General features: G+C 36.9%; 2 protein-coding genes and 1 pseudogene across 8 annotated transcripts; 2 read left to right on the forward strand and 1 right to left on the reverse strand.

Annotated features, from left to right (window-relative positions):
* Positions 1-73,018: 73,018 nt before the first annotated feature.
* Positions 73,019-240,526, reverse strand: GPATCH2 (G-patch domain containing 2). Of its 2 annotated transcripts, XM_025991319.2 has the most exons (10): positions 240,331-240,526; positions 229,487-230,203; positions 223,924-223,985; positions 220,926-221,108; positions 220,362-220,441; positions 137,886-137,953; positions 122,340-122,379; positions 115,475-115,545; positions 86,988-87,076; positions 73,019-76,889 (listed from the first exon to the last, which is right to left on the reverse strand). In XM_025991319.2, the coding sequence occupies exons 1-10, from the start codon at positions 240,384-240,386 to the stop codon at positions 76,669-76,671; spliced, it is 1,587 nt and encodes a 528-aa protein (XP_025847104.1). In that variant the 5' UTR covers positions 240,387-240,526; the 3' UTR covers positions 73,019-76,668. The 2 variants fall into 2 exon arrangements, with proteins under 2 accessions (XP_025847104.1, XP_025847105.1); XM_025991320.2 differs by lacking the exons at positions 73,019-76,889; positions 86,988-87,076; positions 115,475-115,545; positions 122,340-122,379; positions 137,886-137,953 and adding an exon at positions 218,196-220,234 and having other exon boundaries at positions 240,331-240,518.
* Positions 132,759-133,565, forward strand: LOC140599076 (high mobility group protein B1-like; annotated as a pseudogene).
* A 69-nt stretch (positions 240,527-240,595) lies between the features above and the next one.
* On the forward strand, positions 240,596-446,933 carry SPATA17 (spermatogenesis associated 17). Of its 6 annotated transcripts, none has more exons than XM_025991317.2 (11): positions 240,596-240,863; positions 253,584-253,673; positions 254,831-254,912; positions 267,948-267,998; positions 279,876-279,979; positions 313,601-313,724; positions 337,760-337,963; positions 344,572-344,720; positions 366,817-366,952; positions 410,452-410,534; positions 445,625-446,933. In XM_025991317.2, exons 1-10 carry the CDS (start codon positions 240,796-240,798, stop codon positions 410,530-410,532), a joined length of 1,089 nt encoding a protein of 362 aa, XP_025847102.1. In that variant the 5' UTR covers positions 240,596-240,795; the 3' UTR covers positions 410,533-410,534; positions 445,625-446,933. The 6 variants fall into 6 exon arrangements, 5 of the variants coding, with proteins under 5 accessions (XP_025847102.1, XP_072615649.1, XP_025847100.1 ...); XM_072759548.1 differs by lacking the exon at positions 445,625-446,933 and adding an exon at positions 435,336-435,464; XM_025991315.2 differs by lacking the exon at positions 445,625-446,933 and adding an exon at positions 426,867-426,978.
* Positions 446,934-576,716: the final 129,783 nt, after the last annotated feature.

A 576,716-nucleotide genomic window follows, 5' to 3' on the forward strand; every position in this document is an offset into this window, starting at 1 on the left:
GAGGGAATACGTTAGTTAAGTCATGAACTAGACACGTGTCTTTCTAACTTAGAGCCAAATAGAATAAGTACTACCTTCCCAAACTTTTGATTTCAATTCCTAAAACCCCCCCAAGGAGAGACCTCAATATTTAAAAGCTTTGCAGTGACAAACAGTCTTTACAAATATGTTTATGTTCCCGATGATAAAACAATGCACAGCACACTCATGTCCTCGTTTAATGACCTTTTACACCTCTTAAGTAGTAAAAAGAAATGGGTACTGGGCTTTTAATTTAACCTAACTGATCATCTCTTACCTGCTAGTTACATTTTAATGTCTCCTTTTTCCCTCAGTTATAGGATCAAAAAACTCATTTTTTCAAAGTTTTTATTTATTTATTCATGAAAACACACACACACACACACACACACACTCAGAAAGAGAGAGAGAGAGAGGCAGAGGCACAGGCAGAGGGATAAGCAGGCTCCATGCAGGGAGCCCGATGTGGGACTCGATCCTGGGTCTCCAGGATCACATCCTGGGCTGAAGGGAGGCGCTAAACCGCTAAGCCACCTGGGCTGCCCCAAAAAACTCATTTTATTTTGTGACCTCTAATGGGTGTTTGTCTGTTGTGTGCTCTACACCCAGGTGAGACTTCAGAGTCTCACTTCCAGGATCCCCTCCCCCTTCAAGTCCTTGTGATGACACTTGTGTTTAGAGACGTCTGTGTCCCCCCATTGACAGCTGGCCCCCAGCCTTCGTCCTCATTGTATCCCAAAGCTTAGGACAGCTCCTGACACACATCAGAGCTTACTAAGTGTACACTGAATTATACCTTTGGGATCCCTCCCTCGCACATAGAAGCGATTCTCTGAGTGTTTATGAATTACTCAGGTAATGGAGGAATGATGGCAATCATCAAACTAGGGGAAGTTAATCATGATTGTAGGCAGATCTTAGGGGCAGGAGATTGATGATAATTTCTTTCCTCTATTTTCACTTATTTGAGAGCAAGAGGGTTCCTTTCCTTTATAAGTTCCTTTCCCCCATACTCCAAACTAGACATCTAACCCTGTCAACATGAGCCAGCCTCTCTTTCTTGCAAGGCCAGTTTCATAAATATAATTCCACTAACTTCTATACCAGTCGCTTTAGGAATCATAGCAACCCATCTCAAACCTGGAGAGAATTAAGTGACCAACATCACTTAAAAAAAGCACAGCTTAGCAGTCTTTCAGTTCCCTTAAAAACAGCCGAGTTCTAAAGAAGCCAAATTGCAGAATTGAGTTCAGGAAGTAAATTACCACAAACACACGGAAATAGCAGCAGGAAGTCTCCCTTGGCAGGTTATACCTACCAAGCTAAAATGCATGCATCTGGAAAATAATATAGCATTTTTTTTAAACTCTGATTTCTCTTGAAATCAGGACCACCTCTGATTTGGTTCCTCTTGCATCTGCTTTGACCACACTCTTGTCAAAATGAAGTTATCTAAACGTCGGTGCTGGGTGAGTGGGCAGCACCAGGACAGCACAAAAGAGATGAGAAAAGAGCAAGGGGAAGGGAAGATGTCACATCCTGACTACAGGGAAACAGTGCAAAACATCTAATCACAGCAGTGCCAGGGAACTTGAACCTGTCCAAAAAGATCCCAAGCTCTCCATGTTTAATTGCCGTTGATGGCTGCTGGCCAGTCATGCATGACAATGCGTGCGTGTCTCATTGCTCCCTGCCTGTGCTCATTCCTGTCAGCTTTCACTCCAGGTGATGAACACAGTCCTCCGACCATGTGAGAGGGGTTGGAGCCAGAGATGGGGGTGGGGTGGGCTGGAGAAGCCCCTCATGGACACAAAGCAGCTTATGCTCAAATAACGCCTAGCTAAGCAGAGTTCTTCAGAAACAGACACGTTAAGGCCAGCTTCAATCCCTCACTTCCCTTCCACAAGTCTGCAGCATATTTGTTTTCCTTGAGAGGAAAACAAAACTAGGACACACCATGCAGATGGGTAGGACATCTGTGACCTGAGGTATGTCAATTGGCAGCAGGCAAATCTCCTGTTTGGTCGATTATATTTGAGCACATGCTTGAGGCGGGATAGAGAAATTTGAATTACACTTGAATAGCAAGGAACATTTTATTTTGTGGTGACTCGATACTTTTAAACCTCTTCTTTTCTGTCTGGACAAGAGGCAAAATCATGTTTCTGTTGATTCCAGTGACAAGCAAAACTCCCCGGAGCTCGTGGGGGAAAAGATGGTTTATGAAGTCTAGCGTGGTGTTGATAATTTGGAAGGAATCCATCAATCCTCTTGCAGCCTAATTGCTCATTTTTAGTGTGGGATCAGTCTAGAACTTCTCTGGAGTTTCAGATGCAAGATAGGCTGCTTCAAGGCACAGATCAGTGAGAAACCTCAATGCACAGCACAGAATAGTGCAGCTGAGTTTGGAAACCACTTTCTGCACAGGGCCTGCCACTTGTCTACACTCTGTGAAGTGTTGAGAAGAGCTTAACTTCTCTCTGAGCTTTAATTGCCTTATCTCTAAAAATAGGCATTTCTACCTCATGAGGATGCTATGAGGATTAAATAGGCTGATGTCTACTTATGAGCTTCCTCTGCAGATAAACAAACAAACTGAAGGCACGTAAGGACAGGGACGTGTGGTCTATTTGTTTTCGTAAACTTAGTGATAGAGCACGGTGGCAAGTGGTACAAGCTCTGAAGTTCATCAGGACTAGATCTGAACCCCAACTCTTACTAACTAGCTGTTGAGTCATGTTAATTTTCTCATTTTAAAAATAGAAAGGGTTATTCTTACCTGAGAAACAGCTGAGCTGATGTACTTAAGAGATCTGACATACAGTAAATGTCCCCAAAAGGGTAAGAAGCTCCTAGCATATAGATGCAGAACAAAAATCCAGAAATAAGTTTATGATTTTGAAAATTAAATCATCTGTGATGGGAACACAGTTGTTGCTGATTAGCAATTTGAGATAAACGGTATCAGTGTCTTACTATTTTTCTGAGCAAGAACCAAAAAGAAAAAATGAGGACACCAAGTTTCTTTTCATTATACCAACCTTTATCTCCACAACAGAACTGGTTTAACTTTTTTTCTGATTAGGTAAACAACACCTGCTTATTGTGAAAATTAAATGAAAAAAAACCAACCAGTCAATAAAGGTAAAGAGAAGAAAATAAAAATTACATGAAATTTCACTGTCCTGTGATAAGCACCAATATTTAGTAACCATCAGAGTAAAGTAAGCAAGAAGCCCCAGGAGAATGTTCCTTGATCATTTCTCACCCTCAAGAACAGCATTTAGCATCAGTCCATGGATAAAAGGGCCTGTTTGGGAACTGTGGGATCCAGGACCATACCCAAGAGACTCAGGAGGAGTCTTGCCAACCTGCATGTTGGGTAATCAGCATACAGATCTCATTATCAGCTGTGGGTCCTGACGTGGACTCTGAACCAGTCTCAGTCCCTCTAGCTGAGGAGTCCTTAGATAACAGTCTTAGACATTTGCCCATGACAACAGAGCCTTTGGAAAGGTCCAGATTTCCAGAGAAGAGAATCTAACACACACCATTAAGGCAACCCCCCCTCCAAAAAAAACCAAACAAACAAACAAACAACCCCAATCAGTTTAGATGCATTGGACAAGATAAGAGGAACAGTTTGACTTTGCCTTTTATCTCTTCCAAGGCAGCACAGCTCAGTTCCAAGAGGGACCTACCTGGCCTGTGATTTCTCCTGCAGGGTAAAGTGAGAGCACGTGAGTGAGCACCTGGCTGCCCCAGCTATGCAGGATGCTGCCAGAGAGGCCCATCTCTCTCTCTGTCAGCCCATCCAGAATTCTGAGCCTTGAGCTACACTAGTAGGGGGTAGGAAGCTGTTGGAAGAATGGCAGATAGGACTCTTGGGGGGCATTAAAGGGACATAAATCTTACTAATTAGGTTGTGGGCTCCAACAATAAGCCTTTATGCAAGCTGCTGGGGATGCCTCACCCATGAATTCCCCAACTGGCCCATGAACGCCCCACATGCCACACAGGACACACACACCCATGCTGTGGTCAGCCTTGTGTGTGGTCCCAATGGTGATAAGAGCATACAGATGGCTAGTGAGCACTTGCAGAAGAAACCAGAAACTTGAGCTTTAGCAATGCCATTGGGAAAGCAAAAGAGACGCTGCCAGCACCTGGACTGATGCATTGCTAGGTCGAGAGAGCATACAAACTTAAGAATCCTGCCACAAGAAGGAGAAAAAAGCATGGAGCAGACATATCCATAGATGCAAGAAAGCCTACGAGGCCCCAACAGGGCAGATTGAAGGCATTTCTCCTCTAAAATCCATCAATAGAACTAGAGATTTGCTGTTTCACATATGGAGACAGCAACATGAGACTTTAAGGATACGAAAAATCAAGAAAACCGTGACACCAGCAAAGGTTGACAATAATTTCCAGCAACCAATGTGAAGATGTGGAGATGTGTGACTTACCAGATAAAGAATTCAAAAGAGCTGTTTTAAGGAAGCTCAGCAAGTTATAAGAAAACTCAGAAGGACCATCCAAAGAAATCGAAGCAACACACAGACAAAATGAAAAGTTTAACAAAGAGAAATAACAAAAAAGAACAAAACAAATTCTGGAGCTGAAAAATAATGAAATAGAAATGGGGGGGAAAAAAAGCAAGACAGAGCATCAATAGCAGAATGAAACAATTACAGTAAAGAATCTGTGAAGTAGAAAACAGGATCTTTGCAATTATCCAGTTGGAGGAAAACAAAGGAAAAAAAGAGGAAAGCCTACTTGATCTATGAGATGCCATCCCAAGAAACAATATGCAAATTATTGGAATCCCAGAAGAAGAGAAGGAGAAGGAAGCAGAAAGAGTATTGAAAAAAATAATGGAGGAACACCTGGCTGGCTAGTGGCTGATTGTCTGCCTTGGGCTCAGGGAGTGATTCTGGGGTCCCAGGATCAAGTCCCACATCAGGCTTCCAGTGAGGAACCTACTTCTCCCTTGGCCTATGTCTCTGCCCCTCTCTCGGTATCTCTCACGAATAAACAAATAAAATCTTAAAAAAAGAAATAATGTATAAGAACTTGTATACCTTAAGCTTATATAATATTACATGTCAATTATATCTCATCAAAGCTGGAAAATAACTTTCAAAATTTGTTACAAATTAAAAGTATTTGGTAATTATCCTTTTATGTATATGATCTTGTGTGTGTGTGTGTGTGTGTGTGTGTGTGTGTGTGTTTTACTTTACAACCCAACATGGTGTTCTTCATTAGAGAATGTAGTCCATTCATCTTCAGTATTACCAACTACCTCTGGTTTTTCTCTTTGATATTTAATTACTTCCTGTTCTTTTTCCCTTTATCTTTCTTTTTTTCTGGTTTGATAAAATTGCTATTCATTAATTTTTTTTAGATTTTTTTTTTAATTTGAGAAAGAGAGCAGAGAGAGAGAGAGTATGAGTGGTGGGGAGGGGCAGAGGGAGATGGAGATGTGGGGCTCCATCCCAGGACCCTGAGATCATGACCTGAGCCGAAGGCAGATGTTTAACCCACTGAGCCACCCAGGCACCCTGCTATTCATTACTCTTTCCACCATTTTTAATTTAGAAGTTCTCTTATTTTCTTTTTTTTACAATTCTACTAGTGGGTACTTTTCCATCCCTAAGAGTCATAATGATACATATTTCTGAACTGCTTTATGGAAATAAGATGCCTATTATTGTATCCTCTATTTTTTCTTCCACTGCTCCTGCCCATCCCAATAAGATGAAACTTTCAGAGGAATTTTTCTTCCCTGGCCCACAGCACACATACACATATATAGTACCCCCCCATGACTACAATATTTGGGATGCTATTATTCTCCAGTCCTACACCCACAGCTCCTATTTTGCTTCAATAGTTCATTTTTTTGTTTGTTTTAGATAATTTTTAGGTTTTCTTCTATAGAATGCCATTTTTATTTTAGAAATCATAATTTAGCATTTATATCACACATTGCTAGTTACTTTATCATTATTTAGCTATCATTGCAAGTATTGCAGTGTTAACTGCTCATCACTTGCTTTTTTTTTTTAATCTTCTACCTTAAAATCTATGCTCTGATTCATTTACTGTTTGACTATAGCCATCTTTTGAGTACTCTCTTCAAAAAGACTGTATGGAGGAAAAATTCTCTAAGCCCTTGCATATCTACAAATTTCTTTCCTTCATGCTGATAAGTAAATATTATCTCAGCTGGAAATAATTTTATTGGGTCACAGTTTTTACACCCAGTAGTCCAGAGCTGTAATTCTGAAAATCTAGTTTCCAATGCTACAGCTAAAAAGTCTTTTGCTTCTCTGATTCTTCCTCTTTTCATTCTCCTCCTCCTTCTTTGTAAGTAACTTGTTTTATTCACTCTACAATATTTAGAAGTTTCTCTTGGAGTTTCTGAAATTTTACCATACACTAAATTAGATGCTTTATCATAAAGCCTGCCTAGAATTTCATGAACACTTTTGATATGCAGACTGAAGCCTCTTTTCCCTTCTACTTTGTGCTTCTTTTTACCTCTTATCCATCTATTCCTTATTTCCTTTCCTGGAACTCCTCTTATTTGTATGTTAGGTCTACTGAACTACTGAAGTTTAAAAATTTGATGGGCATTTTTTTTCCAGAAAGCGTTTTATGCTATTGTTAAGTCTTTTTATCTGATTTTTATTTATTTTTTTTAATTTTTTTTTTAATTTTTATTTATTTATGATAGTCACAGAGAGAGAGAGAAAGAGAGGCAGAGACATAGGCAGAGGGAGAAGCAGGCTCCATGCACCGGGAGCCTGATGTGGGATTCGATCCCGGGTCTCCAGGATCGCGCCCTGGGCCAAAGGCAAGCGCCAAACCACTGCGCCACCCAGGGATCCCGATTTTTATACATGTACATATATGTATCTATATATTTCTTTTGTATATATTTCCCCAAAATGCTAGTTTATGTTCTGGGTGTTCTGCTTATTTCTCCTCTATCAGGTTATCAAATCCCATAAATGAGTTATATTTCTCTTTGCCTGGTGATGGTTGAATTTATCCTTGAGGTTCAGCTCTTGCTGCTGGGGTAGCTTAAGCATTAGCAATTCCGTATAGATTGAAGAAACAGCAGTTAATGCCCTTTGAGTCAATGATATACCAGCTGGCAAATGGCCAATTCCTTATTGAGAAATGGTTTCCTATTTTTCCAACTTCAAAAGCTTGTGCTCTCCCCTCATTTAGAATGCGGGACTCGGCGTACTTGTTTGGAAACCCTTCTGTGTCTCTTGCAAGAACACAAATACAGCCCAGCTTTTCCTTTCCCACTGGCCCATTGATGTCTACAAGCCAAGTGTGACCCAGGAAAGAAAAGTCTTGCACCAACTTCCAGCACTTTCCAGGCTCTGCCCATCTATGAGACCAGGAGTACTAGGTCAGAAGTGATATTTGATCAAAGAGGGCTGGGGAGGGTGGACACATTGAGGATATTCTTCATTCCCAGAATTAGTCACATAAAATCTTACTGAAATCAAATGAAATTCTCCAGCCATTGTTTATTCTGTAGCCATTGATAATAAACACTGCTTTTTTTAAAGATTTTTATTTATTTATGATAGTCAGAGAGAGAGAGAGAGAGAGAGGCAGAGACACAGGCAGAGGGAGAAGCAGGCTCCATGCACTGGGAGCCTGACATGGAATTCGATCCCGGGTCTCCAGGATCACGCCCTGGGCCAAAGGCAGGCGCCAAACTGCTGCGCCACCCAGGGATCCCTAAACACTGCTTTAAATAATGTTTTATATAGTGTTTTAAAAGTTAGAAGCCTTGGAGCGCTTGGGTGGCTCAGTCATTTAGTGTGTTAGACTCTTGAAATTGGTTCAGATCATGACCTCAGGGTCATGGGATTGAGCCCCATGTTGGGCTCCATGCTCAGCAGGGAGTCTGGTTGAGGATTCTCTCTCCCTCTGCCACTCCTCCTGCTCATGCTCTCTATCTAAAATAAAAAGAATAAAATATTTTATTAAAAAAGTTAGAAGCCTTGATCTGAACCCATGTCTACTTGGGAATTCATGTTCCCTTACTTTTTTACCACTCATTTTTGTGTATCTTTTACTACCTATAATTTTCAACTCATATTGCCTTATTTTGAATATATATTACTTTATAAATTGCTGAATTTATTTAATAATATATTTTTTCTTATTTTTCTTTCACAGGGTTAATCTTTATAAGTCTTTGAAGATATTTCTTTAAAATATTCACTAATGTAACATTTTTGTTCATTGTAAAAATACAGACTTAGCTGATTGCTTGTCATTTATTAAGGCACCAAGCATTCATATGATTAGACCTCGAGCCTACTTTTACCATCTCCATTGGCCATTTCTAGGGAAGGACATTTAATTGTATTTTAAAATGTGACAACATCATTGTTAAAAATCTGATAAAACTATGGATGAAGTTACCCTCCTTGGGCTTTTGCTGGTACAGTTCCACTTACATGAACTATTTCTGAGGGTTGATTTAAAGCACTGCCCTCCAGTCTGGAGAGAGGAAAATCAGTTTGTGTGCTCATTTGGTTTGGGGACAAAAATCTGACAGCTCTGTCAAAGGTGCGAATATTTTTCAAGCAAGTAACAAATCCTGACAAGTTGGACTTCATCATCCTCTGCAGCCCTGGGTGAGAGTGAAGCCTGTGGTGAGAATGGAGATGAGTCAGAATTAGACATGGAACTTTCTGGAAGACAGGGGAGTCTGGGCATAACTACAGCATTTATATAAATACATACACATGCACGTGCACACACACACACACACACAGAGCTCTCTGGGGCTGTGTATAATTCTGAAAGCTGGATTTTTGGTTCTTTTCATGTAGAAATTATCAAAGAAATTCCAATGTCAGATGCTTTTTCAACATAACCAGACTGATGCACTTAATCTTACATGAAATCTACAAGCATGCATTTTCTGAGGAAATATGCTATGTGCAATCCAGGTCAAAACACTGGAAAATACCAAGAAATGTAATACATCCTGTGTTCAGAAGCTGATACTGTTGGGCAATATTTCAAAAGCAGAAACTGGTTAAGCCACAAATGGTGGGAATAGAATATGAATATTACAAGGGTCCAGAATAGGGAGAGATTAGCAATTTCTGGAGTTAACACAGAAAGACTCCATGAGAAGGGTGTAACTGGAGTCAAATCTTAATAATGGATGGGATTTGGATTTAAGGAAAGGAGAAAGAGCATTTACAGAAGCACAGAAACAGAAATAAACATGGTGGCTATAGTGGATGGTGAGGAAATTTTCCTCGTTCTGAGCTGACAGATATGTGCACTAGAGTTGTGATATCTTCCAGCTGGAGTCAAATAATCTTGAAGTTTTTTTTTGTTGTTGTTTTTTTATTTATGATAGTCACAGAGAGAGAAAGAGAGGCAGAGACACAGGCGGAGGGAGAAGCAGGCTCCATGCACCGGGAGCCTGAGGTGGGATTCGATCCCGGGTCTCCAGGATCGTGCCCTGGGCCAAAGGCAGGCGCCAAACCGCTGCGCCACCCAGGGATCCCCAATCTTGAAGTTAAAAAAAAATGTATAAGCCCTATGTGGTCATTTTTTGAAGAGAACAGATACTGGGAATCCTGGTGACTCAGAAGAGCGGGCAAATGGAGACACTAAAGCTAGAGGTTGGCTTAGAGCAGATACTTGGGGGCAGGGTGAGGGTGGGGATGAGGATGGCTGTGAGGCCTGGGGTACAGAGAAGTAACAGACATTTGTGTTTTATTTTCTATCTTGAAAAGCCACATTCATGTTAGATGTTACCCTTAAATGATGTCTTAGCTAATTTTGACACTCTGTGACATTGGATAGGAGTTGAAACTTTTTGTTGCACCAACATGGAGGAGAAGGGAAGACCGTTCTGTAGAGAAAGAATACATGTTTGGCTGGAAGTAGCATGGGTTTAGAGATGAATGCTAAGAAAGCAGATTCCAGCCACTGTGTGCCTGCTATCTGCTACCTGAAGGGTACTTACATCCATTCATTCAATACTGAGCAGTGATTTGAGGACCTGCAATGTCCCAAATGCTGAGGGGAAATGCAACCAGACACTGCTCCTGGCGTCATAGGTCCTTACAGGTCCTCATAGTGCCTGGTGGCCTCTGGAGTCAGTGAACACAACCTGCTCTTAAAGGGTAAATCCTCCCTCAATATTTAGCCACTGCTTGGACATTTCCAATAATGAGGGACTTACTCCACCCCCCACCCACGCTCCCAGGGCACACTGACCTTCAGTTTCTGCTTCAGAATAGTAGAAGTTGTTGGAAAATTAGTTCTTATGTCAGAGTGAAATTTGCCTTCTTAGAGTTGTTCTCAAACCAAGGTGAACATCATTCCCCATAAAATATTTTCAAAACCACAGATTACCAAACCACACCTAGAAGCCACTGAATCAGAACCAATAGGAATGATAGGAATCTTAATCATAAAAACCCTACAGATGAGGGGCACCTTGGTGGCTCAGTAGGTTAGGTGTCTGCCTTTGGCTCAGGTCATGATCTCAGGGTCCTGGGATTGGGCACTGAGTCAGGCTCCCTGCTCAGTGGGGAGTCTGCTTCTCCTTCAGCCCTTTATCCTACTCTCTCTCTCAAATAAATAAATAAAATCTAAAAAAAAAATCTTCTAAGATGATCCTGAGGGGCAGCCAATCTTCGAAGGGCTGCTGTTATGTATCTCCTTAGTATTGTTCTTGTTCTATTCACTAGAATTACATTAAACCATGAAACAGAGGCTAAGCCATCCTTTACTCATAGTCCTTCAAATACTTAGAGACAAACATCTTCTCCAACTTCCTCAAACCCCTGCCACTTCTGTAATTACCTTCTTCACAGGCTGAAGACATCCACTTGCTGCATCTCTTTCTTATATAATGTGACTATCTGCTACTCTTCACTACCTCCTTTATATTTCATGAAATGGATTCTGTTTTGTCAATATTTTGTGGTGTTAATATGCATCTAAAATCCAGATGTGGTCTGGCCAAATGAACAGTTACTCCTGTTGGTCCAGACACTGTGCTTCCATTAATGAAGCTTATTTCTTGGCATCATCCAGTTGCTTCCCAATGCTATCAGCTCATTTAAAGCTTAGGCCAATGAATCTGCCCCACCAAATATTTTTTCAGTAAGCAATTATTAAGCCAAGATCCATTTGTTGTTGCATTTTATGCCTTTGATCTTTGAATCTCAATATGAGACTTTATCTTTATACCTATAAGTTTTAATTTCAGTTAGGATTACTTTTAATCTTTCATCTGTCATCAACATATTTGCTTCACATCGATGTTTGGGTCAAATATGAAAATACTCCAGAAGCAAATTGGAATTATGGATAGTTGTCAGTTTCTTTTTCTTGAGCTCCCTTTTTAGCAGTAAAACCTAGACTCATTTAAACAATTAAATGGAAAAATGAAGGTCCAGACTAGAATGCTAAGTTGATTAATTGTTTATCACTAATGCTGTTTTACAAACTGTGAAGAAGATATTTAGCACAGAACTCTGGTATGTAATTTTAAGTATGAATTGCAGTGGTTAAACATTATGAACTCTACAATGCAGTCCACATCTTATAGAAAAGCTAGGTGCTTTCGGTTAAAAAATAAATAAATCCTTTCCACTCAGAAACAACTGTTACAAAAATGTAAATTTAAAATAATAAAACAGTGTTCCTTGAAAAATGAACAAACAAACATAGATGAGTTTAATATTCCTAATGCAGAGAGAGAGAGAGAGAGAGAGAGAGAGAGAGAAATATGAAGGAGAAGAAGCCAAAGTAATGAAGCAGAGCTGGTCCTTGAACATTTTAAGAAGCAGGTAAATTTCCACCTGCAGGCCTTACATTATACAAGTGAATGCCAAATCTCTATTTTTCATCAGGCTATTCACACATATGTGCTCAAATGTAGAAGATGTAAGGGAGCAAATCTAATGAGAGTTTCATGGGCAGGCAGTTACATGAATGATAAAAAACTTCTTAAAGTATCTCGACCCAAATTAGAGTGGTGCCCGCTTTATAATAAGGGCAATGATAATCAGGATGATTTAGAGCCACTTTAATCAAAGGCTATATTAGAACGTGGATCCCAGAGGTGAGAAGGCAGTTATTAGTTCACCGAACCACCCCAATCCCTAGGCGTTCATAGCTCAACTCACACTGAAGGATTTCAGTGTCTTTGTAAAAGAAAATCCCCTTCTGAAATTATTTGGCTTGTGAGGAGGAAGGATGGTCTAGTAAAAATAAGGGGAGGTAAGGAAAAGAATTTGATGTTTAAATAGAAAAAGTGGGTTGGAAGTTGAATGGGAAATAAATATCTTTACTTCAAAGTTGGGATGGGACAAGGAGAATCCAGGTGCCTGCAAATGATTCATGTTTTTGGTCACCTTTCAGTTCGATTAAGGCACCTAGAATTATACATTAGCAAAACAGTTCAACAGTAAATATATTTTTAAAAATATGATTTAGGAAGCTTATAAAACATTAAAAAATCACTTATTTGTATGCTGATGAATTCCAGATTTATATTTCCATGCTTGACTTCTTTCACAAGCTCCAGACTTGATTAGTAAGCTCTCCACTGTCTAAAAGAAAAATCAGACTTACTATGTCTTAAATTCAATTTTTGATTCCAATTTTGTAGATTTCCTACCTCACAATTGTTCTACTCTCTAGTCTTCTTTTTTAAACCTCGTAAATATTAGTATTTCATTTTCTAGGCAAAAACCTGAGTCATCCTTGACCTCCTCATTTCCCTCTTACCCCCTATCCAGTCTATCAACGAGTCCTGTGTTTCTTCTCCAATCTCCACCACCATCCCACAACCCAAGACAACAGTCTCTACAAAACTACACATGACACCATGTAATTGAGAATTCATTATATTATGTTAAATCAAATCCTCGTGCTAGGGCAACTTACACATTTAATTAGATGCATTTGTCTTTGGGAAGTTTGCAACTAGTCAAGGTGGATGACTACATACCCCTCCCAACCAGTCCCAATCTTCTAAACTTGCTCCTTCCAGTTCATTTTCCACATACGGCCAAGAGCTATCCTTTTAAAATATAAATAAGATCATGCCACTCTTCTGCTCAACAAACTCCAAATGTTTTTATATACACTCAGAAATAAAATCCAGGCTGCTCACCATGATCTGTAAGGCCTCATGCCATCTGGTGCCGGGGCACCTCTTCAAGCTCATCTGCTACCAGTCTCCCTGAGCTTCTTGCTGTTCTTCACAGTAAGCATGCATCATTTCCTCTCAGGGCCTTTGTATTTGAGGTACCTCCTGCCCAAACACTCTCCTGGATGCCAGCAAGGTTTGCTTCTTCATTTCAATCAAGGTTCTGCCCAAGTACCTCCTCAGAAGTAACGCTCTCTCCAATTAATACCATCTCCAGCAACACCTATTCTCATTCCGTCTTTAGTTTTCTTCATAGCATTATCATTGCCTGATACGATGTCACCTGGGGGAGAGAGGAAGGGTGGGCTCAGCATCAGGATTCTTTTTTTTTTTTTAAGATTTTATTTACTTATTCATGATAGACAGAGAGAGAGAGAGAGAGAGAGAGAGAGGTAGAGACACAGACAGAGGAGAGGTAGGCTCTATCCAGGAAGCCCGATATGGGACTTATCATGGGACTCCAGGATCATGCCCTGGGCCAAAAGCAGGCACCAAACCGCTAAGCCACCCAGGGTTCCCAGCATCAGGATTCTTTAAAACTCCCCAGGTGATTTCAGTGTGCAGCCCAGGTTGACAATCTCAGGACTGGAGGGCAAGAGGTAAATACACAGGGCCTCCAGCAGCTAGAATGAGATTGGAATGCTTCTGCAGACCAATTTGGTTGTGTGATACTGAAGGAATGTCTCAGAACTCTCTTCTTCTCCTCTGGATAAATGCTCAAAAACAAAGAAGGTTGAGCTCAAAAGTTGTTTTCTCTTTCATGAAGTCTCTTTCCTAAGGGAAAAGAGCCTAGTTAGTAAAGCAAGATCCCTGTCGTCAGACAACCTAGCTTTGCATCATGGTGCCACCACCTGGGCAGGTGACTCTTCTCTGTGCCTCAGTTTTCTGTAAAAATAGAATAACAACATTATTTCACTAATGGAGTTGCTGAGGGATTAAATGAAGTCTACATAAAGGGCTAGAGCAATACCTGACACAAAGTAAGTGCTCTGAAAGCATTTGCTGTTATCTTTGAGGGAATGGCTCTCTAGCAGAAAATGTATGTGGAAAATTCATTTGGCCAATGATTTTGAAAGTAGCCAGAGGGATTGAGACAGACCATTTCCTTTGACACTCTAACTCCGCACAAGAACAGAGTTGGTTAATGATTAGACCCTATAAAATTTTCCATGTCATGTGCTTTTCCCCACCAGGCAATAGAAAGTAATTAAGAATTATGGGAAGCGGATTCAGTGAGAGGGAAGGCATGCCTTTCTAGGGACAAGCTCCAAACCCTAACGAGGTTATTGGCACAGGTGTCTCCTGCAAATAAATTAATGGGGAGGCAGATCCAATCATTAATCTGTCATCCAAACTTGGTGTTTAGAGGCATTTGGGGAGATGGGGTTTCCTTTGCCCAACCTTGGTGGTGTCTGGAGCAAAGAGGAGGAAGCAGAGTGATTTCATTAGGATAACAAGGCTGTTAAAGAACAATCTGGCTCTTTAGATGGTATTTATAAAGCATTTCAAAGAAACTGTGTTCTGACAGCTGCTGTCAGTCTCTTACATCGGAACCGTGGTGATTTATTGATACAGCAGGGGAGCTGTTATTATCCTTATTTGTAAAAGTTTTACACATACTAAGAATCTATCTTGACTGGTTGCAAACTTCCCAAAGACAAATGCATCTAATTGAAAGTGTAAGTTGCCCTAGCAAGAGGATTTGATTGAACAGGATATGATGAATTCTCAATTACATGGTGTCATGTGTAGTTTTGTAAACTGCTTCAAGTTCTTTCAGGTAAAAGATAGTAGATAAAATTACATTCTCAATTATCTATATGTGGATTACCTGCCACCATTTCTTGGCTTGTTTCCTCTAGTTGATTTCTTTCCTAGATGCAATGTGAATCATTGGAATATAAAAAATGCATATTTTTTTCAAAAGATGAACATACAATTATGCAGAAATCAGCTCTCCACAAAATGTGCAATAGTACCAAAACTAAATGAATGATTTTTAATTAATTGTGATCTGTATTTATCCATGCCATTTTACCCCCCAGTGTAACTAATTGAGATTTGACTAGATGTACATCAACTCCTGGAATTCTTTCTTTTCACTCTGGAATAGTGTAAGAATGTAGAACCTATAGGACAGCAAAGTGACTAGACAACTGAGTTGCCATTAACAGCAGAGGGCAGGTGGAGCCTTTGTGTCATTGTTAGGAACAGACTTACCTATTCACTACTGTGTGGTTAGAAGAATGGGATTTCCTGTAACATTTTGATCAGCTCTGATGCTGGTAGAATCCCAGGACCATTGACTTTTCCTGGGCTGGAAGGGATCTTAGAGACCATCCAGCCCAGGCTCACTCATTTTACAATTGAGTTAACTGAAGCCCAGGGAGATGAAATGTCACATAGTTACTATTGAGCCAAGACAATAAAATTAATAAATGTTAAGTCTTAAATGTGTGTACTCAATTGATTATGCTGTTACCCCTATTTCTGTAGTAAGATAGTCAGGGCATTGTCAGGAAAAAATGTCAAAGGCAGGAAAGAAACATTGGTGAAAAAGTAGGCAAGATTGATGTTGTTGTCAGGGGCATTTAAAAAAAATAGGAAAAAAAAATAGGGACTTAACTCTCTTTCCTTTTGGAACGAGAATGCCAGGATCACTAGGAATAGGTAGGTTATTAGGGTGGGGCAGAGCCACTACATGGCTTCTTCCTCACAAATTAACTAGAATGAGCCAAATTTTATTCACCTCAGCTTAGAACACGAGGTAGATCAAAGGAGAGGCTCTTGAAACTTGACAGAGATAAATTTTAGACAACTACAGCAAGTGCTAATTTATATAGTGAGTAATAAATTTTCATAACACCAAGAGATAGTTTGAAGATTGAGTAGCTTCAAAACCTAGCTTCAATAAATTAATGTATACACAGACCATATAGGTTAGTACTGAAAGCGAAGATGTTTCTGGATAAACTTTTAAGTTTTTCATCAGGGAAATGATCCCTGTCTTAGGCAAACATCTCTTGCCACAGTCAAAGTCTAGTGGATCATAAATCTGGCCATACATTACCATATTCTGTGTAAAACATTGTCTCCACAATTTCCAATATGAAAGGTATTAAATATGGAGAGTTTACGTTCCACTTTTGGTCACCCAGGAAGATACACACATTGGCTTTGTGTCTTCTTCTGATTGCCACTTTTTGATTACTTCATCAGACATTATTTTTGTTGTAATGATAGTAGCTCAATTGATAGTAGCTCAATTTCTGAAGTAGATATACCTTGTTGTCACCAACAATATATCCTCAACTTCTCTCTCAAATTAATAGAACCTTTATTTTCAGTCAGACATATTGACATCTTCACTTAAAACTACATTTCCCAGCTTCTCATAAGATTAATGCTATTCACCTTGATATAAGGGGCAGTGCCATGTGAGACTTCTGGGAAGTTTCTTTAAAATGACAGGAAAGTTCTGTCTTCCATCCTGCTGCATGAGGTGTGTCTGTGATGGCTGTTGCCCGTAGCCATCTCTGATGGGAGCACAATGGCCACACCCTATGGATATTGCAATACTGCTTCTAAAAGAAGACAGGGTCCTGATGACTGCAAGTGCCATGTCACTCCTGGACTGGCCATCTCCAGATTGCATATGTCAGAAAAAGTAACAATTTCACTCATAATTTGGGGAGTATACTTTACCATAGCTGAACTTAATTCTAACATAATATTTAATTTTGCTTTTCCTAAGTGTAACTCAGTAAAAATTAAAAGTGATTTTTTGAGAAAAAAATTTGAAACTAATCATTGAAATTAAAAACTAAGAATTCATTACAGGCCTCAGTTAGGCACACAATTCCTGTCCCCTATTATCTTAGTCAAGAGTTGACTATGTTTTCTTTTTCCTAGCAATGACTGGTTTCAATCCTAAAGAACACCTCATCCTTGAATGCTAATCTTGTGGTTCTAATGGCAGGCAATTTGGGTAAGGAAATTGGCAGAGGATTTGAAATTTAAAATAGAAGTTCCTATTGCTCTCCTGCAAAACAATAAGGCCCTTGAAAGTACTTTCTTGGAATATGAATGAAGAACCAATGTCATCAGAAACATATTTATACTATCTAATTAATAACAAACTTAAAAAAATGTGGCCAAACTTTCTATCCATGTTTGACATAGACCCGAGAAAGCTTTTTACTGGAGTCAAAAGACATAAGTTCTAATCTTGACTCTGTGAAATACTATCTATATAACCTTGGGAAAATCATTTAATCTTCTTAAGCTTATCCTCTGAATTTAAAAAATGATAATAATAATTCATATGGTTGATATGAGTATTCAATAGTAGAAAGGAGAATATTTAGCTCAGTGCTTTTCACGTGGTAGTTGTTTTATAAGTGTCAGTTAATCTGATTTAATTTGCGTGTGCTCATGCCAGTTTGAAGAAGACATGAGTTAGTACTCAAGTTCCACTTAAAAATGCACAAGGTGTCTTTTGTCCATACCTTTGTGTGGGGCAATAGGGCTGATCACCATTGCTCTTGAAAAATCAATTTAAGGGGCAGCCCAGGTGGCTCAGCGGTTTAGTGTCGCCTTCATCTCAGGGCATGGTCCTGGAGACCCAGGATCGAGTCCCACGTTGGGCTCCCTGCATGGAGCCTGCTTCTTCCTCTGCCTGTGTCTCTACCTCTTTCTCTCTGTGTGTCTCCCATGAATAAATAAATAAAATATCTTTTAAAAAAGAAAAGAAAAAGAAAATGAACTTAAGAAAAAAAATCAATGATCATAAGGTGTCCAAGGATACATTGCAGCTAATCTCTTAACCCTTTGGGGGTGTAAAAATATCCAATGCCAACAACATTCTCATTTTTAGATAAGCTGCAGAACAAAATACATTTTATCAAAAGTTTGGTTGAGATTTTTCTGTTAACAAAATAGCTTCAAGAAATGTTTGTGCATTTGTCTTATAAAAAGTAAATACAAAGAGGAGACGTAATTTGCCCTGTATATCAATTCACTTTCATACCTTTTGGTATTTTGTGAGTCTGGCCTTTCAAATGATTTATGACACTGGGGATAGAAAAACTATACCACAAAGAACAGAATTTTATGGATTCAATCAGGATCAGAAGAACTGAATTCAGGATAAGAGTAGCCTGGGGTAGATATGGGAAACGTATTATGGGGTAGATGGGGTAGATAGGGGAAAAGGAAGGGTAGGACACGTGTTTTTCTCTTAACTGCAGTCATATTCAATCCATGGTATTCAACACAGAAATATACATGGGAGAGAGGGAGACAAAAACAAAACTAAAATTAAGATTACTTTCCCATCTAAAGCACCTTTCTCCTCTTATAGGCACCAACTTTTTATATGACCCAGCTGATCTGAGCAGTCTCCAACTCTCTCCTGGCCTGGCATCAGAGCATATGTCTCTCACTGTGATTATAGGCTTTGGCTAAAGAAAGTTTATAGTTCTCACCAATGAAGAATGTAATATATTTAAATATTCAATCATAAGCATAGGCAAGCTATCTCAGTGATTTTGAGAGCTTAAGAAAAGCTCCTTTGCTTAAAGAAAATACTCATGTTTCTGCTGAATTTCCACAATTGGGTGGGATATGAGGAGAAAAGAAACTAATTGAGCATGAATTATAAATTTGTGAGTGTGTGTGTGTGTGTGTGTGTGTGTGTGTGTGTGGAGAGAGAGAGAGAGAGAGAATAGGTTCAGAATCTTTACACATATCTTTTTTGATCCTAAATGAATTCTATGAAATAAGTGATTTTATTCCAGTTTGAAAGTAAGAAAATAAAATGAAGATCACAAATATTAAGCTAATACAAAGCTAATTAGTAATGATGCCACTAGTTGAACAAAGCCAGTTATGTCAGACCCTGAAGGTTTTTTCAAAACAGAACAAAACAAAATCAACTTTGGTGCTTTGCTTTTGGGAGTAAGCCTTAATTGCCTGAATGTGTTTATTTTACCTTTTCCTGAGACAGTAGAACTTATTTTCTGGCACACCTGAGGGTGAATAATGTGCCCCTAATCTGGAGAGGCAGTACTATGTAGTGATTAAAGTGTGGAAAACAGTAGAATGATCTGAATCAAATCTGTTCTAAAATATTAACATAGTTAATATTTTATGTTAATAGTTACTATGTGTAACTCTGTAAATCTTCCTTGCCTTGTCTCTGAAACACATAAGGCATGTGATACCTATTTCATTCATTTACCCTAATGTAGTAGACACCATCCTTCAAGATGGTCCTGATCTTTACCTCAACAAAAGTTGAATACCCCTTGAGTGTGGGCTGGATCTAGTGACTCACTTTTAATAAAAGTTATTGGATGCCACTTCTGAGACTAAGTTACAAAGACTATGACATCCATCTCAAGCACTGACTCATCCTTTTGCTAACTCACTCATTCTCAGAGAAGCCAGGTGTCGTGTTGTGAGCTGCCCTATGGAGAGGCCCATGTGGAGAACTGACGTCTCTACCAAAGCCAGGAAGGATCTGAGGTCTGCCAACAGCCATGTGAGTGGACTTGGAAGCCGAGCTGCCCCCAGTTGTCACCTTGAGTACAGCCATGTGAGAGACGCTTTGCCAACATCTTGATTGCAAACTTTTAAGAAATCCTGAGCTAAGGTATGGAGTAAACTTCATCAGGATTACTGACCACAGAAAGTGGTTAAGAATACATGTTTGCTTAAATCTGGTAAACGGGGGATGATTTGTTACACAGCAATAGATAACGAAGTGGGTTTTTTTTGGCTCTGACACCAAAAGCAAAGGCAACAAAAGCAGAAATAAACAAATGGGACTACACCAAACTAAAAACCTCTGCACAGAAAAGAAAATCATCAACAAAATAAAAAGGCAAACCTATCAAATGGGAGAAAATATCTGTGAATCATATATCTGATAAGGGGTTCATAACCAAAGTATGTAAGAATTCACAAAACTCGGCAGCATAAAGCCAACTGGATAAAAAACAATTGAGCAGAGGATCTGAATAAACATGTTTTCGAAGAAGACATGCAGATGGACAATAGGTACATAAAAAGATGCTCAACATCACTAATGATCAAGGAAATGCAAGTCAAAACCACAACGAGGTAGTACTTCATACCCAGAATACCTATCATCAAAAAGACAAGAGGTAACAAGTGTTGGCCAAGATGTGGAGAAAGGGAGCGCTTGTGCATTGTTGGTGTGAATGTGAGTTGGTGCAGCCACTCTGGAAAGCAGTATAGAGCTTCCTCGAAAAGTTATAAATAGAACTTCCATATAATCTAGCAATTCCACATCTGGGAATTTATCCAAAGAAAATGAAAACACTAATTTGAAAAAAATATATTCACCCCCATCCATGTTCATTGCACCAGTATTTACAATAGCCAAGACATGGAAACAACTAAAATGTCCATTGATCAATGAATGGAAAATAAAATGTAACACACACACACACACACACACACACACACACACAGAGAGATGAATATTATTCAGCCATAAAAAAGAATGAAATCTTGCCATTTGCAGCAACATAGACAGACCTACAGATGTTATGCTAGGTGAAATGTCAGACAGAAAAAGATAAATATTCTGATTTTTCACTTACATGTGGAAAGTAACAACAACAACAAAAAAGAGGGTAGCCTGGGTGGATCAGTTAGTTAAGTGTCCTACTCTTCATTTCAGCTCAGGTCATGATCTCAGGATCCTGGAATCGAGCCACACCTTGGGCTCCACACTGTGCATGGAACCTGCTTAAAATTCTCTCTCTTTCCCTATTACCCATCTGTATGTCTTCTTTGAAAAATGTTTATTCAGGGAGTGGAGGTGGGAAAAATGGGTAAAGGGAAATAAAAGGTACAAATTTCCAGCTGTAAAATGAATAAATCCTGAGGCTATAATCCATAGCATTGTGACTATAGTTAATTATACTACATTGCATATTTGAAAGTGGCTAAGAGAGGGAATCTTGAAGTTTCTCATTAAAAGAAAAAATGTGTAACTATATATAGTGATGGATGTTAACTGGACTAGTGTGAAGATGATTTTGCAATATATACAAATATTGAATCATTATGTTGTACACCTGAAACTAATATAATGTTACATGTCAATTATACCTCAATAAAAAATAGGTAATGAATACACTCGAGGAAAAAAGAAATGAACCGTATAAAGCATCTGGTACAATGTGACTCCCCTAGGAAAAAGATCATAGTTTTAATCATTTAAAAAAGTTATTCATGGAGGAAATAGTAGAGAAAGCAGCAGATATGGGTGCTGAAAGACAACCTTTTTATTCACCAAAGTATTTCCTACAGCTTGCTATGACATTAGGAAGCCATATCTTTACTTTTGACAGCTCACTACCCTACGCCCCCATAATTGGGGAGAGAAAATTGACTCAACAATAATTATAATAATAAATGGCAAAATTCACTTGAGCTTTTGCCTATCAGTCATATGTCACATTTGTCACTGGGCTTCTAGACATTGATGTGACCAGTGTCTTAGATCAATGGACAGATGACGAGAATATGAATGATCATAACCACAAATGTCAACTTTATCCCTTTAAATGCACTCAGTGTCCTGTAGATAACCTGAAAGGTCACATCGATAGTTGCCACCTGCTATGTCTCTCGTTGCAAACACTATCAGACGACATGGCGTTTCTGGAGCAGGGAAAGCCGTTGAACGCAACAGCAGCCTGACATTTGATAATGGATCAGGGCACATCATTGTCCTGTTAAGCAATGGCATTTCTTCTCTGTCTTTGAAAGACAGACGAGGGCGGTCTTCCAGCTTCTCTCAACTCGGAGGGACAGTCGTGCTCCTCCCAGTCAGGTGAGTCTCTCAATTACAGGTATGAGCTGACCAAGTACATTCCCTCCACCCCCGCCCCTCCACTGCCCTGAAGTCAAAGAACTTGTGATACTTGGTATTAGTAGTTCTGAGTAATGCACTCCTCCCTACTCCCAGCTACCAAAGACAAAAGTCTAAGCTCATTATTTCACACTAGATTGTGATGGGGAAAAGTGTGGATTAGTGAAAAGTCTAAATTTATAGTACGCTTTAAATGAAATGCAGTTTAGTGCTTTTTAATACATATAGTAACTTCAACTAATTGCCAAAATAAAGTTTGCTCCCTCTGGCTTTAATGAACAGATTAGCAGGACTAGCATTAGCAACACCATTTGCATAAAATTAATTTGCTAAAGCCCTTAAAAACAGTGTTCAAAGTGGCTTAAACATGCTCATTGCCTATTTACACTATTAATTTCCTAAGTAAACCTTTCTTTTTTAAGTAAGGCAGAAGTGAATCATCAGTCCAGCTAAAGTTGAATTGCCACAAAATCCTAAAGTAAGTGAAGTCTAGATTAATATATTTTTCTCACACAAAGGTGGTAAAAAAATATGTTTATGAGGTTAACATTCAGTGAACTGATATTGCAAGTATTTCATTAAGCATGGGGACAAGAAAAAGTAGATAGTTTTGAAGCGGATTTGGCCTTCCCTTAGCTAAAAATGCCTATTTTCCTAGACTGATTTCTAATTGAAAACAAAGTTTCATTATGATTGAATCCTACATAGTGGATATTATGGGTAAGAAGCTGTGTAACTGAGTTGGAAAGTTTATTGAAAGGTGGAGCACAAAATGAAAGAATACAAATATAAACCTACTGACACATTTTCTTTAACTAGTATGGAAGTTCTTCACCCATACTCTTAAAAATTATGATTATATGGAATAATTTATTCGTTATATCCTGATAGTACTCTCCAAATGATTCCTTAAGTTTAAGGCTATTTCAATTAATATATCAATAGTTTGTAAAATATTTGGTAAGTCAAATCTATAACCCATATGAAAAAATGAAAATGCAAAAGGAAAACAAAGAATAGTTTTTTGAAGCAAAATACTTCAGAAGTAAGGGTAGGAGCCTCTTCTACTGGATCTCAGAATATTTTTTTTATAAATTTATTTTTTATTGGTGTTCAATTTACCAACATACAGAATAACACCCAGTGCTCATCCTGTCAAGTGCCCACCTCAGTGCCCGCCACCCAGTCACACCCATCAGAATATATTTTTAAAACTTAGTAATGAAAACACCATGGTATTGGTAGAGTAAAAAACAGATCAATCAAATAGCAGAGCAAACTTAGAAGCAGACTCATGTATGCATGGGAATTTCTTACATGATTATGGTAGCTTTTTGGGTCAATGTTGCAAGAATGTCTCAGCAAATTGTGTTGGAAGATTGCCTATTTTAAAAATAAAGAGATCACTATCTCACGCGATTCACAAAAATAAATTACATATGGATTAAGGAGCTAAAGGTTAAAAATAAAAATTAGAAGTAAGAAGTAACTATAGGAGGGGAATCTACAGGAGATTTTTTTTTTTTTTACAGAAGATATTCTTAAACAAAACAAAAAATAGGAGCATTAAAGGAGGAAAAAAGGGGTAAACTTGACTAAATCAAGATTTAAGACTTCTGCGTCACAAAAAGCCTGAAGCTGGACAAGCATATTTATAATGTATATAGAATAAAGAGTAATAATATCCAAGATATGTAAATAATTTTTATGAAGCAATAAAAAACAAATAACTCAATAAAACTGAGTCCAACGCTAACCCTAACAGATAACATACAGAAAAGGAAATTCCAAACAACACAACCACAGGAACATATATGTTCAACCTCACCAGGAGGCAGGGAAATTAAAATGAAAGTAATCATTAAATACCATTTTGTCCACTCATCAAATTGTCTAAAAGTTTACACAGTGGTAAATGTATGGGTACATCTTTTCACTTTCATTTGGTGGGAGCAATAGAGCTTTTTTGGAGGACAAATTAAAAATATATTTTAAAATTAAGTTTTAATACACTTTCCACAATTCCAACTCTATTTTTTTCTAGAATTTACTAAATGTCAGTAAAAGAATGGATGCATAAATTGTGGCCCCTCTAGGGGTTTTTATTTATATATGCAACATTGTAATTTCAAGAAGATCCATTGAAATGTTACTTATTATAGGAGACCAGAAACACCATGTATGTCCATTCACTTCCCAGAGTAGAATAAATTTGTATATCCATATGAAAATATAATGTAGTTATATAAAAGAATGAGCTGTATCCCTGTGTGCTAACAAGGAAGCATTTTTCATTAATGAAAGAAACAAAATTCAGGGGGTGTAGTGTTCACTTTCAGTTTTCAAAAATATATATAATTTTTATACAATAATCTATATTGTATGTTATATTTTATATACCTACATACTACACACCCATATACACATATCTTTAACACAAAAGGAAGTATACCACAAATATAAAACTATATAAAAAGCATATCACATCCACTTATGTGTAAATAGGTGTTTATGTGTATGCATATACATTTTTTATTATATATTCATAGAATGCCTTTGAAAGTCTACACAGAGAACTGATATGAAAGTCTATAAAGCAATCAGGAGTTTGCAGCTAGAGGAAGACTTCATTTCCATCAGACATTTTAGTTCTATCTGAATTTTCATATCATATCTTGTATCATATTCATATACTAGTGTTTCAAATAAAACTAGCCACAAAAACTAGAATACTTTCTGCACTATAATAAACTATATACAGTTAAAAAGAATGAGAGAAATCTGTGTAGTGACAGAAATGTGTACACAGTACATTGTTAACAGTAAAAGCGTGTTGAGTAACAATGCACCAGTTCAATACTATTGATGTTAAAAGAAATAAACAGGCTAATGTGTGTGTTTGTACAAATGTATATATTTATGTAAAAAGAAGTTTATTTTTTAAAGATTTTATTTACTTATTCGAGAGAGAGGGAGCACGCAAACAGTGGGAGGGAGAGAGAATCTCAAGCTGGCTCCATCTCCAGCATGGAGCCCAAAGTGGGGCCCAATCTTACAACCCTGAGATCGTGACCCAAGCTGAAACCAAGAGTTGGAGCTTGACTGACAGAGCCACTCAGGTGTCCTGTAACAAAGTTTCAAAGTGCGTGTATTCTAAATAATAAAGCACACATACAAACATTCAAAAATGCATTGGATAATCTAGAATGATACAGCTTGCAGAAGGGTTTGTGTTGCTAGGGTGAATGCAAGAGAAATAAACTCTATCTCTAGATTTTTTCACAGAGAGAATATGTTCAATATGTCCAGTATTTACATTTTCAAATCAAAAAACAGTTAAAATACTAGTATTATTTATTTGTCTAGTATTCAGATGTATACCTAAAGCTCCTCTGGGCAAAACTAGATTTCTTAATAATTATGGAGTTCTCAACCAGTCTATTAGCAACTCTGTTACTTGTTGCCTTTAGGTACTAAGTATTTAACTTACATTCGATACTTAACTGGCTTGAATACCCAACTTCCCAAAGAGCTCAGAAATTCAAAATCTTCTGAGTTATTTACTCCTTGAAAAGATAAGTCTATTAATTTCTTCCTTAAGAAAGAGACCAACACTATATCATGCAGCTTCCTAGATGAAAAGATGCTCATTAGTCACTGGGGAAATGGAGATTAAAACCCCATAAGGCCTACTAAGATGATTACAATTGTTAAAAGACCTGACAATATCAAGTGCTGGTGATCCTGTATACCTACTTGAATTCTCATCCATTGTGGATGGAAATGCAAATGGTAGGGCTGCATTAGAAAATAGTTTGGCAAAAAAAAAAAAAAAAAAGAAAGAAAATAGTTTGGCAGTTTTATATAAAATTAAACATAAGCTTGTTATAAGATTCAGCAAGTTCACTACTTGATATTTTATCAAAAGAAATAGAAACATAAGTCTACATGAAAACACGTATGTGAATGTTTGTAGTAGTTCTATATATAGCAGCCAAAAATCAACACAGCTGTTCATCTTCTGGTAAGTGGATGAACAAACTGTGGTATATCTATACAATAGAATACTACCCTGTTATAAAAAGGAAAGAATTGCTTTACAAGAATTTCAAATGAATTTCTTTTCATGTGTTTCCAATTTTATTCTTAAATTTAAAAATATTCTCATAGGAGTCTCGAGTCTATGTTTCCCAATCATAGGAATGAGTGAACTAAGCTGCTTCAGTGTGGTCCCAGATGTCAACCCATAATGCTAACTAAATAATATAAGTCTTATCCATCCTTCTACCCCTAGCATCTAGCACTGGGGCTAACCATTTGACAAGCCCACCGCTTCAGTGACCAAATTAATTTGTGATCCCTATTTCCCTGTCAATATGCTGATTGTTGCCTGCGATACACAGTCATCTAGAAGGTGTGAACTACTCTCTGATATGCTTGAGCATCTGTGACCCTCCCAGCTGAGCAGAATGTTTATAGAGTCAGCTGTGTCTGTTCCTAAAGCTGTGTTATACAAGTTGTACTTGATATTGTATATATAAATTAGTTAAATATTATGAAAGTTAAGTATTAGTGAGAAAAAGCGTTCTTCCTGAGAAAAAGAAATTAATTCTTTGGAAAGCTCAGTAAAGAAAAATCACTAAAAAATGCGGTAGAATAAAGAGGAAAGAGAACATTGGATTTTCTGCACTCAGACTGCATCACAAGTGTCTTTTAGTTTTTGTAGCAATTTTAATGAAACCCAAGTCTTGAGGAGTGCATTATGGGAGTTATTTATGCAGGAAAGCCAATGCCAAACAGTGAACTAATACTCTAAGAAAGGTCTTTTTTTTTAAAGATTTTATTTATTTATTCATGAGAGACGCAGAGAGAGGCAGAGACATCGGCAGAGGCAGAAGCAGGCTCCCTGCGGGGAGTATGATGCAGGACTCGATCCCAGGACCCTGGGATCGTGACCTGAGCTAAAGGCAGATGCTTAACCCAGGTGCCCCAGAAAGGTCTTAAAATGATAATATAAAGTTTACTTATTAGTATCCACTTATAAATCTTAAATATATTTGCAATAGAGTATTTGGAAAATAAAATAATAAGAGTAAATGTACACCAATAGTCTTATCATCCAAACCGTAAACATTATCACCCAAACATCCAAATGTTAAACCAGAGTTAGCATTTGTTATTATAGTTATGCATAGTTATATCATATATACAATATTATTCAGTAATTGTTTACTTAACATTAACATGTGTTGTTCATAATGTTAAAAGTTCACAAAATTATAATTTTAATGTCTTCCTAATATTTTATGATTTAACTCTATTGTAATTTTCTCACTTAACCTAGTGTCAGACCCAAGAAATTTCTATTTTTTGGCATTAGTAATCATTGTAAATACTGATTTTTAGAAATATTTTGGAGTCTATCTTTAAGATAGATTTTCTGAAGTGGAATTAAGAGATCAATGGCAAAGAACTTAAATGAGTTTTTCTGATTATAGAAATAAAGCAGATCCTTATAGAAAACTTGGAAAAATATAGAAAAATATGAATGAAGAACACAGGGATAATACTGTAGTTGATATATTTTTAAATAATTTTTCATCATTTTTTAAGTTTAATTTTATTTAAATTCAATTAACTACCATATAGCATATTATTAGTTTCAGAGATAGGGTTCAGTGATGCATTAGTTGCATATAACACCTACTGCCCATTATATCACATGCCCTCTTTAATGCTCATCACCCAGTTACCCTAATTTTTCATCATTTTAAAACAAAATTGTAATTATATTGTATCTTGTAGCCTGTTTTTAATCCAATTTCAAATCATAAGCAGTTTTTCATATTATTAAATTTATTTGACAGTATCTTCTTAGTATATGCATTTTAATATTTTTATGAATATATCATTGTTAATTTAAGCACTCTCCTATCAATGGGCATTTAAGAGGGTATTTCTATTTTTAAAATCATAAATAACAACAAAACGAACATCTTTATCATTATCACATGACTTTTATGCCTTATCTTCCTAGAGGTAAAATTAACCAGTGAAAGACTATCAGTAATTTTACATATGTTGCCACATTACATTGCAGAAAGAAAGAATTAATATACTCCCACCAACATCCAGGGCATGACTGCACATCTGTAAAATGCAAATGGTAACCAGACGAATTATGTAGAAAACTAGTCACACCTGAAACTACTTATGCAAATGACCTAATTCCTTGGCAATGCACCCCAGGTGTATGGATTTACAACTGGAGCCTCTTAGGAAACCGTTCTTTAATATTTAAAAAGTCAGTTTATATTGCCATTGCATAAAGGGTGCTGTGGAGAATAATGCAAACAATACAAGGTTCCTCCACAGAAGTATTTATCATTTCAGTCAATCTATCATTACAGACTATCTTGGTGAAACCTCCTGGCTGAGGTTTGAAGACCCCAGTGGGTCATTGTCATATACCTGTAGGATTCTCTGACTGCTTCAATATTGATTTATCCATTTTGGAATTCCTTTCCATTGATTTATTAGGCCTATACATCTTTGTGGTGGCTAGTTTCTGTCTATAAAAGGTGACTGAAAGAACTATTTCACTATCATGTATTTTATAGCTCACTGACATTCATTTACTGACTCTCTTATTTATCCAATGTTAATATTAATGCTAATGGGTGTTATAAGACTGGCCTTGGACTTGATGCATTTCTGGCTGTGCTAAGTACAATATATAAACGATAATAAAATATAATTCCTAGATTTGCACCAGAAGTGAGAACATTGTAAGCCAATACAAGTTCTGTGTCACTTAAAATAAGGGAAGAAAAAAAAAGAAGGGAAGAGTAGGAATGGAGATAGATTCATACAAGAGAGAAATGGAATATATTTCTCAAAACCACTTACAATACAAAACATTCCAAATTGTCTTCGCTAAGATAATGGGAAATTTGGAGTAAGGAATGGGGGCTAGAGAGGAGGTTATGACAGAGTATCCAAAGATTGTATCACATTTTTATTGCATCCAGATAAATGCTTGGTCCTATCATACATTGCATGAGGCATGAAGGGACAGTACCACTCTTAGATTTAGTTAAAAGGCTCCTGCTCTGTCCACACCCCACACTAGATGAGGAGTCTGTGGGACAACCATGAGTTCATGCTCTTCTCTCTAGACCATGCTCCAGGTTTTGAGGACCCTAGAATTGGCCACCCAAATCGTATGGAATCAACCTGCACAGGCTTCTTCCCAGAGTCCAATCTCCTGAGTGTAAATTGTACCACTGATGTATTCACCTCTACCCCTAAGAGATACTGTTTGTGGAGGAGTTGTGCATGGAGCTCGGGTATAGGGGTGTGCTTTCATTTTCTCCTGAGGTCATTCACTGTAAAATTCTGAGCCATATGGGAGAGAAGGTGGGTAGCCCACAGGCTGGGGTCAAGGGCTAGGGCCAGCTTTTTCCATATTTCCAAGATTTGGCTCGAATTTTAAGAAACCTGAGAACGCTACATTTAAAATTTTCCTTCCATGTTGTTATGAAGAGATACTTGTGAAAGAGAATAGAAGGTATTATTTTTAATAATTTTAGGCTGATTTATATCTTTTTTACTACTTGATTTTCAAATTTTTAGGCATGCTATGTGAGCTTCTATATTCTTGCTTCTGGCCCAACAAATGTAAGAGAGGGTTACTACAAATCAACAAGTCAAAGCAGTGGTTCTCAGAATTTACTGTGCTTTAAGGTCACCTGAGATACCTGCTAAAAATCTAATTCTAGACCCCAAGCCCCCAGACATTCAGGTTCAACTGGCCTGAGTTGAGACTCAGGAACATGCATTTTTATGAATTTCCCAAATGTTTTTTTTTTTTGTTGAGATGGTCCAATGACCACTGCAGAGAGTCAGAGCTCCCTGAGGGAGTTAATTATTTCACTGACAAAACCCTCCCAAGAGAAACTGCCAAAAAGCAATTTTGAAACATTATCTTAGAAAAGTAAAAAATCAACTTTTATACAAAACCAGAATTAAAATATCTAAAGTACTGTTGTCCCCTACAAAGTAGTCCCCTTGGAAGTTAGTCACTTATCCTAAGCAGACAGCTATTGCTCAAAACATTTTGACACTGACTTTTTAAAATTGCCTTTGGAGGTGGATTATGAGCCACATCAGAAAGCCAATCTCATTATTTCACATCACAGTTTGCATTTGACAAAAAACAGCATTACCCAGAAGGATGATGCATATTACTTAGCAGATTTAGTTCCTATGTTTTCCAAGTCAAATATGTAATAAAAGAAGATCTATTATATAAGCACACCTGTTTATTTCAGCCTCCTTCTAAAACTATGCTAAAGTGACAATGAAGAAAGAAAAAGGGCATAAATCTCCAAAGACAAAGAAAGCAAGAGAGAAGTTTCAGGAGGAAACAGGAGTTGATACTATTTGGATAGAGCTAATGGATAGAGAAGTGGCCATTTACTTAGCAGACCCAGGAAGCTGAAACTTGAGTCCATCCCTATGATGGTGGCTAAGAGACAGGCTGATTTTACCTGAGAATCTTGTCTCAGGAATTAGAGGCAAAAAGTATCTCACGGTCAGGAAGGCCAGGTGGGTGTGATGAAAAGGATTTGTCAAAAATTTCCTTAAGGAACAATTAGAACCCCCGATCTCTTTCCCCATCCAGGCAGCAACTCTTCCTTAACTCCAGAAAAGGACATAAGGGCCATTCTCTGGAATACCTACCCAAGAGACTGCATTCTGTGGAACATCAGTCTGCAAGGCAAGGATGGGAGTCCTTACTAAAATTAGACCATTAGGGACCCCTGGGTGACTCAGCAATTGAGCGTTGGCCTCTGGCTCAGGGTGGGATTCCAGAGTTCTGGGATTGAGTCCCACTCTAGACTCCTTGCATGGAGCCTGCTTCTCCCTCTGCCTATGTATTTGCCTCTCTCTCTGTGTCTCTCATGAATAAATAAATAAAATATTTTAAAAAATAAATAAAATAAAATTATACCATTAAATTAAAATGTGCTAAACACATAGGCCCCAGCTCCCTTCTTAATAACCAAAATGCAGACTTAGACCCACCAGGTGGAAGACTGAGGAATATAAATATTTCAAGAGAAAGACAAAAATAAAAGAAAAAATGATTTTGTAATTGAGGATCCCCCAGTGAAATGGCCTAGTCTCCACTCGGTCACTGTATTGTAAGACCTACCAGTCAACAAGCCCCATGAGGCTTGCAGTGAACTTCCTAATGATTTATTCAGAAATATAAACAGACAGCTAAGGGATCACCAGACATATGGGGAAAGTCTCTACTGGGAGAGGCAGAGACTAATAACAAGGAAAGTGGAGAGAAAAGAGGTAATGCAAGGAATAGAAACTATAAAACAGATGAAAACACTTTAAATTCTGTAGTTCATACCCTCAGAAAGAGAAGATATTGAAACCACACACACACACACACACACACACACACACACGAGTAGGATGTTATCAAAAGAAAAGAAAAACAACTCCTGTAAATATCAGAGAAATTTAAAAATTTGATAGAATAGATATAAGACAAAGTAAAGCAGATCCTTCAGATAGCTTATGTTGGTAGTATGTCCTAAGACAGGAGCATACTTGTTACTTAAGGTCTTTCTGAGCCAAGCAAGCAGAGATATCAAGGAAGCTGTTCAAAGTGTTGATCTGAAGATTATAGGTGGCACACAAACATAGGTGGCATGTAGATAGTCACCAACAGAGCTAGTGAAGACAGAAAAGAGCTCTAAAGACTGAGTTCTGGAATATACCAATTTTAGCAGGTCTAGGAAATGGAGAACAAGTAAATGAGTTTTCAAGAAGTAACCAATGAGGTCAGAGGAAGAAACCTGGAAGCAAAGTAAAGAAAGGATAGTAACCAACTATATCACATGCGGCTAATAGGTCAAGTCAGCCGCATTTAGGATCTGAGTATTGAACTTAATTTGAGCTCTGATGGTCCTGCTGATTCATAGTACAATTAGTTTTTTAAATGATCCACACCAAGGCATGCCGTCATATATTTCAGTACTCTTGGGTAAAGAGATCTTAAAATCTTCCAGAAAAACAAACAAGCTAAAGCATAATACAGATGAAGTACAGAGGATTGAGATTCAGGATGTCACAAGTCTTCTCAGTAGCAAATTGGAAACTAGAAAACAGAGAAGGAATGTCTTCAAAATTCTAAGAGGTAATGATTTCCAGACTGGAATTTTGTTCCTAGCTAAACTATCAACCAAGTGTGAGGGCAAATAAAGATATATTAAACATGCAGGGCCTGAAAAAAATGTTTACCTCCCATGTACCATTTTCTCAAGAAACTATTAAAATATGTGCTCTGTAAAAACTAAACCAAGGAAAAGGAAGGCATGGAATCCAGAAGGCAAGGGATCCAAGCCAACAGAAAAACAAGAGAGACTTTTAGGATGATGGTAAAGGACCGTTTGCAGTCAGTACCATCTGAGCAGTAGCCTGGAGAGCTAATAGCACAGAGATTGTGAGGGAAAATATATATATAACATAGACCCAATAATGTAAATGCTATAAAATGCCTCAGCCAAAAACAATAGTATAATTATTTTGGTAAGATACAAAGAGAGCTAGTATGTTGATGTGTTAGGTTGGCAAAGAGGTAGAGTTTTTTTTTAATATTTTATTTATTTATTCATGAGAGACACACAGAGAGAGGCAGAGACATAGGCAGAGGGAGAAGCAGGCTCCCTGTGGGGAACCCAGTGTGGGACTTGATCCTGGAACTCTGGGATCATGTCCTGAGCCAAAGGCAGATGCTCAATCCCTGAACTACCCAGGAGTCCTGGCAGAGACGTAGAGTTAAGGGGCAAATGAGGTTTAAGAGAAGTCAGTTTATTCTTTCCATGGCAGGACATAAATACATAAAACTGAAAAACCAAGAAAACCATATTATTTAGAAATATTGAAAAAGAAGAGGTGGGGGGAGAAGAAACACTTAGGAGAATTGAAAATGGTTGCCTCAGAGAGGCAGGCATGGGAAGTGGAGATAAATGTGATAGCAAACACTTACTGAATGTTTTCTGTCTGCCAGATCCTGTCGTTTACTTAACCTCCAACAGGAAGCAGGACATAATTCCTGCCCCCTCAGTTTCCTGTCTAATTAATGTTGCTTTGCCCACTAATCTACTTCATATATAAATATAAGGGATATTGGATATGAGGAGGACACAAAGATGGTGGAATTTGGTAGGACACAATCTTGGAAGCAGTTATGGGTGGATGGATTGGTTGGTTGGTTGGTTGGTTGGTTGGATGGTTGGTTAATTAAGGAATACTTTTGCATGGGCTTAAGAGAAAAAGGAAGTACAAGAGCAGGAGAAGACATAAGCAAAATAAGCTGAGATTAAATAATACAGACATGGAAGCAATAAAGAAATGTGGGGAAATGCTGTAGGGTCATGTTGCAGATAAAATAAGAAAGGGGACTTGAGAAGTGGTGATGAGCTGTTTGTGTTTAGAAAGAGAGGTCCTTGAGCAGGAAAATCTCCAAACTGAGGCCATATTTGAGGCCACTAAGTCTAGAGGAGCTGAAGTTGGTTAACATGGGTGTGGAGAGTGGACAGTTCTATTAGGCAGAAAGACCAAATATATGGCTGACTCCACAATAAGGACTGCATATGTGGCAGGGATCTGGATTAAAGCTGTGTTGGGTAAATTGGGGGAAAGTTAAATTTTATGTTAGTGGACATTAGGTTATTGTCTATTGAGCAACCAACCTTATAAGTTCACTCCTTTCTATGAGTATTTTGATCTCCCCTTTGAGGGAATCTTCTATCGTATATGGTTTTGTTGGATGAGTGTCCATCACTTTATCTCCCACAATGAGCTCTAAAGGGGCCAGGTTCTCTTTCTGGATCCCACTGGATAGTAGGAGTGGGAGGAGAGGGTATGGCATGCAACTTCAGACTGACAAATGGGACATTGAACTTTGAATAGGTAGTAAAAAAAAAATGTACAATGAGTTGAAGGTGGCCATGGAGTGAAGGTGAACAGACCTAACTCTTCCGTGGCTTAGGTCCCAGCCCCCTTGCCTCTTGCTTGCTCTGTAAGGCATCCATCTGTTCTTGATTCCTACATTGAAAGATATTGCCAGATTCCTTTTATGGTGACACATATGAGGAGGGACCGTGAAGGAAAAATTGGTCAGATTCACTAACTGGATGGGAGAGAGTAAGGACAACTTGCAGGGGGAATATGAAATGGATGAGCATTATCCTCAGCAGAGATGGAAAAAATAAAGAAGTAGAATTTGTTTGGAGAAAGATAATACTTTGGTATCTTTCAGGCCTAAATTAAACACCCTTCAAGCAGCTGGGGAAGGAGGACTGCAGTAGCAAGATTCAGAGTTGAACAGGTACACTTGGAAGCAATCTCATATGTGACAACATTCAAGAACAGATGTGATCCTGCGGAAGGGATTACAGAGGAAAAGAAGAATCCTAAGATACAAACCTTCCCAGAGAAATGCAACACATAGAAGGATATATTTATTTTAGGGAGGAAGAAGTAAGGACTCACAGAGAACTGAATATATAGATGCTTATCTTATTTTAATGCTCTGTTTTTATAAATGCTGAACTTCTTCTGAGGGCCTAGTGTCCTAGGCAATACCATATATCTTGAGGTAAAGAAAGATGACTTCAGATGCAAGTACCAGAAAACGATGGCTCTAATTAGCTTCAACAATAAAGGACTTATTACCCTAGGACAAGAAATCCATAGTTAGGGCAATATCCCTGAGTGGTATGTCAGGGTTTCAGCTCTGCTTGTCTGAGATTCCACTGGATCAGTCCTCCTCCTGTATGTGTTGGATCAGACCTCTAGTTGGCTCTCTTCAGAGTGACAAGAAGGCCACTTAGCTCTAAATGTGACAAGGAGCTAAGAAGTGCCTTTCTTTATCGTGTCTGTTAAAAGTAAGGAAGCACTCCCTATGCTACTTTCCCTCATGTCACATTGGTCAGAAATGTGTCACATTCTCATGCCTTCACTATGATTGACTTGGACCATTCAAAAAGCCCCCCTATGGGGCTGGGGCTAGCCTGCCTGCACCACATGGCTAGGCAAAGGAATAATAATGTAGACCCTTGAACAAAACAGGGGTGAACACAATGAGGGTAATAGAATAAAAGCTGCTATCAGAGGGCAGCAATGAAGAATGAAGTCATGGAATCAACATTGTCTGCTCGGCGGTGTTAGGCTAACATCGTACATGAAAATTCAACAATTAATTTAGCTTAATGTTTCATTCAAAGGCAATTTTTAGGATATATCGTGCATTTTCATGGGATTTAAAAAGATCCATCATGACACAATTCCAGTTTGAACAAGTCCTATGCCATTGCTTTCTTTCAGCCACTGCTGGTTTCTAAGTTTCTCTTTCTTCTATTTCTCTCCTCACCTACAAACGCATTTCAAAATTCACGCATAGCGCAGAAGCTAAACCCTGCTGAACTCCTGTCTTGTCCACCACCATCCCACCACAGCCAGTGATTTGTAGGCATAGGGACGGAACTGACAATGGCTGCTGGGTCAGGAGTAATTAAAAAATGTCAATGGTCAAGGAGGTGGATGGAAATCAGTTCAAACCCAACTGAAGCATTTAGCTATTTTACTGCTGCATCCTTTTAGGCCTTTTCGGCTTATAAATATTAATTTAAAGACTACCAACAAGGACAGTAAACGGATTTAGGCATAAAACTTCCTGTCAGGGGTGATTTATATCCAATAAAAGGAGAGCAGGATAGAGAAAGCCTGCTTCGCTAAGTTTATGATAGACAGTGAAAGAGTACCATCAAAATAAAAAGGCTTTCAGTTTGTCGTGGGTTGTGTGGGTGTCTCCCTTCTTAATAAGCAGCGTGCTAGGATTGTGTTGTTGGCTTTTATCAGTGCCTTGCACTGTTGAGGAAAAGTTCTACTGCATTGCTAATTGAACTTGTACAGATTTATAGGCTCAAGGCCTGTGCCTGAGAGAGATTATTAGGACTTAAAAGATAATAGCACCAGCAAGAAAATTAAAACTGCTTTCACCACTTATATTTCAATAGTGCATAACTTCTACCCTTTAGACCTCTGGCGATGGACTAAGGATTTGTTTGAAAGGAGATCTGTCTTAAGAGCCCATGTAGGAGTGATTCAGTGGCGGAGAGCTCTGTCGCCATCTTACCTTGCATGCAACCCAGCACGTGATGCTTCAGTTAAACTGCTCTCCCGGTAAAAGGTCAACAACTTGACCCTTCTAGATGATCACCGTGAGGAGACATTTCCCACGAGCCTTTCATATGTCTGTCCATCTGCAAGCAGAGGCACTTGCTGCTTTTGCCCCAGATTGTCTTTTCCTGGTGTGTCTGCACAGCAGACAGCCTTGGGATAGAGAAATAAGGTCTCTGTCAGGAGCAAAGAGCAGCTTTGAAGGTCAGAATTCTTCTAGAATTCTTCTCCCATAAAATAACCCACTATATGCACAGGTACTACTTGTCCCTCTTCATACTGCCTTGTAGGAATTGGGTCTTGGGGAAGGGACACGTGCTGATACTCTCGCTGCTTTTGTCGTAAGTCATAGATCCCTTGTCTCTGACCCCCAAGTCTTTTGTCTTCTGCCAGCAGACATGAGCAGGTTAGCTCCTTAGCTTACAAATAGGTAAAACCTCAGACCCTTCACAGTTTACAAAAGGCACCAGTAATGTGGATTTAGAAAAGCAATTTGTCTAATTTACAAAGAAAAAGGAACCTAACACTTAACCTTAAACTATAAAGTCGTGAATTCCCCAAGTTTCCTCATCTAACACGGTGCTATTTTCCATTGGCCATAAGCAATGTGAGGCTAGGATAATGATGGTTGCTGGGGAGGGGTATTGAGGAACTCTTCTTTTCTTGAATCTCTGGGAGAAAGTTCTCAGCCTTCTGATAAAAGACAGGATAAACTAAATGATCGGGTGACCGATTAATGTCCCTTCCAGCTCTTAAATTCGCAAGTTTACTTAAATATTAAGAAATATTTATGCTAAATAGAAATGTCAATAGACTACTGTGTATGAACATTTAGAAAAGCATGTTTACACAGTAGCATATAACTGGAGAGTACTCTTAACTTAATTTCCTGAAATTTGTTTCTAGCTAGCTAGGGCTAAGATCTTTGGCAATGTCTTCTTCCTCTCTCTTTCTATTATTTCTTTTTAATTTTTCTATTATTGCTTACGATTACAAAGCACTGTTAAAGCACTAGTAGATGGAACAACAAGAAATAAAATAATCCATGTTCTCAATCTAGCTATTTAGTAACAAGAAAGTTGTGCACATATGAGCCAAATGAATGCAGGAGCAAGACGAGGGTAGAAGTGCCATGTGAGGGCTCCCTTTAGGCATGGCTGGCCTCAGGATGTAAAGCAAGGAGATCCACATTTCAAGCTATGGGACATATTACCCCAAAATTTTACTCCAGTGTCTGGTCGATGTGGTGGAGGAAGGTCCAACATCTCTGAAGTTATTTCTTTGTGTCCAGATGACTAGAAAAAAATGGATTTGTATATGGCTAATTTTTTCTCTAGTAGAAGTCACCAAACACTATTAGTTTAACTCATAATTTTCAACATCAGTACAGTTTAAATTTTTAGAAACTATTGTTGACTTTTTTTTTTTTTTACTTGGTTTGATACAAAAGTCTAACTTTAGTCTTGCTTCTTGCAATCTCACAATCTAACTTTTGCTTTGTTCTGAAATCCACTGGGGCTATTAGTATCTAAAATGTTCAGCCCATCAAGAGCTTTTTATTGCCTAATGGCTGATTACCTGGCGTCATTTAAAAAAGCTGGAGGTCGCACCAAGGAATATATGAACCATCATGCCCATTCTCCGCTTCTCTCCAGGTAAAAAGAGCAAACTTTTCCCCTCTGATTTACTGACCTTACCCCCGGATTATGCTTAAGGAAAGATAATGTCTTTAGCCAAGTTTTCACCCATTCACATCTTCAGAGATCACAGGATTGTTCCTTTTAGAGCATTAAGGGAAGAAATAAGCTGAACATTGTCTCTTTTAAATGGACAAGGATGGGATTTATATAAGGAGTGGGAGACGGAGCGAGCCCATGATAAAAACTGTTGAGGTTGCCTAAAGTTCCATATGGAGATCACTCCAAGATTTAAAAATAATGGGGATATATGTATGGAAGCAAATCCTGAATGAAGATATACATTTCCTAAAGAGAACAGTATGGTTGAACAAAGCTTTGATGATGGAATTAACATGAAACAAAGGCCCTCTGAGGAAGATCAGTCTGAAAAGAAATGAAGAATACATAAAACTTTGTTTAATTTATGGAATTTATATGCTGCTGACCAGTAAGTATAAAGTTCCATTCCCTTGGTCCTCACTATCACTCATGTATTACTTGTCAGTAAATGCGATGCACTCAGAACATAACAGCTACGGTAATATTTCTGTTCCCACTGCAGCTTTACTACACCCATGAAACTCTGTAATCTTTAAATTCCCTCACTGTTAACATCTGCTGAAACATTATTGGTCCCAGCATAGCCAAGCTGCTCTGAAATTACATTTAGCAGAGTAGTTAATGCTAACAGTATAATTCTCGACGCATCCGTGTTTGAAAAGAGCTTTATAACTGGCACGATGATTGTGCTTCCTTTAGGTTCCGTTTCTTTCATCTCTGCTTTGTATCACAATCTCATTGGCTTGGAGCGTGCTGCTTGAAAAAGAGTATATTTCATATGTAGAGTTCAGGAAACCCCATACTGCATTCTTATTTTTTAAATTCAATCGTCTAAATTCACTTTTCTAGTGCTTTTTTTGCACAAAATGAAATTCTATTGTGAGATATGATTATAAGCAGTTTCAGGTAGGAAACTAATCAATTTTCTGTAAAATGAAGATACTTTATCACTCCGGTAAGGTGCTTTGAGTGTTTAAAATCCAAATGTCCTACACATAAACAAAATAAGCAAGTTGCTTATGGCTTTTGTTAATGAAGATACTTTCATTATATAATCATGAAGTAGTTACATATTTTTCAAAAAAACCTTTTCCCCGACAGACTTTTCGTTAAAGACCCAATAATATCAACATTTCAAGGACATTACTTTAAAATTGATAGTAAAATTTAAATACTTATTACTTTAAAGTTAATAAGTATTAATATCAATATATTTCATATCAACATATTTTAGTAATATAATTATTTATATTTAGTATTATAGAACATGATGTTTAAATGTTCTTAAATGTGGGCATTTATCTGCTCTAGCAAATGCTATCCTAAATATTAGATTACAGCAAATATTACAGGCTTGGTAAATATTACAGATTTCTCTTTGCCAGAGAATGTTCTTCCCCAAAATTAAGGTACTAAATTTTCATTGAATTTCACCACCAGGTAAAAATATGTATTAATAATTTGATATTAAGCAAACAGGTGGATTTATTAAGTTCTAATCTTTTTGAGGGCAGGAAATACATATTACTAGCAAAGTGTTGAGAGCAGTATTTTTAACAAGTTAGTCAAACGTTGAATATATAAAGGAAGAGAGGCTGTGCTCTAGAATGTTCACTTTAATGTTAATTTTAATAAGATTTTACAGTACTTTTCTCAGATGAACGAGATATTTGCTAAGTCAATGCCATAAATATATTACAGCCAAAGATTACGATTATATAAAATGTATTACTAATGTATGTTGCTTCTTGAATATTTCTAGATTTGTATCATATGTAATAATCTGTTGAGATCAGAAGGCAGATTATGAGTTTAGCTATCTCTGCAAGACCTATGCCAGGATACAAGCGATATTAAGTTTTTCCTAATAAAAAGGTGTTGGATTTATCTCTTCTTCCCTCTCCCACCCCCAAGAATCCTCATCCTCTCTAGATTTCTTTATTCCCCATGCCAAGAGCAGTTACAGCCATTATTCAGAAACCCTCTGGTCAGAAATTCTTTGCTTTGCACTAGTGCCCTCTACTTGCTGGTCAGACTCTTTGCTTGGGTCCCCTAATCCCACTTTATTCAGTCTGTTTGGCCAGATTTCTGGGTGTCTGCTACATAGCTGCCTGTAGTCCAGACCTATAGCTTGTGGGAGATCTGAGAAGGTATTCCATCTTCAAGCAGCAAATGTCTGCCAAGCTCCTGCCTGCCAAGTACTGACCCTTAGACTTGCTACTTGGCCAACTGTGCTCTGTGTCCAGATTCTAGATCCAGATTCCGATTCTGCTCTGATCATTGGCTTTCCACTCTGGGCCCAAAACACTCCCATGACAGCTTTGGTTTTGTCTTTCTATTTCTTATTTTTAGCTTTCCAAATTCAAACCTCTTTCCTTGCATCAACTTTCCATGATATCAAAATATTATTTCTTTTTTTGGTTGCCTTTCAATGGTATACACAAAAAATTATAATAAAAGCTCCATCCAGAAAGAAGCAAAACAAAAAATTCTTAAGTTTTAAAACATATTCACAAAGTAATTTACCAGACAATGCAAGGCGTTATATCATCATTGAATGTTTACCTTTATTATACTCATCTCCTAACCTTGTACAAGAATATGCATGTAGGAAATCTTATATTTGAGATCTAAGCGGTACCTGATTAATGAACAGCAGTAAATTCTAACTTGCCAGCTGGTTTTCCAACATTCAACTGTAATAATAATCTGACTTCATATCTCCTTTTTCTCCTTCCCTTTCCTCATTATTACCATAAAACTAGAAGCATATGGAATGATATTTATTAAGGCAAGGTGAAATCTGTAGAAAATAGTTAGAAAAAGGAGACAGAAGGTTATTTTAAAACCATTATCTTGGGGCGGGCATGTGTGTCTGTGTGTGTGAGAGAGAGAAAGAGAAGGAGAGAGAAATTTCTCCCTGTTGCCTTTTCATCTTCTTCAAGACTTGTCACCCATAATGCATGAAGAAGGAGGTCTACCAAGTGACCTAAAGAGACATAGCAAAAACGATTATCGCTGCCTTCAGCGGCTGCTTCCTACTTTCAAATTCTTTCCTGGCCTCTAGACCCCTTGGCTGGGCTTAGGCAGCCCTGTTTATGTATCCCTCTGGTTTCAGCTGATAGGACTGGAGGGAAATACAGGACTCTGAGGGGAACTAATAGCTTAGCTTAGCTTGGCTAGAACCAAGAGGATTTTGTTGTTTTCTTTTTCACTCCCTCCTCCTTCCCTTTCTCCAATTAAGATACACAGAAACTGACAGCAAAATGTCATTTTGAGTTGAGGTTACCACTAGAACAAACCAGAACGTGGTAGGTTAAATAAACAGAAACCAGAGCCCCGTAGGAGAAATTAGTCAGTAGAGAAAATAACAGTACAGATAAATAGAAAGAAGCAGAGATAATGAATCATGTAACTATATCCATGTAAAGATGGATATAGTAGCTCTGGAGCAATTTTTCCAGTCCCATGAAGTGTGGCTATGTCCTCTCCTCGGTTAAATATGCTTCTGTAGGGTTCTCTTCCATCTCCGGAATTACCTCCTCCCATGCTGTGCCCTTGAGCTTCTTTAGGTGAATTTCTGTTCCTTACAGCTAAATGAGCACTGACCAGGAGGATGAAGCATTACATTCTCCCTTCAAGGAGCACACACCCCAAGGCAAATACCTACGACCTGAAAAGGCACATCAGCTGTATGAGCTCTGCACAAACCTGATGATCAGTGATTCTGTGAATTGTAGGCTTTTTATTGCTATCATCAGCGCTGTACCCCTCTGACAACTTATTACTTTTTTGTAGTTTCTTTAGAGTTACAGAAAAAAATCCATTTGAAAAAGATTATCAGTTGCCTATATACAAATAGAACAATAAATTATTAATACTTAATACCTCATATACATTACTGTTCATAATATTATGCTAAATGAGGTTAAAAATCAATGGCCAACATCAAATGCTGACATGGAGTAGACACCTGTATGAAGATAGGTAGTCCCAAGCAACAAAATTAAATCTGAAATCTCATTTCACATACCCTTGAAAGCAATTTTCTTGTTATATTCAGTAGACTTCAGAGAGAAGACTTGATTATTTTTGAGGCCACTGTTTTCTAATAAATCATATTTTAATATTATTTCTATGTGTATTTTTCATGTTTTTTCTCTGCATTTACTGGGGGTAAAAGTGCTTAGCTAATCCCCTGGGACACCTAACTTAAGTTTTAATTTACATACTTAAAAAATAATATGAAATTATAAAGTAACAAAACATTTTAGTGATACTAACATAATATATAAATTTGTAACACTGAAGAATCAGCATTGAACTAAAAATCATGAGGCCTCGGTTTTAGTCCCAATTCTATCCACTTAATTACTTATGTCATCCTGGGCATATCTCTCTTTTGGAGCTTTTTTCCTCAGGCATATTAAGGCACAAGAATACCTACTCTGAAGGAATCCTATACAAATCAGAAATTTGAATGCTAAAGGGCTTTATAAATCACAAGCCTTAGACTATTATAATGTTAGTGGTGACAACAAACAGATATGTAGTGGATCTTTTGGCCAGATTTGAAGTTTCCTTCATGTTAAATGTTTTTTGCCCACTAGTGAGTCCCCATTGCCATTTTCCTCAACGATTAGCATTAGCCAAAACATCTGTTGAATAGAAGAGAGTATTTATAAGTGGGGATGGTGAGAAAAGGCTAGATTCTCTATATAAGGCAGAGTTAATAGGATTTATAAAAGAACAATAAGGTATATGAAAAAAGAAAGGAATTGAGACTTCTCAAAAATAGCTGACAGTCATTTCTTCAATGACCAACTCAACTCAATCTCTAATAAATAAAATGCTGCCACAAATTCTATTTGCTTTATGGAACACCAATTTTGTATTCAGTACTCTGCTAACCCTTGGGTATATATCAGAAAATAAGCCAGAGTCCCAGTAGTCAAATATGTAAGTCTTACTGGATAAGACAATCTCATACAGTGCAGTAAAAGATAACTGTATTATTTTTTAAAAAGATTTATGTATTTATTTTAGAGAAAGAGAGATAGACAGCATGAGTGGCAGGGGCAGAGGGAGAAGAAGGGATATTCCCAAGCAGATTCCATGCTGAGTGCAGAGTCCCACAGGGGCTGATCCCATGACCCTGAGACCACGACCCGGTGACCACGAGCCCAGGGAAAACCAAGAGTTGGATGTTCAACCATCTGCACCACCCAGGCACTCCAAGATAACTGTATTGCACATGGGAGAGGCATCTAGCACAACTGTTTCCCATGGAGAAATGACAGCCAAAGGAGAGAGATGCGGTAGGCAGAGAAAGTGACATGGAAGAGGATTTCAGGGGAAAGGAAGCATGTGTATTCCTTAGGACATGCAATTTGTTTTACATTTTAAAACAATTAAAAAAATATTTTATGTGTCCGTTTATTTAAGAAAGAAAGAGTACACAGGAGGGGTGGGGAGGGGCAGAGGGAGAGGGAGAAGCAGACTCACTGAGCAGGGAGCCGGATGTGGGGCTCAATCCCAGGACTCCAGGATCATGACCTGAACTGCCCTTAACCAACTGAACCACCCAGGTGCCCCTATTCTGTTTTTTAATGAAATTTATATGTAACACATAGAAAATAATATAAGTAGCGAAAATGTAATACGGCGTTGACCTTCTCTAAGTGTTTAAGGAATTCCAAAATAGAGATTATTGTGGGGATTTTGATAAAATCTTCAGACTTCAGTGTTGAGAAGAATGTTGAAAGATGGGCAGGAATGAATTGGTGGAGAGGAAGGACAGAGGGGCAAACATGTTGCTCCATAATCTTTCCTCCATAGGCTCGCTCTCTTTTTATATATATATATATTCCCCCTCTCTTTTCCAGTATACTGTAGAATTTTTGTAGGCAAAAGTCAAATGCTTTTCTTATACATTCTTCATAATTTCTAATTCTTTGCTGTGCACAGAACATTATAAAATATTTTCCCTCAGTGTTTGATTTTTTGTGCATTTTGAGTCTGAGGGTTAGGAATTAGAAATGCTTCATTTTCTATTCAGCAGAAATCTAAAACTTGAGAAAACTCCAAAAGTACAACATCTGACTCTTACTCACTTGCCCCCAAAGCAGGTAGCTGTGATAACTTTAAGCAGTGTGTTGGTTGAGTAAATGTATTTGAATATTTTAACTTACTCACTAGATTCATTGATAAATTTTTTGGATGTATGTCCTTATCAGACTCTATGAGTGAGTCCACTTATTCACCATACAGTTTGGAAGTCAAATATTGAATTGTACTCTATCTCAAAGTATTTTTACTTGTAATCCATTCATAATTTATCATACCTTAGAGCATATAGTAATGATGGAATTAGTGACCAAAGTATGAAACAAAGTCTGTGATCTTGATAACACATCAAAATTTATAAATAATAGAATGATTAAAATAAGGCAAAGGAAAAATGAATTCATCCAAGAATTTGATATAGGGTTATCATCATATACATGTATATCTGAATACTGGGCAGCCCAGGTGGCTCAGTGGTTTAGTGCTGCCTTCAGCCCAGGGCGTGATCCTGGAGACCCAGGATCGAGTCCCACGTCAGGCTCCCTGCATAGAGCCCGCTTCTCCCTCTGCCTGTGTCTCTGCCTCTTTCTGTCTCTCCTCTCTCTCTCTCAATCTGTCTCTCTGTGTATCTCATGAATAAATAAATAAAATCTTAAAAAAAAAAGAATATCTGAATACTATGAATATATTGTATCAAAAAAAATTTCAGACTAAGCTACAAATATGGTAGAAGTTTTATTCATTTGTTTCTATCAATACAATATCATAACTTAGAATGTACCTGACAAAATGTCTACAAAGAATTACTTCACTTATAAATTAATATGCATATGAAGGTAAGCACATTATGAAATCTTGAACTAATACCAACATTTTACCAATAGTTGCTGGTTTATAAAGATACTGTATAGAACTTAATCTATTATGAATACTCTGAATATATAGGCTTCTTAAATTGAATATATATATTCATATATATATATAGGCTTATATATATATATAGGCTTCTTAAATTGAAAGCAAGATACATAAAATATTCTAGAGTAGCTAGTACAATATATCAAATGATTTTGTAATTCAAAATCCAAACCATTTTTAATTCAACAATTTTAATACATTAAAAGTATCTGGAAGGTATAAGAATTTAAATTCTGAACCTTATTTTGTCATCTATAAAATGAGAACAATAATCCCTACATTGTAAATCTGTGATTAGGATTAAATAAAATAATTTATACAAGATACAATGTTTAAATAATTTATATAAAGTGCCTGCTTCCTATGAGGGTGTAGTAATGATTTATTATTTTTAATGAAAGGGAAATGTTGGGAAAAACAACATAGAAATGGGAAAAAGATCAGTGGGTGCCAGAGGTTTGGGCAAGGGAGGGATGAATAGGTAGGGAATAGGAGATTTTTAGGGCAGGGAAGCTATTCTGTATGATACTATAGAGGTGAATACATTTGTCAAAACCATAGAATGTACAACACTAAGAGTGAACCCTGATGTAGGTTATTGACTTTGGTTGATAATGATACATTGATGTTGGTCCATCCATTATTATAGATGTGCCACCCTGATAGGAATGAGATGTTTATAGTAGGAAAGGCTTGGGGGCAGGATGTGTATGTGGAAACTCCTTGTATTTTCCACTCAGTTTTGCTGTGAACCTAAGCCTGTTCTAAAAAAATAAAGTCCATTAATTTTTTAAAAAAGATCACATCCTCTAAAGTTAATGTGAGCAGAACATTTACTATTTAACGAGTGTATTCGAAGTCCTTTGTAGATATGATTTATTTAATCCTCATATCAACCTTATGAGGAAACTAAAGCCCAGAGTGGATGAGTAACTTCACACAGCTCAAACCACTACACGATACTGCTTATGAACTGAAACCACTTTCAGTAAATAATGCATAAAAACATTAAATCACAAAAGCAATGGTGATTAAGAATAACTGTCATGTCCATAGGATAATATCCAAAGGTTCCCACATTTGAAAATTTTCCAAAGTCCAGTCTAAATCAAAATCAATTATTTGGGTGGGGCCCAGATGGCTCAGTGGTTGAGTGTCTGCCTTTGGCTCCTGTCATGGTCCTCAGGTCCTGGAATCGAGTCCTATGTTGGGCTCCCCCCAGAGAGCCTACTTCTCCCCCTGCCTGTGTCTCTGCCTCTCTCTCTCTGTGTGTCTCTTGTGTATGAATAAATAAAATCTTAAAAACAAAAACAAAAATCAATTATTGGAATTCTTATGAATAATATATCCTAAGTTCATGGATTCATATAGGAAGGGCTGTCCTGCCTTCCATTTGGGGGAATCAATGAGAAAACGGTAAGGAAGTTTGAAAATCACTTTTAAAAACAATACTTTTGTCAGGAATTGTTCTTGGCATTTTACCAATGAGGAAATTGGGGCTATCACAGATTCTGTAATTCATCTTGGCTAGAATCTTCTATGGATCTAAACAGAGAATAAGTAAGATAGGTAAATAATCCCTGGAAGGTTACCTAGTTAGTAACTGCAGGGCCTGTGCTTCAGACCAGAGTTCTCCTGGAAAGTTCTCTTTGTTAGACTGATCAACATGGGCTCTAACTACAGTTTTGTGAATTGAGTTGTCCTCCATGCACTGTCCCTCTCCCAGGTATCATCAACTCCAATATGGAAGAAATTAAAAGACTGGAAGAAATCATTCTCAGTTCAACATAGTAGTCCCACAAGGCATTCATGCACATATCAGACTTGAACAAAATGTGAAGGTATGGAGGGATTTCTGTCATAGTGAAGCAAACAACTAGAACTTGGCTAGAACAAACCCTTCCCATTGACAGCCCCACAGTCACATTGCATGAATGGCATCACCTGCGCTCCTATTTTCTCATTGTCTCCATCCCTTCTCAGACTCTTCTGCTATTTTTTTTTCACCATATTTACCACTTCTTATGCAAAGTGATTTAGCTCTTTTCAGCCCCCACCTCTGTTCTTCTCAGTGTCTCATAGATAAAACCTTGGCCAACACTCTGAAATATGTTTTAAGTCATCTCCTCTAACTCAGGTTGAGGCAAAAGTTTCCTCTGGTTTCTTTCCAGTGGTGATTGTTATTTCTCCAGTTACATATTCATTGAGATGTTTTACAAACAATATAGAAAAACGGTCTAATAAATGTGTTCTAATTGTCTTTTATACTCCAGTTGTGAAGTTTTTAAAGAGTGTGTTTTAGGCTGAGAAAAGCACTTTATAGAAAATATTTGGGGAAAAACGTTTTAAAATTAAGTGGAAAGTTAAAGAACCATTCTGTGTGTGTACTAAAACATGTCACTCTGGGGCATGTTTTAGGGGTCCATTAATATATGCAGCAGGTGGTTGAACGCATCAAGTTTTAATTCCAAGGCAAATGTTAATGGAGCACCAAAATATGCCCTGTTGGCTCCTAATACTGAATTTCAGTGTGATGATACCTGTAATGACACCTAAATTAAGTGAGAAGCTGAAGTTTGCAAAACAATGCAATTTGTTGATTACACATGTTGAATTCCATGATCAAAATCTATTTTTTCACGTGCAGTAATAAAAATGGGCTCAGCTTAAAATAATCTAATGGCACACATCATATACTGCCTTCCTAATAAATACTAATAAAATTGAACATGAAGCCTATGAAGGGAAACTCCCTCTCTCAGTTTTGAAGAAATTATTTTAAAATATTTGACTCTATCTTACCCAAGTGAGCAAAATACAAGACAGAAAAGAACCACATTAAGCCGACCATGAAAAGGAAAACTTTAAAAGATGATATCCGATTGGTTTCATTAAAAATCAGCATACTTATTTTTAAAAATAAATTCTTATAAGTCATTAAATGGTTGTCTTTGCCTTAATAATAAACTAAAATGTGAATATAAAATGTAAATGTAAAATAAGAAAATATCTGACACTTTTTACACTTGAAGCTGCATCCATAAGACTGTAGCAGTACATGGTAGGCACTCAAATCTTTGTTAAATTCACAAATGATCAGATAAAAGAATATAGAGATTAAATGTCTTATTAATGATAAGTACCTACAGAGTCATTTTTAAATTATCAATAGACATTTATTTTGCATTCCCTATATATAGGCCCTCTGTCTAGTTGAAAACAGAAAGAATTATGGGACCTGGTTTCTCCCCTCAAGGAACTTTCAATCTTATTTGTAAGAAAAAATGTGAAGATTTGATATTTTTAGAATTTCTATGAGTATTGTAGGTAATTTGCAGAAAATGATACCTGAAGGAGCATGAATAATGACTACCCTCTGGATGTGTTCACTTCCATCAATCTGGAAAAATCATGACCATAGACATTTGGCTTTCAACCAGTAGCAAGTTCCACATGTGTGTCAAAGGCAGATGACTTTTGTACTGTGGAAAGACACAGAATGATGTCAACCACACTGCTATTGGTCTGCTCAAATCTTGAATGTTAACACTCTTCAAGGTCCATTTTGGAGATCGTCTCTCCTGCTTCTGAGAAATCTCCTTCACTCCCATGATTTCTACTAGCACCTGTTGATCAAGGACTCCTAGATTTTCATTTTTAATATGAACGTCTCTCCAAGCTCCAAATCTAAACATTCTTCTCTTTCTATGTTGTCTCCTCTTCCATATCTTACTCTAATCTTTCCCTTAGAGAAGGAACTGTATAATGAGGGAAAAGATCAGATGAGATGGTTTCCCCAGTCTAATTGTATTGTTAGAGTATGGAAAGGCAGTTATTTTATTATTTTATTTTATTTTATTTTATTTTATTTTATTTTATTTATTTTATTTTATTTATTTTTAAAGAGTTTATTCATGCAGGTGGGGGGTGGATGGGCAGTGGCGGAAAGGGGGGACAAGCAGACTCTGCCCTGAGCACGAGCCTGAAAGAAAACTGAATCTCAGGACCCTGAGATCATGACTTGAACCAAAACCAGGAGTTGGCAGCTGAACCAACAGAGCCATCCACGTGTCCTGAAAGGCAGTTATTTTAAATTGACAAGTATTTGGGGGTCACTTGTGGATTTGGGTTATTCATGTTATCTCCAAGTGTAAATTATTTTTATCTGAAGTGTACCACACTTTTTATCTCTTCATTTGACGCTTTAAAAATCATTTAATGAAGTTGCCTTGGGACAAAATACAGAATCCAAACATCAATTAATAATCAAATACAAATACAGTCAAGACAAAAATAGCATAGGGATAAAATACTGTGCTTAACTATATGTTCTGTCAGTGAAGATGATATTTGATAAAGAGAGAGAGTTCATGATATTCAGAGTTATGACAAAAGTAGTCAGAAGTTGGTAGAGCTTCTGTGTGCACCATACAATCCCATTCAATGAGCACTTGACATGAGTTTCTCAGTGTATTTTCCAAATGGGATTTTGAATGGGATGAACAAGAGCATTCAATTTTAAGGCTGTTGATTCTTTCCTAATTCACTGATTAAATAAAGGTTCTCCAATAGAAGAAAAATGATCAATTATCACTCTCATTTTTCTATTTCATTTTTCCATTATCATATCATTCCAATTATTAACAGAATCCTCACTTGTAGATTATTTCATTCAAAAGATATTTATTTTGAGTACCTACTAGAAAGAAAGAGAAAAAGAAAGAGGGAGGGAGGAATGAAGACATAGAGAGCTGAATAGAATATTTTCCTTGTGTTTAAGAATCCCAATCTAGTTGGTAAATGATCTCTGGTCTTCTTCAGTGGTTGAGATCATCTTGATACCTTGTTCCAAAATTGCTATAACCTTCAGAGCAAGGGAAAATAACTGTTCCTTTTGAGATTTTTGGAAAAATTCTGCCTGCAGTCATAGATTTAAAAAGACCTATCACTTTGTTCAAGGGTAGCATACCCAGTTGGGATGGCTGCTGGTCTTGCCCAGACCTCATACTTCATCGGACCCAAGAATGGAATCTTTGTCTTATTCCCACACAAAGTTTTCTGCTTTAACTTTACGTTCAGCAATTCCCACTTCACCCAGAGGTATGGTTCTGACCTGTTCTGCAATCCCTTCAAATGTTGGAGCGTTGCCCAACCCCAGCCCTGACTGCAGGATCACCAGCTCCCATGGCCTGCCCTTCCACGGGCTTTCTGCCTCTGTTGATGGCCTGCTCTTTTTCCTGGTCTTGGCATCAGCAAAGCCAGGCCACCCTCCTAACAAACCTCCTTTGCCCTACTTTCCTGTCCCTGGAACTTACCAGACTGGCACCCTCTCCTGGATCTCTCTAGTCTGAGGGTATGCAGAGCCAGGGAGAAGGCAAACAGACCTCCAAAGCACTTAAGGGAAACATCAAATCAGAGTAGTTGCTGGGACGCTGTACATCATGTGCTGTAGAGAGATGACTGGTTCCCTCCAAGTGCAGGCATTTGGTAATATCCAATTTAGTTCTTCATTTTCCAACACTCTCTGCCTGCCTCAAATTGCAAAGTTCTGATCCTGGTTTCTTGCGGCCACTGCAAGTGTGTGGAAGGGGACTCAAGAGAAAAATGGGTGACAAACAGAAAGAAACCATGTGACAAAACTGAAGACCACTTGCTCCTCCAAAGCAGCTTGAATCTCCCTGCCTGGGCTGCCAAGTGAGGGATGTGATTAATGAAGAGATGTCAGAGAGATAATTCTTCTAGCTGGGAAGAGTGGGGAAGGATTTTTTTTTTTTTAAGAATTATTAGACATGAGTGGAAGGAAAGCAAGAAAAAGGAGCTTGTCATGGTTGTAAAGGTGCCAAGAAGAAATAGTTGTGCCACCACCAACCCAAGCAGCAGCCCCACTGTACCTGCATCTCCCAGCACCTACCCCTTGCTGCTCTTCCGGTGTGGCTGCGAGCTACCTCCCCTGTTATAAATAGCAGCACAGATGTTGACAGAAAAATGCTCCCTTAATTACCATACAAACTGCTTTACTTGAGTGAACCGTTTAAAGCAGCCTCCAAAGGAAGTTCACTCAAGCAATTCCGCAGATTACAGCTAATGAACAATATTTCCTCGCACCTATTTAGTGCTCATTAAAATGTAAAAGCCTTTCATTTTAAACAGACGCACAATAAATAATTCCTCTCTCCCTCTCTGTCTCTGAGCTGCCAGGATAAAAGCAGAGGGGAGAGGGAGCTGAAGGGGCAGGGCTGGCCTGGGAGTGGGGGGCAGGAAGGGAGGCCGGAGGCAGAGAAGAAGTGGGGTGGGGTGGGGGGAGAGGAGATGGAAAGGAGAGATCCAGGAAATAGCTGGGGGCTCATTAGTATCCCGGGAAGCCACAGCTTGTCTGGTCGGAGGGATGTCTGTGTTTGGAGTTCAACAGACAGATCCCAGGACCCACTCATCCAGCACAGGCAGCCAGCCATGAACGAGAACAGCAGACAAAAGCTACTGCAGGCAACCCTGGGAGACAGAGGGGCCAACTCAGGCTAGAGCTGGGGGTGGGTACAGCCCTTCCAAAGTGATAAATTAGGAGGGCTGTGCTTCTTTGGACTGTCCCGTGTTGATTTTTTGTCCTTATTTATTTTTAGGCCTGAGGTGAGAAGATGAATAGCAGATAAACCAGAAGAGGCTACTTGTTGCAAGTGGAAACAGAGAGAGAATCAGAACATGTTCTTGTTCCTGCAGGGTCTCAGGACCCCCGTCTTAGTACTTTGATCACATGAGGTATACAGCACAAAAGATGGAGGCATTCTTTGTGTGTCTGAGTCAGTTGGAAGTGGAGATGGTGGCAAATAAGGTAGATTTCTGGAGGACGGTGTCTGTTCCTTTTGAGATAAACAGCAAAGGAAAGTGGACCAGGGACTGGGGGAGATATATATGCCTTGAATGGATTGAAGAAACCTCTGCTTTATACTAAAAAATCTTTTCCCCTTTAACAGAGCTGTTAATCCCAGAGATTGGTGGGACCAGAGTAATGGAAATGTTAGTGGTGATGCATATATAGTGAGGTGGAAAGCCCAAGAGGATCCTCTGTCACCAAATCAGCCGACACAAATGAAAGTGACAAAACAAGCATGTCTCAATCTTCCAGGATCAGATGTGTAACATTAAGTTGGCTTAGTGGTCAGGACTGATCGAGATATTTCTTTATTTTTCTTTTTCTCTCCTTTAAAACAAACAGAAAACAATGAACAAGGGATCTTGATTCTGATTGTCTTTCTAGCCAAAATACATAATAGACTTTTTGACTTTTTTGAGTGGGCATGAAAATGCAGAGAAATCGTCGTTTCATAGGAAAACTAACTGAAAACCACCATCTTTTGTTCTCAACAGCATGCATTTATTACACCAGTATTGAGTGTCAGATATTATGTCATGTGCAGAGGATACAGAAATGAATAAAAGATGTTTCTGTAAGGAGCCCAGACGTATAAAAAGTCATTACGCTGTTATAGTAATATGGACAGAGTGCTGTAGAAGCTGAGACAGGCCAAATATTCTGGACCTCTTCCCTACCCCTGGCGGGAAGAGGTCCAGAATATTACATGAAAACTTGACATTTTATAACTGTAACTGGCAGCACTATTGTACTCTTATCCCAGAGCTCAGCAAATACTTGTTGATTCTTGGTACGGTTTCATTCAAGGAAACTAAATGTTTTTTGGGAGGCAGTTATAGAGAGGCAAGCATAGGGAGAAAGGGATGAAAGGGTACATTTGAACCGGTTCCCATGAACATGAAAAAGAGTAGGAAAGAAAAATTAAATCCGTACTCAGTTTTTCACTAAGGTCATTCGAAAATGGTCTTCAACACCCATCTCATTTGCTTTTTTTATGCCTGCCAATTTAGTGTTGTATTCAAAGTGATTAATTAGTTTGTAGTGAAGGTTTATTAGGTAATCTTTCTGTCAATCAAAAATCACTAGAGTCTCAGGACAGAATACAGAGCACCCAGAAATCTTCTAAGGAGGAGGAATACATCATTATTGTATTAAAAAATAGGCGCAATCCTAAAACTTGAGAATATATAGAGGAGTTAATGTGGATATTATTAAAGTTGACATGAGTTATTTGGCCCTCTTGAATATTTATGGTTTATTTTCTATTAGGATAAATTCATTTCCAAAGTATGAACCAATCCTTCACATTTTTTCTGCACTACTGATTCAAACAGCATATTTTCACTTTTCTTCTCATTCAGGACCATAAAAATGTGGGAAACATATTGTGACAAAGTAAAATACTTGCTTAAAGCTATGTTATACTTTAAACCAAGGTAAGTCGAGGGAATAATAATATTTCTAGGAATCAAAGATATTTCCCCAGTTAAAAGTACGTTCACATTATGCTATTCTCAAAACAGAAGTTGTATTTCCTAAATAGTAGACTATTACTTGATACATATTTTTCCTCACATGTATATATAATTAATTTTAATTTGTTACCTTTAAATAAAAGTTTTACCACAATAATTTGCTTCCTTTGCCATCCTTGAAAGTTCATGTCTTTTAAAGAATTTTAGGGGCAACCCAGGTGGCTTAGCGGTTTAGCGCCGCCTGCAGCCCAGGGTGTGATCCTGGGGTCCCGGGATCGAGTCCCACGTTGGGCTCCCTGCATGGAGCCTGCTTCTCCCTCTGCCTGCATCTCTGACTCTCTCTCTCTCTCTCTCTCTGTCTCTCGTGAATAAATAAATAAAATCTTTAAAAAAAAAGAATTTTAGGAAAATCAGTAGTGAATATCACTCCTTAATTTCTGTGTTTATGTCGGAATAATTATGCAGTTGTAATAGGCACTGTAGATAGTGAACAAAAGAAAACTATTCTTTGGGGCTTTTTCATTTGCATTGCGAGATGTTTTCCTTTACTCCTCTACCAATTACAAAATTAATAGATCTCTTTCTTCTTTCTCCTAACAAATATTAACACAGCAAAGGAAAATTCTAATAAAGCGTGAGAATTCAGTAAATAGTAAACATGATTATTGTCTTAACTAATCCTTACTGATAAGATAAAAGTGTACTTAACCTAAATAACTTTTAACATTAAATTGCAAACTGCAGTGAAGTATTGCTTTTAACATTAGGAATATACAATTCTTAAATGCTAAAATGTTAATATGGCATTTCAGTATCATTTGTGCCTTTCACTTGACAAGTTGTTCTAACTTTTGGAGTTACTGTACATTTCTGTGGATGTTATGGATCAGATTATCTGAAATATTGCACAAAATACTTTCTCAGAAGAAAGCTCTTAGGCTGACCATGGGAACTAAAAAAACCTGATAAATGAGAAATGTATCTATCGATCTATCTACCCATACATACACACACATTGTTTAACTGATATAGATCAATAATCCATAGCCAGAATTTTGTCTTTAAATTTTCTAGTTAAGGACCAACAAAAGGTAAATGGCATCATATCAGAAACTCTGGAATATAGCTTCAATCACTTTTAAATTCCCCCAAATGCCTACATTTAAAAAATATATATATTTCATTGATTTACAAAGCCCATATAAATATAGATATGGTTTGGCCAGGGAATTGTAAATTTAGTCTTAGGTGGGTTTCACATTCAGCCTGAAATGAATCTGCAGAGAGAGTGAGAGTCTGATTGTTACAAATTCTGTGGCTCTAGGGGAAATATGTTAGAGATCATTCTGAAAGTCAGCACTGCCTAAAAAATAAAAGACAAGAAAAAAAAAAAAAGAAAAGAAAAGAAAAGAAAAAAGAAAGAAAGAAAAAGAAACACAAAAACAAAACAAAAGAACTCATCCCACATTGTGTTCAAATGATTGTTTTCCCCTCAAACAGCAACACTTTAATTTAATATTTGTTATATTTGCCCTTCCTTCTGCTATGTGGATTTTCAGAAAAGCAGTGTGGAGCCATTTAGAATTATGATTTTATGTATGTGACGTGAAGTGGCAATCCAGGCTGTCTTGGTGAGTTGAACGAAGAACGAGAAACAAAAATTGAGCAGGCTATCTTACTTGTCTCATTTGCCAGGCCCCATCATAAAAAAGCGAATGAGTTGTTTAGTTGAGATCCTTCAGAAAGATGTAATAACAGCATTTGGTCCATAGGCATGTGGGGGAGAGGCTAGCCCGCATGGCCCGCGCTAGATGGATGATGCTGATGGCCAGCAAACACACACATCCTGCCTGAATATGAACAACAGATTTGTCAGTGTGTGACAGGCTGACAGCCCAGCTCCCAGCTGCTTGTCCACTGTTGTTATATCAGTACCTTGTCTAAGTATTCAGCAAAGAGGCAATCTGCTTCCTCCATTCGTGGGAGGCAGGTTGCCAGTTAAAAAACAAGTATTGGCTTCGGGCTGCAGTGCCAGAACGCATTGAAAAGATGCAATTTAAACCCCTGTGTGCTCCTCCGGCAACATATCATAGGCCTTGGAAGTTCAGTCCTCCAGATTAGAAATGTAAAACAAAGAAGATAACTCAAAATGAGATCCGTACTGGCAAAACATTGTAATTTGGCCACCATAAGTGTCTCAGACGAACTTGGTTATGAAAGAAATACGTGCTTGACTGGAGCACTCTGTGGGGCCCAAGCGAAAGTTTGCTCCACGGTTCACCATTGCAGTGTGATCTGGGGAGAAGTTGAAAATGTGTCAGTGATGATATAGTCTAGCTCACAAAGCCTCCAGCACTGATGATGAGTGTTAAAAGTTTTGATTTTTCTGCTAGTTGGGCTGTGTTGATACGGTTGACAACCAATAATGAAATATTTAACAAGGTAAAAAATGGTAGAAATACATTTTTCAAACTTCATTCCAGTCATTGTCAAGACTAAAACTTTTCACTATAGCTCTAAAATCTATAGAAACAGTTTAGGAAAATTAGAGGTAAAGTCCCTAAGGAAATATCCACGCTATTTTTAAAAGTCTAAGAGAATGAATTAAATATCTTATGTTAAAGGGAGAAAAGTGGAAGAAGCAATGAATTTTGGGGGAAATCACCAATTTGTTCTGGATACTGTGGATGTACCAGAAGTTAGAGCATCACTTGCTACTCCGAGCAGCCTGATTCACGGCACATGGGGCCATCTCCCCAGGTTGAGTCTAAGGAGTAAGAACTCAAAAGGATTTACACCATGGTCTTTAATGGCTCCTTCGGAGCTGTTAGGCCTGTCAAGCCATTAATAAGCAGTATTTAAGAGTCCCTAAGTACACATTTGCACAACAGTCCCCAAGGACTTGGGGAAAGCTATTATAGTTTGTTGGATCAATAATTATCATCGTCTCATTCAAGTCCACTACAAAATGAAGAACGAGCTATGGGGTCTTGTGGCATCTTTGGTCCAGGTCACAGTGTAGTGGTGTAGGTCTTGGTATGGTTCAGATCGCTTTGCCCTCTGCTGTCCCTGGAGACCCAGGCCCAACATACCATCTGTATCCATTTGTTTTGCCTGGTGGAGGACTCAGAAGTTGCCAACAACCTTTTATGTTCGGGGCACCCTTACCAAATCCAATCTTGAATCTACTAAGAAAATTTATGTCTACCTTAAAAAAATGAAAAAGTAATCACAAGACTATGTTAGAAAGTAGCCATGAAAATTTGGATAGAAGTGTTGTGCATATTTGTTTCTGCTAAAACTTACCAGCCCAAATATCTAGTCCTAGAAAACTCGTTGAATAAGTTATTATACACGTACTCAAAGGGACGCTCTGTGGCCAGTAAAAACAGTATTGTAGGAGACACAAGAAAGCATTCCTGATATTCTCGAGGGAAGTAAAAAAGCCTCATACAAAACCATATGTGAGTTTTTTATTTAAAAAATTAGGTACAATGGATTAAATAATGGGTAAATGGATGGATGACTGGCTGGGTATAGACTACACTGTCAAAGATGGATGACTGGCTGGGTATAGACTACACTGTCAAAGAAATGGATGTAAAAAACAGGATACAGGAAATGTTTGTGTTCTTTATGCTTTTCTGTATTTCTGAGCTTTTTCTCCACACTGATGTGGTGCCTTTTCTATTAAGAGAACATACTATTAAAATAAAAAGCTGTCAACAGTAGAGGTGAATATTTAAATGATGAAATTATACCATTTAGTTAATTGCTGCTCTTTTAAAAAAAATTTTGTGAGATATTTGTGATAGGCACAACGTAAACAATATAATATGGAACAGCACAAATTAAAAGCCTCAGATTGCCTTTTACTTTTTGTTTTTTTATTGTATAATACGCAAATGTTTTCATGAGGACTCCAGATATATATACCAAAGATCATTTTTGCTAATTATGTTAGGACAGGTTCTTTGAGCCCATTTCAATCCTCCAAGTTTTTTTCTTTGAGCCATCAATGAATTGTTATTTAAAAACTATGATGGCTTTTCTCTTATCTCTTTTTTAAAAATGTGTTTTAGCTTACAAAAGCTAGGAAGTCATTTATGAAAAAAGCAAACAAGTCAATAGTGTCTCATCCTTTTTCTAGTTGTGCCCACCTGAGATAGTGGAAGAACCAGCCTCCTTTCAAATCTTCCCCTCCATTCATTCAAAAATATATATATACAAAGTCTTTCTTCAGAGAACCAAAATAAGCTTCCAATAGGAATACTATTCTGCGTAACGGCCCCATCACTCAATATATCATGCACGCCTTTTGAAACCCAACCACGTACACCTTTATATTATGTTCAAGAGATACTTAATATTAAATGATATATGATTTAATTTAATAGTTTGTTGGTGGATAGCAACAATGACTACCCAACGGATGGGTATTCAAGTTGAAACCAGTTTATGCTATTACAAACAATTTTGCAATACATCTTTGTACTTATATTAATGGGTACCATTGCTTTTGTATCCCAGATGAGAAATTTGCCCATTTTGAATTTTAGAAGATGTTGCCATATTATTTTCAAAATGTTATAGCTCTTCACCTACAGTGTGGGAGAAAGCCTGTTTCCCCTGATATTTGCCAGCACTGAGCATTACTAGTTCTTCATTTATCTGATGGATAAATAATGGTACCTCCTTGTTTTGATTTGCATTTCCACAACTACCAGTGAGGCTATCTTGATCTCAGGACTCTGTTTATTTTAGGAAGCTCCTATCTTATACGCAATTTAGGATGCACGTGCTTAGTCTTAAACTGAAAGCCAGCGACAAGGTCTATTCTGCTCACCACTGGTGCTCCAGTGACTGGCCCTGTTCTTGACTTTAATAAACACTCAATAGGCATGTGTTCAGTTATTTAACTGAGTGCTAATGTGTGCATGATAGTCTTAGAACTTCTTATATTGGCAGGAGAGGGTATAAAATGGTATGAAAACATTTTTAATTACTTACCCAAAAATATTTGTAAAGGCTTCCTAGATCTATATTCCCATTTGGATGTTCCAAAGTTACCTTCATTTCAACATGTCTGAAATTCTCTGTTTTCTCAAACGAATCCTGCATTGCTACCCAACCAATGGCCCAACTTAGAAAACTCAGATTCCTTCTTGTATTTCCAACAGAGTCTCTGCTTACTTTTCATATGTCACCAAGGCTTGTCTACTCATGGTCCTAAATACCTCTCGATTTGGTTTCCTATTCTTGATCTAACATTATCTCTAACTTAATTTAGACACTTTCCATTTTTAGACTATTCTATAATAGCTCCAGGAAAAGAAGGACATTATTTTGTCTACTGCTGTTATCCCCAGCATTTAAATTCAAGACCCACAGACTGTATGTACTTTATATATTTACTCAATGAATGCATAGTCTCTTAAATGTGCTCATTCTCTTTTGCACTCACTCAATCCTCCAGACTACTGCTGGGTTTATTTTACATATTCATTATTTATTTTTTAAAATATATTACTTATTTATTCATGAGAGACAGAGAGAGGGAGAGACATAGGCAGAAGGAGAAGTAGCTCCCGGCAGGGAGCCCAGTGTGGGACTTGATCCCAGGATCCCAGGATCATGATCTGAGCCAAAGGCCAACACTTAACCACTGAGCCACCCAGGAGGACTTGCTAGGTTTGTTTTAAAACAGGAGTGTGATGATGCATTATGGTCTAGTGCTGAGGAATGAGGGCAGTAGTCTGTTGGTTTTAAACCCTAGCTCTATGATTTATAGTGACCGTTGGCAATTTATTTCAATTTCCTATGCCTCAGTTTTCCTATCTTTAAACTAGAAATACTGCAGTACTAACCATAGAACATTGTTGTGGGAGTCATCATAAGGATGAATCATATTATAATGCATGGAGCATGGAGCATAAAGCCTTGAATAGAATATATGTTTTCTAAGAGTTACTCATTCTCATAGTCCTGATCATCATCATGATTAGCCTTCACCCTCTGCTTGAGAAACCTTATTGACTCTCACTTCCCACTATTTACAGAAAAGAGGATAAAATCTAGTCTTCTTAGAATGGAAGCCATAGTTTTTCTCTGCCTGCTGTCCCTTGCTTGACCTCCATCACCATCTTATGCCACTGCTCTCCAAATCTTTCCATTCCACTCTTACCAGACAATTTATCCTTCCTAAAAATAGAACATGCTCTGACAATGCTCTGCTATAGAGATAGGGAAACCTGAAGGACCCCATAAAAATCCTTTTACTCACTTTCCTGCTTCTATTCTTGCTAGGATCTGCACCCCACCCGAATGCCACCCCCGCCACTTTACATATGCCTCATAATGCAAATAGTGTATATCCTCCTTATAAGGGACAAGGAGTTAATTTCTTTAGGATAGATAACAACTAAGGAAGGACCAACCAGAGGAAGCTGTTATATGCATATTCCAGAGCACCAGCACAGCCCCAAGTAATAACTATTCTGTCCTCTAGTTAACAACTGTCAATAAAAGATGGAAACCAACCCCCAAGGAACACAGCTCACCTGCAAGGCATGCAGCTCAAGCCCTCTCCCTCTCCCTCTCTCTCTCTCTTGCCTGCTGTCATCTCTTGAAAGTGTACCTCTTGCTTTAATACACTTTGCTGCTTCTGTTACTTATCTACTGGGCTGCATGTCTATCCTTGAATTCTTTCTCATGACAAGACCAGAACCTCTGGCAACTCCTTCAAGTCTGGCTGAGTCAAGGCCCCAGGGCTTAGGGTCTCCCCAGTTCATCCAACAACAGTGTCAGCATCAAATAAAATAGCAGATACTATCACGAAGGTGACATAAAGAAACACTGAACATGACATTTTGACTTGTTTGCTGGCCACGGTAATGTCTCTTCTAAAGACAAAATAAGATAGTATTTTGTGTATACTACATTTTCTCTTGAGATGTCATTTTTAATTTAGAATTATCCTATTTGCCATAGCCTCAATGTTAGGAAGCCCCAGCCAACTGTTAGGAATTAACTCTACAATATACACATTAAAAATACAGTTGGAGCTGTCATATAGTATTTCTAACATAAGTATTTCCATTTGGATGAGGGCTTAAAGAACTTGAAAATTCATTCTATTTATTTATTTTTTAAAAGAGATTTATTTATTTTAGGGAGGGGTGGGAGAGTGGGGAGGGCTTAAAGAACTTGAAAATTCATTCTATTTATTTATTTTTTAAAAGAGATTTATTTATTTTAGGGAGGGGTGGGAGAGTGGGGAGGGAGAAGAAGAGAGTCTCAAGCAGACTCCCTCTGAATATGGAGTCCAACAACGACCATGGGACCAACAATCCCATGACCTTGAAATCATGACCTGAGCCAAAATGAAGTTGGATGTTCAATGGATTGTGACACCCGGGGCACACCGAAAGTTCATTTTAAAAGAGCAACTTCACACTCTCCTGCTTTTACTTTCATGATTCAATTGTCAAGAAGAAATAAATATTCTCTAGAATTAAGAACAGTGGAAAAATCACAAAGCTCTCTACAAATATAAAAAAATAATATGAAAAGGAAGAGAATTATTTTTTTTTTTTAAAAGGTTTTATTTATTCATTCATGATAGTCACAGAGAGAGAGAGAGAGAGGCAGAGACACAGGCAGAGGGAGAAGCAGGCTCCATGCAGGGAGCCCGACGTGGGATTCGATCCCGGGTCTCCAGGATCGTGCCCTGGGCCAAAGGCAGGCGCCAAACCGCTGCGCCACCCAGGGATCCCGGAAGAGAATTATTTTAATTGCATGGTATTAACTAGGATTTTAGGGAATATTGTATGTATCACATTTCAAGGCTACCCTGGTACACATGAGCACATTTTATGTTAACCAAGAAAACTAAGCATTAGAAATGATACTGTTTTTAACATCCTAGATTTTAGGGCGATGTTCTGTAAGCAGATATGAAGCCTATTGAAGTATATTTAAGATCTCTCGTTTAGAGTTAAGTGGGAGAAGAAAAAGCAAAATTGTCTTTGCAGATGTTGAGAAGGAATTCATTGCAGGCAATCATCATTTAATATCCAGTGCTGACTTTTTGAACAAGTGCTTTCTCTAAATGATAAATCAAATGAGTTGGCACTAACAATAATCTCTTAGAATATGAATGAGAAAAGAGAGAATATTAAAACAATAGAAACATTAACATAAAAAATCAGCCATTATAGCAAAGAACAGCAAAGGAAATTGGGAAACTATTTTGAATTTTTTATGGTTGATGTTAACAGTTCTACTATGGGGAGTATTGTGTAAAAAAAGCCGAAATACAGATTGAGCTGTAAATATTTACCCATTTAGATGTGACATGTGGTATATGAGTTGTTAGTATCGCTGTAACTAACATTTGAAATGAAAGGATGGAGAATTTTGCCATTTAAAACATAGACACCCAAAACAACAATTTTCTTAATACTATCTGTCCCATGCTCTCCACTGATGAGAGAACCTTCTAAATTTTAATAAGCATGTATCTATTTTCCCACTTCCATTTGCGCCTTCCACCTCCAATGTCTACTCCTAGCTCTGCGTACAGAAGTCTTCATTTTCTTTAAAGTTCAGTGGAAGAACTTGATCTGCTCTAATCATCTCTACATTTTGGAACATTGAAAGCTTTATATAAAACCTTTGGACATGCATCACAAATGCTTCTGTGTGGAGTTACATATATCAATTTTCAAATTGTCTTTACGTGATGTTACTACATTTGATGTTTGCTACAACCATTTTAGGAAGTGCAGGGTGACCCCAGAGGGTGGAGGCCTAGGGGTCAGGAGGTGGAAAAATTCTTGGGGGCAGAACAAAGGAGATGGACATTGACTGCACCTGCCAGGGAGCAGTGGGCGCCACAGCACTGGGGAGACTGGCTGCCCCAGGCAGTGGTGGGGGTGTAGCAAAGTGGGGGGATGTGAGGAGGCCTGGAAACATCTGGAATTGGTCTTTTTGGGGGTACCTGTGCCTGGGGGTAAGTAGCCCACTGGTCAGCTAGGGCTTATGGATGTTTTGGGGTGGGTCCCCTGATGGGCCTGTTTATAGTCATCCTGGTGGCTACTCTGGGCCCTTCTATCTTACTGGGGTTTCCTTGAGTTGGTTGCCTAAAAGGGGCCTTTACAGAAAGCAAGAGCAGGAAAAGGGGCACATAGGGGCTCCCAAAGACTCACACCGTCCAGGCCCACACAGCGTGCCGAGGCCAGGACTCTGATCGTGAACGGACACTTTTTCTGGAATACCACGTTGCATCTCAAAATCTTACCCTCATCTTTCATGGTTGGGTTGAACATCACGCGAGGGCAAAAAGAACACAAAGTTAGCTGACTTCTCTCAAAATTTCCAAATCCTGGCAGGTTTTACACTGCTGGATAACCCTCGATGTTGCCCACACGGTTTTAGAAATATACCAAATTTTCCTAGTCATTGTTTACATTGCACATGTATTCAGATCTTGTCATGGGTAATCAATGTTTCTCCATAAAAGTGGCCCTAGCTAGCCTCACTAAATAGATGGATTGCTAAATTACCAAGGATTCAGGAAAGCGGTTAATGGCAGAGCATTTTCATGAACAAAATTCAAGAAGACTCAGCTGCCAGGCAGGACTGGCACGGGTGTGCCGACAAGAAGAATGTGGTTTCATCATCATTTTTGTTATATGGTGATTCCTCAAACCGAAGGAGGAAATGGAAATAACCCTAAACATATCCTGGTGGAGTATGTTAACATAGGGATTAAAAAAAAAATACATTGCTTTCCATTTTTGGGGGGAGCATCCGAATGGTTTCTGATGTTGAAGTTTCTTTCTTTCTCCTCCTCGACAGGCCTGCGTGATAGAGAAGTGGCTTTGATCCCTTTCTTTACGTAAATTCTCCTCCCCCCCACCAAACAGAAGCCTTTTTTGTTCCCAGCTTTGGCTTTGTTTTTATTCCTATTATTAAAGTGCTCTTTTGCTACCAGCTGCTTCTTTTCAGCATTTATAAGGATTTGGCTGTTATTTATTTATTTTTATTTCAGTGGCGGGGAGGCCAAAGTTCAGTAGCAAGGGGTCCATCAGACTGTATTCTGTGGGTTGATTATGCATGAGGCAGACCCACACCTTGGCTCTGATTCCGGCTTTATGGGCCTCCTCTTGTCTCGGAGCCTGTGGAAAGTTGCATTCTCAGTACCTCCCAGAGTGGGTGTATATAGCAGGAGAGACGAAGGCTTTAGGCTAAATTGCCAAATCCTATATTTGTACACCAGCAGGCAATAAGTGAAGAAGCTTAAGCATTGCATTCCTACTGTCTGAAGCCTGCAGACCCTGCAATCAAACACGGAGACCATATTCCAAAACAATTGTATCCGATGACAGCTTATTATGGAAAGAGTCAGTTCCACTAAGGATGCTTGCCAATAAAACAAAGTGAAAAACAGGATCTCTTCATAATTTCTACTTGATGAGCCACAATTTTGGAGATGATAGCTGAGCTCTTATTCAGATTTCAAAAACCACTTTGTGGACTTATGGACCACTCATTCACACGAGGCCTGAGATGGGGGTGTCCTCGGCAGGCAGCTAGCTGCATCAAGCAGAGAGCAAGCGCAGCCCTGTGTTTGCTAAGCCCATCCCGGAGCCTGCCCAGTGACCTCACCCCAACCACACTGACATCCTGAAGATTGAGTTAAGCACGAGGTCCAAGCAGCAGCCGGAGCTAATGGTTTACCTCTCATTTTGGTGTTAAAGTTGGGATTTATCATCCTGCAGAATGATTTTATAGACACCTCTGAGTCAATCCTTTATTTCTAAATCAGAACAACACAGTTACCAGCAGGTTTGACACCAGGTAAACTTGTGTAAAATGCCAGCTGGCCTCACTAAAAGATTACACTCACTGGAGGGGATGGGAGTTAATGTTTTCTTGTCACCTCTGGCAGACGTTTTGTTTACAGATTTCTCTGAACTTTCCCTCTTAGTTAAGAGACTCGGCCTGAGGCAGCCCTGTGTGGAATATTTACAGTCTTTCCCACCGCATTTGCTTGAAAAGGTATTTTACCTTAAATAAAATTGTGCAAACATCTATTCCGCTTTTGGCATTCTCAAAAATTTGAGGCAATTTAAAGCATCCTTAGCTTTTGCATATGGCCTTTGGGCCTATAGAATTTTGTTTCTCATTCATTTATTTATTTGGTCAGTTAAATTTAATTATGGGTCAATTATCATTGTGTACAGTGTCACGAAAAGTGAATACCTGCTTTCTGGGCCAAGGAGCCTAAAATAAAAATAAGGCTAGAAGACAGATACAAAGTAAATGATGAGAGAGCTATTAAAAACTAATCCTAATCCCTGCCTCAAAGAAAGTTAAAAAAAAGGTTTAATCTGATTCTAAATGTACAGAGATTCCAGGGAAATCTTTTTAGCCAGACAAGAGGAAGGGCGTAGGAGAGGAAAGGGGATGGAAAAAACCAGTATGTGTACATCTGTAAGAAGGGACAGTCACTTGATGAAGGGTAAACAAGAAGTTCTAGAAAAGTATCAAGAAAGTTTCACTAGAGGTTTGTATGCTTAAGTGTCTTGACATTATTCTCCTTCTGTGACCAACACTTTTGATGTCAGCAAGGGATTTTGTCACACGAGTTAACCGTGATTGCCTTTGAGTGTCAAGGACTGCACCCGGGTTCACTGTAAGGAGCACATTTACCAATCGGTATTGTCTACCATGGATGGGCAGGGGCAGCATATACACAGTTGATCGTTTTTTCCCCTCCAACTTAAAAAAAAATCAGATTTAAGTAGGACTGGTCTTCACCAACACACACACACACACACACACACACACACTTACACCATATCGATTATTTATAGCAGGCATCCGTTCAGATGAGATGGGTATCCACTCTCATTGGCCAGTGTCTGTGCCAGTCTCAGTATAAAAGATTTAAATATCGTCCCTGAATATATATGGGATGACTCTAAAAAGATTCTAAGTCTCTTGTGGGCAGTGAGTACACTGTGAAATTCTTATAAATCCTCACAGTGACCAGCTCAGTGATAAGCATATGGTAGATGCTCCATAAATACTTAGCAAGTGTCATTTAATTAGATGGTAGGAGGTAGACACAGTCTGCATTGGCCAGAATACGACTATCATTGGTCTCATTTCACTCCGTAATGAGCAGTTTACCTAGCCTAATGACCTGTGAGGTACTTTGGTTATTTTCACAGCTGCAAAAGTCAGATTAAAGAATAGACCCAGAAAGGGTCACAGCAAAACTCTGTGCTACTTATCAGCAAGAGAATGGACACGATGCCTGTGCCCAGTGAGAAGATGCACCAAAAACTTTTCCTAGCTTAACAACCTAACTGCCAAGGTGGTTTGGTAGTGGAGGCAGGAGATTAGATTCTCAGGTACGTTAGAACATTTCCACCTGGCATCCCCGAGCAGGGCTGAATCATTGCCTTCCACTGATTCACAAAGGGCTTCAATTAATTCAGAATGAGATTTCATAATAGTTCTTCCTTTGATTACCTTAATATTTTTCATTAAAATAGACACTTTTCTGTTTCCTTTTACTCAAACATCATTTAAAAAAAAAAACTCAAGCCAACCAATCACTTTTCTCATTTTAGAACTAAAGGGTAATTCCTGAAATAATTCTATTCCTTCTGGATGTTTGTGTCTTTAAAATATTCTTGGGATTATTAAACCCTCTCTGTGGCCATTATTTAGCAAACTCTACATTATTCATTGACTATATTTTTCTTAAAGTCAGTCCCTTTAGCCTTTAGTCATTTGTCTTGATTTTTTTCTGAACCTGTTCCAATGCTTCAAACTCTATATGGAGTTAAGGTCATTACCCTGGACCCTAGTTCTTTAAAAGAAAAAAAAACAACAACAACTCCATCACTTTCTTCTTCATTGTTCTGGGAAATCATGGGCTATCCTGACCAAGGTCATATTGTCAAGTTAGTGTTATCCTGTATGATCAGAAACCTGGCACATCATGAAATATATATCAAAGGATATTGTCAAATCTTAGTTATATGGACCCCACAAATTTTGAATTTGTGGTCATTGAGACTTGGGTTGGGCTAGTGGATGCCTGTTCACCATAATGATAATTTTATCCATTCAATTAACATCCAAAACACACTACAGGGAAATAAAGTACTTAGGGAAAATACGATTGTCAAAACTTGCCACCATACAAATGCTATTTGCACACAAACACCGATTTGAATATTAAGTAAAATTTTATTCGATGTGAATTTCTTAGTAATATACCTATAAACAGTAACATTGCATGTCTTTAAATATTAAGCATTTGGACTTTCTGCTAGCTTAAGAACATTTTTTTCCCCCAGTTAGTTTGCATTATGGAAGTTAAGTGTTGTCTAATCTTTAAAACTGAGAAGGACCAATGAGAAGTAGCAATATCGTTTTGTGAGGTTCATAGGGAAATTATGTATGAAACTCCCAGTACAGAGTAGGTACTCAGAAATATCAATTCCCTTCACTATCCAATCTATTTATTTTATAAATTTGGATACAGAATCAGAACGGTTTCGGTGAGTGTCTGAACAGGTAAGAGATGCACCTAATTTTAATGCAGCTTTGCCAACTTCTGGTCCAGTGGTCCTTCTGCTGTAGCATTGCCCCGGGGTCCCAGACATGAAAGGAAAACAAATCATGGGAGCTGGAGGGTTGCTTTCTATTTTCTGCCCATCTTTCTTTTCTTTCTTTGTCTCTCCTCTCCTTCTCTTTTCTCTCCTCTCCTCTCCTCTTCTCTTTTCTTCTCTTTTCTTCTTTCTCCCTATAGAGTGGGTCCTGGACCTCCTGTCTGATAGGCTGGAGACAGGTGATGAGCTGGATGGGGAAACAGGGCAGTTGCTGATTTCAAGGGAAACCATCTTAGCAGTGACAGCCATTTCCCCTCACGAACCAGCTGAACTAAGTAGTCTGGGAGTGTGATTACCAGGTAGCTGTAAGATGGGATGGAAAGGCCACAGAAGTGGCTTCTAATCATATTTTACAGATTCAACATGCTCTCCTTACTCTGTGACACATAAAAATTGTAGAACAGATCAGAGAAAAATGTTATATGTTCAATATCTATTAACATATTTAAAAAATAAAGTCACTAATATTCAGAATTCTTCTTCAATCTTCTGAAAATCCTTTGCAGTAATGGGCCTCTTCCACAGACAGGAAGGTCCTCTTCCACTCACTGGCTTAGAATTTGATAGAGTTGGACTCAGTTTAAAAAAGAAAAGGAAAATGAGGCCAAGTCATTTAAAATACTCCATTGCTACAAGGTGGAACTTTATTAAAGCCTTATAAGGTGTAATAGTTCCTTTAAAACTATAAATTCTTAGATGATTGCACAATCAGAGAAAATTCAGTTGGTCAAGTTATGGTAGTACTTTCTGGTGTTTTATAATACATTTATATATTAGCCAACATCCAGCAGAAAATGAGTACTCTATGGAAATAACAGAAAGCTTAACTTGTACAAAAAAAGGACATTTATTGTAAGATAAAGGGGTGTCTTATGGGACCGAGGCTAAGCCCTCAGAAAAGAATTATAACCACGGAAGAATGCTCAGGAGTCCTGTATTAACCTGGACAGGCTGTTATTTTAGCCTCCTGTCTGCTAACATAAAAATCCCCAAACTGGACAATTAACTGTCATTATGATTTTAGATTTGCTTTATCTGAATCTATGATGGATATTTAATAAATACTGGCTTAAGCACTTTAGCTTTTACTTTTTCCCTCTGTTAAGTATTTAATGATCTGTAAATAAGCACTTGAGAAAATGCTACCTAAAGGGACCCTGTGCTCTTTCACAACATGAAAAATCTTTGTGTAATGTGAACGATTCACCCTCTGACTTATCTGTTTGCTAATAAGATGTCTAGGCCCAGACAGTAAGTATACTGCCCAAGAATGTAAGAGGCCAGTCCTGTGGAAAGCATGTCATATTCTCCTGCAGAAAGTGTTGTTTTCCCCACCCTCCCTGTAACAGACTTCCAGTCTTTTCTGAAGAGGACATCTAACAGGCTCAAGGGCTGTGGGAGAGACCTGGTGCTTTTGTTTTCATCTTCATTCATCCTCTGCTCCTCTGTTCCTTGCTTTCCCTCATTAACACATTGCCTCCCTCTGCTTCCCTGTTCATTGTTTCTCCATTCAAGAGATCTTTCACACCAAGGGCAGAATTAAATCTCCTAATTTTCAATTCCTAGGCATTGCCTTTGGGAAAGGATGGGAGGGTGGTGGTGTTGAGGAGAGTTCTCAGAAGGTGAGAGGTGGGGCAGATGACCCAGTAGGGTCCATTGTAGGAGACGGGCTTTGATGTAGCAAAGGTTTGGGGATGACCCACTCTGGTTCTTCCAGGACAGTCTTTCTCAACTGCACACCCAAACTCAGATGCCTTTTGGAGAGTGCCATTGGACAACCTCAATGTTTGAAGTGCTCCCTGGTGATTCTAGTGTAGTAGGCCCTGTTCTAGAATGCATTCTCAAAAAGATTCTGTGAAAAGACAGAATTTCAACTAAATATCTTAAGCAAGCAACCTATCTGAGGAACTTGTCAAAGCATTAGCTCTTCTTAGAGTCCTGAGCATGGGTTCTGTGCCTCCCAGGTCTGTAGGACGAGTACCATAAATGAGAGCCATGGTAGATTCCAGAGGCCTTGGTAGGCATGGTCAGCAGTCCCTGAATGATTTTCAGTCAGCTAGTAAGAAATGATTGAGTGCAGGTGATTGAATTCTGTATTTTTATCATTTATAGGTTTTAGTCTAATGGATTTTTATTTTATTTTATTTTATTTTGGAGAGAGAGGGAGAAAGAGCAGGGTGGGGGAAGAGCAGGGAGGGAATCTCAAACAGACTCCACACCCAGCAAGGAGCCCTATGCGGGCCTCGATCTCATGACCCTCAGATCATGACTGGAGCCCAAATCAAGAGTCTGTTATTTAATTGAGTGAGACACCCAAGTACCCTGAATGGATTTTTAAAAACCTAATACTTGGAGTCATGGCAAACGTTTATTATTAAGGGCATGTTCATCAATGGCTATGAAATTAGGAGGACTGTTGGGTATCATCGTCTTTATTGAGGAATTGCTGTGAAGTCAAAATGTGTTAACACTTCTCTCCAACCTTCCCTCCCCAGCCAGAAGAGTACATAAAAAAAAAAAAAGTCAATTTATCCCTTCATCAGAAACAGAAAAATATACCAGATTTAAAGCACCTTCTGTGTGCCAGACGTGGTACTAGGGTATTTTATGTTCCCCTCAGGCCAAGGTGGTTCAGAGCTGGTGTTCCTCTTCTTTCCCTGTCACAGCATACTTGGAGCCAATGGGTATTAGATACTCTTTTAACAGGTTTACAGTAGTATCTACTCATCTGACAAGTGGACCATGAACACTATTTCTGCTGGGTTCCCACTAAGCAAAGACTCACAATTTTACACACTAACACTTTAAGTAGCGATCCTACTTAAAGGTGCTGGTCCCCTTGTTCCTTGACATTTCCTTGCTTTGCATTATCTACATGTTCAGCTGGACTTCCACCAGCAACGCTTATTTACAACAGTGGGTCCTGGGAATGGGGGGAGAAATACTCTTAGAAAAGGGACATAAGCAAAGCATTTGATTTCTAGCATCCAAATGTTTGGCAAGATTGCAGAAGTGAGCAGGAACCGGAGCTTCAAAATGCAAGGCCATTCCTCTGAGCTAGAAATATTTCAGCAGAGGCCCAACTTGCATCTCTGAGTAGCCTTCAGGACTGACTGCCTGATGATCCTCGTGATGAGAGAACTCTCTGGTTTCACTGAAAGTTCTCTTTCTTTCCAGAGTGCAATCCTGAATTCATTTTTTTGTATTGTCTCCGGAAAATCGTGTTTGCGGGAATGCTTTACGGTCCCTCCTTGAAATTTCCTGGATCTGAAGAAGTAAAGGGAAAGACTATTTGCTTTTATGTAATAAGATTCTCTGGGATTTAATCCTATATCCCATTTATGGCTGAGCTAGCCCTTCAAAATTAAAATGAACCTTTCATCCGTGTGTATCATAAATGGGCATTTATCAGGATTATATGATTTTGCAATCCATCTGAATACGTAACCAGAATTTGTTTTCTTTCCGTTTCACTATGTAATTACCATGCAACAATAACAAAAGTGACATGTTTGAAGAACAGATAAAATGCTGCAAATTGGCCAGTAATGGTGATATTTCCTCATCTTCTGAAAAACCCATTTATTCTCTCTCTCAACAAATCAAGGCATTGTCAGCCCATACTCATCTTGTGGCCAGAGGGGCTCCACCAATTTCTGGATGTGAGCGAGTCTTGGAATGCAGATGAGGGAGACTGGCGAAGGCTTTCAGCACAGGCAGCTGGTCTTTGCTTGCCTCAATTTCTAAATCATCCATAATGGGGCCAAGACCTCCCAAGCACTAAAAAGAGCGAGCTGACATGCTGGACAAACTGTTAATTTTTTCCTGAAGAAGCTGCTATATTGCACATCTGTCACTGCAGCGCAGACAATTACTCACTGAGTGGGGGGAAAAATCTGCTGCTTGTTTCTAGCTGAGTTGTTAAGGGACCTGATGGAGAAATACAATGGAATGGGAGTCAAAGCACGCTGGTTTCCTGTGTGCATGGCGATTGTTCCCTCATTTTGGAAGGCTGTCCTGCAAGATTAAAACACGTGCAGTAGCCTCAGATGCGTGGGAAGGAATCTGAAGTGGTGCCATAACAGGAGAGGCATGGAAAGTTGTGCGAGGATCAAGAACCAAGCCTTACAAATTATGGACCCTGTTATACTGACTGCGGAGAGCCTGGACACGATAGCTGTTGTACTCGAAATACTGTGGTTTTGCAGCACTTCAGATCTCACACCCTGAATGTGTGCTTCCAAGTGCGTCACAGCCACGTAAAAAATTATTTGTGAGTTTCATACTTGGTGCATGCACCGTGGATGACCTATTGTTTCCATAATGAATTACAGCCATCCACAGAGAACTTGAGAATGACAGATTCACCACACAGCCATCTGACAGACCCGAGTTCCCATCCTCACCCCAAACTCATTTGCTTACCATAATTATGAAATTCTAGCATTTGAAGAAGCCACTTCAATAAGGGATGTAAGAAATTGCTATTGTAGGAAGCATATTTTAAGTACATGATGAGTTAGCAGACTGATTCTCACCTTCTCTGCCTCTACTAAAGAATGCTGCCTCCAGGAAGAATAAACATTTCTTAGAAATTTAATAAAAAAGATGAAAAATAGGGAGAAAATAGTTGTTGGGGGCGCTGTCTTTTTATTTGGGATACTATCATAATAGTCTTATCTCTACCATCTTATACCTGAAAAATCAAGTATCACACACACATTCAAAATTCTAGTGATTTATTTTGAAAACGCAAACCACAAAAAACAAAACAAAACAAAACAAACAAACAAACAAACCCAAGAAACTTAACAAGCACAAAAATCGCTTTCAACTGTTTCCCAACTTCTTCCTTGAAAGATTAAGGGGTAAACACAGGACGTTCTGATAACGAAAAAGGAGTGAGGTCTGTGAATCCGGGAATGATTTAAACTGTCTGACAATTCAAAGACAGAAGACAACTCTAATGTACAGATAAAACTAAAAGTGGCAATAGTAGATCATACTCCTGGCAGTTAATGGCACTGGCTCACTAGAGACAAATCTGGATCTACTTAAAATGTCAGGTGTGTAAAGTAATGAGTCTTTGCTTAGTAGGGACCCAGCAGAAGGAGCCTTCATGGTCCACTTGTCAGTTGAGTATATATTACTGCAAGCCTGTTAAATAAATGAGTATTTAATACCTACTGGATTAAAAAAAAAAAAAGCTACTCACTCTAACAACTCTAGTCTTTCAGGAGAGTAGATAAAATTTTATCAACATAGTGAGATGCTTCTTATAAGCAAACAAAACTCAACATTTTAGTATCACAGAGTATTTAAAATATCCAAGCACGTTTGTGGAAGGTACAATGTTCCAGGGGGAAATGGAGTGACTGGAATGTATAGGATTCTCAGTGACATTTCAAGTGGCCAGAGAGAGGAATGTGTACTTGCTCTTTGAGAATCAGACAACGTTTGAGTAGGAGGGCCTTGAATCAGCCAGTTTTGCCCAACTTCAGAGATAATAAACACATGATGAAAATGTAGTAGAACAGGTCACAGTCAGCTGGGAATAAATATGTTTTTCATCAGTCCAATAGAAATATGTTTTTCATCAGTCAAATATGTTTGCCAATTTTTTTCTCTAAAATTTTTTGTAAATACGGAAATTTTCCAGGGCTTAGAAATTAAACAATGAATTTAATTGTTAGATCTTAATTGTCAAAGGGTAGTAATTAAATATTTTTAAAAGTACTTTCAACTCTATCTTTTATTACCTTAAGGTCAAGAGGTAAACATTTAACACACAAAGACAATGACTGCTTATAAATAACATTTTTAAACATTGTTTTATTTTCTCATTCTTCATTGTACTATTAATATAGCTTTCTACCAAAAGGAAAAAAAAAACCTAAAAAAAATCCAAAATACTCTTTGCTAACCAACTTCATTTTACAATACTAATTTAGATCACTTTTTGTGTTTAGAAAGACAAAATACAGGAAGAAATGGTTTTCTCTTTCATGAAATATTAGCGCAAAATGAAAATGTGTTGAAGAGAAGCGACTGTCAGTTCAATTAATTATAAGAATATCAATTCACAATGTTAAAATAAACATTAATAAAATGCAATATTTTGCAATCATGTTTGTTTATTGCATACATATGTGCCCTCTAAACACACCTCTAAGTATACATTCTGCATATCTTTAACCCGACTGTCTTAACTTCTGTTTGATAACCAAAGAATGAGTTATAAATCTATGTATTTAAATATTGAGACTAATTAATTGGTAAATTTTAGTTAGTTATGTTTTTTTAAAGGGGTACCATGTAACTGAAAAATGAAAAAACGAAAGCAAACAAATTTGAGGGGAAACTAGCCTTAAAAATTATATTTGGGGGAAGGAAGGAGAGAAGGAAGGAGGGAAGGCGGGAAGGAAATGACCCGATCACACGGTCTCATCAGTATCAAGTATAATATGTATACAAAGAAAAAAAAGTGGAACTGCTAAGGTAGTCAGCCATGTTCAGCCTCTCCGGGGTACAGCTAGGGATGGACAATTTATAAAGGAAGAGACCTATGTATTCTCTAAAGTTTTTGGCATGACCTATTCATTTGACTTTGGGCTTTAGATACTGTAGCATAGACAAGTGGCTTCACATATGAGCAGAGAAAAATCTTACCACCTTCTAAGGAGACCTGAATGTGCATTCTAAATCATGAATTCCTTTGGATGCTTTGGGTTCTGTGTGCATAGTAACAGGTAAAAATTAACAATATGTGAAACACATATTAGTGGGCTTAATATCTTAAAAAGAGATTTGATTTACATTAAAAATGGAATATTTTAATAATTTCTCCAGTTACGTTTGGGTACAAACAGAACATCAGGTCTGCACTGATTTTTCTTGAGGACCGAATGGGGAAGGGATGTACGTGCTTCTGATGTATGTTTGTGTGTGTGGGATGGGTGGGGGGGAAGATGTTGTCACTTCTCTACTTTGAGTATTGATTCATATATTTGGTATAAATACTTCTGTAACATAGAAAATATCTTAAGTCCTCTGAGAGCTGCATAGAGGGACTCTAGACATCAAGAATTAGACCTTTCTTCTGCTTGCTGAAAATGAACTAATTTGGAGGGAGTGTTCGAGAACAACACCCAAGCTAAGTGAGCATCTCAGAGGGGCTGCTTCAGGTGACTACCGCCTTTCCAAAGGGGAAACGATACACCATGCTCATAAAGACTGTGATATTTAATGAAGGAGTTTCCCCATGCCAGTGGGTATATGTTCTGCTCTTCCTATGAGGGTTAGAACATCGCAGAATGAAAAAGAACAGCCAAGTCTTTAGGAGTTTGGGACTAGTCTCATAATAATGTAACTGTGTGTTATCAGTGGCTCCAAATTCTGCTTTTCAAAATTCTAGGGTTTTAGAAGATTTTCAGGCAATGAATTAAAAAAATACTTTGAATAGACCCTAGAGCACTATACACTATCATAAAGAAGTTTTTACCTGGTATATAGATGATCTCCTCCAGGTTTTACCCATTACATAGTTAGAATGAGTATTTAACAACAAAATTTAAAAAAAAAATTTTTTAAACGGCTGATTTCAAAGAGACAAACATAAAAGATACAACAGGGTTATTCTATTTAATAAGAATGCCTCAAAAGAGCTATTCACTTGGTAGTCTATAATCCCTTAACTAACCTGTCCTCTTACCACAATATCCCTAGGAAAGAAGGTAATTCTTAAAAGGAACACGTACAATTCGCAAACATAGAGGCTCTCAAATGGCAGGATGACCCTTTCTCCCCAGCTGGCTGCTAGGGGACCACCTAGGAAAGGTCTATACTATCTGCACAAACCTCCTCTCCCCACTTTAAAAAAACTCTTGGGGATGTGCAAAATTTTCTAAAACCTACTAGAATGGAGCATCGAGGATTTTCAGGGCAGTGAAACTGCTCTGTGTGATAATATAATGGCAGATCCATGTCATCTTACATTTATTCAAACCTATAGAATGTACAAGACCAGAGTGAATTATAGTGTAAGCTGTGTACTCTGGATGATTAGGATGTGTCAATGTAGTCTTGTCAATTGTAACCAATGTCCCACCTCTGGTGGGGGATGCTGATAATACATGTGTGGGGGCAGAGGGTATGTGAGAAATCTCTATACCTTCTTAATTTTTCATAAAATTAACCTAAAAATGCTCTTAAAAAATAAGTCTTAAAAAACTCCATTAGAAAGGTGATTCTCATGTGTTATTTTGACCTTTACTCAACCAATAAAAGCCATTATAAATATATTATCAGTCCTTAATAATGAAGATCAACATCTTCCAAGCTAAGAGCAATTTAGAATCTCTGGCATTATGAAGCAGATGATTCAAAAATAACAATAGGAGGCACATAATAAAAATGACTTGTTTTGCTTGATTTTAAAGTAACTACTTAGATGTTAGAAAGGGCAAATCATTACCATTCATTCTCTTGTTCACCTTGTAAATGGGCTGGATCATTGCCAGAATTCTGAATTCTTGGGAGAGCCATTTAAATTTTCAAATTAATTGATCCGGTAATCCTAATAGGCTACCCCAATGGTTAAAATTGAAAATTAGCTTACCACCTTTGCACTGATCTTAAAAAAAATATCAACCTTTGGGAAGAGAGAGGTAGAAGTCAGTCTAGATCAACAGAATTTACAGTTCAGTCATGGTGAATTTAAAAAATACATTTTCTTTCAATCATTATTTTATGTTCTAGATGAGGTAAAATTTGTAAAATCTGCATTGAAGTCATGTTGTGGGCACTCTGGTGATAACAATGATGAGGTTTATTTTGGTCAAAACGTCAGAGGGAAACATTAATTGCTATTTTTCCACTGTGAATTTATACTACATTGTCCAAGGATAGATTCATTGGTACCACCCCATTATATCCTCACAAAAAGGCCAAATTTGAGGAATGTGAAATTGGCAAGCCTTTCAAACAAAGACTTGATTAGGACTTCACTGATGTGATGATAAGTCTCTCAAGTTCTTGGGATGATTGGAAACACCATCCTTTCTGGCCTATCCCATTTGAGAAACCTGTGGGTGTGCTCACATTTGTTTGGGCATTGCACACGCGCACGCACACACACACACACACACGAATGAATCGAGCTAGAAATGATTGACCTATGAGATCAAAATAAATAGGAGAAATGAGCTCTTCTTTATACCTAGAAATAGCTGAAAATTGCTGCAAAATTTTAAAAGGTAAAGGTTTTCACTTTAGCACCAGGAATTGCAATGGAACCCCATTTCTATCACTGTGGCAGGACTGTATGCAGTTATGACGCTAGAGTGATAAGTTGGAGGCAATGTAGATTTTTGCTTCAAAAACAGAAGCTATGTTGAAATTTTAAAATAATGGGATATATATCGTGAATAAAAATTATGAACCGTTTCTTCTTTGCTTTTCTTCTTAGGCGGATTTTCCTGAATTGGGAGTGGCAGTCGCAGGGGTGCTCTTTGGAAGAGGGAACCCGAGACCTAATCCTTTCGGCCTCTGCAGAGCTTGAATTGGCTCAGCGATCCCCTTGCCACCTCGTCCAAGGCCTGACCCAGGTGTCCAGCCCATATTCTGGAGCATTCGGTTTCCAATGTTGTTTTCTAGGATTGGCTGAGCGTTTTCCCCTACAAATCCTGAAATTAAAAAAATGACAAAAAAACACAACAAGCCCCCAAACCATATTAGTACAGACATAAGTGAAGATTCTCTCAAGTTAAGAAAATCATATTCTCCTAAGTTTTTCTTCCAACAAGTTTATTTTATGTGGTGCTTTGTATCTGGCATTCTGGGGGAGAGCAAGTGGACTGCTTCCCATGATTCTGACTTGTAGAAGAAAGAAAGTGCAAAGTGCTAGAAATACGTTTTAATAATGGACATTCATTTGCTATCATCAGCTGATTTCCAAAGCCGTGTATTGGACATTGTGAGAGCCTCAGTCTTCAGTACATTGTAGGACTGAGAATGAAATGCACTATTGCCATTTGCTGAATTAGTAACAGGGAATAGATGAGAACCAGGTGACCACATAATGAGGCAGTCTGGGACTTGTCAAATGGGGTCTTAGCTCACTGAAACAAGTATCTTAACGTGTACTGGAAAAAAACTTTCGGTTGTAAAAGGCTTGAATGGCAATGACAGGTATAAAAGAATTCATAACTAATATTATTTACTGCTAGACCAGGGCAAAAGATGCGTTTCCAAAACAGACCTCCAGGATATCTAGTGTTTTCTGAACAGCCGCTGGTCAGGTATGTCAGGTTGAACAGTGCACTAGCAATCCTATCCCATATCCCTGATTTTTAAGTAATTGCCACAAATTAGTTTAATTCCATCTCTAAGGTCAAATCACATCAGAGGTCTAATGGTGCTCTGGGCTACACATCTCTTTAATCATATTTTATCATATGTTGGATTTAAGAGCTTGCTAAAGTTCAGGTGTAGTTGTTTAATATTTAAGAAAAAAATATGAGGCCAGTTGAATACACCCCTTCAAAAATTGCTAAATTGTGGTCACTTCTCAGTCCTAAAGTGAACAGCAAATGGTGAATGAGTATCACCATGTAAAAATGGTGTAAAAATTTCCAGCACGGGGGTCCCAAGATTGGCCACTGTAATCCTCCCATCCTTGTTGTTTTTTATCTGGGTAGAAAAGAACCCACTCTCTTTTTTAGGTGCTGCTTTCATCTCTCTTCTTAATGAAAATAAAATAAGATAAAGCATTATCTTGTACTTTGAAGTAAAACAATAAAAAATGGGAGAACATCTAACTTCTCACATGTTAAATCTTTCCACATGTAACCATGGATTCCTGAAAGAATAATAATAATAATAATAAAAGCTTTTCTATGCAACCTTAAAGACAAGCTAACAGTTAGTTCATTTTTCATGGACAGTGATTCTGGAGTGAGATCTACTGTTGGTCTCTCATCCTTTTTATGAGATTAAGACTTAGGAGGGGAACAACTCAGTCTCCACACAGCCTCCTACAACCATAATTTCCTTTCCTTTTGCTCCTGGCAGTGCTAAATCTTTTAAGTCCTTTCCTGGAAGGCTCTCCTCCTGCTCTGGCAATTTTAGCAATACCTAGCCTGCTCGCCCGCCCGCATGCTCCCCATTCCCAGCGCCCTTGATGTGGGATCTCTCCTTTCTGTGACAGGTGACTCAGTCCTTTCCCCTAAAATCTTCCAGGGAGTATTGTGGATGGTAATTCACTGGCGTAATTGGCTCAAGAGATGAAAATCTTGTATCGGCCTCTCTTAGCTGCTAATCTGTCCAGCTGACTGCAAGCCTAATTGGCAGCTTGTTTAGTAATTTGGCTCCTAAAGTGTTGTATTGATGTTGGATAAACAGCCAATGGAAGGGGAGGTGACACATGCTGCTTCCTACATAACAGCTAGTGCACCCTGCTTCAGTCCCTCCCCTGTATTCAGAACGCATTTGCGGTATGCACTCACTCTTTCTTCCCATCCTCTTTTCCCTCTTTACCAGCTAGCTGGGGGGCAGGGCTATTATTATTATTATTATTATTATTATTAGTGGTTATTAAAATTACGAGTTATAATATGGCCCTCTGTTCTTATTTTTTTTCTCTGTTCTTAATAACTAATTTAAGGACATGATTTTTTTGATTACTGTTAAGGAAAGAAACAGCATTTAGCACAGTTTGAGATGTGAGAAAATGGTAGGTGTTACTACACTTTGTCAGATGTTTTGTTTTATTCTTAATATAGAAAAGCCTGATTCAGGCCATTCTGCATCTTTTCTGCAATACTGTAGACGTGTCTCAAGTGAGTTTTGCTAACTCAAATCAGTTCAAACCCTTACTGGCTTAGAATACAAGGCACATACTTTTTAAATAATAAAAATTTAATGTGGAACTAATTTCCTGTTTTTTTCTTTTTTTTTTTTTCAAGGTGAGAAAAACTTTGTAATGAATGAAAGATGTAATCTATATTGACATGTTTGGATAAGGAAATATTTTTTTCTAAAGATTTTATTTATTTATTTGAGAGAGTGAAAGAAAGAGAGTGAGGGAGTGTATGAGCAGGGGGAGGGGTAGGAGGAGAGGGAGAAGCAGACTTCTGGCAGAGCAGGGACCTCAGTGTGGGGCTCAATTCCAGGACCCTGGGGTCATGACCTCAGCTGAAGGCAGACGCTCAACTGACTGAGCGACCAGGTGCCCCAGGAGTGTTTTTATTAATAGATATTTTGATTATACAGAAATATATTTCTTATGGAATCATTACGAATCAAAGAATGGTTAAAAAAGAACTAAAAAATCTTAAAATTGTATTGCTTTTGAAGGCACACAGTTATGTCTATTTACAATAATATAATCAGGATCATGTATGGCCTGCCTACTATGTACCACACACATCGTTTACTCGTTAGACATATGGCATTCATTAGATCCATTCCTCGTAACAACTGTGCTAGGAAGGAATTCTAGTTGGGCTTGGAGACATGATGTCATTTGACCATGACTACATAGTGAGTAAGCTAAGATTCTCATTTGGTTAAGTTTACTCCAAAAACCTACACACTTTGCATGAGAATTAATGGCAAATAAACAATTCTAGTGATGATGATGCTTCAAACAACTAAAATAAAAATAAACTGGGTTATAGGTGAATTGTAATAATTTCTCTCAATTTGCATATACAGCAAACATACACTGACATAGGTGGATAACAAAATATGATGATAGCTACAGCTCTTCAGGTTACAGATGCTTCCATATTCACCATTTCTTTTGCTCTTCCTTATCAATCTAAAAGATAGGTATTATTGGTTCCATTTTATAGATGACACTGAGGTTTGAAGAGGTAATACACCTGCCCCAAGTCAACTAGCTAGAAAGTGTCTCAATTAGAATGTGGACTTACATTTGAGTCCAAATTTTTTCCATTCACTGACTGAACATCTGACTTAAAATATTATATCACCAATATTTTCTCTTATGTCATTTCTTCTGCCACATTCTCCCAAATGACTTGGATTTTACTGTTCATAAATTTTAAACCCCTGGAAATTACTAGTCTAACCTAGCACATAGCAAGTCTGTCTGAAGAGAGTGGTTCAACTCTCTTGTGATACCTAAAGATTCATTTTGCTTGCTATAAATCCAGCTGATCTGGTGGGTATTTTAATTACAATTTAAGTTTTAGTTGTACTTGTTGTAAACACAATTCATGGGGGTTTGTTTGTTTGTTTGTTTGTTTTTGTCTATTATAATAATCCTTGAATTTAACTGAGGCATCTACTCCATTTACATTTATTGTGATCCTCGGTATATCTGGATCTATTTTTCCTGTCTTATTTAATGCTATTTGCCTTGCATTCCTCTACATTTTTGTCTCTTCCTTTCTGGCACCTATTGTTTGCTTACATCAGCTTGAAAATTATATGTTGGATTTTTATTGTTTTAGTGATTACCTTTAAATATCAATATGCATAACTGACTTATTATTTCATCACATGTCCATATTGTTGTCCAGAGTTTTACTTCTAGCTTATTAAAAAAAAAATTTATTTATTTAAGAGAGAGAGTATGGAGAGGGGGGAGCAGGGGGAGGGAGGCAGGGGGAGGGAAGGGAGTGAGGGAGAGGGAGAAGCAGACTCTCCACTGAGCAGAGAACCTGTCCTCCATCCCAGGACCCTGAGATCATGACCTGAGCTGAAGGTAGATGCTTAACAGATGAGCCACCCAGGTGCCCCTCCATCTTGATTTTGATTCTCTCTTTATGAATTCCGTTTTCTTCTACCTGACATATTAAGTTTAGTAATAACTGGTATTTACCTGAAACTGTCTCTATTTCATCCTCACTCTTAGGAAGTGGTTTAACTGGATATAAAACTCTATGTTGATTATTATTTTATCTCCACACTTTGAAAATATTACTCTCATCTTCTGGACTGTACTGATGTTTTTAAGTCTGCTACCACTGTAATTTCATTCTGATGTAGGTTCCATCTTTTTTCCCTGGCTGCTAAGTCCTTTTCTTTCTCTTTGGTGTTCTTAAGTTTTATTACAATGAGTCTAGATACAACTAAATTTATATTTACTGTTTCCTGATAAGGACTTGTACTTTTTGAATATGAAGATTCACATTTTCCTTCAGTTATATAAATTCCATAATTTTCACTGAATTCAGTCAATATGCTCCTCAAATAATGGACCTCCCTATTCTTTTTACTCCTCCTGGAAGCCCTATTGGATGTATGTTGAACTTCATCCCCCTCATAATCCTGTAGCCATTCTATCTTCTATATTTTTATCTCAGTGCTCCTTTTAGGCAATCTTTTCAGATTGCTCTTAAAATTCATTAGCTTTGATGTTGTATGGCTAGCTGTATTGAATGTGTCATCCATCCAGTGAATTTATAATTTTCAAGATTTTTTCATAATAAATAAGAATATCAAATTTCTCTTTGGTTCTTTACTGTGCTTGTCTTACCTTTTTCTATAGTTATTTCCTTCTGTTTTTAAATCTGTTTATAATTTCCATTTTTTTAAGTTTTGGTTTATGACATCACTTTCAGTAGGTTTTCATTTGTGAAATTAAGAGAGTCATTGGGGTTTAAGGCATGTACCACTAAAGTAGCTTTGCATTTGCTTCAAAGTCCGGTTTTTATGTTAATTTGTTGACTTGGTTATAATTTTAAAGTAGAAACTCATGTGAGGATAAGCTCTTGGTTATACATCTTCAGAGTCTTCTACTTGGAGCTCAGGTAGAAATGAGATTCTTATTTTCCCAAGCCTGTAGGTAAGTTTTGTTTCTAGCCTGCCTTCTTCTGAGGATAGAGCTTTCCAGATGTTCTGACTTGATACGATCCTTACATCCAGCTCCTCAGCTTAGCTCCCTTCCTACGGGGCACTAACAAACCCACCTCAGGGTTTCCTAGATTGGCAAAACTGGGCATGGGCATGGGGGCTCCATAGGACCATTTCTGTTCTGGAAGAATTTCCTTCAGTCTCATCTATGCATCTAAAAAGATTGCTTTACACTTTGTTAGGTATGTCCAGGTATTCTGTAGTTTGAGAATTTTCTCATTATTTAGTCTTTCATATTATCAGGAACATGATTATTTTCTATCTAATGTGGATGTTTACCCTCTCCTTAAGTATACCTTGTACCAAATGGTAGTGGAGAGTTAAGACTCTCCTAAAACACCAAACTGAAATGCAGTTTGGTGATGCATGTATCAAGAGGATGAGGGTGATATGTTTGGTTTCAAAATTGAAACCAACAATGTCTCCAAAAGTCTGCCCATTTTAAAATCCTGGAAGAGATAAGATAATCTACATTGATCATATAGATCCAGTGGTAAAAGAAAATAAAAATACAATTATTGATAAAATAAATTTTGGACAACTGAAGAGATACAGCAGGAAGGGAGCTTGGTTACACTAACCATTTCCTGATTATGATCAGTAAGACTTTTAATTAAAAGCACATCTTTAAAAAATCTTTACCCATTATTATGGTTTGCAACTTGCCTTTATTGCCTTAAATATTTCGAGATTATTTTATTATTGAAATACCAGTAGAATGCTGAGGAAGAAGTCAAAAAGTCACAAAAGGCTGTAAAGCAACCTCTTGCAAAGAACTTGCATGTCCATGAAAACATAGCCTGGAGCAATATCTATACCAAGATATTAAACTTCACTAGGCATCTCTACATAATATAAAATGTATAGGAAAAAGGTTGACTCTTTTCGATGAATATTTTCCCTGTGCTATCAGTTCAATAGAAAGCAAAACAGTAACAGCAAATACTAAGTGTGGATAACAATGAATTTAGTAATGCATAGTGGACTAAACCTTTAAACGAATGTGGTAGCCATAATATTTCCAAAAGCACGCTTATATCTTTTCACTATGAGATCCTTACTAAGCTATGACTTCTACCAAAAACACAGACCATAAGCAACATTGCTGACTGCCTTTTAAAAATGTGTTAATAATATTCTTCCTATTTTGTTCACTGCTTTTCTTCACCTTTACAGGTGACATTTTTCAAACTATAAAATGCATTCTGCTGGCAAACCTTCTTGCTTCAACAGTTCTCAATTTTATAATAGTAAATCTACATCCTTTGCTACTGAGACATCCACTATCTTTTGGTATGTGACTTTGAATGAGGCAGAGAACAAGCCATACATTTAAAAATCAATATCTAACCTTATCAATATTCATTTTACTTTGTCGATACAAAATACAAAGGTGAAAGAGCAGTAAATAAGCTAAAGCACTGAAATAAATTTGGTGTTCCTGTCACAATTAATAAATGTTCAACCGATAACACTGCTGGCTAGACTATAGCTGTACAAAGTGAATGAAATTATGCTTCAGTGCTATTGCTAAAACAGGGTGAGTAAAATTTTCAACACACTAGCAGGTAGAGATCAGATTTTGGGTTATTAATTTCATCGGTGACTTTTAAAAGTATTTATTACATGTATAATACATAACTGTTTATTCTTGGAGTCTTCAATTGTTGTATAAACCCTGTTCAGGATTATAAAGTTAGAGTGCCAAATTATAGTCTTCTGACAATGCTTTGGTAAATATTTTCTAAAAGTGCTGTTTAACTGCACAATATTTCACATATAAATCAGAGGGGATCATTAAATAATATTCAAGCTGTCTGCCTTTTAACTCTTATCCCCTACTTCAGATGAGAGACTGTTATCTTTACCTGCATTTTTCCAGCTTAGATTGAAAGTTGACTAGAGGCAACAGAAAGTGTTAAAATGTATCTCAATTCGATGTGTTTTGGGGGGAGGTCTGAAAGGGCCTATAAAATGGGAAGAATATTCATTTTGAAATAGTTCTACATGCTAACTCAACTCTGGAAGCTTACAAATATAATTGACTATTATGAGACTGAATATACTTCAGAATTTGAAAATTATAATTTTCAGAGACAAGATGATCGAGGATTCATAACCTCATTATCAAAGTGTATTTATGCAAAAGCATTTCTTACTTGAATTTGGATAATAATCTTCACCTTAGAGTTGATTCATTAGTATTAGAAGATATTCTTTTTAAAACTGAGGACTTTTAAATAACCTCATTCTCTTCCTCTTTGAGAGGAACAGTTATGCATGGATTTAAAAAACGCATTTGAAATGAGTAACATAATTCTCTTACTCCACTACTGTGAGTAATTACAAAAATGCATTAAATTTCTATGAATTTTATTCTTTAAGGAAAAAAAATCTAGTAATATAATCAAAATCCTGAATCTTAAGAGAATCACAACAGTTTTGAAATATAATGTCTGAAATATGCTGGTATAGGCTTATGAATGTTTTAGGCTAAAGTTTAATGTTTAGACCCATACTCCGTATAAATGATTTCCTCTGATGCTACTGAGTTGTAACGTCAAAATCACCTTGTAGAAATAATTATATTATCCTCTCCTCAACCATTATGCATTTTCCTTCTCACTTCACATATGTTCAGAGTGTTAGAACCTGACCCTGATATTCTCTCTTCCTTATTGCTGGCACTAAGGTGCTTTAGTCACATCCCTAAGATTGTTCTTGTACTATTTCTGCCACTAATGTTTGAATCATTGAAAGATAAGAGAATTCAGGGGACCATTCAACTGGAATGGGGATATTAAAGAATTCTACACCTGCCTTATGAAAGATTTGAATTGAGGAACTTATGACATGTATTCGATCTAAAAGTGGCTATCTATCCCTGCGTAAAGAGATATATTAGAGGTATTCTCACGAATGTTCTGTATCTCTACATAGCAATATTTAAGTAACTCTTCTATGAAACTTAAGACATAATAGCAAGTTCAAATAAACATACACAACAGAACAGTCTTTACAAATACATTCTTACAAAAAGGTCATATGTTGTCATGAAAGAATAGGGATTTAGGGGTCATGTGGGTAGACGTAGGCCTGAAACCTCTCTTTGCCATTCAATAATTATGGCTTCTTAGGGAATGAAGAAAAATCTAACACTTCTCTGCATCTTAATGTTATGGTATAAAGTGATGCTCATACCACCTAGCTCACAAAGTTGTTACAAAGATAAAATGAAATAATAAAGTTCCTGTTACAGAGTAGGCACCCAATAAGTGGTAAATATTATTCTACATAAATACACATTCCATACACAGGTGTTTCTTATTTTCAAATTCTGAAAATTCAATACAGCTACAAGATGAAGATCAATATTATATTTACTCATAACTACATACATAATTTCCTAACATCACCCTTTATATAGGGTTCCAATTTTAAGTTATTCAATTTTTTAGGTCCCCTAAATGGAGAATTAAAGCTTCACATCTTTTATTTCTTTGAAAATCACCATGTCAAGATTTTTTTTTTCCCCTTTCTCACAAAGTTTATTCTCCTGGTTGACATGAATCTTATTTTCATATTCTATAATTCTTCATGGAAAAAATAACTTTTCCTATAAAAGGTTTCCCAAGTGGAGTTAAGAGAAAGTTTATAAATCTGAATTGGTAAGGATCCTAGGCAATAGGCCAAGGCTAGTATTTCTTGTAACTGATAAGTATCTAAACTGAAAACATTTCAGCTGTACCACAAATCCATGATGGTTAATTGTACTTCATTTCTAGGTGGATGTCTACCTTATAAGGCCCAGTTGGCTTCCTCCTTTCACTGGTTTTCATCTCTGCCTTTCCTTACCATTGCTCACGCATGAGATTTTGTTATACATACTAAAATTATTCACATCCTTCACTTCCAAGTTTGAGGCTTTGCTCTTCTAGGAAGGTTTCCTGTCCCCTCTGGTCTAGTGACTTCTCTCTGCTCAGCACTTGTGGTTTCCTCTACTCCACACTCATTAGAATGGCCTGCTATTAGAATGATGTGATTTGTGAGGTGGAAATAATGAGACTTTTTATTCTAATGCAGATTTTCCTTTTTTTTTTTTTTTAATAGGCTCCACACCCAACATGGGGCTTGAACTCAGGACCCTCAGATCAAGAGTTGCAAGTTCTACTAACAGAGCCAGCCAGGCAACCCTGTTTAAATAAGGAAAGACAAATCTAGAATTGCTGCAGAGCTGGGACTAGAAACCAGACTGATGCATTCATGGCTAGCCTTGAATCTTCTATAATATGGGACCTTGAGTTTTGAGACTGCTCCTTATACTTTTGAATTTCTTACTATTAATCTCTTCTGGGGTTATTTTCCTTTTCATCTACTTATGCCTTGTTTTCCCAACCAGTCTATAAATTTCTGGAGGCCAAAGATACAGCCTTTGAAGTTCTGTACCCTTTAATACCTCACACAAAGTCTTGCATTTGGGCAGGTGTGTAGCAAGTATTTTATTGATTGGCTGCCTGAAAAATCTACACAAGGAACATGCAACACAACCTGTCACCAAATGCAAATGATTTAATAGTTGCTTGTATCTGTGCCTCTTCTTACATGCAAATGATTTAGAATTTTCTGTATTTTCTTCTTGAGGATTTATGAACTTTATTTATTTTTTTATTTTTTAAAGATTTTATTTATGCATTCATGAGAGACACAGAGAGACAGAGAGGCAGAGACACAGGCAAAGGGAGAAGCAGGCCCTGTGCAGGGAGTCCGAAGTGGGACTCAATTCCGGGTCTCCAGGATCAGGCCCTGGGCTGAAGGCGGCGCTAAACTGCTGAGCCACCCAGGCTGCCCGATTTATGAACTTTATATTTGTGATCTGCCCCAACCCATTTTTGTTTTACCTGTAGTAGTAGGTCCAGGCAAGGGTGCTGCTTTTCTTCTCCGTTTGATATCTCCTGTGCATAAGGATCCTAAATGCATGCTTGTTTGCCTACAAGTAATTATCAGAAAAAACTATTAACAAAGGAGGAAAAAAATGACACATAAATACACAGCTTGTATAATCTGAACCTAAATCAAAACATTCTCAACAAAGATGGAGCAGCATAGTAAAACCACCAATCTTGTTTATATCGAAACATAATTACGTTTGTTGACAAGCGTTCAGCAGCTAAATGCGCCATCATAAATTGTTACTGGAATGAATAATATAAAAGGAATGCTTTTTAATTTTCAAAACTGGCAATCTTTCTAGCTCAACATAAAATCAAGCACTGTTGCTTCTGACAGGAAAATAGCTAAGATTAATTATCTAAAGAGATCACAATATTGTTGCTAGGTTATCAATTGGTTACTAATGCTTTACTGTCAGAGCAACATTTATTACAGGAAAAGTATGATCAATTTCTTTTAGGATATTATGTGGCAGTGAATTCTTTTAAAACATTTTAAACAGATAGAAGGAAATAGTGATGTTCTTTCTTATAATTCATCTGATTAGAATTCTTTAGTTAATTGTTTATTAGCTAGGTGAGGAGACATAATTTGAATATGTTAATGCTGTCTACTGCTACCAAATAGGCTAACCTGATATTGGATTATATTTGTAAAGACATAATATATAAGAACTGAGAAGTAGACCTTCTGATAGTCTTGAAACTAGTTAGAATTGGATCCTCTTGCCTAATCATGGATCCTAAATTAAAAAGTTTTGGAGGAATTAGAGATGGCCTATTTGGAAATCAAGAAAAAATACAAAAACGGAAAGGATTTAAAAGTCTTCGAACATTTCAGGCTGTAGAAGGACTCTGTTCATTTCCTGGATCATAATCCCAGATGGAGGGTTGGAACAGTGTCTGGGGATCATGAAGCAGAAATAAATGATGCATGTTTATTATAGCACATGTTCTTTTAGTAATTCATAGAGATATCTGGTAGTATCCTGAAGTTTTATATTTAACCTAGCAAGGCCTGTTAGATCAGGGTCCTCTCTCCATCCCATTGTTTCTGAATGGCCCAACAAACATTGGTTCACCAAACATTTTGACTCGTTTCATCTTATGAACTGTATTCCTCCATTTTAAGTCGCAGACTCCTATTCCCCTTCTCCTTCGTTCAGGATGACATAAACACCTCCTTTTGCCTCATTGTCTTTGGAATCTCCTGTTTGTGTGTATGTACAAAGTTTAATTTGATTACTCCCTATTAATCTGTCCCATGTCAGTTTGATTCTTAGCCCAGCTAGAAGAATCTTGAAAGACAGAGAAATATTATTTTCTCCCCGACATACCCAGATTATTAGAGAAAAAATTTTAAAGGAAAAAATTAATTCAGGTAAAAAACCAAGATATAAATTTATACACATATTCTCAGGTGTTTAAATATAATGAAAAATTGGAACTGGAGGGAGTAAAATTACTTTACATATAAGTTCAACCTATACAGTACAAAGTACGATAATTATCTGGGTGATCCACAATCAAATAAATACATCATGAAAATCTATCAACATAGGTAATAGCAAATAAGCATTTGTGTCGTTCTCTTCCTTTTGTATTGAGTGTATAATGTTTCCCTGTTGTAGAATACTTACACCTATTAAAATAATTTTAAAAATTAGTTAATTCAGGGATGCCTGGGTGGCTCAGAGGTTGAGCATCTGCCTTCAGCTCAGGGTGTGATCCCGGGATTCGGGATAGAACCCCACATTGGTCTCTCTGCAGGGAGGGAGCCTGCTTCTCCCTCTGCCTGTGTCTCTGCCTCTCTCTGTGTGTCTCTCATGAATGAATAAATAAATCTTTAAAAAAAAGTTCATTCAACTGCAGAAATACACGCACACATACCATATGTCAGAATGTTAAGAGACATGCAAAACTAGTATTTTTATTGGCTTCTGAGGTGTGGTCTTGGCTCCAAGGCCAAGAAAAATGAATGGTTATGATCACATTTATTTTTTAAAACTCTTAGAAATTTTAAAAAAACAACAGTAATATCAGAGAAGACACATCCTTTTTATACAAAATTAATGAATTCATTTACTCAGCAAGTACTTATTAGTATCTACTACTGATTTAGCATAAGAGCTCACTGAGGTGGTGACAATGTGGAGAGCAGGGAAGAAGAAATGGAAGACAGGAAGGACACGGAATGTTCACTTACTATTATTGGAGGAGTTTACGGCCTGAATGGGGAGATTAAGTCATGAGTACATGAAATAATTAGGGACAGTGGTGGCAGTGGCAGGCAACACCAACTTTATTAGCTGTTAGTAGAGACTACATTATTTAGGTCCTTATAACAATTCTAAACATGTTGTGTTGAATATTTTTTTTTTCTTTCATAGGGAAATATTTTTGCATTAGTGGAAAACTATACTTTGAGAGCACACTCTTCTTGTCATCAGACTGATTCTATGGGACCTAGTTTACAACTCTAAGTTATAGATATCTGAAAGCAATGGGAAATAATTCCTGTGTAAAGAAATGCAAATGAATTGTCCTGAGGAAGGGCAATCCTCCCTCCTGTGGAAAAGTCTTGCATTCATTTGCACATTCATGTCTACATTCCTTATTCCTTATAAATTTGTGTTTGACTTCTCCTTTGAACTCCTTTTATGTTGCTACAAATAACATCTGCCTGTTTCCCTCACTAACTCATGAGTTAAATATCTCAAACACATCCTCATTTTTTATTCGTGAAAGAGTCATGATTTTACTTTTTTGTACAAAATTATCTTTACCATCTGTGAGCCCCCTTGAAATCTCCCCCTAGCTAAAGACTGCAGGAACACTGACCTTTGACAGAGCATACACCAGACAGGCTCAGGCTCGGATATCAGGAAGAGTGGAGGAGGAGGGAAAGGTAACATTCTAAAAATGGGAATAAGGTGGGAATCTGAATTCTGAGGCATAGCTCTTTTGTTATTGAGCTGTAAAAGTCAACCCATGGACTATCTACTTCTGATCCCCTTGTTAAAACATTATAAATACCCTTAATTTAAGCCATTATTGCTTAGGTTTTCTATACTTGTTACTGAAAGTATTTTTTAAAAGATTTTATTTTTAAGTAATCTCTATATCCAACGTGGGCATCAAACTCATATTCGAGATCAAGAGTCACATGCTCTGACTGAGCTAATCAGGTGTCCTTGTTGCTGAAAGTATCTTCAACAATAAAGAATTTGCTCTGGCCAGAGATTTAAGAGTAATTCAAGATGTCTGGGGAGCACTGTTTTGAGAAGAGACTATATAATTTAAAGGAAGAACAACACTGGGGCTGGATCATGGGCCATAAATGCCACATATGCCCATGAAGGTGTCTGGATTTTATATCTGATGTGGAGTCATTAAACATTATTTGGCAGGAAAGAAGGTTGGATAGATTAGAATTCTCAGATGCTGGTAGAGAGAGGGGCTGTTTTGGTGGAGAATAGCATGAAGCTGCTGTGCCATGGAACTTCTTAGTGCTAGTCTATCTGAGAGAGGAGGTGGGCAGGGGTGGGTAGGCAGCCCATGGAAAGTCCTGATTCTGGATTATTAAGCAAAAAAACAAACAAACAAAACTATGCCAGGTTTTATTACTTCAGATATACTTGTAGCTCAAAATAAGGTAAAAAAATAGTAGCCAGGAGCATCCTTCTTAAGAAATATATTTCATATATATATATATATATATATATATATATATATATATATATTTCTAGAAATAATTAGAAGAAATACTTGAGGGTCTGACACATAGTAGGTACTCATTGTGACTATTAACACTGCTAGCTTCCACCTCCACTGTTCCTGCACTAATGGCCCGTAATCAGAGTCTTCTCATTGCTTGAAAATCATTCTCCAAGTCAATATTGCTGTTAAAACTTTATCATTTTTTTTTTTTACACTATTCAAACTTATTAGGAAAGGCCTCTTGGCAAACATGGTGAAACAAACCCCAGGAACAACTAACTCCCTCTTTTAAACATCTATGCTCATCTACTGGACCGAAAATTCTCTTTTGGGTGTCTTTATGGAAGAAATGGAATATAACATTTTCATTCAACTCCCCTCCCCCACCCCCAGCAGAGCAACATAAAGGGAAAGAGACAAACAAACATTCAAGGAGAATAAAGTTCAAGTTAATAAAGTCAGTACATTGAACCCCAAGACCTGAGCCATAAGAAAAACAGCTGGCTGTATTTCAGTAATTCTATCAGGAATTGACTACCTGCTGCAGCACATCCCACGATCTGGATTATTGACCAGTAAGATTACCCCCTTCAGGCTGGTCCACCCCCCTGTTCCTTCAAATAGGTGCAATGAAGTTGCCACAAATAACACAAATAAGGTCTACTCTGTTATTTGTCACTCCTAATGTAAAACATAGCAGTTATTTTTTAATTTAAAATCAATGAGTGTCTCAAAGGCAGCCTTGTTGCTTCAGTCTCAATGAGTCATTTATTTTTGCAAAGCAGAGTACTTGCATTACTATTCAAGGTGATAGGTGGCTTTTTTTTTTTTTTTTGCAGTGATGTTTTCAAGAAGGCTAATGCAATGTCCTATCAACAGTGTATTTGTTTCCATTAACAGTATTTGCTTGCAGTGGAGAGGAGGGGAGACGAATCAAGACCTGATCACTGTATAACTACTCACACCTTTACTAGTGAAGGTAAACATATCTTTAAGTGGAGAGGATCGAGAAACAAAGCCGTTTGGTTCTGGATTAGTAAGAGTTGTCACTTAGTTATGCTTTGAAACATGGCTTCCCATGTACCAATTCTGAAGATTTTCCTATTCAGCATTAGAAAAGCAGAGCTCAGAAAGAAATCTTTTGTTGTTGTTGTTGTTGTTGTTTGTTTTGCTTTTGAAACAGACTTCACTTGGTTTTTATGCCCTCATCCTTTTCAACGGTGTGGTGGTACGAAACTGGACATTTTATCTGGAGAAAAAAAACAGAAAAAAAAAAAAGCAAAAACAAAACAAAACAAAACATCCTAGCGAAAACCACCTTGCCTGAAAACTTGGTTTTCGACAGGGGCTGACGGGGACAGAAGCAGGCAGTGTCAAACACAATAATATTAAAGGGAAAAGAGTAAGAACTTGTCTCTTTATTGTACGCATTTACAGACAGAGGCTTTTCAGAGAATTAGGCCTAGTTAAAGCTGCCCCCTGGATAAAATGTGTTCCCAAGCAGCCGCAGACAAGCTGCGGAGGAGAGACAAACAGATGTGACTATGGGCCCTGGCATTTGGCAAGAACACTCACTGTCAGTTAGAAAAATATAAGCCTGGACAGGGCATCAGCTGCACAGAAATGAAGCAGGTCTGCAGTGTCACTGGAGGAGTTATCTCGTGGCAAAAAGAAGTACCGGGGCTGGAAAATCCAGCTCCCCAACTTCCTCTTCTAGATTCAAATTACCCTCTCCTCCCTTTATTTGATGTCGCTATGTCTCAAGATATTAAACTGAAGGAGTTAACATCAGTATCTCTTTTGCTTTTGTACCAAAACGCAGATTAAGTAACAACTACCATTTAGCATAAGGATTTTTTAACTACTAAGATTGCATTGAGTCCATTTTTTTTAATGGTGTTTTTTTCTAAGCCTCTTTTTGTGCATGAAGCACACTTTGCATTTAGTGCTTTGGACCGCACCCTCCTCCTTGATTCTGGTGCCTTCTCTCTCTGTGGCTTTGGTCATTTGACTTCCCGTTCTGCCTTGACTTCATTTCCCTTCTTTCACCTGGACTCATCCTGATTTTAGCAGGGAGCACTTGAAGTTTTAAAGCAGTGCACTGAGTCCCAGGACCTTGAGTACTTAAGTTCTCCCTTGGTACTTGAGTCCCAGGAACTGGGCCCTTGCTTTATTCTGGACTTATCTACTAGTCCTAAACCTCCCAGAATCTTAGTTCTTTTGGATTTGGGTCATGCCTGGATCTTCCCAGATGCTAAAGTCTGGACCCAATGAGCAACCTGGTGACCAAGGTCGTCTCTAGGGCTGTGGGCAGACCCCAGTCCAAGCATCAGCGCTCCTGGCCCCCAACTCTGCTCACTGCCCACTTGCAGGGACCATTCTTGACTCTGTGTCCATTAACCTCCAACCCCTTGTGTCCTGGTGCTTCCCCCCTGACAGTGATCTTGCTTCTGCCAGCGTGTGGTTCCTCTCCATAGCCCATGGATCTGCCCTGTCAGTGCCTCTTCCACCCAGCAAGAGTTCGGGTCCAGACTTACTTCTTCCTAATCTGCTTTACCCTGCTACAGGACCGGGTGACTGCTGTGGGAGTTGGGGGGGAGGCTGTGCTGATAAAGGGATGACTTCCCTTCTGGTAGCACCCAGTGTTGGTGGCAAGTGGGGAGCTCAGGGACCAGCTGCACTGCCCAGCCAGTCAAGGGCTGTTCTGGCTCCTCAGACCAGAGTCCTATGGGATCGGCTGTCCTGAAGGAGGCAGAGAGATGGGCGAGGTGGGGGGGGGGGGGGGAGAACCTGCAGGTGGTCCAGGAACCTCCCCCTCCCAATACCACCATATTTGTCAATGTTGGAAGAGGATTTTACCAATCTTTGGTGTGTTACTTAAAGTCTCTTTGCTTCCATTTTTTTTTTACCTTCAAGAACTGTGATTAGACTAAGACTTACCTCAGAGATTTATTTGAGGATTTTATTTAGAAATCATTTGTGTAGAACATCTGGCACAGTGCCTACATAGAGTAAGCCATCAGTAACTGCTAGCTACTACATTTACTGTTACTGTCATGCCCACTTCACAGATAAGCAGCCCAGGGCACAGGAAGTTCAATAATTTACCCGGGATCACACAGTTAAGGGGAACTGATGGTAGGCCTTTGTGGTGTAATACAGCCAGAGAAATGCTAGTGTAGTGTCACTAAACAGATACCAGATAAAGACTCATTATATCTAAACACTCTCAATATGCTACAATAGGGATATAATAAGGATCATTTCTAAATAACAAGTAGGTATTTTTGGGTAGTTAATAGAAAAGTTATATTTTTCTCTACTGTTTGGTTGTTTGCTTTAAGTGTGTCATAGCCTGTAGGAATAAGTCCTCATTTTTCATTTCAAAAATTCAATAAAAACCCAGGAGAGTCTTCCTAATCTGAGGCCCATTGCCTCAAATTTTCTCTTGGCCATCACATGGTATTTCCTACTTCAAAGAAATCTTACTTTTCTCCAAGTGGTGTGTTCCATGCTTTATCTAGAGCCCTGGGGGCCTGCTATCCTAATGTTATCATTCCTTGTGTGTGTATTAATAAAGCCAACTTTTATCCCTAAACAGCTCTTGGAAAAGCTTCTTCTTTTTGTACCTCCTTAATATTCTAAACAAAAGGTTCCTAAAAGATGGGGTGATTTTCTTATGCAATTCAGGTAGATATCCTGAGCTAAACCTTAGAACGTTCTGAGTGTATGTAAGTGAAGACATTCTCACATCTAGAGGAAAGTTAAACTTTTCATAGAGCAAATTCTTCAGTAAGGTTTCAAAACATCTATTTGGGAGAACTGCTGTTACATCTTGGCTTCCGTGGGGCTGACATTACGCTTCCCGTATTTGTCCAAGTCCTACGCATGTTTTTAAGGAATTGCTCGTCACCAAGGCCATGTATATGTGCTAACACTGGAGAAATGTATTCTACTCACTTGAAAAAAACCTCCTTTCTATGTTTCCTAATTCCACCTATCTTTGAGAGTCTGATCTTTCACCCCTCAGAGTTCTCTCACTGCCCTCAAATCTAAATGTTCTTTCCCACTTTTAAACTTTCCTAACCTCACTTTCCTTCCAAGAGTTCTTTCTCTACATTTCATAGCACTCTATGCTTATCTCTGTTGCTACATTTATCAAATGGTCTGGCCTCAAGTTGTTTTCAGATTAGAAAGGATTGTCAGCTAAGAACACTGGAACAACTTGAGGCCAAGAACCACATGTGATTTTGCAGAACCTAGTTTTGCTTCTGTCATGTAATAGAAGCACAATAACAAGTTACTGAACTAAAACAAATGAAGCTACTTTAAAAACTGTTGCCTCAACGTTTCATTTGGCAACTAATCATGCATTTTTGGAGATAACACTTCTACTTTCTTGAAGTGTAACTTAAATTTACTCAAAAACATTCATTTAACAATTAAGAAAACTTGACTATGAATCAGGTATTCTACTAGATGCTAAAAAAGACAAAACAAAAAAACCAACCCACACAGAGTGAGATGGCTCTTACCAGCAAGGGGCTCAGAGCCTAATGCAGGAAACATAGGAATGAGAAATTACTATACAACATAATAAGTCCATAGGGTTATGGTAGCAGACCACCTCTTTGGGGAAACTGAGGAAAATTCGTTTCGCCTGAGTTCAAATTTGGATATTTTCTCTCCAAGCAGAATCTAAGATAATTTGAGGCATCTTGGAGTATTCTTTTATTCTTCTCACCATAGTACCTAGGAAATAGTAGGCACTTAGTAAACTGATATTGATTTAATTTATTCAATTCCTAGCTACAACTACACATTCCTGGAATCTGTTTATCATTGATATTTAGTTCAGAGTTTCAGCAACAAACTTATTCTAATTTCCTTTAAAAATGATATAACAAAAACTAGTGTTGACTCTTAGGAGGGATTAAAAATTACTCAAAATAAACATGATCCTTTTGAATATCTCCATTAAATGCAAGAAGATATGTGTCTACATTTAAAAAATTGGAGGTTGATCCTGATGACATCTTGCACCTTATAAAGAGGAACTATCAATTCAGATCAGAGATTCAGATCATGTCATGTCTCTGATCATGACACTATACAGTATTTCTTAAGATATTATGGTTGGCATTTATAATATCCATTAATAAAACTGTGGGGTATTCCTAATAATATTTCTTACTTTTTTGAGTGAAGTCCATGTATTACTCATTTTCATATCCACTTCATCCAGTGTAGTATATAATACTTGAATATGTTTGTTGAATTGACTTTCTGCTTTATTCTCCTATTTGCTATTTCTGACTCTAAATCAAGCTTTAACAAGTTCATTTTTTAGGGAATATTTTGGAACAGAAGTGCTGAGTTTTTCTTTCATTAGCTCCAGGGAATGAAGCAGTTAAAGGGGCAGCACAGAAAACTTGTTACATTTTTTTTTTAATGATTTTGAATACGTATTGGTTTCTTAAGTCTTACAATTTATTACTGAATTATTAGGAACATCCAAACTTACTCAGTGTCAACTACATATGGGGTATTATGCTAAATATTTTAACATACTTTAATTCTTTTTTTTTTTTTAAATTTTTATTTATTTATGATAGTCATACAGAGAGAGAGAGAGAGAGAGAGAGAGAGAGAGAGAGAGGCAGAGACACAGGCAGAGGGAGAAGCAGGCTCCATGCACCGGGAGCCTGATGTGGGATTCGATCCCGGGTCTCCAGGATCGCGCCCTGGGCCAAAGGCAGGCGCCAAACCGCTGCGCCACCCAGGGATCCCAACATACTTTAATTCTCACAGAAACCCATTGCTCTGAGGAACCTGAGGTCCAGAGAAACTGTTACTTGTCAAAGATCATATGAACAGAAAATGAAGTTATTGGATTTGAACCAGGGAATGCATGCCTCAAAAGAATCATTTTTCCCCCTATACCATACTACTTCATTCAACTTAGTTTATTATACTCCATTTAATAAATGTCTACTGAAAATGTAATGCATGCCATGCCCTATGCCATAAAACAGGATTGAGAAATAAAAAAGATATGGCTTTCATTTTCTAGGGGTTAAAGTCTACCGATCATGTAGGAAAATGATTTCAACTCAATATTCAAAGGGAATTCCAAACCAGAGTGCGAGGCACTCTAGGCCCCTAGGTGAAAGAAGACATCTAAAGAGGCACAACTGTCTTGAAATGCATATACCATATGCCATCTTTGGGGCTCTGTAAGCAACTGTGTAAGACAGGAGCTAGAACATATAGAGATGTGGGAGGAGAGGGCACCTCCTTGCACATATCAAATCTCAATAAATTCAATGAATTTTTCCATTCACAATTAATTTAAATTCTTTGGGAAAAAAAGAGTGAAGTGGCCTATTTGGCTGAATTAATCAGCTTATTAACTAAATCGATAGTTGAATTCAGTGGAAAAAAAGCTTGTCCATAATTTTTTGTAGACATAGTTTTCGATTGTTTTGCAGCTATAGTCAAAAAGTTATTGCCCTAAAGCAGAGATCGAGTCACATGTAGATCCATTTCCAAGGCAGCTTTGGAAGTTGAGAGGCATTGCTCATTCAGTAGAGTTGACAATTTACTTGTATGGTCGAGTTGGCAAATACAGGTTCAGAGCTCAGCTTTGATGTTCTGTAAAGTGTCCCATGATGACTTGTTGAGAGGGGAGTTACAGTGATATCATAATTCTACATGCTGTAATGGATTTTTGTAGAGTATGACCACCAAAGAGCAAAGGTTGCCACTTTTACCTCCATATTGAGGAGATAATAAAGATCAGATATTTTAATAGTAGGCCAGAATGTCTTAAACTTCTGAAACATGTAAGGAACTATTTCTACTATGGAATACGTGGAATGTTTAGCATTACCATTAAATAAAAACTTATCTGAATTTAGGTTAAATCATTGTTTATTGGTGGAATTCAATTGGGAATCTATGATTCAGCTGAAATGTCACCTCTTTATGCAGCCTTATCCAAGTGCAATTGCCAGAATAATCTCTCACTCCTAGGAGAAAACAATGATTTTTGCTACAGCTATATATCTACATGAACCAATATTCTACTCAGATTGTATATTCCTTGAATGCAGTGGGGCACACATTTGATTTATTTTTTTAAGTAAATTTCCCTCAGCACTTATAAGCCTTGGTAACAACAGGCACTTATTAAATCATTATTGAATACAATTTAACAAGGCATGCCAGAGTTTTGATAGTAACTTGTTTTTATGATAATCAATATCTTTATTGAGGTTTTGATTTCTGTAATAAATAAATGCTTACTGATGGGAATAGAAAAATCACAAAACTTATTCAACCTCTATCTTGGGCTTTAAGATATAAATATGTGCAAAATCAAACTTGTACATGTAAGTCAGCTTTTAAAGTATAGGCAGGCATCTGATGCAAAAGTGTCTCCCTTTTTACATAATTTTGCATTTTGCTAAGTTGCTAAGTGTAACTTTATGAAAAGAATGCTTTCAGTTCCTTCTCTTCCACGGTTGTTTTTGGCAGACAAATGAACAAAATGTACATAAAACTTTTACACACTTGTTAGCAAATGTTTACTAGACTGTGAAATATGCTGTAATAGCTATGAAAGGTACCAGAGGGCTTGTGCTGACTATCTGAACACTAATGTTCAATAATCAAGAGAAAGAGTATTCCAGGAATCCTGTAATTCAATTCAATTGTAATATTTACAAAGTTGGAATGCATTAGGTTATATTTAGGATTAGTTATGCCATCAAGATCTCTGACCAGACATTCTTTCTCATTCTGGTAATTCAAGTCTACTACTCTTTATATTTGAAAGGTCCATTGTCTTTAAATGTATATGGAGAAATATACTAACAAATATTAACTTCACATAAATGAAGTCTTTCCTCTTCTCATTTACATAATGCATTTCTTTAGAAAAACAAGCAGAATTTTTTAAAATTCTGAAACTGAATGTCAAATAGACAATAATCATTTTAGTAATGTTTTCAAATGTTGCCACTTTCTTTCCTAAATAATGTACAAATAATCTAAAATGTCTAAAAGTACTATTTTAGAAGAATCAACAGTTTTGCTTAGAAACAAGATAGTAGATTTAAAAACATGGTCAAGTACGTTAATAAGACTCAGGGAAAAAGATTATGACCATGTAAGGTATCCAGCATTTGACCTGGGAAAGTTACTGGACCCCTTTCTCTGTTTCCTCACATGCAAAATGGGAATAATAACAGTATCTACTTCACAGGGTAATCTTGGAAATTAAATGAGATAAAATGCATTGTTAACACTTGGGGGAATCTTAGTTATTTTGGTATTTAACTATAAAAACAATGGGAAATTTTTTCCTTCAATTTTAGGTAGTATACTTTATTTATTTTAAAGATCTTATTTATTTATTTGAGCGAGAAAGAGAGAACATGAGCAGGGGGGAGGGGCAGAAGGAGAAGCAGACTTCCCACTGAGCAGGGAGCCAGACTTGGGGCTGGATCCCAGGATGCTGGGATCATGACCTGAGCTGAAGGCAGATGCTTAACCTAGTGAGCCACCCAGGCGCCTCTCATATACTTTGAATTCTCTGTCTTTGGTCCTTCTTACCTACATATCCATTTATTTTGAGAGGCAATACAGCACAGTGGTTAAGCGTGTGGATTTCGGAGCCAAAAGAGATGAAGTTTTATTGGTGCTTCCCCATTTAACAACCTGGGCAAAAGTGGGCAAGCTACTTAATTTTTACACCTTGCCTTTCCCATCTGAGAAATGGAGATAATAATGGAATCTCCAAGAACTGACGTGAGGGTTGAATGTGTGGCTCGCAGCATGCTCTCAGTAAGTTTTAACTATAATTTCTCACAGACAAAGGGAATTTGTGTATGGTAAACTTAATATTGTACTGATTCTGTCACCTCCTCCCTCCCCCTCCGCCCCCCCCAATCATAACCCCAAAAAAGTAGAGAAACTCTGTGGACCAGAACGTATTTTGTTGTTACGCTGCGAATGGGGAATATAATAGATTCATCATTAGCTAATGAGGTCTAAATATATTCTATAAACAAACATACAGATGTGTCATTTATGTAATACAACAGAACACAGTATATCAAATCATAGGTTGTCAAGTTGATTTCTCACAGGACTTTATATCCTTTTTATGAATCTTAAATTCGACTACAGAGAGGGTGGAGTTTATTTGAGGAACTAAAACAAGTTCATTGCTGCTGGTATATAGTGTTCAAAGTAGGGAATATTTGGAGATGAGGCTGGAATCATAAAGCAGCTAGATCAAGATAGGCCTTGCAAGTCACATTTAGGACTTGATCCTAAAGGCAATGGGAAGCCATTATGAATTTGTGTGTTTGTCTTTCCATCTATTTGTTTGTGTATGTGTGTGTGTGTGTGTGTGTGTGTGTGTGTAGTTTTATTGAGAAATAACTGACATATATAACGATATTACTTTAAGGTGTACAGAATAATGGTTTGATTTACATATATTCTGAAGTGATTACAGTAGGTTCAGCTAACATTCATCTTTTCATATAGTTACAATAAAAAGAAACAAAGAAAAAAGGAAAAACCACTTCCCTATAATCATATAGCTGTGTTAGCTGTGGTCGTGATGTAGTATATTCCCTGGTACTTATTTATCTTACAACTGGAAGTTTGTTATCTTTCCATCACCTTCTTCCAACTCCCCCTCCCTACTCTCTGCCTTTGGTTAACTATGTGATATCTTTTTCTATGAGTTTTTTTTTTCTCTTTTTTAATTTCACATTTAAGTAAGACTATGAAGTATTATCTCTCTCTGACTTATTTCAATTAGTATAATACCTTTAAGGTCCATCCATGTTGCCTCAAATAGTAGCAGGATTTGCTCTTTTCTCCTCACCCTATGGCTAAATAATCCATTGTGTGTGTGTGTGTGTGTGTGTGTGTGTGTGTATATATGTATATATATATACAATTTCTTGATCCATTCATCACTGATGGACACATAGGATGTTTCCATGTCTTGGCCACTGTAAAAAAATTCATATATGGGGGACAGATATCTTTTTGAATTAATGTTTTTGTTTCTTTTGGATATATTCCCAGAAGTGAAATTGCAGGATCATATGGTAGTTCTGTTTTTAATTTTTTGAGGATCTTCCATACTGTTTTCTATGGTCACTGCAATAATTTACAACCTATGAACAGTGCACAAGGGGCCATTAAGAATTTTTTAGAAAACACAAACAGATTTGGGTTTTCCAAATGTCTTTCTGGCCATGTAATGGAGAATGAATGAAGGGGACCAGAGAGAGAGACTAAAAAGAATAATGGAGGGTGCCCAGGTTTTCCTGACTAGGATATAAGATCCTGGAATGCACGGACTGTACACAGTATGTGGGTTCCAAATGTATTACCTAGACAAGTGCCTTTTATACACTTGGTGCAAAAAGTCTTTAAAGGTGTGTGGAAGTAGTGCATGGTGCCTCATTAGAAAAAACCTAAAACATAGACAATACTATGCCAAAACACTAGAAAATCATGACATACTAGATGGATCAGTAGAGGAATGGCAGCCCTGACCTCTATTACTCCAGTTACTTTCTTCCCCACTTATAAATAAGGATGTTAAAAAATTGAAGAAGTTCTGGAATCCTGTAATTCTAAGAAAAAAATCATAATCAGAATATTCTGGGAGTATGGTAGCAGTGGCACTGTTGTTTTTGAATCTATATAATAACATGTAGCATAGCCCAAAACCCCTGACAATAACAACTAGCCAAGAGTGATGACAGCATCCAGGAAATAATTAGAAGTAAAAGTAAAAAAAAAATCATTTCAGAAATGAAACTAGACTAGAATATAAGAATGAATAAATAGGATAAAAGGGAATAGGAAAAGTTAATGAAAAATAGGATGCAACATATATAACATTAAAAATAAGACGGAGAAAAAGGATTAGATAAGCGATAGCTACGAAAGATAGGCAAAGGAGATCCAATATATGTGTAAGAGAAATTTCTGAATCAAAATCAAAACAATGAAACAAAATGAATATGAAAAAGTATAACTGGAGGAATTCTTAAAATTTATTTCAAGAATAATAACAACTACCATACCTCATTCTTGGGAAAAAACACCTAGAATGACTAATACCAAAATACAGTCTAGTCAAACTCTTGGGCTTTAAAGAAAAGGAATATATCATTGAACACCCAGCCAAAACCAAGTCACTTAAACATGAAAAAAAAGCAGACTCTATCAGACATTGAAAACAATGTTTTATACAGACAATGGAGCAAACTACTTATTAAGGAAAGAAGATATGAACCATGGATTGTAAATCTGGCCAAAGAGACCTTTACATGTACAGGTCATGGAAAAGCCCTTAATAACATGCAGGAACTCAAGGAACACTGTTCCCATGAGCCCTTCCAGAAGAAAACACGAAGAACTAGAGAAGCACTGACATCAGATCTAATGGGGATCGTTAACACGATATTTATTTGCAGAATTTATACAAAATGAACTGGACTAGAACTGAAATGAAAATTAAAACTAAGAAGACAGCACAGGATTGAATGGTTATATGCTTCAGTCAACGTACACGGAGTAAACCTGCCAAAAAAGGGAAAGAAATGAAAAGTATATAGGAGGGACGCCTGGGTGGCTCCATGGTTGAGCGTCTGCCTTCGGCCCAAGGTGTAATCCTGGAGTCCCACATCAGGCTCCCTGCATGGAGCCTGCTTCTCCCTCTGCCTGTGTCTCTGCCTCTCTCTCTCTCTCTCTCTGTCTCTCATGAATAAATAAATAAAATCTTTTTTTAAAAAAAGAAAAGTATACAGGAAAATAGAATGAGTTTGCTGACTGGCTGATAGCTATTAGCAGAGTATCATTTACTTCATATCCAATACTTTAGGATAAGAATGAGAAGGGCAGAAGAGGTTATTAGCTAACTTAAGTACAGGTCACAGTAGGGAACCAACACCAAATAGCCTCTACTGTCCAAAGTATTCGTGTTAAGGTACTTATTAGAAAAAATAAAAAGTCTTCTGAAATATCAAATGTTATGCCAGAGTGCAAGTAAGAGCAAGGGAAAGGAAAAATAGAAAGACAGACATATCTGCTTATCCTAAAGATAGAAAAAAAAAAAAAAGAAAAGGCGAAAAGGCCAATGGAAGGATAAACCATAAATAGAACAAAACAGAACAACAGCTACCTACCCCCTGTTGAGGGGACAGTGTAGAGGCTAGACTTGTTTGGTGGATTTTTTGGTGGATATTTGATTACGGAACCTGTAATGATTTTTATGTCATTATATAACAAAATTAAACTTTAAAAGAGCAGCTCCTGAATATTAGAATGAAACTAAAGAACATATAATTATACATTGGTATATCTATATTTAGAAATTATTTCAAGTGACTTTATTTTTTAAAAAGATTTTATTTATTTATTTGACAGAGAAATAGAGTACAATCAGGGGGAGTAGCAGGCAGAGGGAGAGAGGGAGATGCAGGCTCCCCGCTGAGCATGGAGCCTGATGCTGATACAGGGCTCTATCCCAGGACCCTGAGATCATGACCTGAGCTGAAGACAGACACTTAACTGATTGAGCCACCCAGGGAACCCTCTTCCTTATGAATTTTAAAATGATTTTTATTTATTTAAGAGACAGGGAGAGCATGAGCAGGAGGATGGATAGAGGAAGAGGAAGAAGGAGGAGGAAAGAATCTCAAGCAGACTTGGCACTGAGCATGGAACCCTACTTGAGGCTGGATCTCACAACCCCTGATCATGACTCTGAGATCATGATCTGAGTCAAAACCAAGAGTCAGACACAACCAACTGAGCCACCCAGGTGCCCCTTCCTTCTGATTTTCTTAATAACATTTTTTTCTTTAGCTTACATTATTGTAAGAATACAGTATTTAATACATATAGTACACAAAGAATATGTTAATCGACTATGTTATCAGTAAGACTTCTGGTCAACAGTAGGCTATTAGTTGGTTTTAGGGGGTGAAAAGTTATCAAAGAAAATCTGACTGCATAGGGGGGTTGGTGCCCCTCACATCCCCATATTGTTCAAGGGTCAACTGTAAATTAGGGTGTCACTGAGAAGTAATATTTTCAATGTTGGAAAAAAGACTATAATCTATGATGGAAAGTACGAAGGCACTGAAGGCTTTTATTTGAGCCAGGACTATCAGTATAAGCCAGTATGTTAAAAAAAAAAAAAAAAAAAAAAAAAAAGATCCTAACTCATTTCATTAAAAAGGGCTAGAAATAATGACATCACTACCATCCAGATTATACTTTCTAAAACTATTTCCCTTCTTAAAGAAATGGCTGATTCTTGGTCTAGGCCAGGAAAGGTCCAAGGTAGCCTTGAAAATGTAAACATACCAGATGGCTAGGAAGAAAAGCAAAGACTAGCAGAAACAGACTGAGGAACCAATATAAATGATCTTCCATTGCCCAGAAATGGGCCAATTTCAACATCAATTAGGATAATAAATAATAAACTGAAACACATCAAATGTGTTTAAAATAAATGAGTTAAAAACAAAATAGAATCAAGTTTCACTGGTCACCTTTGGAAAATGTAAGGAACCAATTAATTCTGAAAACTGATAACTGAGGGAAGAGATCAAGTATTTATCTTGTGTTTCCTACATGATCTGTGCCTTCAAAGTAATCAAGCAGTTGAAGAGGGGGAAATTTTTAACAGAAGTAATCCAACCAGTAAGCAAAAGTGAAATGATAGAATTAACATATCACCATTTGGTAACCCTTAATGAATGAATTTGGGATCATCATGGCTAATCAATCATAGAAAGAGACACAGAAACTAGAGAAGTACAAGATACAGCCTTGGCCAAAACAAAACAAAACAAAACAACCTGAATCTAATCAATTCTCTAGATTTAAATACCAATTACAGGAAACACAAGGGACAGAAGGAATATGGGCAATGACACAATGTAGATAATATCAGCAGCATTCCTCAGAGGGGACAAACTTTATAGAACAAACAATCTGATTTCTGCCATCGAAAACTTTCAAGGAAAAAAAACAAAGGCTGGCAGAAGGGGATATTTATAAATCAAAGGGAACTTTAAAGAGATGTGTATCAACCAATTATAAGAGATAGACCTCATTTGGATCCAAATCCAAACAATGTATAAAATAAAACAAAACATTACAAAATAATTGGGGAAATGTGAATATCAACTGCATATATTAATATATAATAAGAAGTTTTTGTTTTAATAGATGTGATGATGGTAGTGTGGCTTCTTTTCCTTTAAAAGAGGCTATTATTTGTTAGAGAAACATACTGATGACATTTCAGTTGAAGTGATATATTGGATGGGCTTCAGGGCTGGAGGAAGGGATAGGTAGGGATATAGATGAAACCAGGTTGGCCATACACTGATAATTACCCAAGCCACTTGAGAGACACATTAACTTTATATTTTTCTCCGTATCTCTGCATATGATAGATTTTCCATAATTAAGTATTGTTAAAAACTGCTTTTACAACCCTGACATTGTAAGTGAAAAGCATCTTTTCAACTCTTAAAACTGCCAGTATGAAGTCATTCTAGGTTTTCAAATCTTAGTGACACTCTCCATAATTTTTAAGTGATCAAACTTGAAATTAAATTAAGTTATCCATGAAGTCTGATGTCTTCTAGTCTGAGTACGCCTCTGGACTGTAACTTGATATAAAAAGATTACAGAAATCCCTATCTGAGGTTTATTGTCCTTAGAAAGGATAATGCATAGTTTTTATTCCATCTTTCTAATTAGTAATTTAAGCATATGTTCAGCATTTAACTCTAAATGTTTGCCTTTTCCCCAAGCTCAAAGACAGCTGTCCAAGATTTGAATGCCAGAAAACATTTAAATATCAACATCTGTTGAATTATGTTAATTTAGTGTAATATAATTGGGCATGAGTTGGAATTGATCAGAAGTATATGAAATAAACAACGTAAATTCCCAACAATATCTTGGTATACAAACAAATCACTACAGACTGATGAAAAATATTTCTGAAGAGAAAGGATGAGGAAAAGTACTGATTATAAAGAAGTGGATTCTTTTACAAACATAGTTCTAACTCTGAGACATTATTTTCTGATTTATCTTTAAAAAATAATTGCCTCCTAATTGAAAGTTAATTAAAGTCAACTACAACAAGGAATAGTTAAGTGTTTAATATTTGAATATTTTTATAAAATATTACATAAAACATTCTAATCACTTATATATGGAGTATCTGTTTTGGACTGCAGGACAATCCCTGCCTATAGTAGTCAAAATTCAAGAGTTGGTATAATTTCTTTTCTATAGACATAAAATAGTACTTTTAAACTCAAAGTGTTGTCAATGTGGCAGATGAATTTATGAATTTATTCTCCAGGCTGTAAGGTACAAATTATCAAGTAGTAATTGTTGTTTATTATATTCCTGGTTTAAAATATTAACTTGCACAGCACCTCTTTTACTAATAAATTAGGAATTAGGCTTATTGTTTTGGGGAGTGTTTTTTACTAATAAATTAGGAATTAGGCTTATTGTTTTGGGGAGTGTTCTGGCACATATACACATTGGATGATCAGATCCCCAAACGTACCCATAACGAAGTTATAACCTGGGCAGCAGTGGAGATACAGCTGTTGTTAATAGATGGCCCTGCAGGTGGACCACCATCATTTCCTAGGGGAACCATCTCTGGGAGTTAAAGGTTAGTTTTGTGTCCATGCTCATTTAATCACAGGACCAATTTGGAAAGTGCCAACTGTGAAACAGACACCTGTCTGAAGGACATGGACTCCACAAGACACATTTACTGAAAAGGCTTTCATGTGTTACTCTCCATTATTAGAGACGGTGGCCAAATTCAACTGCTGTTCAGAGGTGAGAGGCTGTGCATACTTTTAGTTATTTGAAAATATCTAATCTATCTACCAGATTTTACAAAAGAGGGGACATCGTCCTGAATATTTCACCAGGAAGTACTTGATTGCTTTTTAAATTTACCACACACTGGAAACATTACCTATTTCCAAATGGCAAATCCCTTTTTTTTTGGTCTGTGTAGGTTACTCATAATACACTGAAAAGCAATCTCTCAAAATTCTAATTGGCTGATTAAGTAATTTTATTTAGGATAGCCACAATTTGAATAAGTCTCTGTAATCATCAATTTAAAATTTTGGCAAGGAAGGTCAGAATTTCTAGATGCCAAAGGGACAGGAGGCATGAAAACTGGCAATTTGAGAATAGTGCCTTTTTTTTTTAATACAATGATTTGACTATATAGTATAAAACAGATTAATTCCTTAGAAATCACTTTATGCTGTATATGGGATATTTTTCTAATTATTCTACTATAAATATCCACACCTAGAAGCTATTCAAAAATTTTAAAAAATTAGAACACATATTCAATTAAATATATTCCAATTAAGCAAATATGGGATGCATACATTTTTATTAAAGGGAATATGTAAATATATTCTATGTGTTCATTCATGCATACATATGAATGGATTAAAAAATCTAAAAGACTCTTTTCTATCTGGAGGATTGGGTAAACTTTTTTTGAAACAATGAAATTTAATGCTAATTTTAGATTTAGAAAGTAAAAACAAAGCACTAGACCTTTTACTTTTAACATTAGTATTTGAGAGCAGTTTCAAATCATTATTTTGGACATATAAACATAAAGTATATAAAACATGAAATGTTATGTGATCTAGGTTGCTTTAAAATATGGTGTTGGGTCATTAGTTTCATATGACAGAAGAGGATTTGTTTTAAAATCCTAAATTTGTTAACGTAGGGTAAGTAACTTCTCATCTTAAAAATTAACATGAAGCATCACTTTTGTTAATACGTTTAATTTTGTTGATACATTTCTGTGAAAAGCAACACTGAACAGATCTAGTCCATGTCATTAACCAGTACTCTAATGAACAGTTATTCTGTCCCAATTTATTAACAGCTGCTCAAAAATGTAGTAATTAATAGTTTCATTTATTTTTGGCAAACCTGCAAAATGACAAATAGTTTTATATCCATTGCAAATTAGATCTCCTTCTCCAATAACAGATGACACTATGGGGAAGACTAAGCAAACCCAATACTTGAACATCTTTGGATCTTTAGGAGATCAAATAAAGAACAGCCATAATTCTTTGTTACAGCTGCAACACAACATAGTGATCTGTATCATTATATAAAAAAGAATATGTTCTATTTTCAAGGTTAGAAGACCTGATGGAAAAAAGCTGACTTTGGGGCAGCCTGGGTGGCTCAGCAGTTTAGCGCTGCCTTCAGCCCAGGGCCTGATCCTGGAGACCTGGGATGGAGTCCCGCATTGGGCTCCCTGCATGGAGCCTGCTTCTTCCTCTGCCTGTATCTCTGCCTCTCTCTCTCTCTCTCTCTCTCTCTCTGTCTCTCATGAATGAATAAATAACATCATTAAAAAAAAAAAGAAAGAAAGAAAAAGGCTGACATAAATGTGTGTGTGTGTGAATGTGATGGGATTCTGTTTTGATTCTCTTATGGAATCTATTGTCATTTTTTCATTTTAGGAGACTCTTTGCTAATCAGGCAAGATGACAGGAAAATAAAGGTTCATTTCTTCCTCCTCGGTATTAATCACTAAATTAAGAAATAGAACACATATTATCCAGGGATTTTCAAATTATTTGATGCTGAGTAAATGAGAAATGCAATGTTACTAAAAACTAAGTAAAAGTGAATTAACACAGTTTTTAAAAGATATTTTAAGATACTAAATAAAATTTGATAATATCAACAATAGAAATGTTCTTGCTTAATTTCAAATTATATATTAGTTAGATGATTTAGCCTTTGTGCCTCATAACAGTGACAAAAATCATGTAAGTAAAGGAACACACACACACACACACACACACACACACACACACACAAGATACCAGACCTGAAAGAAAAGGCATAACATGATCTAAACAATCCAATAAAATTGCTTCCAATTTTTGTCAAACCATCCTTTTGTATGCATTTTTAGAATAATTATGACAATCATAAACATAAAGAAATATTTAAAAAAGCAAGACATTTTCAAGAATGGTTCATGACTTAGTATTAGGCATCACTTAATGCATGTTTTACTGACTTTCAATTTAGTAGGCTATATTGAACTTTCTGGTACTAACCAAAGGTTATGACACAAGACATAATATGAAATTATCTAATTGGAGTTTTGAATGAGGTGAAGGCAAAGAAAAAGAACTTTCTAACTCTGAGAAGTATACAATTGTATTTGACTACTGAAATAAAAAGGGGAAGGTCTGGATTCAAATATGGAATTTAGGAGAAAGATAAAGGTTGAAGAAATAAATCTAGATGTCACTAGGTTTTCTATAAAACACTTGGATGCGTTGCCCCAACGGTTAGCTGAGTGTGTTAGTGAGTGTGAATGTGTGTGTAGGTATTTCATTTTGGCTAATAATCTCTTGCATGCAATGGCCACTCAAAAACTATGTCTGTTAATTATTAAATATTGACAGTGACAGGTAATAAGCAGTGGTTTTTAAAAATTACAATTATTTGCACTTTCACACATTTGTTTTTTGAAAGAATTTTGTGTTTCCTTAAGCTTCATTTCCTTAAGCTTCATTTATGTTTTCAAAGGTTTTAAGGTATATAAAATTTGAGAACAGCATGAACAAACTATGAGACACTCATTCAATATTAGATGAGAAACAATATACAATATTCCTAAGACAAAATGCCATTTAAGAAAATGATAGAAAACTCTGAAGAAATGGAAGAATGACTGGCAAATCGAACCTCAGACTAGTCAAACGGAAGAATCAGATGGGAATAATCAGTACAGGTGAATGCAAGACAGGAGACACGCAACTTCGTGCACTGGCAGTGCAAAATCTTGGGCGAACACATCAAGTGAACATAAGAGGATACGGTTATGATGAAAATTTTTCACTCCACTCAGTCTCTGGCCCATTTACTGTATGATAAAGGGCTCCCCGCCAGTGAATAAAAATGAAGCAACAAACTAAAAGGAAGATGGGTAAGACTATCATTTGAATCAATGGGATGACGTTGTGCCTCTGTTTATAATTAGAGTTTGTTTAAATGAGTTTATATTACATCTATGTTAAGAATCAGTCGGGAGTTTGATTACAGGACCCATTAAGTATCATGTCTGAGAAGAAGGAGAATGCTAATTATGTTTACAACAAACATAAGAACAAATAAAACACATTTATATTTCATTAACAACTGTCTGGATATGATGGGATGGCGTGTGATGCGGGCACTATTGTTGGCTCCTGGAGCACAGGGCGATGTGCAAGGAGTGAGAAGCCAGGTAAGAAATCCAAAGGAACACTGTCCTTTTGGAGGAGGAAGCACAGGATTCTATGAAAACCAGAGTCCGATGTTGATGAGATAGAGCTTCCCGGGAGAACAGGCTGAAATGATCAAAGTAGGCTGTTTGTTTAAAGGAGACTCATAGGTTGTCACCTCTTCCATACTGTTAGACATAAAACAGTCTCAGAGTTGGAAAAGACACAATTCCCCTGCACTCACCATCGTCCATTAATGGAAAGAGCCTAGATGAATGTGGAAGTGAATGTGGGCAGGAGAGAGAAATGCCCTAAATTGGATATCTAGAAAACCACCCAGCTGGATTATTGTTAGTGGCCTTGGTAAATAAGAAACCCATCTACGCAGGTCCTGAAAATCCCTCTGCAGAGCTGAGGGTGAGAGGTACTACCCTCCACAGGCTAGAGCCACAACTGGGCCACCTGTATCCAGGCAGAGCTCCGAGGAGGTGGGGAGTGGGGGATGCCTAACTGAAGAGCACGCTGTGGCCATGCAGGTCGGAGTCTTGACTCTGAGTCATTAATGGCAGACCACTTGTGCATTTATCTTTTCTTACCTGCCTGGTATGGTTTGGGAATAAATGATCCCAAAATGTATTGATTTAAGGCATTACAGTTCTCTTCTCTAACCTTTATATTTTCTACAAGTTGAGAAAGGGAAGTGCAGTCACTCATCCAAAAGGGGTAAGAAAAGTCAAGGCAATATTACAAATATTAGAAAGAAAATGGCTTTCAAGAAAGCAACATGGAAAAAAATACATGTAAATAAGGAGGGTGAAGAATTTTTGTCTTGCACTTAATAAAACTTAAAACAAAAATTAAAGGCGAGTAAGTCTTTCTCTCCTTGTGCTTATTTCTCCTTCACAGATTGCCCTGTGCCTAACACAAATGTTACCCTTCGAGACACAAGAAAATAAACTACATCCACAAAACAAGACACAGAGGATATACGAAAGGAATGTTCAAAGACACAAGGCGAGCTCTTGGAAATGAAAAGTGTAAGAGTATTTTTTGATCGATGAAAGGTTTGGGGCATCACATTGATTACATTGCCCAGAAATCTTTGAAGACAACAATATATAAAAGAGACATTAAGAAAAATTGGAGGATCACTGGAAGGCACTCCAAACATCCCAATCCTAAGAGAGCAGAGGAAATGGACATCACAGAGAACTCCAGGCATGGGAGTAATGCTTTCAAGATCCTGAGGCAAAATGGCTCCCAAACCAGAATTCCATCCCCAGCTGAAGCAATCAGTGTAAGACTAGAATAAACAGATTTTCAGACATGCAAAGTGCAACTGTTCTCTTTCTCAGAAAGCTTAGGAAAAATAATGGTGTGGGATCCAGAAAATAGGAAATCCCATGTAGGAGAGATGAAGGACATCCCCAGGAAGAAAATCAAGAGAGAGATCACAGGACATCAGCTGTGTCGCAGGTCCAGACGGCAAACAGTTGAGAATGGATCTGAGGGGCGGACAGCTCCAAGAGGGATGCCACCCAAAGAAAGAATTGAGAGGAACTACACTTCTGCATAGAGGTGGTTGATGAACGGGGGTGAGGCACACAGAAAACAAAGCAAATGAAAAACAAGACAGTTATCTCCATGACAACGGGAAAGTGATACATCTATGAATAATATTTACATACATAATCACATTAATGCAAACAATGAATATTGATTTGGTCTGACGATTATGATATAGCTACTAGAGAGAAAGAGAGAAATGCAGATATGGGATGTGTGTGTGTGTGTGTGTGTGTGTGTGTGTGTGTAGGACACACGGCAGGAAGTCAATAGTAACACCAAACTAAGAACTTCAAGAAAGAGTGATATAAGCATGTAATTTAGGTTGATACTAGAAGAAATGGATAAAATGGTTGAAAGTAGTTTCCTCTGGCTGGTGAAATTGGGGAATGGGGAAGGATAGGACTAAGGCCTGTTGTACTTTGTCATAAGTCTTACAGAATGATATAACATTCTAAACTAGGTACAAGAAAAAATGATAAAAAAATAAAATTGAAAAATGCTTAGAAAATACACATGTGGGACTAACAATACCATACCTGAAATAACATACTTGATTCAGAATTTGAGCTCCTCCATTTTAAATGCTTTATAGGAATTTATAGGCACTAATTCATCTACATCTGACAACAGTGTTATGAAGTAGGTATGGCCATTTTCCCTTTTCATAGATAAGTAAACTGAGGGACAGAGAAGTTAAGTATTTTGCCCAAGATCACCCAGCTCTAAGTGGTGAAATGGGGAGTAGAGTCAGGCATTCTAACTGAAGAAACCCCCACAAGGACTCAATCAGAGCACTTTACTGACCCAGAAGCAATTTTGAGTGCATTCTACAAATACTTTATGTAATGAATACTTCTTGCCCATGTATCAGGTGTTGTTTTTGGTACTGGGGATATACCAGTGAGTAAAGCAAAGACCCTCCTCTCATGAAGCTTAAAGGGAGGGGGTAAGAGGGCCAATCAGGAAGACAGATCAAGTAGAGTCTGATGGTTTGGGTGGAGAGTGAGCACTTTTTTACATTGAGCAGAGACTTGAAGGAAATGGGGAGCAAGCCATAAAGATAGTTGCAGGCAGAGGGAACAGCCCGTGCAAAGGCCCTGAGATGTGAGTGGGGTCAGTGTGCTGGGGGAATAGGACAGAGGCCACTGTGCCGGAGTGGGTGAATGAGAAAGTGGGAGAAGATATCAAGGAGGAAGCAAAAAGGTCCGGGCCAGATCACAGATGGCCTTGCAGGCCAACATAAAGACTTTGGCTTTTACTTGTAATGATATGGAAATCCAAGGAGGATTTTATTTAAAAAATGTTAAGAAGATCTTTATTGAGGTGTAGCTGACATAAGCAAAATGCACAGTTAAAGTGTATAATTTGATAAGTTTTGACATATATACATGTGAAACCATCATCACACTCAAGATAATGAAGATAGCAATTACCCCAATAGTTTCTTTATGTCCCTTGGGAACCCCTGCCTCCAGCTCTTCCCTGGCCCTCATCCTATGGCCACACAACTCTTCTGCTTCCTGCCAATTTAACCTGCTATTGTCCACTCTTTTAGATTGTCTTTTGAAAAGTCCTATGAATCACAATTATCATCACTTCATATAAACAATGGTTGTTGACATTTACCTAAATCTTAATCAGTTTATTTGCTCTGCATTGATTCTTGAATCTCAGATTTTTCTTGGGAGATCAGTTTTTGGAAACCCATCCTTTAAATATTGTTCTAGTCAACATTTGTTGATAGTAAATGTTCTTAGTTTTTGAAAATCTGAAAATGTGTTTAGTTCACCTTCATACAGGAAAGATATTTTTCTAGATGCCCAGTTCTAGGTTGTCAATGTATGTTCACCTAGAAATCTGGAGATGAGTCTACTGTGTTCTGGTTTCCTTGTTGCCATGGAGAAATTTGATATATAGCTATCATGCGTTTGCAGACAGTTTGTCCTTTCTTTCTGTATTCTTTTGAGATCTTCTCTTGTTTTTGGTGTACTACACTATACTACTAGGTGTGGATTTCTTTTTATTTATTCTACTTAGTATTCACTGTGCTTTCTGTATGTGTATCTATGAATTTATAACTTTAATCAGCTTTGGGAATGCGTAACCAACACTCATTAAATATATTTTTTTAGCCCTTCTATATCCCTTATCAAAGACTCTGATTAAATATATCTTAGACATTTTTTCATCTCCTTGTATTTTTATGCTATATTCTGGTCTACTTTTTTGATATATCTTCATTTCATGAATTATCTCTTAACAATCATATTTCTCATTTTATTTATTTTCTAAAGATTTTATTTATTTATTCATGAGAAAGACAGAGAGAGAGAGAAAGAGAGAGAGAGAGAGATGCAGAGACACAGGCAGAGGGAAAAGCAGGCTCCATGCAGAAAGCCCGATGTGGGACTCAATCCCGGGTCTCCAGGATCACACCCTGGGCCGAAGGCAGGTGCCAAACCACTGGGCCACCGGGGCTGCCCATATTTCTCATTTTAAACAATTATATGATTTTTATTCAATTTTGCCTGATTAATTCCAATAGCAATCTGTTGCTTGTTCATTTTATTTCTATAAATATTTCCTCCATAATTATTTTCAAATATTTTATTTTTATTTTATTCATGAAAGAGAGAGAGAGATAGAGAGAGGCAGAAGCAGAGGGAGAAGTAGGCTCCCTGTGGAACACAGAGCCCAACATGGGACTTGATCCCAGGACCCTGGGATCATGACCTGAGCCAAAGGCAGACACTTAACCGACTGAGCCACCCAGGTGCCCTTCATCCATATTTATAATCTGTACACATTTTGTACAGATGATTGCTCTAATTTTAGAAGCTGCCATTCTTAGGAGTAAATATATTGGTTTTATGTTGACTATCATTGAGGGTCGACTTATATGTGTGACAGTTTTTGATTGTCTAAACTAGGCTGCATAGATAGGATTTACATTAGGTTCTTCAGGTATCAAGTGGGTTCTCAGTTGAGGTTAAGTTGTCCAACATTGTACCTTAAAGCAATACTGCTTGCTTGGGAAGGTTAAACACAGCGACTGGTACAGTAGCAATGGGAAGCAATGGGATGCAGTGGTCTGAGGGTCTGAGGTCAGTTGTCTTGTTAAAAATTGAGTAAGTATAAATCTCAGGGTGGTCATTCTGATCAATATTGTGATGGCCATTTTCACCTAAATAAAAGTCAAGTCTTCAGAAACACCACATGCAACATTTGAAAATATATGTCTAAAACAACTGAGGCAAATTCTTTCTGTTAAAGGAAAAAAAATAACATTTCTGGCAATATAAAATGAGTAAGAACCTAGAAGCATGTCTTAAGAAGAGTATATTTTCTAAAGATTAATTTCTATCTTATTAGAATAAATATACATGTTGCTCTCTCATAAGGTCTAAGTACCATCTAAGTTTGGGGAAGAAAGATTAATTCTACTTTTTTAAATTAAAAGCTAAAATGATTATTCTAAATCTTGATCTAGTATTCATTTGTTATGAGAAACAGAAATTTTCTTTTTAAAATTCATTCTTTATTTTTCACCAGCTTCTTCAAAATGGAAATAAAATGGTATTTCTCATTACTAGTAATCCTGAAACAGATTCTAATAAACGATGTGTAAAATATTTCAAACTGGCTCTTCAGAAGGCAACTTCAAAGGCAACTCAACTCTAACTCATCCATTCATACTGGTGTGGGGGAAAGAAAAGGCAATGACTTAATGAGCAGAATTAAAAGTGGTTTTGAATTGCTTACCTGCTGGCTGTTTTCACAGAACAGTTTTTCTTGTGTCCTCTTTCAGCTCGGTTATCTCTCAGAAGCTGATGCTATACAAAGTGTTAAGACAAAGTTGTAGAAACAAAAATATTTTCATTATATTATTTTGTAAGTAGAAGAGTGTGTTCTTCTCACTCAAAGGGACACCATTCGTGCACTTCTGTTCACTTTTTTTCCCCCTACTGGTTTGTCTCAAAACAAAGACCACTACTCTTGCTGGAGATGCCACTGCTACTAAAACTGTTTTTAAGCGTTGGCAATCCAGCGCTGTCCTGACAGTGAAACTGCTCTTATAGTCACTTAAAATACAGCCCAGAGCTGGAAGGTTTCTGTAGAACTCACTTATGATCCTAGTTCTCTGGAGTAGTCTTGGGTAAGTAATATAACCTCTCTTGTCAATGGCCTCTACCATTGCATTCAGCTGTGAATTTTCTGAGACTGTCATTTATGCTGACATAAAAGATCTAATATTTTCTCTGTATCTTCTGGCCTAACATGGTAAGGGAACACACTTAAAACATTCGTTTTCAATGAAATTATTGGCTTGGAAATATATAATTAGAAAGTATGTATATATATTTGATCACTTCCTCAAAATGCCTCACCATCCACTTGCTTTCACACTTGCTTTACCCTAACTAATTGGAAAGAAAAAAACCCCGAGTAGTCAATACTCTAAACTATGTGTTCGCTCAAACTGTAGCTTATCTTATTTATGCAGAAATATAATTATACACAAGACTGGGCCAAAAAGAAGTTGCACAGTTTTAGAAATTAACTTTAAAAAAAATAGAAATCTTAAAAGTAATAATGCAGGATAGATGTAGGTTCTAACCCCAGCTGTGCCAGGAACTGACAAGTTACTAGGTTTTTTTTTTTTTTTTTTTTTTTTTTTTTAAGATTTTACTCATTTATTCATGAAAGACACGGGGGTGGGGGTGGGGGGGTGGGGCAGAGACACAGGCAGAGGGAGAAGCAGGCTCCATGCAGGGAGCCTGATGTGGGACTTGATCCCGGGTCTCCAGGATCACACCCTGGACTGAAGGCAGCTCTAAACCGCTGCACCACCGGGGCTGCCCAAGTTACTAGGTTTTAATAACAGATTTGCCATTCACAAACTGGATAGTCTTAGGCAAAGTATTTAACCCACATGTCCATCTGTAAAATGGAGATAATATTATCCACTGGTAGGGTTGTTGTGAGTGTTAAACAAGATAAATCATAGAAAATGCTTAGCACTAACACCAAAACATAAGGAGTGGAGAGCAAAATGGTTCAAATACTACAATTATGATAATAGTTAATGAACCTGGTTGTCAGTGGGTATTGTCTTACCAGTAACAATACCTTTTGATAAAAAACTGCTTTAAAGTATTTAATGACATTATTTGGAATCAATTATTAGTGTCATTTGGCCATCTTTGAGGGAGAATAGAACTTAATTAGATCATCAAGGATGTGGTTAGGTCCTGTATTTTTCCAGGACTGTCTTAATTAAGTAAGTGTACCTTAATTTCTCCTGCATAGCTACTTCGTTCTTTCCCCACTACTACAATCCATCCTGGTCGACACCATCATTTGCTCTTACTTGCAATGGCCTCCCTGCCTCCAGACTCACTCCTACCCAGTCTATTCTCCACACTGCCGCCAGTAATTCTAAAATTTGATCTGGTTCCATTACTCTCTGCAGAGAAACCCTCAAATCTTGTACAAGACTTTCATGGCCCTTCATAATTTGATTACATTTCTAAACTCTTAATTTATTATGCTTCCTCCTATCCCCAACCTAACTAACTTTCCTACTTCCTCTTCTTCTTTTTCAAAAACTTTAATCCCAGTAAAGTTAACATGCAAGCTATATTAGTTTCAGGTGTATAAAATAGTGATTAGGCAATTCTATACATTACTTAGTGCTCATCGTGATAATTCCACTGTTATTCCTCTGCGCCTATTTCACCATCCTTACACCCACCCCTCCCTCTGGTAATAGTCACTAATGCCCTTCTTTCTAAATTACATATCCCCACCATATTGAACTTTTTAGTTTGGGGTGTGTACCACATTCTTGCTCACCTTTGGCCCTTTGCTTCAATTATTCATTCTACTTGCTCCAAGGTCCAGCACAATGTCTGATACAGTTTTAGTGCTCAATAACTATTTGTTGAATGAATGAATGATTGAATAAATGTGATAAAGAAATAGGGAGTGAGATTTAGTATCTGATAGGTAGCTGAAGCTCTATCTCATTATCACTACATATAGAAAATGGCAACCATTTATCTTAAGTCCATTAATCTGAAAGTGTTTCAATTTAGAAACACTTCGTACCATGAAAACGAAATTGTTTCTGAAAATAAAAATAATTAATTACTTTGGCATTTCTAAGTCTAGTGCCTTTTAAAAAAATATATACAAACCAACATTTGTGACACAGATAGCCAGAGGTGAGATGATAAAATCTCTACGTCCACCTGAAATTAATAGTAGTGGTTAACTAACTTTTCTAATTTTAAGATAAAAGACAGATACGTGAACGCTGTTTCTGCAGTTTGTTAAGACAGTTACAGCAAAGAACTCAAAATCCCAAACACAACTTTATGAGATAAGAATTCTATAGTTTAGTTTTGAAAATGCAACTATAATTACCAAAATAAATATTAGGCTCTACCTACTTAGAGATCTGAATAGTTCTCAGAGAGGCCACCATTTGGATCAACTTAAATGAGACAGCAGCTTCTCTGAACTTTGTTAGAGCTCCTTCTATGAGATTCATATGAGAATTTCTTCTCTTCCTCAAATTTACAGTTTTGATGGACTTTATGTATAAAAGGAGACAAATACCTGAATGATGAAATGCAAAGCTTTTATATTAAAAAGCCATCATAAATTTTCTCACTTTATCAATAAAAGTATAAATCTAGGTGCACCTTTGCAAATTAAAAATCAAACCCAGATAAAAAAAATACAAACTCAGATCTAAGGTCATGAATCCAGTACGTTAACATGGGAGGCTAGGCCTTGTAAGGGGCAAAGATGAAAAAAAATTAATCCAGAATGTTATTAGAATAGAAAACATATATTTGTATTTGAAAGATTCTCAACACATTTCTGCTATGGCCCAAAGGACAAGAAAAAGGACGGCAGGGTTGGGGTGGGGTAGGGGGCCGAATCAGGTCATGAGTTCATGGTCAAAGACACATGGGTTCTTGAGTTCTGCTCTAAGAAGCAAGAGTAGCTTATCAGGTTTTGAGAAATTCCTCACTCTTCTTACTGATAATTCGTCTCATTCCTTGGCCTACTATCCGTGTCACAAGTGAGGTCAACTTTCAGGATTCTGACTCAACCATGTCAATTCTGATTAATAACAGAACTTCTGAATATGGTGCGAAGTGCTTCTTACCTTCCAACTTTCAGATTGCTGGACTTAGGCCAGATGGAGACACAATTCCCTGATTAGTGACCTGCAGATGTATATTAAAAAATGACTCACATAAGAATTACATTAAACTTCATAAACACAAAACCTAGCGCAATGTGAGGTTTACAAATGGTTCACAATTTTTAAATCTACGGAGTTAAATCAGGAAGAGAAGTGTTCCTTGTGGATAATGGTTCTTACTATTGAAAAGGGAGCTGGGAATTTCTACAGCTCTTCATAATATTTTTACAAGATTAGTAAATGTTTCGAATCCATAACACAAGGGAAGAAGCCAAGAGAAGAATTCTTCCACAGTAATCCTGTCTTTACCACCTGATATTCAGAGGTGTTCACTTAGGACTGTTTCTGTCAGTGGCCACTTCTCAGAAATTTCTCAAATGCCTACAAAAGAGTTTCAGGTCTCCTCACACATGGGCTCTCAGTGTCCTCACCCTGAAAGGAAAACTAAGTACTATCTAAACTGTGATCTATGACACCTTAAGATACTTATAAATTTGGTCAAAATGTCAAACCATTTGATGTTCAAAGAGGAAAAATTAGAATTCAGTAAGACCAGAAAAAAAAAATCTTCGTATAGCTTTCTTCTTCCTTCCACTTCTGAACTGGCTTTATTTCTCTTTTGAGGCCTTTGTAACTGCCCTCTCTGTGGTTTTCTCAAACATTTCATAACCTACTATCATTATTGCCTTCCTGCCCCAGATGACAACCACCACCATGTGGTTTTTCTAAATACTTTCTTCTGTAAAGCTAGAGAGTACCTTATGGATAGAGGCTGATGGATAACAGTTATTTACTGAATATGTAGTGCAAGAGTGAGAAATACCCCTGGTGTCCGTGGATATGGGATTTAGCACTAAAGAACAGAAAGAGGAACTCTAAGACAGGGGAGGTAGAAAGGCATGGGCTTTCCAAGAAAAAAAGTGGGGTTAAGGTCACCGTTTCTTTATGTTGCTAGGTGGGTATGGGAAAAATGAAAGGTGATCATGCATGCTAACAGTCATTCATTCAACAACACAGTGAAGGATTTTACACTTCTTCACCATTTTGCATTTCATCACTTGCACTGAGATCTATTCAGCAAGGTTTACTGTGCTAGAGTTAGATTTGAGTGGAATTAAATTTTTCTCCCTCAAAATATAAGTGGTCTGTATGTGTGGTTTGTACATGTACACAGAGGAACAGACATTCCTCAGTATTCGTTCCATATTTACAAATTTGCCTATCTGTTAAAATTTATTTGTAATGCCAGGATCAATACTTCTGACACTTTTGCAGTCCTTCATCGACATGTGCAGGGTGGTAAAAATTTGGGTCTGCTGTTTCACACGTTCTCAGCTGAGGCCTGGGAAGTCCATGCTTTGCTTGTTTCAGCTCTCATGGTGTAAACAAGTATCCTTTTTTTTTTTTTTTTTTGCAGGCTGTATAGTGCTGCGTTTTTCCCATTTTTGTGTTTTGTTTTTGATTCTTTTTTTTTTGTTTGTTTTTTTTTTGTTTTTGATTCTTATCATTTAAAATGGTCCCCAAGTAATAGCCTGAAGTGCTGTCAAGTGTTCCTAAGTGCAAGGCTGTCAGGGACCTTCCAGAGGAAATATGGGCATTAAGTAAGCTTCCTTCAGGTATTAAGAATCAATAATATATATTAAGGTATCATTAAACATAAACATACATCAAACAAGAATATGTATTGAATGATCAGTAAATGAAAACGCGGTGACCTCTCAAGAACCTAACTTTATATTTCCTGAGGAGCAGTGTCTCAGTATTTGCTACTTTACTGTTCAAATGGACTTTAGAGAAAGAACATAGCTACTGCCCACAACAAGAATCAACTGTACTCATCAATTAATGATCTACATTTGAGACAGAAATCTGGAATCATGTGTCAAAGTTTAAACAACAGCCAATTCAAAAATTGGTCAAAATGATCTTAAAAATTAAAAAACAAAAAAGAATTGGTCAACTTTCTTCTCTATATGATACTAGCGTTAGTTGATTTTTAACTGCAGGAAGACAGCTTGGCTGGAAGCATCCAGTTATACTGTGATCTAAAACACAACTTTATAACATAACATTACTTTAGTATTTCTAAAGGGTAGAAAAAGAGCTTTAAAAAACAGTATTTTGGGATAATCTATATCCTGATATGACATTACCCAGAAGCAGGATCTTCTTGTAAGCATTACACATAGACATGAACCTTTTGGGAAAGCAGAAAGTCTGATTCTTACATTCTGAATAATAAGATAAACATACCACAGATGAAACTTAGTCTGGTTACTTTCCAAATCTTTAGAAATAGTGGTCCATATTACATTATTAATGTATGAGGTATCTTTAAAGATAATCACTCTTATGGAAAAGGGTAAGTTTGCAAAATACCATTAAAACTGAATGTACATGATATTTTTCTTTGCCTAGGCTCATGTGTGTTAAGAAATTACTATAGTTTATAATGAAGTGTTTAGCACCTTCCTTTTACAAGTAAAAGGAATGATGGTATATACAACCAACTGTGGCTCGGCTTAAGAAATAAAATATCATGAATATATTAATGTTACCAATTACCAAGTACAACCCCTTTTTTCCCTACCTACTTACCTACCTACCTGCCCTTCTCAGAAAATGATCCCTGTGGATGTGAGCTTTCATTTTCATGTATTTAAAGGTATTTCTGACATATTGTATTTTTGACCCACTTAAAAAATGACTTTTATAGTTCATAATGAAAAAAATCAACAAGGATGCCAAGTCTAAAATGCATATGCTTTAAATCTATCAAAAGTTTAAGCCCTAAATTACCATAGCATGGTGCAGACAGACAACTAATACATTCAAAGGAAAAAGAAAGAAAGAACTTTTTTTATATGTCAAGTTCACTGAAATGAATGTCCAGTTCTTGTTAAGGCGACTAACCATCGTGCTGCCATGTATACTAGTGAGCAATAAAAAAAAAGAAAAAAAAAACAACAAACCAAAAACCTCATGGAAAAATATAACATAAACTTGTAAGAAACTACTACCATCTTCTAAACTTAAAAAAATAACAATATTCTCTTGCTGGCTGACCTTCATGTCTAATACAAATGCATTTTTTTTCAGCATATGTACCATCTTGATACTTTAACTTTGTGAAAAACAAAGGTAAATGATGAAGTCCCATGAACAAGTGAATCCCAGAGTCTTTCCGTGGCAGAAAGTGACTGAGGAGGGTGGTGGTAAGGGAGCATTCTGACGGTCACCGAGGATGATTCATTTCATCAGTGTGTGAAGTACTGGAAAATCTTCTTTTTAAATAAGCTGGGATTTATATCTTTTCACATAAAGCTAATCTTCTACCTTGAAGGAAGATAGTTAAATATTTGAAAGAGACTAAGCAACTTCCTTTTGGATTAGAATGTTCCTTACCTGGCCATGCTCTGTCCTAGCGCCAGGGCTAAACCAATGGCTGCAGAGGAAAGAGAAAACGAGTTAGCATGAGCCTAACGAAAAGCACACGCTTTCACACGATCTGCCTGCATGTGCTTTAAGAAATGTACTTGCCACCAGCAACACAGCCTTAAATATGCCTTATTTTAATGGATATTTCATGTAATTCTAGACTTACACCAATTTTGACAGAATTGTAAGAGTGCTCATAACCCAGTAATTTTCAATTTAATAAGCAAACTCAGTTAGAATTACATTTCCATTTAATTATGTTAACATAAACTGCTGGGACTGTATTCATTTTATGAATCAATTCTGGTTACAAAATCTTCAAATGCTATCATTTACCACAACTTAATTATAGCATCGTTACAACAAATTATGACCTTTGGATTGCTGGAGTTTTAAAAAACATTAAAAATACCAGAATAGTATATCCTTTGGCTATGCCCTCTGGAATAATCACACAAAGCCCCTGATGTGAATTCTGGAGCATCAGCTGATGGTACCTTGCTTGAACCTGTTCCTTTCATTATGATGACAACTTGGGGTCTGGCTGAGAACAAGTTTGACGATGTTCAAAATATACGAGTTGCTGCCCAGTTGACACGTTCCCTTGCCCTGCATGGCCCACCCACGTTGCTTTGGCTGCTCCTTGGATCCCCAGTAGGGACCTATCTGCAATACCTTTTCAACGGGAGTTGTGATTAGCTGTGTGCCCAGCCCTTTGGCAGTCTTCTGGACCCAAACTACTCATAAACATCAAGGAATATGAACTCGAGAGAAACCCTGTGGCAAATAAAGCACTAAAAGCCTACAGAGAATGATACCACTATTATTATTATTAATGCTATTTGTTTCGTCAAGAACAATAATATTGAGTACTTCTATTTACCAAGCACTCTTTTGACACATGACATGTATGATTTTCTATTCTCATGAAAACCTTACAAGGCTATTCTCGTGTTCCAGGTGCAGAAATGAGGTGTAGACATTAGGCTATTTGCCTGCGGTATGCATTCACCATACTATACTGCAGAAGGACAAGACACTTACATTAAAAGGGCAGATTTCCTAAGACTTCTATGTAATCTCTAGCCTCTGTGTTCTAACAACTGGGAATAAACAGGCTCTACATTAATAGGATTTATCTATGCTCTTACTGGAACACTTTTCAAGCTTATAGACAGTGATGCTCCTTGGCAGGTCACATTCTACCTTGATGTGGAATAGACACTTTTGGTATCTGTTAATGACATCTGGATTAATTACCAACTAGAAACAAATTATTTGCTGCAGTTACCTCGATAATTTGACTACTATATTTCCCCCCTGCAATGGATTGTGCCTTTATGTGACCAATGTATGATGTACTAAATCCTGATGTGTAAGTGATCCATTCAGAGTTCAAGACAGAACAAAAGATTTAATAGAACAACAACAAAAAAATCATTGATATGTTTTCAGATTACACATTAAAATTAATTTTTGAGAAACAACCACTCTGTATTTTAGTGTAGTATCAGAGAATATCCATAATCATCTGAAATGGAAAGGCTATCAAAGTACTTCTTCCTTTTCCAACTACTTATCTGTGTGAGGCTGGATTTTCTTCATATGCTTCAACCAAAATAGCATCTCATCCCAGGTTGAAAGCGGAAGCAGCAATGAATCTAAGCTGTCATCTATTAGGCCAGACATTAAAGTGATTTGTGCAAACAATGGCACATTCTCACTATTTTTTTGGGCTAAAAAGATCAGTAATTTTCATTAAAATATGCTATTTATATTAACATGTCATGGGCTTACTACATATATATATGCATATATATATATATATAATTTCTTTTTTAGAGAGAGAGACAGGGTGTGCATGTGCACACATGCATGTGTACGTGGGAGTGGGGGTAGGGAAGGGCAGATGGACAGGGAGGGAGAGAATCTTAACCAGGCTCCATGCTCAGAGTGAGGCCCAATGTGGGGCTCAATTTCATGACCCTGAGATCATGACCTGAGTTGAGATCCAAAGTTGGACACTTAACTGACTGAGCCACCCAGGTGCCCTTGGGCTTATTATATTTTTGAAATAAATACATAAAAACCTCAAATATTCTTTTTGTTACAAACTAAGTCTTCATCTAGCTAGTGCACTAGCCCAGTAAACGGCAGCACCAATCTTCCAGTGGACAACTAAATTCAGCTTGGACACCTTTTTCTTTCTTTTTTTTTTCTTTCTTTTTTTTTTTTTAGTTATTTATGATAGTGAGAGAGAGAGAGAGAGAGAGAGAGAGGCAGAGACACAGGCAGAGGGAGAAGCAGGCTCCATGCACCGGGAGGTGGGACTGGATCCCGGGTCTCCAGGATCGCCCCGGGCCAAAGGCAGGCGCCAAACCGCTGCACTACCCAGGGATCCCTTGGACACCTTTTTCTTTCATATTCAAACCATCAGCAAGTTACAACTTTTCTTGTACCTACTAGCTTTAATCCATTTATCATACTGCAGAGCTAGAGTGATGCTTCAAAGTTAAATTTTTGAGTATTTCGTTATTCACACCCTTGCCTCAAGCAAACAAAAAATAAACAAAAGCAAATTGAAGTCTGAAGTGGCTCTCCACAGCTTTTAGGAGAAAAAAAAAAAAATCCCTAAATGGCCCACCAGGCAGTCCTTGCCTACTTTGCTCCTATCTCACTGAATACTCCTTCCTTCTCTGCTTGAGATTCTCTCCCTTTCCCTCTGCCCCTTCCACTCATGCTCTCTCTGTCAAATAAATAAATAAATACATCTTTATTAAAAAAAGTTCTCTTTTAGAGTACTTTTAGCTCACTGTATAATATAATAGAGTACTTTTAGCTCACTGTATAATAATGCATTTGTGTGTGTGTAAGTACACATTTATGTGCGTGCTTACTGATGAATGTCATTTTCCCCAGTAGGCTGTGCCATGAGAACAGTGATGCTATCTGTCTTGTTCATTATTGTAGATCTAGCACCTAGCACACAGTAGGACCTCACAGATATTTTCTGAATGGATGGATAAATGGATGACTTGAGATATATAGCAGAGTTTTAACAACTGGAGGCACCATATTATCCTATGAAATGAGAAGAATAACAGCACTGGCTTAGGTGGTCTTTAAGATTCTTTTGGGTTCTCATGTTCTGTGGACCAGATGACCAGGATGTAAAGATACTTTTTCTACAAAACAAAAAGTCAATTCTAAAACCATGCTCAAATTATGCTCAAGAGAGCCTTCACTTCATGTACTAAACTGCAAATGTAAACCCTGGAAGTAAAGCCTGGTGTGGATGCTAAATCATGGGTTTTAGAATCAGAAAGATCTAAGTTTGAATGCAGGCTCTGGCACTTACTAGTTAGGTGAACTGAGATGAATTACTTTTATTTTCTGAATGCTGGTGCAATACTGCGATTTATAGGAAAAATATGTATTTGGTTATTCAGATGATCAAAATGTATCTCATCCTCTTCCATGGTTCCTGGCTCTTGGCTCCCAAGACCCTTGGAATTTCCTAACTGTTGAGAGTCACAAATTGTTATGTTATTGTTTGTTATGTTAATGAAGTGGCTTTTGGACACTACTTAAGGATGTGAGCTAGTTGCCAGGGGCACCAACTTTGTGATTAGGGGGTTGGATTTTTCAGTCCTAATCTTTGACAGCTAGGGAGGGTAGAGGGCTGGAGGCTGAATCAATCCCCAGCTCCAATGATTTAATCAATCAGGCCTTTGTCATAGAGCCTCCATAAAAATCCCAAACGGCAAAGTTCAAAAAGTTTCCAGATAGGGGAACAGATGAAGATGTGGGGACAGTGGCGTACCTGGAGAGGACTTGAAAGCCCACAAACCCTTCTCCCATACCTGGTCTTATGCATCTCTTCCACCTGGCTGTTCCTGAGGTATATTCTTTTATAATAAACTGGTAACCTGGTAAGTAAAACATTTCTCTGAATTCTGTAAGCAAATTAAATACACCCAAGGAGGGTGTTGTGGGGACCACTGATTTATAGCAAGTCAGTCAGAAATACAAGTAACCACGTGGACTTGCAATTGGTGTTGTGAGTTGGAAACAGCTGTTGGAACCTCCAGTTTGTATCAAGTGGGTCAGAAGCACAAGTAACGCCTGGGCTTCCCAGGGCATCTGGACATGTGGAGGGCTAGGGGGCAGGACAGTCTTGCAGGACTCAACTCTTAACTTGTGCAATCTGATGCTATGTCTGGGTACTAGTGTCAAAACTGAGTGGAAGCAGGACAGCCAGCTGGTGCCCTCTCTTGTCATGAGGAAAAGCCAGGGTCAGAAATAAAGTGTTCTGTACGAGTGTTAAAGACACACAGGAGAGGAAAAAGAAGGAGGGACAAATCTGAGTTTTCCCATTACATTTGGCTTCTTCTTCATCTATACAATATAATTAATCCTACCTCTCTTCTCTTACAGTATTGGGAAGCTTAAACAAAAGTAAGAACCTAGCAAAGAATAGGTGTTTGAAATAAGTAATTTTCTTCTCCTATAGTACACGGTGGAATAGAGTAACATGTGAACTTTTATTCTGTGAATTTTTGTAAAAACTACCTATTTATTCCTAAATGTCAGTGGATACACCAGTGTTCATGCATAATATTTACAGGTTCCCCCAAAAGTTTTAACATTTATCATACACAATAGGTGCTGAGTACATGGTTGTTGTTGTTGTTGTTGTTGTTATTGTTGTTTTTAATTAACTTTTGGTTGAGTTAATTTGGGTTTGTGACTTTCCAAAAGTCAAATGTCTCTAAAAAGGGATGTTATAACTGTTTCAGAGAGGCAGCAAAAACACTGAAGAGAGTGGTGCATATGAAATTACTCTGAAAAATACATGTTGTCCAAATAAAGCATCATCATCCTAAAATGTTTTATACCTAGTTTAATAATTTTTCTGTATTTTGTATAAGTAACTTGTAAAAATGTCTTAACATAAAGAAGAACTATTCTTATCCTCATTCCATAGCTAAAAATTAAGACACATTAAGCTAAAATGACTTCCCAAGGGAATCACAGTAAATCAGAGGAGGAATTGATCTGGTATATTTTATTTATCTCAATCGGAAGTTAAAGCCACTTTTACTATAAAGCAATAGATGCTAAATTTCAAAGTATGAAAGTATTCCCAATGAACGAACCTTTAATCTAGGCAAATCTTGCTTTCAGCAAACTCGATATTTATACAAAAGATAAAATAAAGTGTAAATATTTGCTTTATAAAGGAATTCATCATAGGATTATAGGTAGTTACTCACTTGCATTTAAAATTAGTTTTGATTTACATATAATGGTTCAGGTAAATGTCCTATACTTTAAAATGAAATAAAAGTAAATATAAATATCATTTTAAAAAGTCAGTTAATATATCATATTGACTCAATTTAGAGAGTTCATCTCATAAGGGATTAGGAGAAAGGAAAAAATCCTGGAACCATTTAGGGCTAGTACAGAAAGGGAGGTAGAGTGAATAGAAAATAACTGCAAAAATGAAGCCTTCCATATTTTTAAAGAATACGTAGTTATATGTTAATTTTATTTTCTGCATTTTAATATTTGTATTTTCAGAAAGTCAACAGAGTAATTAAATGTGAATTTCAAAACTTAACATTGTTATTTCTTCTCAGAAATGAGATACAGATTTCTCTGCTTTAGTTGAATTGAGGTTCTTGTCACTTTTTGTGTACCTTCTATAATCATTTTAATGAATACTTCACTTACCTGGGCTAAATATTTTCTATTAAAAGGGACCTAGCATATATTAACAACTGGACTATATATGCAACATATATATGATCATATACAATCATACAAAAGATAAATATATGACCGGTACAATGTTAAGTATTATTTTATTAAAACAATCATGGTTTCAAAACTGAAATTCCTAAACATTATTGTGTTGGAACCTGTAAAATACTTTTCCCCTCTCTCATTAGAATCTGCTCTGAGGCCTGAAATTCTCTGTGGTAAAATTAAGTACTGTGGTATCAGACTGTTTTTGAGGTGACCTTCTAAAGCAAAACACATACTGACTTAGAAGAATCAGTTTAACTGAATGAAAGTAGTACTTGTTGCTTACTCCCAATTAGGAGTTGCTTAATGTTGTAATTTAATGACCATTTCTAGCCATTCTTTCAAGTTTGTCAATACAGTTTTGAGGTAAACTGCAGTTGAGATTACACAAAAGCATGGTTAGTCTGTGATCTCCCTGTGTTTTTATGCAAGTGTCAGGAAGGGGATGTGTCTTTCTATCACAAGCCAGTAGTGGAACTGGATAACCTTGACCCCAGAGCCTAGGATTTGATGCATAAGGTATTGTGCTGTGTATTGTAAGAAACTTAAAGAACAAGACAAAGTCTCCAACCTTGGCAAACTCATGATCCATATTAAGGTGAATGAAGCGTGTATATAGTACCAATATTCTAGAGAACAATGTGATAAATAATATAATCAAGTAGAAATAAAAACCCAAAGGGAGAATACAGAACATACAGGGAATGGCTGGTGGCACTTCTGTGGAAAACACTAAGGATTCCTTAAAGGATGTTGTGGCAGACTCTGTACTGCCCTCTCGATGGCCCTGGAACTGCCTATAGTTTCACACTTCTGGTAATGTCAGTAAACCAAACTGCAATTTGTAGAACATTATACCATTTATTTGTAGAATATTCCATTACTTCTTCCTGAAAGCAGTCTATACAGCACTGGTCTTCAATTATTTTTGCGGAAATGATAATTATCTGATGCAGTTATGAATATATCCTTCTCACATATTTTAGGGAGAAATCTAAAACTTTTCACCATAATTATTTAAATATTTACAAAATATTAGTTTTCTATAAGTTGTATATATTACTATTTTAGAATAAAATCATGACACCACTCTCTTAAATATACACATTGGAATCCAAATTATCATCACTGATTTGATATCTACCATCAATGCATTTAAAAACAAACCAAAACAAACACAATGAAGAAAGCATTTCTTTAACAGCTGAACATTTACCTGGCTTATTTTTCTCTTTGAACTCTTTGAATTTCCAATATTACTGTTTCATAGAAGTTTAACCTAATGTAATATTTTTTTATGTTTGAAAGCCTTTTATTAGTAACCTTGCCATATTCCTCTACACAACATGTGTCTTATCTATCTATCTGTTTAATTTTCTTAAGCTTCTATGATCAAAAGACTAGAATTAATAAAGTATTCTGATGAATTTACTGGTCAGTCAACACTGATAACTACTGTTACTTGATAACAGTTTTTAAGGTCTGAAAAATTATCATTAGTATTTAATTAATGAAACTAGCATAAACATATTTTGATAGTTCTAAACATAAAATAATAACATTTTATTAGGAATGGCACCATAAACAACCTTTCCCTAAAACTAATTGTTGTAGCCATTGATGCATATTACCCTTTAGCACTAATTCTATTCATACTTTTTAGATTTTATTTTTTTCAGTGCTTGGAAACCTTGTTCACATAAATTGGTGTGTGGAAACAAAAAGAAATTTGGTTAGAGTAGTCATTAGATTATCAAACTCCTTCAGAGATTTATGCCAAAAATCACACAATGATTTTTAGATTATGGAGTATTTTTACCAATCTACCAGCCGCTGAAAACAAAGAACTAGAAACTACATAATTTGCAAAGGGCTTTGTGATTTGGTCATAAGATTCAATCTGTTAACATCAATATCAACATAATATCTGGAATGTCCCTCTATTTGGAACCTAAAATGATTTTATATTGTGAAGCAATGTGCCAAAATAAGAGCAGGACTAGGGGCAGTGGGGAGGAGGAGCGGGGAGGAGAGATGGTCCTTTTTTTTTTTACCAAAGTGGAAGAAAGGCAATTGTGAAAAATACGAATCGGCAAAATAACCAGGGCTATTGATTTTGGAAAACATATATGCAACAGAATCTGGAAACTGACTCCCTTAAAACTCTTGGTGACCAGGGTTCCCTTGGAAGCTATTTGCATATCCTGAGGGTATGAATGCCTTGTTTTTTCTATTATGAGACACTGAATGTGGCAGTAAGAGTCGGTTTTACCTATCTGACTTTATAACAGGAAGCAGGTTGAATGAAAGTATGTATTAATTACCTGGGCAAGAAATTTGGGAAAGTATCTATCTAAAACCATGTCTAGACTTACCTCGAATACCGACTATATACCTTCTCCTGTTAAAGGAAATTTTTCATGTTTTCCAAATTTTCCATGTTAGGAAAATTTCAGATATTGGGTTTCCTCCCCAGGAAAACGGAAGAGCCAAACTGAAGCAAAATGTGTTTTTAAACTGTGTGTTTTTAAACTGACTAGAGAAAGAGGCTAGTCCCTAGAAGAGAACTAACAGGTAACCCAACTGGGGCTACATGTGTGTGTTATGTGTGTGTAGTGCAAAGCATGCACTTGTTTATTTGTGTAAAACAAAATACCCATAATGCTGTTCCTATGGTATCTTCCAAAAAGAAACTTGTAGAATGAGGCCACCAAGGCACCTTCTTCCTTTACTCTACCTAGGTAAGGAGGCAGGCCTAGGGAAAAGGATGAAAACACAGATTGGCTAAAAGAGGCACTTTCGGTCTATAGATTACAATTCAAGTTTAACTTTTTCCACTGCAGGTGGGAAAATCAGGTTTGGAACCCTTATATAGAAGCAGGTAGTGGCATGGAAGCTAGACTGAACAGGGATATGATTACCATGACCAGGGCTCTGGTCTAGGTCTTCCTCAGAGTGCCTCTCTGTAGGATTTCTCTGTCGCAGTGAACTCTGACTAGAGGTTTCTTAAAGACCTGTACCTACCCTCTGGAGGTCATTTTTTTCACATGGTCTCAGGGAGAAGTCTTTAAGCTAAAAGCTAAGTCAGGATGTAGGAGAAACATCAAGGCCTGTAGCATTTCCAGGCAAGGAATTGCAACGGTAAGCACAACAGAAACCTACTACATTTTTGAAGGAACCCTAATGCCTAAGTAAAGAACCTGGCCACTTGTGACATTAGTCTGTGACTTTAAACTCCTGCTGATGTTCACTAATCAGAAAGGGGCTGCTAGGGAGGAAGATGGTGACAGAGGAGGCTACTGAACTTCCTCTTTCCACGGACACACCAACTGCACAACTACACATGGAACAATTTTCTCTGAGAGAAATCCAGAAACTAGTTGAGTGACTCCTACATGTCAGGCAGATGAGAAAAAACCCACACTGAGGTGGGTACGAAGGCTGAGACATGCTCTTACCCTAAATCCCATCCCTGGCACTAAGCCATACACTCAGGAGGAAACTCCAAATTCCCAACCTCTCCCTGAGGAGCAAAGGGTTTAGAACGCACATCTAGTGTCCCAACTTTTAAGACTCCCACCATGGAATAGGGCCCCAAAACATCTAGCTCTGAGAGCCAATGGGATCTGTGTCCATGAGACCCATAGGACAATCGAGAGCAAAGAAGCGGTTCTTAATGGGCACACCAGCATCTATCAGAGCAAAAGCAGTTCTAAGAGGAAAGTTTACAGTGATAAAAGCCTATATTGGGGGAAAAAAGACCCCAAATAAACAACCTTACACCCCCAAGGAACTATAAATAAGAAAAGAAACTAAGCCCGAAGCTGGCAAAAAGAAGGAAATACCAAAGATTAGAGTGGAAATGAATGAAACAGAGAGAAAAGACAATATAACTGATAAATGAAACTAAAGCTAGATTTTGTAAAGATAGAATAGACAAAGCTTTAGGTAGACAAAAAAAAAAAAAAAAAAGAGAAACCTCAAATAAAATTAGAAATGAGAAGTCATTACAACTGATAATACAGAAATACTAAGGATCATAAGAAATGACTGTGAAAAATTACAGGTCATTATATTAGATGATAGAGAGATGGATAAATTCCTAGAAATACAGTTTACCAATTTCTAATAATAAGTAGAAAATCTGAACAGACCAATTTCTGTTAAGGAGATCGAAGCAGTAATCAAAAATCTCCCAACAAAGAAAAGTCCAGAACCATATGACCTTACTGGTGAATTCTACCAAACATTTTTTTAAAACATTTTATTTATTTATTCATGAGAGACAGAGAGGGAGAAAGGCAGAGACACAGGCAGAGGGGGAAGCAGGCTCCATGTAGGGAGCCTGATGCGGCACTTGATCCCGGGACTCCAGGATCATGCCCTGAGCTGAAGGCACCGCTAAATCACTGAGCCACCCAGGGATCTCTGAATTCTACCAAACATTTAAAGAAGAATTCATAGACAGTCACTGTAGTACACCGAGCTCCACAAAGACAGCTCGGGGTGATTGAGAGAGAGCCAGACAGGCAGTGGGTGACTCTGTGCCTCACTGAAGAAGAATAAGTAAACATGGGGGAAGAAGACCGCATGAAGCTAAGGGGCAAGATTTCATCATATCCATTCCTCCTGCAAACTTTCCAGGAGAAGCACAAGAAGAAGCATCCAGATGCTTCAGTTAACTTCTCAGAGTTCTAAGAAGTGCTCAGAGAGGAAAAGAAAAAAAAATTGGGGCACCCTGGTGACTCAGTTAAGTGTCCTACTCTTGGTTTCAGCTCAGGTCATGATCTCAATGTCAAGAGATTGAGCCCCAAATCAGGCTCTGCACTCAGTGTAGAGTCTGCTTGAGATTCTTCCCCCCCGCATACCTCCTCCTACTTGTACATGCACTCTCTTTCTCTCTCTCTACAATAAATAAAATCTTTAAAAAAAAGAAAAAGAAGAAAGAAAAGAAAAAAAACTGAAGACATGGTAAAGGTGGATAAGGCCCATGAGGAAAGAAAAATGAAAACTGGTATCTCTCCTAAAGGGGAAACCCAGAGAAATTCAAGGATCACAAATGCCCCCAAGAGGAGTCTTCTGGCTTTTTTCTTATTTTGCTCTGAGTATCACACCCAAATCAGCATCCCAGCCTATCCATTGGTGATGTTGTGAAGAAATGGGGAAAGATGTGCAATCACTCTGCCGCAGATGACAAGCAGCTTTATGAAGAAAGCTGCTAAACTGAAGAAAGGTATAAAAAGGAGACTGCTGCATACCAAGCTACAGGAGAGCCTGATGAACTAAAAAAGGGAGTCATCAAGGCTGAAAAATAAACAAGAAAAAGATGAAGAGGAGGAAGATGAAGAGGATGAAGAGGAAGATGATAATGATGAATAAGTTGGTTCTAGCACAGGTTTTTTTCTTTTTTTCTTGTTTATAAAGCATTTAAACTTCATATACACAACTCATTTCTTTTAAAGATAAAAAATGTAAGCCTGTGTAAGTAAGTCATGGTTTTAAGTTGTACAGTGTCTTTTTGTTGTTGTTGTTGTATAGTTAACACACTAACAAATGTGTCTTTAGATAGCCTTGTCCTGGTGGTATTTTCAGTAGCCACTAACCTTGCCTAGTACAGTATGGGGGTTGTAAATTGGCACGGAAATTTAGAGCAGGTTCTTTTTTCTTTTTTTTTTCATTTTATTTATTTATTCATGAGAGACACAGAGGCATAGGCAGAGGGAGAGGCATAGGAAGCCTGGTGCAGAACTCAGTCCCAGGACCCTGGGATCAGGACCTGAGCCAAAGGCAGATGTTCAACCTCTGAGCTACCCAGGTTTCCCTAGAGCAGGTTCTCATGGTGCACTCCATGAATTAGTTATATGGTACTGTCAGGAACCATAGGTACATAGTTATACGGTACTTAGGAACTGTTAGGTACAACAGGAATGGTACTGTTCACAACTTCTCTTGTCTCTGAAGCAGCTAATAGAAAATAATTGTTCTTTTAACTCAATACAACTCTGTAGTTGCAAAAAGAAAAAAAAACCTGCACCTTGTTTTGTTGACATTCTAATGCCTCTAAGCAAATACAATTTTTTAAGTTGAAAATAAAAAAGGATTAATACAATATGCTTCTCAAATCTTCCAAAAAACAAAAAAGGAGGGAATACTTCCACACAGTAGCATTGTGAGATCAGCATTATATTATATAAAAGCCAAGTAAAGACTCTACAAAAAAAATTATAGGCCAATATCCCTGATGAATATAGATGCAAAAATCTTCAACAAAAAATATCAGCAAACCAAAATCATTAAAAGGATCATACATAATGATTAAGTGGAATTTATTCCAGGGGTGCAAGGATGGTTTTTAACATCTACAAATCAATAAGAGTGACATATTATATTAACAAAAAGGATAAATACCATATGATTATCTCAATGGATGCAGAAAAAAGCATCTGACAAAATTCAATATCCTTTCATAAAATCTCTCAACAAATTGGTTATAGAAGGAATGTACCTTAGCATAGCAAAGGCAATATATATGACACATCAGAAAGGAAAAAGTAAAATCATATCTGTTTGATATATAAATAGAAAACCCTAAAAACTCTACCAAAAAGATGTTAGAACTAATAAACAAAATCAGCAAAGTTGCAGAATACAAAATCAAGATTCATACATCATTTTTTTCTACAACAAACCACTAAAAGAAAAATTATAAGAATAATTTCATATGTAATAGCATCAAAAAGAACAAAATATTTAGAAATAAATTTAATGAAGGTGGTAAAATAAGACGTCTACACTGAAAACTAAAAAATATTAAAGAAGGAAATGGAAGAAGACACAAATAAATGGAAATATTTTATATGTTCATGGACTGGAAAAATTAATATTGCTACCATGCCCATACTACCCAAATTGATCCACAGACTCAATGTAATCACAAAAATTCCAATAGCAGTTTTCACATAAACAGAATAATGCTAAAATTTGTATGAGCCACAAAAGACCCCAAATAACCAAAGCAGTCTTGATAGGGAATAAATCTAGAGGCATTACACTTTTGGGTTTCAAAGAACATTACAAAGCCATAGTCATCGAAACAATATGTAACTGGCTAAAAACAGACACAAAAATCAATGGAACAGAACAGAGAGCCCAGAAATAAACCCATGCATATATAGTCAATTATTTTGACAAAGGTGTCAAGCATATACACTGGGGAAGGACAGTTTGTTCAATAAGTGGTTTGGGAAAACTAAACAGCCAACTTGCAAAAGAATTAAACTGGAGCCCTATCATATACAATACACAAATATCAACCTAAAATGGATTAGAGTTGAACACAAGATTTGAAACCTAAGACTCCTAGAAGAAAACATAGGAAGTAAGCTCCTTGACATTGATCCTGGCAATGATGTTTTTTTTGGATTTGACACCAAAGCACAGGCAACAAAAGCAAAAATAAACAGGTGGGACTACATTTAACTAAAATGTTTCTGCACAGCAAAAGAAACCATTGACAAGATAAAAAAGCAGCACCCGGGGGGGCAGCCCAGGTGGCTCAGCGGTTTAGCGCAGCCTTCAGCCAAGGGCCTGATCCTGGGGACCCAGGATCCAGTCCTATGTCGGGCTCCCTGCATGGAGCCTGCTTCTCCCTCTGCTTGTGTCTCTGCGCCTCTCTCTCTCTCTCTCTCTCTTTGTCTCTCATGCATAAATAAATGAAATCTTAAAAAAAAAAGCAACCTATGGAATGTAAGAAAATATTTGCAAACCACATATCTGATAAGAGGCTAATATCCAGAAGATACAGGATACTTGTACAACTCAATAGCAAAGATCTAATAATCCAGTCAAAAGATGAGCAAAGGACCTGAATAGATATTATTCCAAATATTTGCAAGAACAAAATCCCAAGCTAATGAGGACAGTGAAGTAGAGATCATATTCAGGGAAAAGAGGCAGACCAGAGAGCTGGACCATTATCTATAAGGGAGAGAGAATGATAAGGTGGAAACGTAATGGGAGCCAGATTGTGGAGAGTGTTTAATAATATGCTAACGAGGTTTCTCCACTGTTAAGAGGCAGCACTGGGGCTTATACATAGGGAAATAAAAGAATTGGAACTGAACGTAAGTAGTAGAAGTAAGTAGTATGTACTCAAATAGTGAGAAAACAGAGACAGAAAGATTCACTAGGATCCTATAGTAATGTAACAGATAACAGAGCTTATTTCAAATAATGGAGCAGGAAGTAGAAAAGATGAGGAAGAGACTGGACTGAACCAGCGGCATGTAGGGTGTAAGGTAGTAAAGTGACTCTATTTTATTGGCTAGTGTGGATAGAATGGTAATCAAACACATTGGGGTAACCTAGGAAACTCTAAAAATAGTGACATCTGAGTTCCCACCCTAGAAAATCTTATTTAATTGACTAACAACCACTGGGGAGATGTATGGAAGGGATGTCAGGAGAATACAATGGTGGTCATACTTGCTAATTTGAGAAGTAATATTCAGTTGACATTATCCAATTTGTTCCATTTTAAATTCACAGTTTCATGTTTTCATTCACTCAATAACTACTCGCTGTCGAGGGGGCACTCTTAGCATAGGAGGACTACAGATCTGTCTGCCCTCAGAGTGTTTACAATCATTATCAAATGAGATTTTTGGTTTAAAAACGTCTCTACGTCTACTTGCTAGAATTCTTGATTTGTGTCAAAACAAAACATTAAGAAGAAAATATACAAGTCTTTTGGTTGTCAGTCTGAGTAATAAAAGCTTCACTCTTTTTGGCTTTTTGTCTGAGAAACAATAGAGAAAAAGTCTTATAGGATAATAAAAAGGAATGAAATAGACTATTAAAAGGGAATATTATGACATTATAATCTATAAAATAAATACTGTGGAAAATAATCTATGAATAATATTTTATATTATATAAATTCTGTTAATAATCTATATAAAATAAGCTATAGATGAAAAATAATTTGTTTTACATTGGTTAAGGAATGGATTTACAATCCAGGATCTAATGGATCCTAATAGGATTGCTCGCTAGAGGAAAATTCATTCAATCATTAATTCATGTCTTTCCACATTTTTACAGCCTTTTTTCAAGTTCAACCAATTTCACAGGAGACATGGTATTGACTCAAAATATATAACTTTTCAAATTCTTCCAATAAAGACAAATAGAATTAGCACCTAGAATTCACCCAATAATTCACCAAAATTAAGCTCAGTCGCTTAATTTTGGAATTACTCCTAGTAAATTAGACTCTCCTTTACATTGATAAATGAAAATACATCCTGGTCCCTTCACAGCTCACGCTGGGCAGAAGCAGAGAGAAGAGAAGTATTGAGTTAAATAGTCACTTCTTCTGCATTTTAGTGCTTTAGAAAGAGTGAGGAGGAAGGAAGAGAGGAAGGATGAGGAGGAAGAGAGCTTGATGCTACTTAATATAATGAAAATGTAGAAATTCAAATTCTGTCACAAACAAAAGAATGACCGTATTAAAAAATCTTTATTGACATTCGTGCCACAGGTTGAAATGGGTCCTGCACAACAGTCAATGGGATAAGGTATTTACTTTTTCTCAAGAGAAGTACAAAATGAAACTACTTTACTAGCAATTGCTGTCAATTTTCCACAAGAAGGATGTAGGCCATCCCAACAAGATTATACAAATCAGTGCATACTCACTCATGGTGATGAGAATCTGGGGAAAAGTGAACCATCCTCTTGTTACTGACAGGGCCAGGGGTGCTCACCTGAAATGAGAGTTGAAACAAAAATGTCACAGATGAGTTTCTAAAAACAAAAACAAAAATGATTGTAAACACATTTCCATTCAAGGGCTTCCCATCTAAAATAGAGAATAAAATATTAATTCTCAAAAGCTAAACAGCATTGCATGTAAGAACGGCCTCTTGTTTAGCTTTAGTGTGGTTCCTCTGCTAGAATTTTAAGATTATTTTAAAAGTACCTTCATAATAATAGTAATAATAAAAAAAGTTTCTTAAGAACTAGATCACCGACTCTTGTCGGCTCAATTGTGCATATATTTAATCATATGTGAAAAAAAGAGGCTCAATTAGTGTTGAGCAAGCAATATTTCCAAAAACCAATTAACCAAAGTTAATTCCTACATACAAACATGTTTTATAATGTGCACTTCTTAAATGCATACAAAAACTCAAGTCAAGGAAGTAGTCACGAGTCCTTTTCATAGTTTCCCCATGAAGTCAGGAATAATCTGTGTATTTATATAGAACAACATGTAAGAACTAAAAGAAGAATATTTTATTCCTCTGTTTCTAAATAAAATTAAAATCAATAAGGAACTAAAGCCTCAACATGTTTTTCATAATGTGGGCTACTCTCATTAAAAAAGCACTCAAAACTTTGATTTTATGGAGAGTTCTCAAAAGGGAACATAAGCAGCACCACGCAAGAATGAATCTACAATCCCAGTCAACAAGGTATATCTTACAACAAAGGGTCATAAGTTACATAATAATAATAATAATAATAATAATACCCCTCCACAATTATAAAGTGCCACTTAAAGTATACAATCAATAAAAAGGCACGAGGAGGCAGAAAAATGCCTATGTAAAAACACCTAACATCTGCAAAAAATTATTTATTCTTTTATCACTTGGGTAACAAAGATGCCAGCACACACTCTGAAATTCCAAGAAATGCAAATATTGCAAATGTGCACAGATGATGACATTAATAACCCTATGGTTTGGGCACCACAGGTAAACATGTGGCCCAACTCCAGGACTACATCCTGCATTCATCTCAAAATGAGGTTTTCATGCTATTCCGGTGGGTATCCCAGGAATACAGTAATCCATTTTCTACACTGTGGCTATGAGAAAAGCCGACTGTGCCTATGTCATGCTTTGTTAGAGGTTCATGATCACATTATCTCATGGTGGACCTGACACTTTTATTCAGTTTACAGTATGTTCTATGTACAGGCAACTTATTTCCTTTGCCAGGGCTGCTGACAACCTTTTCCACACTATATTAATCTTGTTTACTGACTTTATCTTGGTACAAATATCAGAAAACTGAACTTTTTATCTCAGAGAAAGAATAAACAACGTGTTGACAGAAGCAGAAGCTATTTTCAGGGCTAAAATTGCTTGTTTACCTGAAGCTATACTTATGGAAAAATGTTTAAGTCTTGCTCTGGCTTGAAATACATAATCTGAAATTTAATAAATGAAGAAATTTCACATACACCCATGTGATAAATTGCCTGATGAAAACAATGCAACTGAATACAATAAAACAGAATTTCTAACTAATTTATCCCACAATACAAATGTAAGCTTTCAATCTAGTCAGAAATAATCATACTACGTATTTCTCAGAAATCATATATGTATAAACTGTAAGCTCAATTCAATTGCTGCAGATAACTCACAAAAGATTTACAGTATGAAAGGTAGAAATTTAAACAACTTTACAAATTTACATAGTATGTGGCCCTTTTTTTTTTAAAAAAAAAAAGAGGGGTGAATGCCCTTTACTGTTATTTCAGGTCAAATTTTGTTTTACTTTCGAAGGTATGCCAACAGTCATTATTTAGAATTTTTGTAAATGAAATTATGCAACACTGAGGTCCATGCATGATGATCTTCTCAGGGTTCATGTCACTGGTCTCTGCCTCAGGAGTAAAATGTTTTTACTCTGGGAACCTTCTGCAACTTTGTGACTAGAAAAACCCCATACTGAAAATCTGAGAATAAAATCTTAATACAGAATTCAGCCCATGGAAAGCAGTATTATATTGAAGTTACAGTGTGTTTTAAACGTGGAAGCATGGATTATTAGGCAATGATTCAAGTATTATAAAATATCAAGAAACACTGTTATAAAAATTTATAATTTAGGGTTAGATAATAATCTTCATAAAAATAAATGAAACGATTTTAAACATCACATCAAAGTTATAATTTCTAGTTAACAAGTAGGGTGATTATTTTATTTTCTGAAAAATAGTGGCTTCCAGTTATACCAGAAATGTTTTAGAAAGAAAGATCACATTTAAAAACATCTCTTTAAAAAACAAAACAAAACAAAACAAAACAAAACAAAAAACATCTCTTTAAAATATCCAATAAAATATTCACACAGTAAAGTTTGTTAGAAAAAGCAGATTTTATTCCACAAGATTAGATAGGGAACAGGTATTCTGTTGTTAAGACTCTGGAGACATTTATGTAATTAGCCAATATTTGCTGATGACAGTCTTAGACATCACACTATATGCCCAGAATTCTTATAATTCATTTTTAAATGTCACTACATCAATAGAGACTACAGTCCTAACTACAGTAGGTATAGTTCTTCTCATTACCTATGTTTGTTACTCAAATTAGTAAATTAAAAAAGAGATAACCCAACCTAGAAAAGGAACGGATGGTCTCTACAGAACAAAGCATTTGCTAACTTCTGGCCTTTGTGGATTGTGAAACAAAATGTAAAGTTAAAAGGTCTTAGTTTTTGCTATTGTTATTTACAATCAAGTGACCAACCTCAGAAAACAGGAATGTGATAGTGAACACTGAGTAAGAGCTGTACAAGTAAGTACCACTGTGGAAATTCAGTAGGCCATTAAGAATATATGGGACAGGGCAGCCCTGGTGGTGCAGCGGTTTAGCGCTGCCTGCAGCCCGGGGGGTGATCCTGGAGACCCTGGATCGAGTCCCACGTCAGGCTCTCTGCATGCAGTCTGCTTCTCCCTCTGCCTGTGTCTCTGCCTCTCTCCCTCTCTCTCTGTGTCTCTATGAATAAATAAATAAAATCTTAAAAAAAAAAAATTGAAAGGGCCCAATAAATTTAGCCCACAATTAAAAAAAAAAAAAAGAATATATGGGACATTTAGCTAAACGACATCAATGACAACATATCTATTCTCTCCATTTCATTAAATACATTAAAACAATTTCTTATCCTATCACTGATTTATTGATACCAATTTCATAACTTTCCTCAAAAGATAACAGAACACACAACCCATCCCATTCTTCTACAATTACATAACTGAAAAAATTACTTCTCAAATCAGGTAAGCATATGTGAGACACAACGGTCTTACAGGATTAATGCAAAGCTGGTTCAGTATGGAGGATATCCTACTCATATTTTCAAGGATTAAGAGTCCTTTTGTAAATGAATGAAGTGTTATGTCCCCACATAAGCACACGGAGCCATTCCTCCTTCTTCTCTCCCTCTAATATAGTCATTCTCCTTCAACTTTGCTCTTATTTACAATTACATTTTATTTGCTTTCCAAATGCTATTCTGCTTCAGTGCCCACACTGACAAATACTTAGGGTGGCAGGCTGCCATTCGAAAGAAGGCCTTTCAATTTTGTGAGGACTGGTCAATCAAATCCACCCGGCCTCCAGGCTACAGGGAGACATTGTATGAGCCTCCTCGCCAGTGTGTCAACACCCGGAAGTTTTCTGCTTCTCTAAGGACCAGTATTAATTTGACTCAACTTCTCTGAAATAAAAAACAAGCCCTTAAAGTTTAGCAGGCTCTGCATGCAGGCCCCCTGGTACATTCAACAAATGTGTCAGTCAAATATATGTGACAGATATTAAGGAAAACAACTCAATGAAACCAGGCTTAAAAATAGGACTTGAAACCCTGGGGGTAGGAAGTAAGGGAAGGAGAGCAAAGACATGGGAGGGAATTTATTATAGTTGCTCGTCTACACATTTATCTTCATTAAAAAACAACCATAAGAAAATAATACCCTAAAAGTTTTGCAGTAACTGATCCTAATTAATAGCTGTTAAAATGCATGTATAAAATGTTCATCTTTTAACCCCATACAGAAAAATAAACAAAAAGATTCTCCAAAAGTATTTCAAATGAGTTTTATATCGGTGTTCTAAAAAGTTCTCTTACAAGATAGGTGGAGAATGAATAAAATATTTCATTGTGTCATCTATTCTGATATATATTACAGAGTGGTCACAATTCACAAAAGGCACAATCTATTTGGGGAAAGAAAACATTCAAGAAGATAACACTAGAATTACTTTTAAAACAATGTACAAAAAAATAAAAATTGCTTTAGAATTACTTTTAAAGCAATACAAAAATGACAATTCAGGTAGCATAAATGGATATCATTTATAAGATTAAAGGGAAACAAAGTAGTTATCTGATTTAAGAGGAATAAGGGGAAAAAAAAATCACCTGTGAGAAGGGAGTTGTATGCAATTATCTCTCCCTGCTCCAATCCATTTTACCAACTTGCCAAATTCAACTTTCTAAATCGCTGCTTTTCACATGTCAGTTTTCTCATTTCCAGAGCCATCCATAGCTCTATGCTGAAAGTAAAATTAAAACTAATGAGAAATGCATTGAAAGCCCTCTCTAATCTGATCCTTACTTTCCAGTGTGATCCTTCTCAGGTTGTAACTGACTATTTTCTATGTTTGAAACCCAAAACTGCTCTACTTGATACAGTTCAACAAATATTTACCTACTATGTATGTAAAATTAGGCTTATGTTTACTATATTAGTGGTACATAGTTCCCATTCTGTTGGCTTAACTTCGATATACTGTCCCACTGAGTCATCTTTTTGATGTCATGATAAAGTCCTTAGTTTAAGGAGCCTTTCATTCCAAGGTGTTTTGTTTTGTTTGTTTGTTTTTTAAGAATAGAGAAAAAAATCAGCAAATGATTCATGTGCTAATTCATCTTTTACCTTCATTTGTTTAGATTTATATTAAAGTAAAATGTGTATTTATACAGCAGACCAGCCCCAATCCTCTTTACTGGCTACAAGAAACTAAAAAATATAGGTACATGAAGAATGCCTGATGTGTGCTTGGGAATGTGTTGGATAGGAGGGAGAGGTCACTATACATCTTTTACCTATCAGGATTTTTAGCTTCAGACAATGCCCTCCCAGAAGGAAGACTCAGGAGGGAAGATGATCCATTTCTGAGGACAATGGAGTTACCTGAGTTGTACTAAATGACTAAATCAAGTAATTTATACACTATTACTTGATTCTCCAAATAAGAAAATGCCTTTAGAATCTTACCAAATGTAGTAACATTACAGAAAGATGTACCGCTTTTCATTTTAAAATTTACCAACATTCACAAACAATCTTACTCTTAATCAACAGATCTCACACTGGAAGATTATTAAGGGGGAAAACCTCTTATTAGGATCAATGTGTCATCTACTATTCATAGCCTTCATGTTAGCTGGATGATATTGTAGTGGATATAACCCCATGCATGAATCTGATGATTTTACTTGGTTCTCAAGGTATCGTTCCATTATATTTTTAGTGATTTTTAATCCTTCTTGGAAGGCTGTAAACATGAATAAATGATCAAAGAAAGTGTGATAATGGCCACTGTGACACATCAAGAGTTAAAATAGTTGGTAGAAATATTATTACTATTATTTATGCTAATGACTCTCCTAAACTTTACAACTCTTGCCTGCTTGTAAGATGTCTTCACAGGCAAAGTGGATAGAGTGAGTAAGCATCATTATTCTCAAATTTCAGATGAGACACACACACCGGATCACAAAGACTAAAGAGAGCTAGCTCTGAACCTAAATTGTCCTATTCACAACCTACTACTTCTTTCCCTACAGGACTACACAAAGGAGACAATACACCAGAATAAGTGTTTTCTCTATTTGAGGATTTGCTGCAGGAGATGCTTGCCTGAATCTGGAATCTACTCTTGGAAAACTGTCAGCCTGGATGATACTCTGGTCCTCACACGTAACTTCAGGGTAACCTATGGGGCTATTTTAGATAATAGGCAAGGAAGAGCACAGTGGTCCAAATAGAGCTCTTAGCTCTCTTAAATTGATTAACAGGAATAAGAAATAGCCCTACTATACCAGGCATCACAACCAAGAGAGTAAAAAATTTAAAAACTATACCAGAGCCGGATGACAATATGTGAAAGAACTTGGAAAATTAGAGAACACAGACTATTTTTTTTCCTTCAAAAGCAGGTATCAATGTAAATGTGAGATTACACCTTCAAACCAAGAAGGTTTTACAAAGAATCAAAAAATCAGGGGAAATAAAGCACAGAGGAGCACAAGGCTTGCCTTTCAATTGCGGATTAGCCTTCCTAGCAGGAATCCGTACATGTCAAAGGGAAGATGCCAACCTTTCAGCTGCCAGGATCACATGAAGTAGTGAATGAAGACAGACTTTGGATAATCTGCAAGTAAGCTCGACAAATGTTCAAGGAACAGCAGCAAATACAGTTCTTTAAAAGAATTGTCAAAATGCGAATTATACTAAACTGATGAAGGACTAGAAATATGTATGCATACATATATGTATATATATGACAACAATGGCAACTGTTAGGTTTTTAATTTAAAACTAAGCAATGTAATTATTTCAAACCTTACTTTAAAGTTTTTCTTTCCCTAGTTAAAATTAAGTCAGCATTAATAATTAAGAATTTAGAATGATTGGCCTATTAGAATAATAATACTTCTAATTATTAAGTGCATAAATTCTCATTTCTGGTATACACTAATAATGAATGATCTAAATGCTTTAATAGAAAAGATTAATCACTACATAATTAAAAAACAAATACAGCAACAACTTTTTTTTCATACTGCTCCATGGTAATATTTTTTTTTTTTTTTGAGTAAGAAACTAAGAATTAACCAGCTTGGAATGACGGCCAATAGTGATTAAAGGAGTTTCACTTTGCCGTCCAGTTTAGTAGCAAGCTGTGAGTGGCCTCTGCTGGCTGACCAAAGGCTTCCTAAATCATTCATTTATGATGTTTGCAATGTTATGGGCTTCAGAAAAATAAGGATATGCCCACATATATTTATACAAAATCCACTGTGAATTAAGACCAGCTTTTTATAAAAGTAAAGGCCAAATAATAAACAAAATGTACATAAGATGGTCTAAAAAAACTTTATAATTTCATCCCAGTTCAACACACTTAGATTATACTCAGTATCTTTATACATCTTCTAAAATTTTATAATATATGACTTGATAGTATGTGGATTATTTTATTCAATTCATGTTGAGCAATCATATCTACATTTAATAACAATTATTTTCTTGAGTTTCATTACACACACCTGCATACACAAGCAAACTTTTTCTCAAAATTTAGTGTATGTTTAGGTTTGGTTACTGACTTTGCAGGGAAATACAAAGAAAGACTGAATAAAAAATCCTTTAGAGAATTAGATTTTTTTTTTAAAGCATTAACACATTTTATATAATAGTTAATGAAGATACTGTCCTGGAAATGTAGTAAGTGAAGCAATTTTCAAGATTTCTGTATTATTGCACCTATGTTTGGGTGCAAGTAATTTTAGATTCAAAACTTAAAATTCCAATCAAGAAGTTGAACCTTAGTAGTATCAAGTAATGTTAATTCAGTGATCATAATAGAAAAGAAAAAAAAACTGTTTCCAATTTTGCTCAGTAGCTTTCTAGTAATAAAAATCCACTACGACAGAATTTATGATTTTTTATTTATCTATTTAAATTTACAATTATATATGATTCACTTCATACTCTCTACCCTATCTATCCACTTAAAATATACCCCATTAAAAATTATTATCAAATATGCCTAATGATGTCAAAAGGTGACAACATTTATTTTTAAAAAGTTATTGTTCTCACATGTGACAATATTTCAGTGTATTTCAACCCTCATTTCAGAATTCAGTCCCATTATCTTGCCTGCTCAAAATTGTTCACAGGGTTAGCTAGCTGACATATAAGATAACCCTCCATCTCACTAGACACCGCTGGGATATGACACACTGACCCACAGTAAGCCCTTATTATTAGCCTGAAATATATAGCACGTAATGTAGCGCCTGCCAGGGAATTTGTTTATAAAAATCCTTTTATCTCTCTGGACATTCAAAATGCTCTTAAAAGTAATGTTCAACTGTTTAAAGGAATTTCAGACAATAAATAAAAATTCTAATGGGTGCTTTGAAGTCTCCCCTCTTGTCTCCTACTATTCTGCAGAAGTTAAAAAAAAAAGGCATCACATATACAGAAAATAGAAGCTAGACAGTGTTTCTTCTTTGGAGCTTAGCTTATACAGAGTCTATTATATGAAGGATAGAACTAAAACAAAAAGAAGACTCAATAGTTCTCATTCTTAGTGAGAATTACAACATATTGAAAAGCTTGGTTCATATGAAATTAATTTTTTTTTGTAGTTAGAGGAAGTCAGGGGGTAACACAGCAGTAAAGATAATTATGATATTCAGCAAACACAACTGGCAACGTAAAAAATTATTAAGATGGCTTTTTGGATGGAAATTCTATCATGTACATTAAAAAATTACTTTAAAATATAAGCAGACTAAGAAAACATTTAGGTGCTTAGTTATAAATTACTTAAACTAGACTTAAAACACTTGGTCAACATTTCAGTAGTTAAAATTATCCTGTTTCTGTATTATTTGATAATTTATCACAATATTGATAGCTGTGCATATACCTTTTTGAATTGTGTATTTTTCTTTTTCTAAATGTTTTTATAAACTCATCAATTTCTTTCCACCGTAAGTTGACAGTGATGCTGTATGCAATCTTAATTTACATAGAGAAAAAAATACAGCTGGTTTTGATGTTTAAAAGATTGGTTCTAAGAATCTCAAGGATATACTGATGCTAATTTATGATAAAAATGCTAATAGTCTCCACATTTTAAAACTGATTATCTTAATATGGTTTATATTTGGCAAATAAAACTTAAGATACTATATTCAATAAGGTGTTCTCCTAAAGCAAACATGCAGGCAAACACTCAATAACCTGTAATGTATTTCAAGACCTGATGATCATACTATAAACTGCACTAAAATCTTCCTGTAACTTAAAAAAAAAACAAACTTGACTTGAGAGAGAAAGAGACAGCAAGTATAATCATATGCAAACTAGCCCCTAGGTATAAATTATGCAAACTATTCCCTGAGGTATAAGTGAGTGAATGAGTTAATTAAAAAGAAATCAAATATTAGCTAATCAATAACTATATAATCTTAGTATAGTACATAATATTATTCTTCTTGATTTGCAACACAAATCTCAAATAGTAACTTTAACTTTTAATATCCTTTGGCCAACATATATTTCAAGTAAAAAAAAATTACACAGTAAAATTCTCCATATTTTGGGGATGCTTATCAGTAAAATTTGCTTGAAATCAAAAGAAGTTAATATCTAACTTGACTCTGGTTGGCGTAATAAAATCAATCAGCCAGTCAGTGGTGGCTATGTGAAGTGAGTTCTGGCCAATAAGAAAGAAATACATGCAATCACTGGTGGAGGAGCTTCTAAGGAAAGTTCTTTCAGTAGGATTTACTTAGTTGGCATGAGCCTTGTGCCCTTCTTTGTACATTTGGTTGCCTGGGATGTAGACAACAGCATCCATCTTTTTTGAGTAGGAGTGAAAGATAACAAGAATCAAAGGTTTCCATTGGCCATCCTTTATCTAGGTAATGAAGCCATCAAATACCTTCTCATAACACGAGGGGAAAAAAAACAAAACAAAATCCCTTCTTGTGCAAGCCTCCATTGTTTGGGCATCTAGTTACATGCACCAAGTTCAATCCCAAATGAACAATAATATTAACAATGATGCCTTTAGAGCCATTAAATTCTACTTTTTTTTCTTAAAAAACTAAAAATATGCCATTAAGTGGGTCAGGAATCCACTGAAAGGGAAGACATACTGAACATCTAATTTATATGCCCAGCATAGTGCTAGGTGCTACAGAAGATTCTAAAGAACTGTATAATATAAACCCTGCTAGGAGTACTGAGGTGGCTCAGGCTGTTGAGCGTCTGTCTTCAGATCATGATATCAGGGTCTTGGGATCGAGCCCCACATTGGGCTCCCCAATGAGGGAGTTTGTTTCTCCCTCTCCCTCTGCCCCTCACTACACTCTGCTCTCTCTCTCTCAAATAAATGAAATCTTAAAAAAGACAAGACTCTGCTAGCTAACATGTTGCAAACATAAAAAATATGAAACCAATGCAGATTATACAGCTGCTAAAATGTGTGCACTGAGTTCATAACTGCAACAGCAGTTCACAAAAGAGAGATCATTAAGGCCCAACTCAGAAAATAGGATTTGGGGAGGAGACGGGGCTTATTAAGTGCTAGAGACTGGTAGGGTTTAAGCTGAAGGATGGAGGGTAATTATACCCTAAACACAGATATAAGGTATTGATCATAAGAGTATATAGATTGGAAACAAAGAAATAAGCCTGACTAGACTAGAAGTCTGTTGGGGTAAAAAGCTGGGCAGGTAATAAAGCTTCAGAAATCTAGCAATGTGGTTCATTGTGTAAAATAACCTATATGCAAGTCTTCCAAACTTACGCTAGATTATCCACCTAGTTGATACTGTCCAACTCCAGTAGAAAAAAAGAGCCCCAAATAAAAATGAATAAAAACAAACAAAAAAGGAGATAATATTTTCCTATTTTAAGATCACTGTATATTCGCCTTCACTAAATCCTTATTTGCTGCTTTTGGATTTCTGTATCAAGAGCCTGGGAGATGCAAATATAGTTTCCTTTAACTACTTTCAGCATGGAGAGGTGACCCCTCTTGCCTGTGATGGCTGGGCGGTGGCACTTCCTGTCCTCTCACTCCTGTGCAACATGAAAGAAGAGCTGAGGCTGAAGGAAGTAGAAACCAATGTTCTAACTGCTCCCACTTGTCCGGGGGCAAGGTGAAGTGTGGTGCAAGGTCAGAGAATGTGGGAAAACTGAAGCAAGTCAGCCCCCCCAAGGCACAGCTGATGAGGAGGCAAGTCTCTGGGAGAGGCCACATTTGAGTTGGTACACTGACCAATCTGGCACAGGAATAAAAATGCCGCATCTGTGGAAGGAGGGGGCTAGAGAGATAGCCTGAGAATGCTACTGGTCCCCCCAGGCTAGGTGGCCCAGGAATTTCTGTAACCAGTGTGGGGACTCAAAGAAGCAGAGGGACTAGGGATCAGGGACAAATGACTGGAATCCATGGGATACAGTAATGGGTACCAGCATGATACCTCAAAAGACCAAAGAGAACCAGGTTCCAGTAAGTGGATAAGGCACCAGGGTTCAGAACTAGACCAGCCAGCCAGAGATCAGCAAGGACCGAAAAATAATGAACAGATGCTAAGAGGGTGCAAGAATCTAAGGTAATCTTCTCTATCTCCTCCATGGCACCTAAGCTCCCCACTGCCATTTGGGAGAGAAGTAGATGGGAGGCGAAGAACTGCAAGACCAAACATTTGTTAGAAAAAGGATAAGCTGTCCAAAGAAATACTTCATACTGAGATACAGTAATTGGCAGATGTACATCACTTTCCCCAACCCCTGCTCCCCACTCCATGTACTCTTTCCCCTCACTGTCCCTTCACCTACCAGTAATAAGTGGGACCTCATGAGAAATATCAAATGTCCTAAATTAAGAAGCTACACTTTCTTTTGTCCAGGTATTAAATTTTTGCCCTATGACACTATTATAAACTGACAAAAGCCCTTTAAATGATTCATAAATAGAAGAATTATCCTTACATTAGAATAGATGAAAATCTTCCTATGTGATCCACAAGTAAGCAGTAAAGCGTACATAATTTACTAGTTTAAGCTTTCTCAGTGTTTTACAGCAAAATTCCACATAATGTGTATATTTTTCAATCTATAAAATTATAGATTATAATTATAAATCAATTGTGATTTGTTTATCTATAACTTGTGAAAGTTATAAAATCAATTGTGACCAAAACATACTTTTATAATTAGAAAACAAAGCAATATGAAATCTTCGCAGTAATTCTTGCTGTCCAATGAAGTGATCACAATGAGATATGCAATCTACCAGGTTTAACAAAATGAACTAGAATTTATGGATTTCATCCACTCTTTCTTTTTCTCCAGTCCAGGAACACAGTATAGAGCGATCAAAATGTGGGCTATCAGTCCAGACTGCCTGAGTCCAAATCCTGAGTCTTCCACATTTCAGCTCTAAGATAGCCTCAACTCCCACATCTACAAAATGGGGATGGAAACAGTATCTATTTTATACAGTTATTAGAAGAAGTAAATGAGACAATCTGAACAGCACATACATGAGTCTGCCTCTGATATTATTATTATTATTATTGGCATTAATTGTCTCAAAATTTAATGCAAGACACAACTACAATAATAAGATGACACAAATAAGTACTATAGTAGATGTAGGCATTGACTGAGGAGATTCCATAGGATTGGAGGGAGTTGGGAATGAGCAGGGTGTGTATGCAAAGTCATGATGCAATTGGAGGTGTTCAATATTGGAAATATCATCATTCTTTTCAGTGAAATACTTAAAACACTCTTGGTTAGGGTTGATAAAAATCAGACAAGCAACTGTTTTTCATGAGCATGTTAGAAATGCAGATACATGTTGAACATATAAAACACACCCTATTACAAAGAGGAGTTACTATACAAATTAAGTAACAACTACACAATAGGCAGTCTAAATCACAAAACTTCATTCAGTAACTTCCACAAAGACATTATTCATGACTCCATAGGCTGGTGCTTTTCTGATGCTTTTCAATTAGTGTAAAGGTCATGAGTTTAAATAAAATAGAGTTAAGTATCTTATCTATAATAATGGTCTCTAAATTGAATGTTTTACAGCTGATTTGCTGTTCTTGGCCAATTCTAAGAGCCTGAAAGAAACCTGAACTCGCAGACCATTTGAAAACATGCTATTGAAGTAATAAAGGGAATGCATCTCTTCCTGCAACCAACTTCAAACACACACACACACACACACACACACACACACACACACACTCTGATTTTACACAAAAGTGAAAAAACCTTGAAGGCTTCTCTGACCACACACAACAGCAGTAGACTCCCTTCCCACTTTAAGTTCATATATTTCCTCGTATTTTATGTCACATAACAAATTGCCTCATGTTAAAACTGCAAATATGTGTCTGTCTCCTTTATAAACATACACATTTCTCAAGAGCAGTGGCTTTTGTCTAATTTATTGTTGTATCACCCACAGAACCTGGTACACTGGCCTACACAGAACCATGGGTTGAAGTCATCAAAAGCACAAATATAGCTCGCCACCGCTGATTAGCATTTTGTGATAGCCATAAGGCAACTCAGCATATATTTCAAATAACTCACAAGCAGACTAAATCCTATAGTCTTTAAAAATCTGGCTATGTCATTTTACAAGCCAGGCTGCTATCTGTAAAGTTAAACCCATTCTAACACCAGTTCCACAAAATTAAATAATGCAAAAGAGAAAACCTACTAGGAAGTATGTAGAGAATAAATGGAGTAAATGAATATAATTTACTAAGTGCTTTGCATAAAGAATAGCCCACGATTTTTTAAAGTACAGAAAATGAAAGAGATGCAATAACTCTTTAATGAACTCCTTGAACAGTTTCACATAAGCTGGCCAAATGTAATAAGGAAAAAAAGACTATAAGAAAAAAAGAAGAAAAAGTTGGTGAATAACCTTTCTGGCGTACCATTAAGAGAATTCCTGGACAGAAAGAAGCCTGTTGAATATCAGCATATACTGAGAAAATGTCAGAATACTACATGTTCTTAAATCCATTTTTAGAAGGAGCTATCCATAAAGCAAGAGTAGCATCTAAGCATTGGCATAACTAGAGACATATAACTAAGAGACCACCTATTCTAGAATCGTCCCATAGGTGTTAACTATGAGCCCCTTGGACCTTAAGCCCCACTGTGCAATCAGAAACCATAAGATCTTCTGTGAAACACTGACATGATGTCATGACAACCCAACTCTGTGGGAATGAGGATACAAACAAAAGGCCACGTAGTACACTCCACTGGACCAGGAACCACGCCAAGTGCAGAGATAACTGTTTTATTCTTTCCTTTTGTCCTCTGGGATGAACCCAGGATGTACTAGCTAAACAGTATCCATTATTATTGATTTTCCCAAACACTGATTGAGCACTTTCTGGGTGGCACGGGCTCTCAGAAGCTGCACACATGCACAGTGTTACTACTGCTTGCAACCCTGCAAGATTTTAATTATTATCTCAATCTCGCAGATGAGGCTCGAAGAGATTAGAACAACCCACCTGAGGCCACCTACTTAACAAATAGTGGAGACAGTACTTTAGTCCAGAAATGTCTGGTTCATTTACTCAACAAGAAAATATTGAGCCTTTACTATGCGTCCTGGGAAAAGGAAGATGAAGAGACAGACTGGTGAACAAAGACTGACCAGGATCCTGCATTTATAAGATTTGCATTTCAGTCTAGGGAGACACATTGAATTAAAAACAAACATATATACACAAATATATATAGATATAGATTGTGGTAAATTCTATGAAGGAAATAAATCAGGAGAAGGTGATGGGGAAGTGGAACCCCAGCTGAGTCCGGAAGCATGGGATGGAGCAGCCAAGCTAAGGATAGGAGGAGTGGGACATTCCTAGCCAAGGAAATAGTATAGGAAGGTGTGGAAGTAGGGACAAGTTTACATGTTCCAGGAGTGGCAAGGAGGTCGGGTGGGCAAGGAAAGATTGGCCAGGTGTAAAGTCAGAGAGCACGAAGGAGCCAGAACACACAGGGTGATCTTAGTTCTAAGAAGTGTGCTTTCTTTGGAGTACTTGGGTGGCTCAGTTGGTTAAGCATCTGCCTTTGGCTCAGGTCATGATCTCAGGGTCCTGGGATCGAGCCCTGCATCCGCTCCCTGCTTAGTGGGGAGTCTGCTTCTCCCTCTCCCTCTGGCCCTCCTCCCACTTGTGCTTCTCTGTCTCTTTCTCACAAAAATAAATGAAATCTTAAAAAAAAATAAAGAAGTTGTGCTCTTTATTCCAGCAGTTCTCAAACTTTATACTCAAAAATAACTGAGGACTTCAAAGAGCTTTTGTTTATATGGTTTATATGTGTTGACATTTGCTGTACTGGAAATTGAAACTGTTAATTTTTCAACTCAAGAGTATCCAATACTCTTCTTGGAAACTGCAAAATACCACCATGTTCTTGTGAAAAATCGAGGTGAAAAAGACAAATATCTTAGTACTATTATGAGAACAGTTTTACCCTGTGGACACCCTGATGAGACTTGGGGATTCTCTGGAGTCCTCAGACCACATTTTGAGAACCACCACCATACACCATGGTTGTCCAACTGTGGTCCCCAGGCCAAGAGCACCAACATTACCTGAGATCATGTTAGAAATGCAAATTTTCAGGCCTCTCCCCAAATCTACTGAATTAGAACCTCTGGGAGTCAAGCCCCACCATCTGTGTTTTAACAACCCTCCACGTGATTCTGATTCTCTCAAAAGTTTGAGGACCACTGTTCTAGATTTTACTGAAGATGGTAAGACAAAGTGGGAAAAATACCAACAGAGAGATCATAAGAAATGCTTTTAAAATATGCAAAAATTGGCTGCCACAGCATAAATACAGAACTTAAACCAAGTGCAGGAAAAAAAAAAAAAACCTGTAGCAAGAAGGACAATCAATAGAAGGGTGACTTCTTTTTGAACAAAGGTTTCAGACTGCATGGAAATTGAAGAGGCAAAACTGGAAACACTGACAGATTCTGCAAATATGTATGGCAGCAAATCCAAATGTCAATCTTCATGGGTGAATAATACCAAAAGCGCTGGTGTTAGAGTGTCAGTCTTAGGCATATGGAGTCCCAGAGATAATAAACGATATCAAAGGTGCTAACCAAGATAATAAATCTATGAAGAAAAGAAAAGCTAATTTTTATTGAATCCTATCTCATTTCTTCTTAAAGGGAATAACTCCACATAACTTGTCTTGTTTAGCAGTACAAAGGAACAAACAAATGAGTTTGTTTGGTGATGCATATTAATATCTTAATTCATTAAAAAACTGTCACTGTGTACACCAAATAATATTTTAGTTCCTTTCACTGATTCTTACCTAAATCCTATAACATAACTATGTACCTGTATCCAAAATGATATAATAATTATCCTCTGAGCCCTTAGCAACATCTGTATACTCCAATCATTGTACTTATATTATTTATTACATTGCATTTTAGTTAGCTGTTGTGTATCTAACCCTCTTATAGACTGTAAGCATCCAGAGACTAGGAACCATGTGTTACTCAACGGTCTCTCCCTACATTGCATAGTGTGTGGCACATGATACGAAATGAACCAATATTCACTTGTTGATTTAAGTATTTATGTTTTATTTTGACATCTACATTGAAATCTCAACAAGGGCCATGGCTGGTATTTTAATTGCTTTGAAATGCAAATAACAGAATCCTAGGTATGCCTGTTTTCAATAAGCCCTTGGTTACTGAATATAGATACAGATACATATCTCTTGTAAATGACAATGGGAAGAACAAATACAATTAGTGGGAAAACTCAACATGCTCATTTAATTATGTATGGAAATATTTCAATGAATATAAAATAAGACCTACCAAAAAGATTCTTACAGATCTCACAGTTAATTGCCCTCACCCTATATTAAAAAAAAAAAAATCATACCACTCACATTTTGAAGATATAGAAGCAACCATTAAAATATTCCAGCAATTCTTATTTATTAATTCTCAAATCAGAACCCTTGACTGTGATTTAAAATTATTAGCTGGGTAAAGTGCTAGCTTCATAACCAAAAAGTGCCCATCTTCTTATTAGTGATCAGGTTGTTGATGGGCCAATATGAAACAGGACCACATTTCATACTCAAAATGAAATTCTACTTTACGTTGTTTCTTATGTTTATCAAACTATTCATTGTCTGTGCAAAAATATTCAGGATGTCTAAAGATAATAAAAGCTCATGAGTGGTATCCTATGGACCCATGACCACTTGGACTAATAAGCAACAATCAATTGTCCTCTTTAAATCCAGACACTTTTGGTTCTCTCCCAAATCTCTAGGGTGACCAGATGTCACATGACCGCACAGCTGGCTAGGGTACATACAATTTTTACTGTAATGACCTGTAAAGTACTATCTGCATTCAGCTTAGCATTTTACAGACACCTGGCTCAGCTACTTGGTTCAACTTAGCATCGATATTTGGAGCTTAGTGTGGATTTTAAAGTCACACTCTTGTTCAAATTCATGCTTTGCCACTTTCTACCTATACAAGTTTTTTTTTTTCACTTTTTTTTTTTTAAATTTTTGTAGACTTATGTGTAAAAAGACAATGAGCAATAATACTAATACCTGCCTCCTAGGTCTCTTATGGGAGTTACAATAGTTAGTACGTGTCAAATACTGATAAAATGCCTAGCACATAGGAAGGACTAAAAAATGCTAGCTATTATTAGTAGTAGTACATCTAGATTTCATAGCCCCAATCTGCTTTACCAACAAGCTTGACATTTCAGCGCAGACTAATTGGTAAGGCTATTCATTCCTTTGTTGTTGGTTTTTAGTTCCAATCACTAAATCAATCTGAATGAAAAAATAACTTCTGTATTCGGTTGTTACCTCAATATCACACACCTGCCTACTCAGTTTGAGTGTATGGGTTCTTGTTATTCGGTTTAATAACAAGGAAGTTATTGTTTTCTTTTTAGGTTAATATATAAAATAAAGTCAAAATCAAAGACGCACCTTTTTGTATCTAAATAGTACCTACAATATTCGCTGAATGAATGGACAACTGACTCAAGTTTTCTGTGGGTGTTCAGTATATTTGGAATTGGAACTAAAAACCAACAAGAAAGGGATGAGCAACCTACCCCAAATTCTAGCAGTAGATTCACAACACCTCTATTGATTTCAGATTTCAAAGATGTTTTAGAATCTTTTTTTTTTTCTTATCACTTTACCCCTCTTCTTTTTTCTTCCCTATCTTGCTTACATGCTCCTTTTTTAAATTCTTTCTTTGCATACATGGTTTAATCAACTCCTACAGAAGCTATTTGTATGCTTACTCACTATGAATCCTTACATAACTAGCAAAACTTTAAACTCACATGTGTATCACCATGTATGAAAAACTTCCTGGACTACAGAGGAAAGTAAGCATAATTAAAATATACATAAAATATGGTAGTTCTGAACCATGATGCATTCATATAAAACAAAAGACAAAAAATAAAGAAAATCTTGCCAAAATATATGACAAAACCATCATATCAACACACTGCTTTATCCCTTCTAATTGAAACTATCTCTTCCAGTTTTCCAGGGTGATTTCCTTTGCCTTTCACTCCTTTATCTAAGTACTTGCTTTTTGGGAAAGTGCATTACTTTCCTACTTTTCAATCATCACCTTCTTATTAATGGATCACATACATATAGCTTTTCCTCCTCTGAAGTTCCATACTTCCAACAACTAGTCCCACACTTCCAGGAACCCTTTTGGGTGTTTCTTTCTGAAATTCTAGAATCACCTCAAGCTCAAGCTCACGAGAGTCAAATAAATTTATTAAATTTCCTCTCTAATTAACTTCCCATCATAAAGTTCAATTCTTAATTTTTAAAATGAGTAAATGAATGAACGAATGTATGTATGAATGCATTTATGGCTACTGGTCAATGGCAGCACTTTGCTAGTTTCAAAAAGGAGAAAACGTGAACGTCATCTTGGAAAAATTTGGTTTTTATCTTCCATCGTGGAATAGAAAATAGAGTGAGTACTTTGCAGTCAGATGAAGTAATCTTGGCTCTGCCGCATATTAACTATATAACCTAGCCACATAAATTAATTTCTCTTTGCCTCAATTCGTTTCATCTACAATTGGACCTATTGGTGATGCTGCAGGTTTTCTGTAAGGATTAAAAACAGAATATACAGGAAAAGAGGAAGCACATCACTCTGGCACAGAGCAGGCAAACAAACTGAATATTTTATCAAGACTTTTATGTCCAGGATTGTCACTCTTAAAATTCTAATTCCTTCCAACCTCTTACTTCACTTTTCTTTTATTTGCACTGTACCTCTTACACTCTCCATCTGTCCAGGCCTCAGCTACCCCGAAGCCCTAACTCGCTGACATCATCTACAGTGCATTCCCCATTTCTATCTATCAGCCTACAATTTCCTATCCTTTCTGTGAATTCATATGGCAGTATGGAGAATACTATACAATTTTGAACTTAACTGATTGCCCTCTAGACATTAGGGAGGTTTTGCCTAAATCGTAAGCTCGAGGAGTATGCTAAATCCTTAATCAATGACAATCTGAAAAAAACCCAACCCAGATGTATGAGCTTTGATAAGTCACTTCATGTCCCTGGACCTCAATTTTCTAATCTGTTAAAGAAAATTCAATATTTTCTCTAAAGTCTTTTACATCAAAACCATTCTGTGATTTTAAGTTGAGTGCTTAGATCATTTTCATAAAGATTAGAAATCAAAGAAAAGGAGTCCTTTTTTGACTCCTTACTTCTCTCTGAATTTCCTTAGCCCTTTGTTCATTCCATTAATAAAGCACTTACCTTACTGCATTAGATTAAGTACATGTCTACCCTGCTAGATAGTAAATCCCTTGACAGTAGAGCCTATTTCAATTAATCTTTGTACCTGGGGTTACTTAAGACAACATGTGGCACACAGTAGGCTTTCAATCTATATTTGCTAAATTGAAATTAATTAGCTTAAGAGGTTTGAGATGGGCAAAGAACATATAAATTTTGCTTTGTACTGAACACAAATACTCTCTACAAAGCCCTGTTCACAGGTGTTCCCCCCGTCCCCATTTCTGTAATATCTTGACACTATTCAAAATATTAAAATATAAGAAGTGAAAGACTCATCACGACAATAAATAAAACTACTTCAAATAATAAGGATAGTGGAGCAGAAAAGTCAAACCCCTCAAAATATAATCAAACCACTTAGGACTTCAATGCCCATTTAAATTATATAAGAAAAAGGGAAATCCTTCAATTGATTTGGTAAATACAGCTTTCCCACTGATTCAATACTTTGGATAATTACAAGTATTTTATTTTATTATTTTATTTATTTATTTATTTATTTATTTATTTATTTATTTATTTATTTAAATTACAAGTATTTTAAATTTTGACAATTATAGTAACTTCATCCCTCAAGAATTTGATACTGGAAACTAAGAATCTTTTTAAATTTCAAGAATTAAAAAAATATCAAGAAACTAAAAAAAAAAACCCCAATGATCAGATTATAATATGTGAAGGCCTTTTAGATTTATTTTTTTTTCAGGTAAAATTTTTAATTACATAGACTTTCTGGTCTTCCTGACCAGGACCTTTTATTTTCAGACTGTATAAAGAGAAATACGTATAAAACTATCACCTTAGCCTTACCTTTCATCACAAAATGGATGGATTCTTTTTTCTTGTTTTAAAACAGACTCTGTCTTAGATGGATTCATATACGTATCAATAACTGGGAAGTCTACATCCTTAAAAAAAATGAACTAAAAAAAAAGAACTAAAGTTTCACAAAAGAATTTAATTACTTTAAAAGTTTATTATTTTTTTAGTAACCTCTACAATCCAAAGTGGAGATTTAACTCATGATCCTGAGACCAAGTTTTGCATGCTCTTCCGACTGAGCCAGCCAGGCACCCCCTCTCAAAAGAATTTATTCAAGGGCCCCCAAAAGGCATCTGATTTTGTGGCACTTCTAAGGGGAACAAATGCTTGGAGTGAGTTCACGACAACAAAGCCGAGCACTCATATCTCAATGTTATCCCTAATGTCATTACACCAATACTGCTCACGATCTGCAGATTCCGTAAATTTGGGGTTAATATTACTAAAATAATGTTGTCATGTGGCATGGAGTTTATTTTGGCGACAGAATTTACTTTAATAGCTTTATAAATACTTTGGTCTTGCGCTGATAGAATCATTAATGGCCTGAAGGGTCACTTAATTTTCTTAGTTTTACTTTACTGGATTTTATGGGGAAAATAACATGCTATGTTACATTTTCTTATTTGCAGTACATGAATGTCTCAGGACAAATCTCTTGCAAATGTCAAGGGTCTACTGTAATTGTTTCTAGTCTGCCCACTGAAACTTAGCAAATGGGTAATATCCTGGCCTCTCCATTCTGACAGTGACTTGTGTTGGAGGGTTAATCACCACGAAGAGCAGAAGAGCTGAACTTTAAGCGTTAAGATGGGCATAAATCCTAACGTACAATGTATGCTTTTTTTTTTTTTTAGCAGTAGGCTCTTTTAGGTTACTATGGGCCAAGTTATGTCCATCATAACTATACTTAACATTGTTGGGCCATAATATTTCACACTGTTATGAATGCTGCATGCACTATCAAAAAGCTTGGGTATTTAGGGAAAGATTCATGCTGATGCCTTCTGCTGACTGCTATCACCTCTTTCTTTATCAAATCACTTTCTAGAACTCTCTGCCCATCTCAAGGCAGATACGGTTTATCAATGTGGATGAGATACCCATTTTTTGGGGGGGTAGATATCGGTATAGTGCATGGGTTCAAATTTAGAATTTTTTTGTGGTGAAAACTGAATTGTTCAATAGTTATTCAATAGTTGAACTAAAGCTGTAATTCCATACAGGAAGACATTACTACCAACAGGTTTTTCTCAGTAATTCAGGAAACAAAACATTGACCAATGTGAGTTCAAGTATAATATGAAAACTAATTGCAGAAGGAGAAGCATCTCAATATTCCTCCAAAATATAACTTCAGTGTTGAAGAAATGATTACTTTCTCAGTAAAAGGATCATTAATTTTTAAATCAAAGCATGATTTATATTTTTAAAACAGTATATATTTGCTCAATTTAATATCTGGCAGTTCTATCACCAAGATTGAAACGGACAGACTACTTGAAATTTGAAAAGGGCAATGTCCACATTGTTCCCCTGGCAGTATACAATGGCAGGTCAAACTTTTGTTCCTCTTGTCCTACAAACAATTTTCAAGCCCACGCTCAATAAATAAATTTGGTCTCAGCACTCCCAATCAGGGCTGCACAATCCCCTCAGTAGCAGACCTATGATAAATGGACTTATTTTCCCAAATCAAACACTTGAATTTAAATTCAGATGAGTTAATGCAAAGGTCAACATTGTAATCAGTTCTTTTGATCTTTATAGAATTTCTGGAGTAATACATAATAAATCTGAAACAAGGCAATTTGCAGCTCTGTATGTGTGGCTGGCAATAAAAATCTTAACGATCAGAGCCTTTATGTACTTAGGGAACGTTTTATAGTAATGGCTATGGTGAGAGCTTCAATGCATAGGAAACAATGGCAATAGATAACCCTGAAAGACTTGGTTTCTTGATTGTTTCTACAATTTATTTATATATGTATTTATATAGAAACTTAATGCACACACATCCATGCCAACTGTATTTTTGAAATAGTCACTACTTTTGTTATAATCCCCTAGTTTCGAGTTCATAAGTTAAAGATAAAATTGCTTGGGGCAAAAATTAGTATATCAGATTCAAACTAAAAATTTTCAATACCTAAATGAGGATTACATTTCTTGGGAGTTTTTTTTTTTCTTTCTTTCTTTTTTCACATTAAAAAGTTTCAGGAGGTTAAGCTATTTAATTAAAGTGTATACTTCAATTTCACGACTGATAAGGAAAGCGCAATTGATTATGGTACAATCACAAAGGGGTTGCATGCTCTTTAAATTGAGAGTTAAGGAAGGAAGGAAGGAAGGAAAGGAGAAGAGAAGGAGGAAAAGAAGGAAGGACAGAAAGAAAAGTGAAGGAAAAACAGACAGGCAGCTGAGGGCCACCCTGCAGCTAGCTGCTGGGTGCTATTGGGTACTACAGTGTCAGGCTGTTCCCTTTCTCTGCATGTCTTAGCACCAGTCCCTGATTTTTCGGCAACACACTAAATTATTATGGGTGGAATAACATTAATTTTTATATTGACAGCAGTGATGAGTAATAGCCTGTTAATTTAAAAAAAAAAAAACATAGAATCCACCCCACTGCCTTTTTAGCGCAATACAGCAGTGATGACTTCTCTCTAAACTGTAAAACCATTTTGTGAACTTTATTACACTAAAATGCACAGTGCTTGCACAAAGTGCTACTCTTTGATCAATTCTGATTCTAGTTCATGAGAATACTTTGAACCGTTCTGGCGGTAAATGGGTTTCAACAAGGACTTTATTTGACTTAACATTCAAGGTAAGCCTTTGATGAAATTAGTACTATGAAAAAAAAATTCTGATTTCTAGCAGCCAGGGATCTAGTGTCTACAGACTTCGAGGTTGTGTGCGAGGGCTGTGTCACTGGAAGTGAATAGAAAAAACAAAGTCCCTAAGTGTCATCGGATATCTGTGCTTTCACATCTTCTCTCCCCAGGCCTATTCCAGGGGTAACCGCCCTAAATCTAGCCTTGGTGTTGGTTCTAGCAATGAGGCTGAAGTCGGGCCTCCCACCAAGATTTACTATAATTTGGTTTTCTGGAAACTCAATGAGAATACTAGTATTTAAAAGACAGAAATATCCCGTGTACCTGGGGCTTGGCAGTTATGATTCCAATTGGATCCAAATATTGCACAGGGTTTGGTCACAGAGCCTGACATTTTAGAAGAAATCTGGGATAAATACATCACCTATGGCTCATACAATGAGTTCTTTCCTTGACAGGCAAGTCTGATTCAGATTCCTTGCAGATTAACTCCTCGCGCAACACTACCATATTGACATAGCTTATATCATTCTAAGGTTTGATCTTTGAAGACAAGGAAGAGAAAAACATAACTCACGGTGAGAATCCTGTCAATTTCTTCTGAACTGTGACTTAATTTCCCCAATAAGGCTATGCTGCCTTGTAAATCCCTGACTCCTCTGAACTCAAGAAAATTTAGCAACAATAAATGACGGGGCTCCTGTGCTTTCTAAAGCAAATCAGCAATGCTCTTGTTTTCTTCTCCTGCAGTTTCAAATTTTCGGTGTACAGATGTCCTGTCACAGCAGTTAAAAAGTACAATCTTGTGAGTCACTAGGGGTCTGACAAGTCGAGTCTCTCAAAGCCTGACAATACAAAAAGTCCTTGATCTGAGGAAAGAGATCATTCGAATTTTTTTTTCCAGAAAGTTTCTACGGTGTAGCCTATATTAAGAAAAAGAGAAAACAGAATCATAAAATTTAAGCTTCCACACTTTGTTGAACCTCGTAAGTAGCCTAGAAATTGCAAATAGTTAAACATACACAGAGAAAACATTCTTTTTCTTAATCCATGCAAACAGCACTATGCATGAAAATGGGCTGAGTAGTTCATTGTATCACATAATAATCTGATCTGCAAGTTCACAGCACAAACCTTCCACGTAAACAATGCAGCAGAAGCTGAGAACACTCAAGTTTAATTATAATAAAGTGTTAAAGCTTCTCTCCTAAGTTATATTTTAGGTATTCCATCTGGGCAGAGGGAGGAGGCATTTCCTCTATGAAGACCAAACCTCCTATTTTCTTAATAGCATGTCCTGTGGTCCAATTCTATCACTGACACTCAAAAGTGGTAAAAACTCTCATTTTGGTAAAATTATTTCTAAGGTGGGCTATATATCCTGAGGTCAAGAAGGTCTTGATTTTACATTATAAGTTTTAGTTTTTAAGGAGTACTTGCTGGTTTTAGGCTGACTGTGGTGCACACCTATTGGGTGAAATCATCTATCGTTCTTATGATAGCACTCTGATTTGCAAATACCCTTTTCTGGAAGGTCTCCAGTTTCCTGGCCCAGGCCTGAGCATTCACAGCATGCCATCCCATGTTCATTGTAGCTGGTTCAGGGATATGGATGTGGTGTAGTTAAAGTCATTAAGAACCAACTCTAGGATATTTCTGGAACTATTGCAAGAGAAGATTCTCCTTTATTTTGGGTGGGGGGAGAGTAGGGGTGAGGATTATAGAGGTAAGATATAAGCTTCAAGAGCTCACAGCCATTTTGCTTCTATAAGCTGGAAAGCCTGCCTGAGAACAAAGTTAACCCAAGGGAAAGCAGAGTCAAGAGATAAAAGGAGCAAGATTTAGTCCCATTGCCAACATTTGAGCCTGTGGTTCGGTGCTATAGTTCTCTGAACAAGAAATATCTCTCTTTAAGTTGCATAAGGCAGGCTGAGTTGGATTTTTGTTTCTTGCAACCAGAAAAATTGTAAGGGTTAACACGAATGTCCTCAACTGGAAATTTCTAATAGTGCCTGTGGTTGAGCAATCTCCCCCAAATTTGCCAACATGTTTTTTTCCTTCGGCGAGCTCTTGCACTTTTCCTGAACCTGCAAGTTTTTCTTCTACTTCCTCACTGGCAGCACAGGGCAGAACAGCTTTGGGAGGAGAGGCAGCCAGCAATAGTTCACCAACAGTGTGATACCACTCCTGAGCTTAAAAAAATGCAGGTGGCATTTGGGGCCGGAAAAGGGAACTCAGATTGCAGAGCACCTGCCGAGAGCCAAGCACCGTTCTGCTTCCTGCACAACCATCAGTTCCCTTGACCTTCTTTCCTATCTGCACAGTATCGTGAAGGAGAGGGAGATACCTTACAAACCAAGAAATAGCTGGTCAGAGAAAACTGGTCAGAATTCAGTCCAGAGTGTAGCAAGCTACTGGTGTCAGCCCCGGAGTCAGTTTTAAATTTGTCTCAGAGGCTACATCATTGAAAAGTATGATCATGTGAAGGTTTTCAAGCCCTTCTCTGCCTCGGCTTCCCAACTTGTGATGGAAATTGCCCCTTAACCTGAGTGACAGGGATAGTGTGAAGTTGACTGAGATGTCTTCATCAGGTGTTTCCTCCACTACTTGGCACACTGTGAGCTGTAACAGCAAAGCCTGAAACGCAGACATGCCCAACAGACAGCTCAACATTATCTGTAAGAGTATTAAATAAACTGAAATGAGGAAATGGCCAATTGGGTCCAGTTTCATGAGACAAGAGCAGGACAAAGAAGTGAAGGAGAGCTACAATTATAACTACAGAAAAAAAAAATACATATTGGGATCCCTGGGTGGCGCAGCGGTTTGGCGCCTGCCTTTGGCCCAGGGCGCGATCCTGGAGACCCGGGATCGAGTCCCACATCAGGCTCCCGGTGCATGGAGCCTGCTTCTCCCTCTGCCTGTGTCTCTCTGCCTCTCTCTCTCTCTCTGTGACTATCATAAATAAATAAAAATTTAAAAAAAAAATGTTTAAAAAATACATATCAAGGATGATTCTCTTAGCTTCAGATGGTTAAGATTGTATTGGTTCTGTAACGTAAATGGGCTGGAAGTTCATACTTAGGATGTTACTATTTCTTATTTATCTTGTGCAGGTATAGTTATACTTGAGTTGCTATCTTTGTAAAGTTCTGACAAACTGGACTCTGGCTGCTCTTACATTAGACACCTGGACTGAGATAGGAAACTGCAATCACAACTCTTTTGCCTAGAAAAAGTGGAAGGGCTAGGAGTACCCTGAATGCTTCTGTGACTAGCTTCTCATGGGCTCTAGGTGTGTCTCATTTAATGAAAATGCAATTGAATTTGAAGTCACATGACATCTCACTCTGATGAAAATTCTATCCTGTCCCATTCTTTTGGGAAAAAAAAAAAAAATTCAATTCCCTTTGTCGACTCACGTTTCCAAACACCAGCCTAATTAAGCCCTAGTGTTGAGCAAACCAAGACTTCGCCACACCCCGTACATTATCTGCCCTTCTGTACCCAGGTTGTTAACAGCTCTTGTAAGAAAACCATACAACTGCGATGAGTGGAACTCCAAAAATGTACACTCAGGTGGGCTATCCCAACTCTCTTGAATTCGCTCTCTTCCATCCTTCACATGAGACATTTAAAACGTTCTCAAGTTTCCTCAAAGCTTTTGACTGGTTCCTTTACCCCACACCCCATCTTAGGGAATGAATCTAGCTCGTATGTTGCAAATAAAGCAGAAATCCAAACACGTTCTCACCTCCTGCCCTGAAATTTGTATACTTCACTTTAACCCACCGGCCCACCCCTTCTGATCTTCCTAATACGATGGAAGAAATGTCTTCCCCCCTGCTTAAGGCCAATCTCTCCCTCTATGCTCTGGCTCCTGTCATCTTCCATCGAATGAGAAAACTCATGGTCTATCAGCCCATCTCCTTTGGGTGTTCTCAACCTCTCCCGAACTCCGGGAGCCTTCCCAATCAGCATTTAAACATACCCCAGGTCTCCCATTATTAAAAATAACCCAAACTCTGAACAGTGCCAGTTTTCCTTTCCTTCTCTCCCTTCAAAGCCCAAGTTCCTGGAAGAACTGCTGGCTTATGCCATCTCTGCTCTCTCACAGGTGGCTGAAAACATTAAATCTGACTGAGGTGGCCTGGCAGCCAGAGATTCCAGGTGACCCTCCAATTGAGATGTGCATGGAGGGCAAGAGTGAAGCTTTGTTCCTTCACAGCAGTTCCACCAATGGACCAGAGTGCCAGGGAGGGGCCGGTGGGAGGCTCTGGGAAGAGGACTGGCCAGTGGGTGAGAGCTCATGGCCGTTGCTGTCCTGGTCACAGAAGGCATCTGGCAGCAGCATCGACTGAGAGCCTAAAGATGCATCGTTTCTCTGCTCTTGCTGCAGGAAGGGAAAACCAAGGACAAGAGCTTTCTTAAGAAAGCCAGAATTTCCCCAATCAGAACTGATCTGTCCTTCATTGAATGTCTAAACACTTAACAAACAGTAATTTGACTTAATAGCCAGTTGTCTAAAGACCTCACTACTCTCGATTATAGGCTTCGTAGCAGCAGACTATGCACTAGTTTTCTCCAAGTTGTCCATGGCACTGAGCACAATTAGTTATAAAAACCAGCCGAGAATCATAAGGCCAACTGCGAATTTGAGCCATTCTGACCTATAGATGAAGTGGACAAAGTATATAAGAGGTATTATAAACTGTGAAAATTATTTCACATACAGCTAGATTGCAATATATATATGTGTATATATATATATATATATATATATATATATATATGCTGAGCACATGGATAAGTGTTAACAGACATTTGTTATTTTACAGAGCCAACAATGGCACTTTAATAATTTCCTCTGGTTGAAGAGTTGGACAAATGGGTGGAATGAATGGTGGGTCTGAATCTATGCCAAATCTTCTGTTCTTACTTGTGCTATAAAAGATTCTCCTACAGGTGAGTTTTTACATCACAAAGAATAGTGAATGATTACATGTGCTGCAAATACTAAGAGACACCTGCTTCTCTATCTATCCAAAAAAAAAAAAAAAAAAAAAAAAAAACAATTGTAAAAAGAATACTTTGAATATTTACAGGCTTCATAGAATGGATTCAAGAACTTACTCGTTTAATACATCTTTTATGGATTTTTTTTTTTTTTTTTTACCCTGACTGAGAGAGTTCAGCTTGGAGATAATGTTCCATTTTCTTTAAAAACAAACAAACAAACAAAAAATAACTCTTAAGAATGATTAACATGTGAGGACGTTTAACTGCTAAGCTCAAATAAGCATCTGCCTTTGCATACAATTGCCTGTTCTTTTCTCCTTCTATACCTTTGTCTAATAGCATCTAAACACCTTCTTTTCAAAATATTAAAATTTTGGCTTAGTCTCTCCGGGTCTATTTATATAGCCCTGATTGAAGGCGACAAGTCTCTCAGTTCAATTACAGCATCATTTATAGAGCACCTACTATGAGCTAGGCACCATGTGTGATATGTTTTAATTAATCCCAATGAATGACCAACTGATAACTGATAACTCAGATAAATATTTTACAATTTTTGCAACTTAATTATATATTTATATTTCCCTCCAGATCATAGGTTTTTCCTCCCATATATCTTGCCTCAATATTAGAATATGTATTTCAGGACTGTCAGTTATATCCAACATTTGGGAAATAAAGATGGTAAATGTTGCATTGGGATGAAAATGTTCCAGAAGCATTTAAGATATTCCTGCTACTGTGCATAGGAAGATTAGTATTCCATGAGAAAAGTTTATTTGATTTGATATCTTCCTTTTCCATCTTTGACCTTAAAGTACAAATGAATGGCTCTAGTCCAACTGAATTACAGCTCCTACAAGACTGGACAGAAATAACAAAATGCTTATGGCCTCTTGTCATTCATTCACCAATTTGTTTATTCATCTTGATTTGCAAGCATGTACTGGTCACTCCTATTTCTTGGCAAGATAAATATACTCAGATAGTGCTCTGCATGAGATAAACCAAGAGTCAATTGACATAAATCATTAAGGTAAGGAATGTACACAACAAATAGGAAAATTTCTTAATCAGCAAGTGAATCTAAGAGCTAACTTGCTCTGTGCAAATGCATGCAAGTTAAAAAAAAAACCCAACAGTTTCATGACTGAAAACTTTCACTTCATCTAGGTTCACGGGTTAGTTGGGCGTAAAAATCATGCTACAGTTGGATGCCAATTGCTTTAAGTTATGTGCAAACAAAATCAAACTGCATTCCCTTCCGATGAGTTCTTTAATGGAAGAGCTCCGCAAGGAGCAACTGTCTATTCCCCAGTTTGTTTCCTATCTTCCTAAATGTCAATGTCATAAGTGTTCCATTTGTCTCTCCCTGAACACTATCGATGTTTCTATTCTACCCCCAGAATATGAGACTGAGACAGCACGGCTTGGTGGCAAGAGCCTCGGTTCTACAGCACAGAGAAAAGTGTCCACCATTTGTCAACTGTGATATGGGATGGGTTTCTAATTTCTCTAAGCCTCAGACTCAGCAGTGGTTAATAAGATCTATTTCTGCAGGTTGTGATGAAAATTGAAGACATATGCAAACACTCAGCAAAGGACCTACCAGACAGTAGATGCTTAATGAGGTAACAACACCAACACCAATAATAACTCCGATTATCCACTTATTCACCAAACATTTATTGATACCTGCTCAGTGCTGGGCACTGATTTGACCTGAGGGACATAGTAGTCATCAAAGAAGACACTTGTAGCCCTCAAAGTTGTCATTCTCAAGAAGGAAAACCAACTATAATAATCTGAGAAAGGGGACACCTGGGTGGCTCAGCGGTTGAGCATCTGCCTTTGGCTCAGGGCATGATCCTGGAGTCCCAGGATTGGTCCCACATTGGGCTCCCTGCATGGAGCCTGCTTCTCCCTCTGCCTGTCTCTCTCTCTTTCTCTCTCTCTCTCTGTCTCTCATGAATAAATAAATAAAATCTTTAAAAAATAATGCTAATATGAGAACATACTGAAGAGAGTCTTAAATACAAACTTTTATGTTATCCTCATTCACTGTAATTATTTTTAGGGATGGATACTTGTCCACAAGGAAAAGTCGTATTTTCTTATTATCTTCTTGGTTTAAAAAATGAGGTAACAAAAATCTACTGAGGGACGTCTGGCTGGCTCTGTTGCTAGAGCATGGGACTCTTGATCTTTGGGTTGTGAGTTCAGGCCCCACTTTGGATGTAGAGTTTATTTTAAATAAGTATGTAAGTAAAATCTACTGATAAATAGTGTGTTCAGTAACTTGCTTTAGAAATGGAAATTCAGTAAAATTTACTTCAAAAAACACTGTAGCTTACTTTGTCCTGGAAATACTGTTATTTTTAAAATGTGATTTTAGGAGCACCTGGGTGGCTCAGATGGTTAAGCATCTGCCTTCAGCTCAGGTCATGATACCGGGGCCCTGGGATAGAGCCCCCAGTCATGCTCTTTGCTCAAATGTGAGTCTGCTTCTCATTTCTTCCTCTCCCTCTGCCTCTCCCCCACAGTCCGTGCTCTCTCTCTCGAATGAGTAAATAAAGTCTTTTAAAAAGAAAATAAAATGTGATTTTAATACCATTTTTTACTTTAATGGACAAAGGTCTGTCTGTTTCATATAATCTTAACCGAACAAATATTTCAGGATGAGCAAGAAAATGTCTGTGATACTGAACTGTTGCTTTTGCAATTATATATTATATTAAGACAATTATTTAAATACATGTAGAAAGGCAAGTAAGACATGTGATAATTAAGATATGCAATTACATGATTAGTAAGTGTAATTACATAGCATACAATCAGAGATGTTATGGAGAATTTTTGCTTACATGGACAGATACATTTTCACACACTTTCATGTTATGAATCTGAAAAGATTCATAATTTGAAATTATTTTATTTTAATCAAAATCATTCCAGAACCCCCAACTTCTTAAGAAAATAAAACAAGAATTTTTTTTCATTAACTCCTTAATAAAACAGAGAAAAGCCTGGGCCAGGCAGAATACAGATCTGGTATGTCAGCAAACAAAGACCGCTCTTTGTAGCCTGTGTGGGCATTCTGCCTGGGTGCCAGCATCGCCAAAGAGCAAATGCAGGGCTTATACATTAGTTCATTTCACTCTTATTATGTGTTAAGGAAAGGGTCTCTCTGGATCAGGGTTCGTGGAAGCATTAGCATCACTTGGGAACTTGTTAGAAATGCAGTTCTCAGTCCCTAACCCTGATCTACTGACTTGACAAACTCTGGGGGTGGAGCCCAACAACCTGTGGTTCCACAAGCTTGGCAGGTGATTCAGTCAAGTTTGAGTACTGCTGCTCGAGGTTAATGCATTCAAAGAATCAAGACTCCTAATCCTTCCTTTTTAAAAAATTTTTATTTATTTATGATAGTCACAGAGAGAGAGAGAGAAAGGCAGAGACATAGGCAGAGGGAGAAGCAGGCTCCATGCACCGGGAGCCCGACGTGGGATTCGATCCCGGGTCTCCAGGATTGCGCCCTGGGTCAAAGGCAGGCGCCAAACCCTGCGCCACCCAGGGATCCCATCCTTCCTATTTTAACCTGGAAATGGTGCCAAACAGTTCCCTTGGCCAACTGGGTTAGCTCTCTGAACCATAATCTGGGAAACAGGAACACAAATGTAATTCTGTGTTGTACTTGAACGATAATGTATATTTTTTTTTAATTAAAAGTGTGGTGCCAGAAATCATGTTAAACAGTAAAATGCAACGAGAGAAATACTATTATTAGCCAACCTTACAAGGGGAAATACAAAATTTCGCTAGAGGAGTTACAAAACTTACAGAGACGGCAAAGTGGCTAATAAGTAAAATAGCAGGCTTGAAGATTACAGAACAACTACAAGCATGTAATATCACCCATTTCTGAACTTACTTAGTTTTCAATTACCATAGTCTTAGATCTCACTGGTAATATTTCTCAACACTACCCACCAAAAACAATATAAAGAAATTAAGATAAATTCTTCAATCATAATTAATTCTAACATAACTAGAAATCGTATGTCTAGATGTGAAGTACCTGAAGAAAATACTGACCAACATACCAAGAGCCCAACCTGATGGGTAGGAATAAAACTACCCTTACTTTTGTTCTTCCTTCTTCTTCTTCTTCTTCTTCTTTTTTTTTTTTTTAAGTTACAGAAATAACCTGAACTCAAGTCCAACCTTTGCATATTTAGGAGACACTTCAGTAAATTATTATTCTTTAGATTCTTACACAGGGTCACAGGACATATCCATAGCCATACATATACTATTCAAAGTGTATTCATATCATTTAATTTAGTGACTGATCTAGTCGAAGCTGTATGTGGTCGAATACAAAGTCCAGGCTGGTTTACCTGTTCCAGAGGCAGTAAAGACATTGAAAGGAGCCAAAGGAAAGGCAACAGAGAAGAGTCTATGCACAATAGAGAATTTTTGCTAGACAGTGATGAAAAGTCCATATGTTACAGTGCCACCATAAATTATGTGAGAACGAATGGTCAGGCCACAAAGGGGTTCCAAAAATAGGCTGAAACTGCCCACAGTCTGAAAACAAATTGCTTAAATTCCAATATGAGAAAACAGTGTTCTTGACATATACTTTCATGTGGCCACTACTGGGTGAAGCCAGGTCCGCGAGATGAAATATAATATGCTTTAGCTTTAAAACTGGAAGTTGTTATTCCGTCAAGAAACTAAAATGCAAAGATATCTGCATGAGTCTGATGCCTCAAGGCTTAAAGATTTATTATGAAGGAAAGACAAAAAATGAATGATGGCTTGTCAGTGGGTCTGAACCCTAAAAGTGACCCTGCATTTTGGAGAAATGGAAAACTCAGAAGTCTTACTTTTTCATCATCTTAGGAATTAAAAGTAAATTTGAATTATACAGTTACTGGTTTATCTAAAAATATATATTTAAGTGATAACAGGGATAATATAAATCAAAAGCAAAAATGCTCAAAGGGTTCCACTGTCTATTATTGAGTTCATTTTTCTTAAAGACCAATATTAAATCTAAAATGTTAAGAAACAATTATATGATCTTCTCCCATAAAAGGTGGAAAGTAAACAGGAAAAAAGGTAATAAAAAAACACACTAAGAGGATGCTTATAATCTTTATTAAAGATGGCTGTGGTTAATAGGGAAATCAATCACCTATTGCTTACTAAATTTTCAAATTTTAAATTTAAGAACATCATAATCATAATATAGACAACATGCAAAACATGTAATCATATAGTCTTCATGAATGAATTCTCAACAAACTAGATGTTTAAAAACTTGATATTCTTCTAAAGGGATAACAATCAGTCCAAGAATATTATATTGATCAATCTTATCACAGACTTAAAATGTTGAAGGATCAGTGAACATGGTTTTATTTTAAATAAAATGGTAGTCTGTCATTAGAATACTTATCTTGACAGAAATGCCACAGAACATCATTATTATTAAGGATACTGTATGTATCAACAAGAGTATTTAGGAATATTAAGTAATAGTTTACAATAATTATAAAGCTCCAGTAATTTTGCATGGTCCGCATCACTGTTTTAAAAATTAAAAGTAATGAGTTATACGATGCTGAAGAAAATATACGTTGCTATTACTGAATACAATAACTTCATATGATTCAGGACACAGATTTCAACTCTGATTCGGGGTGTATTAAAATTAGTTCTCATTTGAGAAGCCATTCATCAATGATGGAAAATATCCTTAGCTCAGTTTTGTGAAATAGAATGGCATTTTTACGTAACTGAAAAGTAACCAAAAGCTTTCATACAGGGTAAAAATGTTATATTGCACTACCAAGAGAGAGCCAAGCAGTGTAAAGCCATATTGTCCCACAGCATGAAGTGATCAGATACCTGCCTAAAATGATGGACAGCTCTGGCCTAGTGAACAGGCAAAAAAAATCCCATTTACTCTCGTCCAGATGGGACCAACTGGACGCTTCAGCGCAAACAACTCATCCTTCTTCGGACCTTCTTGTCCAGCTCTTGAGCTAGCTCCAGCTGATAATGATGAATATCAAGGCTACAGTAAAGTGGGTGACAACAGAAGCCTTGTTATAGCTGCCAGTCTTCCAGTCTTGTCATTATTACACATTGAAGATTTATTTGAGTTTATTGTTGTGCACAGGGTCTAGCCATTTGCAATTCATCACCTACTACAGAAAGTTCAAGATAGTGGCCGAAGCTATAATTGCCACCTCCACCTGCTTCTGGAAATTATGAGGTCACTAGCTAGGGCAGCCCAGTCTTCGATGAGCCCCAAAAGTCACAGAAGCCTCTAGTATAAAATACTCAGGCCCTATTTTCACTTGAGCATCTCTTGAGATCACATTAATAATGCTACATTGCCTGGCAATTGATTAAATTGTATCTATAGTACAGTGTGCTCTATGGCAAATACTAAAAGGTTACAGCTACAGGAAGGAAATAATGAAACTATTATAGCTGCCACAATCTGAGCATTATTGTTATTATTGTAAATGCTATAGTTACTATGTGTTTGATTCAGGAATATACAAACCCATTAACAAGGCACATTTCTTATATTTAATCTGATAGAATCTTCTAATCTTCAGATGTCAAACTAGTCAACTGTAAATCTGTTTTGGAAGCAGGTGGAACATAAATCCTATATATATAAACACACAGTACTTTGGTAGAGCTGCTCGCATAGCTAAAATCAAATGTAAAGACGTCGTTTTGTTTCTACTCAAAATTAAAAAAAATTTTTTTTCAGACATTTAGGATTTGAATTATTACTATGCCGGTAAGTTAAAGGAGTTGACTCAGAATAAAAAAAGTCAATCATAAAAATAACCATTTAAAAATTTTTTAAACTAAGCCACTTACTCATTTTATATTTTAAAAAGGCCTATTTTTATTTTTCTTCCAAATTCATGGATAAATTTTGGAGAGCTTTCACCTGTACTATTGAGCATTCAAGGTTTTATGGCCAGCTACAAAGAGTAGGAGCTTATCTGATTTCCATTCATCTAAAATGTATGATTCACTCATCAGTGTACTTAGGGTACAGATGGCTTGAAAATTTATGATGCCTCAATCTTCTCCTGCTTTGTATTATGCTTTTGCTTGGTTTCTACATCCTTACCATTAATGACTTTCTAAAACCAAGATTTACTGAGATAGGTATTTTTTTGTTCCAGGTACTCTTTTTAAAAAATCAGTGTGGTAAGTAATGTGGAAAAAAGGTAAGCTAGCATCACAATGTAATATAAAATCCCAACTATTTATAAAGATTGCCTATATCTTATTTTATTCCCCAGAGTCTAATGATATTCAATGATTTCATTTTGTAAGGTTAGAGAGGAATCAAAGTTCTAAATGGAAAGTTTCTATCTGCAAATTCTTTTACAAGTGGCCTCCTCCATACATTATTGTAGCTTTCCACTATGCTGACAGGAGAGCCAGCTAGGCAGGATATACTTCCCTCTTGGTTCCTGCTTGTACGTGAGGGTACGGAGGTTGGGATATTAGGAGGTATTTTTGCCAACCAAGACTTGGTCCCATTTTGAACCTCACCTGTGCTTTCCTCAGAAGCACCATGAGGTAAGAAATGGAAATGCCCCTGATAATCCAATCCAATCCAATCCAATCCAATCCAATCCAATCCAATCTTGTCTTCAAAAACATAACAAGAACATAACTAGCATAAATTAACAGCTCAGTGGGTTACCGTTTGCTGGAAGGCTGCAGAGAACTGCATGCTGAAAGCCCTTCTCCTCAGTTCCCCCCCATTTGCTGACCAGTGCAGTAGGGAACCACCAACCAACTACGTGCCAGTGAAGGCTGATGGGGAGAGCGCCTGCCAACTTGGGAGGACAAATTCACAAACTCAGCTGTCTCTACAAGACTGAGGATTTATGGAAGAACAAATTAAGGAAGTCTATTCCTCTCCCCACTGAGGGACTCTTTAGGGCTCAAAAAAATAGTCACAATTTTCAAATCAGCTCCCACAAACAACACTCCTCTTTGAGTGAGGTGTTGTTAGGGGACACTCAGCAACAGGAAAGTGTGACTGGAATTCTGACCTCATACATATATTCTTTTTTAAAAAATATTTATTTATTTTTGAGAGACACACAGAGGGAGAGGCAGAGACACAGGCAGAGAGAGAAGCAGGCTCCCTGTGGGGGGGCCCAATGTGGGACTCGATCCCCAGGACCCTGGGATCACAACTTGAGCCAAAGGTAGATGCTCAACCACTGAGCCACTCAGGTGCCCCTCACACATATATCTTTAACTAACACCTGTACTTCATCTTACAGTTTATACACTTCTTTCACAACTACTATCCTACAGCAATCTGGGCTGTGGAGATTAATTTTTTTTTTTAATTTATGATAGTCACAGAGAGAGAGAGAGAGAGAGAGAGAGAGAGAGGCAGAGACACAGGCAGAGGGAGAAGCAGGCTCCATGCACTGGAAGCCTGACGTGGGATTCGAACCCGGGTCTCCAGGATCGCGCCCTGGGCCAAAAGCAGGCGCTAAAACCGCTGCGCCACCCAGGGATCCCGAGATTAATATTATATCCATTTTACCAAAGGGGAGACTGAGGTTCAGAGAAGGAAAGGATTTTTTCCAAAGTCACAAAACCGGCCAGGTGATAGAGCTGGGTCTTGGTCACAGTTCTCACTCCAGTTTCTTTACTTTATACTCAACCACAGAACACAAATAATTCAATTTTAAAATCATTAGAACTGCCCCTTCTTTCAGAATACTGAAAAGATTTTTGGGATTATGCAATGATGGATTTACGTGTTTATATTTTCTCCCAGAAAGTTTATCTTTTTTCCAGAACATGGATTTAAACAGCTAATGGTACAGAAACAAAAATATAGAAAAGATAATAACATATAATGTCTTTACAATAAAAACTGAAATATAACTTACGTAGTTAAGAAAGACTGCATGAAAACACATGAACATTAACAAAACACATCCCAGGCCAAGCACTGGAATGTGAACCGATTCTAGATGGCCCATCCACCTTATCCCATTTATATCTTCCCTCTTCTCCCCTTGAGTCTACCCTGAATTGTGATAAAATCATTCTTCTTTATTCATTACTCTTAGTGCTGGCTTAGTATCCCTACACAATATAGCTTAGATTTTTCCAATCTCAAAATGGAATCATATCATATGTATTACTCTGCAACTTGCTTTTCTCTTCTGAACAATTTGAGATGTATTAATGTTGATGCATGCAGCTGTGTTCATTTATTTTTTACTCTGTTTATTTTTACTATTGATACAGTATTACACTCAATGAGTATGTCACAATTTACACACTCTCCTGCCAATACATCTTTGTGTGTGTGTGTTTTTCTTTTATTTCCCTTTGGTCCAATCTTTCACTCTTACAAAGGTTGCTACTATGAATATTTTTGTACATGACTCCTAGCACAAAAGTGCAAGTGTCTGTAGGGTATAGAACTCCCAGGAGATTGCAAATTTATAAGGTATATGCTCTTTATTGGCTTTCACCCTTCCAAAATAGTTATACCAGTGCACATTCAGAAGCAGTCTTTCAGGGATCCCATTAATCCTTACCTTGCTAGCAATTTGGATTGTCTATTTTTAAGTTTTCCTGATCTGATGAGGAAGAAATCATATTTCATTGTGATTTCAATTACATTTCCCTAATTTCTAGTAAAGTTGAACACACTGCATGTTTAAAGGTAATTTGGTTCTTCTTTGGTGAAGTGCCTGTTGTTTTTGTTTGTACATGTTTCTATCAGGTGTTTATTTTTCAATTACTAATTTATATTCTTTATATATTTTAGATTCTAAACTTTGACAGCTAAAAGCTCCTCCCAGTCTGTGGCATAGGGTGTGCAAGTGCATGCACGTGTGTGTGTTTTCACTCTCTTTTACAAATGTCAAGCTGTTAATTTAATGTAAATTTATCAGTGTCTTCCTTTACAGTTTACAGATTTTTGTCTTGTTTAAGAAATTCTTCTGCTTTGAGGCCTTAGAATTGTTTTTTTAATAATTGCTCTAAAAGTTGCTCTGCCTTTCCATTTATGTGCTTAGTCTACCTGGAATCAATTTTTATATGTGCTGTGAGGTAGGGATTCTAATTCCATCTTCCTCCATATAAATAATTGTCTCTTATTTAAAAATTAAATCACTGGTTAAAAAGTCCATCCTTTTCCCACTGATCTATAACATCACCTTTGTCATATGTCAAACAATACTAATTGTGTGTGGGGGTGTTTTTGAACCCCTTGTTCTGTTTCATTTGTTTACTCCTGTATCAGCTCCCACCTGTCCATTAATGCACCATTCAAAGATATTATTTTGAATTCCTAAACATTTTCAGTACATGATATTCATACAGTAAAATAAGCAGGAGCCAAACTTTATTATCATTTAACAAGTTAATAAGCTGCAGATACAAGTTAATATGTAAAATGCCTCTGAATCACAATCTGCATGTTATGATTCTCAAACTAATGATTTTCTAACCCACTGACTTTTTCAGAACATTTTCATGTTACCTCATCAATCTCAAACATAAAACGATACTAATGATATACAATAGCTTTAAATTGTGGAAAACATAGGCTTTGGAATCACACACACGAAAATGATTAGAAACAGGATTATATTAAGACTATGTATAGAACCTTGAGCAAGTCATCTACCTTCTGAGGCTACAGTCATTTGTACAGTATTGATGACCACTATCTTAAAAGGGTTTCTGTATACAGGAAGTAACATATTTATTTTAAAATTTTTTTTGGAATTAACATATTTAAATACTTAGCCATGTTTGACATACAGTAAGTACTAAATAAATTATATATATTTTTAACACTGAATACTAGTAAAGTCAGGTATCTTTACTAATAGGGTTTAGTCTATGATAACATAGAACATTATAATGGAATCAAACATCAAATGTACAAATTTTATTATCTCCTGTTGTACTTAAATGCACTCTGGAGCCCAAATGCCAACTAAATGTATCCAACTGACTTAAAATGTATCTAAGGACCAACCTAACAAGTTCACCAGCCCTCTTGCCACCCAATTACCCTTGAGCATCTATTTTTTTAAAATTCAACTCTAATATCTTCCCTGTTTAGAGATTCCATGTTCCACCTCACTAAAACTCAAAGAAGTTGTGGATTGTTATTAAAAGAAAACAAAACAAAAGACTATAGTCAATCGACACCCAGGCAAAAGTCCAGAAGTCACCCTGACTCCTCCTTCCTTTCACTTCATCCAATTATACTTTGAGGGAATCAAGTCCTGTTCACCAAATCCACTAAATCTCTCTCAAGCCAATGTCTCCCTCTGTACCATCAACTGGCTATACTACTCTACACTGTAACAGTAATGTACCCAATCATATTACTTTACACAAGCAATTGAGCAATTAGTTAAAAACTGGACCTAATCTTCTTAAAAGGTACAATAAAATTCTATGAAATGATGTGATCATTTTGAGCTGAGAACACTGAGGCACGAAGAGGTTAAGTAACAGGTCTAGAGTACTTATCCTTATACCCTTATAATGACCCAGCAATTAGAATTCATACTAGATCAGCTAATGCTAAAGTACACCTCTCAACTACTGCACCATGCCACGGGCCATGAGTTATCATTCTACATTGTAAACATATCACCTCCTTCATAAAAATCCCTTGCAAGGTGTTGAGAAATGATATGATTCTGGAAATATTTTGACTATAGATCCTTCTGTCTAGGGCCTCTGTACCTAGGACATGAAAAATCAAAGTCCTTTTTCTAATAGTCCATTGAGAGCTGGCCAGTGCCTCCCTGAGTCCTATTTCTCACTCTTAACCACTTTATGCTCTCTCTCTGTCCTTAGCTTTGTCTTATCTGTCACATTACAAACATAGAGAATGGATGAAAGGAATAGGAAAAAAAAAAAGGTAAAAAAACTGACAGCAAGAGGGGAAGTGGATGCAGGAGAGCCCAAGCCTGAGTGTGAGTGAAAGTGGGAGGGAGCCCGACAGAGTGAGTGAGCAAGTACAACCTAGTAGTTCAGGGAGACATGGAGACTCGGTTTGGCAGAAGAGAGAAACCAGTCAGCCGGCAAGAGCCCAAACGTGAGCGGGTGCCATGCAAAAGAGACTCAGTAAGCCGGAGACACAAATTCCAGGAATGGGGGAGAGGTCTACACCCCATCCTGTCCCTTGTCTGGGTATTCTGTGCCTGGTAAACCTTTTTCTCTTCCTCCCAACCTCATGTTCCTGGTTACCTTACTTGTCTTTCAAGGCTCAGCTCAAGGACCTTCTACTGCAAAGTTTGCCCTGAACCCACATGGTGAGTGTACATCATGCATCCTTTCCCACACCCCACAGGAGTCTGTCTTTACCACTAGCAGAACACTCAGAACACTTTTCTCCATGACCTGCTTCATCTTTTAACAGCAAATTCCTTAGAAGTATTTTTCCCCCTCTTTAATCATCAGTGTCATGCATATAGTGGGGTTTAATAAGTGCTGAATGAAATCCCCCTATTTTTCAATTTCTCCAAAATTTTCCAAGCATAATGAAGGAATGTCCTATCTTAATCTCATCTCTAACACACACACATACATTTTTTTTTTTTAAGATTTATTTATTTTGGGGAGGGGGGTGGAAAGGGAGAGGCAGAGGGAGAGAGAGAGAGAATTCCAAGCAGACTGCCCGCTCAGTGGCAGAGCTTGGGCTCCATCTCATCATCCACGAGAACATGACTTGAGCCAAGATCAAGAGTTGGATGTTTAACCAATTGAGCCACCCAGGAGCCCTTCACATGCACATATCCTTAAGCTGATTTTCTTTAATCAAGATGGGATGATTTATTTGATAAAAATAAAACATTAAATGAAGAAATGAAACTCAGGACGCCTGGGTGGCTCAGCGGTTGAGTGTCTGTCTTTGGCTCAGGGCATGATCCCGATTGGGATCGAGTCCCACATCAGGCTTCCTGCATGGAGACTGCTTCTCCCTCTGCCTATGTCTGTCTGTCTGTCTCTCTCGGTGTCTCCCATGAATAAACAAATAAACTCTTAAAAAAAGTGAAATAAAACTCAAATATTTTGACTATAATGACCCAGCAATTATGACTGTGGCTTTTATATTGCCTTCCTTAGGGAAGAGTTTCTCAATCCTCGCACTATTGTCATTTGGGGATGGATGATTCTTTGGTTGGAGAGAATCTTGTGTGCTATAGGATGGATAGCTTTCTCCCTAGCTTCTTCCCACCAAAGGCCAGTCACATCCCACCCAGTTCTGACAACCATGACTGTCTGGTTTCCTATGAGAGGAGGGGCAGTTAAAGTTTCATGTTACACTTTCTTCCCATATATGGCAGCTCCCTTTTAAGACCTTACACTTGACATAGAGTGTGGTATGGGTTATTTGACAGATAGGAGGACAAAAAGCTCAGTTGAAACTTCATTTCAAAAGACAAGGGAATACCAGAAGTTTGAAAAGAAAGTTTTAGATGTGCAGCTATGTGTGGTGATGAAGTCAACTACTGTGGCAATCACTTTACAATATATACATACAGCGAATCATTGCATTGTCCACCTAAAACTAATACAACATAATAGGTCAATTATATCTGAATAAAAAATACAAAAAGAAAAGAAAATTTTGGGGCTTCTGGGTGGCTCAGTTGGTTAAGTATCTGCTTTTGGCTCAGGTCATGATCTCAGGGTCCCGGGGTCGAGCCCCATGTCAGGCTCTCTGCTCAGTGGGGAGCCTGCTTCTCCCTCTCTCTCTACCCCTCCTCCTGCTCATGCTCTCTTTCTTTCTCTGTGTCAAATAAATAAATAAATAAAGTCTTTAAAAAAAAGAAAAGAAAGTTTTGGTAATGCAATTCATTTCACTTTTGAAAAAAAAAAGATACCATTTGTGCATTATTTACACCTTTTTGGAATGCTCCAGTTTTCAAAGTCATTTCTGTGATACACTTGATTTTTTTCCCTTGTAGGCAGAATCAAAGCAGACATCTAAAATTACAACCCAACATGGGAGTAAATAACTGCATCTGCTACAAAACTTAATAAAATAATCACAAACACCAATGCTTTGCTGACAGGAGGAGCTCTGATGTCATTAGAACCGAAGAAAAGGTTTATCTGAAAACATATGCACAGCAGTCACTGGGATAAAATTAAATTTGGAGAGCAAAAACCTGAAAAATATGTGGCACTTCAAGCAGCGAGAAGATTTATGATGACATTTGTCAAAATGGTATGTGTGTGTCTACTTCATGCATTTCATGCAAGCCCACCATATTTGGCTGAAGCACCTTTTTTTCTTTTTCTTTTTTTTTTTTTTTTACATGCATAAAAGAATCCCATTCCTTCTCTTCAAAATCTGTGGCAAGTTCACCTTCCAAATTTGATCTTCACACATTGGTATATTTATTTCCTCTTCTGCTAGAGGAGTTCTTCTGAGATAACTGGTTATCTAGAAGCTTCCTGAAAGTCTGAGTGGTACACCTATGGACTATGTACCCATTGGCTGGATCATCCCCTAGTTCCTACACCCTGACCAGTGCAGGAGATCAAACAGAGCTGAACAAGGTACACAGGTCAAAGACTCCGCTCCTCTGCAGGGGATGGCTAGCTTTTGGCTTTGCTTCTGATGGACTCAGAGGACCTTTCCTGGGTAATGCCAGTCTTTAGAGACAGAAAATTCCCTTCCCTAAGGACTGGTTCTGGTTTGTGTTTCTCAAAGCACTTGTATGGGGATTTCAAGGAAGAACATACCTCTCTGATCAGGCATGCTGAGTTCTGGCCCTCACTTTCCTGTTTATCACCAGGTGACATGGGTACAGGAGAACAGCAGCCAGACTTGTGCCCCACGAGTCAGGCTCAAGTCCCATCGATCCCAAATGACCTGAGAAGTGCCCTAGTGTTTAGGAAGGAGACAAATTGTTTGGAAATACCACCAAAAAGTGGCACTCAAGGATGCTCCTCTCTGTCTCTGTCTTTCTGTCTCTCTCGTTTAATTACATGGAGTAGAACATTTTTTTTTTAAAGATTTTATTTATCTATTTATGAGACATAGAGAGAGAGAGGCAGAGACACAGGCAGAGGGAGAAGCGGACTCCCCACAAGGACCCCAAGGTGGGACTCGATCCCAGGACCCTGTGATCACGACCCGAACCAAAGACAGATGCTCAACCACCGAGACACCCAGGCGTCCCTAGAACATATTATTTTATGACTTTCTAGGCAGTGGAAATTTTCCTAATAAACTCTTGCTCAGAACTCTAAGGGTCAATGAGTTACTATGACTGAAGGCAGGCTGAATTCTTATCCTCTTAACCACTTCCTGGAACCTTCCCAGAGCAATCAAGGGCTCCACAGAACAGGCTGGAAAACTACTGGGACAGAAAATACTGATCAAGAAGACATGAAGGCCTGAATATCAAACACAGCACAATAGCCACAAACTCAGAGTCGGAAAATTGCTATGTGAATCACAGTTGTGCATTTACTGTCTCATCTGAAACAAGCCGATCAACTCGCCGAGTTTCCATTTGCTCATTAATGAACCAGAGACAGACGTGCACGTCCCAACCACACAGTCTCACATGAGTCACTTATTAGCAGTGTGACTCTGAATAAGCCACTTCACTTTTCTGTACTTCACTTTCTTCACCTGCTAAAAATGGGTGATACTGTCTATCTCATATGGTTACTGTAGAGATCAACTGAGATACTTAGCACATAAGAAAACAGTGAAGGTCAGCTAGTCCTCCTATTATTTTCTAGTAGTAAACTTTTAAACTCTAAAAGCAATATAAAATATCTGGCAATGTACAGCTTCTGTTATATTATTAGCTTTGGTTGTTGCTGCTATTGACAGTGACCCTGGTCAAGCTGCTAAGTTGCCACGGGGTTTCTGTTGAGCTCCAGTCTGCTCTGGAGATTCCAAAAAGTCCCCACTCGTCCAATCTTTATTTTCGAACTAAAGCTACCCCACAAGGAAGGAAAACCCCCCTTCCTGCTGCACTTGCTTGCTAATCTCAGCTTGAATTCCTTTTCAGAATATTACATTAAGCAAGGAGATTCCCCAGTAGAGCAACAATTTGTCCATTTACTTGAACTACAGTTCTACAGCCACTGTTGTGTTTTTCCTTGAGATAACAAATTCCGTTTAGTACATTCAGGAACATCAACCATCGTAAAAATGAGCCACCCTGTTCAACACTTCAGATTTTTCAAAAATAGAAATTTTTACTGTATAAGATGCTGCCTCCTCGTGGACTGAGCCACAATTAAGGAGACTAGTCTTAATAAACATCTTCCTTTCTACGAAGAGCTACCAAGATAGAAGAAAAGACTTGCAGGCTAATGAGTAGAGTCCTAGAAATCCAAAAGAAAGAAATATGATATTTTAATTCAGTTGACTTTGCTAAACAAAGCACTCCCCCCCACCCCATCATGTGAACTCCTGCCATTTTATTTCCCATACCTAAAAAATCCTACAGTTCCAGAAATGAAAGAAATAGGAGACAAATACATTTTGACTGAACCTAACTATAATGTTCTGCAAAATAAACAGGAAGCTATTGCTCTCTCCTTCAACTACAGTGTAAAAGCACGTCAGAAACATGGAGAGAAAGTTTGAGAGAAGTAGACATAAAAAGGATAATTTGTTCCCGAATAATTTACAGATCGAAAAGAATGTTGCAAATTACTCAAACAGTTCCAAAAGTTTCTTTAATACCTTACTTGAAGTCTGATAAAAATCCTCACTTAAAAAAAGGGTAACATTATTTGCAAATTGAGCAAGAGGACCCGATGATAGCCATATATAATCAGTTGTCACCTTGCAGCTCAATTAGCCCTCATGTAAAAACGAGGCATGTAAGGAGAAATGAGGTTTTGACATTATCTCTGCCAGCAAGATAATTACACAGCCTTCATTTAACAGTAGGGCAACACTACTGTAGCAACAAATTAACTCAGCTCCATTTGCAATTCATGGTGTGTTTTCTCATTTAATACCATTTGTCTTACCCCAAGTGAATGTTTCCATTAGTTTTCTCTAGCACAGCAAATACTCAGTTTGACTCCACATATTACATCACTGAGTCAATGCTCACCTCCAGCAACTCTTTGAAAGCATATTCAAAATGTGATAGAATGTCCTGTTTTTCCATTTCAGCTACAACTTTCTCTGGTTTATGGCCAAATCATACAGTCAGTGTATCTGTGTTGAACAGCCAAGGGCATGAAATTCCCTAAGCCTACAATTGATTTCAGAGCAGTTTTCTCTTTTTCACAAAGAAAAATCAAGAAAGAAAGAAATGTTAGTGAAGTCCTAATGTGGGTACAATCATGTATTAGGTTATTAATGTATTTCCAAAAAGACATTTTAAGAGAGACATATTTTTAAAAATGTGCTGGCTATACATGTTAAGTTTTTAAGTATGTACTCACCTAACCAGATGACTCTGTGATCTCATTTATTTTCCTTTCCACATTTTGCATTACAAGTTTTCCTTGGTTTGAATTTAAAAGCCACTATATGTCCTTAAAAGTAAGCATGACTGAGGAGAGTTTAAAAGCAGCAGCAGAATGTTAAAGGGTCATGGGTACAGAAAGCAGAACCGAGTGGGATCCTGTATCGTCCTGAATAGACTCAGCACGCAATTTCATGTTCAACTCCAAAAGGTCATGCTAGTTTGGCTACTGATTTATCATTTGAGATTTTATACCCTGAATTACCTGCTACTGACAATACAAGAAGCCCTAAATAAAAGTCCTAAGAACCCCAAGTTCCTAGAATCGCTTTAGTCAATAAAACTTAAACCCACACAATATGGTGTTGAGCTTTAAACATTCAAATTATAAAGGCAAATGCATTTATTTATAGCTAGTGTATGTTAGTAGGGGAAAAAAATGAAGATTTAACTTTATAAGTGAATATACAAAGATTCCAAAGAAGGGGATTTCAATTTTCAAAAACAAACGGTCCCTCTACTGCATGAAATTTAAGGAAACTTGTGAGAAGAAAAACACTTTCCAGGAGTTTTATTTTGTTTATCACAACAATAGCAATTGGCAAAAATATCTACTGAAAACTGTATTATATTCTCAAAGAATGAGGAACAAAAAGATACATATGCATGCACTTCAAGCAAAGTTTCACCGTAAAATGGTTACTTTAACATTGTGAGCTAGCAAGAAGTACCCACAATATGTTAGTTTTCTGTTTTTTTTCTTTAACCACAAGATAATTCAATACTTCCACAGTCTCAGGGAACTAACTGCCCTAAGGAATAGATTGAAGTCTTGAAATTTAACTTATAAACAGGATATATCAAAAATAAGGTCCATGCTCTTCTCTGTGGTTTAACTGGTTTTAATTCTCAGGTCCAAGTGATGCTAAGTGAAACAGAAGATGAAAGAAGCAATGCTTTATGCCTGTTCTTAGAAATGCATTCTTTAGTGGTTTACTTCTCCATACAGGAACTTACTTTAGTCATTTGACTAGCAGTCATCCAACCTTGGCTCAAGCAATTCAGGTACAGAGAAAAGATACAAAATAAAAGTAATATAAAGTTAGAATTTCTTTATGTGTTCCCTTGCCCCTACCAAGTACACATTTATCCAACTGCTATGACGAGGGTAACCTGTTTAATGTCTTGTATCAGGAATTCTGAAACTGACTATGTGTTACCACTACAGGTCTCTATTTCATGTATTGAAGTAGTAAATTATGCACAAATATGATAGAGAAGAAATTACCATGTTTGTTATATACAGTGAACACAAATCAATACTGGGCAAAGGATATGAATGGATATCACATTCAGCATATGGAAAACCAACTCATCAATACAATTATTAATAAAATATATGGGAAAATATTCATTCTTTTGTTTGCATTCTTTCATTACTCATTTAATCAGATTGATCACTTTGGAAAAGATCAAGAAAGGCATGAATCCAAAAGTGGTATTTAAATTAGTACCTAAAGGCTGAGTATGAATTATTTTAAAGTATTCAATTAAAGTAGGCAAGTAAAACGTTGCTATGCCATATTTTCATTTAAGGTAAGGCACACAGTTAAAATATGAAATAGGCTGTTTTATTATTGCAGGAGTTTTACTGCTAAGAAACTTCCCAATTTTTAATGTAATTAAAACAATTGTTTCAATGGGAAATGTGGTTGGAGGATTACTTTTAGACTCACAATAACATAGTTATTTTTAGGGAAATGGTTAAATATTACAAGGTTTGTCACTGACTGTAGAGCTATAAAATCTAAACATCACTCAGTAAATACGGCTCTTAACTATATCTAGCTTTTGTGTAAGAGTACGGGACTCTCTTCCAATTTATAATCAGCATTATCATTAACACAGAACTTTATAACTTTTTTTTTTTAAATCATCTATGATAAAGCATAAGCCACTAAAACAATGCAATTGTGATTTATGGGGGAAAAGCACCTTACCTTAGTCGCTTCGGTTCAAATGATATTCTCTTATATCCAATTCACTTTATTTATGATCATGCATACATAGTGTCCATGTATAATGTTGAGAAGTAACTGATAAAACATTTATTTAGACACTACTGATAAGCTGATATAAGTTTTTTGACTCTGAATATTTAAGAATATCTACAGTCATCAACAAAGTAATTTTATTGAAGTAACTTCTGAGGAAGTAATTGTGTGTGTGCAAAACTTAAGATAATAGATAAATGAGCCCAGACGTTAAAAAAATATGTATACTATCCGGAATGAAACCAAGGATGAACATAAAACACCAGCATAAACTCATCATAATGCCTGGAGGACTGAAAGAGTCCATTTGAATCCTCCGAAAAACATAAAGGTCTCACTCTCATTAGTAAACGAAAGGATAACAATCATTACTTTGAAAGGTATTTTGGACAATACAGGAGATAACAAACACAACTCAGAACAGGTACTTGAAAGCCATGTTCTTGATCCTTCCTTGGCTCAAACGCCACTCCACTCTGAATCCTTCTACAAATACTGTAGCCCAAGACAGGGAAGAGAGAATATTTACTGTTTTTAAATGAACTTAAATCTCTAGGTTCATACACATATTCTAAGATATTATTAGCATAATCCTGGAATTGCATTTTTATATCAGTAAAAATGTCCAAGGATCTATAAACTATTAAAACCAGCACAGTGATGACAAGTGAAGGTCAAAGTCTGCATCATGGCATCAAACGAAGAGTTTATGAGGGCTTAGAAGAGGAGACAATAATCAGTAGGAGCCAGCAGAGGTTCACTAAGAATAAATTCTGCCAAGGGAATGACATTTGATTTTACAGGCAGGGAGGGACAGTATCATGAAAGGAAGATGGCAGGAATGTGGCATATTAGAACTTCAAAAGGGTATCTAAGAAGTCTTTAATAGTAATATTTGCAATAATGAGAGTCAACTGTGGCTGGCTAAGAGTTCAGTCAGGTGGAATTACAGAGAGGAAAGCAGCTTGATATAAAGAGAATGGATTAACAGATTGGAATAACCTGCAAAGAAGCCTCCAGTGGCAGGCATTCTTGGCCCCTTCAGTTATTCAACATCATTATTACCAAAGTACTGGAATGCAAAAAGAAAAAGTATGCTCTCAAACTTCACAATGCAAGACCACATTAAGTGATAGAATCAGATTTGGAAGAAAACCTTGACAATTTAAAATTTGGCCTTTAACTAAAAACAAGAAAAGTAATAGAGACATTAGGCTGTGTAATTACCTAACAGCGTAAGACAGACAGATAGACAGACTGCTTTAGAGAAAATGGAAGACTTGTACCTCAACAAAAGTTTGTATAAATTAGGGGTTTTAGTTCAAATCATGAGACGTGCTCAATGAAATGCTAGCCCAAATGTGATGTGACGAATCTCATCTCCACCTCTACCCCTAAATGAAGCATTCTTTTCCTTTAAAAAAAAAAAAAGATTTTATTCATTTACTTGAGAGAGAGAGAAGGAGAAAGGGAGCCCATAAGTGGGGCGGGGAGAGGCAGAGGGAGAGGGAGAAGCAGACTCCCTACTAAGCAAGGAGACTGATGTAGGGTTTGATTCCAGGACCTGGGGATCACAATCTGAGCCAAAGGCAGACACGTAACTCACTGAGCCACCCAGGTGCCCTCAAATGAAGCATGAAGTAACTCATGCATCCAGAGTAAAAGTAACCATGAATCCAGTGGTATTTTACTTCCAGGTACCATATTTGAAAGATATTAACAAATAAGCACATTTAAAAGAGAAAAATCAGAAGGGTGGGTGGGTTTGGGAAAATGTGAAAAATAATTGGAAAGAAATGAAGTGATCCAGTATGAAATGGAGAAGATACAAAACTACCCCAAGTATTTGTGAGAGCATCCCATGGAACTCTTAATTCCTTTCCTAATATCTTTCTATCTTACAAATGAAAAAAAAAAAAAAACAAAAACCTGAGGCCTGGAGACATAACAGAGAGCTACTAGAGCCACATACACTTAAATTTACATCTTTTGAAAACGAGGAATCCAATTTATTCTGCATAATTCCAGAGGGAGAACTAGAACCAATTACACTGTGAAGCCGGATATCAGGTCACTATGAGGAAGAAATGGAAACAAAACCAAAAACTTAAAACCTTATATGATCATGCACAGTTTCCACAAAATCTGGACACAAAGGCTAATACATATATATGATGTTATCAACAACTTCAATCTTCAAAAATATGTTATCTGGGTTTCCAGACTTCATGGGCATCTACACTATGCGGAGTAACCATTACATCAAGTGTCCTATATCCCTTCACCTGCACAACTCTCCCAGTGAAAAAACAGAACCTTAATAAGCACTATAATAACTTGCCCACAGATCCAAAGCAAATAATCACAGGTCTTCCTGATTCTTCCTTCTGTAGTTCTTGCCCACTTGCTACACATTAAGATCATTCAATGCTTCTTAAAAATACTAATGTCTGGGTTCCATTCCCAAGAGGTTCCAATTTAACTCATCTGAGATGGGGCCAGTTGTTGAAACCGGTACAGGACTTCCTAAACTAGTGGGTGCAGACAGGACAACACATATAGGAGAGAAAAGCTACTTTTCTTAGGGATTGGAAGGGTAACAGTGAAAAGGTAAAAAAGAAATCTTGGCAAATGGAACATTTAAGTATCTTTATAAAAAAATAAATTTCAAAGGCAATTTTGTACTTACTTAAGATATAATAAAACAAAATTCAGATATCCCGAGGCCCAAAACATCAGAAGTTCAAGAAGAAAGGCAGCTTGACACTAAAGTTCATAACCCACTCAACTAAAATATGCTTTTTAAACAAATAAAATGACACTTTTTAAAGTCAAATACTGTAAAAGATTACTTGTCTTTTGCACAAGTGGCAGATCTGTTATCATTCTCATCATATTGAAAGCTTATCCAACAGATGCCCTCTCTGTACCCTCCAATAGCTCTTTGTGCACTTAAAATTAACCCCACTATCACAGTGTTTCTTGGACTAACCAATGTAAGATATTTGAAGAGAGTCTTTGTTGTTGTAAAATGAGAAAAGTTGCATTAAAAGCATTAAAATAATTGTGGTTACTTGGAAAAAAAAATCAGCAAAATACCATGCCAGCATTTTATGTAAGCCATTCCTTGCCAACAACTAATACAGTTTTCAGCTCTTTAATTAAAGAGATATTCTTTAAAATTGGGAAGAAATGTTAAGTTGAATGTCATCCCCTTCCTCCTAGAATGAATGACCTCTGATAAGTATCTGAACCATTTAAACACAAACACACATAAAATGTGATTTTTTTTTTTTAATTCAACAAACATGAACTTTGGAGTGGTCGAAGAAAATCAAGTACTATTTTCTAAATTTAATTACACAGAAAAAGACAGAGCTGACAAGCAGATGAGTTGTCTAAACAAACTTTACAAGCTAGGTATTAAGAGGAGTGTCATTTTTGTTATAAGAGCCCAAGGTGACTGCTTATGTTTTGAACTGCTAGTTAATTCTGGCCAGAGCACAAATCTGTCTTCTCTCTTATAATTAATTCTCAGTGTCAAAACTGTAGATGTCCTTTTCAGAATCAACCTATCTTGCCTGTTAATTATATTACAGAAATATGTTCAAATAATGTTAACGGCCTGATTCTAAAATGCTCACAGAACAAGTTATAGGTAAAGCCCAATTAATGACTTAGCTAAATATGTTTACTTAATTATTTTGCAGAGAACATGAGAATGATTTGCTTTTTGCAAAGATGATATGAGGATATCATTTTTAAAAAGAAAAGAAACATGCAGTCTTGTGATGGATACAGGATAAGAACCACTGCTTGGATATTAAGACAAATACCGATTATGTTTAGAAGTACGTAACACTGAAATATTATTTCTTAGATTAGAGGGTTTCTTATATGCTGAGGAAATGGACAAATAAGACAGCGTGGCCAAGGAAAAGTCTTTTGAAGGGTAGTAGAACAAAGTATGCTTTTTAAACATTTTTCTATATTCAAGTTAAAATAGTCTTATTTTCTCAATGGTTCACATTTGTGAAAGCCCCAACCCAGATGAAGTGCCTCTGCAGCTGCCATGGGAATTTAGATGGATACCAGGAAACCCATAACTGCCCCAGAGAGGGCTTGGAGCTGACATACATGACTGGGAGTCCCGCAGAGCTCCAAGACAAGTGTAGGTCCAGGAAGTGCCCACCTATTGATGCTTGTGATGCAGAATGACATTCAGTGACTGCAATTAGTTTCTGGATGTTTAATCTGCTTGTGGATAGTTGCCCTGTAATTTATCAAAGCAAGATAGAATGATAAGTGGAGAATCATAAGCCTCAAGAGAGAGAAGGGGGGAAACAGTTCTGAGCACCTGTGAGGGGCAGGTCTTGGTGCAAGGAACATCCATAATATCCATTCAACCTCTCTTCTCTCATACACCTTTTCAAGTAAACATTACAATTCCCATTTGGAAAAGTAGAAACTGAGGTATAGAGAGGGTAAGTAAATTGTCCAAAATCACTCGGTCAATAATGGCTGACCCAAGCAGGATTTGGGTCTGAGTCTTTCTGGCTGCAAAGAGCATGTTTATCTAGAAAACTACAAAGTAAAGCAAAATTCAAGATCAGATTCAGTGATAAAGAAAATATACCATTGAAACTCATATGCTCATACTTGAAATGTTTCTCCCCTTTAATTCTTAATAAATCCACACATGGGTTTGGGAGTTTGATACTTAAATGTTTTTTTTCTAGGTCTGGGGAGTGATTTGGGCCTATGGTGACATTTGCACTCAAGAGTCATACCATTTGCAGGTTAAAAAAAAATCATAAAAGAAGCCTTGAGGCTTCTTGGTTCCTACAAATGAGGAAACAAAGACATAAATCGCTTCAAATCTTGCCTGAAGTCACGGTGGTAGATTTTTGTAAAACTGCGATTAGACCTCCAATCTAACCCAGGGTCTACTGTTCTTTCCATCACAAAGTGCTGGGTTTTTTGTTTGTTTTTCCCATCTCTGGAAAAGGTTTTAACTGTTAATTATCTTAACAACATGGTTCAACCATGAGACTATCATTAAAGTCCTACAATAAATTAGCATATTCAATCATTACCTTAAAAGGAAACCAATCATCTTGCTCTGTACCAACTTTGTTTTAAAAAATAATCAAATACCAGCAAGAAAAACTAGGTAAGCTACTTAACCAAAATAAAATTTGGATTTATTGGTCAAAATTCCAGGTGGCTTAGATTTAAAATATAACTGATATAAAAGATCAATGCATCATGACATGAGAAAAAGGTTACTGATTCTTTATGTGCTTCCAATTTGATTGCTTTGGCCTTCTAAACAAATAAATGGAAGTACCAGAAACCTATTAGTATGATTGATAATAAAGCCTCGCTCCTGAATATGTACAATCTCTAAGCTCAGAGGATAACAAACAAACAAACAAAAATCAGTGTAAAGATCTGCTCTAAATTGTAATAAAATAATATTTGAATGTAAAAATGTAAAATTTTAAAGACTTTTTGAATAATCAGATCATCTTCACTTTAAGTCTCTACAGAAATCCATTTTTATGTCTTAAAAGCTAACAGCTTCTATCTTTTAACTCAGCATTCCTATTTTTAGTTCATGTCTTTTTGAAGTTCCAATTTTTAAAAATCCAAACCTAATAAGCTTCAGATTATCATTTATTACTATTCAAAACTCAGTGACAGTGGGTCTTTTTATATACAGAAAATAGTATGGTTGACAGGAATATGTTATTAATGTTATAAGAAAATGGAAATATTTATAAGGCATATATCTATACACAGATAAATATATACACACAAAGATATCATACTTTTTACATTATACTTCATATTTGGAATGTTTTAGCTTGGATTACATATTTCCTATCCCCCCCAATCAAAATAGTTTAATAATTTAACAATGCATTTTCTTATTATGAATACTATTGTTCCAGTTACATATAATGAAATAAACCTGGAACAGTGAGGACAAACTGGCTGGTAGTAATTCAATAATCTATTTAAAGAGAAAGTATACTTTTCTAGAACTTAATACTGCTAAATCATACTTCATTACCACAATTTATACACTATAAAATGTTGCTTACAAAAAAAAATGGGTAAGAGTTTGCCTATTTTTGTTCAACCTGTGTAACTTTAAAAAAGAAACACATGTATATACCCATGCAAATGAGGTTCCCAGATGTTTATATATTCTATTTACTCAATTGCAGCCAGCTACATAATTCACATGCAGGGCTATCCCCCTTTGAACTAAATGAATTCTGTTATAATGGAGAGTGGAGAGTTGAAAAAATTGCTTACAATTGCACATACAAGTGAAAAAGATAGCTAAGTCTAAATTAAGATGTTGGCTATGAGGTTTCCAATAGGACCTTGACATGACTGTTGACCTACTCATGACATGATCACACCAGTACGGATTTGGAATTCTATTAGTATTACCAGAGGAAAAAAAGTCAAGGAGTCATCAAGAAAACAAATCTATATCTTCTACTCCATCAGCCAATTACTGTTGTTAAAGTGGAATTAGATGGGTATTGACAATGCGAAGGGGATGAGGATTAAGCAGATGACTGAATATATCGCAAGCAGTGGTGATCATAGTTTAGTTTTTTTGCACTGTTTTGTTTCTACTGCACAAAGTATTTTACAATTCTAATACAGGAATGTGGAAAATATTTGGTAACCAGATAATAAAAAATATTCTCATATAAGGTACTATTTTATACAAGGATATTCTCAGCAGAAAAGATCATAAAATCTGTACCTGCCAATGAATAAAGGACCACTGGAGAGATTAAATAAAGGGTTTTTAAAAATTTGTTAATATTTCAAAGCAGAAAATTCTCCAACTGTATTCTGAAAACTGTATCGTTTCTTAAAATGTAAGGATGATACAAGTCAAGTGAGTATAACACAACAATAGTTCTATTGCATGAAGAGGCAGGATAGTGTAATATTTAAGAGCACGATCCTCGGACTTTATAAAGACCTAGTCTCAGGTCTGGACTCTGTCATTTGCTATAGCTCTGTGACCTTGAGGAAATTACTTACCCTATGTCTTAATTTCCCAATCTGTAAAACTGAGAGAGAACACCCGTGACATATGGTTATTGGGAGAATTAAATGAGTGTGCTTAGCATAGTATTCTGTTATTGTTAGCTTTTGCTATCATAAAATGTTAGTGCTATATTTCTACTGAAATCAGCCAGTTATTTTGTCTACAGATAAAATCCAGTTTTGTTACACATGGTCATTTGGAATTCCTGACGTGCTAAGTGGTCAAAGTCAAGGAACCCATAAAAGTATCAGTTTTCAATGCCAAAGTATTATATAAAACCTGGTTTTACTTTACATTACAACCTCCATTCTGCCTTGAGGGAAAAATTACAAAGCATCCAGCAGATTTGATATAATGGTGGGAGAAGGATTACAAACCTAAACTGCAAATAATACCATTATGACACAAAGAATAGTTTTGGTGTTTTAAATAGAAACATTTTCTCCAGTTTGATTATTTCACTCAATCCTGGTTAAAGTTCCTGGTACCATTTTTTTGCCATTTTCTTCCTACATCAAAGTTTTTACCCATTTACACACTGTATTTTATTACTGACTACATAAGACTAGCACCTTCCCCTTGTCATACAATTCACAGATTTTGATATTAAGTATATTCATTACAGCCTTTGTTTTTTAAAGTGAACTTTAGATGGAATAAGAGATAAGAGATAAGATTTATGCCAGACTGAAATCTTTAAGTAAATTTATAATATTAATAAATATATCAATGAACTTAGAGTAATATTTAAGTAAAATTATAATCTAATGAAGATGTCACTTGATACTACTGGGGTCTATTTTCTTAAATGTGTCAGTGAGTGATCCTCTCCTCTATTCTAAGTATGAAAGAACTGATATTTTGAATTAGCCAAAAGATATAAACAATGCTTTCACTTAAAATAGAAAAAATAAATGCTTTATTCATATGCACACTTAGAAACTATGGTGAATTATGCCTCAAATTTTTATTTTTTTTATTTTTTAAAATTTTTTTTTAATTTATTTATGATAGTCACACACACAGAGAGAGAGAGAAGCACAGGCAGAGGGAGAAGCAGGCTCCATGCACCGGGAGCCCGACGCGGGACTCCATCCCGGGTCTCCAGGATCGCGCCCTGGGCCAAAGGCAGGCGCTAAACCGCTGCGCCACCCAGGGATCCCTGCCTCAAATTTTTAAATCCTCTTGAGACATTTCTTATTTCCAATAAACTGAGGTAGCTTTGCCTCATAGTCTGATTTTAACTTTAATTTTAAACTTAAAATTTACAAAAAAAAAAGTACATAAAGGAAAAGTGCTTAATTTTGTGATTCAACTAAAATTCAAACAGTAATATATTTTTCAATAATATGAGAAGACTAAAAACACACTGTTTTAAAAAAGCAGTAGCAAAGAATGCCAGGAATGCAATAAGGAATGTCATGGCTTCCAGTGGCAATTCATTCAAGATAATAAAATTCCCTAAAAGTACTAAGAGGCAGGACAGCATGTTATTAAAATTTTAGTACTATCTTAAAAACAAAATTATAATAGAGAATAGAAAAAGCAGAGAGCTACCTAAACACAGACAAGAAAAAAAAACAAAAACCTTCTAGCAAATCTAATAAATTTAACTTGCCCTGCCAGATCTTTTCAACTTATTGGAAAATTCGCTTGACTTAATATTGACACAGAGATGTGTAAATCAATACATTCAGAATGAAAGATATATTTTAATTTAAAAATGTTCAGACTGCAGCAGTAAATCTATGCACTTAGCACATAAAAAATCATCAAGAGTTTGAATGTTGAGACATAGTAGTTGGGCTCACCAACATCTAAAGGTGAATGCCAAACACTAAATTTTTACCATTAAAATTTCTACTTTTTATGACACATGTAAGGTAATCTTTACAAAATTTACTGAAATATATTTATAAGAACCCAGATAAGCTGAATTTCATTGAGAATCCATCAAAGTCTGCAACCAGGGCACCACCTATCTGCTGTTTATATAAAGTCCTATTTTTATGTACAACTGACAAGCTATTGCAATCTTCCCAAATGAAATGAGAAAATAAGAGAAATGGAGGTACTTCCTAATCTCGGTGGTTTTCTATATAGTGAAAAGCTTTAACTGTCCTATCCAATATGGTAGCCATCACTTATATGTCTATTAAATTAAGATGTATTAAATGTATATGATACACTGTAGACTTTAAGTACAAAATATTACATTATCATTTTTGCTAAAATAATTTTACTATTACATACGTGCATTTTCAAGGTACAAAACCAGAAATAATTGTGTTCCACCTAGGAAGGTATTACATAAGAAAGCAAGACTTCTACAGACAAGCATAAGAATATAGTTTAACTTTATCTCCTTAAATAAACTAATGTGCACAAGTTTAATTTGGTAAATCACAACATAAATTAAAATGATCTTGCATTTAAACAAATCAGGAATATTCCCACTTCTCTGTCTCCCACATACTGTCTACTAGGTATTATAAAAAGATGAAAAACTAATACTCGTAACTCTAATCACTAGTAAATTAATCTTTCAAATGACAAATTTGAAAGCTAAGAGGGAAATGTTATACTTCTAAAAAATCTATATCACATAAAAAAGGTTAGGAGGTGCATATATTTACTAAAGTATATACATCATAGCCAACTTTTCCCAATTATCCAAGATCACAGCAGAGATCTGCTTCTCACATTCTGCCTATAACCTCTCTTTATAATTACTGTGTAACTTTGCCTTCAGCAATCTCTCTCCTTGAACTCTCACCATCCTTCTCCTTGAAAGTCTTTCTCTTTCCCCACCACTTTCTCAAGCTTTGCTAGTTAAGAGCGGTCTGCTAACCAGCAACAGCCATCTCCCAGGAGTTGTCAGAATCAAATCTCAAGCAACTCCAAGCATGTAAGACTTACAGAATCACAATTATCTTTTTAACAAATTTACTTTTTTCTTTTTTATACTAGTAGGCTCGGGCTGGAGGCCCCACTTTACAACTTCCTAACCAAAATTCCTGCTCTAGGCTTGCAAAAAAGGGTTTGTACCCTCCCAGTCTGTTTCTCTTGTCCTTACCTTTTACTGGGCTTTACTGGTCTCCAGGTCAAACAAGGTTAGAGAGCATCCTAGAAACCCCTAAACTCAAAATCTGCATTTCACAGATAAGCAACTAGAAATAACTATTAATCTCTAAAAGGCCCTCAATAAATGAATGACAAGTTGTAAAACAAAAGGCAAGAGCGGAAGCTGAAGGTAAAGGAAGTTAAGGACTTACACAAATTCATGTAGTTAACCAGCTGCAGGATTAAAACATTATATCCGTCTCAAGCTGACTCCTAAATTCAATGCTCCTTCCAATACCTGATGCCACTAGCAAGACAGGGCCAGAGATCAGAGCTTCTGGCTCTCCTCCTTTCTCACTGGGCCGTTGGGGGAGACTATGTCTCTCTCAACTGGGTGTTATCTGCACACAGGTGAGTACATGTGCACATCTAGTTCTGGAATGCTTTGCAGAGGAATGGTTTTAACTGTTAAAAGCATAGTATTTTTTCAGTTTAAGGTCACATTTCCTTTTCCACATTCTTTGATCATTTTCAATTCTATCAGAAAATAGCAGAGGTACTTGAGAGGTGGGAATCAGGAAGTAATGAGTCAAGGTCACATGAGGTAAATTTAAAACACAGACACAAACAAATGGTAACCAGGTTGGGTATCATTATTCGAGGTGGTCAGCTGTTCATCATTTGCCCCTACTTCTTTCCTTTTATATTCTGATTCTTCTTTGTTACCCAGTTTCCTGTTCCACTTACCCACTGCTTTTTTTCTTTGAAGGCCACAGAAAAGACAAAATTGAAAGTTACTGGTATAGTGCTTGATACTACTTAATATTACAAATAAGAACTGACAATTCTATAGTATTTTCACTTTTGTACCAAGTATTTTTATAAAGTAGTTCCATAAATATTTTCATTAAGCCATTATAACACCAAAATGCTAAAATGGCTGACAGTGAATATAAAGAATGATTCCATGTAAGAGCGTTCCCTGGACATGATAACTCTGTTTACACTTTCTCAATTAATCACATGTTATGAAAAGCTCTAAGAGGAGGAAAATATCCAGGCAATAAGCCCCAAAAAACGAAGAACGGAGAAGGCAACACCACAATTTTACTAATACTAAAAACTTTAATACTTAGTATTAAAGGTGGTAAAAAAAATATTGTAAAGCTCAAAAATAAATGCTTAATATCAAAATACTGTGACAATCAATATAAGAGAATGGATTGAATCGTGTGTTATCAAAGACCACAAGGTGACAGGTACTTAAGCATTCCACAGTATAACTAGCCAACAAGTCAGTAAACAGATAACTAGTTTTATAAATATAATCAATTCAGTTACTTAGTGTCTTATTCTCAACTAACATTTGAGTATAAAATATATACTTAAATGTGACTAACAGGAGCTCCTGATATTGCAGAGTTTATAGAAATAAAAGAACAGAAATAAAAGTACAGAAACACACCATTCTTTGTAAAGATATCAAATATGGTTGAGCATGTTATAAAAGCATTAAAAATTAGAATATCTTGTGTCTATAAACCTCTTGGGTAAAATGCAGTAAAATATGACTGAATTAAAGACTACTAGCATCTCATGAATAATTAGTATTAGATTACACCCATTTAATAGCATAAGGTGAATTAAATAGCAGATTAGGCACAGATAAAAAGAGAGCTAGATAACGACGACAAAGTTGAAGAAATTACCTACAAGCCGGCACAGAAAGACAAAGAAATAGAAACCCCCGAAAAAGGGTTAAGACACACTGAGAATAAAATGAGAAAGTTGCAACATCTGTCTGTCTGGAATCCTAGGAAAACAGGAGACTCATAATAAACAAAAGACAATATTTAGATAAGGGCTGAAATTTTTTTTTTTTCTTTTACAGCTGGTTAAAGACAGCTATCAGCAGACAAAGGAAAGAACAAAAAACCAGGGTAAATAAATTTACATCAATTCATCATGTTGCGAAACTACAGAATATCAAAAACAAACAAACAAAAAAATCAGTGGGGGCGAAGGGGTGAAGGTGGATAGTGGGCGGGAGAACTAATCTGACAATAGATTTCTCAACAGCAATGATGAATGCCAGAAGACAGTAACAGGGTATTCACCAAGTGTTGAGAGAAATTGTTGAACCCAGAATTACATATGCAGAAAAAGTATTTTTCACAACCAAGCATGAAAGGAATCCGGTTTCAGATAAAAAAGAACAAATTTATCAGTTTTAGAACTTCACTAAAATACCTTCTAAGAACGTATTCAAAGAAAAGTGATAAACAACAACAACAACAACAACAAAACAAAGAACAGGGATCCTATAAGGAAAAATATGAAATGTTAGTTGAAATAGTAAGAAAGAACCTGGTAAATCTTGTAGATCTAAAATAAACACTGTATATTAATACTAATGTCTAATTCATAGGTTTATAAAACTAGTAAGATTAGAAAGCAAAGGAATGTTTGAAGGATGATCAGAATTAGTGTTCTAAGGTCTCTGTATTGAACCGTCAGAAATTCGACATTATTACACATGAACCTGAAATTTAACACACCCATGTACTCAACTAGATGTTAAATTAACCATGCATTTTTACAACTGTTTATCTTCAGTTACACTGAATTCAAGCACTCGAGTTAGAATCAGATGACCTGTTTGTTCACAAAAGTAATACCTACAAACAAACCTATGCTAATCTTCACAAAAATCCATGTTTATTCATTCAATATTCTCACTGAATATTGAGTTCCCCTGATGTGTCAAGCTCTCTTCTAGACACTGAGGAGAATGGTGAACAAGAGAGAAGAGTCCTTGACCCTGGAAGCTTATATTCTAGTAGTTGGAGACACCAGACAAGGAAAAAAAAAAAAGGATAATTTCAGATTATGGTGAATGCTATAAAGAAAAGAGAGGTCATATGAGGGCAAGTAATTAAGAGATGGGAGAGATAAGAGATCTAAGTAATTTTGCCTAAGACTTTGAAAGGGTGGCGACTCAAACGAGTCCCTTCTAATTCCAATTGCCTGGTCTTCCTACTGTATTATATTACTTTCTTATTTTGTGGGAAGACTTCGTCAGTCAAAGGCAGAGCTCAGATACTCTTTTTGCATTTTCCCTTAGTAGAAGTGATCACTCTATTTATTCTGTTCTCAATAGTGCAAATGGCTTATATGTCTGTTACGGCAATCACAACTTTTCTTAGCTGGGCGTTGGTCTATACATACTAATAACTGTAGACTCACTAAGATTAGAGATGTGTATCATTTGTTATTTTGGGCTTCCAGACTTTACCAGAGTACCTGGTACATAGTAAATCTCAATGCTTTCTTGTTCTTCACCTCAATGATGATTTTCATTTAAAATGTGATCAACATAAGTACTACTTATATAAACTAATCTTCACTTAAAGGTTTGGGCATGCTTTAGAAGAGACAAGAATAAATAATGGCTATCAGGTCAAGTCACCATAGTGATAACCTGATGGAGATGACTATAAAAGAGGTGAAATTTTCTGGGGGTAGAAGGGTGATTCTTAAATGCTGGAAGAAAGGCAGAGATCAGGATGAGGAAAAGGGACATGACCACAGGTCATGGGTCATAACTACCTTGATAGGATTTCCAAACTATACATGCTGTTCCCAATGTGGAGGTAGGTGGTGGGACTGAATTATGATGCCCACCCATGGTTAAGAACTTCTACCTAGTGAATCATCATAGTGAGGTAATGTGTTATTATCTCTCAGGTAGACTGGAATGGAAAAAAATACCTAGAGTTACTGGGCTAGAGGGCACATGGCACAATATAAAAAGGCATCATTGCCTTCTGCACAGAGGTAAGAATTGAAAGCTGTTAGAATAACAAAAAGCACAGATAGAAAAGATCTGACAAAGAATAAAAACAAACACCAAACAAACATGAGAATGACAATATCCAATATACGGGGGGAAAAGAGAAGCCAGGAAAACAGGTCAGAGACAGAGGAGTGGTTGCAAAGGAAGGAGAAAACAGAGATGGTATGATCACGAAAAACCAGGGCAGGAGTGGTAACAGGATGGAGGTAAAATGACAAATAGTTAAGAGTAGCCAAGAAAGAAAAAGATGAGAAAGGCTTGGAAGAATCATTGTCCAGGATGTCAGCAGTGACCTAGGAAGAGGATGATAGGAGTCTTAAAGGAATTTGAAGAGGATGGAAAAGATAAGTCAATGAAGAAGAGAGTTATAGTCTCTGCTTAACTTAGAATCTTCTCAGTAGCCCAGCCAGACACTCAATTGCAAAGAACTACTGAGGGCAGTGACTTAATTCTGATACATGAACTGTGTTGGGTCCAATGACAGTGTCTCAGAATATAACCAAGAGTACTGATCTACCTACTGGGAAGCTATTTCAATGGGAGGGAGTTTTTTTGTTTGTTTTTTTTAGTATACAGTTGTGTTTTCAAACATTATTATTATGACCATTAGGATGACTTCATCATTAAAAAGCCTAAAGGTTGTTATTGTTTTTATTGTTTTTTAATGAAGCACTTAACCTATTCAAGCTTAACTGAACCATAAGACATCATCCAGTGTGATATTCTCAAAAACAACGAAAAAACAAACAAACAAAAAACCAAACCAAACAAATAATTAAATGCCCTTCAGAATGAAGAGTAAAAACAAAATGAAATAGATTGCAAATCTTTAACTTAGTAATATCTTCTATGTCGTTCTTTATCTTTATTCAGTACCACCATTCATACAGAGCATACTAAAATAGATTGGAACTTCCTAAAATAATGGACTGCAAGACAGGTGACAGTCATAAACTAATGTCAGCTGATGTCAGAAGAGGAAACCTACCCCCTCAGGGGGAATAATTCGATGGAGATATCAAGTTAAACAAATACTCCATATGAACATTAAAACCAATAGTGTATGTTGTGAACACAACTGAAATAAATATAATCAAGTATGTGACTAGCAATACTTATGCAAAGCCATATTTACATGAGTCAGACTGAGAACTCAGTTGTCCTTAAGAACAACTTAAAAGGATGTTTTTAAGACACTTCTGAGGAAGGAGGAAAACTTAGGTGACTATGAACAGGGCACTATATCAGGAAGAAGTAAGAAGGAAGGCTTCCAGGTAGGACCAATTATTTCAAAATCTGAGAAGCAAAAGTTGTTTGGTCCTGTATTTTTTTTTCTTATGTATGAAAGAATGTGAACCCACATGTCATGTTGTTAGAAATCTTCCCGACGGTCTGACTGCCTTCACTGAATTGTACAATCTCCCAGTGGGCAAGAGCCGCTCTTCCTGCCTCTTCTGTTTATCCCATGCACCTCCCTTGCTACAAGTCCCACTCCTGAAGGCCTGATTGCCTGTGGCTGCTAGCAAATGCCATGCTGCTTCATGCCATGCACCATTGCTCATGCTTTTCCTTTTGTCTAGAGCATCTGTGCCACTCTATTTGCTAATTAATGTTTAAATAAATATTTCCTAAATGGAAATAAACTGGATGATTGAAAGACATCCACTTGTTCTATACGCTCTATAGGTCCCCCAACTTAAAAATATAACCTGTGTATAATATGGTAAACCAAGTGGTTTTAAATTTGTATATAGCTGTAGAGGTCTATATTTATAAACAGGAAAACTATTTAGACAAGTGAAAAACCTAGACCAGAATCAATTAATTACTTTATAAGTGAACAAACACTCTAAAAGAGAGTCTAAGAAAATATGGAAATAACTTTAAGGGAAATTTTTAAAAAATTAGTTTATGCCAGACAACTTGCTAGGCAATGGTTTTTATGTCTCAATTATTCCTTAGAGACGCAGCATCCTTTCTTTATTAGACATTCTAGGGCAGTTAAATAATGTCAAAAGATATTACTTCTCTTTCTTGATGTAAGCATTTTAACCACTCAGATCATAAAAGTCAAATTAACAGAGCTTTCATTTATTTGTACTCAATTAACCTAATGCAGTCAAGTTTCTCTTAATACGTTAATACTACTACAGCTAAACTTATGTCTGATGACTTAGTTTTGCAAAACAGCACAATGATTTCAGTCACCATACTGTAATATAATTTTCCTTTTATCAAGGTCATACAGCACCAGCTTTCCAGACTTCAACTGCAGAGATGGGTCATTTCATTGGTAAATTTGAGAAAAATAAAAAGGTACAGGCACATTAGAGACCTTGGGCCTTTGGTTTTTATTTTAGCATTGAACTAAGCCTATAATACTTCCTTTGAAAGACATTAAGAATTAATTGTACCTAAATCTAAGTTTTAAAAGTGGCTTCTAACACATTGGATAAGATACGTTTAACTCTCTAAAGATGAGAAAATAAACAGCACCTACTTCTCATATCTCAGGAAAAAAATCATTAAGCCTCAAGTACTAGGCTTTTCTTCAGCCAATGGTCAAGGATCAGAGGGAAAAGCAATTGAATGGAAAAGGCACTAGACTCACACAGCTCTATTCAGTCTGCCAGAGCCCACTGACACAGAGGACAGAGAAAATAACATCCTTACAGTAAAATGTCTGGCTTCTCAATTAGCTATAATAGTGCTTCTGTGATCAACACTACTTGAAGAAGACTTAAGCACATGCACTGGAAGTTTTTACTAGAGGACCAAAAGAAAAACCACGATTCATATAATGTCTTTATACCTCTTGCTTGATCAGGAAAACAGATTAGAATGCAAATATCTCATTTCCCACATTATATGTTGTAACTCCACTTACCCCCTCCATTTAAGTCGTCTATTCGCCCACCAACCCTCCCCAGAAGTTCATTAAGTATCTGCCTCATGAAAGGCTCTGTGGGATGCAATACTGCTTTACTCAGCTGTGGAAAGGGATGTATGTACACAAAGGGGCAGCAGTATTTGGCCAGTAAACTGGTTTTTGTTGTTTTCCTTTATCTTCCTTTTTCTTTTCCCCCCTATCAGAGTATCTTAAAATGTTTTGAATTTGAAGAACTTTACCTAGGAATGCCCTTGCTAGTGTGCAGGTACATCCCCAACACAAAGCTACTTCATATTATATGTGTGTGGATGTATGTACATACATATGTATTATCTGCCTGGACCCTGAAGGCATTTGAGCTTTGGACTCCGAAAATAAATGAGTAATAATAGTTTCTTTACAGTTCACAAAGTCCTATTACATACCTTATTTCACCTTATCTTTTATTATCCCTATTTTAGGGATGAGGAAACTAAAGCTCAAAAACTGATTTCTCCAAGGTTATGCAGCCAGTAAATCATGGATCTTGGAGAAGTTATTCCGATTTCTGGCTCCACGCTGTTTTGCTTGCACTCTACCAGAAGTGGCTACCACATGGTCCTGTGAGTAATGAGGTGATGGGAGTGAGGCCTCTGAATGACAGGAGAGATGCCTTTCTGGCAGGGAGGTTTTCAGATAAGGTTTTAACTGAAATGTATTTTGATGAATGGGCAAGATTTCCACAGACTGACATGAAGTGTGATGTTTCAAATGTAAAAATAGTTGGAACAAAGTGACAGAAGCTGGAAGCCCCCAGACACATTCAGGATGCATCAACCAGGGAGAATAGGGACGCAGAGATGGAAAGGGAAGTTGAAGCCCTAATGGCAAAGACCCAGACAGGAAGAAGAGGAATTTACATTCTATCTGGTAAACCAAGGGGTGGCACTGGAAAATTCAGAAGTCAAATGGGTCAGATGGACCACGTTAGGATTTGAGGAAGAGTTGATGATGGTGTGAAAGAAAGCAGAGAATAAAAGACTAAAAAAAAAGAGTTTGGCTGAGTCAGTGGCCAAGAGACTGAAGGAGAAAATAGGGGGCAAAGTATGTAGGTTACTTGTTGACCTCCTTCAAAACGTTTATTTTGCTTGAAAAAAGTAAAAATTTACTTGGCAGTTCCTAAAATGATGGCTGAAAATATTAACAGAATTTCAGCCTATAGGATGGATTCACATTCAAGCAGAAGGACAGAAAGGAAGGTGGGCACATCGGACAGTCTATGGGACCAGGAATCAGCAGGTTGGCCTTGGCTCTGCGTCTTCCTATTCACATCACTTCCATGTCTTCCCAGAACCTTAACGTTCTCTCTTGAAAGGTGGGCAGAACAAATCTGTTGTCCTTCACAAAACTGAATACCATGCCAAGGTGACAACTGTGATACTACAGCTGTTGTAAAAGTCTTCCTGACAGTAACACAGAAACTTCAGCAATAAATTGACTCTGTATCATGAGCTAATGTTTAGAAAACCACCAGAGAAGTAACACTTATATTTGTTACTGGAGTTTCAAAGGAAGGCCACGGCATTTCCGTTTATCATTTTTTATTTAATAGAAGATGATTTAACTTACTTTCATATTTAATGTGATCGGGAAATCAAGTTAGGAAGTCCATGTAAGTTGCAGATTATGTTTAAAGTTTTTACAGCTAGTGAAGATTACGAAAACTTGCCATTTGTTAAAAGAGAAATTAATTTGGTAAATCCAAATGAATATTACATTCTGGATTAAAGAAGCCATATATCAAAAAAGTTATTAAGTTCACAGCTTTAAAAAAAAGCTCTATTTTTAGATGAATAGCAAGACCTCTAATTCATGTCTGATCTTTGCGCCTTAGAAAGCATCTGTTTTCTTCACTGTATAGTTAGCCCAATCAATGAATTCTATTTTAGCTATTCTGGCTACAAAAATCACCTTTTTAACTGCTAATTTCATCATATGGCATCTTATATATTAGCAATGACACAAATCTGCTAGGGAGTTACAGGTTTAATTCAAATTAATGTCACTTTCATTTCTAATAGGATCCATTCCAAAATTCTATTTCAGAATTTTATTTGATAAAATATAAGAAAGATGGACTTAACCACCAAGCCTCAGAACATGTTAATTGCAAACACATTTTTACGTACTTTGTGGGCAAATAAACAAATTCTTACTTTCATTTTTAAATTTTTTGTAATAGCACAGTGGAGGTGGAGATGGAAAAAAAAAGGGTACCACTCTGAATTTTACTGTGGAATATGTATAGGAAGGTATAAAATTAAAATGACAGGAGTCAGTGTTTACCATACAGTATTTCAAGGATTTATTTTAAGTCTAATGATAATCTTAAGTGCATAAAGAATGACAGATACTCATTTATTATGTATTAAATTAAAACCATAACAATGATTCCATTCCAAAACATAGTGTATGTGAAAAACCAATGTGACTGCATACTCAGGATATATTAAAAAAGAATAATCTGAAACGTATACACAGAAATTAAACAGTGTATCTGGAGATTAATAAGGGGAAGACCTCTGTGTAAGAAACGAACTGAACATAGCTGGTTACTGTGCTTCCTTTCAATGACACTTCTGGGTAACTGCAATCAAAAGGAAATAAAAGCAGACACTCAATATGATCACTATCTGATCCTAATTCAAATGGGCATTTCCTCTTTTTTTGTACTAAATACTTACATGAAATGATGATACAACCCCATGTATTTCTTTCTCCTCTTTTTGATTCCCAAATGGATCTATGGCAACGATCATCTAACAACCGCCTAAGTGCTTGTTTTATGAATCTGGCCCTTACTCAAGAAGTTACATTGAAAAGTCTTTTAATCTCCTTCTGAAAAAGAATTTACTGGATTGCATTTAAGTTCAAGTTCAAGGGTATTAATATGTACAAAGGAGAGTGAAAAAGGTGCTAGGTTATAGATTTTAACTTCTTAACTAGAAAACTGACTCAAAATAGATTTTCTAATTTACAATGAATCAAAAGAGAAAACATTAGACCATAGCAAAAGTGGCACAAATGTATCAAAAACCAAATGAATAAACATTTGAGGAGATTTATTATTAGAAATTGCAATAAATTTTGGAAAGATGAATTGATTTTAGTTAAAAGGTATAACTGACAATTTATTGGGCGGGAAGATGCATTATTTTCCAATTGTTATCCATCTACAGTAAAACTGATTTGTGTCCTATTGTATTTTATGGAAAAGGAGAGTGCAACTTTCAGTGATTTAGATTAAATGTATTAATCATAACCAGGCACTGTGAACTATATATCTACTATTAAAGAAGATTTTTGACATTTAATTCTGTAGCAATATTTTGGCTCTGTACCACTCTTCCTAAATCCAATTCCTGCTACAGTTGGCAGATTTCTCCCTTTTAATTTTATGAGGCTTAAAGTAGCATTTAACCACCCATGCGGTAAATAATGCGGGATTAGAAATATTTAGTGTTTTGTTTCCCTTTCAAGAGTGGTAATCCATCAAGTCCAAAAATGTTCTCTAAAATTTTTCTATATTTTTGGCAATCTCTAATATATGAGATCATAAAAACTATAAAATTAAATAAAATGCATTACATAGCCAGAATAGATCTGCTTTCTAAAGAACTGCCTTAACCTGAAAGAGCAGGGAGAGACATTTTTGAACCAGAAATGTGGAATCCTTATTGAAACACAAAACAAAATAAAATAAAAGATATGAATTAAAACATGATAACTAGATTAGAAGCTTTTGATTTTGTTCCCGCAGGTAACAAATCTTAATGTCGGTGTGTAAAGTAATTCTGAAACAGCTTGGTCATTTAAGATCTATCTAAAACACACTCTTACAAGACAAGGTATTCAGATTCTATTCTGAATACCTTCTTACAAGACAAGGTATTCAGAATCTATATTCTATACGATTACTGAACACATAAGATGTGCTAGGTATTTGGCTAAGTGCTCATAAGAGTAAAAATGAATTTTAAGTTTAGTACAACTATCACATGATGGACATTTACTCCCCCAAAATAAATGTGGTTAAAAAAAAAAGTGAGGCACAAAGACAAAAATGAACTGATTAACCTATGGAAGTTAATATTCTAATCACAATTTTGAGTAGTATCGAACATTTTTGTATTTAACATGTGAGCTTAAAAATAATTAAAAACCTCAATTAAAAGTCTGTTACTAAATCAAAATAATCACCAGAAGTGAAACTGACTTTACACAAAATCAAATTCCTATTTTAAAACTTTAATTCATATGAAATGTTAATTTTGGCTATTAGCGAATCCAAATTATTACAATAATCACACTATAACTGCATGTGGTACTTTAAGATCTATCAAAGTAATAAAGTAACCTGTCAAACAAGTAATTATCTATATTTAATCTATATATAAAACAAATGGCCCAGAAATGAGTAAAATCTGTAATTCACTCAAGACATGTTGATGCCATACATTCATGGTGAGAACATCTAATTTCTTCATACATATTCATATCTTCATTCACTTTTAACAAAGTTTATGATTATGACTGTTGGGAAAACAGTGTCTGTCCTTCTAGTGTCTAAATGAAATCTTGGATTACTGACCAGCAATAAGATATAATCTAAAATATGTGTGTGCATGTTTGTGTAAAAGCCCCTTTTCATACATAGTGTCCGCTGTGCCCTCCATGCCCTTCACAGTGCTACACCGTGGAGCTGGGAGTTAAATGTCGGGAGAAATAGAGAACTGATCCAGTCAGCTAGACAGCCAGAACCTTAAGGATCATTCCAATGGAAATAAAGGCATTTCAATTGCAAACATTAGACACAATACATACAATAATGTGTTGGCAATGTGTTTGTAACATACACAATTACATGCATTAAGTTGCTGAGGAAACAGGATGACTCTAAGATTTTGTTTGATCCAGGAAGAGTTAGATTAATTGATATTTCCTATAAACGGCCAACTCCAAAGGCTGGGCATATCAGTATTTTATGAAGCTAAACGGGGAAGTAGGTTAGGGAAAAGTTGTGACATTAATAAATATGAAAAAGGCAAATGCCAAATTTGCAGCATGAATTAAATTATTTATTTCAATGCAATCAGCAACAATTTAAAAGGGTGAACTAAAGATTCAATGACAAAATGCCATTTCAATGACAATTCAATGACAAAGATTCAATCTTTCCTTGAAATGAGAATGCAATCATATTTTGAAGATGACAACTTTTACAAATTGACAATAAATTTAAGTTTCAAGCCTCCTGGTATTTTCAAAAGACAATCACTATAGCTCCAGCTAAAAATACAGAAAAGAGTATAACTTCTGGAAATTTTCATCTCTAAAAGGATTGGAATTCAGACCTAGCTCTGATCCTTCTTAATGAAGCTAATGCTTTGAAAATCTGTGAATCCATAAAATGGGAATTACCATAACACGTCTATCACCAGACGGATGGAGACTGTAAAGGTGCTCTTTACAAAAATACCCAATGCTATTTAAATATTTATTGCTGCACTGACCTTTACAGATAGGAAAAAAACCTAACTGACAGGTAACAGAAAATTTAGCTTCTAATAGAAATGTTAGTGTTGGCAAAAACCTAATAAGTGAAATCCACGTGTTACATCAGAGGACAGGAGAGAAAACATGTGAGTTGGAAGTAGAAGAGTTGACGGGAGGAATGAACAGCCTATTTATGTGGTGAAAACTCTTACACTGAAAAGTAAAACCTATCCAATTCAACAGATTTAACTTCATCAACTAAACTCAGAATGATCTGCCCAATATATTCATTAAATTGACCAAACTACCTGACTGAAGTGGATTATTTCTAGGCCTTTAGGCCTAGACATTTTTTTGAGACATTAAAAATTTAAGTGTAAATATATTGTTTTTACCCTTCAATGAGACATTAAAAATTAAGTGTAAATATATTTTTTACCCTTCAAGGAGAGGCTGTATAGCTTGATGGTTAAGTCCTTGGGAAGCTGGCCATGGGGCTAGAGAGTCTGTATCCTGACACTACCAGTTACAAGTCATGACCCTTAAACAAGTCATTTAAACCATTTGTCCATGTTTCCTGGTTTATAAGATACAGTGGAGAATAATATTTACCTCGGTAGGCTTTTTTTGAACATTACATGAATGAACATACATAAAGAGATTAGAATACCACCTGGCAGATAATAGGAACTCAAAAAATGGGGAGAGAGGGTGGCAACAAAAAGCAAGCTGACTAAAGCAGCAGATTCCAGGAAGGTTCAGAAATTGGAGGTGCCAGGTAACTCCGAAATAGGGAATTTATTAAAAAAAGAAAAAGTTGATCCCGATTCCAATCCTCAGTCAGTCTTATCATGTTACCACTGCTACCCTATACCACAGCAGAAGCTCAACATTTATATAAAAATGTTAAACTATAATGAGTACTGGGTATTATATGCAACTAATGAAAATCACTGAACTCTACCTCTGAAACCAATAATACATTATATGTTAATTAACTAGATAAAACAGATTTTTAAAAACCTAAATAAATAAATAAATAAGTTAAACCAGAAAGGGGCATACTGATGGGTGACATAATATACCTTTACTAGGTCAGAGGAATTCAGTGGAAGTCAGCACACTGAATGCTCCCTGTCCTCTGCTTTGCAAGTAGAATGTTGGCTAGTGGATTCAACACTGTCCCACTCACCAACCTTGAGGCAGGAGAGTACTTAGTAGGAGATTATGTCCAAGGGAAATCCCTATTGAATAGCAACATTTAAGGATTTTCCAACCAAAAGGTACATTAAGCCCTGCATCTGCATACTAGGCATCCAATAATTTGTTGTTGTTGTTGTTGTTTTTAGTGCTTTGTGAAATGAAATTCTATCTGCCATTGCATCAGGAAATACATAAAAGGACAAATTAAAAACAATGAAGAATTTTGACACTAATATTGGGAGGAAAGGATGTTACTTAAGGGTAAGCTGGCTATGTAACCAAGAGGTGGAAAACCCCCTAAAAAACAAAGGGGTGGGGGAATGCCTGGGTGGCTCAGTGGTTTAGCACCTGCCTTCGGCCCAGGGTGTGATCCTGGAGTCCTGGGATCGAGTCCCACATCGGGCTCCTTGCATGGAGCCTGCTTCTCCCTCTGTGTCTCTGTCTCTGATGAATAAATAACCACAGAGGGGTGATAACCAATAATCGCCAGCAACACTCTCAAAATTATAGAGCACATCTGTGCCTGAGCTGGATTCCTGTCACAGGGGTGCTATATGCACCTGTGGATATAATAATACAAACATAAGCAGAAGAATAAAACAGGGACAGGAGGGAAAATGCCATTTCAGAAGATGGAACAATCTCTCAAAGGTGAAGAGCTGGAGGAGGTTTTGAAGAAAAGGCAAATAATTTGATCTGTTCCTTAAGGTGCATGAATCTAAGAGTAAAGAGAGGGATGTGCTGCTGTGAGTAAAGGTATAGAATGCATGAATGTGGCTGAACAGGAGAAAGCGGAAGGAGGCGTGGGGGTGTTGAGAATATATAACCATCTGGGAAGGAGTGAAGTGGGTGAGACTTCCTAGGTGAGCAGTAAATTTAGAAAGGAACAAACCTAGATTTTTATGATGAAGGCAGTGAAAACTATTTATTTATTTATTTATTTATTTATTTATTTATTTATTTATTTATTTATTTTTTGGTCGGGCATCATCATGTTTTAAAAATGTTTACTTGGAGTTACATGGGATATGGATCTGAGGGGGGAAACCGGAAGACAGACCAGGGACATGACTAACGTGTTATCAAAATGTAAGGTTATAAGTAACTACCCTAAGGCACTGATAGATGAAACCGGAAAGAAGGGGTTAACAAGACAGATAAAAAGGTGAGATTCAGACATCTCTAGATGCGGAGAGAGTCAAGGATTAAAGAGAACACATAAATTTAAGTTTAAATTGAAGAATGAAAAACCACTTAGGATCAGTGCTTCCCTTCACAAATGTTAGGTCTCCCTTCTCTCTGTCTCTTTCTCAGTTAATTTTTGTTAACCAAACTGAAAGGTACTGAGGACAAAGGTGTGTCTTACTCATTTTGTATTCCTGGCCCTTCCCACAATAAAGATATCAGAAGCCTTCACGATATGTGTGTACAACTGAACCAAGAAATCTGTGGCTGAAAACACATAGGCAAGACACCAAGTTTCTGGGTCAGAACTAACATATACTCATCCAACAAATGATATAAAATACTCTTATAAAATGTTTCTGTGGATAAAAAATGAGAGGAGTCTATGAAAAATACATGTAAATGAAACGGAAGGGGAGGAAACCTAAGTAATAATTGTTTACTTTTTAAAGACTGTAGATTCTAAAGAAGTATTTCCAGACTACATACTTCAAAATCTATACAAATCTGAAAGACCTCAAAAAGACCCAAGTGCATGCTATTAAATATTACTACAATTATACTGCAACCTAAATATAATGCACCTGTAAGTTCAGACCTGCATTCACCTGGAACACTATAATGGTGAGCTGTCTATAACCAATGATCAGATTTAAATATGAAGTTCTAAGACAAAGATGCTGTATTAGGAATGACTAACGTCACCACTTCTTTTGTATCCAAAGAGATTATGAAACTTCTACTTTTTCCCTCAGGAAGCACTGGTCAATGTTTTAGACAGCTGTCATTTAACAACAAAAATTTTACAGGTTTAACTGGCTTAAAATACTTATAAAATACCTGTTGGAATATATCTCTGGTTTGTCAGAATCCCATCGCCTGGATGACAGGCAACAAATATCTGGTTGGCATTTTCTAACTATAGCACAGGGAACCCCTTTTATTTATATGGCTTCTTTGTGAATTCTCAGTTGTTCAAATTGACCTTCAGCTGGAGGATTTGCAGGTGACTTCAATATAGAAAGCGCTTGTTAAATATTATTTGGAAGTGTTCTACCCATCATTGATTTTGAACTTTTCTGATATTAGATATCAGACATATCTGAAGGCAAATTAGAAAACTGAGTTTTATAGACCATCAGAATAATTCTATCAGCAACATAAAAGGCAGAAAACCAAAGTTGAAGCTTTGAAGAAAGTGAAATGTTTGCAACATTTCTGTTTCTCTGATTTTGATTAATAAGGAAAGAAGGGGAGAAGGAAAGAAGGAAAGAAAGAAAGAAAGAGAGGAAGAAAGAAAGAAAGGAAGAAAGAAAAACTAATGGGGACTCTGGCAATGTCACCACCGTTTTAAAGAGCAACAAGGAAGAAGGGTATTGAGTCTTCATCTGTGGAATCCAATGGTTACCAAACATCAGTCTTAATTTCTAAAAAAGAACATTTTAGAACATATTTCAAAGGTTTCTCAGGATAAAGAGAGTAATTTTAAAATGATAAACATAATCCTTACATTTTCTAAAAACCTCAAATGTTTTTTAAGGAGACTCAAATCCCCTTTCCAATCTTTAAACAAGCCATTTCTTTACCAACAGTGTGATAACCTAAGAACTTATGGACAAATACCAAAATGAAAAAAAAAAAATTAAATGAAAGCATGGCAGTTCATGCATTTTTGAAAATGTAATAGAGACTATTTGCCCTGCACAATATTTAAGTGGCCAGAGAGGCAGAACTACTACACTACAATATTAAATTTCAAAGCAGACATTATGATTAAATCCAAAGAAGAAAACCAAACACTATATAAATGCATGGCACCTGCAAACTTTCTTTTAATGAAAAAAATTTTAAAGCATCAATAGTAATTTTGTTCTTTATAAACAAAAATGACATTCTTCTATGTGCAGGCATACCCTACAGTGACATTTAAAAATCATGATCAGCCTGGTCAGAAAACAGGGGGAAAGTCTAGGACCTATGCTAACTTCGTGAATAAATGGGTTAGAATGATGCACACCCTTGTTTCTTTTCCCAGGTTGTTATAAGAGTGATGAGAGGAAACCACTAGATTAGCCAAGGCTGAAAATTATTCCAACCAACAAATCATATACCTCTAATCAACTTCATGTTCTGTAATCATGTCACATTACCCTGTTGAATCTTCTCCATGGCCATTCTGTTTACTTACTCACCTCCTCCCCCAACCAAGTTTATTTTTACTCATTAAAACATAAGCTCCTGGAACCTTGTCTGCCTTGCTCATTACGTTAACCCCCAGGGCCTAGAACAGTATCTAGAACACAGTAGAGACTCATTAAATATTTTTTGAGTAGGTACTATTTAAAAGTCAACCAGATTGTTGAGTCCAATAAAATACAGGGGTTCGATTTACTGTGGATCCCATCTACTGGGGGGACAGGGACATAGCTTGGATCCCTGATATAGAACTATAACCACCCAATATACCCTCTATACTGCTGTCCATGTAATCTCTCGAAACAAATCTGATTACCTAAACCATCCCGCACCCCCCAGAGATTACATCAGTTTGTATCCATTCCCTTGGACCAAAGAGTCTGAAACGATCTAATTCCTGCCTACCTCGCCAACCAAACCCTGTCTACCATATACTTCTCCACACAAATGTATACCTTATATACACTTCAGCAATACTGGATTCAGTTTCCTGATATTCCATGCTGTTTTATATATATGCCTTGCCCATCCATGCCCTTCTGTCTGCCAATTCCATCCCCAGTGAGTTAGTACCTAACTCACACCTGAAGTCCCAGCTAACCAATCTTCCTCCTGTATGAGGAAGTTTCATTGAAAAGGAGTAGGAAAAAAAAGGAGCAGAGCAAGGGAGATATTGAGAGTATCATCATGGATGAAGCACATATGTGACAGCTCTCCAGTACACTATACAGACTTGGAGAGATAATGAAGGACCATGAAAAGTAAGCAGAGAAAACAGTAGAAAACAAGGCAAGAAAACAGACCAGAACTGGATGATGTTAAAGATCAAGAACTAGGCACTATATAACACCTGAGAAACAAAGAAAAGGATTGGAATGGAGGACTTGGTTCCAGTGATTATTCCGATTGAAGCAGTAAAACATTTTAATTATCATTTTTATTACGGCACACAACTTGATTGTGCTCATTCTTCAAAATAGCAAAGAATGCTGCAGTTTTCAAAATAACTCACACTTCCAATAGCATTTGGTAACCAGGAATGAAGACTATTTTATAAAGAGAATTTATTTATATTTATTAGCAACATGACAACAGAGTGAAGAAACTTCCAGATTTCATTAATTTTGTCGTAGCAAAGGAAAAACAAATTTGAAAATGTTTAAGTTGTAAATGTTAATAGGATTAAATGAATTAAAAAATATATATATAACTTAGAAAAGCATCTGGCATATAGTAAGCATCACGGTGAGTCATTACTAACATTCTCCTTGCTAGGTAGGTTCCAGATTTCTGAAGCATCACAAACCCAATTGACAATATATGAAACTAGGCCAATTCTAGTGGTAAGTAACCAGAAAAGCAAGGACAAATATTTTAAATAGATAAAAAGTATAAGCGGTCAAATCTCGTAGTATTAAAATACTAAGATTGAACATGTTTATGCATTTTTTCCTAAAGGATTTTAAAAGCTAAAAATGGAGAACAGAATAAGTATTCAAATACTTGTTGAATGAATAAATGAATACATTATAATATATTCTGTACTGTTAAATATGTATATATTCCACTTTTAATAAAGTGTAATGCAATAAGACTAAATATCAATATTAATACTGATACTACTTTCAGTGGGCCAGAAATGAAAAACTATTAGATTCAAATGTTCAAATATCAATTACAGATATTAAATTTATATATAAAGTATAAAGTGAATAATGACATCAAAATAAAAGAATTTTAAATCAAACAAGAGACACTATTAAAATGTCTTTTGTAGAAGAAATATTTATTACAATTCTACTAAGCAGTACTTCTGTATGATACAAAATATACTTTATCTCAAAACAAATTCTAAGAAAAAAGTATTAATTTCCAGCATGAAATCTGGATCTCAAGCTGACTTTGAGATAAAATAAAAACTATATTGTTAACATACATAGTAATAAATTAGAATATATGTGATATAATATATATTTAGAATATAAGAGAATTCTAAATATCAATTCTTCTTGGATTCTGCAAAGTATCCAAAAATGCATTAAGGATACAAACAAATACCAGTTCACAAAGATTATAATGAAGCACTTACGTATCAAATTGCACTGAAAAATATTAGATAATTAGCACATGGTCAGATTACAGCTGAGGACACACACCGTGTGTATTTTTCAAAATCATTTTAGATTTGTTTTCTATTACAAAATTTCTTAGACTAGTCTAAGAGAAAAGTTTATGTAGTTCCCTTATTTAAAACAAATCCATTTAGAATGGCCCCTTCTGTTGTAAAAGGTTGTAAATCAGACTACATATTCCCAGTCTAGTATCCTAAGAAACAATAAAACAAAGGTTGAGCAAGACATACAGAGTAAATCATTATAGTATCATTATCGATATGCCACTCAGGAAATCTGGTCTGGTCTTTCATGATATACTTCATAGAAAGAGAAAATATATACAATATCCCCTTCTCTTACACAACGGAATGACTCAGGATTCTAAACAGATATAAATTATTTGGAGGGCTATTTCGTTGTTGGCTATAACAGTATGCTTACTTGTACAGCATGACAATTTAAAGGGTTGATGTTCACATTTTTTTTTGGATATTTAACTTGAGAAACATGTATGAATAAACAGTCCCTTAAATCAGATTTGTTTTCTTTGACAGAATAACCATCACCATTACCACTATACTTGTTCTCATTTCATCTATATAAAAAACTGGACTGAAATGATGATACGATTTTTAAATAGAACCCTACAACCTTTAAGTACAATTCCTTATGTAATATTTACTTTGGATTCCAGGTACTATATTTTAAATGGAGTCATTTATTTCCTGATCTTTAACAGACCACTCAATTTGAATGCTAGCTTAGAAAAATTAATACCTGTTCTAAGATCATCAGTTTAAAAACTTTTTTTTTTTCCAAAAATCTCTCGCCTATAGAAAACACTGATTAATTAGGATGCTCAAGGGCAGGCTATCTTGGCTAACTGAAATGCTATGCTTAAGTCATGGTAATCGGATTCACTTTATTAAGTACTATATGCCAAAACAGATTCTCTGATGGATCTATTCTGAGGATTATTCACTCTGAATTGTACTTGATGAAAAAATTCTGGAAATACAGGAGGTTCACCCTATATCTCCTGGATAATGGTCCCAGAATATTCCTCAGAATTAATTATCACTTGCTTAATTCTACTAAAAAAGGTCAATATTAGGGGCTGGGTCAGCTGGCCTCTAATAAGCCAGTGTTTTATTCTAACAGAAGTACAGCAATAGTTAATTCCTTTCAATATTAAATTCTCAGAACTGTGACTGCATTCACCACTCATGTAATGGGCAAAATAATTTTTAAAAATCAGGTAACTCTGGATCAAAACCTCCTAAACAGTACAGGTCTTTCTGCAAATGAATGGCCTAATGACTCAAGGTTAGGGAGAGGTATTTAAATAGTTTTTTAATCTGCAATCAGGGTTTGAGGTTTAATGCAGTGGCTGTCAATCTAAAATTCATTCAAAATTATTCTTCACAGGCCATATTAGAGATAACATGTGGCTCATATATAAATGAAGTATAAAAGAAACATAAAAGGTTACAATAAAAAGCACTTTAAATATTAAATATAAAGGTATATCATATATAAAATATGAAAAGTTTAAAAGATTCTGTATTTTGAACAATAATACAAATGTTTTCTAAATCATGAGATTCTATGTTTGGTATCTATAATAATGGTAACTATTTTATTTAATATATACTGTGTGACCAAAATGGTTCCCAGCCTATGACGTATATATAATCTCATTTAATCCTGATAACACTTCTGCAAATTAAATACTGTATCGATTAAACAGAAAGAGAAGGTAAAGTTCAATTTATAATTTAAAAGTAAAAAAAAAAGAACCAGAGCAGGGATTCACCAAGTTCAGACTTCAAAACCTCTAACTTTTCTGTAATACCACTTTTTCCTCAACAAAAATAAAGAGTCGATTCTCATTACTATTTGTGGGTTCCACATCTGTAAATTTGTCTACTCACTAACATTTATTTGTAACCCCCAAATCATTTTTTTCAATTTTATTTTTAAGTCATCTCTCCACCCAACATGGGGCTTGAACTTACACCCTGAGATTAAGAGTTGCAGGCCCCAATGACTGAGCGAGCCAGGCACCACATTGTCAAATCAGTTCTCGTAGCACTTTTATGGTCATTCAGGAGCAGTGAAAAATTTGTCACCTAGTGCATGTGTGCATTCTCAACAGAGGTCACATAAGAAAACAGTATGCATTCCTGTTTCACCTCTAATACTGTAAACAAGTGTCCTTTTTGTGATTTATTCAGTGCCACATTTTTCAGTTTTGTGTTTTTCGTCAGCAATTCATTGTTTTAAATGAACCCCAGTAGAGTGCTGATGTGTTGACAAGGGTTCCTAAGTATAAAGAGGGCCATGATGTGCCTTATGGAGAAATACTTGTGTTAGAGCAGCCTTGCTTGGGCATGGGTTATAGTGATGTTGGTCAAGAGTTTAATGTCAATGAATTAACAATATATATCAAAGTGTTTTTAGACACAAAGATAGCTAAAACAATGAATTATGTATTGATTGGCTGATAAAAATGTTGTGACCAGAGGCTCACAGGAACCTAACCTGGTATTTCCCTTAGGAACAATGGTTCAGTACTTGCTTATTAGTGTCCAGGGGCAACTTTATAGAACGTAAGTACAATGAATGATGAGAAATCCAATTGAAAACTTTTCCCCTAAGAATGTATCCATTAATATTTCAGTAAAAGATTCTCCTGTCATTTCCTTCAAAGTCATCATTATATCTGTGTAGTCACTACTCATCTGTATAAGAGAAAGAAACCTTTTGTTGCCATTCCATTTTATGGGTTTTAGCTATGTGTTGACTTTTCTCAGAAAACTAATCTCTCTTAAAAGCAATCTAGACTTCTGGTGTGAAAGTCTAAGGAATTAAATTTCATTCTTATGTCATGGGTACTGTTTAAATATGCCTGTTTTGTGACATAACTTTTAAGACTAGGTTGTTACATACGATATGGACAGTATGAGCAGCAGCAGCAGCAGCAACAACAACAACAAAACTTAGCAGAGGAATTTAAAAATATCAGCACAAATTGGAACTCTTACCTTTCTTGTCCAAGTCAGATATTTTATTGAAAAAAAAAATTACAGTACTTAAAAATCCAAACAAGGACAATTCAGGATGGAAAGAAAGAAAACCTGAAGGAGCCCATTGTCTTCAGTAAAATTTGAATACAAAAGAATGTAGACCAGGAAAACAGTTTATGGCCTAATGCACTAGTTCCATGATAAACACACATATATAGTATATCTCCATCAAGTGAAACTTAATCACCTTTTTACAATTTAGAGAGGGAAGGCAGCTTTTACTATGGTTAAGCCATGTATCATCAATACCATGAAGCTAGCCTATCAGATGTAATAGCTTCTATAAAATACCACAGTGAGATTGCAATAAGCCTAGAAAATGGGCTACAAATCCCAGCTATGCTCAAGCAAGCAGTGAACCAAAAATAAAAATAGGTAAAACTGAACCAAGAACTAGATAGCATTCATCTAGATTCATGATTGGTAAGGCAAAGTTCATAGGCCAAGGTTTTAAAGTGACTTATTCAGATCTAAAAGACAGTCATTATACAAAATAAAATAAAAGCATTTATGTAATTCAGATAAAAAAATCATGAATTTTTACTCCAAAGGACATAGCACAAATAAGCTTACTTACAATGACCAAACACCACATTATTGTACCTCTAAAATATCACTTTAAATATGCAAAGGTAAAGATACTCAAAGTTGCACTTTATCATATTTAATCTCTCCAGTTTAGACAAGCAATCTAAAAGATGTCATATACTCTCCGTAACACATTTTTCTGAAATCTTTCAGACTGTAATACCTTTGGGTAAAAGAAATGTCAACTTTAAGTTTCTTTTCCAATCATAATATTTATGTTAGCCATTAAATGCTGAATTAACAATTAATCCATACAACAGTATAAAAATACATGTATTAAATCACAGTTTTCATCAATTATTGGAATTTAATAAAAATATTAGTCATTTTAATATACCATTTTGAAGAATTCAAATGGCCTGAACGTTGTATACTGTCTAAATTATAGCATCAATAGAAATGTTACATTTTCCCCTCTGTTTATGAAAATGAGCTCATGCAAGTATTTCTGACACTCATGGTGACACATATGGTCTGCCAAAGGTGTGCAAGCAGCGCTCACTTTTAAACATGACAATAGGATTCAGAGGCATACAGTATTAGTTGAAATACCAGCTTTCACATGATTTCCATAAACTCTAAGCCAAAATGATAATTTTGAGTGGTTTCAGGTATCAGACAAAGCAGATAATTTATAAAGTAATAGTAAATGATTCTACTAGCACAGACTAGTTACCACTATGGTTAGCTTAAAACTAGGATGATTTTTTTTTTTTTTTGTAGTACAATGAACACTATACTATAAAATACAATGGGTTTGTAATACAGAGCAGATTATTCAAGTAGAAAGCAAACTGAACAAAACAGAAATCCTAGTAAAGATTATCAACCTTACCTACTACTCATCTTAGCCCTTGTTAAAATACCCTGAGTAAAATGCAAATACTTTAAATAATGCTGGTTATATAAGACTTCTCTAAAAATGAGCCATAAATGTCAATGCATCATGTTTATTTACAACAGTCAGATATGTAAAAATTAGTTCTTAACCAATCACAATATAAACATTAAGGAATACTTATGTGAGATCTGGAAGTTTTCCATTTTTCTAGCTTTTGTTAGCATTTTGGCAAAGCAAGTAATACATAAATGGATTCAATGTAAAAAAAATCATAAAAGAGAAAAATATATAAAATTTACAGTAGTTCTACCCACCCTGGGCCAACCTAGATCCCTAGAAAGCCTCCCCAACCAGGTTCACTTCTGACTAAAGGAAGAATACCAGTCCTCCAGCAAAAACAGCCCCATCTTTTCATCAAAGAGGCTCTCACTTCAATGATATTCCTCCAGGGGAAGAGGACAGGAGCCAGGTTCCCTCGAATGTCATTCCCCAGATGTTCAAAACGTAACTAATTTATTAGCATTAGAAGATTTGGTTTATAGGGGAATCTCACTGGTCCAGTTTGTAGCCTACAAAAAAATGGATTATTTTTAAGTATAACATTAGAATATGAATAAAAGATGAGGATGTGGCTTTTTATTCCATAGAAATGGATACATTTCCAAACATGACAATTAAACAAAAAAGCATGCCTACCATTGAAGTTGTGGTCCCTCCTGATTTTTTAATGGTCTTAGAAGGCATTCCATGCAGGCGACTGAGTCTAGCTTGAAAACCTGGAAAATCAAAGTCTTCAATTTAGGAGATTCTATGATCATTGTTCCTTTCGAAACAATTCAGAATGAGTAGGAGGTAGGAAACATCTTGAAACTATCTGAAGCAATGCCTATTAGGGTTCTAATGAGCTTAGTACACAACTACTGATTATTTAAGAATTAGGATATTATTCAGGAATTAGGATTCAAGAATTAGGAATTAGGATTAGAATTATTCAAGAATTAGGATATTCTTTTCTTTCCTCCTGATTTACCTTTCTAACATTTCAACATTGTCATAATGGTCTTAGCAAGAAGGCAAGTCAACTTCTCCAATAATTAGAATGCATGATAAATGTAGTAGCTGAATTACTGTTCAACATGTTTCTTTACAGCATCTTATATTTAGACGCTTTCATTGCCATTTCAGCCTATCCTCTTTAATGATTATTCCTAGAGTCACCATAAGCCCACCAATATTCAGCAGTCAGCAGGTGCTACTGACCTCTTCTTCCTGGATGCGACATAAGAGGGAAAGAACCAGTTAAGATACTTTCAAAGACAGGATCTGGTAAATTTTTGTCTAGCTCGGTAGGATCTTCCTTTTCCCACCAGGGCACAACTCCAGTGATGCCACAGGCTCCCCCTGATTCCTTCTCGTAAAACCAGTCACTCTGCTCATCATCACCTGTGTAAATACAAGAAATCCCCCAAAGATTCAGTTTTATTGTCCAAATACACAGTTATCAGATTTAGAGTTAAAAAATACAAGAGAACAAATAAATTTGAATTTCAGAGAAACGAATTTTAATATCAATAAATAGTATCCACACAAAATTTTTAGTATGTCTAGATACTACATGGACATACTTATACTAAAGGAAGTATTTGTCATTTAATTAAAAGTCACATTTAACTGGGGATCCTGTATTTTATCTGGTAATCATTTATATAATCTATACAGAAAACTTATTCTACATCATGACTTCACTAAAATGTTTTTTAACACTACAACAAGAACTGCCACCACAACAAAAACACAAGCTTTTCTGTTTTAGAACCAATTAAAAAATGTGAAGAAAAATAAATGTGGCTAATTCTAGGGCAAAAATTGTAGAGAAATCCAGTTAAGTTACTACCCTTTCCAAATTAAAGAAAAACAAGCCTTAATCTCCTATGGAGAATTAAAAGTATAAAACTGTAGAACCTGTTCTCTGCAGCTGATAATGGCATATAATTAGCTTAATTTCATGATTTGTATGGAGTGTAAAAGGGGAAACAATCATGGACAGATGTGACTAAATGAAATTAATCTGATTAAGTTCATTAAGAAATAGTTGTGAAAAACTTGATTTTAAATGAAAAGTGACAATACCACAGAATTTACAAAGAAACTACACTGGAATACAACAAGCAAGATATTTTTAAAACAGAACACAATCCATAGTAAGTCTGACTTTTGGGAACATCCATGAGTGTAACCATGGAGAAATGATCCATTTAAAATTCAGTTCAAAATGTACTGGTGAGTGGACAGTATTTTGTTTTGAATATCAAAAATATGAATCAACAGATTTTTGTTTTCACAATAGGAATAAGGAGGCAAAAATACAGAAGACAGATGGCTTTTAAAAATAAGTGACAAACACATTTTGAGTATGATCCTTGATTCATTAAAGTCTCCATGATTCTTTGAAAAACTACTAATTCTGGTTTTTAAGAGGGTCATCACAACTACCATAAAGTCTTTCCCTTTACCGAAAGAGATTTCTGACTTCTAAAATATCTTACTACAAATATTTTTAAAAGCAAACTAGAAAAAAAACAAAGCTTCAACCAAAAATGACTTTACAGGAAACAGCCATACTTCAAATTATGAGTGAAAAGTTAGCATTTGGAAAACCAAAGCCACCAGTTTATTTCAATTGAGGATTTAATAAAAATTAATTTTTAAAAATGACCACATTTCAAAGCACATTAAGTATTACTTCTTTTACTGAGAATTATATTAAAATTTTCCAGAACAGGTACAGGTACAAGAAAAGAAAAGGAGTCACTTGAAGCTAATTATCCTAGATGTTAATTCCAGTGGAGACAATGTTATTATGGAGAAATGAGGCTATTATTTTTTTTTATGTGATATACAACTTTGTTCTTAATAGGGAAATCACATAGCTACAGATTACAAACTTGAGCTCTGAAGTCAGACCAATTAGAATTGCAGTGTTCTGCAACACTGGGGAAGGTATCTCGACTCTCTGAGCCTAGGTTTCACCAAACGCCCCCAAAAAAGACTCTCCTGGAGAAAAGCGTAAAGTAAATTGAATTACAAAAATGCACTTAGAAATGTAAAATATAATAAGCTCATAATAAATGGTAGCATATTATTCTATACCTTTCAGAGCTTTTCAAAGAGGGACAGATTTGTCTAAAAGTTATTTTTCAGAAGTTTTTTTTTCATTTCATTTCATTACCAAGTACAGCATTTCTAATAACTTTGAGTAGACACGTGTATTTAAATGAGAATTTCAGTATATTATCAAGGTATCAAAGCTCACTCTGAGCCTCAGGGTTCTAACATATTTCAGCAGTCTCTTAACTTTAAAAAGTCTATGGTCTTTAAAACAGTCTGCACCTATTTACCTGGAATATATATGGCTTTATAAGTAAGCAACAATGATAGATCATTTATTTTATTCCTACCGCCAGGAGGATGAACAGACTAAGAGAAAAACGCATAGGTAGCTACTATTTCCTTCTTTTTTTCCTATCATTAGACTATAATTTTTTTAGACTATTTATAATTTAAAACAAAGTTTTGGTTTCTTTTTTCCCCTTAGAACTTACTGCTTTCCTCTAAAGATTCTCAAGAAAGGCAGATAACATTTGCAGGTATGCCTCCTGCCTCCCTACTCAGTTTTTTCCTATATTCTTCCCAAATAGGTAGCTTCAAAATAATGTCACGGGAAAGTGTGAAAAGCTTCGGGGAACTTCAAAGATGTAAAAAGATCTAAGTGGCAAGACATGACTGTTTAACAGTTTACAATATTGAACTCATGAAAAGTGTCTAATTACTTACGAACTGGATAGGATGAATAAATGTCACGGCTGAATAAAAATGACAAATGACTTGCAAATCCACCTTTATTAATGCTTACACAGTATTAAACACATGTGGAATCAGGTGGAGACTGAGAACCGGTGTCTTGTGAACTTGCTGAGACAAAATTGAAAAGACTGTTGTACGTAAAGCTTTCTTAAGGAAGATGATCCTTCCTTAATATTATTAGCTCCACATACTAGCTTTTGGAGATAATCAATTACTTTAGGTCATGAAGACAGGGTACCCTGCACAGTATAGAAAATAACCAAACCCCAGTCCACTGAGTAGGTGTGTAAGTTAAATGGATTGCAGTCCTGAACCTAGGAAATAACTAGTAAAAAGCACAACTTTAAAATGAAGACGTTTTTCCAAAGGAATAAAAGAAATAGCATTTCAGTACCTTGTCTTCCCTCATCATTCGTAAATAAGCCAGCATCAGTGCTGCTGAGACTGCTGGAATCACTGCAATAAAGGAAAAGGAAAAAAAACAAAAAAACAAAAAAACAAAACAAAACAAAAAAAAAAACAAAAAAAAAACAGATCAAAAGAACAATTGATCTCTCAGTCGTAAAATTTTAAAGAGACATGGCAGTTCAGAGATGAAACTTAAGCCTGATAAAGATCAGAAAGAAAATAAGATGATTTTTTTTTTTTAATCAAACTGCAAATATTCTGGTTCCATTAACTACAGAGCATATTATTTTTGGCACATAAAACCACAGGAATCTAATGGGACCCTGACAGTAAGCCAGATGTGACTGCGACGAGGTGCTGACACAATTGATGCATTTTATTATCTGCTTTCATTGAATGCTCACTGCTCCTTTCTTATGTCATGCAATTCAGCCTGAGTGCGGAACACCACTGCTCAATAAAATGGGCAAAGTCTCAATCAAAGGCAGGCTCAGCCTTTCTTCAGCACATGAAATGCAAGGACCCAGGATGAAATTACTTCTCATGACCACATTTACAAATATTCTGGAAAAAGACATTACTTAAGAATTCATAACAACTCTATTACTTGGCAAGGAAGAAAAAAGTTTACAATGGTAACAATCCATTAAATCAACGTTAAAATCTCTCTGAGTAATCACCGAGCAAAATATGGAATACTGCCAATATTAAGGAGGAGGTCTAAAAAATATCAGGTTCTCCATACTTCCAAAGAAGTTCGAGTATGATACAAAGTCAAATTTCATATACAAATTAAACAGTAGATATTCAACTGACATAGACTGTCAGTACTAGTTCTAAGAGAAGCAATACTTAATCTAGTTAGTTAAAAGATGAAAAAACAAGATCATGTAACAAGAGGTTTGGCCTCTAGACAAAATTGATAATGTTCTTTAAAAATTTTCATATACTCTTTTCTTCCTGTAATTCTTAATTTTAACCAATCAGAAAATTGCCCCAGGTGAATTTTGTCATACTTTCCCATTAACATGTACAGCCCTGTAACCTGACATACTAAACGAAACTGATCTGTTTTTTTTTTTTTTAAATAATCTGCTTTAAAAGATTTAAATTGAGAGTTTAGGATTAAAAGTATAGATGAGATCTAAATCCCTGTTATCTGAATATAGGATATCATTTCAATTATTTGATTTTTTTAAAAATAATAAGCATAAGGATTTATTAAGTGGTTCATTTTCCCAAAGAACTCTAAGTACCATTTTCTTTAATTTTCTTCATATTAGGAGAATGTATGAAGCTCCCTATACTGCACAAGTGTTAATGAAAGAAAGGAATACTTTCTTAGACAATCACACTCATAACTGCTGATTTACAAACATGCACGTTCTCTTAGGCACAGAGATGTCTAAGTATTAAAAACACTTCGGAAACTTCATTTTTTTTGCTATCTAGCTGGGTAAACTACTATTGACTTTTTTTCTCTTCAGTGACTAATTAGTGCTTTCCTATCTGCCTGCATCAACACAACCCTAACACAGGGCCTTATCCTACATACCCTGAGTCACAATTCTTTTTCTGAAATCCTTGAGGCAAAATGTATTTGAAATTCACAATTTTTCAAAGTCTGGAAAGATATGTTCTAAAATGCCTAAAAGGGGTCTAGGGTAGTGTGCCAGTATCAAACCTATTAATATGGTTTTTCAAATAAATGAATGAATATCCACATTAAATCCAGGTCAAGCTAGGTCTGGCCACCAATGAATTAGCTTTTCACAGCTTTCAGAATTCAGATTTACAGATAAAGGATTGTGAAACTGTGAAACTATGTGCTCTTTTTTTTTTTTTTTTTTTTTTGGAGGGGGGCGGGATACAATGGTCTTCTAATTTCTGAGTTCAGATTCACTTCTTTTAATATTCTACATACAGCCAAGCTCATCTTTTATAAATATAATTTGCTGGCCAAAAATATTATGATATCCTGGATGGGATCCTGGAACAGAAAAAGAACATTAAAAAAAAAAAAAAAAAAAAAAACAAGGAAATTTTAAACAAGTACTGACTTTTGTTAATAACGTGTCAACATTGGGTTATTCATTCAGACTAGTACATCACAGTTATGTATGATATTAATAATAGGGGAAACTGGGTACAGATATATGGGAATAGGATATACAGAAAATCTCTGTACTATCTTTACAATTTTCTATAAATCCAAGTGTTCTAAAAGAAAAAGTTTATAAAACATACATGTGTATATCTATGCATATATACATATATAAAATAAATAAAATAATAAAGCATTTTCTATTAAAAATCTAAAATTACTTCCCCAAACTTGTTGGATTAAATATAGATTTCAAGGCTCTGTATGGATGAGACCTACCTAAATTCTTCCCATCTCTATTTCTGGCTTATGTTCTTTCTCCAAGTGGTATCCCAATTTTCTCTTTCCTCTCTCTGCCTGCGTACTTTTTTTTTTTCCTTAAGATTTTATTTAAATTTAAGTTAGTTAACATATAGCATATTCTTAGTTTTAGGGTTAGAATTTAGTGATTCATCAGTTGCATATAACACCCAGTGCTCATCGCATCAAGTGCCCTCCTTAATGTCCATCACCCAATTACCCCAGCCCCCTACCCATTTCACCTCCAGCAACCCTCAGTTTGCAACCCTCCTATATTTAAGAGTCTCATGGTTTGCTTTCCTCTCTGTCTTTATCTTATTTATTCTTTTTAAAGAGAGAAGGAAATCAAACTTCCCCTTCCAAGAGCAGCTTAGTCCCTAATGATCCTTATCTTCATTTGGCATCTTTTCACATGTGTTTTAAACAACATGTCTCCTTATTTATATTTCACCTCATTGACATCTAGCTAGTTGCTCCAAGTACATCATGTAGTTGTTAGCATGTTCAATAAATCAGAACAAGAACTTATATATGGAAGCAAGTCTTTTCATTTTTGGCATCTGACAGCCATTATGGCTTATCTCCAAGGACAAGTGTTCCCACTTTTTTTTTTTTTTTTAGCATGACTTTTATAGCACAGTATTTGGAGAATATATTCCACAATGGTTGTCAAATTAATGTTTGTACACTAATCCCAATCCTCTGCCCCAATCTGTTCATTTCCTGTATTTTTTATTCTTGACACCAACACACTGAGAGTCCTATTTCTCATTCATCCTCCCAAATACAGTCAACTCTCCATTGATTCCAACTCTTAAAATGGCTCTCCTATTGTTTTCCCCTCTACTATCACTGCCACAATTTGCCCCTCCCTTAAGGATGAATTGGAGGTCGGTCAAAACCAAAAAAAAAAAAAAAAAAAAAAAAAACCAACATTATTGTGCTATAAAAGTAACTCTAGAAAATGTAAATCTAATTGAGTTTCTTCACTATTAAAAAGTCTTCACTGGCTTCCCTTTATTTATATGATGAAATCCAAACTACCATAGCACACAAGATCTTCAAGACACACTGCCATAGGCTCAACGCCACTTTGTTCTAGTAATAATCAATTATATGCAATTTTCCCAGATATGTTCACTTTGCTTCACAATCCACACCTTTGCATAAGCTGTTCCTCTACCCAGGAATGCCATCTCCCTTCAACATCTGAACAATACTTAAACCTCAGCTCCTTTAAGAAATTCTCCTTTACCAGTACTTTCTGCCCAGCATACTTCATTTTCATCGTTTGCTTATCTGCTATTCTAAACAACCGGGCTGTAGGAAACAGGGTCCGTCTTTAGTAATCATCCCACAGAGGAAACATGCATCTAAGTCTTAGGTAACAATAAAAATAGTTACATAGCTAAGTTTAAAAAAAAAAAGAAGGGGCACCTAGGTGGTGCGGTCTGTTTAGTGTCTGACTCTTGGTTTCAAAGGTTCAGGTCATGAGCTCAGGGTGGTGAGATTGAGACCTGCTTCGGGCTCCACGTTCAGCATGGGGTTGGCTTGTGATTCTCTCTCTCTCTCTCCTTCTGTCATGCAGCCCTCCCCCCCCCCTGCAAAAAAGTGCACTCTCTTTAAAATAAATAAATCTTAAAAAAAAAAGACTAATAAAAGAAAAATATTTAAAAAAATATTCTGGAGTGAAAACATCCTCTTTGAAAATTTGTACCTGGGCTGTTGACTGCTGGGTAGCCTGATCATATCTAATAGATACTCAGATATTTTTTACAATGAAGAGAAATGAGAGTTTCATCTCATTTTTCTTCCAGGGTAGATGTCTGTCAATACAAGGCAGATATCAATAAAAGAAAGGCTTGGAGGATAAATCCAAAAGGCAAGTAATCTGTAAATAATCCAGAAATGAATACTATCTCCATTGCCACATACTCTCCCTCCCAGTGACTGAGCAAAATAATCACTTTCAAGTCAAGCTAGGTGGTCCCCAGTTATAATGGCCCAATTACCATACAAGTAATTTTCATTCTGGTATAAAAATGCCAACTTTTTTGGAAGAAATGCAGATATCATAAAATTTTCAAAGCTTTCCTGAAACATTTTATTTTGAGCAATTTTTACTTCTTCCGAAAAATTACATAAATAGCAAACCATCACTGATAAAGAGCCCATCCTATAAACTTTTATCAAGTCCTATTCATGTATCTAATCATATCTATAAGCAAATATATATGTATGTATATAGATATAACTATATATATTATTAAATATATACATATAAAATCCATGGTTCATAACCTACATGATTAAAATAATGCCAATCTTACAAATCAAAATCAAATACTCTTTGTCAGCAAGGATTTTTTTTTTCTGGATCATAGTTCTGTGTTTGGTTTTAAGAACATGCCTATAAGGATGAACAAAGTCAACATTTTCTCATTTCTTGCAGTAGCATTAGTTCTGTGTAAAAGAAAAATGATCACTTACCTCTGACGCTGTTAAAATTGTACTTAATAATTATCATTGTGGTATGCCTGCTTTCTAGAATAGATAGATTAGACTAGCTGCCAAGGGATCATTGTTTTTCTCATTTGTCTAATGACAAGATCAAGTGTTTCTAGACTATAAATTAGGTTTACAATTCATAAATGATCAGATTTCTCAGCAATCTAGAGACTTCTTAAAATACCAAGCCATACATGTTGAAATGGTATGAACTTTTGATTCTCAAGTATCAATATAAACTGATGAATTGTGACCCTAAAAAGCACCAAAGGCTAAAGCTCTATAATTAAACAAATAAATAATTATAAATCCAATTCCAAGAGTTACAAATGTGCCGTTATTCAAAAGCACATTCTTTCCCACTGAAAAACTATTTCCTTTTCTCTTTATAGCTGAAAATTAAGTCTTCATAACACAATCAAAAGATGTTGTGTAAATCAAAGAAGCAATTTTGTTTTGTGCTAAACATTGTAAATTATAAGGAAATATAACCATGGTTAAAACAGTAATATCACTATTGTTATATTTTATTATTATAATTTATAATTATGTTAAAATAGAATTAATTAAAATACAAAACACATTCAAGCACAAACAATGGAGACATATTTTTATACTTAGAGAATATAAAAGTCACCTTTCACTCATGAGTTCATCTGAGACTTTTTGCTCTTCATAGTCCATTTTGTCCTTACTGGTCTGGCTTACTTCCTCACTTTCTAAAACTACTCCTTCATCTTGGATTTTTGGCCCTTGTCTAATTATTTTCAATTTCCTTTTTTTGACTTTGTTCTTGGTAAACTCTTGATATTGGTAAGATCTGTCATTGTCCATGTCCTGGTCTCTACAACCTTCAAGGGGCTGGGTCATTGTCCGTTTGTTACAGATGTCCTGTGGGAGGTCCACTGCCATGCGTTTGACCTTTCTCCTTCTGCGCAGAGTTCTGTTCCCAAGGTTGTCCACGGCAAAATCTGATTCGTGCCATAGAGGTCTTTTTCCTCGTACATTATTATTTAAGTTTGATGATGGCCTGCGTTTAGCCACTAACATTTGGTCATCAGAGTCACTATGATCTTTTTTATTATTATTGTGATTCTCTCTATAGTCCTTGCTTGGTTCTTCTAAACTAGAATCAGAGCCTTCACTTAAGCAGTGGCCAGGCTCCCATGGGTGATGAACATTATACGACCTTCGTTTTCTCCCTCTCCTTTTCCTTGCTTGGCGTTTCAGAGGACAAGACATACTTCGAGAATGATCGCCTGTTTCAGCAAATCCACCTCGAGCTTGCTCTGAGCTCTCTTCCAACGCGGAGACAAGATCATGAACCAGTTCTTCCATGGTTCGACTGAAATGCCTACATTTTAAAGAAAGAAAAAAAATTAAAGAAAATAACTGTATAAACCCAGTTTATTACAGCAGATCATTCACTCTAAGTCTAAAATTAAGTTATTATAAAGCATGTTTAAAAGTGATTTTTCTATTCAAGATATTATAGTATCAAATATTCTGACTCATTTTTAAGTTCTTTTTCTTGTATAAGTTTTTATTAAACATAGGAATTACTTCAAGGTACAGTAACTATATTAGCAATGAAATATCCCAGTAATTTCATATTTTTACCATGTAATTATGGGAAAGTTGTTTCTGCTTAAGTCACTTTTCATTAGTCTACTCCTGCTCTTGCTCTACAGTTCTCCTAGAACAGATATAGAGAAGACTTTCTCAATCCTTCTTCCAACCATCCCCTCCTCCTAACTGACTTCTAAGTGAAGAAGGAAGCTGTATAATTCTTTACTCACCACATGCTCTACCCAGTCACTACCACAATAGGCAAGGGAGATGGAAAGACTGACAGGTACTTTCAAGATTTGTAATATATGTTTTTTTTGTTTTTGTTTTTTTTTTTTAAGAGCTTAACCAGATACTAGGCATATATTTAGGCCACACTAATTTCATAACTCAGTCAAGCAGAAACTATGTTCTTATTCACACTGGAGCCTCACAGGTCTAAAATGGCCCTTCGTTTTTCTTACAATTCCTTCTGAGACAGTTTCTTGGCTTTTTTTTTTCTTTTTAAAGAAACAAATAAAAACCTCTGAATTATGTTACCAGTGAGAAAATTATCCACTTGTCAGTTAGGATAAACATTAAGCATTCCTTAGGAACTTTTATAAATCATACTGGCCTTTTCCAAACCCAACTCCCGAAGAGTCTAAATCAGTTGGTGATGGAGAATCCAAAATTCTGATTTTAATTTTAAACCTTATAGGTAATTCAAATATGTATCTTCGTTATAAAAATTGTGATTCATCATTTCTGAGTTCTAGAAGCACCTAGGGATCAAAATATTCTGAACTACAGAGGCAGGGGTAGGCACACTTTTCTGTAAAGGACCAGATAGTAAACATTTTAGGCTTTGCAGTCCATTAGGTCTCTGTCATAACCACTCAACTTTAGCCACTGTAAGGTGAAAACAGCCCTAGGCAAGACATAAATGAATGGATATGGCTATGTTCTAATAAAATTTTATTTACAAAACCAAATGATGGCTGGCCATAGTTTGCTGACCCCTGGTTTATATAGTCTCTACAGTCTATAATTTCAGGCATTTGCAAGTTCCCAATAATAACTTTTAACTTTGTCTTTTCATTTTAACAACCTGAAAACAAACATACATTGTAATTAAACCAGATTTACTACTTATTAGATGATGTACACATACAGCTTCTAACACAAGTACTTACTATGTGCTAGGCCCATTTTAAAGTGTTTCATATGCATTAGGTCATTTCATTCTCACATAAGAAGCGTATAAGGTGGTATATGAGATACACAGAGACAGAGACAATAAGGGCAATCGGCCCAAAATGACACACCTAGGAAATGGTATAAACAGGTTTCAAATTCCAGCAATCTGATTCTAGAGCCTGAAATCTATAGCCGAGAAGAGCATCCTAGTACTACATAATTCCAATAACCAGTTTGCATTTTTGTTGATGAGTGATGTAACAGCAGGTGGTACTATTTTATTTTATTTTTTAAAGATTTTATTTACTCATTCATGAGAAACACAGAGAGAGAGAGAGGCAGAGACACAGGCAGAGGGAGAAGCAGGCTCCATGCAGGAAGCCCGATGAGGGACTGGATCCCGGGACTCCAAGATCATGCTCTGAGCCAAAGGCAGACACTCAACTGCTGAGCCACCCAGGTGTCCCAGGCGGTACTATTTTAATTGTTCAGACAGATTTAATATACATCTATGTAAAGCCAAATGACTCAAGTTTGGCATCATATTCTTTTTAACAGAAAAACGAAAAAAGGGAGACCTGAATCAACACACGACACAGGGCAGAAAAAGTGGTGAAGGTGTGATGAATCCGAAGGACCAATGCTGTAGCCGTCAGTAAAACGTACACCGTGAGCAATTCACTAAATGGACATACTCTTTAGTTTAATGAGTTTGAATTTTCCAGATCTCCTTCGGCATTCTGAATGAATAAAAGCTTACATGAACACACCTCTTTAAATATATATGTTTTATATAAACTCTGGAGAACCACTAAAAGGATCCTATATGTAACTAAGGTTTCAGAACATTGCATATGATTATGAGAAATATGTCACATAGAATTGTAGCCAAAAGAAAGGCTATAATCCTGACTAGATAATCCAAATGGGTGTTTTCACCATTACCTCTGTTATAATTGCCTTTTTGTTTTTCTTTTATTACATCATTTGTTCATTTTGTTCATTTCCTTTAATACTATTTCTTTGGAAGAAATGTAGTCTGAAAGACCTATTATCTCTGAATATAATATAGTAAGATATAATTCATTGGAAGCCAGTTTAACATGTCTTATAATAAAGATCCCTGTCTAAAAGAAGACTGAGTATCACCTGGTTCTCAAGTAACTTACTTTTTGAAGATTCCGTTTTCTTACCAATGGGTAGGTGACTAGGTCTAATAATTAATATAAAATTAACTCAATGCATGAATACAACCTCCAACTAAATCTGCAGGTTACTTTGGAAGTCATAATCCAGTGCTTTACTTTAAAAAGAAAATGCGGTGTTCCTAACATTAGGTAAAGGTTAGCAATCAGGTTCAACCAACTGAAATGTGTCTTCAAATAATTTCATCTAAAAAGAACTGCTGTAACAGACAGAGCTTAAGAAAATAGAACTGATAATATTACTAAGAATGAGTGCAAAACTTCTTTTACCATCATTAAAATTGTCACCATGATTTTATATTTTCTTGAGAACTTAAAAAATTTTAACCAGAAGAACCCAATTGATGCCATGATGTCACTCAAGTAGGAATCAGATATGAATATCAACGAATACAATTACTTTAAGAGAGTTTTTGGGGTGCCTAGGTGGCTTAGCTGGTTAAACATCTGACCCTTGATTTCGGCTCAGGTCATGATCTCATGGTTGTGATATTCAGGCCCACGTCTGGCTCCACAGTGGGCACAGAGAGCCTGTTTGAGATTCTCTGTCCTCTTCTTCTACCTCTCCCCTCCCTCTCAAAAAAAAAAAAAAAAAAAAAAAAGACTTCCTAAAAACCCAATAATAATGCAGAAAAAAAATACATTTAACATAAGTGCCATTCAGAGTTCATCAATTTTTTCCCCTTCAGTTTCAACTAACCAGACTACTGCAAGCCAAAATCCCTGTTAATAAGCCAGTAATATTAGTCAGTCAAGCTGCTTCACTTGTATCTCTCAGGGAAAACTGCCATCAAATGCCCTCACAGAAATAAAGTCGTTATAAGAGATCACCACATGACCAATAGCTCATTTATTTTCTTGGCGTTTACACTGAAGACCACTGTATGGAGACACTTTATCTTCAAGATAGTTTATTAAATAAGACTTTTCCTATTGAAGAGGAAACCTGGAAATTCCTAACTTTCTTGTACAAAAACCTGTGTTTATTAAGCATTATTGTTGTAAAGTTTAAATTACGGTAAAATTCAGTGAATTACCACTTAGCTAATTAGAACAACAGTCACATTTATAAAACCATTTCTCTTTATTTGGAATTCAATGGAAATGATACCTTTTGAGAATAGTTTGCATTGAGCACAATGTCTCAGATACCCTGTACCTAATAGTTTTCTTAAAATACTCCAAATGAACAGAATAAAATTATAGTCCCACTATCCATATAAAGTTGGATTTCATAAAAGGAAATGACCTGAGTAGACAGGCATTTTGGTTTTGTGTAGGTATTACTTGCTATTGATCAACCCAAAACTTGATATGTCAGTTTTGGGTAGGAATTTTTTGCCAAATGTTAAGTTTCTTTGTCCTCCTCTGGGCGATATTAAACTTCCAACAAAATGAGCCGATTGCTCTCTCCGGCTGTCTTAACACAGAGCTCTAATTAATTCAGACAAAGGCCTTTCTTAAAGATGCATGTTTGAGAGTGAGGATGGTCAATGAGTGTAGAAAAACTGGCACTGAGTTTAGGGTTTTCTTTCAAATGTTTCTGGTTCAAGAGAGAAGATGCAGGAAGCTGCCTTAGTCCAAACTTACTGTTCCTATGTTCCCAAAGGACTGACAGTTGACTGATAAACCAAGGGCTCTCAAACAGCGGTCAACAAGGTATAGGCAGGCACAGCAGGAGATGAAGCCCAAGGAACCCCACCCCCCAAACTGATCCCCCTAATAACTAACAACTGTCAACAACTATTACTTTTTAAAGACTCTCTTAGCAATAACCACTATTCGTAGGAGGATAAAATATAGCATAATCTCCTTGCCTAGATACTGATAAAAATAATTACATAGTAAGATGATAGGCATGTGTGTCTACTGAATAAACCCAACAAGTTCATTAGTAAACAAACAAAAATCTTTCTGATAAATAAAAGGTAACTGACTACAGCTGTCAGATACCTAGAAAAGGAAAAAGAAATCAAAGACTCCTTATCACTTAGTACACAGTAAAATTTTCATCTTCATCTCTGTAAAACATGAATTCACTCTTCTACAAAGTTAAGGAACTCCAGCAGTGGAGTGCTAAAATGAAGTCAAATGCTGCCAAATACAACTGCTTAACTGGCTCTTAAAAATTTAAGGATATAGTCATTTATGTGTTAGTTTCTATATGATTAAAAACTCAACGTGTACAAAACCAATGTACAAAGAGTACCGAGTCAAGAGCTATGCTGATGAATATATGCTATGACTGATCACAAACTTAAGAAAATAGTCTCAGAATTACATATCTCAATATTCATGTTAGCTTTTGCTTAAGACAGAAAGGGTTGTTTGGTCATAAAGTAAAATCAAAATTAACACCTAACAGTGTAGACCACGACAATGGGTGATTAAACATGCAAAAAGTAAGCCTGAAAGATGCCCCATCAAGGGCTAAATTTCATGACTAATTAATCAAAATATGGTCTGTAAGGATTATTTTAAGTTTGATTAAAATTTCTGCTGCTTATAGGAATTTATAAATTTCCTTCTTTAATGGTAATATATTTGTCAAATAAGTCTTTATCTCAGCCTAGTAACCTATTAAATGATGAATAGAATTATTTCCTTTTATATATCTTAGGGAAGGTAATCTTAGGAAAAACAATAACTCTAACATTAAATGTTAACATTTAAGCTAGTTTAGAAATTCCTTGACCTATTTAAACCATTCATCAGAAGTAACATTATCTCTCTTTTTGAAAGAGGTAGCAGGGAGGAACTTATTATGAAACATGTAAAAGCTAATTACAACTTTTACATTAACACTAGGCAATGCATATGGTACAGAATTCTCTAGATGAGGGAAAAGGCTGGGAAGAACCTGTAGAGAACACGAGCTTTAAAGTCAAATCTATGAATCTGGAAGCTAAATTTGACTATATTCATTAGCTAGAGGACCTTGAACAAATTACTTATCTTCTGATTCTGTTTATTTATCATAAAAAAATGGTATACTTTCTACCTTGACGGGATTCTGTGGGATGAGAGTGGTTACTTAAATGTGACAGCAGTTATTTCATCTTTAAACAACCTCAATATACAAATAGAGTGGTCAATGAAATATCAAATCATTTTGCTTTTAAGGTAGAACCACATTATGAGTTCTGAGGATATCATAATAAAGGCACAGACCTGATCCTTTGTGTGTTTTTGAACCACTCTGAATCACAGGGAGAGGGGGAATAACAGAGATTTGCAAAAATCTTGTATGTGATTTCAAAAAATTCATGTACTCCTTAAAGGTTTTCATGGATCTTAAGAAAAAAAAAACTAAAAAACACAAAATTAATGCGGTGTATCTTAGTCTACCTTAGTAACACACAAATAAAAGAAAAAATAAACTACAGAAAATCAAGCTTCCAAGTTAAGAGTTCCAAGTTCTCTACCAAACAGAAAAACTCATTTCCCATAATGCTTAACTGACTTGCACTCAACTGGAGGTGCTGATGGTACCTGCTATTTTGTCACTTTTGTTACCACAGGTAAACCCAGAAAGCTTTCTTCTTCCTTACTCTAGCACTCTAGCACTTTGGGGGTAAAAAAACAAACAAACAAACAAACAAAAAAAACAAAACAAAAAAAAACATACATGGCTTTAGAAAAAAGTCTAATTCTACTTTCGAAAAAGTGATTTAATAAATCAAGCTCATTTATAATTTAAATTTGAAGAACATTCTTCTGATTTTGACTTCATTTAATGACTTCAAGAATCATTCAAAATTTCTTATACTTCAATCACTTTTGAAATGTAAACTATTGAATAGAAGGTGGCCTAAATGAAATAAAGTCAAAGTCTAAAACAAACACAAATAATTTAGAGTCTAAAAAAGAATTTCCAATTCTTGTCAACACACATATATTAGAGCATCTGTGGGCGTGCTTCTAATATGTACAAGATGAGTTTCATTCATTGCTCACACATGGTATTTATTGAATATGTAATATATTCTGAATCCTTAGAATAAGAATGAAGACAACTAAATATTAATTACAAGTATCCAGCATAACACTTGACACAAAACAGATGTAAAAAAAAAAAAAAAAAGATCTGTTGGACAAACCAATGAATGAATGAATAGGAAAAATACAACTTCACTAAAAATTTAGACAATCCAGATTTCAAATTTTCTGCCACATTAACAAGCCAGACACACTTCGTTTTTTTTTTAGCTAAGTAAATGTGGTAAAGGACAAGTTATTAAAGATCATGTAAAGGTTTCCAGCTTGCTGTACAGAAAAATGCTAAGAAGCTATACTAATATTAATGAGTTATTTGGTCAAAATTACAGTGGCTACTGCTTTGATTCCTCATTGTTGAAACAGAAACCTGATTCAAACATACCTGACAGTATGGAATTGACCTCAAGATAAAAGACAAAAAAAAAAAAAAGAAAGAAAAGGCAGTAATTTAAATAATGCACTTTTCCACTATGCACTTTTAAGACCTGAAAAAAATCCAAATACTTAAGTAGGAATGAAACTACAGAAAGAAGAAAAAAGATTCAGAATCAATATAGTTTATTTTTAAGGGCTTTTTTTTTTCTTAAAGTGAACCACATAAATTTAAATAGTTTAGTTCAATATATCAATAATTCAGTATTTTCATTATCAAGGACTTAATTGTAAAATTTGTTTAGTTCCACTTTTAAAATCTTAAAAACAAATCAAAAATTGACTTTAAATATAAATCACTAATAAAGTAAAAATAACTGTATCTAAATTATAAATGCTTTATCCATTAAATGGATCAAATTTTAAAAGACAAGTTTACATTCTAAGTACCAAAATACTTATGCTTTTTGGCCCTTAATTTCAAAGTTGTATGTGAATGATGAGGCAGGAAAAAGAGATGGACATTCTCAGCTGTATTTGATAAAAATATAATATGAACTACTTATGAGAACTTGCCCAAAAATAAATTCATTTCCTGAGACACACAAAACCAGAGGATTTTTATTATTTAATTATATAAAACTTGTCTTCAGGAGAAATAAATTACAAAATAAAATATCAGTTCTACTTTTCAGCAAATTGCTAAAAGAGAGGTAAATCATTTACTATTTACGCATTTTGTGCCTAAAACTGTGAAAATTTAACCTCGACATTGGAGAAAAAACTGAAGTCAAGATGAGAGGTAAATATAACAGGAATTCTAGGTCGGTTAACAAATCTGGGCATGTTCTTTCAAGTTTAGATATTCCCTTGATATTGAATCATATTCAGACAAATAGGACGTATACCAGGAGGGTTAAGAATTGCTTTTAGATATACTGTAATCATGCTGCAAATAAGGTTTTTGGACTAGTTATTTAAACTATATTTGTTCCTGTTCCACCATTTATAAATGCAAAAACCGACAGCACCTGTCTCAAAAGATTTACGTGAGATATGGGTACATAAAACCTGGCACGGAGTGATGACTCAGTAGTAGTATCATCCCTAGTGGCACTGAGATTTCATAACTAGGATAAAACATAACACTCACAGTAAGATAAATGTCTGATCAATGAAGGAGGAAGAAAATTCCATTGAGAAATAAGCCAATAATGGGATGGTTGTGCAGATAAACTAGAAAATCAAGGTTCCACTTTTCTGGAAAGTGTTTATTCTGGCAAATCAGGCATGATTTTTAAACTTTCATTCAGAAACACTGACTAAGTTCTAGGCACTATGTTAGGCTCTGATGCCATAGGAAAGAATGAATTCTATGCCGATAACTGAAAATAGGAGAAGTACTTTACGGTAAGTGAAGGATGGTTTCTCTGTATCATAGAGAGGTACCTAACTAGGCTTTGGGTAGGAGGTGGAAGGGAAAGGAACTCATAGTTTTTAATTAACTAGTCATCTATCCTACAAATCAATATCACTACAGCAAGAGCAGACCAAGAACACACTTTGACTGGCTCCCTTAACAAGGCATTGATCGAATGGTGAAACATGAAGAAAAGTACCCACTAGATTACTGGAGAGGAAATTCTGGGGTCATGGAAATGTCCCAGATCACGTTTTGTGTGGTGATTACGCAGTATATACAATCGTCAAAACTAAAAACACTAAACACATAAGAAGGATGTTATGTGATGCTAACGACATACGACACCATTAAAAAAATATGGCTCGTTCAAAAAAAAAAAAAAATAAAGTGCTCCCTGCTTTCTCGCTGGAAAATGGGAGAATTTAAAAGTACGACCAAATGTATCCTCATTATAAAGTGAACTACAGAATGATCTAATCTCATTCACATGTGATATTCTTTTAACTTTTTAAAAAAATTTTTGTCGATTTATTCATGAGAGACACAGAGAGAGAGAGAGAGAGAGAGAGAGGCAGAGACACAGGCAGAGGGAGAAGGAGGCTCCATGCAGGGAGCTGGATGCAGGACTCGATTCCAGGACCCCGGGGTCACGCCCTGGGCAGAAGGCAGGCGCTCAACTGCTGAGCCACCCGGGCGTCCCTCTTTTAACTTTCAGTGCTAGGTGATGCAAAGAAAACCTTTGAGATCCCAGACTACTGGAATCCCTCCTGGTCTCATTCACTGCACAACCTAAGAATGGACGGACATACATCCTTCAGCCACAGTTCACCTGTTTTTTTTTTTTTTTTTTTTCATGCCTTCGCGTTTGAAACCGTCAGCGGGAAATCTGCCTGCTTGTTTCACTGCCTGTCCCGTGCATGCTCGGGGTGGGGGGAAAAAACAGGCCTGGCATCACAGAGTTTTCAAACAGAATTCCAAAAACCCAGCTTCTGGCTTGGGTATCCTGCAACCCCTGACAGTCTCCTATCCCAGGCCTGTCCTGAAGACAAAGCCGCTCATTAACCTGTGCAGGCGCTCCGAAAAGTCCAATCAATTATCTCAAAGCGGCACCGGCTCTGCGTGCGGTCCTTGCGGCCGTAGCCAAACCCCAAACCGAATCCTGGCATTTATACGTTCTTGGGGGGAAGACTCAAGACACGTCTCTTTTGAAACAGAATGGAGCAAACAGACGTTCGAGGGGCAGAAACGGGTAGGCCCACTCCCACTCCAAAAATTAAAAAAAAAAAAAAAAAAAAAAGAGGGTGGGTGATGAGGCCTCTTCCATTTAACTTCCAAAACTTTAGATTTCTGGGATCAGATCTTCCAAGACACCTGGCATAATCTAGTAAACCGAAAAAAAGGGAAGTGAGGCATGAAGGCCTAGAGTAAGAGAAATTCTTCTGTCCCTCTAGCCTCGTCGCCCAATCAGCGAAGAAGTGAGGGCACGGAGGGCACGGAGACCTTTGCTTCCCCCAACACCGTAGGGTGTAGGAGGCAATCAGCAAGCCCGAACTCCTTCGCTAGTCGTTACCACACACCCCAACGCCTTCCATCCCGGACACGAGTGGGAGCAAGGCCCAAGTAAGGGTGCTGCGATCCACGCATCACAATCCCTCCCCCTTCCACTCCAGGTCCAGCGGCCTCGGGCCATCACTCCCTTCCCTCATCCCCCATCCCCGGGGCCGCCAGCCTCACCAGCTGTTCCCGGCGGCTGGAGCTCCGATCGGCTGGCGCCCGGCGGCCCCGAACATTAACGACACCCAGGAGCCCGGCCTCGAGGCTCAGGCCCGAGAACAGACCCCAACTACCACTGCACCAGCCCCTTCCAGCAGCACTTCAGCATTTTGAGCGGAGCTTCCGGAAGCCGACGGGAGGCGGAAACCGGAAGTCCGGCGCGACCATTACCTGCCCCCCCCCTCCGCCCCGCGCCTGCCTCCCTGTCGTCCCCCCGCTTTAACTCACAGAAAACAGAGAGCTTTCCGCTACGCAGAAATGTTCTTAGTTTTCGCCCTCGTATCCTGCACGCTTGAAACGGGGTGGGGAATAAAAGTGGCGAAAGCGAGAAGTTGAACACTCCCCCCCGGGACGAGCTTTGTGGTTCAGTCCGGTTGCCATGGAGACGGAGAGTAACAGCCGGCCCTGCCGCTCGCCCCCGCGGCCATGGCCACGCTGGCTCGGCTGCAAGCGCGGGCTACGTTCTTAGCGCAGCAGTACTACTTCAGGAACAGGTAAGGCGTCGGCGGGGTACAGCGTGGACGGCTGTCTGCTCCCCAGCCAGGGGTTCCTCAGCGGGAGAACAAAGTTCCGGAATCAGGAAACACCCCCCCCCCCCCCCCCCCCCGCTTCTCCCCTGCGCTTGTGGGACTCCAACATAATTGCAAGTTTAAAAGTAGGGTTACCGGGGATGCCCGGGTGGCTCAGCGGTTGAGCACCTGCCTTTGGCCCCGGGGTGTGATCCTGGAGACCTGGGATCGAGTCCCGCACCGGGCTGCCTGCATGAAGCCTGCATCTGCCTCTGCCTCGGCCTGTGTCTCTCATAAATAAATAAATAAAATCTTAAAAAAAAAAAGTTTAGTATAACAAAAAGAGGTTGTGTAAAGTATAAACAAACAAGTAGAGAAATAAGTAGGGATCCCTGGGGGTGGCTCAGCGATTGGGCACCTGCCTTGGGCCCGGGGCGTGACCCCGGTGTCCTGGGATCGAGTCCTGCATCTGGCTCCCTGCGTGGAGCCTGCATCTCCCTCTGCCTCTGCCCTGTCTCTCAGGAATGAAAAAGTTTAATATAACAAAAGGAGGTTGGAGGTTGTGTAAAGTATAAGCAAACAAGTAGAGAAATAAGTAGGGATCCCTGGGCGTGGCTCAGCGGTTGAGCCCCTGTCTTTGGCTCAGGGCGTGACCCCAGTGTCCCCCGATCAAGGAGCCTGCTTCTCCTTCCCTCTGCCTGTGTCTCTGACTCTCTCTTTGTGTCTCTCATGAATAAATAAATAAAATATTTTTAAAAAGTAGGGTTACCCTACGTGGGTAGGGAGGAGTCATAGATGAGAGTGTAGGGTGAGGGGGAGACATAGTTATCATTTTTTTTTTAATTTTTTTTTTAATTTTATTTATTTATGATAGTCACAGAGAGAGAGAGAGAGAGAGAGAGAGGCAGAGACACAGGCAGAGGGAGAAGCAGGCTCCATGCACCGGGAGCCTGACGTGGGATTCGATCCCGGGTCTCCAGGATCGCGCCCTGGGCCAAAGGCAGGCACCAAACCGCTGCGCCACCCAGGGATCCCGAGACATAGTTATCAGTGGAGATGATTTAAGAAACAGCCCCCTCTAGGTAAAATCGTACATTTTCTGTGACTTCATCACTCCAGTTTGAGGAAACCAATGTCTCCCCTGTTGGAAGTTTTAATAGCCTGACTGGGGTTCCCCCCGGGTTCTGTAGGTGGAGGAGCTTAGTGTGTGTGTGTGTGTGTGTGGTGTGTGTGTGTGTGTCTCCCACCTCCCTGGGGATTTGAGCCCCCATTGTTTCACCAATACCATTGAACTCAACTGTTCTATGACTCATTAGTCTTCCAAAGTGACAGTATCTTCAACTGTTTGGGCAAGATAATCAGCATCCACATGTTACCCCCTAGAAGAGGAGTAACACAGACTCTAGTCGCCTTATCCACCCCGCTACACCCAAACTTCTCCCTGTGGAAGAGTTTTATTTTGACCATGGCTTTCTGGAAGCAAGGCCTCGGGGGATTTTCCAACAGAAGAGAACCTGCAAAAGAGTGAATTAGACAACGGTGGACTATGGTGAGATGGCCGGCCAAGGGAAGATATCTCAATAAGACAGGATTGTGCTGAGCTGTTCTTAGTCCAACATTCATCTTCCCTACTACATTCTTCTAGCATGCGTGCCTCTTACAGTACTTACCACATTCAGTTTTACATTCTGCTTGGAGATATCAATGGTGCCTCTTAAACTAGAAGTAGGGAGAATCTGTTTTTTTTGCTTGTCATTTAGGTCTCTAGCATCTATCATAGTTCCTCATACATGATAGATGCATAATAATTTTTTGTCTGGTAGCTCCCATGAATGAGTCTTTGAATCAATCATTAGCCCTGGTTTAAGTAAATGTACTAAAATTGCTAGATATAGAAATTATTATCTGTGTATGACTATAATTACAGATAAATACACTATTACCCATTTATCGAGCATTTATTGGGAGAACACGTCCTATGTTCAAGACATACCTATATAAAGAAGTAAGCTGCATCCCTCCTTATGTTCATGGCCTAATATGGAATACAGGCATTTAAAAAGTAATTACAATAGAATAAGGATGAACAGGAAGTGAAACAAATAACATTTCTTAAGCAGTGATTATATGCTAGGATTTGTATTAGGAGCATAAATACCCCATTTGGTTTTCACAATGTTACAAGTTAATGTTTTAATCTCTATTTTTTAGAGCTCAAGAACACTGTTGTAGAAAAGGCTGGTGAACTGCCATAGAAATGCAAATAGACATAATTTTTTTTTCCTACAGATTACAGTATCAATTTTTGTTCCCATCTCCTGGCTTTTGACAGTGGGTACATTTCCCCAAAATTGGAGGTTACTTGGAGCGAAGACTAGACCTATGAAAAGACCATGATGAGAATAGGCTGGCATTCCTTCCATTTCTTTTATTATCAGTATTAATATTTTCAATATAAAAGGAAGTCTCTAAAGATCATGAAAGAGTCAAAATTACAAAGTTTGCCTAGTTAAAACAATAATACCAAAAACGTATTGATAACTTTGTGGTCAAAAATCATACAAAATACTAATATGAAAAAAGTCAACAGGCAGTTTCTTTATGAAATCATTGTCATTTCCTATGTGTTATTGTCTGGATCAGCTCTTTGTAAACTGTAATGTACATTAGAATCACTTCAAGATGTTGTTATAAATACAGATTCTGTTTCAGCGGGTCTCAGTTATGGCAAGAAAATCTGTATTTCTCATGAGTTCCTGTGAAGTCCCATTTTGCAGGAAAAAATGGGAGACTGTAGAAAAGGAACTATTTATGGGTCTATCATTTAACTCTCAAACATCCTTACAAATTATATATATTTATTCCCTCTTTGCATGAGGGAAGGAAAATGAGATTCATATAGAGAAAATTTACAAGCCACTCAAAGTAATGTTAGTTTTATGGAAGGAGATTAAGCCAAGAAACCAGAACAGGTGGCTACTGTCAAGTTAGAATTAATGGTTTACACACGTGCAAACTTTAATAAAAATGTAGTGAGAAGTTTTACAGAAATAAGAGGGTAAAGAGTTACTGTAACCAATTTTTTTTAAAAAATATATTTTATTTATTTTTTCATGAGAGATACACAGAGAGAGGCAGAGACACAGGCAGAGAGAGAAGCAGGCTCCTTGTGAGGAGCCTGATGTAGGACTTGATCCCAGGACCCCAGGACCACGACCTGATCCAAAGGCAGATGCTCAACCACTGACCCACCTAAGTGCCCTGTAACCAATTTTTGAAAAATAAATATTTTCAGTTAAAAAATATAATAAATGAATTTAAAAATAGAATAGTCACTACTAAATGTAAATGTTTTAGGAAAGCAACATAGAGGACATATCCAGGGGATTTAATATGTGAACGATAGTCATTGAAGAATTTGGGAATGGGATTGAGAAAATAAATAATAAAGAAATAACTGAAGAAAACATTCCTAAACTGAAGAAAGAATATGGCTTTGAATGGAAAGGACTCTGAGTACCAGACAAGATGTTATTTTAAGCCCTACTTCTTATATATTTTCTGGCAAAATTTCAAGGATACAGAAAAATTTTTCCAAGCTCCTAATCTAAGACAGAAAAGAAAAAAAGTTATTTGCCAAGGTAGAGAGAAGCATTGAATAACTCATATGCAAGACAAGGGACCTAGAAGATAAAAGGACAATAATTACTGGTTATTCAAGGCAATATTTGAAAACTTAGACTGAGCGAAGTTCTTACTCATTTTTTTTTTTTTTTGATGAAAGAATGACATTTCAGTTGTATAAAGACTCAGAGTTATGTCATCATATACTCTATTGAGGAAATGTACTCAAGAAGGCACTCTCTGAAATCAGGTGAGAATTAATTTGGAACGAAGATCTCAAGATAGGGGAAGAGGAGCAAAAGAAATAATAGAAACAATAATGAACAATTATCTTGTAGTATTTATAGTTAAATCTAGATGCACACTGTTACTGAAATTTATGAGATACCCTAATTCTATGCAATCTATGCAATTAAAAGAATCTAATAGGCGCTTGCAGTTTACTTCTGAGACATCTCCTGTACAAATTCAAAAATTCATTAGTACATTTTCCACCTCCCAAGTAGTTATAGGCAACAGTCTTGCTAATTGTCTCACTAATATATAAGGCAGCTCATTCTTTATCCAACGTGTAATATCACTTTCCTCCCCACTCTTCCAGCCAGTGTGATAATACTCTAGAAGCCAGTATCGTTAGTGACCTTAGAATTCCCCACAGTCTCTCCTCTATCACCCAGTCCCAAAGACAATGCCATATGTTTAAAGTTTATAGTGCTGCTTGCCATAGTAACTTTCAATTTTTAAAGTTTTATGTAGCCAAAGTTGTCTATTTTTTGGCTTTGAGAATTTTACCTCTCACAGAATGATCTTCTTCAACCCATGGTTATAGGAAAATTCTATGTATTTACTAACAATATTTTAGAAGCCTTTTTTTTTTAAGTGATGAAGCCTCTTTTTTTTAAGATTTTATTTATTTATTCATGAGAGACACACAGAGAGAGACAGAGAGAGAGACAGAGACACAGGGGCAGAGGGAGAAGCAGGCTTCCTGCAGGGAGCCCGACCTGGGACTCCATCCCAGGTCTCCAGGATCACACCCTGGGCTGAAGGCAGTGCTAACCTGCTGAGCCACCCAGGCTGCCCTATTTTAAAAGTTTTTTACATTTTTCTTCACTCTTGAATTGTGTTTCTGTGCATATATCGTATGAGAGAAAGGCTTACCCCTCAGTGTAGACATTGTCTCAAACCCTTAATTGAACATTCCACACGTTCTTTACTGGCTTTAAATATTGTTAAAGTTTAAGTTGTAAAAAGAAGTAAAATTGGCTTTATTCACCAACAATATGATTGTGTATATAGAAAACTAAGCTACTTACCAAAAAGATCTAGAAATAAGTGAATTTAGCAAAGCTGTAGGACACAATACCCAATACACAAAAATCAATTGTCTTTTTATGTAATAGCAATGAGCAATTGTAATTTAAAACTACAAAAACATTTCAGTTTATAATAGCATCAAATGCATGTCACTTTATCTTTTGACCTTGTAGATATCTTGTAGAATATTTTGTATACACAATTGGTGCACAAAAGTATTTTACGTACAGGATTATGTATAAAGGCATTTATTAAAGCATTATTTCTAATAAAAAAAAACCCGAAAGTAACTTGTATATATTTGTAACTAATCTATGCTTAATAAATTAAGGCATATATGCATAATGGAATATTAAGTAGCAATTTAAAAATGAAAAATTTTATACATAATGATGTAAAAAATCCCTGAGACAAATTAAGGTTATAAAAAAGGTCATGGAAAATATATAATACATGAAGTATGAAATTTTTATGTATACATTCAGAGAAAGACAGTATCTGAAATCATATATAACAAACTGTTAACAGAGATTAGATTTTGAGAATTGGAGGATAAAGAAGGTTGAAACAGTATCTTAATTTTTTTCTCTAGAATTTTTGTATGGCTTAAAATTATGTGTTAAGCATTATTCATTTATTGTTTATAAAATAGTGAATAAATAGGACAAAATGTTCTAGGACAAAAATTTTATTTTGGAAACATAAAATTAAAGATAAAATAAGTGGCCGTGAAGATGTAACTGGTACAAAACTTGGCTTGCCTCCATGAGAAATTAGAAAACTGAACAGAATGTGTGGAAAATCATTCTTAGGCATTTGATACAACAGACAATGTAGGATTATGATCTCTTAGAGAAAGGAGACAAGTGAGATTATCTAGACAATTACTCTAGCTTTATGACTGGCAGTAATTTCTGAACAAAATTCAAACTCAATAGCATAGCATTCATATTGTTCAGCATCTATTCCTAAATTAGTAGTAAGAGAAAAATGTAGTAAACTGTGACTTATAACCTGGAGGAAAAAAATCAATTAATACAAAAGTTATAGAATTAGCCTATAAGGAGTTTTAAATAGCTTTCAAAACATGTTTAAGGACTTAAAGGAAAATATAAGCATAATGCGGAGTTAAATGGAAATAAAAAGAAGCAGATGAAACTTTTAGAGATAAAAATAACAGATGGTCTAAAACAAGCAAACAAAAAAATCAGATGTACTTAATATCAGATTAAAATCCTGCAAATAAAACATCAGTGAACTTGAAGACCTTCCAAATACATATTGTTGGGTAGTGATCTATAGAAGTTAATTAGATCAAATTGATAAGTGTTGTTCAGGTTTTCTATATTATTATTGATTTCTTGTACAGTTAGTTGTCCTATCAATTATTCAGAGAGGCATGTTGAAATATCCAGCTGTTATGAATTTGTTCTTCTTTTAGTTTTGTCAGGTTTTGCTTTACATATTTTGAAGCACTATTATTAAGTGCATACGCATTTAGGATTATTATATTTTCTTAATAAATCAATCTCTTTATCATTAAAAATGTCCTTATGGATGTTAATTTTCCTATCTTAAGTCTACTTTAAATATCAAAATTATTTTAAACTCTTAAAAGTATTTGAATAAAATAGTTTTGGGATGCCATTCTTTTGTGTGCATATACTGCATACACTTATATATATACACATGTATATTTAAAAATACTGAAATAAGGTTGCCTGGATGGCTCGGCAGTTGAGCATCTGCCTTTGGCTCAGGTCCTGATTCCAGGATCCGGAATTGAGTTCCGCATTGGGCTCCTTATGGGGTGCCTGCTTCTCCCTCTGCCTGTGTCTCTGCCTCTCTCTCTCTCTCTCTCTCTCTGTCTCTCATGAATAAATAAATAAAATCTTAAAAATTAAAACACCGAAATAATCTGAAACTTACTAAAGCTGCAATACAGTACAGAGGGTTTTTCCCCCCTACAAATCATATGAGGATAAGTTGCAACCTGTTGGACTATTGCCCTCCCAAACTATTTTCACTTAAGGACATTGTATAACCACAATTCCACCATCAAAATCAAGAAATTAACATTGATACATTTTTACCATCTAATCTTCAGACTCCATTCAAGCTTTGCCAATTGCTTCATTAATGTTCTTTATCCTATGTATCTTATCTCTCTAGTTATCTTTAATATGGAACATTTTCTCAGTCTTTCTTTGATTTTCATAACCTTGTTACTTTTGAAGATCACAAATCAGTTATTTTGTAAGATTTCACTTGATTTGGGTTTGATTTTTTTTTCTTCTTGATTAAATTCAGGTTATGTATCTTTGCAGCAGTATCACAGAAGTGATCCTGTAATTCTTTTATTGCATCCTACCAGATAATGTATACTTTTGATTTGTCCCATTACCGATGGTATTCATTTAGATCAGTGACTAAGATCATTTCTGCTAGGTTTGTCTACTGTAATGTTCTCTTTTTTTTCCCCTTTGTAATTTGTATATGTATTCTGTTCCTCATAAAGCTTTGAATTTATGCATACTATTATGGACTCATAGGTTCCTATTCAGTGGGTTAACATTACTTCTTTTACTTATGTTCATGCTAGCATTGTTCTAGATTTGTCCAATGGAAGCCGCTAGAAACTTTTCTTTGTGTCCTGATCATTGTAATATTTTCTTGCTTTCTGACACCCACACAAAATGTTCCAGGCTCATATTTTTATGGTTATCCTTTTCATGCAGTGTGGGCCCTACCTCTCCATGCTAAATTATTACCTGTTCACCAACTTGGTTACTCTTTCCATCATTTGTGGGTTCTTATTCCCTGTTTTGCTGCCCGTCCTTGTGGAACCTTTCCTCACCTTTCCTTGACACGCAGAGTTAGGCCTTCTCTTCATGAGAACACTGTCCTTAGATTGTGACAACCTACCCCAGAGCGCCCCTACGGGTGATCCCATCTTGACCTACACAGGCTTCGCTGAGCCACTGTGGCTGCCCATCCCCCAACATTCCCATCCCCTCAAGTACAGGATCCTGGTTTCCTTGCCCACTGCCAATTTCTTTAGGACTTAGTTGTTCAGGAAGGAAGAGAAGGTAGAAGGAAGATGCAGAAAAATAAATTATAAAACATTTTGTAAATACATTGTAAATCTGCATGTTAAGTCCTACTTTGTGACCTAATACATATGTATTTATAACTCATTATTCATTGAGCTGTGAAATAATAATAATAATGAGGACTATTAATGAAAGCAAAACGTGGCTTCTAGATTTGAAATGTAGTTCTATTTTTCAACAAGTCGTTATTGACCTCTTATTAGGCACATGAGTGATAATTAAAACACAAAGTATAGATTAAACAGAGTTTCTGCCTTTAAGAAGCATGACATCCTTAAGACCTAATAGTGAAGTGATATGCAAAAATTATTTTATACATTGATGTATTTTGTAATACAGGGCAGCTAATATTGTAATTTTATTCCTAGTATCTACAATAGTTAAAAGTCATATGATAATGAGAAAGAGATGATTGGGTTTTTGATCTACTTTTTATTCAATAGCTAGTACACACATAGGTCAGACTAAACACAGTATGTTGATGTGTAAAATGTATTTTTTGCACATTAGTGGAAAGATATTTAACTACACATTTTTTTCATTTGCTATTTATTGACAATTAATTTCCAGCCACTAATGATACACATGACTATAGTGTTATCTAGGGTTATAGTACTTATTTCTAGTTAATGATGAAGTGACTGGAAACTTCCAGCTTTTTTCAGTGTTTTATTACATTCCTGGTAATACTTTTGGTCTTTCATCATTATTAATTCATTTAGTATTCATTGTGATAATACTGATCATAATAAATTTATTTCAAATTCATGTAGATGTCATATTTTATTCACTGCTATAGGATTTCATTGTAATTTGGAACTAATTAATATACCATTAAAATAAAGTGTTACCCACATTTTTCATTTTAAACATAAAAAGTCTAGCAGTTCATGACATATTGTATGAGTATTCAGCATCCCAGTGGTAACCCAAGTATCTGTAAATTTCATTTTTCAGCAGTTAAAAAAAGGGCAACAGAGAAATGTGTATGGAAGTGGAATTACAGCATATAAATTAAAACTTAGAAGTAAGTTAACTACTAGTTATTCCAAAAATATTTCCCTTTAATTAAGATGTGTAGTTCTTATTAGTATGATGTATCTGTGTTTATATTTATATACATTGGTGTTCATAACTCCAATAAAAGATCATTTAATCTTCTTTTTGACTGTATTACATGTTAGCGTTATTATCAGGAGAGATTAGAAAACAAAGTCAAAACAGATAATTTGATTGCTTATTCTGCATTTCTAATGACAATAATAAATAAAGTGTAGGTTCAAGCTATACATCAGTTTAAAAGTATTAGGTGTATCTGCATATCTTATTCAAATATTTTTTCTCCCTTTTTCTGAAACTTTATTTATTAGAGAGAGAGAGAGGGTATGAGCAGGGGGAAGGGTAGAGGGAGAAGCAGACTCCCCACTGAGCAGTGAGCCTAATGCAGGGCTCGATCCCAGGTCCCTGGGATCATGACCTGAGCCCAAGGCAGATGCTTAACCGATTGATCCACCTAGGTGCCCTTCTCCCTGTTTTGAAAGGTAGTCACTTGATTGTTGATGGGGTAGGAAAGACCAGCGTTTTCAGTAATTTAAATAGATTATATTAAAATGAAAGAAAACATATATGATCATATGTTCATGGAAAAAAAAGGGTTAAATACCCATAAGAAACTGTTTTATCTCATTATTATGGATTTCACTTCACATCAGCCTTATTAAATAAAATTATTCATTCCTTCTTCAAGCACTATAATCTGTGAATTGCCTGCTTTACTGGACATTTTGTTACTGTATCTTTTCTATTTTTGCCATAATGACATTTTATATCTTGCACCATCATATCTTCTTATTGGCTAGGATAAGATTTTAAAAGAAAAATGAAAGAGTCCCTCTAACCCTGCAACTCCTGGAAACATTGACCTTGTCTTCATAACTTCTTTACACCATTTGGAACTACTCCATTCTTCCTGGTGCCTTACCATTAACTTCTATCACACTGCAAAATACTATCTTTTATAATTGGGCCTTCTTTTTTTCTTTCCTTATTTAAATCCTAAAATCTTGTTAATTTTTTCATTTATATCAATGAAAATTTCCTGTATGTATTTAAAGGCTGAATTATCTCCTACCAGCAATATTATGAGTTTCTATTGCACTACATTATTACCAATACCTGGTATACCCAAAATTTTTGTTTTTTGTTTTTGCTATCTTTTGATTTTGATATCTTTTCACATCGTAGTCTCAGCTTTTCTTATTTAGGAGATTTTCTTATTTAAGGAGATGAGTGCTCTTTTATGCCACAAGATTTTAATATTATATTTGAAAATGGCTTACATGCACTCTTCTTTTTACCCTTCTCCCCTTTTTTTCTCCCCCTCCTCCTTTTACTTCCCTTTCATCTCCTCTTTTTAATCTTTCTAGTCTTCTCCTTTAGGTGCAGTGATGGGTAAAAATCCAACTTTCGGAGCCAGACTATCTAGAATCAAATTTCAGCCGTGACATTTATTAAGATGTGACCTTGGACATATCCCTACACCTCTGTCTCCCTTAGTATATTCCTCTGTCAAATGGGGATAAGATTTTAACGTTGTGAGTAGGGGTAGTGAGGGAAACTTGCGAGTGTTAGTTTTCATAGGGATTACATGTCTGTAATATGCATGCCATTCCCCAAGAGAAAGCAGCTTTGGTAAGACAAAAACTGTTAGGAAAAACAGTTTTTGTTAATGGTTAAAAAAGAAAAAAAAGGGGGGGGGTTACTTCTGGAGCCCCTGGGAATGCATGTGGGACAGAATGGGTAATATTACTGATTTGCAGATTTTAAAGTATAGTTGAAAGACGTCATCAGGGCAGTCCGGGTGGCTCAGCGGTTTAGCACCGCCTTTAGCCCAGGGCCTGATCCTGGAGACCTGAGATCGAGTCCCGCATCGGACACCCTGTGTGGAGCCTGCTTCTCCTTCTGCCTGTGTCTCTGTCTCTGTCTCTCTCTTTCTGTGTGTCTCAAATAAATAAAATCTTAAAAAAAGAAAGAAAGAAAGAAAGACGTCATCAAACAATCATTTTGCAGGACTTTGTTAAATATTGTGAAGAGCTATGAGGTTATACAATGGAAAGGCCTAAAGTGGTCTGGGGCGTCAGGGGAGGCTCAGGGTGAAGGACTTCAAGCCGTTCTTTCTACCATGTGGAGCACAATATGTCTCTGCTATAATTCTGAACATGTAGTACAAATATACAATGATAATCGAACTTTCTTTTATTCCTGATTGTCTTGAGTGTCCTCTTAACCTTACTGATTTGTGTGAATTCTCTCCACTATTCTTTTTCACATCTGGGTCACTGACTGATGCATGATTTTTGTTTTTCTTTTTGCTTTTGCAAGTCCTTTAGAGTCAGGCTTTCTAGGTAACTTTCTTCCTTGCTTATTTAGAACTATAAACCATCCACTTGTTTCTCAGCTATTTGCCATCAACAGCTTAACTGCTCATCTTATTTTCTTTCTCTTAGCCAACTCCATAGTATTGTCTAAGAATTTTATTGTTGGAAGGTTTTTTCTCCCTTCTGTTTTTGTTCTAAATATAAATGTAATGAAATCTATATGTTTAATCTAGCATATGACAATGAAAAAATAACCTGTTCAAGGAAACACTATTTTGAGGAATTTTTTTTTACTCTTTTTTTAAAATTTTTTATTTATTTATGATAGCCACAGAGAGAGAGAGAGAGAGGCAGAGACACAGGCAGAGGGAGAAGCAGGCTCCATGCACCCGGAGCCCGACATGGGATTCGATCCTGGGTCTCCAGGATCATGCCCTGGGCCAAAGGCAGGTGCTAAACCGCTGTGCCACCCAGGGATCCCTATTTTGAGGAATTAAAAAAAAATGAAGAAATAAATGACTAGCCACTCTTTATTCATTCAGCAACCATAAAATGCTAATTAGGTGCCAACCAGCATTCTAGGAAAGAAATTACTTTGTGGTGCACAGTATGCCTTAAACAGTATCACTGTATCTACTAGGGATGGAGAGGGAGAGTTGTAATGACTGGTAAAATTAAGATAGAAATCTGTCTTGACTAAACCTTTTTTTTTTTTTTTTTTTGCTGTCAGTAAAATCTAACAACTGAACTTCTTGTCTTTTTTATAAGCCCTTTGGCCTTGCCCCTGTTTTAACTTAAATTCTGAGAATTCTATCTAAAATAGGCATTCTGTGATGGATTCATTTTACTTAGAGGCAGTTCATTTAACTGATGCATTGAGGGAAATATGCAAGCATTTTAATCTTGCATGATATGTGTAGTGTCATTCAAATAGGAAATTCAAGTAATCACATTTTTAAAGTAATGAAAAAATACACATTATTTTCTTACAAAAATCACTGGTAAATTAATTAGTTTCAAAATAGGTGATTCTAAAAATTAAGAAAAAAAAAAAAAAAAGCTGTTGAAAGCACATGACCTCTCAGAGAAAGGTTAATTTTAAGAATATACCTTATGATTTCTGAAATGCTTTATTTACTATTTTAATTTTATTTAAAATGACATTTGAAATATATTATCGTTTTGGAAGAAATTAAAGGTTAAGTTTAACAGGTTGATTTGCTTTAGAATTACATTAGTCAACTAATGAAATGCTTTAAAAAATTTCTTTTTAGTGTTGTAGATTTATTTAGGAAAAAGGAATATGATGCAGCAGTTAAGATCCAGAGCTGGTTTCGAGGATGTCAAGTTCGGGCATATATCAGGTATATGATTTTGTCATGGAAACGTCAGATATATCATAAAAATATACTCTTTAGAAAATGTAAGAAAATGTAATTTATTTATGTAGGTGCTCATTGCAAATAATCTTTTATTTTACTTATAATGAAGTTGATAAATTATATGATGTCCTTTTTAAAGAAATAACTCTTTTGGTCTTTTCTTACATATCAAAAAACTAAATTATATCAACCATATCTCCAAGTTTAAAAAAATACTCAATATCATAAATACACTTGATGAGATTCTTTTTTTCAAATTCCATAGGTTGTGACAAATGACTAGACTTTATGTTTAGTGGTGAAATCACTGATAAGAAAGGAAAAAACAAAACAAACCGAAAAGGAAGTTATTGCAATCTTCTACAACATGTTGATAGAGCAGGTGATACCAGGATGCTGCCATCTTGGTTACCAAGGGACTAAAACTGATCTCTTTATCTTAATTGTTCTTGCTTTTTCTTCAGTGCTTAAATTTTCCTTCAGTCTCTCACAATTCTGAGCATTGTGCTGGATAAGGTAGAGGAAGAAAATGCCTAGTACATAATCATTCAGATGGTGAACTGGGGATTATACTCTATAGTTCCTTTTGTTAGGTCATAGGACTTCCAGATTCAAGTGCGAAGATGCAGTTTCTCTATTGGCCCCTATACAAATGAGGAACATGGTGGCAAAGAGGAACATGGTGGCAAATCAGCTAATTTAGCTGATTAACATGTCATTAGCTTGGGTAGACTGGGAAATATAAGTGGAAAAGGTGGTGTTTCTTGACCTCAAGAAGTATTTCTAAGTACTTACAGTGACTCACATCAGTAGTGCCTGGCTTATTTCTCAGTGTGTTCCTTTGACTTGTTTTATAATCTTAACATTCAGAGCTATTTCCAAGAATTAGTATTGAAGAGTATTTGAAATGTAAAGATGTTTAGTCATAAGCCCCAAATGAACAGAGTATCTCTGCCCCTTTTGCTGCTTCTAGAAATGATTATTTCTATTGTAGAATGATAGCTCTGCCCTTTAAAAGTATACAAAAATTTGGATTTGATTTTGAGTTTTTGTATTGTAGAAAGATACAGTCTAAGAAGAAACTTAAGCAATAATCTGGTTCAAAGAAAGCATACTAATACATTTTTTTTTTCACCTAGGCATTTACACAGAGTAGCAACTACTATTCAAAAATGGTGGAGAAGTTACTTAGGCAGACAACAGTATCAAGTAGTTGTGAAGGTAAATATAAAACTTATGTATGCTAGCATTTGAATTATACAATATGCTATAACTTCCTAAAGTTGTATTTACATGTCTCTGCATAACATGATTTCTCAAGTTCATGTACTTTCTTATACTAATACTATATGTTCCTAATTAATATATGTCACTTGACATATATGTTTTTAAAATCCACCAAAAGGCAAGTTTATTCTTTTATTTCAAGTAGCTAAGTAAGCCCACTGTCATGTCTGCAATAACTTTAAAGTGCTTCTCATTAATCTCATTAGTTGTTAGCATCGATTTCCTGTCTAGAACACTAATCTCTTACATCATTGACATTTCAGGCTACTTAAAAAGTAATATTTAAATTTTGAAATAATTTCAGATGCACAGAAAAGTGGTAAAATATTGTACAAAGAAATCCCATATATTTTTCACTTGAGTGAAGAAATTTGCTTCATCATTTTCTCTCTTTCTTTCTTGGTATATTTTGTTTTTGTTCTTCCTCATATATCGTTATTTACAATCATTTAAGATAAGGTTGCAGAAGTGATGTTCTTTACCTCTAAGTTTTCAGTGGGTGGTTTCTACCATAACCATATTAAAATGATCAGTATCAGTTAAATAGTTTCTGTTTAATACTATAATCTGTAGACTCTATTCACATTTCTATTCACATTGTCCCAATACTGTCATTTATTATAAAAACATCTTTTCCAAGGTACACACCCTGATTTTACATTGTACTTAATTGTTATGTTTCTTTAGTCACCTTGAATATGCTTAGTCTGTGTTTACTTTTTATGACCTTGATATTTTTGAACAGTGTAAACTATTTTTTGAATTATTTCTTAATTTTGGTTTAATTATGTTTCTTTGTTGTTAGATTGAGGTTATGCATTTTTTTCAGAAATACATCTTGATACATCACTTAGGAACATGATGTCAGTTTGTCCTATGACAGCGGGTGTTAACTTGGATAATTTAAAATGGTGTCACTCACACTGCAGATTTATTTTATCTTATGAGGAGATACTTTTTTTCAAGATTTTATTTATTTACTCATTAGAGAGAGAACATGAGTGGGGGGAAGAAGAGGGAGAGAATCTCTAATAGACTCTGCATTGAGCCCGAAGCCTGACACGGGGCTCAGTTTCATGACCCTGAGATCATGACCTGATCCAAAACCAATAGTCAGATGCCTAGCCAACTGAACCCCATGAGGGGATTATTTCAAGACTGTATATATGTATGTATATATGAATATATGTATATATATGTATATACAAGAAGATAAATCTTTCTCATCAAGTTTTGTTATAGTAGGTTTAGCATTCAATGATGGCTTTGGCCAGAATCTATTGTATTTGTCAAATAGCAATTTTCTAACTCTGTCATTTCTTCTACATTTACTTGTTAGCATATTAGTATAATAAAAAGCTTTTTTTGTCCTATTTAAAAAAATTATTTACATCAGTATGAACTCATGGATTCCTGTTTTATTCAATAATAAACTAGTATCACTAATTGGTTTGGTGTTCAAATTAACTCGGCCAGCAGAAGCTCCTTCAAACCAACTTTCAATAGAATCAAATTACTTAAAATGGAATGATCAAAAATTTAAGTTTTTTTGTTTTGTTTTGTTTTGTTTTGTTTTGTTTTGTTTTGTTTTATGGAGTACCGAGTTATCTTTGGCCCCATTATCCATTCGTGGTTGGGGATCTATATCACTGTATAGACAAGATAATAAAGTGTGTGTATGCATGTGACATTTCATGAGTATTACTGACTTAACCTCCATTGCTGTAGTTTCTAATCACAAGCCACTAGTCAAAAGGTTATGAATGATTGAGACTTCTTTTTGATCAAATATGAGAGAGTATAAACATTTCAGTGATTATTGTCAAAGTATTCAAGTTGGGAATCTATATTTACTCTAATGATGCTGAAGTTACTGGAAAAAATGTTCTTAAAAATTTATATAATGATCCATTCTAGGAAATTTGTTACTTTGGTGTTCTAACTAAATTTGATCAAAAAGAATATCACTCATCATAATCACTAAGTTATTCTCCAATTTTGGGTCTGATTATTTTTGGAATCATGGGGGAAAAAAGATGGAGATTTTCCTTATTTAGATAGGTTCTTGACAGTTTTTAAGTTTTTGCTATTATGTACACAGGATCTCACATAAGGATCTCAAATAACATAATTGGACCTTAATAAGTAATTATTGAATGAAATTAAAATAGCTGTTACTGATTGACTATTATGATTAAAATGTTGTAGCAAACATTTTACATATTTTTTGAAAGGTTTTATTTATTCATGAGAGACACAGAAAGAGAGAGACAGAGACATAGGCAGAGGGAGAAGCAGGCTACCTGGGGGGAGCCTGATGGGAGGCTCAATCCCAGGACCCAGGACCACGCCCTCAGTCAAAGGCTCAACCACTGAGCCACCAGTCGTCCCAACATTTTACATATTTAATGTATATACCAACTGAAGTATCAAACCAGTCCTTGAATATTTTCATCATTTTATAGGTGAAGAATTTTAGTGTCAGCTGTGGTTACTTCCCCAAGGATATACTGTTAGTGATATGTGAAGAAAAGTTCAAACTCAGTTTGATATGGTTCCAAAACCCTTATTTCCTGAGCTGGTAGGCAGTTGAAGTTCAGTTCAGAAGATTTCCCTCCTTTGGGTTATACAGAGGTCTATGAATTCAGCTTAAGTAGTGCTGACATACCAGAGATCCCCATCTTTGTGGAGCCTTAATTCAGAGAAGGTCCACTGTCCTAGCCCATGTATTTGATCTCTCAAGGTCCATACTTTGAGAACTCTGTGGCTAGTGGGCCACGTAAAGGGAATTTTTTGTTAGAGTCAATATCCCGATATCCCTAATGCTTTGAGTCCTGTTTCCTCCACAGCTGCCACCAAGTTGATTCCTAGAGTTTAGCCACCTCTTAGAAGCAATAGGAATGCCAAATGTGGTATTTCCTTATTTTAAAATGCTAATGCCCAGCTCTTCCCCAAACATGTGGAATCTTTGCTACTTTATTTCTCTTTCTCTGCCCACAGCTCCCCTCTTAACTTTCCTTCTTCCATTTCAAGATAATTTCTTCAAGCTCAGGTTTTAGAAAAACAAAGCGTAGTATGGGTGAACAGTCACATGTAAGCCATTTGAAGCAAGAACACATGAAAGGACCTACTACTTTCTTGGATTGAAGGGTGGGACATGAGTTAAAGATATTTTTAAGTCTACATTAATTATCCTGTCACACACAGTAGTACACACTGTCCCACACATAGTCTGTAGTAACTATGTTTAAATCATCATTTCCCAAATTTATTCTGCATAATTTTTTGGCCTGACAGCTCTGTAGAATAATAATAATGCCATATAGTACATGATTAAGTTATAAAATGAGTGATACAAGTTAGCGATTTTAAAAGTTCAGTAGCAGAACTCTTCCTTCACTAAAATTTTAGCAAAGTTTTTAGCCCTATGTATGAAATAGGTGTAAGCATTGCAGCTGTTTTGTAAGTTGAAGAAACTCAACTACTTGGACTTTCTCTGCGGCCTCTATTGTCACTTGAGCTGCCACAGCATAATTTGAAAGCCAGTGATTTAATTTGCTCATCTGGGAAAGGATCACAGAAAACTGATGATATTACTTGCCTATAGGAGAAGAAAACTAGGTACTTGAGGAATAAGCATAAGAGACTTTTTTAGTTCCTTGGTGGCTCAGTCAGTTGGTTGTCTGCCTTCAGCTCAAGTCATGATCACAGGGTCCTGGATGGAACTCCACATCAGGCTCCCTGCGCAGCAAAGTCTGTTTCTCCTTTTCCATCTGCACCCCTCCACCCCCCATTAGGCACTCCTCTCAAATAAATAAGTAAAATCTTTTTTTAAAAAGAGACTTTTTTGGGTCACCTGGATGGCTCAGTGGTTGAGCGTCTGCCTTTGGCTCAGGTCATGATCCCGGGGTCCTGGGGATCCAGTCCTGCATCAGGCTCCCCTCAGAGAACCTGCTTCTGTCTTTACCTCTCTCTCTCTCTCATGAATAAATAAAATCTTTTAAAAATTAAAAAATAAAAAGAGACTTTTTAATTATAAACTCTTTTATAGCTTTTGAATTTTAAACAGTATGAATGTATTAATCTGTTAAATAAATTAATTAAAAAAGGAAAGTCAAATTAGAAGGGACTCTCCCACCAAACACATGGACAGATAATAAGTGCTTAGATGGGGAGTTAGTGTTATCTCCAAAGATCAAAAAAAAAAAAAAGAGAGAGAGAGAGAGAAGAACTGACACTCAGAGGATCAGTAGGTGAAAGACTGGGGAGAGGGAAGGACATTACAATTAGGAGCAGCATGAATGAGGTTTTGAAATTGGGAATGAGCATAGTGTGATGGGAGACAGGACAAATGTTGATCTGGATGGCACAGAGAATTTGAGGAGTAGCAGATGGTTGGTCAGGAGTTGAATGTGATCTTTATAGTTTCCTACATTTTAAAAGGAATTTCTTGTTTAAAAACTTTTTATATCCATTATTTCATATTTTCTAGCAATAATCTGTCAAGTAGAAAGTGTACATATTATTTTAATTTTGTAGAGAGAGAAATGAGGTCTCAGGAAGATTCAGTGATTCGCCTTAAGTTCTTAGCTCCTAATCCATATAGACCAACATGCTAACTATTTATTAAAAATCTTCCCTGCATGTCTTTTAGGTACCCCAAACCTGTTCCTTCTTATATATTCCTTTATTCATATAAATGGTACAACCATTCAACCAGGAATCCAGTCATCCTAGACTCTCTACTATCTCCTTCTCCCTACTCTTTATCTGCTATCAGCCATCAAACACTTTCCATTTCCCCTCATGAAAGTCTCTTGACTTCAGTCTAAACATCATCATTTTACTCCTATGCCTATGGTACTTGCCATAGTGTGCAATATAAAACATACACTTTTACATGACATGTCAGGGTTTTTCATAGTCTCTTGATTGCTTCTTATCTAACCTGACTTCTTGCTACACCTGTATAAAATATACTTTGGACACGTGAAATCATTTGCCATTGCCAAAATATGCAGTGTCCTACAGGATTTTTGCAAATGCCCTTTACCTTACCTGGAATGCCCTTCCTCCTTCACTGTGACCTGACTCCCATTGGTCCAAATCCTACTTGTTATCCTAGACTTAAACATCAACCTTACCTGATCTGAAGCTGAGTGTAGAATGGGGGGAGACTGCAGATGTCAGGTATGCTTCACTAGCTTTGTTCATGTAGGCCTTTGTACCACTGTGATACATTTGTTTATCTACATTTCTTATTTGACTGGGAGCTCCTGAATGGCAGTGACTGTTCAATTTACTATATCTCAAATATATCATATTAAATGTCACATAGATAGCCTGCAGAAATTTTTGCTAATAAATTACATGATTCACAGGGATATATGTTGGAAGACTTTTGCTATGGTCAACATAGCTGGTGATTGTATCACTATGTGCCAAAAATATTCACTATGCCCTTCTTCATAAAAAAATGATTTTTTCTCATCTTATTGATTTGGGCTAAGCCATGTGTTGTGAACAGATGGGACATATGTGACACTCAAGATGAAGGTTTAGAAGTTTCTTTCTCTTTCCTCCTGGCATAAGAATGGCACACCTTAGTCTTGGACTGTTGTTCCTTCATCCTTGGGGTTAAGATGAAGAGATGGAGAGCATAGATAGCTACAGGGAACCCTAGCTTACACATGTGAGTGAGAAACTTTTTATTTTGTAAGCTACTAAGATAACTGCATTTTTAGCTCAGCAAACCTGATTAATGGTTATAATAATAACAAAAGCATGCATGTTTATGAGAAACGTTCCGAATGGGGCATTCAGTGAAGCTTACAAAAAGATGTTTTGAGCTTTTTGAGTTTGTGATGATGTTAGGACACCTCCATGTGGTGACATCTTGTAAGGCGATTTTGCAGAGTCTCTTCAGAGTGTCTGGCATATAATAATTAACACTCCACAAATGCTTATTAAAGTGAACTATTGAATGGAAGTTTAGATTGAGAGTCAGCTGGAGACAAAGATTTCAGAAACATCATTGCAAGATGACAGGATTTCCTACCTGATGGAAAAATATATATATATAATATATATCTATCTCAAGAGTAGAGCAGAGGTCCAAGAATTGAAGCTTGTGGAACACAATAGGTAGAATTTAGGCAGAGGAAAGGGAATTTTAGGCAGATGATAGCTAGAAAAGCAGATATACAATATCACAGTAACTAAAGGAAAGAACTGCTACCAAATTTGCATCTTCAACAGTCTCAGATGTGGCAAAGGTCACACAGAAAGTGAACTGTGAAAAGACAGATCCTAGGATCTCCTTAGATAGGTTCAGTAGTTTTAGATAGCCTCACAAAATTCTATTAACTAAATTATTTCTATCCAGGTTTTAAATATTTTAATAGTGACACCAACTGGATTATCCAGTCCTAAAGGATCATGGGTTCTCCACTACAGTGCCTTCATTAACTCACAATAATCAATCGTTTCCAGTTTTCTTTTGTGAATTGACTCTTGCTTCCTTGATGACTATTGTTTTTGCTTCTTTTTATTCTCAACCTCCATTTCTGGCCTTTCTGCTGACTTCTAGGCTGCTGTATCTGGCAACATAACCCAAATTTGTCCATCTTACGAATAATTAATTAATTAATTAATTAATTTAGGGTTGTTGATTCACAACCTTGAAACTTTTTTCCTGTTAGTGAAAATTGTTGGTTATCTGATATGTGTGCTCAGTGCACATGCGTTTCATACCTGCCAAGCTCTTTGCTTTAACTTTACCACAACTTGCTCTTCCTACTGTATACTCAAATGGGCCTACTGTTTTGGGAGATTTCTTGTTGTTGTTTTAAGATTTATTCATTTATTTTAGAGAGGCAGGGGGGCTGGGAGAGGAGAGTGAGACGTGGGGAGGGGCAGAAGGTGAGGGAGAGACAAATTTCAGCAGATTCCACACTCAGTGTGGAGCCCAAAGTAGGGCTCGATTCGATTCCAGGACCCTGAGATAACAGCCTGAGCCAAAACCAAGAGTCAAAAAAAAAAAAAAAAAAAAAAAAAAGGCAAAACCAAGAGTCAGACACCAACTACGCCACCCAGACAGCCCTGGACCTTTTTGTTTTCAACTGTATTGTGTTTTATGTGGCTTGTCTGTACTGCTCTCTGCTTTATTTTATAAATGGTGAGGTGAAAATAGTCATTCCTAGGTGACAGTACCTGAAAAATACTGAAATATTTTTTTACTCATGTCATTTTGAGCACTAGCATTTTGAGTGTTATCTAAGTGAATTCATCACTATAACCTATAACAGGATAGCTGTATGCATCTTGTTATCCTTTTAAATTTCCTTTTCTTTTCTTATATTTTATCATTATGTAATTTACTTTCTGTTTAATATCAAATACACTGCTTTTTTAATCACAAGACTCTGAGAGCAGTAAAGTATAAACACTACCCTAATATACATGATTCATTCTATATGTATTATTATTAAAACATATATGTGTACATATGTATTATTATATACTTATACTCCTAAACAGCTCAATGTCTTGTTTTCAAATGGAGATCATTCAGTGAATAACATTTGTATGGCAATCACATTAACAGAATTTAATTAAAGCTTTTTCCTTGAATGTGAATAGTCTATGGTAGAACTATTTCATTTACTAAGACACTTATTTAAAAAAAAATGATTATTCTTCAGATTCTGAATAGTCTATATTGCTGAAAATCAAAGCTCACAATATTTATATAATGCTTATCATTTTATTACTTCTTAAGAAGTTTTTGTATTAGATTAATATTTGAAAGAGTAACAATAGAAATTTTATTCACTTTAAGTAGAACAAAGGATGCCGTCTATAAAATTTCATTATATCTTGTTATGATAAATACCAGCAGGGTTTTTTAATGTACAGTAAAAATATATAAAATATTGGTTACTAACTTTAAAACCAATAAGATTGATATGGTTACTTCTATAGACATTTTTATTACTCTAAATTAGGTAAATAAAATTATCTCTTCAGTAGTTGAGAAAATGCCCAAGTCTTCTTATAAATTTCTTTACAGGACTTCTAAATCAGTTATAAGTTAATAAGGCAACATTTATCACCCTTTAGCATCAGAGCAGAAAATTGAAATGTATTTTTCCCCTTTAGAGTCTTACAGTTTAGTTAAATACTAAAGGCTAGATACTAAAGATTCTGACATGCTGGTATTAATTTAAAATTATTAATATATGTTCATAATACTTATGAAATGAATTTAGATTTGATTCTCCTGCTTTTAAAGATTACATTATTAATAACTGTAAGAAATAATAAAATTGGCTTTTAATTTTGTGTGTGTGGGAAAAAAAGGGTCTTTTAAAAATCAGCTGTTGATAATGAACAGATTCGTATCAGTTGCCAACAAACAAGGCAAAGCATATGCACAAAATACTCACGATTATTTGATAATAAATCATTTTAATGATTATACTCAAAATTATGAAATGAGGATAGCACTGATGTGGAAAATAACAAAGGCTCATGCTCATCAGATCTGTTATCCATATGTGCATGGCTTCTGAAGGTTCCACTGTCATCACTTTAATGCAAATATTTTCTTTGTACTGCCCAATCTAACAAATAAAGCCAGCTGATTTGGTCGAGTTTATATAGATAGATGTGTTACTCAAAATTATTATGAATATATATTGCTTTAAGTGTTCTGCTTTTTGAGGAGCAAAGGAAGAAAGAGAAAGAGATAGAGAAAAACCAAACAGCAGACTTAACTATAGAGAACAAACTGATGGTTACCAGAGAGGAGGTGGGTAGGGGGAAATAGGTGATGGGGATTCAAGAGTACCCTTAGTGTGGTGTAGAATTGTTAAATCACTATATTGTACCTTGAAATTGATAGAACACTGTATGTTAACTATGCCAAATTTAAAATAAAGCATTTAATGAAAAGTTTTTTTAAAGTGTGCTTTTGAAAATAATTGGCAATTTCCTCCTTGAAACTCATCTTTTTTTGTTTTCAACCTAAACAATCAATAATAAAGGAAATATTAAATCATTTATGGTGCATTCATGTAGCAAAATACCATGTAGCCATTGTATATAAAAATATGTGAAGAGGGAACTTAAAAATGGGGAATAAGAAATATCTGTATTAAATCTGTCTCAATCAGATAGAACAACTTTCAAGAGAAGTTAAACCATCAGGGTTTAGGAGAGGAATTTGCATTACAAGTTTAGACTTAAGAGGAGAAATATTTCTAGTTCATAAGGTCTAGAACATGGCTATGGTAATGGAAGGCTATAGGTCTTTGGGACTGAGAAAAGCAGCAGTTGTGGGATTTAGTGATTAAATATATCGTCTACATGAATTTGAAAGGTTGCAAGATAATGGCAGGAGTTGTGATGAAGACCATTAGCTTGATGTCAAAATCTTTATAGCATATGATTGGAGCAAGTCAGGGATTGAACACCTGAAGTATGACAAACCAAAAGAGATAGAGAGTCTTAAACGTGGAAAGCTGGAGGTTCAAGAGTAAGGTTTCTTGTTCTTATGGTTTGTTGTTGTTGTTGCCCTTTCCAAAGGAATACTTCTTACTGGTTTGAAATGGTTTGAAAGTATGCTTTGGAACTAGAAGAATGCCAGTTTCTTCTGGTTGATGGTACTTGGAGTAGGAGAGAAAAGATAGTTTCTCCTATAAGTGCTTGCAAGAAAAACAGGAAAGATAAGGTTTGGAGAGATGGAAAAGAATGGTAAAACATTTCCAGTAAGGGGAGTAATATGGACATGGAGGTGAAGAATAAAAATAGTAATTTGATCAGATTGAGCTTTAAAGGAATGGAGCGGTGAGAGATAATTGGGAGGAAAATTGGGATCTGATTGTGGTAAGCTTTGAATATCACTTGACCTCTAAGAGAGTGGTTCTCATTTATCCCCAACTACCATCCCATTATAACTCACCTGATAGGAAGAAAAAAAGAAAGAAACAAATAAACTCAAAATATGAAACATGCCTCTATCAGTAATCATGGTCAATCCCACTGAATAGCAGCCCTGTCTAAAAGATTCACATGTATACAAACCACCCAAAAAATTATGTTTTTAAAAGAAATACATCCTCCAAGAAACATTTCAGAAGCCTTGTAAAAACACAGGCAGTTGCTGTGGCAAAAGCTATACAGCTAACAAACGGTTGATTTAGTGTTCAAACGCTGTTTTTCACTCCAGAATTTCTTCCTGCCCTATCTATTGTAAGTGTGACATATCAATTCTGTTTATTCTTCTTTCTCTCTTTCTTCTCCACTCCCTCTCTCTTTCCCTTTCTTTATTTATTCAACAAACATTTGGGGAAACATCTATAATTGACAATCATATTTTCATTACAGTGAAACTCATCATTTATGCTTGAATTTCAGTCCAGATTTTTAGTCTTAGTAAACTTAGTATTTTATGATAAAATGGGAAATGAATAAATAGAAAAATTTTAAGAATTTTGTCTGTTGAGAAATTACAATAGCTTGTCATTGTTGGATATACTATTAATATTTAGTAGCTAGGATATGCTTTGTTTATCCAACTCCATGGAATAGAAAAAAAAAACACATTTTGGGGACAGAATTCTAGCCAATAATTTTAAGAACAAGAGCTTTTATATGACTTATATTAACTCTTCATGTAAGCAAAAAGACACATTAATAAAGCATCATTACTTAGAATGGGAATAAAAAGACTTAGCTGAAGAAATTTTGTAAGATTTTAAAGTGTCTAGATGTGTCTCAAAAATAGCTTATGGAAATGAACAATTCATATTCACAAATGATTTTTTTAGTTTTTTAAAATCATAAAATGCACATAGCATAAAATATACCATATTAACAATTTTTAATTGTAGGATTATTCAGTGGTGCTAGGTACATTTACATTTTTATGCAACTATCAACACTACCTATCTCCAAAATTTCTCCTCCATCTCAAATGGAAACTCTACCCATTTAACAAAAGTTCCCTCTTTCCTCTAGTCCCTGGTAACTGCTATGCTTTCTATCACTGTGAATTGGACTATTTAAGATACCTCGTGTAAGTGGGATCATGCAATATTTTTCACATAAGTATATTTTTGTTTCTTTCCAAAACAAATTCAATATCAAATAGTGGTTCACTTGAGAATGATACACTGGAATCAAAGTGCTATTCTACCTTTTAGCTGTAAAACTCAGAATCCGTTCACTTAAAAGCTAGATCTCTCTCTTCTCCATCTTCAGAATGAATTTTAACCTCTTACATTTTGGAATTTTACTATTAAATTACATACTTTTAGCTACAAAATGTATAACAGTCCTTTTATAATCATCATCAACTGTGTCCCAAGCATCTTAAATATTTTATCTCATTTTAATCTTCACCTAAACTCCATGAAGTATGTACTGTTCCATTTTGTGAGCATGGAAGTCAAGACTGGCAGGTGTTAAGTAATTTGTTCCAAACCACACAGCTGGTAAAAGCAACATCAGGACCTGTACTCAGATCTGTGGCTTGAAAGCTCACACTTGGTGCTGCTTACTGAATAGCAACATAATAAAGATAAGAAACACTGCCTCTTTCAGATCCCAAACTTTTTAGATAGGTAATTTTTAATATGTTTCTCCTGTATAAAGCCATTTAATTGTTGTATCTGTGTCAATATGACTTGAAGAAGTACGGTATTAAAGTAAATCTTTTAAATTCACCTCAAATGCCAAGAATTATGCCTTGCTTGCTATGACGAAGAAAGAATTTAGAATGAAGTAACATCATTGTGTTCATTTGTAAATAACATATTGCAGCCAACTGTTTCTTAATTGCTCAGACTGTTGATAAATAATCCAGCCCTGCTGCTCTCTACAGACAATTTGCTTTGGATCAGACCAGGCAATTCAAACAATCCTAATTACAGTGAAGCCCTTTTATATGAATTTCTGCTTGTTGCAGGGAAGAAAACCCCTATGTAAAAGGTTAAGGCACTTACTTCTGATTTTTGCCTGAAACATAGCACCTATTACCTAAACTCAAGTTATATTAGTAGAGCAAATTTCAATTGAGTAAAAATGGATAAAGTAATATTTTGTATTAAAATGTATATTTCATTGCATTTACTCTTTATTGTACTGTCGTGGATTATGTTAATTTTATGTTTTTAATTAAAAGATATAACAGATGTAGAAACTTCATTTAAAGCAATATTTTCCTTGAAATAAGCTATGTTACTAAGTGATTATGTAGTGTAACAGAGATTTGTATGTTAATAGACAAATGTGTCTATACTAGAAAGAAACTAAGACCTTAGGAAGTCTTCACTATATCAGGGGATTTGCTGTAACATGATATCATTGTATTTATGATTTTATGGTGTTAAAATGAATATTAAATGAAACAAAATTCCCAAGGATTACTCAGGAGGCAGCTAAGTACATAACATTTTGTACAGATGGTTGGAAGGCACAATTTTGCTCCATCACTGCATCCATATCCTTGAACGATTTCGACTGAAGACAGCATTTCTTTGAATTTTTCATTAAACCAGACGTCTTGAAATATGAATTCCTTTTATGTTTCTGTGAGTTTTGGCTAAAAGAACCCCAGTGAATAAATCATACAATACTACGTGTCACCAGCACTTGTGAATATTTCTGCTTTGTTATTCTATTCTCAGTAGAGCACCATTGATTATCAAACTCAGCGGAGAGCATTTTATGATCATATATCTCCATTAGCTCCTAGTTTGACTACCATAGATTTTTCTGGTTAAGCCTGCATTATGTATTAGGAAGCCTATCTCTTCAATACAAAGTTTGATTTCATTTTTCTAAGCCTAGAACTCTTATTATGTATTATGTATAAAGATTCTTATCTTTTATATGTAAAAATAGGCTGCACTGTCTTTGTGTAACTGAACTATATGCCATCTTTTTTTTTTTTCTGATTCACAGTTAGCATCTTGTGCTATGAAGATGAATCTCTACAACGCAATGGCTGTCAGGGTAAATATTTCTTCACTTGTTAAACAAATGAAAAGTCAATTGTGCCCTGAATTCGCTTTTAATAAAATGAGCAAGCCAGAATAATGCAAATTTGATTGATATGCTAATGGTTAGAGAGAAAAGAGTACATACTTAAAAAGTTAGTTATACTAAATAATCTTGGCAGTATTAAAAATTAGAGTAAAATGTAAAACATGTAATTATCAGTGCTTATGTTTTAGAATGTTAAATATCTCTGAGCCATAACTAGACAAAGACTGTAAATATTAATGAAGCAATGTATTAGTTTCCATATGTCATATAGAATATTGTGATAAATAGATGAACATGGTTCTGGAATATAAGATGCCAGCCCAATACAAATCAATTAGAAATTATTCATATGATTTAGCAGTAATAAAGGCAGTTTCCACCTTAGAAGTTTAATTTCTATCATCTCTATATTCATTTTTATGTGTTATTTTCCTAATGGAAAGCTGAGTCTAGTGATTATGGGGCTGGTTGGTTTCTGCACTGATTTTGGGAATGGGCACAATAAGAGTATTATTTATCTTGTCTCAGACAGTATGATAATAGCTTAATTGTAGAGCTATCATAAATGGAGAAATTACTTTGGCAAATTTCATTAATGCTCTTAAAACTTATGTTGCCTTATATTCTCTTTCATTCATCTATTAGTTCTTACTTCCACTAATAATAGATTTTATTTTGGGTGAAGCAAGGTAGTAAAATACCTTCTGAAAGTCCTGTACTGAACTATGGCAGGTAAATCACATTATTTTGATTATTTATATTGCTTTGGGAAGGGTGCTTTTCACAGTTATGGGTGTGTACGGAGTCCCTATCCCAAGGATTGGTCTGTCTTTCTTTCTTTCTTTCTTTCTTTCTTTCTTTCTTTCTTTCTCTTTCTTTCTTCTTTCTTTCTTTCTTTCTTCTTTCTTTCTTCTTTCTTTCTTTCTTTCTTTCTTTCTCTTTCTTTTTCTTTCTTTCTTTCTTTCTTTCTTTCTTTCTTTCTTTCTTTCTTTCTTTCTTTCTTCTTTCTTTCTCTTTTCTTTTTTCTTTCAGATTTTATTTATTTATTTGAGAGAGAGGAAGATAGAGCATGAGAGGGGCAGAGGGACTGAGAAGCAGACTCCCCAGTGAACAGGGAGCTCTACTGGGGCTCCATCCCAGACCCTGGAGAGCATGACCTGAGCCAAGGGCATATGCTTCCCTGACTGAGCCACCCAGGTGCCATTCTGCCCACCTTTCTACTCTTCTGTGGTTTAGGGAAAAAAGCAAGAGGGAGAAATAGATCTTCTTACTTCTTTTCCTGAGCCAGAAGCAGATACTATAGCTGCAATGGGCTCTTTATTCTTGTTAAAAAATATTGTAGTATAGGAAAACAATTTGGTTTTCTTTTTTCAATGGGAATGCTTAAATCTGGGAATTTAGGAGATTTTGATTCTCTGTATAGTTCTTACAAAGACTTAACTTCTGAGCCTTCATCACTGTTAGATTTTTTCTTTTCTGCTTACTTTGTGTCAGGTATGTCTGCAAAGTAAAAAGCAGTAGATGACTGAATGTGAAGCACTTGATGTCCTAAGACTTAGATGTCTGCATAGATCACCAGGGGAGATAGAGACACAGAAGACTGGTTTAGAAAAAAATGCATTCTATTGTTTGCTAGTTAGCCCCCAATCTTCGTCTTGAGTTCTGACCTGGCTTGAATCATGATTCTGTTTACCTCGATGAGGCATATCTAAGAAACCCACATCAATATAAGCTACTTGTAGGGCAGAGTTTTTGACTTAAACCAACATCATACTAACAGCTGCATTTCCTACTAACATCACTGACCATCAACTTGTCTTTGATTAATGTTAGTGAACAATGTTAAACTTTACCTGAGTCCTGTGACCGTGGAAAACAACAAATTAAAAAAATCCCGCCCCCCCCAAAAAAAAATATCTCCCTACCTTTTGGGTTCTGAAAGGGCCTACTGAAAAAAAAAAATTGTCCTTCAACATAGGACTTGGATTAAAGGCACAGATATGTCCCTTCTTTACCTATGTCAGACCAGGGACAGCACCCCCCTTCGCAAATTTCTGTTCTTTACCTCACAAATGATTAGCTCAGCTGCTTGTCCCCATCAATCAATTGGAAAAACATGTTTATTAACCAAACTGTGGTTAAAGTTCTCTCCTTCCCTTGGGTCTTTGAACTTTAGCCAGCATATAATCCTGCCACCCCCTAAGAATAGGCTGGCTTCCTGGTAAAACATTGTTTGATCTACTATATAATTACGCTATCCTTTCATCCCACTTCCCCATATCAGATTCTTTCTAGCCTTGTTTACATCTTCCTAATAAAATAGATCTTACGGTCAAAGTGCTCTTCCTGCTGCCATAGTCCACTTCATCTATTGTGATGGTCACTCACTCCCTCTCCCTTACAATAGTTCTTTCAAGTAAAGTCTCTCTTGCTATATCTGGATTTTTATTTGATACATTCCAGGAGAGAAGAGTAGAGGTGGGGATGCAGTGACCATTAAAGTGAGGCAGAAGTCTTGAACTGATCCATGAAGCTGCACAGGACTTTCTGTGAGGCTATGTGGAGGATGTGAACACTACCATGAGAGATTTGTAATAAAAACACTTCTCTAATGAAGATGCTCAGAGTCTGCCTTGAGAGGCTTGGATGAGTTGACTTGGTAATAGACTAGGTACTTAATTCATGTTCCTAACATTAGGAATGAGGCTTACTTGCGTGGAGGCCAAAATGATTACCTAACAAAGATTAAATTTTAGCATTGGTTGATCACAGTGACCAGAACTGAATTTGTTTGTGAGGAGTGCATTTTTGCAAGATGGTACTCTGAAGATTTTGCTTTCTACAGTAGTGAGTGGCTGAAGAGACCAGTGTGTGGTCCATTTACCTTCATGTTGTGCACATTTGAAGATTACAATCCTGGCGAGATACCACTAGCTGAAGTTTTACCTCTAATGTCTACACCTCTGTCTTTTTAGTTCCATCAGTTACCGAGTAACCTTGTTCAAAATAATTATCCCTTAAATACTTTAAATATGGGTGGCTGTGCGTGTCCAGGAGGAAGAATTTCTAAGAATGATAGGTAACTACCAGAAATTAATATGGCCAATAATATTCAAACATATATCTGCACTCAAATCTTGAATAAGATTTTCACATACAATAGAAAATAAAAACTTTTGTCTTAATTTGCCTTATATACTGAGCTGATTACAGATTATGTTTTACTATTGACTCGTAGCACAACAAATTCTCATCAATTGTTAAGGAGGGTAGTGGAGCATTCCTGAAGAGAGGGATTTAAAAAATATATTTTTAGCCTATCCATTCCTATATAGATGTCACTTTTTTATAATAAAGAATAAATTATACATATATGATTTTTTAATGTAATAGGTATTCATATCCTGATTTGCTGCGTTTATTTTTTAAAGGGTCACCTTCTCTCTAAAGACTTTACGATCCCTCTACCTATGTAGAATTGATCACTCTCTCTTTTTATGTCCTATTTTACCATCGACATACTTCTGTTATAGAACCTGTAACATTTTATTATCCTTACTAATTTACATGCCTGTATCTACCCCCCCACACACACTGTAAGTCCCTTGGGGCCCAGATCCTATCCTCTTAATCTTTGTATCTACAGTTCTTGGCTTATACTATGTAGTTAAATAAATTTCCCTGAATAAATCAGTGAACGTTGGGCCATTCTTTTCTAAACAAGGAATAAAAAAAAAAAACAAAGTCATTTGTTTTAAATGCTTTTTAAGTCTCTCAGTGTCTTTGTTAGAAATGATTTAAGCCTTTGCTGGGGCACCTTTCAGACTTTTTTGAGAATCTGATGAGGTTAATGTCGTATAGATAAACTGGACGTGGTAAGGTACTATTTGGTTAGTGCAATTCTCATGTGAATGGAAGATCTCATGAACTTTGGGACCTCGCTAAAATATCATAACATGGAAAGGTTTGAAGGAGGTTTGCTATGATATAAGCTGCTGTCAGAAACCACAGTATGCCTTTTCAAAATTCCCGTTACTGATAATGCTGCTAGGCCAGTGACAGTCAATTAATACAGCAATAAATTGCTCAATAAATTTTTATCTTAGCTCCTGGGGCCCTATTCCTCCTGTTTCTGTGTGTGACACTTTATTGCCTTTTTGGTCTTTAATTCAACTTTACTCCAGATTAGGATTCTGCTTTTCCTCCAGCATTTTAACTGTTCCATTGTGGATCTTGTCTAAATTTGGACCCCAACTTTTTTTTTTTTTAGTTCTCTCTTTTTGAACAGCTGTTAGTATCTTATACAAATGTCATGAACTGATTCAGTTGCTAAACTCATTTCTCTCCACATTCCACTTATACAATTGTCTATCCTTTTACAGCCTGGCATAGAACTGACCCTCCATTTCTGATGCCAGTGAGCATCTAATTAAGCACTTGGGTGTCACCTCAGGTCCATCAAACACTGGGATTAGCAACTCAGCTTCCTAATAACAGTACTATAAAGATCAAGGCAAAATTACTGTATGTATAGAAAACCCACTAAAAAAACATCCCCAGGTGGCAAAGAAAGAGTATAGTTTAGTGGTATTGTTTCATCTATTCGAGGGTCTATTACTTGTTCCTTTTCCCCAGTACCTTGATCCATGATACTCAACATTTAGTATTTTCTCTAGCTTATGACTTTTGGTTACTGGCTGACCCCATCCAAGATGAAGCCTCTTCTGTGGAATAGTATATATCATATACTTCTTCCATTTGTAGGGGGGAAGATCCCCCCCCCCCAAGAGACTGAATGTATATCCAGCCTCACCTTTGTCTTGGAAGCTCCTATGTCCCCAATAGAATGTTTCCAGATTTTCATACTTATTATACTAGTGTGTATATATATATAGCAATATATATATATTGCTGACAGATATCTGAGCACACCTTGGTCAAACTGATGGCCAATGGGAGCTATATGTTTCTGAGGCCAGGGAGGAAAAAGATTGCAATACCACATATTCCCAAATCTTGGTAAGTCAGAACCATTAGTAAATAATAGTAAGAGTTAACAATTGCACAGCAGCTACTACCCTTCAGGCACCAGTCTAAGTATTTTAAATATTTTAACTCCTCTCTGTAATCCTCACAACTAACTCTCAGAGATAGGTATCATTATGATTCCAAATAGAAAGATGAGGAAATAGAATCACAGAAAGGTATCTTGCCCAAGGTCACACAGCTAGTAAGTGATAGTGTTAGAAATTGAATCCTTGTGGGTTGGAACCCACCGTTCTGTTACTTCTGACCACTTGTACTCTTGCTTTGACTGCCAGTCTTCTCCTTCTCTCAGGATCTGGATGAAAACAAATATGTAAACCCTGGACTGAGGGTAAATTTTCAGTGGAAATTTTATTATGCTGTGGTTTTCTTGGTACACTGAATTCTTGGTCCTCAAAATTCAGAGCATCTTGCTGCTAGTACATTTTACTAGGGAATTCCAAACTTAGTGACAGTAGGAAACCAAGTTGAGTGTCACATACTTCCCCTTGCAGGCAGAATTGGATAGCTAAGATGACAAACTATCCTTGTAAAAGAAGGCTGTGGCCTTTACATGTTGCTTTTTTTTTTTTTTTTAATTTTATTTATTTATGATAGGCACACAGTGAGAGAGAGAGAAGCAGAAACATAGGCAGAGGGAGAAGCAGGCTCCATGCACCGGGAGCCCGACGTGGGATTCGATCCCGGGTCTCCAGGATCGCGCCCTGGGCCAAAGGCAGGCGCCAAACCGCTGCGCCACCCGGGGATCCCTACATGTTGCTTTTGCTAGCATCAAGATTTGACCTCCATCATCACCTGAGGACTGATTTTCAACTACTAATCTCTCTATACATTAACACTTATAGTATACTGGTCTTCAGTAAACTAAACATAATGAGGATATATAATCTGTTACAGAGTTTGGAAGTTAACAAAAGTAAACTCTCTGCAAATTATATGCTCCTTATAGTCTTTGAAAAGCCTCCATTGGATTATCTTCTACATCATGAGGCCTCCTTTGCTTGTCTGTCCTAGGACAACTGGCACAATATCATGTTAATGCAAATTTAAGGAAGTGCTAATGTGTAGTGTCTGAGAGATCTCTTAAAACGTATGTTTCATTAGACTTTTTCTTATTTCAAAACCTATGAGAAATGAAAACTGGAAATAATTTAAAGCTTACAGAGTTTTTAAAAAGCTATAGATATAATTGATTATTTCAAGATAATTTTTTTTTTACCTTGGAAACCTTGTACATATTACTGATCAGTCATATATACTTGTGTAATGATATTCTTCTGGAACCTAGAGCATTTTGGGTGATCCCCTATTGTTTCAGTTATTTTAACTGATTTGTCTTGAAATTAGTGTCGCAAAACATTTTAGTTCAGATAGAAATCTTCACTCTAAGAAAAATAAAGACTATAATAACAAGAGGATCACTAGATTAAAGATCACTTAGAAACAATCAATTTGCAAAAAACCATAACTTTATTGACTCTTCTTAGAGGTCTGGATCTATGAATACAAATTTTAATTTATAAACACTAATATACCTTGAAACATCAAATAACCATTTTCTTTTGTTTCCCACTTTTGTCTAAAATTTAAAAATATAAGAAATTATTATATGGTGGCTTTAATTAAAAAATAGTTGAATATGTGTCAGATATATAAAGGTCCATTTCAGTCTTCTATTTATAATCTGGTTTTCATATTTGTAATACTATGAAGTAGGTACACTTAGAATAATGACTCCATGATTAGATGAATAGACTTAAATAGGAATTTATCAGGAATAATTCAAGAAATAGTTAAAGAAATAATTGAGGAAATAATATTGAAAGTCTCTTATATACTAGATATGATGCTAGGCTCTAGAAATACAAATTAAGACACAGTCCTATTCACTCAGAGAAAGCTATCCCAAAGTGTCAGCCCAAGGAATAAGAGGAAAAGGACTGTATAGACCACCCCAAGCTTTTGCCTAATGATGGATGGATATTTAAATGTTCTATTACCATGCAAAGAATATCTCTTCTCCCCTCCTACCACTTCTAGTACCAATAACATTGTGAAATGATTAAGTAAATATGTAGTGAAAGGGAGTGTCAAGTCAGGTACTGAGTGGGGAAACAATATTGAAGAGAAGAAACTGCCTTTGGAATGATTATCCAGAATCTTCTTCTATTAGTTAAAAATATCTAGCTAAGATTTCCATTCATAAATGTATGTTTTTGACATGATAATGCAGTGACATCTAGTATGAAATTTGAATACTACCGTTTTTTAAACACCTTTGAAAATTTAGTAAACTTACTTTTCTGTGCTTACTGTATAATTTAGAATGTTGAGCTTTCTAATGATTAAGAGTATAGTAATGAGTAAGAATTCTACTAGTATGCTCTCAAATACATGCAGAGAATTGATACTATGTAGATTATCGTCAGTAATAGAAATTTTGTTTTCCATGTCTTCATTTAAATTTTAGGTGAGAAGACAATTTTTTTCTCTTTTGATAACATTAATGTTACTATGAATTTTGAGGAATAAAAGTAAATAATGGAGGGAAAATCTTTTCTATGAGCAGATGGCTTTTGGTATATATCAAGGTTTTGCCATTTGTTTTAGTGCTTAAAATAAACATTATTTATAAGACCACTTACATTTTGATGTTACTTAATGAGGAATATGCATCATTGATTTGACTAGCTTAAGAGGTCATTTAGAACTTGCCCGTTAACAAGCTGTAATCTGCTGAGCACACAATGACTTTGTTTGAAATTATCTATTCAGAGCTGATCAATGACAATAATTGTTTTATACCAATCACTTCTGAAAGTTGCTAATTACTTTGAAGGACATGAATGCTAGTTGTTTTTTTTTTTTTTTTTGAAGTCATAACCCATTCACCTTGAAATTAAGAAGAAATGTTATGAAAAGTCATCTTGCCTCTTGAAAGAACTTTTTTTTTTAAATAATTAAAAGTTGATCTAGTAGTACTGGGATGCCAACAGGAAATTTAGGCAAAATTGAAGATGTCATTTGTTCTTGTAAGGGAAAGTATAGTAGACTGTCCACTGTACTCTATCTTAATTAGGGATTGGTTAAGCTGATCTTATAAGAAAATGATATCTTTTATTTTTTTATTTTTTTTAAATTTTTTTTTTGAAAATGATATCTTTTAAATGAAAGAACAGATACACATACTTTTTGTTTTTATGTGTTATGTTCATAAGATGTTTTAGTGGAAAGAGTCTGGGCTTTTGAATAAGACAGAGATGAGTTTGTATCCTAACTTTGCCATTTATTCTTTTACCGGTTATGTGAACTTGATCAAATTACTTATCTCAGTTTCTTCATTTTTAACATGGAGATCATGCCTCATGTACAAGGTTATCCTGAGAATTAAAGCAGTTAACATAATACCTGGCGCATTCATGAACTCAGTAAATCTTAGATCCTTTACTTCAACTGGATGACAGCATCTTTACCTGGTCAAGCAATCAGTTTCCTTCTACTTTTACCACCCACCTCTATGAAAGCCATTTAAAGATTGATTGAGGGCAGCCCCGGTGGTGCAGTGGTTTAGTGCTGCGTGCAGCCCAGGGCGCGATCCTGGAGACCCGGGATCAAGTCCCACATCAGGCTCCCTGCATGGAGCCTGCTTCTCCCTCTGCCTGTGTCTCTTCCTTTCTCTCTCTCTCTCTCTCTCTCTCTCAATAAATAAAAACAAATAAAGATTGCTTGATTATCAATCAGTATTATTAATGTGGATAAACTTTATCTTATTACTTTAACTGTCACTTGCTTAGTATATATGCTTTAATTCTCAATTCTGAATAAAAGGATTTGTCTTGGAAGGGCATTTCAGCCTGTGTTTGGGTAGATGTCTAGGGAGTTTGGATATTAGAAGATCCCCTGAGAATAGACCAATTTTAGACTCTCTGGAAAAGGTTAGTGCTGTTTTTAGTATTTGCCTGGTTTGAAGTGAGAGGAGACCCATGCCACTGGCTTTTTAAGGTATCCTTCCTCTTGGCATGGATTCAGTTTTACTTTTGTCCTTTCAGTCTTCTTTTCTCAGAATGGGCATACCAACCACCCTAGTGTGACCTAATGTAAATCAACATCTTTCCTTTTACCTTCTAGTACTCCAGCATGGATCTTTTATGTTCTCTGGAACATTTAATTTTATTTTATTTAAAATTTAATGATATTTTCATGTTATAAGTAGTTCCTACTTTAACACTATTTGATATCCTAACATTTTTCCATTCTTCCTGAGTCACTTTTATTGCTGATGATGGATTTTTCTGTCAGTACTTTTGTCTGAAAGTGTTCTTTTCTTTTATTGTTTGACCGTCACATGCAGTGAAAGTATGGTGTAATATTTGAAGTCATCCCACCAGCTCTATGACTGAAGGCAAATTATTTAACCTCTCTAAGTATCAATGTGCTCTTCTATCAAATGAGGCTAATAATAATCTCTACCTCAAAATGATACTGTAATGATTAAATTCCATGAGCCAGGAAAATATTCATTTATTTGCATGTATGATTTATATACATATACATATTCCAACTGATTATTATTTTTCATTAGGAAAGTGATTTGTATCAATTCCTCATCTTTCTTTGTCAGCTGTAATACAATTTTGGCCAGATTGGAGGGAAATAGTTTCTAAAATGAGTATATAACTTTAGAAAAATTAACTTTTCTTATTTAATGAATTTCTAAGATAAGATCATGTGAAAAATATTTGGAAAGACATTTTATAACATTGTTACACTAGCTTGCTTTTCTACTTGGTGTTACTTTTTAGACTTATTCTCTCTGATTTAATTGTTCTTACAAGCTATTTTGCATATCTTCAATTATTTTAGTCATTCTTATACTAGGAGGTTGACCAGAGCAGTTCTTCAGGATTTTCACATTCTGTATCTCGGATTGTAAAATACCTTTTAAATGGTCATATTTTGAAACAGAAAAATACACAATACAATTAAAACATTTTTCCTGTTTATTCTTATAGATCAATCATTCAAGTTATAAAAAATTTTAGGCTCAACATATTTAGTTTAAAAAGCATAGGGTTTTGGGATAAAACTCAATAGACAAGCATAGAATGTCTATATTAATCACCCTTTCCTATTGAAAAAAAGAAAGTTTAGAGTATGTGTGTGTTCCTAGCTTAGCTAACTGTGCAAAACACTGGAGGGACTTCATATCCATAAAGAGAATCAATCATAATATGTGAATAATTCAAAAATAATATAAACTGCCATAGATTCTAGAGATTGAAGCTAAGTCTTTATGTACAGTTAATATTTTCCCATTTTGTTTCTTCTCCTCTACTCCTTTAAAGAAGTTGTGGTTTTTTTGTTTTCCACAAAAATAAGATCTAGGCATTATTTTGTTTTTGTTTTGAGTTTTTCTAATAGAGATTATATTAACAAAGATAAAACACAAAGAGATTGATTCTCATGATTACTAGAGCATAATAAAGCAGAAGTAGCTCACTTAGGTTTGTTCTCTGAGGCCTTCCTCCCATACTCCACCCCATTCTAAAAAAAAAGTAGGCTCTTTGAACAGAAATGTTTGTTCATTGAAGGTGTCATTTCACTGGTCCCAATTCTATATTTATTTTTATTTCTTTTTATTTTTTATTTTTATTTTTTTATTTATTTATGATAGTCACAGAGAGAGAGAGAGAGAGAAAGGCAGAGACACAGGCAGAGGGAGAAGCAGGCTCCATGCACCGGGAGCCCGATGTGGGATTCGATCCGGGTCTCCAGGATCGCGCCCTGGGCCAAAGGCAGGCTCCAAACCGCTGCGCCACCCAGGGATCCCCCCAATTCTATATTTTAATGGTTTAGATAATGGGTTCTGAAGTCCTAATGTAATTCCTGGATCCATCACCAATGGCTATATAATTATGAGGAAATTTTATAACTTCTCTTTTTAGCAGTTTTTTGTCTATAGATAAGAATACTTCTCATAGGGATCCCTGGGTGGCGCAGCGGTTTGGCGCCTGCCTTTGGCCCAGGGCGCGATCCTGGAGACTCGGGATCGAGTCCCACATCGGGTTCCTGGTGCATGGAGCCTGCTTCTCCCTCTGCCTGTGTCTCTGCCTCTCTCTCTCTCTCTGTGACTATAATACATAAATAATAAATAAAAATTAAAAAAAAAAATTAAAAAAAAAAAAGAATACTTCTCATAGAAGCATTCTAAAGATTAAATGCATAAATATAAGTAAAACTCTTCGAATAGTGCCTCACACATAATAAAAACAATAAATGTTACCTATTGTTACTGTTAAAAAAGTATGAAAATGTCATGATGAAGATTTAAGACAACATTTGTTTAAAGATTTTGAAACCACCAAAATTTAAAAGCCCATTTGAAAACTGATTTTAATCAGACCAAATACAATCTTAAAGCCAATGGTTTATGAAAACTAAAAATTCCGTTTGGTCAGGAAGTGAAAGTGGTAGAGATTGATAAAGCAGATTTTTAATTGTTCAGTAGGTAATTTCACATTTAGTGTTTGTGAAAAATTATAATTTTTAAAAATATAATAACCTCTAAGTATATTTTATCTTTATGATATTTTGTAATAAATCTGAGTATACTCTACATTTATAGCTGTGTGTGTGTATATATATATATGTATATATATATATATACTGTGATATTGGTGGGAAAGCTTAAGACTTTATTTGATGTGAGTTATCATTCATCATTACCTTAATTTTAAAGAACTGTTTATGTTTTCACTAAAAATGCTTACTGGCATATATTTTTATTTGCTTCAATAGATTCAGAGGCGATGGCGAGGCTATAAGATTCGGAAGTACTGCTTCAACTATTTTTATTTGAAGGAGTACCTGAGAGCTGTTTCAGAGACCAATGATGCAATTAGGTGAGTATTTCGCTTGTAACACTTTCAAAAAGGTTACTTAATAGATGTTGATCAATTCCATATTTAGGAATATTTTCAAGGACTCAGTATTACTGTAGGTAGAAATTGATAAGATAGACATATGATTCTATTCACCTTAAAAATTATTCTTGTTTTATTTTTAAGTATATTGTACTCTTGACTATAAATTAATTATGTGTTCAGTAGGCCTATCTGATTTTATGCAAAATAGTTTCAGTAGAATTATCTCATTTTGAGATGGATTTATCATGAAATGATTCCATAGATAAAGATTTAAGTATGATAAGCCTCAGATGTATTTTGAGAAATACAATCAGTATTAAGAACTTTCTCTTAAAGGAGAAAATATCATGGAACATAATTAAAATGGACTGCTTACTATCAACTTTTGCTTCTTTGAACACATGGAACACACCTGGATTTAGATCATAGGATGATGTCTTTTGTAGATTTAGGCAAAGTTATTGTAACACTAATTCAGTCAACTTTACCAAAGAGCTATGTATTAAGTTTTTTTTTTTTTTTTTAATGAGCTCTGAGAACTCTAAGGATTTTTTTTTAATATTATATTTATTTATTCATGAGAGACACAAAGAGAGAGGCAGAGACATAGAGGGAGAAGCAGGTTCCTCTTGGGAAGCCCAATGCAGGATTTAATCCCTGGACCGGGATCACACCCTGAGCCAAAGGTAGATGCTCAAACGCTGAACCACCCAGGCATCCCTTAATACGTGCAGGCGTATTAAGTTTTCATATCAATTCAAATATAGTTTTTTTCCCTCCTGTAGTATGCCCCACTCTAATAAATATAAGTGACCATAGCCTTATAATATGTTTAGATAAAAAGGAAATAGTAACTAATAACAGTTACGATTTATGTAGTTTTAATTTTTCACATATTTTATTCTAAAGTTCTTTAAACTAGAGAGAACAATTGCACAATGAATTGTTAAAATAAGATTTTGCCTGAGACCCTAAAGTTATATATATTATAAGAAATATCTGAAAACTGATTTTTCTTTTAAATTTCTCACATATGCTGTGTGCATAAGAGGATCTGGTCTTTGAAGATTAATTTCAGGTATTTGTTGATGTTGATTTCTTTGGAAACAGCAATAAAGATCTAGGAGGGTTGCAATAGGATTTGGTCCACTGGAGAAGTTGGATAAATCCCCAGGGGACTGCTATTTAATTTCTTCCTTAAGAAATCCTAGGTCCTAGAGATGGGCTGGCTATCTACAAATGGCAGATGTGACCCTGTCTGGAAGAAAGAGCTAGCAGCATATGCAAGGGAGGGAGTTTGCACAGGGCTAGGACTAATGTAGATAACTGAGGCACAAAAGTTGAAGATGTGCTTACTGGCAGGGAATTGTAGGGGCCAACCCTGCCCTTCTATGACTCCAGGAAGTCATCCTTAACTGGTACGCTGGGGTGGACTCTCTTGCTTCAGCCTAGTCCCATCACCCAATAGGAGAAGGTTCTCGAGACAAATATGTGAAAGGCTGGCTTTGAAAAGGCCTGTATCTTCTTCTGGACAGGTATTTCTATTCATCCTTGTTTTTCTTCTGGTTTTACTGTGTGTATCTCTAGCTACTAGGCAATCCAGAGTAATAATGCTGACAATTTGCTTTCGCCTGATATTCTTTATCAGATCACAGACTAACTCTTTTTTTCTACCTTTCTTAGAGGTTTTTTTAAAATAAAATATTTATTTATTTATTTATTTATTTATTTATTTATTTATTTATTTATTTATTTTGTTGAGAGAGAGAGTATGAGGTGGAGGGGCAGAAGAAGAGAGAAAAAAACTCAAGCTGACTCTGCACTGATGGAGCCCGATGCTGGTCTCCATCTCATGACCCAGAGATCAGACCTGTGCTGAAACCAAGAGTTGGTTCAACCACAGCGGAATGGACTGTGCACCCAGGCCCCCCTTCTTAGACTTTTTAAGCCAAATTGGAACCTGAATGCAGCAAATCGTTTTCCATTATCTCCTAAAATAATTATATATGACGTTTTTCCTTTTTGACCTATTGACATGTTATAGAATGTATTTTTATTAATAGATATATTAAATAGATATACAGGCACTGTGTACCATACTGATGTAATTTACATGACAAGGTGGGGTTCTCAAAGCCTCCCCCTTTGCAACCAGGTCTTCATTTTAGCCCAGGATGCCCTTGTGGGTGCACTCAGATGCCTCTTTTACCACCATCTTGATATCTTTGTATTTGTACTCACCAGGCAGCAGGTTAAATCATGACTGACACTTGTAGGTGGGGATGCAGAAGGCCATGCCAGTGAGTTTCCCATTTAGTTCAGGAATTCTCTTACCTACAGGCTTGGTGAAGCTTATAGGGGCAGCTCCTTGGCTATCACACCACAGTTTTCCAGAGGGGCCATCCATGGTCTTCTGAGTGGCAGTGATGGTATAGCTATGGTCCTGAGTTTCACAATGCTGTGGTTGACCTTGGCCTGCAATTGGTGGTGCAGGAGGCATTGCTGACAATCATGAGGGAGTTGTCATATTTCTCATGGTTCATACCAATCACAAACATGGAGGCATCAGCAGAAAAGATGAGCCTTTTTTGCTCTACCCTTTAAGCCCTAGCCTTCTCCATAGTGGTGAAGACATCAGTGGACCCCACAATGTATTCAGCACCAACATCACCCCATTTGATGTTGGCAGGATCTCTCTCCTGGAAGATAGAGAGGGGCTTTTTTCCATTTCTAAGAAGTTTCCCATTCTCAGCCTTGACTGTGCCATTGAATTTGCCATGGAACTGGTAGACCGTGTAATTGATGTCAATGAAGAGATCATTGATGGCAACAATATACACTGTGCCACAGTTAAAAGCAGCCTTGGTGACCAGGCACCCAATATGACCAAATCTGTTTACTCTGACCTTCACCATTGTGTCTCGAGGACATAGCTGGCACTGCACAAGAAGATTGAGCTGTCTGTTGAACTTGGAGGAGTAGAAGATATAGACTAATATTAAAATCATCATTCTGTGTTAGGAATATCTCTAACTGAGCCATTATTATTCTTTTAATTTATTAGTAAATTATATCAGTATTTTATATAGGATATTTACATCCACTTTTATATACATGATTAGTTATAGTTTTCTTTCTTGTGTTGTAATTTACAGGTTGTTATCAATTTTTTGCTGTATTTATTAGATGAACTGAATAGATTATATGGCATGATAATCAGAAAGGAAAAATACTGCTCTGTTTTCTGTCTACTCAATACTTCTGGTCACCAAATGTGTGGGTTTCCAAGCCAAGAAATCTCAGACATCAACTAGGTGTCCTGCAATTTAACTCAATTCTAAAACTACTTATCTGGTGATAGCATCATTTCCTACAGGTTAAGGGCTCAGTCCCACAAGACTGTCTTCCTTCCCACCCCTGTCCAAACTGAAGATATCAATCCCAAGTGACATGTCACCATTTTACCCACAACTTCTGTTCAACTTGGCTACAAATCAGAGATTCCTACAACCTCCTCCCCAGGGTCAGTCATTTACTGGAACTGCTCAAGAATTCAGAAAGACAGTTTATTTACTAGATTACTGGCTTATTACAAAATGATACAACTCAGAAACAGCCAGGTGGAAGAGATGCATAGCGCAAAAGATGGTGCAGGCAGTCCATCCTCAAGCATCAGCAATCCAGAAAAATTTCTGAATTCTCTAAGTTAAGAGACTTTTATGGAGCCTTCCTTAGGTGGGTATGATTGATTAAATATTTGACCACATTAGTGATTAACTCAATTTCCAGCCCCTCTCCATTCTGGCGGATGTTGGAGGTAGAGGGGTGGAGCTAAAATTTCCAACCTTCTAATCACATGATTGGGTCTCCTGGTAGCCATCCCCCATGCTCATTAGCATGCACAGTCATCTTATTAGCATGCAAAAAGACACCTCTTTGAAGAAATTTCTAGGAGTTTGAAATCAGGCATTGTAAAAAGATTGTTGAGGAAGGGCAAAAGGAATACTCTGGGGTGTTAGGAAGTCCCCTCGGCTCTGAGTATAGCCCTACAGATAACGTAATATATCTCTATGTATGTGAACTGGTTTAGCTTTTGTTGTTTGTCTTGATAGTAGTTGGCAGTTCTAGGACTGCTTATTGCTTTACACTCTCCTATTTCTTAGAGATCTATGCAAAGCTAGCATTCCTGTACATTTCTTCATTTAGTCCTATGTCCCCTGCCATTCTGTGGCGTAGTTCAGGAAATCTGCCACAGTCGAGTTTTGCTCTACAATATTATTCTGAGCAAGGAGGACATTGCTATTTTTTCTCCCCCAAGAATGCCACCTAATTTTGCACCTGGCAGTCTCTCTCTAAAATATGCATCTTCAGGTATCTTGTCTCTGTGACATCTCTAATCCTGCTTGAACTTTCACTACTCTTGCTATCCCTTCTTCATATATATTACTCTTAAGGGTTTCTAATTTTACTGATGATAGAGTTTCCTTTTATTTTCTTATGACCTTTCTTATTTTATGGCAGTTTAAGAGAGGAAGGGGTGGGGATATATTTACTCCACCATCTCAAAATTGGAAAAATAAAATTAACTTCCTAATATAAGTCACCATTTGTTTTCTTTCTGTTACATAAAGTTTTACAAATGTAATGAAAATATGCTACAGGGTACCATAGAAGAAGCACAGAAGAGGAATATCTTAGGCAAAAGTGATTGGTATTGATCAGAGTAGGAGTGGGAGCCTGGGAGTTAGGGACATTTCTCTGTGGCTGTGAAACTGAGCCCCGAAGATTGTGCAGAAATTAGAACGTTAACACAGGAAATCTCACTGAGGTTGATGCATGGAAGATGATAGAAGGTTCCGTTAGAGATAGATCCAGACAGTTTAGCAGGAACCATATCAAAACAGGGCATTTTAGAGCGTATTAAAGAGTTTAGATGCTATTCTAAGAACATTGGAGTAGACTTCCTTTTTTTTTAAGATTTTACTTATTTATTCATGAGAGACACAGAGAGAGAGAGAGAGAGAGAAAGGCAGAGACACAGGCAGAGGGAGAAGCAGGCTCCATGCAGGGAGCCCGATGCAGGATTCGACTCCAGGACTCCAGGATCACTCCCTGAGCTGAAGGCAGGCACTAAACCACTGAGCCACCCAGGGATCCCCAGATTTTCCTTTTAAGAGGAGTGGCATGATTACCTTTGTGTTATGGCATGCATGTTTGATTGTATATTTCATATTTAAATAGTCTGGTGAGTATTAAAAGCATCATTGGGGTCATTAATTTTACTGAGATAGTGTTTTCCTTCTCATAGAAGAATATTTGTATAGTTTATTTCTTCACATTTCTTTATTCTATTTTTCATTGAAGATCATTGGAATCAGGATTCTAGTTATCTTTTCTCACATAACAAATTACACTTGAAGCAGCTTAAAACAATACACACATAGTAGCTCATCACTTTGTAAGCCAGGAATCTGGGAGAGATTCCATGCCTAGACTAAGGTCTCTCATGAGGTTGCAGTCAGCCTATCAGCCAGAGCTGTAGTCTCATATGAAAGCTCAACTGGGGGGAAGATCCTCATTCATGCCAGCCTCCATTATTCTGGCTGTTGCTCTTAAGTCCCTTGGTTTCTTGCCAAGTAGGCTTTCCTGTAGGGCAGCTCTCTGGTGGAAATTAGCAAGAGAACAAGAGGGACAGAAAAAAACATGAGGATGGAAACCACATTCTTTTGATAAACTAATGTCAGAAGTGACATTTCATCACTTTTTGCTGTATTCTGTTCTTTTGAAGCAAGAGACTGAATCCATCCCACACTTCGAGAGGGGATTATGCAAAGGATGAATACCATAGTGGGAGTTATTGGAAGCCGTCTTACAGGATACTTTCCATACTCTATGACTTGCGTATAGAATTTGTTCAATAAACATGTTGATTTTCAGCATTTTGCCTTGGAAAAATGTTACTGTACATTGTATTGTACATTGACTTATGGCAGAATTTTTAGGTGATGTCTTTTCAAGATTATATTTCAGACTTTAATATTGTATCAAAGTAGTTTTGATGTATCCTGATTATTTATACCAGCAAGGATTAAAATGTGTAGTTTCTGGATTTCAAAGAGAAAATAAAAGGTCCAGTGCATTCTTTCATCTTTGAACGGGGTAAAATAATTTACAGAACAAAAAGTAGTAAGATATATTCTACATCAGAATATATTTGATTTGAATTATGTAGGACACCAGACAACATTAGGCTTAACTTTAATTTATATGCTCTTTTATTAATAGAAATAGTTTATTTATTACATAGTTAATAGTGAAAAATATGTATAAGTATACAAGAATATATTTTTGTAACCAAATGTGGACCTATCACAAAGATAAATGGAATTGATTAATTTGAGGCTGTTTGCACTTGGTAGACATGTTGCTTTATAATATGTAGCCTGATATGCAAAAACTGCCCCAGGTTATGAATAAGAAAATTACATAATGAAATTAAAAATTAGCTAGAGAGTTACAGATTGCTAGCATTAATAAAACATTATTAGCTTGAAGTGCAGAAAATGGCCTTTTTTGACAGAAATTTAAGCTAGAAGTAATATATTCCCTCAAAGTTAATGCTTCAGTATAGTTTTTGATTGTTAATACCTTATAACATTAGTGCTGTTTTGTTTTTTTGCTGTTTTGAATATAAGTTTGTCATTCATCAAAGTGAATCCAAGTTTTTCAGCATGTTGGTTTTGTATAACATGATTTGACTAGAAAGATTTTTATGGATAATATTCTTTACCTATCTTTTCGTGTATCACTAGAGTTTTTTTAAAGGATATATTTGTTTTGTTTTTCTTGTAACAGCTTTATTGAGATATAATTCATATACCATATGGTTCATCCATTTAAAGTGCACTACTCTATTGTGGTTAGTATATTCACAAAGTTGTGTAACCATCACCACAATCAATTTAAAACATTTGTATTATCTTAAAAAGAAATCCTATGTCCTTTAGCAATGACCCACCCTCATTCTTCCCAACCCTGATCAGCCATTGACAACCACTTATCTATTTTATATCTCTATAGACTTACCTATTGTGCACATTTCATATAAGATGAATCCTACAAATGTGGTGTTTTGCAACTGACGTTAAGCCTGGTGTTTTCAAGGTTCATTGATGGTGTAGTATATAACAGTACTTCATTCCTTTTTCTTTCTAATTAATATTTCATTCTATGGAAAACCACATATTATTTATCCATTTATCATTTGATATACATTTGAGGGGTTTCTACTTTTGGACTATTATGAATAATGATGTTATGAACATTTATATGCAAGTTTTTGCATGGACCTAGGTTTCTATTTCTCTTGAATACCTCATGAAAGCTTGAAGCTAACAAGTTTAAGTCATAAATAGCTAGAAACATTGACTTTGGAATCAGATTGATGTGGACTAGTCATGTCACTTTCTAGTTGTGTAAACTTGAACAAGTTACTTAATCTTATAGAAATTAGGTTTTTTTCCTCTGCACATTGGAGCAGCAGTATTTATTTTGCAGAATGCTTGTGAGGCACGCAGTACATCAAGCACTGGGCATATAATTGACTCTCAACCAGTAACAGCTATTATTATCAAGGACAAGGAAAAAAAGAGCTAATATTTATAAACATACCTCCCTATGATGTTATAAAAATAACATTCATTTTATGTGAGGCTGTCTTTAATTCAAAGTAAACAAACATAAAATTTCATGAATTAGCTTGTGTATTTTAAAAGAATTTATAGAAACATTAATTGCTGAGTACAGTCTAAATCATCAGTATTTTTATGACATTAAACCATGGCTAAAAATTTTCGTTCAGAGCACTGGAAGGAAAAGCAAAGAATGGAGCCCAGTAAAAAGTTGGAAAAATATAATAATGAATACATAAATATCTTTTTTAAAAAAATTGGAATTTTACATCTTTATTTATTTTAATATGCCATGTATGATATATCATATATATATATATATATATATATATATATATATATATATATATATTGCAGTGGGAGAGGGAGAGAAGGAATCCTAAGCAGACTTCAGGCCCAGCATGAGCCCAATGTGGGGCTCAATCTCATGACCCTGAGATCGACCTGGTGTTGGGGTCCACACTCAGCAAAGTCTGCTTGTTCTTCTCCCCCTGTTCTTCCCCTGGTCTCTCTCTCTCTCTTTCATAAATAAAGAAAACATTTTAAAAAATGAAAAGGAACATATGTTGACATAATATGTACATATTATTATATATTACACCTATTACTAAATGTTTATAATAGATGAAAGAATTGCTTTGTCATATCCTTACTATGTTCCTAGTGGTGACCATTTTTTTACTTTTAGCTATTTTTTTACACCAAATGTTTCTAACTATATGCTTATCTGATACTGTCTGATTTTACATCTTCAGATCTTTTAATTACTTTCACATAATATGGTAGATGAGGGTTTAACTTAACAGTTTTCCCATCTCCACTTCCATCTATTTTCAGAGAAATTAGTATCAGTGTTTACATTATCATGATTATAGAAGCAGAGTTCCTTACAAAGGCAATTACTAAAGGATGGATATATTTACCTTATTCCATTTTTAAAATAAATGTCTATTTTCCTTATTTTTTCCTTCCTGCCCTATATGCAAATTATATCTGCCATTGATTGTTTTCCAGGTATTCTATATTACCAGGAAATCTAGTAAGCTCCCTTTTCCTCCTATCATCCTGCTCCAAACAGACTACATTTGCTTTAGACATGATGCAGATCTCTTAACTTGCCTCCTCTTAGGGCGAACTCACTGTTTTGTAGATCTGTGTTGTCTTTTTATGATTTATTTTCTCATTTTTCTGGAGCAACTGCTATAATAATGGGCATGGAAGGAAATTTTGGGAGTCTTTACTTCTTTAAATATGTCTTATTCTATCCTTAAACTTGGTTGGTAGCTTTGGCTGGATAAAACATCCTAGGTTGCAGATCATTTGTCCTCAGAGTTTTGAAGATATCTATTTCTCTTTCCTTTGAAAATGATCTATTTTTTTTCAGCATATGTTAGTTCAAGTCCACCAGGAAGCAAATACTAAGATGGAATTAGATGTACAAGAAGTTTAAATGGGAGGTGGGGGTAAAAGCGGAAAAATTGGGGAACACCTTTAGTCCACAATGTAAGCCTGATACCTATGAAAAGAAAAAGAGAAAGAAGGAAGACTGAGAAAAGATTGGGACTGCAGTGCATTTTTAAGAAAGGCTGATGGCTGATCTCAAGCCAGTTATCCTTTGGAGGGGTCTGCTGTCTTGCCAGTAATAAGTACCTCCAATCCCCATTCTCAATCACTGGCTCAGGGAGGTGTGACATTGATCTGATCATGTTGGTGGATTCAGTGGTACAGTTTTATGGACATTACAGATTGCTTTGAATTTTTCCCCTGGAACTTTTGAAATTTCTCAGAATTACTACTTTTATGAGTATTTTGTTCTGAAGAATCAATGGATCCTTTAGTTCTAATAAACTTTCTTATATTATTTATGAGATAATTTCTTCACTCCTGTTTTCTTCTAATTCTTTTTTCTTGTGGTTATTAGTTGGATATTGGACCTCCAGAAGTAATGTGCTAAGTGTCTCAAACCTTTCTGCCCCCGCTCCCTTCACCTTGGGACTTTGTCCTTTCATTCTATATTTTTAAAAGACTTCCTTCTGACCCTACTAAAATTTTGACTTTAACAATAATTTTTAACTTGTATTAAATATTTAAACTATTTGGATCATTTCTTCTCTCATATCATCCCATTCTTATTTTATTAATAAAGTATCTCATATTTCTCTAGAAGTACTAGAACAGTTAGGATCTTTATAGGAAACAGAATTCATTTCAGGATTTATTTTTCAAATAAAGGGAGTTAAAGGATGATTCAGAGGTATGTGCAGGGTTAAGGGTGCAGCAAAGGATGTTTTGGCATTCAGAGACAGGCAACAGTGAGATGTTGCTACTGCCAGGGTCAAAGAGTTACAGTGAAGAAATTGCACTAATGGTTATAGTAAGAGCCAAGGAGAAGTTTACAACCTCTACCCGGGCCATTGACCTATACTTGTAGAGGAATGCAGCTATTGTCAGAGGTGTGTGGCACTAAAAGGGAGAGGGAAATGAGGTAAAAAAAATACCTCAAATTTCTTCCTCCTGAACTTCAGTCTTCTGTTAGATTAAGTCTAGCTGAAAACTCACCAAAATGTTACAATTTGTAGGGTTTAGTCTTTTTGGTCACAGTGCAGGGCACAGAAGTGCATAAAATGAAATGGGGTGTGGCAAATGAAAAATAATCAGCATAGGTAATAGCAGAAATTTAGAGTTTAAGTTTTATTCATTCAGTTCTGAGATTCCTCAAAGATGTTTTTTGTTTTTCTTCAGATTAACCTTTTTCATTTTCCCTTTTTAAAATATTTTATTTATTTATTTATTTATTTATTTATTTATTTATTTATTTATTTATTTATTTATGAAAGACACACACGGAGAGAGAGAGAGGCAGACACAAGCAGAGGGAGAAGCAGGCCCCATGCTGGGAGCCTGATGTGGGACTAGAGCCCCGGACTCCAGGATCACACCCTGAGCCGAAGGCATATGCTCAACCACTGAGCCATCCAGGTGTCCCTCATTTCCCTTTTATACTAGAACCTATCCTCACACAACTAGTGTGTGTGTTCATTTATACATGAGTGTGAAAAATCGAAGCACCAATTTCTTCTTTTTTTAAAGATTTTATTTATTTATTCATGAGAGAGAGAGAGGGAGAGAGAGAGAGAGAGACAGGCAGAGACAGGCAGCGGGAGAAGCAGGCTCCATGCAGGGAACCTAATGTGGGACTCGATCCTGGGACTCCAGAATCACGTCCCGGGCCAAAGGCAGGCACTAAACCACTGAGCCACCCAGGGATCCCCTGAAGCACCAGTTTCAGTGTGTACATACATAAACAGATTTTGTTGACTATTAGGTTTCATTTGCTTTTAAGGTGATTAATCGGGGAGCTGACTTCTTTTCCTAGGGGATGCCCGAGTGCCAGTATGTAAAGGTCTTTCTTTTAGGTTATTTAGTTTCTCCAAAGAAACTTCTGTTGCTCTACTGAAGGAGTAGATGCTTTTGCTGCCACTGGGTAAAGGGTAAGAGAACATTTCTTGTGCCTCACACCCACAAGTTACTATAATCTAAGTCCTGTTTCTTCAGAGAGCACAACCTTGATCCTTCACCTAAGAGATTGAAACCTGAATGCTGGCATTCCCTGCAGGTGTGTGCTGAAGAAACAAAAGGGTTTGGCTCTTGTAGATGTATAGCTTTTGGTTAAAGTGCTACATCATATAGTAGAACTGAGCTGGGATTCTATATCTTAAATGACATCAAGAATAGTGCCTTTTCTAGTATCTTACTTTTTGTGTATGCAGAACTAATGAAATAATAGAAAGACCTTAGGAAGTTAAAGTTCCTCAGTTGGATTACATTTGATGCATAAATTCTAGATGTCACTATTTGTGGTGAACATTGACAAAAAAAAATCCTCATCCAGCAGAAATGCTGGATGTGAAGAAATCATGAAGAGTTGGTCAAGATTGGAAGACAGAAGCCTAAAGCAAGGCATGCCATCTGTCTTCAAATTTCAATGAACCACCATGTACTACATTTATAAAAAGGGAAAAAATTAGGGAAAGTGGTAAGTTTTAGTTCAATATGAAAACATATTTCCAGTAATAGGCTGACTTGTGAGATATAAAATGTCTGAAAGAAGGATTCATCTACAATGCCTGGACTTGTGTAGAAAGGATTTCTGAATTTGATGGCAAACTAGATGATTTCCAATTTCCCTTTAAATCTGAGATCATGGGCAGCCCCGGTGGCTCAGCAGTTTAGTGCCGCCTTCAGCCCAGGGCGTGATCCTGGAGACTCGGAATCGAGTCCCATGTCAGGCTCCCTACATGGAGCCTGCTTCTCCCTCGGCCTGTGTCTCTGTCTCTGTCTCTGTCTCTCTCTCTCTCTCTCTTTCTCTCTCTCTGTCTCTCATGAATAAATAAATAAAATCTTTAAAAAAATACATCTGAGATCACTTGTTTAACATGATAATATGTTTAAAAGACACAAATCTATATATTTATTTACCTCAGAACTCAAAGCACTTTGAATTCCATAAAAGTGCTAGGAGAATTTAAATGAGACTAATCTATGGCATAAGGGATTCATGGTAAAGTATATGGTACAAATTACAAAGTTAAAAATTCTCTATGTCTATTATGAAATTTTAAAAATGTTTTTAATACTAAATATATTATTGAAATATATACTCCTGAAAGATAAAGGCTTCCTTACATTCCCATAGATAGAAAAACGTAAAAAAAAAAAAAAAAGAAAAAGAAAAACGTTGTCACAGGTGGCAATACCTCCTTAAATACAATATTAGTCTTTCATAATTTTGGAGAATGACTAATGGATTTATCATTAGTAGGACCATTAGTCTAATTTTAATATGAGTTTTTAGATTCATCAACATGCTTGCCAAAATACCAAATCAGAGAAGTAATGGCTATTAAAATGCTTGTTTTGACTTTTCATAATCTGAATAGTGCTGATAAAATAACACGTGTAGGAGAACAGCCTCCAGTTCTGTCAAGATCCCTGTGCAGCTCTGCCATATTGAACATGGGCTGGGTGCCTGGTTTTGTTGGTTATTCTGGAATCCATTGATCCATACCCACAATTTGGCATATTAAAAACTTTCTCTTTTTTGCCTATTGCTCTTATTTATTTGTGAACAACTTCCAGTTGAACTATGAGAAATTCTTAGTTTCTAAAGTTCACAGTTCCTTTCTCTCTTGTATTTCCTGTTAAACTATCAGTGTTTGTTCCCAGTGAAGATGGTCACCATCCAGAACTCACAGTTAGCAGCTTGCTGTTTCAAAATATTTATATCAATATTTGTGTTAAATGCTGTCTTTGTAGTCTGCTAATTTGCATTTGTTTTCAAGGATAAAGCAAAAAAAAATGTTGAGTGATTTTTATGAATATTCATCTAGTTTCTAGGAAACTCAATTCAAAAGACTTGAACATAATCTCTCATTCTTATAATGGTTATCTGGGGCCCTCAGTATGACCACCATTATAGCCTTTAAGTAATCTTTCTCTGGTATAAAATCATACAGAGTCAACAAAGGCATTAGGCTAATGACAAACTGAAGAACATTGAGATCACTTAACATTGCGTATCAGGGAAACACAGTACTAAATACATTTTTAGTTCTCTGAGTTGAAGACTTAACACATTAAACTATCTAGGAAGCACATTTCCAATTGTGCTTTAATTAACAAAGAAATATAAACATGAAGGAAATTAGCATGTCTTCTCAGACTGGTAAGGTATGCAGCCCTCAAAATCAAAGCAGAAACTACTAGAGTGGTGTTGGTTTCACCTTCCTTGTGCTGTCACTGATGGATTCTTCAGAACTCTAACTTCATTCTTAAAGTCAGGGCTAATAAGGGAAAATACTAATGTAAACAATAAGATCTGGAATATATCTAGTATATAAATATTGGGAACATGCTTGATAATAACTTCCTCTTTTGACATATGCACAATGTACACAAAAGCATCATAACTAAGTAGTTGCTTAAATCATATAAAACATAAAAGAAATATTTAATTTCAAACTCATCAAAAATTTCAGCCTGTTGGTATAGCATGTCTATGTGTTTTTGGTAAATAACAGTAAGAGAAAGATCAGTCTGGTTTGTCGTAATTGTAAATGTCATAATTATCAAGCTAAAAGTTTAATTTATACGGACAAATTTAGACATTGTAAGCAATGAAGAACTTGATAAATAGACTAATCACAGTAAATTGTATTTACCAAGCATCTGTTGTGGGCATGGTGTTTTCTATGTTATCTATCCACACAAAACTCCTTTGGGGATATATATTATCATATTTTAAAGATGAAAAACTAAACCTGAAGGTTTAAGTAACTTGAGTCACACAACTAAGAAGTAGCAGATCTGGAGATTTGAACTCAGTGATTTTTTTTTTAGAAATCAAAACAGCCTCTTTGTACTTATGAATTATTGCAAATTGTATCAATCATATTTCTTTTTTAAAAAAGATTTTATTTATTTATTCATGAGAGACACAGAGAGAGGCAGAGACATGGGCAGAGGGAGAAGCAGGCTTCTCACAGGGAGCCTGATGCGGGACTCGATCCTCAGACTGGAACCATGCCCTGAGCCAAAGGCAGAGGCTCAACCACTGAGCCACCCAGGCATCCCTGTATCAGTCATATTTCAACCATGGCATATACCATCAGTAGGCTCACCATTATAAGCCACTTATAAATGATTTGCCTTCTCAGCTGCTGGGGCTAGAAAACGAAAAACTTACTTTGTTAGGCTTCTTTGCAGTGGAGGTACCATATGACTTGGTTATGCCCACTGAAATACACTGAAATAAAGTATTAAAAGTAGTAAAACTGAACAGGAATTTTTGACTATTGGAGGCAGTTTCATGTCAGATTAAAAAAACATTATTATGTGGTGTTAGGTATTTTTTCAGATCCCATCTGTTTTACCACATGATATAAATTGTTAACAATTGAGGCTTTTCTGAGCATTAATTGAAATCGTATGTAGATTTCACAATATTGGTGTATCCTGCTTCCTCCTTGCCTTTTTTTTTTAAGATTTTATGTGTTTATTCATGAGAGACACACAGAGAGGCAGAGACATAGGCAGAGGGAGAAGCAGGCTCCCCTCAGGGAGTCCAATGTGGGACTCAGTCCCACAACTCCAGGATCACACCCTGAGCAGAAAGCAGATGCTCAACCACTGAGCCACGCAGGCATCCCCTCCTTGCCACTTCCAGCCAGTTTCTGTGAGGAATAGATGAACGTGGACTGGACATAGCTAATCTGCAAGCAGAGATGGAAGGTAGTACTGCTTTGCTAAGAGAACGGCTCTCTGTGTATAGTGTGTGTTTTTTGAGAGTCTTACAATTAGGAACTTTATGGTATTGTAAAACCCAACTGGTTCTGTACCTCAAAGTGATGTGTTTATTAGCAGTGACTATGAAGTTTAGGGCCTTAGCTGGAGATAACCACGAGGCCTTAGTAGGTATGTAAGCCCAAGACAAATTTCAGAATCAAGATACTTTCTTGTCTGATAATGATTAAGTTAGTTCGGAACCACCATCCTCAGAGTGACATCTAAGCATCGAAGAACTATCAACATACTAAATAATTTACTAGCCAAAATATAAAAGAAGATGAGAATCCAGAGACATAAGTCTACAATCAATGCTGCTTTTGCTTTGAGGGCATCAATAATTTCTTTTTTTAATTTCTTCTTTGCATGACTTTAAAAATAGTCACGCATATTTCTTTTGATATTGTAGGGTTTCTTTTGTAATTTTTGGTATTGAATCCAATGGAATCTATTTAATATAAGGAATAAATTTAAAATTCATTTTAAGATTTTTAAATGGGTAACAAGTTATTGCAATAGTATTTATTAAATAATTCAGTTATCTCTAACACAGAAAGATATCATCATCACATACTAAGTTCTCACACATGCTCAGATATGTCTCTTGACTATCGATGCCGTCTGATTTCTCTCTCTTTCTTTATAATCCTGGATAGCATTACATGGCTCAAGTACCTATAAATTACTTTTGTTTTTCAGAAGATGCTATGGCTACTTTTGTTTAATTTTCATCCACCTAAATTATAAAGCATTTTGGTATGTTTCAAAAAATATCAAATTGTAAATTTAAATCAATTTAAATTAAAATTGTAGACTAGAAAAGGCAAAAATTATACGTTCATAATTCAAGTTATTCCGTCAAGGAATTCAGTATATATCTCTTAATTTATGTGGCTGTTTTTTAAATGTTCATTAGTAAAATTTTATTATTTTCTTAATAGAAGGCCTGCTTTTTGGGTTTATCTCTCTTTTTCCCCCTTTGTTCCTTTGTTTTATTTCTCAAATTCTACATCGGAGTGAAATCATATGGTAATTTGTCTTTCTCTGACTGGCTTACTTCACTTAGTGTAATGGTCTCTAATTCTACCCATGTCATTGCAAATGGCAAGATTTCATTCTTTTCTGTGGCTGAATAATATTTCAGTGTGTGTGTATGTGTGTGTGTGTGTGTGTGTGTGTGACATCTTTTTTATTCACTTATCTGTTGATGGATGCTTAGACTGCTTCCATAATTTGGCTATTGTAAATAATGCTGCTTTAAACATAGGAATCATATATCCTTTAAAATTAGTGTTTTTGTATTCTTTGGGTAAATAGTACTGCAATTGCTGGATCATAAGGTAATTCCATTTTTAATTTTGGGGGGAACCTCCATACCATCTCCCACAGTGGCTATGCCAGTTTGCATTCCCACCAGCAGTGCAAAAGAGTTCCTTTTTCTCCACATCCTTGTCAACACTTGTTATTTCTTGCGTTTTTTATTTTAGCTATTCTGACATGTGTAAGGTGATATATCATTGAGGTTTTGATTTGCATTTTTCTGATGATGAGTGATGTTGAGCATCTTCTCATGTGCCTGTTGGCCATCTGAATATCTTTATTGGAGAAATGGCTGTTCATGTCTTCTGCCCTTCTTATTAGGTTATTATTGTTGTTTGTTTGGCTTTTTTCTTGGTATTTTGTAAGTTTTATATATTTTAGATACTAACCCTGTATCAGATATTTGTAATATCTTCTCCCATTCTGTAGGTTGCTTCCTAGTTTTTGTTGGTTGTTTTCTTTATTGTGCAGAAGCTTTTTATTTTGATGTAGTCCCAATAATTTATTTTTATTTCCCTTGCCTCAGGAAACATATCTAGAAATATGTTGCTATGGCTGATGTCAGAGAAATTACTGCCTGTGCTCCCTTGTAGGATTTTTATGGTTTCAGGTCTCATGTTTCGGTCTTGAATCCATTTTGAGGTTTTTTATGTATAAGGTTAGTTTGCTTATTTGAGATTTTTCACTTCTTGAAGTAGACCTCTATTGTTATAAACTTCCCTCTTAGAACTGCTTTTAGTGCATCCTCTGTATTTTAGACCATTGTGTTTTCATTTTTTCTCCATGTAATTTTTTATTCTTTGATTTCTTGGATGACCCACTCATTGATTAGTAGCATGTTATTTAAGCTCCATATCTGTTTGCTCTTTCCAGACTTTTTCTTATGGCCGATTTCTAGTTTCACAGTGTTTTAATCAGAAATGATGCATGGTATGACTTCAATGTTTTTGAATTTGTTGAAATTTGTTTTGTGGCCTGATATGTGACCTGTTCTGAAGAATGTTCTGTGTGCACTTGAAAAGAACCTGTATTCTGCTGTATTGGGATGGAAAGTTCTGAATATATCTGTTAAATCCACCTGGAACAGTGTATCATTTGAAGCAGCTGTTTCCTTGTTGATTTTCTGTTTGGATAATCTGTCCATCAATGTAAGTGGAGTGTTAAAGTCCCCTACTGTTGTTTTATTACTATGGATTAGTTCCTTTATGTTTGTCATTAACTGTTTTAAGTATTTGGGTGTGCATATGTTCAGTGCCTAAATATTTATAACTATTATATCTTTTTGCTAGAACATCCACTTTGTTATTATATAGTGTCATTCTTTATGTCTTACTATAGTCTTTATTTTAAAGTCTATCTTGTTCAATATAAATATTGCTACCCAGGCTTTCCTTCAACATCCATTTGCATGGTAAGTATTTCTCTATCTCCTCACTTTTGATCTGCATGTGTTATTAGGTCTGAAATGAGTGTCTTTTATGCAGCATACAGGTGCGTCTTTTTTTTTTTTTTTAAATCCATTCCATTACCCATGTCTTCTGATTTGAGTTTTTGGTCCATTTACATTAAGCATAATTATGATAGGCATGTGTTTTTCTCTATTTTATTTCTTATTTTGTGCTTATTCATGAAGTTCCTCTCTGATCCTTTCTTTTCTTGCTCTTCTTTCATGGTTTTCTGGCTTTAGTGATATACTTGGTTTTCTTTTTGTTGTTTGCATATCTATTATTGATTTTTGATTACCATTAAGTTTGTATATAATATCTTCTGCATATTGCTGTCTATAGTAAGTTGATGGTTGCTTAAGTTTGAACCCATCCTTTTCTCATCTCCCCAACCTTTTGTAGGTATATGGTATCATACTTAACCTCCCTTTATTTTTTAGTTTCTGGACTTATTTTTATAAATATACATACTTTTGCTGCTTTTATACTTCCTACTCTTCTTACTCTTACTTATGGCAATTCCTTTCCACTCAGAATCCTTTAACATCTGTATAGGGCTGGTTTAGTGGTCATGAACTCCTTTATCTTTTGTTTGTTTGGGAAACTCTTTATTTCTCTTTTTAATCTGAATGATAGCCTTGATGGACATAGTATTCTTGGCTATAGATTTTTTTTTTTCTTTTCAGCACTTTGAATAGGTCATGCCACTCTCTTCTGGCCTGCAAAGTTTCTGCTGAAAAACCTCTGATAGCCTTATGGGGTTTCCCTTGTATATAACTGTCTTCTTTTCTCTTAATGCTTTTAAATTTATTTCTATATCACTAATTTTTTATTTTAGTAATTATGTGTCTTGCTGTGGACCTTCTTATTAGGCTGATTTTGTTGGGAGATCTCAGTGACTCCTGGATCTGGATATATGTTTCCTTCCCTAATTTAGGGATGTTTTCAGCTATTATTTCTTCAAATAAATGTTTTGCCCCCTTTTGCTTCTTCTGAGAGCTCCATAATGAAAATATTATTACGCTTAATAGAGTCACTGAGCTCCCAAAGTTTATTCTTATTTTTCATAATTTGTTTCTCTATCACCTCAGCTTGATTACTTTCTATAATGCTGACCTCCAGGTCACTAATTCATTCTCTGCTTCTCTAGCCTGCTATTTTTTCCATCTACTGCATTTTAATTTCATTTATTGTGTTCTACATCTCTGATTGGTTCTTATTTACCTTTTGTTAAGGGTCTCACTTATGTCGTCCCTTCTTTTTTCAAGTCCAGTGACTGTCTTTGTGACCATTACTTAAAATCTCTATCAGGCAAATTACATATATCTGTTTCAGTTAGGTCTCTTCCTGTGATTTTTGTCCTGTTCTTTCATTTGGGACATATTCCTCTATCTTCTCATTTTGTCTGACTCTCTGTCTACTTAGAAAGTCAGCTATATCTCCTACTCTTGAAAGTAATAGCCTGAATAAGAGGTCCTCTAGTGTCCTGCAGTGTAGTATCTCGTGTTCACCAAAATCTGGTACTTTGAGGTGCCTTCTATGTATGTTGTGTGTGTCCTGTGTCCTGCTGCTGCGTCCTGTCTGCTTTTCCTTCAGTTCAGTAGTCTACAGTGGTGCTGTCTGCCTGTAGTAGACAGTGTTTGATTCCCAGCCTGGGTAGGATGTGTAGCTTTAACAAGGTGCCCACTGGTCCACTTGCAAAGTGAGACCTGCCATTGCAGCTGCCACCTGACTGGGCCACTTGGATGGCTCTGCAAAGTGCATATGGGTAGAATTCACAATTTTAACAAGGTGCATAAGTCTGTGGAGCCTGCTGCTGGACTCACCAGGACCAAAGTCCTGCAAAGCATATGGATCAGGAGATATGGTGTTGGCAAAGTCTGTGGTGGTCTTCTGGGAGAGGAGACCTGCAGCACTGGGGCTGAGGAAGGCCTTTCTGGAAGGGATGGGTTCCAGAAGCCCAGGGTTGTGGGACTTGGTATAACCAAGTTAGATAGTGAATATATTTGCTGTGCTTGTTCAGGCAGGTGGCCTTGTGTTTATGGTGGGTGATGGGGGAGAGAAATGGTGCCTGCAAGCTCCTTTGTTCATGGCGGAGTTCCCCTGGGAGCCTTGCCTTTTCCCAGATAGACTTTGAGTAAATAATTCTCCTTCCTGTATGCCCCAGGTGTTTTTCAAACTGCTGATTCTAGGCTGAACAGGGGGCTGTGTGTTGTGCTATCTCATTAAGGCTGGAGACTAAGCTCCCAATGGCATCCAGCTCTTCCAGAACCCAGCCTGCTGATTTTTAATATTCCAGGATTTAAGTCCCAATAATTATAAGAACTCACAAAATTTGACCCCTCTTGCTTTCAAAGCCAATTTTTATGGGAATTGTCTTCTTCATGTAGGCTCCCCATCATGATAGTGTGTTTCTCTCCCCTTTTTAGGCTTGTGGCTTCCTCCTTCCCACAGTGACTTAGTTCAGCTTCCCACTGCATTTCTGTTCTTTCTACCCTCTTTGATATGGCCTCTTCTCTATCTTTAGTTGTAGAATTTGTTTTGCCAGCCTTCAGGTCATCTTCTGGGTTATTTACTCTGATATGAATGTTACCTATCCATATCTGTGGGACAATGTGAGCTTATGGTCCTCGTATTTATTATTTTAAGATTTTATTTATTTATTCATGAGAGACACACACACAGAGAGGCAGAGACACACGCAGAGGGAGAAGGAGGCTCCATGCAGGGAGTCTTACATGGGACTCAATCCCGGATCTCCAGGATCATGCCCTGGACTGAAGGCAGCACTAAACCACTGAGCCACCCAGGCTGCCCTATGGTCCTCTTATTCTACCATCTTTCCAGCCTATTATTATTTTTACATATAGGAAAACAATTATGTTTTGAACAGAGTAATTCTATACTTTACTGAAATTCCTACTTAAGTCTCAGAATTCTTATACTTTTTTTAATGCCTCAGCTAGGTATTGATGATTTGTTTTCCCATTCAGTCATTCAACAATCTGATGAAGGGTAGAGAGTAAACTGGTGCAATGGGAAGCTGTGTTCTTGACACTTCTTCCCAAGTTCTGATTGACCTCCTGTCATTGTGGATATTGATTTCATGAAACAAGATCAGTGTGAAGTTCTATTGCTCATAGACTCTTTTCTTCTCTGAGTTTATTTTATTCAGCAGCTCTCAGGCTACTTTTCCTCATTCTCCTCCAGCCCAGATTTGCCATCTGGTCTCAACTCAGTCAGAAGCTCTGATTAACAAAAAAAGAAATGACTTGGCTGCAATTTCTTTCCTTTAGTCCTGCATCTGGTTATTCCTATCTTTATCCCTCTTGGTTGGAGCTCTTACTAGATTCTTTAAACTTGTTCAGTTATTTCCCACATACCATCCTGACTTTGTGATTAAGGAAAATGCCCTGTATTTGTGGTTTAAATTTGATTGAATATGAATTTAAGTAAATATTCTTCATTCATTCCATTCCTACTTACTTTTTTTTTCCTACTTACTTTCTTGAGTTTATGATGGTGTTTGTGACTGTTCCTTGTTTTTGCCTATATTTTTGTTTCTTTTTATTCATTTAGTTGATTTTGGGAACAGATTGTAGGCAAAAGAACATATGCACTCTCCTCCTAGAAGCCCATACATAAATATTTTAATAAGCACTATTATTTTATGCTTTCCCTAAATGAAGTATTATTTCTTAACTTTTTAAAACCTTACCCTCTCTTCAAGGTGTGGAACCTAAGTTGTTTTACACTTATAAATACTTTTTTTTGAGATTATTTATAAACATGGCTCTTTTCTTATTTAAAGCAGTTTTATTTTGACCCTTGGTTATAGTATTTTTTCATTAAGATATGGAAGTTTTATCTTGATAATACAAATGAAAATTTTCCTATCTCTTATTGTTGTTCTTGACGAAGGGTACTCACTAAAAAATATTTGTCTATAAGTAAATGTATGAATGCATAAATTATTTGAAGATGGGGTCACATTTTCTTAGTACATAAAATGTTTGTTAATTAAGTTAAATATTATAAATTTACAGGAGCCAAATTAGATTTTTCAATAGTGGTAAAATCTGATTCTTTTAAAATATATAATATATAATACTTTCTTTATATATTTGTTTCTTGTTTTACAATAAGTCTATAATTAAACAAACATTTACAGTAGGATTGTGATACTATGTAAAAGGTCAGTTCACACATTTTATAATCTTTGAGTCTGTATGATGTAGATGAAAGAGGAAGTGTAAAGTCTTAGCAGACTTCAATGTGAACTTACCATTGAAAACCCTAGGCATCAGTTTTTTTTTATTCAGATGGAGATATTGCCACTCAAACACATTATCAATCACTAACATGTATTGAGCACTTATTGTATACCAAGTATTGTGCTAAGCCCTTTATTCTCATTATCTCCTTCAATTTACACAACAAACCTATGAGGTCAGGATTATTAGTCTACAATTCAAATAGAAACATTTTAGTTTTGTTTCATTATGTCTAGGACCTCCCTCTCAGTGGTATTTTTCATAGGATCCTTATCTGGCGTGGAAATATTTGTATAGATGTTTGATAAAGAATGAATAGTGACCTTAAAATAAAGCTAAGCATAGAATATAGATGAGGAACTACTGCATCATTAGTTATTTGGTAAAATTAAATGAAACTCATTCAAAGTCAATATTAAGAGTAATTTCTGTATTGTATTCACTTTCTTTAATAAAGGCCATCCATTTACTTTTTGAAAGATACTTTATTTTAAAGCTAGTCAATAAAACCATTTACTTTTACTAAACATACTATTTTAAGTCAATGAAAAGAGTGGTAAATTTTTCTATTTTTATTATATGAGAGATATTTGAATCATAAAAACTGGCTGTTTGGTAGATTCATTTGGTAGGTAAACTGTCAGGTAGCCTCCATAAATGGTTTGTCATGTTATTTCACTTATTTTTATTATTTGAATTCAAATTAACTTCACAGTTTCACAATTTATCTATTGTGAATCTGAACTAAGTAGGACAGAAGAAAAGGTGCAGTTCCATTAAGCTCTAACATATCATTGGCTGTCAGGTAAGCCTTGTTATGCTGTCCATCCTCATTTAACTATCCCACAAGATCTCTTAATGAAGTTAAGCCCCAAGTTCACTCCAATAATTCTGTGGCAAGAGTTTGTGCAATGTAACAATTCATCACTTGTCAGGAAGGCACTTTTAGTTTATACATTTAATAAGGGCATCCTCTAGCTTGGTTAATTAGAAGTGAACAGTTTGCATATTTACTAAATGCAGAGTGTCATTGCCACCACGGCCTATTGCCTACATGAATTATTTCTCTATCTGCAATAAACAGCTGGGTAATTATTACTGCCATAATCAGATAAATTCCCTCTGTAAGGCTTTTCTTACATGGCAATTCTTTGAACTCATCCAAAGCTGAACAAAATTTATGAACTCCAGCAGCTAGGCCACTTTTTCATACTGTGGTGTCCCTGTTCACTATTTCAAGGACATAAGTAGAGAACCATTTATATTGTGTAAATAAGGAGAATAAATATGATTACCTAAAGATAACATTTCAATAAACCTCATTTTAAAAGTATAATATTCTGATCTCAGCCAACTAAATGATAGTGGTTTGGCTTTATCTAATTGTATCTAGATTATGGGCTCTTTTAGTAAAGAATAACCTGTGATTAAAGAAAACAACATTTTCCTTTTCAAGAACCAAATTAATCTGAAATGTTAGCTGTACATATGACTTTTTCTCTGTAGAATCATTTTATATGTAAAAATCGAGAAGATATAGCAATTAACTTGGTAGAATTTGGATAATAACACACTAGAGTATATAAAATACAATTCGTATTCTTTGCTTTAGAAACAGTCTGTTACTTATCCATAATTAGTAATTAATGACATAATCCATACAATCACTTTATAGTATGGAATGATATCTACCATTTGAACACAATCTTTCCACGTATTTTTAACAGGAATGTATTACTTTTAACATATTGCTTTTGCAAAAAATTTTCAAAGCCAAGTGTATAAAAAAAATCCTCATTCCTGAAATAGAATTAATAAAAGGAAAAATCTTATCACATTGGACATAATTTTTATATGTATGTATTTAAATTTTTTTCAAATTTAATTCTTTACACAATGAATTTTAGGCAGTTTACAAAAAGTTACGTAAAAGAAAGAAGGACCACAATAAAGGAAAATGCAGAATGATAACTATATTGGTGTGACTGATCAGAAAATGTGGTTAATTAAGTATGTTCCATTGTGAAAATGTAAAAGATTACTGCATATGCCAAGAAACAGCTTTTTCTAGCCCCGATCTAAAATAAATTTTGCATACGAATTTTCAGTAGGATATAACTAGTAATGTAATGGACAGTGACAGTGACTTTAGTAACTTTTAATTTTAAACAGGAAAAAAAAAAGCTGTCTGAATTTCAAGTCTCTCTTTTTTATGGTGATAGTAAAAAAAAGAAAAAAAAAAAAGCCAGAGTATAGCATTAAGTTGTTACTCATTTGAAAGCAAGGAACTAAAATATGTTAGTTTGTGAATTTAGTCGTGTGGTTGTCCAGCTTTAAGGAATGGTTGAATTGAAAGTTCTTATGTCTCACTTAGCTGATCTTTTGATATGAGATGGATGGAGGAAAGTTCCTTTTTTCTCCTTTTTAATTCTGGGATAAAGACTGGTAAAGTTACTGTTAATATTGTTGGTTGAGAATGAAGGTATAGAGTGGAAATCAGATTCAGGTACTTGATATATTTGTGTACAAAATTTTTCAGTCAATACTTGAGGATATGTTTAAATTATTGTGAAAATGTATTGAGAAAATGTAGTTGTTGCTAAAAAATTATTTATAATTCTATCCAGTAGGCTATTGGGCCTTCATATTATCGGGTTATTTAAAGCATAAGGCAACTGATTATCATTCTTTTTCTCTAATCTCTTTCACAACTTAGATTTTGTGACACCACTTTCTCCTGGTTTCCTTTCTACTTTTCTAATGGTTTCTTCTTTGTTTATTTGTGTACTCATCTTTATTTGCCTGATCTTAAATATTAATGTTTTCTCTTTAATGTATTTGCCTTTTCACTGTCTGTGTCCTGGACAGTCTTTTCCACTTCTGGGACTTTAGCTAACACTTGTATTGTGATGATCCATAAATCTGGATACTCTCCTGCCCAGCATTTTCTTCTGACTTCTTAGACTGATTATAAGACAATTGGCCAATAAATAGTATTCTAAAACCCATTAGATAATTTTCTGAAATGATATGTGATATACTACTACATGTGGTACTAATTTAAAATATATTGACATCATCCTATTGTATATTATTGTTTTACAATAGCATCCTGATTAATTTAGAGATGTGCCTGGATTGAATGTTAAATGGATTGTATGCAAAAGCAGCAGCAATTATTTTTGTTTTAAAATGAAGTTAACACATTTTAAATGAGTGGCAATGTGTGATTTTTGAGTGAACACAAAGTAAATAAGAGCTTGCAACTTTTTATATGAAATAGAAATTTAGCTACCTCAACTCTAAACTCCATCGCAAATAAAGTGTTGCTAGCTTGATCCTCATCCTCTACAGCTGAATCACTGTGAAGATATACAATGGAGAGAAAATATGATGTGCCTTGATCTACCTTTATGCAGGAAGCCCCCATGCTGTGTCTCAAAGTCACCATCTGTAAAGTCATTTCATTTCACAGTGAAGAACAGGAACCTTGTTAATAATACCTGCCCCTTACCAACCTCAGTGGAATGTTGTGAAGTTGAATTAATGTCTGTGAAGCACTTAGAGCTCCTGAAAATAATACACTATGTAAATATATTTTATCATTATACCCACTGTTGTACCTAGCACAATGTCACTCTCAATTATTTGGCATCGTATATATTATATGAAATTTTACTTCCTTTTACAGAAACTATCCAGAATAGTGAAAAGAAAATAATTTTACAGTGAAATATGTGCATATTTTTAGGAAGAATAGTACACAAAAAAGTTCTATTCAACTAAGTGTATTCAAAGGAACCAGAAGAAGAAAAAAATTGATTTTCATGAATGATCTTTGAATGGAGTCTTATTGCTTTTTAAAATCATGCAAAGTAGGCAAATGAAATAATGGAGCAATTGGATGATCCCTTTTTATGATCAGAGTGAAGTCATGGTATTGTAATTTTATAACATTGACCATTATCTTCTTTTTAACTTTTTTCATTCACAAAATATCTAGTCTATAGAGTACAAATTTGCTAGCATTACCCTTAGGGAGCCCATTTACTCTAGGTCAGGAAACCCTTTTTCTAGCCTAAAGTGCATTTCCTTCATTTTGCTGTTGATGGAACAGGTCCACCAAAGATAGCTGAAGTTTCCTGTGAATACTCCAGCCTCATTTCCTTACTGTACTCCTCTATCCAAGCTTTTTGGTTCAGCAACCAGTGCTGTCACCTATAACAAGCCTCTTCTAATGTCTCTGAGTTTAAGCACTGCTTCTATATATCTTCATATTCTGTCTGTAGTCTAGTTGGTTATCTGTTGTTTTATTATGAAAGCTGCTTGAAGGGGATCTCTGGGTGGCACAGCGGTTCGGCGCCTGCCTTTGGCCCAGGGCGTGATCCTGGAGACCCGGGATCGAATCCCACATCGGGCTCCCGGTGCATGGAGCCTGCTTCTCCCTCTGCCTGTGTCTCTGCCTCTCTCTCTCTCTGTCTCTGTGACTATCGTAAATAAATAATAAAAAAAAAAATTTTTTTTTAAAAATGAAAGCTGCTTGAAGGCAGGGATTGGCTTTTACACATCTTTATTTCTTTTCAGATCTTAAACATATTTGGGCCTGCCTGACTGAATAAACAGGTGAATGTTCATGTTCTTCATGATATGAATTTTTAAAGTAGCTTAGGCTTTTTGAAGAGAAGTTAATCTATGCCGCAACAAAGGATTTTCAAGAGTAGCTAAAAATATTTTTTGAGAGGACTCTTCTGAATGTTTTCAGACTGTTAAAGTCTCACCTGCAGTTTTCAGAGTAAGGCATGAGGCTCAGGAGCAACCTGAGTGCTTGAATATTGACAACGGTGTGCTACATAGTCCTTAATTTTAAACTGTATTTTTCCGTCATAAACTGCTGCCCTAATGAAATTTGCAAGGTTTGTCCAACAATTCCAGGCCCTGGGTAACCAGGTAGACAAAATAACTGGTTTAAATGGTTTGAGTGACTTAAAGGGAAGCATTTATTTCTAATGCAAATGTCTTGGATATTTTTCTGGCTTCCAGATAATCTATTTGAAGGTTTTATCAGTCCCCGAATTGTTATGAATATTATATACAAAGTCCAAACACATCATTGGCTTTATTTGTGGTTAATAGTTTTGCTTATCACATACAATAAATTTAACTAAAATACTTTTAGGTCATAATATACCATAGCAGGAAGTAAAGCTTTTCAGCTTTTTTTTTTTTTTTTTAAAGGCTTCTTGCACATCACTGACTTCATTTCCCATCAAACCAGAGTGAGGCCTCTGGAGAATTGCTTGAATCCATTTCCTTAGAATTATTTTTTCTTAAAGACAGCACAGATGATGGCATTGTGTTTTTATTTGAGAGATTATATAATATTATTACCAGTTCCTCTGAAAATTTGGGCACTTGTGCTTTTCAAACAATCTCCATATTTTTTTTAACTTTCCTGTCACAATTATGATTTCTATGAAAATACTGTAATGTACATATCATATCTCCTTTGTAGTACTTCTCAGTGCTTTAACTTATATAGTGATGCTCATATTAAAATTATTAACTGAATATGATGCATCTCTTTAGGATGTTGTACTAGTGAGTTGGAGTGAATCATCTTAATTCCTCAACAGAGTTGATAATTTTCATTGCTGCAGGCTAGCACTTCTCAAACTTGAGCAGGCAAGAAATTGCCTCAGGGTCCCTCCCCCTAGGATTTCCGAATTGGTCTGGGCTGGAGCCTGACAACGTGCATTTCCAACACTTCCCAAGTGAAACTGTTTTCTAGATACCACACTCCAAAAACCACTTTATAGGCCAAGAGCCGGAATCCTGGTTCTTCCACACTTCCCAAGAGAGGCTTTCTCAAGGTAGCTTCTTCCTTCTTCTAATTAAACTATCAAAAATGATAAAATGTACTACTAGTCAGCTGAGAAATAGTTCAAAATGATGGTAGCACCTATTTATACCAGATATTAGACCAAATACTTTGGGAGGGACACATCAATGAATAAACTTTAATTCTGACCTTCAGGACCTCAGCACTTGGTTGAGAAGTACAGGAAAGTCATGTATGCATGCAGCTATAATATTGTAGAATATAACAAATATATGAAAGAGAGGATTATGAGAGTGGGAACAGCTAGAGATTAATCATGGTTGAAGTTATGAAACCTTTTTAGAGAAAAGGATGGACATTTTTATTTTGGGGTTCTGGACTTACAAAGACAAGAAGATAAAAACTATAAAGATTTTTTTTTTAAGTACTGTATTTTGAACTGAGTAAGAAAATCAAACGGAATGGCAAAATATACTTGACTCTTGAATAATGTGGGAGTTAGGGGCACTGACCCCCTGTGCAGTTGAAAATACACATATAAGTTTTGACTCCCCCTAAACTTAACTACCAATACCCAGCTGTTGACTGGAAGCCTTACCAATAAGCATATTTGCATGGTATGTGTATATATTCTGTATTCTTATAATGAAGTAAGGTAGGGAAAAGAAAATGTTACTTTTTTAAAGATTTATTTCAGAGAGAGTATGAGGGGAGGGACAGAAGAAAAGGGAGAGAGAAACCCAAGCAGACTCCCCACTGAGCTCGGAGCTGAATGTGGAATCAATCCCACGACCTCTGAGATCAGATGTGAGCCAAAATCAAGAATCGAATGCTCAGCTGATTGTGCCACCATGCACCCCAAAAAGAAAATGTTATTAAAATTGTAAGGAGGGAAAAGTATTTATTTAAAAAATCTGCATACAAAGGACCTATGTTGTTCAAGAATCAGCTGTATGGGATTTGGGCAAAAATGTGATAGGAGTATAGCCTTGTGCATAAAGCCATGAATTTTGGTGTGAAACCTATATTCAGGTTCTAACTCTCACCTTCTAGTTTGGGGGTTTGGGCAGAAATTTAACCTCTGTGATTCTTCATTTCTTAATCTATAAAATGGGAGTGATAATATTTGCCTCGCTGGATTGTGAAAGGATTAAAAGTGGTAATGTGTATGTTTTAACCAGGAACTTCTTGGAAATGAAATGTAAGTGTAGGATTAAACTGATAATACTGTATTTATTAAGCTGATGATACTTTATTAAACTGATAATATTTCATCCTCACTGCCCTGAGTATTAGTATAAAGAAAAAAAAAAAAGGGAGTGAAGCATCAGAGATTGAAGCAGACTCTATGTGCAATGATTTGGTGCAGGACTGTATTGGGGAGTGTGTGAGGAATAACACCTGTAAAGTGGCGGAGAAAGTGAACCACATCAGATGTCTCAGCCAGTCTCAGGAAGCTCAGGATTTGGATGGGTCTTTTTTTTTTTTAATATTTTATTTATTTATTCATGAGAGACACAGAGGCAGAGACACAGGCAGAGGAAGAAGCAGGCTCTCTGTGGAGAGCCCAGTGCAGGACTCAATCCCAGGACCCTGGGATCACGGCCTGAACCAAAGGCAGACGCTCAACCACTGAGCCTCCCCGGTACCCCTGGATAGGTCTTTAGAGTGGACCCAAAGTGAGGAAGGCTCTGGGTCTGTGCATTCCCTCAATAACCAGCCACTGGATGCAGGCTGGAGGGAGAGAGTGACAAAACCTGAGACCGGGCAGCTGATTTTCTCCGGTGGCATACAGCTATAAACTGTCTACTACCCAGTACTCATGCATTGATCCTGTAAGGAGGAATGTGATACCATGAGCTCCTGCAGCCCTGGCCACCACTTCGTCTAGGGTCCCATAGTGACTCAACAAGGTATAGTAGGTACGTGCTGCATTATCCATTAGCTAATGCACAGGTTTGCTAGGAGAACTCTCAGCAGTGCACAGAAGACAGAGAAAAGGGAAATTTATTTGCATAGCTCTCTTCCATGTCCTGTTTCCCACCAGTCAAGGTTTACCCCATGCCTCTGTGCCTCTTAGAAAAACCAAATTCCATGGTTTGCTTCATGGATTTTACCTAAAAATTGCACACTGATCAGGAGAGAGAAAAGAAGAGATCACTGAGGGAATTTGAGACAGTATAAAAGATTGGTATCCAGTTAAGTTGATAAAGCAAGTAGCCTAGAACATAGCTTAGAGTGAAAATTGAATATATAGTAAACAACCATGTAGTGCCTTCCTGTGTGCCAGCCCCCCTCTGAATACTTTACGTAGATTAATATATTTGTTCCTCACAATAGCTTGATGAAGAAAACTCTATACTATTTACATTTTATAGATGAGGATGTTGAGACTCAGATATCAAACAGTAGTGCAGAGCACAGCAGAGAGTTTATAATCAGGTGTCATTTCAGAGTTTATGCTGTGAACCCATTCACTGTATTGCTTCCTTGTGGCTATTATTATTTTTATTATTCCTATCATAATTAAAATATGTAAACATTTTATCATTGTAAATATATTCAAATATTTAAGACTTTATAAAAGTTTCAGTAATTTTTACCTTTATTTTTAAACTAATCTCACCAAATACATTTTATATATATGAAACTTGATACAGGAAGTCTTAGGACCTATGCAAGTTTCGTTAGGTATACAATAGAAAACAGGACCATAAAATAAAAGAAAATGTATGTGGTTATTCAATAAAAAATTTCTTCTGCATAGTATTTCTTATATCAGGATGACTACAGCCTGCAATTAGAGAATCTGTAAATCTAAGGATTCTAATTCCATTTCTATTATTAACTGATTTGTTATTTAGAGTACGTCATTTCATCTCATTATGTGTTACCATATTTGTAAAATAGTGTAATTAGTAGCATCTCTTCCATATATGTCACAGGATTGTTTTTTAAGGATAGAAATAAGACAATATATGTGCCTGAAATGAAAAAAAAATTATGAAAACAACCTGGAATTATTTGAGAAAAAGTTTAAGTGTTTTAAAAGCACTGCATTAGAAAAAAATCCCTGCATAAAAAATCAATAATTTTTATAATTTTGTAAAGAAACCTAGTTAGAATAGTTTTCACCCTTTAATCCTTAATGGGATCATAATTTTTTATTACATCCTTTACACTGAGACATATCTTCATTGCTATTGATGTAACAGAAACTTGTATATCAGGATAACAATTTATTCAGCTCTTCCTACTTGGTCATTAAACAAAGACTATTTGACATGAGTATAACTGTGGTGTTCAATATATCTGTACAGTCTCAAGTATGGCAATAAATCAGGAACATAAGATTGATTTTTTTCAAAAATTGTATAAATTTATTAAATTAATTATTTTTATGTTTTGAGATTCGTTTTTCTAATGTTTTGTCAAATTTCTTGGATTTATTTTTAGGGCTTCTCAGTTCCTTCTGGGTTTATAGTGCACTTTATTCACATACCGGAAGCTGACATTCTTTTACATATCTCTCAGTTTTAGCTTTCCTTGTCAAGCTCCCTGGGTACACACTGTTTTTATTTTACATTTCCATATCCAGAAGATGGACTGTTTTTACGACATCAAATAATTTACACTTCTGATTTTTGCGTCCAAATCCTATTACTTCTTTGCACCTTACCTGTGCATGTGTGTGTTTAATTATATTGGGTACTTTTTTCTTATGTAAGATCTCTTCTTATTCATTAAATCATTTATAGATACAAACTTCTTTGTAGATTTTTTTTTATTTTTGTGATTGCTTGGAAAATTACTGTGCTTATCTTTAGAATGACATAAAATTGCATACATGCATATCTGAGTAATTATCCTTGTAGAGGCAGTTCATCAGTTCTTTTAAATTATCTTAAAGACTTATAAGAGGAATTATCGAAGAAATATTTGTACATAAGATTAAAAGGGAAGATGAAAATTAATAGTATATTTAGTTTTTTAGTATAACATGTGATTGTTATTTTTCCTGGTAAAAATTCTCATTTATTCATATGTAACTGCCTTGAAATTTGTACCTTAAGGACAAAGAAAGGTCACCAGTCCTTCTAACTCCTGGTTCTTTGTCAAAAATGGACACAGTTAATGAGGTTTGTTTGGTACAGAACAAATTCTCAGACACAGATAGAGATCCTTTCAATGGAAACAAATTTGTTTGGCTTTACCAGGTTACTTAGCGATTAATAATAGCCTTGAGATGCAGGTCAGAAAGGTCATTGTACCAGCTTGCCAACACAATCTAAACGTGCAGCTAGCCCAGCTCTGTGGGCGCAGAAGCCCCCAAAATACTATGCATAAAGTAAAACAGGCTATTTTCTGACTCCTTTTTTCATATTAATAAGCAATTTTCAAGAGAAGGGTGGCAAAATGAGGGCCATGCCACTCCAAGTAATTCATTTATTTTGCAATTTAATCTTATGTTGAAAAAAATTGCTCTGCTGCAATAGCATAGCATGGTGATTTTTAAACGTCAGTGTGTTTCATAAGTAACCTTGTATGAAGTATTGTATTAGTAGCCTTTAACAGAAAATCACAACAAAAATATTTCTAGACATGAAAGTAGAAATGAGAATCTCTTTTTTTTTTTTTTTTTTTGCATCTTTCCATCTCCTTTTCCTTGATATCTTTATGGTAAATGCTCAGATGACTTAAAATTTTACTTAAAGAACTGGACACTAGGTTACATATATATCATTAAAGAAGAATAATAATTTCAAAACATTATTTTAACATGAATAGTAAATGTGTTCTGTGAAAAATAAAAGATTTTTTTCTATATTTGATAATCTCTTCTATTTATCAGGCATTTTTCACATAGTGTATTTTAAAAATTTATTTTTTGTTTAAATGTCTTAAATACACACTCATAAATGATGCAGTTTTCATGACTTCAGTGAAATTTATTCACACCTAGAAAGCCAGGAACTTATTCACCTAGTTTAGCTTTCTTTAAAATTATCTATATAATTGAATAAAATCTTGCAAGTGCAAGATAATATATGTAATCATGTTGGTAGTTTTTAAAGTGTTAACTGAAATAAACTTACATTAAGTATATATATATGTACTTATATATATACTTCATTAAGTGTATATATATATATATTTATATATACTTCATTAAGTATACATATATATACTTCTTTGATTTTATATATATATATATATATATATATATATAAACCCATCCCACTTTCAAAATTAGCCCATTAGTTAGTATACAGAATAAATGATCAGAGATTTGTTAATACAAAATCAAAATTTAAAGGAAATTAGTAGCTCAGCCGTTTTCTTGGGACATTTAGGTATGCCCAAAATAGCTCATTTTCAACCAAAGAAAATGGTAATGGAGTTGTTCACTTACTTTGCACTTGATATATTTCCTCAGCTGTTGAATTAATTAGAATAGGTAGATATTTTATTTAAAATCTTTAGCCACCGAAAAATCACTTAAATGCTTTTTAAAGATTGCAAAGATTCAGTGGAATGTGCAAGTAAGATCGATTACACCGCTGATTTTGATGGATGTGGATGATGGTAGCCCCTCAAAAACTTACTTGATTATCATCAGTGGAAGAGTGAAAATGTTAGCAGATTTTTAGTATCATAAATAACGGCGGATTGTTTTGATGCAGGGAGGCACTCGAGGAGTTTGCAGAAATGAAAGAAAGAGAAGAGAAGAAGGCCGACCTCGAAAGGGAGGAGAAGAAAAGAGATTACCAAGCCCGAAAGATGCATTACCTCCTCAGCACGAAGCAGGTTGGTCTACCTGCCCCTGACAGCTCCCGTAAACCACTTGGGCCCCTAGCCTGACAAAGATAAAGTAGCAGGCTGAATGGGACATGACTTGTTGAAAAGATATCACAAAGACACTACTTCGAGTTCAATTCCGTGCTTGTGTGTAGGTGCATGCAGGCACCATGACTCGTCTGTGACAGCAGCTTCATAGAGGCAGCCGCCTTGACGCTGGCAGAAAGGTGCAAGTCAGCAGGGTGATCTGCCTCTGTGATAACACAACACGAAGGCCGCAACCTCGCTTTTCAAACCCATTCTGAGTGGCTTACTGCTTTGCAAATTGATCAAGAACTCAGAAGTTACTAAACCGAGGTCACTTTCCTGTTTTATTTGAGATTAAAACCTTTCCTGCACCCTTTCTAAATTTCGATGCCCGTTTTCCAGTAAAGCTTTGAACAAAACTGCTTCAGTGATTACATCCTCATATTGAGATACAAATGTGGAATTTGGAGTCTTTAGAATTCTTTTCTTCTAAATGGTAAAATTTTAGGGCCTCGGATCTTGTCATAGTTGCCAAAAAAAAAAGTACATCGGTGTTTAGAATACTCTGCTCCCAGAGAAATATGGTTAAAAAAAACCAAACAACATGGGGATCCCTTGGTGGCTCAGCGGTTTAGTGCCTGCCTTGGGCCCAGGGCGTGATCCTGGAGACCCGGGATCAAGTCCCACATCCGGCTCCCTGTATGGAGTTGCTTCTCCCTCTCCTTGTGTTTCTGCCTCTCTCTCTCTTTTTCTCTCTCTGTCTCTCATGAATAAATAAATAAAATCTTTAAAAAAATACGAACAAACAAAAAAAATATGACTTTGGGGGTCAAGGTAGTTTGGTTAATTGCGCTTCAGGCAGGAAACTAGCAATTTGTGAGTTTCTGTTCTTTTTCATCCACTTTCAAATCCAGTCTTCTAGTTCCAGCCAGAGCCACTAGTTCAAATGTCTCAGACATAGGCAAGTCCAGTCCATTGTGGAGGGTGGTGGAGGGTGTTAGCTGAGACTGAATGTCATGCTTAAAGGCATCCAGATTCAAAAATATTAAGTACTGGACTGGCCTTGTGCATTTGGAACAGAGGCCTATACTTCTAGCTTCTATTTGGTTGTATAATTAACAATACTCTTGATAATGATAACTATCTTAATATTTACTTAGATTTGTAGAGCTATTTGTTATCTCCATTTAACAGGTAAGAAAACTGAAACTCAGAGAAAATTAGGGGAGTAATATATATAGACACAAAACTAGTAGTAATAGGTCTGGTACTCAAACTGTGATCTTTAGATTCTAAATACTTAGGGAGTAAAGATAATAATAATAAAAAAAGTCGAGGTATTTTAAGCCTTGATTGTAAATCCATAGCAATGTGAAAATTTTATCTGTATAGTTGGTGGGTTGCATTTTTTTAAAGGTAAAAATCACAAATTAAGAATTTTTTTTAACTTCAGTTATTAGTAATTTCAATTTAGATGAAATAAGGGAGGCATAAATATATCCTTTATGCCTTTATGCCTGATATATACTTTATCACATTTAGAGAATTCTCTAAATGTGATAATAATTACTGGGTAGACTTGTTTATTTTGATAACTCTGAACCCCTTTTTTTGCTTTGAATCTTTCTTAATCTGAGGTCAACTTCTGCTGCTTATACTTAACAATAGGTATTGTATAGCAAAAATCATTTTTTAAATGGCGAAATCAGATTTAATAAAACATTTGTTCATTCTCTTTTTTTCCACATTAGAAAGTTTATAATGAGTTGTTTTACTAATAAAAATAATGCAATAGCAAATATCCATGGAATACTCACCATGTGCCACAGAGTATCGTAGATACTTTATATGCATTATTTCTTTATTTTGATTTCATTTCAGTTTTAAATTTAAACACCTGGTTTAACAAATTTCCAAAAACTTGACCATGTAACTTGACTCCTGGACCTTAACGAATTTGTAATAATACCAGTGTTTTAGTTATATTTGTGCTAACAAACTGTTAATGCCCTAGCCCATTTTCCTTCTTGTTTATACCTTGCAGACTGCTGCTAATATCCATGCATATAAACATTAGTTTAGTGATCCCTTGTCTCCAGAAATCCTTGGCATCCAATAGAACGGTTGTTTTTGCGGCACTATGGTACAACAGAAAGAGTATGGTCATTGACATCAGACTGAGCTAAGTTGGCATCCAAGCTCTCTGGACCACTTAGGGTAAAATATCAGGAGATTACCTGGAATTGTCTGTTTCACTCTACAATTTGAAAGAATGTTCCAAGGATTGAATGTAATACATTTAAAATACTACCTGGCCCTTAGAGAGCATTCAGTAAATGATAACAATCGTATTATTAGAATTTAACCTGTCACGGATAGACAAAGATTCTACAATTTCATTTTCTTCTGTTTTTCTTAGTTGTTGGAAGCATTCATTTTCTCATTTCTTTTCTTTGCTTTCCTTTAATTATTAATCAAAATTAGTTAGAAATATTTATAATTATCTTTTCCCAATATTCCCCTCCCCCATTTTACATCAGGTCTCACAGACCTGAGGGCAACATAGGGGAAATGATGTTTTTAAATCCTCTTCCTTGAACAGGAATGTTATTAAAATATTAGAGATTTTCATTTGGATCTGGCAAGTCGGTATGTTTTGTCATAGTTATCTTCATATTTGACCACAAGTAACTGGAGATAAAATGACAACCCTTTGAACCTATGCAGACACTTTTATTCCCAAAGCAAATTTTTTTTTTTTTTTTTTTTTTTTGGTAACGAAATAGAATAGTGGTATCATCTTAGTCTCTCTCATTTGTTGACTTTCGTCAGGGGATTAGTTGTACTAATGGGATGATACTAGAAATTTCAAATGTTTTATTCCTTATAACTACCAGATTTTTTTCACTTAGCTTTAAATCAGTATTTTTCATTATGATATAAAAAGTGGCGAATATTAAACTGATATTACAAGTAGCAATTATAAACCATTTTCCCCATGCGAAAGTATGTAATATTCACCTTAACCTAAACAAAGATATGCAATAACATTAATAAATAAATTGAATATAAATCTTAACTTTAAAATTCATCAGTTATTCCAATAACATATTTTTGAGTACTGACAATCTATCTGATACTGAAACAGGACTAGGACATATAAATGAATATATAAGGTCCTTAACCACCAGAAGCATTCACTCTGATTTCAGTCTATGCCAATCAAATATTTTTACTAGAGAGAAATTTGACACCTTTCAATTACAATTTATATAGGTAGTTTGATTGAAATTAACAGCCATTTATTTTTATGATTTAGCTGATTCCGTTTATCATTTTATTTTCACAAAAACCTTTACTTTCCCTAACCTAAGGAAGACTCAGAAAATGAAAAACACATGTTTCAATTTGATTATTATTACCGATTTTCTCAGCATGACTTGGCTATTGGGGAGAAATTAAGTTGCAGATTTTAAAACATTCCTGAGATGTTTACAGATTAATTTCATTGCTTGTTTTAAGAGTTTTGATTTCAAATTATAGTAAATATACATTTAAGAACAAAATAAAAGCCAGATATGAATTGTTTTTAAAGGCTTGTGTCAATTTTAACTCTCAATTTGTTCAGTTGCTTGAAAGTTTACTGAGTAAATATTCAAGTGTAAATAATTGTTATAAGAAGTACATCAGGATAGGAAAAGTTTTGCTGACATATGTAAAGAGAATAATGCTAATAGCCTTTTTAGAGCTATTTTATTGGTGATTTCAATAATTTAGGAGTGATTTATAGTGATATATAATGATAGTTTGTAGAATACTAATTTTCATATTAAATTTTCATAGATCTAATATAGCTTCACCTATATGAGTAGAAATAAAACATTAATTCAGACAAAGAATACTTTAGAAAAGGTAAGGAATTTTCTAAGCCAAAATTATATTGTGAATTCATATATAGATAATAAATTAAGGTATGTGTTACTTAATGTATTAATAATTTTAGCACTATTATGCTGATATACTGACATACTGATAACCTAATTTCAAAGTCAGTGTTAGTACAAATCTAATATATATCTTAAAATAGTTCTAAAATCTATTCCTGATTTTTACTGATATTAAGTATCTCATCTTTATGCAAGCAAATATGTTAGCATTAATAGATATTACACAAGTAAATAACTAATGTTGCAATGAGTGAATTAATAGACCCCTCAGGGTTTTATTAATTAAAAAGTTCAAGTCATATTAAAGCACCTTTTGTATATGTTTATTTCAATCAGAAAGCTGAACATGGTAACTTATTTGCATAAATAATCAATCACCATTTACTAGTAGTAATAAGGTTAATTTGTTGCTACAGACATAATAGGATTAGTCAATTATATTTCCCAGAAAATACTATTTGTTATGCACCCCATCACCTGTAAAACAGGATTGGGTTTAGCACCCTTATTAAATGAACACATCAAAAAATCTTTGTCCCTGTAAAAGTTTTATGAAAAGAAAGCTAATTTTAGTTGATTTGAATAAGTAAAATGCAAACATTGCTTCCATTTGTAAATTTAATTTATCTTTCTGCAAAGATTGATTATTTAATAAAGTTATTTATTTTGATTCAGTAACCAGTCAGACTAAATCTAACACATATAGGACATATTTCCTTTGAAGAAAATCTCATTTGCAGATTTGTTTTATTTCAAATAAACTGACTTTCATTCCCGTCCTTGTTCTTGGGTAATAAATTATGTTGTCTGCTCCACCTACTGGTAGATACATGCAAAAGGCCTATTGTTGGACTCATTAGAAGACATTGCCTCTAAAATGTTGCCAGAATTTTTACAGATCCTCCTAGAGAACAGCAGAGTTACAGGTACAAATGTAAGATTCAAAATCCACATCATAAATAATGTTTAGAAATATAGTTTATTATATAGAATTATATACATTGTTTCCTGATCAGTGAAAATTATAACCCTGTTTTTTATTTCAATGTATTAATAAAAAAGGGTAGATACATATAGATACAAAATATATTCATAACCAAGTATATTACAAGTATGTGTATTTTATTTAATAACAATGGCTTTTGATAATTCACACATATTCAAGTTAAAAATTAAAATTAAAAATTATAAATTTAATTAAAATTTGTACACATTTTGTGGAAATAATTTTCATGTCATTATTTATATAATAAGTTTTTGATGTTTTTATTCTTTAATGGATAGTTTTTATATGGACACTGAGGTAATGCTTTTCAGCTATTTAAGATTCTTTAAAAAGACCCCATACTCCAATTAAGATTGATAAAATGTTATCTTTAATTATTGTATTTTTTGAGAGAAATAAATGGTTTCAGCAACTTTCTTTTCAAGGTTATATCAAAACATGTATATGCAGAAGGAAAGTAGCTTAATTTAAAAAGAAAGTAACATAATAAAAATAACTGATACCCTTGATACAGATACCATATCCATGTGGATAGCATGTTTATAAGACAAATTTCAGGTAAGGTGAAAAAATTGTAAATTAATAAATATAGTAAGTCTTCTGAAGATTCTCTGTTGTTCATGGGATAAAATCCAAAGTTTTCAGCATACACATTTGAAGTCCTCCAGACTAACTCTACCTTGCCTATCTAGCCTTACCTTCCTTCCTTCCTCGGGGTGAGCATCCAGATACAGTCTGATTTTATACCCTAGAAACATTCATCACAAGGGTCTCTTTATATGAGATTGGTGACTTCTTGTGGCTTGTCATATTCTGGAAACTCAGAAGCTTCTCTGTTACCTCCCCACCCCCCAGAAAGAGTCAACATCTCACATATGCTCCAATAACACTTTGATTTTGTCATTATTTTACTGTTAAAGATACATTTCTTTCCATTATTAACTTAAAATACTTTTAGAAAGGAGACAACTATTAAGGTGTTCTTATTAATATAGCTTTGTGAAAATTAATAACTGTGAATATGTTATTATAGGAGGAGGGGAGAGAGCCCTGAGGCAATGCCTGGAGTATGAAGACTAAAATGGGCATAAGATTGGTAATGAAGGGAGCCAGAGATGCTAAGGTATATTATGACTCTATGGAATATCTGGGAAGAAAAGTAGATCTTATAAGGCACTATAAAGAAAATTAGAAAGACATATAAGAAAAACTTGGCAATTTTGTCAATTTGCTTAGCATCCTTGCTATTAGGTATTTCTAGTTAACTATGTCACTCTAGATTCCTCTTATTTCTTTCCTACGTCTCATGGCATTCTTAACAATGAATTCTTAATTCTTACATTATCTGCTCCCTGGTTATGGCACATTTCTTTAGGTTGGAAAGAAGTAAAACAGAATTATAGAAGTAGGGAGTGGGAGTAGATCATAAGTCTTACATGAAGGATGTTATATTTGTTTTTGCCAACTTCCCAGTAGTTTGTGTGTTGCTATGGAGAAAAATATAAAAATAGGAACTCACACTAACAGAGGACAGGACCCCTCATAGGAATATACTACAGAGGCATGGGATCTTTAGAGATTACCTTTCTAGCTCTTTCTGTTAACAGATTAAAGAAAGCATGTATGGAAGTTGAAGCAACTTGCTCAAGGTTATATAACTAGTTGATTTAAACTCTGTGCTGTTGGGCATCCTCAGTACAATGCAGGCACAGTGAAAATTTGAGTCAGTGGTCTACACTGGTGGGCTACACATGATTCACCTAAATAAACTCTGAAAGGGACTTTATCCTAGTTTATGGCTATCCTTGAAAACACTAACATTCCGAGTAAGTACTGCTCCTTGAGTAACCTTCAATTCATTGAGTTACCTTTCTCTGAAATGTTTTAGTACTTAAAAGGAACATTGATTTGAATAAGTTTGTGGATAAATAGAAAAACTAGGGCCTGCATATAAAAGAGTGAATGAAGCAAGAGAGAACAAACAAAATGTAGATTTCTGTGGTGCCTTTCTGTGAATAGCTCAAAGCACTTTTATTACATTTATCCCCACAATATTCTTTAAAGTAGCAATTATCTTTCTGGTGATCGAAATGCTATTGTTTGGTACTCATTTTTCCTCTGGACACTTGGCAGATTTATTCTTTCCAGAAGGCTATGTAGTGAATAAAGATCTGACCTACGATCTTTGGATCCATAGTTTAAGAGGCAGGTCCTCAAGTTTGGTCATTGGCTCTTGGTCCCAAGTGAACTGTCCACATCACAAAACCATCACATAATTTGTTACTATTGGCATTCTCTGTTCAGAAAAGGCCAAGGACTAAACTAGTGTGGCGAATGAATTAGCTATTAACTTTTACATTTTATTTCCTCCCTCTTTAACATTATAGTTTTTATTATCCTGTAATATATGAAAGAGATAAAATTATTGTCCATTGTCAGTACTCTTTGAAGAGATAAAGTGAAGTGGTTAAAAAAAAAAAGTCTTGTGTTCCCAAATAAGTCCCTTCCCTACTCTTCTTCTTGCCATCATTTATCCACCGTGCATCTAAGAAATGGAGGCAAAAATACTGATGGAAGCAAAAATAAAATAAAAATTAATTTACAGAGAGACCACTCAGGTAGAAAAGTGCCTTAGCTACTTTTCTTATATATATTTTCTTATTCAGCATGCTACATTTTAAATGTTATTTTAAAAATTGGTCTTTAGCTAAACACACTGTAAACCTCTCCTGTGCATATGACCAGGGCAGATTCATGTGTTTTTGGGCCTGACACTTATACAATTTGAGGATCTACCTTCATGAAGAAACTGTACAAAGTTGAAAATACAGGAAGATGAATATTTTTTTCTAATGAACAAAAAATTTTAAGCATGTTTCAAATTTTAACATTTGAGAACACCACAACTCAAAATCTAAATATAATAGTAGTTTTATTGACTGCTTGATACCTCTATAGTATTTGTTCATCATATTTTGGTTTCATACTCTTTGATCACCTCTTTCTTCAACAATAATTTTGTTATATTTTCTAGAGTGAAAAGAGAAAGTTATTCACTCTTTTTTGTAGTAACATTGATCTAAATTTTTAATTAATATAAGAAAGTTAAATGATGCATTTCTTTTTGCTTATGTTGCATTATTGAGTATGTTTTTGAAAGGAAATGTATTCTGTTTTGTATAGGAAATGAGAAAGTATCAAATTCTCCATTTGAGAAAACCCCACTTCTCTTCCACTAGCCACATACTTCTGGGCCAGACAGTTTAAGATGTTTGTATTACAAGACAGCCTCTTGTCCTGCACCTTTATTTGTGATGCCTGGTGGGTCTACCCAGTGGGTTCAGGAATATTACTGAAAGTTATTCCTACATTGTGATTACTAAACAATTTTAAGTATACTTGGAAGTAACTGGAAAAAAGGTCTATAAATATATCCAATCAAACCTAAATCAAATATATACTCACCTTAGCTTTTTCCTAGCTTGGTCTCCAAAATGCCCATAGCCACTCTTGTGCCAACCAACCCAAGTATGATAGAGGGTAAGTCAGTATGAGAGGCAGTGGAATTAACTCATGTCTTACTTTCACAAGTTTTACAGAAAAACATAATCATGTGAACACATTGTCAGGGGCCCTCCTTGTGTTATGAAAAGAGCCTGTGAAATTTAGGGCCCCGGAGATTAAGTTGAATCAATTTCACTGTTACTTCACCTCTTGTTATACTATATTTTTACATTGTGTTAACATTGCTCAAAGAAGTTTTAACTTTTATTAACTTTTAATTTATTTTAAATTAATTCAATTTTATATGAATAGTCATCTGCATATCAGATATGAAATCTAACATTCAGACCTTTGACACTTAGTCCTATCTATAAAATTGAGGCACCTGATTTTCTTTTTTCTTTTTTTTTTTTTTTTAATTTTATTTATTCATGAGAGACACAGAGACAGAGAGAGAGAGAGAGAGAGAGAGAGGCAGAGACCCGGCAGAGGGAGAAGCAGGCTCCATGCAGGGAGCCCGATGTGGGACTCCATCCCGGGTCTCCAGGATCACACCCTGGGCTGAAAGCAGGCGCCAAACCACTGAGTCACCCAGGCTGCCCCAGGCACCTGATTTTCTTTAGTTCTCTATTCTGTTTTATTTTTGGACATCAAAATCAGGGTCTATTATTTCCATCCAGTAAAATTTTAATTGGTTAGCTATGGGATGGAGAGAGTTCTTATTAGGTATCACAGGTATTAAACAATAACCTATATATATAACTTATGTATGTGTTATCTGTGCATATGTGTATATACATATATACAAATACACAAATATAGGCTTGTATGAAATTTCAAATACAGCTTTAATAGAAAATTCAAAAGTCGGAAAACAATTAGAAAAAATATAATGAAAGTAGTTTCCATTTTCTACCTTAATGTTCCATGTTTCTTGACTTACCTCTAGCTTGCCATATTTTAAATTGTATTGTATGTGGACACTTAATACAAGGTAATTGACGGTTAACTGGTATATGCTATTTCTATTGGTATTTATAAAATTAATGTTATTGGTATGTTAATTGTAATCAATTTTTTCAACTTCTTCATTGATTAGAGAAGACTGAGTTTCTGGTGGTTCTTTTCTATCCCTAATTATAATACAATGAAATCTAAAACTTAGAAATTCAAGGAAGTTATACCATTGCTCTAAATAGATCTGATGAAATAGTTGGGACTATCATAGTTTCATAGATTTGAAGATCTATTCCTACTATTATGACGACTTTTCTAATTTTAAGACACTTCCGAAATCTTTTAGGATGAGACCAGTTAGACATTAGATACTGTTATAAATGGATAAATAATAAAGAGGTAGAGATGGTCAGCTCATGGTTTATCTTAGCTCTTCAGCAAGTCCAGAAGAATAACTTTATGTAGATAAGCTCTGCTCACTCCATTAAATTGATATTTAATACACTCTTTTGGATTGGAAAATGTTAGAATTATTTCAACTGAATAGCTGGTAGCCAAATTTTAAAATCTCAATCTTTGGATTAATCTATCTTCTTTCTTTATTTCTTCTTCTTCCTCTAATCTTCTTCATATCTCCTTCCCCAGCCCTTGTGCCTTACAGTCAAAAACATTATTCCTTTTTATTAAAACTAGGGACACAGGGAGAGAGTTTATACTTTCAAATGTTATCTTAGAATGATCTCTTAACTAAGTCAGTGATCAAGGTACTCAAACATAGACTAACATAGCTTATTTGATCATTTAGGTCACTACTAAGGACCTGAGTATTTCCTTTTTTTTTTTTTTAAGATTTTTATTTATTTATTCATGAGAGACACAGAGAGAAAGAGAGGCAGAGACACAGGCAGAGGGAGAAGCAGGCTCCATGCAGGGAGCCCCACATGGGACTTGATCCCGGGTCTCCAGGATCACACCCTGGGCCAAAGGCGGCACTAAACCGCTGAGCCACTAAACCACTCATGTCAGCCTGCCCAAGACATGAGTATTTCTTAACTTTTGAGTGTAAATTATGATATAGTCCAACACTATAGAAATTGTCTATGACCTTGAGATTTTATGCAGTATAAGGTAGGCAAATATTTTAAAAGACATAGAAGGTTTGTACAATATTTTATATGTGTATTACAGTCACAAAAGAAACATAAGCAAAGAAGAAGTGCAATTGTTTATTTAAAAATATATATTAAAAATTAGTTTCAGAGCACCTGGGGTTGCTCAGTTGGTTAATCGTCTCACTCTTGATCTCAGCTCAGGTCTTGATCTCAGGATTGTAAGTTTGGGCCCTGCATTGGGAGCCATGCTAGGTAGGCATGGAGCCTACTTAAAAAAAAAAAAAAAAAAAAAAAAAAAAGTTTCATTTTGGTGTGAGAAACAGGACTTTAAATATTTTAGTATAAAGTGGCAGGTTTTCTGCTAAATACTCTTGTCAGTTGATATTTCTATTTCTAGCTATATATCTTTTGACAATTGGAGGTATTTTACCCAAGAATGTGTTATGTTACCTGTACAATATTACAGAAGACAGTAAAATAAAAGATGAGAAAATGGAAGGAAGCTATGAACAAAGGAGAATAGAGACAGAATTTGTCTTTAATGTTAATCTCTTAATATCTCTTGGGCCTAAAATAAACTGCAGGGCTCAGTAGCTGTTGCTAATAGTAAAAGGAAAGTCTTGTCAAAAGGATATGATTGTTCTTAGTTTAGACAAAAGTTACATTTTCAAAGTGCTTATATAGTGTAAAATGTTCCTGTATAGTTTTAGTCCTTTTAACGAGTTGAATTTACAAGTTTTTCTCTTAAGTTTATTCAGCTTTATTTTCCATCTTCTTTTAAATTAATACATGTATATATCTGTGTATAATTTCAGTATTAATATATCTTTGAAATTGTGAATCATTAAGATAATATAATTTTGTTGTACTCTTATTTATTGTTTATGCTTATGCTGTATATGCATACATTAAATTATGGTCATTTGAATTAGTCTTAAGTTCACATCATTATAATGATTGTTTATTTTACCTGGTTTATCCATATCAAAATATATAATATATATATTATCCATGGTAAAATATATAAATATTTATGGGAAGCTTGGGTGGCTCAGCGGTTTAGCACCGCCTTCAGCCTAGGGTGTAATCCTGGAGACCCGGGATCGAGTCCCACGTTGGGCATCCTGCATGGAGTCTGCTTCTCCCTCTGCCTGTGTCTCTGCCTCTCTTTCTCTCTCTCTCTCTCTCTGTGTGTGTGTGTGTGTGTGTGTGTGTGTGTCTCTGTCTCTCATGAATAAGTAAACAAAATCTTTAAAAAACTAAATATTTATATATCCATGCCCAAATCAACTTCTCTGTTGACAATTATCTGAATGCTAAAATTGTGGTTCAGCCTTCCCTGATCTTGCTAGGCATGGTTGTTGCTTTTTTTCCTCCATGTCTTTTTTAAGATTTTATTTATTTATTCATAAGAGACACAGAGTGAGAAGCAGGCAGAGGGAGAAGCAAGCTCCCTGTAGGTAACCCAATTCAAGACTCAATCCCAGGACCTTAGGATCACACTCTGAGCCAAAGGTAGACACTCAACCACTGAGCCACCCAGACATCCCTCCTCCATTTCTTTATACAATTTTTACCATTGGTATTATGATTATATCTACTTCCCTTTAACATAGGTGAGTTCACAAAGGAGAGCAACCGTGTGACTTTAATATCCCAATTTCTAATATCAAAGTCATATTTCTAATGCATGTCCTACTTAGGATTTATAGTACTTTCATATTCAGAACAAGAAAAACAGCTTTTATTTCAGCCCCAATTATTCACTATTTCTTCTCTGAATTAAATATAAAATATAAATAAAACAATCATATTGACAGATGTAATAATTTTTAGTAACTGACACCTGTATTTGGTGAAATATATTCTGTATGATTTTTAAAGGGGAAATCTTATATTCAAAGAAAAGGCAAAGGGGAAACTAACATGTTTTTTAATTCTTTAATGTCCCAGGTTAAAACAAATTACATAACTAGATAGTTTGAAGATGAAATTCAAACTAAGATCTGGCTATCTTCAAAACCATGCTTTGGTTTCTTTAAGGTATGGCTTAAAGAGGGCTGAGAAAGGTCCTAGCTCCACATTATTTTCCTGGATAATGGTTGAAATCATATCTTTAAATTTCTATTTATTTAAAGATAATTACTAGATAATATATTCAGCATTATTAGCTTTTGATGTTTTCTGTGTGAATTAGCTTATCAGTTCCTTTAAGCATCAGGAGGTGGGAAGCATAAGTCTAAGATGCAGGGCCCTCTCACAGGAAGGCAAGCAAGCCCTCATGGGCACTTCTGGATAGCTTTCGGGCAATGTGTTTGTCTTCTTGGAAAAAGAGCCATGAACAGAGGAAGAAGGGTGAGTACTTATATTACCTATTAAGTATTTTCATCTTGAGGCACCTGGGTGGCTCAGTCATTTGAATGTCTGATCTTGATTTCGTCTCAGGTCAAGATCTTAGGATCATGAGATTGGGCCCTGAGTGGGACTCCATGCTCAGGGAGGAGTCTGCTTGAGATTGTTTCTCTCTCTCTCCCTCTTCCCCCTCCCCCCACCCCACCCCAAATAAATCCATCAATCTTTTAAAAAGCATTTTCATTTTTTGAGGTATCAGCTGAAAATCTGAAACCACAGACATCCTATTCAACACATTGGATACACATCATTTTGTAATTATGTGATTTGAGATGAAGAGATATCTATAAGAATATAATGTTTTTGTCATTCTCTCTTGCTCTAACTAGTAATGTGTAAAGGTGAGGGTCAGTGAAGTTAAAGGAGTTAAAGAACTATGAGGCTAAACTGTAGAGAAGGGCTACCTACCTATACATGAAATCGCCCAGATGTTATCCTAGAGCACATAGTAGAAAGGAAGACTGAACTAAGTGCCAAAGGCTATCATGAATATGGGTAAATGACCAGCGAGTATGATATGATACAGATCATATCATATGAGTATGTATGATAATCACAAGGAGCAACGAAGTTTGCATATTTAGATTGCAAGAAGATCAAGGAGTACTGGTTTGAGAATGACATTCGGTAACTAAGAAAATGCAAATCTCTCTTTAGTCACTGTGATACAGGGAGTACTAAAACGCTTTGTTCAGTAAATCTGCAAGGGAAGTGGTTCTAGAGGTGAAGGAAGCTTCAATTATATAAAATAAGTAAGTAAATAAATAAGGTAGAGAATATATTTATTGAAAAGTTTTTGGGCAAAGAAAAGTTGTTTAGCTTAGATGGTAGGAACGTTCCACAGGGCAAGGTTGAAAGGATTATGGGCCAGGGATCAGATGTATTGAGGGAAAGAAGCAGTGTAGTTGAGGATGGGTATAGACATTGTCTTTATATAGACAATATAAAGGAAAGCTGGGATTAATTTGGCAGACAATTATTTGGTCATGAGCAATTTGACAAAAAAAGCAAATAGATAAATAGTTCTTTAATCCAATTATCTCTTATTGGTAGAGAAATTTAAGTTGCTGTGTCGATTCTTTATTTTCATTTGCACAATATATATTGGACTGAAAGTGAATTAATGGATTAAAAAGTACAAGAGAGGGATTATTTTCTCATATTTTTGAAATGAGGAATGAAATGGAAAAAAAAAAAAAAAAAAGCTCACATAAAAACTTGTGAAAAAGGGCAGCCCAGATGGCTCAGTGGTATGGCACCGCCTTTGATCCCGGGCATGATCCTGGAGACCTGGGATCGAGTCCCACATCAGGCTCCCTGCATGGAGCCTGCTTCTCCCTCAGCCTCTCTCTCTCTCTCTCTCTCTCTCTCTCTCTCGTAAATAAATAAAGTCTTAAAATCTCTAAAACTTGTGAAATAACCCAGTAGTATACTGAAAAAGCCAGAGACAAGACTATTACTCATTTTAGATCAGATCAGTTTTTTTTTCAAAATATTATGTTGGTCAACTTTCTTCAATTAAATTACATTCCTTCTAATTATGTTTGTGGCCAAATTGTGTTACCACCAGAGTGGCTTACATTTGAGTTGAGATAAAAGATAATAGGGTTGTGAAACAGTGAAATTTTCTGGGCTCCCTACCACCAAGGAGGTAAAAATAAAATTAAGAAGGCAAAAGATAACCTAAATAAGATAAAATAAAATTTTTATTGAAGGATAACACCAAAAAGTACAAAAATACTAAAGACTCTGCTCAATTATCACCAAGTGGCAGGTATAATCTGTACCTAATAGGTACTAATTAATAATTTTCATACAGGAAGCCACAGGTCTACAGAACAAGACTGTGTGAAAGCACAGTAGTCTAAAAACGAGGTGGTCTTTGAGATCTGGTCAAAAGATTGCAGCCAACCAGATTAAAGCAGCAGAGCATTTCCCCATGAGGCAGTCAATCCTATACTTTGATAAAACTTAAAATGGCTTCCTCCTGTTTGCTTAAGAAATCTTTCTTCAAAGACTCTTGGGAAATCAGTTTCTTGCAGGGCCCCGGATAACATTGGGAATAAAGTTTGACAAGTGCTCCATTCTGTTGGTACATTTTCTTTAACAAAAGAAAATTTTCAATTCTGTTGCCTGTTTCTGAGATGCTAAGTGTTTTTCTTTGAACAATTAATTGTCTTGAGAGTCATCTTTGAACCCCAAACCATGAAATCATTTTCAAATTAAATCATCTGTGGAAGAACTGAGCAAGAGAAAATAGTAGGTTTCCAGTGGGGGAGGGGAGTGGTATATAATGGAAGATTTGGGGTGGGTGATGGTCATAAAAACATGCCTTACTATTTTCTTAGATCATTCAGACTTCATTAGTATGTATAATAAGCCAGAATGTGTAGAAATTGTGTGTTAGAGGCATCGCAATAGGGAGTTGTCAAATCACTGTGAAACTAACTGGGTGTCCACTCTCACTGCTCTATTCAGAATAACTCTTGCTAAGGTCCTCCAGGAATCTCCTAACTATAAATCCACAGGACTCTGGGAGATTTGCACATTGCTCATCACACCTGTGGTGTTGGAACTTCCTTTGGCCTTGGTGACACAATGGTCAGCCTTTTCTTCTATTATTTGGTCATTTCTTCTCAGTCTTCTTCAATATTTATTCAATAGTGTTCAGTGTGTGTCTTTACTGTGATATTATATAGGACTATTTATAGTTCTTTAATATCAAAGTTCTTTAAGGTTTTTGTTCCTTTGAACATCTTCCTGTTTTCTGGGAACACCTTCACTCACCATACACACCAGATAACATCCCTCTCTTCATTCATATTGTCCAAATACCAACCATCCTAACCCCACAGAATGGTCTGTTCTCAGTATGGGTATATATACATATCAATGCTCATTTATAAAGTAATAATTGTTTATAAGCTGTCAACAATATAACTCAAATGGAAAATCAGGAATCCAGGCCAAATCTGGAGAGAGTGCCAAGGTAGCAGATAGAGGAGGGGGGTAGGTAAATCAAGCTGTATTGGGAGGAGTGGTAGAGGGGTTGCTAAGTGTTAGGGAAAGGAACAGGCCTAGAAAGATTTCCTAAGAACATAAGTAACTTTCATCCAGTCCTTGTAGGGATCAGAAGAATAGTGACTTGACATTTACAGAGAAAAAGATATAGGAAAGGTTTAGTGGGGGAAGATTTCCCAAAAAGTCTTTTACGTGGAATCTTCTCTCAGATACTCTTTCAAAATACAATATAGTTAAAGGGAAACCTTGACTGAGGGGGAGAAATGTTCTTTGGGTCCCAAGATTCTCTGACTCATCATAATATTGCTATATTTTAGAAGACTCGAATCAGTCTCCACTTCTTTTTCTTTCCTCACATTCAGTGAATTATGATGTGATTTGTGCCACAAGAACACAATTTGCTTCTGTGGAGGTCACCTGTCACCTTCTAATTACCATGCCAGTTGTGCATTCTTTGTCCTCATGCTGTTCCACCTTTCCTGAGCTTCTGACACTGCTGACCTCTCTCATGAAACCATCTTCTCCCTTGTGTGCTGCCTCTCCTCCCTCACTGTTTGCTCTTTTGAGTGTCCTTCATGGGCTTCTCTTCTCCCACTTATTTTTTTATATGTACACACTCCTAAGACTGTTCCCCTGAATTCCCTACATGCTATCCTTCCGTGACCCCATCCATTTTCAGACCTTCTGCTATTTTTATTCAGAAAACACTCCAGTCGTTAACTGTGACCGCTTTCCCAAGTTCCAGACCTACTATATTACAACTATACACTGGACCTTTCAACCTGGAATTTTGGGAAGCTCAATTCTAACTCCAAAACAGGTAGTAATATTCCTGCGTAACTGCTCCTCTTTCTACCTTCTCTGCTGGGGTTCTAAGCCCAAGGTTTTTTTTTTTTTTTTTTTTTAAGCCCAAGTTTTTTTGTAAGTCCACATTCTCTATGTTCTTCAGATTCTGTTTCCTTAGAATGCTCCCTGTCCATGTCATTCTTCTTTTTCCACTGTTCTTTCTTCTTACCTTTCAGTAAGCAGTCTTCACCTCCTTTGCAGACTTTGGGTCTATATCACTTATTCACAAAAGCATAGATTGATTGTCTATTCCGAGCCAGGTATTGAGATATGCACTGTTCCATGTTTTTTCACCTCTCTGGTATAGATTCCCAGGAATGGAATTGTTGTGTTATATACTAAGCAAGTGCTTAACTATTTTTATAGGCTTTTAAAAATTTGAGCAATTTTGGGTTCATAACAAATTTGGTAAGGATGTTGCCATATATTTTTTACACCCATATATCATTATTACGCAAAGTTTGTAGTTTACATTAGGGTTCACTCTGAGCGTCTTGTCTTGCTTGCATGGTTTCTGAGGAAGAGTTAGATGAAATTCTTATCTTCGCTCCTCTAAAGGTAAGGTGTTTGTCACCTCAGCCTCTCACAGGATTTTCTTATCTTTGATTCTTTAACGTTTGAATATGATATGCCTCTGTATATGTTTGTGTGTTTTTTGTTATTTATTTTACCTGGTGTTCTCTGGGCTTCCTGGATATATGGTTTGGTGTCCGATATTAATTTGGGAGAAATCTTCAGTCATTATTACTTCAAAAATGTCTTCTGTTCCTTTCTCTCTTCCTTCTTCTGGGTGTTCCCATTATGAATATATATACCTTTTGTAGTTGTCCTGCCTTTCTTGGGTATTCTGTTATATATTTTTAACATTTATGTATTTTTATTTGAGAAAGAGAGATAGAGCGCAGCCCGGGTGGCTCAGCAGTTTAGCGCCTGCCTTCAGCCCAGGGCTTGATCACGGGATCCTGGAATCAAGTCCTACATCAGGCTCCCTGCATGGAGCCTGCTTCTTCCTCTGCCTGTGTTTCTGCCTCTCTCTCTCTGCCTCTCATGAATAAAGAAATGAAATCTTAGAGAAAAAAAAAAGAGAGAGAGAGAGAGAACTAGAATGGAAGGGGCAAAGGGAGAGGAAGGCAGAATTTCAAGCAGACTACATGCTGAGTGCAGAGCCTAACTTGGGGCTCGATCCCACACTGTGAGATCAAGACCTGAGCCAAAAACCTAGATTTGGGTGTTTAACCGACTGTACCACCCAGGCACCCCTATTCTATTTTTATCAGATGTTTTTTTCTTTGCCTTTCCATTTTGGAAGTTTCTGTTCTCTAAAGAACATTCAGAGGTTCTTTAATCAGCCACATCCTGTCTACAAATAAATCCATCAAAAGCAATCTTTATTTCTATTATCATGTTTTTGATTCCCTCACATTTCTTTTTATTTCCTAGAAATTCCATGTCTCAAAAAAAAAAAATTCCATGTCTCTGTTTTCATTGCCTACCTCTTCTTGCCTGCTGTCTACTTTATCCACTAGATCCGTTAACATATTAGTCATAGTTGTTTTAAATTTCTGTTCTGATAATTGCAATGTGCCTGCCATATCTGAGTCTGGTTCTGATGTTTGTTCTGTCTCTTTGAATTGTGTTTTTCACCTGTGTTTTCATGGAGTTGTTTCTGTAGGCTTTGTGCCCAAGTAGGGCCTACTTCAGACTTCTTCCTGAGTTTACCTTCTAAAGCAGAATATGAAAATCAATAGATTCCTATTTTATGCAGATTAAAGTATAATTTGCATCCTTCTAGAGTTTGGCCCCAATTTATCTTTATAAGCTCATCTCTGACAATAGCCTCATGTTTAAACTGACCAATGTAATATTCACTGAACAACTGCCCTGTGTTTTCCTACAAATATATTTGTCTTTATCTTTACCCTTCCCCTAGCCTGGAATGCCTTTCTTCTCTTTTTATTGCCAAAATTCTATAGCTACCTTCAGAAGAAAGTCAGATACTTTTTCCAGAGAGTTTTTAAAAGATGTATATACCTTTACTGCAGCCTCTGATGTAAACCTCCTTTATAATAATAATTAGTGGTTATTTCCTGCAGGCTTGTTATGTTATTGTCAGTCACAAAATCACTCTCCTAACCTCCCCTCCCCAACCACTGAGAATGGCTTGGTAGAAGTGATCACTTTTTATTTGTCTGTACCCACCTTAGATCCAGTAAAGTGTTTCTAAGTTAGTAGATGCTTGAATTGAATTACTATGATTAATTGAATTGAATTACTATATAGATGATAGTATTTTATTTAAATTTCATTGTTTTAAATCATATTTAATGAAATGTTTTAAACCATATTTAATGAAAATATTTTAAGATATGATAATAATGACTGGGATATCAAAATGATTGTAAAAATCATTTGTTAAACTAAAGAAGCCAGCTGCCTCTGAGATCTCCATTTAACATGACCCCACTCTATACTTTGACTCAAAACATTTAAAAAATTCAACTTCTTAACTGAGGTAACAGAAAAGCATGTGTAGTTGGTAATAGTTTTTTTTTTCCTTTTTAAATCTTGCTTTATATAGATAAGTTTTATACCAAATAGTTTCCTTGTGAATCCCAAATGTTTGCATGAAATTCTTATTCCTTCTGGGGTACTATATCTGAGGGTTAACATGACTGTTGTCTGAAATGCATGTGGAAGCATAACTGCTGTAGTGAGAAATGGCCATGTTTCCTTTTAGTTCTCAGCAAGAGTAATTGAATGTAGAATATCTTACTAAACACTGGACTGTGACAGTGTGTTAACACTCTGACTATCTCCTAACAGCAGGGCAATTATTTGCTGAGTGGGATTTTTATAAATCCCCTGGCACTAGTATGTCCTGATAATTATGATGAAGTGTGTTGGTCAGTGTTGATTCAGCAGAACCTACCCTCACAAATACTTCATTCACAGTTCTCTGGCCCACTTTGACTTTCCTCGTTAGTAGAGTTCTTTACTGCTCTTCTGTTCTGGCTTAGTGTCTAATTTTAAAAATAATTTTGATTAGAGCTTAGATCCTGAACATACTTTAATCAGCACTCTCCATTCCTTAAAACTGTGTATCTCTCCTAGTATTCACAAATTCTGAATCCTGGTGCAAGAAAATACTTTCCGATTTTGTTCCTTTGTGTGGCAATCAGCAACTCCTGTTTGCTGTGTTATTGTCGTTTGCAAAGGTAAAACTTGAACTCTCCCACCTATCCCATGTACTTTCTAGTTCTTCATTCCTGAGTGAGCCATTACTTTCAAATTATGAGAGATTATTATTTCTCATATGGTAAAATATGAAATTGAAAGACTAACCATTGTCCTTTGGGAATTACAGGTGTACAAAATCATGTTTTAAATTATTTCTATTTTATGGCAACTTGTTTTAAAAGTAAGCCTCAATAACAAAGAGAAGAGGGGAGAATTAGAATATAGCTTCCCCCAGGCAGTTACAAAATGAAGGTCTGTGTCTGAGTGAAAATTCGCCCTGAAAAACAATCATAAAAACATTCTCCCTGAAATAAAACAGTAGATGCTCCAGATCCACCATCCATTTGTTTTGAAACCAATTGCGTTTGTAAAATACTTTCCCCTACAATACTTTTAAGTCTAAAGAATAAAACCTGAGAAGAAAAGAGCAACTGATAGATTGTTAGAAATATGGAATGGTTCAAAATATTAATGTAATGCTAAGGGTGACTGGGTAACAAATGGTACATTTGCTCGTTGCTCAACCTGACATAATTAATATTCCAGGTCATGCTTAAGTTCCCATGATGGAAGGTCTGAAGGGGGGAATTCAAGAAAAATATATATCTATTATATAACTCATTGCCTTTTTTTTTTCTCCTTTTGACGAGTCAGAATCATAGCCTTTAAAAAAAATCAGTGCTTTCACACCTCATTTGCCGTATTCACCACTGGGCCACCAGTCAGCAACCCAGCCTGATGCAAGGAGGTCAGTAAGAAGCTATTAGCAGAGTCCTCTCCCGAGATTTCTTGGGTCTTATTGAGTTGAATGTTAGCATGACAGTACTGCAAATAACTCAGTTGTAGGCTTTTTTTTTTTTTAAACAGTTAGCACAGATTTCCCCATAGTGTTGGTCACTCTAGAAAATTATTGCAGAAAATGAAGTCCCAAAAGCTAGCTTGGCAGTAGCCCTTCTAAGTTGTGAAAAATGTGAAAACTGAAAAATATGTCATGGTCCCTTAGGATTAACTTTGTCTTTTGTGACTCATAGTAATATTTTTAAAAATCGACAACAAACCATTATTCACAAGTGGCTTACAAATTATGAAATGTAGCGATTGAGACAATAGTAAGTTAAGGTGGTTTTATTTACTTAAAGAAGCAATAGTAAATGCATTCTATATCAATATAAATAAGTAGGGTATTTGCTTGCGGTAGGGATGGAGGGAGGGCTGGACTGTTTTCATTGACGCTAAGTTAGCAAATGTATTAAATTAATTTCTAAAATAACCGACACCTTGAAGATTTTAAATGATACATTTTAAATTCAATTAAAATATATTTTCTACCTATATTTGATTTAAATTGCAAAGAGAATACACATGAGGAGGTCTCCATATAGGTTGCAAAATATAATTTAAGAAAGCTATCATGTCTACTGATCTATTTGCATTTCCCATCTAGCCTATGTATACATGTGCATGCAAATGTGGAAGGAGACCAAAGAAGATTTCTAATGGGGTAAAGTTAATGGCTGGTAGCACTTATTCAAGTAGATAGATATTTTTAACTGATAAATTATAATCTAGTTAAATTATATGTATTTTACTATTTTAATCTGCAAGATTGTGGAAATTATTAGCAGACTTAAGTCAGCTAGATCATCACTAAATAGAATGGCATTCTCTTATCTTTTTCATAGACTATGGAGATTTTGTTTTATTTATGTCAAAATAGTCTTTTGATGTAATACTTATTGGTTTTCTTCTCATTACAGTTGATAGATTTTCATCAGAGAAATTTGCCCTAAAAATTGTCTTAAAAATTATCATCCACTAAAAAATTATACTAAAAACTATTTTAAATATATGCGTCCATACTGTCTTTTATTAACATCATATAAACTGTTTATGAATCTACCTTATTTGATATTTAGTATAATAGTAAAAGAGTGTTAGCATGACATTAAATATGGCTTATACAATTGCCTGTAATGTTTCAGCATCTTTTTTTTGTATAAATTATATAGGAAGGGATCCCTGGGTGGCGCAGCGGTTTGGCGCCTGCCTTTGGCCCAGGGCGCGATCCTGGAGACCCGGGATCGAATCCCACATCAGGCTCCCAGTGCATGGAGCCTGCTTCTCCCTCTGCCTGTGTCTCTGCCCCTCTCTCTCTCTCTCTGTGACTATCATAAATAAATAAAAATTAAAAAAAAAATTTATAAATTATATAGGGAAAAATAACCCAAAGAAAACCTAGTTCACAAATTTTTTTTAAGATATCTAAGTATATTTACATTGTCTTTGTTTAATCTAGTAAAATTCAGCTTTAACACAGGAACAGTTGAGTTGGAGGTGAGTCAAGTGGGTCTTTGATAATTTAGTTCTAGATCACAGTGTGTTTGAAAGCACAGCAAAACTGATACATTAAGAAAGATAAGAAGAAAGATAATAAGGGTATAATCTATAATTCTTTGAAAGAAGTTGGTAAGATTTTGAAATAAACCTCCAACATTTTACTGAGATCTTGATGTGGCTTTGGAAAACAAGAGTAAAATAGAGGCTTCATAGGCCCTTCTTCTGAGTACATTGTTTTTGAGTGTCTATTTTGTGCTGAGTTCTCACAAGGCCAAGCAGATACAAAAATACCTAAAACAGAGGCCCTGTACTTCAGCTGCTTGTGACAGAGTTGTTCCCAGGCTATTATTGTAGCATTAGGGATAGGACACTGAATCTAGCCTCCATTGGTATTAGATAAAGGTTAATACTTAATTGAAAAATTAGGCTGGAAATATAAAATATTCTAAGGTAGTTTTTCAAAGACAACAATCTTAAGTAATCATAATACTTTGGAACTACTGATTCTATCAATAAATCTAGTGACCAGAAAAATTTATGCATATAATAAGAGAAAGTCACATTTTAGAAAAAATATGTGAGTTTAATGGATACATTCTTTACATTAGTACAGAGTTTCTAAACAGAAACCAAATAAGTCATACTATCCTTTAAAATATAACTTCTCTGGGGCTCTGGGTATTCAGTCAGTGAATGGTCAGCTATTAACTCAGGTCATGATCCTACGGTCCTGGGATGGAGCCCCACCTAAGCTCCCTGCTCAGTGGGAAGTCTGCTACTCTTTCTCCTTCTCCCCCTCACAAATAAATACATTTTAAAATCTTTTTAAAAAGCAAAAAATTAAAATTTTTCCTTATGACTAATGGATTTGTAAATATCAAGAGTCTCAAAATATGGTTCTATGCCATTTGTGTCTAAATACCATTGAATTTTCAGAAAATGAGTATCTGCTAAACTTGAATTTAACATTTGTTATACATACATCTATTGAACCTCTGTTGCATAACAGGTGCTGTGCTAACAGAGTTGACCTTTGATACAGTGTGTGACAAGATCAATGACAGAACACTAAGGGTAATATGACGCTACAGAAATACAGCACCTAATATAAAATACCAGTTTGATTATTATTTTAAAGTAAAGAACTTAAAATAGCTGCTATAAAATGCATAATCATTAAAACAATCAAGTATTTATTGAGTGCATATTTTGTGCCTGAAACTGGTTCAAGCATCACATATTTGAGTTTGTGTGAGTGAATGTGTGAGTTACGGGTGTGATTAAATATACATATACATAGTTAATGGGTAGAAGGCAAAGAATGACTTAAGGCCCTTCTGTTATTTTTTCTTAAATATAGATATATATAATATGCCATATATGCCAGGTAGAAGCTATAGCTCAGTGGGTTTTTAACACCTTTAGTCTTTAACTATGAATGATTCTGAAATTGTTGGTCTGGAGTGTAGACAAAGTGAGTATTTTATAATCTTAGATGAATCTAGCCAGCCTCCAGGTAAAAACTAGAGTTCTACTTAAAAATGCTCCTTAAACATATGAAAATTTTTATGATACAACTTCATCTTCCTTTTATTTCATATGAAAGCTAAGGATAAAAATTATGTTCTTTTTCTTTAGATTCCAGGTATATACAATTCGCCGTTCAGAAAAGATCCTGATCCATGGGAGCTGAGGTTACAAAAAGCAAAGCCTTTAACATGCCACAGGCCCAAAGTTAAGCAGAAGCGCTGCATCAGCCTTAGCAGTTGGCTGGCTTGTACGAATGCCCGTTCCTTTCCTCGTTCGGAAATTCTCCCACCCATTGATAGGAAACGATGTCAGGTACTCATTGATTATATTCTTGCTGTTTTTAAAGAAAAAGTTATTGTTGTTTCGTCTTTGTGACAAGAAAAGAGAATAATTTTTTTATGGAATTGAATTGTAAATAATAAATACAAAGTATTTTAAAATATATATGGGGGAAGTAATCAAATAATTCTATCGTACTGAATTTTATTTCAAATAACACATAAGATTTTTGGCTAGGATCTAGCCTTTTTCTTTAAAAACATTGTTATAATGGTACTTGTTACAACGTGTTGCTAGAAAAATATGACGTATTATCAACTTTAACTTCTCATCTGATGACTCATATTTTATATACAATTGTAAGTGTAATTTAAAAGTGTAAGTTGAGAAAATTATAGAGGATCCAAAACAATGCAAAACTCAGACAGAGACAAAACAAAACAAAACAAAAAACAAAAAACCCTCTTCCCTGTAGATTGCTATAGAGCTAGATTGACAAATGGCTTCCTAAGGTGGAGTGGGATGTGTTTGTTGGGTGATGATGGTCACTGTCCTGAAAGCCCCAAAGAGGAACAGTCCTATCATCCCCATCCATATTTAATCTGGAATAGACAACTGCCACCAGGGCTCATGAACCTACATTTGGGTTGATTTTGGTTCACATGGCCAGATTCTCAGAACTCCCACCTAGTAGTTCCCTAGGCTTTCCTCTGTATATCTTTTATTATGTAATAAATGACTTCAAAACTTGATGACTTAAACCAACACATGTTTCTTATCTCACAGTTTCTGTGGGTCAGTGCTGTAGTTACAGCTTAGGTAAGTGCCTCTAACTCAAGATCTGGCATGAAGTTGCAGTCAAGGTGCCAGGCAAGGCTGTGATTTCATGTTAAAATTGAGCTGTAGCGAAGAGCAAGAGGAAGAGAAGATCCTCTCCTGAGGTCATTCATATGGTTGCTTATTTTCATACCTCAGCCCCTCCTCTCATTGGCCTCTCTATAGAGCTGCTCCACTGGCCGCTGGCTTCCCTCAGGGGAGAGATCTACCAGAGAGTTCTCAAAACAGAAGCCATAGCCTTTTTATGACCTTATGTCACATGTGACCTCCCATTACTTCTACCATATTTTATTTTTTAGAAGTGAGTAAGTCCAGTCCACACAAGGACTTGAATCCCAGAAAGTGGAATCATTGGAGGCCATCCTAGAGATGGCTTCTCACACCCCCAGCTATTTCATCAACTTGCAAGAAGACAACCTCTCTATGCCATAAAGTAATTTCCCACCTTGCTGTAATTATTTGTAATGTTATATATTCACTTTCTCTAAGTGGGTCTTTTATTCCCTTTATTTGTGCATTTTTTTGCTCTCTTAAAGCTACTAACTTTATAACTGATACTATTTTTTAAAAAAATACTATTAACTGATGGCTTATACTCTTATTATAGATAGATCTGTAAAAAAAAAAAAAAAAAAAAATCTATCCAAAAAAACATAGAAGCTGAAAGTCCTCCCTCTTTCTGAAATAAAGTGTTAGGGAGGGGAGAGTTGAGCAAGGGGGCAAAAAAGAGATAATTGGAAAAATTTCAGTTTATTTTGGGACATATCTACAGAGTGTTTTCACTATTCTTTTCAAAATGTAGGTTATGCCAATATTCTAATAAAGGCACTTAAAATAGTAACTAAAATTTTACCATTTGAATTATGCATATTACTATTTCAGTTGATGCAAGAAATGATTTTACATGATACCATCAGAATAAGCAATTCAATTTACTATTCTATAAAGAAGATAATTCTAGTATCTAGTATTGCTTGTGTATTAAGTGTCCAATGATTGCTAATCATAGTATATTTGAATATTTAATAATCCATATTTTATGCTAGGGTCAATGAGATGGCTCTTTGTAATACATAGAATTCATAGAGTACTTCTGAATGCAACTTCTTAGGAAATGGGAAAAATGATATGGTATTGATAAGATACAGGCATATAAATATTTCTGAGTTGGAAACACTCTAGAAGTCATCGGAACCAAACTGCTACACTGTATAATCTCAGTGTTAACTGTATACATTTAATATGATTTTATGTGTTTTATAACACTGATATTTCATATTAACTTTACTGCTTTGCTTTTTTATACTTTTATAATATGGCTTATTTTATACTAGTTCGTATTCACTCTTCATCTCTATTAATGTACTTTTCTCAATACAACTCTTTTAGTACTTTACCTGTCTTCCCTCCCATAGCATTCTATTTATACATGTATGTATTCAGTATTTACAGAATGCATGTGAAAGATAATAATATACTCATATGACTATATATAAGATATATGTGAATAATATAAGTGGAAATTTTCATATGTATATAATATATATGTAAAAATGGTTATATATTTACATGGAAGATGTATGAATAAATATTTATATAATAAATATAGTAATTAAATATAATAAATATATAAATATATGTGGGGAAAAAAGATATATGTGAGGTGTTTTCCAACACCAACAACTAATTCTCTGATTCTCTGAATACCATTTGGTGTCCGACAATTCAAGCCAGTTCTAACACCAACTACTAGGAGTTTATGCAGACTTTGTAGCTTAAGGGCTTAACCCCACAAAACTGTTTTTCACTTCACACATCAGTAGCAATTTCTGGGTCTCCTGTACTTCTTACCGACTGGCTATAAATTGAGGAGTCTCATGACCCCATCCTAAGGTTTGATAATTTGCTAGAACGGTTCACAGAAGTAGGGAAGACATTTTATTTACATTTACTGCTTCATTACAAGGGATGCAAATAAAGGTGAAGAAGAACACAGAGTGCAGTCTGAAAGGGTCCAAGGTGCACAGGCTTCTCTTCCTGTGGAGTTAGGTTGCGCCACTCTCCCAGCATATAGATGTGTGCACTAGTTGAGAGGCTCATCAAATCTCCTTGTGTAAGAGTTTTATAAAGCTCAGTCTTGAACTCCATTACCTTTCCCTGGAGATCAGAAGTGGGACTGGAAATGTCAACCTTCTAATTCTTTGGTCTTTCTGGTGACCAGTTTCATCAAGAGGTTACTAGGAGCCCAACCTAAATCACCTCATTAGCATAATTTCAGGTGTAACCTTGTTATCAATAACAAAGGCATCCCATCACTTAGGAAATTCCAAGCATTTTAGGAGCTCTCTATACCAGAAATCAGTGACAAAAGCCATAAGATATGTATTTCTTATTATACCACAATAGTATATATATGAAGACACAAAGAAAACATACATATATTCATATAATGATATATATGTTAATATATATAGAATATACATGTATATGGAAGTATTTATATATGTATATGTGTATACATACGCACATATTTGCATATATATATATACATACATGTGTGTATACATACACATACACACTCATAAATGGCCTTTGTCTAGCCTACCACAATGTAATGATCCTTGCTAATTTTCTTTTCCTTTTCTACTCCCTTCTTTCTTCCTTTTTCTCTCTTCCCTTTATTCATTTTCTCTTTCCTGAATTCCCTGTCTCCTTCATTCCTATCCCTGGTCTTCCTCTCTCCACTCCACACCATTTTCTCTTCTCTTTCTTTCTTTCCTTCTTTTTCTTCCCTTCCTTCCCATTCTTCCTCAGCCCATCATTTCATCCCACCTTGTCGCTCAGCTTCCTTTGGTTTCTTGCCTCACTTCCTTTCTGTCTTTCTTTTCTTCTTTCCATTCATTTTTTCACAGAATGGGATTTTTAATGTTGTGGTCTTATTGAACTGAACCATATTTCCTCTATATGACTTGATAATATTAAAGGTACATACATCATTAGGGAGATTTAAGGTTATATATGCTATACTCCAGATGGTAATATTTATACTGTGATGGTCTGTCTGTACTTGGGAGGTATATTTCTTAAATGTATGAGAAAATCCTGGGAATTTAAAACATAATTTCATTATTATTTAAGCTTTGAGAAAAATTTTAAAATGCAAGATGACTATAAAGTAACATGGTTATTAAAAATATAGAATAACAAATGAGTTACCTGGGTGTCTCAGCAGTTGAGCATCTGCCTTTGGCTCAGGTTGTGATTGTGGGATCCTGGGATCGAGTCCCTCATTGGGCTCCCCTCAGGGAGCCTGCTTCTCCCTCTGCCTATGTCTCTGCCTCTCTCTCTGTGTCTCTCATGAATAAATAAATAAAATCTTTGAAAAAATATAGAAGAACATAAATATATTTGACTCTCGTAATCGGGATTTGGTTGGACTCAAAGTCAAACTTTGGAAAACGATAAGTGTCAAAGAAGACTTATAGATTCAAGTTGAGTCTGGGCACTATAGGGATTAATATCTGGAAATGAGTACACTGAGCGGATAATGAAGTTTGAAACTGTGTCCAAAATCACAAAAGCCCCATGTCACTCCAGGTTGATCAGTATAAGTGATTACGTGAGATCTAAAAGGCAGTCCTATCAACAGAAATGCAAATTTACAGAAACTTTGGCATAGATGAAGCTTGACAGGAAATGTCATTTGCTAATTAGGGAGAAGTTCTGTTGAGCTCAGAGGCAAGACACTTGTCTAAGTGCCTAAGATATAAATGTATGGACTGGACACTGAGAGATATAGAGAGATGGATGTGATTATAAGAGAATTAGGGTCACAAAGATTATACTGAATCCACCAAGAAGACTGGGTCTATTTTTATTCTAAATTTTTCTGCTTGAATAGGGCTTCACCTTTTCATTTCCTGGTCTCTTCAGAAATAGTAAGTTCCAGAACAAGTAATGGGGTAAGTCTACAAATGGATATGTGTTATTTTGATACACCAACAAAGAAAGTAGGTCTTGGGCACTTAGAAGACCAAGTGAATGGTCTTGTGAATGTTGGTCCCTTCAGAGTCCTAGCCTTGTGGATTTTCTCATGTATTTGATGCTGCTATTGTTCAAAACCTTTTCCAAACTTCTCTTGAAACTAATAACGAAAATAAAGCCAGGGGTATCATTTGTGAATGTTTAGTATGTTCTCAGTACAATGCTAAAAGTGTTATTATATTGTCTTATGTATCTTAAGAGCACTTTTGTGAGATAGTTATTATTCTATCTTACGTATAAGGAAAAAAGGTCTAAAGAAGTAATTTCCCCCTGATAACACAACTATGCATTAATTTTAAACCATAGAATTTCTCAAAGTAAAACATTAAAAGTCTGTAAAAAAAAAAATATCCCCATTCGATTTCTTAATAGTGAACTTGGAATCATGTTACTGTATCTTTAAAAAGTAAAGTTCCAATAAAAATCCATTAACTACTTTCAAATATAGCAATCCTCCTGTCCAGCTGTGAAAAGTACTAGATGATACTTATTTGCCATTTGTGTTATTTACGGTCCATGACTTTTATGGTAACTGGTTCCTATTATTGGTTTCTATTAATGTAAAACATAAGTGAACATAAATGAGGCGTGAATCATTTCTTTTTATTAGCCCTACAGTCTTCATTCAGTGCTTGCAGTAACTCCAGCTGTGTCTTGTTAGTGATAACCTATTTAAAGAAGAGATCTTAAAGGATAAGGAATATGATTAGGAATCTTTGTCCATCTTATATCACTTCTGTCCTGTACAACAGTAGTGGTGAAAAAAGAAAGCAGTATGTAATTAATGACATAGCAAAATCTGGAGCCACCTTTGATTTGTATTGTGTTTAATATGATACTAATTACACAACCAGTGGATTCCAGTAATTAGTATAAGTAACTACTAATTTAAAGGTATGATATGTTATAAAGCACTTTTCACTGTTGCAGTTTATGGACTTTGTATTTGTGTCATTAGATAGTTGCTATTGTATCAGTTATTATGTAATAGAACTTAGAATTTTAAGTAAGGAATACTTAAATTAATTAAAATTATGGTCCTCTGTTTTGGAAGGTCACCAGTTATATACAAAGTGCGGCATTCACTTAAAAGCTTTATTTTAATGAAAAAAAACACTTGCTATCCTATTTCAATTGATAGGAAGTCTTTTTGAAAGCAAGGCTCAGAATCTTTTCTAATATTTTTATTTTTATTTTTTTAAAGATTTTATTTATTTATTCATAGAGACACACACAGAGAGAGAGAGAGAGAGAGAGAGAGAGAGGCAGAGACACAGGCAGAGGGAGAAGCAGGCTACATGCAGAGAGCCTGACATGGGACTGGATCCAGGATCTCCAGGACCACGCCCTGGGCTGCAGGCCGCGCTAAACCGCTGCACCACAGGGGTCTGCCCTCTAATATTTTTATTTACTAAAAAAGGGAGAGAATTTTTTTTTCAGTTATCAGAAGAAACATGTTTCTTTTTTAATTAGAAAACAAAGCAACACAACTATAAATTTAACAGTTTTAGCATGAAAAGTCTTTTGATGTAAGTAGGCAAAATTCTGGCTAATTTAAAATATTTTAATGTAATCACTTCACTGTGGCAACATTTCTTGAAGATGATATTTGATGTAATTTCTAATTCAGAGAACAGCTTGTTCTTTAAAAGCAATTTGGTAAACATGGTATACTTTGTAGATATTTAGCACTCTTAGTCATCAATAATATGACAAAAAAATCTTCCACAATTAAAGATTTCCTCATTCTTTCTTGTCAGGGACCATTCCGTGACATCACTGAAGTATTGGAACAGCGCTACAAGCCTTTGGAGCCAACGTTGCGAGTGGCAGAACCAATCGATGAGTTAAAGGTGGCCAGAGAGGAGCTCCGAAGACAGGAATGGGTGCGCAATGTAAATGACAATATGTGAGTTCTTAGCATAAAAAAATTAGCTGTAGCCTGTTTGGTGCCATAAGTGACTTAACATTTTGTATTTCCTGATATTGTAGAGAATCTTCTATTTGTGAGAAAAGGTAGTGCCACCCTTGACCTATTCAAAAGCAACCATTTTTCAATATGCAAATATGCCATTTACTTATGTATATATTTTATATATATTATGCACATATATAAATATATATAAATATATATGCACATTTATATGTATAAGTAGATGTACATTTATGTTATATATACATTCATATGTAATATATATTATATTTAACATTTAGTTTCAAATTAAATAGTAATATTCAATTAATATAATATTCACTTAATTTAATATACTAAATTTAAAATTAATATTTAATTTAAAATTAATATTGGATAAATATTGTATTAATATATAAGATATGATATTATGTAATATGTAAATGTAGTATGTCCATATTATATAAAGGCATATATAAACATTTATAAATCTGTATATATATGTGTGTTAAATATATAACTACTCAAAGAAAAAGAAAAGAAAGAATGGCATTTTGAGGGCATAAGTGACTATATCTATGCATCTGTGAAAATAATTACCTTAATTATCTGGTAAAAGCCTGTGATACTTCTAAAACAAGATCCAACAGAACAAAACCATTTCCCTTAATGTGGACTAAATTTAATTTGGAAACATTGATATACATTTAATAAATCAGGTGCAGTGAAAGAGGTTAGCGTCTTTACTACTGAGGAAGATGACTGAAAAAGGAAGATCTAATAGCATATGCAATTTAAAATTATTTTATTAGCCTCACTAATTTGGGTCTCAATTCATACATCTTTCTCCAAATTACTTCCTTTCTCTTAAGTCATTTATCATCAATATAGTCGTATGTAATTTATAAATAGACCATTTAAAATCTAGAATGGCTTTTTAAAAATTATTATTATTGTCCTATCATATCCTGTAATTATCTTTGTATTGTGCCTATAATAATTCTTTAATATTATATATATTCTAAATAATAAGATAATTATATCATTCTAATATAAATTATAATTATAATGTGAGAATGTGAGAATTATAATATAATTATAATATAAAATATAAATTATTGTATAAGCCAACATATAAACTATTATTTTTACATAATATAATATATACTAGCCATCATAGTATAAGTGTTACATAATATAATTCCAAAATACATTGCAAAGTATGTTTTATTATGTAAAGAAACTAGAATTACCTCTCATCCAACACAGTGTATTTTGGGTCATTTTATCAATCAGGAAGGATATATAATGTGCCTTATTTTAATAATCCATTTTTTTTAAGATTTTATTTATTTATTCATGAGAGACACAGAAAAAGAGAGAAGCAGAGACACATGCAGGGAGCCTCATGTGGGACTCCATCCCGGGACTCCAGGATCACGCCCTGAGCCAAAGGCAGGTGCTAAACCACTGAGCCACCCAGGGATCCCCCTAAACATCCATTTCTGAAGAGTCTTTTCAAAACTAAAAATTTTCACACAAACTCAGATGACAGATAAAATTGGCATGCATCTCAAGTAATTTTTATAAATTTTTTATTTTATACCAATTACTTGATGTGAAATAATTAGCTACAGAGTATTCCATTGCTTCTTTCAGTACTTGACAGTAACCCAACGTATGATGAATAAGAAAACAAATAGTGTTTATTTCCAGTTTGTTTAGGGGAGCTAAATTTGTTTTATAAAAGAGATTATAGAAGATTAATGCTGCTCAGATTTAGTCAAGCAAAATATGCAATTTAGTGATGAATATCTGAAGAGTTTTCAGTGATGCAAAGGTTTATGAAATAATAAGGCTAATTCCTCAAATAATTGGCCACATTGATATTTCTACAGAAGTCACTGTGTATCAAAGATACTGAAGTATCCTTTCACAGTATTTTCCTTGATAAGCCTAGAAGGATGAATTATCAATATTGTCCCTAAAGAAAGATGTTCCACTTGTACTTTCCATGGAATACTTGTAAATATATTCAATCTATGTGGGTACCACGCTGATAACCCTTTACCCTCAAGCTTTCAGACTGAAAAGTGCTTCCAGGATTATCAACCAATCAGGAACAAATGCAGTTGCAAATACTCAAATTACTTAAAGATTTGAATCAACCTTTTTTTTTTTTTCTTTTCTTTTCTTTTTTTTTTTTTTTTTTTTAGCAAAGGGTCTTAGCAACTAGCCTATAGATAATTACTTTTTTTTTTTTTTGAGAATTGAAGCAGTGATATATTGTAGATTCTTCTAAAACCATTTTAGTTTTTTTTTTTTTAAAGATTTTATTTATTTGTTCATGAGAGACACACAGAGAGAAAGAGGCAAAAACACAGGCAGAGCCCGACATGGGACTCCATCCCGGGTCTCCAGGATCACGCCCTGGACTGGAGGCAGCACTAAACCGCTGAGCCACCGGGCTGTCCCCATTTTAGCTTTCATATACTGTATGGAATAACTGTATCTTGTGAGGCAAAAGAAGTGTTAGAAATTTAGGTTCTATAACTTTACTGATAATAATTCTGTATATGAATTAGGAAAAAAATATTCCTTTACCACAGAGATGCATAATTTTTTAATGCAGAGGGTCCTATCTATGTTGAAGCCCAATCTTACTTCAGTATGGCCTCATCTTACTACATCTGCAACGGTCCTCTTGCCAAATAAAGTCACATTCTTTATGTTCTTTAAAATAAGCAAGAGAGTGGGATCATATTTTATACATTGAGTATGGATTACTAGAGCTTTGTTCTTTTTCTTAAAGAAACTCATTCCAGTTTCCACTTTTTCTTAAAATTATTTTCCTTATTCATATATCTTTATGAAACCAAGAAATTAAATAAGCAATTAGTAAATAATTGCTGAGTAACCTTTATGTGAGAAATCACTCTCAACTAGATATTGTGAAAAATATAGAGAGGCACTTATTGATTCAACAAATGCTTGCATGTCTGGAATAGTTCTGGGCTCTTGAAATGTAGCAGTGAATAGAAGAGACAAACTCTCTGCTCTCATAAACTTCTATGCTTCTAGCTTTAAACCAAACCAGAAAACCTAATGAAGTTCTGAGTAAGAATTGGCATAGATAAGCACTTGAAAATCATCAAGTGTATATTAAAGACAGTAAGTGTCATGATTTATTTATTATTTTTTTATGTAGCATTTGCTGTGATCTCTGTTGTTCTGGGAAGGTGGTTCTTCAAAGAAAAGGAACTGAATTGGTTCTGTGAAAAGTGATTTAGATTTGATAAAGAGAGAAGCAGATTGATGGTATAGAAAAAAAAAAAAAACGACAGTGAAAAAAGTTCACAAAACCATAAAAGTTCACAGAAACAATGAAAAAGACCAAACTAATTTTCATGTGGGAAGCAATAGAAAGAAAAAGCGGATAAGGCTTCAAGGCCGAGGATTGAAGGGTTTATCTATAAATAATGAAGAATTATTTAAGGTTTTTGTTTTTAAAACAAAAAATGTGGGACACCTGGGGGGGCTCAGCAGTTGAGCGTCTGCCTTTGGCTCAGGGCATGATCCCGGGGTCCTGGGATCGAGTCCTCATGGGGCTCCCTGCATGGAGCCTGCCTCTCCCTCTGCCTGTGTCTCTGCCTCTCTCTGTCTCTGTCTCTCTCTGTCTCTGTCTCTCATGCAATAAATAAATAAAATCTTTAAAATATATATAAACATTCTAAATACAGAGAATATAATTATGCAGACTAGAACTGTATTCAAAATAAAATGGATTTAAGATCTTGCAGTAGAAGTCAGTGCCCGTCTGTGTTCTGGGAGGCAAAATAACATGCTCCTCCCCCACCCCAGAGTCTACAACCTAATCTCAGGAACCTGTGAATATATTGTTACCTTCTATGATGAAGAGGACTTTGCTGATACGATTAAGAATTTAAAAATGGAGGAAATTATCCTAGATGATTTGGACGGGCTCAATGTAATCATTGAGGGTCCTTAAAAGTGGAAGAGGGAGGCAGAAAGAGATTGAAGACATGGAAGGTTGGAGTGATGTGACCTTGGGAAAGACAACTAAGGTTGGCTGTCTTTGAAGACAGAGTAGGGGCCACAACTGAGGAATGCTATCAGCTTTCAGAAGCTGGGAGATGTAAAGAAATGAATTCTCCCACAGAATCTCCAGAAGCAATGCAGCCCTGCCAACACCCTAATTTTAGCCCAGTGAGACCCATTTCAGACTTCTGACCTCCAGAACCTTAAGTTAATAAATTTGTATTCTTTAAGCCACTAAGTTTATGGTGGTGGTATTAGCAGCAATAGAAAACTGATACAACTCATTCTTCAAATTGAGATACTACCTTGCTAGATCAGACTTTGGTGTTTAATTATAAATTTGAGCTAAACTTGAGGGAAATTTTTGGATTCCAAAGAATTTGAGATTCTTCTATAGGTTTAAGGTATGGACACTTAGAGTATTAAAAAAATATATGAATGTGGCTTGAGCCTCCCTATGAAGAGAAGTTTGTGATTGAATCATAGTATAGGATATTATATCTTAAACTTGTATAGGCATTCATAAGAACCTAGGGGTGGCTCTCATAAGAACTCAGGTTCTTAGGAACCTCAATAGCTGCCTCTACATCTTTTTGAAAAATGAAAGGTGTTAATTTTCTGATAGTTGTTGTAGGGGAGACACAATTTTCCCTCTACCCTCTTAGGGTCTTCAGCTGGGCCTAAGAAGTAAATTGACGTAAGACAGATTAACAGGAAAAACACACATATTTATTAAATGTAAGCTATTATGTGACACAGGAGCCCCATAAAGCAGTGAACACCCACTAAGTGGCAAGTCTTAAGTGCGTATACATTAGCTTGAACAATGAGAAACGACTATAGAAAAATAAAATGTGTGAGGAGGCCAAAGGAAGATAAAAGCTATTTAACAAGGTCTTTTTGTACAAAATTCTCTTTGTCTCTGATGATAAGAATGTTTCTTTCCTCCTGGTATAGGAAAGTCAGCTGTCATATGGGTGTGTTATTGCCTGATTTTAGGGGAAAAAAAGGGGGAGTTCAGATCACTTTTCTTGTACTTATTCTTTTTAAGTGCCTTTAGCTCAAAATAATCCTTTGCCAAAGTAGCATTATTTGGGATGGCATGTTCTGTCTCCTTCTGTTATTCAAATTAGGTGAAATGAGAGACGTTGGATACAGATTTAGTTACAAAGTAGAACAAGCGACTCCATTTCTTGAGCTTTGCCATTTGCTGGTACTTGGTGAAAAACTTTTAGTGACAACGAATCTTATGTATCTGCCTTCATTCCCTCAAATTTGCAACCTAGGTTAGATGGAAGGCTAGGTAAGTAGATTAGTCATCTTTAAACCTTTTAAATATTGTTTCTAATGAAGTATCAATATCATTGTATAGTCAGTTACCTTTGTTTTTTTTTTTTTTAAATCTTTATTTATTTATGATAGTCACAGAGAGAGAGAGAGGCAGAGACACAGGCAGAGGGAGAAGCAGGCTCCATGCAGGGAAGCCCGACGTGGGATTCGATCCCGGATCTCCAGGATCGCGCCCTGGGCCAAAGGCAGGCGCTAAACCGCTGCGCCACCCAGGGATCCCAGTCAGTTACCTTTGGAAAAATGTTACGGGAAAGGTTAAGAAACTAGATCTTAATAGTTTTTAAAAAGGGCATTTTAAAAATGTATGTAGAGATGAGATCCTATTATATATATATAATATATATATAATATATAATATATATATATATATATATATATCACGAAAGAATAGTGATAGAGAAATTTAACACATCTCAAAACTTTTTTGACTTTTGGGATTTTCACACACTTTAGACCTTTATAATTTGCATATTTTCTGAACTGTTATTGTATTATGATAAATAGGGATTATCATATATTTTCAGATAATGTTTTCTTAACAATTCAACTTTTATTTGTAACTCTTCCATTTATTTTAATTACTAGCACAGTGTGCAACATTTATTAATCAGCAGAGCCTTTTTAAGTTAAAATACTAAATTAGCTAACCCCATTAACACAGAATACTCCAAACAAGCAGTAATAGGAGAGGTAGTTACTGTGCAAATCGTATTAAACATGCGGGTGCTCTAGGGCACAGTTAAGCATGATTACCCTCTTTTGATCCAGTATTCCTCTGCCTCTCCCAGCTAATTTCCAGTGGAAATTTACAAAGTGCTGCCTTCATTTTTCCAGCTTAATTTTTCTAATGAAGTTCTGGTACTTTATAACACTGGAGATATAGATAATAAGCCTGTTTATAATTAAGAAGTTCTAGAATTTGTCTACAAAAGAGTCCTTTATTACTTTGGCTGTACAGTGAGGACTGTGCTCTTGTTTTGCTCACTGTTTCCCTGAAAAAAAATATATTTTTAAATAAATGACCACAGAATACTAGATTCTGTTTCTACAGACATCTAAGGCTGAAGAAGTTTAAGATTTATAACATCAACATAATGGTGATAATTTGGAATACTTTTGGTGATATCCTGAGAATACTACATACACTTTTGGTGTATGTAATTGAACAAGTCACAGAAAGACACTTGTAGTCTTTTTAGTTAGATACTATCATATTCTATACACTCTTCCTACTACAATGCCTTAACATATGCTAGGTAAAAGTTTGCTAATTGACTTTAGGTCAATTTATGAAGTATATGGAATTTATTTTTTGAAAGAAGTATACTCATTTTGTGCTATACTCAACATTCTTATATTGGTATATATGGTATTAGTTTATACATCCCAGATTTTCCTGTTTCAATTTAGAGTTTAAAAGTGTGTTGAGGTCAGAAGAAACTTGAAGCCTGAACAGAAGTTTGCCAGACAGAACAAGGAGAGTGGCCAGAGGAGGTTACCTGGATAAAGCCATCTCTTGTTAAAAAATGCATAACTTATGAGAGTTTCAGCTTACCTTCTGAGGTATCTGGTGAAGCTCAGCTCATGGCTTTGCTACCCAATGAAATGTGGAAAGTATAGGGGGAGCCAGATTATAAAGGGCCATGTGAACCATGATAAGGTATTTGGAATTTGTCATATAAAAGGCAGTACAAAACAAGCACAGTGTTTTAATCACTGGAATAAAGGAGTCAGATAGATTAAAAATATCACTCTACTAGCTCTGGCCATGGTTAAGATCTAGGACTCCGTGGTGATGAAGAATGTGTAGGGAACTATTACCATAATCCAAATCAGAGATAAAGAGGATTTGCAGTAGAACAAGGATGTTGGTAGTAGAGGGGAAGAAAAAGGTTGATAGCTTTATAGGTAAAATCCTATAAACCCTAAAAAACCTAGTAAAAACTAAACTTAGGGAACAGCCTTATAGGGTGTGGATGGTGTGGACAAGAGCACAGATATATTTAAAATCACTGTCTTAGAGCTTTTCTTAGCTGCAAAGGACAAAGATCCTTTCAAGATAACTGAAAAAGTTAAGGATGTGTTTGAAAAGATATAGCTAAAAGAAACTGACTAAAGACCTTGGAGGCTCCAGGGGAATGGTTTCTGTCTCTAGTAGCATGTCTACTTTTCTTTGCATTTCTGCCTTTTATCTTCTTTCTGCTGACTAGCTTTATCTGCTGGTAGTTTTTTTTTTTTTTTCATAAATGTTCAGCTTGCACTTATTGTGACCATTCCAGGCCTGATTCCAGCTCTAGAACCCACAGCTAATTCTATTTTTCAATTAAAATTACTGAAAAGGAATCTGTTTTGCTCAATTTATATAGTCAGACTAGCCCACATAAGTTGTAGGATTAGAACACAGTAAATAATAAATATATGTTAAAATAATGGATATGTTAAACTAGCATATTAATAAAACATAAATAAAGTTACCATAGAAACATAAAGTATAACATATATAATATATAAATAAACCATAGTTGTGATCTAGGGGAGGATGTGTTACATTATATCAAATACAGTGTTTTATGGGAATAGGGCCATGAACAAATAAATATTTCTTCAGATTGAGGAGTGCCAAGCAAGGAGTCCTTTAGTGCCTTGACCTAATGGCTTCTGGCAGAGTTGACTGGCTAGATGGTGATGTCCTTACTTGATTAAGAAAAAAATACAGACATACCTCAGAAGTATTACAAGCAATAACGTAAGTATTGCAATAATGTGCAAGTCAGATGAATTTTTTGGTTACCCATTGCATATGAAAGTTATGTTGATACTGTAAATAGTCTGTTGCAACAGCATTTTGTCTAAAAATGTGCATACTTTAATTTAAAAATACTTTATTATTATATGTAAGTGATGAATCCCTAAATTCTACTCCTAAAGCCAATATTACACTATATTTTAACTAAGTAGGATTTAGAAAAAAATTTGAGACAAACAAATAAAAACTCTAAGGGTTCTAAAAATATAAACGTATAAGGATATTTAATAAAGCATTCTTTTCTAACAAAAAATATAAAAAATAAAAATACTTTATTAGTAAAAAATGCCAGCCATCATCTGAGTTTTCAGCAGGATGTAATCTTTTTTGCTGGCTACACAGGGTTTTGCCTCAGTGTTAGTGGCTGCTGACTCATCCAGGCAGGTACCGAAGGTTGGGGTGGCTCTGGCAGTTTCTTAAGATGAATGAAATTCGCCATATCAATTACCTCTGCCTTTTGGGAACGATTTCTCTGTAGCATATGATGCTGTTTGATAGAACTTTACCTGCAGTAGAACTTCTTGCAAGATTGAGTTAATCCTCTCAAACTCTGCTACTGCTTTATCAACTAAGTTTCTAAATCCTTTGTTGTCATTTCAACAGTCTTCACAGCATCTTTACCAGGAGTAAAGTATCCCTGTATTATCAAGAAGCCACTTTCTTTTGCTCATCTGTAGGAAGCAACTCCTAAGTTTGATCACAAGATTGCACAGTTCAGTCACATCTTCAGATTCCACTTGTAATTCTAGCTTTCTTGCTATTTCTACTACATCGGTAGGTACTTTTGAAATCTCTGTTGAAATCTTGAGTCCCTCAAAGTCGTCCATGAAGATTGGAATCAGCTTCTTCCAAACTCCTATTAATGTTGATATTTTGACCTCTTCCCATGAATCATGAATGTTCTTAATGGCATCTAGAATGTGAATCCTTTCCAGAAGCTTTTCAGTTTATTTTGCCCACATCTGTTAGAGGACTCACTATCTATGGCAGCTATAGCCTTACAAAATATATTTCTTAAATAATAACACTTAAAAGTCAAAATTACTCATTGATCCATGGACTGCAGAATGGATGTTGTGTTAGCAGGCATGAAAACATTAGTCTTGTACATCTCCATCAGAACTCTTGGGTGACCAGGTACATTGTCAGGGAGTGGTCATTTTTTGAAAGGAATCTTTTTTTCTGAACAGTAGGTCATAACGTTGGCCTTAATGTTGTGAACAGATGTGCTGTTCAGGTTTTTTTCTTTCATTTACAGAATATAGACAGAGTAGATTTAACATAATTCTTAAGGGCCCTGGGATTTTTGGAATGGTAAATGAGCACTGGTTTCAATTTAAAGTCACCAGTTGTGTCAGCCCTGAACAAAAAAAGTAAACCTGTCCTTTGAAGCTTTGAAGCCAGGCATCAATTTCTCTCTACTATAAGTCTTAGATGTCATCTTCTTTCATTAGAAGGCTATTTCATTTACATTTACAACCTGTTTTTTAGTGTAGCCATCTTCATTACTTTTCATATCTAGATCTTTTGGATAACTCGCTGTAGCTTCCATGTTAGCACTTGCTTCTACATCTTACACCTTTATATTGTGGAAATGGCTTCTTTCCATAATCTGACTAACAAGCCTCTGTTAGATTGTTAGATTCAAACTCTTTTTCTGCAGCTTCCTCACCTCACTCTGCCTTCACAGAATTAAATAGAGTTAGGACCTTGCTCTGGATTAGGCTTTGGGTTAAGGGAGGGCAGTGGCTGGTTTGATATTCTATCCAGACCAACCAAATTTTCTTCCTATCAGCAATAAGGCTGTTTCATTTCTTTATCATTTGTGTGTTCACTGGAGTAGCACTTTTAATTTCCTTCAAGGACTTTTCCTTTGCCTTCAGAACTTAACTGTCTGTTTGGAGCAAGAGGCCTAGCTTTTGACACACCTTTTTTTTTTTTTTTTTGACCTTCCTCATTAAGCGTTATCATTTCTAGCTTGTGATTTAAAGTAAGAGACGTGTAACTCTCTTTCACTTGAATATTTAGATGCCAAGGTAGGGTCATTAATTGATCTAATTGCAATAATTTTGTGTCTTAGGGAAGGGGAGGCCTGAGGAGAGGGAGAGAGGAAGGAACACCAGCTCGGCAGAGCAGTCATAATGCATGGAACATTTATTGAGTTTCCTGTCTTATATGGGCATTGTTCATGGTGCCCCAAAGCAATTATAATAGTTATATCAAAGACCACTGATCACAGATCACTGTAACAAATATAATAATGAAAAACTTTGGTGTATTATGATAATTAAGTGTTACAGAGATACAAAATGAGCAAATGCTGTTAAAAAAATGGCGATTGTTAGACTTGCTCAAAACAAGGTTGCCACAAACCTTTAATTTGTAAAAAGTGTAATATCTGAAAAGATCAATAAAGCAAAGCTTAATAAAATGAAGGATGTCTGTATAAGACGAATTACAGGTTTGATAGGATGGAGGTTTTGGATACAGGTTTAATTTGGGGGTAGCTCTGTTTCAGATGCCTATTGTGCACCTAGATAGATATTTCTAGTAAGCATTTGAAAATATGGTCTTGAGTTAAAGAAAAACGTTGTATATAGCCATAAGATTTAGAAATCATCACTCTAAGGGAAATAGTTAAAAGTCAAAAGTTTCTTCCAAGTCAAGAAATTGAGAAAGCAAGGAAGAGAACTAGGAGACACTGCAGATGTAAAGAAAAGAGAATTCACTGTAAGGACTGGATAAAGAGCATGATGCAGCAGTCAAGTAAAGTAAGAACTAAATGTATTGGATTTGGCCATTGGGAAGTCATTCATTGATACCTTTGCTCTCTTCTAACATCAACCTGTTCTTATTTCTCCCATATTCTTCAGGATATCATAAAAGAACTTGTCAAATTCTTTGCCAAACTTCAGGCATATGTCTAAAATTTTACTCTTACTCATGGTGATATATGCCTATATGTATATACATCTCTTTCTATATTTATATATATATATATATATATATATATATGTGTGTGTGTGTGTGTATATATGCATATAGTGTACACGTTAAAATATCCAGATATTTAAATTTATATATTGAAATTACATTTAATTTTAATATGAAATTAAAAATTTAAAATTAATTTTGAAATTTGAAAATAGACATTTAAAGTATTAAAATGATGCCAATATCATATATTTGTCCCTGCCATATATATGTGTCACCACTTTTCTAGAATTTTATTTTAATATTCCACTTTAGAATTATGCTGAAAATTAGCATCAAATTAAGCAACATATATATTGTAGAATCTGTATTCTTTTGCTTTTAAAGACATTTTGGAACATCTTTGGTATAGTCACAATTTCTTAAGGATAACTGATAGTGATTTGTATTTCATCCGTAGGTCTGCTCAGTAACTTGAGATACAATATATTTTGTTTAGAGACCTTGCATTGAAAGTGCTAGATTCGGGAATCCTTTGGTGGCTTGGTGGTTTAGTGCCTGCCTTTGGCCCAGGGTGTGATCCTGGAGTCTTGGGATCAAGTCCCACATCAGGCTCCCTGCATGGAGCCTGCTTCTCCCTCTGCCTATGTCTCTGCCTGTCTCTCTCCTCTGTGTCATTCATGAATAAATAAATAAAATCTTAAAAAAAAAAAAAAAAGAAGAAGAAAGAAAGTGCTAGATGCTCACATGTAGATTTTAAATCAGAGGTTGCAAAAGAGTAACTTCTGAGTTGCATACAGTCTCCAGGTGCATTATATTTGGATCCTACAATTTTGTAAAAATTAAATTAGTTGAAAAGTAATATAAAAATGGTAATTAAATCTTTTGAAAATCCATATTTTCCAGCTTATATTCAAAATCAGATGATATAGAAAACTGTGGGTCCACACTCTGAGATGGTAGTATTAAAGTTTACATTCTTTGTTCTTACATCTGACTCATTAGTGTTACCTGTGTGGCCCTTCTAGTTATAAATACTGGAGACCTTTGTTCTAGAATGGTAAGCTCCTCAAGAACAGAGCCCATGACTTATGCAGTACACTGGGCACAATGCTCGACAAATGGTAGGTGTTAAATTTTTTTTTAACATATCTAGATTGAGCTTGAGCTAAGACTCATTTGTTTTGTCCTAATCTATCTGATCACCAAAATTATTCTCAATGAAAGAAAAATCAAGCAAAAGAAAATGAGTTCAATTACGATCTCTCTGATATTTATTAATATTACCTTATTAATCCCGGGAATAGGATGGCCTACACTTCTCTCTTTCTTTTTTTTTCTTTTTTAATATTTTATTTATTTATTCATGAGAGACACACAGAGAGAGGCAGAGACATACCCAGAGGGAGAAACAAGCTTCCCACAGGAAACCTGATGTGGGACTTGGTCCCAGGACCCCAGGATCACGACCTGAGCCAAAGGCAGATGCTCAGCCACTGAGCCACCCAGATGCCCCCCTTTGTCTGACTTTCAAAAGCATTTCCCAAACTGTGTCTTTTAAAACACTGTTCTGGAAAATGTTAATGAGGTTTTTTGTCAAATAAATTTGGGAAAAGTTATATTTAAAACAGTTAAACTGGTTTTTGTGTATGTGTGTGTGGCATTTACAGGCCTTCTCAGTCTTAAATATACTTTTATTTAGTGCGAACTTCAAAGAAGGAATGTATGATATACAGTGTTTTGCAAACTTATTCTCTAATTCATTCAACAAATATTATTGCATGCCTAATATGTGCCAGGCACTATATTAGGCACTAGAGACAGAGCAATAAACAAGATAGACAGAGATCTCCCAGCTTTGTAGATCTAATAATGCAGTTGGCCATGAAATTTCCTCATCCATAGACCATAATTTGGAATATGCTACTCTGGATTATTACTCAGCAAAGAATATTTGATTTTCCTTAATGATTTTTTTAAGTTTCAGCTTATTTTTGTCCTAGACCTTCTTAACAATAATTTGTACAACTGTTTTCCACAGCCTTATTTTCCTTCTTAATTATATGTTCTTTTTTAATTAAGTTTTTCATTTTAATTCCAGTATAGTTAACATGCATAATTATATGTTCTTTATATCAATTATATGAGTCCTTAAAATATCTTGAGCTCATCCTTTTTAGCTATATTGGCATCTTTGTTAGTTTAAAGCATCTGATATAAATGGCCCAAAAGAAGAGCCTGTGTGACTGTTACTTAGCTAGAACATTTAAATTTAGTATCTTTTAGCAGAGATACTAAATTTTTTCAAGGTTTTCACAATTAACTAGAGAACAGTTAAGTCTACAAAACATATGTCAGAAATTTGTTGCATGGCTGTAATGAAATTACTGAGTCAGCATTACTTGATGTTGATGATGATGATGATGGTGATGATGATGATAATAATAATAATAATAATAATAATAATAAATCCAGGAATTCTATTTTTCTTAACCTAAGAAAAATGTAAGAATACAGGCAAAATATGTCTTCCCATTTAAATTTAGAAGCTAGCAATATAAGCTTACTGTCTAGTTGAACAGATAGTCTTGCCATTTGCGTTCCTTAAATATTTCATTTCTGTCTCTACCCTGGGGGAGAGACCTGTGCTATTGATATTACTGCTTATAAATAGTTCAGGAGTTTTAAATTTCTGCTATGAATTCCAGTCTAAGTATAAAATACTTTGTGTGTTAAACACTTAGAGCTTTGGTTACATTAAAATCTCAACGAAAGCTGTCTTCATAAATGAAGTCCATCTAATTCCTATCCCAGTCTGTTGCTCATTTCATTAACATCTTTTCAGCCAAAATTCTAGTAGACTAAAACATCTTAATAGTCCTAAAACAAACATAGTCTATGTTTTAAGGTCTTTCTATTGATGTTAATAAGTTACACATTAGGTTTATCTGGAAACTTGTATTTTTCATACCAACAGTGAAAATACTTTATTTCTCATTTTGAACATAGTAAAAAAGAGACATACTTGCTAAACTTATTCTAAAATTTAGATTATTCTGTGTTTAAAGGAAAAATATTCAGCTTTTTATGGCCCTTTTTTATGAATCAGACCTTAGTCAATTAACCTGATTAGTGTTTTAGTAGAATTAAAATTATTCAGTATTGAGACATAATCGACAAATAGCACTGGATAAGTTTAAATGTACAGCATAATGATTTCACAAATATTGCAAAATGATATGCATTCATTATTTGTTCATTATATTAATTCAATATTCATTATTAAGTATACACACTACAAATCTAAAACATATCTCAAAATATAATTGACAAAAATAATTTGCATATTTCCAATTACGTGGTTTTTCAAAGGCTTTATCTTTTTTTTTTTTAATTGCTCTGATTGGTTAAGGAGAACTGAGTCATCTGATAGTGAGACCAGAAATGAACTGGTTATAACTCAGCCCTCAAAACATTAAATTTACTGTTTTCTATGTTATAATAATGATTATAATACTAAAGTCTAACAGAATCATTTTCAAGCAGGTGTACTTTTAAGATAACATGAAAATTATTTGTTGATTGGTTTATTAGATTAAATCAATTTGCTTGATTCATGTTTAATCTTTCAATTCTTTCATCATCTCTTTCCAAACTTTTACACTGAGGTGTCTGCTTGTCAAATTAAGTTTTGTAGACTAGAGACAATTCCCTCTGGAATTAAAGGAAATGTCTTCCCTTAATTGGTCCCTAGTGGATTTTTTTTCCCTCCTATTTTACTTGCTTTGCCAGCAACTAAATAATTTAATATTTTAAACATTACAAAGCTCCATATCCTTGCTCCTTTTTGGGGGAAGTATCTTAGATACAAGACTTTTAAGCAAAGATCCTGAGATGAATTCTATCTAGCACTCACTCCTGTGTCCCCATCACGGAGTGTCTGTCTTTCCAGTGTTGTTAATGATTGGGAGGGGCTGCTCATAAACTAAGATCTGTGTAATGCGGCTTATGGTCTTTTGAGCATATTCTATACTTCTGCTACAAAAAACAAACCCACACAAAACAAACAAATAAACAAAAAACTTTATAGCAACCATTATTGCATTAAGAAAAAAATAATTGGCATGATTCCCAGTCTGAGTTGTATATAAGATAAAACTGATTATTGATTTTCTGAGAGATTCTTTCTTAAAAAGATTTTATTTATTTATTCATGAGAGACAGAGAGCAAGAGACAGGCAGAGACATAGGCAGAGGGAGAAGCAGGCTCCATGCAGGGAGCCCGATGTGGGACTCTATCCCAGGACCTCAGGATCACACCCTGAGCCACAGGCAGATGTTCAACCGCTGAGCCACCCAGGCATCCCTCTGAAAATTCTTTGGTCATTTGTATTCTATCAGTAGTGCCTGGTCAAGAAACAATATTATCTTAGAGACACTTTTAATAAAGTTAGAGGTAAACTACTGCTTGCACATATGAAGTTCAGTTTCTCAAATATTAAGACAGTAAAACTCATAATACCTTATTTTTTATGCCATTGTCTCATTACTTTACATTTTCTCGTCTATAAAGTATAGGAGGTTTTAAAAAATTTTGAAGACTAAATTATAACCAATCAGACGATAGAGAAGTCTTTTTGTTTCCTTTTCCTACATAAAAGAAGTGGATGTATTGATAGTCACTTATTATGTAAGAGTCCTGTGTTAATTTTATAATTCATAAGAAAAAAATTTTTTTAGTAAAAGGTAGAAATGTCAGAAATGTCTTGGTAGCAAAGGATCACAAGGCATCCAATTTAGCAACATAGTTTAGAGAGAGCTGTGCAGTAATCGGCCACCTTTCCTTGATCCCCAGTATTTATTAGCATTTGTAATGACATAGTCAGGTCTACCTCTCAGGGAGAGGATCAGCTTAGAGCCCAAATGATGAGTCTACTTTTGGTGTTAGTATTTGTGAGGAAAGGATGAAGTAACCAGTACAGTATTTCCTACAGATGTGAAGTAAGATAAAACTGTTGAAGCTTAGCCTGTTCCAATAGGAGCCAAAATGCACCCTGTGAAAAGCATTCTTTCCATTTTCCAACCAAATTAGCTACACACTTCTAAGACCCCATGTGTGTTCCAGGTTCTTACCTCTGAGTATCTACTCATACGAGCCCCTGACTTGCATGCTCTTCTTCAATTTCCATGTATGTCTAATGAGGTCTGACCCATTTGTTAAAGCTAGGTTAGATATTGTCTTGCTCTGGTTTACTATTTCTCTTGCCTCTGGCCTAAGCAAACAACTTATTTGCATTCTTTTGCATAGCCCCCTGGAAAATGTATTATGGTCTAGAACCAAATTCCTAACTTGGAGTAGTGTTCTATTATCCTGAATAAAGCGTCCTTTTATCCAGCCTTGGGGTTAATGCATATATTTTACTAGGAGCTGTTTAACAGAGAGAGGGCTGATCTAGGGCATGTTTGGTGTTTGAGACCTGTAGGCATGTATCTTGGTATCTATAAATGTTATCACTGTGTCCATTTTAGATGATATACCTAGCTAGAATCCATTGTAACTTGCATAACTACCCTCCTGAGCAGTCAAAATTTATGTAAATGTAAATATAAAGATAAATGTTTTATAATGTATAAAGATCTATAATATGTAACTATACATATTCTCCTTATTTACCATAGAGTCATCTGCACCATAGGACTCTACACGATCTACTTTGTTTCCTTTATAAAGAACCCAATTTCTAGCTGTGTTGAAACCCTACCAGTTCCTTCAGCATTCTTTTTTTTTATGCTCTAACTCACCTCTATATCTTTGTATATATTATTTCTTTTGTCTAAAATAGCCTTTACCAGCTCTTACCTTGACTACTTGTTTTTCAGCTCTACCTACACAGTCTGAAAGATAACTTTTATATGTCCCATCTCCCAACTCCTTGCCAATAACTCCCTAAAATATATGCATATGATGAACACATACATGTATCTAAACATGAACCTTCCTCTGTGTCTTAGTAGCCTCTTGTGCATACATCTATCACAAAATTTAATCCTTTGTACTGTGTTGTCTCATCCCCGCCCCCCCGCACTAGAAGGTGAATTCTCTGTAGATATAGTGCATCTTCCATCATCCTATCTCAGTATTTTTCAAAAGGCTCAGTATAGAAGGGCATTTCATTATTTTTTTAATGAATGAATATTATTAAGACAGTACAGAAATCACTGTGGACTGGAGTGGGATAATGAGGCTGTCTAAGAAAACTGGGTGTTTACCTGGATTTTGAAAGATGAGTCAGGTATGGATCAGCATATCAGGAAAAAAGGAGTATGAACAAAGGCAGAAGAAGGATGGAAAGATGGAGAGAAAGAAAGACAGGACTATGGCATCAGTAGAATGGCAGATAGGGGCTGCTTGCAGAGTGAACAGATCACGTACATTCTAAGAAGCCTGACAGCTGGGCTTGGATCAGTAGGCAAGAGGATAATTTGTAGATTTCAGTTAATTGTTAGTGAAATAAATGGGTTGGAGGAAAACCTAAAATGAGTGGCAATAGTTGGACTATAAGAAAAGGGGAAATTGGGGCACCTGGGTAGCTCAGTCAGGTAAGCGTTTGCTTTCAGCTCAGGTCAGAATCCCAGGGTCCTAAAACCAAGTACTGCATTGGGCTCCTTGCTCAGCAAGGAGTCTGTTTCTCCCCCTGGCCTTCTCCTCTGCTCGTACTCTCTCTCTCTCTCAAATGAATAAATAAATAAATAAAATCTTTAAAAATAGGGAGGAATATAAAGGAGTTATAAGAGAAAAAAGTATAATTCATTAGTCCTCTTATTTGGAAAATAATATTAAGTATATTAATACTCAAAGTAGAAAGACAGTATTTGCAGTGGACCCATTTTCCCTGAAGCTAATTGAATTTAATTTTTCTTTCTGAGACCTCTAGCAGTTCTTCCCTAACTGCCCACACATTCAGGTAATGATGTGATCACTGTATCTCTACATTATATTTTAGAGTTTCTTTCAGATCTGAATCTTTGATGAGATCATAAAATAATAGGCTAACCCATATCTTCATTAATGTGGCATCAGGCTAATTGAAAATAAATCACTACAAGTATGAGGTAAATCTGAATATGTATTTAAAACTGGTAAAAGATACCATTTTAGAAAGTAATTGGTATTTATCTAAAAGTTTGATTACAAACTAAATTGATTTTTTAGGGTGTTCATCTATTTATATTTTTATAGAGCATATCCTATTTGAGAATTAAGTAATTTCTTCCTAACTTGAAATTAATATTTGAAATTAGTTATAAGACATCTAATTATTTTAAATATATATTCCTATATATGTACATATGTGCATATACTTAAGAATACACATACATGTTACTTCAGTGAAAGATTATGGCTGAATGAAAGTAAAATTAACTCATGGACAGGAAAATACTTAGTCTTTCAGCCTTGTCTTCTCAGCCATCCATTCCCTTGAGAAAGCAAATTTTGTTCAGACACAAAAGAAAAATGTACTATTAAAATGCAATTCAGAAGTGATAAAAACTGTAAGTGTAGCAGCCGGCTCTCAGTACCCCCTTTGTATACTCAGGGACATTGGGGCCACATTAATTTTTGTGTGTGTGATGTCCATCCCATGTGCAAATTAGCACTGGAAGGGCCATAATCTGTCTTATATGAGAGCTCTTTTCCCAAGAGCATGTATAATAATACATGCTTTTGTAATTTTGTGTAATTCAAAGCTCTCTGTTCTGTTTATTTGTTTTTATATTTTAAATAGTATTAGAGAATGTTTTCTTAGGAAAAATATTAAGGGATTTATTAATAAACATTGAAAGGAAAAAACATGAAAAAGGAATCATGAAGTATAAAATTAAAATAATGCTACTTTCCTTTATTATTTTTCAAACAAATTTATGAGTATAATGGAAAAGAATCAAATTTTCAGCTGAAGTGAGATATAAAAAAAAACCTTCCTTGTCTTAATTAGGTGAGATAATATCTGAGAAAATATTGACATATGCTTATGGATCAATATATCTTTTGAACCTCAACTTTGTTTTTTCAGAGCCTGAATTTCAGAATATTATTCTCAGCAGAATATTTAATTTCACTACATATAATATATATATATATTATTGCCCAGATCTTTTTCTCTAGTTTCTTTTATTTAAAACGCATCTAGCTCCAACTTCATTGGTGCCATAGCCTCTTTGATTATATTAATTAAATTTTTTTTGATATTTACTCCTATTTCCTTCATTAAATCTCTTTCCTCCAGATTATCTTCTATTTTGGGATATATGTCTTTCTTTCATGTTGGTACTTTTCCAAACTAATAATCCATTTTTAGATTTATATTAAAGGAGAACCTAGAAATCAGACTGGAATGTATTTGTATGCGAGAGTGGCTTTGTGACTGATCAACTTTTAATTAATAATTCTTCAAATGTTGATATTCAAAGTTGTTTTCTGGGCATTCCTAGTATCTTTTGAGAAGATTCATTCATCTGAACAAAGTATTTAAGCTCACATAGATAAGAGCGAAAGAAAAGTTCAGTGAATAAACATTGATTTAAAAAACCATATATCTCAGGATGCCTGTGTGGCTCAGTGGTTAAGCACTTGCCTTGGGCCCAGACGTGATCCTTGAGTCCCAGGATCAAGTCCGACATCGGGCTTCCTGCATGGAGCTTGCTTCTCCCTCTGCCTATGTCTCTGCCTCTCCCTCTCTGTGTGTCCCATGAATGAATGAATGAATGAATGAATGAATAAATAAATAAACAAACTTTATTTACACAAAAATTGTATTACAATCTTAGATGTTCCATGAGTTTCAAAATTTTGATCCTTTATGTTGATCAGGATAACACATTAAAATAATAATGCTGATGAAAATGATAATGATGAGCATGACAACAAGCTACTTTTACATTTACTTTTACTTTTAGCTCCCCCGTTATTTGTTGGGCACTTGCTCTTTTAGCCTCCATGTTAAGCTTTACATATACTAAATTATCCATTCTTTACAACCACCCCATATGGAAGTAAAATCTCATAGAGGTCAAGTAACTTCCGTGAGGGGACAGTGGTAGCAAGGGCAAAGCTAAGATGAGAATATTGGTCTGGTTAGCTCAAAAGCCCCGTTATTTATAACCCCTACCAAAAATGCCTTCACTATTTGGATTAAAGAATGAAACTGAACCACTATCTTATCACATACACAAAAATTAACTCAAAATGGATTAAAGACTTGAATGTAAGACCTGAAACCATAAAGCTCTTAGAAGAAAATCATAGGCGGTAAGCTCCTTGTCATTAACTTAGTGATTATTTTTTTGGATTTGACACCAGAAGCAAAAGCAAGAAAAGCAAAAATAAACAAGTGGGACCACATCAAAATGAAAAGCTGCACAGCAAGAGGAACCATCAACAAAAGGAAAAATCAACGTACTGAATGGGAGACAATATTTGCAAATCATATATTTGATAAGGGGTTAATATTTAAAGTATGTAAAGCACTCATACAATTCAATAACAAAAAAGTTTAATTTTAAAATGAACAGAGGAATTAAATAGACATTAAAAAAAGACAAAAAAGAAAAGGCCAACAGGTATATGAATAGATGTTTCAACATCACTAATCATCAGGGAAATGCAAATTAAAACCACAATGAGGCATCACCTTACACCTGTCAGAATAGCTGGTATCAGAAAGAAATAACAAATGTTGGCAAGGATATGGACAAAAGGAGAACTTTGTGCACTGTTGGTGGGAATGTAGATTGGTGCGGCCACTGTGGAAAACATTATGGAGGTTCCTCAAAAATTTAAAACTAGAACTACCATATGATCCAGCAGTTCCTCTTATATATATTTATTTGAAGAAACAAAAACACTAACTTAGAAAAATATATGCACCCCATGTTCATTGCAACATTATTTACAACAGCCAAGATATGGAAGCAAACTACATGTCCATCAGTAGATGAATAGATAAAGGAAATGTGTTATATACAGTGGAATATAATTCAGCCATAAACAAAAATGAGATCTTGCCATTTGCAACAGCATGGATTGACCTTGGAGGTATTATGCTAAATGAAATAAAGTCAGACAGAGAAAGACAAATACCATAAGATCTGACTTATATGTGGAATCTTTAAAACAAAATGTTGGTAGATACAGAGAACAGATTGGTGGTTGCTGGAGATGTGGACTAGTGGGTGAGTGAAATGGGTGAAGGGAGTCAAAAGGTACAAAATTCCAGTTATAAAATAAGTGAGTTATTAGGACTAATGTACAGCATGGAGACTATAATTTATAATACTGTATTGCATATTTCTAAGTTGCTAAGAGAATAAATCTTAAAAACTCCTCATCACAAGAAAAAAAGGTAGCTATGTATGGTGATGGATGTGAAATAGACTTGCAATAATCATTTCATAATATATACAAATACTAAATTATGTCGTACACCTGAAACTAACATAACTAATATAATCTTGTATGTCCATAATACCTTAATAAAAAAAGAAAAAAAATATTTGAAGAAAGCCCATTTCAATTAAAATTTCCTACACGGGCCTCCTTTTCATTTTTGGGTACCATTTTAAAATTAAGAACATTTTTATTTACACAATAAATTTTGCATTATTTGGCTTCATTAATTAATAAATTTATTCTTTAAAATTTTCCATATTTCCAAAATATTTTAAACTTATAAATATTCTATGTAAAAGGTATCTCCATTTGCTGAATAAGAAATGAAGATTCATAAAAATAACAGAGATAGTGTCAGGTTGAAGTGGAATCCAGGTCTTGTGATTCCAAGCTATGTTTTAATTTTCACTATGCTTTACTATTTCTCTAAATTCTAATGTTTTTAATAAAATGTCTGCATAAATAAAATTAACATCACTTAAATGTTCCTTTAGGTTTTTGCCATTTTCGTCCCATCATAAAAATAAAAAGTACATCCCATTAATGCATTCATCAAGCAAGTATGGCCCCAACTCTTATGGAAGTCAACATTTTAGAGATGAAAATCCTAGAAAGTGGATCTGTGACAAGGTAAGATAATGCAACATTAAAAAGATGATGTTCCTTTTTAAAGGCTAAAATATGCACGATTACAATAAATATGAATATTCTCATTACAGTTAATACCTTCATGGTTATAAAATTATTTATAGCTATTTTATGTAAAGATGGCACTGATCTGTGGCAGTAAGAGATTTATATTTTTGTTTTTTAGTGTTACATGTTTTTGTATGTAATGGCTCAGCTGCTCTATGTTCTGTGGCATGCATCATGGCTTTGCCAAAGCCAATCAGGATCAAAACTTGAATCTATGGTCACAGAATAGTCAACCTTTCAGACATACAAATCAGTGCTTGATTACTTTCTCTCAATCTCTGTGTGTATGTGGATGGATAGATAAATAAATAAGTAGGTAGGTAGATAGGAATACATAGAGATATATGTGATATGTATATATTTGATATAGAAAAGAAAAAAACAAATATTTATTAACTCATTCTAGAGTTGTATTTGTTAGTATTTAGATAAAATTTTCTGATTAGGGAAAACACCAAGATGTCTTACACAATAGGAGGTAAAAGGAAAGTTCTTACCATGTGTGTAGCCTTTTATCTAACAGAAACTGTAACTTATTTATAAAAATAATTACATAGAGGGATGCCTGGGTGTCTCAGGGGTTGTGTCTTCTTTCGGCTCAGGTTGTGGTCCTGGGGTCCTGGGATCCAGTGCCTCATCGGGCTCTGGGCATGGAAGCCTGCTTCTCCCTCTGCCTATGTCTCTCCCTCTGTGTGTGTGTGTGTGTGTCTCATGAATGAATAAATAAAATCCTAAAAAAAAAAAGAATTACATAGATAAAATGAAGTTGTAAGTGGCTTTCTAAAAGGTAATTAAAGCCACTGAGTTTCATAGAGTATATCAGACACATTGGTTCTATTAATAATCTGTCCATGAGGATTTACTCATTTATACACAGCCTCCTTCCAGAAGAATTTAAGACACCTTACTAAAATCAAATACAATAAAGGTTATATTTTAGAAATAAAAATAGAGGAAATGATCTTAGATAAGAACAGTGCCTATGCTCACAAAATAAAGGAAACCATTACTGCAGTGGGAAGAGACAGGAATTTCAGCTTGTGTATGGCAAAGATGAAGAGGAAACACAAGTTGCAGACATATCCTCATTACTCAAGAGGAAGACACATGTTAGACCCTTAAGAAAAATGAGTTCTTTCTTTATTTTACCAAACTCTAAGATAAAGTCTTTTTTTAGGACATTGTAAATATGGGATTACCAAGGATAAGTCACTGGGGAGTAACAAGGATACTTTAGAAAGTGCCTAATTTTCTTTTCCACCTGCAAGGTCCTCTTTCTTAAAAAAACTATCTAAAATACTAAATAATAATTCCACATCATAAGGAATATGTTTAGTGAGTGTACTGATTGGCAAACCAAAATACTGGTGATGATGTTATTCTTGGCATTTGTTTTTACCTAATATGCAACAATTCAGAAGATAGGCTAAATACATTTTCCGACTATTTAATTTCATATTTTTAATGTGCATAACATGATCCACATCTCATTTGCTATTTGACATAAAAAATTTTTTGCCCTCTCACTATTTTATTTAATTCAAGGAAGTATTCATTTCTTTAAATATAAATGACTTACCATAGGACATTAAGCTACTTCAGAGTAAATAAGATCCTTGTGCAAATGTTTCTTTCCTAAAATAATACAGTACTTTCTGGTTTTATATGACATATTCACCTCATATACTCTGACATATTTTGGAATATACATCTATCTTAGGGAAGTAAGCAACTTCATGGAAATATAGAGACTGTGGGATACTCACTAAAGAGAAAAATTGTTTATTTCATTCTTTTGAGAAATCATCATGTGCCTCCACATACTTTTAGAAAGTATATATATTTAGTTACCCATAAATAGTTGTTCTTGTAGACCCTGAAAAATAAGAGAGAAGAGTATAGGGATTCTTTAAATCCTAATAAATCATTAATCCACTAAACCCTACATAAAAGCATGTAGAAAAATACTAAATGCAAATGGAAATTCCTTCTTCCCTGCTTCTCTCCATTCATTATTTCTTCGTACTTTCTGATCTCTTCAAATAACCATATTAAGTCAACAAATCATCCTTCTGTGTGGCTAATGTAATCCACACAATGTAGAGGTAGCCATTTTATTGTTTATATGTTAAATCTTACAACTATTAGACATAATTTATATTTTGATTTGATGTTAAGTGATTTGGGTGAGAATTGGGTTCAATAAATTGCTAAAAGCAGGCTTCTTTTTATATTTATAAGACTTAGTTTCTTGATTACAAGGTTGGAGGCCACAATTTATTCATTATTAGTAAGAACAGTTTTAGGGAGGCTAGAGTTATTAAGGTCAAAATATTGAAGAAGGAAAGGCTGACCTTGTTTTATGCCTCCTCTGGGGGAAGATGGGCTGTTTACAAACATTTAAATATACATAACATTTATTGAAAGCAATAAATTGATTTCAGCCAAGAAGAAGCTCAATTAAATATAGTTGGTTCCTGTTGTCCACCTTTCCCGTCATGTTTTAAGATTATCTATGTGGAGAATTTCCTTTTCTTCTATCATCTATAAACACAGAGGTTATAATTTTCAGGTCATTTGTTATACAGTGTTAAAGGGTATCAGTTGAGAGAAAATCAAAGGTTAAATACTCTTTCTCTAACCACATTCACAGTAAATTAAATATCAAATATTATTTAATATTTTTGTTTTATTTTTAATGCTATTGATCCAAAAAACACTATACAAAGACATCAGAAAGTCAACAAAGGGAGAGCAAACAGTAATTTTTTCTTCATGCTATGAAAATTAGTAATGAAAAACAACATATCATTTTTCTTAAAAGCATAGAAATCAGTAATAAAAAGTGTAATAAAACATATATAACTTACATTTCTTTTTTATGTAATTAGTGATGATAACTTAAGTTGAATATTTTTTTAAAAAACTTTATTTAAATTCAATTTAGGTAACATAACCTGTACTATTATTAGTTTCTGGTGTAGAATTTAGTGATTTATCAGTGCTCATTACATCAAGTGCCCTCCTTAATGCCCATCACCCAGTTACCCCATGCCCCCACCCACCTCCTCTCCAGCAACCCTCAGTTTGTTTCCTAGAGTTAAGAGTCTCTTATGGTTTTCCTCCCTGTCCATTTTCACTCTTATGGTTTTCCTCCCTGTCCATTTTCATCTTATTTCTCCTTCCCTTCCTTACTCACATTTCTTTAATCTGTTTGTAAAATGCCCCAAGTTTTTAGATTCTGGGCCTGTACCTTAACTGGTAAAACTTTATCAGTTCAGGTAGATAATGTGTATTTATAAATTCTTTATTGTGCTGATATCAATATTTAAAATAGAAGTGAATTTCAATAAGGAGTATACACCAGTCAGTCACTATTAATTTAATCTATTTGGGTAGATTTAAACAAGTTGGACAATACAAACTCAGTATACTAAAAACATTCTTTTCGTTGTCAAAACATTCACATATGTTCATATTTACTGAAGCAGAAATAATAGTCTAAGGCCTTTATCTGAATTGGAATGAGTTCTCATATGCATTTTAGATGACTGATTTTAATGGAACTATTTCATGTTTTCCCACGTTAGCAGAATTCAGGAAGAGACTTTTAAGATGGTTCATGTGGATAGAGCCTTTCTTCATATGTCTTATTGTAAGTGAATTACAACAGTAGGGCAGCCCTTTTTTGTTATTTTCACATGCATTTTAGTCCTAAACAGGATTTCATAAGCTACAAAGCATAAAAATATCTAGTACTCCAAAGAATTAATTTAGAGAACCTAAGCATATTGCACAGAACATAAAGTTGACCTTTACCGTCTATGGCTTTTGGAATGGAGTGGGATGTGGAACACATCATAGATTTAATGTGGCACATCGCTGTCTGCAGAAGCTTGGGTGGGACTGGGACTGCTTGCCCATGGCACCCGGTGATTGAATCTGCTGTCACCAGCATCCTGATAATAATGAACATTCAGCTTAACGACCGTGATTATGATTATCATAATTGATGTGCAAGTGCAGTGTGTGGGGATCATTACAGCTGAACTGTACAGCAGAGAAACATGCCTCAGTTATGGATAATTTTACTTTTATGCATTGATTGGGATAAAATATGCCTTTCTATTTAAACAGACCGGCTTCATATAATTTTAAGAATCTTTCTGTACATGTTGATTGATGATTATGCACTTGCTGAAAAACAGCCCCTTACAGTTGTTTGTTTTGTGTTGTTTCGTTTCATTAGTAAATGTAAACAATTAAATAATTAGGTGTAATTGAGGGAAAATATTTTGCTTATGAGGATGGCCTTCAATAATCAAGTATTCAGTTTAAGTGTTGGGTTTTATTTTTTTCTCTTTCTCTCTCACAATACACCGGCGACTGAAATTCTTCAATTTTTTCTTTTCTATGATTACCCTTGTATCAATCTTCTTGAGGTCACTGGGCTTCAGGAAAAATAATAAGTTTAAATAATTTTTATTATAGATCTATAGATGCATTTGCATATGCATGTATTTATACTCTGTTATGCATTTTAGAAAAATGAAACCCAATATTATTGGAACCAAATATTATTTATCAAAGTAATAGTTACCCTATAGAATAATGTTAAGATATATATATTTACACTACCTTTGCTTTTTAACCACCACCTTCTTTCTTATAGATTTATTATATCATAATTTTCAGTTATACTTTTACAAAAGATTCCTGATTTGAATTAACTTGTGAATGAAAATAATATGCACAGTGATGTATCCAAGATTTTCAGTAGATTAGTTCTGACCATATTAGTCTATGATTATTAACCTAAAGGCTTCATTTGCATTTGAGTCTAAAATATTACATTTGAGTGATGAACAAACATAATGGAACACATTTTCATAAAGCCTGGTAAGCCTTTTTTTAAAAAAAACTTTTATTTTATAACTGCAGTAAAGGCTGAGATTGAGAGATCTCTCCATCAGATTATTAATAACTGCAGAGCTCTAAAGAGACTATGGCAAACATTTCCTTCTAAGATTTGTTTAAGATTTACATTACCCCAGATAAGGTGCATGCCCTAGATGTGCAGCTGTACAGTGTAGTAAAGGACAGAATCTTTGTTTGAGAGCCAGGGGTTTTATAGCTTGTCTATAAAATTCTCCTATTGAAAGTTTTTGGCCCTAGTGTGATTCTTGAACTTTAATAATAGTTCCTCTTTTAGTTTGTCTCTAACAATTCAACATATGCCAGTCTTTTCTGCGTAATTACTAATCTAGTATAACAAGAATTAAACTCTTCATCTGAAGAAATCTTGGAATATGTTATCTGTACTTCACTGCAATTAAACTCTTTAATTAAAAAAAATACTTTAAATGCCTCAATTAGTTTTGTTATTGTTTTTGTTGGAAACTGGGTTAACATAATATTGAAAATTGCAGGCTTCTAGACCTTTTACCCTCATCTCTAGGTATAGGATCATAGCTTCAATTTCTTTCTGTGACTTCCTGGTGATGTCTTTATGTAACCTGGCAAAAGAGAAGGTTAACAAGAATCAAGAGCCTCAAAATGACTAGAATTAAAGCTAGTGAATGTTTCCAATACCTTAGAAAGAGGCTGACTTTGATCTTAGGGAATCGTGGACATGTCTGAAGCATTATATGAACATGAGAGTTAGCATTAACAGTGTTTATTCAAGTGTCATTCTGGCTATGTCTGCAGGTTTGGCATAGAGAAATCAGAGGAATATTTGCATGTCCTTCTAGGTGGGTCCCTATCAAACCACATTAAACAATAATATTTGAGCATTTGTACCACAAAGAACATTCTTACACCTACATCTTTGCCCTAATGAATTCCCAAAAGTGAAAATTATTTTAAGATTTATTTATTTATTTTGGAGAGAGAGAGAGTCCGTGTGTGGAGCAGAAGGAGAAGGAGAGAGAGAATCTTAAGCAGACTCCTCACTGAGCATGGAGCCCTATATGGGCCAGGACCCTGAGATTATGACCTGAGCCAGAATCAAGAGTCAGATGCTCAACTGGTTGAGCCACCCCAGGCATCCCAAAGGTGAAATTTCTGCGTCAAGACGGTGATGATTGATTTTATAAGTCAGTTTGATTAGACAATAGTACCATTATTTAATCAAACAGTAATCTAGGTGATGCTGTGGTTAACATCTACAATAAAGTTGACTATAAGCAAAGGAGAACACCCTCAATAATGTAGGCTTCAGTCAGTTGAAAGCTTTATGAGCAAAAATTGAGGTTTCCTGAAAAATAAATCCTCCCTTAAGACTGTATTAACTCCTGCCTAAATATTTAGTCTGCCAGGTTACCCTGCAGATTTTGGACTTGCCTGTCTCTATAATTGCATAGGCCAATTCCTTAAAAAACTCTATCATTCATCTATCTATCTATCTATCTATCTATCTATCTATCTATCTATCTATCATCTATCATTAGTTCTCTCTCTGGAGAAGAGGGACTGATATAGAAGGCTAGCACATTTGTTCTCTAACATTTTGAGTTTTTCCAGGTTTATAGATATATAATTGATCTATAATATTGTTTTAGTTTGAGGTATACAACATAATGATTTGATATACATATACCTTATTAAATGATTACCAAATACATCTGTCTGCTTATAATTACCTATCTGTGTGTATGTGTGTGGTGAGAACATTTAAAATACACTCTTTTGGAATGCCTGGGTGGCTCAGTAGTTGAGCACCTGCCCTTGGCTCAGGATTGAGTCCCACATCAGGCTTCCTGCCTGGAGCCTGTTTTTTCCTCTGCCTACGTCTCTGCCTTTCTCTCTCTGTGTCTTTCATGAAGAAATAAATTATATATATATATATATATATATATATATATATATATATATATATATATATAAACACACTCTCCTACTGTTAGTTCTCTGGAAATTTTTCATCTTATAACTGAAAATTTTTTCCCTTTGACCAATATCTCTTCATCCCCCACCTCTAGTCCCTGTTCACTAATCTACTCTGTTTCTGTGAATTCAACTAGTTTATATTTCATATAAGTGAAATCGTATAATATTTGTTTTCACTTATTTCACTTAGTATATTGCCCTCAGAGTTCATTCCTATTGTCTCAAATAGCAGAATTTCCTTTCTTATTGCTGAATAACATTGTATGAGTGTGTGTGTGTATCACATTATCACATTTTCTTTATCCATTCATCCATCAGTGGACACTTAGGTTATTTCTTAGTCTTTTTTTTATTTTATTTATTCATGAGAGACACAGAGAGAAAGAGAGGCAGAGACACAGGCAGAGGGAGGAGCAGTCTCCATGCAGGGAGCCTGATGCAGGACTCGATCACAAATGATGCTGTGAAGTTAAAGAAGATAAGGACTGAGAAAGCCCCCTAGATTTAGCAGAATCAGTCATTGGTTACTTAGCAAGAGCTGATTCAATGACAATATGGGGAACTAAGCCTGGATGGAGTAGCTTGAAGAGGGAATAAAAAAAATGGTGGGGGGGGGGTGGAAGTGAGGGGAAGGGAAAGATCGATCAAGTGTAGATAGTAATTTGAATAAATTTGGCTAGAAAGGGAGAAGAGAGATTGATAGGGCAATGGCTATAGGGAGATATATAGTGAAGTATCTTTTTTTAAAAAAATGGAAGAAGTCTAGCATGAATAAATTTTACTGTGCTGTATGGATATTATTATTTAACCAATTTCCTATGATTTTATATTAATTTGTCTTCTAAATTAATCTTTTTGAATTTTCATATTTGAAAGCAATGTTGAGGACCAGCGCTCCTGTAGCCCAGTCTTTGCCTACAAATGGGTTTAAAGCAGTTGTTCTCTACCAGAGGTGATTTTGCAATTTGGGCAGTGTATAAACACGTTTTCATCTACCACAACTGGGTAGAAGTGGGTGGAGGTGGGTGCGACAGGCATCTAGAGGCACCCACCTCAAGGCTATGGATTGCTAAATTTCCTATAATGCATAAGACAGCTCCCCACAAAGAATTATTTGCCTAAAATGTCAGTAGTGCCTCTTGGGTTTAAAAAGTATGCATGTTTTTAAGACTTTTGATTCATCTTCCTAAATGTCTAACAGAAAGAGTAAACTAATTTACATGTCCAACTGGCAATTTATGTGAATTTCTATTTCCCTATAAAGATTTATTTATTTGAGATAGAGAAAGCACAGACAGATATTTGCATTCAAGGAGGTGGAGGAGGGGGCAGAGAGAGGGAAAGGGAGAGAAAGAACCTCAAGTAGGTGGCCTACTGAGTGACAAGCCAGTTTTATCAAAACTATTTTTTATGTCTCTTTTCAGTTGTATGTGCCCTGTTAATCCATGGGATTTCTATTCTCATGTATATATATAAATAAATGTTTATATATTGTATAAATATATATATTGTATATATAAATGTATATATATTATATATATATATATATATATATATATATATATATATATATATAAAGAGAGGTTCTACTTGATTCTTTTTCAAGTAATCCTGGTCAGTTCTGATACTGTCTTGTTCATTTTTCATTCTTTTAATTCTCTTTTAAAAAATAATTCTTTGGTATCTATCAATCAGCCCAAAGGTTTTTTCCATTATCTAATTCTGAAGTTTGATATTCAGTCAACTCTAATTCATGATGGATTTTTTTTCATTTACGGATTTCTTTTTCACTATATTTAAATTTTTGTTTAACATTGTTTATTGTTTTAAGTCTTTAGCTTGTGAGTTTTTGTTCTCTGGAATTTTATGTAGGAGAATTCTTTGATCCCTGGTTTAAGGTGCATTTCTTCAGAAGAGGTTTTGTTTATTTCTGCCAAGAGTTTAATGGACAAACTAAATTTTGTTTTGCTATACAAACCTCTATGAGTACAAGTTCATTGTTAGGCACTCTCAGGAAATACTTTTTGATTTTTTTCTCCACTCAACCCAGAGCCAAGAATGAGACAGCGACATGTGTCAAAGTCTCCCTTGTAAGGTCTTTTTCTAGTTCGCCTACTAAGAATGTTATTTTTCAGAAGTGCTAGTTTCATACAGAGGTCTCCAGTATAACTCCCACACTCTGCTGTAGCCCAGTTACCAATTTTTTGACTGTTATGCCCAGACACTAAGACTATAAATAAATGCATATCTTGGGACAAACACTGACTGTAGTCCTCAGTGAATTTGCTTTTTTTTTTTTTTTTTTTTTTTTTGTGGTCAATTCTGTCCTCTTCCAAAGAATCCCCTTATTTTTTTCCAGGTCATCTGTGCGTTGAAAAGATCTCAAAATCTTTTATCCAGAAATTTTAAGTGAGAGAAAGCTTCTTGAATTTCTAGTTTGCTGTATTGCCAGAAATTAAAGTACTGACTCTTTCTTATCTCAGATGTTGGAATAATTTTTGCTAGGTAACAGATTGTCTATTAATTTTGTGCAGTTATTTTAGAGGGAAATCTTTACTCCCTAAGATATGCTTGTAAAGTTTTTCTAAATATTATATGATCACTTATTTCTTTTGCTATCATTAATAACTATAAAATGATTTGAAATTTATTCTTGTGTAAGGATGATTCAGTTTTACATATTTTTTTGTTTACAAATAGCTCCTGAGATTCCTTAATACCACTTATTTTGTTGTTTCTTATGGTTAGTGATTCTATTTTCATTCTTCATTTAGTCTCTATTTTATTTGTAGATTTTTTTATCATCTTATATTAACTCATACAATTATATTGTATGCACCACACCTACAGATTTATATATCGTATATTTTAAAAAATTTATCTTAAGTATGTGTCAAGGATATACAGAATATCAGAATATTATTTATAAATATAACAGTACAATGAACTCTCCACCTAACTTAGAGAAAAAATATCCCTATTATTTTGAAGTCTTATGTAGCACTCTCAATGATTCTATCCTTCTGTTGCTAACTAGAGTTATCTACTATCCTGAATTTTTAATAATGTCTTTGCTTTTATCTATACTTTTATTACATATATTTATATTCCTAAGCAATAGTTAGTTTCGCATAATTGGGCACTTTACATAAATGTCTTTTTATAAGTGTGTAAATTATACCGTGTGTTTTTTTTAACAACTTGCTATGCAAGATACCATGTGTAGCTGCATTTTATTTTCACTGATATAAAGTATTTCACACATGAATTTGCCACAATTTATCCATTTTACTGGAGATGAATGTGGGATTTTTTTCACCGTTTTGCTCTAATAAACTATGCTGATCTGAATGTTACATTGGTTCTTTTACATATCTCCTGATTCCTATATGAGAGAAAGGAATTACTGATTGTAGGATATGTGCATACATAAAGTTGTTCATAAAAACATACTTTTCCAAATATTTTACAGATTTAATGTACAGCAGGGATATTCAGTATTCCTGCCAAAATGTATTATTGTTAACTGTAACATTTTTTTGCCAGTATCAGATAGGTGTAACATCGCAGTTTTAATTCACATTTTCTTGATTTTAATGAAGTTGTGCTTTCTTCTCTAAGAGCATGCTATGTCTCTCAATAAAAATTATAGTTCTTTTCACATAGATTCTTCACATTAGTTACTAGGTTTATTCCTAAACTAATTATGTTTTGTTGTTATTGTGAAAAAATTCTTTTCTCATTCATTTCCTAACTTGCTCTTGTTGTATAGTCATTTTTGTTGTCCATATATGTTTTTGTTACTGTATTAGTTTATTCAGGTTGCCATAAAGTACCACAAACGGGGTGGCTTAAACAGCAGATACTTTTTCTCACAGTTCTGGAGGCTGGAAGAGCCAAGATCAAGGTGCTATCTGGGCTGGTTTCTGGTGAGGACTCTAGCTTATAGACAACTGCCTTCTTGCTGCCATGTCCTCACGTAGCCTGCATAAAAAAAGAGAGCAAGATTGAGAGAAAGAGAAATATATCTCTTCCTCTTCTGTGATACCAATCCTATTGATTACTTCCTGGACTCAGAATCTCTTGTTTCAAATTACTACTTTAGTGCATAATTTTAAGCAAGTTATTTGAATTCTTTGTGGCTCAGTTTTCTCATCTGTGGAAAGGGAAAATATTTTACCTTACAGTTTGCTTTTATGACAGAATTAGTGAATTGTATAAGTCATTTGGACTCCCCAACATGGTAAACACCATACCTTTTAGTTATTGTTGTGTATATATACACATTTTGTTATCTTTTCCTATTCTATTTTTGTTTCTTTTCCTACTCTATTTTTCTATTAGTATCTTTTGATCACTAATGTTGTAATGATATCCTAAGTCTCTAATGCTCTCTATGTCATTTAAAATTTCTCCATCATTAGCCCCATTTTCATGTGTTAACATTATAAAAGCTATTTAGAAAGTAATAATAAGGGATCCCTGGGTGGCGCAGCGGTTTGGCGCCTGCCTTTGGCCCAGGGCGCGATCCTGGAGACCCGGGATCAAATCCCACGTTGGGCTCCTGGTGCATGGAGCCTGCTTCTCCCTCTGCCTGTGTCTCTGCCTCTCTCTCTCTCTCTGTGACTATGATAAATAAATAAAAATTAAAAAAAAAAGAAAGTAATAATAAAATAACATTAATACATTGAGTCCTAGATGATTAAAAGATTAACTTGCCTGTATTAACATAAGTTTATTTTCCATACTGTATGTATTTCATTTTTTACTATTACAAAAACTAAGTACTGCAATGTAAATATATTAGACATCTAACTTGTGCTACTCCTAAGACAAGTATGTGAAAGCTTGCTATCAAGCTGAATTTTAATTTATAGATAACATTTCCTATCCTTATGTATCTTCAGTTGGTTTTTATATCAGAATATAAAAAGAAGTACTTTAAAAATAATTTTTGGTAAATTTCCAAGTTGATACTTAATATCATTTTTAACTCTTGCAAAAAAGAAAAGGAACCAGTAGTAATACAGACCATAAAAATAAAGGACAAGTCAAACACTTCTTTTGATTTTATGTTACCTTATTGTTTCATATCACTTTATGTAATGTACAGACAAGCTCAGAACTCCACCTATGTGTTTCATAAACTGGGCTTCCTACTTGAGAATTCATTTAAAGAAATTGTGAAAATTATTGTCAATTTTTTAACATACTTAACTCAGTATTTTCCAGATTATGCCTAAATCGGATATATTTTCTCCCAAAAATATTATTGAGTTATTTAACTAAATATTCGTATTTTAAATGATATTGGAAGCCATAGTATCCGACTGATTTTGAGAATTCTACAGTTAGTAACTTTATACTAGTGGGATTATACTAGTGGCATATTGAAGATAGGGTCATTAACTCTAGGTTAAATCTACAAGCTATTTTTTAGGTGGCTGTTATAAGGTTATCAACTCTTAGGGAAAAACTTAAATCTGCTAGCATGCTCAAAGGTTAACAAAAGTGAAAGATCAGATAACTAAAAAGTGATAACTTGATAGTCTGGATAGCAACTAACTTTAAGGGTATTGATTAAATAATATTCAGGTACAAAAACAGTGAAAATATTTCACGCTGTTGGCTAGAAAGATACAAATGTTGACCTTACTTTCTTATTAAATCTATTCCAAGAGCTATTTACAAAGGTTTTGCTCACAATTGGAATATTTAGTAAAATCTAATTTTATTCCTTTGTAATTCCTCAGTTGGAAAATGTGGTCCCTTGATGATGATCTAAGGCTTTGAAGAATAAATGGATTTCAAAGAGAAAATTAGATGGTACTTATTATGCTGTCTAACTAGCAATGCATTGTCATTTGTCTGTTGTATTATAAATGTCTCGCTTTCCTTACCTTCTTAATTTAATCATGTAACTTGCCTGTAAGCAGCATTAGAGAAAAAGTTGCTGTGTTACTCCTTCAACTGTTGTCTTTTGTCTTTGCTTATCCCAGAGACAGCTCACACGTATGCCCAAGCAGAATACTCCATGTACTCCCTGACCTCTGGTATCTTCTGAATCTCTTCCACCCACACCTTCAGTTTTGCCAAATCCTAGGGAAATATACTAGTGTCCTCCATCTACTTCCTTCAGAAGGTTTTTCCTAACTGCACCCCTCTCCCAAATTAAGTAATGTATGACTGTCAAGTGTAGTAGTTTAAAAATTAAACTTAATGTAAAAACCACATTCTAGTCCAAAATTAAATCTTCTCATCATAAATAAGATATCATTTCTGTGCATTTATCCTGTATTTTATTATACATTTTTTCAGAGTATTTTTTGTTAATGCATCTAATTATTTGTCATTAGAAGACTGGCATGTCTGTCCAAAATTCTTTGCAGGTTACCAGCCTGGTGCCATATATCAGGATGATATTTATTGTAGCAATAATGAAGGGCAAATAGCATTTGCCATATACTTTTTTCCTTCACTTTTATGTCATGCTTACATTAAGAAAATTACTTCCACTTTATTTGTCAGCATTTCAGTAGAAATTCTTATATTGCTAGCACCTATAAACCATTAAAAAAAGCTAAAGTATTTTCTTCAAAATACTATTTTTAAAAGAAATACATGGAATTTAAAACCATCCTGTTTAATCTGAAGCTTTGCTTATTTTATCTCTATGATTTTTGAAACATGCATATTGTTTTTCTAATTGAATTCAGAAATCATCTGTCATTTTAGTTTTGACATGTAATATACATAAATAATGTCCAAAGGATGGAAGCAATCTAATTTGCAAGTATTAATATACTTTCTAATTCTAATAGCATTAATTGGGGAGTTATAAAATACTATATGTAAAGTGTGTGTTTTGTTTTTTAAGTATTTCTTCATATTTATGACTAGCATTACCTAAATATCAAGGTACAGTGAAAATTCTAAAAATATATCAGAAAAAAAGATGACAGAATAGCCTATTAGATATGCTCACAGGTAACATATATACTTTTTCTTTTTTACCCCAAAATATTACTGATAAAATTTCCTTGCTTTAACTTTTAACTCTCATCTTACTTATCTATAATAGACATAAATGCTTACAATAAAAAAGGATCTCAAGTTGCATGAATCTGTCAGATTGGGAGATTTTCAGGTATCAAATGTTAAGTGTTTGGTATTCTATGAAGAAATTCAACTCAGAATGTAGTTGCCATATTAGTATAAAGTTATGGCTTAGTAGCATTAAAATAGTCAATGGTAGTTTTAAGGTTGATTTTTGATAACATGGTCACGTAAAAATAAAGTTCACTTTCGAGAAAATTTCTTTCCCCTGTGAAGTACAATATGACTTATAGTACAACCTCAGTAAATTCTACTATTCTAAAGCAACGAAGGGTATTTTTTTAATGTTATAAAATTTTAGTATAAATAATCATTATTATTGTTGTTATACATCATGACCTCATAGTCAATAACAGTGTACTTAGTTTTATTTTTTTTTAATTTTTTAAAGATTTTATTTATTTATTCATTGGGACGCCTGGGTGGCTCAGCGGTTTGGCACCTGCCTTCAGCCCAGGGTGTGATCCTGGAGACCTGGGATCAAGTCCTGCGTTGGGCTCCCTGCATGGAGCCTGCTTCTCCCTCTGCCTGTGTCTCTGCCTCTCTCTGTGTGTCTCTCATGAATAAATGAATAAAATCTTTAAAAAAAAAGATTTTATTCGTTTATTCATGAGAGACACAGAGAGGGAGGGAGAGAAAGGCAAAGACACAGACAGAGGGAGAAGCAGGCTTCATGCTGGGAGCTGTATGTGGGACTCCATCCTGGGATTCCAGGATCATGCCCTGGGCCAAAGGCAGGTGCCAAACCACTGAGCCACCCAGGGATCCCCCTTAGTTTTATTTTTAATTGATTTTTTATTGAAGTATAATTAGCACATAGTGTTACATTAGTTTCAGGTGTACAATATAATGACTCAACAGTTCTGCACATTACTCATTGCTCATCAGAATAAGTGTACTCTTAATCCCCTTTATCTATTTCACCCATCCCCTCAGCCCCTCCCCCTCTGGCAACCAGAGGTTTATTCTCTGTATTTAAGCAGTCCGTTTTTGATTTGTATCCTTTTCCTCTTTGTTCATTTGTTTTGCTTCTTAAATTCCACCTATAAAATGATATGGTATTTGTCTCTGTCTAATTTATTTCACTTACTATTATACCCTCCAGGTCCATCCATGTTGTTACAAGTGGCAAGATCTCTTTTCCTTTCTCATGACTAATATTCCATTGTGTATATGTGCAGGGACACTTGGGTTGCTTCCATATCTTGATTATTGTAAATAATGCTACAATGAACATAGAGTTGCATATCTTCTTGAATTAGTGTTGTTTTCTTTGGGTAAATACCCAGTAGTGGAATTATTACTGGATCGTATGGTAATTCTGTTTTTAATTTTTTAAGTAATCTCCATACTATTTTCCACAGGTGACTGCACCAATTTGCATTCCCATCAACAGTGCATGAGGGTCCCTTTTTCTCCACAACCTTGCCAACACTTGTTTTTTCTTATCTTTTTGTTTCTAGCTATTCTGACAAGTATAAGGTGATGTATCTCATTGTGGTTTTGGTTTGCATTTCCCTGATGATGAGTGATGTTGAGCATCTCTTCCTGTGTCTGTTGGCCATTTGTATGTCTTCTTGGTTTTCTTTTTAAATATCATAGTCAAAAAGCTTATTATCTCCAGAGCATGTTGCCTGAAGTATGTTGCTCCATATACTCAGAGTTCGTCTGTCTTTGCCCCACTAAGCTCACAAATCCTTTCCTGTACAGCCATGAACACACATCCATGTACAGGAAAGACATCACTGGGTATAGAGGAAAGGAGAAGTAACTGAAGAACCAACTTTCTCATATTGAAACATATATAAAAGTGATATTCTATGCTATGACTATTTTCTCATTGGAAGTATAATTATTAAGTATACTTCCATTACAAGCATGTATTACCTGGTGGTGGATTTGGACTTCAGTACATGAGAGCTGTCCACATATGTAGACTCACTAGATCACTAATATAGCTCAAGTCACTAGCTTCCTTCCACTTAACCATATTTCTCTTTGTAGGAAATCATTTTACCTACCTCATTTCTTCTACTTATTTTAAGTAGGAAGTTTGATTTAAAAGCAGGCAAAGTGGGTTTTCAGTTTAAATCAGGAGATGGCTATTTTCTTCAGAAATAATGTTAAGACTTTACATTAATAGTTTGATTTTTTTTTTGATATCTGACTGTTTAGATACATGATTGAAGCTGTGGGCCTTCTGTCTAAAACCAAAGTATGAATACACAAAAGCATACAAAATTTGTATGCTGTCAAATTAATGTTATTGGAAACTAATTTCCTTCACCAAACAAATAAAAAAAAAAAACAGTAGTTTTTTTTTTAGTATTTGTTTACAATTATTACTCTCAAATGTCTCTTTATAAACGTGTGGAAATTAATCCAAATTTTGCAAGTAAAGAAATGAAATTGTATAGAAGTAAATTTTAATGAAAACACTACCATGGTTTCACTTGAATAAAAAGTTGAGGGGGCACCTGAGTGGCTCTGGTTGAGCATCTGCCTTCGGCTCAGGTCGTGATCCCAGGTCCTGGGATTGGGTTCTGCATTAGGCTCATTGCAGGGAGCCTGCTTCTCTCTCTGCCTATGTCTCTGCCTCTCTCTCTGTGTCTCTCATGAATAAATAAATAAAACCTTTAAAAGAATTAAAATAAAGTTGAAAGGTTGAGGTAGCCTTTTAATATGGTAGTGCACTTCTCTTTGGCATTAATTTGATTTTAATTGTTCTAATGACAACAAATGCTAAAAATAATAACTTACCTAGGTATGTAGTGTCAAATGGAATCAGAACTCCAATAACTCCCTTTAAGGTTTAGTAAAGGGATAAAATAATTTTTCAAGAAATCTCGAGATGGAACTATCATTTCATTTCTTTTGTCCACAAAGCTTTAAGGTTATGTGTTTGGGAGTTGGTATTATTATGGAGGCTGTGACAACTGAAAGTTATGAATCCATGTGTCTATGTTAGGGACATTGAAGCAGAAGCGAATTCAAACAGACATTTGTGATATTCCTAGGTGTTCAGAGATTTCTGCCTACAGAAATAAACAAATTATCATTTTCCACTTCAGCTTGCAAAAGCATTTCCTCCAGAATTAGCGACTTGGCATAATTATCTTCCTCTAGTCTTATTTTACAGAGTGAAAACTTTCTCCAAAGAATTCATGACTTTTCAGCCCCATGTATAATATGGCTGTAGTGCATTGAAGAAGAAGAATAAAATTATCTAAATGATCCAATTCCTTATCATATGTTCTGACCATAACTTCCTATTTCTTACAAGTCTTTTTAAACCTCTACTTAAAGTTGAATCCATATCTTCAAGACTTTCATCTCATATTCTGCTATCTTCTTATAAAAATTCCCTGTAAGGTCTGTGGCTCTAAAGTTGACTACAGAAATATATATTCTGGATTCAGAATATTCAGGATTCAGAATTTGGGGGCAGTATCTTTGGCAGTAATTCATGCTGATGTAGAAAGAGTTGATCAAGATGGTATGTGGAACTGGTTTTTCATCAAACCGTATAACCAGATGGTTTCACAAAGATTGCAGATACTATACCTAGTCATTAAATTTGAAGAGTTTCCTTCCAACCGCAGTTATGCTCAACAATAGAACTATTAGTCATTTTGGAGACAGTAAGAATCTATGTAGTTTCCAATAGGGACTCACAAAATATGATTTTTTTTCTATCACGATATTAGTAGAAATATACCAGACCAAATCCATAAGTTGGTTACTCTCAGATGCTGAAGCAAAGTGTTGGTTCTATCATTTACCCTATGACCTGTTAGAACATATCAACTATTTGGGAGAAAATAAAGTATTTCTTCTATAGTATTCGTTTGTTCTAAGTTACAAATCAACTTCAACATTTATTTCTTATGCCTCATGATTTCTTCCCTGTGATATGTGTCTTCTTCCATTCGCATTATGAGAGGTTTTCAGACACAAAGTCTTTGGAATAGGGCAAATCATAGTTTGGTTTATTTCTAACCCTTTCAAATCAACCCACTTATTATGACAAAAAAAGCCACATTCTATGAAGTATTTTCATAAAGGGCAAAAGTGCTCCAGCTCTATTTACTTCATTTTTTTAATTGCAAATCTTCACTACTGAAGAAGTTTTTCAAATTGTGTGCTATTTTATAATATATCTCAAGATGCACTTTGTGTGTAACATTAAGATGAATGATTCAACACAACTTTGAACATTATGTATGAACTATAAAAGTTACTTTGGGTATATCCCCCACTGCTTAAAAATTAAATCAAGGATAAATAGTAGAGATGTATAATTGTGGAAGTAAAATCTTCCCCATACTGCACTACCCAAACAGAAATAATCTATATAATGTCTTTTGAATAGCAAATGGCTTAGCATTCTCCATTGAGATTAGTATCTATATGCCTTTGTATGGCTGCTTAGAGCTTCTAAATTTAGAAATCTTGATTCTGAACATGTTTCCTGAGATTTTAGGAAAAAGCAATTTGATGAAAAGATCAAAAAAAAAAACAACAATGTGGCTAATTTAGCCACACATTTACCAGATAACTGTGGCAATATGGCCAGCTAATTATGTATATACTATAGGCATGATAATATTATTTACTAACCATGCTTCACAAATACTAAACAATCAGAATATACAATAATCCCAGAGCTCCTTGCTGGGATATATGGTAACTGTTTAACTGCTGGATTGTGAGGAATGATGGAAATGATGCTTGGGTTTGCAGCTATTTATTGATAGTAATGGTAAATGTTACTATCATTAATGACAGATAGGACTATACCAAAGGTTAATGACAGATAGGACTATACCAAAGCATACTAGCTCTGAATACAATGTGGATTTCACTTTAACCATTCATTCCTGCCCAAGGAATGGGCACTATCTTTCTGGCCTTGTGTGTAGCTATATCCAGTGTCAGTGGTATGCATGGCCTGTTGATTTCTTGTCTTACATGATCTTAACTGATTGTTATGATTCTCATAATCTATTTGGATTTCATCAGTGTCCATTTATTAAGACAGAGGGCTTTTACTCATCATTGTAAAAAGGTGATTTAACTGCTATTGCATATGTTTGTGTATGTAACTCCATAGAACCCCAGAATTGTTCTGTTTACTAAGTATCAGAAAAACTAGTCTTTGGGAAAGAAGTTCTACATTTTCTAAATTTGTGTTGTTTGGTGTGATACCTCTGTAGCTATTGAGCTCTTCTAATGTGGCTAGTCTGAACTGAGATGTACTATTACATTCAGAATATGCACTGGATTTCAAAGGTGTAGTATAAAAAACAGATAAGTAACATATTCATGTTTTCAGGTTAATGACATGCTACGTTGACAATGTTTTTAGACATATCAGGTAAAAATATCTTATTACCATACGATTAATTTGACCTATTCCTTGTTACCATTTCTAATATGGCTACTAAAAAATTTGCATTACTTATTTGGTTCATGTTATATTTCTGTTAGTACTGCTCCATACTACATATTTGCCCAACTGTTTGGGATAACAAAGACTTGATCTTAATTGAACCTATGGAAAATTTCCCTCTGGATTTTCAGATAACCATTTTTCTCTGACGTTGTTGCATTTTTTATTTTAAAACTTTCTCACTACAATGTAGTGGATTTGAAAATACCACTGGTTTCTTTGATTATGTTTGCTGCTTCCCTAATACCTCATTAAACTATTCCTTTCCATTTATTGTTGGTCATAGAAATAAGTTTTTTTTAAAAAGGTATGTAAAGTGGACATTTTTGGTTTAAAAATAACTCTCCTAACTCAAATAATTAAATAACAACAACTCCAGGGGAATGAATTAAAAATTAAGGCTTTGGTGAAATTTTTAGTAACATTATCTATAAGTATTATACCATCAATTTTGGATCAGCTCTGCTAGTGGCCAAAGGACTAAAAGAAATCCCTTTTGTTGTAAGGAAACTACAGAGGATTTTCCTTCCTACCATCCCTTTTGATTAGATTTCATGAATTTACATTGTGGGAAATCAGAGTATATTCCTTTAATCTAGGGATAAGATTATAGTGCTATCTTTGTAAATATAGTTAAATAGCATTATAGGTTGACTTAAACTTTTATATCATAGAAGATTTATAAGCATACTTGAAAGTTGCTACTATACAGTCATAAAAATATATGAAATCACTCATTTGCTGATCTTTAAAGGGGGGAGCTACAACTTCAGGCGAAATGCATTAAGCAAACTTCTCAATATGTTAGAGACCGTTTTAAAATTCTGATATAAATAAATAGGTGTGAGGCTTGGTCCCAGAAAACAGGAAGAAAAATCAATCAAAAATAGCCTGGATATTAAAACCGACTTTGTGCACTAATGTGAAGCTGCTTGATTGAGTAGTGCAGTGTCAACCATGTCTTTCTTCTAATGCTAAAAGTAATGCACATAGACAGAGTGACAATCACAGCACAGGCTCCCATCAGCAATAATTAATCTTTTAGTTAACAGAGACTAGAAAAGCCTCTCATCAGCCTCTTCTGAAGTCTGAGGGACCCTGTTTTTTGATGTTTGCATTCTGAGGAAAATTGTCCCCACCAGTTCTAACAAATTGAAACACCAGGCTAATTATGGCAGCTAATGAAGTGTGTGGAATGGTCACAGCTTGTCGTGAAACTGTTCCTTCAGCTTGGATTAGAGTTTCATCAATCACTTTTTTAAACTGATCCAGAATTGCTTCTGCCCGGTGCTTGGCATTTTTAATGCTGTTTCTGTAATTGGTTTTTTCCCTAAAGCTTAGACTGTTTTTTGAAATATTACAGTCTCGGGACAGGACTTGCAAACTCAGTTTATAAAAAAAAATTTATTATTAGTGATATCAGCTGATCAAGTGGTAGAAAGCTAATAAAAGACCACCAAAATAAAATTTGATATACTGTTTCAATCCTGCTAAAGGTAGCAATAAAGCATATCCATGTATATCATTTTTTTCAAATGTATGTATAATATATAGGAGAATCATAGTTGGTAGTTAGGTGACTAAAATCCCAGGAAGAGTTTCTGTGAAATTAATACATAGATGGTAGCTTATTTTTAAGGAAGGATAGCTCTCCCTTTATCATACAATGCCATTTTATAAAATGTCTACATTTTGCTTTGAGCCAAACATTTTAAAGCATTAAGACCGAAGATCTATATATTCCCACTTAAATCACTCTGCATAAACCTGGAGTTCAACTACTTAAAGGTTTTTATCTTCTCTACAAAAGGGAGAGTGAGTCATTTATAGGCATGTCTACAATTTCTACTAACAATTAAATCTCATTTTTAATGTTGATTCATCACTAGTAACTATTTAGTGCCCACTAGATGTGAGGTACTGCCTTGATTGGTAGGACAATTCAATGAAAGACATATGAAATTCTACTTGCAAGGGTTATGTCCTATAAAATGGCAAACAAGAAGAAAGAAAGAAAAGAAACCACTTTTGGATGTTGTCTCTAATTGCTGTTTCCTTTGAAGCTTGGCTGTAGGAGCAGCAAAGGTTCTCCATGTTTCAATTCTTCCCTTTTTATTGATAAAATTGCCATAGTAAATAGACATGCATTAAGGAAGAGCTTTGGGTGTATTATCACTTTTAATCTCTGGAACTAACCTAGATATTTCTATCACTATTACTTCTTCTCAGTAGATTACAAATTAAGAATAAGTAATGCTAATGATTGCCAAAGTCTGAGCTATTAACCATGACACTATACTCTGAGAAGAGCTTTGACTACATTTGATATATTTTGATATTTATTTTCTCACAAAGGATCATACAAAATTCTTAGTTATAAAAAATTTTACATGTATCTATATATATACATACAGTACATAGGTACATCAAATACAGCAAAATATATTGGTTAAAGCTCAGTGGTGGGTACATGATATAATTTATAGTTAAAATATACATAAAAGATATCATACTTTACGTTGTTTGTTGTTTTGTTCTTTTTTTACTTTTAAACAATAGACATTTATTTCTCACAGTTCTGGATGCTACAAGTCTAAAATCAAGGCTCCAGTATGGTTGCCTTCTGGTGAGGGCCATTTGCCTGGTTCATAGCTGGTGCCTTCTTGCTGTACACTCATGTTTTGGAAGGGGCTGGGGACTTCTGTGGGGTCTTTTTTTTTCTTTATATATTCTTTTCAAACTACTTTTCCCAATTCTGACTTTATATCCAATGATTTTGCTAAGTTCATGAATAGTAATAACTCATCTGTAGATTTTTTCCACATGTAAACATGTTTCTTGTAAAATAAATTTTATTTCTTCTTAATCATTTCTGATGTCAAGTGAATACTTGTACTGTTTTTTTCAATAATCATGATGCTTTATCATACTTTATCATATTAAAAGACCTTTTGTTTCTGTTTTAGGAGGTGACTATCTTGAAAATCGTAATAGATATTAAGCTTTATCATAGGTGTCTTCTACATCTATAAGATGATCATATGATTTCTTTATTCTATTATTGCAGTCATTTACATTGTTTGATTTTTTTTTTTTTTAATGTTAACCTGATCTTTTATTTCTGGCCTAAACTCAACTTGATCTTAAGATGTTATCATTTTTATGTGTTACTGCATTCAATTTACTAATACTTAAGTTTGTGAAATAGATTTGTCTCTACTTCTTCTTATAAAGACTTTGTCAGGTTTCAGTGTCAGAATTATGCTGGCCTCATAAACATATTTGGGTAGCGTTCCCTCTATATCTATTCCTTAAAGAATTTGTATAAAATTGTGTTATTTCTTCCTTAAATATTTGGGAGTATTTACTAGTGAACCCACTGGATTTGGGGGTGTTCTTTCTGGGTAGGTTTTTATTTATTCAATGCTTATAATTTATATAGGACAATTCGCATTTGTATTTCTTATTATGTCTAATGGGTTAAGTTGTGTTTTTTCAGTTTGACCTGTTAATCTAAATGTTCATGTTTCCTGACAAAGGCTGTTCATGATCTCCTTTATTATATACTTAATGCCTGTGGCATATATAGTGATGTCCCCTGTTTCATTCATGATATTGATAAATGTTTTATTATCTTGCTAAGGACTCAATATCATCAGTCTATTCATACAATTCTCAGTTGAGTGGTTATTTTCTATTTATTAATATATGCTCTTTACTTTTTTCTTCCTTCACCTTTTTTTGGGTTTAATTTGCTTTTCTTTTTTGTTACTTCTTGAGATAGATAATTAAATAATTCATTTTCAGTCTTTGTGTCTAGTATGTGCTTATAAGGCTATAAATTTCAAAACATGGGTTTAGTGACATTTCACAAGGCTTCACCATAAATCTTAAAATGTTTTCCATTTTAAAGCATGTTTTGGTTAGAAGTACATTATTGGATTTTCTATTATTTAGAGATTTCCAAGTTATATTTTTATTAATTTACTAGTTTAATTCTTCTGTGGTCTAAGAACAAACTCTGTGATTTTAATGTCCTGAAATTTGTTCAGAGTTGATTTATGGCCCAGGATCTGGTCATTTTGGTAAATATTCCAAATACATGAAAAATGAATATATTTTCTGCAGTTTTGGGGTACAAAATTTACCGATCTCTTGAAATTTGTTAAAATGTTCCAATCTCCTACATTTATGTTTTTTGTTTGAGATCATGTTAATATTACTGATCCTTCTCCTGAGATACTAAAATGAATCACTTCTTTGCTGTATGACTTAAAAAAATAAGGCTTTATTTAAAGGAGGGCATGGACAGTATATTCTCTGAAGCCTTAAATATCTATAACAAAGAGTTTGTTGTCCCTTTACATAAGGCTTCCCCTTCTATACCATGGGTCAGCAAACTCTCTCTTAAAGGGCCAGATAGTAAATATTTTAGGCTTTGAGTGTGACGTGGCCTATATTACCCTACTCAAGTCAGCCATTATAGCACCAAAGCAATCATAGACAAAACATAAAAGGATCGGCATGACTGTGTTCCAGTGAAACATTATTTAAAAATTAGGCAGTCGGATGGCTTGGACCTGTGGGCCATAGTTTACTAATCCTTGTTCTATACTAACAAAACCTCTGATTTCTGTACTAGTGGAACCTGGGTACCTGGCTTCCTGAAATAAAACCTGAATTTATCAGCCACCTTTTAAAGCTAGTATAATCCTGTATGCTGTAAAGTGGAATGTAAGCAAAACTGTGGGTTCAACTCCCAAGAATTATTTGTCAGAATTTTCCCTACATAAATAAGTCTTATGGTATACAGCACGGTTAAAAGCAGTACTCTCACTAAAAGAACTGTACAAGCTAGTAACAGTCTGATACAGTGCCATAGGTGCTGATAAGAGTCATAAGCCTCCTATGTCAGAGACTATTCCTCAGAGTAAAAACAGTAGGAGTTTAGTTGTACTAAGGTCCCTAAGCAATGTCAAATGTCATAATGGGATACAGAAAGCCAGGTATTCCCTGGCCTGCGTGTGCAAATGTACCTTAAGAGGATAACCCCGAATATAGGAAATCCATTACTTTTATAGGAAGAAATAAGAAAGCCGGCTCTGTCCAGTGGGAGACCAGGTGCTTTGTAGGACTTAGTTGCCAGTTGCATAAACAGTACCAAGCAAGAAGTGACCCTTATTCCAAGTGAAAGAATGATCAAAACTTTGTGACTTTGACACATTCAGCAAGATGCATGGGAACTCAAGAGCTCCATAGTAGGCAGGCTCCCATCATCTTCTTAAAGAAAAATGAATGTCATTCTCCTCATTTCTTCCTTCTGGATGTCTAGAACAGGGGATTTGATAGCTAGAGATTGATTGACATCTTCAACCATTGTAATCCTTGAATCAGTACAGGCCACAAAAAAGTAGAGCAATAATATGAAAAATCCTGGGTCCCTTATCCTCTACAGTATCACACCAACCATGGACTTTTGTGTAAAAGAGAAATAGACACTTTTCTCTTAAATTGCCATTAATTTGGGCTTTCTATCAGTTCGGGTTGATTCTAATCCCAATTAATACAATACCTAAGAGTACTTTTCTGCTGCTCTCATATGTAACTGATAACTGGAATATGTATAAAGTACTGGGCTCAAAACGTTTTCCTCTTAACTTTATAGCTACTACTTTGTGACTTTCTATCAAGTTGCTATTCTGAAAGAAATATTTCAGCTGACTTGATTTTGTATGTGTGTTGGGGGGTTGCTGATTTTTTGAATTATTTTCTTTATCCTAAAATATAACCCTTACCATCCATTCAACTTTGAAATAGTCAATTGTTGCCTCCATAGTGAATTTTAGTTCTGCTATTATGATCTTTGCTTATTTCACTGAATATCTCTGACCTTGTTTTTATGGGCTCTGTTTTATAGAATCCATAGTTTTAGAAGCTGATTGAAGTTGGCAAATATTCTCAAACACTTAAATTTTCTTCAGGTTCCTGGAAATGATGACTTTCAGATGTCTGCTTTCAACCAAGTCTTTAACATGTAAATTGATTTTTCTTCCATGGGCCCTTATCATTTTTTTCCTCTTATCCTTTTCCTATCTGAAGACCACTAGACACTATCACTGGTTTACTAACACAGAGAGCCCATGGATTTGGGTCTTTTATCTCTTTAGATCAAGACCTCGTTCCAGCCTCCAGTTGGAAGGCAACCCAATTCACTTGCCCTTATTTCATAGTCTTCCAGCACTAATAATTGGTGGAAGAGATGAAAATTTATACTTCTAACCTGGTCCTGCCTCTTATATGCAACTCTTCTGTACATGGCTCAGGGGCCTTATATATAGTCAGTCTCTGTAGAACCTGTGTAAAGCCCAGCCCACACATGGTTTCTACAGTGCTGTAAGTTTATGTTTTCCACTCATTATCCTAAAAATATCTTGGAGAGATAGAAAAAATTTTTTGAAAAAAAAATGCCCCTAAAGAAACCCAACTTTAAAACTTGTGATTAGGACATAAGTAAGGGAAAGACCGAGAACAATTTACTTATACTGAGAATTAGATCTGTTATTTGAAAGTGTCAAAAAACTTGCTGGTATAACTGTCTGAGAACCATATTGTTTGTTGGAGATAATTCTTTGATGACTTTTTCAGCTCCATTTGTGGAGACATAGACATTACTAGTTGTTTGATATTTCCCCCCCACATCCTGAGCCAATTCCTTTTTGTGTTATTGATGACAGAGATGGACAACATTTTTCCTAGGACTCTAAATATAATATTTCATGGAGAGGAAATTCCTCCTGTAGACCAATTAACTAACCCCCATGATAGATAAGAACTTTATGGGACATCATGAAGTTAATATCCATTAAATCACATTAACTGTTCTGAAAATTTGGATAGTCTCTAACCATAGTTGTAGAGCAGACAAAACCAATTGAAATACTCTACCATTAGTTTCCAGGCTCTTGGAAACTAATGAGTTTCTAGAAATATCATTAATGATGACTAACACCTATATCATGATCTATATTAGCTAAACATCTGTCCACATAAGAAATATATACAAGTGTTATGCATTAATATCCTCAACTACATTGCTAAATAATGTTTGCATAAAATCTAAATTCATAATTATTTCAGTCTACCATATTTATATTATGTTCATGTTAGAGTTTTAATGTAGCTTTTCAACATGAAACAATTCTTATACTTTTCCTTTCTTTTCTTAAGTAAAGTGAATATATACCTGTCAAAATGTTACTTAATAAAGTGTAGAATATTCTGGTTCTTATTTGCTGAAAAGACCCTATGAATTATCTCTGAAAGATTTTGATTTGTTTGGGACACTTTTAACCTATCAAGTTTACTTGAGAGGTGTTTTCTACAAATAATTCACGTTATCCTTCAAGTTGCTTGTGGCTACAAGATATCATAATACCCCAGTAAACTATTTGGCCTGTTCACATCAGTGCCAAATCTGGACTACTTAGAACTTAATGTTATGTATGCTTGCTACTTGTTTTATTTTTTCTTATATTGAATCTACTTTATGCTTCTTATAAAAAGGGTCTTATTAAGTAGAATAATAATTTAAGCAAATTATATGAGTGGTTAACCGACCTAACAGTTCAGAATTTCTTGTTTGTAAATATCAACTTCATATAATTTATTTACTAAGAATATAACTTCTAGTAGTGGTTTATTTTCAAAACAATTTTTAAGAAGCTGTCAACTAATTAGCATGTTATTGTATATTGGCCACAGTGAGACATAACTTATTTTTTACTTTCTTTCTGGTAAGTTCTTATTTGCAGAACCAAAGAGATATGTCAATACACTACATACATAGTTGTATTCAACTTTACCCAAAAGAATTTTTCTCCTATGTTGTGTGACCATGCCAACCAGAGTTTCAAGAAGCTATAATTATTTAAATTTTTCCTTTTTATATCCTCTCCATGTTTAAATAATTTTTGTATTGCTCAAAAATAATAATGAAATAATGTATTGAATATTAAGATTAACTTTTTATATGTATCATAAGTTCTTAATTTTGACAGTCTTTTATTTATAAAGCTTAAATACATTACAAGTTATATATAAATGTTCTGCAATGAATTGTGCTTTGAATGGCAACAGCAAATAAATATTCCTTAGTATTTTGAATATCAAAGTATTTTACCTACACATGTTTTTAGTTCAGACTCAGTAAAGTTCAAGGGCATCCAAGTATGAAATAGCTTATGAGGAAATTCACATTGCTTTCTTAATTTGATTTAGTTGGAGAAAAGGACACTAGTTCAGAAAATAGAACATCATCTTTAATAATTTTGGTTTAAATATAGACATTAATTATTGTACATAGACTAGTAAGTGTGTATATAATTTTCCAAAAGTTTATAAATGGAGTTGGCATTATAAAATACATTAATTCCTTTTGACTATCTTATCTGTATCTTAATATTATATAGACTTGCTTATGGGAAGCATTGTTAAAATGGTCAGAAAGGAAAATATGGCCTTAAAAAATAGCATATGGAAAACCATACATTTAGGTAGTTAGCATAAATGTATCTTATATAAATGATTTAAAAAGTAGGACATCAATTACTGAGAAGAATGTAGTTGGTAAGTAATTATCCAAATAGAGAAAGGAAATTTAATTCTAAGAATAGTAAACTCTTTGGTGCACTAAAATTATTTACTTTGTTTACATCAAATAAAACATAAAAATAGTAAAAGTAAAGTAAATATGTTCAAGACTTAGCATGTGAAGAGGCATACTCCTGACCCATTCCTCCTCCACCCTTCATGTCCAGTCTTCCTTCCCAGAAACCATCACTTTCAATTATTTTATCTTCTACCTAAAACAATGTGCTGTCTCTTAGTTTATCACTTTTAGATGTTAGCTATTAACTTTCAGCTACGGAAGATATGAATTTATCTCTTTTATACCATCCTCTCTATGTGTTCTTGAAATAATTCTGAGTAAAAAATATTGACTTTCTGTATTTTTTAAACTATGGAAATATTGTTTCTTACTAAGCCAAGAAGTGTCCAATGATGATTTTTCTTTCTTGTATAGCTTTCTATATTCCCTGGAATTAATAATTGCATTATCCTCATTTGCTTGATTTTCTTCACACTTCTCGTCAAGTTTCCCTGTACTCTTAACAGACTTTCAGTATAATTGTTATTTCTGAAAATTCCGTCCCACATGTAATTGACACTGATTAGATATAGAATTTTAAGTTGAAAGTTATCTCTACTCTTTTTTAAGCCACTGGTACATGTCACTTTGTTCAGGGTAATTTTCTTGCATTCTTTCCTAATTCTTTCCGACTTGCTTTCTGAGATTCTTTTTACTAGAGTTCCTATAGTAAGAGACCAAATTCTCTACATTGATCATCAAGTTGTTGTTGTTTTTAAAAAAAAATTTCTTTCTCCTATTTCCATTTCATTGTCCCTTTGTTTTACTTCCTGGGAACATTTGTTGATGTTAAATTCCAGTTTTTCTATCAGACTTCTTTTCTGCTTCTGTATTATTAATTCAGTAAATCTCTTTCTTTTATTTTTTTAATAGGAGCCTATACTTGCTTAATGGATGCAATATATATTTTAATGTCTCTTAGAATATTTTAGATTTTAATAATATTTTGTTCTGCTTCTTGCATTGTTTCAAAGTCATCTAATTTTTTTTTTTTTTTTTGCTTATTTATAGCTATCTCTGCCTTTTAGGTTGGATGTTTCTCAAACATTTGTTAATCTTTGGCTGTTCATTATATGTAAAAATGAGATACTAAAATGCCAGTTGAACTCTATGTGCCTGAGTAAGGCTTATTTGATAGCTTTCACCTCAAAGGAGACTTTCTATGGAGGGGCACTACTCATAGGCATTCAATTTCTCAACAAAATTCCCTAATTTGCCAAGTGTGCTAGTGTTCTGGGAGTTGGGAATGGGGCTGGGATGTAGTATGGTGTTCTCACTATTCAGTGTGAAGACTTTACCATAATTAGTGCCGTAACCCTCACCCTCTACTATGCCTAATGCCTCCAGTTTTTTGTTTTTGTTTTATTTCCCCTCAGAAAACAGACCTTCTAAACCTGGGGGAGAAAAGGAGGGACATTCCTGGGGAATATTTGGGGAGGGAGCTTAGAAGTGTTCCTTACAGAGACTTTCAGCCAAACCCTGTGCCTTACTTTTGTCTTCTGAGATAGCTGAAGATTCCCATGCCTGGGAGTTGTGGGTTTGGAAGGAAGAATAGGATGGAATTTCATTGGTATTCCCATTTCCAGACACAAAGGTATCTCTGTTGTCTGTTCCCTTTAGGGCTGGTACCACTCTTCATCTGTTTCTCAATATAAATTATAACTTGGGGTCACTGCCATCTCCCAGTTTCATTAAAGATTTAGTTTTGTAGATGTTTAGAAATTCTCCAGGTTTGAGGTCAGATTTCTAAGAGGAATAAGACCGGGCAAGAAATTTATCGCTCTGCCATCTTTAAACTGGAAGTCTTCTAAACGAGTAATTTTGAAGTACAGGTATATACAAAGTTTTATAGAAAGGCTTTTGTAATGATAGTGTTATTTCCCAAAATATAATACCCAGAACATTTTATTCATACCAGTAGGTTTCCATTTAAAGTATATTTGAATGTAATCGATGGAGGATATGAAGATAAAAAGTCTGGATCCTACCCCCAGGAACCTTATCATCTAGTGTGGGACATGAAACACGTGTGGGAATTATTGTGATACCAACCAGAAAACATGACCAGGGCAGTGAGAGTGAGAAGGGTATAATTATGCACCACAGGCATGCAGGGAGATCTAACTTACATCTGGAGAGAGAAGGATTTCCAGGAGGAGGTAGCCTTTTTGCATGGGACTTCATGTTTGGGTAGTATATGCACCTAGTGAGAGCTTAGTAAATATTTTCTGAATATAATTAATGCTGTTCAACTTTGGTGATTTGACATTTTCCTTTCTACTTCTGTTAATGGTAAATATTCTTTTCTTCAGTGCAGTATATCAACTGCAATCAGCTTCACTTATTCTTGTCTTAGTTTCCCTGAGAGGAATTAACAAAAATGTTTTTATAGAGAAAATGCACTATTCAATGACAGTTATTGATATAGCCTATAATTACAAAAAAAAAAAAACCTTCCTGTGAGAATTCCATTATATTAATGATGCGTGTATATTATTAAGAATTATAAACATTGAGTAATAAAGCTTCAAGTTCACATGTTCCCAGATGTTATTTTGGGGCTTCTAGATTAGCAATATTTCAAAAACATAAGCAGTAATTAGAAATCTTTCATAATTTCTTTCAGAAGCAGCACTTGATTTTAATTCTTTCATTTAAAAAAAACTTGTAAGAAAAAAATGATGTCAGAACTATTGACATTTTTATAACTTGACAAAAATTAAGCATAATTAAAATGAAATATTTGTTGCACAAATTAAACTGCAATTAATATGTTTTCTGCCACTGCTTGAAGGATAAGATTAAAATGTTGTTAGCAGACTCCCTGCTGTGAGACTAATTTCTTGATTTTTATACCACACATTATCACAGACATTCTCACAGTAAAAGAGTAAACCAACAAGTAAAAAACATTGTTTGATGAAAGTGGTATACAGGAGGAGATAGATTGGCTTTTATGAAGGCAAGACAATATTACATTTATTTTAAAATCCAATGACTAGTTGATTCCAAGGGTAAGATTTGTACTTTTAAAGCCATTAAAATAAGTAGGAAATTGCCCTTCATTTTAGTTAGCTACGCCTTTTAAATTAGCCAGTTTATTGTTTCAGGGGTGTTTGCATTTTCAGGAGGTAATTAGAAAATGAACAAGATATGTTATGCAGAGGCCTCCCCTCCAGCTAACCAAGAAATAATAATAAATCCCATCACACAAACTCAGATGTGAACAATTTCAAGGAAAGTGGAAGAAAAATGCATCTATTACTTCTGTAGGAGGATCACTTTTTCTCATTGGAGCCCACAGTGGAAAAGAAAAACAAACGAAAACAAAACCTAACATTGACCAAAATCAGTTATTGTTATAAAAAAAGTTCTCCAGCTGCCACTTACCCAGATAATGCATCAAGTATTATTTCTATGTGAATATTTTTCTGGCTAATTACTTTTTGACATTAGACACCATTTGTGGTTGAACGAAAGGAAGAAGTAACTATTATTAATAGTCCCCTTTATTTCTCTGAATGTCTCTCTTGGGCAGTGCTACTTAAGGGATGTAAATGCACCAGTGGGAATTGGAAGTTATGGGCTAGGGTCCATTCACTGGCTGAACTGTTGCACTGCTCTTCCTGAGGAGCCGGAAAAATATCAATGTGTGTTGCGTGAGGATAGCATTAAGCCATGGCAGTGCCCATTGAAGAAGTGATGAATGGAGCTCTGCTCATATACACAAGGCCACGGTACCCCTTTCTCACTGCATATAGAGAAAAGGCAATGAAAAAGATATGTTAGCAAGGCCTCCATTCTAGCTAGGCAAGAAATAGTAATAAATCGCATCACAAAAATTTGCTTGATGCTTACATACATTCTGCATTGCTAAAGCCAAATAAAGAAACGGGTTTCAGATGTCAGAAAATTTTGCCCTCCAAAATCTAGCAGCAGATAAATCAATCATTTTAGTAGCTTAGTGGATTTTGGTTACTTGAAATGACACTAATGTTGTCATGACCACATGATATGAAATTGCAAGGCCTTTCATTCCGTCGGCCCTTCTCGCTGCCCTGTTTCGTTTTCCTTCATACCACTTATTATCTGACTGATTTATTTGCTTACAGTCTCTCTGTAGTTACTAGAAATTTAAGTTTCATGAAGACAGGCATTTTTGCCTTCTTCATTGCTATATCCTCACAGTCTAGAGCCGTGCTTGGCCTAAGTAGTCATATAACTTTTTTTTTTTTTTAAAGAATGAGGGAATAAATGAATGAAACCGATTATTTAAAAAAGAGCAGAAAGAAATTAAAGATGATAACTCTTGATGATCATATGAAGATCTAGGTTTAGTAGAAAGTTATGAGAATTCTGCTCATTAGAAGCTTCATTTGTACTTTATTTTTTTAAGATTTTATTTATTTATTAACGAGAGACGCACACACACACAGAGAGAGAGAGAGAGAGAGAGAGAGAGAGAAAGAGAGGCAGAGACACAGGCAGAGGGAGAAGCAGGCTCCATGTAGAGAGCCCGACGTGGGACTCGATCCCAGGTCTCCAGGATCACACCCGGGGCTGAAGGCAGCGCTAAACCGCTGGGCCACCTGGGCTGCCCTTGTACTTTATTTTTAATCTCAGAGAAATTATACTGAAATGAAAACCTTCTCATAAAACTAGAATGTCAGGATATAACTGATATGTAGTTAGTGTTCATAGAAAGTTATTTACAACCCACTCTGTAAAGAATAGTAAGCAATACTATGAATCCCTTAGCTCATATTTTTGTGTTCTCATTCATTCATTTGTTCATTCAACATAACTTGTGCCCTAGGAGGCATGGCATCTCTAGTATTCTGAAGAATGTAGAAGTCCACACAACAATGAGTGCATCATGATATAGCTTGACTGTGCAACAGGCATACAGCGGATTCTTTTATTTGAGGTGGTCATGATCTATAAGGTCAGTGTGAGCAGAGCCAGTGAATACCGAACCATTGCTCCTAAGGAGAATACAGGGTTAGATTACTGAGAGCCTGTGGTCAACATTTTTGTCAACTAATGACATTGTTTTATGTGTGTTTCTGTTTAAACTTATTATTTATTTATTTTAAAGATTTTATTTATTTGAGAGAGAGAGTGAGAGTATGAGAGGGGAGAAGGTCAGAGAGAATGGGGAGCCTGATGTGGAGCTCAATCCTGGGCCTCTGGAATCATGACCTGAGGTGAAGGGAGGCCCTTAACGGACTGAGCCACTCAGCAAACCCTGTTTAAACTTATTTAATATATACTGTTTCATTAACATCTGACTCCTGGCTAATAGCACTATAACTCCTGTCCAAATGCAGATTATCTGACAAACATCTTTTGCCCACAAGGAATATAGTAGCCTTTTTGCACTTAGGAACACTAGACAGCAGTGCAGCACTGGGCATTTTAAACAGTAAAGTCACCAACAGCAAGCAAAGAAAGATAAAAGAGGTGGCAGTAAAATTAGAACAAAGGGGATACTTGTTTATAGTGTGAGAGCTGAAATGAGAAAGCAGACCTCAGCTGGGATGTGTGCATCCAGGGACTCAACTCTGCCACTCTGCTTAGATCTGTGAATGAGTGTGAAAGCACCATGAGTATTGATTTGGGGGTTACAGATGAATTTTAGTAAATTTACAACTAAGGAATCTGAATGGTGAGGATCAATGGTTAGTGTTTTTATAAAGCTGTCATCCTTGAACACATTGCTATAGGGTATTAGTGAATCTGGGCAGTATCACCTTTGCAAAACAGTATCACAATGAGAAGTCCTATATTTCCGTTTAACCACAATTTATTGAGTCCTGCTGGGTCAGGCACTGTAATCGTGTTGGCAATGGTAATACAAGACAAATACACGCTCCTGTTTAAAGTCCGTTTGTTTGTTTGTTTGTTTGTTTGTTTGTTTATTCATGAGAGTCACAGAGAGAGGCAGAGACATAGGCAGAGGGAGAAGCAGGCTCCCTGTGGGGAGCCCAATGTGGGACTCGATCCCAGGACCCCAGGATCATGACCTGAGCCAAAGGCAGACATTTAAACACTCAGCTACTCAGGTGCCCCCCTCCTGTTCATTTACCATAGAGCTCATAGATGAATGTCTACTACTCACATTTTCTCTGCTTTATTTTCTCTTCTCTTCTCTTCTCTTCTCTTCTCTTCTCTTCTCTTCTCTTCTCTTCTCTTCTCTCTCTTCTCTTCTCTTCTCTTCTCTTCTCTTCTCTTCTTTCTCTTCTCTTCTCTCTCTTCTCTTCTCTTCTCTCTCTCTCTCTCTCTTTCTCATTTTCTCTCCTTCTCTTTGCCTTCCTGTTTCTCTGTCTCTTCTCCAAATATGTTTAGACCCAGATTACTGAAGATACTGAGAGGCCTGGGTATAGCATCTACTATCTGGAAAAAGGAACGTTCCAGAGTGTGGAGTGGACTTTAGGAGGACCCTCTTGATGATGGAGAACAGGATACACACAGTTTCCATCTCTTCTTGGCTTTTAGAGTCACAAGGTTGAATGAGAGGATAAGGAAGTGCTATTCCAGAAGGCTCAAACTTTAAGCAGATTTGTGGTTTACCCAAGGCCATGTCTGTTTATTATCATTCAGTCACTCTTTCAGCCAAATATTTACCACATCCCTACCATACACTGTGCTCAACCTTGGGAACACAACTTGAACACAGTGTGACCAGTCTTAGCAGTTATTTCCCCTCTTAAGAATTGTCTTTACCAGACTATGTAAGGGCATTCAGTTTCTTTTGTAGTAAGAAACATGCAGTATTTAGGAATGTCACAATCCTGGTTTCAGTTGTTATTCCCCACTCTTTTTTTTTTTTTTTAAGGTTTATTTATTTATTTGAGAGAGACTGTGCAGTAGGGAAAGCAGAGGGAAAGAAAAGAGAATCCCAGAAACATTCCATGCAGAGCACAGAGCCTACACAGGGCTCAATCTCACAACCATGAGATGACCACCTGAGCTGGAACTAAGAGTTGGACCCTCAGCCAGCTGCATCCCCCAGGTGCCCCTGTAAGTGGTTTTCCTTAAGCCATTCCAATAGCATCTTTGGCAGCACATTTCCCAGTATACTTTGGCAGCACATTTTCCAGTATACTAACCAGGTGCAAGCCCCAACTTTCCCTTTAGTGCTAGTTTCATATAGCATTCCCTTTATTTAAAATGGACTGTCTTTGTATATGAAAATAATGTTCTTGGAACCTCTTATCCTGGTATCATTAGCTTTGTTACCAAACCAACTAAAAGGCTACAGATCATTCTAATTACAGCACTGTATCTAGTTGGATGTTCCATTTCAGTGACTTTTATATAGATGACATTTTTACTGTTTTTATTTGAAATTAAACAGATAATATGTACACATTACTATACGTACACATATAATAATATGTGTACATTTTATGTGTACAAATATATTTCTATATCTAGATCTATTCCATCTGATAAATCTTTGTATCCTGTATTATGGCCATAATACATATATACCATAATACAGTGAACTGGTCAAACAAGAAATTCCATTATTTATCCTTCACTTTACGTGTCTGACCTGCCATTTCCCACCTGTGCATTTATAACCAAGGCTATAAAGATGGAGGAGGACCATGAACTAAATAAAAGAAAACAGATAAAACTATTAAAACTATGGCAGATAAACCTGTTAAGAAGAAGAAAGATCTATGAAAATGGGAAGAGTCAATAGAAACTCAAATATATAATATTAAATTTCAAATGTACCCTCATTGAAATAAAAGCAATGTGTCCACCAAAGTCAAATATAAATGACCTTTGAATAAGCAACTATTTAGGATTATTCATCCACAACTATTCCCTCCACCCAATCCCTCCTCCCATCCCAAGAAAAATATCTGAGAATTTCTTAGTTTGAAAATAGCTAACACTTATAAAGTCCTTGCTATATGTAGGCACTGTTTTAAGTGCTTTATACATATGGACTTTTGCAATCATTGTAATGGCTCTATGAGTAGAGTGTTATTATTTTTGTTATTTCATCTCTTTCAAATGAGGAAACAAGAATTGCAGAGGTTAAATCAGTTGTCCAGGATCACAGAGCTCTTAAGAATACAGCTGGATTTCAAATCCAGGCAGCTTGGCTCCAAAGCAGTACTGCCTCAGAACAGAAGTCATAAGTAAATTTTCAAACCACTGTTGTGAACACCATCAGTGACACACTAAGCATAATGTACTATACATATGAACTTGGTTTCCTTTCCACGTTCAGACTGACGATGCACCGTGAACTCAGGATCAGCTAAAAATGGTTTCTTTGGGAACGTAGACAAATGGTTTCATTGAAGGAGTAACATGATAAATCCTAAAGCTATGGGATTGAGAACACATAATAGAGAAAGCTTTAGGATATTTTCCTGAAAACACAGAGTAACCAGGGAGAAGACAGTAATTCCCACAACCTGTAACCATATTCTTTTTTTTTGTCAAAACTGTAGAAATGCTCATGCCATCACAGCATCTTTCACATGTAGGAGAACAGAGTTTGGTTGTGCAGGAATAATGCCAGGCTATCTTTTAAACCTGCCTATGAACTCTTGTTTGAAGACTATAGAAAATCCCAAGTGCAAACTAGATTTAACTGTGGTCTCTTTCAGGAAGTATTTTCAGTTAAAATAGTATTTAGTATTCAGCTAAAAGTTATCATCATCCTCTTTTTCTTTTTTTTTTTTTTAGCTCTAAGAGAAAAATCTTCACAATGCTTCAGAGCTGAATATTTTTAAAAAATATGTTAAGCTGAACAGTATATGCATCACCTTTGATTTCTGTCTGTCCTTCCAGTCTCCGAGGTTGTGTTTGCTGTGGTGTATCGGCACTGTCCTGCTTACCAAAACTGAAACCGGTTGTTGAAGTACTCAGTTGTGGGTATCTGGTGAAAAACCTTAAATAACTAGATAAACAGCCCAGCTGCCAACCTAAAGTAATCTTACACTTAGGGGGTGAGTGGCCCAGGAAATTTGCTCTTTGTCATTTTGACTTGGGTTTGAAAATGGACCTGGGCTGCATTCCAGCTCAAAGAACCGTTCACTTCCAAAGACTCCTAAATTGTCCCAAGGAGCTCATTTTAGCAGTGGATTATTTGTGTTTGGCTGGGCATCCTAATAGCAAAAGCTGTCTGCTTTGGCAAGCAAAGGCTATGGCAGGATTTAGAATTACTGTCCCCAGTGTTTTTCTTGATGAGGTTATTTTTCAGAAAAGCAATCCCCCACCCTCTATCTGAAAAGTGACACTGTGTGAGTGTTGTGCAGGTGGTTTTCTTGAACTCATAAAGAGCTTCCCATGGAAGGGTGGCCTGTTTTATGTATCAACGGCAAATTTTAAACCAATGAGAACCAGTGCTGGATTTTGCCCAAAACCAAAGCTGTCTTAGTGGCATATTCCTCTTTTCCTATACCAGAGATAACAGTTACTGGTTAAGAAGAATTTGAGGCCAACTAAGAATTTGGAGTTTTAAATTAATAAGAGTGATAAAGAGTTTATTAAAAATTTCTTTAGGGGATAGAGAGACCCGAAGAGTCAATGCCTATTTATCTACATAACTGTAAATGCCTGTTGTCTGACTCTCCTAGTAGCCTGTGAGGTCTCCTGGGAAGACACACTGAGATTTGGTTCCCATTAGTTGGAAGCTGACTAGCATAGTATTTGCACACTGTAGATGCTCAAATGTTAGTGGAAGGCACAGGTGAGACTAACACAGGATCAAATCACGCTTCATTGTATTAACGGAGTCCAAAATTAAGTACACAAGACGATCCACAGGAATGAGGGAAGAACATGTTAGAAATTTATATCCTATAAATATAAATATTTTATATAAATATTTTAATAACTATATATATTAATAAATATATAACATATTTTATAGATTAAGTTTATGTATTTATATATGAATTGTATACATGATTTAATATATTGATAATATGTAAATACTTTATATATAAACTGTATTTATATTTATATATATATATAAACTCTATTTATATTTAGTTTTACCTCATTTGTTTACCTGTTTAACATGGTAAAACATGGTTATTTTTGTTATTTCATCTCTTTCAAATGAGGAAACAAGAATTGCAGTATTTATAAGTATTTAAAGTATTTAAAGTATTTATATATATATAAATACTTATATATATAATATATATATTATTTTTATATATATTTATTTATATATAAATACTTTATATATAAACTCTATTTATATTTATATATATATATATAAACTCTATTTATATTTAGTTTTACCTCATTTGTTTACCTGTTTAACATGACGTTTTACCATCACAATATTATCCATGTGCTCAAAATATTTTTACTGTTGGGGGATAGGATCAAAATCCTTTGAGTCCCACTTCACTGCATTATTGCTCCATAATTAGTCTCTCATAGGTGCCAATGGAATTTATTTAATTTGATTTTTAAAGAATATGATAGGTAGAATATGAATAGACTTTTGCCACTGAAGAAAAAGGGAAGGAAAATATTAGTGCTAAGTGCCAGATGTTTTATCTGGGTAATCCTCACAACGACCCTGCGAGGCCAGTATCTCCATTTTATAGATGGTGAAGCAGAATGAATTAGGAAGTGCTTCATGTGCTATTATTTTCTGGAATAATTTAAACAGAATTGGTATCATTTCTTCTTTATCTGGTGGAATTCATCAATGAAATCATCTGGGCCTGTTTCGGTAGATTATCAATTATTGGTTCAATTTTTTAAATAGATAGGCCTATTCAGATTTTCTGTTTCTCCTTGTGTGAGTTTTAGTAGATTGTGTCTTTCAAGGAATTGGTCCATTTCACCTAAGTTATCAAATTTGTGATTACGGAATTGTTCATCATGTTCCTTTATCATCCTTTTAATGTCTTTCAACTCTGATATTAGTAATTTGTATCTTCTTTCTTTTTTCTTAGCCTTATTAGTTATTTATCAATTTTACTGATCTTTAAAAAAAACTGGCTTTTGGTTTTGCTGATTTATCTCTATCCATTTCTTGTATTCAATTTCACTGATTTCTGCTCTGATTTTATTTTCTTCTCACTTGATTTAATTTTTTCTTTCTCCAGTTTCCTAAAGTGGAAACTTAAATTAGTGGTTTTAGATATTTCTTCATTTCTGCCCTATGCATTCAATGCTATCAGTTTCCCTCTCTGCACTCCTTTTGTTGCATCCCACAATTTGGTAAGTTGTATTTTAATTTTCATCTAGTTTGAAGTACTTTTTTATTTCTCTTGATGCTTCTTCTTTGACCCCACCTGTGTTTAGAGGTATTTTGTTTAACCTCCAAATATTTGGGGATTTTTCAGCTATCTTTCTGTTACTGATTTCTAATTTAATTCCATTGTGATATGAGTATATGTTTGTATGACATTTGTTCTTTTGAATTTATTGAGGTATATTTTATGGCCCTGAATTTGGTCTGTCTTGGTGAATGTTTCGTGTGAGCTTGAGAAGAATGTGTGGGCTATTGTGGTCTATAAATGTCAGTTAGGGTTAATTGACAGCTGTTCTTTTCAATTGTGTACTTACCGATTTCCTGCCTGCCGGATCTGTCAGTTACTTAGAAAGAGGTGTTGAGATCTCTAACTCCTACAGCCACTGTTTCTCATTGCAGTTCTATCAGTTTGGCTTCATGTATTTTGGTGCTCTGGAGCTACACACACATTAAAGATGGTTATGTCTTCTTTGAGAACTGACCCCTTTATTGTGAAATACCCATCTTTATCCCTGATGATTTCATTTCTCTGAAGTCTGTTTTGTCTGACATTAATATAGTTACTCCAACCTTATTTTAATTAATGTTAGCGTGATATAGCTTCTCCCTCCCTTTACTTTTATTTGTTTTTAATTTTTTAAATTTCTTTATTTTTTTAAATTTTTAAATTCAATTTGCCAACATATAGTATAACACCCAGTGTTCATCTCATCATGTGCCTCCTTAATGCCCGTCACCCACTCACCGCCTCCTCCCAGCTTCTGCAACTGTTTGTTTCCCGGAGTTTGGAGTCTTTCATGGTTTATCATCCTCTCTAATTTTTCCCCGCTTGGTTTCCCCCCCTTCCCTTATGGTCTCTTTCACTATTTCTTATATTCCACATGTGAGTGAAACCATATGATAATTGTCTTTCTCTGGTTGACTTATTTCACTTAGCATAATACCCTCCAGCTCCATCCATGTTGAAGTAAATGGTAGATATTTATCCTTTCTGATGGCTGAGTAATATTCCATTGTATATATAGACCACATCATCTTTATCCATTCATCTGTTGAAGGACAGATTGGCTCCTTCCACAATTTGGCTATTATGGACATTACTGCTATGAACATTGGGACGCAGGTGTCCCAGCGTTTCACTAGATCTGTATCTTGCAGTAGTGCAATTGCTACATCATAGGGTAGCTCAATTTTTAACTTCTTGAGGAACCTCCACACTGTTTGCCATTTCCACTTTCGTCAGTTTGATCAAATGCTTCTGGACAGCTCTTCAGAATATGAAAGTGGTTTACAAGACAGATGCAAAGATGATTTGGAAAGGTTGGAAAGTTGAAAGAAAAGCACTCTGTGTCTAAAGAAGAACCTAGGGGGGGTCAGTTGAATATGTCTCCAAGCACATGAAGAGCAGGCCCACCTCTAACAGTTATAGAGCACAAGGTCAGAGCAATGGAAGCCACATGTCATATGATGGATTGAAAAGTTACAAATCAGAGCACCTGAGTGGCTCAGTGGTTGAGTGTCTACCTTGGCCCAGGGCATGATCCCGGAGTCCTGGAATTGAGTCCCACATCAAACTCCCCACAGGGAGCCTGCTTCTCCCTCTGCCTATGTCTCTGCCTCTCTCTGTGTGCCTCTCATAAATAAATAAATAAAATCTTAAAAAAAAAAAGTTGCAAATCAACTTAACTGTTAAATATGTCCTGTCACCCTACCATAATAAAAATACTTTTATTATAACAATATCAAGAACTATGAAATTAAGACTAAAAGTTGGCAAGGTATTAGAGACAACAGAATTTAATAATTGTTCCCATGACCAAGTTATCTATTGGTGAGTCTATGATATTTGGGTGAGTAATAAAATAAAGACATGCATAAGTAATGCATAATTATATATTCCATATAATTTACTTTCTTGCATTTATTTCAGCAGGATCATGAATTATATTTTTCTTTTTTAAATTTTTATTTAATTATATTTTTAGAATCAAGATTTTTGATTTAATTATTATTACATTAACAGTAACAATATAAACTGGATTTTGAAGGAAAATATAAATAAATTTAAAACATGCAATTTGAATACATTTTTAGCAAGTGCACATTAAAGTAAATGTAAAAAAACAAAAATCTAAACTTATTTACATGTTTTAAAAATGAGTTATTTTAAATACTCAGAATTACCTATTATATCAAAATGAGGAATAAGTATAAATATCAAAAGTTTAAACTAAGATAGTTTAAATAAAATTCACCTTTTAATTTACTTTTTCAGAAATTAAATTGTTTGTATTTATAAAACAAACTATTCACAGTTCTAAATTCTGAGTTTATCAAGTGCCTACATAAAAAATCACTACCATGTTTCACAAGTGTGCCTAAATTTCATACATTCAAATTTGAGTAATTTGAATTATTAACTATTGCAAAGTGCCCCTGCCATGTCAAGGTCAACTCTCATAAATACTATATCAATTCCTGAGTACCTCCAGAATCACAATTTGAACTAAAAATAAGGCAAGAGTATGGATGTTCAGCACCACAGACAAATAATACCTCATTATATGAAGTTCTATTGCATTTATGGTATCCAAGAGGAAGAATTTTATTCAAATTAATTAATTTTTTATCAAAGCATTTTTGCCACTTACATTCTTTGCCTACTTGAAAGCAGCATCTGTTACAGGGTAACTGTCCTTCATGTCACTTGGGCTTAGCCACTTTTGTTTCACTAACACAGAGCAACAGATGTGGAGTTCTCCCTGGGGCATTCGTCTTAAAAGCAGATATTTATAAGAGCTCTGCTGTATCAGAGTAAAGAGCCAGATCCCTGGTAACAGACACACTTGCATGTTCTTCAGTACATTTATGTTTTGCGTGTTTGTAATGTATGAACTTCTCTAATGAGGTGGGCTGATTGGTGGAGATCCTTCTTTCCAAGGTTTTCTTAAGTGAACAAACAAAAAAACAAAAACAAAAAAAAAACTGTCACAAATCATCTCCGTTAAGGATTGGCCTCCTTTACAAGGAAAGACATGCTTTTATATGGTCTGGCCATTTATTAACAATATTCACCGCTTATTTAATGCTTTACATCATTAATTTATTTGCCTTTGTAACATTCATGAAGAGCATTCATTTCTATCCTCAATCAAATGTTGCTTCTCTGGTTACTGAGTAAAAGAATGAATGTTTCTCTCGAAACTCCTATAGCCTTCTTTTGAATCAGTGCTGTGGTACTTACCACAGTCTGCCCTCTATTTACAAGTATTTGGGTACATCACCTTTCCAGTTTCATTCATTCAGTCAAAAAATATTTATTTTTTACAAAACAAAGTATCTACTCCCTTGAAACTTATAATCCCATGTGGGACACAAAATAAATAAATATGTGATATCAAGGAGTGGTAATTAAGAAATAGAGGTCAGTTGAGGTGATAGAAAGTTTCAGGAGTGCTATTTTATATATGCAGGTAGTCTGAAAGGGCCTCTTTGAACAGAGATGGGATAAAAGGAGGGAATGAGTCAAGGAAATAACTGGAGATAAAGCTAAGTGGAGGCATCTGTAAGTATAAAGACTATGAGAAAATGTGTTCAGTAAACAGAAGTGTTGCTAAAAAAGATTAAATGAAGGGAAATGTAGAGGAAAATAGGTCACATCAGAAAAGGACCCAAAAGCACAACTATAGGATTATAGGTCAAGGTAAAAAATTTAGATGGTGAGTTCCTTTATGACAGGTGACTGCATCTGGCTTTTGCATTGCTCAAAGGTTTTTAATAGTATCACCCATAGCTATGGCAAGCTATGTTTAAAGAAAGCTCGGTACTTCTGGCTTTCAACTGATAAAAATTAACTGCTAATTTTGTCTTATTTGAGGATATAATGGGAAACTTGAAGTACAGGTAAATATCTATCTAGAATTTAATATAATATAAATTATAATCAAATAATAGTAATAATACAAAGTCATTAAGATCTCTGTAGTAATCTTTGATCGTTTTCTTCCCAGGATTTCCAAACTGTACTACCATCATTTGATCTCTTCTCAAAATATGGAAAATCATATTCAAAAGCTGGACAAATTATATAAAGGTATGCATTTTGCTAAGAAGCACTTCAGAAAGTATATTAAAAACATTTAAAAAATCAAGTGAGATTGACTTTAACTTTCAAGCATTTTTAAAACCATGATATAATATTTATATATAATAAAACTCCCATTTTTTCATTCTAATTTAATGGTTTTTAACATTCAAAAATCATGGATTTTATTTTTCAAATCTCTCCTCCAAAACAGACTCAAAATACATTAAGAAATAGAGGGGTACCTGGTGACTTAGTGGTTGAGTATCTGCCTTTGGCTCAGGTTGTGATCCTGGTCCCTGGGGTGGAGTCCTGCATCTGGTTCCCCGCAGGGATCCTGTTTCTCCCTCTGCCTATGTCTCTGCTTCTCTCTCTGTGTCTCTCATGAATAAATAAATAAAATCTTTTTTAAAAAATGCATTAAGAAATAGAATTGACAAAAATCTGAAGTCGTCTTTAAATTAACTAATACAATAAATAAATAGTTTTACACAATGCAATGAAAAAATATTGATAGTGTCCAAAAGCTAAAATAGTTTAAAATATTTTAGTCAGTATGTATGTTACTTGAAGTACAAGTTGTCTCTAGGGGATTCCAAATAAATAGTGTCTAGGATCTCTGATTATCGAAGTTTACAGTATAGAGAAGGACAGAGATACCCACATAAACTTCAAGATCACAAAATAAGCTCTCAGTGAAAACCATTTAATTGCTGAGGAGCTTTAGAATAGGAACTGATTAAAATCAAATTAAGACTAATAGGTCTTCTGGCACTTTCAGCCAAATGTGAAGGAGGTTCCAGATGAAGACAGCAAAGCTCACTCTAGTTGAAGGAATGAGGCAGGAATGAGAAATCATGCTGAGTGGAATTCCCCAGGTAACGTGCCAACCTCAAGAAGCAAAGGAAAGCACCTATCTGTTGGAAGGAGCACAGCATAGATACAGGCAACTTCTGTTCTGTAGATTTAGTGTTAGTGTCACTTCTCCCCCACTTACAGCTTTAGATGCTTCAACTCAGAAATTAGTATGTTAAATATAAATAATAGTATCTACCTCTTAACTACTCCAAAGGAATATAGGAAGGGAAATACGAAATACTTCGAGTGAATAGAAAAACATAGTGTCAAGTAGAATTGCTATTTCAAAGATTTATAAAGTACCATTACATATCGGGGCATTTCCCTAGTATTTGTGACTCACAATAGAGGAAATAACATTTTTCATATTTGTGTCTGACTTCAGATGTTAGTTCAAAGATACAGACTATTCATAATGGTGAGAGCTTGAAAACAACATGAATACTCAGCATATGCTAAGTTAACTAAATAAGACATAAATACAACACCATGAAGACATTAAAAGTGTTAACATAGATCTTTACCCTGAATTTGAAAAAAAAAAAAAAATGCCTGTATTTCTAAGAAAAGGTTAGATTCAAAAGAACTGGTGTAGTCTGATTCCTTAAAAAAAAAAAAAAAAAAAAGTGTGTGTGTGTGTGGAGGGGGTGTCTGGGTGGCTCAGATGGTTAAGCATCTGCCTTTGGCTCAGGTCATGATCCCAGGGTCCTGGGATCCAGCCCCTCATTGCATCAGGGCTCTCTGCTCAGCAGGAAGCCTGCTTCTCCCTCTGCCTCTCCCCTCCACTTGTGCGTTCTTTCTCTCTCAAATGAATAAATTAAATCTTTTGTAAAAAAGTGTGTGAATGTGTGTGTGTACACATACATATATAATATATATGTATGCATAAAAACACACTTGCATGCATTTATTTGTATATTGCAGGTATATATATATACATTCTTCAGGCAAAATGTTAATGATGGTTATCTCTAGATAGTGAGATGATGATTGCCTTTTTGGGTGATACTTCTTTTATAGTCTCATTTTATAAAATTTTTATCTAATCAGACAAAAGCAAAGTGTTAAAATACTCCAGTAGGGACTAGTTGCTCTTCTCTGCCAATTACAAAAACATCTTGACTTTATTTTATTCAATCATAATAATTTAGAGACAATTATCTCTTTTTTCTGAAGACAAAATAATTACTTGCTAAATTATTTATAAAGAAGACAAGGATGAGTAACATGTTTCACATTACTTTTAATTAAAAAGAGTGCACAATGAACAGATATGTGACAGAAATATGTGATAGAAATTTATAAAAAATTTTGCTAACGCTTCTCTTGGAGTTTTAACTATTTTGTAAATTGAAAATATTCTCAAAATGTCCTCTCCTCTTCTTGGAAAGGAAATTAATGTCTAGTGTTTAATTTTGGTAAGTAAAGGGTAGCCGCCTTAGCTGAGGCTCTCCTATTAAGATTTAATTTCACCAAATACAGCAGAGTGCTTCTATTCTTTGTAAAGAAGGCCAAGACGGGGACACTTACACCAAAGTGTTGAATAAAGATGCCATAGTAATTTTTTGAGCTATCTATTTGATTGCTTCAGCTTCAAGATAGTTCATCACTTCACTCTAATTCATCCTACATTGCCTCTTACACTCACACTGCGTTTTCCCATCAGTCCGATTAGCATAGCGATGCCTTCACCAGATTAATCTTTCTTTCCTTAGAGTGTCTGCATTTCGGATAAACAGAGCCTACACTACCCATTTTGATTAATACACTAAGATTTCCGCCACTGAAACTGCTGAGAGTGAATTAGATTTTAAACACACACATATTTTAAAATCTACTCTCTGACTAGAATGTGACTCCTTTTCATTTCCTTAATTTTTCTTTGTAACTGGTCATTTTTGTGACCTTTGATAGTTTCCTAAAGCAGGTTGGTTGAAATCAGATTATACTATATTGCATCAAGAGTATGGATTGCTTGGCCGTCTTTTTAGCTACATTCATCGTTCCAGGCAGAAGACTCTCTTTAAGGATTTAAGTGAAGAAATCATAACAAAATGAGGTGAAATCATTGGTCTGGCATCAATGTGAGTTTTCTTGCATTATGTGCTCCTCAAGCTTTTCACATTCTTCTTTGTAATGGGCCTTGGTCTAGGCTCTTTCCGCTAAAATGTGGTTCAATTTTGAGACCAGATGAGTTACGTTTTAATTAAATTATGCATGAAAACCAATGTATTCCCCCCCTTATAGGAATTTGGCATATAAATGACTTACATAGCTGAGAAAAAAAGTTAAAATGGAAAATAAGTTTGGTTATCACCTGAATTAAGGAACAGCCAAAAAAATTCTATTGTTTTTTCCAGAAGAAATAAGACTTTAGCAACTGTGTAAGGAAAATGAAGGTGTATGAGGAGAAAGTAATAATCAGGCATATAAGCTATATATATGCCTGTTGGAGGGTAATTTTTTAATTTGACAAGAGGAATGATTAAGTCTTGTCATTCAGCTTGACACCATGTGAATTTATAACCCTTTCCAATTTAGTCATAATGAATTGGCAAAAAAACAAAATGAAACGAAACCCAATATTCCTTTAGTATCTTTTTTTTTGGCCTGATGGTCCTTTGAATAAAGATGATAGAACAACCCACTTGCCTCTAGGAAAACATTCTGCTGTGTTTCTCCATGACTGAGGCAAGTGGGCTGAGCATTCTGTATTTAGATAGATTGGTATGCACAATCAGCATTGGTTGCCAGTATCTGCAGTAGTGTAGACAGAGATTAGAGAATCAGATGATTCCAGCAGAGCTAGACATGAGTCAAATCACGGCATAGCCTCCCAGACTTTTAACTGAGCTAACTCTAAGGGAGGAAGATTTAAATAGAGATTTTGAGAACTCGTGTTACTGGGTTCTTTTCTTCTTTCATTGTACTCTTTGTTTTTAGAAAATAAGACCAAATGTAAAAATGAGTTTAAAGTGTGAGTGTGGAATAGAAGACCCTCACTGCCTGAAATCCTGGATTCTACTTCTGTAGCACAAGTCTCTTAACCTCTGAAGTGTGTGTGTGTGTTTTCCTCTCTCTCTCTCTCTCTCTTTCTCTCTCTCTTCCTCCCACCCCTTCTTTCTCTCTCATTTGTCCATAGGAGAAATAGGAAGCATCTTTGGTTCATTCAAAAATTCTATAGTCTAAAAGTAAAATTAAAATGAGTACTCTACGGAAAATACACTTAAACCATACTTCTTACAGTGATTCAATAAACTGTAATATTTTGCATCCAACCGCTCATAAACTAATTACAGTGTGGATCTATTTGCACACAGTATGTGGACAGTGAGTCTTTTACTTCTGAGAATGTCTGTCATGACCACAGCCCCTGGTGACCAAAAGTGCCATAAATGGTTCCACTGAAGTGGCCATATTCTGACCCCATCTACCTAGTCACAACCAATGAGACTAGTGTTGGGTACTCAAGTTAAGGGCAGCCAACAGGTAAGTGTGAATGATGAATGGTTGGAAGTATGAATGGCATGAAGTGGTTTGGTGGGAGAGCTCTTGCCTAAGGAAAATAGGGACCAATTAGAACCCCCTCAGGACATGAATTTGCAACATACAGACATACACCTGTGAGTGTGGGACCAGAAACATGGGCTCCCTCAAATAGAGAAGACATTCGCAGGTCTTGCTGCAAAGAGAGGAAAAAGGTAATCTGGCCATTAGGGTTGTACCTAGTACATTGTGTTCACTTAGTAAGTAATTTCTGAATGAAAAGCAAATGTCTGACCGATTAAATTGTGGAATTTTAGATTATGTCTTCTAACCCATTGAATCTTTCATAGCAATTAGCAGTCTATGAGGTATTTTGTAGGTGCTGGGGAATATTTGTTGATTCTGACTTCAACACAAACTCTAAAGATGTTGAAAAGAGTCTGAACATTGCCCACTTCAAAGCTACCATGGCAAGTCTTATGATTCTGTCCATAACTTTGCCTTTGTCCATATGATAGTCTAAGTTAGAATTTTAAAACTTTAATGTAATAAGGCATTATGCAATGAATTATGATTTGTGAAGTTTTATAGGAAATAGGTTCACTTTTAAAACATCTTCAATGTTACTTTTTAAAAAACAGTTAACATTCATTTAGTGCCAAATTTGGTGAATATGGTGGGAGTTATAGTAAGTCTGAGTTTGCAGAACATTCAAATAAGTAATAAAAGCAAATGCTTTTCTTAATAAGATAACATTCATTGCAAGGAGAAATTTGCTGACATTTGAGGATGGGGAATAGAACTAGAATAGGAAAATATGTTATCAGGTATTATACAAAATAATGGAAGATGATAAAGAATTATTCTATGTTGTAAAGTGTAAAAAGTTGAATAGTAGTAGCTAGATTCAGAACAGAGCAGAGTTCTTTGAAACATGCATGGAGTCTATCCCAGATAACAGAAGGGATAATTCAACTATCAAACTCCATTTACCCTGGAAACAATTAATGAAAATAAAAATAAAAATGACATTACTGGGAGGGGGAGTGTATAACCTGGTCTCTTGTTATGATGGTTCCTAACTCCACGAAGCTTCTTTCTCTCTTCCTTGATTATTATTATCTTTTTTAAATAGGATATATTACTTTATAGTAATGGAATCGATGATTCCTGGTTTTCTATATTAATCTTAGGAGACTAGAATCTTATTCTAATGCTGCTGCCAATGCTCACAATGTTTTGGAACTCATTCCTTTCAAATAACCTTCATCATTGGTTTATAAGGTATTACAAAGTCTCAGTGCTCCAAAGTTACCTGTTCCTGGAAATTCGGAAACAAAAGTAATTGTGAGGGCATCTGACTTCTCTCTCTTTCCTCCCCCTTCCCATTCCTCTTCATCCCCTCCCTCCTCCTCTTCCTCTTTTTCCTATTCATCTTCAAAGTTGTATCAGTACACCCAAGAAAAATAATTCTAGCTCTCAACAGATGTTTGGGAACTGCTAAGTATTTCATTGTTCAAAATGTTGGTTTTATCTTTTTCACTGATAGCCAAGCTCTTGAATGCTTCAGGAGCCCTTAGCCAATCTTTGTAATGTTGATTCTTCACCATCACCTCTCAGCAAACACACACACTCAAGCTCCTGATAACTACAGAGGTTTCCAGAGGAGTCCAGAAATGCCTTTGTGTTAAGTAGAGATTAAGACTGAGTTATGGAATCCTACTAGAGAATATAATTGAGGAAAGCAATCTGTTTCATCTAGAAAACTTCTTAGCTCCATCAACTTCTATAAAATCTCCTTCCTACATTCCCAATATGGCCAACTCAAGAAAGTTAGTGAGACATAGTGTCTGACAAAAACTAAGTAATAACTTGATTACCTATCATATTTACCGAACTCCATTCTGAGTAAATGTTCATTCACCCCCATTAAAAATGTTAAGAGCACTGTGGATGTTTGAAGGAATATATCTAGAGAACATTCAGAGTTGGATCTCCAGTTCTTCTGAAATCAAAATACTAATCAACTTTCTTATAGTTAATCAGGTAAATGTCTTTCTCTCCTCCCCCCACCCATCTCTAATTTCTTTGAGGGCAAATAACTGTCTCTCATGATAAATGCCCTCTAACATCTCGTAGAGCACCTGGCACAGAGTAAAATATCTGTTGGATAGATGTTGTTAAGGAAGTTCCAAAAATCTTTCAAGGAATAGAAGCTCTAAAATAGCAAAGAGCTTCCTAAAATAATGCCTATAATGATACACCATTGCTCATTTGAATGCATACTTTGTGGAATGTTATTTTTAAACTGTCTCATTTGTAGTTACATTGTATATGATTTTGCATAAACATTTGGATATACACTAAGTTGGTTGATCCTAGGTCCAGTTATGATTGCTGCTTGGGTAAACTGTTCCTTCTGGGAAATAATCTTTCATATCTGTAAATTAGTAATTATCCTTAATTATCCTTATTTATACAATATAGTATTATAGTTGTAAAGTCAAGATTGCACTTTTATCTGAGAGAAATCGTGAATCTTTCTTACTGATTGTATGTCCTGGTCCCTCACATTTATAGCCTATCTCTCACATCCACACAATGTCCATTTAGGCACTAATTTTAGCTTCAATCACAATTTGTTTCTCTTTGCCCTCATGTTCTCTTCCAGTTTACTTTTTTCCCATCATCAAATAGCTCAAAACGTTTTAGGAACAAAGTGAGATATTAATAAAATCACCAAATTATGTGGAACTTGTCTAAAGGTGATACCTAAAAGCAGCCAAATTGCTAAGCCAGTAGAGCTCATTTGGTCCAAGTTCTGGTTTATAAAAAACTATAGCATATGGGCATCTGCTGGCCTCAGTCAGAAGAGCATGTGGCTCTTGACCTCCAGGTGGTGAGTTCGAGCCCCATGTTGGTAAAGAGAATACTTAAATAATATTTTTTAAAAGGCATCAGAATAAAATTTTGTTTAAAAATGAATGAGCGAATGAACATCGTTTGAGTTGGTCTGTATTCCATGAATTAAATTCTAATTAGCATCTCTCTTTAAGCTCCTCTAAAACCACAACTCATCACATCTGTGTTACAGCTTTAATGATAAACTTTCTAACTCTTCTGCAGTAAATGAACTCTTCTTTCATTTACCACTGCTGATGAAAGATTCTAATGAGAGAAATGGCATTAATTTGGACTGATAATGTAACTGATTATTTGTTGTAGCCTACAAAAAGTGCACAATGCCAAAACACTTATCTGGTCTCTCATTTTATAATTCAAAATGTTTTCCTGCAAGAATGGAATGAAATCCCAACTTGGCCTGTGGCTTATGCTTGGATTATTCCTTTTGGAACTCAGCGTCCCCAGCAGGCTCCCTCACAGGGCATAGTAGGGTGTTGCTAAGTACTCTTCCATGTCTAAACACTTTCGCTCATTGATGAGGAAATCACCTTGCTGCTGGTACCAGCAGATACAGTCATTTATCAGTACATTGAGTTTAGTGTATAGTTCTCAGACTCATATTTATGATTGTGAAATGCAGCTCATTAGCACACTGTGGCATTAAGCAGTCCTTGCCACAAAGTCAGGTGTCTGTACATTAAGAAATCCTGATATTAAGAAATGACAAAGGGCACTTGGATGGCTCAGTGGTTGAGCATCTGCCTTTGGCTCAGGTCATGATCACTGAGGTCCTGGGTGGAATCCTGCATCAGGCTCCCTGCAGGGAGCCTGCTTCTCCCTCTACCTATGTCTCTGCCTCTCTCTGTGTGTCTCTCAGAAATAAATAAATTAAAAATCTTAAAAAAAAAAAAAAAGATAAAACTGTGCACACTGTTTGGAATTAATCACTGAGGCAAATAGAAGGGAAGCATACAGTGTGTGTTTAATATTGAGAAGTTAATTTGCTGCCTTATATGGAGATCGTCAGACCTTACAAACAGCAAGTGAAACCCAAGCTCTTATTATGAAATGTAATAATGATTATTTCCTAGGCTTTCATTGTTCCATAGTTAGCCTATTTTCCAGCTTGAACATAGTCTGTGTACTTAATATATCTAAAGCATTTATATTTAATTCCAAACTACAACTACCTGACAAAAATTAATTTTCATGCCTCTCAATGTGAAAATAATCCAATTGGATGAAAGATAGATAAAAATAATTTTTAAAAATATCATCCTTCATACATACTTCCTATTATAAACTACTAACATCACCGACAGGGAGAAGGGAATACATAGGACAAGATCATTATTAGGCCCTAAACAGTTTACTCATTCTTTTGAAACCTGGATACTTATGCAATAAACATAAAGGTTCTACTATAGCACCTTTTATTTTTGAGTGTTACTTTATTACAAGTCATATGAGTACAGAAATTTTTTAGTGTACAGAAGGTGAAACTGCTTCCCTCAAAGAGTTACATTCAGTTGACATGAAGAATCTTAGGAGTGACTAAAAGTAAAAAAAAAAAATTATTCAGTATATATATATTTTTAATATGATGCATGCCTAAAATATGAGAAAGTATGATTAACATGGGGCAGGAATAATTAAGAATAATTTCTTGGAGGAGACAAGAGTTAAGACATATAGTAGCAAGGACTTTGAGTGATTATGATGTGTCAAAGTAGTTCATCAATTGTAACAAATTTGCCACACTCCTGAGGGATGCTGATAATGGGGGAGGCTGCACATGTATGAAGGCAAGGGATATAGGGGATATTTATGTACCTTCCTCTCAATTTTGCTATGAACCTAAAACTACTCTTTAAAACAAATGCTTTTATCTTTAAAAAAAAAAAAAAAAAACAGCAATACCAAAATTTTGTGTAACTAAAATCATCCAATAAATTGGTAGGAATATAAGTTTATAGAATCTTCATTAAACTGTTTGTATATAGCCATTAGAACTTCACATATACATATTCTGTGACCTAGAAGTTCCTCTCCTAGATATATACCTAAAAGAAATGTGTACATATGTTCACCAACAAAAATGTATGAAATATCCATAGCCCTCTTTCTCAGAGCAATAAAGCAGAAATAACCGAAGTGCCCATCTGCTGATGAGTGGATAAACAAAATGTGATATATCCATACAATGGAATATAATTGGCAATGAAAAGGAATGATGCACTGATACATGCCACAACATGGCTAAAACTCAAAAACATTATGCTTAGTGAAATAAGCCAGTCACAAAGGCCACATATGGTATTGGTTCTATTTTTATGAAAGGTCCAGAATGGGCAAGTGATGGAATTTTCTATAGTTAGGTTATGTTGATGGATGAACAGCTCAGTAAATATACCTAAATCCCTGAATTATACTGGTTTTTTTTAAATGCAGTGAGATACTTGTACATTCTCATTATGATAGGTAAAATTTTTAAAAGAGTGGCAGCAAGATATGGCACTACTGTAATTTCATCCAGTAAATTGGTAGAAACATAACTTGTTATATTATGGTGGAAAAACTTTCTGGCTATAGACACAAAAACTTAACATGTATATATCCTGTAACCCAGTTATTCTTCTCCTATGTCTAATAGATGTGTGTATATGCTAATTAAATAAAAAAAATACAAGAACGTTAATGGGAGCACCATTTTTAACAGCCGTGAAAAATTGGAAAAAACCCAAATGGCTGCCAGTAGAAGAAATGATAATAAATTGTGGTATAATCGATTCATGGTGCATAGACTACAACGAAAATTAACTCTCCTCCTCCTCTCAATAACATAGAAGAGCTTCATAAATATGTTGTTTACAAGCCATCAGACATACAACATACATTGAAATATATCAGTGCATTCCTTTAAAGTGGGAAAAATAGACAATCTCTGGTGTTTGGGGATGAAGCCATACTGACAGTAAGGAACTCAAGGAGCCTTCTGTGCATGTAGTGCTGGTCGTGTTCTACTTCTTGATTTAGGTTATAGATAGACTTGTTTTATTTGTGAGAATTCAGTGAGCTGTATTTTTTTTTTTTAATGAATTGTGCACCTTCCTGTATGTAGATTTTACTTCATTTCAAGTCAGACCAGTAAGAGTATAAGGGGATAGAGGACAAACAAAAACAAAAGCCCTGGAGGGCACCCATTCTCTCTGAGGATGACAGCCACTCCTCAGCTCCATCTGGTTTTGCCTAAGAGAAGGCAGGCCTAGTGACTTCAAACTAGTACTTTTAAGAGAAGCTGGAAATATTTACATAAAATTCTCCATTTTTAGGTGTTGGCAAAGATATATAGTGAAAACTATGTAAAGCACAACCAGAGCTGGACTTTGCCCTTGGTTGGTAGTCTTGGCAACGGAAGTGGCCAGTTCAGGTGGTTCTGTCTCTTACTGTGTGCACGGGCCTGGCAACATTTCTTAAACCTTCCTGAGCCTCAATTTTCTCATCTATAAGAATTAGAATGATAATACTTTCCTCTGAGGGTTATTAAGAGGATTGACTGCATGTTAACATCACTAAAGACTGTGCCTTTAATTTAGCAGGCTCTCAATAAGTGATCATTGTTATTATTTTTATTGCCAGAGTACTCTCAGGATAACGGAAAAAAAGGGGGTGACAGCTTGAAACAAAGACATACAGCCACAGTTTTCCACACCTATATTTTCTTGTCATCCCTATCTTCCTCCTCTCTCACTAACTGCCTTCCTATCTTAAATCTCCTCTTGCCATAGCCCAACTAAAGGCCATCGTGGCCACCATCCCCTGTTTAGAATGAAAATAGGAGTAGGGCAGCTGGGAAATCAGTTTCTATTTCCCCATATTGAGTCTCCAAACTCATGTTTTAAGAAATACTGTGATATGTGGTAATTTATTTCTAAAATTTTATGCCTATTCTAGAAAAAGTAGGATATGATTTGGACAGGTTTTTCTGGACCGCTCTGGACACTTGACCATGATAAATAACATTATTTTCAGAGATGCATTCAAAATTTTAATTTCCCCAAAAAGAAAATAATACATACCAGTTTCTTGACATGAAACTTCTTATACCACAATATTAAAACTCTTAAATTTCATACACACACAAAATGCTAAAAGTAATTTCATGATGCGAAACCCCATAGATAATTAAATTTTTATTTCAGCTTTTGTAAGTCAAATCTTGCAAACACATGTAACAAATAAGTACATTTTATATTCCAAAATCCCTGATCCTGTATTTTTATAACATTCTATTGCATAAATAGGGAAAATAGAAGACAAGCCTTGACAGAGAGATATAAACCTTAAGGGCAAATCAGAAAGTGAATAACAACCACCTATATAATCAAGAATCTGCTCTACTAAATTTTGACCATCTACAATTGATTTTAGGCATTCAGAAAGCACTTGGATATACTTATCCATCTGGCCCCTTTACCCAATATTTACATTGAAGTTCAGTAAGTTCAATAATTAAACACTGTGTGCGTGGTGTAGTTCATCATTATTCTGATTAATATTTCCAAAGCCATGTGAGGTTAAGACTTATTATAACCCATATTCAGATGAAAAAATTAAGACAGGATGAATAATTAAACTGTTGATATAAAGAGAAAAATTAGTATTGGATTCAAGTCTAGTAGGACTCTTCAACTCAGGTGGTTAGTTGTTGCATTAGAATGATGCCCTGGTGATAGTTGTTAACAGACCTCCAAAGGCCATGTCTTTGTCTCGATAGGAAACAGCATTCTAGATACCAAGACTATTATCAATTTATTCCTTCCTTTTCATGAATATTTCTATTCTTTGGCACAGATTAGTGGGGTGGTGGTGATTTCTTCTGCTGTATATTATAAGGTCCAGCAAAGTCGGCCCATTTTCTTGTGCCATTGTTATGAAGGAAGAAAGTGATTTTTTTTTTGTTATAGTGAATTATTTCATTCTTGTAAGGCAGAGCAAAAAGAAAGATAGTGAGGAAGGGAACATGAAATCTCATTTGGGGTTAAAGAAAACAACTATTTCAAATAGTATGTAATTGTGTATAAGTAAATGTGTGTGGAATAAAAATGTAGAATATAATTAAAACATTTGAAATATCTCAGCAAAAATAACACAGAGATCCTGTGTTCCCACATCTTTACCACCCTCCTCTCTCAAGCCGCTGGCTTGGTACACCAAAACATCCCTCCTTTAAAGAAAAATAAGTGGAAATAAAGAGAGCAACCCAGCATCAAGAAGAGAAAAAAGTGAGAATAACATATTGGGAACAGAAACTGCAGTCTAACTAGTGCCTCCCCACCTTCATTACCATCCTTCCAAATAAATCTCCCTGCTCCTCTTGAGCTGGCAAATAAAAAAATCAACCCACAAGATATATGTGTGTGCTTCTCCTGATGAGCATCACCATCCATCTACAGTACGTCCCACATGCCAGTTTGAAGATGGGCTAGAGGGAGAATTAAAGACTTCAGAAAGTCCACAGCATAATCAAGAAGGCTTTTTTCTTCTGACTACACAGCTTTCATCTCTGTCTTGTGTGATTTTCTCTCTATCTCCTTCAGTCTATGGCAAAGATGCTGATTGCTGACGGGACAATAACGAATCATATACCTAACCTTCCAGGGCAACCAATTGGTTTCCAATATATGGCACGAATGCTTTTGATAAGTTTCATTTTGGCAAGGACTGTTAGTTCAGGTGTAGCCACACTGACACATTAGAATCCTGAATTCTGAGGTTTTAAAAGATGATGTCCAATTTCAAATGCATTTTTTAAATTTCAAGTATAAAATAGCTTTCAAAGTACTATGGCATGGTACAGACATTGCTTCAGATTAGGACGAAATTCAGTGGCAGTACTAAATATTTGGTCTGAACTAGTTGGACATTTTCCTTTGTTTGTTTTTATCCCAGTACAGGTAACCCTCCTCTAAAAAGTAATATTTATCATTGTTGAGACTTGATGGCATGTGGTAAGATCCCTAAGAAATAATTAATTCTAATTCTCCATACTTGCTGGGATCCTTTCTATGATATCCTAGTATGGGTTCCATTTTGGACTTCTCTAATTATTTAAAAATTCTTTGTTACATGGAGTTTGTGATTTTGCTTACCAATACTAATTTCATGTTAGAAAAAGTTGATTCTGTCTTTCGTATAGCTGTCCTTCAAGCATTTGAGGAAGATACCATGGCTCACCTGAGATTTCTTTTCTCTGCGTTAAACACCCTTAGGTTCCAGAATTTTGTCTTCTAGCTGTTTCTACTACTACTACCTCTCCTTGGCAGACAATGCTAATCACAATCCTCATGTCTACTGACCTGAGCCTAAGATCCCTTTCCACATAGCTCTCCAAGCAGTCACTATTCCATTTGAATTGTAAGTTGAAACCTATTTACTAACCTTGGTATTTTGGTTTCAATATGATAAAGTTCAGGGAAGATGGACATGGAAAATGGATTAAAGCTCTTTAATAATTTCAACATGCTGTAGTTTGGGTACTGGTCCAAGGTTGATGTCACTCTATTTCAAATTGAATTAAGGAATTATATAGAATGTCAACTGTGCCCTTGATAATGCAGCTTCCATTAAAAAGAACTGTTTCTGAACAGATCGTTGGGGTCAAAATACCCATATTTGGCAAGATTCTCAGTGCTAAGTTATTAAAAGAACCAGACAATGAAAGTGAATGACTGAGTGATATCTGTAAACATTATATTAGAACTTTGGTTTGGCTTAGTTTAAGGAATGATTAATTAGCTTTTATCCATTGTTATTCAAGTTCACAGATTTCAAAGCTGTGTCAAACGCTTAGAATCTAGAATATCCTTCTTTGATAGCAATCTATACCTTAACTTCATGGCAGGTTTCATTTAGGAGTTCTATTTCTTTATAAAATACTTATAGAAGATTTTTAGAAGAAAATATTGCTTAGAAACTTAATCTTCTTTTATACTCCTCATCATCTTCTGCCAAAAGAACTGGAGAATGTTCTATCTTTGTTGCATGAGATCATGCATATCTACTGCCAAACTTCAGAGAGGCCACCTAGAGTACATATTTCTCCATCTGTCAGGACCAGGAAACCATCGAAATTTGTGGATGAATGATCATTAATACAATTTTGTGGCTCTTCCTCTGGGTGCAAGTTTTTGTGAAGAAGTTAGGCATTCAAAGAGAGTAACTATCTGAGTGAGGTAAGTATACTCATTAGGTTTGATTACTTTTTTAACAGTCAAATTTCCTTCAAAAAGTAACAGAACACTTAATATCTCCCCCACTTGACCTATATATTCTATACATGCTGGTGGCACAGACTGGATACAAATCAAATATCTCTGCTTGTGGCTGGAGTTCTATGTAATATCAGTTTACTTACTTAGAATGATGGCCCAAATGTCTTTGCTTAAAAAAAAAAAAAAATGGAACAGCTATTACTTAAATGAATCCTTTGGTGAAAGTATCTTTAAAATGGCTCCAGAGATGGGAGGCCTGGGTGACTCAGTTGGCTAAGTGTCTGTCTTTGGCCTTGTGGTACCAGGATTCTGGGATCCAGCCTCCTGTGGGATCCCTGCTCAGTGGGGAGTTTGCTCCCTCTTTCTCTACCCCTCCCCCTACTTGTGCTTTCTCTCTCTCTCTCTCTCTCTCATAAATAAATAAAATCTTAAATAAAATAAAATGGACTCTAGGGAGATGGTTGTATGGAAAAAAAGTAGGCCTTGGTGATGAAATGGATAAGTCCCCCGATGATGAAGCATCCTGTTGACTTTAGAGAATGTTGACACCATGTAAATCTTAGAAAAGGGCCTGGTTTTGGAGGGAAGATGATTCAGTCTGAGATATATTTACTTTGAAGTGATTGTATGATATTTAAGTGAAAATGAAATGTGATGTTGTGGTTCTGGTGAGAAATCAGGACCAAAAATATAAATTGAGGCATCAATCAGGATATAGGTTATTTCTGAGTCAATGACAGGGGATTAGGTCACTGAAGTGGTCAAAAGTGAACAAATCCTGGGAGTTGAGCATAGGAGAAAATAATGAAAAGAAAAAAAAAAAAAAGAATTGGAGTAAGAGTAGAAATCTTTATGACTGTCACAGAAGCTTGTGGAAAAGAGAGTTAAGAAAAGCAGTGGTGGGGATCCCTGGGTGGCTCAGCTGTTTGGCGCCTGCCTTCGGCCCAGGGCATGATCCTGGAGTCCCAGGATCAAGTCTCACATCGGACTCCCTACATGGAGCCTGCTTCTTCCTCTGCCTGTGTCTCTGCCTCTCTCTCTCTCTCTCTCTCTCTCTCTCTCTCTCTCTTCCTCATGAATAAATAAATAAATCTTTAAAAAATAAAAATTAAAAAAAAGAGAGGCAGTGGTCCTGAGCTGCTAATGCTGCCTAGAAAGATCATGTCAAATGGAAAATTTGAACTGATTTTTCCTTATCACTGATTCCTTCAATTGCTCCCAATTTTATACAAAAACCAAACCATTCTCATTTGTTTTTGTAACATGCTGCTCTTCATGGTCACAATTCAACCAGGTTACCATCACTAGGACATGAACTTAGAAGTACTTTTGTTGAATAAATGTGATGGATTGCATCATTTCTATCTCTTGATGGCCTCTTTCAGCTACTTAGCCAAGGATAAAGATGGAGTTCTGGTTATAGAATAAAGTCTGTTCCTGCATAACACTAACTTGACTATATGAAAGTAAAGTTTAGGATATAGGGATCATTGATAAAATTCCATGGTCAACTAGGCTAATCAGCCTAGACATTTGACTCAAGTTGTCTGCTTGATTCAACACTAATAAATAAACAGGTTACTTCATTTGAAGAAATATATGTTTAGGCAGAAAGAATACAGTTCCTTTTCACAATTGGTTCCTACCAAAGGGGAAGGACAAAGGACAAATACATGGACATGATTTCTTCCAAGTAAATAGCTGAATAACATAAATCTCGTGCTCATTGGTTTTAACGTTGATCCATCTTGTGAAAATTGTGCTCATCGGATGAAACAAAGGCCCAACAAACTCTTCACTTTTCTCTTCTTCATCTCAGCTCTTCAGTCTTGCAGTTGACTTCCTGCTCCTCATGCAGAGATCAACTAAATTCTCAGAAACAGATGGTGTTCCCTCTACCACCAACTTACCCTTCTGCAGTTCGGCAGTTGGCAAGGCCAGATGGATTAACATCCTGGAATTAAACTTTTCACCAAATTCTTATAAGTAAGCAGACGTTTTATTAATATGGACTTCTGGACATGGAACAATACCCAGAGATGATTGATTGGAAAATCTAATTAAAGGCAACAATGTGGAAGAACCGAAGCAGTGAATTCATTCTGAAAATAAGCAACATACTTGTATCTCATACTCTCTGAATAATAAAACCGAACCGAGAATATATTTTACAATGGCTGGATGGATAGGCATTGCTTGCCGATGACTTGCATTCATCCTCAGACACCTAGAACTGACTACAGATAAGTCCAACAAAAATAATAACATATTAGTCTCAGGCCAATTTTTATATGGGGAGAGAAAGTTGGGCTATCAATCAAATTCCTAACTTCTACCATTCTACCGTCCAAAATTCATTAAAATAAAAAATTAATGATGTGTTTAGTGTTACAAATTTAGCGGGGTGCTCCCTACAAGAATCAGAAAGGAAAAAAAAAAAAAAAAAAGAATCAGAAAGGAAATACATTGTCCCTACACATAAAGCTGTAAAACCAATGTAGAACAGGACATAAAGCTAAGGCTGGCTCCATCTTCGTTATTCATGTCACACTTTAAATACTGTTTTATCAGAGAGACCTCCCTTCCCCAATCAACATAACATCTCTACGTCTCTGATCACTAGTACTTCAGCCTTGTTTTATTTTCTTCATAGCCCCTATTACTACCTGATGTGCATTTGTTCACTTGAATATCTGCCCCCCATCCTGCACCCACCCCCAAGAATGTGCTTCCTAAAACCTGGGATCTGTCTGTATTGTCACTAATTGAATCTCGGCACCCCAGACAATATCTGACACCTAGGAGGCACTCATAAGTATTTGTTGAATAAATAAATGAGTGAATGAATATGGAAGAGGTGGGTGATTCCTACTCCAGGAACTCTGATCTACTATGAGATCGCAGGTATTAATGTATCTGCAGAAAGGTCAGTTAGAACATGGGGGCAAGAGGCAAAAGCTTGGGGTGTCCATGCAGGAACTACCAGAAGAAGAGGGCACTTGGTCATCATGTCACTAACTTTTTTGCTATGAATAATAGGAAAAAGGTAGGCTTTGCTTTTGCCCTTAGACCTCTGTTCTTCCAGCTTTGTCTTTGCAATTCTCCCGTCCTGCTTTCCGCCTTCCCTTCCTTAAACATAAAGATATACTAGGCACTGGAGCCTAATTTCCCTGGGTTCACTCTTGACTCTGCCATTTATAAGGTGATGTTGGACAAGTTAACCTCTCTCTGCTTCACTGTCCACAAACACAAAATAAGAATGATAATAGTCTCCAAGTATGTTTTGAATATTGAGTGAAGAAATATGTATAAATCACTTAGAATAGTGTCCAGATGTTCTAGCACTAATATTCAGTGCTAGATAATATTAAGTGCTAATATTAATAATTAAGTGCTAATATTGTTATCTTAATCTATCTTAACTAATGTCTTAACATATTAACTATCGTTACTCTATCTTCTGTTGGCTTTCACTTCTGACATCTAGTAGGAACTCAAATGTTTTATTTACTTAAATTGATCCTTTTGTTTCCAATGTCTATCACCTTTTGCTTTATCGAATTTTCCATTTTTCTTTTCTTTATATAAATGTATTGTATACTTTTTTTTTATTCTTTTCTGTTCCAGGATGTACCGTCTGGTTTTATTCTAGCACTTTGTTAATAATCCTGATCTACTACATCCAGGCCTTTACTTATTTTTAATTCACTTGTATCTCTCCACTGACTTTTTTTTAACTTCAGTTCATACAGGGGCAACTCTAAATCATTAACTTTGTCTAATTCTTTTCTGCCTGAGATGTGTGGTGGGCATAATTTTGAGGTAGCCCCCCACATTTACTGTTCCCCTTATCCACACCTTGCATGATTCCCAGGAGTGTGAATTGGGTGGTTTTATGAATGAATGGTTTATGAGTGTTAATGTTACATGGCATGGTAGGGAGATTCTCCTGGTTGGCCTGACCAAATCATATGAACCTTTTAAAACAGAGCTTTCTCTGGCCAAGAAAGAACTAAATCAGATTTTTTTTTAAATAAATTTGTTTTTTATTGGTGTTCAATTTGCCAACATATAGAATAACACCCAGTGCTCATCCCGTCAAGTGCCCACCTCAGATTTGAAACGTGAGAAGAATTAGATGCACTGTCTCTGGCTTGAAGATGGAGGGAATCATGCGGCAAGGAATGTGGGTGGCTTCTGGGATCTGAGAGAGGCCCAAGATTAGAGCCAGCAAGGAACGTAAGGCCCCTTTCCTATAACATCAAAGAACAAAGCCCTGCCAACAATACGAATGAGCTCGGAAACAGATTGTTCTTCCAGAGACTCCAGAAGAAAAAGCCCAGCTAACACCTGATTTCAACTTTGTGATTCCCTGAGTGAACCCAGGCATTCTACTCCAGACTTCTACCTACAGAACCTCAAGTTAACAAGTAGGTGTTGTTTTAAGCCCCTACATTTGTGATAATTTGTTACACAGCAATAGGGACCAATATCATGTGTTTCCCTCAAGGTATGCTGACTAAGTCTGTATTGATTATTACAGATGCAGTCAAATCATGGTTATGTACCAGGAATACTATCAACCTAAGCTGGCATTGATCCAGATTATTGAGAGAGAGGAAGCAAGCTATTCTATTGGTCTCTCCAACAGTAAAGAAATTGACTTCAAAAATTCATTCTCATGTCTTACATGGCAATATACATAGATTTTAACTTATTTCTGGAATTTTAAACATTTAAATATGTAATACTCTATGATTTCTTAAATAGCACAATTATTACATAACCGTTAACCATTATTACATAACCATGTAAAAAGAATATTTAGAGTAGTAAATTAATGAAATATCTCCAAAAACTGACATTATTTTTCCTCCCAGATCACTAAAAGGGGCTTTGGATAGTTAAACTAATATCTGACCGAATGAGATATCTATTCACATAGCAGTTCGTAAATTACAAAGTATAAACCCATTTAGGATTCCAGATTAACCCAGGGTCTAGAAGAAACCATTGATTTCTCCCTTCTGGGGTTATAAATACATTTAAGTCTGTTTTGTAAGTCTTGAAGGTATGAGGTCTTGTAAACCCATGAATAGGATGCTTTCAGGGATGTGACCATATTACATCTGCCATTCCTGCTTCTTCATATCTTTATTACTGATGTCAAGGAAATTTGAAGATTTTTCAGATGTCTTAATCTCTCTGTCATGTTTAGCTTTACAGAAGTTAAATTTGGACATCTATATTTTACTCTATATTTGCTGAGAAAAGCCCAGGACAGCATCCCCACAGAAGCAGAAGATGGAAAAGGACAATGGAACGTTCCTTTAGACTTTTTTTAGTGAGATGAGTGATTAAAAGGAGAAGGGAGGAGGAAATGAGATCACTTTCCCAGAGCTCTATATGCTGTCTGATATAATGCTCTCCAAAGAGGCTTGAACAGTGAAGTCATTCTGGCTTCGGTGTTGTGTTTTGTGAAAGCGATGGATCTGAAGGAGCTTTCTGAATAGAGCTCTATAGTAATATGTCAATAAATCGGACCTATTATTGAGAGCAGCATTTTTAATAGCAGGTTTAGAAAGGGAAAATAAATTACAGATTACATGGCTGCTTTGTTTTATAGGGGGAAAAAAGCAATTATGCAAACGCTAATCCCACAGATATAAATTACTTTGTAATGACTCACAGAAACCAGAATATACCAGGCAGGGTCCAATCGCGATACAATAATTTGAACAAGAGAAGTTTAATATAAAAAATTAGTAATTCTAGCATAAGGTTGGAGTGCCAAGGGATTGGCTGATAAGTATAGAGAACCCTAAAAAATATAGGAGTAGCAAGGAGTAGCAGGGGTGCCTACGTGACTGAGTCAGTTGAGTGACTCTTGATATGGGCTCAGGTCATGATCTTAGGATCATGGGATCAAGCTCCGTTTTGAGCCCCAAATCGGGCTCAGATCAGTGTGGAGTCTGCTTGTTCCTCTTCCTCTGCTCCTCCTCCTTCTCTCTCACTCTCTCTCTCAAATAAATAAAATATATATTTTAAAAATTGAAGCAGCAGAAAGGAGAAGCCACCAGCCTTCATGCTGATATAGAACATCTGAGGAAGAGCTTCTGTGTGCTGAGACTGGTAAAGGGCTTGGCTATGCTTCAGTGAGTGGGAGAGAGATCACTCTGGTGTTGCACTAGTAGAACTTGCTATAAATCTACCCTTGCTGGTGCTAGGTGTCTCTCTGGAGCCACTGTACTACACAACTGCCTGGGGGGGGGGGGGGGCGGGGGGGCTCCTGGTGGAAGTGGCTGGCTGAGAGTGCTACTACTGGCTTCCAGACACTGCAAGAGTCATGCACTGGAGAAACTGTATTGCAAGAGCTGGGCACTCAAAAAGCTGCACACATTGCAGGACATGGGTACTGGAGAAGCTGCCCATCCTGCAGGAACCAGATGCTGGAGAAGCAGGCCACACTGTAGGAGCCTGGCACTGAAGAAGTCACATGTGCTGTGGAAGCTTGGTGCTAGAGGGTCACAGGAGTCTGGTGCTGGAGAAGCCAAGCCATGCTGGAAAGGCAGCACAGTCTGCAGAAGCCTGCCAGTTGAGCACTCTAGAACCAGGAGGGATGGCCAGTCATCCTGATGTCTCTCTAGTGCCCTCTACTGACAACTTCTAACATGCCAGTTGACGGGGAAAATTCATATTCACAGGCAATGAAGATGGAGTTGGAGCTGAGAGGCAATGAATTAATATCATCCTTTAATGCAACCCCTATACTTGGCCTGGTGTCTTTTATCTGTTAAGGAATTCTCCTTGATATTTGTACTAGGCTGACTGCTTGGCAATTTCTATCTCTACCATCAACCCCAATCATTTGAGAATGTTTACATTTTTATGGCCAATAGCTAAAACTTTTTTATTTGTAACATGCCGCTAAATCCACCCAGCTCTTCACATTCCTGTCTCTTAACACAAACGTGCTTCTCCCCCTTCTCCTTGTTGAAATTGTCCCTGAATGAGCCTTTATCTTTACCATTCTGAGCTTTCTTCTCCTGGCTAAATATAACCAACGCTTCTGGTGCTAGACAAAGTAGGCCAGACAGTATGATATTGTTCTTGTCCTGACTGATTTGCTGGAGTGATCATGAGTCTCAGAAATCAGACTCTGCTCTCTTTAACTTTTCTTGCCTACAAAGGTGGATGTGGATTGAGATAGGTTTACAGAGAGCTTCAGTGGAGCTGAGGACTTTTCAGGTACTTTCATTTTGGAAGGTACAGATTATAGTTTTTTTTAAACCTGTTCCATTAATTGTATTTGGGGAAGTACAATGTGTGAAAATATATTTCATTAATGAAAATGTTTTGCATGTTTAGGTGTTTGCTATCTTCATTGTTAAATCCCTGGAGACCTTTGTTTTATTCATTGAGTTTATCCCCTGTGTTTAGTCCACAGAGACTTTGGAGACCATTTGAACTTGATGGCACTTTTCTATGCTACCAAACATTCATCCATTCATCAGCTACTTATTCATACATTAATTTATTATACAAATGTATATGGAGCATAGTTTTCCATGAGTCCTTGTGGGGAAATAGGTGATTGCAAACGTGCATGACAGATTTTCCCATCTGTACAGCACTTAAAATCAGCCAGTACAACTGTTATAATACAGAAGAAACTGGGGCACTTGGGTGGCTCAGTCGGTTAAGCATCTGCCTTCAGCTCAGGTCATGATCCCATGGTCCTGGGATTAAGTCTTGCAGTGGGTTTCCTGCTCAGTGGGGAGTCTGCTTTGCCCTCTCCCTCTGCCCCTCTTCCTCCTCTCCCAGCTCATGTGCTCTCTGTCTCTCTCTCTCTCTCTCTCTCTCTCTGCTCTTTCTCTTTCTCTCTCAAATAATTAAATAAAATCTTTTAAAAAAATAATACAAGAAAAGTATGATAGATTTTTTTAAAGAGATTCACAATGGTAAACCAAAGAAGAGACACAACAAATTCTTGAAGAACTAACTAAAACTGGTATTTCAGGATCAAAATCATGTGAGAATATGAAGATCACAGTAGACTTGGTAACTCCTTATGGAAGAAAGCTCATCACGGTTGCCATTGTTTTCATAGCTCCTGGTCATGATAGACTCCCTTTAAGTATTTCATGGTTGCCCACAGGGACAAATGCATTAATGAGTAACTAATTGGTTGGGTGGAGTTGTAACAATGAGTGAGAACGGTTGGTTGGTTCTAGTTCTGCCACAAATAACTATGAACTTGGAAAAATCACTTGTGTTCAGGGATCCCCGAGACCACCCTTGGGTTCAGTGACTTGCTAGAAGGATTCACAGAACTCAGCAAAGCTGTTAAACTCATGGTTACCATTACTACAGCAAAAGGATGCAGATTCAAGTTAGCCACAGGAAAGGAACATAGGTCAGGGTCCAAGAAAGCGGGTGTAAGCTTCTCAATGTCTTCTCTTAGTGCCGTCAGCGCTTCTTTTTCCCAGCAACAATGTGTGACAACACTCATGGAGTATTACCAACCAAGGAAGCTCACTGAGTCTTGGAATTCAAGGTCTTTCCTGGGGGGTTAATCTCACAGACGTGGCTGACCACCTTTGTGGCTGAAGTTAGTGTCCAGCCCCTTCAGGGGTAACCTGAGAGCACATGGGCCAAATGCCCCTCCATGAATCACATTGTTAACAAAGGTTCTGCTATGGCCCAGGCTTATCGGGAAGGATAGTCCAAGGACTTACATGTTACCCCTCAGGAGTCTGGCAAGGCCCCCACATTTCTTTGAGGTGCGCAGAGTGTGGACAATGCTGAGGTAATCCTTCATTGTTGATCATTTGACCTCTGTCTGTGCCTAGTTGTTTTCATCTATAGACTAAGGTGAAGGCAAGACAAACAAAGATGATTCCTAGCTCTCAAATGCTACACTGATTTAAATTTCTAGTTAAGCAGCACAGAAGTAGAGTAAGATTTAAGGACCATTCTAATTCAACAGTTTAAAAAGCATCAGTGTACAAAGCAAGGATAATTTTTATATATTTCTTACAATTAGATAATAGTTCTCTTTATCTTTACATTCAGCTGGTAAAGACAAGTGGTGGTGTTCTTGCCACACTCCCTGATGGCCCTTCCACCCTGCTTAGAATATCCACCCAAATCTCTGGAAAATGAGTGCCTCTCAAGAGACTTTGAAGATTAGTTCAGGCTAATTGCTGTTGGATAAGTAGTGTTTAGCAGCTGTTTAATTTTTTTTTTTTTTTAAGGAAGATGGGTTTATTTTGCAGCAAGAAGAATTTAGGTTCAATTTAAGGACAATTTGCTAACTGTGAACATAAGAAACTAAAATGTTACTAAGGTTTAGGGAGTCTCCAAGCCTAGAAAAAAACAGAAAGTGTACTCCTTTATTTTTCTGGATAGTTCGAGTTTAGATATGAACTCACAAAAATGCTGGGTTTTTGTTGTAATACTCCTAAAATCAGAAGATAAGCCACAACCAAAATAAACTCAGCAGATTAGGCTGCAAAAGCAAACTAGAATGTTTTAGTAGACAGAACATTTTAATTGCACACTTCAGTTAAGTTTCAGATTGAGGGTGGATTTTAGAGTATTATACTAAAGTTATTTGGGATGAATGCTAGGACATAGTCATGTTTTGAGCTGGTATTCCAGCTCTCTGCAGGAGCAAGCTTCTGCCCACAGGAAGCCAAAATGAGTTTGAAAGCCATCACTGCCATGCCCTTAGAGAAAGATTTTCTACTCAAAGAGCAAGACAGTCAGTCCCTAGTTGAGCAGCTAAATTTGACTCAGCATTAGGCAAGGCCAATTAGCATCTACTACCTGCCATCTGCTTCCAGCCAATTGGTATTTCCTTCACTGGTTTTATAGAATGGCATCTTTACAAATGGTATAGGAGGCCATCATAGGAAGTCATTACTCCAGAGTAGACTGGGAGAGTATATCATTAAACATCACCATGGAAAGAGAGATGTAATGGCCAGTTTGTGTAATTCTAGACCAATCCCAATCAGTTAAGAGCTCATTTACTATAAAAATGAGAGAATGACACAGACTCTAACCAGGGAAGAATTGCTCTTAGTCTAAGTAAAATTAGCATTAAAACTCACTAAAACTTAAAAAATAAAAAACAAAACAACTTACTAAAACTGAAGTTCAAGACTCAAATCAGATCATCAAGGATGCATGGAGTTAGAAATGGTAAAAGTATATTAATATGAGCTAGTTGAAGATTTTGAGAAGTTGACAACTGCTACAGACAATGTTTGTGTCCCCCCAGATTCATATTTGAAACATATTCCCCCATGGGATGGTATTTGGATGTGGTGCCTTTGGAGGATTAATACCCTTCTAGAAGGAATCCCAGAGTGCTCCTTCATTCCTTCAGCCACATGAGGACACAGCCAGAAGATAGTTTTCTATGAACCAGGACCAAGGCCCTCATCAGACACTGAATTTCCCACTGCCTTGTTCATGGACTTCCCAGCCTCCAGAACCATGAGAAAGTAGTGTTTTTGTTGTTTAAACCACCCAGTATATGGTATTTTTGTTATAGCAGTCCAAAAGGACTTAGCACCCTACCGAAGTAGATAAATGAAATAAATATAATGGTCCGATGATCATAAAAATTTCCTAAGTTACCTTTACCTTATGTGTTCTCTGTATTGTACCTGGAAGCCTGTTAGAGATGCAAAATCAGGCCCCCGGTTACACCTACAGGATAGAATCTGCATTTTCACAAGATCCCTGGGTGACTCATGCCCATTCAAGTTTTAGAAGTGCTGCTTGCCAACCTGGCAAGCTGCCTATTTTTGTAAATTAGGTTTTATGAGTCAAACTTTTTCAGTTACGTATTGTCTAAAGCTGCTTTTGCAGGACAGTTGCAGAGACCAGTACTTATGACAGAGACTGTATTTTCCACAAAGCCTAAATATTTACTATCCAGCCCTTTACAGAAAAGACTTGCTTGTTTCCTGGATTTGTTGAGATAAGGAAACTGCCCTTTATTATCTACAATAGCATAGGCTTTTAGATGTATGCTTTTTGTACCTTTTACTTTCAATTTTCATAATAATCACTTTTGCAGATAAAAGTAAACAGTTTGTTCAAGATGCTATACCTAATTAGAAATAGAACCAGAACTCAAATCTAGGTAGATCTGACTCCAAGGACCATGATCTTTTCACAATGCACCATGACTTGCCCTCTAGGAAGTTGGGACACTTGGTGCTTTGCTTATCCAGGAGTTAATTAGCCTTGGAATAGAGAATTAATGTTTCCCAGACTCATATATGATAGAATTGTTGCAAAAAGTCAAGTTCCTAACCTATACAGAGAAATCTCCCTGCCGTGCAGATGAATAGATGGCATATATACTTGAGAAACCACATCAAGGACAGAAAGACACTTGGAGAGTTTCTAGAATCAGAGTTCAAGTGGTCCCTGCAGTAATAGACATCCCTGGTCCACTGCAGTGGCCAGAGCCCCACTTTTCCAGTTTCTAATGAAGATTAGAGCCTGTTTCACCTTGAGAAGTTCCCTATTTTCATATTCCAGTGACATATTTTAATATCAACTTTGTATTTAAGAGAAGGTCCCCAGTTGTGAGAAGAGTCACACTTATTCATCATACTAGAAATAAGTTAGTCTATTAGGGTCCCTGCCTTCCAGAAACTAACAATACAATCAGTTGAAAAATAAGGAAAAGGGTTAAAACTAAGAGCTAGTTCTTTGAAAAAGATGAACAAAAATCAGAATAGAAGGAACTAGTAAGGAGGTTGAATCAGTAATCAAAAATCTCCTAATAAGCAAAAGTTCAGAACTAGATGGCTCCACTGAATTCTATCAAATATTCAAAGATTTAATACCTGTCCTTCTCAAACTCTTCCAAAAAAATTGAATAGGAGGGTACACTAACAAACTTACTCTACAAGACCAGGATTACCCAGATACTAAAACCAGACATAGGTAACACACACACACACACACACACACACACACACAGAATGGGAGAGGGGAGAAGAGGGAAGAAGGAAGGAAGGAAGGAAGGGAGGAAGGAAGGAAGGAAGGAAGGAAGGGAGGAAGGAAGGGAGGAAGGAAAAGGAGAAAGAAACAAAGAAAAAGAAAGAAGAAAGAAAGAAAGAAGAAAGAACGAAAAAAAATTACAGACCAATATCCCTGATAAATATAGATTAAAAAATCCTCAACAAAACCAAATTCAACAATACATTAAAAGGGTCTTATACCATGATCAAGTAAGATTTATTCTAGGATGCAAGGATGGTTCACCATCTGCAAATCAATCAATATGATATGCCACATTAACAAAATGAAAGATAAAAATCATGCAATCATCTGGATAAATGCAGAAAACGCATTTGACAAGATATAACAGGTATTTATGATTTTTAAAAAAATTCCACCAAAGTAGATATTGAGGAACATACCTCAACATAATAAAGGCCATGTATTATATACCATACTCAATGGTGAAAAGCTGAAACTTTTCTTCTAAGATTAGGAACAAGACAAGGATGTCCACTCTCAGCATTTTTATTCAAAATAGTATTGGAAATCCTAGCCATAGAAGTTAGACAAGGACAAAAATTAAATAAAAAGCATCCAAATTAGGACAAAGTAAAACTGTCATTATTTGAAGATGACTTGATCTATATATGGGAAACCTTAAACCAAAAACACTGTTAGAACTAATAAATGAGGGATCCCTGGGTGGCGCAGCAGTTTGGCGCCTGCCTTTGGCCCAGGGCGCGATCCTGGGGACCCGGGATCGAGTCCCACGTCAGGCTCCTGGTGCATGGAGCCTGCTTCTCCCTCTGCCTGTGTTTCTGCCTCTCTCTCTGTGTGTGTGTGACTATCATAAGTAAATAAAAATTAAAAAAAAAGAACTAATAAATGAATTCAATGAAGTTGTAAGATGCAAAATAAATATGCAAAAACATGTGGCATTTCTATACACTAATAACAAACTATCAGAAAGAGAAATCAAGAAAAAAAAGACCATTTACAATTGCATCAAAAAGAATAAAATACCAACCAAGAGGGTGTAACCAAGGGTTTAACCAAGACCTGTATACTGAAAACTATCAGACACTGACAAAAGAAATCGAAGAAGACACAAATAAATGGAAAGATATCTGGTGCTCATGGATTGGAAGAATTAATCTTGTTAAAATGGGGGCAGCCCGGTGGCTCAGCGGTTTAGCGCCACCTTCAGTCCAGGGCATGATCCTGGAGACCCAGGATCAAGTCCCATGTCGGGCTCCCTGAATGGAGCCTCCTCGCTCTGCCTGTGTCTCTGGCTCTCTCTCTCCCTGTGTCTCTCATGAGTAAATAAAAATCTTTAAAATATATATATATACATTGTTAAAATGGGGATACTACCCAAATTAATTTACAGATTCAATGCATTCCCTATCAAAATCCCAGTTGCATTTTCCACAGAACTAGAACAAACAATTCTAAGGAACTACAAAAACCCTAAATAGCCTAGGCAATCTTGAGAAGAACAAAACCAGAGATGCCAGGATCTGATTTCAAACTATACTACAAATTATAGTAATTAAAACAGTATGAAAAAAAAAAAAAAACAGTATGGTATGGGGTTAAAAGCAGACATGTATATCAATGGAACAGAATAGAGAGCCCAGAAATGAGCCCATGCATATAAGTTCAAATAACCTACAACAGGGCAGCCCCGGTGGTGCAGCAGTTTAGCACCGCCTGCAGCCCGGGGCGTGATCCTGGAGACCCAGGATGCATCCTCCATCCTCCATCCATTCCTCCAGGATAGAGGCTCCTCCCTGCATGGAGCCTGCTTCTCCTTCTGCCTATGTCTCTGCTTCTCTCTCTCTCTCTTTCTCTCTCTGTCACTCATGAATAAATAAATAAAATCTTTAAAAAAGATAATCAACAAAGGAAGCAAGAATATACAATGGAGACGGGACAGTCTCTTCGATAAAAGGTGTTAAGAAAACTGGGCAGCTCCATGCGAAATAATGAAACTGGAGCACTGTCTTTTACCATATACAATAATTAACTCAAAATGGATTAAAGACTTGAATGTAAGACCTGAAACAATAAAATTCCTAGAAGAAAACAAGGCAGTAACTCCTTGACATCAGTCTTAGGCAATATTTTTTGGATTTGACTCCAAAGGCAAAGACATCACAAGTAAAAATAGACAAATGGGGCCACCTCAAACCAAAAAGCTTCTGCACAGCAAAGGAAACTCAACAAAATGATAAGACAGCCCCCTGAATGGAAGATGATGTTGGCAAATCCTGTATCCGATAAGGGTGATAGCCAAAATATATAAAGGAGTCGTACAACTCAGTAACCAAAAACAAAACAAAATAAACCCCAAAACAAAAGAATCTGGATAAAAAACAGGAAGAGAATGTTTACAGACATTTTTCTAAAGATGTCCAGATGGCCAACAGACACATGAAAAGATACTTGACCTCATTAATCATCAGGGAAATGCATGTCAAAACCACAACGAAATATGACCCCCCCCTGTCAAAATGGCTATCATCAAAACTACTGGAAATGACAGGTATTGGTGAGGATGTGGAGAAAAGGAAGCACACACTATTGGTGGTGCAACTACTATGGAAAATCATATGGAGGTTCCTCAAAAAATTAAAAATAGAACTACCTGCCTTTCTACTTCTGGGTGCCTGAAGAAGACAAAAACACTAATTTGAAAAAGATATATGCACCCCTATGTTCTTTGCAGTCTAGATACTACTCAGCCATAAAAAATAATAAAATCTTGCTACTTGCAACAACATGGATGGTCCTCAGGGTATTATGCTAATGTAGTAAGTCAGACAGAGAAAAACAAATGCTGTATCATTTCACTTAAAAGTGGAATCTAAAAAACAAAGCAAACAAATGAACAAAACAAAATAAAACCCAGACTCATAGATAACAGAGGGAACAGAGTGGTGATTGTGAGAGGGAAGAGGTTTGGGGGGTAAAGGAGGGCAGTGGGTAAAATGGGTGAAGGGGATCAAGAGGTACAAACTTCTAGTTATAAAATAAGTAAATCATGGGGATGTGATGTACAGCATGAAAAATGCCATAAATAATACTGTATTAGCTTTTTATGATGACAGTAACAGGACTTATTGGGGTGATCAATATGTAACGTATACAAATGTCAAGTCACTATGCTGTACACCTGAAACTAATATGATCCTGTACGTCAATCACACTTCAATAATAATGAAGAAAAAATAAAAAGGTTAAAATGAAAAGCAGTAAACACTACCTATGAACCTAGAGTCTGAGTTGGCCTGAGTAACTAGAAGTGCACGCACACAGCTAGTAGAAATTTTGTTTTAACATTTTGGTCCTGGTATCTTTCCTCCATCCTTGTTTATTTTCTAGCTCTCTTTACTTGGCCTCAGTACCTCATTTAATCTAGATATATTGACCTTCCATGTTTAGAAGTAGTACTCATTATTTTCCCTTTCCTTTCTTCTCTCTCTTCTTTTAAGAAGTTCAAGTTAAGTGTGAGAAAATGGGTTAAAAGTAGCTTGAGAATTGTAATAAGGTTCCCCTTTGTTCCCCATTGTTTCCTGTGCTGCTGATTTTAGTCATTCTGACTGGTGCAAGGTGATATCTCATTGTAGTTTTGATTTGTATTTCCCCGATCGTGACTGATGTTGAACATCATTTCATGTGTCTGTTGACCATCTGTATGTCTTCTTTGGAAAAATGTCTATTCATGTCTTCTGTTCATCGCATTACAGAGCAAATTATGCAAAAAAATCATTTGGCTATTTAGGTCATCTTATTTTTTAGAGTATAAAGTAGTAAATACCCATAGACCATATTTCATATTTTTTGAAATCTCCTGAAGTTCCCTGCATGCAGAGTGCTTCTCCAAATCCTGAACTTCAAATAGTAGCCCTCCCAACTACAGCAATTTGTATTGTTCTTGTTGTTTTCTCACTCTAAATGTGACTCTAAGCCTCCTACCAAGACTACAAGCCCCTCAAAGCTAAGTATGTTACTAGTGTAAGTATCCCCCTTTAATATTTGCCGGGCCTCAAATAAAATTCAAGACTTGATTTTTGGTCAAGAGGGTGGGATCATATGTTACTCTGCTTCTGGCAGCTAACATAGTGCCCTCTATATAATAAACACTGAAGAAACATTTGTTGTATAATCCCTTTGCAAAAAAATTAATAATAAAAGTATAGTCCAAAAAAATCAGAAATACCGGAAACTTCACTAGAGGTGCACTAAAAGAAATGTGACCTTTGAAAAGAAAATGGCCTATAGAACAGGACTTCTAGCCCCAATGGAGATAGATAGCACATTTATGGCTAGCCATCATTCTTCAACCCACACATGTCCTGCTGCTCTTTGGAGGTCATGTCGGATCAGATCTACCATCGCATCACGGTTTATGAATATATATTATATGTTAATCACCAATATACAGGGGAAAAAAAGAAGAACAGAAAGGTGAGGGAGAGAGAGAAGGAGACGAAGGAAGGAAGGGAGGAAGGAAGGGAGGAAGGGAGGAAGGGAGGGAAGGAAGAAAAGGAGAGAGGAAGGAGGGAAAGCAAGCTTTATTCCAAACAATGTTGACATTAACTTGGGTTCATGACTTCTTCCAAAAACCAACCATTTTGAGCTTTGAGCAGTCAAATGGTAGCCTGAACTTAAAATTGGGATAAAAAATTGATGGGCTTTGATTCTCTTGTACCTTTTTACCTGAGAGTCAGAAGAGGGCTTTGCACAAGATTTCACTGTGAAGAAAGGATCTGGATGGGAAAAAAACACCAAAAAAAGTCTGTTCTTCCTGACATGAGCAGTACCAGCAAGTCTATTGCTCTAAATATTTGGCAACCACCACAAATGAAAGTCAAATCCTCCTGTTTATCATTGGAGACATTTACTAAAGGACCATTTATTGTGAAAGCTTGTATAGTGTGAAACTACCCATATCCTCTGCCTTCGAAAAATTACTTTAGGAAATATCTTTTTTTTTTTTTTACATTCAAGAGGTATTTATTGAGTCTACTATGCTGGGCATTGTTCTTCAAGCTGGGGATATGGTACAGATGAAAGTAAACCCAAACTCCTGATTTCACAGAACTCACATTTTAGTGGGAGAGAGACCACAAGGAATAAGTAAAATGAACAGTGTGGGAGGGGGTGCTCAATAGTAGAGGTACAGGGGAAGGGCTAGACTGTGATGTAGGGCAGTCAAGGAAGGTCTGCCTGAGAATTTGGCTGCCCAGAGCCTACCATCTAAGTCCTTCCAGTGGAGATGACAATTCCAGAATGGCACTGAGCTTCTCTGCTCCACAAATACAACAGAAAAAGTACGAACAGCTAGGGATGGAGGGCAGCACACCAGCCATTAGCACTGTGTGTTAGTGTCAGCCAGGGTGTTAGCCAAAGGAACGAGTGTCCCTGTCAGGCAGGCACTTAATTATGATGGTGTCATAGAGGAAGCGAGGTTGAAGGAGCTCCTTGAAGAAGAGAAGGCTGATGTAATCTGACCACATTGTAGAGTTTCTCTGGAATAACAATTGTCTTGGGACAAACAGAATGTTCTTTCCATGGAATATATTAGTTGAAACTCCTCAAAAGGCAGCAAAGTAAGTGCATACTCACCGGTTCACCCTCTTCCTGGCCACCCAGGCCCTCGTTCTCCGTGCGCAGCTCACTCCCTCCGTGCGGCCCCACTCAAGGGCCTTGGGGAAGCTAAGCAGAACTCCTTTTGTGGCAGGCCCCATGCTTTCTGGTCCAGTCCCATGCTTTCTGGTCGGGGAAGGCAGAAGTAAGGCACAAATACCAGAGAAGCTAAGCAAGAGGTTAAGAAATAATACAAACACCTTGTTATGTCAGGTCCTCTCCATTTTCATTCTGCAAAGCCAAGAGGGGGCACAAAGATTTTCCCCCTTTATTTATTTTACAACAAAATATAATCTCCATTATAAGCTGGTACTAGCTGGGTGCCACTCCTGTTTCCTACTGCTGTGAAGCACATATGGCTGTGTGGCCAGGACCCCACAAATCATCCAGTAAGTTCATTTTTATTAGTAGCTTCTGCTTAATTAAGAGATGCACCATGCTCCATCAATCAGCTTCTGTGCATTCCAGTCATCCCCAGTCACTCCACCACTAATAGATGTACTTCTGCTGTAGGAAAAAGAAAAGACGCAGGGCATCCTGGCTCCAGAAGCCAGGGGGGTAACGTCTGACAGCTGGAGCAGTTCTTTAACATGAGACCGTGACTACAGAGGCAGGTAGTGGGTGACACCCTGAGTGTCTTTACCCTTCAAATATGTGAACTTTGAGGCGTTGAACCACATGCTTGTGAGATATACAGCGCTTTAACATATTAGATCCTCAATTGCATGCAATAGAGTGAACTATAGTTTTCATTATTTAGAAAAAAAATTTTTAATGCAAAGTATGTGGAATCCCATGAGGCAGAGTAGATGGACAAGAATGGGATTGGCAGAGATATTTGTTTAACACTTTTGCCCTTATGTAGACACCTTATTCAAGATAAGGCTCTACATCAAAACTACTTTATAGCATCTTTTGCCTGAGTTGGTTTCCAGAAACTTCCCAAGTAGAGTCCATCTTCATTATTCATGGATTCTGTATTTGTGAATTCACCTACTGCTAAAATCTATCTGTAACCCCCAAATCAGTGCTCCCAGCTCTCTCAGTCTCATTTGTGGACATGCTTGGAGTAGTGAAACATGCGGGTTGCCCTTCCCAGCCAAGGTAGAGCAAGGTGAAGTTCCCCCTTGGCTCAGCTCCCATGCAGAGTTGAGAGAGGCAGGTCTGACTGGAGAGGGTGGTGCGGTGCAAGGAGGCCTCACTCTGTTGCCAGTTGGCCCAGAGAGTTGGAAGTGCAGCTCTGGTACTTGTCAGTGCAACCCTTCCATCAAATACTTAAGGTTTGGGAACTTCCTTTTTTCTTGTGTAAAATAAAATAAAATCTAGCAGAATGAGTTGTTTTTAGTATTTAAGATTATAAACTATGTGAGGTATATATGTATATGTACAGATTGCCCCCTGGGAGCAGTGGTTCAGTATTTGCTCATTCAGCATCTGTGATGACTTTTTGGAACATAACTACCATAAACAATGAGAATTGACTGGAATATCTTCCCCACTGGTGAAAAAGATTTGCAAAAAAAAATTATTTATATAAAAAGTCATATTGATGAAGAAATGTTTTTTTAAAAGAGTTTATTTATATATTCATTTACTTCAGAGAGAGAGATAGAGGGAGAGGGAGAGAGAGCACCAACAGGGGGAGGGGCATCAGGAGAAGCAGACTTCCCAATGAGCAGGGAGCCGGACACAGGGCTCCATCCCAAGACCCCGAGACCATGACCCAAACCAAAGGCAGACGCTTAACCAACTGAGCCACCCTGGTGTCCCAATAGGGAAATATTTATTGAAACTAATTTTATAAGAAAACAATATAACTTAAACATTGGCAAAACCCAGACACTGCCCCAAAGAAGATACAGTGATGGCAAGTGAAAATAATAAAGCTGGCAAATGAAATGATGCTCAACATCATTTGTCATTAGATAAATGCAAACTAAAACCACAGTGGAATACTACGACATACCTCTTAGAAACATTAGGATCATAGAAAGTGACAATACCAAATGCTGACAAGAATGAAGATCAACAGAAACTCTCATTCCTTGCTTCTGGGAATGCAAAATGGTACTGCTGCTCTGGAAGTCAGTTTGGCAGCTTCTTATATAAATATGTACTTAACATATGACCCAACGATCCCATTCCCAAGTGAATTGAATTTATCTCCAAGTAAGTATATCCACCCAAATGAGTGGAAAACGTGTCTACACCAAAACCTGTATGTGAATGCTTCCTGTAATTTGATTCCTAATCACCAAAATTGGAAAATAACCAAGATGTCTTTTAACAAGTGAATGGATAGCACATCCGTATAACGGAGTACTACTCAGCAATAAAAAAGATTAGTTACCTAATTCATGCAACAATGTGGAAGACTCTTAAATGCATTTTGCTGAGTGAAAGAAAGTAGAACCAAAATGGTATAGAGTGGGTAATTGGTTCTATTTATGTGACATTAGAGAAAAGGGAAAATTGTAGGGATGGGAGCAAATCAGTGGTTTCTGGGAAATGGAGGAAGAAGAGAGATTAAATATAAAGCAGTCACACAGGGGAATCTTACGGTGATAGAACTCTTTTGTGCTCTCTTGTGCTGTGTAGGTGGTTGCATAACTATGAATTTATTAAAACCCGCAGAACTGTATGTAAAAAAGAGTAACCTGTGTATGAGTTAAAAAAAAATCAACTAAAATGTTGGAGATCCTACAATAGAATGAAGATTGTACTTGATTTCATTATAATAATATGGCACAATAAAAGGATTGGGGAAAAGGAGTCAATATAATTAACTTTGGAAAAATGGTGTTTTGACTGCACACTGTAAACATAAAGAAGGAAAACTGTGAATAAACAAAGTGACTCTGGATGATAATTTTTTTTTTCTCATAGGGGCATGCTTTTATCAATCTGGAATTAATCTACATGTATACTCAAGCTGTTTAAATAAATTGGAAATGATGGAAGCCAGCTTTTTCGATGTTAAAGAAACAAGTTACAAATAAGCAGGCACAAGTGGGGGAAAGCTTAGAATAACACCTGTGTGGTGGCTTAGAGGTGGAGATACAGGTATGATTTATGTTAACATACATATACATAGATAAATACAGAAATTGAGCTAGGTGTTTATACATGGACCATTTTAGCCCTTCTCCTGAGATGGCCTAGAAGCAATGATACGTTGGTAGCCCTGAGCACTCCCAGTGCCCAGGGCTTGGTTTTTTAAACATTCTCGAACAACAGGAACGAGGTATCCTTGGAAAAATAGATGGTTCTATGCTTGAGCCAAAGAAATACAAGAGCATCCTGTAGAACTGTAGTGTTGTAGTGACAAAAGCAAAGGGAGTGCTGGAAAAAACCAAGGGGAGATCATGGCAAAAGAATATAGGGATCAACCTCTGAAAGAATCCCGAGGTGCCCCAACTAGGATGATTGGAGGGACCAAGTAATAATGACAGTAATGGACTATAATCCAAAAAATAATGCATAGATACGACATAAATATGTAAATGGAGAAGAACAAACAATTTTTGTTATAGAAGAATCTGGAATAATATAGGAAATAGATATTTCCTCCTCTAGGAGATGAAGCTTAATTCCCTTACCCTGTGTCAGCCGGACTTAATGACTCACTTCCAAAGGATAGAATATGCAAAGGGAAACTAGTAACTTTATAGTGTAGAAAGCTGGCACCACTATAACCAGATAATCAAGATTAATATCACTTGGAATAAATTATATTGATTTCATGTGCTCTCTGATACGATGTGTACTTTACATCTCTATTATTTTTCCCCAAAACTTATGAGCCCATTATAAAATAAAATGGAGAGGTGTTCTGTAAAGCTTCTGACCAGCAGCCTTCTAAGATGTCAAAGGGATGGAAAAGGGCGAAGAAACAATCACAGATTAGAGGAAAACAACGGAGACATGATGCAGTGTGGGATCCTGAATTGGATCTTGGCGTAGAAAAAGGACCTTCATGGAAAAACTGGGGAATTCGAATGGTCTGTAGCTTAGTGGTGTTGTGTCAGTGTTAATGTCTTAGTTTTAGCAAGTGCAGTGCAATTATGTCAAATATTACATTAGACAAAGCTGGGTGATCCAGGAATTTTCTGCACTATCTTGGTGACTGTTCTGACAATCTGAAAAGTGTTCCAAGATAATAAAAAAATGAAAACATACATACATAATAAACAAATTGTATAAGATGTTATTTAAAATAATCCATGGAGAATGGGAAGAAATGACATATGAGAATGTAAATATAATTAAAACTTTCACAACTGTACAAGCCACAGGTAATTCTTCCCAGCCTCTTGAGCATCAGTATGGTTCCAAAAAATAGAAATAATGAAGGTCAACAAAACCAAGGGTGCTTCAGAAGCTGGAAACGAACTCTGAAACTCGAAATTCAGCAGTCCTGCTTTGGCTTGGCTGTCTTTGACCTGCCTGCCTCCCAAGTACTGTTTATACGCAGAATAATTACCGTGCTTATCTTATGGAGTTCGAGGTACCTTAGATCTCAGTGGCTGCATTTGTTTTGCTTTGCTGCTATTTAATTACAAACCATAATGTTTAGATCTTTTCAGGGCAGAACAATTCAGTGATAACACCCACTTATAGAAACAGCAAAAAAAAAAAAAAAAAAAAAAAAAAAAGTGATGGAAAATCTGCAAAAAAACAACCAAAAAAAAAAAAAAATGACAAAGTAATGTCCAGGGTTAAATTTCGGCTTTGACACATTGGGCACCAACACCAATGACCACATACATGACCACTTAGTCCAATCTTCATCCATGCTGAGTGGTGAGAAGCCCTCTTCGAGGAATAGCCATGCTAAAAGCCTCTTAGGAAGACTGTTTTGTGGGTTCCAACGCACAGTTCACTTAGGAGGAAAATCAAATTTTCTTCAGTCCTTGAGCAGTGAAAAGGTGGCACACTAACCCCCTGCATTCTGTGTAAATCTAAGTCAGACCTTCCAATGACTGAAGCTCTATCGTCAAAATTACATAGGTCAACATTTCTCCCTGATGCTTTTTCACAGTCCTTTTATCCCCTCTGCATTTTATTATGATGATGGTTATTAAAGATCTCATGCGCTGTGGAAAGTGTGAAAAATGGCATTCAAACATTGACTATGTATTTTTATGATATAAATAAAAGCATGTTATTTGATGTATATTATTATATACATTCATTATTGCAGTAAATAGATGAAGGAAGTTTTATACCAGCAGGGCGTATCTCAGGCCATTTCCCCCTCATTTATCCTGAGAGAGATAAATCTTTCTCCCCCAGGGACTGTATTATAAGAAGTTTTGTGACTTTTGGGGGAGAATATATAGGTGGCATGATGTAGCCTTAAGCTTCCTCCACTTGCCACTCTTTGTGAATTGAGTTGGATTATGTCATTTCCTCTGATGCCCTATAATGCAGCCTTAAGAATAATGACCCTGCAATGTGGCTCTGCTGAAAATAGCTTTTCCAGTGCCAGAAAAAGATGATTCATACTTGGCATAGGAGGCATTTCTGGAAACTGCCAGAACAAAGGACAGAGGTAATTCACTAAGGGGCTCCATCATCATCTAACTCAATTTGGATGGTACATTTAATGATGGTACATCACTAAATACAGACATTTCAATTGACATATTTACATATATCCATATGTCCTATGCCATGTCCCCATCTGTTTTGTGTGTATATATTTATATACAGATGTGTTTATGCATATACCTATGTATGTATTTACTGAAGGGCAGAGATATATCAGGTTGTGGCTAAAGTTATTTATCATTCCTTAATTTTAATCATGTGGTCTGAGATCATTTGAACGACAACAACCTGAAAATAAGAGCTCAGTTGAACGTATAACTCTGTCACCATATGTATTCTTGTTCCCAGAAGAGTTACTAAAACCTTGGGGCACCTGGGTGGCTCAGTTGGTTGAGTGTCTGGCTCTTGATTTCAGCTCAGGTCATGATCTTGGAGTTGTGGGATCGAGCCCCGCTTTGTGCTCCCACTCAGCAGAGTCTTCTTGTTTCTTTCCCTCTACTCCTCTGTCTCTCCCAAATAAATAAATAAAATAAAACAAAATAAGAAATTACTAAGCCACAATGGTGAAGAAAAAAGACATGCATGGTCATCTTTTCTACTTCTATACCCCGCCACCAAATTTCAGAGACTGTAGGAACTTTATCTCCACATTCCTAGAGAATGTCTTCTTGGCAGTGTCTTGTACACCTCATTGACCACCCAGTTATCATATTCCTCCTTGGCTATGTGTCAAATTGCACATTTATTTTTTCTTAATCTTTTCTCAAAAATCAATTCTCTGAGTCCCTTAATCATTTTTATTGATCTCTGTTGAATTTCCTCGAATATGATGGCACCTATCTGCTCCTGAACTACTTACTTTACTCATCTTTACCATTCAACATTCAACTTCGGCGAGGTACCACATAGTACCTAGCATGGAGGATGCCAGGTGATATTTGTCTCAGAAAACATCCCCTTCCTACAAATTTGTGAACCTCAAAAATACATTATATAAACTTGAAACCTAACAACTTGCTGTCTGGCCGTGTATGGTATCTTTTGTGGTTTTTTTCTAAATCAAATTCCACTACGAACATGGTTTCCCATCACTAAGTAGTTAGTGCATTTTCCAGCTCATGACTCTCCAGATGTGTAAAGCCCCATGTCTAACTTTCCATCTGTAATTCTACTTCCCATCTCTTTACTAAACTGTACTGCACATCAGCTGAAAATTTTAAAACCTGCATTAGAAGAGGAATAAAATGCAGACTTATTTTCCAATGAAAACTTTCCTGTTTTGCAAAGATGATAAGTTAGTTGTATATGAAAAGAATCCATCTGGTGACTAGCAAAGAACTCCTGGGCAGTAACACAAGAATCCCAGATTCGTGGTTAGATCACTGGGTTCCAGGATCTGGGAAAGTGGCAGCTCAAAGGGGTGGAGTTGATGATTGGCTGCATGTGATGATAATTGCTGCCATTTTGTGAGTGTTTATGAGGTGATAGCTGCTATTCTAAGACTTTTTTCCAGACATCTCATTTAAACTTAAAACAGGTATTTGTGAGAGATACAGTCATCATGGCCATTTTTATAGATACAGACACTAAAGTACAGAAACACTGAGAATGTGCCGAAGGCCAGTCTGGTTGGCTACTAAATTGGCAGAGTGTGGAAGTCAAATCCAGGCAGTCTGCTAAAGGACCTGCAGATCCATTCACTTAGCATCACAAATAAGCCCCCAGCTAAAAAGTGTAAGTGGAGCCAGGTAAAGGGTGTGTGTGTGTGTGTGTGTGAGAGAGAGAGAGAGAGAGAGAGAGAGAGAGATTATCAAAACTTCTTGGGAGAAGCTTTTTGAGAGTCAAGTTGCCAACAGTGTTACATCAACTAAGGATTGTTCAGGGAAGTAGACAATTCTGACTATAAAGCTCTACTAATTGCATGTGGTGCATTTTTTTTAAAAGGCTTTCTTCAATTAATTTGTTTTTATTAGTCAGCAATAGCAACCAAGTTTAGTACTTTATCGAGGCTTCTAAAAATTCTTTGCCTAGATATTGACAGATTGACTCTCTTTCAAAGGAATATTCTTAAAACGACCCCTAGATTGTAAAATCTTTCTTTGTGAACTTTGCTTCATATATGTGCATCAAGGTTCTTCACCACTTGTTTGTACAAATCAACCGAGAAGGAAGGATAGAGATCTTGCTGGAAAGGATTACTTCAGATGGAGAGGCACTCGATCATTGGTTCTTCTCAATCTACAGTACCCCTTTGGCCTTCACTGGGAAAGCAAGAGCAAGCCTCCTTCCCCAGATTCAGCTAAGCTAAAATGAAATCCATATTCATCAAAATCTCTCTGTTTGGATCACTGATTATGTTAAAATGAAAAGTAGTATTTCAAGGAGATTCAATTTATGTTCCAAGGGACATAAGAACCATTCTTAAAATATGAACGATTCTTGCAGTGAATTATTAGTGGCAACCTCTGGTCAAGTCTCTTAGAACTGTTCCAAGGAACTAAAGATGAATTTCCCATTTCTCATTCCCAGAGTTTAGAGGCCTACAAGAATGAGTTGGTTTTTTTTTTAATCTATGACTTACTGCCTGTTACTAAGTGATTCTGGCTGTGTCAATAAATTTGTTCACAGCTCTAATTGTGTTAATGAATTGAACATAATTAAACTTACAACATGTCATGAGTTTCTTCTGGCAGAACTCAGTAGATTTTTCAAAAAAAGATCTCTGTGGGAAAACAAATAAATGTACTGCATGACTCTTGCCATCTTCATCTACTAATTTCAGAGAAAAGATTGAAATAAGGGATTCTGAATTGATTTTTTAAAGAATTTTCCTCTTCGAAGTTTTATTCAATTTGCAATGAATGTGACCTGTCCTTTGATTAAATTCACTAGATTTCCAGCTCCTTTAGGACAGAAAGTAGATATTATTTTATCATTTCCCCCAATATTTAGTAGAGGGCATGTTACATAAAATGTATGGGGAGTGAATATGACCATGTGAAAAAAGCCACCCTGAAGAGTTCCGTGTGTGGGCTCACAGGTGGGCAGGGAACCTACCATATATTCGGTCATCTGTGTGCTAGTCACCATGCTTGGCGGTCTCACTTACAAAATTGTATTTAATCCTCACAAAACCCACTGAGGGAAGGGGCACCTGGGTGGCTCTGGTTGAGCGTCTGTCTTCGGCACAGAGTGTGATCCGGGGGTGCCAGGATCGAGTCCCACATCGAGCTCCCCGCAGGGAACCTGCTTCTCCCTCTGCCTATGTCTCTGCCTCTCTCTGTGTGTCTCTCATGAATAAATAATAAAATCTTAAAAAGAAAAGAAAATTAGCTGGCAATTAAGAAGTGTTTGCAAACTTTCTCAAGATATTTTATTTACATGTTATCATCAAAGTTAAAGGTCATATTTCCTCTCTATCTGCTGCAGTGCAAGGCCTGGCTCTTGCACACTGTGAGAGTTTCATACGTGCTTATTGGTGACAAATGTTTCATTTGAATTATTGTTTTATGATGCTGCTGCCAAAAGAGCACTGCTTTTAACTTATGAGACCTTAGAACTTGTTTGACAAATAAGGGAAAAGAGTCAAGACCTAGATAATATTTGTTATTTATGGGTGTGATAAAAGGGAAAAATCCCCAAACCTCTGGCTTAGTCAAAAGGTTTATATTCACTTCAGTTTTGCAAAAACCATTCACACACACACACATGCATATGTCATGAGGTTGAGTTTTGGCTGTTTTCTTAAGGGTGAAAAGCTTCAGAGACAGAGAGAAGAAAAAGAAAAGGAAGCAAAGGACCCAAAGAAACTATAATCATCCTAATATTTATATACAGTTTCTAGATTCCTCCAACACACTATCTTATTCCAGCCTAGTAAGAGAAGCCCCGTGAAGAGGGCAGGAAGTTACCATTGTCCCCATTTCCTAGATGCAGAAAAAGAATAATAGAATGTCCTACTTAAAAAGTACAAACCAAGATAGGCTAAGTGTATTCGCTCCCCTCTGTACCTGTCAACCTCTGGAAGTGAGTTTGCCTTGGCTCATCTGCTGAGAAAGTTCTGTGAGTTCGAGGCAGGCCAGGACCATGGGGCCTGGAGGCACGAGGCCCACAATGGATCATAGGTTCCCCAGCAGATCCATCCGCGGCAAGGCGGGGCGCATTGGAAAGAGCTTGGGGACCTCTGTGCATTGGGAGAGGCTAAAAGACTGAGAAGGTAAGATGCATAATTGAGGGTAGATCGGATGGCCAAACAGCTTAATTTGTCTAAGGAGCCAAGAGAAATGATACAACTTAGGCAAGCAATCAATAGCCTTCAGATATCCCAGTGAGTACTGGGGGACCCAAATCTCTAGCATATCTCCTTGCCTCAGAAGGTTAGCTCTTTCATAAACACAAATGATACTTTTTGGAAGGCCTGTAAACAACATTGCCTCTTAATTGATTTTTCAGACATGATTTTTTTATATGAAGTACAGTCATCTCTCATTATATGTGGATCTGTATCTGCGAATTTACCGACTTGCTAAAATTTATTTGTAACCCTCAATTCTTGTGCTTGTGTGATCATCTGAGGACATGTGCAGAGTGGTCAAAAACTTGAGTCACTTGGGGTTGGACAAAGTGATGCTCTGCTTTCTTGTTTCAGCTCCACATACTGTAAACAAGTGTGCTTTTCATGGACTATTTAATGGCATCTTTTTCACAATCTTGTGTTTTTTGCTGGTGATTTTCCTGCTTGAAGTGGATCCCAAGTGTCATGCTGTACTGCTGTCTGGTGTTCCTAAGGCCCAGAAGGCTGTGCTGTGCCTTACAGGAAAAACTACATGTGTTAGATCAACTCCGTTGAGGCATGAGTTACAGTGCCATTGGCCATGAGTTCAATGCTAATGAATCAACAATATTAAATAAGGTGGCTTTAAACAGAGCACACATAAAACAAGATTAGTGCTAATCAGTTGATGAAAATGTTGTGACCAGAGGCTTACAGGAACCTCACCGTGTGTTTCCCCTAGAAGCAGAGGCTCCGATTCACTACTTCGGGGTTCTCGGCCACTTTATAGAACACGACTCCTGCAAATAATGAGAATCGACTGTGTGTTTTAAGGGCTAGACCAACGAGGATCTGGCTGGTGACCGTTGACGATGAATGGTAGCGTCAGACCTAACAGACTCTCAATAAATGTAGTGAGCGCATAACTGAAGCCAAAGGACTTGCACTGTGTAGTTTGGTAAAGAAAAGATGTTAGCTAGAACCTACGTCAACTGGTTACTTCTATGAACTACCCGGGGTGGAGGGGGGGTGGAGAGGGGCCCAGGATAGCAAAATATGGTCTGAAATGGACTCCCAGAGAAAAGACTGGAGGATAAGAACCCATTTGGCACTACAGCCTAGGAGAGACTTGGAGGTTCAGAGACCATGGAGGTTCGGGAAAGATCCTCAAAGTTGAAACAAACAAATACAGACCTATGACTCTTGGGGTGGAAAACCAGCCAAGCTCCTCTCCCTTTGGCTGGCCCATGAGAGAGGGGGCTGGAATTGCAGCCACCCAACAGGAACTAGCAGTAGCTTCTAATATCTTGTAGAAGCAGTGCCAGCCCGTAACACCAGGCAGATGGCCAAGCAGTCCTTTACAGGGGGTGAGTGGTGATTGGCTGTCGGAGCCATTGCAGTGGTTGCAATGGCCCTTGAAAGCTGTCCATGTCCTGGTCCCCAAACCCGTGCCTATATTACATTACATGGCAAAGGGAAATTAAAGTTGCCAATGGAACTGAGGTTTCTAACCAACTAACCTTAAAAGTCAGAGGTAGCCCTAGCTTATCTGGATTCTCTGGGGTGGGAGGGGAGCCTCGGGGAATGTTGGCACCAGGGTCCTTACAAATGGCAACTGGAGAGAGAGGAGTCAGTGTCAGAGCAATGTGATGTGAACAATGAGACCCTACCTTCCACTGCTGTTTGGGCGAAGGAAGGAAGTCGTGGCTAAGGGATGAGGACACCTTAAGGCTCGAGGAAACAGATTCTCCCCTGGAGCTTCCAGAAAAGGATGCAGCCCTGCTAACCCCTTGGTTTTAGCCCAGTGAGACCCATTTTGGGCTTCTGACTTTGAGAACCGTGAGATAGGGTGAAACCACCAAGTCTGTAGTCCCGTGTTATGGCAGCAATAGGAAATGATTCCTCTATTCATGTGGTGCTTCTAGCTTTTTCAGACACTTTCGCCAAGGTGTGTGATCTCTAGAATTGCCAAACTCAGACGCTTGTGGCGACTTAGAAGTTGAACTGGACCCAAGTCCAGACCTTATCTGCCTCTGTGAGAGCATTCATTTAGTTCGCACTTAGGAAATCCTAGAATCTTCTGGGATCACACCTAGATCTTTGGGGACCTTTGAGGTCCCTTCATAATCTGAGTGATCTTTCCCAGGACAGCCAAATTAGGCAGGGAATGAAAGCCTGTCCACAGCAATTCACCATTAACTTCGAGCTAGCACCATCGCAGGGGGCTGCTCAATCGGGTGATAGATGGAATTTTGGTCCCTGTGACCTTCACCCCCTGGTGTTATGCCCATGAATATATTGTGTTGCATGAGAAAAGGAACTGGGTGGTTGCCACTGGTGTTACTATCAGGGACCTTAAGAAAGGGAGATGATCCTGGATTATCCTGGCCAGGTGTCATTATAGGAGCCCCTAAGACTGGGCTTTTCCCATCCTAGATGGGGGACACATGGAGACTGAGAAGGACATGAGTGCTACCAGTACCCAATGAGCTTGGAAGAGGATCTGAGCCCCAGGTGGCACTGCAGTGCTAGCAGACACCTCAGCTTTCACCCAGTGAGACCATAAGCAAAGAATCCAAATGAGCCACACTGTGTGCAGGCATCCGACCTACAGAACTGTGACATCATGATAAATGTGTGTTGTTTTAAGCCATTAAAAATGTGATCATTTGTTATGACAGAAACAGCGAGCTAATCCAATAGGAAATGCACCATAATAGAGACAGAAATAAAGGGACATTATTCAAGAAGGGTTACACTTACATTTGTAACCAAGGGACCAGGAAGGAATCTGGATATGAGATAGGATTAAAGAAGAGCCTCCACAAGCAGATTTCAATGATAAAATGGGGCAAGTGGAAATTTCCAGAGAAAGGAGTGGCTGGGGTAAAGGTGTGGGGAGGAGGAGCCCAGGATCTATCTGGGGGCCAGAAAATGCCCTAAGCATGCACAGAGCTGTAGTCTCCTCATCTGCATTCTGGAGGATAATTCTGGCACATGCTGACCCTAGGATGAGGATCCAGAATGAGAATGAGAATTCCAGCCTGGATGTCAATCCAGTCTCAAGACCCCCAGCTCAGACAAAGATCAATTCCAGATTGGGCTTAATCCCAGATGAAGCCCTCTCTCCCTGCATGTGACGGTTCTAGGACTGGAAAGTGAGCCCTTGCGCTGGGGCCACTATCTCACACTGAGCCCACAGGCAGGGGACAACTGGGTGAGAAGCTGGGGCTGGGGGGCAGGTGGAAGGGGTGTGGGGGGGGCAGCACCAGGGGATGCCGGGGCTCTGACTGCCAACCTTTGGTCTTAGCCAATAATATCCGGCCCACCCATTCGTTCCTAACTGTTCTGTTGTCCTGCCAAGTACACAAGGGAGCACGATTAATAGAGTGAGCACGTTCTACTCGTGCAGAATCAGTTAGGGGCCTTGGGATCACCCTGGGCCATGGGTGGGTGGCAATCCGTGGGCCTCCATCGAAGCTCCATCAGCTTCGATGATTCAGGTCAATGCTAAGCACTGGAGATGGTGACTCGCTGGGTGTTCTGATGCCCAGTCATTGGTGAGGTGACAGATGCATCACTGATGCTAATTGACCGATGGCTAACTTCCCACACAAGCCTGGTTGGTCATGACAGTGCCAGTGAGCCCCCAGGGCCAGAGAGGGTGCCCCTGAGAACTCTCCACCACCCCCGTCATCTACAGTCACAGAGGTGCCTGAGAACTCTCCACCACCCCCGTCATCTACAGTCACAGAGGTGCCTGCAGGTGGGGAGGATAAGACAAGGACTGTCTCTGCTTGGAAGTCACACCCAGCAAGCTGCCCCCCCCCCCGCCCCCGTCACCTGCCTGCACTCAACCAACATGTGTCTGCAGGACAGAGAACACACTTTTAGCATCTTCTCATTTGTGCAAAAGACAATTCAGTGGGAGTCTCCAATAGTAGGGTGGTTTTTTTTTTTTTAAGATTTATTTATTTATTTATTTATTTATTTATTTATTTATTTATTTATCATAGACAGAGAGAGAGAGAGAGGCAGAGACACAGGAGGAGGGAGAAGCAGTCTCCATGCCGGGAGCCTGACGTGGGACTTGATCCCGTGACTCTTAGATCCCTGAGCCACCCAGGGATCCCCCCAATAGTAGGTTTTCAAAATAAAGGTTTGGTGAGAGGGATGGGAATGGAAAGACGTTTCCAGCCGAGGCAAGAAAAGGGAAGCTCTGTGTGTGTTTTGGGGGGACCAGGAGTCCTCAGAAACACCTGTCCCATTGGAAAGGGACAACAGTTTTCAGGATGACATTCTGTGATGCTATTGTCCTGAGTGTCTCTGGCTTAAACCCTGGAAGGCGGAGTGAAGCCAGCGCTGGCTGTGGAGTCAGGGGGCCGTGAGCTTGAGTGGTGGCTCCACTGTCCCCGAGCCGCATCCCGGCGTCACCCAGGGTGTCGTGAGGCTTCGGGGAGAGCATGTGAGGGTGTGCTGGCGGGGTGCTCTCCAAACACGCCCGGCGACCGTGTCTGCATCCTGCAGTTCCTCCTCTGCTGTCTTCGCGAGCCTTGGGGGACAACTGGGACAGGTGTCCTGTCATGGTAAATGGTGGAGGCTTTCTGTGCTCCTGGGGGGGGGAAGGTTGGAGCAGGGAAAACTCTGCCAAGCGGCCAGCAGCCTGAAAATGTGCCCAATTTGTGGACATTATTTCACTTGTGTCTACTCCGAGGGAAGTTTCTTTCTGTGCAAATGAGAGCCAGTCTGTCACCTTCGCTCAGGCATCCTGTGCGCACCGTCATGTCCGTCACGCATATGGTGCCTGGCAGGGTGCTCCTCCACTCCAAGGCCCTTTCCGGAGAGCATCTGCTAACCCTGCCAGCCTGATGCCTTCCAACCTCAGCATGACCTTTTCCCAGGTTTCTTGCTGAATCCACCAATTAGCTCGAATCGTGTCTGACTGTTTTGAACTATGTCTTGTTAAAACATGGGTGGATGGGGACCTGGTGAAGTCCAAAAGTCACTCCAAGAGAACCAAGCCTCCTAATACAGCCCTGATGCCACGAGCACTCTCCTCCACCAAATGTACTCAGAGGTCTTTGCACTCGAGTCGTCAGTTTGACTTCTGGATGAGTCTGGGTAGGGATTTGGAGCTTCTCGAAGCATTCCTCATGACACTTCCTCCAGGAGCTTTCGGCAGCTGAAAAGCTAAATTGCATGATTTTTTGGAAAAAAAAAAATCAGTAACTGACTCTGTGCTCAAGTAATCAATGATATATCACAGATTATCCTTTCCTGAGCAGCTGCACTTTAGCTCATAGGATTCCTGTGACAGCCCCAAAACCTGCGCCTCAAAGAGTCAAAAAAAAAAAAAATCACACTAAAGTTTCAATAGCTCTGTGTCTGGTGGCCAGTTGGACTGAGCTCTCTGAGACGACATAGGGTTCCTTCCACTTTCCCAAGGAAGGTGGCCCTTGGGGTACCTTGTACTTTTGCAAGTCAGGTGGGGAGGTGGGGAGCAGTGATGTCCTGTCGTTATTGGGAAGTCTATCTAGTGACCTGGCATTTTGCCTTCTCTGGAGTTGTTGCCCTGCCCCGATTCCAGATATTTACTTCCTAAGATTCTATGGAGGGAAGTGCAAAAGCTAAGTGGGGAAACTTCATATCCAGGAAGCCAATAAAAACATGCTTTATCTAATACATGAAAGACACTCATAAACTCCAAAATGGCTCTCTGGAGGTTCTTTATTTTTTTATAAGGGAAGTATTTCCATTCATAGATCACCTTTCACTACTACTGATGTTGATTCTTGCATTTGAGAACTATTCTGGTTTGTTACACGTGGGAAGTGCAGGCAGGACGTGCCAAGCAAATCTACCCGTCAATTCCCCACGCAGACTCCTGAAACTTCCACCAATGAAAACTTCCACCAACACAGCAGAAACAAAACCTACATTTTTAAAGGTGATGTCTGCCTGAATGATTAGCAAATTGCTTTGATATCATAGGTGACATCAGTAAGGGGATGAAATATATATAATATATATATATATAACATATATATATATCAAGGTTTTCTGTATATTTAAACAATTTCTTCTGACCAAATGGATTATTTTAGGTTTCCACACTCAGAGTAATTAGTGCATATGGTCCAGCTGTGAAGAAATAGCCGAGGATTCCTAACTTATTATTAATTAGGCTCATTAAAATGCAAGTAAGAGAACGTTGCCTAGGTAAACAATACCTTATGTCAAAAAGTCATTCCTTGACAAGAGCTAGTCTTCCTAACTAAAGTCATTACTGATATTTTGTGGAGGGTTTTTTTTTTTTTTTTTTTTTTAAGGCACCATGGGTGCCAGTTAACTACTTCTGACTGACATCAAGGACAGACACGCAGAGCTGGAAGGAGCCAGTGGTACAGCACAGCAATTCTTTTCACATCATTTCAAAATACGTCTGGGGCAGGTTAAAGGTTGACAGCCCAATGACAGGCCTTCTTCAACTGCCGGGGTGTCACAGCAGGAGCGTGTCAGGAAAATTTTCTCGGCCCCTCTGAATTTCTTACATGTTCACATTTCTTTTCCTGTCTCATAAGTAGGGAGGGATTGGCAGCTTTGTGACAAACACCTGGGCAAGTGAAATGTGCATTATCCCTGTTAGGAACCAGGGGGGTGGCAAGGGGAAAAGACACCTGAGCTCAAGCAGGAAGGCTCCCCTGGTGTTTTGCCAAATCAAGGGAAGATCAGGATAGACGAGTCCAGAGGGACACTGAGCACTGGTCCCATGACCTGTATTTTGGGGCACTTATCCAAGGGGAGTATATAGGCTAGTTCAGGCCTCTGCCCCCCCCCCGCCCCCCCGCCCCAGAAATGCGGCTCCACTGTGTGGTGGCTCAGGAATTAACTCAGCTAACTTGGTGGAAAAACTTCCTGGTCTGATGAGGGTGAGAACACAGGTTCCAGGGGATTTGAAGAATCAATGCTGGGCTTCCATCCTCAGGTCCTGGAGAGTGCCCAGCTTCAGGGTCCAAGCTATAGTCAGGATATTTGAAGGTCTTAGGTATTATTATTCCCCAGGTATAATCTCTCCGGGGTTCTTTGTTTGAAAGCAAAGAACAGAGCTGCAATCCTCATGCCAGCTGACTTCTAGAGTTCTAGAAATGTTTCCCTGTCTTTAAAAGTCCATGCACGCGTCAGTATAAATCACTACAGGGATGCAGGCTCTGGTCTAAATGGATCAAAAGAGGCTATTGACAGATGCTGAAATGAGTGTCTACCTTTAACACTGGGTCAATTGATAAGTGTCTGACCTAGACTTTTGACTGACATGAAGAGCTGTCAAGAAGAAATCGTCTATTCCGGTGATGACAATGAGGCAGGAGCAGAGGAGAGAGAGGCAAAGAAGCCCAGGGAAGGGCCTCACTCCCTGGTGGACGCATTTGTGTCCTCCCAGGTGCATCCCAGGCAACTACATGTTTGATGATGACATCTAGCACTTGTGCTGGATAAAGGATTTGACGAGTCCAGTTAAATAAGGGAGTTCTAGGAAGGAAACTTGGAAGCAATTAGTTTGTTACAATCGAATAGAACATTATCAGTAACATTATTTTTAATTCTTATTTCAAAATGATTAGAAGAAAAACATTGAATCTAAAGCAAAATTTTCCCATGCTGTCACATGGAAAAATTTGCAACTTTGAACAGAAATCTAATTAGCATGTTAGAAATGTCCAGAAGCACCCAAATCTGTGCTATTCCTAGTTCAGCATTTGGGCTCATGAATTCCCCAAAGCAGGTGCTGTTGAGTGTATCGTATTTTTGCGATATCATTTATTTTATATTTTTATCTAAATAATATCTGCCAAGTTATTTCCTTTAGGGGACTTCATATGCCCAGAAGCTATAATTTTAAAGGTCAGGTTTTCACTGTTGAGTTGTGCTGCTGTGTCCTACAGACAGGAGGATTCAGTTGTTAAATCATGATGTCACCCAAACCTAGACTGTCCTTCGCTTGGGTGCTGTTGCCACTGCTCCACAGAGATGCCTCATCCCCAACCAGACAGGTCAATATCATCACCGCTACTTTACAGATGGAGTGGGGAGACCATGGCTCAGAGAGGTTGAGGAACTGACCCAAGGGCACTCACGTACTTGCTTTTTCATATAATTGAAATTAAGAGGATGATGAAAAAGAGGACTATTTTAGAAAGAAAGTTACCTTTTGAAGCTAGTTATTAAGACTCTACTCAAGAAGATTCTGAAAGGCTCTATCATACTGTGGTTTTCACCTAAAAGACAAGATCAAACAAGGTTGCATATTTACACGCTTAATTTTGATAATAATAATGACAAAGATTGTGATGGTGGAACTAGTCTCAACGTTGTATTTAGCTGAGGTACCACACCAGTGAAATAATTACTTTCCCTCTATGATACTACCAGGTGATTGACAGCTCCTTACAGATATCCTATATAATACACATCCTGTATGACCCATATATTCAATATCTTCAGGATATTGAGAGAATAAAGGCATCATATGGATGAATGATTTTTTTTATATAAATGAAGTATTTCCGCTAATAGGTTACCATCCACTACTACCTGTGCTTTTTCTTAAACCTGGGGACTCTACTTCTAAAGAATACCTAAAACAGTGAGTTGGTGCCATCTTCCTATGTATCCCATACTTCAATCTGTTTATTCACTGTCAGTGAACATCTACTAATCATTTTCAGGCATGATTAGGTGCAAGAAATACAAAGATGAGGAGGTTATGATTCCTGAACTCAAAACCCTTGGAGTCTAGATGAAGTTTAATGACCTGTATAACCCTAACATGATGAGGTACTACTGCTATTGTGGCCGACTTACATGCATAACGGGAAATGGGTCGTAGGTTATTCAAAAGAGAAAGTCCTATCAGGGACAGCAAGTTGGGAAAAATGGTGGAGATGGGTTTTAAAAGTGCATCTGAAAACATGAAAGATGTTGAATGAATGGACAGAAGGAAGTTAAGGAGGATGGAAGGGTACATGGAACTCATGAGTATGAAACAGGCAGGTTTGTTTGAAGCACTACAGGCAGTGTGGTTTGGCTGTAGTGCTAACAGGTCGTGAGGAAGGACAAAGCACGAGTTGCAGACAGAGAGGTGGGAATGTGGACATTGGTTTCTTTTGGGTCATCTTGCATTTACTCACCATTTTGGGAATCGTAGCCCTTGATTTTCATGTGGGGATCCATTTGTACCATTTTCCTCTCAATCTACGTGGTTCTGGAGAAACTGCTTCACCACCAGCTCCAAGATTGCATAGGACTCAAGTCCTAGACAAATCAGAGCACTTGGTCACCACGTGATTGGCTCAGGGATGGGCACGTGCCCCATCAGAACCAATAAGGTGTCACAGGATACCAAGAGACAGAGGTTCTTATTCTTTCCTTGCTCTTGAAGTTGCAATAGCATGAGGCAGGTGCTGCCATTTGCCTTCTTACTACCAGGACAGGAGAACCCAGCTCCAAGAGCAGCCAGCCCAGAGAAATGGGAGCTGAAATATGGGTGGGGAGAAACTAATTCCTGGTGCCACTATTTGAGCCCTCAATCACGTTCTCCCAGAAAACTGCCAAGGGCTTTTCAACTTTTGTTTTGCTTCTGTTTTGAATCAGGAAGAGTTTTAACTGGTTGAAGGAGTTAAGGGTCAGTGTGTTTCCTGAGGAGGGCGGTGGGTGAGGGGACTTCGGCCAAAGAGTTTGGATTCTGCTGTATGGCAATGAGGGGGACCATTAAAATATTTAAATCAGGTCACATGATTTAAATGACATGGTCACATTTTCATTTCGGAGAGATTGGTCTGTTGGCAGTATAGAGGCTGCCAGAAGACAGGCCCAGAAGAAGAAAGACTATTTAGAACCTTAAGTGATGGAAGTGAAGCCTGGGGTTAGACAGGAAGGTTCCAGAGCCTGGTATCAGCGAGACAGATTCTATTTGCCCCACCATGTTTTATTTCTTGAGTGTGTTCTCACTCAGACCCATACCTTGCTCTTCACCCCGTCCCCATTTGAAGAGGCCAAGAGTATAAAGTGAATACAACTATCAAGACACTCAGATTCTGAGGACGCACGGGGGCAGATTATGATGAAAGTCAACCCAAAAATGACAGAAGCAGAGTCCACCCAGGATTCAGTGTATGTGTGAGTGAGCAGGGGGGGGGGTCATGGAGCAGAGGGGCGTGAAGGAGGGACTCTTTCCACTTTTCGGTTCATACCCCCCTCATCTCAAGCCGTTGGTGATACGTGCACATTTGGGAAATGATTTGTAAAACCCATCAAAAGGAAAACTTTCAAGAAAAGTAACGTGAAAGAACAAAGCTGGCACTGCCCCCAGGAGGCCTTCACACTGTGAGCGGCAGCATAGACCAGTCTGGAGACAGACGGGGCTGGGGTGGGGGCAACCTGCTTCTACAGGAACAAATGCTCAGTCCTTTCCTCTCCTTTTCGAAAGTTAATATTCTCGGAAAGAAATGCCCAGGTCACACTTTGCAGGAGCACAAAGACTAGACCAGACAATTCCCAGGCTTGAAGGGCAGATGGGGGACTCGGGAGCCCCAGAAGGCTGGGTTAAGGGTGACAAGCAGAGCCTGTGTTGGTGGCCCCCATGTCCACCCTGCTTCCTGTCCCCCAACTCTGACCTCTAAGGACTGTGGCCAGGGCTCCAGGGCCCTCCTGCATTTGGTTGATTTATCTCAACGCAGTGTCCCAGCACAAAGTGAGGGAAGGAGCAGAATGGGGCCATGGTATGAATTTTCCTGACCACCCATGAGTGGCCTCTATAAAAGGAACTGCTCTTCTCAAAGAGGCCAAGTCTATACAACCCTTCTAGTAATCTCTTCCTCTCCTCGTTCTTTTGTGCCTAGAGGTGCTGACAGTTGTGCTACAGCTAACCCCTGATTCTCGGTATCTCCAGGGTTTCCCCAAACCCACCACACATTTGTGATTAGTGATTGGCCTCTTCATAAATATCCTTACTTGGGCATGCCGTCTGTTAGGACCTCCCCTATGCAGGGCTCCTGTGTATCCGTCTCCTCTCTGTCTTCCCCAGCAATTTATTCTATTTCCGCTTGGAAATCAAGACAGGTGCACGATACAGGATGAGTTCTAGGAAAAATGTCCAGATACTTCCCTGTAATAGTTATAGGGGTCTGCAAAAGCCCACATTTTCCTCCTGTCCCAAAGTGTAATCCCCTTTTATTTGCTGCCCACAAGCACTTTACATATATTATTGTATCTAATATAAATCTTATAACACTCTTCTCGGGTAGGTATGATTTTCATCCCATTTTATGGATGAGAACACTGAGTCTAAGGCGAATAACTTGGCTGAAGTTGCAAGTGAATGGCAGAAAATGAAAGTGGCCAGGGACAAAGGACCTGAGGTTCTCAGGGAACCTTGCCTGCTTGTAAAAATGGCAGAGGCTGGCCTGACTCATAGGGCATTCTCAAGACCTCTCTTACTTTTGGTTTTCCAAAATATAAAGAATCTAAAAACATGCTATTCCACATAAAAATGGTAAGTCTGTGATGACATCAAGACTTGCACATCCACTTGCCGACCTGACACCTCTACTTGGATGTCTAAGCGCATCTCAAGCTCAAGGTGACCCAGGTGAAACTCTGTGTGCAGCCTCCATGGCTCCTCCCACAGTCATTCCCTCCCAGTAAAGGCCAACTCTCCTCTTCTAGTCCTTTCTGCTGAAACCTGGAAACCTCTTTGCTCTCTCTCTCTCATGCCTCTCACCCATCCTGTGTGAAGCCCTGTTGTTCTGTATGTGGCAGGTTGAACTGTACCCCCCTAAGTTCGTGTCCACCCAGAACCTCAGGATGTGACCTTATTTGGAGGTAGGGTCTTTGTAGGTGTATAGTGAAGGGTGGAGATGAGATCGTGCAGCATCAGGTGAGGCCCTAAATCCAATGACCAGTGACCTCAGGACAGGAGAGAAGGACACAGAGAAACAATGTGTAAATGGAAGCCAAGGTTGGAGTAATGTCCTCAATGTCCTCACGTGCCCCGACGTGCACAGCACGCCGCACCCTACGACGCTGGCCCCCACAGCCTCTTGGCTTTCATTTCCTCCTATGTCTCCCCTTTCTCTGTCTGCTCTGGCCTCACTGGCCTCCACCCACCTCCTCTAACTAATGTCAGGCCCGGTGCTGCTTCCGGCTTCTTGCACTGGCTGCTTCCTTCCCCTGGACCACTCTTCCTTCTGCTGTCCCCACAGCTCGCTACTTCTAGGCTTTGCTCAGAAGTTGCCTTCTTGCAAAATAAAATAAGATGAAAACAGAGAGGGAGGCAAGCCATAAGAGACTGTTAACTCTAGGAAACAAACTGACCGTTGCCGGTTGGGAGGTGGGTGGGGGGATGGAGTCACTGGGTGATGGGCACTTGATGGAATGAGCACCGGGTGTTGTATGCAACTGATGAATCACTAAACTCTACCTCTGAAGCTAATAATACACTATATGTTAACTAACTTGGATTCAATAAAAATTTTTTTAAAAAGTTGCCTCCTCAAATATTTTGGATAACACCCCCCACACACACATACAAGCCACACTTCCTCTCTCGCTTACTCTGCTCACTTCCATCCATAGCAATCATCATCTTCTAACATTCTATGAAATTGAATTTCTTATTGTGCATAATGACTCTTGTCTGGTCCCTCCCTGTGCACTGGAATGTAAGCACCGTTAGTGTAGAAATCTTTATCTTGTTCATCGATGCATCCTGTGTACCTAGGATGGTGCCCAAAAACATAGACGGCTCTCAAAAATAACTGTTGGATGAAAATGAATGAATGAACGAACAAATAACAAATGGTGGAGGAGGACATTAGAGAGGTACCAGGGGCCGGATGTAGAGACTTTTAGATTTGGGGAAAGATTGAAATTTCATTCCACGTGAAAGGAGTAACAGCATCTAACCTGGGCGAGGTATTGCATCCTTTCTCTACCTGTCAGAGGAGTTCATATGGTCCAATTTCCTCTGCCTCTGAACAGGGTCATTTGAAGAACTCTGAAAACTTACTGATAGTGTCTTAAAAGGTCCTCACAGGAGAACTTGCCTCAGATTACACGTGGATGTATAACCACGACTTTGTGTATATGTGCCTCAGGATCTTAACCAATTAATTTAAATTATGGAACAGGGATGACAAACGTAGGAAATTTTCAGAGGAGCGGTAACCAAACCTTCATGACAAATGAGGCCTACTTTGTCATCAGAAGGGTTCAAATGATGGTATAGGTAAAAAAAAAAAAAAAAAAGAGAGAGAGAGAGAGAGAGAGAGAGGGTTTCTGCACCTCCCTGGTATTTGGCAGCAGGATCTGGCTTCCTGGCCTGGGCGCCTCTGCAAATGTTATCATCCTAAGACAATCCTGTACGTGGCCATGGAAATGTCCAGTAATTGAGAATTGCCTCATTCTCAGCTGGCATCTTTTTCTGTTTGCCCATCAAATGTTCGTGACTATACCCTGGGGTAGGGGTGGGGGGTGGGGGGAGACATTACCTTTTAGAGGCTTCATCTAACTTTCCTCTGAGCTCAAAAGGTACATTTTCCTCGGAGCCCAAAGAACACATCCCTGGTAGAATTTGTCATCACTTTTTCCTTCCATTTCGGTGCAGCAAATTTGTTATCACAATGCTTCCCTGACCTTCTCCTTCCCTCTCCATCACGCACTGACACATCTAGCCTAAATTTGTGTCTTGCATCACCTCAGGAAACTCATGGCTAATTTCATTATTTGGGAGAGAAAAATGCAAATGAAGCCAGACAGCTGGTGCTTTCCTCAGGCAGAGAGTGATGGAGGGGCCGAGGCCCACCTCATCAGAGGCGCCCCCACCCTCCTGCTCGCAGGGCCCGGCGGGGCGAGCGCAGAGGCCGTGAGCCGCAGGAACAGATGGCTGGGGCGGGGGGAGGCCGGCCGGCTGGCCGCGAGCTGGGGCAAGGTGGGGTGTCAGCTGCCTGGGCAGGTAGATGGGGCACATGGGGCGCCCAGGAGCCTTCAACAAGCACCCCTTCCTTAGGGGCTAAGGGAGCCCTGGATGCAGCCGGAGGGGCTCTGGCCCACCCAGCCTGCCTACGGCTCATCTCCCGTGTCTGTGCACTCAACATCTGTTGTGCCCCTAAAGGGGATACACATCGAGACAGAAGGGGTGGGGAGTGTGAGAACTCATTTCCTTCCCCCCGAGTGAGTCTCCGTCTGCAAACCCAAGTGTGCAAGACGTCCGACTTGATCCTGCTATAACTGAAGGTGATTTTGCTTTCTGATCCTATCCTGCTCCAGAGATAGAAACCATCGCATTCAGCATCTCGCCTCCCTCTAGAGTTCCCTGCAATGCATGGGGACTTAGAAAGTTCCAGGGGGTGGGGGGGTGAGGGGGGGGCAGGACGTCTGTGTGTCATCTGTCCAAGTTGCTCTCTGCTAAGATACCCATCTGCCCCCTCAGCCCTGGAACATCGGCTCATGCAGATTGCTACAGAGGAGGCCTTAGCTGGCTGCTGCATCCCTCCTTCTTACTGCCTTCCAGGTCCTTCTAGGATGCAGAGCTGCCCAGTGCACCAGGGCTGGGCCAGGCCAGGGCAAGCCCGCGCGTGGTCTCGGGCCCACCCCGCCTGTGGACACTCAGGTGCAATAGGACCTGTTCCATTCCTGCCTCTTTTCCTCAAAGATGCGAAGCAGAAGGCAGGTTCCACCCACACCGAGACACTCACACTTCTTTAGGTCTTCATCTATTCTGGGCCAGAAAACCCCATTGTTGCTCATTCTGTTTTCTCCTAAGATTTCAACCAAGAGCTGGACCCAAGGAAGAAGCAAGGGGAGGGGACAATAATGAAAACAAAGAACAAACTCAGAGCAGGGGGTCAGGATTTCAAAGATGTTCCCCATCAGACAGAAAAGAGGAAAAGATGGGCATGTGAGAGGGAGACCCTCAGCCAGATCCACCTGGGATGGGTCTGGGATTGGGTGTCCCAACACCCATTGGGTGTCCTTGAGCGTTTGGTTCACTGACGGGATGCTTTGTGTTGAGGGAGGCTACCCTCGAGCACCCCACAGTCTCCACCACCAGAAACTATCTCAGAGGCCCCTCAGGCTTTCTGGGGAGTTTAAATGACATATTGGTCTGAGGAGCAGATATGGGATGCCTGTGGTCCAATTTACCCCAGGACGGGCACCTGAAGTCCTGGAAATAGTGAATGCAGCTAAACATGGTTGGAGAAAGTCGAGGGAGAGAGAGAGAAAGAGAGAGAGAGGAAGGGAGGAGGAGCTGGATGCATAGATTTAATCACAGCCTTCGAATCATCCCACGGAGGACAGAAGCCTGGACAGGGCTTGCTGGGGACCCATCATCATTCCCTAGGATTGCACTGGGCCCTTCACATTTCGGAACACTCCTGCTTTGTTTATCTTGCTTTGTACTGGCAGTACCTCCATAAAATCGGGTTGTTTTAAAGGCCGGGAACAATGCAAAAGTGTTCTAAGATGTAAAAGGCCCAGTGCCGGTCCTTAGTGGCTCAGCTGGGGTTCCTGAGGCCTCTCGTCCTGAGCCAGCCTCTTCTGTCTCCTCCTCCCGCCACACATCATAGGGCCCAGCAAACTTCCTCCTCTTCCCATCATATTGGTTAGTTTGTCCTGCACTGGGTTGGCATGATCGTATCTCACCCTATAAATAGCCAAGTGAGATAGGCCTTCCCGGTTCCCGATCCCTGGCCCACAGGACACAAATAATAGGGTCCCTGTGGCAAAAGCCTAAAATGACCTTGGTTCTTCCCATCTACCAAATATGCTTTCAATGGCGCCTGGTCTTCAAGAAACTGACCTGGCCTGACCAGCACCATCCTGTCTGGGGTGGAAACCATGTACACGCCACCCCATTTGTCAATCCGCCTCCGGCCCATGTAAAGCACACACCTTCCTGATGTCTCTGGACACACACTGCCCTGTCTCCAAAATCATCCCCCATCGAACAAATGAATGGTTTTGATCTCTATTAAATCTGATAATATTCAGGAGGAAGGGAAGACTGAGACACAACAGATGTTTGGGCTCAGGGTCATGAGGCATGGGAAAAAAAAAAAAACCCCAGAGCTTTCATATTCAATTCTCTTAGCTTATATACCTGTTTTGTTGTTGTTGTTGTTTTGTTTTGTTTTGTTTTGTTTTGTTTTTTTTAACCTTTAAACTCTTTGCCCTTTCCCAACCTCTTTTTGGGCTACAGGTGCATGGCATCATCATGATCTCCTCTTTGCAGGGTGGGGGTGAGGGAGCAGGGAGGCTCAGAGAGGTGGGGTGGAGGGGCCCCGGGGCTGCAGGGGCTCCCCCCAGGCCTGCTGCTTGGGGGGGCACACCTGGGACCCCACTCCTGAGCTCGGCTCAGTGGCCACGTGCCCCCCTCGCAGGGCAAACAGCTGCAGCGAAGCTCTGTGGATGCCGTACTAGCATCTGCTAACCGCTTCCACATGATTTTTAAAGCAAATGTCACCCTGCATTGTACCAGCGAGCTAACGACACGTTAGCGGGTCCTCGTTCTCATTCCATTCACTTTTCCAGCGCTGGTTTACAGGGCCGCCTGCAGGGCCAGCTCGTTCAGTGGATGCTCGGCAGCTGGGTCACTTACTCCTTCTCTTGTCCCCCCACTGCCTCCCTGGGGGGTCCCAACCTTTACCCATTGCTGGGCTTTCTCTCCTGCCGCTGTCCACGGGGAGAAGATAGCAGTTGGCTTAAGGGGGACTCAAGCCTCATGCCCAAGGCCCTGCAGTAGGAGGCCCCCCCACTCTGGCCCCGCCACTCAGGAGGCCTCCAGCCACTGTGCTGCTGCTGTGCTCCAGGCTGGCCTGGAACCCGGGCTGAGCGGTGGCTCTGCACCTGCCCCATCTGAGCCTGTCGTGAACTGTGTCCCCAAGTCACATGTTGAACTCCTAACCCCCAGGACCTCAGGACATGGCCTTGTTGGGAAGCAGGGTCATTACAGATGTCATTGGTTATTTTAAACATTTATTTGTTTCTTATTTATTTTTTAAATTTATTTATTCATGAGAGATACACAGAGAGAGAGAGAGAAAGAGAGGCAGAGACAGGCAGAGGGAGAAGCAGGCTCCATGCAGGGAGCCCGATGCGGAACTCGATCCCGGGACTCCAGGATCACGCCCTGGGCTGAAGGTGGCGCTAACCCGCTGAGCCACCCGGGCTGCCCAGATGTCATTGGTTAAAAGGAGTTCCCACTGGAGTAGAGGGGACCCGTAACCCAATATGACAGCCATCTTCAGAAATGTCCTTAGGAAACGAGGAAATTCAGACACAGACACAAGTGGCACAGGGAAACGTCCTGTCAAAAATGGCATTGGGCTACCACCAGCTAGGGAGCCACCAGAGCCTTCCCTGGCGGCTTCAAAGGAGCACCTGCTGACACGGCGATGTCACACTTCTCTCACCCAGAGCTGTGAGACAGTAGATGTCTGTTGTCTGAGCCACAGTCTGTAGCACTGTGTTATGGCAGCCCTAAAAAATGACACATACTAAGATCTGATCCACTCTCCTCATTCCTTGCACCCAACGGAGCATCTGAAAGAGCCGCGAGAAGTCAGCACTCGGGGTCCCAGTGATGGCATCATAGGGTGGGCTCTCTGCTGTCACTGACAGGGCCCAGGGCTAGAAACCCCTGCACGATAGAAAGTCCCAGAGGGCCCTCGTGGAGATCTATGGAGGAGCTCTTAGGGGTGCACAGTTACAGCTAAATTATATCTACCCACCTACCCAGGCCTGTAGGGGGTACCACGACCATCCCCCCTGTAACCTGGAGCCCCCTGCACACTCTCGCCGTAAGGCTGTACTCTGTGTCCAGCCCACAGCGATGCAGACTTCCAGTTAGGAGTGTGCAGTAGTGAGGCTATCGATGTATTATTGTTTTCCCAGGCCCATTGTAACAATAACAACAATCATAATGACACCAATAACTGCCACTAACTCACTGCATTGAGCACCACTGAGCATTAACTACATGCCAGGCCCATGCTTTATCTCACCTCCTTGCTAATGACCTTGGCAACTCATCTAACTTCTCTGTGCCTTGGTGTTCTAATCTGCAAAATGGAATAGCAGCATATAAAACATTTAAAAGTGTTAGCTATTATTATTACTCATAATTTTTTAAAGGTTTTATTTATTCATGATAGTCACACAGAGAGAAAGGCAGAGACACAGGCAGAGGGAGAAGGAGGCTCCATGCAGGGAGCCCGACGTGGGACTCGATCGCGGGTCTCCAGGATCAGGCCCTGGGCCAAAGGCAGGCACTAAACCACTGAGCCACCCAGAGATCCCTACTCTTATAATTAATATCATACATGAAGTAAGGATAATGTTCCTATTTTAAAGATGAAGTAACTGAGGATAGGGACATGCACACAACTTAGCAAAGGCCCCTGTCAAGTAAGTGACACCTGGTACCTCCTCCAAAGGAGGAGTCCACTGCATGGAAGATGGCAAAGAGCATAACAATGCCTGTCACCAGGAGCAGCAGGCCCAACACATGACCCCACTGCAGGATTTTCAGGTGTCAGGGTCCCTTCCGAAAGACACAACTCACACAGGCACCGGATAGAAGAACAGTTTATTCACACAGAAAAGAGGCAGAGCAAGATCAGCTCCAATGGGAAGTGTTGGTCCCCATAGCCCTGGGGTCTCCCCACGCAGCTGGCATGGGGCACCCTTCCCATGCCGCAGGCAAAGGACCTGGTTCCCTCCCCATGAAGAACAGATGGAGCAGTAGAGTGGACCAGACACCCTGTGACACACAGACCTGAGCAGAACAGAGAACATGCGTTTGGTTCAGGGCGGGGAAAGCCACTGCCAAGGAGACAGGCCCACCATAGGCTGTGAGGACCCTGTCTCTGGCAAGAAGGCACATTCTTGTGGAACTGTATGGGGGTCAGAAGACTGCACAGGTGACTTCCTCAACCAGCAGTCATACCCTGAGAAACCAGCACAGCCAGGACTTGAACTCAGGTCGTTTTTTCCAGTCATTGTATGTTGACTACCAACTGGGTACATGACATTGTGCCAGGCACTGTCATGTCTACGAAACTTTTCAGACACAGAAATCACACTCTTCTGCAAAAAATTTGCAATGGGGCACCTGGTGGCTCAGTTGTTGAAGCGTTTGACTCTAGATTTTGGCTCAGGTCATGATCCCGGGGTCGTGGGATCGAGCCCTGCATCCAGCTCTGCGCTCAGCTCGGTGTCTGCTTGGGATTCTCTCTCTCCCTCTGCTTCTCCTCCCCCTACCTCCACTCTCATGCACACACACACTCTCTCTCAAATAAGTAAAATCTTTAAAAAAAAAAAAAAAAAAAAGCTTACAGGAGTACCTGGGTGGCTGAGTCAGTTAAGTGTCTGCCTTCAACTCAGATCAGATCCCAGGGTCCTAGGATCCAGCCCCATGTCGGGCTCTCCGCTCAGCAGGGAGCCTGCTTCTCCTCTCCCTCTGCTGCTCCCCCTGCTTGTTCTGTCTCCTTCAAATAAATAAATAAAATCTTTTTAAAAAGCTCACAGTAATGGGGCAGCTCCAGTGGCCCAGCGGTTTAGTACAGCCTTCAGCCCAGGGTGTGATCCTGGAGGCTTGGGATTGAGTCCCACGTCGGGCTCCCTGCATGGAGTCTGCTTCTCCCTCTGTCTGTGTCTCTGCCTCTCTCTCTCTCTCTCTCTCTCTCTCTCTCTGTGTCTGTCATGAATAAATAAATAAAATCTTAAAAAAAAAAAAAAAGCTCACAGTAATGGAGAAAATAAAGGTGTACTCAAAAATAAAACAAATTCTTCTATTTGAAAATCTGTCCTTTAAGAGCACATTTAACATACATCTATTGGGAATCTACGATGTGCAGGGACCATGCCAGGCATAGGGTACAATGATGAACAGGACAGCATTCTCACCCACAGAGCTGACGCTGGACCCACAGTGCTGCAAGCCGGCAAGGAAGCTAGCACTCAGTGACGTGAGAGGCGCTATGCTACCCCAAGAGATGCAAATAGGAAAGCTCAAGATCTGAACCTATGATGGGGGTCCTCAGCAGGCACGCAGTCTAAGGAGGGACAGAGAAGAACTGAGCGCTTTGGCCTCCACGGACACCATGAGGGAGAGCCTGCAGGCTGCTGTGGGGCCGGGCAGAGAGGGCAGGAGCCAGGAGTGGCTTCCCAGTGGAATGATGCTTGAGTCAACCTTGAAGGAAAATAGGTCTTAGACCAAGGAAAGGGGAAAACATTCTTCCCAAGAGCAGGGAGGACCTGTCCAAAGGACACCGGTGTTACGCAGAATACTGCGCCCTTTCGTGTGATTGTGATGAAGGCCACAAGGAGGGAGCAACTAGTGAGGACAGAGGTGGGCCTTGAGGCTTGGGACAATGGAGGCAGGGGCCGATCCTGGAAGACCTAAGCAGATAAAGTGCTCCACTCAGCTTGGGAATGTTCGGGAATGATGCAAGGAGAGCCAGAATTTGAAAGACACAGGGATAATTTGGATCCATGAGTGGAGAAGGGGCATTCTAAAGTAAAGAAGATGCTGTGGCATGGCTGGTGAGGGGAATCACAGGACCCCAGGTGTGTGTGAGGGGTGTTCTGTAAAGCTTGGAACACCAGTGGGCACCAGCGACACATTGTCACCCGCTGGGCACTATCTAAACTGAACTAGACACGATCTCACGGAGCACCACACGCATATGGGATACATGGGCAGACAATAAAAATGACCAGGTAACTGCAATGACCAGACAGTTGGTTGTCCTGCGACACTATTGAGGGGAAAGGAGGTGGAATACATAAACATTGCAGGACAAGAGGACAGCCTTGGCAATTGGAATGTAGGGCCAGGATTCAAATAACCAAAGAGAGTGGATGGAATATTTATAGGAGTGAAAGGCACTGGATATCACGTGTTGATATAAAATTGACAGGAATTTTCTGCGGAAACATAGCATGGAAGGTTTGGAGAAGTCATCAGTGCACTTCTAAAAACACGCACCCACACACCACACACACACTCTACACACACACACCACAAACACGCACATTCAATCATTTAAATATTATGTAGGTAGAGATAGATGTACACATGTATTATGACTGCCACAAAAATAAAATGTTTGCTTTGAAATAGGAGATTTAAGCTTTTTTTTTTCCTTTCAATTGATGGAATGCAATAACGAACAATAGTTAAAGGCTTTAGAATCGTGTATATCTTAACTTGCATGCGAGTTCCACTACTTAGCACCTTGGCTGAATTTTTTTTTTTTTTTTTTTTTTTTGGCTGGATTGTGTAACTTCTCAGAGTCTTCAGTTCCTTATCTACGGGATGGGGATAATAATATTCACTTTAAAGCGTTATTGTGAGGGTTAGTTATATGCATTGCCTGGTACATAGTAGAACCTTCAGTAAATAATATTTTATACACCCTTTTGAATAGCTTAGCTATGTACGTATATATTACTGGCTTTCCACGTAGCACATACCACAAAAAAGTCAGCAAATAAAGTGATATATTACATGTAACAAGTCATCTATGGAACTCAAATCAATCTGGCTTACATAAAAAGGAAATATTTTAATTTGTGTAACTGAAAAGATCAGGTGTTAAGTCTTGGCTTTGTGTAGGACAGTATCCAGAGGCCACCTCCTCCGCATCAGGGCCCTGTTTTGTATCCTTAACCAGCTCCCTTCCTGATGGAGCCAACGTGGCTGCTGGGGGGCCTCAGATGAGGGCATCACTGGGGAAGCAATCCCAGTGGAAATAGAGCTTGTTCTCCCAAAAGTCTCCCCCAAATACAGAAAAAGTCTCTGAATAGCCCATTGTGGGTCTTTTGTATTAACTTTGAAATCATCTGGATGCTCTGGTAATGCCAAGGTCCTGTGTCCACTTCCCCGGCTGAGGTGAGGAGGAAAGTCAGCCCAACCTGAATCCAGGAGAAGAAACATGTGTCACCAGCAAATGAACCACTTAATGCTCCTGCCACAAGGTTACCCGCCTTCACTGCCTCCTACCACCCGGAGAGATCACTGCTGCTATCTTGGTGCCTCTCCTTCCAGATTTCTTTGTCTACACAAATGTAAATATATATATGGCCTTCTAAAACTGTTTCTGCTACAAAAATAAATCAGAGTGCACACTGGTTGACACTTCTTTTAATCAGTTACCAATATATCATTTTTTTTTCATGTGAATAAATACAAACCTAATAACATCTTTTTAAGTGGTTGCGCAGTATGCCACTGTGTGACCACATCACAGCTTATTTCTGTAGTTTTATTAAGTTCTCTGAATGGGATGGACCCTCTAAGAACAATAGTGGGACTGGTTGGAAATAAGAGGGGTCCCATCTCTTCTTATTTGCAGCCTCGGATGGCGTGTGTGTGTGTGCATGCATGCACCAGTGTGAGCACGTAAGTGTGCAAGAGGAAATGCACAAGAATGTTTACATGATTCAGAGTCCTCAGAAAATGCCCCCAGGCTTGAGGCAGAAAAGGGGTCAGCATCTGCCATCACTCCGTCACTCCGTAGGTTAGGACCATAGGTTAGGCCCCTTTCACCAGCCAAGGTTAGGGGCCCGGGTGAGCCTCTAAAGCGCAAGACTGACTCCCAGGCCTCCTCAGAAGGGGGTGGGGACCCCTGTCAGCGGCTGACTCCCCCGGAAGACAGGAGAGCTCACTCTGTTTTTTTTTTTTTTTTTAGAGATTTTATTCATTTATTCAGGAGACACAGAGAGAGGCAGAGACACAGGCAGAGGGAGAAGCAGGCTCCCCGTGGGGAGCTCAGCACCCCGGGGACCCGGGACCCCCACCTGAGCCAAAGGCAGAGCTCAACCTCCGAGCCCCCAGGGGTCCCAGGAGAGCCCACCCTTAGGGGCCTACGTTTGATGGCCTCAAGGTACGGGGGGGACACGAGCCCCTGCAACGAAGACAGGACTACACATTTCTATTGTAGGACACCAACACACGAAGGACATTTGTAGGGTCCCCGGGAAGGAAGGAGGGGAGCGCCGAGCCTGAGGACCGAGCCAGAGAGGCGCTTCCTTCAAGAGCAAACAACAAAGAGAAACATCTCCACGAAAAGGCGTGGGTGACGCACGAGTCTCCTTAAAAGGTTCCCGTTCCGCAGTCCCCGGAGAACCGGGGCTTTTAAAAATAGAACGACGCCCGCCACCGCCCGCCACACTCCCCAGGGGCGCCCCTTCGGGCGGGGGCGGGGGCGGGGGCGGGGGCGGCGCGGGCGCGGGCCCGGGGCGAGCGAGGGGAGGCAGCCGCCGGCCCCGCCGCCCCCGCGCGCACCCCCGCCCCCGCCGCCCCCGCCGCACCCTCCCCCAGCGCCCCCACCTGCAGTCCCGCCGCTCCCCGCGCGCCCCCCGCTCCCCTGCGCCCCGCCCCGCGCGCCCCCACCTGCAGACCCGCCGCTCCCCGGCGCCCCCCTTGCGCGCCCCCCGCTGCCCTGCGCGTTCCCCGCCCCACCGCCCCCACCCCCGCGCGCCGGGTCCCGCAGGCCAGCTCCCCCCTTCCCCCCCCGCCGCCCCCCTCGCTCCCCTGCCCCGCCCCCCCGCCCCGCAGGCCCCCCTCCCCCCAGCGCCCCCCACCCCGCGCGCCCCCCGCTTCCCTGCGCCCCCCCAGCTCCCGCCCCCCGCGGCCGGCGAGAGGCCCCCGGAGCGCAGCTGTGACGCGCGACGGTGCTCGGAGGCCGCGGACGCTCCGGGGGTGTCCGGGGCTTCGCGTCGCTCCCGCCGGGGACGGGGCTTCCCTGGCTCCTGGCCGGACGGCGCCGCGCTGCCGCAAGGCTCGCCAGAAAAATTTAAAAATGGAAAATAATACTAAAACGTGAAGCTCGTTGGGGCTGCACCGCCCCCCGCGGCGCACCCCCCCCCCCTCCCCGCCTCGGGAGCGCGCGGTGCATGGGGCGCGGGGCGCGGGGCGGGGCTCCTACCCCGGGAGGCGGGGCCCCGGGAGGGAGGGGGGAGGGGCGGAGGGGCGGGGGGAGGGGCGGAGGGGGGAGGGGAGCCCTTCACACCTGAGGCTCCGGGCCTCTGCTGCAGGAGGGGAGGCCCTCGTTCTCACAGCAGCCGAGGTACTAGGCCGCCGAGCCCCGAGTCACACGTGTGAAAAAGGAACCGCTTTCTAACTCGCTCACTCCGGGTGGTAAGCGATCAGGTCCTGCGCACGTGTGTGGGGATCACAGGGGACCATAGAAGATGACAAACTTTTCGGACACATAAAAATAGTTTTAGGGAGAACTCGCTTTGTAGAAAGAGCCTCTCTGTAGTATCTGCTGACAAGTACATCACTGGATGACTGGTGGTGGGTTTTTTTTCTTTAATAAACTCAATTTTTTTTTTCATTTCATTTGAACTGAGAAGTGGACCTATAAACCCATTAATTCAAAATCCTTCTCTCAAGTTCAAAAATCCCACTACGTGATTTGCAAGCGACCAACTCCTTTCCCGGTTATGATTTGGTTAAACCAAAACGGTCCTAGGAGTACATTTTAGCTGTATTGGGAGATGAGGCATTTTAGAAAGCAAAATCAGAATAGTGGTATGGAGGGAAACATCCATATTTGTTATATGGGACAAAAATGGATATTTCGAAGCAGTGGATTATCCAAATGCAGAGTTGCCTGTTGCAATTTGGAATGTGGCATTCATGGTCCCCCCCCCCAACAAATTAGACATATACACATGTGTACGTGTGTGCATCTTATATTGTTCTCTGGAGGACAGGAAGAGGCCCAGTTCCTGACCCCAAGGAGCTAGACTCTAACTCACATAAAATGACAGTACATAAGAAATAACAAGTTTTAAAAGTTATGCATGAATTGGTGCCATAGGAATTCAGAGATAAATCAGATCCACTCCAAAGCTAGAGGACTACCAAGTTTCTAACTTTCCCACCCATATTTATTGGCCTCCTCAACCCCAGGACCTTATCTTCCCTCATCTTCAGGAACCTTTGTCGCCTAAATACTCAGGGTAATTCCATCTTAGAATATTAGCTAAAATCTTCCACTCCCTTGACAAAACTTTCAATCCTCCAGCTGTCTTTCTCTCTGCTTGGTCTACTGGTCTATTTGGTTACTCTTAAGGAGAGCTCCAAATCTTGATGACCCGATCTTCTCTCAATCTGTCTTCACTTCCTTTTCTCTCTCCAACCAAGTTCTTAGTTTCTTTCATCTCACCTATGGCCTTGCTCCCCTGTCTCGGGCATGCGCAGAAACTTCAGCCCATAGTGGTTCTGCTCATCTGTCAAATTCCCCAATTTAAGCAGCTAGACAGGTAGTCAACCACGGCATGATGAAGATGTCATGGATGAAAACATCCCACTCCGATCTTTTTTGGTTCAAAGAATCCAGATAGCAGATGAGAAAGACTTGGAAAAGATATGGGATGATTTATTAGAATCTGTCTTTTCTTGCTGACCACCCCCCCCCCAAGGGAAGAAACATTCCAACTGGAGAGAAGAGAGAAGGAAGATGGGAAATGAGAGGAATGAAATGTGGGTGTGTCCTCAGAGAGGTAGGGGTGATAATCTATTGTGTCAGGTATTCGGGGATCTGAGAGCACAGGGTAGATGCCCAGCTTCCATCTATAGCCTTGAGAGGGAGTGAGCCTTTTATAGGTGCTCTGCAACCAGAATAGTCTATGGCAAAATCCTAACAGCTGATAGGTTACTGGGGTGAAGGTGCCCAAGAGGGAGTCTCCCGGAGCCACAGATTAGCAAAAAGAACAGTTAAATTCCTTGTGTCTCTAGCAGCCCTAGAGGGAGCTGAGAACGTTAGTTTTACCAGCTGGTGGATGCCTGCGGACGTTTGCAACCGGTGTGAAGAGAAGCTGAACAGGGGGAAACCGCCTAGGCCAGCAGGTGGAAATCAGCCGTTATCTCTCAAGAGAAGCCACGTGGAGATAACACAGCAGAAAACCAGAGACGGTCAAGGGAGATGACGGGGTAGAGCCCAGAGGATTTTTAGGGCAGTGAAAATACTCCTTAGAGTATCATAATGATGGGGAAATGTCATTCTATATGTGTCCACAACCGCAGAATGTTCAAGACCAAGGGTGAACTGTACTATAGACTGTGGACTTGGGGTGATTATGATATGCCAGCATTGGTTCATCAGCTGGAACAAATGTGCCACACCGGTGGGGATGTTGTTATGGCTATGCAGGGAGTTTATGGGAAATCTCTGTACCTTCCCCTTCTTGTTGCTGTGACCTGAGACGGCTCTAAACATTACAGTCTTAAAAAAAAAAAAAAAAAAAAGATTAGCGATTGGGAAGACTGACATGTCCGTGTAGTACAACATTGGACTGGAGACCCCAACTGTTGGTCGGATTACCCCCTCCCCTGGAGGGCTGCCCTGATACTTCGAAAACCCCAGGAGCAGGAGATAGGATGATCCCCCCCCCCCCAAAAAAAAACACAAAAGAACAGAACTTGCTTCTATTTGCATAAAAAAAAAGGCTGATACGTGAGCCAATTTGAGTTTACCCTGAAGTTTCTAGCCATGAGAAAGCAAGAGGGCTCAAGATACCAACTGAACTTAGTGATAGGAAAAACTACATGCCTTGTCACCTACCAGCTTGGGGGACTCAAATTTGTACCATCTCATTGTCTTTCTGATGTGTGGACCCCTTGAAACCTCAGTCTTCTTAATCTTCTATTGCTGTCCCCAGGCTGCTGAGCCCCACTGAAGACAAGGACATCAATGAAAGAGGATGGGGGCACTGGGAAGGTAGGGAGGCGGGCTCTCAGGTCTACCCTCATTTGATGGGCAGGTTTAGACAGGTGAAGGGAGGAAGAGCAACACGCACAGCTGGATAGAAGGTAACAATTGACAAAGAAAGCGTTTCATGTGCCTTATTGCACCCGGTGCACCCGATAAGCTAGGAGGGAGATGGACACCCCTGTTTGCTAAGGACCAAGGGCATGCAGCCTGTCAGCAAGAGAGCCTAGACTCTTCACTACCTCTCCCTCTCATGCTCTCTCCACTGTCTCGTGCTCAGGATCCCTGTCTGGTGTCCAGGAGGCTGGCTTGGCCTGATGGGAGTTTCCTTTAGCTCATTTGATGAAAGGTCAGTTTTCACCTTCGGAATCCCACTGGACCCATGTGGGATTTACTCCCATTTTACCAATGAGCAAACTGAGGCCCATGCATTTGTTCAAGGTCACAGGATTGAAAGCAGATTTCGCTCGCTGTGATTCAGCGACCTATCCGTCATATCCTGCTAATACTAAGCTGTAATAGGACATCATTACCGTGAATTAGAATTAAATTAATTCTAAATTTCGAGAAGCAAAATACTACCTGATTGCTGGAGAAACGTAGATCACTGGCTGCACTTTTTGCTCAGACTGCTATGAATGCCACACATGCGTCACAGTACAAGACAGTTATGGTTGATTCTATTTCCTTTCCCTTTCCGTGAACTGCACGAAAATTACATATTTTAATCCAAAAAGGTGAGGAATACAAATGGGGTTTCTGGGAACAATGCTTAGAGTATGTGAAGCATTGCTCTGTAAGTAGCAAATGGTGCAAGTCAAATGCTGATTATTTTTAACCAAACAATTTCTCCACCTTAACTCTGAAGTCAGTGGCAAATTTGTCCGTTTGTTTTCTTAAACCATTTCGCACTGGTGCCTTCTCCTCTTTAGATCATTTTGCTGCACTTGCAATTTGATATCTCATTCATGGCTCTCCTGTCTGCAAACTCTGTTTAGTGCAAAGCTTTGCAGAAAAAAAAAAATCTCTTATTTGACCATGAACTTTCGATGATCTAGTTAGCGTTACTGTCAAGCTTCCCGCGGTCTTTTTGAAAAGCAGGACTTGTCCATGCTGCCCTCTGGCCAACTTCAGTGGGACTAAAGCGCTAGCAAGAGCCATCAAACTGCCTGACGGCTTGTCACCAGCGAGGCTCCATTAATTTACACACATTTTCCACTGTTTGGCATCTACCATGATAACTCTTTTCTCTTCCAAGCAGCTCCTGTTTGCATTTAACACTTGGGTTAATTTTCATCAGAGTTTAAATTTAGCCATCAGTTATTTCAGGGGAGCTGTCAGCCAACATATGGAGAGAAGAAGAAAAAAATCCTTCTGAATTTATAATAAAGTGGAATCTGTTGAATGTGAAACAAAACCAACTGCAATATAGTGAGGCCCCGGTGGGGAGAGCAGGGTCAGCAAAGAATTGCAGAGTGGATTAGCTGTTCTATTCACCAGAGCCGCATCTGGGCACCTCGGAGCTTCTTGATATATCAAAAAATGATGGAAAGACACAGTTCAATTTGTCCCCCTTTTATAAAGGATAATTAACCTGTCAGTCTTGCTACTTTAACAACTTCATTAAATTGGAGGCGAAATGGGTGCTGAGAAGTCTTGTCTTTATCCAAAAGGAACACAGGGCACTTGTATAAATGGTGGGAGAAGAAGGAAAACACAGGCGCGCGCACCCCGATAATACTGTCTGGTTCCTGAAAAATGGAACATGCTTCTTCCAATTATATAATAATCCTGTCTTCGCTATGACCTGCTAAAAGTAATTTTCTTAACTCGGAAGGCAGAGGAAATAATGTCACAGCCCAACTAGGCCAGAGAAGCACACCATTGAAAAATTGAGGTTATAGGGTTTCAAATGCTGTTGGGCCAAACTATTTAAGACCTGGAGTGTTGGCTACCAAAGGTGAACAGCATTTCACAAGTAATAGAAAGAAATAAAAACAGAGCTCCCTCAGTTCTCAACAGCTCCCTCTGCCGCCCCCCATATTTGGCTTCCAGAATTTGTGTCTTGGCAATAAATCATTTTTTTTTTTTTTACTACCTCAAAGATTCTAAACTTTAAAATGCACTTATTCAAGAGTATAAGAATCTCCAAATCATTTTAGTGTTTGAAACCTTAAGAGATCTTTGTCTTTTTGAGTCATTGAAATGGCTTAAGAGTTTAGGGGATCCCTGGGTGGCTCAGCGGTTTGGCGTCTGCCTTTGGCCCAGGGCGCGGTCCTGGAGTCCTGGAGTCCTGGAGTCCTGGGGTCGAGTCCCACATCGGGCTCCCGGCATGGGCCTGCTTCTCCCTCTTCCTGTGTCTCTGCCTCTCTCTATGTCTATCATAAATAAATAAATCTTTAAAAAAAAAAAAAAGAGTTTAGTCGTCTTCTCTTTAGAAGTTCTACTCTGTATACATGAGTACAAAGAAGAACAATTACAAAATATTTTTCAAATGTTATTAAAATCAAAATTATGTCAGTGCCAGTTAAAAAGGAAATGGTTTTGTGCAGTTGTTCATACAGTCCTAGTATTGTGTTTAATTAGTACAAATAATAATTTATTGTAAAACAATAATAAGAAATTTCAACTAGCTATAGTAAAGATAAATTTTAATATGCATTTCTTGTCAAGATAGTAAAAATTCTGGGTCTCATCATCTAATTTTCCAAGAAAACAATTTCATTTTTAACTTAGAATGATTAAAAACAGGAACCAATCAGTATCTTCCCAATTTCTTTCTTATTAATACTTTTATGAGATTATTAAAAAGTAAATACTTTATAAAGCAAATATTACCTTGAGAGGTTATTCTACAGGTATGATCCTTATGAACCATGATATTTTTATTTTAAACTCTTTTAAAATAATTTGGTTTTGATAATTCATGAATATATAAGGGAGGCAAAAATAGAGCAACTTATACTTCTTTTGGTACAATAGATGCCATGGAGATGAAAATCCATTTTATTACAAGGGACTTGTAGAAAGACAGTGACACTGTTCTTCACTAAGATATTTGCATGCTTTATTTGGTGAAGACATCAGAATTCATCTGTTTTCTGATACATTTGGAACAAGATTCGGTATACCTTGTAGAATAATTATAACTACCACAACAGCTACTCAGTTAATATTTAAGAACATAGCTATTCTTGTTCATGCCTTTTGCAATGAAAATTGCCTAATTTCACAGAAATAATCATTTAAAAAATGAGAGATGACGCTTGTGAAGATCAGTGGCATTCAGAGATTTCTTTCAGAGCACATTTGGCTTTGTCGTATCAGTTACAGGGTTTCTATTTACCTCGCCTATCCAAGGATTGTATTTATCATAAAGGAAACCATTCATTTTTATTCCGGTTTTTGGAGAAAGAGCTGCTTCTCGGTCATCCCCAAAGTGACTTTTTCCTGGTCCTGAACTTGCCTGTCTGTACAGTTAGACAATAATTAAGATGATACACTTTGCATTGTTCCAACTTAGACCTCTGTCTGCACGCATTTGCAGAGAAGAATTAAAATCTTTATTAGCCCCTCCCCCGTAGCACCGTCCAGAGGGGGACCGTGATTCGGAGTGGCAAATGTTCTTGCCACTGGTGCTTTTCCAAGCTGTACGCAATTCAAAATCGCAGTGGTGGACACACACCACCATGAGTGCTTTTCCGCGGCAATGACATCCCACCTTCTTATATATAGCACTTGGCATGTTTGCTTGCTGTGCCTTTTAGAGGAAAGACCCAAGGGCCATTGAGATTAGCAGGCTCCTCAGCCGTGTCACCCTCTCCAGCTGGTCCGACACCAGGGGCACTGCAGCCTGAAAAGTAAATGACTCTGATTCCATCTGAACTAATGTCTAGAGACTGGGGATGTTAAGAAGGGAAGCGGCACCAGTCAGAGCTTGTTGGACATTCACTACCTATAAATGAAATGGAACAGGGACAAGGGACAAGGGGGAAGGTTTTGTGAGATTCAATCCTACTTCAGGGTCCCCAGCTAGGTTCATTTTACCAGGCCTCTGAAAGAACTTAGGGAGTGACCTGGACCTTAATTGTCGAAACCAGGTGACTCTACTTGCCCAAATAAAAGATCCCAAACCAGAAGCAGCGGTCACCTCTGTCAGCATGAGTCTGGGAGGCAATGGGCTTCCACGGTTCGGGATGTACACATCTGCCCGATTGCAACTTTGTTTTGAATGCAGAAAGTGTTGTTTTAATTCAGCTGTGCATATCCTTTTAGTGTCTTATTCTAAGGCAACAAACCGCTGCTAATTTTAGACCGTAAAGACAGCCCAAAGCTAAAATGAGCCGGTAGTAGCACGAACTAAACATGGGAAGAAATGCCATTTCCTATGTTTTTTTTTTTTTGCCATTTCCTACTGTAACAAAATATTTAAATTGCTTCCGATCTAATCCCTGTAATTTAGTGATTTTTGTTAATGTAGGTCAGCCATTTGTTCGTGGTGATTTTTTTTTAAAATTTATTTAGAGGGCATATTTCTTTTTCACTAATAACCTCCAAATTTGCAGTCAATTTATTTCCAAAGAATTACAAAATTATCAACGAAGCATAAATGCAATTAGGTCTCCTTATGTAAAGCCTGAGTAAAAGTATCCACAGAAGAGTTCTCTGAGCCCGATTTTAAGAGCGAGTCCTCATAGCCTGTGCCTGCATTGGTAAGAGAGGATGAAGTGGTGGTTTTAACAGACATGGGTGTTTGCAACAACCGGTGAAAGGCCGTTTTCTTCAATCCCCGATTTTCTTTTTCTTATGTTATCACCAAACTATGTTGTAAAAATCACCTCCACTCCCGCTACCAACACCACAATCAAAAAGAGGTGTGATAATTATCTGAGACACTTCAATAAGCTTATTTATTAGCTGGCTATTTTTTGAAACTATTGATTTGGCTTTGTGTTTGGATGGGGAGCCACACAAAAGCCATGAGACACACAGGGCCACAGAAGTGGGTTAAACCAGTATACCCTGATACCCCTGGTACCAGTGGTAACAGAAATGCCCCTGCTACTTCACATTCCCTTTGCTCATATTTTGGAAACAGGAATATCTTGAACCAGATCAGCAGCTATCCATGTGTAGTCCTCAGATTTACCAGGACAACAAATGACTCATTTCCTTTCAGGCTGCTGGAGGTTTTGTGCCGTGTTTCAATGGGCATATCCCAGGCACAAGAGAGGAGCTGAACCTCTTCACTGGGGGTTAGTAAAATTGCAGGGTGAAAACTTGATCCTGGTTTGGAATCACATAAAATAGCAATGTAATTTGCATATGACTTGTCTTATAACTTTCGAAATACAGATTTGCATTGTTAATTGAGACATGAGTTTGAGGAAACCTTATGTTTATCAAAACTAAAGCTAGATTGTTTTGAAATCGTGATTAATTCACACATGCTTATATTTTGGGTTGGCTGAAAGGTAAATTTTTCATGGCACCAAGTTCAATTTGGTTCCAAGGGTCCCTCTTTGCTTCATTTCGTGACAAATAACTATAGTTCTATATGGTATTATACAGCCTACCTTTTGGGTAAGAATTTTAAAACCTCATCTTTTAGGACTCATTTCTCATTTTTTTAAAACATTTTAAAAAGATTTATTTATTTATTTTTTATTTGAGAGAGAAGGAGAGCACAAGCAGGGGAAATGTCAGAGGGAGAGGGAGAAGCAGGCTCTCCGCTGAGCAGGGAGCCCAATGTGGGGCTCGATCCCAGGACCCCGGCATCATGACCTGAGCCTGAGGCAGATGCTTAACCGATGGTGCCACCCAGGCGCCCCTTTTAAGACTCATTTCTACAAGTGTTTCATAACTTGCTCTTAGCCACCCTAGTAAGTGTTGGGGGGCATCATTGCAAATTAAATGTTTTAGATAAAGAAGCACTGCTGTCCTCATGTTCTCTCTCACTAGCCAGCTCTCCAGACCACCATTAGTGGCCACCACTAATCAGCGAAGCCCTAGTGGTGATCTTCCTGCCCCGATCCCTATAGCAAGTAAGATCACTCACTATATATTCAAACACACACTTCCTCCTGCTGGTCATGATCTTTCCATGTGGACTTGTCTCATCGCCCCAGTTAAGCATTCTAAAACACTTTCCGTTCCCTGCAATCTAGCGAGCTCCTGGGTAAGCACTTAGGTAGGCTGTTATCCTCACAGTCATACGCAGAAAGCAGGACAACACCCATTTTACAAATGAGAATGATCTGAGTCTCAGGGATATTAAATAACTTGCTCATGTTGATCTGATTATTCAATGATGATGTCAAGATTTGAAGTCCGGCCTTTTGACTTTCGTATCCACTGGTATTGCTGCCTCATGTGTTCATATGCGTGTCTTGAATCTAGCACAAGTCATTCTTCTATCTATTACCTCAGAGTACCTAGCATGATGTCATGCTCATAAGTACCCAGTGGATAAGCCATGATTCCATAATTCCTTGGTGTATAGAGTGTGAGTCTATAATGAAACTCAAACACTTTGTCTTAATCATTGACTTACCTTGTCTGTCCTTTGTGTGAGACTTTCTTTTATCTTTTGCATCACTGTACCCCCAGGGTCTGACACCTAGCCATGTCTCAGGATTCAAGAGATCCAAGACAGGGAAGCACCCAGAGAGGAATGCAAATTTTGCCAACGGGAGTGGGCATCAACCTCTCTGTGGCATTTGGAAGATGAAACTTCAACAGTTTTCTGTTTCTGAACCCCTAGCATTACCAATTAATTAAGTTTTCCATTTAAAAAGATAGAGACCTTGAATATATAACCCTGGTGCCATACCTTAATTGTAGGTGCCAATGGCCCATGAGATCAAGTGGATTCTCTGCGGACATCAAAAAAGTCCCAGAGGATAATTTTGTCTGCTTTTACTGGATCACTAATATTAACTTGCTTTCTGGGCAATTGTAACTCTCCTTAAATATATTTCTAAAGGCCGCCTCCCTGTTTAACTACACAGGTGTATCTCTATTTGTTGTTGAATCAGGAACTTAGAAGTGACACCAGATGTCACTCTGCTTACCTGCCTTTGACCTTGCATAGTCAGATAAAGGTACACATGCAGCAGTCCACATACGGGACAGCAGTAAAATAGGACTTGTTCTTAGGGACTGAATCACATCCACCCAAAAGATGTTGAAGTCTTCACCCTCAGGATCTGTGAATGTGACCTTATTTGGAAAGAGGGTCATTGCACAGGAAATCAAGTTATGATGAGGTCAACAGGGTGAGTTCTAATCCTATATCACCCGTAACCTTATATACGGAAAAACTTGAACACGCAGACACACATGCACAGAGGGAAATGTTATGTGAAGATGAAAGCAGAGATTAGGAGGATGCTTCAGCGAGCCAAGGAGCTCCAAAGTGACTTCCAGCAAACCACTGGCAGCTAAGAGAAGGGCAAGGAACCGATTCTTCCTCACAGCCCTCGGAAACCAACCCTGCTGACACCTTGACCTCGAACTTCTAGCCTCCAGAACTGTGTTAAAATTTCTGTAGTGTATGCCACCCAGTTTGTGGGTATTTTCTTATAGCAGATCTAGGAAATGAACAAACAGACTTGCACTAAGATTTATAGACAATGGCCTTTAATTAAATGGCTTCTCTCTCTACTTAAAATTAAAAGAAAAATCATTTTTGTTATGTTTCTCATTAGCCCAAAGATACAAAGTCCGAGTCATTACACACAAATGTCATAAAAAATATATTAATTTTAGAGTACTGAAGATTAAGTCACTTTTGACATATCTTTTGAGTACCATGGAAATAGGCCGTATGCCCATGATGGTCTATGACAGAATGTTATTAAAGATGCTGCAAGATATGATCGTTTATTACAGAGGTGAATAAAGAGAAAATACAAGTATGATTACGTAGAAAAATAGAAGTTGGTCAATATCCAAATATGACCATCATCTACCCCATGATGTTCTGGGTATCAGAGACATTGATTGAAGGTGAGCACATCAGGCAGTCAGCTTGGATGCCATGCAGAAAGCTTACTGGATGGCACTAGAGTTTCTGGAAAGATATGGGGGCTGAGAATGAAGGGAAGGCTTTGGGGGCTCTACTCTCCACTCTGCATCAGTAAAAGTAGCTCCTATTTTACTGGTTTCATATACTGGGGTCAAATAAGGTTTCATTTGAAAACAGGGCTAGGCTGTTTCAAAAAAAAACATTGAAATTACTGCTTCTTCATTGTTTCCTGTCATGCCTCAAACCTGCCAACCTGCAGAGCCATAGGTAATAGGTAGATAAGTAGATGGATAGAACAACCTCAGGTTAATTAAAATACAGTTTTCCGAGGTCACACAATTTCACCATATCCCTTAAACTCACTGGATAAAAGTTTGAGCATATCTAAATCCAGTCTCAGGAAGTAATGCTTCTTCTAATCATAACTTATTTTACAAAATTCAAACCTTTTGAGAGAATTAAATTAATCTGCTGGTATATTAATTTTCTGATTTGAAAAATTCAAGGACCTCTCAGCTCTGAGAATCCTCTGTTCATTTTGATGACTCTTTTCTTAAAAATGCTTTCTAATAAGTGATTTTTCTCCTTCTGAGTTTGAAATTATATGTGTATCTTCTGAAACCAGGCCTATTTTCTGATGTATAATGTCAGACCCTTACTGGTTGGGACTCTTCTTTTAAGCTATCAGACTGTGTAACGAACACTCATCAGAACCAGGACCTCTGGTGCTGGGTGCTCCCTGAATAGAGCCAGGTCTCAGCCACTTTGGGTTATAGCAGACAGTTTGCTGTACTGTGTTCACCTGTGCTCTGTCGAGTTGTGTACCCTATGGGCCCAGTACAGTTCAGCTTCCCTGGACACAGCACCTGACCTCCGACCAACTACTCTCAGGTTTCCTACCCTCGTCTCTTGCTACTTCAAACTATGACCATTTTGCCTCAGCAAGGTAACCCCCAACTATTCCTTCTTTCCACCCTTTTTATTCCTAGCTCTGTGTGTTCACTCGGGCTGTTCCTTTGTCCAAACGCGTTGACATACAACTACTTCCACCTTTTAAAAAAATCAATCCAAAGTTCCTTAAAGTGAACCCAAGCCTCTTTGTCTCCCCTTCTCTTCTGTACAGAAGCCACATGTTGGACAGGGCCCGGGAGGGCATAAGAAGATGCCTGCCTTTCTGATCTGCCCCCCTCTGTGTTCCCCTTTCCTCTGCCTAGAACGCCCTTGGGCCTCAACAATGTACCTGAATTCTTCCTACACTTAATTTCTTACAGATTCAGGTTTCCTGTCTTTCCCTGGTTAGATTTTAAACTATCTGAGGGCATGGGACAAGCCCTTTGCTTAATTTGGGTTCCACATAGAGCTGTAGTGCCAAGCATGCTTGAGCATTCAATTAATACCTAAAAGAGAACACTGGATTAAATTAGCTGAATTCTAAAGCTTTCGCAGATGCAGAAAACATATCTGTAGTTTTTCTGCTCTTGCAGCAAAAGTAGGAGTGATGGTAAAGTCAATGTCAGTGGATATTCTTGACAGGATAATCAAGATGACATTGATGGCATATCAGGAACGTGTGCTCTCTGGTTTCTAACACGGGCCACTCCTTCACACTCATGGCTAGTAATAAATCATTCACCTTTGACACAAACCTTTTAGCAACAGAGTTTTAGCTTACAAACTAGGAAGATCCTGAAGGTCGGAAAGAGGGTCTCTGTTGTAAACCTTGTCCAATTCTGGGCACCGAGTAGGTACTTAATAAATGCCTGTTAAAAATGAATGGAGTAATATAAGCCTAGAGCCATCACCGGTGACAGTTGCACAGAGCAAGTGCCATTCATCTCAGTAAGCCAAAGATTCTTTTTGCTAATATTTCTGTCTTAAATAAAGTGGATAATAGATAATTAAATTGCCTTCAAGCAGCTCTCTGAAATACGACTCGGAAAGCTTCAGTGATTTTCTTTAATATCCCGATCTGAATCCATTTGTTCCTTTTAGAAAGACAAATTAAAATACAACCACTTGAACACAAAACAGAGTCCTCTCCTGTCTGAATGTTCCTCTGTGGCTGCAGGGAGGAGCACTAATCACCATGTACACGGTTCTCTGAAATAGCCGGCTCTTCCCTGTTCCCTTTGCTGACAAATTGGTGACAAAGTGACATCACTCTGATTACACAACCCCTGAAAGATATTTACATAGTTCACAGCGTTGAAGTCACGTGTTGGGTGTATTGGGGCTGGGGGTGTCCATTGGCTCAGTCCAAAGGAATTGACTGGTAGTTTCTCGTAGTCTCTTGAAAGTCCTCTACTTAATGCTCTGTGCTTCCTCATCACCAACTTTGTCTTTCCTTATTATTTTCCAACTTGGAAAAGAAAATTCTACATATTTGGGGAGCAGCTGCTGCACATGTCTTATTCATTGCATACCACCATTCTGTCTCCACAGCAGTCTGACTGCAAATTTCAGTGATCACATAGGTAATGGGGCATTGGGGATTTCTGGAATAAAACTAGCTGTGTCCCCATAACATTTGCCCCTGGATCTCCTCAGCATTCAGATAGGATATTCCATTTACTCTTATCCATATGGTTTTAGCTGGAGCTGCTTCATGTATTTCATGTGTTCATTCTGACCTTGCCTGAGGGACTTGCCCATGGCCTCAAAGGCAGAGAGAATGCATTCTTTGTCCCAGCAAACCCTAAAGAAGCTGACACTGCTCCTGCACGTATTAGGGGTGGGAGTAACAGAACAGGTTGACTGCATAATATCTCATTTTCAACATAGTCAGCCCAGGAAAGCAACCACTTCTCTTTCACACATGCACACACACGCATACACGTACGCAGTAACTTAAGTGACTTTACAAGTTCTTTAAATCAAGATACCCTTTCGCTTGTTCCCCTGACACTCACAGTAAGTCTTCTTAGATTTACACAGGCCGGTATCTTCTTTCTGGAAAAAAGAAGACACAGTAGTCCCTCTCCTCAATATAGGGGAGCCAAGAAACACACCTGTAGTGGAGAATGAATATTCTAATGTTTCCGAACCTTTTGGTGAAGGTGAAGGGGGCTTGTTGAAAACATTGCTGTGAGCAGATGGACCCCTGAAACCATCTGCTATGAAGCAACTAAATGTTCAATGATGCATTACGGAATTATTTAGCTCTCAAAGAGCCTGAAAGTAGTTAGTAATGATGGCATCTGTACCGAGAGCAAACAACCTACTTATATATGATCTATTACTTCATAAACTGTTTGGAGACCCTCACTCCTTAAAGAAGCAGCAGCCTTCTTGACTGCAGGTATACATTGTTACTAAAAAACAATAAATTATCATCTTAAAATTAGCATATATTTTCCTCCTTTGAGTTAACTGAACTTTTTGTTGAACCCGTTTTTTCTCATTCCTCAATAGAAGCGTAGATAAGTCTTTTTGATACCACTTAAATCAAAAGGAAATAACGTGTATTTTCATTTCTTCAAATGATATCCCCTGGATATCTTAACAGCTCAATCAATGTATCATCTTTTTCAAAATAAAGTTTTTTTACTTATAGAAATGATATGTGTACTTTATGAAAAAGTAGATACGTAAAAATAGAAAAAAAGAAAAGAAGTTACTCCCAAAGACAATATCACCATTAGTATTTTTTGATGTATATTCTTCAGGTCTTTTCCCATAGTTGCTTTGAAAACAAACAACTAAATTTAGTTCTATAATCCCTACAAAGTCGATGTATTTCAGAAATTTGGTTTTGTGATTTATAGCTGGATATTCCCTTTATTCATAGTCCCCTGGAAATACATAAAATTCAAACTACTATATCCATATAACAGAATACTATAAATAAAACATCCCCAACAAAACAGAACAGGCAATTAATAAACACAACGGCATGGATAAAACTCAAATGCATTATCTAAGAGAAAGAAGCCAGATCTAAAATACCACATGCAGGGTGGTTGCATCTGTATAACATTCTGGAAAAGACAAAACTGTAGAATAAAGGACAGATCAGTGGTTGTCAGGCATTAAAGATGAGGACAATATTTAAAGCATGGGTTTTCTTTCTTTCTTTCTTTCTTTCTTTCTTTCTTTCTTTCTTTCTTTCTTTCCTTCTTTCTTTCTTTCTTTCTTTCTTTTTTTTAGGAATGATGTTATTATTCTATATTTTGTTTGATGTGGGGGCTGCACCACTACATGCATTTGCCAAGTGCATAAAACTGCACATCAAAAAGACTAAAGTTCACTTTTTGTACATTAAAATATAAATTTTTGGGCAGCCTGGGTGGCTCCGCGGTTTAGCGCTGTCTTCAGCCCAGGGCCCGATCCTGGAGACCTGGGATAGAGTCCCACATCAGACTCCCTGCATGGAGCCTGCTTCTCCCTCTGCCTATGTCTCTATGCCTCTGTGTGTGTGTGTGTGTGTGATGAATAAATTAAAAAATCTTAAAAATATATATATAAATTTAAAAAATATATTAAGAGTCTATAGACCATAGAAATGAGCAGTTCTCAAATTTACCCTTGCTTAAGGAATTGTATTTATTCATTTAATAATTATTTATTGAGTACTACTCTATTCCAGGCACTGATAAGTCCTGGGGATAGAGCAGTGACCAAAGAAAACCCTTGCACTCAGGAAGCTCATGTTCTAGTGGTGGGAAGCAGAAAGCAAAATAGAGTTAAATTTTATTAGTTCATGGAAAGTGCTATAGAGAAAATTGAAACAGAGAAGACGATAGGGAGGAGGGCATTTCTAAAAGGTAACATTTGAGCAAAGTCTTCAAGAAGATGAGAGAATGAGTCCTGTGCTATCTGGGAGAGACCCCTAAAAGGCCCTAAAGTCCTGAGGGAGAAGTGAGCTTGGTGCAATCCAAGAACAAGAGGAGATATGGCCGACCTGGGGGCCTGAAGGGAGAGCAGTGGGAAATGAAGTCAGAGGAGCAGTGGCAGTGGGTCTGTGAGCATTACACAGGAATAAGAGAGCTTGGCTTTACCCTGTGTGAGAAGTGTTAGTGGAGGCTTTCAAGCAAAGCAGTATGATCTTACTTCCATTTAAGAAGAATCAGTCTGGCTGCTGTGGGAAAGTAGAATGTATAGTTCAGATGGGGGGAAAATCAAAGAGGGAAACCAATCAGGAGACAAGTACAATCCACAAAGAGATGAGGGTAGTTTGGACCAGGACGGTAGTGGCCGAGCTGGTGAAGACTGGTTGTAACCTAGATATTTCTGGAAGTAAAGGGATTTCATCACAGAACGGATGTAGAATGTGAGAGAAAGAGAAGCCAAGGATGACTCAAGGGTTTTGGGTTGATTATTTGGGAAGATGGATTTCTGTTAACTATAATGGAAAAAAAGAATAGGTTTGGAAGAGAAAATTATGAGTCAAAATACAAGCTTAGTTTTTAATTTGTTACATTTGAAATGTGGACTTCTGAGTGGGGATATCTGATAGGTAGTTTGATATATGAGTCTGGAGTTCAGGGGCCACATCCAAGGAGGAGATATAAATTTGAGTGTTGACAGTACATAGATGGTATTTAAAGTCATGGGATCTATTCAAGTAATTTCCCCATGGCTGTATCCGAATGCTCGCACCCTTGCAAAACAGAAAACAGTTTCTAAGCTTCCATACACTACATCCTCCCCACCCCCTTGGAAATCTCAAGAAGAAGCATGAAGTGAGCTTTTTGAAGCATTTAACTGGAAAATGAGAAATCAGCCTTGAAATAATAGCAATGGAAGCTTCTTCTCCTTTCATATCCTGCTGCCCGAGAATTTCCCTTTGTTATGATCCCTGTTATGCATATAATATACCATCTATTAACTGTGTGAAGGGTATTTACACAGCAATGGCTTTTATTGTGAGGTCACCTTAGGAATCTGCTGTGTCTATGATATATGTGTATATATATATATATATGTATATATATATGGAAGGAATTTTTTATTTCAGACAATTTTTAATTAAAATCATTTTCATTTGGTTATGTATGGAATTATTTAGAAGTAAAACTACAGAGAGAGCCTGAAATATGCATATAAACCAAATTCACAGTGTGCAACTATGTATAAAGATACATTTACACAAATAATACATGTAAAACAGAAAAATTAGCTTATACTTCTCAGTAGTTAACAAGAACTTTTCCTATTTAATTCATTTTTGTAAATTAGATGTTTATCAAAACTAGTTTTAAAAACTCATTAGTTTTATTTATATTATTCCAAAATAATATTCTGAAAAGAACGTACATTTCTACCATCAAAAACATGGAAGAAGGCTGTCCAAGGCGGTGGCAATGGAGACACTGAACTTACTACTCCCACAGACACACCAAATCCACAGCTAAATACAGAATAATTCTCACTGGGAAAAAAAATTAAAAAGATAGCAGCTTCTATAAGAGGGATAAAGAGCCATATCTAGACTGTAGGAGAAGCAGAAACAGTCTCATCAAAACCCCACACCCCACCCCCATATAATAGGGAAGGATGTCACAGATTCAGAGCCTCTCCCTAAGAAGTGAGGGGTTTGTGTCATCAAGCAACTCAACCCTTGAGACCTGTCCCAGAGCAATGTGGCCTCCCAAATACCAAGCTTTGGAAACTAATTGGGCTTACATTCAGGGGACCTGAGGGCTGTGAGGAATCTGAGATTCCCCTTTTGAGGGGGTTGCATGTAGACTCACTTGTCCCAGGACCCAGTACAGAGGTAGCAGTTCAAGAAGTGATGAGATTATACATGAAGGAAATTCATTTGCTAATTTTCAAGCATCTGTTGGAGGAGTGGTGACTAGTTGGGACTTTCCGGGGATGGAGGGTCTGGTGAGCACCATTTTTGCACTCTCTCTCTCCCTTGCTAGCAGAGAAGCCATGATAGGGACACAACCTTGCTCAAGTGGGCAGGTGAGTGCAGTCCACACAGGGGATATCCTTTGGTTGCCTGCCCTTGGTGGTCAGAGGGACTTGGGTTTGTAGACATGACACTACAACAATCAGAAAGATAGTCCGGCAGAGAAAGACAAATGCCATGTGATCTCACCTACATATGGAATCTAAGAAGCAAAACAAACAAAAGCCAGACTTAGAACAAAGAACAAGGTGGCAGTTCCCAAAAGGGAGGTGGGTGGGTGGGGGTAATGAGTGAAATAGGTGAAGAGGATCAAGAGGTACAAACTTCCGGTTATAAAATACATTAAGTCGCAGAGATGAAAAGTACAGCATGGGGAATATAGTCCATAATATTGTGATAACGGTGTATGGTGACAGGTGGTGACTTATCTCCGTGAGTACTGAGGAATGCATGGAATTGTCACATCACTGTTGTACACCTAAAGCTAGTATGACATTGTCATTTATACTTCAGGGTTTTTTTTTTTTTTTTTAAGCGCAAGACAGACCACTGGATTATAATATAACAAACTAAGTTTGTTCATGTTTCATTGAAAGTTCATGTTTCAATTAACCTTAAGACACTGCCACTTGTTGAGTTTGGGTGTACAGTCCTAGGGGGGAAAAAAAGACATTGATAGGCTACCATAGCCAGCACACTACAGAGACCACCCACTGAAAGACGCCCCCCTCTGCCTGTGAGAAAGGCCCACCTCCCTGTCCTACAGCTTCAACCCGAGGGACAGGCTTCAGCTTCACCACACATGTGGGAGCTACAGAGCTGCTCTCAGGGAGCACAGGCGAGGAGTCACCATCTGTGAACCTTCGCTTGGCCTCACCACAGTTTGCTGATACCTCCCGGAAAGGAGCATATACACCCGTCTGAACCCCTGATTTTTGCAACTGTCACCCAGGGGACACCTCCAGATATCCTGGTCTGGGAATGAACAGCGTCTACAACTGTGGTCCCACAGGACTGTATCTATTTGCACACCCCAAAAGTTGCTTCCTGATGACCTTGCTTCCAACCAGCCTGAAACTAGATGCTATCAAAATCACTCCCTTTGGGACACTGTCAGGTCTTGGCACACCCTCGATGACCAGGACCTATCAAAAAAAAAAATCAGAAACCCATAGATACAGAGAACAGAGTGGTGGTTATCAAAGGGGAGGGGGTTGAGCTGTGGGTGAAATGAGTGAAGAGGGGCAATTGTCTGGTGATGAATAATAACTAGACTTCCTAGGGTGATCGCTTTGTAGTGTATACAAATATTAAATCATTCTGGACACCTGAAACTAATATAATGTTACATCCAGATTTTACCTCAATAAAAAATAATGAAAAACGTGGAAATTGTTCTTTATTGAATTAATGATTTTTATTTCTGCTTCTCCTGAGCTTTCCAAATCAAAATGATACTTTTTTTTTTTTTTTACATAATTTGAAAGCATTATCTTTTACTGAGATATACCTGAGAAAGTTTCCTCTGGTAAAAGATCATCTGAATTCAAACACTCAGGTTTTTCCAAGTTGGGAGCCAATAGTTCTCAATGGATTAACCAATCAAATGTTTATCAAGCAACGTTTGACAATTCTGACACCCAGTTGCCCTGCGTTGTGCGTCTTGCTTTTACAAATCTTTGTGACCAAACACGAGACCTCTGCATTACCAAATGCAATAAACTTCTCAGACATTGCAGAAATGGTCCTTAATTTTGATTTTATTATTTTGATTAACACATTAGATAAAAGCGTTTTAACATACGGAAACATTCTTCTGTATCTCAGAACTCAAGCATCCACCCTCTTCATTTTATTATAAATGAAGAACTTATAAAACTCAATTCTTTACTTCAAACTACAAATTCTAATATAATGAAGCTGTGATATAATGAAATATACTGTGATGAAATTGGAAAGCAATAGAAGAGTTAAAAATACTAAAACATACAATTAGCCTTCTCCCACTGCCCTCAGAATTAAGCCAAGAAAATATTTTCTAAAAGGTATAAGCATCCCTTGCCCCGGCCCCCCATTTGTGTGGTGGGTCTGTTTTATGTTGTTTTTGTTTGGTGTCGCACTGCTTCAGAAACAAAGTTCCTGAAATATAGGTGATAAATCTGAAGGGAAATCCACACGTGAAGCCTCAAACAGGTTCCCCAAACCCACAGAGGTGAAACACAGCTCTCCCCATCTCCCCACCACGCGCTCCAACAGGCTCCACATCACCTGTCAATCCATCACTAGTCAATCAAGAGAAAAGTCACAATCAGCAGCTTAATGACAGCCAGATGGCACCTGCCTTTCATGAACTGTGTTCCGAAGTCAGAGTCTGCCTGGGACTAGGCTCCGTGTTCTATCCCCAGGTAATAATGAGGTGTTTTTGTATTCAGACTAAGCTGTGATGGCTCACACCTCTGACAAGACCCCTAGCCCACACCCTCCACGAAGAGTGGAAGATTCTTGGCATCCGTTGATTTGACATAAACAGAGTGGTCTCTGATCATTAAAACAAGTGACCTCCCCTCGGTCTTTCCAATCTGATTTCAGAATGAGAGGGTGTTAATTGACCCTGCAAAAGTGGTAGGCAAATATGAGGGTAAATAGCCAGCCTGTGCTTCCAACAGCTGAGTAAGGAGCAGTGCTGACATTTAAATACGGACTGAAGTGCTCTTCCTCACGCTCGGGTTTACCAGAGCCTTCAACCTTGACCTGAAGGGAACACCTTTTCTGGAAGTGACAGGTAATTTAGCCTTCTTGCTAAGTTCTGGGGCTCTCTGGTGGTGAATTATGTATGGTGCTTCTATGATACAGACACCTGTCCACTGAGAGCCAAACCAAAGCTGATAGATTCCTCTTAAAGACCTTAGATTAGATATAAACTACCCTTTTCCCCCTAGAAAAGTCGTCATGATGCCAATCACTCTCCTTTCCTTCCCTACTATGATTTCAGGGATCTGAGTGAGGCCTAAAACAAACCAAGCAATGTTTGCTTTTATGAAATGATGCTTTGGGTAGCACTTGGCTTTCTCTCCTTCTCTTTCTTTCTTTCTTTTTTTTTTTTTTCATTTTTTCCTAAACAGTCACAAAGCCTTTTATGTTTGAGCACCAAACTTGTGAATTGTGAATTACCAGCGTTTGTCCTCCCACCTTCACGCTCTGTCTTAAAATAATTCACTGTACTGTAGAAATAAGTGCATTACATTAATTATATCGGAGTTTCCAGCAAGGTTGCCAACCGGCTCAAAAGCAGCTTTTGGGCTAAACCAAGCAAAATTACATCACGTTACATACACACTCCTGGTGTACGTTGCAATTTCAGACAAGGCAATCAAGTGTTTGGGATCTGGAAAATAGGAAAAGGGTGATGTCAGTGGCAGGGCTAGAATCCTGGAGGGTGTAGAGAGGAGCTAGTTAAACAGACATTGATGAAGTGGTTTAAATGTCTCATTTATGAAATGGTTTAAAGCTCATTGTGGGTGGGGGGAGGGTAGAGGGAGTCAAGGAGCACTGTTTTGGAAGTGACGGCTTCATGTTCTCCAGATGTGGTTCTCCAATATAAATTTCCAATATAAACTTCCAATATAAACTTCTTCCAATATAAACTTCACTTCCCTCCGATGGTCCTGGGACGGTCTCCCTCCTGGCTCCAGACTCTGGCCAGGCCTTAATCTGGACTCCACAGAACCACCTCAAGTGCCACAGGAATGGTTCAGGAAATCTGGTGTCCTGGGGAAGGCCCTTTGAAATGGTATTTCTGTTGCTCACCATTTATAATACTGATGGCAAAATAGTAAAGAGTGCAATCCCACGCAGGAGCAAAGCTCTTTCTGACACCTGATTTGAGGCTGGGAATTTGGTTAGAGCACTTTCCATGAAGTACTCAGCCCAGCACTAACCCTTACTATTGGTTTTTACCGACATCACCCCCAACCCGGCCCCCCAGCCTCAGGAATTGGAAAGAGGGCCTGCCTTCTTCTGTAGCGGTTATAGCTTTCCCACTTCCTGCCCAAGAGAGCCCAGGAAGGAAAATATGGTCATCTTATGACTCAAGGGCAGGCAGGTCCATATCCATTAAAGATGGGATGTAAATGGGGGAAAATCTCCTGAGATGATCCCCTCCCACAGCCACCGTCCTCCAGAGTGCAGACAGAGAATCTCATTAGGAACCTAATACAATAAAGACATGTAGATCTTAAGGGTGGGGGTGGAGTGCAAATCAAATTAGCTTCATTACTTTATTCTGCACCTCACAGCGCTTCTGCCAGTGGACAATTGCATTAGATCAGTGAGGAGATCAAAAGGCAAAATACTCCCTGGAAATTCATTGTCTGAAGCAAGACCAGAGGCAGAAGAGAACTGCGGGGAGGAGGCAGGAGGAAATTGTGTTGACCCAAGACATAAATGGAGTACATCTCCCCACACTCATGCTGGGCCTTGTTCTTTGCTTTTCCAACTCCCAGGTCAGCGTCTGGTTTTACGTTGGCCATGGGAGCTGGAGCAGAGAGGCCTAAAGGGAGAAGCCAGGAAACAAAGCTCCTACCTCTAACTTGGCTATTGAGCCATTTGGGCTTTGAGGGTTTTGCTCTTCCACTCTTTAGGTTTCAGAAGGCCCTTAGAATAATTTAAGTAAATACACAAAGCCATTGCTGAGATGTCTCTAGACTTCTTGCCGATAACTGAAATATAGTGGGAGAAATGTTCAAGAAGGAAATGTAAACTTTGGTCAAAAGAAGGTGGGTGTGTATCCTTACAAGAGAGAAACTGCAACCAGAGGCATTGCTGCTTTGGCAAATTTAACTGTGGATAAGTATGGCAGCAAAATGAGCTTCACCATAATTCAGTACATACTACATCAACTTAACAAAATAGTTAATCGAGGCACTAAGAGTTGGAGGTGGACAGAAGGGAATGACATGCACCTGAAAGTAAGGAAATGCTCAGACAATATCAAAATAATGGGTGTATCAAGGGGATACAGGATCCAACTGAGAGAGATCCCAGTAGTCAGAATTGCCACAAATTGAAGAACAAAATAAAGCACCCTTGGAACCCAACGTATAAAATAAATATCTAGATATCCATGAGTCCACATTGATATTAATTAATAAATGGGGGAGAAGTGACAAATATCCTCTGTAGCAGAATTCCAAATAGTTTATGCTGATACTCTGTCCTCAAGGAAGTGGAGCATAAACTCCCCACTTTTTTAGGTATAGGCTGCATAGAGTGACTTCCAAAGAGGACAGTAAGGAAAGTAGGGGAAAAAGAGACTAATTTCATGATGGAAAAACCTGACAAACACTCCCTCAGCTAGTTGATCTAGGTCAACATTAAGAGTGATGTCATGTTGACAGTATGTACCCTTGATACAATGTGATGGAAATGGCACTTTACCTCTGTGACCATCCTCCTAAAAATCCATAGCCCCTGTTGAACCATGAGAGAAACTTCAGACAAATTCCAGTTGATGGGCATCCTGTGAGATACCTGGCCCGTACTCCTCAAAACTGTCAACAAAGGTCAACCAAAACAAAGGCAAAAACAAAGACACTCTGAGAAACTGTCACAGCCAAAAGGAACCTAAGGACACATGAGGACTAAATGAAATACGGTATTCTAGGAAGGAGTCTGGAAGAGAAAAAAGAAAACATTAGTTAAAACTAAGGAAACCTGTATCAAGTGTGGATTTCAGTTAATAATAATGTAAATATTAGTCCATTATTTGTGACAAATCAGCCATTCTAATGTAATATATTAATAAAGGGAGAAGCTGTGTGTTTGGGTAGATGTGCACTTTCTGGCACGATCTCCTCAATTTTTCTGTAAATCTAAAACTATTCTAAAAAAATAAAGTCTATTTTTAAAAGTGAATAACATGACTCTGCTCTGAGAGAACTTTCAATCAAGTGGGAAATATTCCAGAGACCTCTATAATAAATTCCTTTCAAGTAGGGTTGGTGCTCATCAGAAAATCAAACCATCAGAGTATTGCCAAACTGAACTTACAGAATCTAATTTTAATATTTAAAAAAATTAGTGAATAGTTACTATTGACATCATCTAAAACTACCTTATTGTTGATTGTATAATTGCAGAAGAAAAGTTGTAAGAAATCCGCTAGGAAGTTTTGTTTTCTGTTTTTTGCTGAGAAGTAGGTCTCATTTCACTGTGTAATTATTAAACACTCCACACAAACCAATAATTGGCATATAATACTATCCAGTGGTCATCTGGATTTCTCTCTCACCCTCTTTTGTCTCTCACATGCACATAAACACTCTATCCCCAACCCCTTCACCCAACTCTCTGAAGATAATTGTAGTTGATCTAATAACCTCTTGGGTCAAAGGCCTTTCTGGAATTCCATGCAATGGAATGCATCTATCAATCAATAGATACATATTAACAATCAATTTTGCACAGCTGCTAAGGGCAATACAAAAGAGAATAGAGCATAACATAAAAAAAGTTAAAGACAAAACAGAAATTGCAGCATTTGTGTAGTTAATCTCCAAATAACTAGTATAAGCAGAGAATCTACTTCAAATGACTGTAACTTTTTAAAGCAAAGTTTTACAGAAAAAGATGAACTTGAGCCAGGTCTTGGAAGAGTGTAGGATTTGAATAGGGTAGGAAATTGGGAACTCAGGAAAAGAATGCCATGGAAGTGTGGAAAAAGGATAACATGAGAAACAATGAGTATTATGATTTCGAAAGTGTGGAGGTTCTAATGGCAAGAATGGGCCATTAGAGCTCGTTGGAAAGACTATGGAGGCCACCAAAAAGTTTTGATGATTTTATAGGTAATGGGGATTATAAACCGGGGAGCCATCAATGAGCGGCACAGTATCATGAAGAATTATTTGGTTGGGGAGCACCTGGGTAACTCAGTCAGTGAAGTGTCTGACTCTTAGTTTTGGCTCAGGTCATGATCTTATGGTCATAAGGTCAAGCCAGGCTTCAGGCTCCATGCTCAGTTGAGTCTACTTGAGATTCTTTCCTGCTCTGCTCCTCCCCTTCCCTGCCCCCCTTACTCAAGCTCTTTCAATAAATAAATAAATAAATAAATAAATAAATAAATAAATAAATAATAAATAAATAAAATCTTTTTTTAAAGAAAAGAATTCTCAGGGGGCCTGGGTGGCTCAGTTGTTTAAGTGTCTATTCAGTTTGGATCATAATCTCAGGGTCCTGGGATCGAGCCCTGCAACAGGAAGTCTGCTTGTCTCTCTGCTCCTCCTCCACTCATACTGTTTGTCTGTCTCTCAAATAAATACAATCTTTTTTTTTTTTAACTCTTTGGTTGGATCATGCATGAGTCATGCACAGAGTATGACAATTTTGTTTCTTATAGGACAAATTGTTTCACGAATACATATATACATGGTTATTCATATGTATTCTGACCTTACATACCCTCCGTGATTTGAGTGATCAGACTTCAGAAATTCTGTATAATACATATGCTATGACATCTACCTAGCTAGCCAGTTTGACATACAGGGTGTCCCTAGAGTGTGCATGACCTGGGACAAATATTTTTATGAGACTCCAGTTTATATTAACAATTTGATTAAAAGATTCATAAGCCCATGTGAGATACAGTGAAGATTTAGAATAACCAGTAGGATTTAGAATAAGGTGTAGTTGTCATGACCAGGAAAAGGAGCTGGTTTCTTAATCACATTGAGTCAGAGGTTTACTTATCTCTGGACTTCTGCTTTAGGTGAACTACTACTGGATCCTTTTTTATTCTTGAGCCAGTTTGAGATGTATTTTTTTTAATTACGTAAAATGGTGGAGATCTTAATAGACAAAACCAGACTTAGCTGGAGTTCTCATGCTAGGGAGAAAACAGCAGTAACCAGAAGGATGGGCAGCCTGCAAAAACTCTGAAAAATGGTTAGAAGCCCCTGAGGGCCTTTCATAATTATTCTGACATGGCTAGAAGGAAACGAGTCTTTCTGTCCTTGTACATTCACGAAAGCGCCATCGATCTTCATTAATTACATTCTTCCTGTGTTATGTTTATCTTTCCTGACTCACCCTATACCCATTGACCATATCATATTTGGGGATTTGATGAAAGTTTCCCTTTTCTGTTTCTCATATTGCCTCAATTTATTTGTATTCTTTGTCCAAAGAGATAATAAGCCTCTTGTTATGAAGGCAACTTTCAAGGAGGGTCCTCAATGACCCCTCTCCTTTTATTCACAACCTTGTGGGATCCCCTCCCCTTGAGTGTAGGCTGGCCTTGGGGACTTGCTTCTACCAAACAGAATACAGCAAAAGTGATAGAATGTCACTTCTGTCATTGGGCTATACAACCTGTGAGTCCTGTCTTGCTGGACTGTTGCTCTACAAAGGGAGAATATCCAAAGTTGCAAAATAGATATGAAAAGAAGCATTTAAACAATACCACGTGCTGACGTCTAAACCATAATAAAATATGACTGGCAAGGATATCTGTTTGACTCTCCTTAGGTTATCTTTTCATCTGCAAGTGGAAAGATCATTTCCGTAGCACAAGGCTGTATCTACCTATTATCATTCCTTAAGATGGTCCCTTAGGGACTGGCTGAATGAAAAGTGTGCTTTTCCTAATGTCTCCCTCTGTCTTCTTTGTTAGTTTTCATCCCCCCAACCCCATCTCATTCCCCTCCCTGCTCCTCACCCCCTCCCAAAGCATGTGTGTCACTCTGTTCCTGCATTTGGCTGGCTCTTAACTTCTGAACTGAACTTCTAAGAGAGTTTAAAGGGGAGATGAACCGACAAGGAGATTTGCTTGTCTCAAAGCTCGGCTGTGCCTGCCTTTAATTAAAAATGGTATTGATTTTTCTCTGCTCTAATGATAGGCACTAGTCTGCCCTCCCAATGTTAGTCACTGACAGTTTAAGTATGAAACAAAGGGCATTTATTCAGCACTTAATGCAAAATTATGACTGATTAAAAAGTGATTTATCATAAGAACTACATCTGTATAGGCTTCGGGGTTTGTTTTTGTTTCGAATAATTCTCACTCTCACCAGAGTTTGGAAGGGATAGCTGGATGATTGAAACAATTCTCTCCTTCTTTCATTCAGTTCTTCTTCCTTGGCTTCAGCACAGAATTTAGAGCCAAAATTTCTACTGAATTCAGGAGCAAAAAACATGGGAAGGGAAAGAATTCCAGAAGTCAGACTTGTAGCACAGCCCAGATATCAACTGCTAAGTTACCAAGTTGCCTTCAGGCAGCAAAACGTCAGAACTTTTCCAGGACTACATTCTGACATCTGCTCCTCTCTTTTCCTATTTCGCATAGTGTTTGACACAGTGAAATTGACCCAACATCCTAGATGAGAAAAATAAAACAAACAAACAAAAAGTGTTAGAAACTTGAAAGGAAGACATGAGAACAAGGGAAGGATTATGCCCACATAATGCAATCAACCTTCATTAAACCTTTGTAAATTCACCTCTTGTTAGCCATGCATCAGCCAGTGTACCCCCTTCCCAGGAGCAATGGGGGGCAGTGAATCTTTTTGGGGTTAAGAATATAAGTTCTGGAGCCAAATCCTCAAGGTTCAAGTCTCATTTCTCCCATGTATTAGATACATGGCTTTGAGCATATTATTTCACCTTTCAATGCCTCAGCTTATTCACCTGCAAAATGGGGTGAATAGTATCACTATCATGTGGGGTTCATGGGAGTACTATAAAGTGAGAGTGCTAAACAAAACAATTAGAATGGTGTCTGATGCATAAGAAATACCCCCAAAACATTATTGAATTTCATTAGCTATAACACGCTATTAACAAGATATACCTTGATTTCAGAGATGTTGAGATATGAAAGAAATTTTAGAATTGATCAAATACTATATGTAGTTATTGCTGATCATGCCTGCTTATTTCCAACTGTGAACTCTAATCCAAGAGTGAAAAGATAAGTAATTGATGCTGTCAACTTTCATAAATATTCAAATGAAGATAGTTAAGACTAGGTACATTCCACAGTCATGTCTGCTACCTCATGTCATGCTCAGGTGGTATACAGTAGTACAGACTCCTGGATTTTGGTATTAGAAAGGCCTGAGACCCCCACCAGCTCTGATCAAGTTACTTCCCATTGTAAGTCTCTCTGGAGTGATGCCCACGTCATAGTGTCTAAATAACCCCTCAAACAAACAAGCTTGGCATAGTGCTCAAAAAGCAGGGGCAAAGACAAAAAGTTGGGGAGAAATTTTTTTTGGAAAAATTTTTGTATTTTGTATGAAATTTTTTAAAGTCTCAACATAACCAATGCGGGGAACATAATTTCACTCAACTACACTACATTCCCTTTATGGTTCAGAATTTTTAAAACTTTCCACAAAGTGGCATAATGGAAGATGAAGTGGGGAGCACCCCAATCTCCTCAGGATATGGGGTTTCAATGGGTTAACTCATTTCTGTATCAGTGGTGTAATAAAGAGAAATCAAGAGTAATAAAGATAAAATGTATAGCAGCTACAACATAGGGAGTGGTATATGGCTCACTGTTTTCCTCTATGCTGCCCTTATTTTGCAGTGAAAGCAGGAATGAAAACAAGTCAATGACTTGCTAAATATCCTAGGGTTTATTAGCAGCAGAGCCTCTGGGAAAGCCCATGTCTTAAAAATATCAAGTGTTCTTTCCACTAAGGCACAGAGAGGTGATAACCTATGTTTTTAGCATTAATGGTAAATGACCACAAGCACAATATGTGAGATAAGTTATTAATTTAGAGACCAAGTCCCAGTTACAGATAAATTCCTTGCATGGTGTTCCAAAGCAACATTATATGTGTGTTTCCAAAAGATAATGAAATATCTATCTATGTCTGTGGTTGTTGGAAGAAAATCCCCAAGAAATTAAGGGAAGAATGATAAGTTCATCAGATGTCCTACTAAAGAGTTCCCTAAGAGAAGAAAGCATGCATAGGAGACAAAATGATGGAAAGAAAAGAGAAGTGGGGGGAAAGGTCCAAGTTTGAGAAGACATCAGAAACAGTGAGCACAAAGCCTAGAGATCACTAAGTGAAAAAACAGAATAAGGAAGAGAAAGGAAAAAAAAGTCAAGAAAATAGAAGGCAACGCAGGGACAAAACAAGTGGAGAAAATTCATTCCTTTATTTAGAGATCTTTATTGTGTACCTACTATGTGCTAGTGTGTTTTATGTATTTAGAATATGTCACTTAACAAAATAGATAAAGATCCCTATTCTCATGTAGCTTACATTATGGCAGGGAGATACAGGCAATAAAAAAATAAGTATAAGATAGATATATAGATATAGATATAGATATAGATATAGATAGATATAGATATAGATAGATTAAGCAGATCTGGTTAGTGCAACAAGTATTAAATATGATGTGCAGGAAGGCTTTTCAGGGTGACATTTGGACACATGCTCAAAGGATATAAGGATATTAGTTAAGCATACAACTGAGCAAAGAGCATTCCAGGAGAGGAAATATATCCAGGGTAGGAGCATACCTGGCATGATGGAAGAACAGCAGTAAGGCCAGTGTGGCTAGGACAGAGTGAGCAAAGAGGACAGAAGTAGGGGTTAATGTCAGAGACCATGGAAGCCTGGATCATATAAGACCTATAGACCATGGAGTAAGAACTATGGATTTTACTCTATTTCGAAGAATATGATCAGACTTAAATTTTGAAAGAATTACTCTGGTTAATATGTAGGGGAGCAATGCAGGAAGTAGGACCAGTTAGGAGGTTGGGACAGTAATGGACAGAAACAAGAAGTTAACTTGATCTTATTTTAGTGGTGGATCTTATTTTAGTGGATTTTAGTGGCGGAGCCGGTGAGAAGTGGTCAGATTCTAAATACATTTTGAGGATAGAGCCAATAGGATTTTCTCAGAGGTTAGATGGGATGAACAAAGAAAGAAATCAATGATGATCTCAGGAGTTTGGTCTGAGTACTAGTATTATGAAACTGCCATAAATTGAGATGGGAAATTTTGTCTGTGGGCAAGAGAAACTCTCAAAGGTTTAGTTTAGAATAGAAGTTTGAGATCCAAAGACTCAAATTCGTCATTCAAAAGAAGATTGTTGATTAGGCCACTGGATGCTCAAGCCTTGAATTTGAAGGTATATCTGGACTAGATGCAAATTTGGGAGGCATCAGCATTTACATAGTACTGAAGGCTATGAGATTGCAGGAGAGTGCCAAATGAAGACAGAAGAGAGTGAAAAGGACCAAGAGCTCCATATTGGTCCTCCTGGGCCACTGTAACAAAGTACCACCCGACACACACTTATTTCTCATTGTTCTGGAGACCTGGAAGTCCCAAATCAAAGTGTTGGCTCATTTGGTTTCTTTTTTTTTTTTAAAGATCTTATTTTATTTATGTATTTATGTATTTATGTATTTATGTATTTATGTATGTATTTATTTATTTATTTAAGAGCGAGAGAGTCCCAAGTAAACTTTTCACTGAATACAGAGCCCAACAGGGGGTCGATCTCACGACCCTGAGATCATGACCTGAGCAGAAACCAAGAGCTGGTCTGAACCACCAGGGGCCCCTATTCGGTTTCTAATGAGAATTTAGTTCAGAAAGGAAGATGATAACTCAGAAAATTTTAGAAATAAAAGAAATGATCATTTCAATATAAAGATTAGAAGGAATACAAGAGCAAATAAATGCGACAGACAATACCTTGAGAAAAATAGAAAATGAGAAAGAATAAAATTCTACAAAACATATTTTTAAAGCAAAATGATTTGAAAAGAGGGTGATAGCTATGGAAAATAAACAGTGCTGTTCCAAAATATATATCATAGGAATTCCAGAAGAAGAAAACCATATCAATGGAACAGGATCAATGTTAGAAATATTATCTCAAGGAAACTTTCTTGAAAGGCTTAATATGGATATTGAAAGGGGACACTAAACTTAGGAAAACGGAACCAGAATGACCAACACTGAGATATTGTAATAAAATTACTGAACATTAAATTAATTAAAAAAGCAAACTTTTTCCATGCAAACAAAAGACCAAGAGGAAATGGATATAGTTTTGTTACTAAGTCTCTCCACATGAAAGCTTTATTCTAGTGGATAATAGTATAATATTTAAGTTACTCAAAGCAAAATATGTAAGCCAAGAATTTTATATCCAGCTAAATTTACTTTCAAAAATGAAGGCTACAAACTATAATGTATATGGAAAGACTTCAGGATATTTCCTGAGACACCTGATGTTAAATAAGCCTCAAACAACCAAAACAATAAAGACATCAGCGTGAAGATAGTTATATAGTTTCCTATGGAAACCAGCTTAAATAATAGTTTTAAAGGAGATATTATAAAACATAAATGATTTTATTTTATTTTTTTTAATTTTTTTTAATTTTTATTTATTTATGATAGGCACACAGTGAGAGAGAGAGAGAGAGGCAGAGACACAGGCAGAGGGAGAAGCAGGTTCCATGCACCGGGAGCCTGATGTGGGATTCGATCCCGGGTCTCCAGGATCGCGCCCTGGGCCAAAGGCAGGCGCTAAACCGCTGCGCCACCCAGGGATCCCCAACATAAATGATTTTATTCTAATAATACCAGCACTACATACCTACACAAATACGGGCAGAGCTCAACTTCTGTTTTTGGACATGATAGAGTGACTGTGGTCCTTTTATCTCTGAATTACTAGAAAGTAGTGGCAAGGATCTCATTCCTAGGGAAACCAGGGAAATGAGCCCATCTATTCTTCTTGCCACTAGAGACTCGTAGCTGAAACTCTGGATTAAATAGAAAAATGATATTTTTTAGAAGTACAGTCCTTTTATATGGAATGCTGTGTACATGATGTCCTCAATTTAGGACTGTTTGTGGTAAACAAGCCAAAATATAGCCTAATCATAATGAAGCATGGCTCCCTGGAGAATGTCACGTAGGCTATACAAATTTGAGACATAAAATGGGATATTCCATAGCCTAGTGATTCTACATTGTGTAACACACAGTACCACCACCACCACCACCACCAGTACCACCAGCACCACCAGCACCACCACCACCATCACCACTACCACCACCAACAACAAAGCCCCTGTTCTCACGGAACTTATGTTCTATTCATCTGAATTTTTTGCATCTATGCAAAATTCAAACAAAATTATTTCTCGGGCATTTCAATGCATCAAATGATAGCTGTATACATCTAGCTATATATATGACTGAAATCTCACCAATATGTGTCTAGTGTGAGGGCATGAGGAATTCTGACTTCTTAAGATTTCCTGAGTGGGCCGCTTGGGTGACTCAGTTGGTTAAGCGTCTGCCTTTGGCTCAGGTCATGATCTTAGGGTCCTGGGATCAATCCCTGTATCAGGCACCCTGTCCAGTGGGGCATCTGCTTCTCCCTCTGCCCCTCATTCCACTTGTGCTTTCTCTCTCAAATAAATAAATAAAATGTTAAAAAAAAAAAAAAAAAGAAGAAGGATATTAGAGATAGGGTCTCAGCCCTGCTGGACAGCCTATAGTCTACCAAGGAAGATTGGCTTTGGTGTGGTAAGCATCTTAATGGAAAAGAGTTTTTAGCAGACTCAGAATGGTCCAGTGGTTGAGAGAGGGCTTCCTTGAGATTATATTTATGTTGAGATTGAAAAACTAGCTGAAAAAAGGGGAGAGGACATTTGGCAAATACTATTAGTTGGTCGACCCAACTACAATCTCTAACCTCTTCATCTTGCCTGCCTCTACCATATAAATAACCATTAAAAACTTCTCTCAGGCCTATTTCCAGGTGGGGTTGCCATGCAGCATGGTTCTAGCTGCAGAGACAGGAAGAGAAATCCCTGAGGATTTCCCTTCCTTAATGAAAAAATAAAACCTTGAAATGAGAAAGCTTTTTCTGTCCTTCCAACCTTTTCCCTTTGTTCTGTTTTGTTTTGTTTTGTTTTTTGTTTTGTTTTCAGTTAACCTCTCTTTCCTGCCTCTCTGGTACATTGACTTGACGCCCCAGGTACAACAGCCATTTTGCCGCAATGGGGTGATAAGCATGAGACAAAAAAAAAAAAAAAAAAAAAAAAGGCAAATGAGAAAGTATGGCAGGGGCCCCTGAAGCATTGTGGTCTAGTTTTCTCAAACTTGGACTTCTTTGACAACTGGTGCAGATTTTTTACTTGTGGAAAAAGTAAGCCCTGTCTTCAGGCTAATGTTATTTTGATTTTCAGTTGTTTGCAGCTAAGTGATACAGGAAGGGAGAGATGATTTGAGTAGTGAAGTAGGGCTTAATAGTGCTAGATCTGATAGGATAGTTTAAGGATTGTATCAGTCAGGATTCAATCAGAGGAGAGCTGTGTGCGTGTGTATGCACATGTAGGCATGCTTGCATGTATGTACACATACACATGTACATATACACATACATAACCACACACATTGTTTGATTACTTACACAACTGTGAGGAATGGCTGAGTAAGTCTAAGGTCTAGAAAGCAAGCAGTCAGGAAGAGAAGATCATGAATAGCTGGAACCCCACAGGGATGAGCTGTTTGGAATCTCTTTAAACTTGCTTTTAAGAGCATCATCTGATTAGGCTGGGCCCACCCAGGACAATCTTTTGGTTGATTTAAATTTAATTTATTAGGAACTTTAATTACATCTGAAAAATCCTTTCACAATAACACCTAGATGACTGGAGACTGAGTTCAAACTCCTGATTTGAAACAACAAAAGCCATCACATGGACTTTATTACTAGGCCAATGGGAAGCCTTTGGGTTTTAAGCAGAAAAGTAGCATGATCACATTTGCAATCACCATGGTTAAAGTGTTAAAGGTGGATTGGAAGTGGGATAAGTTTGGCGAGTAGAAAAATTATGTAGGAAGTCACTGCAAGAACCTGGGAGTGAGATTATGAAGACTTGAACAAACATGGTGAGCATGAGGATAGAAATAAAAAGAGAAACTTGAGAGTCAGTTAGGACTGGACATGGTGAGTAGCTGAATATGAGAAGAATTGAAATAACCTTTGGCTTTCTGATGTGCGAAAGGGATTGTTCACACTTACTGGGACCTACAGGGATGGAGAGAAAATTATGTGATTTACTATGACATTGATAAAGAGGAGTGAATTTAGAGGGAAAGATTATAACCTCCATTTTGGCCATGGTGCCTGTGAGGAGCCAATGGGATCTATTTGTGGATTTGTGAGGAGGCGGTTAAATGGTGAGGGTGTGTTGGTCTCAGTCTCAAGAAAGCAGTGTAGACTGGAGACATCAATACCGCACTTGTTGGCCACAGGTAGTGGAAATCATGAAATTGGATTAATGGGTCTGGAGAGAAGACTAGAGTGAGAAGAGGAAGAGTCCAAGGATGGAGCTCCAAGTACATCCAGTATTTCACCGTGGGGTGGCAGAGGATCTGGGAGGAGACAATGAGAATAATCTTGAAGAGAGGCGAGGACACATTTGTGACTGTAAACACTGAGATGGCCCTAGGAACATGGGAGCATCTGCAACACCCCTTGGTGAATAAAGTTTCCTTGGGAGGGTAGAATGTGTCTGTGGGTATGGAGGAGGAGAAGGGTCCACGTCTTATCATGAGGCTCAGCTTTAGAGTCCCCTGGGCTTATCCTAACTTATCCCAACTCTGTAACCTCAGCTACATCAGTATCTCTGAGTCTAGGTTTCCTCATCCATTAAATGAGACCACCTCATACCACTTGAGGTGAAGATTAAATAATGTGTTTCACATAGAACATAAACAATACCCACAAAATAATTTTTAAAAGGCTGATTCTCAGGGCACCTGGGAGGTGCAGTTGGTTGCATCAGACTCTTGGTTTTGGCTCAGGTCATGATCTCAGGGTCTTGAGACTGAGCCCTGAATCAGGCTCTTCACTCAGTGAGAAGTCTGCTTGAGATTCTCTCTCTTTCCCTGTCCCTCTGCCCCTCCTGCTTAAAGTCTCTCTTTCTTTCTCTCTTCTAATAAAGAAATCTTAAAAAAAAAAAAAACTGATTCTATCGTGTACCCAAACATACATTATTCTACAACATTTTACAAATATTTTTTAATACACATACTATGCAGGGTAAATTCCAAGTATGTTACATGTATTAATTCCTCTAATTCTCACACAACCCTCTGAAGTAGTCCCTCCTATTCCATGTCTAAGTGACTTGGGAAGAAGTTTGGAGCAGGATAAAGGGAACTGCTAATGCCAGGTTTCAGGCTAAGGGTGGTGTGTTACATGAAACAGGGCAGTCAGAGTAGGCTTGCTAAAGTCTACACCTGGACAGAACTTGAGTGAAGGAGCCAAAGGAAGAGTGAGGGGTCCCTTCGGCCAGAGTGAGGTGAGCAATCGAGAGAACCACAGAGACGCATCTAGAGAGGTAGCAGGTGTCCTGCGGGGGTCAGGTCTTAGAGGCCATTGGAGGACCCGAGCTTTATGATGGGTGAAATGGGAGCCACTGGGGAGTTTTCACAGAGGATATCTTTTGATTCACATACTGAAAGGATAACTCTGTCTGTCGGTTTGATAAAAGACTGTTGTAATGGGAGCGCGCTGGCAGCTCGATCAGTTGGAAGGCTATTGCAAACACCTGGCCAGAGATCGCCTGGTGCTTGAGCCAAAGAAGTAGTGTAGAGGTGGTGGTAAGAGTTTGGATATAGTTTGGAAATAGAGCTAATAGGGATTTTTGATTGGATGAAGACTAAGAGACAAACAGCAGAGTTGAGGATGAGCAATTAGAAGAAAAGAATCAATGTGAATTAGAATGGGCAAGAATATTAGTGGAGCAGATTTTTGTGTAAAAGTTTAGAAAATTAGGTTGGGACATGACAAGTTCACCATGAACCACTACCGCTATACAGTCTATCATATTGTTTCCCCTTGGGTCTTTTTTTTTCTTTTTAAGGAGACATACCTTCAATATTTATTCACATGAAAATAATATCTGACAACTACTTGCAGACCATTTCTACAAAGGTAGACGTAATCCTATGTTTTGGTTAATTTGGAAAAAAAAAGTGTGCTTTAATAAAAATCATGTTCTTTTACTCTAACACATCTTTTTACTGGAGACTTCTTCCAAAGTTCCTTGATGGAAGATGGCTAGGATAGGGCTCAGTCTGGATGAAGCAGAGGTTGGGGACTTCCTACTGAACTCAGCAAGGCTCTGGTAGTCAGGACTTGGGTTCCCAGGAGCTGTTTCCAGCCTCCTCTTCTCAATCCCTCCATCTTCCCCTCTCCCATCTCTCACCATTAAGCATCCTTGAACTCCATGTCTACACAGCAGATGAAGCTCTGCCCTCATCTACAAACTGGAGTGCCACAAGGTTTGCTGGTTAGAGACTGACGCTTGGCCCCAGCAGGATGTGGAGGAGGAGAAGGTGACTGCTCTGGAGTGAGGGGACAGAGGAGCTTCCTTCCTTTTCAGTACCCCCCACCAGTGAATACCCATAAGCGAAACACCCATTTTTCCTATTTTTGTTTTATTAAAAAGAGAATATTCTTTTATTAGGAAGCCTCTGCCCTCCCCCTGTTTGACCCAAATGCATTCACCAGTACTGCTTGTCTCATGCCACAGCTTGGCTCGCATTACAAAAGTCACCAGTTTGCAGAAAATAGCTTCCTCTTACTGAATCCTGTGGTCCTTGTGTTTTTGTTTAGTTCCGGTTTAATCCTGATAGAAGGAGAGGATTTTCCACTTAATCCTGCCCTTCATAATTAGAAGAATAAAATGGGCTGAATGATTACAAAAGACTAAATTAAAACAATCCTCATACATCCATCAAGGCATTTGGATATTAATTACAGACACTAGAATAAAATAAGCACTGGAGAATGGCTGGATTATGAAAAGTAAGAATCCCTTTAATCTTATATTCTAGATGTATTTTGAGGAGAGTCAAGATGCTAACCTCGGTGAATAAATTGACAATGCCCCTTATCCTAATATTTTGGTCACAAAAACATTGTCTTGCTCTGGATGTGTTTATCACAGCACATGTGAAGCTGGCCCTTCCTTGTCTTGGGTTGACGCCCTTCAGTTGCACTCTTTTTTGCTTCCTGTTCAATCATTCCTTTCTACTGGAACCCTCCTCTCAGCCTGTTAAGTATTGTTTATGCTCCCTTAACTAACAGAACTGCTTCAATGCGTCCACAACCTCTTCTGAACGTGGTTCTTACCCAGTATGTCGTACTGGCCATTGTAACCCATTTGTCTTACCCTCCTCATCCAAGACTCACCATGGGGAGCCATGGAATCTTTGGACTTTGCCCATCAAAAGTGAGACAGAGGAAACAGAGGGGCCCCATATGAGTGGAGGACCCCATTGCTTTCCATATTTCCAAAGCTCATCATTCTTCTACTGTGCAAAATTTCTCCTGTCCAGTTTCTACACAAGTAGACTAAAATTGCCCCCCCAAGTTCATATTCTGTTCCTGCTCAGAAAGCATCCATTTGGAAACAGATACTTAGCTTGAAAGGTGGCTAGGAAACTAAGTTGGCTCAGGTACTGGCCAGATCTTTCATAGGCTGCTCTCTAAGAAACTATTTGAGGAGGCAGTTTGATGATTCAGTTTAAGAATTTACTGAGCAGTTATTTACTTATTTCTGATTCACTCAATAGCCTAATAAGACCTTTCATAATTCAGCCACATTCCATGTGCACTTGAGTGTATGAAATTGGCACTGCCGTCCTGGAGAGCATTCTGTGAAAAAAAGAAGGCAGCTATTAAGCACTTAGAAAGAACTACTTGCATATTTATAAAGGCACGAAGTGCAATTCTAGTATCTAAAAGGGGAGGGGGTCTTAGTTATGAACAAGAACCAAAATTATACACAAGTGACAAATGCCAGTTGTGTAAGATGTGTGTTTAGCGTGATTTGAAAAAGCAACACAGAAAGCAATGAGCTTTTCTCTTGCACCTCTAATTGAACCGTTGAATTCAGTGCTCCTCATGCCCCGTTTATATGATCTGCAAAACAATCCTAGCAACCAGAAACTTAGTGTCCTCATTTTACAAGATGAGGAAACTGGCTCAAAAGAGGTTAAGTACTTCTGCAGGATCAGGAATGAAACCGAGGAGTGAAGATCTGTGCTTTAAAGGCTTAGTACATGCTTTTCTTTAAAAAAAAAAAATTAAAAAAAAAATCAGGGTAACTCAATAATTGAACTAGAAGTTGCAAAGGTTTCTTGTCTCTTGGAGAACATCAGCCAGCCTTACTGGGACAAGGCTGTGGTGGAGAAAAGCATGGAAACAACAGCAGACACTACTGGGTTGAAACAGTGGCTCGGCTTGGACATTCTGAGCCTCAGTCTCCTTATTAGAAGAATCAAGATAATAATGTCCATGTGGTGGGATCATAGTGAGGAGTCACTAGGGCTTCCATCTACTTACTTATCACCCAGTTTTGAGCAGAGGACATAGTAAGGTGCTGGACGTACTAAGATGAGGAAGGCGAATCTCCAGTATTTAACAAGTGTACCTGGGGCCACAGACAAGGAGAAAATAAGCAATTGTGTCAGGACGCTGAGGGAGCACGCGGGGTGTGCAAATTCCCTACCCCCACAGCCACTGGTCAACAGAGTCCCTTCTCGTCTGCCCGCCTCACTCTAAGCCTTCCCCTCTAGCTGTCGTTTCTCATCTCTGGTTCTCCAGGCTCCTTGGAGGCCCCAACGCTGCCAGGAGGAGAACCGGCCTCTTGTCAGAAGCACGGGGTGACGGGAGAATGATCTTTCCTTTCCACAAGTCTCCCTCCCCTTTGCTCTGAGGGGCCCAAGTGCCAACCAAGGAACAGCATTTCACGGTACCTGCCAAAGCCCCTTCCCAGAGTTGCTTTGCCATCTTTGGTTTCTGTTAAGACAAGGCCTCTTGGCAATGATATCCCACAGCCGGAGGCCAGTTGCTCACTGATTGTGTTGGGCAGTCACAGGTCAGAAACCTCCAGATTTCTGTTGGATCCCATTCAGTGAGGCCTGAAGAGGTCCCTGGTCCCCTCAGTGGAGCAGAGCGAGACAGCCCAGAAGCTTCTTCCAGTCAGGGGCCCTCCAGCTTCTCACCCCCCACCCCCAGGTGGTGGCCCTTCCTCTAGCTTTGGGCCTGGTGTGGGTGTGTGTGTGGGGGGGGACAACAGGAGGTGGGCCAGAGATGCCCACTGGTGACAGAGGGACACCTCCCTCCCAGGACCCTACACGGGGAGCCTCCCTGCTGAGGAGAAAGTTGCCGGGGCTGAGGGCAGGGGGAAGGCACTTCCTTTCAGAGCGCTGCTAATGACCTGTGGGGACACCGCACAGCAGTCGCTTCGCAGATCCGATGGCAGGTCACGGCGACAGATGTTCCCAACATATGTGGAGAATTAATTACCCACTAGTAAACAAAATCTGTGATGCGGAGAGTCATTTTGTCCAAATTTCTTACAATTTTGCTGTTATTAGGAGCTTAATTTTTCTTGATCATCTAGATCCTCTTGGATTAAAGCGCTCCTTAATGGGCTCTGAGGAACATTCCAAAGAGAGATAAGGGCCTAGTCAGCTGCCAAGGAAGGAGGAGGAGGAGGAGGAGGAGCAGGAGGAGCAGGAGCCCAGGTCTCAGGCAGCAGGGAGGACTGAGTTAAGGGAAGGACTAGTCAGGAGGCTACACCATACTGAGTGATTAGCAAATTATTTGATTAAAACATTGGATGCTAGTCATATTTTTTAAATATCTAATGGTTACCTCCTATTTAACAGCACTTACACTTAATTTAACTGCGTGCTGTGGAACAGCTGGAGTTTCTAAAGGAAATTACAACACTCTGAGAGAAAGAGGCTTCCAGAAAGGTTTTCTTTTAAGTCGTTTTCAAGATTCTGGACATGTTTCTGTCTCCAGTCATGGGAGCAAATCCTGATATTCATCATTTAAGAAAATAGATTTTCTTTAAAAAAAAAGGGGGGGGGGGTTGGAGAGAGAGAGAGGGAGTCCTTTGGTTTTTGTAAAGCAATTATTTCCTTGGCCATTTTCATCAGTCACAAAAACTGTCAAAAATGCAATGGTTCTCTAAGCAAATAAATCTGAAAGGATTTTTTTTTCCAAAACAAAACAAAAAAATTCCTTATCCATTCACAGGTTTGTGATTCCTCTAAATCTTAAATTCATAATTGTCCCTTAAATCTTTTATTTAACAAAATAGAGTAAATTAAGGAAGAAAACACCATTCGTTTCATCAAACACTTTCTATAATTACACACACCCCTCGTTTTTCCCACTTACTCACTTTCTCATTCATTCAACAAACATTTGTTGTGCTAGGTGCAGAGGAGCAAAGGTGAATAATCTAAGGTCCATACCTTCCAGGATTTATGCAGAAAACAAACATGCAGACAGTTAACTTCACCACAACTAAACTCTTGGAACTGATTAACTGAATACCAATGGCACCCCCATCATGTGACATCCAAAATACCCCTGGGGTGGGATTGCCCCCTTTCCTAGGTCAGAACCACAGGCTTGGGCTATACTCGGTGAGACTAGAAAGACATAGCCAGAGCTTCTTCTGGAATGTTGGTGACAACTTCAGGGGAGGACATTTCTGGGAACACAGGCAATGAGAGGAAGGTCTATTGTTTCAGTGATGAAATAGAAAGAAACAAAGTCTATTGATCACAGATAAAATGGAAGGAAACAACGTGCTTAGGACAAAGCCCACTTTTATTGCATTTCGTACTCCAAGCATTGATTTCCTGTCCTTCCTCTCTACAAATTTGACCCATCACAGGAAACAAAATTCTTTGTAAAAAGGTCTATGATCTATAACATCAGTTTGGTATTCATTTTTGCTGCAAGTCACCAGGATCTGACAGTTGAAATTTATTTGGGCAAAACCTCCCTTCAAAAATCAAAATTACTTATCACGCTTGCTCAGGAATTCTGAGTTCCTTCCTGAATTCCCAGAATTTGAGAGGCACGTCAGCAACTGTGATGGGTTTTATGTGGCAGCTTCGTTAGTTGGAACAAATGAACCCGGCTTTATGAATATTTTATGAGGTAACACTTCAGCTCTGCTATTTAACTTGTTTGATGCTATATGACACATCTCTACTCTTTTTTATAGTGGCTGGCATTAGACTGCCATAAACACCTGATAACCTACCGCGTTATGGATATGGTCGGAATGGGAGAACAGCCTCTGTCTTGCAGAGTGGGTATTTACAAGAAAAAAGCTCAGAGTGTGAAGAATCACAGGCCAGTGATTTATGAACTTGCTACAACTCATGTTTGAACTTTATGAGATCTTAGTCTCATAACCTATATGGAGTCTTGCCCACACATGAACCAGGGCTCTGGCATTTTGCCACAACTTTGCATTTCCTTCTTCCTTCATCAGGCAAAACAATAACGACCTAATGTAATTCCCGTGTTTTCCTGCTTCTCGTCTCCATGCCATTGTTTGATTTTTCATTTCAGAGCTTACACATCATTGTCCTGTTTGAACATGATAACACGGTACTCTCTGGTAAATGTTTAGAAGCAGGCCCACCTAGAGCTAGTTCGAGAGACAGAGTCGAGTCTTCAGCTGCAGTAATTTATTATTCCTTCCAACAAATGATTAAACCAATTCTCTGATTAATCAAAACTGTACTTTGAAACTAGCCACATGAGACCAGAATTTTAAATCATGTTATGCAGACTGTAGCAACATAAAGAACACGATTGAAAAATTAATTCTATAAGAAATATTTGGTAAATAAGCGTTAATCTTCCCTCAGACTTCCTGAAACATCAAAGCCACACTCAAGCAAACTAAAATATATGCCTTGCCAAGCACCAAGGAAAATGTCACATTCTTTTAATAGGTGCACAGTGTTACTGTGAATCATTTCTCCTTGAAGGACCTCCATACTGTTTACGGCTTTCCCTCATGACACCTCTTCCCTCACCACCTTTTCTAGTTACTGTTTGCATCCCCTCCTCAGCGCTGATGGGAAGGGGTTGAACCCTTCTCTTTCCCTATCCCTCCCTCCACAACCATGATTCCCTAACACTCCCTCATGGGAAGGTAATGCCATTTAATTAGACCACCATTTCCCATCCTCATTTTGTCCACTGAACTTTGTCTTCATTTCTTCCTCTAAACTTTTTTTTTAAGATTTATTTATTTATTCATGAGAGGCACACAGAGAGAGGCAGAGATGTAGGCAGAGGTTGAAGCAGGCTCCCCATGGAGAGCCCGATGCAGGACTAGATCCCAGGACCCCGGGATGACAACCTGAGCCAAGGGGTTGCTCAATCACTGAGCCACCCAGGCATCCCTCTTCTTCCAAATGCTCAATCACTGAGCCACCCAGGCATCCCTCTTCTTCCAAATTTGACTTACAGTTTTCTGTTCTGTTCTATTCTTGCTCTCGCTAGTTCATTCATTCATTCGATCCTTTATTCATCAAATATTAATAAAACATTTCCTAAGTGTCAGAGACTCTGTTAAGTGTCAGGAATACAGAGATAAATGTGACAGAGCTGATGCCCCAAGGAACTTAAAAGAGTGGAATCATCCCACTCTTTAAAAGTAAAATCATCCCAATGACTTTACTTGGATGAGGTATAGTTAGCATGTTGGTAGACCAGGGCCCCTCTCACAGTGTAACATGATTCTCAACATCCCAACATACTATCCTGGGATGAGAGAAGGAAAAAAATGATCTGCATAAAACATGTAACATGATAGTATGTGATTCATTAGCATAAATGGCGAATATAAGTGTAGTTCTATTTATTCTGTAGAAATACACTTTATGGCAAGATATAAACTAAAACGAAAAAAATCGATGCCTAAAATAGCTACCACCACCTCATCCACCATCAAGCCCTCACCCTCAGGCATCTTTTTCTTTCAGTGGAGAAAGGGCATTAACTGTAAGATCTTCATTCCCACAATTAGATCAACCATATGTGAGCTGCCAACCTCCAGGATTACAAATTCTGAAATTCATCTCTTTTGCCAAAAACAGGTTGTTTTACCAGGCTTCTTGCCATATTTCCATTGAATAAACTTTGTTCTCCAGTCATTTAACCTCCCTTAGTCACAGATTCAGCAAGCCCATTCTACCTTTATTTTCTTCCCTCATTTGGCTGCTAGACACCATTTCAACCTTTCATCACTAGCCCTTTAGATTAGTCCAGCCTTATGATGCTAGGACATATGTCCTGTCCCTAAACATGGATTTATCCAACTCATCATTTTCTTCTCTTTTCATTCTGATCCATTACAGAGACAAGTAAGGTATATGGCTGCATGGGCTGTGTCCATGGGGAGTTAACTGTATGCACCGAACCTGGAGCCACAAAGTAATTCACAATTCTTCAACTCATCCGTAAACACCTTGTGCCATTTCCTACCCCCTCATCCATGCTCCATAGAAACCACTACAAACATTATTAACTTTACTGACACTTCTGAGTGAGGAGAATAAGGCTGCTTTATAATTATCCCAATTTCCCTCTCCCTCATTATAAGTCTCCTTCCATTCTTTTTTCCATTTTAGAGGATAAAATGCCTTTATTTGTTGTTTGAGATAAGCTACTTAGCTATATTCGTAATACGGTGAAGACTCCTTCCCTCTCCTATGAATCCCATCAATTATTCTATCTCCTTCCCACATTGTCCATCTATCAGCGTTCTTTTTTTTTTTTTTTTAAGTCAGCTCTACATGGGACATGGGGTTTGAATTCACAACTCTAAGATCAAGAGTTGCGGGGATCCCTGGGTGGCTCAGCAGTTTAGCACCTGCCTTTGGCCCAGGGTGTGATCCCGGGATCGAGCGCTACCTCAGGCTCCCTGCATGAGGCCTGCTTATCCCTCTGCCTGTGTCTTTGCCTCTCTCTGTGTGTCTCTCATGAATAAATAAATAAAATATAAAAAAAAAAAAATAAGATCAAGAGTTGCATGCTCCGTAACTGAGCCAGTCAGTTGATGGGTACCCCTCTCATTATTCTTTTCTCTTTTCCTGACCATGGCCATGAACTTCTGGGATGCCAAAAAGAGACCATGAGAAAGTTGCTCTCCAATTTCATGATAGCTCAGTAAGTAGTTATGGCCACTAATGCAAGATGATGGATCATTTCCTAATTTTCTTGTATATACAACATTATAATATTGCAACTTAAACACTTATCTTTCTTTATTGATAGATCAATAGGTACATGGAGCCTGAGAAATTCATTTCTTTAGGTAGGTAGACTATGTTCTAGTTAATTCAAAGAGTAATTTTGTGACCACGATATTTGTGTGTTTTTTTTTTTCCTATTGGTCGCAAGTTTAAATGCTCCTTGTATTGTTTTACACTTCAAAGTACAAGATGCTTTGAATAACTAAATAAACATATTATAGACCTATAATTAGGGCTAATTATAAAGTGGGCAAGAGGAGACTTCTGTGATTGGCAATTAAGAATCTTGGGCATTGAAATTAATTCAGTTTAATTCCCTAATCTGAATATACTGACTTCATAACAAAATTAAAATATAAAACATTAAAAGACATTTATAAAAATTATGGACAAAACATGAAGGAAATTAACTTATCTCTGATTGCATTAACAATAATCACTTCATATCCCAAGCACAACTGAATTCATACCCTGTTATGAAATGTTGGTTTTCTTCCTCTTTCCTATTTTAAAGGTGAGATCTACACATTAGAATGACTTATATGTTATAAAGTATTCCTGTTACTTTCATTTTTTCCTCTCAAAGATTTATTTATTTATTTGAGAGGGAGAGAGAGAGAATGAACGGGGGAGGGGCAGACAGAGAGGGAGAGAGAATCTCAAGCAGACTCCTCACTGAGTGCAGAGTCTGATGCAAGACTTAATCTCAAGACCCTGAGATCACGACCTGAGTTGAAACCAAGAGTCAGATGTTTAACCAACTGCACCACTCAGGCACCCACCCTTCTGTTACTTTCTAACAAATACCAAAAAGCATCAGTTCCAACTGATGAACATAATGCAAGTATGGAAATATCCCAATTTGCTAATTTGTTCTGCCATTTTAAACCTCACTACAAGTCACAAAGTTCTCTATGCATTTTTTGATTCTCATAACAAATATTTGTTGAGCATTTGCCAGGCACTGTTCTGTGTGCTGAGCATTCAGGAATGAGTAACACAGACCAGGCCCTCCCTTTTGTCTGTAAAGAACGTTTATGTGCAATACTCCTCCAGACTAACTCGCTTCAGCATAAGGTAAACTCCTGACAGCAAGTTCATAAGATCTGTTTTGATGCTACATATAATATCGAACTGTTGCCCTATTGATAAACATAATTGAATAAGATAAAGGCCACAGCAATGGGATATAGATTATAATCTGTCTCACGTAGCAGAGACGAAAGGAGAGGAACATCTGCAGTCTCCTGCAACTCAATGCCTTTCTTCATACCTGTCTACTTTCAGTTCACTGTCATTCTGTGTTCTCTGTCATCACCTTGCATAGATTATTTCATTCATTTATTCCCCTCATCATCCTTATGAAGAAAAGTCTAGCATCTCTAATTTAGAAATGAGGAAACTAATAATCTAGAGAAGGTAGGGAGAAATGCCCAAATTCACACATCTAGAAATTCTAGGAGCAGAGTTAATAGGGAATCATGACCTGTCTATAACACTGTATTCTCCTAAAATCATATTCTCTTGTCCTAAATGAATATTAGGTACGTGGAAAATGGGTAACACACATCTAAAATTGATAAATAGTTGTAGATAAGCTCTCACCCGCCCCCAGAAGAAAACCCAACCTAGTAGCTTCTCCCTTTAGTTCTAAAGCAATTGCTCTAGAAAAAGTCTGTTTTTGGTGGGCAACAGCAAGAGACACAGTCTGTGTTTCCTTAGCAAGCTGCACTTCCAATGAGCTCGAACATGTGCTTTGAAATTTGATGTTTCAAAGAAAGCTCGGTCTGTGACTCAAAGCTCCCACCATCTTTTATGAGTTGTTAAACTTGTTCAAGTGTTTGTTAAAATATAAAGTTAAGGAAATTTGATTAACATTTTCTCTCTAGTCTTCAAGAAGGAGACAACAAATTTGATTGTCATATTGAAAAAAAAGTGATAAACGGGGAAGTGGTGGTGGTTCCCCATGCTGACTCTTAACTCATTTTGTCTGGAAACCTATTGACTTAATTTGCAATGATTTTGTACGGTAAGTGGATTACTGTCAATGCGAACAGTTTGTAGATGCAACTTTTGTTCCCACAGCAAAAATGTTGGCTAAGATGCCAGCACCATTAGCTGCCTGCATTTATAATCGCCCAGGGAACTCCCATTGAACAGCCACCAAACGAGGACAGCTTAATGTAAATTGAATAGTGCCCCTAATATTACACTGCCATTTAGCACTCAACTCCTAAGTAAGTGTCAGGGTGGCACGAGCCAAGTTCTACTGTGGGACCCAAATAGTGATTCATGAACTGCTATTAACCTCACCAACCGTTACAACAAAAGCATATAGTTGAAGAAACCATCCTGGTTGTGATGCCTTTTTTTCTTCTTTTCCTTCTTTATTTTTTTTTTCTTTCTGAATGCTCACCTAATACACCTTTCTGTCTCATTTAGTGCAAAGAATATCAATGTGAAGATAGTTGCAGTTAGGGGATGGTAGGTCCCTCCAGCTAAACTTTTTTGAGTGGGTACATTAGGTGTGATTCCTAGGCCAGGGCAAAGAGAAGAATATAAGCAATATTAAACCATTAAGCAAAGGACCTTGGGTCTGAAAAAACGAAGGTCATACATGAGGAGAAGAGAAGGGATGCAAATGCAAAGTGAAATCAAGATCACAATCAGAGTCAAATTGCAAAGTTATCATCAAAGGCAGAAAAGTCAGCATCGGCACTAAGCAGAGAAGGCATCCAACACCACCTTTTAAAATTTGTGGGGCCCAGAACAGTAGTACAGAGGGAGGCTCATATCCCATATGTCTTACATTTAAAAGTTATAACTCAAGCTCTCCCTGAGGCCCAGTTCACCTTCCCCAGCTGGATTTTCCCACCCTGGGGTCCCTGGTGCACTCCCAGGGGATGCTCCTGCAAAGCCATCCTGCTGGCTGTTAGCTTGAGTGTGGACACAGATCTGCTTGGGCAAGGTCTAGACCCGGGCACCAGGACAGGGACCAGCCCAAACCCAGAGTGGACAGTGACCAAGTCAAGCTCCTCAGGAAGTCATGAAGGATATGTTCCCTTCCCTATAATTTTCTCAAGATCCTCAGGCAGTTCTAAATGCCCCAAAACCAAGCCCTTGGGCATAAAGCAGGGAACAAATGCAGAATCAAGAACTTGATCTGCCGAGACACCCACCTTGACTGGAGCAGCCAACTTTAAGCAGACTCAGCTCGTGAGCCAGGGCAGGAGCTGGATCTTCTCCTCCTTCACGCACACTTGCATGCTCTTGGATCTGCTCTCTAGCTTGGGGCACGTAGTACCAGACTCTCAGGAGGGTACCTCATCTGGAATGCCTGTTTGCTCAATCAGTTACAGATCCTTCAAAAACTTTCTTGGGAAAATAAAACTGGTCTTGTGTTTCCATGTTTATGATATACGGTTCCCTCTAGCATGAGGACCCAGGACTCTCTTGGTTGACTCTAAGGGCCGAACTAAAAGACTTCAACATTTTTAGGTCTGTGGAAGCTGATTGCAAACTGAGAAGAATATAATTGCCTTAACCACCTGGTATTTCCCTGATGGTGGCCACCACCTGCCCCAGGTATACCAAACCAACTTGAGTCTCAGTCTCAGGAGTGTTGGTGGAGCACCACTCCCTTCTGTAAAAGAAGAACATACTAGCGAAGGTTAGAGAGCACTAGAGCACATTTTCAAATAATGGGACAGAGTCATCTTTTTGTGGAAAAATCAAACTATGGACAGATGTGTCTGGCCCATAGTTTTTAGGGGTAAAATAATTACGATGAGGCACAAACTTTAGAGGAACTTCTCAGGCTATGAGGAAGATTTTTGGACAGCTGTGGATAGTGAAATTATAATCCCAGTTCTAGAAAGATTAGTGGTAATCTACTATTTTAATTGATCATACCATGTACAAAAATAGGGCTCACAGATATAGCACTTTCAATATAGATTTCATGAATGCCTGCAATTTGTGCTTTGTTTGATTTGCAAGAGGGAAGAGATGCAGAAGCATTTAGATAATGTAGCACAAAAAGCCAAGATCAAGAGGAGAACCAACTTCCAAAGGTAACATTTAGTCCAATACCCACCACAGTGGTCTGCACACAGTTGATCCTCAGTACATGCAAATGATTAAAACTACAACAACAACAAAAAATTTCAGACTTCAATGTAGCAAACGTCAAGCTTTTCCAAAAGTAAACATAATTTTGAGCTATAAATAGGTAGAACTCTTAGTACTGACCTCCTCATACTCCCCTTTTCACTCAACCAATGATTCTCAGTTAAATACATGCTTCTGCTATGCATATTTGTGCTGTGACAATATTGATTCTGTAGCCCCTTTAGAAAGGAGGTAAATACAAAAATTACTTTAAAAAGCTGCCATATAAAATTTCTTAGAATAGCTTGAAAAAATAAAAAGGGAGTCTCACTACTTTCTTTGCTGTAGGCAACTGGTTTTACTACTGAATCCTGAACAACAAAAACTGGAGGTGGGGCACCCAGATGGCTCAGTAGGTTAAGCATCTGCCTTGGCTCAGGTCATGATCCCACGGCCCTGGGATTGAATCCTGAATTGGGTTCCCTGCTCTCCACGGAGTCTGCTTCTCCTTCTCCCTCTACCTCTCCCCCTGCTTGTGGTCTCTCATGCACTCTCTCTGTCAAATAAATTAACATCTTAAAAAATTAAATTAAAAAATAAGAAATAAAAACCTGAAGGATTCAGAAATCCTTGCTGTTCACAAAACACAGAAGCTGCAATTAAAGCCATCCTCCAGTCAGAGCCCAGAGTGGTAGGTACTGAATCGGGAAATGAGAGTTCTGCATTCACGGATTGACAAATACTTGGCAGAATGAAAATACAAATTTATAGACACATGTACAGAACCCAGAGAAGAATTTTAGTACTTTGCTAATGACCTAAATTTCAAATAAAAAGAAGCTAAATATAAATTGCTTCTAATTTTGTTTGAAAAAAAAATGGTGACCTATCCACAGAAAATATTCCTGAAAATTAGAGGATCATGCAAATGTTATCTCTGTACCTTAGACAGTAAATCTTCCTTTTGACCTTGAGACTAGGACCCACACGTAATACACTTTTAGTCTACTATAAAGTCTTTCTGGGTTAGGATAAACCAGATCAGGCCAGGACAGACAAAACTTACCTGTCTGTTCAGACTGGTAAATACAAAGTCTCACACACCCACATCTACTGTGCTTCCACAGCGGAAGGAGATACATGCAGCCTATCAATCTATAGAAATGATCTATCTCCATATTCTCTACTGAAGCTCACACATGGTGATAGCTTGAACAATTTTCCAGTACATAAAGAGAATAAATAAATAACAAGGCCAAAGCTTTTTTCCTTCCTTCCTTCCTTCCTTCCTTCCTTCCTTCCTTCCTTCCTTCCTTCCTTCTTTCTTTCTTTCTTTCTTTCTTTCTTTCTTTCTTTCTTTCTTTCTTTCCTTCTTTCTTTCTTTCTTTCTTTCTTTCCTTCTTTTTTTCTTCTCTCTTTCTTTTTCCCTCTGGCTTTGGGCAGCAAAATGCTTAAGCACTGAAATGAGCAAAAAGCAGTTTTAAGAATATAGGTCAGGACATTAATATAAATTTGATCACCTCCTTTTTATTGTCTAACATTCCCCACAATAAATCAGCTGGCTTTCCTCCACCCCCTCCTCACACACACTTCACCCTCCCGTCCTGATTTCGGATCGCCGAATGTAAATCTGTGACAAGGGTATCTATATATAATATTAATGGTGCCGAGGAGGGCTGGTGTGAAGTGTGAGCGCTTGCCAAGAAAGGAGCGATCCAGGCCCAGCCGTTCATCCTCTGCAGTGTGCTCTACATCATCTGCAGGACAAATGTAACATCATTAGGGGGGGTGGAAAGAAAAAAGAGGGAGGGAGGAGGTGGTGGGGAAGTAGCCTTTCTGCAAGCAAATGGCTAAGTTAGAGGTTCCAATCAATCTAACTAAGTCAGGTTCCCTGAGACACTGTCAGCTGCTACAGACAAAACAGATTGCAGGAGAGATCACCGAGAGTCAAACAAACAAACAAAAAACTACGGAAAATACAACAACTTTGTTATCAGAGATTTACTCAAGGACAGGTTAACATGTTAAACCCGTTTGCCAGTTTAACCCTACTTTACATGCCTAGGAAAGAGAAAGAAGTTTGCTTTATCCTTAAATAAAAGAATCCAGGCTTCAGCACTCTAGGGGGCTCTTTATTACAGTCAATAAGCACTCGTAGATATCAAAAGAAATTATTGCAGGTATTTTGTGTATCAAAGTAAAAAAGGGCAAGAAGGATAGAAAGCTGAAGTTTCAATCTTTACATATGGCCAGAATCTAGCTTCTGGTTTGGTGTGTGCCTAGGTCTGTAAGGTGGAAAGCGGTTCCAGTTCCTTTGGCTCTTCAGTCAATTGCATGTATAAGGACAATGTCCAGCCAGAGATCTCTAGGCAATGGAACTATAGATCATTTGCTGGCCAGGTCTCTGTTGGTCAAATAAGGATCATCTGTGTACAATTTTAAACCATCAATCCACTGATAATCAAAGATAACCAATGTCAAAACAAAACAATGAACAGAGAGAATGGAACTAACGAGTCTTTATTTGAAATGATTAAATAAAATCCTAGTTCCATTATCCCCCTGATTCCATTTGCTCACTTGTGGCTTAATTCAGAACATGACAAGTTGTTCTGATTTGTCATTTAAACTGATTCTAAAATTATGCTACTGTACTGTTACAGCTCGGTGGGTTTCCTCTTACAACTATTTCTAGCATTGGCTTTGCATGATTCCCTAGTCCTTTAACCAAGGGTCAGAACTGATCTGAACCCAGTTCAGAGTTTTCAGATCTGAGAACTCTTGCTTTCAAATCAACAACTTCAGTCACTATTGATCAATCAGTTTTATTTCAAGTTTTAATGAATGAATACCCAGGATGACTCATAAATTAGTTACTGAGCACTTAAAGAATCTGTCCCCTCAGGGTGTCTGGGTGGCTCAGTCAGGTGAGCCACTCACTCTTGAGTTTGGGTCAGGTCATGATCTCAGTCATGAGACTGAGCCCCGCATTAGCTCCCTGCTCAGTGCAGAGTCTACTTGAGATTCTCTCCCTCAGCCCCTCTCTCCTGCTCTTGTGCTCTCTCTCTCTCTCAGATAATAAATACATAAATACATAAAATCTGTCCCCTCTTCTGCATCCAGCATATTTTTAAAGTTTGTTCTCCAAGTTTAAAGTAAAAGAAATCAGGTTTCTCGTCTTTTATAATAGCCTTGTTTCCAAATTGTGATAAGCAATTTTAATGGCTCCCAGAAGCCATGAAAATTAGAACCCCGCTGAATGGAGAGAACTTGTGGGTAGTTCCATATTTAAGCTGGTGAAGAAAAACACTACTTAACACACTCAGACTGAGAAAATGCAAGGTCATATTTAACTGTATCAAACTCTCTTCTTTAAGCTCTAACAGAATTTGGTCATTAGTAACACATGAAATGCTCAATTTGTCTATCAATGATTCTTTTTCCTTTAATAAATGACCATACTTTGTACTTAAACAGAGATGTGTAAAATTACAGTGACAGTTATGGAAGAAAATCAGAATATTTTTTTATTCTACTAACAATAACAAACTTAGGATAAACAGTTCTATCCACAGTTATATCAATAATTGTGCAAGTAGGTACAGTGAGTCTCTAAGTAGGCAATGTGAAGACAGGAAACTAAACTAAAATGTGATTGTGACACACACAGCCCATTATCTAAATTCTGACTCCAGAAAGAAATGTTCCCTAATCATAATTTTCACTGCACTAACAACTCACCAATCCATCCCAGAAAAAAAATACCCAGCAGAACCAAACAATCGTAGGCAAATGTTTTCTCATTTCCCATTATAGTCTCCTTTGTAAAATGAAGAGTAGATGGACTGAAACAAGAGTATCAAGGCAGGATGAGGATTATTTTCATATTTCTCAAAACAAACAAGGAATGGGTAAATGCTATTCACATTAATTTAAAACAGATATAATGCATTTGCTTCCTCTGTTTAATTTTGTGCCACTTGCTTATGTAACAGTGGAGAAATTTGCAAAGTTACAATAATGTAATCAAATATAATCTGATTCAGATGAACTTGGTGGCTCCTTTTTATGGGTCATCTCTTTTAAAGTTTAACCAGTAGGAAATCAGTTTATTTGCTAACATTTAAAAAGTATCCCTTGGGATCCCTGGGTGGCGCAGTGGTTTAGCGCCTGCCTTTGGCCCAGGGCGCGATCCTGGAGACCCGGGATCGAATCCCACGTCGGGCTCCTGGTGCATGGAGCCTGCTTCTCCCTCTGCCTCTCTCTCTCTCTCTCTCTCTCTCTGTCTGTGTGTGACGATCATTAATTAAAAAAAAAAAAAATGCTCCAAATTTCCCCTCCTTTAAATAAATAAATAAATAAATAAATAAGAATAAAAAGTCTCCCTTGTCTCTCCAAATAGAACTAATCTGTTATATTTTGGAAGCTTTAGAAAATATATAGTACACTTCAGATTTTTTTCCAAAAAAAAAATCAACCTGTGACTTGTTAATTAAATATGTGCCACATCGTCACCATGTTATTAGTTTCTTATGGGATAGAACTGTCTCTCATTCATTGTTTTATCTGGGGCACTGATGCAGAATTGGGCTTTCATGTGGAATTGAACTCTGTGACTTTGAACAAGTTACTACCTGTCTGAAGGCTCTTACCTCCTTTATAAACTGGAGGTCTGGATGAGGCAGTCGGTACAATTTCTTCTATAAAGAGAGCCGTGCTTTGATGAATTATGAACGGAGGACACGGTCTCTGCTCTACTACATCTTACTAGTTGTGGGTCTTTGTAAGGAAAAAAATCATGTAAACAAATAGCACTTACATAAGACAGAGCAAAACAGGTAGTTGAATGGAAAAATTGCATGGGAATTGCTGGGATTCTTAAAGTAAGACTAAAAGGAAGAAAGCTTTGAGCTGGGTCTTGAATGATAAGTAGTATGGCTGGTAGGGAAAGAGGGGAGAAGGCATGTCAGGCTGCAAGAACTGGCTGAGCAAAGATAAAGTGTGTTTGGAGAATGGTTGATTAGCATAAGGGAGCTGGGGCACATTATAGGTGCTCAGATGTAATGGAAGATGAAAATAATACGGATACTAAGAACTAGGATTTGAGAGAAAGGAAAGAGATCAGGTCATGGTGCACAAGAAAGCTTTAACAGAGGAGGTGGGATTTGAGCTGAATCTTGGAAAATGAGTAGGATTTAAACAAGAAAAGAAGAGGATAAGAGTGAGTTTAATATAGAGAAAAGTATATTTGATAGATACATTTAGGTGAGGAAAACAGCTTGATTAGAATGAGCATTTGTGTGAAAATCAAGACTGTGGAAAGAGATTAGGAAGATTTTGGAGAGATCAGAGTTTTCCAGGCTAAAGAATTTGCCTATTTCTCATGTCTGGAGTAATGTTTGCTACATCATATGTAGAGAAATCAAGTAACATCAAGTCGCAATAGCATTGGAAAGCTTTGGGCTACAGAAATATGGGGAAGCCTATAGAACAGAAAGACTGGAATGGGGGAACCGGTGGGGAAACAATTATCCAGGTCCAAGCATGCAGTGATTAATAAAGCAAAAGAAAAAGGAATTTCATGGGGGACCCGGGTGGCTCAGTCGGTTAGGTGTCTGCCTTCAGCTTAGGTCATGATCCCAAGATCCTGGGATCAAGCCCTGCATCAGGCTACCCGCAGGGAGCCTGATTCTCCCTCTGCCTATGTCTCTGCCTCTCTCTGTGTCTCTCATGAATAAATAAATAAAATCTTCAAAAAAAAAATAAAGAAAAAGAAAAGGAACCTCAGGACTTAGTTGGTAAAACAGATGTGGCTTGGGAGGCAGAGAAAACATTCAGAAAAGCTATGAGAATGTCACACTCATCTGTGGAACATAGAGCAGTATCTGACACACTTGGAGGGGTTTTATTCTTTATAGATGCACTTTGTTTTATTGCACTTTTCAGATCTTGTGTTGTTTACACATTTAAGGTTTGTGGAATCCCAGCATCAAGGAAATCTTTTAGTAATATTTTTCCAGCAGCATTTTTTCACTTCATGTCTCTGTGTCACATTTTGGCAATTTCCATAATACTTGAAACTTTTTCATTATCACTGTATTTGTTATGGCAATCTGATCAGTGATTGCAGCTCAGTGAAGGCTAGAAGACCATTAGCATTTTGTATCAATAGAGTATTTTTTAATTACATTAATTACATTGTTTTTTGAGATGATGTTAAATTGCGCACTTAATAGACCATAGTGCAAAAATGACACATACATTGGGAAACCAAAAAATTCATTTGACTTGATTTTTTTCGATATTTGCCTTATTGCAGTATTCTGGAACTGAACCTGCTGTATCTTGGAGGCGTGCTGGTACATGGGGGGTTGTTGCAAAACATAGGAGGCAAATGCAGGTCTCATAAAATAGAGGGGGCTCATTGAAAACTAATAAAACTGGCAGAAAAATTACATCTGTTGAAAAAGTATTCAGCAGCATGTAAAATAAATCCCCAATCATGGGTTGCAAAAATGGAAACTTAATTATCTCACATAACAGGAAGTCTGCTAGTAGGTATTTGTTTAGGTTCAGATACTTGGCAGTCTTTCTACTCTGACATCCTTAAGTTACAGCCATTCACCTTTATACTTCTGACCTCCTGGTGATAAGATGGCTGCTGCATCTCCAGACATTACATTTATTTCCAAGGCATTTATGTCCAAAAGACATAAAGGTTTTTCCTCTTAAATTAAGAAAGCGCAACCTTCCCTAGATATACCCAGTAGACTTTCCTTTACATCTCTTTGGTCAGAGCTGCTTGACATGGCCACTTTTAGCAGCAAGAGAAAATGGGAATGTGTTTTCTGGGTACATTGCATACCAAACAAAGTCAGGATTCTGTTAGCGTAAATAAGGGAAAATGGATATTGTATGGGCAACTAGATTTGCCAGCCCATATTTTATAGCATAGCAAATAAAGGCTCTAAAAGGTGATTGCTTTCAAGGGTTGAAAATTTGTTGTCATTAATACTTGATACAGTTGGTGACCCTTCTGAGCCTCTCTCCAAATTGTTCTTTCCCTGTCTCCCCTGTCTTCCTGAATGCTACCTGTCTGGCTTGGACTATGGCAATGATCTCACCTGTTCAATTTGCCTCCATCCTCTTGCTCTACTATTATCTATGTCTGCACAATAATAACGATATTTTTTATAGGAGGAAGTTACAACTCAATTTATAGCTTACCTAAAAAGCAGTGAAAATAGGAATACTGTATATTGATGAGACCAAGATAGTTTAAGGAGAATCCTTAGCTTTAAATATTTCAATACAAAGATTATAATGATTTATTTATTTTTTTAAACATTTTTTTAACTTTTTTTTTTATTTATTTATGATAGGCACACAGTGAGAGAGAGAGAGAGAGAGAGGCAGAGACACAGGCAGAGGGAGAAGCAGGCTCCATGCACCAGGAGCCCGACGTGGGATTCGATCCCGGATCTCCAGGATCGCGCCCTGGGTCAAAGGCAGGCGCCAAACCGCTGCGCCACCCAGGGATCCCGATTATAATGATTTAAATAGCATTCATTTACCTGGAAAAAACCACAATGAAATATACTAAAATTAAGTGGGAATAAAAAATTTCATAAAATTAAGTGGGAATAAGCAACTAATAATAAAAGGCAAAATGATTATGAAAAAAAATCGGTAAAATTGATCGGTAATAAAAAGAACTAATATAAAAATAAGAACTAATATTTTTTAAACAACTAATAAGTTATAGCTCTAACAAGCACCTTCAAGGAAAAAAGAGAATATACATATATTCATATATGTATGCATACATCTATTTATATATATAAAGCAAATAAATTCTCAAGTATAACAAATGACATTAAATATGAGAAATGTGTAATAAATTTCTCAAAATATTGTTGTAACATGGAGAAATTACTCTATACAGTTTCACATAATAAATCTGAAATGAAATGCATGATTTTCAAAAAAATGTCCAAAAACCAATATTACTTGAGATAAAAATAACTGTAGAAGAAAATGATGCTACTTGTAGCTAACTTCAAAAAAGAAAGCTCAGATCATTTTACAACTGATTGTTGTCAAATCTTCAACAATACAGTATTCCCTGTGTTGCTTACCTCATTCCCAAGCACAGAAAAAAGGCAGCTAGTTTTCAATTTATTTATTTTTTTGTACCCAACATAATTCTGATACCAAAACCTGATCAAGACTGTACCAAAAACGAAGCCCATGAGTTAGTCTCAGTCATAAATATTTCTTGCTCTCTTACAGTTGACAAAGCTTGTCCCAGGCCTTCTTCATCTTTCTTGATCAACCATCTGATCTTCCTTCATCATTGTCATGTATGATCTTTCCAATGAGAAAATGAAAACCAAAGTCCTTTAAAATTTTTTAAATTTTATGAATTTAATTTTTTCTCGTTTTATTGAAATGTAACATTGCATTAGTTTTAGGTGTATGATATAATGATTTTATATACATATATACATTATTGCAAAATGATTACCTAAGTTTGGTTATCATCCATGAGCTCGCAAAGTAACGATTTGTTTTCTTGTGAGAAGACCTTTTAAGATTTACTCTCTTAACTTTCAAAAAATATACAGTACAGATTGATTAACTAATGTCACCATGCTGTACCTTACACCTCCAAGACCCATTCCTTAATCTTATAACTGGAAGTCTGTACCTTTTGACCAACTTCACCCATTTCACGCATCCCACCATCTCCCACCCATACAACCATGAGTCTGTGTTCTCTGTATCTACGAGTTTGTTCTTTTTAGATTTTTACATGTGAGATCATGCAGTATTAGTCTGTCTTTATCTTATTTCACTTAACATAATGCCTGCAAGGTTCATTCATGTTACAAATGGTAGATTTTCTTTATTAGGCCTGAATAATATTCCACTGGACATATAAGCTACACTTTTTTTATCCATTCATCTGTTGATGGACAAAGTTAATTTTCATGTCTTGGCTATTGTATAAAATGCTGTCATAAACAAGGCAGTGCAGATGCTCTTTTGAGGTAGTGACTTTATTTCCTTTGGATATAAACCCAGAAGTGGAATTTGTGGATCATGTGGTAATTGTATTTTTAATTTTTTGAGGAAGATCTGTACTATTTCCCACAGTGGCTGCTCTACCTCTTTGGAATGTTCTAGTTCCTTAATTATGCCCTATCATTTCTGCCTAGTTAACTCCTATGCATATTTGCTCTTTGATTTAAATATTACTTCTACAGAGAAGATTGCTTTAGGCTGTCAGGCCTCCCAAGTATATTTTCTTTTAGCACTTTATGCTCTATTTCAATTGTAATTAAATAATTAGCTTTAAAATGTAGTTCCCCACCAGACTGCAAACTCTAGGAAAGCAGGCATTGTGGATCTTCATTCAGTTATCTTTTTAGTTCCCAGTGTATAATGCCTCATACAAAGCAGCCATTCAACAAATATGTGTTGAATATAAATATATGAATATAAAACTACCTATCAGCAACTTAGTTACCTAAATAGGCAGGTTTACTTCAGGAATGCAAAGATGAGTCAATAGCAAACAGTCCATTAATTTAGTTCATAACAAATTTGTTGTGTATTTTTAAAATTGAAGTATAATTAACATACAGCATTATATTCCTTTCAGATGTACAATATAATCACTCAACAATTCTATACATTGCTTGGTGCCCATCAAGATAAGTGCCCTCTTAGGCATAACTGATTTATTAAAGGTATAATCGTACATAAATATGCCAAAAGTCATCTGATAACTTGCAGCCGGACCTAATACAAAGGCTTAGTAAATTTGAGAATAGACATATAATAAAGACATAACACGATAAGGAATTATGTCATAGAGTGTAGTGTTTTTTTAAATTTATGATAGGCACACAGTGAGAGAGAGAGAGGCAGAGACACAGGCAGAGGGAGAAGCAGCACCGGGAGCCTAACGTGGGATTTGATCCCGGATCTCCAGGATCGCGCCCTGGGCCAAAGGCAGGCGCCAAACCGCTGCGCCACCCAGGGATCCCTAGAGTGTACCTTTTTAAGTAAGAGGAACTCACTAGACCCATTCCTATTATAGTAAGGGACAAAAAAATAATGCTTATGTTGGAGATTGTATTAATGTTCTAAATCTTCTCTTCTCTTTACAGGTGGACTATAGACCGTACTCCTTCAATGGCAAGACTAGCCATGTGACTTCCAGTGCCATTCTCAGAGAAGAATGACATATTCCCATCTCACTGATAGTAGCAGTTGCCATGTAATTTGCTTTGAACAATTTACTGTGAGCAAAAGTAATGGGGACATCCCTAAACAGAAGCTTTGAGAGCATCTCATGGTTCTGCTACACTGTTCTTTCCATCTCCCATGAGACCACAGGTAGGCAGTACAACTACAACCTAGGCTGAAAAGACAAGACAAAATGGAAGAGAAGTAGGGTTGACCGATAATGATAGATGAGGGAGAAACAAGCCTTTGCTTTTGGAGGCCACTGAAATGTGGGGAAGCATTTGTTTCTAAACTTAGCTGAAGTTGACTTGATTCCACATACTATCTCCATTAGTGTTCCACATTATTCTGTGTGTTCAGGATGTGATAAGGCCAGAGAAAGATATAGAATATACAAATATGGGCAAGGATAACAAGCAATGCCATTATTTGATAGTGATATATTACTATCTAATAAGACTTCAAGAGAATCAGCTGAAAATCTATTAAGATGAATAAAATTTGGATATAAGAAACAGTTATCAAAACTAAGCCTTTCTTTATAATCACAAATGACCAGTCAAAAAACATAACAGTGAGGCTCCTGGATTGCTCAGTGGGCTGAACATCTAACTCTGGATTTCTTCTTGGGTCATGATCTTGGAGTTGTGAAATTGAGCCCCACATGGGGCTTTACACTAGGCATGGAGCCTTCTTAAGATTCTCTCTCTGCCCCTCCCCCTGCTTACTCTCTCTCTCTCAAAATTAAAAAGAAAAGAAAAGTATTAACAGAACAATGGAATAAAATGGGGCAACTGGCTAGCTTAGTGGGTAAAACAGGGTATTCTTAACCTCTGGGTCGTGGGTTTGAGCCCCATGTTGGGCTCAGAAAAAAGTAATAAAATAATTAAAATGCTAGAAATTAATATCAAATGAGCAAGATTTATCAGCTATATTAAGAATATAATTCATTTGACATTCAATACAAATATACTAAGTGCTAGGCGTTATTATAGGTTCTGGCAACAGAACAGTGAACATAATGCTGCCATCCTGGACCATTCATTCTACTTGGGGATGAAAGTCAATAAACTAATGGGCAAACTGATATATAATATGTGAGGTAGAGATAAGTACTACAGAGAAATTTTAATGAGATTAGGAGGATGGGAAATGTGGAAAGAAGTGGGAAGACACTATTTTTTGGTAACATTTGAATAAAGACCAAGAAACATTTGAGTAAAGACCAAAAAAAGGTGAGAAGTGAGCCATAAGTCTTACCTAGAAATGTAACAGCTTTCTGTGTAAAGGGTATAACAAGCAAGAGGCCCCAAGATGAGTGTGGCATGACCCTAGACTATCAAGAAGGCCAGGAGGGCTGAAATAGAATGGGTGAGAGAAAGGTTGTAGGAAATGGAATCAGAGTTCACTGGGGGGGTTGGGTGGGGAACACAACTTATAAAAGGCTGAGGAACTTTTACCTTGAATGAAATGAAAATCATGCAATTTTATTGAAGAATATTGGATAGGAATAAATGCAGAGACAGCTTTTGTTTCCAGGATTGAGAGGCTCAATTTTCTCAAGATGCCATTTCTCTTCATATTAATATATAGATTTTATACACTTCCCTCCCAAAATCCCAATGAGGTTGTTTTTTTTTTCTTTTGGAAATTAACAAATTTAATTTTTAAAAAAGTATAACTAGAAAAATATAGATAGAGAAATACTCTAGAAGATTTGGAAATACAAACCAAAACCACAATGAGATACCATGTCACACCAGTGAGAATGGTGAAAATTAACAAGACAGGAAACAAATGCTGGAGAGGATGTGGAGAAAGGGGAGCCCTCTTGCACTGTTGGTGGGAATGTGAACTGGTGCAGCCACTCTGAAAAACTGAGTGGAAGTTCCTCAAAGAGTTAAAAATAGACCTGCCCTACGACCCAGCAATTGCACTGCTGGGGATTTACCCCAAAGATACAGATGCAATGAAATACCGGGACACCTGCACCCCGATGTTTCTAGTAGCAATGTCCACAATAGCCAAACTGTGGGAGGAGCCTCGGTGTCCATCAAAAGATGAATGGATAAAGAAGCTGTGGTCTATGTATACAATGGAATATTCCTTAGCCATTAGAAACGACAAATACCCACCATTTGCTTCGACGTGGATGGAACTGGAGGGTATTATGCTGAGTAAAGAAAGCAAATCAGAGAAGGACAAACATTATATGTTCTCATTCATTTGGGGAATATAAAAAATAGTGAAAGGGAATAAAGGGGAAAGGAGAGAAAATGAGTGGGAAATATCAGTGAGGGAGACAGAACATGAGAGACTCCTAACTCTGGGGAATGAACTAGGGGTTGTGGAAAGGGAGGTGGGCGGGGGGGGAGGGGGTTGAGGGCTGGGTGACGGGCACTGAGGGAAGCACTTGACAGGATAATCACTGGATGATATGCTGTATTTTGGCAAATTGAACTCCAATTAAAAAAATTAAATTAAAAAAAAGAATAAGAAGAAAGTAGTCATCCAATCAAACATCAAAATATAGCTTAAGCTATAGTGAATAAGTGTTTCTGGAACTATGTAAGAATAGATTAATTAAACTAGATAAAGCCTCGGAGTCTATGGGAATGTCCTATATGAGAAATGAATCATTATAAATCAGTGAGTAGAGGATGGATTATTCAGAAGATAATATCAAATCAATTAATAGACATAAGGGAAAAATAAATTTAATTTTCTTTTTCATACTATATAAAAAACATTCACAATGGGATGTAAACACTTCAACCATAGGAATACAAAAAAAATATAGGATTTTTTTTTTCTAATTCACAATCTCAGTTACGGAAAGCTTTTCTTTTCTTTCTTTCTTTTTTTATGAAGCCTCCAGACCCAGTATGGAGCCCAATGTGTGGGGCTTGAACTCATGACCCTGAAGTCAAGACCTGAGCTGAGATCCAGAGTTAGATACTTAACCAACTGAGCCACCCAGGTGCCCCAGGGAAAGCCTTTCTTATCATATCAATGAAAGGGACTACGATATAAATAACTGAGAGATTGATTATGTAGAAATTTAAAACTTCCATGTGGGAAAAAAATGGCCATAAAAGAAGTGGAAAAGGAAGCCACAATTTAAAAGAACATTTTCCGGGCTCAGTAGGTTAAGCATCTGCCTTCAGCTCAGGTCACAATCTCAAGGTTCTGGGATCAAGCCCCACGTAGTGCTCCCTGCTCAGTGGGGAGTCTGCGTCTACCTCTCCCTCTGCCTGCTGCTCCTCCTGCTTGTGCTCTCTTTCTCTCTGTTAAATAAATAAATAAATAAATAAATAAATAAATAAATAAATAAATTTTTTTAAAAATTAAAAATGTTTTCAACACATGTGACAAAAGGACACATACCCTGGTGATTATATAAAGAACACCCCCCCACACACACACAATAACTAATTCAATAGCAAAGAGCAAAGTTAACGTTTATGGTTTCAACTGGCTAACATTTATTGAGCCAATGGCTTCTCACTACACTGAAGGAAGCATTTATATCAAAGGATAAAATGGACAATATGTACATCAGAAAATAAATGAATAAATAAGCTGAGACTTGAATAACAAGATGGAGTCAGCCTGAAAATGCTGAAGGAAACTTCTAGGAGGAGAGAAAAGGAAGATTCTGGATTGCGAGAGAGCATGGAGGTGGATAAAGAAAGCCAATATGGCGAGCGAGAATGGAAGAAGAAGGTGAGCTGCCAGCTATAGTCAGGGTGGGGCGCCTGGGTGGCTCAGAGGTTGAGTGTCTACCTTCAGCTCAGGATGTGATCCCGGGTCCAGGATTGAGTCCCACATTAGGTCCTTGCAGAGAGCCTGCTTCTCCCTTTGCTTATGTCTCTGTTTCTTGTGAATAAATAAAAATAAAATATTTTTAAAAATTATGTCAGGGCTTGTTAGGCTGTGCAAAATCATTGGAAAGTGAGACGCAGGGGGATGATATGACTGATACTTGTTTTTAAGAGATCAGTCCACCTAATATGTAATGTGTAGACTGCAGGGAAGTAAGGGTGAAAGCTGAGAGGTCAGTTAGGAGGTGTGGATTAGAAAAACACCAGGGTTAGGTAGAAAAGGGGGTTAGGTTGGCCTCTAATTTCTGTAATGGGACTGACTCCTAAAAGAGAAATGTCTGAAATTTGTATACATGAATTTTTTTGCTAGATATTGCCCAATTGCCCTGTAGAAAGATAAACAACTCTATAAGAATGGTTATTTCCCCCTCATCATTATTAATTGTAGATACTGGTTTTTTTTTCTTTTTCTTTTTTTAAGATTTTATTTATTTATTCATGAGAGACACAGAGAAAGAGAGAGAGAGAGAGAGAGAGAAAGAGAGAGGCAGAGACACAGGCAGAGGGAGAAGCAGGCTCCATGCAGGGAGCCCGATGTGGGACTGGAGCCTGACATGGGACTCAATCCCAGGTCTCCAGGATCCTGCCTGGGCTGAAGGCAGAGCTAAACCACTGAGCCACCCAGGCTGCCCTATTTTTTCATCTTTAGTAAGAGACAAAAATTATCTATCTTTTGAATTTCAATTATTTTTTAAAATATTTTATTTATTTATTTGAGAGAGAGAGAGAGAGAGAGCACACAGACAAAGAGGGAGAAGGAGACTCCCTGCTGAGCAGGAAGCCTAATACACAGCTTGATCCCCAGACCCTGAGATCATGACCTGAGCCGAAGCAGACACTTAACGGAGTGAGCCACCCAGGTGCCCCTTAAATTTCAATTATTTGAATAAAAATAAGACCAAACAGGTTTTTAATATGTGTATTTGACTTACCCTGTCTGAAGCATACTGACTTGCAAGGCTGTTCCTGCCTGGTCTCCCTTGGTTCCTCCCTTCCCTCAGTCACCCCATCTCCCTGTTATAAAACAAAATTCAACTGGGTAGATTTTAAAGATTGTATTAGCTTTATTCAGCGATTTATGAATAGAGCAGCATCCAAACCAGCAGGGAGAAAGGAGCTCCAAAGAGCTATTTGAAGCAAGAGATTAAAAAAATAATAATAATAAAAATAAATTAAATAAATAAATAAATAAATAAATAAAGCAAGAGATTTTACAGGCAGAAAGAAGCAGGAACAAGGAAGTGATAGTAGGCAAAACAAAACAAAACAAAAACAGGTTATCACAAGATTACTTTCCTTAAAGGTGATGGCAGAGGTTTATTCGGCTGATTACCTACCGATAATCTGCAAGTCAAATAATTCCTGATTAATCAGTTGAGGATTCCATTTCTGGGAGAGCCAGAACTTAAATGGAGCCTCAGTGTGGTGACATGGGTCTAACCACAAGTGACTCCATTTTGAGCTTTTTGTTAGTCTTCCTCACTCCTTCCACTACACACTTTTAGGGATCTGTCCTCTGTAAACACAGCAGGTAAGAGCCAAAATGTAAGGACAAGAACATCTACGTGGCATTGCTTATAATAATAGAAAAAAACAGACTAAATATCCATCATAAGAAAGTAAGTAGGTCATGATATAATTGAGCAGAATCAAAATATGTTACCCCAAAGACGCCATTTGGGGGATATGGATAATTTCAAGACAAGCAAGCTAAAATGAAAGATAAGTTTCATATTAGAAAGATTTACCTGCATGGCATGACAAACATTTGTTTCCCAGATATCTGCTCTTCACCTCTTCCTGTGAGTTGTCTTCCTTCTCTTTGAAGCCTAAAGACCCTTGTCTTTAGCTCAGGATGCCATATAAGCCACAATCGACGTGTCTTTGGGTCACGGGTCTCTGGGACTCCCATCTGTATGCAATTTTTCCCCATTTATCTATCTTATGTCAATTTAATCATTAAACCAGCCAGAGAACCTAGAAAGGAAGGAGGGAAAAATATTTCCACCCCTAAATCATGAATGGGAGACTCTGAAGCCTTTACAAACCACAGAATAGATACACTATTAAGTGAAAAAAGCAAGTTGCAAAGCAGTATCATCTCAGACTGAGAGATTACAAATCAAACTGCAAAATGGAAAAGTTTTCTTCTGCAGGTGGGATTCCAAAGTAAGCTCTTTGAACATGTGTGTTTTGTTCAAGTTTTTCATGAGAAGAATTGTTATTTTTCTGATATAAACACAAAACCGTTTCAAAAATAGGATTGGCAAAATGGAGTTAAGTGAAGATGAATGTATGGGATTATAAACACATTTTTTCCGTGTAAAATTTTCATTGGAAAACCACAAATAGGGCTTGTAGGATGTTATTGGATATCTAGAAGCATTTGGCCATGGAGGGCTAAGACACCACTTCCTAGCCCTAAAGCTCCTTCTAAGCAAAAGGTCTGGAGACATGTTTAACAAAAAGACCAAATGGAAAAAGATTATGGGTGTTAATTGTAAATTATAGGAGGCTGTGGCATATACCCAGCTATTTAAGTATTTATATTTTAAGCACTAGTTATCCTGAAGTTCTTGACAAGAGGATGGATGGCATGGTCTAGTAGGAAGAGCACCGGGCCAGGAGCTAGAAGTCTTTTGTTCTTGGATATACCCTCTCCTGTGTGACTTTGAGCTGACATTTTATCTCTAAGCCAGTTTTCTAATTTATAAAATGGAGTTACTGTGTCTGCCTTTCCATGCCATGTGCTTATTGCCGGGCCAGATCAACTAATAAATGCAGAACCACACCAATAGAGAGCTAGTCAATACTTAGAAGAATCTTGAACAAATTTGTTTGAATTCCAATTATAGTTACTTCTTTCCATGCTATTATTACGAGCCTCTCCGCCCTATCGTGAAAATAGTTTCCAAAAGGTTATACTTGCAATTTACTTTACACTTCATAAATAAAATGGATTGACAGATGAACAGGAGAACAGATACAGATATATCACGAAGCAAGGAAAGTAAACACAAATGATAATATGGAGGTGGTAGCCATATCAGTGTACAGGTGCTGATAAAGTTGATTCATATACAGGCACCGACCCAGGGGAGACCACCCCCGTGGCCTGGCTCAGATAGCAAATCTAATCCTAAATCAGCCCAAGCTTAAAGGAAATGCTTGTCATGGAAACCTAACATATGCCAATCGCAATCCTCCACTTAGCTTTAGCTAGCTTAACTTACCCTACAAAATAGGACCCACTGGCCTTATAAGGAAATCTCCAATTTCCTAGCCAACCATGCCCTGTTTCTGCATTGCCTCATCTAACAGTCTGTAAAACTCACTCACTCTTGCCCAAAGTCCCCAGAGAAGAGTGTTCCACTGCACTCCCCCAATTTAGAGATTGTTTCCCCTTGAACAAAAAACATCAAACTCACTACTAGATTGCTTTAGTTTTATCATTTGGTAATGTTCACTGTAAAATACTTTCAATTTTTCTGTATATTTGAAAATCTTCACAAGAAAATGTTGAGGAACATTTGTCATCAAAAATAGAAATATGTTGTTTCTGTTTGGTCATAAAAAAGCAGAGAGGTTAGACTCATTTGCATCCTGTATTGATAGAAGCCCAGTTGTATTATGCTCATTTAAATACCAGCAAAGGGCAGCCCCGGTGGCCCAGTAGTTTAGTGCTGCCTTCGGCCCAGGGTGTGATCCTGGAGACCCAGGATCTAGTCCCACGTCGGGCTCCCTGCATGGAGCCTGCTTCTCCCTCTGCCTGTGTCTCTGCCTCTCTCTCTCTGTGTGTCTGTCATGAATAAATAAATAAATCTTTAAAAAAATAAATAAATGCCAGCAAATTCATGTGAATTAATTTTGTCCTAAATGCCAATTAATGATCTCGGCCAAGCCAAAGTAAAGCTTCCTCCCAGCCCCCAACACCAAGGACTGTTCCAGGGGAGTTTAACACAAAGTCAGGAGATGACTGTTTACAGTTGCATTTGGGAGTTTGCATCCCTATTGCTGTGTGACCTTGAGAAGAGAAATTTAACCTAGCCCTCCTTGAAGCGTCCTATCTGAAAATGGTGGCTGCTATTAACCATCCTAGGACCACTGACCATGGTACAGAATGATTTTTAAAGCACCTTGGACGACTCCAATGATTCTTTCCCTCTTTCCTATTGATTTCACATTTGAGAGTTTGAGAATTTAAGATGAGGCTCAAGATGCACTCCCTGTCCCATTCTCCAAGGCCTGGCATAGTGCCTTATACATAGTAATCACTCAATAAATATTTATTGATTTGATCTGATAACCTAACAGTGTTAGAATGCATTTATTCAGAAAACATGTTAGTCACTTGATCATTACAACTGCCTCATCCTAATGTGTACATGGCAAACCTTGAGACCTGTCTGATGCAGCAGAAACTAAGCTCAGATACTACTAATCCTAGGAGACCTTGAAGCCAGGGCAACATTGTGTCTGGGGGTTGTTGGCTTTTTTTTTTTTTTTCCACAGTGATACATACCATCGAGTCAACAGAAGAGATAATAAATCTAATTGATCGCCTTGTACGTTATCTTAACACAGAGTCAGGCACACCCTGTCCTACAATATTTAAATGAAAGCCACACAGAGTCAACACGATGCCGGGAAGAGAATAGACTGATATTCTTAATTCTGAAAAACTCTATTGGTAATCAATTGGAATGTGAGAGCAATTGAAAAGCTGTCCAAATTTCAATTGCAGTATAAGTTGGGAAACAATTTGAAAATAATAGCTCATACAAAGAGTTTTTGAAGCAGTCAATATGGACTTCATGTGAAGGACAAATAGAAATTTGGCAACATATGCCACGTTCAGCTACTGTGCCTCAGACAGCGTGTGTAGCACCCACTGAAGGATCTCCCCTCACATCAGAATGCAAAATCTTTCAGAGCGTGGCTCTATTGAGACTCTATTAAATGGGATATTCACTGAGAAAGCATTTCCGATGAGTGCACATTAACGGGACTGTGAACATTCCTATTAATGTACGATCATTGCAAATGTATTTACATATGTGGTTTACTGAACTGATTCACATTAGAAATGTTTATCTTAAATCTTTTACGGTATAGTGACGTTGCAAAACTGCTCGTAGGCTTGAAGATAGCTCCTGGCGTCACCCACAGACTCAGATCCAGTGCTAGGATTTTCTTTTTCTTATACAAGAAGCTAAATAGGTTGAAAAAAAAAACAGAAGGGCACAAAAATTCCCCATGTTGTGATTCATCGATTCATTTACATGAAGAAAACAAAGTTCTCTGGTTAGATTTCACCTTATCACAAGCTATGGAAATAGAGAAAGTTTAGAATTCAATTATACATTTGACTTTGAGAGGATGTTGCCACCCCCCCCTTTTTTTTTTCCAAAGCTGATATGATCTCAGTGGGTCTAGTGCAAATAATGTAGAGGATCCACATCACGTACAACCCCCAGGCCTGCTGACTCTTTCTAATATTGAGGTCCTGTTTGGTATCCTAGCTTGCATGATATATGTAATGCAAATATTTATTGCAGTTGAAAGGAAAAAACAGCAGCTAACTGATTTGGATATTTTATTCTGCTGCAAAAGGGCTTTCAAACTAGTTTTTAAGATAATGAGTATTCCAGAATGAAATCGTGGTGCAGGTCCCTCCTATCAGAAAGAGAATACCCCCCCCCCCCCATCCATGTGTCATTCATTTCTAACTCTCTTTAGAGGTTTAATCTTGTCTAGTGATTTTTCACCAGCAGACTAACGCTTCCCTCTGGGATGGTCTAAAGGTAGTGTGGCTGAGGATGGCCCGGATGGCTCCCGAAACTCCCTTCCAGCCCTAAGTTTGCAGTTTTGCTAGAGACGCCTTTTCTGAGGGCCTCACTCACAGATCCACACAAACCCAGAGCAGACGGCAGTTTGCCCACAGTGACTGCACTTGTACCTGCACAGACATGCAAATCAGGTGATGCATACTTAGTACAGTTGTGTGTTTATTAAATTTACTCACATCCTAATAGACCTGCCTGACAGGGGAGGAAGGAAGGAAGACGTTTTAAATGTTGATGTAGAAGGTGCTCTTTTTTAAAAAGACGTCATGAAAAAACATAAATTAGGTGACTTCAGAGGCTGGTTTCTTTCATCTCTAACTTTAGTGGCTAAAGAAATCCATGTTCCCTAAATGGTTAACATGGATTGAAGTTAAGCAACAATGACATTTGTCAATGTTTATAGCATATTTTCTCTGTGCTCCGAGTCATCTCTGATCACAGGTATTTCAAATTTGAGCTCACCCTAAAAACAGATTTCCTTATCCATTCACGATGATGTTGCATTCTGGAAGGAAGGATGCCTAACAGGACAATTGTTACTTTCTTTAGAAGGGATTCCTAACCCAAGGACAGGGAGTCCTTGTGGGACCCCAAGGAGTTTCCACCAGTCCATTAGCACCAACCATTGCCTCCCAGGTGAAGACGTAAACGCTTGTTCAACATGTGTGTATAAATACTGTGATTACTAAAAGTCTAAAAAATTGATTTCAAAGTGTATGCATTGTATATGTGCAATCATCTGTTGTTCTCCACATGATTGGAGTACTTGGATCCACATCCAAGTACTTCCAAATGAAGAGACACTAAGATAAAGGCTACCATATGCAAACTGTACAACTTTGATAATTTTTTTTAATTAAAGGTTTCCAGCCTCCAACTGGATACAGTTACAAACCACTACTTTAGATAATCTTTGCTTCTCTCCTTTCTGTTATCAAAAGAGAACAAATGCAAGAACAAAATTTTATAATGCCTAGAAAATCCCCAAAGTGATGCTGACATAGGAATAATTACACCACTTTAATGTCTTCCGAATTCTAAATTTCCTACCAGATATCAAACCTAAGAGCTTCATGAAGATGATGACCTGCCCAAGGCTCCTCTGTCCCCACCCCAGACCTAAAAAGCCAAAGAAGCCTGTCTAGTGTCTTTGTGACTCTGTCAAGTATTTTAATTGGTGGGACAGGTGTGGGGGGCTCTGAGGAAAATGTATCACAGAGGGTGCAATTTATAAACAGAAAATGTTAAACTGAACTCACTATTCAATTAACAAAATCAAATTGTCATTTTCCAGTTGATAACTGGAAAAGTTCTTTCACTGGAAGGATGTAGACTGACTTCATAATATTCTTATTTTCAAAGCCAGAAAGGGACATTTTTATTTTTATTTTAAGTATTAACTTATTTATTCATGAGAGACACAGAGAGAGGCATAGACACAGGCAGAGGGAGAAGCAAGCTCCCTGTGGGGAGCCGGATGTGGGACTAGATCCCAGGACTCCCAGATCACACCAAAGGGAGACGCTCAACCACTGAGCCACCCAGGTGCCCCCAGAAAGGGACATTTTAGTCATTTCTTCCTTTGACTTTATTTTCCAAGATCTCCAGGAGAAAATAATTTCAGACCTTTTCTAGGCACAAATTTCAGTATCTTTCCCTGACCCAGCTGTCTTTGGGATTTCTAACTTGTAATTGTGTCCATTCACTTTTGGCTTGCCCCCTCTTTCTCCCATCTTGGTGGAAACTGGAACAACTTGATCATATTGATGATCACAACCTGATCTGTAATCTCTTAGAACTTTTTACATACTAGAATATGAATCTCAAATAATTTCTTGGCTTTCATGTCACCAAGCTGGAAAAACCCAAATTTCTAAAGTTTTTGCCATGTGTCTAATTTTAATACCCCCTTTATGCTTCTGTGACTCTCCTAAGAATTATCTATAATTTTAGTTATCCCATTCAGTTAGAGCCATTGACACTGAGTTCTGATAATTGTCAGTGTATTACGTGGGTCAGTGAATTAGTTTTTGGTTTCTTCTATTTGCGCCTTCAAGATATGATCGTTCAAAGATGCCACAGAGCCAAATTAGACCCAATTTGTGAAACAGGGAAGTCACATCCTTTTCTGCAAGATTCCTGCATATCTACTCATTTCTTAAGCTATATTTTATTTCCCAGAAGCATCTATTATAAATGAACAACTCTTTGGATAAAGGTGTGTGTTGTGGTTACACTTGATGAAAATCCAGAATATCTTACTGAAAAAGCATTGTGCATGCTCCAAACACATCTCCTCTCTCTCTCTCTCTCTCTCTCTCTCTCTCTTCAATGGAGATCTCACTAATACTCTTAGCAGTTTGCCGTTTTTAAAGGACTCACCTTGCAAATATTTCTATCCAAGTCCATATAATTAAAGAAATCCATGAGAATAGCTTAAGGGGAGACCCTCTAATAAGTGGCACCATTGGAGGAGCAGGAAAAATACCTTCAGTCCCTGGGATCAAGCCATTTAAGACTTTAGTTTTGATCCTAATCCTAATTTTTTAGGATTTGGAATTTTAAATGTTCATTGTTAGAGCTAATGTCAGTATAATCAGCATTACGAGACTGTTTTCCTGTTTGCTAGTAACCAAGAAGCCAGAAGCTCTTCCTGCCTTTACAACTCGGAGAAACAACCCAAACTCTGAGACTATTAGCAAAGTTTTCTATTTTCTGCATTCCTGTTGCATTTATTATTTATGCCATAAAATGTATCACTTAATCGTGTGTTGTAATGTTCCATGCAGCTTTTTCTTGTGTATTAGCTCTTGCTCCTCAGTAGGATTTTAAGATATAGTCATCATTAAATCATGATTATTATATTAAGTAGGTGATAAATAACATGAAAGCCTTAATAGATGAATGAAAGGAAGGGTAAACAATGTAACTCATTTATTCTTAGCACATTTTTTTTTTATCCAAGCAGGCTCTTTATTGCCATAGCACTTAGCTAGCTCTCTCTACCACCAAATGTGCATGTGCTCCAAAACTGAGAGCTAATTTTAGTTTGCCTACAGGAAAGGGGAAACTAGTCTCTCTTGAGTGCCAATACCCCATAGGGCTCTCCGGTAGGCACCTACCACTGACAACATCCAGATGTTTCCAGATGGAAACAACTCCATGCTTCTCCTATCCCAAAGGCTCCTACCATCCGTGGTCACGGGGTTTCTCTTGGTTTGCTTGTCTTTGCTAAGTCTCATCTCCAATAAAATAGAGAATTAAAAAGTCGCTGTAGTCTTGCTCCAGATTTAATCTTTACAGAAGAAAACTGAGGTATCATTCAACGAGACTAAGCCAAAAACAGGTCTTTCGGAGGAAGATAACTTACTAGTTTTCATTTTGCGGATTGACATCACAGAGGTTTCCCAAATACTCGCATGTCTTCCCAGGTATGTAGAGATGCATCACAGGCTCCATGAGGCTCCAGGGCACTTGCAGCTGCTTAAGAAATAACTCGCCATACAACATTCCTACAACAGCAGTGCTGAAACGAGTAGAGTTAAACAAAACCCTCACTCCAGATTTCTTAATGAAAGAGGTTTATCTTTTTTCTTTTCTTTCCCTTGTTGTAGCTTTGAAACAAGGCTCATTCTCTAGGCGAGAATGGCTATGCTTTGTTAGCTGATTGCTTGTGACATAATTAGCTGACAATCTGGCACCAGGATATTATGTGCAAATAGGACAACAATGCAGGAGAGTGTGTGGTAAGGTTAACCAATTTGGAAGACTTTCCACATTAAAAGAAACCCTGAAAAAGTGAATTATACCCCGGTGTTGATCTTTTAAGCTAAAATCAATCTGAGTCATTATGATGGCTGTAGAAAAAAAAAAAAAAAAAGGAGCAGTGCCAATCTGTCACAGGTTTAGAAACATTTGCCTTAGGAAATGCAAAACCTCCAAGGCGATAGCCCTCTTCCTTCCCTGGTAGCAGTGGAGAAGAGTCAGGACAAGTGCTAAGCTAATGATTAGGAATCAGGGGGCTGGCATTAGAATCCACCACCCCGACACCCACAGGGAGTGTGCGAGCTTAACGTTGGCTCCCTGGAAGAATTTAAATCATTTTTCTCCCTCTGACTTTATCTTCACATGTTATTTGGGGGGCAGATGATCACAACTCTCTGATAGAGGATGCAAACATGGAAACTGGAGAGGGAGATGGAAAAACAGGGATGCAGTCTCTGAGCCATGGATCATCCCCATTAGAGAGAAACAGAAAAGTCCCTATTTTTAGGGGAAAAGAAAAAAAAAAGAACCAACTTAGCAGCCTGCCTTCAGCAAGTTTGTTTTGACATTCAAAGTGAAGTCTGAATTTCTCTTTGAAAGGCAATACACTGTTCAGTTGCTGCCATCTTATGTCCCAATCCATAGCTCGTCTTTTTCTCTCTTTTCTGTCCTTTTCCAGGGTGGAGTTTGCTTGGTGGCTGTTTTGCCACCTTTTTCTCCTTCTGGGCTGTCAGGTTTCTAGGGGGACCTGGACGGAGGATGCTTGAAGCACTTGTTAGTCGCAGCTGCTTCTCTGGAGGGTCTGATGAAGGGGGAGCGCCCCCCTGGATTTCACAGGTCACATCAATCACGCTGATCAGCCCCCGAAAGGCAACATATTGTCTGGGACCCGGCCAAGGAGGAGTATCAATTTCACAATTGCACTTATGTCTTTCAGCCAAGAACCGGTTTATTTTTGGCTCTTGAAGTCTGAGACTCACTTTGGAGCAGCATTTACACGTTCACGCTCTATGCCAGCCTCTCTGAGCGATAACTTCCTCTCGAGTCAAATAGAGGCATCTTTCCATAGCAAATAAGCTCCTGCCTCACATCCCTGCCCCCAGAGCCTTGTGTTCTATTTTGACAGAGTTTTGAGATTTTTTTTTTCCCTTCTTCTTTTCCAGGATTAATTCTTCCCTCCAAGGGGGACAGATTTCCTGATGGAGGGGCCTCCTTTCAAACAAAGCTGGGAAAAGAAGCATCAGAACCTGTATTACTCTAAGAAAAGTTCAAGAGAACAGCAGTGCTTCTTCAATTTCTGCAGAGACCATTTAATACTACTACTACTACTACCAATAATAATAATCAATAACACTATGAGAAAGTTAACTCTGATGACTACATCAATTTTTGGTCAGGTACATTGTATGTCTTAAGGTATCTAAAGTGATTGTCTAATACTGTACTTTGCAAACTGTGGGGAATCACTTATGCTATCTTAGGACTGTGTCGAAATTCGACGTGGTTTGTTCATGTAAAATTCTGACCTGTGATTGCTTTGTATTATCTCTTCGCTTTAAAATATATACTCCTCTTAATCCATTTATTGCGATTGCTTTTCTATTTGCCCATTTTTCATCCTGTGCTCTTCTTGTCTGGAGTCCTGGCTCATTTAAGGAATAACATGCTTACCAGGAGATGTATTACCGTGAAAATGAAATTAATCATTGAAACAAATATTTGCTGAGGAAAAAATAAATAAATAAAAACATAGCTCTTAGAACTTCATGAGTAAAACTGCATCTTCCAATGACTGCAAACATCTTGCAAAACGTTTCCGGTTAATAAATTAGAGCAGATGATTAAAGTGTATTATCTAGCCATTTTTGCTTTGTAAATTATATAATGAGTTACAGAATTAAATTCAATGACTTTTTAAAACAAGGTCCTATTTGGTTTTGATATTCACGAATTTAAAAAATAACATAAAAACTCAAAGGCTGAATACTGTTAAATCCTTTTGTAAGAATAGCATCCCTGTAGCTTTAATGCCTAGTGACAGCAGCTTCTGTAAAACTTCTTTAATAATCAATGATTAAATACTTACTATGGCATTATTTTTGAGTTACATTTATTCAAAGTTGACATAAACCTATTACTGTCAGATACTTTTCTTCTAGTTCTGAATATTCCAAAGCAGATTTTTAACGCCAGTTTCAAACACTAAATTTAACATGTTCTTTTAATAATTAAATAAGATAGGTTTCAAGTAGAGCTATGTTTAGGAAATACTGTTTGATCATGTTATTTTCTTTTGAATCATCAGAGGTAGGTGATACTTTTTTTTTTTTTTTTTCAATTATTTTCTCAGATAGCAAACCATAAAAAGACATCATGATGATGTGTTCCTGAAAATTAACTCGAGAGTTCGGCTTTCGTTTTAGTGTGATTATATTACAGGCATTTGGAGCTGTAATAAGTGCTGAAACCTTATTGTGTTTAAATGAGGTAAGATATGTTAACTACCATCTGCAATAACTATCTTTGAAATGTACTGCAGGATTCTTTAAATACCTTTCAATGCTTTCCTTAAATTATTTTAAAATGCTTCCTCTGAGTTCTGGGAATAAAAATGATGCTTTTATAGCCTATGTTTACAATTTAACCTTTATATCTATAAACAATCTTGTTTAATTTTTTTGGGCATGGGGATTATTTGATCTAGCATTTCTTTTGTATTAATACAAAGTACTGCAAAATCTAATTTTAAATTCCATGCTTATTATTTCTCCAAAGGAGACTGTTGTGCAGTCAAACTCATTTTAGAGGACACAAATGTTAATTAACACTTTCATATTAACCAGTATTTTGATAAAAATCTTTATTTTTTAACCCCATGCCTTACATCTGTTTTTAAATGTGAGTGACAGGGATGTCTTTTCCAAATTGCATATAGAAGAAAGATAAACGTTTGATGTCCATCGCATGGCATTATTTGTTATAGTGAGATGTTCCTGAGAATATGCGGTGAGTCCCATGTCTCCGAAATGTGGACTTTGATGGAGAAAACATTTTAATGTAGTTTTAATTAATTATACTCATGACATTCTCATTCATAAGTTAAAGCATTTGTTTCTCTTTAAATCATATATTAAATTGCATAATGTAACATTGAAAGTAGAGAAACGCTATTATTTGCCTAAGTGAATTTCACAACCTGTGATAATTTATCATTAATTTAACGGAGTTCCTTGACTTTCTTCATCTTGATTTTCCTGTTAGATATCTACTACTTCAATGCATAGCCAATATTATCATGCACTGAACTAAGTCAGCAGTTTTGACATCTTCATTTCAATGTCCTTTTCTGTACCTTCAGCAATGTTAATGTTACAAATTATAGGAGGGCATATTAATAGCCATACCCAAGAAGCAGAAAGAAAAGTGCATTTTTTTAAACTAAGTACTAACTTGGGATTTCCCGGGCCCATTGTCAAGTCAGCCGAACCCACAGCTCCTCCATTGTGATGATAATGGATTCCGTGTTGTTGGCGCAAAGGTCGTGAGGTCACCGTAAGCTCCTTAATGGACTGTGAAATAACTTTAACTGCATTAACCTCTCTGGATCACATGGGTGGCACCAACAGCCACTCCTGAAATTCTCATTCGCTTATAGAGACAATACCATTAGATTATTATATTTTCCATTTCGAATAGCAATAGGCTCAAAGCAATTATGCAGCTAAGCATTTCCATTAAGTGAATAAGATCTTAAAGAAGATTAACTAGAACATCACTTGCATCCAATGTGTGGGGATAAGAGTGGAGACTTCTGAAAATTTCACTGGACTTTCAGATACCTTAAACCCACAGGGTCTCCTACCTTACGTTTTAAGCTATTAAGTCATTGGATGAATTGAAAATATCTTACCTAGTATTGCCAGGCCGGAGGGAGTCTCTGTTCCCTAAGCTGAGCAATATACTTACAAGATAAACATTTTCCCCATCTACTGATTTTCCTAAATAAGAGAAATCATCAACTGTGAAACCACAAGAACTGAGAACCAAGAACTCTAGCCAGGAAAAACCACATTGAAGCCATATGCTATTTTTTCCTGAGACTTTCCCCCAGGAATGTCAATGCTGTTGTTCTAATTTCTGTCTGCTGGTTGTTGTGTTTAAAAGACCAAAGGCTTTCCTTTGAAACCACCCAGAGCTGAGAGCTCTTATTATCTGAAGGACAAGAATAAATGGTATGAGTTTGCATAGATATAATCAGACATCTATTTACCCACAAGTTAAGCCCTGTTGGGGAAGTATCCAAGTGAGATTTAAAGAGTACTATGGTCATCAGTATTAAAGTACCTCATTGTCATCTATATATGACATAGCGAAAAATATATATTAAACACATTTTAATTGCTTTGATTTTCTAATGGGATGCCATGAACTGAAAAGTGAAAACAGACTATATTTCTTGGTTTTTAAGGTGCATATTTTAATGTTCTCAAAATTAGGATCCAATGTGCAATCAATTTTTATATTTACCTAGATTTTTTTAATTCTGGGAAATCTGCTATAATTGAAGTTGTCTTAGAATTAGGAAAATCTAGTTAACTAATTGAAGGTATTAACATCCTTTCTTTAACCTTGATCTGCATGTATATGTTTTAATCTTGGAAAAACTGCTTTTTGAGGGGGAGATGGGAGTTCATTAATGTTTTTTTTTTCTAGAAATGAAAGGGGAAAAGCAGGTGAGCATAGCACTTTGGACTTTGGCATTGTTTGTGCTACGAAATTTGACAGAAGGGGTAAGTCACACTTCTGCTAAAGCCAAACACATCAAAATCTATTATTTGATCACAGGAGCTACTATCCAAAAAAATATATTTTGTGAAAATCTTTGCCTCTTTCTCTGAGAGCTGCTTTGCTTTAGTTGGTCAGAGCTATGCTGCCTCTAACTTTTGCCCACCAAATGGATTAGCCAACTTATTATTCATTTGTTCAACAAGCAATTATTGCACCCTTTCTGTATGCCAAGCATTTTTGATAATCAGACATCCTGATGATAGAGACTGGCAAGTAAATTAGCAGTGAGGTATGATAAGTGTTATGCCTAAGGCCTGTAGAGACAACATGGGAACTCGGGGAAGGGCGTCTATTGTGTACTTCCTTAACATTTGTTTCATGTTTTTCTGTCTCCCTTTCATCAATCCAGTTCACATTAAACGGGCTGTGTTTTCTGAACATGACAAAGAGGTTTAGAATAAGTTTTCTCAAAATGTGCCACTTTGGCTTGTGGACTGTTTTGAGCTGGAAGTAATCAAGACCCAGCAGACTCAAGACAAACTTCTAATTCTCTCTTAAACTGCTTAAAAGAATCTAGATAGGGGGCCTGGCCCAGAAAGAGAGCTATTACCAAGAGATAAGTTTTTTTTTTTTTTTTTTTTAATCTAAATGACCTATCTGTATGTCAGGACAAACATCTAATTACCAAACATCTGCTCTTCATATGGTCCTGTGAATCACCCTCCTCCCCTTTGAAGTCCCTATCCCATTTCTTAGCTCAAGATAGCATATAAGCCTCAAGTGTCTGGCTTATCCTTGGATCTTATATTCTTCTTATGGGATGCCTGTATGAACATAATTAAATTTGTCTTTCTACTGTTATCTATTTATGTTAATTTGATAATCAACATAAGGGCTAATCAAAGAACCTAGAAGGGTAGAAGGAAAATTTTCTCTCCAATAATGGCAATGCTTACTTTTCTCCCCTTCTAACTTTTTGAGTTGGCTTTTCCAGCCTACTGGAGTCTGATGCTATCTATATGGAATTCTAATGAATGTGTTCAAGATATCAGACATGACACATGAGTTACTTGCTTGACTCAAGACCCAATTACAAAACACAGAGCAATCATTTAATTTGGCTACAAAAATGTATAAAGCATCTATCCTTTGAGACAGCAAATTGCCAAATGGACTTTTTTACTCACTCGGTGGATAAAATCTATTTAAAAGTATATAGTGTATCCAGCAATGTATCAAAAGAATTATACATCATAACCAAGTGAGATTTATTCCAGGGATAAAAGGTCAGTTTAACACCTGAAAATGAATTAATGTAGAACATCCTATCAATAGAAAAAAAATCAAAATCACATAGTCATCTCAATAGATGGAGAAAAGCATTTAGCACAATCCTACACTTTTCCATGTTAAAAACATTCAACAACCTAGAGACATCAACAACAACAAAAAATCCCATAGCTAACATTATACTTGAGGGTGTAAGACTGGATGCTTTAGATCAGTAACAAAACAAAACAAAACAAAAAACTACTCTTGGCATTTCTGTTCAACATTTGTACTAGAGGGGATCCTTGGGTGGCTCAGCGGTTTGGCACCTGCCTTCAGCCCACTATGTGATCCTAGAGTCCCGGGATCGAGACCCACGTTGGGCTCTCTGCATGGAGCCTGCTTCTCCCTCTGGCTGTGTCTCTGCCTCTCTCCTCTGTATTTCATGAATAAATAAATAAAATCTTTAAAAAAAAAAACATTTGTACTAGAGATTCTAGCTAGGGTAATTAGGCAAGAAAAAGAACTAAAAAAATATAGATTAAAAAAGAAGTAAAGCTATCTCTATCCACAGGTAATGTACACTTAAGTGTAGGAAATCCTAAGTAAACTAAACACACAAACAAAACTATTAAAACTAATAAATGAGTTCAGGATACAAAGGTTTCAGGATACAATACAATGAAATACACAAAAGTCAATTCTTTTTTAGTTCACTTGCAATGAACAATTTGAAAATACAATTAAGAAAATAATTTAATTCACAATAACTCTAAAAAGAATTTAATAAAATGTATGAATAGAAATACATGAAAAAATATTAAAAATTTTTGAATAAATTTAATAAAAGAAATGCAAAACTTAACTTGTACTCTGAGAACTATGAAACATTGTTAAAAATAAATAAAGGGTATCAAATAAATGGAAAAACATTCCGTGTCATGGGTTAGAAGTCTTAACATTGTTAAGACGGCCATATTCCACAAACTGATCTATGGGATTCAACACAATCCCTATTCAAATCTTAGCTGACTTCTTTGAAGAAATTAACAACTTGATTCTAAAATTCATTTGAAAGTTTAAGGACCTCAAAATAGCCAAAATTATTCTGAATAAAAAGAACGAAGTGAGAGGATTTAGAATCCTTGATTTCAAAACTTAATCCAAAGCGACAGTAATCATGACTGTGGTACTGGCACAAGAATAGATGTAGAGATTAACAAAATAAAGCCGAGAGTCTAGAAATAGGCCCATACATCTGCAATTAGCTGATTTTAAATAAGGGTATCAAGACCATTCAGTGGCAGGGGGGAAAAATAGTTTTTTCAACAAATAGTGATGAGGAATTCCCCTCTACTTGCTAAATGGGAGGCTGCCTGATTCATGAATCTCTTAACAAAGTCAATGAGATCTTCAAATTTAAAAAAACAAACAGTGCTAAGAACAGGATAGCCATATGCAAAAGAATGAAATTGGACCCTTACCTTTGAGTTACCTAAACTAACTCAAAATGGATCAAAGACCTAAATATAAGAACAAAACTTATAAAACTCTTAGAAGAAAACATAGGGGTAAATCTTAATTATTTTAGATTTGTCAAAAGATTCTGAGAAATGACCCCAAAACTATGGGCAAAAAAGAAAAATAAAGGAAAAAATGGATATATTGGATTTCTTCAAAATTAAAAGCTTTGATCTTCAAAGGGCACCATCAAGAAACTGAAAAGACTGAATAGGAGAAAATATTTTCTTTTTTTAAAAAAATATTTTATTTATTGGACACAGAGAGAGCACAAGCAAGGGGAGTGGCAGGTAGAAGGAGAGGGAGAGGCTGGTTCCCCAGTGAACAAGGAGCCCAATGTGGGATTTGATCCCAGGACCCTGGGATTATGACCTGAGCCAAAAGCAGATGCTTAACCAACTGAGCCCCCCAGGTACCCTAAGGAGAAAATATTTTCAAATCATAAATGCATTAATGGACTGATAAATAGAATATAGAAGGACAGTTATAACTAATAATAAATATAACCCAATTTAAAAATGGGCAAAGGATCTGAATGGACATTTCTCCAAGGAATATATACCAAGAGACAATAAGCACGTGAAAAGATGCTCAACATCAGAGATATTGTGATATAATAAAATATATATTTTTGGTCTTAGTCCCCCATTCCCAGCACAAGAACTTCCGAAATCTTTGGAATTTTGGAGTGTCTAATGTTTTAAATCTTACTGGGGTTTAGGAAGCTTTAGGATGAAGGCTGGTCACCAAAAAGACCAGACCTTGACTAGAAGCTTAGAACTTTCAGCCTCATCCCTAATCTCTAGGGAGAGGTGAGAATCTGGAGACAGAGTTAACAATTATTCATACTAACTGATGAAATCTCTAAAAAGCCTAAACAACAGGTATCAAGGAGCTTTATTGTTGATAAACACATCCATCCTATCTCTAATCCATAGGATAGAAACTCCTGTGAGTGGGACCATTCTAGACCTCATCCTGTGCACCTCCTCATCTGGCTGTATCCTTTATGACATCCTTTATAATAAACTGGTAATAGTAGGTAGAGTGCTTTCTAGAAAATTATTGAAATGGAAGAGGAAGTTTTAGAAATCCCTGATTTATAGCCAGTTGATCAGAGGTACGGGTGACAATCTGAGACTTGCAACTGGGTGTCTGAAGTGGGAGCAGTCTCATGGGACTGAGACTTTAATCATGTGGGGTCTGTGCTAACTCTAGGTAGATAGTGTCAGAGCTGAACTGACTTGTAGTCAATGCAGTTGGTGTCTGGAGAGTTGGAGAATTGGTTGGTATAGGAAAAAACCCTCAAATGTTTGGTTTCACAAGTGTTATGAATAAAAACAGTTCAACACCATTATGCATCAGAAAACTACAAAACAATATCACAATGAAATATCACTTAACACCCACTGAGATGGCTAGAGTAAAAAAAGTCCATGAAAAGTGTTGGTAAGAATGAGCAGGGGCACCTGAGTGGGTCAGTTGGTTGGGCATCTGCCTTCAGCTCAGGTTATGATCCCAGCCCCCCCCTCCCCCCCCGCTCGGAGAGCCTCCTTCCTTCTCTGCCTCTACCTCTGTATCTCATGAATAAATAAATAAAATCTTAAAAAGAAAAGAAAGAATGATCAGAAACCATAACCCTCACACATCACTGAGCGAATGTAAAATGGTGCAGCTGCTTTGGAAAACAGTCTGGTAATTCCTCAAATAACTAAACACAGGGTCACCAGATGAGCTGATAATTCTACCCCGGGTATATACACAAGAGAAAGGAAAACAGCCACACGAAAACTTGTACATGACTGTTTAGGTGGATACTATTCATAATAGCCAAAAGGTAGAAATAATCCAAATGTCCATTCATACAAATCAATAATCTATTCCATTCATACAACTGAATATTACTAAGCCACAGAAAGGAATGAATGTACTGACACATGCTACAACATGGAGGAACCTTGAAAACACTATGCTAAATGAAACAAGCTAGTCACAAAAGATCATATTTTCTATGATTTCATTCATATAAAAGTCCAGAATCGGTAAATTTATAGAGACAGACAGTAAATCAGTGGTTGCTTAGGGCGGTGGAAGACATAAGAGAAGTGAGTGGAGGAATGATGGCCAAAGGGTGTAGGTTTCTATTTGAAGTGATGAAAATACTTTACAATAGACTGTGGTGATGGTTGCGTATATCCATGAATACACTAAAATGCATTATATTGCACCCTTTAATTGAATGAATCGTATCACAAACTGTTAAAAAAAAAAAAGAAAATTCTGTAATAAACATATTTAAGTCATGTACTCTAGAACTACCAAATTGCCTTACATATATGGGAAATCATTTTCTATCAATAAACATGCAAGATAAAGAATTTTCTATTATCAGTGTTATACCTTAGGAATCAGGTTGGGGTAGGAGTTAAAGCAGTTAGCAAGAAGTCTTGGAGGTGATAGCCAACTTGAAGTTTCATGCGCAAAAGTCTAGGTTGGTATGACCTATGCCCTCATATCTAGATTTATACAAGCAAGACTAGGAACTTGAAGATTCAATCCTAAACACTCAAAATATTTCAAGTCCAGTTATTTGAACATATTCCATATTTTCATAGTTGGAAGCCAACGACTGCCTTAGTTTTGCCTAAGAAATTGCTAGTTTTTCCTTAATAATAAATCGGATTGTAGCATAATTATTGTTTCCATGTGGTATTTTCCATTACTCAGGGTTGTATCATGTCTACCTTCTTGCTGCAGTTTTTAAATAACACCTGATCTCCTCCATAATAGGTGCAAGTGCCAAAAATGATATTATTTTTAATATTCCAAAATGGAGCAATATTTAACAAGTAAATGTATGAGCACTTCAGGATAAATGAAACCACTGGACCCAAAGAGAGACCCTGAAATATTTCCTGTCCTTGTTCAGAGGAGAGATAATGGGTGAACGTCTTTCTGTAAGTGTTCTCGCTGAAGTTTATTTGCTTCAGGTCTTAAGGTGGAGTAGCATTTTGCCATGAAGGATCCTGTAGCCTTACATGGCGCTCTGTGAGGTGCTTTACCTTCACAGGTCTTGCTCCCATTAGTCCCCATTGAATGATGGATTTTTAATCCACATGGGCATTTTTCATATATCAGAAGACAATTTTAAAAACCCTAGAGATACCTATATTAATTTCACATCCTTGAAGGACATTTCAAAATTCCCTAGAGGGCTGTTTTTTTTCCTCTCTGCAATGTACATGGTGTAGGAAAATGTTAAGCACTATTCTTGAGTACTTGGTGTTTCATCTTTAGGAAGGGATGATCAGGAAATCCAGTGGGCTGGTGCCCTGAAGTTGGCCTGGTGACTGAACCTTAAGGTAATCACAACATCGAGACCCAATTACATGGTAAGAGTCTCGGTCACTCAACGGTAGTGTACTGTGTGCCTATTGTGTGCAAAGCACTGAGCCAGCTGGTGAGAGACTCAGCCCAAAGGCAATGAGGGAGACGATGTACATACATAGCCATCCTTTCAGACTATGTGTAATGAAAGCCATTGGAAATATATAAATTTCTGTAGGAATCCAGAATGTGAGGAGCTAATATTCGCTTCATGGAGATGGTGGAGTTTGAGTTGAAACTTGAAGAATGGTATTTCAACAGATTAAAGGAGTGGTGAGCACACTAAAGATACAGGTAAAGTGGGTAAACAAAGAAATGTAGACCTTGGGATACACATGATTTTTAAAGTGCATAGTGACATTTGGCTGGACCATAGAAAAATAATAGGAAAGAAGCATGGAAAGCTCAATGAAGCACGTTCATGAATGAGATTAGAATATCAGTTTATGAAATTTGGATTTTATAAAAGGGGATGACAATTAGCTGATGGTGAGAAGTCCAGGCAAATGTTAATAACGTTTTTCAAGATACATAAGGTCTTTCTAGCCTATACAGCAAGTGGCATTTTATCAGCTGAATCCACAGAAGTGGGAGATGGACTGTAAATAAAGTGTGAAGGAAAGGAGGGAGGCCCAGTTCACTCTTGGGCACCAACATTAAGATGCAGAATAGAAGTGAGAATATGAGAAGAAAGCCCTTGATTGGGGAGGAAGTGATATTAGATCAAACATCTCAGAACATACCCAAATGTGTTCCTGGGCAGCAGGTGGAAGCATGAGATTAGTGTTTGAAGAGAAGTCAGAATTGTAGGCTATAGGTTTGGGATCCACCTACACACCAGTGATGCCAGAAAGCCTCGTGAACCGATAAATAAAGAGAATGGATTACATATAAAATAAAATTATTCAGGAGATGTTATCTGGAAATAAAAGATATCCCTGAAGGAGAAAAGATAGGTGGGAAAAAGAAACAACAAAACCCAGAGAAAAGCCAAGGATGGAATATGGAGGACACTCACATTTTCAAACCAGAAATGAGTCTAGACAAAGATGGTTATTAGAAAGGCAAGAGAGAAGGTGGAGATAATTTCAAGGAAAAGAAGTTAGGAGACAAAGGAGGAATAATGACCACAGATTCAAAGGTAGGGGCTTCACAGTGAGGAAGCTGTTTGGAGAGAAATCATCAAACAACAGAACTGAATATATAATAATACTGTTATTAACTTATAGTTATATAAAACATTTGCATAACTCATCAAGCACTTTCAAAACTCCTGAGCAAGGTAAGGAATTGTACTAATACAGTTAGTTTTTAAAGAAAGGTTTCAAGCTTCAATTTCCATTTACAGAAAGTGTGAAACCAATGAGAAAACCAGCAATAGATCAGAGAAAAGGCTAATTATCATTTAGAGTGTAATTAATGCACCTTATAACTAATTAATAGAGACTAACCTCCATGAGACTCTCGAATTCCTACATCATTTGTAAGTGGATCAATTTTATATACCTGTCTCATATTAAAAAGGAAAAGTGACCACAGTTTTGAATTTAAAAAAGGAAAATGTAAAGGTCAGCTTTAATCTTTATAACTGTAATAAAAATGAGACAACTTTTTACTAAATTCAAAGGTTAAATAAAGGAATCAAGAGAGAGAAAAGGTGTGTCCAGGACAATCATTTTTAAACTCCAAAAGATTAAGCAGACCCCAGAGATAGACCAGAAGCTATACAAATCTCCCCTCACCAATAAAACATTTATCTTTTATTTTTTAAATATGTTTTTCTTTCCCTAAATATGTATCATATAAAAAGATCTTTCCCTGCAAGCAATTTAAACTCCAAGTTCTACGAAGGAAAAACTGCAAATTTAGCAAATTGCTTCCTTTATTATTTTCTAAGTGACTACCTCAAATATAAAGGCCATTTCATTTGGCTCATCGGGAAGTCCTTTTGTTTGTTAAGGTTAACTATATTTAGTTAGGAGAAGATAATTCTATAACTGCTTTGAAGGGTAACCTTGACTGCTTCGATAAAACATTCCGTTATACAATCTTTCGTGCCATTACGAAATATTAGCACATCCTGGGGGGCTGGGTGGAAATCACTCTTCCCAGTCAGTGGAGCTAGATTTGTTGAAACATTACGTTTGAACACATGCAGACCTTATTTTGACCTGAAATTTGTAATATATCTTACAATTTTAGGATTTTCACAAAATCCCTCTCACTGGAATATTTATTTATTTATTTATTTATTTATTTATTTATTTATTTATTTTTAATTTCAATTTTTAAAAAAGATTTTATTTAATCATGAGAGACAGAGAGAGAGGCAGAGACAGGCAGAGGGAGAAGTAGGCTCCCTGTGGGGAGCCCGAGGTGGGACTCAATCCCAGGATCCAGGGACTATGCCCCCAGCTAAAGGCAGATGCCCAACTGCTGAGCCACCCAGGCATCCCCTCTCACTGGACTCTAACAAAAACCCTATGTGGTAAGCAAATCAGAGATTACAACTCCCATTTCACAGATAAAGAATATGAGCCAGAGAGGGGATGAGAACATTCAGAGGATGTATTGCAAGGTCGTAGCAGAACCCTGTCTTTCAAGATAAGCAGGGACACGGTGTCTGCTCACTTGGGACCTGTTTTCCATGCTGGAATATAAGCTCCCTAAAAAGTATGGTTCATTGGTGCAAACCTCGTATCCAGCTCACCATGGCCTGGTATATAGATATTAGATGCTCACTAGTTATTTCTGAAACAAATGGGTAGACAGAAATTCAAATCATGATGGATAAGCATCACCAACAATAGTGGCTGCATTAATGGAATGAGAACAGAATCTGAATTACAGGGAATGTGTGAAACTTGAGTGTGCATTATGAATATAGTCTCTTACTTGTTTGAATAAGTTTACTAAATATAAATCACCCATCTCAAAGGACAACTAAATGATTTTTAGTAAGTTTACAGAATTGTGCAGCCGTCTTCACAGTACAATTTATAACATGTCTATTATTTCCAAGAGATTATCTATGTCCATTTTCATCCATTCTCATTCCTACTCTGAGTCCCAAGCAATCGCTAATTTACTTTCTGCTAGAGTTGCCTTTTTGGGGGGGACATTTCATATAGATGGAATCATACATTTAGTGGTCTTTGTCTTGGGCTTTTTTTTGCTTAGCATGTTTTTTGGGTTCATCCATCTTGCAACATGTATCAGTAGTTCATTCCTTTTCATTGCTAAATAATATTCCATTGCCTGGAGAGACCACATTTTGTTTATCCAGTCACCAGTTGATGGATATCGGGTTGTTTTCACTTTGTTGAAAATCAACTGAATATAAATTTAAGAGTTTATTTGTATATTCTCAGTTCCATTCCACAGATCTATATGAAAGATTGTGTTCTTGGTTGCTTCACACTTCAATATTTGCATATTAATTCATTCAAATATTTTTGAGCCTCAAAATACAGCAGACATTGTGCTGTGCAGTGAGATTGAAAATAAGCAATGAATCTTCATCAGTAGGTAGGGTCAAAAGTTTGGTAAAGGACTGGTGCAATCTACTTTAGATAATCAAAGAAAAGTACGATTTTCTATTGGGTTTCTGGTTGCTCTATCAGAAAAGACTTTGAATAGTTATATTTCCTTATGTTTATTGTTATGATCCCATGTCACACTTTGGGATTATGTGATTATGTGCTTGCTTCTAGTACATGGAAGGAAAATGCTAGAGAGGTTATTATTTATTTATTTATTTATTTTTATTTATTTATTTATTTATTTATTTATTTATTTGAGAGAGAGAGAGAGAGAGTATGTGTACCAGTGGAGGAGGGGCAGAGGGAGAGGGAGAGAGAATATTAAGCAGGCTCCCCACCCAGCGGGACAGGTGAGCCATGGGGCTCAATCTCACAACCCTGAGATCATGACCTGGCTGAAATCAAGAATCGAATGCTTAACTGACTGAGCCACCCAGGCGCCCCTGAAGAGATTATTTTTAAAGCAATTAGAACAATGTAAGCGCCCAGAACACAGAGCACAGTAAGTGATACATATGTATTTGTTAATAATAACCTGGTTAATAATCTGATAATAATAATATCTGGTAAGTAAATACTGCTATCATTTCCAAAAGATGAATTCTCCCTTTAAAAAGGCAAATATTCCTATCTTCTGAGAACTATAATACCAAGTGCTAAAACGTTATTAAAGAAACAACTTAGGTGATCCAAATATACTACTTAACATTTCATGAAGCAGGCAGTCTCCATTCTCCCAGGTCCAGAAAACTGAAAAATGAGGCAGAAGCTAGGAAGTTTTTGTACGATAAAGAATTAAAGAAAAAAGGGGATCCCTGGGTGGCACAGTGGTTTGGCGCCTGCCTGTGGCCCAAGGCGCGATCCTAGAGACCCGGGATCGAATCCCACGTCGGGCTCCCGGTGCATGGAGCCTCCTTCTCCCTCTGCCTGTGTCTCTGCCTCTCTCTCTCTCTCTCTCTCTGTGTGACTATCAGAAATAAATAAAAATTAAAAAAAAAAAGAATTAAAGAAAAAGGGAGAGAAAAACAGAACTTATCTGGCTAGGCCTGCAGACAACCTTGTTTGGGATGAGAAGGAACAAGTATGGAGCGGAGAGTTGACTTGGTCTTTCCGGATTGGCTGATGGGATATACTGCCTTTCTGATCAAAGGGAGCATTTACAGGAACATGAAAGTTATTTAAGTCTTTGGTTTGCTGACATGGGATCCTGGGCAGAAGCAAGCTCCATCTTGGGCTTAAGAATTTCTTTCAACACAAAATATGCTATCAAAAATTTTACTAGAAGATACTCTGATCAGCAAGATCAAATAATATTCAATAATTTGTACAGTTACATCAACTAGAAGGGGTTGTAACTAGATAACTAGAAGGGATCAACTAGAAGAATGAAAAATTACTGAAGTGGTCTCTTGACAATGAAAACAAATGAGAATAATTTCAAAGGGCTAAGAACCATTTTGCATAATTTTGATAATTTAAAACATAAAAATATTTTTAAAAAGTTTTAATACTGAGAAAGTTCATTCTTGACCCTTGTCTAGTGGAATGTAATGATATCATTAGAAAAAAAGCTATTAAAGTTGAAGTGAGTTAAACATACCTACCTGCCTTCTGGAGAGTTTCTTCAGATTGTACGAAAAAGCTCCAGTGCCCAGAAGGCAGTGTTGGGCCACCATCAACACTCATTCTGCTTATCATTGATGGCAGTACTTAAAAGTCAATCCAGAAATGTCAAATTATGAAGTGGAAACAAGTGATTAAGCAGAATGGGATAGAAATTCTTCAAGGTTTTGAAAATCATTTTGATCCTCAGAAAACATTATTTATTTTAATTTCAAAGGATTTTTGGCTGTATCTCATAAAACTGGCCAGAGGGAATATTGCTTTTCTGAATGACCTTATGTATATCATTGGACCAACAAAGAACTATAACTTTCCCTTTTTCATCTTGGCTTCCAGAAAGCTTAAAACTGAATTTAGTGTCAGGTTGCTGCATCGATCTCCAAGTTGGTTTCATTATTATTATTATTATTATTATTATTATTATATTCGTACTTTAAAATGTCTGATCTAAATGATTATTTTATCTCTTTCTCTTTTACTATAAGATACCTCAATTTTTTAAAAAATCAGACCAGAGTACAATTTTTTTAAAAGAAAGAATTCTGAGATACCACATTCCAAATCTCTCACTAGCCGAATACTTCTCTACTTTTCCACACTCAGAAATGTATTATCACCCCAACCTAAGTCCAAATAATCTAATGGATTATCTTTTTCACCAATTAGAAGGAATCTTCTTTAGAAATAGGATTTTGTTTTTTTTAACATCCTGTGTATTAGTAAGATTGATGTTTTTATTTTTTAACACACCTTAGTGTTAATGAACAGTCTAAAGAAATAGTTGAAAGACAGAACCAGTATATAAAAATTCATAATATAGATTCTGAAATCAATATTGCAATATAAGCTGAGAAAATTCTTTTTAGGGAAGTTTAGGAACTATTGAGATAAACACGGGCTTTTATTTTCTGTTTTATCTTTTTACTTGTAAGGTGTATGTTATTCTTCTGGTAGCATTTGATTTAAAATATGAATTCTAGCAGAATAAGAACCATACCAATGGGAACCATTCCAACAGGACAGCTGTTCAACCATGGTTTTATTATAGTACAATAAAATTAAAAACCAGAGGCATTTGAAATTATACATATAATAAGTATTATATGTAATATAAAACATAAATATAGTTGGTATGCAATTAAAAACAAATTGAAGTGACATTGCATGATCATGATAAGATACTATTCTAAACTTCGGCCGACAATCAGAAATATACATACCTGGAACCTATTCTGGACATGCTGATTCAATAAGTCTGGAATGGAGGGCTTCTGGTGTGTGGTTAGGCTGAGAACCTGAAATCAGACCACAGTAAATCTCAACATCCTACCTAAGGAAATAATCAGAAATGAAAAAAAGAAAAATGCATAAAGATGTTCATCACTGAATTATTTATCATAGTAAATTAGTGATTTGCTACTGAGTAAATGAGTAAACTATGCTGTATAAATGGACCAGCAGGGGCTATTTATAATTATGAATATGGAGAATTTAAAGACACAAGATATTTTTCTAATATGAAGAGTCCACTAGAAATGGAGGCTCCGCAGGTCTTGTTTCCCTGTGGTTCACTGTCTTATCCCTGAGCGCTTAAATAGTGTCTGACACATAGTATGTGCTCATTAAATACTTGTTGAATGAAAGAATGAATAAACAACCTGAAAAATAGAATATTTTTCTATTCTGAAAAATAGAATACAAAATTGCATATATATAACTCTTTATATATATATACATATATATGTATTAATGATTTCTTTAGGTAATTATATATATATAAAGATATATATATATGTATATGTATGTGTGTGTGTGTATATATATATATATATATATATATATATATATATAATTACCTAAAGAAATCATTAAAAATTTAAAGGGAATGTGCTATTTGGTTTTCATTAAAAAAAAAAAAAAACCCTAAAAGCCAAATAAAATTTTTTTTTCTTTCTTTTTTTTTTTTTTTTGCCAAATAAAAATTTTAAGTGAGAATCTGTATCCACGGCATCTGTTAAACTATTACATGGCAAGGTAATTCAAATCTTGACTGTGGAAATTCATGAAAATATTTACTCACAGATTCTCCTAGATCAAAAACCTTAGAATTATAATCAGTCAGGCAAGGGTGGGAAGATTGATCTTGGCAGGAAAATGCTAGAGATGGAATCCAAAAGAACGCACAGATAGACCCCACGTGTCTCTGAAAAAACTGCAATTACAACCTCTCCCCCTACCCCCTATCAAATGGTTTCTATAGATTGAATCTGATTCTTGACACTTAACTGTGCTTCTCGTTGACGTGGAGGGCACTCTGGCTCTGTGTGTCTCTCTCATGGCAGAGGAGGCCTGTTGGGCACATAAGGTGCACACAAACGCTTGATGATTGACTGCTTGATTGGAAAGAGGAAGATATGAGTCTGGAGGACAGACTGTCAGTTCCAGATGGTTCCCTGAGGAAGAACAGGAGGCGATCCAGGAATCTCTGCCCCAGAAAAACCACAGGCTGTCAATTACATGCATCAAGCAATGTGGAGAAGAGGCAAAGTGGAAGCGAAAAAGAACCAAGAAGTTATTCTTCTTGAATGTACGGTTTTTGCACTATTTTCATCTCATCTTTACCAATTTGCAGCATCTTCCCGGGAGTGCTTGGGTCCACGTACTGTCCCCCAAACATCTATACATCGCTTCATGTTCTAGTTATGATTAAAGTAAAAACAAATAGGCTTCATGATTCTATTTCAGGTTTTTCTCCCAAGCACCGTCCTTTCAATAATTTTTCCTCCTCCTCTTTTTTTTTTTTTTTGAAAAAGTTTATTTGCTGCCAAAGAGAAAGTGTGGGTCTTTGTTATTAATGTTGTAGAAATACAAATATGTCCACCTCAGAAAGGAGTCTTCATTAACTCCCACAGCCCAGAAAATTAAGGCACGCCTCATCAGGATCCGAGCTTGCTGTCGACTAAATTGCAAGGGACTAGTTGAGTTGCTGGGGTTCATAATGCTGATAGAGCGGTTTCCACGTGAATGAAGGATAAACAGCGATTAATTTCAGCCAATAAATAATGGTTTGAGGCCCACATTGAAAGAGGAACAATTACTTTTCCATTTTTCCTGCCAAATGAGCTGATAAGAGAAAACAGGGGAGTTGGCCACGTAAATCAGTCTTAATTTTATCTTCCCCATTAAAAAGCAGCCATTAAGACCATCTTCGGCTCATTTCATCCTCCTCTTGTTTCACTTTTTCAATTTGCACAAAAGGGGGGAGTTTGCTCGTCATAAAATTTCACTTTGGCCAACCTATCATTTGCATCTGGGCCAATAAATAGCAATTAGCATAAACATTTAAATCAGGAACTGGAACAAATTCTTGTTCCCCCAGCAAGCTGTTAAATTACAGTATTTTACTATATATAAGAAGCACTAAACAAAAGATCTGTCGGGCGCTATTATCCTCTCTCGAATAGGACATGGTTGAAAGAGAAATAATAACTCCAAACCCACAAACTCCTCACCCGGATCCAGGGTGTCTGTCTCCTGTGGTCTTGACCTGTAGAATCAATGTTTCTTGCCGACTGTGTAAGTTCTCGACCAAACAAGGAAGTTTTAACTCGGGTTTGTAAAGGATAGTAATTGCATTAAAAATAAATACATGCTCTGCATTATTACTAAAAGTTGATCAACAAGAGTTGTTTTGAGCTCAAATCAAAGTCCACTGCACAAAATGTATAAGATGTATATAATAGGGAGATGAGAATTGGCTTCTTCAGGTATTCAGGTGCCTTCCTGAGTTCAGAGGAAAAACTGTGATCAATATTTCAATGCAAAAATGTTCAGGCCCAGGGCTCATCCTGTCCTTGCTCCTTTCTCACAGTGGTCCCTGGAGATGGTTTTTCAGAAGAGATCCTTTGTCTTATACAGCATGGTTCTCAAAGACAGAAAATATCCCCAGACTTCCTTTGTCTAAACCTAGTTGGATTCTTGGTTCATGTTCTCTCTTGACATATCAGAGGGCTATGATGAGGCTTGATAGAAAGAGATTAAGAGGAAAAATATAGAGAATGGCCCTCGGTGACTATCTCCAAACCAAGTATTAAGCCTGGCACCTTCTTCCCTTTCATTGTCAACCAAAACTTAGTTCATTATTTATCTATGGCTCATTGAAAGTCAAGGTGAGTGCTTCTCTTGATTAGGCCCTAATTAATTTTGGCTGGAAACCCAGAATGGAACAGAGTGGTTTTGATGTTTTTTATGAAAGCTTTCACTGGGAAGATTTGGGTTTACCAATGAAATGTTAACTGCATCCAGTTTGCGTATACGTGAAATGTTTATTTGCAATTATGTAGGTTGCCGTGAGAAGACACTGAAAATTTGAATCGGTCGTTCCCTACTGCTATTATTGATAAATTATTTTCTTATTTCTACAGGATGCTTAAAAAGGAAAAAAAATTGTCTCACTTCTACAGAATTTGAACATAGCCAACCTGGCGTCAACTAAAAACATAAGGGCAATGCTTCCACCATCTCTGGAACTACAAATGTTAGATGACGTTGCTTCGATTTCTCACAAGACATCAAAAATTGCATAAGTCCCAGTTTTGAGTTTACAGTTTATCATTTGAGTCATGTGGATGTGCATAACCTCCTTTATTCCCTGCACTGTCTAGCTCCCAGCACTGCCTTTTATCCTGTCATACCTATTCTTGGACCCTAGGGAAAAAAAACAGGAGAAAAGAAGAAAGAGTTGCTTATGTTTTACCCCAATGTACAAGGGAATGAGCAGAATTAAAGACACCAAGAACCAGAGACTCTCTCCTTCTCAATTTTCTCAACTGCTATCTTCCCAAAGTAGATGATCATCAATTTATTTAATCTACAACTGTTGGGGCCTGATGTCTGCCAAACTCTGGTGAAGCCAGTGATTGGAAGGTCTGTGGCCTTCTCATTTTTGGGGTTAGAAAATTTAACATAAGAAGTGAAGATATTCACCAGGGTATGGGTCAATAAATTTGATTCTTTCAAAAGATATATTTTTTTTTAATTTTTACTTTTAAGTAATCTCTGCACCCAACTTGGGACTTGAACTCACAACACTAAGAGTAGCATGCTCTACCACCAACCTGGTGCCCCTGGATCAATAAATTTCAAAGCACTAGTAATTATATTGGTTTGCAAAAGCACAGAAACTGCTCTCGGTCTCCCTACTGTTCATCATATTGGAGTCTAAAAATCCAGATACTGTTTGCAACCACAGCACACATTTCAGCATACTCCGGTTGGTCTGTAACACTGATGATGGAGAACATTTGACACATGTTTAATATTTTGTTAAACTGAAAGGAAAACCGTGTTGAGACAGTTTCTCAAGAAACCCAGGCCTGGTGAAGAGACACCCTGTACGCATCTCAGAGAATGTGGCCAAAGCAATATCACGTGTTGCCACATCAGCTTCCAGTTTCCTGTGCAATGAGGCTGTGGCTGGCTAAATTCTAGTGAATGAAATATGGACAGAAATGATGAAAGTCACTTCCAGGCCTCGCCCTAAAATATCTCCCTTCTTTCTTTCCTTTCCTCAGTAAACCTGGGCCTACCGGTTTCAAGTGCAGTAACTCAGAGATGAAGAAGATCAGTCTTAGGCCATAAGAGGAATGGAAAATCCACTTTGAGTACATGCAACCACCAAGATTTCAGGGCTTACCTGTAATGGCAGCTGTTTGCTTACCCCAAGTACTGAAGAATGGGTAGGAAACAAGTAGGATGATAAAAAAACAAAACAAAACAAAACAGCTCTGTGATTAGGACAGCCAGAGATTCGATTTATAAATGGCTCAGAGCTACAGAACTGCTTTTTCTCATTAGCTTAGAGAATAATGCAAATCAATGTTGAGCAAAGTAAATAGTAAATTAGGGCAGAATGGGGCAGAGGTACATGCACTGGGATCAATGGGAAACAGACAATGCCTCTTCTAAGGTAAAGAATTAAATGAGCAGCTAAGGAGTTAACATTAAATTGTCTAGTCCCAGGGCAAACTGCACAGGAAGTAGGGGAAATGGGCAGTAGAAAACTTTCAGATGGAATTAAGAAAAATGAATGGCAAAAATTATTGAGGGGTACCTGGGTGGCTTTGTTGGTTAAGCACCTGCCTTCAGCTCAGGTCATGATCTTAGGGTCCTGGGATCTAGCCCTATATCAGGCTCTCTGCTCAGCGGGGAGTCTGCTTCTCCCTCTCTCTCTGTGCACTCTTTCTCTTTCCTATCTTTCTCTTAAATAAATAAATAAAATATAAAAAGTAATTATTGAGATGCTTAAAGTAAAAGTAAGTTATCTTTAGAAATTTTATGAGTAGCAATATTTTGAATAAAGTACCATTATACCATCCCTTGGTAAGTAAATGGATAGACTACAGAGCAAACCAGGTTCACCAACATAGTTACATATTAGAATTCTGTTTTTTAATTTACATATATAATGAATATATAAACAAAAATAATTTATTATATATAATATGCATATTATATACATGCATAGCTTATGTATGTATATATGAATCTGTTTGAGGCAGAACTACTTTGTTTCATTAATCTGCTGATTCCTGCACTAAGAGAAAACATTTTATTTTAAAGATTTTATTTATTTATTAATGAGAAACACACACACAGAGAGAGAGAGGCAGAGACGCAGGCAGAGGGAGAAGCAGGCTCCATGCAGGGAGCCTGACATGGGACTTGATCCTGGGTCTCCAGGATCAGGCCCTGGGCTAAAGGCGGCACTAAACCACTGAGCCACCCAGGCTGCCCGAGAAAACATTAAAAAAAAAAAAAACTTATTGGGGTTTTTATACTATCTTTAGATTTTGGAGATTATGAAAAACAAACTATATTGTAGAATATTTGGAAAGTAAGAAAAAGTAGAAAGGAAAAAAATCAAACTCCCCTACTAGTATCTCTCAGATAATATAGTAATATTTGTGTGAATGAATTATATACCAATTTTGCAAACTATATTTTAGCCCAATTGAAATTGTAGTTTACACTGAGATTTGTTTGGTTTGTTTTTTTTTCCCTACCATTTACTTCTTATTAAGATCTCCCATTGGTTTTCCATCTCAAAAATAGCAAAATCTAAGTCTAGGTACAATGGGGCACACTAGGTGTGCCCAGATATTGGCTCCCTCTGCTAACAGGACTATCTGGTAGAACATAAGTTGCCAGTAACCTCAGCCCCTTATGCCAGTGTCTTGTAAAAATATCCTAACTTTCTACATCACCCGTAACATGAAAAGGATTCAAAAATACTGTAGACTCTTATCTTCTTTTCCAATAACTATTTGTGGAGAATTGTATTAAACTTATTAAATGGACTTATAATTTATTGTAATAATCCATTAGTTTTAAAACTTATTTCCATGTTTATTACCATCCCTTTATACCATTCCTATGTTTTAATTCATTTTTCATTTTACCAGAGTTTATCTTTATGGTATTTCTTTCCAGGCAGGGTACAAAAGTGATATATTTTTGAGTCTTTTTTACCTGAAAGCCTCCTTATTCTGACTTAGCACATAAGTGATAACTTGCATTGGTATTTAATTCCTAGGTCACGATCTGTTTCCCTTAAAAGTCTGCTAACATTTTTCCATCATCTTTTGGCATCTAGCGTAGTGAAAGAGAAGTCCGAATGCTGTAAATAACTATAAAATCATTGTCATTATTTTTATTTATTTTTAACTCCTTTCTGATTTTAGGGTCTCTTTTAATCAAATTGGTCTAGATTTTAGAAATCTCTTCAAATTCTAGATTGGTATTTATTGAGCTTGGAATTGTTTTTGGTTAAAACCATGATTGATGCTGTCCTTTTGTTCTGGGTTGTTCCTCTGGAATATAATTAATTCATTCAGCTCATTTTACAAATACTTATTGATTACCTACTATGTGCCAAACACTGTTGGAAATCGGTAGGTAGGGTGGATATGGCAGTGAGCCAGAAAGAGTTATAACAATTAAAGAAAAGTACAGGGCCCTAAGTCCTAAGAAGATGCATATTTATAGTTCTTAAGATGAGTATTCATTTTTTATTCTCTGTGATTGCTGTATTCTCATTTCTTTTCTATTGGTCATTGTCCTCTGCATTTTATATTATTTTTTAAGATTTAGACCTTCACTCCTAAATTTTCCAGTTTCATTTTTGCTTTTAACTGCTCTTGAGGAAAACTTTCATTCTACCCATATTTTGTGCTTCATAGATGCTTTTATTTCCTTAATTTTTTAAAAAGTGTATTTATTTATTTGGGGGAGGAAGGGAAGAGGGAGAGAAACTCAAGCAAACTCCGTGCTGAGTGCAGAGCCCTACAGCGGGCTTGTTCCCATGACCCTGAGATCAAGACCTGAACCCAAACTAAGAGGGGGACGCTTAACAACTGAGCCACCCAGCTGCCCCATTGATGCTTTTCTTATACATATCTCCCCTCTTATCACATCCTACCTTTCAATCTGCTTACAATAAAGCTACTTGTTCCTTGACTGAAGAGACTATGACCTCAGAAATCTTTTCCACCCCCAACTTTTTAAACAATTAGGATATAATTCATATACCATGGAAATCACTACTTTAGACAGTTTAATGTTTCTTAGTATCCTTTTAAGGTTGTGCAACCATCACTGTCTAAATCTAATTCCAGAACATTTTCATGACCCCACAAAAACCCTGTAGTTGCTAGCAGTCACTTTCTATTTCAGCCTCACCGTCTGGAAACCACTAATCTGCTTCTTATCTCTATGGATTTGCCTATTTAGGACACTTCATATAAATGAAATCATACAATAAGTCACTTTTCGGATCTAGCTTCTTCCACTTAGATAATGTTTTCAAGATCCATCCTATTGTAATATGTGTACTTTAGTCTTTCTTTTTGCTGAATATTATTCCATCCTATACCAGTTGGGTTTTTCCATTCACCAGTTAAAGAACAACTGGATGTTTCCCCTTGCAGCCAGTTTTGAATAATGCTTTGATCAACATTTATACATGTTTTCGCGTGCACGTATGTTTTCAAGCTCTCTTGTCCATATATCTAGCAGTAGAATTGCTATCCTACAGTAAATCTATGTTTGAACTTTCAAGGAACTGCCAACCTATTTTCCACAGCAACTGCACTATAGCGTTTGATAAAAGTTTCCTTTTGATTTATTTTGGTTGCTGTTACCATTGTTGTTTTGAGTATAGCCGCCTGGTGAATGAGAAGTGCAATCTCACTGTGGTTTTGATTTGCATTTCCCTAATAAGTAATGATGTGAGCATCCTTTTATGTGCCTATTGACCTTTTATGTGCCTATATCTTATTTGAAGAAATATATTCAAGTTTATCATTCATTTTTTTAATTGGGTATTTCTCTTTTTTGTTGTTGAGTCGTAAGAATTCTTTATATATTCTGGATACCAGAATTTTATCAATATATGATTTACAAACATTTTCTCTTATTATGTGGATTGCCTTTTCACTATCTTAACATTGTTTTTTTATGGACAGACTTTTTTTTTAAAATTTTACAGAAGTCACATTTACATACTTCTTTGGTTGCTTGTGCTTTCAGTGTCATAGCTAAGAAACTGTTGTCTAACCCAAACTCACAAAGATTTATGCTTATAATTTCTTCTGAGTTTTATAATTTTGCTCTTTCATTTAGGTCTTTGATTCATTTTGCATTATTTTTTCCATATTATATAAAGGAGGGATTCTAATTCATTCTTTTACAAGTGGCCATCCAGTTGTCCCATTTGGTGAAAAAAACAAATGTCTTTCCACTAAAAGGTCTCGGCCTCTTGTGAAAAATCAATTGACTATAGATGTGTAGTTCCTTTCTGGTCTTCAGTTCTCTTCTGTAGATATATATGCCTATTGTTGTGTCGGTATCGCGCTCTCTTGATCACCAGAGCATTGTAGTAACTTTTGAAATAGAGAAGTGGTTATGTCTCCAACTATGTTCTTCTTTTTAAACATTGTTTGCCTGCTCTGGACCTTTGCATTATTTTATTTCAGAATCAGTTTGCCTATTTCTGTAATATAGGCGAAATTTTCATAGGCATTGTATCGTATCAGCAGATCAATTAGGTAGTACTATAATCTTAACAATATTGTCTTCTAATCTAGGACACATACTATTCTATTTACCTACATCTTTAATTTTCTCCAACAGTATTTTGCAGTTTATAATTCTTACACTGCTTTGGTTAAATTTATTCCTAATTATTTTATGACTTTTTTCCCTTCTATTATGAATGATCCTTGACTTTTTATTTTGAGAACTTTCAAACTTACAGAAAAGTTAAAAGAATAAGTAACACAATAGAGTTCCATGTACCCAACTTTCACCTAGATTCACCGATGTTAACATTCTGACATATTTACTTTTTCTTATGTTCTCTCTTCCTTCCCTCTCAACCACTCTATTTTTCTTCCTTGGAAAAATATTTCTATATTTCAGAAAAGTGACTTACAAATAAACATTTTGAAAAATATTCTTGGGACTCCTGGGTGGCTCAGTGGTTGAATGTCTGCCTTAAGCTCAGGGCGTGATCCCAGAGTCTGGGGATCAAGTCCCACATCAGGCTTCTTGCAGGGAGCCTGCATCTCCCTCTGCCTGTGTCTCTGCCTCTCTCTGTGTCTCTCATGAATAAATAATATCTTTTAAAAAAAGAAAAGAGGGGATGTGGTTCAGTGGTTAGCACCTGCCTTCAGCCCAGGGCGTTATCCTGGAGTCCCAAAATCGAGCCCCACATTGGGCTCCCTGTGTGGCACCTGCTTCTCCCTCTGCCTCTCTCTCCCTCTCTCTCTTTCACTCTCTGTGTCTCTCATGAATAAATAAAAAAAAAAATCCTTAAAAAAAGAAAAGAGGGATCCCTGGGTGGCGCAGTGGTTTGGCGCCTGCCTTTGGCCCAGGGCGCGATCCTGGGGACCCGGGATCAAATCCCACGTCGGGCTCCGGTGCATGGAGCCTGCTTCTCCCTCTGCCTGTGTCTCTGCCTCTCTCTCTCCCTCTCTGTGACTATCATAAAAAATTAAAAAAAAGAAAAGAAAAGAAAAATATCCTTTATATTGTTCGAGGACCACTAATTTTAAAAGAATAACATTAGAGAAAATGCTACTTGGCTTTTCTTTGATGATATTTCCCCTCCATGTTATAATTTTGAATGCTGTTCATAATTGGACATGAAAGACAAGGATGGTTAATAACACCTCCAACTGCCAAAATGCAGATAAATTCGTTGGTTTCTACTGTCACAAATTCCTGCCCTTGGAACAAACAACAACAAATAAATGGGAAGCCTTCCATAGCACTCCAATGGGTGTCTTTTAGTTACTACTGCAGTATTTTATGGGAGAACAAAAGACAAGTAGAGACTCTTTCAGGAAAAATATCATGTAGGTTTATTCATTCATTCATTCATTTAATAAATATCATTCAAAACTCTGTTAAGTGTTAGACCCTAGGGTACAGAGGTGAAAACAGACCTGTTCCTGCCCTGGTGGAAGTTGAAGGCTAGTGTGATGACAGACCACGAGGAAACATAAATATATAGAAGTCTATAATTCTTTGCCAAATATATTGGTGTCTAGGAATATCAAAACAGAAAGCATTTTCTCTGAAAACAGAAAGTATTTTCGTAAGCTTGTTAGCAGTGAGACCTGATCTCTATTGACATAAAGCTGTTTCATTTTTTCATCTATTTATTTATCCACCCCACTTGGTAAGAATATTCATGTCTTTCACTACAGAAATATTAATGTTCTTGATTATAAGGTGCTGTCCCACACTCTTTAAAATACAGTTTATGTATCATATCACCTTTGTAAGGAAAAAAATATTGAAATTCTGAAATACGCCTGGCATCAGTATTTCAAGTACAGAGAGTAGAAGGGAATATCTGGAATAGAAGATATTTAAGTGACAGGTATTATGAAGGAAGCTATCAGATTGCAGTGATAGTAAAAATGAGTGAGGGACAGTTGATTAGGGACAAACTGAATCCATTTGGGAGCAAAGCCCTCTCAGTTAGAACATACAAACTAAGAGCTGAAAAATAGGAAACCAACCAAAGAAGTTTTAGGAAGAGACAGTGCAGAAAGTTTCTCATAGGCAAAGGGACAGCAAGAAAAATATCTATGAGGTAGATTTTGTGGCTGGAATGTAGTAACTCTTGCTAATCGGGGAAGGTAAGAAAGGATTTCTATATCCACCCACAAATATTAAGTCCACCTACTTCCTTACCCCCGCCTCGCCACTCCTGCAACGAGAGTGTCCTAGTCATTATGTGAAAACTTCTC

The sequence above is a fragment of the Vulpes vulpes genome, chromosome 5 (genome assembly GCF_048418805.1).
Source record: "Vulpes vulpes isolate BD-2025 chromosome 5, VulVul3, whole genome shotgun sequence".
Lineage (NCBI taxonomy): Eukaryota > Metazoa > Chordata > Mammalia > Carnivora > Canidae > Vulpes > Vulpes vulpes.

What these genes read in the sequence shown, in the direction of transcription:
- GPATCH2 (XM_025991319.2), bottom strand. Translation starts at nt 240,386, where the DNA reads ATGTTCGGGGCCGCCGGGCGCCAGCCGATCGGAGCTCCAGCCGCCGGG. An exon ending in CCAGATTCTCATCACCATGA is followed by an intron (nt 122,380 to 137,885) that starts GTGAGTATGCAC and finishes TTTCCTCTGCAG; the next exon opens with CCATTGGTTTAGCCCTGGCG. An exon ending in CTAGGACAGAGCATGGCCAG is followed by an intron (nt 115,546 to 122,339) that starts GTAAGGAACATT and finishes CACTTTGTATAG; the next exon opens with CATCAGCTTCTGAGAGATAA.
- SPATA17 (XM_072759546.1), top strand. Translation starts at nt 240,796, where the DNA reads ATGGCCACGCTGGCTCGGCTGCAAGCGCGGGCTACGTTCTTAGCGCAG. An exon ending in CAGTACTACTTCAGGAACAG is followed by an intron (nt 240,864 to 253,583) that starts GTAAGGCGTCGG and finishes ATTTCTTTTTAG; the next exon opens with TGTTGTAGATTTATTTAGGA. An exon ending in ACAACGCAATGGCTGTCAGG is followed by an intron (nt 267,999 to 279,875) that starts GTAAATATTTCT and finishes TTGCTTCAATAG; the next exon opens with ATTCAGAGGCGATGGCGAGG.